Genomic DNA, 481,524 nt, shown 5'->3' with positions numbered 1-481,524 from the left:
ATGTTTAGAATATTTTTATTTAAAATCGTAATGTAAGACCTGGAGCTCCCTGCTGATAGCGATAGTGTAAATAACTTCAATTCTGAGCTTTCAAAGAGAAGTGGCGTCAAAAAGCCAATCGGCCCATCAAGTCTACTCCACATTCAATCATGGCTGACCCCATTCTCCTGCCTTCTCCCCAAAACCCCTGACACCCGTACTAATCAAGAATCTATCTACCTTGAAAGACTGGAGCGACTAGGCTTGTATACACTGGAATTTAGAAGGATGAGAGGAGATCTTATCGAAATGTATAAGATTATTAAGGGGTTGGACACGTTAGAGGCAGGAAACATGTTCCCAATGTTGGGGGAGTCCTGAACAAGGGGCCACAGTTTAAGAATAAGGGGTAGGCCATTTAGAACTGAGATGAGGAAAAACCTTTTCAGTCAGAGAGTTGTGAATCTGTGGAATTCTCTGCCTCAGAAGGCAGTGGAGGCCAATTCTCTGAATGCATTCAAGAGAGAGCTAGATAGAGCTCTTAAGGATAGCGGGGTATGGGGAGAAGGCAGGAACGGGGTACTGATTGAGAATGATCAGCCATGATCACATTGCATGGCGGTGCTGGCTCGAAGGGCCGAATGGCCTCCTCCTGCACCTATTGTCTATTGTCTACCTCTACTTTAAAAAATATCTATTGACTTGGCCTCCTGAAGCTGACCTCTAGTTCTAGACTCTCCCACAAGTGGAGATATCCTCTCCACATCCACTCTATTCCAAGCATTTCACTATTCATCTGAACTAGTCCCATTTACATGCTGTCAGCCAATATTGATCTAAAGCTCCCCTATCCATGTATCTGTCCAAATGTCTTTTGACTGTTGTTATTGTACCTGCCTCAATTACTTCTTCTGGCAGATCTTTCCATTGACCCACCGTCCTCTATGTGACTAAAAAAAGTACCTTGAGATTCTTTATTTTAGACTTTAGTGATACAGTGTGGAAATGCCCTTCAGCCCACCGAATTTGTGCCATCGAATTTGTGCCATCAATCACTCATTCACTAACACCACCCTACATACTAGGGACAATTTTACCAACACCAATTAACCTACTAACCTGTATGTCTTTGGAGTGTTGGATGAAACCGGAGCACCCAGAGAAAACTTGCATCGTCACAGGGAGAACGTACACACACCATACAGGCAGCACCTGTATTCAGGATCGAACTCTGGTCTCTGGTCCTGTAAGATAGCAACACTTCCTATTGCACCACTGTGCTGTCCTATTCCTATTACATCTTTCTCCTCTTAACTTAAACCCATACCCTCTACTTCTGCATTTTCCTACCCTAGCGAAAAAGATTATGTGCATTCATCCTATCTAAACACTTTAATTTATAGACCTCTATAAGATCATCGCCTAGTCTTTTGCACTCCAAGGAATGAAGTCGCAGACTGCCCAACCTCTCCCTATAGCTCATGCCCACAAGTCCTAGCAACATCTTTGTAAATCTTCTCTGCAATCTTTCCAGCTTAATGGAATCTTTGCTATAGCAGGATGACCAAAACTGAATATAATACAAGAGCAACCTCACCATTGATTTGTACAACTGTATCATAACATCCCAAGTTCCATACTAATTTCCCTGACTGATGATGGACCGCATGCCAAAAGTCTTCCTTGCCATCCTTTCTGCCTGTGATCATGCAGCCTTGAAGTGTAGGAAAATAACTGCAGATGCTGGTACAAATCGAAGGTATCACAAAATGCTGGAGTAACTCAACGGGTCAGGCAGCATCTCTGGAGAGAAGGAATGGGTGACGTTTCAGGTCGAGACCCTTCCCGTCTGAAGAAGGGTCTCGACCTGAAACGTCACCCATTCCTTCTCTCCAGTGATGCTGCCTGACCCACTGAGTTACTCTAGCATTTTGTGAACACAGCTACCAGCCTTGGAGGGCATCTACAACACACGATGCCTCAGAAAAGCCACCAGCATCCACAAAGACTCTTCATACCCCTGCAACAGTCTGTTTGAACTTCTACCATCGGGCAGACGATACAAGGCCTTCTACACCCACACCTCCAGACTCAGGAACAGCTTCATCCCCAGGGCCATAGCTGCTATGAACCGGTCCTGCTGAGCCGGATGGTCACATCGTACAGTGAACCGGCACAGATCTACTTGCACTTTATTCTGTTTTAAAACTGTTCCAATTTGTTTCATTGGGTTGTTTAAATTAATACTGATTTAGTAATTCAGTAATAGCTAATTAATTTATTGCATCGTATGGGAGGCGCATTCCCAATCTCGTTGTACCCCTGTACAATGACAATAAAGATAAATTTTATATTGTATTGTATTGTACCCACGCAGCCTCGAAGTGTTGACAGTGAGGAGGAAATGTTGTTACTGATCCACAATGTTTGAGGTCTGCCTAGGAGGATGTCAGGGATCCAGTTGCAAAGTGAGGGAAAGGGGCCTAGGTGGTGTGTTTGGATAGTGCTGAATGCTGAGCTGTTGATGAATAGTAACCTTCAATAGACACACAATCAAAAAATGGGGAGGGAAAAAGATGAGGATGAAGAACAAATTAAAAGAGACAATCAGAAATCTTGTCAGAGCTTTGACAAACTTCAGATTAGGCTTTTCTGGAAGAGAGGAGGCAGTGAATTATTTGCAAAGAGCAAGAAAATGCTGTAGATGGCAGACAAAAATAAAAAATGGTGAATTGCCCATTTCTGCACTAATTTGATGAATATTTCTTGGATTTCCTGTTTCTTCATGTTTCAGATATTTTGTTTCAGGATTAGCTTTTCCAATTATTCACAGGATTTATGCAGAAAAAAATCGATGATGAGTTATTGACTTTCTGTCTTGTCTTTGGATGTACAGTGACATCTCTTCTACCCTGTTTTGAAAAGTAGAGTTTCCTGTGTCCTTTCAGGAAGAAATACTGTAATGAATTACACTCTAAGCTTACTGATCTTATTTTATGGGAAATTGTAACTTTATCCTTGATTCTTCTTCTTCTCTTGTTGGTGACAATGACTAGCTTTGCCAGAATAATCTTGTTCTCAATATTAGCAAGACCAAGGAGCCGATCCTGACTTCAGGAAGGGAAAGCTAAAGGACCATGCATCTGTCTTCATCGGCGGGATGGCAGTGGCACGACTCAACAACTTCAATTTCTTGGTTGTACACATTTGTGATGATCTGTCCTGGGCTCAGCACATTGATGTAATCACAAAAAAAGCTCACCGATGCCTCTACTTCCTCATACGTTTTGAGGAGATCCAGGTGGCACCTAATACTCTATTGAACTTCAACAAGTGTGCAGTGGAGAACAAAGAGACTGTTGGCATTATGGCTTGGTTCAGAATTTCAAATGTTCAGGAATGAAGGAGGGTGCAGAAATTAGTGGACAATGTTTGGTTCAGCACAGGTATTGATCTCCCCACTGTCGACGGAATCTACAGGAAGCATCAGCTCGAGAAGAGAGCTAATATCATCAAAGATCCAAACCACCATGGTTAGGCTTTCTTCTCACTGGTCCCATCTGCTTCTGCTCCGCAACTGCTTCTTCCATTAAACTATCATGTTCTTGTACACCCTGCACAACCCTGCTTCAACCACATTAACCCAACCAAACTGCCATGGAATTTGCAGTACTACGGTTGCTCTGCATACTTTGTTTTTTGCACTAACGTGGCCCAGTTTACTTGAATAACTGATAATGTATTATATATTGTTGTTTCATCTAATGTATGTTTAAAGCTGCAGCATGTAACAATTCAATTGCTCCAGTTCTTATCCTATCAAATCTTATATTTATATGACAAATAAAAACTCTTGAACAAAAGGGAAACACAGCCTATTTCAACTGCATCCCACAAAATGAGGCTGGAACTGTTCTACCTTTGATTGTGTGTTCTGGGCACATGCCTAGATATTTTGAAGTATCCCAAGATGCAAGCTTTCTCTTTATTCATTTTTTATCAATGTATATATTTGGCTGAATTAAATGTGCAACTGAGGTGATGAACTGAAAGTTGTTGTGAGCTTAAATACAAATCATTTTTTAAACTGATGACAGCCCCAATATTTTTTTTTGAAAAACAGAAAAGTTCAGCTAAGAGATTTGAACATTCCTGTGTTAATCTTAGACTAATTTTTTGAAAGTAATTTCTGCATATATGTTTTGGGTTTTGACCCATCAGTAAGATCTTCTGGTATTGTCCAAGTAAACATAGAATATATAACCTTCTTGACCTAATATCAGGATGTTAGTTTACTTAGTAATAAACAAACTATTTCAACAAAGCTCTTGAGTGCATTAGGCAAGTCATGTGCGAAAGTCCCACAGAAAATTCAGATTGAGATTTTTTCCAGAGCAAATGGTTGTAAATTGAAACTTGCTTTTATTCATTTTATAATCCATTTCTACAAAAAAGACTTCAGCTCTGAGAATGGCTTGTGGAGTTTTGGTGTATGTTCTACCTTGTTTCAGTCTCCTGCTTTTAACCAGTGTTACCATTAAGTCGGCAGAAATATTTATCCAGGTTCCAGTTTCTGATAGGGAGGCAAACCTGGCTGTAGATTATGCTGTGAATGCTTACAACAGAAAGTTTGCCAATCTTTACCTCTTCAAGCAGCGGCAACTAAAAAGCGCGAAGTATAAGGTGGGTAATAATTATTTCTGTAACTGCGTCCACATGTAATTAACAATTAATCTGTATAACTAACCATTACTCATACAATTAATGATTACCATAAAACATATTTTTGAATTACATTAAACAATAATTTAACATGGAGTACCTAATTAGAATAGATTATTGTGTTGAGCCTAGCCAAATCTAAATTATTTATTTTGTGATTTATACATTGTGTCCAGATTATATATTTAACTGCATCAATTTGAAGTAGAAAAAAAATGATTAATGTCTAGAAATCTTTTCTTAGATTTAGTTCACTGGGTTGGATTGAAATTATAGATATGAGACACGTCCTATATGTTTTACAAAGTTCAAAAATTAACCTAACTAAAAATAAAACAGCAAGTTTCCAACAATAAGTAACTGTAATATGACAGGTAACTGAATATATCTGATTTTATGTGAGTTTACTATTGTAATATAAATATGAATTGCCTGTCATTTTTAAGTTACATTTAACTTCAGAACACATGAAAAAGTGGATTGGGAGCAGGCCATGAGGCTCCTCAAGCCTGCCCCTCCATTCAAATTATTTTAGCTGATCCATGCTTCAACCCTTCTGTGCCATTTCCCCAAAACCTTTAATTCCTCAATCTTTCAAATATTTATTTATCTCCACCGTAACTATATTGAATGATCTGGCCTCCACCACATGTAGGATCAGAGATCTTCAAAAATTTACGACTCTGAGCAAAGAGGTATATGTGTACTTAACTTTCAAAACCAAGTCCGTGTATGGACGTGCTACAGCATTGATGCGTTGTCGTAATGGTATAAATATACAATGACAACTGATGTTGCCATGGACAGCATTTATGTGATTGTAACACTTAGTTTTTGAGAAATTGTAATAGATTTTTTTATACACAGATTAGATTTGAATTACATTTTCCCACAGAAGAATAAAACTGATAGCATTGTTCCTCAGACAAATAACATCCCTCACTTTGCTAGAACCATGTCTACTTAGTAATTTTACCCCACCGGTAACCCAGAGCCTTGGACTAACAGTCGAAAGATCTGAGATTCAAATCGCATGGTGGCATCTTGAAAAGATGAATTCATTCTATACAGAAAAACTACAATAATAACCATGAAACCTTTGAAAAGTTGCAATATCCTAATTGTGATTTGATTTAGGCATGTACAAGGTTTGCCTTCTGAAATGACGTGGTAAACAAATAAATTGTATCAAAAGCCTGGCTTACTAGGGATTCAATGATACTTTATTGTCATTGCAATAAATGCCAATCTTGGCAGTGATGCCCACATACTGATAATGAAAAGAAACAGGCAGTTGCAAAATGTGCTTTCTTTCTTCAGGAGAATTGGAATAATGTTAAACTGTACCTGCAATTTTCATAGGATTGCCATGATTATTCCAACTTAGATCAATTACGTTAGCGTAGTTTTTTGGATCATTAGACCATTCCATTTCCCTGGCTTAGCTATCCAATGGGTTAATGGACTGAAATATTAGGGAGCCAACAGGAACAAAATGTCAGGTTAGCTGCACTACTATTTGCATTAGAAAAGTCACGTGTTCCTGCTGACACAATGGCTCTTCCATTATTTTTATTCTTTTACCTACTAATTGAAATGCACCCAAACTGGAAGGCAGAACCAGAACAATTCATTCTACAGCGGTGCAATGGAATAGGTGATTTAATATATGGGTTGTGTAGGAAAATAACTGCAGATGCTGGTACAAATTGAAGGCATCACAAAATGCTGGAGTAACTCAGCGGGTCAGGCAGCATCTCTGGAGAGAAGGAATGGGTGACGTTTCGGGTCGAGACCGTTTCGGGTCAGTCTGAAGAAGGGCCTCCACCCGAAACGTCACCCATTCCGTCTCTCCAGAGATGCTGCTTGACCCGTTTATTTACACCAGCATTTTGTGAAACCTTAATAGTTTATAGTTGTATCTTATGCTGAAGGATGCAGTTCTATACAGAACATGGTCAGGAATGTGACATTGTGAGCAGCATAAGAAAGGCAAGCCTCATGTTACTTATCAACAAACATAATGGTAGAATAAAAATGTCCAGTTAATAATTTTGGGCGGCTCAGAACCTAATCCTGCAGACCAGGGTGAACGTTTCCTCCTATGAGGTTACAAGATCGGATGGGCTTGGCATGTCAGAGGCGTGGGTGGGAAATCAAACGTAGCTTCTCGGCCTCTCCTGGCCAAGAAGACATAGAGTCATGACTCCATATATGAAAACCATTCTTCATAATTTATTTTAGTATCATGTGAGCAGATCAATGGATTAAGTCAATCAGTCCATTTCATCTTAATGGGAACAACATAACAACATGTGTTCATTTACAGATTACTGGAAAATTAAAACAAAGCAAGGACTTTTGCAATGGAATAAATGTACATTAAAATTTTACTCAGCAGAAAAAGGAAGCACTAGTTGAAATGCGATTCAGTAAAGCTTCAGAAGCTGATTAGTATCATGCTATTTCAGTAACAGTAGTATGTAGTCCATTAATATAGACAATGGAAAAGTGGCAAAAATCTGAAAAAGTTTGTATTTATAAAGGTACTAATGCTAATATGTCAGAAGATCTGTCTCATAGAAAGAAAAGCCATTTTTTTAATGCAGGGTAGTTCTTTTAAAAATATGCAAATATGTTAATTTGCAAAGGAAATCAACTGTTGGTGGGTTTTCAATATAAATAATAAGTTTATACAAAACAACAAATTGAATATTCTGTGCAGATCTGTTAAAGAAATGGCATTAGATCCAGAAACCATCCTCCGGCAATTTCCCCTGCAACTGTAGGGACTGTAACACTTGTTCTTACACTTCCACCCTCACCAGGATCCTGGGGCTTAAACAACCATTCCAGACGAGGCAGAGACATGTGCATCTTCAATTTTGTCTTTTGCATTAGATGCTGTCAATTTGCACTCTATCAACCTCACAGAGCCTGTATGCTCTGTCCACTTGTGTTTCCAGTTGCATGTTATTTCAAGTTCTCTACCCATTATCACATTGATCTGCCTGTCCTTGTCCTTCATCACTGCCACAATGTGGGCAAATGAAAACTCGAAGAACAACACCGCATATTCCACTTGGACAGCTTACAATCCAGTGGTATGAACAGTGATTTTTCCAAATTCAAGTAACCTACATCTGCAGTGTTCCTTTCTCATTCCTAACCTGGCTGCCCAGGTTCCATCCCCCCCTCCCCTCCCCCGGTTACCTGGATCCGTTAATCTATTAACCTCTCCTGCCTTGTTCCACCTGCCCATCACCCCTTCATTATCTAGTTCCACATTATCTTCCAACATCTGCCTCTGCCCTCTCCTCTCCCCACCTGGCCCCACCTGCCCTTTTCCCCCCAATTGTTTCCCCCCAATTGAGGCCCTCCAGCCTCCATCTCAAAACTCCTCTCTTTTCCCTCTTCCCCTCCCCTGCTGAGCTCCACCTGCCCATCATCCCCCACCTCATCTAGTTCCATCTATCAGTCTGTCTCAACCCGACCTCTCACCTCTTTATATTGGCTATCTTCTTTCTACTCTGTCATGATCATAACATCATGTGATTGGAGTAGAATCAGGCCATTCGGCCCATCAAGTCTAATCTGCCATTCAATCATGGCTGATCTCTCTCCTTCTCCCCATAAGCTCTGACACCCATGCTAATCAAGAATCTATCTATCTCTGCCTTAAATATATCCACTGACTTTACCTCCACAATTCTCTGATCTTGAACCTTAACCCAAATCATCAATCATTCCTTTACCTCTGCTACTTGACCTGCTGATTTCTCCCTGCAATTAGTTTCTTGATAAAGAAATTGAGGCTTGAATTCTGGTTTGGCTCTCAACATGACAGCCATGTCCAATAGCTACTTTCATAATATGTCTTGCAGAAATCCATAAGACCTAGTAGGCCAAACTATCCAAAACTGCTGGTGTAAAAATGACTGGCTACAGAATTAGTATTTCCTGTCATAGTCTTGTTTCAATTAAAACTGCTAATCATTCTGTAAATCCTTTCACCATTCTGCTTTCAGCCCTTTATTGGAGTCATATTTTAAAACTGCTGCTTCCTTTTTTATTAAGATTTATTACATTACGAAACATTGCTTTATTTCAAATTCTCCAATAATATGTAAATAGACAAGAATGGTAAAAAATATGAAACGAAAATTACCGATTGAAAATTTTGTGCCTTCAAGGTTTCTTCCTCATTTGTTCATTCATTGTACAAGGGGCTACTTGAGGGAAGGAAGAAAATGTTGAAGCGGAATTTCTTTGCAAACTAGAAACAAATTATTCTATTTCATTCTGCTTCAATTGTTAAATTAACCATAACTACCCCACCCCCTGCACTTCCAGATAATATTTATGTCCACAGTCCCTGATTAACATAAAATTGAAACGATGGGGTACAATTGAATCAATACAATTAAAGTCAAAGAAAGCTTAAAGTCTTTATATCTTCTTCACCCTTTAGTAATAGTAGAAATATGTAAGCATTCATGAATCTGTCCAATTGATGTCAAAGAAAGCATAACGTCTTTAATATTATCCTTTAGAAATAGTGGAAAATATGAAAGCATTAATGAATCCGTATAAATGATTTTACAGAAAGTTTGAAGTCTTTAATATCTTCTTCATCCTTCACTAAAGGTGGAGAATACATAAGTATTAATGAAAGGAGAAGTTATGTTCACTTTACAGGCATCACATAGTTTAATATGAGTGACGGAGAGAGAACAATATTTTTCTGTGTTTTACCCATCTTAACAGATTACTTCTCCAGGGGTGAAAGCATACACTGTGATATTTGATATTAAGGAAAGTCTTTGTCAAGAACAAGTAGCACTGAGAACATGCCGTTTTAAATCTGATGGTGATGCTGTAAGTATTTTTACATTCATTATTCCTTCCGATAAAGCCAGTTTAAAGAAATAATGTTTTGCCTATAAAATTTATTATCCAATATAAACATATTAAACAAGTTCACCATCAGCTAGAACAACATTTGTGAATGGTATTGTTTGAGAGTTGTGCTTTTAAATATTCTTCTCCTGGTTGCTAAGCATTTAGACTCCCCTTCCAATTCCCATACTGTCATTTCTATCCTTGGCATCCTCCATTGCCAGAGTAAGGCCACATAGGTAACTAATCTACTAACACTACCCCTTTTTTCCTTCACCAGTATGCCCTACCTAGATGCATACCCATTTACATAGAAACATAGAAAATAGGTGCAGGAGTAGGCCATTCAGCCCTTCAGCCCTTCGAGCCAGCACCGCCATTCAATATGATCATGGCTGATCAACCAAAATCAGTACCCCGTTCCTGCTTTCTCCCCTTATCCCTTAATTCCGTTAATCCTAAGAGCTATATCTGTCTCTCTTAAAAACATCCAGTGAATTGGCCTCCACTGCCTTTTGTGGCAGAGAATTCCACAGATTCACAACTCTCTGGGTGAAAAAGTTTTTCCTCATCTCAGTCCTAAATGGCCTACCCCTTATTCTTACACTGGTTCTGGACTACTCAACGTCAGGAAAAAATTTCCTGCATCAAACCTGTCCAATCCCTTAAGAATTTTATATGTTTCTATAAGATCCCTTGTCATCCTTTGAAATTCCAGTGAATATAAGCTCAGTCGATCCATTCTATCATCATATATCAGTCCCGCCATCCCGGGAATGAACCTGGTGAACCTACGCTGCACTCCCTCAATAGCAAGAATGTCCAAAAATTAGGAGACCAAAACTGCACACAATACTCCAGGTGTGGTCTCACCAGGGCTCTACAACTGCAGTAGGTCCTCCTTGCTCCTTGTCTCAAATCTTCTCGCTATGAAGGCCAACATGCCATTTTCTTTCTTCACTGCCTGCTGTACCTGCATGCTTACTTTCAGTGACTGATGTACAAGGACACCCAAGTCTCGTTGCACCTCCCCTTTTCCTATTCTAACACCATTCACATAATTGCCGCCTTGTTCTTGCCACCAAAGTGGATAACCTCACATTTATCCGCATTATACGCATCTGCCCACTCACCCAAGTCCACTATCCAAGTCACCCTGCAGCCTCATAGCATCCTCCTCGCAGCTCACCCTGCCATCCAGCTTTGTGTCATCTGCAAAATTGGAGATGTTACATAATTTCTCCCTTTTCCCCTGATCCCTTCTGCCTATATTCCTTTCTTTGGCTTCAAAATTTGTGCTTCTGTCCTCTTCTCCTGCTTTTTGTCTTTCCCTCTTGTGGCCTTTGTCCAACTACCTGCCAATTACTCCCCCTCCCCCCCTTCCCCACCTCCCCCTCCCCACTCCCTCCCCCTCCCCCCCCCCCCCCACCTCTATCCACCTATCACTTGCCAGACTTTGTCCTGCAACCAACTCTCTTTCAGCTTTTTCTCCACCTCCACCACAATCACTCTGATGAAGGGTCCTTGACCAAAATACCTATCCGTATTCCCCAAAGATGCAACCCGACACGCTCAGTTACTCCAGCACTTTGTGCCTTTGTTTATGATCAAATGTTCCTGTCTTACAATAAATAATTTATTGAAGAATTCTTTAACCTGAACCTTGTCTGGTAACTCAAAATTTCAAGAGGGATTTTATTTAGATTATTATTACCTTGGCCATCTCTGTGTCATTTACTAATAGACGGAATCTAATAGGAGGAAGGAAAAAGATTTACAGGTGCATTGTTGCCTGACTTAGGACCCAATTGGAATATGAGGTGCTGTTCTTCCAGTTTTCATGTGGCCTCACTCTGGCAAAGGAGGAGGCTGAGGGCAGATAGGTTGGTATGAAAATAGGAATATTAATTAAAATGGCTGGCAACCAGGAGCTACAACTAGCCTTGGCAGACAGAGAGCAAGTGTTCGACAAAGCAATCAACAAGTCTATGCTTGGTCTCGCCAATATAGTCACGGCCACATCGAGAGCACGGACTGCAACAGACAAGGATGGAGAAGGTGCATGCACACCTCTGTCTCACCTGGAAAGGCTGTTGGGGTCCCTGAATGGAAGTGAGGGAGAGGGTGTGGGGACAGGTATTGTACCGTATCTCCTGTAGCTGCAGGGGAATGTGCCTGGGGAGGGAAAGAAGGGAGAGTGGAGGAATGAGCAAACCAAGGAGTCATGAAGAGAACGGTTTTTGCAGAAAACAGAAAAGGGTACCAAAGGGTACACGTGACTAAAGGTTAGATTGCTTAGAAGCTGGTGGAATTGTCGAAGAATGAAGTGTTGGGTACGGAGGCCGGTGGATGAAAGGCAAGTATCAGGGGAACATTATCCTTGTTCTGTCTGGAAGGGAGGAGGGGGCAAGAGCAGAGCTGTGGGAAATAGAGGAGGAGCCATGGGTGAGGGCTCCATCCGCAAGTGCGGGAGGGTGGGAGAAAGAGGACATTTCCGATGTCTTAGAATGGAAAACATCTTCAGAGCAGATTCGGTGAAGCCAGAGTAAATGCAAGAAAGGGATGGCGGATTGCAAGAGACAGGGTGGAAGGAGATGTAGACAAGGTAGATGTGGTAGTCAGTGGGTTTGGAGTAGATGTATGTGGATAGTTTATCAACCCGTCCTCACTTGGATCCATATAACACTAACTCTTGCCCCACCTCTTCTCCTCACCTTTCTATTCCATCAGTCTGAAGAGGTGTCCCAACCCTAAAGGTCAACTGTCCATTTCCTTTCACTGACATTGCCTGGCCTATTGAGTGACTCCAGCTATTTTTTGCATTTGCCTACCCTTACAGATGCATATAAACACACCCGATCAATTAGGGTTATGCATTTTAAATGTAATATTTTTAAACAGCAATACAATAGAGAGAAGATGAAACTGAACCATATTGAATGTGTGTTTCATTTGCCCCAGGTTGAGGGTGAGTGCAAGGCAGAAATCTTTTTTCAATTTGGGTTCCACATCAAAGTGCCCAAGACACCTATGTGTAATCTACGAATGCCCATCAAAAAAGTGGGTGAGTAACAGAGTTGTGTAAATTACATTTTAGAAATAGATCTGCTTTGGTAATACTATCAATTACTATACTGGGAAAAGTTCAGAATTCTTTGGCAATTACTGGAATAAAATTCTACAACTGACAGTATTCCATTTTGCCATCTTACTATCCTGTGCATGCTTAGTCAATGAATGTACTCATGGCTGAGTGATAGATTTTTTGACGCCAAGAAAATCAAGGGAGATTGTGGTTGGGAGGGAAACAGAAAAAGATACAGGATTGGTTATGAGGTTATTGAATGGCAGCACCAGCTTAAGGAGCTTCTATTTGGTATGTTTCTTATGTTCTGCTGTACCTCTCTTCTATTGCCAATACTTTCTAAGGGGATATTAATATCTTTTCCAAATGTCTTTCATCTGCATAGAATCATCAGATTTATCTGGTGTTGGCCAGGTGAACCAATGAATAATCAGCCGACTAATGGAATATGGCTTCAACAGTACGATCACACCATTAATCTCCAATATGTCACTCACCAATGCCCAGTTTAGATTTCACCAGAAGTACTGGACTCCAGGAAGTCAGAAGAAAAAAAAACTATGTTGGGTGATGATTGCAGATGATTCAGTTACTTGAACAGAGCTCCTGCAATGGAAACAGTCCACGCACACATGCAAAGATATGAAGACCTAGACAACTTTCAGGCATGGGATGATAAGTGGCAATTGCATTTGCTCAGTAAAAGTACAAGGCAATATTCAATGCCATTCTAATCATCAAGTCCTCTACCATGAACATCTGGGATTGCTATTGACCAGAAGCTTAATTAGAAACAGTGACATAAAGAGGTCATAAGGAAAGTGCCTTGCAGTGAGTAAGCCATCTTCTGAAGCGCCATAGTCTTTTAACTTCCATTATTCGTTGAAGCTTTATTTCCAGATCTCTTTGAAACTATTCTTCAACTTGCCTTTCCTCATTAATCAATGTTATCTTTTATTTTGCTAGTGGAGACCATTGCTATTCCTTGTGAAGATTGTCCAGTTTCTGCAAGCCTTGACAATCCCATGGTGAAAGCATCAGTGGAATTGGCATTGAAAATCTTCAATTATGAAAATAAAAAGAAAAGGACATTTGCACTTAACAAGATTTTATATGCAATAAAAGAGGTACTGGATAATCCAACATTAAGTAATCAACACAATAATATCTTTAGAGAATTGTAGAGTTTGAGGTTCAGAGACATAGAGAAAGAATAAAGGCACATAAGTGGTTTTGAAAATTAAGATGATAATTTGAAAATAGTGTTGACAGTGTAGTTTAAGCACAGGATGATGGTTGCAAAGAACTTGTACCCAGTTAGGTAATGGGCTGCAAAGTTTCAATTAATATTTGCGTACTGTCCAGCAAAGCATTAGAATAACTGAGTCTACAAGTTTAATAAAATACAGTGGAACAACCAGCTAAGGTTAATCTTTTATGTCACTTCTGTAGGCCAAGATGATGGAACCTTGTATATTTTTAGTTAAATGACTGGAAAATCACCAGTTACGCAAGGGTGATCTGTTCAAATCCATTTACTTTTAACTTCACCAGGGGTAAAAAGAACTAGAGATTATCACAAAGAACTAGTATTGTTTTCTTCTTCAGGTGGTGATGGGAGAGAAATACTGGGTGCATTTCCAAATTCGGGAAACGGAATGTGGAGCAAACAAAAAAAAGCACTGGTCAGACTGTCCACTTAAAGCAATTGATGAAGCAGTAAGTTCATGTGTAATTAACGTCCAATTTTTATTCAAGATGAAAGGAAAATCATATTAGAAACAATTGTCATTTGGTGATTAAAAAAGAGCACAATGTAAGCACAAGTATCTGAATGTTGAATGATTCTTCAAATATCATTATAAGCAACAGAGAATTAAGAAATATACACTTCTACCTATCACACAGCAAGCAGGCCAAAGAAAAAGACCATAGACAATGCAGTACAAGCAGGTATCACAAAATGCTGGAGTAACTCAACGGGTCAGGCAGCATCTCAGGAGAGAAGGAATGGGTGACGTTTCGGGTCGAGACCCTTCTTCAGACTGAAGAAGGGTCTCGACCCGAAACGTCACCCATTCCTTCTCTCCTGAATTGTTGCCTGACCCATTGAGTTACTCCAGCATTTTGTGATACCTTCGATTTAGACAGCATCTGCAGTTATTTTCCTACACTCCTATGCAGTACAAGCATGTAGTACTCATGCACTTGACCACCGAAGAATCGTTGTGTGAATTCTAGATTCTTTAACTGTCATTTGAAGTCCATCTTTATTAATTTTCACATCCTTTGTTAATCCCAAACTCCATCCTATCTTCATCTCAGCTAATCTGTTTGATATCCGTAATTTGCAGAGTCTCCTTCGACCATAGATCAGGCTCTTGGGCAAGTAGTCTCAATAACAACAAGAATTTGTGCAAAGGATTTACTAACCTTTAGAGAAAAAATCTTTCACACATGGTGTTGACATGGCACATTTTCTATATGCATTTGCTTTACAAGAAGTTGCCTGAATTACTTTTTGTTATTGAGTTGTTTATGCACAGAATGATTATACCATCAGGTTGAATTAAATATGTAATTTCTATGCCTTTTGTAAAAATCAAGATAATCGGAGATTGCCGTGCAGAAGTTCTGTTTCCAATTGGTGATACAACAGGTCAGATAAGAGGAATTCCCAAATGCCAGCTGATCCAACTGATTATGGATGAAGGTAATATTCAACGGTGAAGAAATTATTTTGTTTAAAAATTTGAAAATGTATAAATGGCTAATGAATAGAAAATAGAAAGGTCATCCCTCATTTCTCCCTCCTCCCTCAGTCTTTCAGAAACACTTTTTCTGAAAATAGGACAGCATAACCATAATACCACAGAAATATTTCATTTGCATAGAGTCATAGGGTTTAAGAGAGAACATATGTAAAATGTATGTCACACTGACTCTGATTGGCTTAGATATTGAAAAATAGCAGCAAATCATGATAACATGCAAAAATAATGAGTGCTAAATAATGAATTGTAAAATCTATGCCCATCTAATACCTCATATTTAAGCATCCTGTGTCCATTTACAATTCCTTCCCACATACTCGGAGCCACTGTGAAAGGCTAAATAAACTAATTCATAGTCTCAGTCAATTAGGTGAAAGAAATCTCGAAAGTTCTCTGTAAATCCTGCAGGGGAATGAAACCCCTACCTGAATTACTTTCCATGTCACCTACTTCCTCAGGAAAGTAGTTTAGGGTCCCTCAGTCAACTAAATTTGGCGTGAAGGAAATCTGAATGGGTGTTCCAAGCGTGAATCCACAGGTTTACCCATCTCTGGAAGCTGAAGAACCTAACATACAATCTAATTCTGCCCCAATCTAACCTGTAGACCAGTTATTCCTCTATTACAGTTGAAATAATAGTTTATCTTAAAACACAATTTAAACCTTTTTTATGTTCATTCTTGATCAAATTTCCATGAAGTCCATGCTCTTCGAAAATGTACACATTCAGTTATTTTGTTCATTTATGTTATTATTTTTAAAACCCTTTAATCTTTGAAGGAAAGGTCATTGACCTGAAAGATTAATTCTGATTCTTGCTCCACAAAGGCTGAATTACCTGCTAAACTCGTCCAAAATGCTATGTTTTAATTATCAGTTTTGTGATCTTTTTTCCAGAGCCTTAACATCCCCTCACGAAGAGATAGAAACTAGGCACAAATCACCACTGAACAATATTCAAGTATAAAAAAATTCATTTATGAACCATTGATTTTCGTTCATTTTAATTAAACATATCTTCCCAGGGTACATATCCTAGGGCTGATTCTTTGAAATGTTTACTTTTATTATTCTTGAGTTGCTGTATTGCTTTGTCAGAATCATTGCTACAAACTTGTTTAACAGCAGTAGTTAACCTACAGTTGAACCCTGTCCATGCATTTTGGAATGTTTACCACAGGCACTTGTTAATAAGCAAGTGGAAAATCAGATTATCAGTCTGAACCCAGTCACCCTTTGTAACTTTTAATAGTCAGTGTTCTTTGATCATAAACTTATTCAAAGCTTTGCTTTGACTACGTATTAATTTATTGAAAGTACACTCAAATAAGAATTGGCCAACGGAAATCCTATTTCCCAATATATAATACGTTTATTATCTGATACAGCATAAGCTTGACACCTGTAGACAATATGGTGAAAGATTTTGTAAATCACAGTATATAAACATATTCCCAAGTCCCTTCGCACCTCCGATTTCTGAATCCTCTCCCCATTTAGAAAATAGTCTACTCCTTTTTTCCTGCTATCAAAATTCATGTCTGCACACTTTGCCACGTGCATTCCATCTGCCACTTTTTTGCCCATTCTCCCAACCAGTCCAAGTCCTTCTGCAGAGTTCTTGCTTTCTCTACACTACCTTCCTCTACCTATCTTTGTATCATCCACAAAACTGCCACAATGCCTTCAATTCCCTCATCCAAATCATTGATCTACAACATGAAGAGCAGTGACCGCTGCCAACCAAAAAAAGCCCTTATTATTCGAGCTCTTTGCCTTCTGCCATTCAGCCAAGAGTAGTAGTTCACAGAAATAAACTTACATTTATTCTTGTGAAGGAGAATTTTGTTGTACTCATTATTATTGTCTTGGCCTCTCTACCGAAACATGCAACCGATAAAGTCTGCCAGAGCATTTTTCTATGCAGGAGGATAGAGCCAACAATAAAGCTGAATACATAAATAACTTTAAACGTGGCTGCGCCTGATCAAGGCTTTTGATCTGGGATATTGTGATCCCTTCAAACTTCTGGTGTGTAGATTAAATCTGTGGTTTCACCTCATAAGAGTGTATTACATTAAAATTCCATCTCTGCAGGGGATCATTATTATAATCCCATGTAAAATTTCCTAAGGATACTCAGTTTAAGCAAGTATAGAACTCGCACTTTTTGAAGAAAATTGTATTGTCATTCCCTAATAAGTGTTTATTTTCTAGATGTTAGTGCGGTGCCATGTATTGATTGCTTACTACCTCTGAAGGTTACTGACCCAAGAGTGCACAAGGTTGTGGAGTATTCCATTTCTAAATTCAATGACAACAGCAGGCAGCTTTACAAATTTGTTTTGGCTCGAGTTCTCTCGGCAGTACATGAGGTAAAACATGATTGTGTGCTTGACGTTCACTTTATCACTGGCTTAGTTGCAAATCATTGAACCCAGAAAAGATAGCATAAGTAAACTTTTAAAAAGTGGTGCCACTTATCTCAAGGTCAATAAATTACATTTGTAATGTTGAAACTAACCTCTGTTCTACATTTTATGGTGTTTAAATGGCAGACGGCACAGTAATGCAGCAGTTGGCATTACTGCGACACAACCCCAGCAAGCCAGTTTTAATCCTGGCCTTGAGTGCTGAGCTTAGAGTTTGCACATTCTCCCATGACTGTTCATGTTACTCTTGGGTCCCCTGGCTTATTCCAAAGATGTATTAGTAAGTTATTTGGCCTCTATAAATTACCCTTTGGCAGAATAAGTGACAGAAAGAAGAACAGGGTTGTTGATGGGCATATAAAAGAGATAATGCAGTATAATAATGTAGATAAATATGAGGTTATCCACTTTGGCGGCAAGAACAAGGAGGCAGATTATTATCTCAATGGTGTTAGATTAGGAAAAAGGGAAGTGCAACAAGACCTGGGTGTCCTTGTACACCAGTCATTGAAAGTAAACATGCAAGTACATCAGGCAGTGAAGAAAGCTAATGGCATGTTGGCCTTCATAATGCGAGGATTTGAATAAAGAGGTCCATCTGCAGTTGTACAGGGCCCTGGTGAGACCACATCTGGAATATTGTGTGCAGTTTTGGTCTCCTAATTTGAGGAAGGACATCCTTGCTATTGAAGCGTAGGTTCACAAGGTTAATCCCCAGGATGGCGGGACTGTCATATGAGGAATGACTGGAAAGACTGGGCTTGTATTCACTGGAATTTAGAAGGATGAGAGGGGATTTTATAGAAACATATAAAATTATAAAAGGACTGGACAAACTAGATGCAGGAAAAATGTAGCCAATATTGGGGGAGTCCAGAACTAGGGGCCACAGTCTAAGAATAAAGGGGAGGCCATTTAAAACTGAGATGAGAAAAAATGTTTTCACCCAGAGAGTTGTGAATTTGTGGCATTCTCTGCCACAGAAGGCAGTAGAGGCCAATTCACTAGATGAATTTAAAAGAGAGTTAGAGCTCCAGGGGCTAGCGAAATCAAGGAATATGGGGAGAAGGCAGGCACGGTGTACTGATTGTGGATGATCAGCCATGATCACAATGAATGGCGGTGCTGGCTCAAAGGGCCAAATGGCCTCCTCCACCTATTTTCAATGTCTATGTTTGTAAGTTGCAGGGATACAGGTAAATATGACGAGAGTAATCGGACTAATGGAATTTGCTCTGATGGGATATCGTGGGTTTAGTGGGCCAAATACATTTGTATGTTTCATAGTAAGTATTCCATACAGAGTTGTGCAGCATGGAAACAAGCCCTTTACCCAACTTACATGCCGATCAAGATGCCCTATCCATATTAGGCCCACCTGCCCATGTTTGGCCCATATCCCTCTAAACCTGGTACCTGGTATCTGAAATAAAAACAGAAAATGCTGGATTCACAGTACAGATGCAGCTTGGCCTGCTTAGTATCCCACCTATTTTCTATTTGGATGTTTTGTTACTATAGGGGTTGTTCACATTAAACATTTTGCTATGATGTGGTCTAGTTAAGCTATTCATTTATCTCAAAACATTTTAGGCAATTTCGCAACAGATATGTAAGAAGCATTAAGGAAGTTGACTTGTATAAGGAACTCACTAATGATGTGAGAGAATCAATTAGATGGTATTCCTCTATTACTCTTGCTAATATTTAACCCTCAATCAATAGCACATTGAATTCCGGGAATCAACATTGTGCTGGAGCTCAGATTCTGGGGTATTTAACATTCTCTGCATTGAAATCCCATTGGTTCCTGTAGCAGTTCCAGATTATATGGAGTTGAAGGACTAGATGCATAGTTCATAAGTCATTGAAGCAGAATTAGGCCATTTGGCCCATTGAATCAACTCCACCATTTAATCATGGCTGATCTTTCCCTCTCAACCCCATTCTCCTGGCAATGAATTCCACAGATTCATCACTGTCTGGTTAAAGAAATTCCTCCTCACCTCCTTTCTTAAAGGTACATCCTTTTATTCTGAGGCAATGCCCTCTGGTTCTAAACTCTCCCATTAGTGGAAACATCTTCTCCACATCCACTCTATCCAGGCCTTTCACTATTCGGTAAGTTTCAATGAGGTCCCCCTCATCCTTCTAAACTCCAGCGAGTATCCAGGCCCAGTACCGTCAAATGCTCATCACACGTTAACCCAATCATCCCCGGGATCATTCTCGTAAACATACTCTGGACCATCTCCACCACCAGCACATCCCTCCTCAGTTACAGGACCCAAATATGCTCATACTCCAAATGTGGTCTGAGCAGTGCATTATAACCATCAGTATTACATCCATGTTTTTATACTCGAGTCCTCTTGAAATAGATGTTAAACATTGCATTTGCCTTTCTTATTACCGATTCAACTTGCAAATTAACCTTTTGGGAATCCTGTTCTTCTGTTGGTTTTTAAAAGCTTCCCAATCCTCTAGCCTCCCACTAATCTTTGCAATATTATTGGCCCTCTCTTTTAGTTTAATTCTGTCTTTGACTTCCCTTGTCAGCCACGGTTGACTCATTCTCGCCTTAGAATCTTTCTTCCTCTTTGGGATGAAAAGACCCTGTATCTTCAGAATTACTCCCAGAAACTCCTGCCATTGCTGCTCCACCATCATTCCTGCTAGGGTCCCTTTCTAATCAACTTTAACCAGCTCCTCCCTCATGTCTCTGTAGTTACCTTTACTCAACAGTAATACAAGGACATCTGATTTCATCTTCTCCCTATCATGCTGCAGGTTGAATTTTATCAGATTACAGTTGCTACCTCCTAGGGGTCACTTTACCTGATGCTCCCTAATCAAATTTAGTTTGTAATACAACACCAAATCCAAAATTGCCTTTTCCCTCGTAGGCTCGACTACAAGCTGCTCAAAGAAGCCATCTCATAGGCACTCTACAAATTCCTTCTCTTGGGATCCAATACAAACCTGATTTTCCCAATCTACCTGCCTATTGTAATCCCCTATGATCATTATGGCGTTGTCATTCTTACATGCCAATTGTATTTCCTAATATAATTTGTATCCTACATCCTGGCTACTATTCAGAGGCCTGCGTATAACTCCCATCAGGGTCTTATTCATCTTACAATTTCTTAGCTTTATCCGCAAGGATTCTATATCTTCTGATCCTATGTCATCCTTTGCTAAGGACTGAATTTCATTCCTTACCAGCAGAACTATCCCCCCCACCCACCCCTTTGTCTACCTGTCTGTCTTTGTGATAGGATGTATAACCTTGGATATTCCATTCCCAGTTCAGATCCTCTTTCAGCCATCTCTGTGATGTCCACAACGGTGTACCTACCATTTTCTAACTGCACTATAAACTCATCTACTTTGTTCCGCATATTGCATACATTCAAATATAACATTTTAAATTCAATACTCAGCATCCCTCTTCTCGTATTAATCCCCATTTTGCCTGACCTTAGACTCTTATCCCTTCTTAAACTTTCGGTCCTATTACTTCTGGAGACTTTAGTAACCTTTTCTGCACTTTAACTTCATCCTTACATTTCCATTTATTGATCCTACCCCCCCTCCCCTCCCCCCCCCCCCCCCCCCCACCCCACTATTTAGTTTAAGAGCATCTGGCTCTTCAGCTTTATGCTTTCTGTGGCTAATTTATAATCAATTGTTTTATAATATCCTTCCTTGGGAACCTAATATTTTACAATATTATTGATTGTAAATATTCCTTGCTAATGGTTATAATTAATACATCATTCTTTTTTATTATGGAAGATTGTAACCATTAAAAAGATAAATTCAGGTGAAGTTTCAGTTTTGTTTCACTGTCTATTTTTTCATTTGTAGTACTTCAATATATTTTAACTAAATTTATTATGATTTTATTATGAATTACAGTAAACCCTCATCACAAGGGAACATTACTGCTGATTGTCTGCTATAACTGAGCATGGGTTTTTCCTCATCCTTATCAAAGCCCAGACGGCGGGTCAGAATCCTGGAGTCCCATCATTGATAGCCCTGTGGGACCTCCCTCACCACGCAGAGCGCAGCGGTCAAAGAAGGCCGCCCGGCAGCTGGGGAATGGCAATAACCACTGCCCCTGCTGCTGATTCACCTGGAGGAAAGGCTCTGCAGCAGAGGCCTCCAGGATCATGGACCTGAAGGATTAATACCACCATAGCAATTACATAGGGGGTTGGAAATGGGGGACGGTTGTCAAGTTAAGCATGATCTGGCCAATATTTGCTAACATATTACAGTACATTAATAAGTTTCATCTTGCTCCTAAGGAACCTAAAATGTTATAATAGTTAAATTGGCAAATATGGAGGAGTTGGCTGCGCCTAACGGCTGCGGCTCTCTGGCAGTCTGTTGTCTTTTTTTCTTTTTTTTTTGTTTGTGTCGGTGTTGGGATGGTTTTTGTTTCTGTTTTTGGCTGTGTATGTGTGGTGGGGGTGTGTGGTGGGGGTGTGGGGTGGGGTGGGGGGGGTGGGGCGGGGGGAAACCTTTATTTTATTAGGTCTCTTCCCCGGGGCGCGGCTCGGCTGCGGGCCTTAACATTGCCGGCGCAGCTCGGCTGCGGGACGTTTCAGTGCCCGGTGCGGCTCGGCTGCGGGCCTTAACATTGCCGGCGCAGCTCGGCTGCGGGACGTTTCAGTGCCCGGTGCGGCTCGGCTGCGGGCCTTAACATTGCCGGCGCAGCTCGGCTGCGGGACGTTTCAGTGCCCGGTGCGGCTCGGCTGCGGGCCTTAACATTGCCGGCGCAGCTCGGCCGCGGGACGTTTCAGTGCCCGGTGCGGCTCGGCCGCTGGACTTAACATCGCCCGGTGCGGCCGCGGGACGTTTCAGTGCCCGGTGCGGCTCGGCCGCGGGACGTTTCAGTGCCCGGTGCGGCTTGGCCGCTGGACTTAACATCGCCCGGTGTGGCCGCGGGACGTTTCAGTGCCCGGTGTGGCCGCGGGACGTTTCAGTGCCCGGTGTGGCCGCGGGACGTTTCAGTGCCCGGTGCGGCTCGGCCGCGGGACGTTTCAATGCCCGGTGCGGCTTGGCCGCTGGACTTAACATCGCCCGGTGTGGCCGCGGGACGTTTCAGTGCCCGGTGCGGCTTGGCCGCTGGACTTAACATCGTCAGCGCTGTTCGGCCGCGGGACGTTTCAGTGCCCGGTGCGGCTCGGCCGTTGGACTTAACATCGCCCGGTGTGGCCGCGGGACGTTTCGGTGCCCGGGGCGGCTCGGCCGGGGGGCCTTCCATCCCCTTGCGGGGGCTGTGCGTGTCGGTTGCCTCGGTAGGGGTCGAGCTGCCTGTCCGTGGGTGCGGGGGGAAGAGAGGGGAAGTTTTGTTGCCTCCATCACAGTGAGGGGGTGTTTGGAGTCACTGTGATGGATGTTTGTGTTGGGGTCGGGTGTCCTGTGTTCTTTTCTTTTTTGCTGTATTTTGTGTGACTGCTGAAATTTCGCTCGGTGTTGTGCCGAGTGACAATAAAGTGTTGTTATGGTTATGTTATGGTTATGCTTTCCTAACCATTTTTTTACTGTAGAAAGTTAAGTCAATAAAAGAAAATATTTGCCAAGGAAAAGTTAATAGTAAATGAAAAATTAAAAAATTGCAACCTCTGCAAATCTGGAATAAAAATAGAAAATGTATGAACAGTTAGCAGGCAAGTATGATACTGACCTACTGTTTTCAGAGTTAATGATTTGACCTGAAAAGTTGACTCTGTTTCTCTTTCCATAGATGCTGCCTTATCTGCTGAGTGTTTTCAGCATTTCAGTTTTAGAATAGATTCTATAGATGCACTTAAATAATTGCATGCAGTATTGTGTACATGCATGTTCTTCTATCCTTATCACACACCTTTGCCTTCCATCTCTGGCCTTTCATCCCGTGCCTTTATCCAACCATCTTCCAATCAAAAAGTCCCCCTCACTTGCCAGACTTTGTCCCGCCTCCTCCTCCTCCTCTTCCCCTTACTACAATCAGTCTGAAGAAGGGACCTTTTCTCCAGAGATGTCGCCTGACCCATTGATTTACTCCAGCACTTTGTGTCTTAAAATCTATACTATCCTGTAAGCTTGATTCTCAAAGTACGACCTTCAAGTAGGGCATTAAATTAAAAAAATTAAACATTAACATCTTTAAAAATATGATACGGCTTGCATGATACAGTTCTATGATATTTCTAACATTTTTCTCTCCTGTACTTTAATGTTTATAGACCTCCGTAGGGGAGAACATTAGTCTGAATTTCAAGCTTATTGAAACAACCTGTCCTAACAATAATGAGACTGTACCAGACATGTGTGGTCCAAAGATCCCTGCAACAGCAGTAAGTAGCTGGCGTTGAAGCTTTTGAAAATGTAGATCACTACTTTGATGAAAGCTTGTTTACATCCAATAATAAGTCACATCAAGACTTTACCAGATTTGATCTGACATATTTATTCTGCGTAGGGTTCTGCTGTCTGTTTCACCATGCAGACCTATAACATCTTTGGAAAACTAGTATACCACAAGTTAACTTGCAACGTGACAGAAGATTGGAAAGTCTATATACTGAATTACACGGTAAGGCCTGATTAATTAAACTTTCTAGTTTCATCTAGTTTAAGGTGACGACAACCTTACAAATTTCAACAATCAACTATTTGATCCCAGTCTGTTTATATAAGTGAAAATCAACAGCGTATCAGTTGGAGTGCTTTAACTGCACATTATAATCCTTGATTAGATGAAAATATTGGCAATCTCTGTTTATCATTATTCAATAATCCTTCTTAATGTATGTTTTGTGAATCACCTTCTAGTTTTCCTGGTTTTTCTTACCTTCTCAGATAATTCCTCAGGGTTGAAAAAAAAAGTAACAAAATGGGCAACAGAGGATTCTTTCCTCATGTCTTCAGGATCAATGTTTGCTAGTGTCAGGAGCCAGTTGACATATAAATGCTCGAGCGTTATAACACATGGCTGTGATTAGTTGCATATCCAGTATTTTGCTGCCATTCCAGTTCTAGGACTTCTGAGGTGGTTGATGAAGCCAGTGTGCAACTGGTAGATTCTACAATGGAGAATGCTTTGAGAACATCCTTGAAATTATTTCCTCTGTCCACTGCTAATTTCTTGCCATAACAGGGCTTCACATAGAGTGCCTTTTTGGGAGGCTTATGTTGAGTATGTGAATGATTTGGCATTCAAGCATTGGAAAGAGCCATTTGGCACGTTTTCCCCATTTAATAAGAACATGGCTGATCCGATTGCAAGGTCAACTCAGCATTCCATCTACCCATAGTAAGCTTTCAACCCTTGCTTATCACCTATCAATCTACCTCTACCTTAAAAATATTCAAAGACAATGCTTCTACCGCCCTTTAAGGAAGAGAGTTTAAGGACTTGAACCAATGTGGGGAAAAATTGCTTAATCTCTGTTTTAAGTGAATAATCTGTGACCAAAGGCTATGGTTGCATCATGAACATTAAGAATTTCATTATCAATGCCTGTCTTTTTTGGGAGTTGGTTTCTGAGATATGGGAAATAGTCCAAGTTTTCTAGAGTCTCCTTGTGGACCTTAACTGTTGGGGAATGGTGTTGGGAGGGTCAGTGTGGTGCAGTGAGCAGGTTGGTAAGTGATTTTTGTTTTGTGGATGTTCTGTGTTAGGCCCATTCATTGTACACCAACAATCTGAGCTTGGATTTCAAATAAACATAGCACAAAAAGTAAGGAAATTTGTGTTTGGTAGATTATTTCTTTGTTGTAACAATGCTTCTTGGCAATAAATCTTATACCGTTGGAAAGCCTGTTTATTTCCCTTTTAAATGGTGCCACATTTGTAAGGAACATGCATTTGTGGGATGAGCAGCAGAGCTGAGTATATGGGTTGCGCCCATGAAAAATTTGCCAAATCTTCTCTGCCAATGCCAAACAGCTTATTCTGCTGTTGCTATTGACTCTTGTTTTGAGCTTCTGGTACCCCCAGGTGCTGACAATCAGGTGCCTGATTGGCACCTGATTGGCACCTGATTGGCAGCATCTGTGAGCATGGGCCCTGCTACAGTGGTCAGTAGGTGTCTGCTCCAACAATCGGCATGCCACGTTTGACTGATCTGGATAGGGCCCGTGCGATAGGGCAACTTCAAGCTGGTGTTCCGCAAAACCAAGTTGCGGCATTATTTGGAGTGAGCCCTAGTACCATCTCCAAAGTGAAGGCCAAGTTCCATATAACGGGGGATGTCAGAGACAGGCCGCGAAGTGGGCGTCCCAAGAAGACGACACCCGAAGAAGACCGTTTCCTCACCCTGTCAGCACTTAGGAACCGTAGGCTGTCTTCTACAGATTTGCAGTCAAGGTTTGCAGGACGATATGGCCGACGGCTCTCTGCCCAGACAATTCGGAACAGACTGCATGCAGCCGATCTCTGGTCTCATAGGGCTGCCAGGAGGCCTGCCATGACTGCCCTTCACCGTCAGGTCCGTTTGCGCTGGTGTCGGCAACACGTGCATTGGAACCTGAACATGTGGAGGAACGTTATGTTCAGCGATGAGTCCAGATTCTGCCTACGGCAGTTGGATCATAAGGTCAAAGTGTGGAGAAGACGCGGAGAACGCTATGCTGACTGCTGCACCGATAGAGTAACATCTTTTGGTGGAGGCAGTGTGATGGTGTGGGGCGGCATCTCCCTCACTGGAAAAACGAGGCTTGACATCATTGGAGGCAATCTCAATGCAGAGAGATATCGAGATGAGATTCTGCAACCAGTGGCAATCCCATATCTCCACAGTCTGGGACCGAACTCTATCCTCCAAGATGACAATGCTCGCCCCCACAGAGCAGGGTTTCTCAGAGACTACCTCCAGAATTTGGGAGTGGAGAGGATGGAATGGCCTGCCAGCAGTCCTGACCTCAACCCCATTGAACACTTGTGGGATCAGCTTGGGCGTGCTGTTCGTGCCAGAGTGACGAACACAACCACGTTGGCTGACTTGCGACAAATGCTGGTTGAAGAATGGGATGCCATCCCACAACAGTGTGTGACCAGGCTGGTGACCAGCATGAGGAGGAGGTGCCAGGCTGTTGTGGCTGTGTATGGTTCTTCCACACGCTACTGAGGCTCCTGTTTATTAAATGAATAAATTGTTAAATTGCCAATATGTCTTGTTTCTTCAGACTTCAATCATCCAATCCACCAAACGACACCGAACAAGAGTCAATGGCAGAATAAGCTGTTTGGCATTGGCAGAGAAGATTTGGCAGATTTTTCATGGGCGCAACCCACATACACAGCTCTGCTGCTCATCCCACAAATGCACGTTCCTTACAAATGTGGCACCATTTAAAAGGGAAATAAACAGGCTTTCCAACGGTATAAGATTTATTGCCAAGAAGTATTGTTACAACAAAGAAATAATCTACCAAACACAAATTTCCTTACTTTTTGTGCTATGTTTATGAACATACACAAGCATTATCTGGGCACTGCATCTTGGTGATAGTGACTTTGGTTTGGAATGAGCTAACGTAGGTGATCCTGTGGATTACCTTCACTTGGGTGTAAGATTTATTGAAGTTGAGGTGCAGCATGACAGTGATTGACAAACATGTAGACCGATGTTGCAGCTTTGTTTGTCCAGAGTCTGCACTGTGGTTGGATCTATGGAGGATATATTGGTTTGAGTCATAGTGATACAGTGCGGAAACAGGACCTTCAGCTCCATTTGCCCACATCGACCAACGTGTCCCACCTATACTAGTCCCACCTGACTGCATTTGGCCCATATTCCTCTAAACCCATCCCATTCATGTTTCTTAAACATTGCGATAGTACCTGCCTCAATTACCTCCTCTGGCAACTCATTCCATTCACCCATGATGTGTATGGTACAAACACATTCTTGTGTAAATTCTTTATGTTAAAAAGGTAATACGAATGTTTAAATCTGCAACTTTATCTCTGCCTCAAATTCTGTGCCTCAGAAGGCAGTGGAGGCCAATTCTCTAAATGCATTCAAGAGAGCTAGATAGAGCTCTTAAGGATAGCGGAGTCAGGGGAGAAGGCAGGAACGGGGTACTGATTGAGAATGATCAGCCATGATCACATTGAATGGCGGTGCTGGCTCGAAGGGCCTACTCCTGCACCTATTGTCTATTTAGATGTTCATGTTTAATCATATTTTCATTCTTGCCTTAGTGCAAATGTAAAGGTTTGTGCCTCATCTACTCCCAAATGAGGTTATATTAACACCCTGCAACATCTCCAAGTAAATATTATTAGGTTAACCAAAGCTTCACTCGAACTCCTGTAAAACCTCTGAGTTGCAGTTCTATCAATAGCCTTTGGTGAGATAAAGTACTTCATTAATGCCAGCCAGAAAAGATATCCTAATCACAAACACTTACACTTTTGACACTTTTCTATAGAATTATATGCATCACTAAACTATGCAGCCAGAAGGAAACAGTGTGGTTGTGCTCAGATCCTAACGTAATAAAGGATTGCAATCATAATTGCCAATCATAATACATCTTCTGTGGGATGGGAATGCCACGATGAAGGGTTGCTGCTTTATGCTTTGGCATTTTTGTCAGTGATGTGGCAGAAATTTGGGACGAACAATTTGCATTCTTTTAAAATGACTGAGGTTTTATGGCTTTGGTCAAGGCTATTATTGCAGGGTAATACACATGTTCACATCTGCTGCCACCCAATTTATTTATTTATTTAATCTCCTCTAATTGACAACTGACTGCAGAAAAATTGTAGCACTGTATTAATGTCCAAAGTACAAATTAGCTGGCAGATTATGTGCACACCTCTATTTGTATGGCAGTCATAGTCAATTCTTACTAATCTATTTCACTCAATTTTTAGTTCTTTAATTCCCTTTCGTAAATCATGTTGACTTTGCCCGATAACCTTTTTTTTTCCCTGTGGCCTACTATTACTTCCTCATTAAAGCTTCTCACATTTTCCCTATATGTTAAGTTAATTGGCCTTAATTTTCGGAATTTCTGATAATGTACAATGAAATAAAATTACTTTTGGGAAAACACATATTGAAAGGGGGCAAATAGATTAAGATTTTAATATTTTCTATGTAAATCTTGTGAAATTCATTTAGTGAAGTCAATAAATAAAATTAGCAAATGGCCTATTCTTATGACTTGTATGTTAAATTAATTTCTAAATTTCTCATCCAAAATCAATAGCTATCCAATATCTTGCCAAGAAAATCCTCTTACTATTTGTAAAAATGTCACTGATAGAGGACTTCTTCTGAGCACAATGAATTTTGCAGGGGGAGATAACAAACTGTTCAGCACATGAAGCTAACAGATCATATTTACCGATTTATTCACAAAAGTTACTCCAGCATTTTGTGAATAAATCGATATATTGTACCAGCATCTGCAGTTATTTTCTTATAGGTCATATTTACCTCTGTATATCGGTTATTTTTCCATATTTGCATAATGTTTCATTGTATTCATGTGTTGTGTCTATTTTTAAAATCAAGGCCAGTCCTTCACAGAAACAGCAGAGATTTATTTGAAGTATGAAGATTGATTAAAAATAGCAGTTTATGCCAGTTTCCTCTGACCTGGACCTGAAAATTTACAAACATGTTCTAATTTTCACACTTTCCTCATTGACATCAATCAATCTTCAGTTCAGATCAAGATTTTCTATTTTACCAATTGGACATCTGGATTTAAAAAGCAGGTCTGTTTACATACAGCTGCAGTGGAACAATGCTTCATGCATTTGATGATATGCACCTTTCATATCATCTGCCTGATCATAAGCAATGCCACTTATAATCCAGTAATTAGAGAATTAAACTAACATTATCAAATAACTCAGTTAATGCCTATCATTTATTGATAACAATGTAGAGACAGTAAAACAACAGAGAAATAAGCTTCGAAGATGTGATTACTAATTACACTGATAGTTACTTCCCATCATGTCTCTAGGAAGTCTTCTGGAATGAAACTGATTATTTGATGGAGCTGCAGCCCGAGGAGTCAACAGTGTCTGAATTTACAATCAAAACTTCTGTTGAACCAACTCTGCTTCCTGCTGGACCTCAAAGCTCAGAAGTACCCGCAATCGTGCTGGAAGAATCTAGGCCCACTGTGGCAGATGAAATCACTGGTTCTGAACTAGAAAATGAGTAAGAACAGAACAGGCATAGAAAGAGTGACAGATTTTGTCTAATTTTCAAACAAATCTTTTGGTTAGTTTGTGGTAGTACACTCACAGATCAATGAAATAACTTGCTCCAAGTGCCATGGTGATCCTTTTTTTTCTGAAAATGTACAGTAAAATAATATGGAAGTACACAATAAATCGTATTTGGAAAGGGAGTGGATTGGTTCATATTTTCTATGTAAATCTTTCAAAAGATTTTAGTGCATTCAATAAATATCATTAGTAAACATTTTGTGTTATGCAAATCACCCGTATTGATGCGTATAATTGTGGATGGTGGCCCTGGAGAATAAATGAACATTGTGTAAAATGACAGTGTTCTTAGGCTTGAAGTGTTCAAAACCCTCTGCTCAATTTTAGAACTAAAACACTCTTGCTGTGGTACTTTTGTTTAAACATAGTGGGAGAGCACTTTCCCATGGAGATTCCAGATCTTCCACATCAACATTGGAAAGTATTTCGTGGAATCTCTGGTCATGTGTAACATAATGGCTATTTATAGTATCTTCTCAGATTACTGCCAAAGGTTTGTTGGCAATCTGTGGAAACCCTGCAAAAAATGAAATCTAGCTGTATTTTAATATTGATATGCTGTAGCCAACCCCAAATAAGTTTACATTTTAAAGGTTACTTATGTTTTAATGACCCAAGAGACACGTTGGTCCATTATTTACCTGCTGTTAGTACAATGCCATCAATCCCATTCATTCCACCTACTTTCCTGTCATTTATTCTCTCTCACATGCCGATCAATTCTACTAGCACCCATCGACAATTAGGGTGATTTACAATGGCCTGTTATCCACGAGTTTGGGGCATTAAATTGTCACATTTCAAGATCCACAATAATTTACAGCTGTATGTATCCTCTCACTGTATTAAGGCAGATTCCCATTTATATATTATCCTTAGATTGAAAAGGTAATTTGAAGGAGTTGGGATATTATCAAGGTTAAATTTTAGGCGCGTGGTCTATCTGAAATATAAACAGAAATTGCTGGAAATACTAAATTAAGTAGCTTGGTATTAAGCTGCTTAATAACAGCTTACGGTGTGGATGGAGATTTACTTGAACCACTAACTTGTTTCTTACTCTCTATATGCTTTATCTGAACTGGTGCACATTTCCAATATTTTCTGTTTTATTTCAGTGAACATAATAAATTGTTTGAGAACTTCACAATATATTTGACAGTTAACTGAAGATCACCAATTTCAATTTCTCCCTCCATAAATATTAACAATGTAATTAATATCTTTAAATAAAACATTGGCCCACCATTTCTTAAAGGTTCTTTGGTTTGGTATCCACAGCACATTCCTTTGAGTAATTAGGCAACATATCAAAATCAAGGTGGTAAATAAATAGTGTAATTATACTCAATAAGATGGATAATTTGAGTGATAAAATTCAATGACACGTGAATTATCCTAAAGAGTCAAGATTATTTAAATTGCCCACAAAAAATACATTAAAAAAGTGTAACAATGCAAAGAACTTTAATTCCGATAACACCTTTTGCATCAGTATGTGTCAAAGAGCTTTACAACTGATAAAGTACTTTACAATAGTGACCATACTTAAAGTAGTTAAAACCTAACTTCAAAACGATAACCACGAAGCAATAAGTGGTATCAGTGATAGTAGGTTTATTGAAAGTAACTTTGGACCTATCTCAGTAAATAACATTGTGATATATTAAGTTACTCTACCTATTTTTAGATAATGTTACATTGCAGTTATAGCTATGCTAGGTCACAACACTAGTTCACTCAGAAGTTACAAACATGATCCAGCTTTCAATCAGTAGAAACAAGTTAAAAATTAACAACAATTTGTCATACTGAATAAGCATCATCACCATTGAATGACTGCCACAAATGACAGCTAGATTAAGGATTTACAATAAAACCAGTATTAATGTCCAACTAAGATATACACATTTAAACTGCAACACACTGTTATTTCTATGGTGTTGAAGGCTTTAAAAGGCAAACTGCTTAGTTTCACAAAAAAATCAACATGTTTTGATAACTTCCTAAACTCTGAAGTTCTTTGAACATGGGAATTTCTTTTTTCTAGTTTTGTTACATTTATTGATAATAGAATGGAAGGAAAACTGTTGTTTGCCATTTAGGATTTTTCAGACAGTCACCTCATCATTTGATTTGCAATTTGTTAACTATTGCAGATCTATCTAAAGCCTTTTTATATTTCTTTATATCCCTAAAACTCTCACGTAATTAACTGTTTTCGAACACTAATTCTGCATTTATAGCCATCTGGAATAGTGCATGCCACATTTTTACATCTTTGTTTGAAACTCCTATTATCAATTTACTTTTAACTGGCTCAGTTTGAATTCTACTTTCTTTGTTTTAGTTTCTACTTTAAGATCCTCTTATTTTAAACATATTTAACTTAAACGGATTCATATGTGATGAGCACCATTCAATATTGTTTGTGTCATTGTGCCACAAGACTATAAGAACAAATATATTGCAAATTAAATTGTACTTTTACATTTATTTATAATACTGCCACAGTAACTGACATTGCAACATACCATATAACCACAAAAATGAACAAAAGACAATACATTTCAGAATATAAGCCACTTCATTCATCAATTCACAGTGTGTAAAAGATGTATCTTGTAGACTAATTTATTTCATTACTTTCCTATATCTGATATTGGCCCCTTATTAAAAACAGTACTTTGTTTATTGGAATAATGAAGCATGTCAGAGATGTATTGTAATTACTTAAATGTTTCGTCTGAGGGACCTTCGCCTTCTGCTGTAGTAATGCCTGAGCATATGTTGCCTTGAGAAGTTCATCATGTAATTCTGTTTACGAGTCCTGCAATCAAAGGAAATGATCTGAATAAACCTCTGGTGTTGCAAAAGACCCTCAGATAGATTAACTTTCCATCCTTCAGAAAAAGCCAGCTATTGACTTTTCTTGAAGCTTCGCAAATTGCCAGTGACTGCACACAAATAAAAAGGAAAAAAATAATTATCTTCATGACACAGAACTCAGATACTTACAGGACCACTTCCACATGATCTAAAGCCCATTGATCATGACCTGTTCCATTGTGATGTGGTTGCCACCATCTTAGTTGTACACCCTTAACTCGTGCCTCTCTGTAGCAAGAAAGAGCAAGACGTTAGTTGGTTATTTAAAGGAAATTTCAAAACATTTGAGGATATTTTGTTTTTAAGCTTTCCATTACCCATGATAGTTGCCACAGGAATGAATTGCTGGTTTGGTTACACTGTGAAAATAGAGCATTTATTGCTTCATTTCAGCTGGAGAGACAGCTACGTGCAGAATTAGAATGCTCTGTTTCATAAGGGAGGCAGCAAGGAAGCCCCTGAACTACTTTCTAGGATTTTGTAAACTGAAGTATCTTTCTTTAAGACTAATGCCCTCTGATTGTGTTAGATATAGTAAAAAAGTTATTTACAGTTGCAAGTACTATCAATGATTATGTAGCACTCAATGGTGGATGTGCACTTTGAATGTCATTAGAAGTGTTCTGCACAATTGCTTCTTGAAGCAGTGGGAGTCATCTTCATGAGGAACCAAAGATGGTTATGTAAGTTTTCAGTGCTATTCATTTTGAATATGCATATTCCTATCATATAACATATATGTTAAGTTTATCCTGATCTATTTTTTCTTTACATGCATAATATTTATGCAACTTGTTACATATACAAGATGAAGATAACAATAATTCCTAGCATTATGAACCAATCAAACAACTGCTAAGACAAACCATTTAATAAATTAGTAGTTGGATCCATTGAACAAATCTAAACATAGCACAAAAAGTAAGGAAATTTGTGTTTGGTAGATTATTTCTTTGTTGTAACAATGCTTTTTGACAATAAATCTTATACCGTTGGAAAGCCTGTTTATTTCCCTTTTAAATGGCGCCACATTTGTAAGGAACATGCATTTGTGGGATGAGCAGCAGAGCTGAGTATATGGGTTGCGCCCATGAAAAATTTGCCAAATCTTCTCTGCCAATGCCAAACAGCTTATTCTGCTGTTGCTATTGACTCTTGTTTTGAGCTTCTGGTACCCCCAGGTGCTGACAATCAGGTGCCTGATAGAGTAACATCTTTTGGTGGAGGCAGTGTGATGGTGTGGGGCGGCATCTCCCTCACTGGAAAAACGAGGCTTGTCATCATTGGAGGCAATCTCAATGCAGAGAGATATCGAGATGAGATTCTGCAACCAGTGGCAATCCCATATCTCCAGAGTCTGGGATCGAACTCTATCCTCCAAGATGACAATGCTCGCCCCCACAGAGCAGGGTTTCTCAGAGACTACCTCCAGAATTTGGGAGTGGAGAGGATGGAATGGCCTGCCAGCAGTCCTGACCTCAACCCCATTGAACACTTGTGGGATCAGCTTGGGCGTGCTGTTCGTGCCAGAGTGACCAACACAACCACGTTTGCTGGTTGAAGAATGGGATGCCATCCCACAACAGTGTGTGACCAGGCTGGTGACCAGCATGAGGAGGAGGTGCCAGGCTGTTGTGGCTGTGTATGGTTCTTCCACACGCTACTGAGGCTCCTGTTTATTAAATGAATAAATTGTTAAATTGCCAATATGTCTTGTTTCTTCAGACTTCAATCGTCCAATCCACCAAGCAACACCGAACAAGAGTCAATGGCAGAATAAGCTGTTTGGCATTGGCAGAGAAGATTTGGCAGATTTTTCATGGGCGCAACCCACATACTCAGTTCTGCTGCTCATCCCACAAATGCATGTTCCTTACAAATGTGGCACCATTTAAAAGGGAAATAAACAGGCTTTCCAACGGTATAAGATTTATTGCCAAGAAGCATTGATACAACAAAGAAATAATCTACCAAACACAAATTTCCTTACTTTTTGTGCTATGTTTATATAAATACGACTTAACTCAGGTTAATTTGTGTTAACTAGGAAATTAACATTGCTCTGGTGTAAATAATTACTTATCAATAAAAAATAGTGAAACAAAAATAGCAAAGAGCCAGAAATAACAATGTATTTGATTGTTCTCTACTCGATCGTGATGCTATTGAATAATTCAAATTCAAGCACCTCCTTCCCATTTTTTAATAAGGACATGGAACACTAACAAAGTCAGAATTTACTGTCCATCTCGAGATGTGCTTGAGTAACTGAGCCAGTTTCTGGACCTTCAGGAATCCTTCTGGCTCCAAACTTACCAAAGTAAGGAAACTGGGTCTCGAAGCATCTCTTTGCAACTTTCTAATGTCCTCATCAACAGACCACAATCGGTATGAATTGGTAACAACATATCCTCCTCGATGATCATCAGAACAGAGGCACCTCAAGGCTGTGTGCTCAGTCCCTTGCTCTACTCACTCAATACCCATGATAGTGTAGCTGGACACAGCTCCAACTCAATGTTTAACTTTACCAATGACACCACTGTTGGAGGATGAATTACAGGTAATGCTGAGTCAAAGTATAGGAGGGAGATCGATCGTCTGCCTGACTAGTGCCAAAACAAATAGTGCTCTCAACTTTAGCAGGATCAAAGACTTGATTGTGGACTTTGGAAGAGGAAGGCTGAAGATCCATGAACCCGTCTTTGTCAATGGGTTGGTGGTGGAGAGAGTCAACAACTTCAAGTTCCAGGGCGTGCATATCTTTGAAGATCTGTCCTGGGCCCAGCACACTGATGCAATCATATAGAAAGCCCATCAATGCGGCAATTTCCTTTGAAGATTGACGAATACTCTCATGTACTTCTACAGGTGTATGGTAGAAAGCATGTTGACTGGTTGCATCACAGCCTGGTTCAGCAACTTGAAAGCCCAGGAACAAAGGAGGTTACAAAAAGTGGTGAACACTGCCTGGTTCATCACGGGTTCTGGCCTCCTCACCATTGAAGGAATCTATAGGAGGCGCTGCCTCAAAACGGCAGCCAGCATCATCAAGGACCCACACCACCGATTGCCATGCTCTCGTTGCATTGCTGCCATCGGGAAGAAGGTATAGGAGTCAGAAAACTGAACTCCAGCTCAGGAACAGCTTCTTCCAAACAACCATCAGGCTATTGAACACTATAAATACCAACTAAACTTCGAACTACTAACTGTCTTAGTTGCACGAGGAACTTAGGGCTTTTGTTTTGTTTTGCACCAATTTTGGCAACAACACTTCTTCCTCGATAATCATCAGAATTGAAGAACCTCAAGGCTGTGTGCTCAGTCCTCTGCTCTCGTCTCTCTAAACCCACAAATGTAGACACACACAATTCCAACGCCATCCTGTACCTTCTGTGGTTATCAATATTAATGATAGCTTTTATTTAAGTTAATAACCATTAACTTAAAAAGATTAAAGTCATTCATCACAAAAGCAATCACAAAGTTGCTAGAGTAACTCAGCATGTCCTGCCCTAAAACATAACCTCTCAATTCCCTCCACAGATGCTGCCTGACCTGCTGAGTTACTCCAGCACTTAGTGTTCTACTCAGGATTCCAACATCTTGTGTCGCTGGGTTTTAGAGGGATATGAGTTAAACACTGGCAAATGGGACTAGCTTAGTTGGGGCACATGGTCAGCATTGACAGGTGTGGGCTGAAGGGTTTGTTTCCATGCTGTATGACTATGACTCTAAGATGCACTGGGTAATACCTAGAGTTTAAAGGAGCTACTAGTGAGCACTCAAAAAAATATCCAGGAAATATTTACATTTTTTTGGCAGTCGTTAAAAAAGGTGGGCCTCTCCTTTCCAGGCCTAAACAGATGCTGCAAATTTTCATAAGAGGCTTTGAGGAATTCTTTGTCTAATTTCACAGAGGGCTTTTGTTTTGTTTTGCACTAATTTTGTCTTTTCATAGCATCATACTCGAGTTCTGACTGATTTCAGACAATTGGATACTCACAATGGGACGTTGTAAGATATCCTCTGGGCATGTATGAAATCCTTTGGTTGGTGCTGAGCAATAACATGCCATGTAATTCCTGCATTCAAACTGTACTGCAGCAGGATGGCTTTGTCTGCAATGTTGGGGTTTGTCAGGTCAATATTGCAGCTTGCAGTCCGCGATATGCTACCGATCTGCAGCACAAACATGATTTTGCTGAGGATAAAAGAAAACATTTCCTATTGAGTAATTACGTCATCATAACAATGAATGAGTTTGAAGTTCAGAAAAATAACCAAATCCAAAGCAGTTAACATGTCATTCTTATCAGTTAATGTGCAAGTTATTTTATATGAGCAGAGTTCTACAAAGTAAAAAAGATCAAAGGAATTACTTTTGTAAAATAATTCACGCATTGTCTGCATTAAAATTACACCAATTTAAAATGGTGTTTCAATGGGTCTACAGGGGATGCCATCGACACTGCTCTTCACACTGCACTGACCCACCTTGAACACCAGGGGAGCTATGTGAGGATGCTCTTCCTCGACTTCAGCTCTGCCTTTAACACGGTCATCCCGAGCAGACTGGTCACCAAACTTTCCGACCTTGGATTTTCCCAAACCATCTGCCAATGGATCAAGGACTTCCTGACCAACCGCCCCCAGACCGTCAAAATAGGCCCTCACCTCTCCTCCACCATTACACTGAGCACCGGCTCACCACAGGGCTGTGTGTTGAGCCCCATCCTTTACTCCCTCTACACTCACGACTGCGCCCCCACCCATCCCACCAACACCATCATCAAGTTCGCGGATGACACGACTGTGGTTGGACTCATCTCAGGAGGAGATGAGACAGCCTATAGGGATGAAATCCAAAGGCTGGCAGCATGGTGTTCAGTGAACAATCTGGTCCTGAACTCCTCCAAAACAAAGGAACTTATAATTGACTTTAGAAAAACCAGTGTAGATTACGACCCACTCTACATCAATGGGGTCTGTGTGGAAAGGGTACCAGCTTTCAGGTTCCTGGGTACGCACATCGCAGAGGATCTTACCTGGTCTACCAACACCATCACCACAGTAAAGAAGGCACAGCAGAGACTCCACTTCCTGAGGATCCTCAGGAAAACCAACCTGCAGGAGAAGCTCATGTTGTCCTTCTATCGCTGCTCCATCGAGAGTGTGCTGGCATACTGTATAACCACATGGTATGCCAGCTGCTCAGAAAAGGACAGGAAGGCCCTTCAGAGGGTCATCACGACGGCCCAGAAGATCATCGGCTGCTCACTGCCCTCCCTGGAGCACCTGTTCAGCCTACGCTGCCTCAGTAGAGCAGGCAAAATAATAAAAGATCCATCCCACCCCGGCCACCGTCTGTTTGTTCATCTGCCCTCTGGTCGACGTTTCAGGTCGATCAAATCCCGAACAAACAGACTTAAGAACAGTTTTTACCCCAGGGCCATACGAGAACTGAACACTACCTTTACACTAGGCAACACCGTTAAAAAATCTTGTACTTAATATAATTGTATTTAATTGTATTTATGTATTTATTTGTTTTTGCATTTATTGCATATATGTTTGTACGCACCGTCAGGATTGGCTATTTTTTAATTTCGTTGTACTCGTTGCAATGACAATAAATGAATATCATTATTATTATTATTATTATTAATAACATTTTCAGAATACCTGCCCTAATTGAAGCCAAGGCCTCTTGGAAATAATTAAAAATATATAAAATGCTGGAAATACTCAGCAAGTCAAGCTGCATCTCTAGAGAGAGATGGTGTTAATACTTCAGGTGATGACTTTTTAATCACTGACCTGATATTAGAACAGTGATGATAAGTTATTGAACGAAAATATAATTCTGTAATTTATTTCAGATTTCCAGACCCTGCAGCAATTTGATTCCGCAAGTGCCTTTGCTTCCTAGAACACCTCTGGTTTATTTTAGTAGGAAAGGTCACATCGGACCAGCCAGGATATGATTTGGTGCCTGATTGCCCGGCATTGCTGCTGCCTTAGGACAATCTGTCAGGGTAGGGAGCTCCAGATTACAGGTTGTTGTGGTCACTCACACTCACCACATTTGTGAGCAGTTTGTGGGTAGAACAGAAAATTCAAGGTACAATTCCAGCTGTCCATCTCTTCCCCATTTTAATAGACCCAACTCTTCAAACATCCAAATTTAACATCCCAAACATACAATTTAGGATACGATGATCCAAGACTTACTTAGATTGCTGCATGGTTGAACTTTATCTGGGACTATTCCCCTTTCCATATAATTACAGAAGAAATGGTTTTTATTATCTAACAGGTTGCATGGTGGCGCAGCGGTAGAGTTGCTGCCTTACAGCGATGGAGGTTTGGTTCGATCCTGACTATGGATGCTTGTTTGTACAGAGTTTGTACGTTTTTCCCATGACCGTTTGGGTTTTCTCCGAGATCTCCGGTTTCCTCCCACGCTACAAAAACGTACAGGTTTGTAGGTTAATTGGCTTTAGTATCGTTGTAAATTATCGCTAGTATGTGGAGGATAGCATTAGTTTGCAGGGATCACTGGTTGGCGCAGACTTGGTAGGCCGAAGGGCCTGTTTTTCCGTTGTATCTTTTAGTTTAGAGTTCTCTAAATGAAACTAAAATTTACTTAAACCATTGGCATAAATGCAGCACAGAAAATATGTAGGAATGAATTGCAGATGCTGGTTTAAACCGAAGATAGACACAAAATGCTGCAGTAACTCAGCGGGACAGGCAGCATCTCTAGAGAAGGAATGGGTGACATTTCAGGTTAGGACCCTTCTTCAGACTGAAAGTTATGGGAAAGGGAAACGAGAGATATAGACACTTTCGCTCAGACCACCTGGACATACCTGATCTCCCGGTAGCTAAACACTTTAATTCCCCGACACATTCCCACACTGACCTTTCTGTCCAAGGCCTCCTCCATTGACAGAGTGATGCAAATTTGAGGAACAGCATCTCATATTTCTCTAACTTCAAGTAACCTCTGCATTTCCTCTCTCTCTCCATCTCCCCACACCCCCCCCCCTCCCTCCCAAGTCACACTAGCTTTCATTCTCACCTAGCTACAGCTAACAATGGCTTGTTTCCTTTATCATTGTTATTTTTTTGCATATCTTTCATTCATTTGTTCTACACCTCTCCACATCATCGTATATATCTCTCATTTCACATTTCCGTGACTATCAGTCTGAAGAAGGGTCTATCTGAAACGTCACCCACTCCTTCTCTCCAAAGATGCTGCCTGTCCCGCTGAGTTACTCCAGCATTTTTGTGTCCATCTAGTAAAATATTTTCAAAGATCTAGCAATTGGCAGGAGAGATGTTATGGAGACATACAACAGGGCAACAGGCTCAACTTGTCCATGCCAACCAAGATACCCCATGCAAGCTGGTTCCTTTTACCTGTACCTGGCCCATATCCCTCTAAATTTCTCCTGTCTAAACCTTTTCTGTAGACATTGAAGGACTTTTCGACAATGATCCTTGCTCAATTTTCCCATTCTCATCTATCACCTGGTCAGCTCAAACACTTCATTCTGAAGAAGGGTCTCGACCCGAAACGTCACCCATTCCTTCTCTTCCGAGACGCTACCTGACCCGCTGAGTTACTCCAGCATTTTGTGTCTACCTTCGATTTAAACCAGCATCTGCAGTTTATATTTACAGAAAATATGTAATCAGCTTGATGTCAATTTCATTATAAATGGTATTTTTCTGTTTTTAGCTGAACAGTCCCCTGGATAGCATATTAGTTGGAACATCCATTAGTTAGTTTCAACCAGGGCCTATCAGGTTTTCCTTTAGATATAATTTTCATGAAATATATTATTCTGCTCTCAACATTCTTTTGTCATTCGAGGGGAGGAGAAGAAGTTTATTTTGCAACCTCATGACCACTGAAAGATACTTTAACTTTAAAAGTAGATTTGGAAGATTTCAGTTCTTTTTACAGAAAGTTACAACTTTTAGCAAAACAAAGCTGACAATTGTTTTTTAACTTATATGTACCTGGCCCTGGTCAGATCCAGAAGTTTGGTTACAGCCTGTCTCATCTGACAGCCATTAAAGTACAGAGACTCGCCGTGGGCATAGGGTGCCAGCTGCCCACATCCACTGCCAATCGCACCGCCCTGGATCACCTGCCAGTTTGTTTCTCTGATGCGGGACGATTCAAAGTTGTCTTTGATGTAACTGGGCAGGTCATTAATTGGAACAGAACAATCATCACCTGTACATGGAAGATAAACAGCTTTTAGCTATAACTAAACAAAGAAGAAATAAAGGAATTATGTTTAACGAGTGGATAAATGTTAATGAATACACATCTATGGTACAGATGTAAAGCAAATACAGCTGTCCAGCTGAGAAGCAATTTTTTAAAGCAAGGTTTCATTTTTAATTAAGACTGTCAAACACTTGTAAATAATTAATTACAAGCTAATCACAGGTTTATTCAAATTGTTAAAACAATATTAGAATGCCAATATTCTTTACTGTTCCAAAGGAAAAGAAAATTGCTGTTCCTAACTGAATGATATAAATGAACATTTCCATCCTGCATGCGCTTCCCCTCATCTCTGCCATTGTCTCCAATTCTGCAAGCATTGGCACTCGGCTTAATCCAATATTGGCCTCATGTATCCTTCATTTCATTCATCTCAGCATTGATGACTACAAGGCCCATTATCAAATAGCTTGGTTACACTCACTGCTAAACTAATGCAGAAGGAATAGACGAGATACTAATTTGCGACTGAAATATGTGGAAGAAGGAATGAAACAGCTGGAGAACACTTGTTAAAACAGGCAGGGCTATGGTGCTGGAAGAATTGCTGTAAATGCATGAACAAATTTTAAATCAATAGAATATTGAACACTCAAAGCTTCAGGCTCAATAATGTAAAGATGAAGATTTGATGCTGGGGAGAGTAGATAGGGAGCTGCAAGGGGCGGTGATTGCTATGAGAGTGAAGATCCTATAGACAGGCCAGCCAGGTATCTGCACAAATTTCAGGTGATTTTGGCCGAATCGTTTAAGAAAATACTTTTACAGGATGGCTTGTGGATCACAAGGAATCAGATTCCTTCCTCCAAACCCAATAATCTATTCCTTGTAATCTATCCCAATGATCTTTCTAATCCACCGCCACTAACCCCTAAAAGTGCCCAACAAATGGTTCTTGTATTGACTCCCTTACTAATTTTGGAGCCACTTCTCCCAACCCCTTGGACCACTGCATTCCCTTTCCACTATGTCAGACCCATTCCAGTCTTGCTTTCCCAATCTTTCCAATTTCTCTCCCAATTTCCAACATTGCCTTCAACCTCCACCTGATCTCTGACTCCAATCTTTGCATATCTCCATCCCTTTTTCAATCTTCCCTCAGAGCCTCCTTTCCCAGTTCTCTGAATGCCCTTCCATTTTCTCCCTAAACCCTACAATCACCATGACCACCTGATCATTTCACTCACAGCTTAACAAGCTGTATCCAAAAAGAAAACATATCTCTAATATCTAGCAGTGACAGGTTTCTGGAGAACATCCTCAGTAGACAGGGTTTCAACTTTTTAAACAGACCAAATCCTGAGTGGCGTGTTGGTTTAAATCAGGGGCCTCCAAACTTTTCAGCATGAGGGCCACATTATATATTTGGCATATTTTTGTGGGCCGCAGGAAAAAATAAAGAAATGTCAGTTTTATAAATTTAATGAGGTTTATGTGGCAACAAATAAATAATATTCAATTTTTAAAAAGAGCTTGAAATATGGGAATATAGATATACTGTAGGTATACAATTATTGGTGCAGGGAGCAGGGATTTATATTTCTGGACCACTGGGATCTCTTCTGGGGTAGGGGTGACCTGTACAAAAGGGACGGGTTACACCTTAACAGCAGGGGGACCAACATTCTGGCAGGCAGTTTTGCTAGCACTAAAAGGGTGGCTTTAAACTAAGTAGTGGGGGGGAGGGGTTGACAAATTGGGAATATGAAGATGGAGTTAAAGGGGAAGCGAATACAGGAGAAACTGTAAAGGACTCTCGAATGAATAGGAGGGGAAGTTCTAGAAGGGATATGAGAGGTCAGGGCCAATTGTGACCGGTGTGAGAGGTGAGGTAAATACCGAAGTTAAAGTGTTGTATTTAAATGCGCGAAGTATAAAAAATAAAGTGGATGAGCTTGAGGCTCAGTTAGACATTGGCAAGTATGATGTTGTGGGAATCACTGAGACATGGCTACAAGAGGACCAGGGCTGGGAGCTGAATATTCAGGGGTACACAACATACAGAAAAAACAGGCAGGTGGGGAGAGGGGGCGGGGTAGCTCTGTTGGTAACGAATGATATTCACTCCCTTGCAAGGAGTGACATAGAATCAGGAGATGTAGAATCAGTATGGAGATGAGGAATTGTAAGGGTAAAAAGACCCTAATGGGAGTCATCTACAGGCCCCCAAACAGTAGCCTCGATACAAGTTGAATCAGGAGCTAAAATTGGCATGTCGCAAATGTAATGCTATGGTGGTCAAGGGGAGATTTCAACATGCAGGTAGACTGGGAAAATCAGGTTGGTAATGGACCCCAGGAAAGAGAGTTTGTCTATTGTCTATTTACAAAACAGAAAAAATACAGTGACCACCAGTGGGCATGCAGACAGTTTAGAAATATCATATATAATGGCGAAGTGACCACATCTGTGTCACCGTCGCAGTGACTCACGGGTGGACACTCCGCTAAGAAATCATTAAAATTTAAAATTATTAAGTCAGCAGCTGCATACAAACTATATAGCCTACCTGACATGTAAATTCGGAAACTGCCGAGATCGGCCTTGAAGACCGGAGAATCGAGGAGGAGGGAGCCGCAGGCGACGACGGACACGATGAGCAGGCCAGTAGGAGAGGGGTAATGCCTCCAGCGCCTGTAAGGTCGGCTGCAGAAGGCGTTTTCCCTGGGACACACAGGCGGTCGGTCGGGCGAGGAGAGGGACGTCAATCGACGAGCCGAGCCAGTCGAGGGTGACGGAGGAGGCCCTGCAGCAGCCTGGGGCTCGCCTGGATCGGGAGCCGCTCCAGTACATTCAGCGCTGGAGGCATTACCCCTCTCCTACTTTTTTTGTTGTCATTTTGTTAAACTTTAATTTACTACTTTGATGACGTACACATGAGATTCCCAGTCAGTGTTCACTGATCCTTCAACTCCTGGAGGCGACGGATGGCAGACTTCACCGTGACAGACAAGGTGGGTGTTGTAGGCCCAGGCTCCTCCGGCCACATTCTTCATGCAGGTCCAGAATGCCAAATGCCTCTTCATCTTTGTCTTCCCACAGAAGAAGCAGGTATACTCGGCGTGCTGACTGATCTCGATCTTCGTCACCATCTTACGGAGCGACGCTCCATACCTGGTGCCGTACCATTCATATAGGCCACTAAAAAAAAAGTTCCCACGCTACCACAGAACCCGCAGCACGGAACGTGCTTGCTGCGGGCCGGATAAAATCTCGTGGCGGGCCGGATGTGGCCCGCGGGCCACAGTTTGGAGACCACTGGTTTAAATAAAGCCTCTGCTACTTTATAATTACTTTGTGGCGCATCGAAAAAGCCCGAAATAAAGGCGAGGAACCGGGTATTTCGGGAGGTTTGAATTTAATACGTTTGCTAGACCAGTCAAGTCTGCCAGAGTGAAATCGCGGCCAAAACCTCGTCCTTTACAACCGTAGCAAAGGGCCGCCCCCCTGGAACGGTCCATTTCCATGCCGAGGGGTCGGTAAAGGTATGGCCCGACCCTTGGGAGCCGCCACAACTTCCTCAAACTCAAATCACCTGCTGACCTTTATCCTTTCTCCATCCGTACCCTATGCTCCAAAATGTTTCTCTTGATTTGGACTCAGTTTCAAAGCATGCAATCTCCTCCAGCAATTGTATCACATGCTTTAATATGATTCTTCAGTCTTTTACCAGACTTGAAAGGGTTGTGTAAAAAATAACACTGCATCTTTTATCGAACATATGATGCTATCACAATCAAACACGCAAGGTTTTTGCTCCATCACAGCATCCATTTATTTTGGTTTATAATGAAAAATAGAGCAGGTACCTTGATAACCTTCATCGCAAATGCAGACAGTTCCAGTTCTACAGTATCCGTGTCCACTGCAGAGCTTCGGACAGGATTCACCAATGTAGACATTGTCAATTCCCCAGCTTTGTTTCTCTGCATTGGCCTCCTTCTGAATCCAACGGAACTGAGTCGCGCTGAAAACAGCAACAATGATTGAACAGGTTTAACAAGTTGCTTCTTTTTTTTGTTGCAATTAGCAGCAGGCGTTAAATTTAGGGAATAAAGCTTAAGAAATAGTATCAGAAAAGAAAACAAAAAAGAAAAGAAGTTGTGAAGTGAATATCTGATTGGATTGCAAGAAAAGAGGACTTGTCAGGTTCAGTGTAATTCAGTTGCTGGTATTCTAATCCATAACACTAAGCAAACCTACTGAGCTAGATCATCCAGCAAAGATTTTGTTTAGGTAGATCCTGTTCATCATAATTTATGGAATTGTTCAAGGTAATAATTAACAGAATAAGAGGAGTAAATTTCATTATGTATTTTTGTGTGGATGTGACTGACTGAGGCAGCATTTGGTGATGAGTAGTGAAGAGTCAACCACATTGTTGAATGTCTGAGTTACATCGAGACCAGACCAAGTCAAGGCACCTTCCCTGGTGTACATTAGTGGACCAGGTTGGATATTTTATAACAATCATGGTTCACATTTAATTAATGATTCATTTAATTACTTGAATTTAAACTCCATTGCTCCCATGATGGAATTTAAAAATGCATATGATGGATTGTCCAGATATTAGATATGATTCCAGTAGCTTTTCTTTTCATTTTTTTATTCATTCAGGAGATGTAGGCTTCCCCAGCTGAGCCAGCATTTAATTGTTCATCCCTAGTTGCCCTTGAGGAGAAGGTAGTGGTGAGCTGCCCTCTCGAATAGTTGCAGTCCTTAAGAGTAGGTGTACTCACAATCCTGTTTGGGAGGGAGTCCCAAGATTTTGACCCTAGCTGTGGTGAAGGAATGGAAGGGAAAATAGTCTTCCCATATTATTTATTTCCTAGCAATACTCCACTCACACTAATACCAACATATATTGACAACATTCAAACCTGCTTCCTGCAGGAAAATAAAATGGCACACCCCCTCCCCCCCCCCCCCCCCCCAAAAAACAAAGCGATGCTGGGATATCAGAAAAGGGTACGACATTCTGGAAAGGAAGGAAGGAATTGTGATGGGCTGAGGTTTACAGAGAAAATTCCATAGGTTCGTGTCTGGATAGCTGATTGCAAGGCCACTAACACCGAGATAAAGAGAGGCAAACGTGCAGGAGGCCAGAGGTGGAGGAATGTGTTCATGCTGGTTGTAGGGCTGGAGAAAGAGAGAGGCAAATTGAGGATGAATTCAAAAATATGGATTAAAAAAAATTTAAAATCAAGGTTCAGATGGATTAAGAATCAATATTCTCAAGTAAATGCAAAGGGGTAGGGAAGAGGGTGGGGCAGTGGTTGAGTGGCAGTGGCTAAAACTGATATCCTACTGTCAATGGATAGTGTGCTTAGCCTAAAGCAGTAGGCAGGAGTCAGACTGAATTGGTGAGCTTTTATCTTCTGAGTGTTTAAGTGCTATTTACTTTGGGCTGGATGGTAGGCAGGTAATCTCACCGATTTTTCTTTCCTAGTGATACACTGCTGACAATAACTACAACCGATCTTGACAACATTTAAACCTGCTTCCATGCAGGAATGGTCCTGACCCGAAACATCACCCATCATTTTTCTCCAGAGATGCTGCCTGACCCGCTGAGTTACTCCAGCACTTTGTGTCTATAATCCTGGCACTAACCGGACAGTAAAGAGTGATGGAGAAATCATTAAAAACAATGCACCTTTAGCTTTCTTGGCATGTAAAAAATATAAACTACAAGGTGAAAATGTGGATTAAAAAGTTTTAAACGGTAAGGAGTTGTAACGCTGCAAAGTGACCACCTCTCCTTCTGAACCGTACCTGGATGCAACGTAATCTGGTAGTTGGATGGTGACCCGGTTCCAGGTGGAGCAGTTGACAGAAGTGTAAACGCTGGCCTCATGGAACTGGAATGGAGAGCAGCCAATGTTGCTGCTTGTAGAAGGAAGACACTCTGTTTGGACAAGTGACCAGGAGTCCTTTCTGCACAGAGGAAAAAGAGAGCACCTCACTGATTTGCTTGTCACAACTGATCCTTACGACAGACTGATGCTGCAAAATTGATGGGGATTGTAAAATATTTTGCTGCTAACTGCACGCATTGCTGTTTCCCAATGAAACATTTCAAAAGGAAGAAAGGAATCCAGAATTTACACCAAGAACAACCGGGCGGAGTATGCCCCACAGTAACTTTATGTTCAGATGCCACACTCCCTGTGTTCAAATATAAAACAAATACATTAAAAGAGCAAATGACACCAGTAAGAGAGGTCAGGATCATGGAGAAACAATATAAATGTTTGCATATTATTAATCCATTATCTACACATTTTAGATTGAGAGAAAATGAGGGCAAAAGTAGGACTAAAGTGTACTACTTTGCCCTCAGTAGAAAACCATAGTTTAATTAATGTCACAGATTAATTCCCTGATTTCCATGCCTTCTCAATGGGAGCCTGGAATATAAGAAATATTGCTTAAAATTATAGTATGGTTGAGATTCTCCATGTTAATCCATGACTCCTTAGTTGTTAAAGTGAATTAAGTGGAAAAGCAATGAATACGGAGTGCAGGAATAAAACCTCTGGCCAATATGATATGATCAATCACCATTCTGATGCTGGGAAGATGCACAGGTCCATAACTAAAGTGTTGCACTACCTGACACACAGTTATCAACTTACAATTATAAATGTATCATTACTGTTTGACAAAATGCACAGAACAATGTACTTACTCGTTAAATTTAAAGCTGAACTTTAAATGTTTATTTATGAGTGAAATCCCAGTTCTGATGAAGATCACTTACCTAAAATGTTAACTGCTTTCCTTTCCGCAGATGCTGCCTGAACTGCTAGCATTTGCACTTTTTCATTTTATGTTTAGAAATTAGATCTCTTAATATTTCACACTTCAATTTCTACATGACCAAAATTGAAATGACCTCAGAATAAAATGTACCAAGCATCACACCAGGGGTTATTTAATATCACCCTAGAAACAGGTACTTTCCTGTTTGCATTCAACCAGACACCTGTGAGAATTCCTGCAATGGATACATTTCACCAATGTATCTATTTTCCAGTGAGGAATCCTATGTTATTTTTTCTCCCCTAATTTTCTGTAGGGCTTTTTAAAGCTATTACCATGGCAAGATGTGTTTATCAAAGATGTGGTTAATTCCTTTATTTGTGAGTCAGAGGGTGGGCATACAATTGCGATACATTATGAGTTGAGTTTAGTTCATTGACACGTGTACCAAGGTACGTATACCAAGGTAAGCTTTTGTTGCATGTTAATCAGTCAGCTGAAAGACAATACATGATTAACGCAGATATATTTGCTGGTATATAACGCTGCTATGTAACACTGGTTTTGTGTGCAGTACACAGCTCAGGAAGGCAGACAGTATTCCCACAATGTGGACGTCATAGGATACAATTAAGAAGAATTTGCGAAGGAAAAATGGGGAAGGGAGAAATAAACTAAAGTATTTGGAATATCTGAAATCACAACATATGATTTTGTTGAGGGTACAGTGGGGAATTTTACCAAACAGGCCGCTGAATTCACATAACATACTGATGGTGAAAATTTCACAATCTTTTCACAAGTTGCAGCTTACCTTGGATCTTTACTGTACTCCAGTGATACAGGCTGGAAATCCCCACAGGAATCAGCTTCACAACCAACCACAATCTGAAAGACATGACAAAAGGTCCAATGAATGAATTGTCCAACTAAAATCAGCACATTTCTTTGTCCGTGTGTGTGTATATACACACACACACACACACAGATCAGCCAAAACATTATGACCTGATAAGCCAAAACATTATGACCACCTGCTGAATATGCTGTTGGTCCTATGTGTGCAGCCCCATACACAGCAGGGTGCGATGCACTGTGTATTGTGACACATTCCTCCCATGACCACTATTAAAATTTTTTGTGACTTGTGCCACAGTAGACCTTCTGTCGGTTTGGGACCAGACGGGATAGCCTTCGTTGCCCTCGCGCATCGATGAGCCTTGGGCATCCAACACCCTGTCGCTGCTTTGTGGTTTGTCCCTCCTCGGACCACTGTCGGTAGGTACTCACCACTGCTGACCGGGAACACCCCACAAGCCTTGCCGTTTCAGAGATGCTCTGACCCAGTCATCTGGCCATTACAATTTGGCCCTTGTGAAAGTCGCTCAGGTCTTTACTCCTGCCCATTCTCCTGCATATTTCTCCTAATATATCCCAACCCTTGACAGGTGCCATTGTAACAAGATAATCAATGTTATTCATTTCGCCTGTCAGTGGTCATTATGCTTTGGCTGATCAGTGTATCTATAGACACAAAATGCTGGAGTAACTCAGAAGGGTCTCGACCCAAAACGTCACCCATTCCTTCTCTCCAGAGATGCTGCCTGTGTGTCTACCTTTGATTAAACCAGCATCTACATTTCTTTCATATATATATATATATATATATATATATAGATATATATATAGATATAAACATAGCACAAAAAGTAAGGAAATTTGTGTTTGGTAGATTATTTCTTTGTTGTAACAATGCTTCTTGGCAATAAATCTTATACCGTTGGAAAGCCTGTTTATTTCCCTTTTAAATGGTGCCACATTTGTAAGGAACATGCATTTGTGGGATGAGCAGCAGAGCTGAGTATATGGGTTGCGCCCATGAAAAATTTGCCAAATCTTCTCTGCCAATGCCAAACAGCTTATTCTGCTGTTGCTATTGACTCTTGTTTTGAGCTTCTGGTACCCCCAGGTGCTGACAAGAATGGGATGCCATCCCACAACAGTGTGTGACCAGGCTGGTGACCAGCATGAGGAGGTGCCAGGCTGTTATGGCTGTGTATGGTTCTTCCACACGCTACTGTGGCTCCTGTTCATTAAATGAATAAATTGTTAAATTGCCAATATGTCTTGTTTCTTCAGACTTCAATCATCCAATCCACCAAACAACACCGAACAAGAGTCAATGGCAGAATAAGCAGTTTGGCATTGGCAGAGAAGATTTGGCAAATTTTTCATGGGCGCAACCCATATACTCAGCTCTGCTGCTCATCCCACAAATGCATGTTCCTTACAAATGTGGCACCATTTAAAAGGGAAATAAACAGGCTTTCCAACGGTATAAGATTTATTGCCAAGAAGCATTGTTACAACAAAGAAATAATCTACCAAACACAAATTTCCTTACTTTTTGTGCTATGTTTATATATATTTTTTTTATAGAGCGCAGGAAGATGAGGGGTGATTTTATAGAGATGTATAAAATCATGAGAGGAATAGTTCGAGTCGATGCACATTATCTCTTGCCCAGAGTAGGTGAATCGAGGACCAGAGGAGATAGGTTTAAGGTGAAGGGGAAAAGATTGAATAGGAATCTGAGGGGTAACTTTTTCACACAAAAGGTGGTGGGCATATGGAACAAGCTGCCAGAGGAGGTAGTTGAGGCTGGGACAATCCCAACATTTAAGAAGCAGTTAGACAGGTACATGGATAGGACAGGTTTGGAGGATATGGACCAAACACCAGGCAGGTGGGACTAGTATATCTGGGACATGTTGGTAAGTTGGACCGAATGGCCTGTTTCCACACTGTATCACTCTATGACATATATATATATATATATATATATATAATATGCGTGTGTGTGTGTACAATGCTTTAAAAAATATATTTTTAAGCATTGGTGCTCTACCAATTTGATCAATAGGATGGGTAAGATTCAGTACAATGATGAGGTAAGGAGGATTAGGTCCAGGGGCATATGGAAGGAGCTGCCAGAGGAGGTAGATGAGGCAGGTACGACAACAACATTTAAAGGACATTTGAACATGTACACGGACAGGTTTAGAGGGATATGGGCCAAACGCAGACAGTGGGGATGAATGGATATGGGGCATCTTGGTTGGCATGGAAAGTTGGGCCAAAGGGCCTGTTTCCATATGGTATGAATCCATGGCTCAAAATAAATTCAACCAGGGGAAGAAGGTTTTTGCACAACACAGTATTAAATAAGTAATAGGAGAAAAGAGAATACAAGGATAAATAAATTCCAAAAAGAAAATTCAAAGTTACAAAAAAATCTGTCAAAACACAGAACAAGTAGAAACATCAAGTAGAACATGATGTGAACAATTATTCACTTTTGGTTCAGAGTGTTCCTATGTAACAGTTCAACAGCTTTAGCAGGAAGTCAGTAGAACCCTATACTCTCGGTCTAGGCTGGTGACAGAGTTGCAAAAGGGGACTGGCGTGCCAAAATAAATACTTGAAAATTGGGGGTGTTGGGGGTGTTGACCGGAATAATGCATTTGGAAGCTACCTTTTGTCGCTCGCTATCATACTTACTCACTATCTCCCACACTCTCTTCAGTGAAAGATCTCATGGATTTACCTATATCCATTCATGTTTTCTTAAAGCAACTTGCCCAATAGCCCCATTCCCTGTTCACCTGATAGCCTCTCACCCAGCACTCAGTTATCTTCCCAACCCAATCTGCGTTTCTTCAGAAGATAGACAAAATGCTGGAAAGAAGGAATGGGTGATGTTTCAGATCGAGACCCTTCTTCAGACTCCATTTCTTCATGCAGTTTCCTTCAAAATTGCCATTGTTAACTGACCTGCCCTCTTCTTTGTCCATCTTCAGTCGATCCCTCCATGCTGAAGTGCAACATTGTACCCCTTTACAACTCTCATCTCCAACACCCCCCCCCCCAACACTTTACTTCCCTTGCAGCATCAAATTATCTTCAGGTCAAGTCCCAATGAAACATTGCGACAGTCAACGTGGCTGCCTTCAAGCACACTGCAGTATCTGATAGAGCTGAGTACACTCCCCTGCAGCTGTGAATAGTTGCCATTAACATTATCCCTTCCACATTACCCCAGGAATCCCAAGAAGGGGTTCCAGGTGTAGGTTTTATGGCATGACTGTGTTAAATGCTCTCAGGCTGAAAACAGCAGTAATTAATTGAAAAACTGTAAACAAACCAGTTTGCTCCACTTCCTCCATATCACTCCCCACTCCCCAAGCTCCTCTGCACCATCCCTGATCGTCATGTAGTGCAGTTCCTTGCCAACATCCTTGCCAGCCGCAGTTTTGTACTGAAGACCAGCGACGGACAATCTAGCCATGCCTAAGAAATGGATTCCCCCAAGACTCGGTACTGGCCCCCATGCTCTTCAATCTCTATATCAGAGATCTGCCACGCACGACCGCACGCCAGTATGGATACGCAGATGACTTGGCCCTACTGCACTCGGACAGGAGTTGGCCAAATGCGGGCGACCTTAAGACCTGGAGACGAAAACTAAGTGTGGCAAAAACCACCACAACGGCCTTTCACCTGAACAACAAGGAAGCTCAACACAGGCTAACTGTCACCCTCAATGGGTCACCCCTACCCTACAACCCATTTCCCACATACCTCGGGGTGAAACTAGATCGGCAGCTGACCTACAAGCAACACCTTGAAGCTCTCCGTGCTAAAATCTCGGCACGGAACAACCTCCTGCGTTGCTTGGCCAGATCGTCATGGGGCGCCAGGACATCTACTCTCCGAACCAGTGCTCTTGCACTCGTGTACAGCGCCGCTGAGTACGCCACCCCAGCATGGTGCCACAGCGCTCATACTAACAAGCTAGACGCCACTCTCAACGACACCATGCGGAGCATCACTGGCTGCCTACGCCCTACTCCGACGGATCTCCTGCCGGTGCTCGCAGGTATCGAACCCGCCAAGCTTCGCAGAGAGTTGTTCACTCATAGGCTGATGTGCAAGGCCCCATCGGACGCCAAACATCCTTTGCACCACCTCGCCCAGGATTCACAGCAACTGGGACCTCAACGCCTGTCATCTCGTCACCCTTTCTCCCGTCATGCTCTGTGGCTCCGGTTTCAACATATTAGGAGCATGGAGAACCAGCTGGGAACAGACATCGCGACCTCCTCAATTCACTGTCGCACTGAATACCACAGCCCCACCCGGCTCGGACATGCCCCGCAAAGAGTGGGTCGCCCTGAACCGGCTCCGCACAGGGGTCGGCCGATTCAATGCCAACATGCATCATTGGGGATTGCGTTCATCAGCAGCCTGCGTGTATGGAGCAGACCAGCAAACAGCGCAGCACGGCATTTTCCTCCGTCCCCCTGGTGGAGGGGTAGACCTCACGGCCCTCGACAACAGTACATTGCACTGGCTACAGCGTCTGGAGGGCGTTACATAATTTCTGCTGCCTCAAACGCAAGAAGAAGAAGACTCCCCACTTGACTCTTTCATTAATTTTCAAAACTTCCTACTTCTCAATAAAAAATACAATTGTGTATATGCAAACACTCAACTAATGATAAGTCATAATAGTGGCGGAACTAATGGATTTTAAGAGGTGGGAAGAGGAGGGAGAGGAATGAAGGAGGGGAAGGGAAAGGGGTAAAGGGTAGAGGAGGAGGGGTGGGGAGGTGGGGGGGGGGGTAGGGAGGAGAGGGGGAGAAGCAGGGGAAGAATCGGGGGGGGAAGCGGGAGGGAGAAGCTGGGGGGGGAAGCTGGGGGGAGAAGCAGAGGTGGAAAGAGACAAAGAAAATTGATATGTAGTGTTGAATCAATGGAAAAGTAGAAAAATTAAATTCCCAAAGTTTTGTGTTCTGAATAAACAAAACTCCCATGGGTTGTTTTGATTTGAAAGCACTGAAGCATGAGGATTATTAAATGAACCAAACAGAACCTTACTCTGAATTGCAGAACGTATCCGGGTGCGACAATAAGTTCCCGTGAAGCCAGGAAATTATGCGTCTTATCTTTCTTTTTATTAGGCCAATACAGATGAAAGGAGGGGTTGCCACAGAAACCGGCTGTACGGACTGCATTAGGGTAGAACATCCAGTTCCCATCGTGGTTAACGCCTTCTGTAGGAAAAATGTACAATCCTGAGGAACACATTTGCACGACTGATCGATATTTTACAGGCTTAAAGCAGAGTTTAAAGTTCAGACTCAGTTATTCTGCATGAATGAAACCTAGGTGTAGTGAGCTGCACTTTTACCATCTAATTTGTCCATGATCTAATAATGGATGTTGAAGCATGGTCTATATTTATTGTTCTCCCCTTGGCAAGCCATCATACAAAACTATTTATCTTTCATTGCTCTACGTGTGCATCCATTCCTCAATGTAAAGTGTCCTTTTATGAAACAACTTATGAATGAAACTCACCACATTCACACCTGCTCCTGGTCGTCATGGTCACGTGATAATATCTGGCTGCTATCATCAGGCTGGCTTATAAGTTTGGCATATGTTTATCCCACTATGCATTGACATTTTTACCTTAGAGTCACAGAACTACACAGCACTGGAACAGGCCTTTCAACCTACTTTTATCCATGCTAACCTAGGTGGCATTTTAGGCAAGTCCCATTTGGCCCATAACCCTCTAAACTCTTCCTATCCATGTTTCTTTCCAAATGTCTTTTAAAAGTTGTAATTGCATCTATTTCTATAGCTTCCTCTAGCAGCTCTTTCCCGATACAGACTACCACCTGAATGGAAAAAAAATTGCACCTCAGGTTCCTCTTAAATCTCTTCTCTCTCGCCTTAAGCTTATGCCCTCTAGTTTTAGAACACCCTACCCTAAGAAAAAGACCGTGAGCATTCATTTTACCCATGTCCCTCATGATCTTGTGCACCTTAATAAGGTCACCACTTAGTCTTCCAAGCTCCAAAGAAAAAAGTCCCATCTATCCAACCTGTCCCTAAAAGTCAAGCCTGCAGGTCCAAGTAAATATCCTTATTCAACAACAAGGATACATTATCATCCTATTTAAGGATCTGGGGTCTTTTGTAGTGTGAGCAATAGCTCCACTGGACACACACCCATGGGACAATGTCCGCTCAGGCCAGAATTATGCAAGTGAAGCTGCCTTGGTGCAATCCTCTTGTATGACCCTTGATCCCCCAATCCCAGGAATCCCCAGGGAATGCTGAGCATTTTGGTTTTGTATAGTGGAAAAGAGACGGAGAATGAGGGGGCAGGTGGGGGGAGAGAAGAGAGAGGGGGCTTTAGGGTTACCTAAAATAGAATTCAGTGTTTATACCTAAAATAGGAGAATTCAATGTTTGTTCAGGAGTCTAATGTGCCCGTAAAGTTGCAGCAGGTAAGAATGTAATTGTTCCAGTTTCTATCCCATGTGCCTGACAAATAAATACCAACAGTGCCATTAACCAGCCTAATATTTTCATCTTACCATCATCAAAGGAATCCATGAGTTGACTTGGGTTGATCTCAGATCCTCCGATCAGGATGTTGTCGAGTGCCCACTGAGCACGGTCTGTGCTCGCCACCATCAGACTGTTTTGAACAACAAAGGGCTGCCACCATCGCAGGCGGGTGGTGTTGGTGTGGGCCTCCTCCGGGAGCAACACATAGTCCTGGCGCACAGAGATATATTTCTGGTAATCCATTTCATGCAGCATGTTCCAGGTCATTCCTGCAGCACATCACAAGAATGAATCAGGCACAGAATATATCTCAATGGAAAGAACGTTAAAAAGGTTTTCTTTTAAATGAAGCTCCATATGTCAATGATTTCAATCACTGCTGCTTGCTGATGAAGGCTAGTACTGATGGTTTCACACACAATGGGATCTTAATCAACTGGGTCAATGGACTGAGGAATGGCAAATGGAGTTTAATTCAGATAAATGCAAGGTGTTTATAGGAGGGCCTTGGGGAATGTTGTCGAACATAGAGATCTAGGGGTGCAGTACATAGTTTCATGGAAGTGGCAACACGGGTATACAAGATGGTGAAGAAGGTTTTTGGCACGCTTGTCTTCATCGGTCAGTCTATTGAGCATTGAGGTTTATAAAAGCATGACGGGATTAAATAGTGTGAATTGCCACAGTCTTTTCCCTAGGGTTGGGGTATCTAAAACAGGAGAGTATCGGTTTATGGTGGTTTGAAAGGGACCCGAGGGGCAACTTTTTCCACACACAAGATGTTGCATATATGGAATAAACAGCCAGAGGACGTGGTAGAGGTGAATACAATTACAACATTTAAAAGCCACTTGGAGTGGTACATAGAGAGTAAAAGTTTGGAGGGATATGGGGCACAAATAGGCAATAGGACTAACAGGTACTTCGGATATGTCTTCACTAAGGAAGACACAAACAATCACCCAGATGTACTGGAGGACAGAGGATCTAGGGGGGTAGAGGAACTGAAAGAAATTTTCATTAGGCGAGAAATAGTATTGGGTAGTCTAATGGAACTGAAGGATGATAAATTCCCTGGGCCTGATGGTCTGCATCCCAGGGTCCTCAGGGAGGTGGCTCTGGAAATAGTGGACGCATTGGTGATCATTTTCCAATGTTCAATAGATTCAGGATCAGTTCCTGTGGATTGGAGGATAGCTAATGTTATCCCACTTTTCAAGAAAGGAGCAAGAGAGAAAACGGGGAATTACAGACCAGTTAGCCTGACCGGTGGTGGGAAAGATGCTGGAGTCAATTATTAAAGAGGTAATAACGGTGCATTTGGATAGCAGTAAAAGGATGTCCAAGTCAGCATGGATTTATGAAAGGGAAATCATGCTCGACTAATCTTCTGGAATTTTTTGAGGATGTGACAAGTAAAATGGATGAAGGGAAGCCAGTGGATGTAGTGTATCTAGACTTTCAGAAAGCCTTTGATAAGGTCCCGCACGGGAGATTGGTGAATAAAATTAGAGCACATGGTATTGGGGGTAGGGTGTTGACAATGGATAGAAAATTGGTTGGCAGACAGGAAGCAAAGAGTAGGAGTAAACGGGTTCTTTTCAGAATGGCAGGCAGTGACGCGTGGAGTGCTGCAAGGCTCGGTGTTGGGGCCGCAACTGTTTACCATATATATTAATGATTTGGATGAAGGAATTAGCAGCAACACTAGCAAGTTTGCAGATGACACAAAGCTGGGTGGCAGTGTAAACTGTGAAGAGGATGTTAGGAGGTTGCAGGGTGACCTGGACAGGTTGAGTGAGTGGGCAGATGTATGGCAGATGCAGTATAATATAGATAAATGTGAGCTTATCCACTTTGGCAGCAAAAACAAGGAGGCAGATTATTATCTCAATGGAGATAGGTTAGGTTATTATCTCAATGGAGTTAGGTTAGGTAAGGGGAAAGTGCAGCGAGACCTGGGTGTCCTTATACACCAGTCACTGAAAGTTGGCGTGCAGGTACAGCAGGCAGTGAAGAAAGCTAATGGAATGTTGGCCTTCATAACAAGAGGATTTCAGTATAGGAGTAAAGAGGTTCTTCTGCAGTTGTACAGGGCCCTGGTAAGACCACGTCTGGAGTATTGTGTGCAGTTTTGGTGCAATTTGAGGAAGGACATCCTTGTAATTGAGGCAGTGCAGCGTAGGTTCACAAGATTGATCCCTGGGATGGCGGGACTGTCATATGAGGAGAGATTGAAAAGACTGGGCTTGTATTCACTGGAGTTTAGAAGGATGAGAGGGGATCTTATAGAAACATATAAAATTATAAAAGGACTGGGCAAGCTAGGTGCAGGAAAAATGTTCCCAATTTTTTCCTGAGTCCAGAACCAGGAGCCACAGTCTTAGAATAAAGGGGAGACCATTTAAAACTGAGGTGAGAAAAAACTTTTTCACCCAGAGAGTTGTGAATTTGTGGAATTATTTGCCACAGAGGGCAGTGGAAGCCAAATCACTGGATGGATTTAGGAGAGAGTTAGATAGAGCTCTAGGGTCTAGTGGAATCAAGGGATATGGGGAGAAGGCAGGCATGGGTTGTTGATTTGGGACGATCAGCCATGACCACAATGAATGGCGGTGCTGGCTCAAAGGGCCGAATGGCCTCCTCCTGCACCTGTTTTCTATGTTTCTATGTAACTCAGTTAGGCAATTTGGTCGGGATGGAGGAATTCGGCTGAAGGGCATGTTTCCATGTCATAGGCAATGGGACTAACAGGTAGATGCCAATAGGTCTTCCCCCTCAGATTCCTTCCTGCTCTCAAAGAAGCCTCTGTCCACATTTCTTCATCCTTTTGCACCAATATGTTTTTCGATCCTTCTGTTCATCACATACTTATCTACAAAGGTTTATGATTTGTCTCCCTCAAAATTCCCATTGACGTTTTACTCTAGCTTATGTCCAAGTATGCCAATGAAATGCTACAAATTCAGTCAATTACTTACGCTGGTTGGGTTTCCCTCTCCTCATTCAAAAGCCACAGTGATTAGTCTGATTAATTTGGACAGGAAGAAGTATTTCAACTAATTGCACAATTAGTAAGACAGTGAATAAATCTCACCTCCATCAGTTGAATAGTCCAACAAAACTCCCTCCTTCCGACAGATGGGTTGGTGACAAGTCGTCATGTTGTTCTCACTACCAATTCTGGCCCAATACTGCACAAATCTGGAACAAAAAGATCAGCATTAATTTGTAAACTTGTACTTAGACACAGTGGGGAACTATCTATTGGCACTGATTGGAAACAGACTACGAGCAGAGGAGACTTTCAGGCTGTTTTCTTTTCCAATAAGAAATCTTGAGTAACAAACAGAAGTGCTGGAGGATCTCTACAGGTCAGCTTGAGACTGATGGAAATAGACAGACAACATTTTGGGTCGGGACTTTATCTGTTCTCAGATATTTTTCATTATTTCTTTCTCTTAAATGGTTTAGGATTTATTTTGTTCTCATCTGGTAAAGGATGTTAGCTTTGGCATTTGGAATATTTTCTGTTTCAGACACAGCCAGGCTAAGGACCGAGTGCTGACAAATGGGATGAGTATAGTTAGTTTGTCGATGGTCACCATGAGCAAGGTGGGCCAAAAGGCCAGTTTCTGTGCGCTAGACCTTTGACCTTAAACAGTAGTTTTTTTTCTTATTTTGACTTGAATGTAAATAAAACAATATTAGGGAGTGTAGGGACATAGGGATTGGCCAGGTAATAGAACCCTCGGATTGGATTACGGTCACGGGGTAAGGAAGCGCGGGGTATTTAAATGCTTGGCGCCAAACCAGATTAGAGATTAGATTAGTAAGTGAAGTAGTGTTTGTCCAGGAAGAAGTCTGTCGCGTTTGTTACGGGTTTGATACTAATAAAGGATTCAGATAAAACCACTCGTCTGGACTCACTACATTGGTGACCTCGACGTGATCCGAACACGCAGCCTTTTGAAGAGCCGGTAGCGTTCGCCGAGAAGGCAGACACGCTTGTGAGGGAACGCAACGCCCGAGACGGCTCCGTTAACCGGGTCTCGAGGCCCAGCGGCAGTCGGGGGTGCGGCCGGGAGAGCGACGCATCGGCCGCTATTGCGCAGCCGGCCCGCCAAGAGAGGGCGGCGGCGCCTGTTCATTGGCAGCGGGCTCGACCAACAGAGCCGGATAGGCGTCGCTGGTGCTCTTTCCATCGGCGGTGGGGCAGCGAGGCACGAAGCTGTAGATCCCCGTGTTCGTTTCCGGGAAACGCCGGGGCCGATCGACTGTAGAGGCAGTCTCGGTTGGCCGTAACCACCGCCTCTACGCTACGGATCAGACTACCGGGATCGTTTTCCTGGTGGATACGGGAGCGGTCGTAAGTATTGTGCCCCCCTATGACTGTGAAGTTCGAGTGGGGGAAAAGGGCCCGCCCCTAATTGCAGTGAATGGTAGCACCATCCGTACGTACGGTAAAAGGACCATGTCCTTGTCCTTCGAGTCCAGGACTTACCGTTGGGAATTCATCGTTGCGGATGTGGGCCAGGCCATATTGGGGGCAGATTTCCTATGGGCGTTTTCCTTGGTCGCAGACGTCCGAGGGAGGGGCCTACAACCCTTGGCTGATGTACGGCCTCGGGATACTGGGCCAGAGGCTTCTACAAGCGCCGCCCCACACAGCCTAGTCATCCAGTCCATTACCACGGCTCCCGGTCAGTTCGATGCGGTCCTGGCCGACTTCCCGCAGCTCCTCGTCCAGCGTTTTGATTCACCTTCGGAGAAGCACGGGGTCGTCCATTTCATTCCAACCGAAGGGCCGCCGGTTTTTGCCCGGGCACGGCGCCTTCCACCCGACAACCTGGCCAATCCCTATGTCCCTACATGACCCCCCCCAGAACCCTCGAAACCATACCTCACGGGCGGCCGAACCTCCCGCCCAGAACGTGTACGGATAGGGGAAACCGATACCCCCAGTGTGACAGGAGGCGGGGGGGACGCCGCCGCTGGAGGCGATGGGAGGTTCACCGGAACTGCGTTTAGAACAGGTGGCGTGTGGCCCCACAGGTATCAAGTTGTGGTGCAACGTTACTCTCCCACGCCCTCGCCCGGTGGTGCCGGCCGCTCTGCGGCGTAAGGTTTTTGAGGCCATTCATGGCCTGGCACATCCGTCCATCAGGGCGACTTCAGCCATGGTGGCCGACCGGTTTGTCTGGCATGGCCTGCGGAAGCAGGTGGCAGCCTGGGCACGTGCCTGCATTCCGTGCCAGACCTCGAAAGTCCATCGTCATGTCCAGCCCCCGCACCAGACATTTGAGGTTCCCCCCGCCCGTTTTTTCCACATCCATGTGGATTTGGTGGGTCCATTGCCCTATTCTAGGGGTTACACTCATCTACCGACGGTGGTCGATCGGTTCACTCGTTGGCCGGAGGCACTCCCGTTGTCGGACACCTCGGCGGCCTCCTGTGCACGGGCCCTGGCGTTGCATTGGGTGGCTCGTTTCGGGGTCCCGGCTATCATTACTACAGATCGGGGAGCCCAGTTCACCTCGTGTCTCTGGGCCGCGCTGGCGCAGCTGTATGGTGCTCGATTACAGCAGACCACCGCCCATCATCCCCAAGCCAACGGGTTGGTTGAGCGTTTCCATCGGCAGCTGAAGGCGTCCCTCTGTGCTCGCCTGACTGGCTACGATTGGGCTGACCAGCTGCCTTGGGTCCTCCTCGGCATCCGTACGGCCCCGCGGGCGGAACTGGGCACATCTTCGGCCGAGCTCGTCTACGGTTCGCCCCTGCGGGTGCCGGGCGATATTCTCCCTTCCACTCCCGCCTTGCCGCCATCCGTCACGTCAGTCTTGGGCTCCCTCCGGGAACGGGTGGGTTCTCTGGCTCCAGTCCCCACCTCTAGTCACGGAAGCACAGCAGTTCACGTTCCTTCGGAATTGCGGAGCTGTGATTTCGTGTTTCTTCGGAAAGATTGCCACCGTCCCCCTCTGCAGCCGGTTTACCAGGGCCCGTTCCAGGTGCTCAAAAGAGGGACTGTAACCTTCACCTTGCAGGTAGGAAATCGTCAGGAGCTGGTTTCAGTGTCCCGTCTCAAGCCGGCCCATTTAGACCAGGACCTCCCCATGTCGGTGGCTCAGCCGCCGCGCCGGGGCCGGCCTGTGGCTGCTCGACTGGTCCCGTCAGCGGCGCCCAGTTTACCACCTTTTGGGCCTCCGCCGCCTATGGTTGGTCCCGGGCTGCAGTTGTTCATCAAGTGCCCCACGTCACCTGCACCCGCCGCTCCGGTGAACCTCCCATCGCCTCCAGCGGCGGCGTCCCCCCCGCCTCCTGTCACACTGGGGGTATCGGTTTCCCCTATCCGTACACGTTCTGGGCGGGAGGTTCGGCCGCCCGTGAGGTATGGTTTCGAGGGTTCTGGGGGGGGTCATGTAGGGACATAGGGATTGGCCAGGTAATAGAACCCTCGGATTGGATTACGGTCACGGGGTAAGGAAGCGCGGGGTATTTAAATGCTTGGCGCCAAACCAGATTAGAGATTAGATTAGTAAGTGAAGTAGTGTTTGTCCAGGAAGAAGTCTGTCGCGTTTGTTACGGGTTTGATACTAATAAAGGATTCAGATAAAACCACTCGTCTGGACTCACTACAGGAGAACACTTTCGCAGCCACACAAAGGTATGTCTTTGCAGTTCCTCCTGAGAAATACTAAAAGTTTCTGAAGAAATGCTCGTCTTTTTCAAAACAAACAGACAACATATTGCGCAATCAAAATGGATGGTGTGGTTTATAATCTTGTTCATCATTTTGTAATCTTTATAATCATTTTCCACCCCTGATAATAATCTCCAAATATAGGGTAGGCAAATCAGCCATTGTCAGCAATAGTTCAAATAGGCATAATGTTCCCTTGAATTTGCCAAACAAGATGCCTCATCACTAACATCAGACTAGAACTGTCTCCGCAGCAAGCTGACATTTCTCCTTTCACCACGCCAATGTTTTGTGAACTCCTGAAGCCAGATTGTCAGCAAAGTGCCAAAATCAGCAACAATTTTGACAAGAGTAGGTGATGATCAGATTGAGCTCATAGAGCTAACAGAATCAAGGGATATGGGGAATAAGCAGGAACGGGGTACTGATTTTGGATGGTACGAATGGCCTCCAAGGTCCGAATGGCCTATTCCTGCACCTACTTTCTATGTTTCTGTGATCAGTAATTCACAACGTTTTAAACATTTTAATACATTTTTGATTGATCTTTTATGAAACAGAGCTTTACATGAAAACAATGGTGTCAAACTCACTTTGTACCCCTGAGATCAAGGTCCTTGGTTATTGCCTGTCTCATGCCTACTCCACTGAAATAGAGGGGCAAATCTTCCACCAGAACACCGCAGTCTGTGCAAGCCTTTCCACCATCAAGTGAAATCCATGTATCTGATTTCATGTCATCAAGCTCAAAGCGTTCTTTCAACGAAGTCTGCAACACAAAACATTGCCATTTACTCGATCAGATAGATCAAGGCAGCATTCCTATTTTCATCTGGAGCCAACTTCAAAAAGTTTAAGCTGTTTTGATATCTCCTCCTTATCCCCTTTCTCTAGCCTCCATGTTCCTAAAGACTATCAAGTGGTGAGAGGTGACTTGCTGTGAAAAAAGGACAAAATCCCTAGTTGCACTAATCACATTAGAAAATACTGGAACGCCAAGTTCTCCTTTGTTCTATCCCTCATTCCCCAATTGCTGCCATCAAAACTTTAGTCTAATGTTACATTACATGTTACAGGCAGACTAATTTTAACATAAAATTAAAATTGGAAGAAGTTCATTAAATGTGCTTTATAGTCCGCATAAATGAGTGGGCCGCAGTAACTAATATTAAATCTAAATATTAATTGTGTAAATTTCCTTCCTGTTTCACAATAGCATTCACCTTAAGGGAAATTTTGTTGTGGGTTGCCCTGAAGTGGACACAGACGTTTCAGTAAAAATGCAAGTCTTTTTCTTAGCAAACATCCACTGCCAAAAAGGACATTGTGGGGTTTTTTTTCCTTCTCCATGCTTACTCGTGTTGTGTATTGAATACAACTCAGTACCTTGGCATTTGCTCTGTGTGAGCTTTTCTTTGCCCTTTAAGGCTGCTGGCATAATCCCAATCTCAACCAATGCCCAACACTTTGCCCAAAGTCAGCTAACTCAGCTGAAATAAGAAATTAAATTAAAAACCATCTGGTTTGTACATTTTGATACTACATCATAAGATGTAGGAACAAAAGTGAGAAGTATATACAATTCTGAGAGTCATAGATCAGGTAGACAGTCAGAATCTTTTTCCCAGGGTGGAGCTGTCAAAGCCTGGAGGGCATAGCCTTAAGGTGAGAGGTAAAGGAAGTGTATGGAGCAAGTGTCTTTTATGCAGAGAGTGGTGGGTGCCTGGAATGCACTGTTAATAATAATAATAATAATACATTTTATTTATATAGCGCTTTCCATATACTCAAAGACGCTTTACAGAGATTTTGAGAACATAGGGAAATTAATAAATAGATAAATAAGTAAATAAATAAATGAACAGAGAAAGGAGACAGTAGGTGAGGTGACCTTCAGTGGTTGAAGGCAGTACTGAACAGGTGAGACTTCAGCGATGTTTTGAATGTGGTGAGTGTGGGGGAGTCTCTAACGGTTTGGGGTAGTGAGTTCCATAGGGTGGGAGCAGCGATGGAGAAAGCCCTGTCCCCCCAGGATCTGAGTTTAGTCCGGATGTGGGGGGATAGGAGATTGGCAGCGGCAGAGCGGAGGGTGCAGGTGGGAGTGTGCCTGTGGAGGAGGTCGGTCAGGTAGGATGGGGCCAGGTTATGGAGGGCTTTGTAGGTTATGAGGAGGATTTTGTATTGGATTCTCTGGGGGATGGGGAGCCAGTGGAGTTTATAAAGGACGGGGGTGATATGGTCACGGATCGAGGTGTGTGTGAGTAGACGGGCAGCGGAGTTTTGAATGTATTGAAGTTTATTGATGATTTTTGAGGGTGCGCCATAGAGGAGGCTGTTGCAGTAGTCCAGACGGGAGGTGATGAAGGCGTGGATGAAGGTTTCTGCAGCTGTGGAGGAGAGGGATGGACGGAGACGGGCAATGTTTTTGAGGTAGAAGAAGGCTGTCTTTGTGATGTGTTTGATGTGTTTGTCGAAGGAGAGGGTTTGATCAAGGATGATTCCAAGATTCCGGATGTGAGGTGAGGTGGATACTGGGAGACCATCAATGTTGAGGATGAAGTTTTGGGTGGATTTGGTGAGCATTTTTGGACCAATGATGATGATTTCAGATTTGTTGCAATTTGTTAGGGGTAGTATTGGAGGCAGATACCATAGTGGTATTTAAGAGTCTGTAAAATAGGCACATGGATATGCAGGGAATGAGGGTTTTATGTATCACATGCAGGCAAAGGAGATGAGTTTAACACGGTGTCATGTTCAGCAGACATTGTGGGCTGCAGGGCCTGTTTCTGTGCTGTACTGATCTATTGAACAGTTCTACGATTCTAATAGGCTATTCAGTTTCAAATTCAAATTTTCTTGTCCAATTTTCTGTCCTTTCCCCAGAACTGTTGATTTCCCAAATAACCAATAATCCCTCTAAGGTTTAAATGTTCCCAGAAGTTATTTCTCATCATTTGAATTTTAAATAGGCGTTCAATTATTTGGAGACACTGCCCTTTGGCCCTGGACTCTCCCATGAGGGGTAACATCCCGTCAGCAGTTCTGCTTCTAATTCACTAAGAGCCTTACATATTTCAATAAGATTATTGCTTATTCTTATAAAGTCTTGTGTGGAGCCCAAACCTTTCACCCTGCACTGTAGGATGGGCCTTCCATACCCATGATCATCCTTGTAAACCTTCTCTGCACCACTCCAAACTAAATAGGGGGTCAATCAGTGCCCTTATCTATGAGGTATTTTAAGCAATATTTTTAGAAGGCAATGGACATATTTTTCATTACATTGTGCTTAAGTATTAACACCTCAGAAAGCCACAATTATTTTAGCCACCTGTGTAATGTGAAAACAGACCTGACCATCAATCAAAATAAAATAATTGTTCAATTTGAGTTTTTAGCAAGAATAAAGAGAGTTTTGTACATATAACGTATTGTGCATCAAAAGAATGACCCAAACATTCAGTATGAATGTAACGCAGAAGGTGAAAGTAAGGTTGTTGCTCTTGACCCAGTTTTTTCACAAGTCTGGACACGTGAAATTTGCATAGTTTGAATATTCCAAGAGCACAAGATGATAAGAAACCTCATCTCATGTAACTATACCTTTAGAGGGTGACTCAAATAACAATTTGACCCAGTGAAGCCAGGATCACAGTAGCACTGTTTGTGCAGGCAGTCTCCATGTCCACCACAATTGTTTGGGCAGGAAGGTCCCACGTAGAAATTGTCTATGGCCCACTGAAGATCAGAATACTTCTGATAGAAGCGGAATCTCACTGGGCTGGAATAAAACATGTTAGTTTTACTTTCACCTGCAGAATGACAAAGTTACATCTATCAACAAACCATATGCAGATATAACCAAACAGGTTCTTTGTTTAAACATTTGAATAAAGGACCTCATTTCTCCAGTCAAATTGATTACTTTATCTTTATCACACAGAGCACTTATTCAGCTTAAGGTGATGAGGAAATTTAACGGTAAAGGTAAATTTAAAGACTTCTGTCTCTGTTGGTTCCAACATTGTGTTTTTATTTTCAGTTTCCAACATCTGCATTTTTTTCTCATTTTCATGCACCGAGTCTGCTTCACTGCTACGAAAGAATGTTCACTTGGTTGAGGAATACAGAATGTATAACAGAGGGTATATTCCAGTACTATCTAAGCCCAGTGGTACAAAGTAATCACCTGAACTGAATTAACACCAAGCACTAACCATTTCACTGATTTGAAAACCTACAGGTCTAAACAAATCCAATTAATGCTATAGGCATTCCACAGGATGTCACCATCCTTAACTACACATCTTCCTGACCCATCCTTTCTGTAGAGACTACTCTCTCCGCAAAATCCTGCAGATGTAACACGTCCTCCCTTACATCCATCCAAGGACCCCATCAGCCCTTCCAGGTGAGACAGAGGTTCACAAGTACCTCCTCTAACCTCATCTACTGCATTCAGTGTTCCCAATGTAGCCTCCTTTACATCTGTGAGACCAAGTGTGGAGGAGGCAACCGATTCATCAATCACGTGCACTCGCTAATTAAGGCCTTCTAGATCTCCCGGTTGTTAACCCTTTTAACTGCCCCTCCCATTCTCATCTAAATCTTTCTGTCCTGAGCCTCCTTCATTGCAGTGTGAGGCCACATACAAATGGAGGGATTGCACCTCATATTCCACTTAAATAACTTGCAACCTAATGGTATGAACATTGAATCTCCAGCTTTCAGTAACACCCCACCCATTTGTTTGTCTCTCTTCTTCTCCTCTCTCTCTTTCCTTAATCTGGTGCACTCCTATTCTTCCACTATTCCATCCTCTCCCCCTTCTTCCTCCACCTGTATCCCTCCCTCAGGCTTCACATTTCACTCCTCCTCTTTCCTTACATACGCCCTTTTGTCTCCGTTGGTCCCCTTTCATCTCATTTTCAAATCTAGCCTTTGTCCATCGATCTATCAATCAATCTCCGCCTCATCTGTATTCGGCTACCACTTGCCAGGCTTTCTCCCGCCTCCAACTCTTGTCCAGTTTTCTCTCCCCCGCAGCAATCAGGTTGAATAAGGGTCCTGACCAGAAACATCACTTATCCATGCCCTTCAGAGATCCTGCCTGACCTGCAGAGGTACTCCAGCACTTTGTGTTCTATGTAAGATTCTAGCATCTGCAGTTCCCTGTGTCTAATGTCATAGGATTCTGTTCCCTGTTGCCCTCTGGACCAATAAATCATAAATGAGTCTGCAACATATCCTCAATAATGACTCATGAACCATATCAAAGATTGTTCCTATTAAACATTTCCTTTTCTAATTTACATTATGGGTTTTGGTTTCAAACACACGGTTTACTCTCCTCCTGCCCTGCATTGGCATTCACTCAAGCCGAGAGCCAAAGATTGCCCGTGTATAAGTTGATAGAGTCAAGGTCAGCAGCAGTCGTCAACTATAGCAGAGCACACACACACACACCCACAAACACACGTCTCCATTTTTTAAAAAACATACATTCTGCCAGAAAGCAAAATAAAGAACAGCCAGGTTCTGCAATAGCTTCTTCCCCCGAGCCATCTTGAATTCACAATAATCCGCCGCCATTATTTTATGTGCGAGTTACTTTTTTTTTTTTTTTTTCTTTAATCAATTTTTATTATTTGGTGTCACATTGTGAGCCAGTTGCCACGGGATTTCCTTCAAATATGCACTCGTCTGGTGTTGAATGACAATTAAGTTATATTCATTCATTCATCCATTCATAAAGTGGTTGCTTTATTTGGATTATGTGGGAAAAGTTCAACCTGCAACTCTATTCCTCTCTGAAAGATGATGCCATACCTACTGAGTAAATCCAGCAATTTTTGCTTTCATGGTGTACAAAGCTCTTCATATTGTTTTAGTCTAGTTGTTGACAAGGGAAAAGAGGAGCAGAGAGACAGTGGAAGGGATGAGAAGCAGGGGGAGAGTGAAAGTCAGGGGGAGAGGGAGAGAAGGGGGTGCTGGGGGTGGATGATGGTTGAGAAGAAGAGGATGAGTGAAGGAGAAAGGAAGGGAGAATGGAGGAGGGGAGAGGGGAGGGGAGGTAGGAAAGAATGATGTGCGTCAGTGCGGAGAGAATATGAAAGCGAATGGGGGGCTGGTAGAAGGTTGTTGTATCTCTGAGGTTTTTCCAATCATCAGTTCCAGTTTCTGAGATGGACAGAGTAAGGGTGAGGAATGGGAGCATGGTTACGCAACCTGTTATTTTATCAGTTTGTTACCAATTCAATTTAATGGGAGATGACGAATGTTGTATCACTAGATCTTGTCTGATGTCAGGAAGTGTAGGAAAGGTTTATTTTCTCTATGCTGAGGAGTTTAGAAGTTCGGGTGTGGACCTCTGGGGAACAAATCAATGCAGCACACTCCTCACTGCAACAGCTCCGCTTACTCACTTGCCCACCAGATTGTCAGGCAGCGGGTAGATGGCTCTTTTCCATTCCTTGGCAGGGAAAAACACCGAGGGCTGAGTGATGTCACCGGAACATTGTGGGTCTGCCAGGAGGCACTGTGGCATCAGGTATCGCCAGTTCACTCCAAAGTCAGTCGAATACTGAACATGGACCTGATTCTGAATGACTTTTTCTGTAGTCTTGCAGCCCACTAAAATCTGAAGAAAAAAAAAAAAAATCTTAAATCAGGTCCACTGATGTTTCTCACTCGTTAGTATTTTCCTTTGCTGTCATTAAAAATTATGTTCCATTGAGTTTGCAAAGAAATGATCTGACTTTGGTCAAGGTGAAAATCATTGTTGGATATTTATAACCCTTCATCTGCAGGGAAACATGAGCTGCACAATATGGAAAAACTACTGAAAACACTCAGGTCGGGCAGCATCAGCAAAATGAGAAACACATTTCACATTTCTAATGTGGGACACATTGCAGCCACATTGACTTTTCCACAGATGCTTCATGCCCACAGTGTATTTCCAGCATTTTCTATTTTTATTTCAGATTTCTGGCATCTGTGGTTCCTTGATTTTCATTAACATGAGCTGATGATTTACAACATAAAATTCCGTGCATTATCAAAAACAATGCATCAGTGAAACATCAAGGATTTCTGACAAAGTGCAAAGTGTAGTACTTTCAGTAAGCATATTAAATGTGAGACATATATTTACACAAAGGGCTAACACCCACTGCACTACTGAGGGAGTGTTGCTTCACTGGTTCTGATCTACTCAGTGAGACTTTAAACTGGGGCCTTGTCTGATCTCTCATTTGAACCAGTGGTGTGTTGGTTAAATTATAGATGGTATAATCTTATCTGGAGCATTGATTTGGAGGTGTAACTTCAAAACCCACCAGGGAAGATTTAATTCAGTTAATCTCACTGAGTTCAGAATTGGCAATTTTCTTAGGTACCTAATATCCTGCAGGGAGGAAATCTGCTTGCCTTACCGAAGCAATCCTACATGCAACTTTTTGGGTTTGGTTGACTCTTAACTGTCCATTGAAACTAGAATCATGTATTAATGTTGCAGCCCAGTCTATTTTGCAATGTCCTCTCACAAAATTCCAAGGACTAGTGTTACTCCCAAACCAGCAAGATCTTTACTTCCAAAAAAGGTAATGAGCAGTGAATGCATGGGAATACCACACCTGCAACCTCCCCTCCCAGCCACACGGTACTCTGACTTGGAAATAAACTGCACCCTTCCATCTTCACTGGGTCTAATTCGCCGCTGTGGGATTATCTTTTACAAGAAGAACTTTCTCAAGGGCATTAAGGATGGGCATTAAACGCTGACCTCGTTGGCACTGCCTACTTCCTCTTTGTTAAAAAGCATAAAGCTTATGGCACTATTTCAAAGAGTTTCCCCTGGTGCCTTTACCATTGTGCATTCTCAATAATAGCACCAGAAACAGGTTACCCAGTCACAATCACATCATTGTTTGTCAGGCTTCCTGTGGGCAAGAGGAGTAGCCAAGATTTCTTTCTGACAAACAGTTGCTACTCTTCAGAAAACTCTAAACAGTTCAATGTATTGTTTTGTAAGTAAAATGAGCATTACTTTGAGTGGACATCAAGATGCTCAGCCTGTTAACATTCATTTCAAATGACTTAAGCTGATTCTGAATAAAGGAAAGTGAAAAGGAGACAAAATAAAAGCAGGCATTTGGAAACCGACACAAAGAGTGCCGGCCATATTTCACAAACCAGTCAGCCTCTGCTGAGGAATTCACGTTAACCTCAGGAACAAGACTGTCTTGTGACGATTAAAATGCTCATCTGACTCTCTCTGTTAGGCACTGACTTTCTTTGTTATAACTTTTTTTATTACAGACCATCGTGAAAACAGAAGTTGGATGAAATGTAGTACCTGCACTGCAGAATCAGCCTAGAGCAAACCTTTACAGCTGCAGACATTTGGATATCTAACCTTGCCTGTGCAATCCTATTACCTATTAGCATTTTCCATCAAATAATACAACAGAATATAAAATGCTAATTCAGTTTTACTTTGCAAGATGATGAGAAGTTTCACCTTAAATTGGACGATCCAGTCCTGGCTTGGTGTGAGGTCGTGGGTCGTTGCATCGACTTCCCGCCCATCATGGCTGCCACACAGCATCACTCCATCGGGCGAATTACAGAATCTCTCCACAGAACACTCATCATGGAACATCCAGTACTTGTTTGGTTTGTAAGCTGCCAACACGTTCACAGTTTCCAGTAGTTTAGAGATAAAAACATGTTTTAGAGAATCATTATCAATTGCATACAATTAAAGCCAACTGGAGATACTCCTGGCAACAAGTTCTTGTTAACTTCAGGGATAAGCTCTAGTTTTGCTTGACTTAAAATTTCTTGACAACTGATTAGTAGATATTAATTTTCACCTGGATAGTGTTGCATTATTTGGATCTGCAGTGTTATTGTATTGCAGTGGTGGAGATACAATGCTCAAAATGGTGGGGATGGCAATGTGCCACTAAGCACACACAAGGGTAGCACTTGAGGGTCATACTCTGCTTTTGGCAAGGCATTCCATTAATCTCAACGAGGATGAAGTTTTTCTCCACTGAATACTTACTTGTCTGTGAGCTGGAAGTATGTGCCTTAGGAATGTAATTAGAAATTAGTTTCTGCATCACAGGACATAATTGGAAAGTTGCAGTGCAAGTCATGATTGCAATTAGTTTACAAGTCTTTCTACTGAGACTCCAACTGGGAGGGAGGGAGATTGGGTCTCAAGATTGGATAAACAAGATAGTTTTGTAATTTTCTTGGAGGAATTATTAACCTGACCCAATTTACAATGGAGTCAGAGATTAGCCTCGAGGTGTAATACTGATGGTTGCTCTAATTTGGTATAAACGCAATAAATTATTGAAGTTGGAGAGTCACAAGGGACAGGTAAACATGTCCTTATGGCAAGATCCAGCATGTTTTTGTTTCTGTTTGCATCTGAACACATTATTCAATGCAATAAAAGAGATAACGAAAGTGGCATTCAGATAATCATGAGTTAAACTTTTCAGAGTCCATTGTTTAAGAATTATACAGTAAACCTTCATACGAGGCATCTCAGTAACTATTGGCTGTGGAACTATGATTTACCTGTGGATTTTTCCTGAAACAGGTCAAAGCTGATCCTGCCCACAGGACCACTGTCAGCGGGGCTCCGGTCATGTGGTGGAACAGGGGTACTGCTAAACGTATCCAGCATGAAGGTTCTCTCACTGGCTGAACCAGCTATCAACACATTGTCAATAGCCCAGTCACTCTGGTCATGTCCATCATGGGTTGGTTGCCACCATCGGAAACGTGCACCAACTACTTTCGCCTCATATGGAAGAAGAATACTTACAAAGCTACAAATGAACCACAAATATGAATTGACTTTAATTCTCTTCAAAAACATACAATGAACACATCAGTGAAATATACTGAAGTATAATGCTAAGTTCACATTACTAGAATAGTAAACTTGGACTAGTGATCCGAAACCTTGGGTTCAAATCTCTCCAGTGCAGTTGAGAAGTTAATCAGTTACATTAAACTGGAATTAAAAAGCGATTATCAGTAATGTTCATCATGAAACGAGCAGACTGTAGTAAAAATCCAACTGGGTCACTTATGGGCTTTCGAGAAGGAAATGTGTCCAACTTATCCAGTCTGATTTGAATGAGACTCCTTTCCTGTAGCAAAGTGTTTGACTTTTAACTGCCCTTTGATATGGGCAAGCAAACTACTTAGTTCAAAACTAATTCAAGGATGCACAATGAATGCTGGCATTACCAGTGATGCCCACATCACATGAATGAAAAAAATACATTTGAATAAGCAATTATGAATAAAATAGATTAAACTAGGCATTACAGTGGCGCAGCAGGTAAAACTGTACCTTACAGTGCTAGAGACTTGGGTTCAATCCTGACCTCGGGAGCTGTCTGTGTGGAATTTGCACATTCCCCGTGACCATGGGGTTTCCCCCCATATCCCAAAGATGTGCAGGTTCATAGATTAATTGGCCTCCGTGATTGCCCGTAGTGTGTAGATAGTGGATGAGAAAGTGGGATAACAGAGAACTAATGTGAACGGGTGATTGGTGATCAGCCTGGACTCTGTGGGCTGAAAAGCCTGTTTTTGTGCTGTATCTATAAATTAAACTAAAACTAAATCAGTGGCAAATTGTTATGGCAGAATAACTAGGTTGTTATTCACTCCAAGCCTCCTGCTGATTTCCCCTTTTTCACTCTAAATACTTCTTCCACAACAGCTGCCATCTGAGATTCCTCAGGTCATTAGCTCTTGATCTCCACAGACAGCTAAAGGCCAACCAAGAGGCCAGCTATTCCCTTAGAAAGTAAGACGGATGGAATTCAGGATGACAATATAAACAGCAGCACGCTCACAAGTCCAGAGGACTTTGTATAATTCAGGCAGTGGTAACGCTCTAAGAGTTGGAAATGAAACCAAAATATCAACAAATCGTTGGGATTACGGTAGCAACTGATGTGGGTTCTGTCCAAGAAACAGACTAAACACCATGAAAATAATTAAGCTGCAGGTGATGGAAATGAGTAATAAAAAAAGATGCTATAAAACCTTGGGAGGTCTGACAGTTTCCATGGAAGGAGATGCTGATAATAAGCTCAACACAAACATCAATTACAAGCCTGCTGACATTAAGGGCAGTACAGTGGCACAGCAGTAGAGTTCCCTTGCCAGAGTGAGGCCTGATAAAAAGAAAATTGGAGGAACAGCACCTCGTATTCCATTTGGGTAGCTGACAACCCAACAGTAAGAACATTGAATTCTCCAATTTTAGGTAAGCCCGACAAGACCCCCATCTCCCTCCACTGACTCGCCCACCCCGTCTTTCTTTCCCACACTCCCCTGTGCCTCACTGGACTTGCCCTTATTTCTCCCCTCCCCTTCCACCACATTCCTTACTCTGGCTTCACAATCTGCAACTCTTCAATCCTCTTGTCTTGCACCTTCTATTTTAATCTGTGGCCTTTGTTCCATCCATCTGTTTATCAAACTCCCCTCCCTCCCCACCCCTGCTGCTCCCCCCATCCCCCTTGCCCGTGTCTACCTATCACATGCCAAACTTTGTTCTGCCTTTCCTCTCTCCCAGCTTTCTCCCTCTTCCTCCCCCCCCCCCTCATCATAATCAGTCTGAAGAAGAGTCCCAGCCCAAAACATCACTATTCATGTTCTGAAGAAGGGTCTCAACCCAAAACGTCACCCATTCCTTCTCTCCAGAGATGCTGCCTGTCCCGCTGAGTTACTCCAGCTTTTTGTGTCTATCTTCAGTTTAAACCAGCATCTGCAGTTCCTTCCTGCACCTATTATTATTCTCCAGGTGTGCTGCCTGACTCACTGGGTTACTCCAGCACTTTGTGTACTTTTTTGCAGTTCATTGTTTCTACCATATATTCAGTGCCTTCTTCCAAGTCATTTATATAAATTGAAAAATGTTGAGGTCCTGGCACTGATCTATGTAGTACACAACTCATTACCTGTTACTCATTGTGAATTAGAAAGGTCTCAAAGCAATGCCATGGCTGTGATTCCCCCACCCATTTCTCAATAACCTAGTTACTCATGTATTCATCAACCACTCCCACTCCCACCCTTCACACACACTAGAGCAATTTATAGTAGCCAATTAACCTAACAACCTGTTACATCAAGCCAAACAGATAAATGATCCATATATACCTAAATCTTTGTTTCCTGTAAACCAGCCTTTGTCTTGCCACTTCACTAGGAGCTTTTATTTTCCACAATAACCTTTGACACACCAACTTGTCAAATGCTTTCTGGAAATCCGAGCATAGCTCAACGACTGCTTTCTCTTCATCACATCACGTTCCTTCAGCAGAGAATCTCAATAATTGGTCAATTGTGATTTCCTGATTATCTTGAATTTTGTAATTGGTCTGATATAATGCCTTTAGCAACAGTTTCTATCATTTCCTAGGACAGATGTAAAGCTAACTGGGCCACAGTTTCCTGCATTCAGTCTCCCTTCCTTTATGATTGAAAGGTAGGGTTCTAATATAATTCTGACTGTAAATCAAAGGCCCAAATAAAGTTCAGAGTGAAGCAGAATAAGTAAACCTCATGAGACCAGGAAATCTCACGCCACTTACTTCGTTGACAAGCAAGGCTCCATTGCCAGGTTCTGACAGCCCTTATCATTCACACTGACTCGTTAGTTAATGCATCTTTTAATTTAGAGACATCTGATGTACTTGAGATACTCACCTAGGCTTATTGTACTGGTCGAAGAAGATTTCCATTAAGATGTTCCATGTGATGCCACCATTGACAGAATAATCCAGAAAGACTCCCTGATTGCGATTGTTTGGGGGAACAAGGCAGCCGTACATGAAGTAAAACTGAATAAATTCGGCATCTGTGAGGTCCAGATCTACCGTCACCAGCTGACGTGTGCAACCCTAAAGCAGAGGAAGAATTCCATCAGAGGCAAACTTCACTGGTTTTGGGCATGTTGGATGCCAATTTGTCTCAACACAATGCTTGTTTAAAACATTATTATCGGAAAGTAAATAAGTATGCAATTTCATGCAAGGAGCCTTGGAATGTGGATTACTGCAATGTCTTTGAACACAGTCCTTTAATGGGGTTTGATTATACTGAATGGCCCTTTGAGTCACAGAGTTATACGATGGAAACAGGCCCTTCAGGCCAACATGTACATGCTGATCCAAGTGCCTACCCTTTGTAGATCAGCATCTGCAGTACCTTGTATCTGTCTACCCTTTGTTGAAGTAAAGGAACTAACATATATACAGAAATATTCAGTAGGTAAGACTGCATGACAATAGACAATAGGTGCAGAAGTAGGCCATTCGGCCCTTCGAGCCAGCACCACCATTCAATGTGATCATGGCTGATCATTCCCAATTCCTGCCTTCTCCCCATACTCCCTGACACCGCTATCCTTAAGAGCTCTATCTAGCTCTCTCTTGAAAGCACTCAGAGAATTGGCCTCCACCGCCTTCTGAGGCAGAGAATTCCACAGATTTACAACTCTCTGACTGAAAAAGTTTTTCCTCATCTCCATTCTAAAGGGCCTACCCCTTATTCTTAAACTGTGACCCCTGGTTCTGGACTCCCCAACATTGGGAACATGTTTCCAACATGTCCAACCCTGTAATAATCTTATACGTTTCAATAAAATCCCCTCTCATCCTTCTAAATTCCAGCATATACAAGCTTAGTCGTTCCAGTCTTTCAACATACGACAGTCCCGCCATTCTGGGAATTAACCGAGTAAACCTACGCTGCACGCCCTCAATAGCAAGAATATCCTTCCTCAGATTTGGAGACCAAAACTGCGCACAGTACTCCAGGTGCGGTCTCACCAGGGCCCTGTACAACTGCAGAAGGACTTCTTTGCTCCTATACTCAACTCCTGCTGAAGAGAAATATAATTAAAGTTTTGGTTTAACAACGCTTCATTGGAACTGGGAAAGAAAACACATTCTAAATTTCAGAGAGGGATGGAAGGATGGATAGGGAAAACGTTTGGCACAAATAGAACAACGACTGAATTTAAAAGCAAAGCAGGCCATCTGCGCTTCATTGCCAGGACTGTGTATTGAACTGAAAAATGGAACATGTAAGTACGTGTGCATATTGAGCGATGCCAACAGTGACTTGCCTTATTATACATGAGAGAGAGGATTAGGAGCAAGCAGTCACTCATCTACACGAGCTGGATCCCACAATGAAGCCTGCAACAGTCTTGGGACAGGAGTAAACTTTCAAAGCGATACAAATTCACAGCATTTTGATTTACTTTAATTCTGGCTTGGATAGTGTAAATAGTCAAAGTCTTTTTCCTAAGGCAGGTGAGTCGAACACTAGAGGGCATAGGTTTAAGGTGAGGGAAGAAAGATTAAAGGGGGCACGTTTCTCACAGAGAGTGATGTGTACATGGAGTGAGCTCCCAGAGGAGATGATAGAGACAGGACTAATCACAACGTTTAAAAATACATTTGAACAGGTACATGGACAGGAAGGGCCAAGGTCTGGGTGTCAAGGGCGAAACGTAGGCAAACGGGATCAGATTAGTTAGGCATCTTGGTCAGAATGAATGAGATGGGCTGAAGGACCTGTGTCTGTGCTATATTAATCTGTAAGAGCCATTGCTGAACCGAGCTTGGCCTCAACACTTCTTTCCTTCACACTTACCATACTCTGAGGCTTCTTGTAGCTTAACTCTTTGTCAATTTCTGTCTTGAGATGAGTGAACCCATCCCCTCAGCAATGGGTCAGAATATTATGTTCCTATCATATCTCTCATTCTTTTAAACTCCAATGAGTATTAGCCCAGCTTATTCATATTTTTAACATATTTTAAACATTTTTATCCCAGGAAGCAAGACCTTTCTCTGCACTGCTTCCAATGCAAGTGTATCCTATCTTAAACATAAAGGCTAAAAACTGTATCCAGGTAACACGAAACATTGGTCATGAAACATTTCACAAAACCTCACCATTTCTATATGTCATACCCTTTACAATAAACTTTGTTAGCCTTTCAAATTATGTACTGTACCTGCATGCTAATTTTTGGACCCCAAATCTCCTCGGGTTGGGTAGCTCAGGGCCATGAAAGGCTGAATCTCCTTCTTCAGAGCTGTAAATATTCTATGATTTTATATTTGAACCCAATCTCTCACAACTAATGGTTTAATTACACGGCAGCCTGTTTGGAAACAACTGAACCTGAAGATCACACTCACTCCACTAAAATGAAGAGCCATTCCCGAGGCCACGACTCCACAGACAGTGCTGAGTTTGCCTCCGTTCACCATCAGCCAGTTGTTGCTGGAGGGGGATCTGTTGAAGTTGTCTTTAAGCTGTCGGGGAAGACTTGACTTTGGTTCATCACAATACGTGCCATCCCATTCCTCATCACAGCTGGGTTGAAAGAAAAGCAGTTACCAAAGTTATGGACACAGAGATTAAGAGAATTAAGTGATAATAGTAGATTATGAAAGCATCCCACAATTACACAAGAAAGATTACATCTTTAAACATTTCCTGCAGCTCATTGCTTTGAGACGCTGCCTGTATCCAGTACATAACACTTGCAGAACTCATGCATTTGTAAAATGAAACATTAAGGTTCGGCCTCAGCTCCAGGGTCACAGTGCTGGATTACTGATGCCAATAAATAACTTCCTTTGTTTTTACTTGCTAGCATCAACAAATACCTCCCTCTTGTCATACACTGCATTTTCACCTTTGATTTTCAAATTCCGTAGCACCTGCACTATGGCCCATGAAATGAGCTCCGGAAAAAAAGAAATATTTGTAAGTAAGATAAGGTTAGACTACCATTCAACGGTGCTGAAGGCAGATTGGTCAATTAATTCCTGTTGAGGGTGGCCTGGGACGTTTACAACAGTGTCTGATATTCTCTCTTTCCCACTCCTGCCAGATGTTGTTGAAGCAGAGTTCTATTACTTGAGTCAACATCAGCCAGGTCTGATTGCATTGTGGGATTAACTAAAACATGTGTCTTTGCTGACCTTCAACTTGACTTATACAGAAATAAAAACCACGTGATAATGCAATTGGGAGAATTGTTCTCAGATGCTTCCAAGTACTACTGTTTATCAAAGTTGCGGTAGGGAAGGGTACTGATTGGCAACTTTGATTGGTTGTATCCCAGGAGATTTCATCACAGGGCAGCAAAGTGGCACAGCTGCTGCCTCACACCACCAGAGACCTGTGTTTGATCCTGTACTCAGGTGCTGTCTGTGCGGAGTTTGCACACACTCCCTCTGACCGCGTGGGTTTCCTTTGTATGTTAATTAGCCTCTGTAAAATTGTCTGTAGTGTGTAAGGAGTGGGTGAGAAAGTGGAAAAATATAGAAATTGTGTGAAAGGGTGATCGATGGTCAGCGTGGACACTGTGGGCCGAAGGGCCTGTTTCCACGCTGTATCTCTAAACTAAACTAAACTCTGCATATTTTGAAATTGTTATGGAGATGGATAGGGAAGGGCCAGTAATAAAGGTACCTGATCTGTCCACATTCTGGGGTGTGGCCACATTCATTAACGTAAAGGAGGACATGGCAAAAGTAGATTGGGAGCATCTGCTTGCAACCATGTCCACATCTGCACAGTCGGAAGTATTCAATGAAGAAACAGCAAGAATTCAAGGCTTTATTTCAAAAATTCAAAGTGTATCGATGAGGGCAGGGTAATAGATATGATTTACACAAAATTTAGTAAAGCCTTTGACAAGCCCCATATGGGAGACTGCTTCAAAGGTGAGACCGCATGACATCCAATCCTTCAATAGCCACAAACTCTTTTTTATGTGGTGGAGGTGATTAGAACTATACAGAGAATATCAGTGTTGTCACAACAGTATTCTGTGAGGTAGACGAGCATCCCAGCATTTCAGCTCAGTTTTGATTTTCTAACAGATCCCAGCGGTTAACAAGCAGGATTAAGATAATTTATTGTTAGATTGCTTTCATTGTCTAGGAACATTACTTTCTTTGCTTTAGCATTTTTCCTTGCCACATTTTTTTAAACATTTGTTTACACTAAAATTCATCTGCTCCCTGCCTACCAACTTCAACATAAACATTGAGGTTTATCTGTTCAACTTCGATAAACACTCACATCAGATCATCTCATCATGTGGTTGATATCGTCACGTTCCCTACAATCAAACTGAATAGGTTTTCCCAGATAAAGGAAATTCTAAAAAGGAGCTGGAATAACTCAGCGAGTCAGGCAGCATCTCTGGAGAACATGGATAGGCGACATTTCAGGTCGGGACCCTTCTTCAGACGGGAAGAGGGTTGGAAGAGAGGAGGGGTGGACGTACCTGGCAAGTGAGGGGGGGAGGTTTGATTAGCAGATGGTTGAACAAAGGCCAAAGAGGAAAAGACAAAGTGTGAAATTAGGATAGAAGAGGTGAAAATGCCAAAAGAATTCACGAGGCAGAAAGAGGAATAAAAAAGGGGGAAGGGGGGGGGGGGGGGTAGGGAGAGAAGTGGGGGATTAGTTATCTAAAATTGGAGAATTTAATGTTCATACCATTGGGTTGTAAATTACCCAAGCAGAATGGAGGTACTGTTCCTCCAGTTTTGTGTGGCCTCACTCTGACAATGGAGGCAGCCCAAGACAGATAGGTCAGCATGAAAATGGGAAGGGGAGTTAAAATGGTTAGCAACTGGGAGTCCGGGAGTAGCAGACGGAGCGCAAATGTTCGGCAAAGCAGTCGCCTAATCTACGTTTGGTCTCACCGATGTAAAGGATGCCACATTGAGACCACCGAATGCAGTAGATGAAGTTAGAGGAGGTGGCTGTGCATTTTTGAGGTTGCTAATCATTTTAACTCCCCCTCACATACTCGCCTTTCTGTCCTGGGCCTCCTCCACTGCCAGAGTGAGGCCACACATAACTGGAGGAACAGCAACTCACATTCAGTTTTGGGTAGCTCATATCCCAACATCATTAACATTAAATTCTCCACATTTAGGTGAACAACCTCACCCCATTTTCTCCCCCCCATCCCATTTTCCCTCTCTTCCCTTGTCCCACCTGTTTGTGGATCCATTTCTCCCCTTCCCCTTATATTCCTTCCTCTGACTTTTTGTCTTTTCATCACTGCCTTTGTCCAACCTTCTGCCACTGAAAGTCCTCCTCACCGGTATCCACCTATCACTTGCCAGGTTTGTCCTGCTCCCATCTCTATTCCAACTTATTCCACCCACTGCAATCAGTCTGAAGAAAGGTCGAAACCCGAAACATCACATTTCAGCACTTTATGTTTTCTTTTGGTAAACCAACATCTGCAGTTCTTTGTGTCTACATGAAAGGAAATACACATCTATATTGGTGATTCTATGACATGCATAACCCAGATGTGTTCGGAGGCAGTGGTATGCTAATACAAGGACAAACTTAAAGCAGTTGAAGAACAATACTTTGAAACAGTTGGTAGCATGAACATCACTTACATGCAGGATCCACGTGAGCACCTTCCATGACCAGAGCACATGTCCGGACAGCTGTCCCCGATGTACACATTATCAATGGCCCATGTCTGCTGTTTCTCAAAGGGTGCTGGCTGATACCAACGGAAACGAGTGGCCTGGGACCTGTAACGGATAATAGACTCAAATAGAATCATCAGTTCATTTTTTCCTCAAATGGTACTGCTGTTGTGGAGAATATTTCAACCTCACTGAGCAGCTGAAGGCAAGCAGGTTGACTTACATGGCTAGCCCACAGGCCAGCAGTCTCAGCTCTCCAGAACAGTGCAGTGGACAAAGGTTCATTGTTATCATTCATTTGCATCTCTCATTGTTGGTCTTTGTCACTGACTTGTTCGAGTCAGCATGGATTTACGAAGGGGAAATCATGCTTGACAAATCTACTGGAATTTTTTGAGGATGTAACTAGGAAAATTGACAGGGGAGAGTCAGTGGATGTGGTGTACCTCGACTTTCAGAAAGCCTTCGACAAGGTCCCACATAGGAGATTAGTGGGCAAAATTAGGGCACATGGTATTGGGGGTAGGGTACTGACATGGATAGAAAATTGGTTGACAGACAGAAAGCAAAGAGTGGGGATAAATGGGTCCCTTTCGGAATGGCAGGCAGTGACCAGTGGGGTACCGCAAGGTTCGGTGCTGGGACCCCAGCTATTTACGATATACATTAATGACTTAGACGAAGGGATTAAAAGTACCATTAGCAAATTTGCAGATGATACTAAGCTGGGGGGTAGTGTGAATTGTGAGGAAGATGCAATAAGGCTGCAGGGTGACTTGGACAGGTTGTGTGAGTGGGCGGATACATGGCAGATGCAGTTTAATGTAGATAAGTGTGAGGTTATTCACTTTGGAAGTAAGAATAGAAAGGCAGATTATTATCTGAATGTTGTCAAGTTAGGAGGAGGGGGAGTTCAACGAGATCTGGGTGTCCTAGTGCATCAGTCAATGAAAGGAAGCATGCAGGTACAGCAGGCAGTGAAGAAAGCCAATGGAATGTTGGCCTTCATAACAAGAGGAGTTGAGTATAGGAGCAAAGAGGTCCTTCTACAGTTGTACCGGGCCCTGGTGAGACCGCACCTGGAGTACTGTGTGCAGTTTTGGTCTCCAAATTTGAGGAAGGATATTCTTGCTATGGAGGGCGTGCAGCGTAGGTTCACTAGGTTAATTCCCGGAATGGCGGGACTGTCGTATGTTGAAAGGCTGGAGCGATTGGGCTTGTATACACTGGAATTTAGAAGGATGAGGGGGGATCTTATTGAAACATATAAGATAATTAGGGGATTGGACACATTAGAGGCCGGAAACATGTTCCCACTGTTGGGGGAGTCCAGAACAAGGGGCCACAGTTTAAGGATAAGGGGTAGGCCATTTAGAACGGAGATGAGAAAGAACTTTTTCAGTCAGAGAGTGGTGAAGGTGTGGAATTCTCTGCCTCAGAAGGCAGTGGAGGCCAGTTCGTTGGATGCTTTCAAGAGAGAGCTGGATAGAGCTCTTAAGGATAGCGGAGTGAGGGGGTATGGGGAGAAGGCAGGAACGGGGTACTGATTGAGAGTGATCAGCCATGATCGCATTGAATGGCGGTGCTGGCTCGAAGGGCTGAATGGCCTACTCCTGCACCTATTGTCTATTGTCTATTGTCTGGGCAGTAACTGAAGGTGCAGCAGAGAATCTGAGCACAGCCCTGTGGATGCCGATGGCAGGCTGGGGTGGAAAAGGGCTGAATAGTGACTGGCATCCTTCACCAGCTCTGGCAGCTGCCAAAACCTGCCTATAACCTCCAGGTTTTCACATACACCTCTCAGCAAATATATTTTTGAGTGAATGTAAAATATCGTTGTGAAATATTAATCGTTTATCAACAGTGGAGTTTTAAAATGGACATTGCTAAATCATAGTGATTGATGGTACATAAAAATAAATATATTTTGTAAAAATGGGTCATTCCACTTCAAGCAAATCTTAATCAGATAATGCCTTGACAGAATGAGCTGCAACATTATTTAAATTGGATTAAAGATATTAAGCCCTGGGAACATGGGAAATATGCATGTTCTCTGGGCACAACACCACGGATACTCTGTACCACATGACTGATGGACAGCAGTCTTGGTGTGTGAGCAGGAGGTGCAGCCCAGCAGAGGGGCAGCAGAAGTCTGGACTCTAATTCTGGGGTAGAACTGATCCCCCAGCTCCCATTTGGAACAGTTGCCTTCAACACATCAAGACAACGTTACAGAGTGTCTGGCAGATTCACCTGGTGGCAAAGCTGGGATGTCCTGCTAATTGAAAGTCCCCCCACATCGTGGAACCTCATCTGTATCTCTGCCTCTGGATCACGAAGGTACCTCACCCGATGTCAAGACCAGTGTGATGGCAATGGGAGGTTTACCTGTGCCAGTTTAATTGTTACTCTGCTCCATTCCTGTTCCTCAGGGTGACTAATATTTACCTGTTACAAGTGTAGTTTGGGTCCAGGGATCAGAGGAGCAGTCACTTTGTAAAATTAAACTGAAGGAGGGTTATAACAACTGCCACACACATGTTTCAATTACTGGATTCTGTCCACAGGAATCATACTAATAATTCTAATGAATGTGGCAAATCGGCAAGGAAATATGAGTTAAATGGGTTCTCCTGTGGACAGTGCTGCTTGCTGTCCACGTGTGTCGCCTGAGTTTTAGAAATCATTGCAGAGTCTCACAGTGTTGACTGCAGTTATTCACAGCACTGATAATGTAGCAACGTCTGCAATTATAACCCAGGCCTCGCAGTACATGGGGCCACCCAGGGCATACAGCCCATTCAGTAAGGATGATCATGTGGAGGGGAGTTTTGCTGCAACCACTCAGGACACCTGCTTCACCTCCATTTCCCTCAGCTTCATGGCAGCTTTGTTGGGCCCTACTTTGGCTGCACTTCAGGCTGCCCTGTAGTTAGCATGAGTATGACGTGGCTGCCAGGGATCGGGCAGGTTGCGGGCGCTGTCGCCTGCCATCACACAGCGAACAATCCACCTTTTTTGGAGGGGGAAGTGTTGAATTTTGTTTTGTCCAATTGGGCAATAGGCCTAAATGCCACTGGGATTTAGCTTTTGGTGCAAACCAATTTCAAGGAAATAGTCAGGTTGTGCAGTGTTCACAGTGATCACCAGATGGCAGTGTTTTCCATACAAGTGAGATCTGTAACAGATAGACAAGAATATTGGGGAAAGCAGAGATAAGGGCCTGTTCCACTTTAGGCGATTTTAAGGCAACTGCCGGCGACTAGGCTGTCGCCGACAGTTCGCCGGATGTTGCGGGCATGATCATGAGGAGTCTTCCAAGAATCGTAGTGGATCTCAGCGCGTCGTTGAGAAATCATCCGGAGTGAAATTTCTCAGCGACAGCTGGCTTGTCACCAGGTATCGTTGCTTATTGCGGGCGCTGTCGCCTGCCATCCCCAGGTTTGCTATGTTCTCTTAGATGCATTTAAAAGCACATAATATTAAAATATGTTAAGTCATTTCAAAATACCATAAAATGCTTGTGTTTAACCAATTTATTTACCGTCAGGACATTTGACAGGTAGATTGGAGGCGACAGTTTGACGGTCAGGTAAACGTGGGAATTTTGCGATGTTTATGGCCATCAGCCATTAAATTTAAAGTGGGCTCCCAACCCAGATATGCAACCCAGAAACCAGATATGCATCTCCCGTACATTTTCAAAGAATGCCCACACACCTTTCACAAAAATCCACTTAACCACTTAAATTATTATTTTTTTTAAATACAGCTATTAGTAAACTGGAAGTAAATCCAGTTTATGTCTTGTTACAGTGATGCTTGGTTTTTAAGTAACCCATACAAGATGTTATAGTTCAAAACTCAAGTACTTTACCGAATTGTCAGTGATTTCAGCGAAAATTAGGACGCCGGAGAAGCATTGACAGCGTGGGAATTTCGCGATGTTTCCGAAGACGCTGTAACCTCGACCTGACTCGGCATTGTCGTGGTTATTGTCATCGGGTAAAAGAATAGTTCGGCGATCTGCTACGACTTTGACAGTTGCCGGCAGTCATCTTAAAATTGCCTAAAGTGGGACAGGCCCTAGAGAGGCACTGCACAGTGAACAATGATTATCCCTTCCACATTATGTCCAAATGCTAATTCACATCTGTGAGTTTTGACAGCAATTGTGAGCAGGCACTTTGACCTTCGGGCCATTTTAACCAAGGCTGATTTATGCAACATTGCTCATTTACAGAGATTATATAAATAGCTCCTTTTTATTTCTTCCCTGGGGATTCCCTCGATTTGCCACACACAAGTAAAGGAGAAGTTGGGGATATCATCTGGGGATTAGTTGATCTGAGGTCAATGGATGGTTTTGGCAAAATTGATTTCCTCAATTAAAATGTGCAACTGTGCAGTATTTTTCAAAAAATAACGATGACATTTTGATCATTAAGAATTTTCAGACACATTTAATTCCCAGGGGATGAACATCCCTCCTTTGATCCCATCCCTGTTGACACTTTGCCAGCCTCTCCCCCCCCCCCCCCCCCCACTATCAGCTGCTCAGTGAAGTAGAAATATTCTTGCTTATTTCTATACAGATGTTCTGTGAACTGAAAGGAAGGGTGTGGGAGATACCTGGTGTAGGATGGCAGTGGCAGGGTGAGTCTGGTCCACTTGTTGAATGTGTCTGACACCAGGACCTTCTGCAGGTGGTACTTGTTACACTCCATGTTGCTGGGGAGACAGTCAGTCAGCACAGGCTGCCATGCCAGTCCCAGATCCACGGAATACTGCAGCTCCACAGCTGAATGAACGAAAGAGACCCAAATGCTCAAACCAACAGTTTAAACACACTCGCTTTAAATCCTTAGACTGAGTCCTGAGGCAGAATATAGCATGCAATTTCAGATCTGAACATAAGGGGTCAGGAGCCTGCAAGGTCTCAGGCTTTTGGAGCTATAACGCAGGATCAAGCTGGTCAGCACCATGAGACTGCTTGTATTAACTACCAGCAGCAAAACACAAAGTGCTGGAGGAACTCAGCGGGTCAGGCAGTGTGTGGAGGGAATGCACAAAATGCTGGAGGAACTCAGCAGGTATAAACCACCACATGTAAGAAGGAACTGCAGGTAAGAAGGAACTGCAAGAGAGACATAAAATGCTGGAGTAACTCAAGTGGGTCAGGCAGCATCTCTGGAGAAAAGGAATAGGTGATGTTACGGGACAAAAAACCCTTCATCAGACCCACTGAGTTACTCCAGCATTTTGTGTCTGTCTACATTATCAACATTACCAAGCATGCGGCAATGCCATCCTGAATAAGCAGTGACAGTTTAGATTTGGGAAGGGATTAAAAACACTAGCATTTTGCTAATTACTTCTGGAGTTGAAGGAACTTCCCGCAGGAAAACAGAGGACTGATTCTACTACACCAGCAGAGAGCACCACATTCAGGGGTGAAAATGCATGACAGGAGTGCAGGAGCACTCACGATTCTCTGCCCATTGCTGCCACTGAATGGGAAAAAACAGCTGCAAGAATTTCAGGCTCCTGATCTGAGAGTGCTGAATCAATCCTTGTAGCCTGGGATAGACTGGGCATCAACCCAAGCTGCAGATGGCCTGGGGAAGGGATGGCCCCTCTAAACTGGATGGCCATCCGCTTTCAACGTCTTGTGTGCTTGCTTCAGCTTTTACACTTACAATAATAAACTGGCTGATAAGATAATTGTTGGCTAATTAAGCTAAACAATAACTTCAAAGAAAAGAACAGTGGAAATTATCTCTAGCAACCATTACACAGGCATATCTTACAATAAAAGACACAAAGTGCTGGAGAATTTGGCGGGTCAGGCAGCATCTCTGGAGAACATGAATAAGTGTTGTTTGGGTCGGGACCCTTCTTCAGACTGATTGTGAAGTCAGAGGAAGGAATGAAAAACCTAATAGACTCGCATCTATTTCTCCGCACCCCCCAATATTCCTCCCCCTAGCTTCACAATCACAATGCTGCATCCTTTTGTCTCACACCATTTCTTTTCTCATCTCTGGCCTTTGTACAACCATATGCCCATCAACAGCCCCACCCCTACACCTATGTTCACCTATTACCTGCTGCACTTTGTCCTGTCCCATCTCTCTTGCAGCATTCTCCCCCCCACCCCCCCCAACAATCAGTCTGAAGAAGGGTCCCGACCCAAGACATGTTCAAAACATATTCATGTCCTCCAGGAATGCTGCCTGACCCGCTGAGTTACTCCTGCAGTTTGTGCTTTTTTTTGGTAAAAATGGCATCAGCAGTTCCTTGTTTCTACATTTCTAACAGTAATATGTAAATTGATTGGTCTTTACTCAGGCACAAAACATATTGGGCAGCCTTGTGTTCAACATACATTGCATGAGCATTCTCTGAGTAATTCGCAGTCACATGTTCTCAAAATTAACCATGCACATGAAACCCCGATGGAGGTCGCTGCATGTTTTTAGCCTGTTTTTGTGCTGTATGACTCTGAGTTCTCACTCTACTGTGGTGGTGATATTATTAAGGAAATCCATTTCACTGTAGCTGGCCTCCAAACCTTTGCCAGGTAGTGGATGCCAATCCTATGAGCGATTATGGATGCACCCTTTACGAATGTGACATCTGCCATGTCTGTAAAGATGACCCTGTTCCTGAAATACGAGATGGAATCAGACTTTCCAGGGAATGATATTCAGCCATGATCACATTGAATGGTGGTGCTGGCTCGAAGGGCCGAATGGCCTACTCCTGCACCTATTGTCTATTGGAATGGTGAGCGGGAAGCCTGCACCACCATGATACAGCCGGCCGAGGGTAACCTCACAAATGAATAAATCCAGAAGATATTTACCGTAACATGAGTCTGTGACAGAGCAGGAGGCAGCAAAGTCAAACTGCAAGAAAGAATCTTCGTTTACGACCACGTCAGTGGAGATAACATAGCGGGTGTAGGCTTTCTCGATGAACACCAGCGCATCCCCACTCGAACCGCAGACCGGCATCTTGGTGCCGCCTGGGTGCAGCAGCCACTTCCTGTTGTCCAGAGTGCTGAAGTTATCCTCTATCACCGTTTCACCTAGAATGCTGCCTCCAATCACTATCTGTTTTATTCAGAGAGGCACCAGTGAGGGTCAATACATTGCACACAGAGCAAATCGCAGGCACTATTAAAGTATGAAGTTAGACACAAAATGCTGGAGTAACTCCGCAGGACATTCAGCATCTCTGGAGAGAAGGAGTGGGTGACGTTTTGGGTCGAGACCCATCTTCAGACACAGAGTTATCATTGTTACTGGAGTTTGGCTCTTGGATTTCTTTCGAAACCACCAAACCATTTTGAATGATGGCAAAACAGATAATAAAGAGGCAGCTCAGAGGTACACCTGGTAGAGCTGCCGCTTCGCAGCATCAGAGATCCAGGAGCAATTCTGACCTTGGGTATTGTCTGTGTGGAGTTTGCATGCTCCACCCTGCAATAGTGTGATTTTCCTTTAGGCACTGCTTTCCACCCACATCTCAAAGACGTCTGGGTTGTTGGCTTAATTGGCTGTTGTAAATTGTTCCCAGTGTGTGGGTAAGTGAGCAAGGCTGTGGGGTGATGGTGAGATTGCAGGATTGAGGCAGGGATATTGTAAACGGGAGGCCGATGGTTGGCAGAGTTATGGTGGGCCCGTTTCCATGCTGCATCACTCCGCGACCATGTTTTAGGGGTTTTGCTGACTGCCGTGTCGATCCAAGGAAAGATAACACAGCATGCTTGAGGCAGATATGAAGGGATGACCACTCATTGGGTGGATTGTTCAAGCATTTGCACATGCCCTGCTCCGGGTACTGCCCCTGCCTGGTGGTCGGGACTCAGGCAATGACCATTTTCCTGCTGCGACTCTTATATTTGCGATATTTAACATGGGACCTGGTCTTCACCAGTCCATAGGTGTGGGATTTTCAACAGCGATCACTCCACTCCAAAGACATACAGCTTTGTAGGTTAATTGGCTTGGTATAATTGTAATTTGTGGGTGCAGGATAGTGTAAGTGTGCGGGAATCGCTGGTCAGCACGGACTTGGTGGGCCGAAGGGCCTGTTTCCGCACTGTATCTCTAAACTTTAAACTCACTGAGCAGCCAACAGAGCAGGGATTCCAGCTGCTATTTAACTGCCCTCAGCTTATGTCCTTCCTAATACCTCATAACATCTACCCTTGGCTGGAGGCCAGAAGCCTTGCAGCCTACGCTTGCTTTCACCCAATGTACTGCGAGCGCCTTCATGCGTTCAACATACTCTGCCTGCCTTCCCGCATTCAATGTACTGCACGTGCCTTGGTGAGTTCAAAGTATCACGCTCACCTTCCCGAGATCAATGTACCAGACTTGCCTTCATGAGTTCAATGTATCACACCTGCCTTCAGCTGATAGATCTCACCTCATCAATGGCCCAGGGGCTGTAGAAATGCCCGTCTTCAGAGGGCTGCCACCAGCGAAGTCGGGTGGAGGAGGAGCGGGCCTTCAGTGGAATCTCGAGAGCAATATATCGGCCCACGTTACTGGAGTTGCTGAAGAGGAATTCCTGGAGCACTCCCCAGCTCAGGCCTCCATTCATGGAATACTGCAACAGCATTGGCTGGCTGCGGGGGTCAGGCGATGCCTTGCCACAGCCCAGTCTCAGGAAGAACTGCACAAACCTGAGTGGAAAGTATAATAAAACAGCTGGCATTTCACTGTTAAAATATCCCTCCGGATAGATTCTGTGGACACTCACATAAGGAATCGATTCATGCAGCAAGTTTCTGGGTAAATGTCAGAATGCCAGCAGGCCCACTTGTCATGGCGGAGTGAACCACATCACATCTGTTTCCAACTCAGAGCAACACCATAATCCAGGTGGGATTGTGGATTGGAAATTAAAACCAGTAGTTTTTCTAAGAGGCAAAAAAAAATGGCTCCATCTTTCAATGCATTGTGAAAATGCAGCGGCTTTACACGCCAGCTTTATTTACATCTAATATTACCAGCTGAATGATGGCCCTGTCTACATATTTTTGGTGGTTTTGACTATTAATATCACAGACCTGCTTCTCCCAAGAAAAAACGTGCAGTTGAAATCTCAACAAAGCAAAATGTTATTGAGATACTGGTTGGGCTACAAGTTGCCAAGGAGATGAGAGTAAGGTTAGCTGTTTTTTTTGAGTAGATAAATCACCTCCCTGGTGCGGGTGGGATATATTGTACATTGCCGAGAGAATTACGGGAGGTAAATGCAGAGCCACTGGCTAGACTCAACAGATCTACAGTTTCCGGGGTGGTGCCCAAGGACTGCAAAAATATGGCAAGTGTTACACCTTTGCTCAAAAAAATGCTTTAAGTGTAAACCCAGCAGTTTCATGCTCATCAGTTTAACTTTGGTTGTCGAGGAATGTTCTAGAGACAATAATCTGGTAAGGAATTAGCAATCACTCAGAAAAGAGCAAGGAGGTCATGGTGAACTGGTTATTCTAAGATACCATTTCAGCCATAACTGGAGTACTGGGTGGCAAAGTTTAGGACTGGGTGGCAATGTTAAAGCCTTATAGGGAGCAATAGAGATTTTCCGTGAGATGATGGATTTTAGTTAGGTGAATAGACTGGGGAAAATGGGGTTGTTCTCCTTGGGCAAAGCAGGATGGGAAGATTGTGACAGAGGTATTAAGTATCATGAAGGAACGCAAAGACTCTTTGCGTTTGTGGATAATCAAGATCTAGAAGACTTGGAATGATGCAAATTGACATAAGGTGGCATTAGGAACAACATTTTTGGGCAGCAAGTAGTCAGAATATGGAATGCAGAGGCAAGTTCAATCATAATGTTCAAATAGAGGATGTAACCTTTTTGTGATCCTCTGCTTGCTCCATTAAAATCGTTTTTTTAAAGAGTTCGTGTTTTAGTGACACAATATAATGATAATCCGAGGTCTGTTGGAGGTTAATTGCAGGAGCAGGGTGTATAAAATGTCAGCTCTTTATAAATAACATTCCTGTTCCAAGGGACGGAGTGGATTTTCAAGGTCAGAAAATCCACAAGAAGTGACTCTGTTCCTTTCTCTTTCTATCAAACACCTCTTTAAAATGAGGCACATGATTCATGGCGACTGACGTATAATTGACAACCTCAAATGCAACACTTTCCATGCATAACATATGTTCGGAAAGGAATTCTGAGCACTCAGCAGCAAACATGGGGCTGCCACTTTAAATTCTCGCATTTGGATCACTTCATCTGGAAAGTGTAGGTGTTTACTTTCTTGTACTGCATTAGATTCTTTAGGTTACTGGCAGGTTCTGACTCTGAAAACTCATTTGCTGTTTATTTTTAATGAGAATTCATGAAGACGGCCACAATCCCACAGGCTTGCATCACCGTAGCGCTGATGGCACGGTGCTATGAAAACCACTGGACACTCAGCATCAGCTTGAGTGGTTCTGTTACCAACCTTCAGGTCTCAAATTTGCAGTTTCACCGCCACCTCTGGGAGGAAATAGTGAACTCGTACCTGACAGGAGATTAAAGAACACTCTGACACAATGAGATGAAAATGTCTGTCTCTTACAAATCAGAGGAAGAAAAGCTGCACAGAATTTCTGTTATCTTCCAAACATGACAGCTGAACACGGTTCTCAGAGTGTGGTTTGAAATTATTTCTTCCACGCACCAGTCCAGGCAAACGAGGAATGAGTATCTTGGGAACCCCGGTGGACGGAACCTGTTTTGTGTTTGAAACACTCAGGTAAATAACGCCAAACCTCAAAGAGGAAAGGAGCTAGAGAATATTACTTCTGCTCCTGATGAAAGAGGAGAACAACAAATATTGTTGAACCTATGCCTGCGGTTGAAGGGAGAAAGACATCAGAGGGAAAAAGACATGGGCGTCTTACTGTTAAGGGTCACTGTGAAATGGATCTGAAACTAAAGCTGATTTGGGAAATAACAATTCTGCATTTAGAAGGGGCCATGGCTTGAGTAGAGATTTACTGGAAACATTCATGGCCACATTAGTGTAACCACCAGAAAAATCTATATCAAGGCAGGTGGAGGCACGATTTATGTAGTTCGGTATGGATGTGACTGATAACCACATGCATTTTTCCCCCATCACACCTGAATTTTGAATGCAGGATTTCACATGAAGGCTCATTACAAAAGGCTTAAACAAGAGGTGAACAAGGTAGAAATGTCCATGACTGAACGTGTTCCGAATACCTTGCGTATGCCAAATCCATGTCAACAGTCATCAGCATGCGTCGGCCCTCCTCACTGAAGAAGAGGCTGTTTCCACTGGACATTAGACCACATTTCCTGGATGGTTTGCCGCCACTCACCACCAAAAACCTCTCAGGGTCTGTTGGACCTAAGAATGAAAGTAATTCCGGATTGGTGAGGTTTGATTTGCCAAAAATGTTTCAAAGTGGCTGCCACATCAGTTGACTAACATAAACGCAAAATGGATTACAGCCTTAAATATGATGCAGAAATGTTTTGTCTTCACATCTTAGAGGTTTCTGAACTGTTAACCTGTAAATAGTCCTTCAGAGAAACATAAAGCTCAATGTAATCTAAATGGATCGCCCCTAACCTCCTCCTTGGCAGACTCTCCACAAAGTTCATAGCCTGTTTCATCGCGGCAAGCACTCTGGCAGCCTGACATTTCAAGGCAACCAATAATTATATTTATTAAACACTGCAGTAACGGCAAATGTTTTTAATGCTCACTGGTTGCATTTGCCTCATCTCACTGTGTCAACATTTGTGGGTTTAGGGCCTCATTCCAACATCAGACACTGCTAAAGTGCCGTGTGAAGACAGGGATTCCTGATCCCTGTTCCTTTAACAATCAAGAAGGCAGGCACGGGTTACTGATTGTGGATGATCAGCCATGATCACAATGAATGGCGGTGTTGTCTCGAAGGGCAAAATGGCCTCCTCCTGCACCTATTTTCTGTTTCTATGACTAAAAACTGAACCACCAGCTACAACTCCTGTGCCTGTCACACATGCTCATAAAACTTTGACTGAACTGCCAGCACATGTTGAAACAAAAGCTACAATGAAGTCCTTTACAAATGTAAATATTTCTTTTCTTTCATTGAATGTTATAAATGTACAGCGCTGACAGACAGGGAATGCCTAGCTAGTCTGTCTTGATGCAACAGTGTCCACAGCATTCGAAGGAGTCGAACCTTTCACACTGCCCACGTCCTGCCAAATTATGAAGCTCCAGCTTCCCAACGGGCTGGGTGTGTGTTGAGCTGAGCTGAGCGTCACTGTCCCCTACTGATGGTGGAGGGGACTGAATTTCACTAATACCCCCACCCGCCACATGCTAGCATGGAAACAGGTGGGGATTTCTGCTCGATAATCCTTCATTTTTACAATGAATGTGTTTAATGTATGACTGGAAGCAATTGAAAGAAAATCCTACACCCTTTGACAGCCTCTATCCCACCCTTTTCCCACCCTCAAGATCACCTGCCCAGCAGCACTTGCAATCCCTAATCCCATTACTGGCCAGATCCACCACCCTATGCAACTACTGCCCACATCCTGCATCCCCCTCACCTCTGCCCCCATCCATCATCCCATTCACAGCTGCAAACACCACCCTTGCCTACAAATGTTCCATGTCCACCCTCACCTAATCATGCCCACCTCCACCCACCATCTCCTTCCCCCCCCTCCATATCTGCCCAGCTCCATCTGCACCAAACACCCTACCATTGTACACACCTACTACCCCATCCACAACCAGCACCTCCCACTGTACCGCACATATCAAATCCCCTCCACCACACTTAGACACACGTTACAATACCCACCATTCACTGGCTCCCACCCACATCCTGATTTTGGACATATTCTCCATTCAGTGTAAAATATCCTGGAAATTACGCATCATTCATATCATTACGCAAAATGGTAGAACAGACTGACTGTTTCCATTCTCCGTAGATAGAGTCAGTTTGTTTGATTGCTTTACCCAGGCCTCACAAACCTACAATTATTTTATACTACTACTATAATTTTACCTAGTACTAACCCACTATAATTTTTTCCAACCTACCTTTAAAATCTCCCTTCAAGAAGTCTGTATTTTTGGAGCTGATTTTGCAGGTGGGCCCGGAATACCTGGCGTCACAAATGCAGTGAGTTCCACCGACGCAGTTGCCGTGACCGTTACACATCTCCTCACACTGGGGCCCGATGTAAACATTATCAATGGCCCAGGTCACTGGTTGAGAACCTAGCCTGTAGAAGCCCTGGTACCAGCGAAACCGCACTGACCTGTGGAAACAAGCAGTAATATTTCCATGGCAGGAGCTGAAGAAAAGAAGATTTCAAACAAGCAGTAAATGTTGAGCAAAACCCCAAGTGCTGGGGAAACTCAGCAGGCCAGGCCACATCTGTGGAGGGAGAAGGGTAGGGATCCTCCTTCAGACCTCTATCCTGGTCTTTCAGTCTAAAGGGCCCGACCCGAAACAACGTCTGTCCTTTTCCCATCTTCACTACCCCAGGTGCTTCTACATTTTTCATGAACGGATAAGTTCACCAACATAGCAGTCCTGGAGTGTACCAATTCTATCAGCATGCCATGTTTATTGGATAATAAAAAGGAACTGCAGATGCTGGTTTATATCAAAGATAGTCACAAAATGCTGGAGTAACTCAGCAGGTCAAACAGCATCCCTGGAGAAAATCGATAGATGAAGGTTCAGGTCGGGACTGAAAAAGCCTAAAGAGGTCTGAAAAGTCTGAAGAAGGGTCCCAAACTGAAACGTCACCTATCTAGAGATGCTGCCTGACCCGCTGAGTTACTCCAGCATCTCGTGTTCATTGGGTGTATTACAGTGGTAGTTCCATGAAAATCTATGCAGTGAACTGACTAAAGGGTCATGACCTGTTATGCATCTGCACCTCTGCTACAAGAACAAATTAAATGTAATTAGCATCAAATTGGACTAAGAGATAGCCACCATCGGTCAGGACCTCTAGAGTCTGACTGTTCAGAAGGATATCAGAAGAGTTGTGGGGAAGCAGAAAACGCAATTGAATGAAAGGTGGGTCCAGACAAAATGGGAGTTGGCAATTATTGCACCTTCTCAGGCCACAGCCTTCACTTGTTCAGGTGCAGCAGAGAATGGCAGGGCAACTGAGCTCCTGAGCCACACCAGACCAGACCAGGCACGACTCAACAAACTGCTGGCCATCAACATGCAAATAGGACAGAAGGCTGCCGACTCTTTTGAATCACAAGATTACCAGTTTAAGTGCGTGGAAAGAAAAAAAAAGGTTTAAATATATATATTTTTTAAATTCTAGATTAAGAACTCACCCGCAAAGGTGGAGCCTGCCAAAATGGATGACCTTCCTCTTCCAGCCGTGGGTGATTCCAGCATAATAGGTGCTGCTGGGATGGAGCTCAGTTGAACAAAGTGAGCTGATGTGCCCACTGCTGTAACAGAGAGGCAGGAGCAAGTGCCATGTGGCTCCAAAATCCCGTGAGAACTCCAATCTAATAGGATCAGAGGCTGAACTATCTATGTTACATCCAACGTTGATCTGAAATTATAGAAAATACATGCATTTACCTCTGTTTATCTCAGTGATGCTATTACACATTGTTACTGAAATGTAAGCATTTGGCCAAAGAAGGTTTTCATTTGAAGAGCAACAAGGATTTGATTCAAAGACGATTTGGGAAATTGAAAATATTCTGAGGACATCTTTGATATGACCCAGATTATTTCTCTTTTGTTTTTAATTCTTTTGTAGCTGTGCTGTTGTCAAGGTAAATATATCGGCAGATGTTTTACCAAGTCTATGCACAGATGAATATTTATCACTGATTCTCTCTAGTGCTACACATGCTCTATTTTAAGACTTAATAACCATTGCTTGGTATATTAGTAGATTAACCCATTAATTATTTGCTGGTATTCTTTCCGAGAGGCCTGTTTTAAATGATTAAGAGGTCAATCTTGAGGTTACATTTTTTAGGTTTGGTTTCCCTGCTTTTACTCAATGTATTTTTGGGTTCTGGTTTGGGCTCCAAATGTATCATTTGGTGACCCAAATTAGTTGCTGTGTGGCCTAAATTCTAAATACATGCAGCCAATGTCCAAAAATTCTATGCTGCTAAAAAATAGGCAGGTAAACATAGAGAATTACCTGAAACTGAACGATGGTGTTCTCGTTAACATCCAGATCACGTGTGGTGATGGAATGTTCCCCAACCATGTTTGACACGAAGACTATGGCAGAATCTTCCTCCCTTGTTCACAGAGACACAACATTAAAATTAAAATAACTGCACAGTAACTATCAACTTAAATCCGCTTGCTAAGAATCCGCTTGCGAAAACACTGCAACAAGCATTGCTTGGGAGCATTCAGAGGATTGCGCATTGAAAGAAGCAATGCAATGATGTTTGTGCACATCACTAAAAACATTTGTTAAGTGGAAAAGTGATTCCCAAACTAAAGAGCAGCCGGAGGAGCTTCCCTTCTCCACCAACGCCACATGACTGTCTAGTCATCTTTTGAGATGAGGTTCATTCCCAGGCATCTCTGGTGAGTGGATGCTGCAACATTGGAGACCATCTACAACTGATACTCACTTCACTGATTGGACGGCAGATTCCTGATGAAAACGAAATTTTAGCTCTAGTTTTGTTTTGCTGGTGATGTAAAGCTCCTTTGTAAATAAAATGTAAGAAAAGGTGTGAAGTAAAAAACATTGGAGCAAATCTTCAGGACGGCCCTTAAAGGATCTGCAGATAGGTTGGCATGTACCCGAGGATAATTGGTATACAATGCAGTAATGTATTTTGCAAAAGGAGCCTGACTAAGCCTACGCCTATAGTCTAAGCCTACATTGCCTAAGCCTATGACGAGGTGAGGTGCTGACACATTTCTGACACATTTCTAGCTACTATACCCTTGTCGATGCAATCATTCCCTGACAGTTAATACAACAACATTTTCCAAACAGATCATTTAGGAATCTGATATAATTTGCTCAAAAAAGCACATGTTGAGAAGGATGCCCTGGGGAAATGCAACTTGGGGACAATGTTTTGGGGCCACTCATGTTTCCAAGATACCGGGTGTGGGAGTGTGGGAGGAAACTTGGAGAAAACTCATGCAAGTCACGGGGAGAATATACCAACGTATAGACAGCATCCGTAGTCAGGATCGAACCTGGGTCTCTGGCGCTGTACGGCTGTAGCTCTACTGCTACGCCACCATGCTGCCATGCCAGAAGGAAATGTTGGGCCTTGATAGCGGTTTGCTAAAAGAGGGAGGTTTTAAGATGCATCCTTAAAGTGGAATAAGTGGCAGAGAGGTGGAGACGTTAAGGAATTTTTGGCTTCTTGATTAGTACAGGTGTCAGAGGTTATGGGGAGAAGGCAGGAGAATGGGATTAGGAAGGAGAGATAGATCAGCCATGATTGAATGGCAGTAGACTTCATGGACCAAATGGCCTAATTCTACTCCTATTCCTTATGACCTTATGACTTAAGAGCCTGGACATTAATCAAGAGTAATAAACACTTACTGTTAACACACACAGTCATAGACCAATAACCAATGGACTGGAGAAGCTGTTATGCTTACGTGGTTCCCTTTAATAGAGAGGGACAATAAAGACCAATGTTTCCACCAGGATAGAATAACCAGTTTTCCTCCTTTGGCCCAAAGTCGAACGTTTCCAACAAAACAGCATGATTTTTCTCATTGTTCCCATCAATAATAAGATCATCAATGATCCAGATTTCTTCCATTTGTCCTTTATTGTAGAACACATAAAAATTAGAGTAAATTTGGCTTTAACATCCCAACAAACTCTTTTTATTCGCAATTTGGTTAAAAGTCAATTGTTAATTCTGTGTTGAATGCATTTAAAAGTTCACTATTGTATTTTCCATCTTAATTGCCTCAATATTAACTCACCAATCTTACAATTCCACAAAAATTAACTAAGACTGCACACACTAATATCTTTTCCTTAACATCCTTAACATGCAGCTGCCAGGTACAGATTTACTTTTAATCAAGCATTGTAGACATTACAGTAAAGGTAACTAAAAGATTAAAGAATTGTTGCCTCATTGAATAATTATTGAACTGTTAATTTATGGAATGATGTCATCAATGGTCAAAATGAAAGTTGTCAACACAGAATGTGAGTGATACTGTCCCTGGGCTATTTATTCACAAAATGCTGGAGTAACTCAGCAGGTCAGGCAGCATCTCAGGAGAGAAGGAATTCCTTCTCTCCTGAGATGCTGCCTCACCTGCTGAGTTACTCCAGCATTTTGTGAATAAATACCTTCGATTTGTACCAGCATCTGCAGTTATTGTCTTATACTGTCCCTGGGCTTATCGTTTCCAGTGTTGGTAAACCACTCTGAAAGTCAGTGTAACTTTACCAATCAATTTCCTAACTTAATTGTAGAGGTGGGTCTTGTCCCTTCTATAGACAATGAGGTGTTAACGACATTATCATTTACACGGCTGCTGGTACAATTATGAGTCCATTGTTGCCATGAGAAATGTTGTAATTGGACACATTTGCCAATTTTACATGTGCCCTGCAGTGAAATGTTACCAAGTTTGATCCCATCTTTTGTGGATTTCTGATTTCTGGCTCAAGAAATGAAAACGGGATGGAGTGGTTTACTGTTGGCATTGAGGTGTAATGGTGAGGGTGGATTGATTCAGTGAGCTCCCCTCTGCATCTGCATATTCCTAACAGAACGAGAACAGAAGAATTAAGTATATTAGAGATTAGAGATTAGAGATTTATTATAATTAGAGATTAGAGATTTCATTCACAGCATAACATTATCCTTGTGTAGGAAGGAACTGCAGATGCTGGTTTAAACCAAAGATAGACACAAAATGCTGGAGTAACTTAGCGGGATGGGCAGCACGTGGAGACCCTTCTTCAGACTGTTACTCCAACATTTTGCATCTATAACATTATCCTTGATCCATTCTCATTCATAACACACACGTCATATTGCACAGTTCAACAGAACTTCACAGATTCAGCTTTAATAAATAGAATGTCCATCTGTATTCTTCAAACAAAATTAGTTTTGAAAAACCTGTAGCAAACTGAATAAAAGGTGGCAGAAATGATTTAATGAAAGCACAATGTAAATGTAATTCCAATGTGTTACCTTCGTTGTGAGGTTGCCAGAGGCGAAAACGGGTAGCATTGGTCTGGGCAGCGTGTGGGAAGGGGACATTAATAAAGAGCACCTCTGTTGTCTGAAGAAAGTATAATTCATCCATCAAATGCCAGGTAATGCCACCATTGATGGAGTACTGCAGCAGAACAGAATGCGAGCGGTCGGGAGCACCTGAGCCAAAGAGACAGTGTTGGGATCAGTATAATTCCCATCAGACCAATTCAGACCTAGGCGGAACCACAACCACATTGTTGCTAACCCACAATTTATCACAGAAATGGCAGGCACTAATAAATTAATTTAAATTTACAAAAATATGTACTAAAAGTCAGTCTGCATAAGTGTAATCAGAATTTAGAAACTCCGCTGAGAGTTGTAAAAACTCACTAGATGCGTCATTGACAAATGCAGAGTGCACCCCTTAGAACGTTGCCAGGACGTGCTAATCACGTCCATCAGTCACTCTCCAAATCATTCACAGCATCAAATAGTTTATTTGAGCGCATCGTCTGTTACAAACCAGGATGCCTTTAGAATCCCAACACTTTGCATGGCCAGGGCCAACTTCAGAAACCTTAGTGTCCAAGTCACTGAAACCTGACAGGGTGAAAAGCAATTCCCTTCTTCCTTCACCGGGTGCAATTACTGGCTCATATATCACTCCTGAATAAAATAAATACAATGAAATAATTCCTGTTCATGCATAACATTGGGACTGGAGAATAAATTGAAAGAGGGGCAAATATATAATAAAAACAGAAGCTAAATATAATACTTATCAGCAACTGATGGAAATGGTTTAGAATATTTCAAATAGCAATGAAATTTAATACTAAAACAACATAAAGGCCGTTCTGGATCTAGAAATACTACAAATCATTGAATTTCTGATAATTCTTTGTTTAAATGTAAATACAAAATAACAACGGACTAGCTTTGAGTGTGAAGCCTGCACCGATACATTTAATTTAAATGTATGAGCCACATTCTGACAATGAATGTTAGTAACATTTTATGGGCTCTGCATTAACCAGTCTCTGGAATAGCTGTGCATATCTCCAAAGAAAGCAACTTCTTATCAGCAGCGGGGAAAATATCCATTCATAAACTAATTTTGAAATCTGCATTCAAACTGAGTGCTTCCCTTTTTTAGTCTAAATGGCTGCTGAGTATGTCTCTGTAACTCAGCTGATAAATATTTAGCTCATAAGATGAGATAATCCTTCTGTCATTTTAACATGCCGTCATGAGAAGTGCTTTAATATGTTGACTTCAGAGATTTTCCTGATATTTTCAGATGTCTGTACCTCAGTGCAGAGTTGGTTGTTGGGTATTAAATCATAGCCTTATATGTTCAGTACCCATACAGATACTCTTAATATCTCTCTCCCTTCTTTCTCTGGTTATTCACACTAAATCTTATGTACAATGATCTATGTGCTCTCAATCAAATTACCAGAAAATGCAGAGTTTTCATCAGATGATGTTACTCTGTCCAACCTCTCCAAGGCTGCACATAAGGTCATAAGTGAAAGGAGCAGAATGAGGCCATTTGGCCCATCAGGACTTCCATGTGTGTCAAAGTGCGCACATGGAGGTTAACACGTTCCTGGGGACCCTTCAACAGCCGGTTACCTGCATTGGTTCCATATGAAACCTGGCCACGAGTGGGTTACAGGGAAGCAACGTTCACAACTGCCACAGTGCTCCAGTAAACAGGCAACACAATCAGAAAATTGACCAGGTAAATTACCTTCCCCGCAAACATCCTTGGATTTTCCATGAGTTGCAACAGTCATCCAAAATGGCCAAAGGACCTCACTTGAAATAACATCTAACATCAAATATATATATTATTTTTGTTATATTTAAATGTTTGCCATTAATGTTACTTTTAGTCTCTTCAGCATGAGATGCATGTAGCATAGCTTCTACACTCTGTGGAATTTCTAAGTTGGAAATCTGTTTAATGTTGTGTGGTTCGGCAAGATTTTTTTTAAAACAGACCTTTAGTGATGAATTTAAATGAGAATTGAATGTACAAGGTGTTTGTGCATTCCAGGTCCCGGGACATCAGCATTCGCAGCCCATCCTGCAAGAAATGAAGAGGAAAGCAAGGATTAGAACCAATGTGGTTGTATGTTGTATAGAAAAATACACAGAAATGACCACAAAGTGTATTTAAATGAAGGCCAAGAGCATTTTACGCCCATAATTACTGTACAACTAATCGAACATGAACAGCCAAATGTCTATTTTGTAGTAAACATTTTAAAAGAAGTGTCCCTGACAACGCGCTGTGCAGTGTATTAGAGTGTGAACAAAACAGTACTAAACCCGCACTTAGTATATTGTAGTTAGAGGATTAACAACATTTGCATGACATTAACATAACTTACAGGACAATTTGTTTGCAAATTGACTCAAGATACAGTGCAGTGCATAATAATTTTAGCATGACACACAGTGTGGCATGTTACTATATTAACACAGCACACAAAACTTTTAAGTGAAGGAATTAAAATGCATACCATCTAGTATGTTACATTGTTAACTGCATTATGTTGAGCATTGTCATAGTAAACATATTAACACAATGTACAGTGCACTTTGTTAAAGTGTTAGCACACCATAAACTGTGGCATGGAGGTGTATTAATGCAACAACATGCAGTGCTATACAGTAGTAATAAACATCATGCAGTACATTGAGAGTAATTACACAATTCTCAGTACATTGTATAAGAATATCACTACCCCAAGTCCAGAATGTTCAAAACTATTAACAGAAGATACAGGCCATTGTGTAAGGGCATTAACAGAACACATAACAAAAGTAATGTCACATCAAACTCACTCCCTGGATAGTGGGTAAGTGGAAGGAGCTGCCAGAGGAGGTAGTTGAGGCAGGTACATTAACAACATTTTAAAAGGCATTCGGACAGGTATATGGAAAAGAAAAGTTTAGAGGGACACGAGCCATACGCGGGCTAGCATAGATGGGGCATATTGGTCGGCATGGACAAGTTGGGCTCCAGGTTTCCATGCTGTATGACTCTGTGACTCTCAGTGCCACAAAATATTGTGTTTCAGGTTTCATGGATAAAGGCACCCAAGATTTTATTGAATGGGGAGGTCCATATTATCAATTCAGAAATGTTTAAAGAGGGATGGTGTCACATACCTTCAGGGGCAGGCACATGGCAGAGACAATAGACTAAAGGCCATTAGCTATAAGGAAAGATTGGACAAACTTAGATTGTTTTCTCTGTAGTGTCAGAAGTTGAGGGGAGGCCGGATACAAGTATACAAAATTATGAGAGGCATAGATATGGAGAACAGTCCATATATTTTCCCAAACCAAAAAATAGAGAGTATAGCTTTAAGGTCAAACAGGGAGGGTTGAAAGGAGAAATGCAGCGCAGGTATTTTTACATAGAAAATGGCGGGTGCTGAGAATGCCTGGTAAGGGCAGTGGTGGAAACAGGCATGATAGTGGCATTTAAGCAGCTTTGAGATAGGAGCACAGACACACAGGGAATGGAGAGATATGGATCACATGCAAGCAGAGAAGATTAATTTAACTTGGGCATCACGTTCAGCACAGACATCGTGGGCCTAAGGGTCTGTTCCTATCCACGTCGGTCAAGTTGCTAAACTGAGCATGACCCACGTCTCTGCATCTGGCTCACATTCCTCCAAACCATCCCTACCCACGTAACTGCCTCAGTGTATTTTAAATGTGATAATTGTAGCCGCCTCCACCACTTCCTCTGGCAGCTTGTTCCATGTATACATCGCCTTAGGGTTCCTCTCAATTTAAACTCATGCCCTCTAGATTTTGACTCCCCTACGCAGGGAAAGGACTGTGACTATTGATCTTATCCATGCCTCTCGTGCTTTTATATACCACTATAAGGTCATCCCTTAGACTCCTATGCTCCGAAAAAAACAGCTTATTCGTTCTCTCGTTATACCTCAACCCCTCCAGACCTGGTAAATCCTTCTAGATCTTTTTTGCTCCCTTCCCTATTTTGTAACATCTATTCTAGCAAGGCAATCAGAAGTGTACACAGTTGATGCAACATATTGACACATTGCTTCTTGATGCCTTCACCAGAATTAAGCACAACTATTCGGACTGTAAACTTACTGCACGGATATGTGTCAAGTCTCCCATTATCTTAAGAATCAGAATGCTTGTGAAATTCCTCGCTTCTCTTGTGGACAACAATTGAAGAACACAATTCCTTAAGCAGAAATAATAAACATCTTTCTAATCTACAAAAGTAAAAACCTCTTTGAATCACACTAAAATTAAACAATAAATCAATGAAGGAGGGGCTACGAATAACTGGGGAAACGTGATCACCAGCCAGAAATTCACTAGCCTGCAGACCCGACACAAGTGGTCTTGCAGAACATTCAGACAAAACACTATTCCATAAGTGCAGTGAGGGCAATTATCAAAAATGTTGCAGCAAAACATGTCCTTTCCCAATGGGGCTGGGAAGAGATTACACTCCATTCTCAAGAACGACAGGATGCAGAGGAATGGGCAGGTTATCTGCATTTTCGTGCTCCGTGGCAATGGGATGAATGAAAGTGCTGTGGAACCAGCTGAGCTAATGTTCTGGGGGTACAGCTGAGGGACAAATTCTGAGCCACTGAAGGCTACACTTGCCAATGGCCTACAATTACAAAAAGCCTCTCCGAGTCTCGTGCTTTGAAAAATCCCAACAGGAAGCCAGATTTGGACCCTGGGAAACACTTCACATTTTTGTCGCCTCAATAGAAACCAGAAGCAAAAAGAAAGGCAGGCAGACAAAGGCCAGCATCTGAAAGTGCAAGCAGAAATCTGTCTACTCTGTCATCATTCTATTCCTTGCAACTTAAATGTAAGATGTGGTTGCAACTCAACCAGCAATAAGGGAGAGATAAATCAAAACTGAAAATTCTGAAAATATTTAGCAGGTCAGAAAAGCAATTTATTAAGTTTTCACAATCCCGATGCCACATTAACTCCATGGCACTGGGGCCGATGGGCCTGTTCCGGTGCTGTACTTTTCTAAGCGTAGACTGAATTGTTGAGTATCGCCGGCATTTTCTGTTTTTATTTCAGATTTCCACCATCTGCAGAATTTTGCCCAGAGGGAGTGAATACGTGTCCTGGTTATTGGAGAGGTTCATGTTAATGAAACCGTATCTGTATAAACTCTTTCTGGCAACATAATACTGTGATAAATCAGGTGCTCCTGACAATTAGAGGGACTTAAGCTGTAAAGGACCGTTTCATGCCAAGCGATGATGTGAATGTTACTCTGAAACAATACAAGATAAACATAAATAGGTGCCAAACTCTGGTTTAAACAGATTAGAATGACAATACCTCTGGGAGATTGTGCATTGACCAATATTACAAAAATGGGCTTGGTGTTTGCAGCCTCACTTGCTGGCGGCAGTGTGTTCAGTGGCAGCTTCACTTACTCCACCTTGTTGAGTCGGGCCATACCTGTATTCCAACACCTTTTGTACATCTACATATTTATAGAAGTTCGCTAACCCTGTTGAATTCCAGCGCTGTTCCAGATTTGATAATTTCCCCATTTAAGTTTCCCCTTTCTGCTCCGAGAACCTCAGGCCAGAGGTCAGGGTGGGGTTTCTCATTAAAGTCATCTTTGAGAATTGATGGCAATGGAAGAGTGGGTACACAGTTGGGGCCTTCAAAGTTACTGTCACACCTGCAAGCAAAACAACATCCTATCAGTGAAAGGCAAAACCTAATGAAATTCTCACAGCTAAAGTCCACAAATCAATGCATCCAACATATCAAATTGCCAATTAACAATGCAACATTTTCTGTGTAATATGGGCCCAAATATCCAAGGCACAATATACTCTTAGAGCAAAAAACAAGCTGCTGGACGAACACAGCAGGTCAGGCAGGATCTATGGAGGCAAAGGGTTAGTCAACATTTCAGGTTAAGACTCCGCATTAGGACTGAGGGTGTAACGGAGATATCCAGTACAAAGAGTCCCCTATCCCCTCCCCCCACTGTTCTCTTCTGACCAGCATCCCTCCCATGTCGGCTTCCACCCATCACCTTCCTTTCTTATCAGTTTATACAATCTGTAGCCCTTTGTTGTTTCGACTTATCACCTCATAGATTCTGTTGCCATCTCCACCCCTTGGGAGCAGGAGCAATAGGCAGTGCTCTATTTGTTTAGCGGTAACCATTCTGGTTTCAAAATGATGGAACCCAGAATGGTCATCTATGCCGAGGATTGTCCCCGAAGCACTGGACACCTAAGCAAGATTGAAGGCCACCTTCCACGATATACTGCTACTGCTAGCAGCAGCAATAAGAAAGTGTGTTCCCTTTGCTGTAATCATCAGATCTGGCAGCTTTACTGGAGAAGCTACCTCACTGAAAAAGTTGGCCTGGATGCAGCTGCTGTTTTCCTGGAAGCTTTACTGTAGGTGCAGCAGAAGCAGTAACCTGTGCATCAGCATCCAGTCTCTGGCGGCTTGTGCCCATTGTTGGCTTTTCGGACTTTGCTGCTATTAAATGCTCTTTTCTGCTATTCAATGGAAAGGTTTCTCCAGGAACCAGTGAAATGGTGAAGGCTGGATTAGCTGGGTCTGAAGAAAGGTTCCAACCCGATGCATCATCCAAGATAAACACAAAAAGCTGGAGTAACTCAGCGGGACAGGCAGCATTTCTGGAGAGAAGGAATGGGTGACGTTTCGGGTTGAGACCCTTCTTCTGGAATGATGTCCATTGTTTTGTAAACAATTCTTTGAAAAATCTCTGATGTAGAATTCTTGAATATTATCCAGCAAGTCTTGTATACAAGATAGTAATTGTATATCAGTCAATTTCATAAAATGTAATAATACACAAAATCCAAGAATAGATTGCAACTGCAATCACTGCTCGTAAACTGTTGAGACGTTATTTTCTCACTCCCACAGCTGTACCATTACTAGCCACCCTTTCACTTGTGTTCATCAGGCTGAATGCTGTCAGCCATTGTGCCACACAGTGCAAGTCCCCAGGCACAGCACAAGATTATTGGGGAGAATGCTTTTCCTCTTCCACCCCAGCACCTTTATTCCAACAGCACCTCCTCTTGCAGGATACCATGGGGGGCTTGACAAAAAGTCAGGAAATCTAACAGAGAAGGGAAGCATTCAGTTCATTTATCTGCTTTGATCATGTCCTGCTTCCTGCAGCTCTGGAATTCCAAGGATCACGTACAAATTCATTTCATGAATTCATTTTTAAAAAGGTCTCCGAAGGCAAATCAGAAAAAGCCTTGAACCATATTTAGTTTCAATTCTATGAAACATAATACAAATTTTACATTTCCCACCATTAATGTAAGTGTAACAAAGCATATGTGAAGGTTGCAAACTTTCCCACTGTCCTATTCCAGTCACAAAACATTCCTCTGGATGTGGAGAATGAACCCAATTATATTTGCCATTGTCCGTTCTGACACATTAACAAAGATGAAGTGAGTTTCAGTCCCAGAAAAGTATCAATTATAAAACAAAAATCTGCCTTTCATCCATTCTGTTCTTAGAAGCATTCAATCATTCAATGTCACAAAACGCTTAGGAACTGCTGGCACTGAGACCACGACAGCCACTGCTCCCGGCTCCTTGAAGTTCTGCAGCGACAGTGTGCATCTAAAAAAAGGATTGTTGTAAATGCAAGCCTTAAAATCCTGACCTGTCAGGATTGAGTGAAGCAAGTAAACCAAATAACCAGACTGAATGTTGCCAATTACAACATAACCTGCCGAAACCTATTTTGTTGGTTTTCTATCCCTACATAATAGCTTTCACTCATCTACAATTCTCATCTACTGCCCTGCAAACCCCCTCTTCCATAATCTCTCAACAATTCTATAATAGGCATCCAATCCATTGTCAATCAGATAATACAACTGGCCAAAATCAAAATTACATCCATTGTAACTAATGGGAGTTTGCAATTGTAAAAGGGGAGAAACACTTTTACATTTAAACAATAAAAAGGAAAAGAATGGAAATTTAACCCTCCATCATTTCCCTTTTCAAATCTTAATCGTACTCTGCTCCCAGTTACTGAATTTCTAATTATTGGCTTGCAACAAAATGCATTGTTAAGAACTAATCTCAGAACATTCTAAAGGCGATGTAATTAAAATCTTTTGGTAGCAGACTAATATCCTGCATTAGATAGCTTTGAATAGGCCACATTAGAGCAGATGGTCCCATTAATGATTTACATCTAAAATCTTGTCAACCATGAACATTTTCTTTATAATTGAAGCTGGATGGAGCAAGTTGGTGTTCAATAGCAAAAATGAACTGGCAGGGTTACTTTAATTAGTGGCTGATGCCCTTCTGGGATTAGTTTGTCATGGGATACATTAGTCAACAGTTAATATACACCACTCTGTAATCTGTAATGAATAATAATGAAAACTTTTCTCAATCTGTTTTAGACCTGATATTGTATCAGGATGAATTCTAATTATTTTGCAGTCAGCGACAGAAAACGGCTTCCTGCCTTACATCGGTGTCACAATTAGATCGATGCTTTCATACTTACACACAATGACCCATGTCACAAATGCCATGACCAGAACACATCCAGGGACACCCTGAGGCAAGGATCACATTATCAATGGCCCAGTTATCAGTCCCAGAAGAATATTCAGTCTGTATCCATCTGAATCGGGTCCTGGGGGAACTAATTAGACAGTAGACGAATAAGTAACATCAAAAGGAAAGGTGCTAGGTTGAAATATAAATCATTCTCAGCATTCAGGAAATGAAAATTATTAATTAAAGCGTAGCTTCAATCTCACAAAAACATTTATTTTACACAATTATTGAGGCAACAGGGCTAACAACAGCAGGAAGCAAAGTGCGTGCTTGGTATATCCATCTCTAACATTATGGAACAAAACCAGATTTGGGGGAGGTTTACCCGAAATATACTCCTTTCATTTACAGGACTTAACTAAATATTAAATCCACAAAGTTTTAAGGGTAGCACAGTGGTGCAACTCATCCAGCTACTGCCTCACAGCACCTGTTTTTAATCCTGACCTCTGGTGCTGTCTGTGTGCAGTTTGCATGTTCTCCTGGTGAATTTCCCCCTGGGTAATCTGTTTTCTTCCTATATCCTAAAGCTATGTGTGTTGGTTAGATAACTGGTTACTGTAAAGTGTCCCTAGTGTAAGCGGATGCTGGTGGATTGGGAGGAGTTAATGAGGATGTGAGAGGGAAAGGTTTAGAGGAAATAACCCATGAAATTGGGATTGACGAGTTTGTTCGGAGAGCTGGCAGAGATTCAATGGACTGAATAGCCTTCTTCTGTGCCATGAGAAATATATGAATAATATAGGTGGTCAAGATGATTATTGAAATGGATATGGTTGGTAAATTACTTAGTGTGGCAGGGTAGTAGAAAATAAATTGGGAACACTTCTTCACCCAGTCGAAATTTGTTTTGGCTGGGGGACGGGGAGGGGAAGGGGTCAAATGAAAATGCTAAAAGTGAGGTTTATGTCAGGTAGGGATAAGGAATTAAACCAGTAGTGATTGAAGAAATTAAAAACAGGATCTGCCATGATCTAACTGCAGAGCAGAATATGTCTGAGTGAATGAATGTCATTTTCCTGTTCCTAAATCATCATATGAAGAAATTTAAAGTACACCATCTGTGCTAAACACATACACACATAGACATGCGTGTATCCTTAAAGTGATTATTTGATTTGGGAGGCCAATGCGCTCATTGGTCTTGCCCACTTTTTCCCCATTCCCAATTGCGTCCTTATGTCTTTGCAGACTTACACAGTTCCTGGAGACAGGTAGACGGTGACACGTTTCCAGCTTTGGAAACTCTGTGCAGTGTAGACCGAGCTCTCCGTGTAATGCAGACAACCAATGGTGGGAGGGACACACTCTTCTGTCACCAGATGCCAGTCTTTGCCAGTGTTGAGCGAGTACTGTAGGTGGATGCTGGAGGAATCTGGCGACTGACTACCGCAGCCCATATTGAGCTCAAATTGCAGGAACGTGGATGCAGTAACATGGAAATCCCACGTTTCTGCAAACCGAGGCTTGCCTAGAATACAAAATAGACAACAGCTATTGGGATGAAGGAGAAAGAGAGAATGTATCATTTCGAGGGTTAAAAATGTGTCTGGTAACTAAAGCATCAAAATTATTCAATGTTTCTATGATTATTTATTGACTGTGTTGTGCTATTATGATTAATGCTGGAAAATGGTGGGTGGAGGTGCCTATCTTTTGAAAAGTAGACACAAGGAACTGCAGAAGCTGGTTTACAAAAAAAACACAGAAAGTGCTGGAGTAACTCAGCATCATCTGTGGAGAACATGGATAGAATCTCTAGCAATGCTGTCCATGTTCCCCGGAGATGCTGCCTGACCTGCTGAGTTACTTCAGCACTTTGTGCCACCTTTGGAAATGTTTTCAGTAATGGTGAATCTCTGAAATTCTCCAGCCTGCTGGGCTGAGGAGGATAGATGACAGGATGCATTTCAAAATGAGGTAGATCCATTTTTAAAAAATCTGGGAATTCTGTGACTATAAGAACTGACACAGAAGAAGAAATGAGGCATAGGATGGGTCATCAACAATCATATTGAATTACTAACGACAAGGCAGTCCTGAGGGGCCAGGTGACCTACACCAGCTCCTGTGTTCTTGTGTTTGCAAGTCCTGTTCAATTACCTACCAATATTCAGATTAAAAACCAGTGCTGTGTCCTTCGAGTGACAATACATATCTGGATTGCCCCCTTGAATGCGATACCAATTGAGCTGCAAGTCAGAGGAGTCATCAAATTTATCCTGAAAATCAGTAAGTGAGCTATCGTTCATTCCAATCAAGACATCATCCAAGGCCCATTGTGCACTGATTTTTCCTGAAAAGACAAATACAATCAATGTTCAGCTAATGTAACAAGCAGGAAGAAGGATTCCAGATTTCCATATTCAGGTGGCATGCCCATTGCTGGAAAAGACGAAGTGCAGAACAATTGATAAAAGCCTGATCACAAGAATTCATTAGTTTGTAGTTGTGATTTAATCTTCATAATTAAGAATCTTAACATTATCATCTGCCATTAGAAGCAGTGTGCTATTTTACTCTGTGCAGATGACAAAAACTATGTAGATGCTAATTTTCAATTCTTAGTGTGCAAAACAGAGTTCACCAAAGCATTGGGCCCTTGCTTTTCACAGAATGCATCTCTGATTCAGTGATTTGGAAAGCAGTGAAGGGATCAGTCAAAGTCAGCATGGACTTATGAAGGAGAAATCATGCTTGACTAATCTTTTGGATTTTTTTGAGGATGTAACAAGTAAAATGGATAAGGGAGAGCCAGTGGATGTGGTGTATCTGGACTTTCAAAAAGCCTTTGACAAGGTCCCACACAAGAAGTTAGTGTGCAAAATTAGAGCACATGGTATTGGGGGCAGGGTATTTACATTGATAGAGGACTGGTTGGCAGACAGGACGCAAAGAGTAGGAATTAACGGGTCCTTTTCAGAATGGTAGGCAGTGGAATGCCACAAGGCTCGTTGCTGGTACCCCAGCTGTTTACAATAGCTATTAACGACTTAGACGAGGGAATTAAATGTAACATCTCTAAGTTTGCAGATGACACAAATTTGGGTGGCAGTGTGAGCTGCGAGGAGGATGCTATGAGGCTGCAGGGTGGCTTGGATAGGTTGGGAGAGTGGGCAGAAGCATGGCAGATGCAGTATGATGTGGATAAATGTGAGATTATCCACTTTGGTGGCAAGAACAGGAAGGTAGATTATTATCTGAATGGTGACCGATTAGGAAAAGGGGAAGTGCAACGAGACCTGGGTGTGCTTGTACATCAGTCACTGAAAGTAAGCATGTAGATACAGCAGGCAGTGAAGAAAGCTATTGGCATGTTGGCCTTCATTGAGAGAGGATTTGAGTCGAGGAGCAAGGAGGTCCTACTGCAGTTGTACAGGGCCCTGGTGGAGTATTGTGTGCAATTTTGGTCTCCTAATTTGAGGAAGAACATTATTGCTATTGAGGGAGGAATGACATATGATGAAAGAATGGGTCGACTGTGCTTGTATTCACTCGAATTTAGAAGGATGGGAGGAGATCTCATAGAAACATATAAAATTCTTAAAGGTTTGGACAGGCGAGATGCAGAAAAAATGTCCCCGATGTTGGGGGAGTCCAGAACCAGGGGTCACAGTTTAAGAATAAGGGGTAGGCCATTTAGGACTGAGATGAGGAAAAACGTTTTCACCCAGAGTTGTGAATCTGTGGAATTCTCTGTGGAGGCCAATTCACTGGATGTTTTCAAGAGAGAGTTAGATTTAGCTCTTCGGGCTAAGGGAATCAAGGGATATGGGGTACTGATTTTGGATGATCAGCCATGATCATATTGGATGGCAGTGCTGGTTCGAAGGGCAGAATGGCCAACTCCTGCACCTATTTTCTATGTTTCTATGATTTGAATTGAAATGCAAGTGCCGTGAGTAGAAGATATGCCAAAAATGCTGAAATTGGTGTAGAGCTTTATAGGGAGAAAGAACACTGCTGCAAAAGATATCAATTGACTGTATGGATGAACAAGTACATGAGATATGGAACACAATATGGAGGAGGGTGGAGAATGTTCAAGGTCATGGGGAGAAAGCAGGAGAATGGGGTGGAGAGGGAAAAATAGATCAGCCATGATCTAATGGAGGGACCAATAGGGCAAGTGAATACATAATTAGTTGCAGGATAGGCCAGGTGAAGTGGTTAAGCTGTGTAACAATTTAAAGGCACAGATAGTTACATGGATAGGTATGATTTAGGGGGATATGGGCCAGACATGAGCAAATGGGACTAGCTTAGATGGGCACCTTGGTCGGCATCACAGATAATAGAGCGGAGCAAGATAGACTCCGTCTAAATTACCTATACTGAAGTGTAGTACGCAAAGGAGCCATTTTAGTAGGCAAAATCCGCTGTCCGTTATGCCTCTCGCAGTGCTTTGGGGGAACAGTATGTGTGATGATACCATTAAAATGCAGAATATATCTCATCTATCAATTCACAGAATTTTGTTATTTTTCTTTTAAAATGTTTCTGCAAGTTTCTGCCTAGTAAAATGGCGCCATGAGATACTACGGTTTTTAGGGTCGAGTGGTCTATCTTGCTCTGCTCTGTTATCTTTGGTCGGCGTGGATGAGGATCCGTGGTATATGACTCCATATTAAGAAGTGTATTGGAAAAATAAACCTTATATTTAATATCCACAAGTCTCAAGGTAATAGAAATGCTGGATGGGATGTTTAGGAAGGTTAACTTGCCTTTATAGGTCAAGGCAAAAAATATAATAGGGACAAAGTTGTAAAAGATTGTATCATACAAGTATTTGGCAACCATGAGGGGTCTGTGTGCAATCTCTTCACATTGTTACAAGAGGGAAGTGCAAGTCCTAGCAAGGATGCCGAAAAGATTTATAGGGGTGTTGTCAGGGCCGATGAATTAGTTATCAGAAAACTGTTGAGGTTGTGACCCAAAATGTCACCTACTTATGCCATCCACAGATGCTGCCTGACCCACTGAGACCTCCAGCACTTTGTATCTTTTTTTGTTTTGGCTGGGATTCTTTGCTTTGAATACAGGAGCTCAAAGGGAGATTTGATTGGTGTATACGTTATAAAGGGGCTAGACAATCTTTTTATAAGTTTATACTTGGTTTCCAAAGTTCTGGAAGCTTACCATGCTGTGGCTGCCACCAGCGGAATGTTGTCGATATGGTTTTGGCTTCGGGGAGCAGCTCGATTGTTATTATCTGAGGCTGGAGGAAAGACATGTAGTCCAGCTCACGCAAAACATGCCAGGTCACTCCATTATCATTGGTGTACTGGACAACAATTCCTATTTTGGGAGAGAAAGAGAGAGACAGAGAGAGAGATAGGGTTAAGTGTGTTGCCAGGATTTTGCTTCACAGTGGCAGATTTCCTCTGACATTATTCCGTATAGGTCAATGATTACTCTGTAGTTTGGGGCGAGGGGAAGTGTTAGAAAGTGAAATAGCTGGAGGGGAAGATGTCCCCACTGAGGGAATTAAATAAGATGTTCTCCAAGGATATGCGATATATTCATGATTTTAATAAGGCAAGGAACCAGACACATAAATAAACAAATCATTTTTTATTTCACTTGGGTATCAATTAATATTTTAGTCCCTATACATGTTAACTTAAACAAGTTTATGTGTATTAAATAGGAAAATTACGTTTAACCTTTGTTCTCCATCTCCTGGATTTTTAAAAGCTGAAGTGAATAAGATATATACCATCAATTATTAATCTAATTTACTCGATCCTTTCTTTTCTAAACACCTGCAGGTACATAGATATACCTAAACTCAGAATTTTTTATTCGTAAAGTGGCTACATTGTTTATATGATAATATGTTTATATGACCAGATTGTTTACAAGATTTGTTTGTTTCCTGATTACTTGTAATAAAATGACAATGTGGTCATTTTGTTTTAGCACTTTATTGTAGCAAAACATCCCAAAGAACAAGCACAGGATAAGATTGACTCTTAGCTCCATCGGAAGGCATGACGATAGGCAGCTAAGACCTTTGTCAAAGAGATACAGTTTACAATAGCTTTTTAAAAGGAGATAGCGCAGAGTGGTTTGGGGAAAGACATATTAGATCAGAGTAGAAGATTAATGCAGCTGAAGGCAAAATCACCACTGATGGCACAGCTCAGATCAGGGATGGACAACAAGCCAAACTGGAGCAACGCAGAGATCTTGAATAAAATAAATACAGTTGGTGTAACTAGTTAATACATATGACAAAATCAAAAGGCATGCTGTGGGATATTCCTGTTAAAGCCCCCATCAACCACTTCTCCCCAGTTGTACCTCAAGACGTTTCAGGTCGATCAAATCCCGAACAAACAGACTTAAGAACAGTTTTTACCCCAGGGCCATACGAGAACTGAACACTACCTTTGCACTAGGCAACACCGTTAAAAAATCTTGTACTTAATATAATTGTATTTAATTGTATTTATGTATTTATTTGTTTTTGCATTTATTGCATATATGTTTGTACGCACCGTCAGGATTGGCTATTTTTTAATTTCGTTGTACTCGTTGCAATGACAATAAATGAATATTATTATTATTATTATTATTATTAAGTATGTAAGATTTGAGAAGTTTTCCCTCATTCTGAAATCAACACCAAACCAAAGAGCTGCAGTTTGGACATTTTAAACGGGAGACTGGGGCTGATAGCGGAGAAAGGCTGCAGTCAGTTTACCAAGGGATGTCACAATCTGTGGGTCCTAAAATGGCCGCAGGATCTCGTGACCAGCCACAAAAGTAAAAACCTTACAGCCCAGTCTCTAGGTTTCTGCAAAGCCACGGTCAGAACAATGGATGGGTATTGGCCATGCAGAAACCTGCGAAACCAGGTCGAAGTCCAGACACTGGGGCGCTGACATCAGCATACTCACAATGCCCCAAGCCGACCTACACAGTTAATCTCGTTAAGGGGGCACAATAGCCCATAGAAAACTACCTGGTAGGTGATGGGAAACCAGTTAAACCCATCACCTCGCAACGAAATACCAATTAACACCGTCTGGCCATCCCCGGTACCCCTGGACATAAGCGCAGATCAGAGAGAAAACTCATACATATCTTTTAAACAAAGAGATCCCAAGATCTGGCGGGAGATAGGACGGGTCAGAATAGTATAACTGGCCACGACTTTTGGGTTTTAAACTAGAAGTCAAAGGGATGCAAGAAGAAACCTGCAACTCACGCAAGAAGGAAGTCAAACGGATGCAGGAGGAAGAAAAGACAGGCAAGAAGAAGCGAAGTGCAAGAGAGAGGAACCGGCACGCAACTCGAGAAGAAATACTGCAAGAAAACCTGCAAGGAACGCAAGAAACGGAAGGAAGAAACTCAGGGGACAAGCACGACCCTCACGGAAAGCAGCGGAGAAGCAGCACGAACAGCCAGTAACCCCAGTAATAGCCACATGGTGAGCATGTACCCCGATCCTGCATATCCTGGACATAGTTTAGTGTAGAGGGGAGGGTGGTTTGAATAAACGTGGGTGTGTAAAGGAATATGTGTTGGTCAATTTTGCGATGTGTCGTACGTTCCCCATCTTACAGTCATGCATATGTCATTTAGAACTGTGTCTAAGTATTCGTGTAGTGATGCATATGTCGTTTAGAACTGTGTCTAAGTATTCGTGTAAATGATGCACATGTCGTTTAGAACTGTGTCTAAGTATTCGTGTAGTGGTGCATATGTCGTTTGGAACTGTGTCTAAGTATTCATGGACAATAGTCCCAAGCGTTCAATAAAAGCCTTTTCCATTTAAACCCTGGTCTTCAAATCTGGTCTGGTTGAGTTTTTTTCTGCACTATCAACGCTCCTGCATCTAAGTCCAGTGTCTAGAACCGTAGGGGGTGAGTGGGTCGAACCACTCACGGGGAACCAGTGTGCGCGGCCTGGTCAAGGGATCAGAGCAAGGCACGGGGACCTTAGGTCGGGCGAAAGCTCGGCGCAGAAACCCCTTACAAGTACCATCCTACTAAATTTGATGATGGTAACTCGCTAGTTTCTTTCACTGCTCTCAAACATGGCAGTAAAAGAGTTTGTCCCGAGTACTTTTTTCCCTAATAATACACAGGAGCAGGGAAAGTCATGATATATTCTTCTTGTTAATCACATGATTACTCCGTGCAATTTGTTCCTTTACCCCTGCACTGAGAACTCCACTTGTTGCCTTATTGACTTGCTTGAGTGGAGTGTGACAGCTCAAGGCACCCACGTGAGCTCAATCTAAAGTTTCTCAAACAATGGAATCAATAATTTGAAATATTTTGAATCCATAAAATTCTTGGTGCAATAATGTTTTATGAAGTCATTTTTTCTCAAAAGGCACCGTGAAATTATAAAGCATTTTCTGGTTATTTAATGAGCCTTGCTAAATGAAGAAATTAAAATAACGATTGTCAATATCTGAAATGACTTAATTGATTCTCCTTAATTAGCACCTTTTGTTGATTCCTCAGGGTGCATTTATGTTTGTAAATTCGCTTATCAGCTCCACTTTCCCATCTCTTCCTACTTATGAATCCAAACAATGTCATTTAAACAGTGTTACCAAGAGCGTGACTTATCCTATGGGAAATTTGAGTAAGACTGCAAATCATTTTATGTGCCTTTGTTGTTTCCTGGATCAGCTGAAAAAATGAAAAAAAAACTGCAGAAAAACTTGAAGAATATCCAACAAATTATCAAGGTAAACACAAATAAAAGTGACAATGACTAAAGGACATTAAAATCAGGACTCATTTACACGTGCATGGACTCCACCATTAGCAATCATCCTAAGAGTCAAAGAATTGACTGTGAAGAGCAAAAGAAAGAAGAAGCTACAAATGACGATTCAGGACCAAAGTTTTTTATACACCCGTGGAGGAAATAGACAGGCAAAGTTTTGGGTCAATACTATTCTTCAGTCAGAGAAGGATCTTGGTCTATTCATTCGCTCCACAGATACTGCCTGACCCGCTGAGTTCCTTGAGCATTTTGTATTTCACGTAAATGAGCACTGAAGACATTGGGGTTATTGATAATATGTTCCCTTTGCAAAAACATACAGTATTCTAGCAAACATTCTGAATTCTAATTACCTTCATTTCGAGCTCTTGGTTTGCTGCAGGAAGAACCAAGGCTTTTACTTCCAATCCGGATATAAAATTGCACCAACCTATGTATGAAAAGTAGAGATGATGAAATTCATAGGAAGAAGGTATCACAAATACACTTTGTCAGAACCACCGTATGTTATTAAACAGGTCATCTAGAGAGTACTGATGAGCATTATGGACAATAATGGAAACATAGGTCGACAATAGAATTACAACACAAGAATTATCACAGGACAGGACTAATCCAGCTATGAAACTGAACTATCTGACGTGTGAAACTGAATTCTGGAAATCATACCCAAGTAAAATGAAACTTATCTGGTGTCACTCAGCAGGAGGTAAGCAGGGAAATGTCGTGCAAAGGAACTCTTCTTGCTATGTGCACATTGCTACAAAAGCTCAGGGTTGCATGGGGCAGCTGCTGTGCTGAGGCAGCCTGGACATGAGCTCTGACCCCAATTGTCAGCTTATTCATGTCAGAATATCTAGTATTCAGGACATAATGGTAATGCACTTGGAGAGCTACAACAATGGCCAGTGTGGGAACAGGGTATATTTAGTTTAGTTTAGTTTAATTTAGAGATAGAGCACGGAAACAGGTCGTTCGGCCCATCGAGTCCGCACCGACCAGTGATCCCCGCACATTAACACCATCCTAACATACTAAGGACAATTTACATTTATACCGTCAATTAACCTACAAACCTGTATGTCTTTGGAGTGTGGGAGGAAACCGAAGATTTCAGAGAAAACCCACGTGGTCATGGGAAAAACTTTCAAACAGCACCCATAGTAGCGATCAAACCTGGGTCTCTGGCACTGTAAGCACTGCAAGGAAGCAACTCAACCCCGCCGCCCTAATTTGCACTGATACATCAGACTATGTTCATAGGATTTCATGGGAGGACATACGGTCAAAAGCTTTATTCTGCATGTGCCTCACACTTCTGATTAATCTGTCTTTAGAGTAAATCAAGTGAAATAAACAGTCACATTCTACTGATAATCCAAAATTAATTAACTCAAATCACACACCAGGAAAGATAGACTGATTACCAACATCGTTGTAAAATAATGGTATTGGATTTTTGGATTCATGGATTTTTTAATGAAGTTTGAATACCATAAGAGCGGTTCCTTTCAAATCTTCAGCTTCACATTTCGGACAATGAGTTCATTAGATTAGCGTATCCTAATGATGGAACCAATTTTGGAGGCAACTTCAGCTATCTCAAAAGTCATGTTCTTCTACAATGAGTACAGTGCTACCCCTGCCTATTTGAGTTAACCAAAACTAAACCAATAGAGATAAATGAAACTCACTTAATTTGGATCTGGTGGTAATAATCAGTATTGTGTTTCATGACATACAACTATGTGGGAAACATTTTTTCAAAATAATAGACGTTGCTTTTGTGCAGCATCTTCAGGAAATGCATGTACTTAATGAGTATTAAAAGGGAGCTTTTGATGTGAACCTTTTCAACAGCTAGTGTCAAGTATACATTTTGCTTTTCACCTGATGTTTGTCGTGTCAAGACAGACAGTTCTGGCTTCTCTTGGCCCGGTGCCAGTGAAGTAGAGGGAATTCCCATCATTCAGTATCCCACAGCCAATTCCAGCCTGTCCTCCTGCAACCTTGAACCAGAGAGGACTCAGCTTATCCTCAAACCGATCGGTCATTTCACTGGGGTTCGGTGTGTTCGGTACACAGGTTCCATGTTCAACTATGAGAGAATGGAGACGTGCATCATTGAGAGAAGTAGCTTTCTACATTTAATATTTGCTTTCAAGTATAGAACATTTTCTGTTACCTAAACTAGAAATGGTGATCTGAAACAATGAATCAAGTATTTGAATAATGCACCCGAGTAATACAATTGCTAAACATTAGTTGAATTTAAAATCAATGTGAGCACATGTCATAATGTCTTGATATTGATTTTCCTCCGTTATACTCGGCACAATAAGAGAATTACACTATTGAATGAATAAAACTTAGCAGGATTAAACTGTGATTTGCTAATATGAATAATTTATAGGTAATACATTGATTTGGGCAGATAGGCGACTACAGGAAAAGGTTATTTTAAGTAATTTAAGACATGTAGTGTCCAATATAACACAGGTAATGTAAGAAGTAGCAGAACTGGTCTTGCTCAAATCTTAATTTTTAATTTTTTTTTAAAAGACTTTCAAAATGCCACACCTAAACTAAAGGTATGGTTCATTAACTAGCCTGTCAGTACTTTAGCAACGTCTCCCTGAGCTGTTGACAAAATGGTGCACAACATATTCAATTCCCTATTTTCATTCTACACACATATTATTTTACACACATTACAAACAAACAAAGTCCACTCTTCTCATCCTGCATCCCATCTTTGATCAATCAGAAAAGTTCACTCATGATTTTGGACTTTGCTCTTCAGTAGTTTCCTGGTACAAGACATTCATTATGCCATCAATGGGAGATAAAATGTATCTTGGGAGGTGGTGAATCAGCAGCTTTATTTTGAATGGGGAAAAAAATCAGCCAGAGTTTAAAATGCGCTAACGTTTTACTGTTTATGTCACATCTTGCCAAATGCAGTGAATTCTTTGGGGCTCAAGAATAAGAGAAGAAGGGGCAGAGTTTAAGCTGGCTGGTTCTGATATTTCTGTCTTTCTGAAGCAGATGTATCTACACAAGAAATGGCAATGTCTATGACATTTAACAAAGATCGGGATCTTGCCATCTCTGGCACTAGCTTCAGATAAAGGTAACAGTTATCTGGCATGGTCTTACCAGAGTAACCAAAGTCACAGAAGCAGACCCCAGAGATACAGTCACCGTGTCCACTGCAGTAGTTAGGGCAGGGTTCAGAGATGTAAACTTCATCTAGGCCAAAGGCAGGTGCACTCTTGTGGGTGTTGGTCTCCTGAAACCAGCGGAATCGAGTCTTACTGTAATTCACCAAAGAATGAAAGAAACTGAGACATTACAATGATAGATACAAAAGTAGTTATACACTGTAGAATAATGAAAATGTTCAAGTGATTTATAGTTGGCTTTAAGTTCAGTGTTACTATTCTCAGCACAATGGATGACTATTTAGCACAAGGGAAAGCCGTCTGCAGATGCTTAATTCTTACAAATACAACACATGGCATAACAGGTTCCCCTGTGTAACTTTTTGGTAATGGGCCGATCTCACAGCAGGCTGCACATGTAACCTTGCCCGAGGCTTTCTTGCATCCTGCACACTGTTGATTTCAGAGATGGAGAGGCTTTGTTCCCAGTCGGTCATTGCCAGAGTAAAGGCTGAATTCCCCCCAGGGGTTCGAAAACGGGTATGCCCAAGGTCAAGATTTCACCAGCTGTCAGTGACAACTGTCAATAACCATCGATTATATTCCTTATTTCGTGATCGACATTTTCCCTCAAGGGTCCCACTTATATTCCTCTATGTAGAGTAAGCTGTGCTTTCCAGCAAGATGTCCACGTGTTCTAGAGAACATACATCTCACTCCGACCTGCGCGGGATAACCACTTATGAGGTGTTTGCGCAGTAATCAACCAGAACCAAAGGTCTGTGGCATCTTTTGGAAAGAAAACAGGGGCTTTATGTCTTTCTGAAGAAGGGTTCTGACCCAAAACGTCAACTTTTCCTTTTCTCCAGAGATGCTGCCTGACCCGCTGAGTTGCTCCAGCAGTCTGAGCCTATCAGGGGCTTCATCTGATCTATATCATTAAATCAAAGTCAATATCTGTTTATGGATCCTGTCAGAGCACAAACTAATTGCTGCAACATTAATATTATCTTCCTTCTTTCCCTGCCATACTTGGAGCGTATGAGTGGTCAGCTAATAGTTGGTCTACTTGCTTGTTCATAAGACAGCACATGATTTAAAGTTACAAAAGAATTGAGTATTTTTTTCCGGTTATTTCTAACAGTAAAAATAATTACTCCGTAAATGGCTCTCGGTAAATGAAATGTTTAACAATTCGGCCACAGGCTGGTTGGACTTAATGCTCAAATTATTATAAAGAGGGAGAGGACCTGTTGGTGGATTCAGAAGGTGTGTACAGCCTGTGTTCTGCACAGGTTACAAAGTGTCTTATTATTTTCTGCAAGCCAGCCCATTACAAGGGAATGGCTCATTAACCACACTGTAGCTAATAACCAGACTTCCACGGTAAAGTTAACAGACAATTTCCAAGGCACACACAAGAAGCAAGGACAAGCTTGTTCCCTTCCTCGACTTCTGGAAAGAACCCATCAAATGTCTCTATTCTTTTTTGAACCTGTTTTCATTGGTTAAGTCAGTTTACATTTAAATTGGACTAATGTTGAAGGCAAATATTGATTTACTGACCAATTCTCCACTTGGTAAAGATGATTTTATTCGAAACAGAGTGTAAAGAGAACTACAAAGCTCATCTAATGCTGCATCTAATTTTCTTGATCAACGGATGGCTGGTAAATTCCATTTGTGTTTGACTGCTGATCATGACAAAGAATGAACAGTGTGGAAACAGGCTCTTCAACCCACCATCCCTCCACACATCAAAATTAAAAAATGGACAAGTAGGGAGCATTTAGTCAGGTTGCAGCCAGAGGATCCAGTGAGGTGCAAAGGGAGCATGGTTGAAAGTGCTGTCTTTCAGAGGAACAGTACTCCAAAGCGAGTCTGCTCTCTCAGGCAGAGAAGAAATGTAAGGGAATTATGCAGGGGAATTATTTATCCTGCAACAATATCACTATATCTAATTATTTTGTGATTATTATATTGCTCTTTGTAGGAGGCTCTGGATTCAAGTCTTTATACAATTTTGTATATTTCAATGAGATCATCACATATTTCTGAACCCTGGTAAAATTGGCCTATTTTACTCAATCTCACCCCATGGGGTCGCCTTCCAGTGAACATCAGTGTATTCCCACTAAAGAAAGTCCAGGCTTCCCCGGATAAGAGCACCAAAACTGTACACATTCCAATGTTTATGCTCCATGAGATGCCCTTCCCAACCATCCAACTATAACCTTGAATTTAGCATTCTCATCAATGTATTTATGTTAGTAGCATCAACTACCTCGCGTGGTAGGTACAAAATTCCTTACCTGGACGTAACAGATCTTGGGATAATGACTGTGATCCTTGTCCAGGTTTCAAAGTCTCCTGTGTAATAAACTGTCGACTCCCTCAGTTCTCTTGAACTTCCCTCGCAGCCTTTGACACTGGCTGATGCAGGGTAGCAACCTTCTTTTACCAAGGACCAAGATCTGCCAGCATCGTGAGAGTATTGGAGCAGAACTGGGGCAGCAATGCTGAACTGGCTCTCACATCCGATGATCAGCTGAAAAGTCCCAGATGTGGAAAATTAAATCCTCCCTGGGCAAAAACATCCGAAAGCCATAAATACAACCATGCCTGTCCTGCAGCAAGGAAGGGAGTAAACTCGATGTAATAGATTAATCATTATGCTGGTTAACGACTGAGAATACGTGAATATTAATTGTCCTCTTTCATTATATGGTGAGAGGGGCAAGATTTAATAGGAATAGATTTATGGTAGTTCAATTTGGCCTGGTTTTAGGGTTCAGAACAAACTGCTTTTGCCCAATTTCAAAATGAGTACAATTTCTATTCCATTTAATTTATTTCCACTCTGACGTGGCTTAGGGTAACCATAGAACATTCCTTTCTATCGCAAGTTGGACCATCTTTGGTGGAGAGCTCCAGCCACCAAGTTGAAAGTTCACCCAGGAAACCTGTACTTCACTGTCACATTGTGTTGGCAGAGTGATCAGGATCAACCCAGCACCACTGCATTAAAAAAACTCAGCTCCCAAAATGTTTGAACGAGAAGCTGGCAATATTTGTAGATGAATGCTCAATGTATTTTTATGATGTTCCCCTGTGCTGTTTTAATGGATTGCTCATCTCTATCGGAATAGAGTTGAAGAGCCTTTTAAAATACTAGATGGAGAAATGTGTAAATTAATCATTCATCTGCAAGTGTTGTCCATAGTTTATGGTACAATAATTCATCTTCTCCATTTTCTTATGTTCTGGACATAATCTCAATGCATGATGTGAAAAACAAAATAAAAACATATATACGTTAAGGGAGTCCATTTGTTGTGATCTCATATTGGAAATATATACGGCGGAATGGTTAAAATGGGTTTTTCACTATACCTTGGCATGCATGACAATAAACTAAACTAAATTAAACTAAAATCTTTGTTTGTGTTATTAATTGGTTGGAGCATGCATTGGAACTTATTGAGGAAATGCCATTAGCATCTCAAAGGAAAAAAATAAATTGTATTTGATCGTCAAACTCGGATTGTCAAACATCAGTATCCAAACAACTAAACTGGATGAAACCACCTTTTGACAAATATCAAGGAACTGGCTGTAAATCTGGGCTGTGAGGAAAGTTGATCTGTGGCAATGAATCAGCTGTTAACCTTTGTAGCCTTTCATTATTTTACAAGCTTTCAATTATTCAGCTCTCGCTTGTTATACATTGATCGGAAATTTCTGCACAGTTCATTAATTTTCAATTATATGCGCCTGTCCTGTGTATCACATAACAGTGACAGCTTCGCATCAACTGTTTAAAAAATGGGGATGAGGTATCATCTATTCAAAATGAGAAATATTCCACCAAATTTTAACTGCAATGCCTTACCATCTTAATCCTGCAGTAGCAATATTTGTCATGAAATGCATTGACATTAGGGAACGGACAAAGCCATTCAACCTAATGCTACAAGGACCTTGCAGTGACACGGGCCAAAACTGCATTCAACCCTCCCAAAGTGATCCTTCCTTTTACACATTATCAAGGAATTCCTATGCCTACTATTTTAGGCCTTTTAAATAGGAAGATTAAAACCTTTATTCAAAGCCTGCAGAAAACAATTTCAGACAAATGCATTGTGTTTATTATAAATCACAACATGATTCAGCCACTATCAATTTACCTCAGACCTAAAGCAGTGTTGATTATATATTGGTTTCCCTTAATCCGTTCACTGTCAATTTTTCTTTTGTTATAGGCCATGACCCGAGTATACTCAGGTGTGGCATTGAACAGGTTGAACTATAATAGAACTGACCAAACAGCTGCTTCCCAATACATGAACTGCACGACATGCTGCTTTCCCCCTGAACCTACTATACCTATGAACATGAAGACTATTTCAATCTGTAGTCAGTAACAAACTAGTTCGTCTTGGGGTCCAAATCCATAATTCCCTGAAAGTGGCAACACAGGTTGATAGGGTGGTAAAGCAGGCAACAGCATGCTTGGCTTCATTGGTTGGTTGTTGAGTATAAAAGTTGGGAAGTCATGGTGCAGCTGTATAAAACTTTGGTTAGGCTATATTGGAGTAATGTGCGCAGTTCTGGTCGCTGCATTACAGGAAGGACACGGAGGCATTGGAGAGGGTGCAGATTGCCTAAATTGGAGACTATTGGTCGTAAGAAGATGTTAGGCAAACGTAGATTGTTTTCTCTGGAACGTTGAAGGGTGCCCTGATAGAAGTGTATAAAATTATGAGAGACATATACACCAATCTGCCAAAACATTATGACCTGATGAGCCAAAACATTATGACCACCTGCCTAATATGCTGTTGGTCCTCCGTGTGCAGCCAGGTGCAATGCACTGTGTATTGTGACACATTCCTCCCATGACCACCATTAAAGTTTTCTGTAACTTGTGCCACAGTAGACCTTCTATCTGTTCAAACCAGATGGGATAGCCTTCATTGCCCTCAGGCTTCGATGAGCCTTGGGCGCCCAACACCCTGTCACCGGTTTGTGGTTTGTCCCTCCTCAGATCACTGACAGTAGGTACTCACCACTGCTGACCAGGAGCACCCCACAAGCCTTGCCGTTTCAGAGATGCTCTGACCCAGTCGTCTGGCCATAACAATTTGGCCCTTGTCAAAGTCGCTCAGGTCTTTACTCCTGCCCATTTCTCCTGCATCCAACACATCAACTTTAAGAACTGACTGTTCACTTGCTGTCTAATATATCCCACCCCTTCACAGGTGCCATTGTAATAAGATAATCAACGTTATTCACTTTGCCTGTCAGTGGTCATAATGTTTTGGCTGATTGGTCTATACGGGATGAATTGTCAGAGTCTTTCCCAATGTGGAGATGTCAAACACAACAGGGCATAGCTTTAAGATGAGAGGGCAAAGGTTTAAAGATGATTTATGTGGCAAGTATTTTTACACAGAGTGGTAGATGCGCGGCATTAACTGCCAGAAGAAATAGTGGAAGCATATACAATAGCAACTTTTAAAAAGCATTTGACAGACACATGAACAGTTAGGGAATTGAGGGATATAAACCACATGCAGGCATAAAATGCAGTTTAGCTTGACACCATGGTTGGCACAGACATTGTGAGTTAATGGCTAGACCCTCTTCAGTATTCTTCTGTTCTTCATACTAACTACCCCTAAACCCTCAAAAACCATGCAAGAGCACGTCAAATGCTTGTGGGAGCTTCGCGCTTTATAACACTAGCTACACTTAAGAACTGCTTCATTAGCTGTAAAATACTCTGAGAAACCTTTAAAATGACATAAAACGTGGTAGAAAATCAAATATTCCTTTACGGACATTAAACCTCCAATTGATACATGCTATGCAAGGATACAATAGTCGCTGGCTAGGGGCAAGATGCCTCAGTGAGACAACAGAAGGGACCATCAGTGAGGTGATAGAACACACACAGTACCTTGAATTGAAGCAGGTATCCAGGTTTCAGAGTCAGGTCTCGAGTCACAGCAACCCGGTCACCATCGGATTTGGCAAACACCATGGCCGAGTGGGTCATGGAGCAGAATGTTTCATTGCTGCCCATCCCCTCATTAGCTAACATCAGCCAAATGCTCAGCTGGCTCTGCGGGATATCATAGGATGGTGTATAGTCCTGAGGGACAACAAAGAAACGAAAATACATTAAATGATAAACATCAGATCCATGAACTCAGCCAGCTGCTTTAGTAAGAAGCGAACATTTGTGATCCTCTTAATGTCACCACATAAGATTTTTTAATATAGTTCACTCTAACATTAAAGTAAAGTTGTTTATGGTGTAGTGACATTTACAGTATATGTTTAAAGATGACAATATAGATAATGCTCTAGTGTTGGTAAAGCTGTGGCCAAGTTGCAAGTGAACAACTGGTTCAGAGCCCAGTAAATCAGGCTGCAATGTGGTGACTGTAAGCCAGCAGTGAGCTGCTTAATGTAAAGTTGTCTTCAAACACAGTAAATCCATTTGAGTTGCTATTTGATGGTGGATTATTGGAAATCCTGGGCAAGATAATATCAGAACAACACATGTGGAATGGGCAGATAAGCTGCTTGTAACCACAGTGCTTATACCAGTTTCATCCTTGAAGTACATTGGTGCAGATGCACGAGTATTCCAAGGACGTTCAAGTGAATCATTTCAGGAACTCCCTCTCCATAAAATAGCCTTAGCTGTCACTGTCTGCCTGCATTCCTGCTCACAAATATATTTGCCCTGTGAGAAACTTGCAGTAGCGAATAATAATAAATAGATTTTTTTAAATGTCACCCGAGTTAAACTTTATCCTCAGTTTCAAAAACCATGAATCAAATCATATTTTGTCTTGACTGATTAATACTAAAGAAGACTTTTCCTAATAGGTGTTGATAAATATCATACACTGGCATTTAAAACAAATTAATATGCAAGTACAGAAAGCAATTAGGAAGGATAACAATTAATTGCGAAAAGGATTTGAGTACATAAGTAAATACATCTTGCTGAAATTATAACAGGGTTCTGCTGAGAGATCTGGTCTCCCTATCCAATGAAGGATATACATGCAATAGAGAGAATACAATGAAAAATTTGGCTGACTGATACCTAGAATTGGGGTAAAGTCCTACTGGGAAATAGTAAGAACACAGATGAAGCAGGCGTTTCAGCCTCTCGTGCCTGCTTCACCATTCAACAAGACCTTTTACCCCAGTATACCATTCCTACAGACTACACTCTGGAGTTTAGAGGGATGAAACATCCCAAATTCGTCAGGAGGCTTGATGCAGGGATGTTGTTTCCCCCTGGACGTAGTATCTGTAACCAAGGTTACTCCAATGTTACCAACTCAAAGTAAAGGGTTGGACATTCTGGACAGAGATGAGAGGGTTGTTACGTTTTGGATGTTCCATCTGAGAGGGCATGGAGGTTCACTCGCTTAAATACATTCAAGACAGAGACAGATTTCTTTCTGGATATTAAGAGAATTAAGGCTTTTCTTTTTTGTGATTGTACAGCCTACCCGTTCTTCTAAAAGTAGATCTAAAAAATAGATTTTCACCTTTTTAATATTACAAAATGGTTAACGTTTAAATAAATAAAATGTATTAATTAAATAAGGTGGTCAGGCCCTTAAGCAGCTTATAAGGTGACAATCTGCCACAGACATCAACAGCAAGGAATACTATGTATACCGGCATCTTTTAGTCTTCAAAATAAAAGTATCAAATAACGGAATATGAAGTCAACGTAAGTAAATTGTGAATAGTAGAGTAAGCTTGAGGGGCTCAATGGCCTTCTCCTGCTTCAGTTTCTTATGTCCTTATTTGACAGGTTGCAGTGCACAATATCACACTGTGGATACCACAGTAGTAAAAGGCCACAGTATTCTAAACAACTGCAGAAATGAGACAGAACCTGATTCCCACTTCTTGATCAAGATCTTTTAAGCTGGATGTGGAAAGTTACCATATTAAGGCAGTCATTGGGCCTAATTATGTGACTAAGCAACAGAACAATTAATCGCACTGCAGGCCTTTCGCCTATAAAGCAGCTTTATTTTCAAATCATTCTTTTTCTAAATCCAAGCTTTGTTGATTGAACTAGGCAAGTTAATGGGGACCAGTGGAATAAAAGTATTTCCTACTTTTGGCAGCCTGTGTCAGTAATAATTACCATGTGTGCCAGACAGAGAGAAAACTCCTTGTACTCTTCCTCAATCAGTGGTCAGGTGCCACTTCCATCTCTCACAGGAGCAGGATCAACATCATTGAACAAAACAGATGCTCAAGGTTATCAGTGGCAAACCTGAGCTATTAACCAGAGGGTAACTCTATCACAGGTCTTCACGTTAAGGGCAACTTCAAACTGGTCGTCAATGGAAATGGAGGGGTCAGGAGAAAGCTCTGCTGCTGGCACCCAACGCCTACTGTCTCCATCTCCTCCTTCACTCTGAGGCTGAAAATCTCTCCAGGAATTGTGAAAAGGCTGCAGTGGAAGACTGATGCTAATTCTAACTGGCCAAGCACACTGGGTCATTCCCACCTTTAATTCACTTGCTGCTGAGTTGGTATATTCCTCTCTGGTGGCTTTGTTTGTACGTGTGCTCTCCAACCATGTGGCCTGAAACCAAATCTCCAATGTAAAAAAGGGTCTTGACTCGAAATGGAACAGTTCTCCAGAGATTCTGTCTGACCCACTGAGTTACTCCACCACTTTATGTCCTTATTTTCTGCAGCCTGCTCTGTTAGATTAAGGCGCTTTGTGGCTGTATACACTTTGAGAGACTGGCCCCCCCGTCACAACATTCTTACACTGAAGAGGCACTTGATTGTAAATGTGGTGTAAATAGCTTGGAGGCAGACTCTTCATTGCAGCCTTGTGAAATGCAATTGCCAATTTAACGCTTATTAGTGCTCCACTGTTTTACTACACTTTCAAGCTGTAAATGATCAAGTACCTGCTTGCTGAACTGAACACTAAGCCTTACTTAACAATTGATTTCATGCTTCAGTTCTCCGAGACATGACTAGCTGATACTTTAGAGCAAATTGCTGCAATTATCTAATGCTGAGACTCTATTTGAACTGCTACCTGTCTAAGAACTGTCGGGGAAATAAAAGTTTGATTAGAACAATGGCTCAAGACTTGTTCTGTGTCTGCCAGTAACATTATTTGAATGTCTCGGGTGTGCAGTAGTTGATTCAAGGTTATGTTTGAACCCTTGATATTCTGGATGGTGATGGACAAAAGTGTGAAAATCACTTTGTTTGCTGTAATGTTGATACAATTGGAATGATTGCTTAAGATAGAACGCAAAGTCTATTAAACCTCTGTTCTTAAAATAAATTATCTTACAGTGTAAGAGTCAGTCACAGATTTAGACCTTTGCAGGGAAGTAGTCTTTTTTTAATGTCAAGATGGATAACATGTTCCTGGGAAATGACTCCTCTGAGTATTTGTCAAGAATCTCTATCTGTAAATCTTTGCCCATCAAGGCTCTTCAGCAATAAAACAGGGTCACCTCGGTCTGATTTCTGCTCTAACAGTTAAGAGGTCTTCTATCATTCTGTATATATAATTGCACTGAAGTAAGCAGCAACCTGAACCTTTGCCTGTAAATTCTAAGAATCGTAGTAGTAACAATGCTCAGTGTAGAATCAATGCTCAGACTTGCCTCTCAATTTTGTGACATGCTTTCCCCACAAGCAGTATCCTCCACTGGTTACATCACATCAGGGAATCACCCCACACACTTTTTCAGAGAGTGGAAGACGCCAGTGGTAAGCTTCACTCGGATTATGGGGGAGAGGTTTCTGTGCACCCCAATGGATTTTGAAAAGTGAACCCCACATATACAGAGGCTTTAGACCAATGTCAGAACACTTTGCAAAATCAATTAAGGTGCCAGATTCAACCTGAATCTACAAAACTTGCCTCTGACTAATTCACAGAAGTTGATGTCACCTTCAGAGAACTTTAGTTAGCTACAAAAGCCACTTTCAAATTAATTACATTTCAAAAAGGAAACACCTTCATCCTCCAATCCAGCAAACTGGCATGATCTTACTGGTAATAAATCAAAGAATGTGAATGGGATTCTCCAGATGCTTTCATACTCTGGGCACCAGATTGATTTGGTTACAGCACATTTGTCATGGCTCTCTGAGCCCATAACTTTCAAACGCAATCTCTAAGCACCAGCCTATAAACTGACTTTTTGTGCCCATTTCTCTTGTGTACAATACCGGAAAGAGCACAAGGACCTCCTATTTTTCTGTTGAACTTGGTCAAGTCACACAAAACTTTAAATAGAAAAATGAGAGAGATTGTGCATTACTAAATATTCACCCCTTGGTAATTTAACACAGCTTTTCACATTTAACATATTTCCACTCACAGGAGCCACATCCAAAGTTTTGTCAATTAATGACCAATCACTTTATTACAATGTAATGATTATGGCTTGTATAAAACAGAGACATGTTTGATATGCAAGCCAAAGAATGAAGAATCTTGAACCTAGGTAGCAAATTTATTCATTCTGAAGAAGGGTCCTGTCTCAAACATTACCTGTCCATTTCCCTCCATAGATGTTGCCTGACCCACTGACCTCTACAAGCACTTTTTTTTGCTCAAGATTCCAACATCTGCAGTTTCTGGTGTCTCTAGCAAATGTACTGTTCAAACTGCAGCCGTTCATTTACATGAGTAAGAAAGTAACAACTAAAGCACTCTTTTTTGAAGACTGAAACAGGATTTCAAAGGTAAAGAGTACTTCTAATCCCTGTAAGAAGAATATTGTTGCAATGTTATAAAATGTTTTGAGTTTGATTATTTATTGGAGTAACTGGGATCAGTTTACACTGAACAAACAGTTGAAATACAACCAAGCTTTATTACTTATAAGAAAGCGAGGAAATCATGAACATACAAAGTTCTGAACCCGATTAACCTTCCATATCCTGATGATTACTAAGTTGTTCAGTTATCTTTTTGGCAAATTTTAAAACGTTTTTAATGGTGCAATTGACATAACATAATCCGCTCAGTTTATTAGATATCTTCATGGACTATAACCTTGACTAATCAAAATGTTTTTATTAATGTTGATCAATGATAAAAAATCTCCATTTCAGTGATTAGATTTTATGTCAAGATTGATGAGTGCATGAAATGCACATCTGTTTCCTAAACCAATTCCCTTGAGCAATTCCAGCCTTTCACTGATTACTTCCAGTGTGTCAAGGACATGAATCTATATTTTATTTCTAACACTGCGTTCCATCTAAGGGTGATTAAAAGACCTGAATTTAAGATTGTTGGAATGTGACTGGTACTCCATCAGACACTTGAAACCTTGGGAGTGACGGGCAGGACATCATTTGACTGAGCCGGCAGAAAATGAGATTTTGAAGGGAACCTGTTTGTCCTAAACACACAGCTCCAGCATGGAATACAGAGTCATAGAGTGATACAGTGTGGAAACAGGCCCTTCAGCCCAACTTACCCACGTCAGCCAACTTGTCCCAGCTACACGATTCAGCTACTATGGGCAAGAACCAGAGGAGAGGAATCGAGAACTAGAGGACATAGGTTAAAAGTGAGGGGGGATAAATTGAAAAGGAATCTGAGGGGTAATATTTTTTTACACAAAGTGTGGTGGGTGTATGGAGCGAGCTGCCGGAGGGGGTAGTTGAGGCAGGTATTATTGCAGTGTTTAAGAAACATTTAGACAGATACATGGATAGGATAGGTGTAGAGGGATATGGGCCAAACATAGACAGGTGCGACTGGTATCGCTGGGGCATGTTGTCGGCATGGACAAGTTAAGCCGAAGGGTCTGTTTCCACGCTGTATGACTCTATGACCTGTATACTAGTTCCATGTTATCCCACTTTCCCATCCTACACACTAAGGGCAATTTACAGAAGCCAATTAACCTACAAACCTGCACATCTTTGGAATGTGGGAGGAAACCGAAGCACCCGGAGAAAACCTTTCTCATGGTGTTCTATTGTCCAGCTATTGTCCAGACTGAGCCGCCCCACAGTACCCATCTGTGTGGCCTTCGGGTGAAACTACAGCCTTGACGTGCAATTCCAACCAGTTGCTTAAAGAGCTGGCGGCAAGATGACCCTGAAGTAATATTCGGTATTTTAACGTTCAACTGGAGTTTCACCAGGTAATGTTCAACAATAAAAGAATCACATTGTTACCTGTTGTATTGTTGGTGTGATGACAGGGATGATTTGTTTCTGCCGTTCAGATAAAATGATGATGTCATCAATAGCCCACTGGTCATACCCTTCACCGGAATGAACTGCCTGCCACCAACGGAACCTTGTGCAAGTCGTCTTCGCCAAGGCCGGAAGCTCAAAATAAACAAATCTGTTGAATACAACACAAAATATGCAACAAAATTGATTTTGGTTTAACTTCAGTCTTCCAATTTGCTTACAATGACTCTACCTAGTCTCAGATGAAAGAGGAGTCTACTTCTCTTGACTGGAAGATTGAACTTGCTTCAGGAACTCTTCCTGCACTAAAAGTTCCTGAATGTCACTCCTCTGATGGGCTGTAGCATGCTTGCTTTCTGAGGGATTGTGCACTGAAAGCCAAGTGTTACAGTGACAGAACACATGTAGCCAGTGGCAGCAGAGTATTGGGCTGTCGGGTCCAACAGCGCTTGTGTCACGAGGCTGGTGTGCGAGGAAGATACAGAGAAATCAATGATGGAAAGATTAAATTTCTCCAGATGTTGCATTTTATTTACAAAGCCAAGGTGAGAGCTGGCAATGTCAGCAGCATTTTTGGTAACAAGCACACAATGCTACTGTGACCAATCTGGCCAAAGCACCTTTGAAGAATGTTAAAAAGCAGCTTTGAAGAGATGAGCTACCCAGTGCAACAACGTTCAGCTTCAATGTTTGTTTAATTGTCTTGAAACTAACCATGCTCCATCCATGCATCATACCTGGGTTGACTGAAATCAGAGAAGTACATTTCTGACAGCAGGTTCCAGGTAATGCCACCATTGTTGCTGTACTGCAACAAAACACCCTCCTCTCTGCTGTCAGGTGTATTACAGGATCCCGTGTTCCCTCCAATCCGAATATAAAACTGGATAAAGTCAACCCATTGGGTGTCCAGGTCCCAGCTAACCAGCTGCCTCTTTCCATTCTGGATAAACAAAAAATGCGAGCAAATGTAATGTTAGGGTGGTGGATATATCCTTCACTTTATGTTATTAAAACATATGGCAGCAGATGACAAAAAACACTGGGTAAGTGATTTGCACAAAGATAAGTGGAGTTTGCTCTTTGCAAAAAGTGAATGGAGGAAATCATCACATTGTACTTTAGCCCACAATAGTTTTATCTCTGCCTCAAAGCACCTTAGTTCTTCATACGAGTCGCTTTACAGTACCGCTACGAGACCTGGTTACCAAAGTAGCCAAACTTAAATGCATTCTCACTTGATTTTACCTGTACCCTCATTTTATATGAAGGTTTGTGACTGTGAATATCTAGCATGATTTTCCTCTTGCTTTCTCAGCCCAGGCCATTGAGACCAATTGTACCTCTGCCACTACTGATGAACTGAGACCATGAATGCCAATGATGGCTAACGATCTAACAGGAAGCCTGTATAGTTTATGGATATGATTACTACTCTGAACAACCAAGTGTTCATGTAACTCGATACTGTTCATCTTTACGAATAGTTTTGTATGAAGGCATTAATCCCAATATAGTATGAAAGCCTCTCCCAATCGGACAGCAATTCAGGTTGTATTGGAGAAAGAGTGAACTTTACCTCAGAGAAGTAGAGAGAGGATCCAGAGGAAATGATTCCACAGCCTTCTTCGGGTTTAACAATTTGTCCTCCTATCACTTCCTGCCAATCATTCTTCATCACAGCCTCATTCTCAAAGTCACATGTCACCGTTGAAGGTAACATAACGTCTGGTTTACAGGAAGATCCACGATAACCTGGATCACAACTTTAAGGGAAGAAACAATCATGTTCAGTCACAGCATGGTGATGGTGCACTCCTGCACTATGTCTACAAGCTGTATTTACCCACCTTTACCTTAAAGGGATGATAAATCAAATGATTGGTGGCATGGTAAGGTCACAAATTTCAATTGTAGAAGTATTCAAAATTATAAAAATAAACAACTAAATGAAAGGCATGAAAGATAGATGTAAAATGCTGGAGTAACTCAGTGGGTCAGGCAACATCTCTGGAGAAAATGGATAGGTGACGTTTCAGATCAGGGCTCATCTTCAGTCTGAAGGGTTCCGACCCAAAGCATCACCAGGGATTTTCCCAGGGATACTTCCTGACCCGCTGAGTTACTCCAACATCTTGTGTTTATCTTTAGTATAAATCACCATCCGGTGTTCCTTTTTATTAAATAAATGATATGTATTGATAAAAAGGCAGCCAGTACATCAATCCCATCGTTCCTTGCGTATAATTTATTTGCTCCATCATAATCCTTACTTTAACTTCCTCTGCTACCACAGAGTTTGTACGTTCTCCCCGTGACCTGCGTGGGCTTTCTGCGGGTGCTCTGGATTCCTCCCACACTCCAAAGATGTCCAAGTTTGTACGTTAATTGGCTTGGTATAATTGTAAATTATCCCAAGTGTGTGTAGGATAGTGTAAGTATGCGGGAATCACTGGTATGCGCGGTCTTGGTGGGCTGAAGAGCCTATTTCCGCACTGTATCTCTAAACTAAACGACTTCAAACAATAAAATCTTTTAAAATCTCTTAATGTAACAAAAGCTTTTCATTGTACCGCACCACACGTGACAATAAACTAAACTACAATTAACTATCTAACGGACATCAAGAGACCCAGATCAAAGGTGGGTAAATTAAGTTGAGGCATAGATCGTCTATTTTTGAACTGAATGGTGAATTAGGTTAACGTGTCTCAATGATCTTCTATTGTCCAACACATATCTGCTGACAAGGCATTAGTTGTATGTTACTACACCCACATACTTGCATAATCCGTTGTGACACCAGCCATGGCCATTACACATCCCAGGACACTGTTGTCCAATATAAATATCATCTAATGCCCATTCATCTTGAACCATGTAATAACTCTGGCTCCAGCGGAAACGTGTGGCACTTGACCTGAGTACATTTAAAAAGATGCATTAGTCTTTAGAATTAACATATCCAATTTCAGATTAGTTTATTGCCATATACACCAGGGTGCAATTAAATTTCTAATTCGCATGAAGCTCATAGAGCAAACAATAAATACAATAAGTACAACAATAAATACCCAATGCTGTTTTAAGAAGAGCATCATGCAAACTGTAACTGCTCTCCGCCAATATTTATTAGCCATGAATATGAAAATGCCTTTTATGACGGCATTTATAGTGGCTAATAGAACAGAGGGATCTGGTCGTCACAGTGAAACATCCTGGAGACATGTTGAAGGAAATATCTTTAACGTTCTAAAGAGTTGACTTGGCAAAGGTAATCACATCAAATAGGCTGCATGATTTTAAGTTTGTTTTCTAGTCTTAACAGTTCATTTGACCTTTTCCAGCACAGTGGCCCGAGTCTTCAAAACTAGAGGCAAGAATCAATAGCAGATTTTGGTCATGATCGCTTTTGGCCGATGCTAGAATGAAGCTTCCTGGAGACAGAGCAATGCTCAACTGTAGTTAAAAAGGAATCGCCAAACCTGGCCATATTCATTTTCTGGTTTGTATACAAAGAATGGTCACTTGAGTGAGGTATCAAAGGTCTGTGGTGCTCTTGCAATCAATACCTACCGGGGAGAGGTGTACAAAGGAACAATCTGAACCTGTACTTAATCTTCAAGATATATTTCACACAAGCAAAGCAACATTATAAATTGGTAGAGAGACCATTTATGCTGCAATGACTCAAATGCAATGTAATTACAATAGACAATAGACAATAGACAATAGGTGCAGGAGTAGGCCATTCAGCCCTTCGAGCCAGCACCGCCATTCAATGCGATCATGGCTGATCACTCTCAATCAGTACCCCGTTCCTGCCTTCTCCCCATATCCCCTCACTCCGCTATCCTTAAGAGCTCTATCCAGCTCTCTCTTGAAAGCATCCAACGAACTGGCCTCCACTGCCTTCTGAGGCAGAGAATTCCACAACTTCACCACCCTCTGACTGAAAAAATTCTTCCTCATCTCCGTTCTAAATGGCCTACCCCTTATTCTTAAACTGTGGCCCCTTGTTCTGGACTCCCCCAACATTGGGAACATGTTATCTGCCTCTAATGTGTCCAATCCCCTAATTATCTTATATGTTTCAATAAGATCCCCCCTCATCCTTCTAAATTCCAGTGTATACAAGCCCAATCGCTCCAGCCTTTCAACATACGACAGTCCCGCCATTCCGGGAATTAACCTAGTGAACCTACGCTGCACGCCCTCCATAGCAATTAAAGTGATGAAGCCAGTAGAGTGGGGAATGTAATCTGAATCCTCTGTGAGATTATTTGGGAAAACCTCACTAATAGAGACCTCTGATTCTTATACATTTTCATGTGTTTAAATAATAGCTCAATTACTGTGTTTAAGAAAGTTAAATCTCAATAAAATTAATCACATTGTTGATTGTTGGGCGCATCCGGTATGTCAACGAATACTCTCTTGAACTTCTACAGGTGTATGGTTGGGAGCATAGTGACTGGTTCGGTAACTTGAACACCCAGGATCGAAGAAGATTGCAAAGAGTGATGAACACTGCCCATTCCATCACTGGTACAGACCTTCTTACCATCAAAGCAGTTGCTGCCTCAAAAAGGCAGCCAACATCTTCAGAGACCCACACCACCCTGGCCCCACACTCATTGCACTCCTGCCATTGGGAGGAATACATATGAGCCTGAAAACTGTGACAATAGACAATAGACGCCATTCGGCCCTTCGAGCCAGCACTGCCATTCACTGTGATCATGGCTGATCATTCACAATCAGTACCCCGTTCCTGCCTTCTCCCCATATCCCTTGACACCGCTATCTTTAAGAGCTCTATCTAACTTTCTCTTGAAAGCATCCAGAGAATCAGCCTCCACTGCCGTCTGAGGCAGAGAATTCCACAGATTTACAACTCTCTGGGTGAAAAAGTGTTTCCTCATCTCTGTTCTAAATGGCCTACTCCTTATTCTTAAACTGTGGCCCCTGGTTCTGGACTCCCCCAACACCAGGAACATGTTTCCTGCCTCCAGCGTGTCCAATCCCTTAATAATCCTATATGTTTCAATAAGATCCCCTCTCATCCTTCTAAATTCCAGTGTATACCAGCCCAGTCGTTCCATTCTTTCAACATATGACAGTCCCGCCATCCCGGGAATTAACCCCGTGAACCTACACTGCACTCCTTCAATAGCAAGAATGTCCTTCCTCAAATTTGGAGACCAAAACTGCACACAATACTCCAGGTGTGGTCTCACCAGGCCCTGTACAACTGCAGAAGGACCTCTTTGCTCCTATACTCAACTCCTCAACTTCCCCTTTTCCTAACTTGACTCCATTCAGATAATAATCTACCTTCCTGTTCTTGACACCAAAGTGGATAACCTCACATTTATCCAGGGCTGTGGAGTCGGAGTCACAATTTTGATGCTGCTGGAGTCGGAATCGGATACACAAGAAATCAAGGAGTCGGAGTCGGGTATTTTGGGTATCGACTCCACAGTCCTGCATTTATCCACATTAAACTGCATCTGCCATACATCTGCCCACTCACACAACCTGTCCAAAACACGCTGCATCCCCATAGCATCCTCCTCACAGTTCACAATGCCACCCAGCTTTGTGTCATCTGCAAATTTGCTAATGTTACTTTTAACCCCTTCATCTAAATCATTAATGTATATTGTAAATAGCTGCGGTACCAGCACCGAGCCTTGTGGTACCCCACTAGTCACTGCCTGCCATTCTGAAAGGAATTTGTTAATCCCTACTCTTTGTTTCCTGTCTGCCAACCAATTTTCTATCCATGTCAGTACCCTACCCCCAATACCATGTGCTCTAATTTTGCCCACTAATCTCCTATGTGGGACCTTACCAAAGGCTTTCTGAAAGTCCAGGTACACTACATCCACTGGCTCTCCCTTGTCCATTTTCCTAGTTACATCCTCAAAAAATTCCAGAAGAATAGTCAAGCATGATTTCCTGTTCGTAAATCCATGCTGACGTGGACCGATCCCGTTACTGCTATCCAAATGTGCCGCTATTTCATTTTCTATAATTGACTCCAGCATCTTCCCCACCACCTATGTCAGGCTAACTGGTCTATAATTCCGTTTTCTCTCTCCCTCCTTTCTTAAAAAGTGGGATAACATTAGCTACCTTCCAATCCACAGGAAATGATCCTGAGTCTATAGAACATTGGAAAATTATCACCAATGCGTTCACGATTTCTAGAGCCACCTCCTTAAGTACCCTGGGATGCAGACCACCAGGCCCTGGGGATTTATCAACCTTCAGTATACCCAACACCATTTCCTGCCTAATGTGAATTTCCTTCAGTTCCTCTGTTACCCTAGGTCCTCTGGCCACTAGTACATCTGGGAGATTGGGTCTGTCTTCACTCAGGAAGACACAAACAAAGTACCTATTCAACTCGTCTGCCATTTCCTTGTTCCCCATAATAAATTTACCTGTTTCTGTCTTCAAGGGATCCACATTTGTCTTAACTAATTTTTTCCTCTTCACATTCCTATAGAAGCTTTTACTATCCTCCTTTATATTCTTGGCTAGCTTACCTTCGTACCTCATCTTTTCTCCCCGTATTGCCTTTTTAGTTATCTTCTGATGCTCTTTAAAATGTTTCCAATCCTCTGGCTTCCCGCTCTTCTTTGCTATGTTGTACTTCTTCTCTTTTATTTTTATACTGTCCTTGACTTCCCTTGTCGGCCACAATCATCTCTTACTCCCCTTAGAATCTTCCTCTTTGGAATGAACTGATCCTGCACCTTCCATATTAATCCCAGAAATACCTGCCATTGTTGTTCCACTGTCATCCCTGTTAGGGTCTCTTCCCAGTCAACTTTGGCCAGCTCCTCCCTCATGCCTCCATAGTCCCCTTTGCTCAACTGTAATACTGACACTTCCAATTTTTCCTTCTCCCTCTCAAATTGTAAATTAAAACGTATCATATTATGGTCACTACCTCCTAATAGCTCCTTTACCTTGAGTTCCCTTATCAAATCCAGTTCATTACACAACACTAAATCCAGAATTGCCTTCTCCCTGGTAGGCTCGAGTACAAGCTGCTCTAAGAATCCATCTCAGAGGCACTCCACAAACTCCCTTTCTTGGGGTCCAGTACCAACCTGATTTTCCCAGTCTACCTGCATGTTGAAATGTCCCATAACCTTAGCATTACCTTTGCTACATGCCAATTTTAACTCTTGATTCAACTTGCACCCAATATCCAGGCTACTGTTTGGGGGCCCTCTAGATAACTCCCATTAGGGTCTGTTTACCCTTACAATTACTTTTTTCTATCCATACTGACTCGATATCTCCTGATTCTATGTCACCCCTCGCAAGGGACTGAATTTCATTCCTTACCAACAGCTACCCCACCCCCTCTGCTCACCTGTCTGTCTTTTCGACGGGACCTATACCCCTGAATATTCAGTTCCCAGCACTGGTCCTCTTGCAGCCATGTCTCTGTAATTCCCACAACATCATACTTGCCAATTTCTAACTGAGCCTCAAGCTCATCCACTTTATTTCTTAACGTGTTCTGTAATCCTTAACAGGTTCAGGAGCTGCTACTTCCCTACAATCATCAGGCTATTAAACACTACAATCTCCAAATAAGCTCCGAACTACCTAGTGTTGGGGGCATTGTTTTGGTCGTTGCACTATTATTGTTTATATATACAGATTTTATTTTTGTTGTTTGTTATGGTGTTTACAGATTACTATGTTAACATATCTGTTGCGCTGCTGCAAGTTAAATTTTCATTGTTCTATTTTGGGACATATGACAATAAAACACTCTTGACATTGGTTGAACATGGACGATGTTTTAGCGTGTTCAGAATTCCCATGCTGATCAACCATTGTACTTAGGACAGCAAATGTGCATGGATACATTATTTAACAAGTAGATCTGTTAGAGAGGGGGGTCAAGGGCCATCTAGCCACATGAAGGGTATTGCTTCCAAGACAGTATTCCTTTCCTGGTGCACATATTTGTTTTCCACAGTCCCCAGAGTTCTGAATACCAGATCTTTAGGATTCTAAACTTCAAGGCAAGCTGCATGTGTTAGGCTGTGGAAATACCTCAAGCTGGTTTTCAAGGTCAACCCGTTTAGGAAGATCAAATGATTATAAGTGAATGTTCAAACATGCCTTCCCCTGTCAAATACCAAATAACGTAATAGTATTTTAATATTTATATTCCAAAACTGAAATGTGATAATTACTCTGGCTTAATTAAAAAAACCTGTCCATGACAGCTGCCTGCATCTCATCAGCAGTGCAGATATGCAAATATCCACACATAAAGCCAAATTCATTTTCATAAAGCAATAACAAATACAATTTGTCTAAGCTGTACTCGATACATAAAGTGAATGTTTAAAAAAATGGCAGGCTCAAGCAGCAGCTTTGCATAAATGTCCTGCAAATGCTTAATGAGACTGGTGCGAAGATTAACAAATCTCATCTAACACACTTGAACATGTTTGAACATCAGTGTTTTTTGTGGTTTGAATGCATTCACTAAGATACTAAAAAACTGCACATATTTTATCAATGCCTTACAGAAGCCTGTTAAAATGTTTATGCCTATTACAGAGATTAAAAATTAATTTGAGTAGATAACAGCTGTTAAGATAATTAAACCCCGTTGTCGCAGGTTTGGGAGGAGCCAATCATAGTTCAGTTACCTGGAGTCTTTCATTTCACATTCTGTAGATTTACGAGACGAGACAGTTGGTGGGAAGACAATGAATCACCTTATATTTGGCCCTTTCCCAAGGATTAATGCCTACAAAGATATTCTTACCATGTTTTCTGCTGCAGGGACACAGTTACTCTTTTCCACTGCGAGAACTCTGAGGAATGATAAACACTGGCAGAAGTGAACTCTTGGCAACTGGGCATGCTGGGAAAGCACTCCTGCAGGAAACCAAGGCAGAAAATAACAAGATTGTCATCGCTGTTAAAATCCCACATCCCTCCATTCAAAGGCAGCAGGCATAAAGCTTCAGAGTGATTAGATGATTGTAATTCTGAATAGAAAAATCAAAACTGAGCCTGGCCTGCAAAACAACCATAGTCCTTCTGTTTTTCACAATTCTAACTGTGTTTTGTAAAGATGGTAAGCTTTCTGCAGTGGCCTTTTAATCACAGCCACATCATTCTATATTCTCTATTCATGAGGGTAGCAGTTGGAATACAAAGTTTAATGACCAGAAATCAAACATGCATCAATTTCAAAATAACATTGTGAGAATAGTTTCTATATGGGCCCCATTTAGGATAATGTCAACAGAAGTCCAGCATGAACCAATTAATGGGCTTGTGTTACCGGATAATCAATTAATATTTGTGCAACACAAGCTCCAATCATTCTGGAATCTCTTTCATATTTTCACAGATCCACATTTAGAAGGAATAAATCTCCCTCCTGTTGCTGCTAAAGATCAGGCCTTCATTCAGCTTTGACCACAATGAGCCACCACGCTCTCAGTTTTCAGGTGTGGCCATGGGAGCTGAAATATTACAAGATCAGAGAGGAACAAAAGACACTTCCTGCACAAATCCTATCATTAGATATGTTATGATAATGATAACAGAGTTGGAAGAAAACTTCATAACGTCCAAAAGGACACTCAGTCTGAAAAAGGGTCCCAATCCCAAACGTCACCCATCCTTTTTCTCCAGAAATGCTGCCTGTCCCGCTGTCCCGCACTCTGTGTCTGTCTTCTCACACCAAGAAGATAGAGAAGGATTGTGAACCAATTTTACTCCTCACAATATTGAATTCTCCAATTTTAGGTAACTAACCTACACTCCCCCCCCTCCCAACTTCCCTATGCCCCACCTGGACTCACAACCATTTCTCCCCTTCCATCTATATACCATCCTCATGCTTCACAACCTCTTCTATCCTTACCTCACACCTTCTTTTCATCTTTGGCTTTTGTCCAACCATCTGCCTATCAAAAACAGCCCTTCCCTGTATCCACCAGGCTTTGTCCTGCCCCTCCTCTCTTCCAGGTTTCACCACCCCCTACTCCAAACAGTAGGAAGAAGGTTCCCGACCCGAAATGTCACTTATCCATGTCCTCCAGAGATGCTGGCCTGGCCCACTGTTATTCCAGCACTTTGTGTCATTTTTTACTCTGCACATGAGAGCTGTCAATACATTCAAGTTTGGCCATAAATAGTAAAAGATAAACTACTACCTGGAATTGTTACACATTTCTAATATGCAGCATCTGACACAAAAAGCACTGAAATGCAAACCAGTGCCTTAGTATTCATGACATTGCAGCGGGTCAACTGTTCATTGGCAGTCTGCAGGCCTGTGACCAGCTGTCCACATATTTTCCCATCCAAATTCGGTGAGATTTATCCAAAAATACTATCCAAAGAAAGTACACATGCATTCAATAGGTACCATAATTAACGCTGAAATGGTATGCGTTTGAAGATCATCAGAGAAAATAAAATTCTGTATAATGCAAGTACAAGTGAAATGAACTCAACAAAAAGTAAGATTTCTCCCAATGTGAATGGTCTTTGAAGAGAACATTGCCAGCCAATGGAGTCGTAGCAGCCCACTTGATTCTCTGAGTTACTGCTATTCAACACAGGTGTCCTTAATTTAACATTCAATTATTTCACATGCTTTTGGCAAACATAGCATTTTGAACTTCACCATTATGATTAAACAACTCAACTTGATAAATTGCTCCCTGATAGTAGCAGGACAGATCATTGGTGTCATGATGCACATTGACAACGTGACAAACTGGTTGCAACAGCAAGACTTACCCAATCAATTCACGGAGGTGGCAGCTTCATGCCTATATTCCTTTGTCCAAGGTTGTATGCAAAATAAAGCTTTTCACTGTACCTAGGTACCCTTGGAACATGTGTCAATAAAGTATCATTCATTCATTGTGTATGTAGCACTTGGCAAGTCCAATTGCTTAGTATTTACCTCCAGTACAAGATGCCAGGTCAGGCCATGGTTGGTGGAATACTCCAGGCTGATTTGGTTGTCCATGTGCAGTGCAAAAGGCTTTCCACAGCCCATCACCAGGTTGAACTGCAGCATGTAGGAAGCCCCAATTTGCATGGATTGGGTTTCAACGTAACGCATGCTTGCACTTGTTTTGGAATCTCCAGTGAAACTGCAGCAAAGACAAAGACAAAAACAACAGCATGTAGTGGAAACCAAATATGGACAAAATTGTCAGGATGATGATAAAGGTCAAAATTATCAATTCCAATAATGACTGCAGTGGGTTATTCACTACTGCGGCTCATCCCAGTGATTCTGGATTCAAAGGGATGCGAGACCAAGTCTTCTTTACCTGGTGGCTACAAGGGTTCTGTCTGCCTAAATAAAGACATCAAAAGCATAATGCTACTTTATTTCACAACTAATTTTCATCCTTATTTACAGAGGCCAAAATTGTTGAGGAAAATGACAAAAAAGTCCTATGCTGTGGCCTGATTGGAACTGAAATACAATATGGGATGAGAATGTTACTCTTCATCTAACCATGCTGCACGGCACTTCATTTGAAAATTTGACAAGAGCCTAAAGTGCCAAATGCTGGTTATTTTATTAAACACAACCAAAAAACTTTAAAAATGGTTATTTGGAATTGGTTTGGACGAATGTTACCTTCAAGGCTTCAAATTGCCAATGGCTCTGTACTAATTTGTTGGTATTGGTCATGAATCTGGGGACTGGGACACATTTATTTTGGTTAACTTCTAAAATTGAGTGTCATTTGACCTATGATATCCTGTGGGGACTTGGAGATATGAATCAAATAAGCATGGTATTGAACGAATTAGAAGCTAACTATTATAAGAAACTTCTAGTAGATCTGCACAATCTTTAGGGGAACAGAGTATTTTAAAATAATGTGGGAAATAACTGACTTTGTTTCTCTTTTCCAAATAGTTAAAGACATTTTACAGTTTGCATAATGAGTGTAGCAATTTGTCCACCTTGTTCCATACTATTTATGTTTGATAGGTTATTGAGGCAAGCATACTTCAGCGGGATAAGCTTGTAATATCTCACTGCGCATAATGTGGAACGATTAACCATCACAGCACTTGCAAAATTATTGTGCCAAGAACAGTAGCCAAATAGAATTTCTTGCCATGAAAGAATTTTAATAACAATGTTCAAATAGTCTAGAAAGGTCCTGCTGCTTTTGCAGGACAAACTCTAGAATTTCCAGAGGTCTGTTGTATGGAAGAAGATACATTTTAATTAAAGCATCCATTTTAACTGCAGAAGAAGCAAGTCTATTGGATCACTCGAGATGTTGACCTCTTGTAATGCAATTCCTTTTAAAACTTGCACCAACAGAACAACAATAAATACAAGATCTGAGATTTATGAACTTTTACCTTAATTGCATTGAATGGTGGATTTGTCTTTGATTCACAAAACTGTTATTTAACTATAAAGGAAAAGTGCACTACTCTTTACTTGTCGGAACACACTGCACCAAAGTACCACAATGTACTATATCTCACCTTTTTTGATAAACAAAATATTATTTAATACACTTATTTTGTAAATTGAGGACCAGCTGTTTATTCTTTTGGATATCTACTACCTCTGTGTCACTCATTGTATCTTGTAAAAGGCCATATTTATGATCTTTAGTCTTAAAGTTTGTAATGTAAACCACTTCTTGTACAGATAAGAGCAAGGAAATGGCAGTTGAGATAACTCACCATCATTCAGTTGTCAGAGATAAGCTTTTCCTTTTTCCTTGGCCCAGATGAAGCAACAAACACCTGTATATCATCACTGTTCACAGCAATGTGTCTGATAAAAACAGGACCAAGCCAAGCCACTCGATTCAAAGGGAACCTGGATACTATTACTACAAGTGGCTCCGAGATCCAGCAATTGCCTTTGCTGCCTCTGTCTTTAATAGCTAAGCTGTTAATGTTTGTCATATCCACCACTGAAGAACAATATTATTAGAGCTAAGAGTTACAAATGTTAATACATTTTATATTGAAGACAAATAATTGCATTGACAAGAAAATGACTAAACTCAGGATTTGTCTGAATCCTGACTGACCCAATTGGTAATATCTTTACAAATAGTAACTCAAGTGTGTCCGACAAGCAGTGGATCAGATAGAGTATGATCCAACCCTTCTACAAATTCTTCTACAAATATATTCTACACAAAAAAAACACCTTTCTTACAAGTTATTTAATTTACCTATTGAAAAAAGAAATGATACGGTCAATGTATCTATGTATATTTGCAGGCAGCAATGCTGACGGATCTATCTAATCCATGCAAGAGTTCATATAACAATCTGCTCCAACTGTCAAGAACCCATCCGCACTGATTCCACTTTTCCTCTCACATTCTGCCCCCCCCAAGTTAACCTGTCACCTATTAATACTAATGGCAATTTACAGACGCCAATTAATCAACCATTTTGTCCATTTCCTCAGAATTGTCTGTCCAATCCACTCCAGCATTAGAGGATATCCCAACAAAGGATTTGGAATTTCCCATTCATTACAATTTGATTTCAGAATCTGAGCTACTGGACTTTCTTTCTTCTGCCAAGCTATTAATCAATGCAGAGGCCGAGCCAAGGCCGAAACACCATACATTTTCTGAGGCCTAAGGAAAAGGACAAATATTGACTTTTGCTTCTTCCCTCTGAAGGAAAATTCAGTGGCCTGCCACTGATATCACAGGGACTTCAACAGCCCTCAACAGATGGTGAATGCAATGATACAGCCCCTGCTCTGTTTCCCCACTGTAATTATTCATGGCAGCTTCAGAACTTCAAAATTCAGAACAGCATTTCATTTCTCTTATGACTAACAAATTACAGGGTTTGATCCATTTTCTCTGAGTAGGTTCACTGGAATTAAAATCTTGCCTCAGAAAATTATCCTTCTGTGTGCCACCTTCAAACCAATCTATTTTGTTAAAAAATTGTTGTTAGATAAATCCTTAATTCAGTTATAAGCTAATGACAATATGATTTTTAAATGAATAAATTAGTTCTAAAGAATTATTTATGATATTAAAGTTCAAACTGCAAAATGATATTGGTACTGGCAGAGTGTGGGTTAACAGTAAATTTGACCTTGTGTAAGTTATCGGCTTTGCTAGAAGCTTTGCACTGTAATTACTTTATTATGATTTTGTTGTCTAAAATAAGCCCATAATTTAATCATTTGTTTAAAATTTAAATAATTTATGAGCATTTTAACCACCTCCAAATTTATGGGTTCTTATTTGGCAAAAGAAGGTGACTGATGGAAACATTACACATGATTAGACACGTTTCGCCTGCTGCAGAAAATGAGCTGGGGAATAGTCTGTGCTGAATGATAAATTACCCAACCCAAGTTTCATGCAATGAAGAAAACATTGTCAATCACTCCCCTGCGACCAACAAGAACATTGCACCTAACTCGTTGTTCTGGATTTGCCAAGAGCAAACCAAATGGAAGCCCAGCTGAGATCAGCTGGCATTAATTAATTTAACTACTAATCAGTTAAAGATAGTGTGAATTGGTCTGGAGATTTCCCATGGGGTAATGGCTGGCAAGGGCTATGAAGGTCATCAGCCAAATTCAATGCAGATTCACCAGCTTCATCATCCTCCATATTAACCTCTTGATGTATATTTTCCTTGAAGCTAGTTCCAAAGGCATAGGTTAAAAAGTTAATATGAGCATGGCAAAAATTCCTTCCAGCGACAAACACTCAACTATTTCACTCCTCCGTTAATCAAACAGAATTTATGAAGTTCGTGTTTCTATTTTACTGGACTGTAACAGAATGATGTGCTACATTATTTCAAAAGTTAGAAGGGGTGAGTAATGAAAAGTGGGGAAAAGATTTTGTCCAAAATATAATGTTTTTACATAGAATATGTTAAAAGATAAGTCAAACCTAAAATACTTCAATGTATTTTTTAAAAAGTAATATTCGTAGCCAATGTGCAGATTCTGGGGCACTGTGTAACCTGTGTATCTTTAAGGCTCACTCCAAACATGGTTAAATCCCTGCAAATACCCCTGGTCACAAGCCAAATGATCTGTCCTGCTACAGAAACAGCTTCAGGACTTGGTGAGTGTTTCTAGTATTGCCTATTTTTATATCTGGATATTATTCACAAAATGCTGGAGTAACTCAGCAGGTCAGGCAGCATCTCGGGAGAGAAGGAATGGGTGACGTTTCGGGTCGAGACCCTTCTTCAGACTGATGTCAGGGGGGCGGGACAAGGGGAGGGATCTGGATCACTGAGGTGGTTCTATTTGGTTCAGGACAATAATGTAAACAGTGAAGAGGAATGCTATCACCAATTTAGTGCTATTATTTATTATATTAATACATTTTAACTTAAAAAAAATTTTAATCAATGAAAAACACGGGATGTGGGTAACGTTTAGAAAGCATCAAATCAGCATTTGATAAGAAACGTGAATTTTGTACTGAAATAGATCGAGTAATGCATGCTTGGCAATCAGTTTTTCCGACAAATCCTTCCTTTGTAACAGTAACATTCTCTCATATTATCAGCAGGAAACTTGTACTTCCTGTGCAAAATAATCTGTCAACTCTCTGTCGTTATAAAAACGTGTGCCTACTAAAGTCAACGTTGGATTTTTGTACATAGATCGAAAATCAGTCTAAACTGTCACGTTAAAGTTATTACCTATTTTAACTCGTCTGTGCCCCATGTAATTTTGTTGAAACTGAATTGGTTAGCATTATATGGATTTAAATATTTCAGAATATTGAACTCTGGGATAAAGTCATTAGTGTGCAATAAAACTACAAGGAAAAAATCATTCACCTAATCAATAAAGGATGGTATAGTTAACGCATCATCTCTTTTCTAACCCTTATTAAACCAAATTTCTTTCAGAACTTATTCAATACTTTGATTTCCTCTCAAACTAGCTTTCTACAAACTTTCCTTCATTAAGTATTCAATAACATTGCCAGTGGCTGTCTCCCCTCAGGCTATCAAAATGCATTAGGACTCCTAACATCAACTGTCTTCTGAAAAAGCCTCCCACTGATCCTTTAGTCCTGTCAAACCCACTTCACTCCCCAACCCAGTGCAAAATTCTATCATGGACATTGTACCCCAGATGCTCTCTGCTTGTGACCCTGAATCAGCTTCCATGCAACAACATCTATTTGCATTTCTATAACAAGGAATAATTAGGAAACTAAATTTAACAGTGAGACAAAATAGAGATTTTGAACAGATAAACAACAACCTGGCACTCTTGCCTACCTATCTTTTTGGTGACCTATCCAAAGCTAGTAAAGATTTGAAGTGTCGCAGAATTCCTAGCAGTATTATCGAAAAAGAGTGTTTCCTGCTGTAATTTGTGAGCAAACTCAATACACAACAAAGTGAGAACTTTGCAAATATTTTTATGCATTCAAGGGATTTTGATTTACTTGAAACGTGATAATTCATCGAAGGCAAGTTAGTACCTGATGCAATCCATGACATTTGGCTACTCTCCATTGTTTGTTAGTTCAGGCAGATGCACATGAGAAAGCTTGAGGTTAAATGAAAAACATTAACATCCTATTATTGTAAAATATTCTTACTTTCCTCACACAGCTTTAACACAGCGTGGGAAATGAAACTGATATCATCTTACCTGAGGGTCCAGTCATGGTTACAGTAAGGTTGGACATTTCCTAGGTAGAAGCCTAGGGACTGAGTGACGTCCACTAGATTGGTGAAGTTGAGACTAATGCTGTTGTACAGGATTGAGGTCATACTAATTTCATCAATTGCCCACACATCCTCATTAGGCCCAGAGTGATAGGGTTGCCACCATCGGAACTGGATGTTTAACCGCTGGGCATTCTGCGGGAGGTCCACAGAGATGATTCTAAGATGGAGAAGACAGCAGGGAATGAAAATTCTGCACATAGCAACCTGTTAATCATGCCTTGATACCTGAAATATTTACGGAGAGGGATAAAAATATAAAACCTATCAATACATATAATTAAGCAATAGAATTACTTTTAGAGGCAATACTTTCAAGATATTATAGAAAGTTGTGGAAAAACCATTGCAACAGAACTCCTTTTTGTTAGAAAGACAGTCTGACATCATATTCTTTCTGCTCAATGACAAAGATAAACATATCCTTCGTGATAAATAATGAACTTTACTTTGTGAAATTCTGTTTGAGATTCGGATGGTGAATCTTGTGTAAAGTTCAGAAGTGATGGAACAGGTAAGGAAGTCTTCACATGGAAGTTATGGGTCACTGGTGCAGTGTTCCCAGTTACTGAGTAAACTTCACGACACATTTTTATCACGTTAGGGCAATGGATTGATGTTCATTTCAGTTAAGGACGTGTGATTGCCGATAAAACAGAAACTATCTGATTTTCAGTTTTAATAAAAATGTGACTGAGGAGCCTGCATTTGGTTAATGTTGATTAAAATTAAGTGTAACAGAGTACAAATCTTAGAACAAAAATTAGGTTTGCATGCAGATTCATGATTTAGATACACAAACTGTTATTAGAAACATTAATGGAGAAAACTGAGGCAATTGATCTTGTAATTCTCCATCCAATATTGTATATCTTCATTAATCTAGAAAAATCAACACTTGCATTAAATTGTGAACGGTGGAAGTCAAGTAAATGAACCAAATCATTCATTTGTTTCAATCACCAACAATAATTTGTTTTAAGTATAGTAAATAAAAAACAAAGCTGATTGCAGAGAAAATAAATCTTGAAGACACGTGTTCTTATCAGAGGTTTTCTAAAAGCACAATAAGGAAACATTGAGTTCACTGCATGGATTCAGGTCACCAGTTTACTCCTAAATAAATGTTCATAGAATACATTTGCTTCTTTTCTGCAATTGTTAATACTACACTCTATCGGTACCTGGCGTTTAGGCAATGTGCTCGTTTCTACTCATGTAAAAGAAAATATACCTCAAATGAAAAACACTGTTATATTTTTAACATATGGAGCATCAGGGAGGACATATTATCACAGGGAAAAAAATAATTCTACACCGTGATTAGCTACGTAAATCAATGATCGTGTTCCCACCCAGTTCTGCACCTGTCAGGTTGGGAAGCATGTGGCATTCTTGGCAGACCTGCTGGTCACTGTTACTGCTTTGTACAAATGATCTGCCTCTCAAAGAGTTTTCATCAAGCAAAATGCGGAATAACATGGAGGTTGTCAACTCCTTTGAATTCATTAAAAGGTGAAATTTCTTTATATGAAACTGTTAGCATTTATATCAATGCTTCCTATAATTAAACATGGCATATCATTTTCAGAAATCTGCAATTAATTTAGAACAAGCTATATTAACACTAAAGCACAAGTAATAAAGACAATATATAGCATTGAAGATTTAGTTAACGAAAAACATTAAAACATGTTTTAAGAACAAGAATGAATATTATAAATGTTCCACTATTCAAAATGACAGTAGCAAATGAGCATTTAGAAAAAGGTGCTTCTTGTAATTTTATTAACGCGACATAACAACAATGCCAACTGAAATTAAGGAGCATCTTAAGGATTCAGATCTGGCATAGCAAATAAAAATAGGGAAAGGGTTAGAAATGAATTAGATGGATAATTAGGTATACTGGAGAGAGAGCAAAGAACACACAGGCAATTGAAGGGGAGTTTCACAACTGGCGGTGGGAGAGAGAAAAAAAAAAGAACCTGAAATTTACAGCACGGAAGGAGATTGTTTGGTCCCTCATGTTCCCGTCACTTTCACCATTGTCCAGTATTTATATATATGTACTTCAAAGTCCCACTAGAATTCTCCACATTGTCAAGCACATGCTAGCAATTATAGCTTCTCTGAAACAGGTTGGCTGGAGGCATAGCACAACCTAGGATACTGTAGTCTGCAGGAAGGAACTACAGATGCTGGTTTATACCAAAGATAGACATAAAATGCTGGAGTAACTCAGCGGGGCAGGCAGCATCTCTGGAGAGAAAGAATGGTGACGTTTCAGGTCGAGACCCTTCTTCTGAAGAAGACACCCTCTTCTTCTTCTGAAGGGTCTCAACCAGAAACGTCAGCCATTCCTTCTCTCCAGAGATGCTACCTGTCCTGCTGAGTTACTCCAGTATTTTGTGTATCTTTGGGGTACTGTAGCATTATGGTTAAAAGTATTCAGAGTCTAGACCATTGATTCAGAGATGCAAGCTTGAATCCAGAAGAAGCTGAAATGTAAATTATTAGATCTGGAATTAAAAAATATTAATAATGACCATTAAACTACTGTTGGAAAAACCCATTTGGTTCACAATGCCTTTCAAGAAATGAAACCAGTTACCCTTTCTAAGCATTGTGTTTACCTAACCACAGATCAACCAATGTGGTTGACTTGTACCTGTCTCCTCAGTTTTGGGACAATTAGGGATGGATGATCAATGTCAGATTGTCAGTGATGTTGGACACTCCATAGATCAGGGGAACAAGTCTGTGGCTCAAAGCCTTTGCTGTTTATCGTGTGCTCAGCTATTTCAGGAACAAAGTAAAATAATTCTTGGAGTGGATAGGATTAGCTGAAGACTGGCTTCTCTGACATTGGGACATCGGGGTGGAGTATAAGATTGATCATCCACTCCACACGACTGACCAAATATGACTAAAAATGTTTCAAACTGGTCTTTTGCTCTCCCATTCTGAACTCAGCAATTATTGAAGATGGGTAAGTCATGGAAGATTGTGGATGCTCATCATGCAGATTGGCAAGTTTCCTGGGAAAAGATAGAAAATCAGGAGCAATGTGGTAGGTCCACAGCCCTCTGTATCCTGTTCTCCAGTTCCAAGTGCAAAGTTCAGTGCTATTAGAGCAAAAATGGAAAATCCATTCAAAGCAAAAAAAAAAGTTATTCTAATTTTGTGCAGGTTATATTTGGCAACTTGACTTAATAAAGTTAGAAGGTGTAAAATAACAATTCTTATGCTTAAGATCTGTGATACATTCTTTTCTACAATAGTAACCTTTGGCCACATGGAACTAATTGGAATTCTAAGTGCAACTAATTGCATTTCTTATTAACAAACTCCTATTTCAATATCCCGCAGCTCCGCTCTTGCTCGCCCTCCCCTCATTCGTAACAAGGACAGAGTCCCCCTTGTCCTCGCCTTCCACCCCATCAGCCGTCACATACAACATATAATCCTCTAACATTTTCGCCACTTCCAACAGGATCCCACTCCTGGCCACATCTTTCCATCTCCACCCCTTTCTGCTTTCTGCAGAGACTATTCCCTCCGAAACTCCCTGGTCAACTCGTCCCTCCCCACCCAAATCACCCCCTCCTCAGGTACTTTCCCCTGCAACCACAGGAGATGCAACACCTGTCCTTTAACCCCCCCCCCTCAAATTCATCCAAGGACCCAAACAGTCTTTCCAGGTGAGGCAGAGGTTCACCTGCAACTCCTCCAACCAGCGGTATCTGCTGTTCCAGGAGTCAACTTCTCTACATCGGCAAGACCAAGCGCAGGCTCGGTGATCGATTCGTTGAACACCTCTGCTCAGTCCGTCTTAACCTACTTGATCTCCCGGTGGCTCAGCACTTCAATTCCCCCTCCCATTCCCAATCTGACCTTTCTGTCCTGGGCCTCCTCCATTGTCTGAGTGAGGCCCAGCACAAATTGGAGGAACAGCACCTCATATTTTGCTTGGGTAATTTACACCCCAGCGGTATGAACATTGACTCTCTAACTTCAGATAGTCCCTGCTTTCCCTCTCTATCCCTTCTCCCTTCCAAGTTCTCTCACTAGTCTTCCTGTCTCCCACTACATTCTATCTTTGTCCCGCCCCCTCCCCTGACATCAGTCTGAAGAAGGGTCTTGACCCGAAATGTCACCCATTCCTTCTCTCTCTCTCTCTCGAGATGTTGCCTGACCCGCTGAGTTACTTCAGCATTTTGTGTCCACCTCCTATTTCAATACTACTGTTCTCTTGAGTTTTGAGCTCTAATATTTCTGAATGCTTGGAAAAAACAAAAATCAGATGGTGGGAGTGTTTTATTATTGAGACTGGTTTACTTAATAATGTAATGCCATTCAATAACTATGTAAGCATACAGTATAAATCAGTGTGATTACTTAAGTAGTCTGTTAGTGTACCCAAGATATTTTTAAAACTGAAAATAGTAGTAGACAATTAAAACATTGTTGCCATCGCCCCACTGATCAGGATTTTCAATTGGCCAAGAACACTATTGCAGATTTGAATTTGTTTTAAATGGTGGGGAGAGGGAGTGAAGATGGAGCAGATCTATACAGAATGTTGAAAGTGAACAGTACTTAAGCGATGTAAAAGATTGAGGGATTATCTTTTCATACTGGATAAACAGGAGAAAAATATTCATTTTAGTATAGTGCCTTTCACATCCTCAGGATGCCCCAGAGTAGCCACTGGAGGTAATACATGCAATGACCATGTCAGGTTTTCACTTTAGAGTCCCATAAATAGCAATAAGATAATGATCAGATATGTTTTTTGGGATGGTGGTTGAGGCAAAAATGATGGCCAGGACACAAAGCGAACCAGCCTGTTTTTTCATTTGAAGCAAAGAAAGACCCTTTAACATCCACTTCAGCAGGCAACAATGCCTTGGGTTTATCCGTTACCATCCAAAGTCCTCCTGCTGTTCAACATTTACTCTGAAGTGTCAACCTCGATTATGTGTTCAGTCTCTGGAACCAGGACTTGAACCCATGGACCTGACACAAAGCTGGGTATGCTACTGCGAAGTCACAGCTGACTGATTAGCTTTTTGAAAAAAGACTGGATAAATATTTATTAAAAATGCATAAAACTGTTGATGCAGGAAATCGGAAATAAAAATAAAAAGGTGCTGGAAATAGTCAGTAGGTCAAGCAGAACCTGTATTAAGTGAAACAGCAGAGTTAATGGTGCAGGATAGTTAGATGGCTAATGTTTGAAGATTACAGAGACCTTATAAACCTGGAATACCAAGCAGTGTGCAGTTACATAAAATTGTTTAGTATTGGATTGCAGGGATGGATAGGAAAGTGTTACACTAAACCAGGGGAAATAATTATTCACGTGATTAATACAATGGAATAGAGCCAATATCAAGGCTAATTACATAATCTGAGAAAAGAGAAGCTGTCATTCCAACATATATCTTTCCCCAGATCACAATTTTTTTGTGGTTTAGTTTAAAGTTGCAGCACAGAAACGGGCCCTTCGGCCCATCGAATCTACACTGACCAGCGATTCCCGCACATTAACACAATCCTACACACTCTGGACAATTTACATTTATACCAAGCCAATTAACCTACAAACCTCTTTATCTTTGGAGTATGGGAGTAAACCAAAGATCTCGGAGAAAACCCACGCAGTCACAGGGAGAATGTATAAACTCCGTAAAGACTGCACCCGCAGTCAGGATAGAACCTGGGTCTCTGGTGCTGTATGGCAGCTTCTCTACTATTGCACCACCATAGTCAAACAAAATGGTCATCTTGGCAGAAATTATGTCTTGACATAAAAATAATTGATTTAAACCAGAAGCCGAATAGCTGTGCACTGGTCTCCGAGTGCTGGTCAAGGTGGCTGATTTGCACACAATTTACCATTAGAAAAAAAGACCGAAGTTACTCGATAGTAAATATCTTTTAAGACAACTTTTGAAAAAAAATTGTCATGAAAGAAACACTAGACTGAACAGCAGATAGGATTTCCTTTTGATTTGTTTTAATTGATTACAGTAATAAAAATAAAAGGAATATGGAAGCAATATGAAATCCAATCACATATTTAAGGGGCCAGGGAGTTATTCTGGGTTAATTACAAACGCAGGGAGGAGCATGATTCTCGCGTCATACTCAGAGTATGCTTTATTCAGCTGGCAGTGGTGTCTCTAAGACAGGTGGCACGCACCACAAAAATAGTGCAATTGGCAAAACCAGGGGGCTTGACACAGCTGGGGAACAGTTACGAAACCTGGCACAGCTGCCGCTCCAGTCACAATGGGCACTGCGGACAGACCTCAAACAGTGGAGATACTTGGCAAAGGTAAGGAACTAGCCCAGCAGGCAGCCCCAGCCTGCAAAGATCCTGTCCTGTTTGTCAACTCGAGATTGTTCCAACTCGTCAATGACACGCACGCATAATTAGAAAGGAAAAAAATGATCAAAGGACCAAAGGAAGCTGGAGGTGGTGAGTGAGCGAGACTTTTGGGATATTTTAGAGGCCTTGGGCGGGCACAACAGTCATCTGCAATTCTGTTTAATTAAGCTAAAATCATTCCACACACCTGAATCCCTGAAAACAAATACAGCAAGATAAAATCCTGTAACATTGCTAAGGGCTCCACACAGAAGATGGCTTTCAACTCCATTGTATCCATGGCAACGTGTTAATTAATAACACCTGTTTGAGTACCGCAGAGCTGATCAACATCCAATAGTTATTGATAGTTTAAAAAAATAATAGATGGTTGTAAGGTTACCAAGGAATTTCGTAATTACCAACTCCTTGGGCTCACATATTTCATGTCAGTGTGTCACCTCATCTACGAACCATATGAAACCTGCCATGCCGCGAGTTTGGACAGGAAAGAACTATTAATCTGGTTTCATTTAATGGCACATATTTTAGGACAGACAAATTGAAGAGGTATCCCTCAACTGGATGTTTGAAAATCACATTGCCACACTGCTTAACTTACCTTATGCTGCACAAACAAATTATTGGGAGGTTTTGTCCTGCAATTTGCTCTGTCTTCCGAAGACTGCCAAATACCTGCATAATTTCTCCCCCTTGATGCCACATTTTACCTCAGTGTGATACTATCCATCAGGCACGTGCCAAGTCAGGTGAGTTAGTCAATTGGCCTCAACCTCCAACATTCATATCACCAAACACTTCCATCTCCTGATAAATCTCAGCTGTCCAAATAACACCAACATTGCATAAGATTCAGGCATATCCACTTCATTAATATTAAATATGGATAACCAAGAGAAAAACAAAATGAAGGCACAAGAGATGGCAGGTGCTAAAATCTATAACAAAAAAAAGGAGAGCTGCTGGAGGAACTCAAGGGGGTCAGGCACATCTGTGGAGGGAAATAAATAGTCAATGTTTTGGGGTGACACCCTTCACCTAGACTAAGACTAGAGGGAAAGTCGCCATTATAAAAAAAGTAGTAGGGAAAATGAAATTGAACTTCCGCAAATTGTTAAAGGATTTTGTTATTTCCACTATTTCAATGGCACCTTTCTGTTGAGTGAAGAGTCATTTCCATCTGGAAAGATGCCATTAATGTCAGCAAATACATCTGCAGGGATAATCAAAATGATTTAAAAGGGATATATCTAAAATGTACCACCTACAAAAGTTATTACTTGTTAAACTATGCTATAAAATTATACTCACTAAAATTCAACTCTTTTTTTTCACAAAATGCTGGAGTAACTCAGCAGGTCAGGCAGCGTCTCAGGAGAGAAGGAATGGGTGACGTTTCGGGTCGAGACCCTTCTTCAGACTGAAAAAGAGTCTCGACCCGAAATGTCACCCATTCCATCTCTCCTGAGACGCTGCCTGACCTGCTGAGTTACTCCAGCATTTTGTGAAATAAATACCTTTGATTTGTACCAGCATCTGCAGTTATTTTCTTACACTAAAATTCAACTCTTAATTATCAATTGCCAGGACAACATTCCAATGCAATAATTTCAAAGTTATGAAAAATTATTTTACATTAATTCACAGAAAAACTCATCTATATTCACTTTGAGAAGGTGATGGCGAGATGATAGCCATCTTAAATGTCTGGTGAAGTCACTGTTGGGTGGGGAGATCCAGGAGATTGACTCGCCTTACCGTGGTTCGTGGTAATTCAGGTGGGAATAGTGTTGCAGCAGATTCCATGTAATTCCATTGTCAGCTGAAAAGTGCAGAAGAACTCCTTCTCCTGGCTGGTCTGGAGGCTTGCATGTGCTCAGAACATATTTACTACCCACGCGAAGAGTGAACTGGAGGAATCTGGAAACAAATAACATTGTGAGGCAGAATAGTGAGCCATGATCACATTGAATGGCGGTGCTGGCTCGAAGGGCCGAATGGCCTACTCCTGCACCTATTGTCTATTGTCTAATAATTAACACCATAAATAAGCCCATCATTCAAAACCTGCTTTGAAATGTGGTACCTTGGGCAGGAAGGAAGGTACAATTAAAAGTTTAGTATTACTTTAATATTTAATATTGCAATTGCCGACTGAACATATTTCACAGGGAATCTCATTCGTTCCACGTGCTTTTAAACTTCAATAGTGATAATTTGGCAAATGGACACCATCATAAATTAGGTAATAATGAAACGGATGTGGTGGTGGAAGGTTGGCTTATCGGACTGGAGGCCTTTACTCACAGTGTGCCTCAGGGATCGGTGCTCGGTCCACTCCTATATGTCATCTATATCAACAATTTGGATGAGAATGTACAAGGAGAATGTAGTAAATTTGCAAAAAAAAGATTCTGATTATCCACCCTAACTATACCTCTGAGAATTGTATACACATATCAGGGACATCCGCAATTCCCTTGGCTCCAGGGGAAACAAGCACAGCCACCCAATCTGTCCCCTAGAACTTAAGTCCATCAATTCAGACAACATCCTAGTGGATCTCCTCTCTACTCACACCTTGTAAGATTGAAGACATTTGGCAAGTCGCTGAATACTCAATTGAACCTCTACAGATGTACAGTAGGGAGGATACTGACTGGTTGCATAACGGCCTGGTTTGGTCATTCAAACGCACAGGAACGAAGGAGGCTGCAGAAAGTGGTAGACATTGCCCAGTCCATCATGGGTAATGACCACCCCTCTAATAAAGATTCAGTAAAGGTTTATACAGAAGACACTGTCTCAAAAAGACAGCCAATGTCGTCAAAGACCCACAACATCCTGGCTGGCTACTACCATCGAGAAGGTGGTACATGAGCCTGACAACTATGACCTCCAGGTTCAAGAACCCTTCTTCCAAGCAATCATCAGGCTCTTGAACACTGCACAACACTAACCACAACCCTACCTCAGCATCAATTTCTCTATCAATTGTACTGGAGTTTGACTTGATTGTATTTATGTATGGTATATGTGATCTGGTTGGATAGCATGCAAGACAAAGCTTTTCACTGTACCACAGTACACGTGACAATAATAAACACAAACCAGTCAGTATGTTCTCTAAGGCACACCTGTTGAGGTTCAAAAGAGTATTCGATGATGTACGAATCTCTTCCATCTTATAAGGAGAAGGCATAGAGGAGATTCATCATGATGTTGTCTGGATTGGAGGATTTCAGTCCCAGAGAGAGATTGCATCAGCTGGGGGATTAGGTTGGGTAGCACTTTGGAGATTTTTTTTGTCAAATCCACTTATATTTTTATTTTGTGGAAAGCTATTCGTTTCTAGATCATAATGTTGATTATTTCTATAAAGAATTCAAGCTTTCATGTTGATAATACTGATTCTGTTCCATGTTCCCTGTGGTTTTTGTCTTTCTGTTCTTTGTAGCCTCATAACTGATGTTTTGGTAATCAGCAAAAGACCTTTTCTTCTGAAATTACTCAAGAGTCGAAAGGATGCTGCTACACACCACCAGTATTTTCAAAGGAATGACAAGGAGGCAGTTTGTGGAGATTTAGGTGGTGAAGAATCTATCTCACACAAATTCTGCCTATGTTCTCTCAACAAAATGACTGATTGTGATTGATATCCAAAGCATTACAATTGTCTGTTTCTTGAGTTCTTCCTGCTACAAACAGCAGTGGCAAATTACTCAATTTCATCACGCACGATATAGTAAATCTAATTGCAGGGTTTCCATGCTTGTGCATGTATTATTTGAGACATATGAATTCAACTGCAGAATTCTTTTAAGCTCCTTTTGGCTGAAATCACTTGGAACTAATTCTTCCAAGATGCCTAGCTATGCAATAGGTTTACTCGTCACATACCATTTCTTGCAGCAGAGAGAAATTACGGCATATTATCAGAGACCACAAATGTATTAGGCCAAATTAATCTTAAGCATGAATGTACCGTGCCTTAATTTTCTGTTCTAATCTGTAGAATTTTCCATGCATTGTCCTTTGCTGTAACATCCTAGATTTGAAATAATTGCTTGCCACTATATTATTTAAGGACATTGCCATTCCTATTTGTTATATACTGTAAATTACATCCAACACTTTAAGACATTGAAGCACTGTTCAACATATAGCCTCCAGCCAGGCCAGACAATTCAGATTTATTTGCACTGATACGTTTAACCGTTTGAACTTTGTGGGCCTGGAGATTTGGAAATTGCTGAATTCCTACTGGTGGATAAATTCTAAATCAGAACACTGGAATCTAATGGTTTTAGCAATTTAAGAGCTTAATGGGAGTATTGATATTTATAAATGGGCCCCAAGGCTCCATAGCAGGCTGAACAGGAAACTCTTCATCAGTATTAGACCAGCCCTGCATGCTTCTCAATGAAGGACATCTGGGATCTTCATCAGTCTTTTTCTTTCTTGAGGTAAAGACCACGATATTGACAGAAAATTTACATGAGGACGGCAAATACGGCTTTCAAACAAATTGAACAATACTCGTTACTCAGGATTAGACTAAAGCAGCTTGATCCTCAGTCTACGAGCAAGCCCATAAAGCAGGCTTTAGAGATTGTGCAAAATTCACCACTCTGTCACGCTGTCTGTCAGCTATTTAACAACAATTGAGCATTGCATCCTGCACGAATTCAAAGTCAGATGAATTTGGGCTCAACGATCTCTCTATAGAAGATTTTGTGAATAATGATTTGTGAAATAATTCTCACAGCGCATGTGCTGTTCAGGGTTACAAACATCCAACTTATTATCATCTGTACATAGAAATAAGCTCCAACGTTAAATTCAAAGTCTGACATACATAAATATTTTAATTCCCACAATTACAGAACTATTTTCCTCTCTCTGTTCACTAATTGTTCTTCCTTTTCAGTCCTATGTTCTTTTGATGCCATTCATCACAATACTGCGGAGCTATGATTGCCATATCAAGTGATTTTTGTGTGGTTCCCGAATTATGGACAAAATAGACTTATGGATGTTCACAAATACAGAATCCATTTGATACCTGGAGACAGCATGTAAATGTACACTAGATAGACACAAAGCGCTGGAGTAACTCAGCAGGTAAGGCAGCATCTCTGGAGAAAGAGAAGGTCGGAAACCTTCTTCCGACCTGAAACATCACCCGTCTTTTTCTCCAGGGATGCCTCCTGAACCGCTGAGTTACTCCAGCACTTTGCGTCTATCTTCAGAAGAAACCATCATCTGCAGTTCCTTGGTAGACACAAAATGCTGGAGTAACTCAGCGGGTTAGGCAGCATCTCTGGAGAGAAGGAATGGGTGACTTTTTGGGTCGAGACCCTTCTTCCTTTCTATACATGTAAATATACACTGTCTGGGCAGCCCCTTTAAAGTCATATTTCAGTTAAATACTGTGCATTTACCTGGCTAAAGTACTGTCAAGAAAAGAAGTAATGAGCTCACGCCTTCCCTCTTTGTTGAACACCAGAGCTTTGCCACTGGAGAGGACACCACAACCAAAGCCAAGTTCTGCACCACGGATTGAATGGAAATTGTGGTAGGAGGAGAGCCGGGAGCTGCTGAAACTCTCAGAAATGATGGTAGGGTAGGTTTGGGAAGCCATGTCACATCCAGGCCCTGAAAATCCTGGGTCACATCTGAAAGCAAATTAAAAAAGTAAAAACAATAACCATAAACCTTTGACAACAGCATTATATTACTTAATATTTAGTAATTATTGATCGATATGTTTAATGAAAATAGCTTTCCCAAAATAAGCATCATGCAATGGAAAGGATATGGGCTCAATTAAATTATTGCGATTCTTAAACAGAGTTAATAGTTCCTTTGAATTATTGCAATTTTCAGTGGCTGTGCTATTGGTTAAATCTGGTCTCTTAAATCTGAAGCTTTGAATTAGAAATCAGCAAAACTAGTTTACATCCAGATTCTATGTTGACTGGAATAGGATTTGTAAGAATCAGAGAACAGAAAATACTGGAAACACTCAGCAGTCCAGGCAGCTTCTGTGGGGCCAAAAAGTTATTGTTTCAGCTTGTTAGAGCTGGTTCCAATTAGATAATTGGCTTGAATTTTTGAGAGAAACTGACCTATTTCTCTCTCTCTGCATTTAGATTAGAAAATAAAAATCCATAAAACTGCAGATGTTGGAAATCTAAAATGAAAACAGAAAAAAAGCTAGAAACACTCAGCAAGTCAAGAAACACTGTTGACAGGAAAAACTGAGTTAATGCTTTAGACCCCCCCCCCCCCCTCCCTCCCTCTCCTCTCAGCAAACTCTCTTGCAGAGCCTCATCCTCACCCATCACTATTCTCCAGTGGTCCAAAATCTTCAATGATCCAGCCCAATCTCAGGTCTGGTAGCCATAGTGAGGATATCTCCCTCCATCTGTTGAACACCTAGTACCAAGTCAAGTCCAAGGAAACCCCTGGGCTTTTCACTGTACTGTCAATGTTTAGAATAGTCAAGGTTCTTATTCAAACAAAACATAGGGATTACTGAAATTCCACAGGATCTGTACTTAGAAGCTTTGGCCTAATTCACAGGCCTCCCATCTCATCACATTGGTTATTTGTACTTTATGACTAAGGTGTCATGTTTCCTGATTTACTTCTGTCCTGCTCATGTTAAATATATTGTTAAAAATTCTTGTTACACAATTTTAGCTCAGGCAGTTGCCTCGGAAGTTGATTAACCATTTTAATGTATTAAAGGTGACTTGTTAAATAATTCAGGATCATTAGCTTAACATTATTTTTAGGAAGTTCACTGAAAACCCACTGTGCTGGGCTAGTGGTAAAATCCTAGATAAACAAACCCATCTGTTTTCTTGTACATGCAAGAGTGCTGGTAGATTGGGAAAATTGAGGCAAGGTTAATTATCAAAGAAAATAGGTCAGTAAAAATGTTTTATTTTTTGCAGATAAAAGCCTGAAATAATGAAGAATAATGAGGATTTTATCTTACTTGCATCCATTAGTAGTACATCGACCTCGACCAGAACACAGTTTGTAACAGGCAGGGCCAATGTAGACTGGGAGAGAAATAAACAGATTAGATCACTGTAATATCCACTTGAGCTTGAGATAGTTTACAAGAACTTACTGGTCATTCAATCCTATGATACTGAAGATTAACATTGCCATGATTAAAAAGGGCATTAGATTTTGTCCTCATTCTAACCATCTTGTTAAAACTATCAAGAATTTAGCAATGGAAGAGTGCACAATGATTTGGTTGCTGTCGATCTTATTTGCCACCATTACCAGCTTACTTGGTAAAGTAATTGTCCCGTTATCACTCTGCCACCCTGAAGATTTCTACAGCCACCCATTGGTGAAGCTCAGTGAAAGATTGCCAATCAGCCAACACAGCACGTTCTGAGCACAGTATCTCAGAATCCGAGGTCGTTGTTGTCTGAGTTAAAAGTCTTTGCTCATGGGCTTACCATGGTTGCTGACAGTACAGACCTGGGCCAATTGTTATTCAATTGTTATCCTCACTGCCTAATGATGGAGAGCAAGATATAGGATATGCTTTTTTCTAAAGGTTCAGCGTCACACAAGGGGGTACATTATGTGACATTCAACAGGATCGCAATAGGACATCAGAGTAGTCACTCTACATCATGGCAGAGTTTTCCAAGAATTTAACAAAATGTATCAGAAAAAACAAATGAAACAAATGAAGCTGGCAAAGAGAAGTGGCTGAACATGGTGTGTTTACTGAAGAATGGAACATTACAAACCATTGTCAATCGCCCACATATTCCCTGCTAAGGAGCCCATCTGACTCCAGCGGAACCTGGTACCAGTGGTAAGCGCTGCGTATGGGAGAGGAATGGTTATACGACTCCACCTTCAACAAAAGACAACATTTGATTATTCAAATGCTATTTTTAAGATCAACAAGTTCCTCAGTTTAGTTGATTTAGACTTGTACTTGGAATGGGCGGACTCTCTCCTCCCTGAATAATCAGCCAGTGTTCTGATCAAGTTCCCGAGGATGGTCCCCCATAGATTTTGTTAGTATGACCCTGACACTACACCAAATAGAGATGAGGAAGGGAGGAGGATCACAGCTGTTGTAGTGTACTTCCAAGAAAGAGAAAGGTTACTAATGGATAGATGGTATTTCAGAGATGAAATTACAATCAGATCAGCCATGATCTTATAAATCAATGGAGCAGCTCAGGGGGTTGAGTGGCCTATGTTTACCATGCCTTTGTATGTTTGTGTGTGCATTTTGTTCACACTGCTGAGAATTTTAAATGAATATGGTGTTTCCATTGCCAGCAGAAAATCCCATTTTCAATTGGATTTCCAATCCAATTTTCAGGCTAAATTCTAGTCGGTTTCAATTTCAACATTTTTCAGGCCCTGGTCATTCTACATTGGAAAACAATCATTTAAAAGTACAATGATTTTATTTAGCTATAACATTTGAAGATTGGTTAGATCCATACCCACTGTAATTTTCAGAAGAGTAGACGGAGCTATGGGGGTAGTGCGGGCCGGCGCAGAGATCAGGCAAACACTCCATGTGCAGCAGGGACCATGAACGGCCATGGTTGGTTGAAAACCCCAAACTGATGCTGTTGGCACAAAAACATTTTTTTTTTTTAAATCATCACTTTCCTTCACTTAGAACCATCTCAGGGAGACATGAATTCCCCCTAAAAAATCCAGGAGGTCTTCTGAGATCTCAACAGAACCAAGTGTGACCAGATGTGAAGATTGTTGGAAAGGCTCCAGACCATTAGAAGAGAAAAGGGATTGATCTTTAAGGGAATGACTGGTATTTCTGAAGAATCAGGAAGGTCAAAGATTCCTTTATCTACTAATCCAGCAGGGCTTGAGGGTCTTTTAGGAATGGATCTGTGGATCACTAGCCTTAAGGAGGTGGGAATCTCTTTATAAGCAATTTTCCTAACCCCATCATATTTTGTTCCTGCATTCACGGTCCCTGGCCAAGGTCAGAGGTAATAAATGCTCCCTCTTATTGCCACAGAATTTACAGTCTCTTTCCAGGTATGTGTACCCATTGGGTATGCAGCAAAGAATTTCTCTATGCCTAGTCACATGTGACAATAAAGTAAAGTCCATGACTTTAATCAGCTTAACTCTACAGTAATGGTTCCTTATTAATTTATAGAATTATAGAAAATAATGACTTCAGCAGTGTGAAATTTCTTAAATAAAAATAGCTCCTGAAAATTCAGCGATCTGGCATTGCTCCAGCTGCACACAATGAGCGTTGGGTGTCAAGTGCATCATTTTAGAAGTCGTAAAGCAAATTGTCCAGGATGTGAGAAGCTGACCAGCAGGTGCAGTACTTCTACCTGTTGCCTGGTTGATGAGATCCACAGCCCATGTTGATGGAGAACTCTGCGAGATGAGAAGGTGCTGTTGGCATCACAGGTAGAAGATGGAAGTAGTCCACAGCCCAGACGTTCCTGTTCAGCCCATGGTGACTCTTCTGTCTCAAGCAGAACCTTGTAGCTGCTGTCTGCAGTTCTGGTGTGATTGCAACAGAAACCAGACCTGCTTTCTGCAAAAGAAAGCTTGGAGATTAAAACATAGTTCTTGTCTAGTTCTTTATTTTAAACACATTGCCGGTTCTTTCCAGGGTACAGCAGAGTTCTATTCCTCATAACACAAACAGTTCACATCGGAAATGAGGCCAGAAACTGAGTTCCCCCACAGAAGAACACGCCACAGAGGTGGGTTGTCCCATAGGAATAGATAGTCTGAAGGAAGATTTTAAATCTTATTTTGCCATTCTTAATAATAAAGCTGATATTAACAACCAATCTCGGGCTAATATTGATATCCTTTTAAAAGATTTTATTGCAGATGAGGTTTTAATTGCTATTGACGATTTTAACAAAGACATTGCTGATGGCCAAGATGGTGAGTTCCTCATTAAGAATCGCAAAATGAACATCAACAAGTCAACTGGAACGTATTCTTCTTGGGTTCGCTGTGGCAAAATTCCACGAGAGTGGGCCACTGGAGGCCATGCAACAGCCTGGGGATCCATTAGATTGAGCTCCGCTCTAAGTGGCAGAGTGCATGCAAACAACATGGCCTGCAGCGCATGGAGCATCGGTAGGGGACATTGACACATGGCCTGGCCAGGATGATGTCAGTAACTTCGACCCAGTGCCGCCACCAGGACAACGGGCTTCTATGGCTAAGTTAAGACATTTAAAAAAAATTCGGATTTGAATAGAAACATAGAAAATAGGTGCAGGAGTACACCATTCGGCCCTTCGAGCCTGCACCGCCATTCAATATGATCATGGCTGATCATCCAGCTCAGTAGCCTGTACCTGCCGTCTCTCCATACCCCCTGATCCCTTTAGCAAAAAGGGCCACATCTAACTCCCTCTTAAATATAGCCAATGAACTGGCCTCAACTACCTTCTGTGGCAGAGAATTCCACAGACTCACCACTCTCTGTGTGAAGAAATGTTTTCTCATCTCGGTCCTAAAAGACTTCCCCCTTATCCTTAAGCTGTGACCCCTGGTTCTGGACTCCCCCAACATCGGGAACAATCTTCCCGCATCTAGCCTCTCCAACCCCTTAAGAATTTTATATGTTTCTATAAGATCCCCCCTCAGTCTTCTAAATTCCAGCGAGTACAAGCCCAGTCTATCCAGTCTTTCCTCATATGAAAGTCCCGCTGTCCCAGGGATCAATCTGGTGAACCTTCTCTGTACTCCCTCTAAGGCAAGAACGTCTTTCCTCAGGTTAGGAGACCAAAACTGCACACAATACTCCACAAGACCCTGTACAACTGCAGCAGAACCTCCCTGCTCCTAAACTCAAATCCTCTTGCTATGAATGCCAACATACCATTCGCTTTCTTCACTGCCTGCTGCACCTGCATGCTTGCTTTCAATGACTGGTGCACCATGACACCCAGGTCACGTTGCATCTCCCCTTCTCCCAATCGGTCACCATTCAGGTAATACTCTGCTTTCCTGTTCTTGCCGCCAAAGTGGATAACCTCACATTTATCCACATTATATTGCATCTGCCATGCATTTGCCCACTCGCCTAATCTATCCAAGTCACTCTGCAGCCTCCTAGCATCCTCCTCGCAGCTAACACTACCACCCAGCTTCGTGTCATCCGCAAACTTAGAGATGTTGCATTCAATTCCCTCGTCCAAATCATTAATATACACTGAAAATAACTGGGGTCCCAGCACTGAGCCTTGCGGTACCCCACTAGTCACTGCCTGCCATTCCCGAAAAGGACCCGTTTATTCCTACTCTTTGCTTCCTGTCCGCCAACCAATTTTCTATCCACCTCAACACTGAACCCTCAATACCGTGTGCTTTAAGTTTGTACACTATCTTATTAAGTTAATGGGTACAAATGGTGCCTAAACCGTGGCGACTCTTGTGTACTGACTCAGTGTGGTCTACTATCTTATACTCGATGTATAGTAGGATTGTCACTGAACTGTGTGCAAAAAAAAGAGCATTTAGGTCTTAGGCCCCCCTTGGTCATGGCTGACCATGAGTGACGTACTTAGGTACACGTGACCATAAAGTAACATTGAACAGTCGTCTGCATCATTGGGGAAATCCTTTCTGCCGGTCTCCCAAAGCTCATTTGTAGGTACGGGCTGTGCCTAACACAGGGGTTCATAACCTGGGAAGACGTGTTTCATGTGCAGTGAACATTGTCATGGTTCCAAACACAATTAAATCAGTCAAGTACCACTCAGCTGCAGATAAAATGTGATGTTAGAAATATATATTTCTATATATCACATATGGGGTCATTGTTGCGCGGATCACTGTTGCAACAAAGCAAATGGCAAACCTTCCTCCATGCCTGAGCTCAAACAGGCAGCTTGGGAAAAATAGAGAAATACTAGTAAACTGTGACCTTTGACTGCATAATTTCCAAAATGTGACTTGAAGCAAAAGGACAGGAAATTGTGTATTTGTTTAACCATGGTTTGTTTAAGGACTCTCTCAGCTAATTATCTGAGTTTATTTTCATCAAATAAGATCTTATCAAATGGTTGGATCTTAGTTTAATCCCATTAAATTCTTTAATTATATTTCTTCCAGCTGCTACTCCACTGTGAGCAAGTGGAGATGTCTGGTAACTTAGCAAAGCATTAGATGGAGGTTGAATCTGTACTTCACCCGCAAGCCTTTTGCACTCACATAAAGGGAGTGGATGTGCCATTTCTTTTGCATTCATTCTTTTGTGCAACCTCAGATTTATAGTGCTCACGAGTCTCTAGAACCGCAATATTAAAACATTGGTGACTGATGCTGACCATTTCAAGCAGATGCACTGATTCTACTTACCCTATAAGATGAAAAAGGCAGCAAGTCCAAAATATGATCCCTTCTGCCCTCAATAATGGCATAGAGTATGACATCGTTTTCATGTGATTCTCCAGGACTGCATGAACCAGCCCCTGAGGGAGAGAGATGGAGCATTATTTTCTATGGCCGTCATCAAACTCTGTATGTTTAGAGTTTATGTATGAGCCAATGTTCTATCACTGGATTTTGTTTTAATTTGCCATGTTTCATAATTACAAATAGTTGCCCCATCAGTTTGATGTTATAATAGCTACAAAGAAAACAGGTCAACAATAGGATGGGAATTTGTTATTGAAAGGAAATGTTTGGATGTCTGACAGCACACAGGTTGGAATTGGAAGTTCAGTCAAAGCCAAATCCTGCTGAACTGATGCAATTCTATCAGACACATTGAAATGATCATGGTCTAAAGAAATTGTGCTTATCAAGTCATATAGCATGTTAAGAGGCCCTTCAGCCCTTTTGCCAATGCATGTCTTATCCAGAGAAGAGGGATGTTCAGAAATGAAACAAAACTAAAACTGTTCACCATGATCTTTTTTTAAAGAAGTTTAAGGACTTGCCTTGGATATTCTTTTTGGAAGAGTGTTCGCCACTCCTTCTGTTGTACGGTGGTGAGCATTGCCCAATAACCAACAGCGGTGTATATATTTCTGATACTTTAGGCCAGCTCTGGAATCCCTTCATACACATATGTAAAGGTGCAACTTAAATGGATGTTGATATACTATATATGGGTGATTTGAATTGGGCAATCAGACAAACCTTTTCATCTTCTCAAAAGGTAGCCAAGTCACAATGTCAGGCAAGGTCAGACTCAAACTGTTAAAATATTTAACACTTGGCAAATTAGCATTTTGAGTCAATAGATACGAGTGTTCTGCTCTGTGGTTTACAACTCACCCATGCTGAAGTAAAACCTGAGGTTTCCACCATTGGTTGTGTCCAGAGATGGCGTGCAGGCAACACGACTGCCTTCATCGAGGAAGACAAGAGAGGAGCCTGATTCCACCTCGCCACACTCTGTGCCAATGACAGCTCCTGATGTCTCCCAGCTGTAGAGGGAAAGACGTGAGAAAGGCCAGCGTGGTCTGTTTCTGCTACACACTTTAATTGCAGTTGTGATAAAACTTACATTCCACTTTATAAACATTTGAAGCGAACATGCTTTTGTTTCAAAGGCTATAGATTGCAGAAACTCAGCTTTGGGAAAAAATTGTCTCTGCATCGCCTGATTACTTTGATAAAAATAATTACCCAGGAGGCAAAAGTAAACACAGTTCTTATAACATCAGGACAAGATATGAAATGTGAAGCTGGGGGTTAAAAGATATAACTTAAGGAATGCAAGTTTATTAACAGGCAATTGAGTGACTAAATTCTGATATCAAAATTGTTTACTCCAAAGTGACATTGATTTTCAGAATACATACCTGCATTAAGAGGAGATTTTTAGACACAATACTAGGGTGAAAAGGTATTGAGACGATGACCAACTGTGAAACAAAACTCTAATTGGAAATCTGATCAGTCTAGACTAAGAACATGGATGTGTAGCTGTAGATTCCCACAGGTTCAAACAGAAAGATCTTCTTTTCAAAGACCTATTTAAAACACTAGAACGTGAGTGGAATCTGAGAGGCCCAGGTAGAGACATGGCTTAGATACCAATTTCAGACTGAATTATGGCATTAACTTCTGGCACTTACAGTGTTAGCATAGCACCGATAAAATAATACATTCAGAAAACAGCATTCTGAAATAAAATTAAAAAATCACCACAGATGTATTTGAAAGAAAGAAGCAGACTCCATGGGATCGTCAATCAAATTTATGTAAGAGACAGAGTTTGTATTTACTTAATGTCTTTCAAATCCTTCTGGGGCATTGGCGAATACTGGTTTTGAAAAATGAATGGATTTAGAATTAATTAAAGTAATTAAGAATCCATTACACATTTGTCAAAATGATTATGTTGTTTTAAAGTTTACAGGAATCCAACCAATCTTATGAGAAGCTTCTAGAATCTGACTATTTATATGCAAACAGTGAAGGTAAATGCTAAAAAACAATGAAGAAACCTTGCTCAGGGGATGCTCACTAACTGTGCAGGGGGCATTATTCTAATCTCCTTAAATCCTAGCTGCTTCAACAGCAATAACTACATGTATTTACATGTATTAACATAATACCTTTAATGTTGCAGATATCCTGAGTAGTGCCAAGAGCTAGTAGAGGGGAAGAGTTTACAAGCAGGAACAGGAGAATTACAAAGTCATTTTGTACAGGGAAAGGCAACTTGGCTCTTGTTGCTGATCATCTCCACACACAATGGATTATCTGTACCTTAGGTACCGACCACGTCTGGCAGTCTGTTTGTCCTTTGTCCTTTTTGTTTGTGTGTTGGTGGTGGGGTGTTTTGTTTTGGTTGTGTATGTGGAGGGGGGGATATGTGGGGGGGGGGTATGTGGGGGGGGGGTGTGGTGTGGGTGGGGGAAAGCTTTCTTTTTTTTTTAGGTCTCTTCTGCGGGGCCTTCCAACGCCCGGTGCGGCTCGGCCACGGGACTGATCAGCGCCCGGTGCGGCCGCGGGGCCTTCCATCGCCCGGCGCGGCTCGGCCGCGGGGCCTTCCATCGCCCGGTGCGGCGCGGCCACGGGACTGAACAGCGCCCGGTGCGGCTCGGCCGCGGGGCCTTCCATCGCCCGGTGCGGCGCGGCCGAGGGACACCATTCTGCTTTAGTTAAACATTTTGTTCAAGATGGCCGCGCCGTTGTGTTTGGCTGCCTGCCACTGTATGTTTCTTTTTTTTTTTCCTAATCAGATGTGCAGCACTTTGGTCAACGTGGGTTGTTTTTAAATGTGCTATACAAATAAAATTGACTTGACTTGACTTGACAATGCAAATACAACTCCTGTTCCCTCGATCAAAATCATCTCTCCTCCAAAAACCTACCAAACCTATTGTTAAATACTGCATAATTCTCTGCTGCAAACCTCAAATCCAGGAGAGTTTCACAATGCAAAGTAAGCTCCACCACGTGGTGTGATTAAAGCTGGGGAGATGGGCTCCAAGCTTGGTAAAATTGAAAAGAAATATAACAAGGGACGATGTTTCAGAAGATATTGCTGAAGCAGCTGAAGGCATGCATTAAGTAAATAGATAAAGAAGGGATGCACAGAAGGCTAGAATATTCAAGCCTGGGTGGAGGAAGTAAATGGAGAGAATTGCAAATGAAGTTGCAGCAAATCAAAGCACATGTCAGCAGAGTAACCCAGGGAGAGTCTGATCACTTTGGAACACAGGCCATTTGTACACGTTATTTGTTCTCTGCAGTGGAAGAAAATGGTAAGTAGCAATAATGGAAAAACCCTCTCGGTTCACCAGCCACAATAAAATCCTAAATCCATTCCTGCAAAATGCATTTGCACTTTTGCTACAAGAAGCAGGTGGAACATTTTTTTCCCCTTGAACTTTCGCAAGAGCTATTCAGCTTGTTATTGAGCTTGAAGTAGCTGATATATTAAACATTGTGAAGTCACAAAGGGTTAACAGAAAATTAAACTCTCTGAGGAAGACATTAAATGGATATCCCTGAGCTGTCAATTGAACATGCATCAGCAGTGAGGATAAGTTCAGGGAATTGAATTCCCTCTGCTGTCAAGTGCTTTTTTTTACATGTAGGTGCACAGGAAACCTTTCAGAACCTCTGTAGTTATGAACTGGGAGAAGATGATTTATTTTTCCAGGGCAATGGAGAAAAAAGCGATGTTTGGTTTTCTTTTAAGTTGCAAGGGTATGAAGAGTTAAATGTTATTCCAAATGCATGGTTTCCATCCCACTGCAAACACTGAACTCTCTCTCTCCGCAAATTTATTTGGCTGGTAGCTGCAAGTTTAAATATGTATGTGCCGAGCTAATGCAGCTCTCTTTTGAATTTCACTTATCCCCATGATAATAGTACACATCTTCGGAATACTAGAAATAACAAGCACTTACCCTGCAGGCTGACTTTCAAACTCTTCTACCCACTGTGTTACAATGCCTTCAGCCTGTAGATCAATGTCCCTGGTTGTTACAAAGTTAAAATCAGTGCCCTCTGTCCCATGGAAATACATGGCGTTACCATCAGACTGACAGCTATGCTGTGGAGAGAGGGACGGACAGAGACAGAGGAGAGACAGCATTACATTTATTATATCATTTTTTGTAAACACAACCAACTCATAAAACAAAAAAGAGAATTTGGAAGAGTTTTGAATTATTCATTTGTTATAGCTTTAAATATTAGATCCAATTAAAAAGCAAAACCACAGTTAAACAAGAGCCACTTTATTGATTAATGTCATGGTGCTAAATACATCTGTTTTCACACAAGCGTTTCATAATCAGATTATTAAAAACAATAATAAAATGAAAATCTTTTGCTTTTATAATTGCAATGTTTTACAATATATACAATTATATTAATCTCAATTTTCTATTTACACTCTCCTTATGAATTTGTGTTATCACCCTCATTAATCTACAGCTCAATAGCTCATTTATAATGGTGTACCCATGAGAATGCAATTGTAAATACAGTCTTGACTATTGGCGAATATAAAGTTACTAGGGTCTCTTTGGTGCTCTACTTTAAGCCTCTATTTATAAAACCAGAAATTCCTTTGGCGCATGTTACATCTTTGCAGTATTGTACCCACAAATAAGTATTTTTAACTCCCTGCTCTTTCTGATATCCAAGCCTTTGAGCATCATGTCAATAAATGTATTGATAAATGATTTTCCTTTCCAAAATTCATATCTCAAACATCTCAATGAATCGTGTTGGTCATTTGTTTATCCATTTCACAAGTTTGACTATGCCTTCTTGAAGCTTCTTACCATTCTTTTGATTATTTGCCAAATCTCTGAATTTTCCTCTCCAATACATTTTGATTTTCTCATGCGATCCAAATTCAAATCATAAATCTGATTAGACAATGAAATCTACCCTTTGGAACACAATTTTCAAATCTTCTCCTGGCTAAGCAACTTTCGGTTGTTTTTCTGTACCTTTCCGTGCTGCTACATTCCCAATTCTACCCAATAATTGATTTAGTGTAATGAATCTTTCCATGAGACACTTCAGTGAAAGTCATTTGAAAATGTGCAAGATACATCTTCTGGATGCACTGGGACGCATCCTCAGTGATGTGACCTGGGGTCATTGGGTGTTTCGGGTCACAACATCAGACACCCTCACCCAGGCGGCCCAGCCAGGGTTGATCAGGCCCCGACTTTTGTCCCAGCAGCAACTGCCCACGGATCAGCCCTCTTAATCCAAAGCCATCTAGTGGCTTTCTCTGCGGCTTCGCTTGCGGATTGAATGGCCCTCTTCTTTGCCAGCCCCATAATGCCCAATTGGTTGAGGACTTTGCAGAGTGAGCGTCCTGCAAAGCCTCTACAGCCCACCTCTATGGGTTCATAGCATGTCTTCCAGCCTCTGTCCCGGCACATCTCCACCAGCTCTTGGTACTCTGCGCGTTTCCTCTCATTTGCTTCTTCCATACGCTCTTCCCAGGGCACTGTCAGCTCCAGAATGATCAGCTGTTTTGTCACTTTGGAGGTGATGAACATGTCTGGCCGGAGTGATGTTGCTGTGATGTGCTGCGGACATTTCAGCTGTTTGCCCAGATCGACGTGCAGCTGCCAGTCAGTGGCCGTGTAGAGGAGGCCCGCCCTTGTATTTGGTTGTGGTCGAGGCTTCTCTCCAGCTTTGACAAAAGTGATTGATTTCTTTGGGGCATGATGGTATTTGCTGCTAATGATGGCAGTGGCTATGCTCTCAGCAATCACCTTAAGCACCTGGTTATGGCGCCACCGATAGCAACCTTCGCCAAGGGACTTTGGACAGCTGCTGAGGAGATGTTCTAATGATCCCCTTCCAGTGCAAAGTGGGCAGGAAGGTGTCACGTTCTTGCCCCAGACATGGAGGTTTGCTGGGCTTGGTAGGGCATCGTAGACAGCTTGGACAAGGAACCGGACGTGCTGGAAATCTGCCTGCATGATGTTTGACCAGGTAATCCTGCGCTGCGGTAAGCTCTCCCACCTTGTCCACGCTCCCTGCTGCCTGAGCCCCACCGTCCTGCTCACACGCTCTTCCTCCACACCCGCGTGGACCTCTTCCTGGATGAGATGGTGTCTCTCCTTTCCCTGGGCCTTGCCAACCTGGGTCTTAGGGAAGTATCCCAAGCCCGCTCTGCCAGTTGCTATGACTCCCACCAATGCCTTTTGTCATAGGCGTGACTCTGCCACCTCCACTGCTTTCTCTGCCCTCCATTTCCTCCCTGTTCTCACCTCGATGCCAGCCGATCAATCTATATGCTTCATTAATTGCACCTTTTAGTTTCATTATTAATTAGATTCTGATTTTTAAAATAGTTAAATTGGTAAAAACATGATGCTGTCCAATAAATTTTAATTTCTAAATGTTCAATCTGAAATTATTGGCTTCTAGCAGGTTGGGCACAACTGGGGGTTGTTTAACAGGCCTGTACTTCCCAGTTTATTAATCTTGGGTTGAAAAGTTATTTTAACTGCTCTTCAGTCTCCCACACATGCATATTAGTGAAAATGGATAAAATGCAGTAACAGTTTGTGGTACCTTCTCTGATTTCCAATCGCCAAGAATGTACATTACCATAAGAGATCGGAGTAGAATTAGGCCATTCAGCCCATCTAATCCATTCGATCATGGCTTATCTATTTTTCCCTCTCAACACATTCTCCTGCCTTCTCCCCATAACCTTTGATGCCCTTCCTAATCAAGAATACATCAATCTCTGCTTTAAAATTACACAATGTCTCGGCCTCCACAGCCATCTGTGGCAATGAATTCCATAGATTCATCACCCTCTGGCTGTAGAAATTCCTCTTCGTCTCTATTACAATCCCAGTGACATTCCTATGAGTTTCAGTTACTTTCCCTCGTACCATATTTTTCTGTAATTACTTGCAATAATAATTCAACATCCTCCTCTAAAACATTTATAATGCAGAATCATTTATTTTTTTAAAACACTTCTATCCTGTGGTGCACTGCTGCATCTCCAAGCTTGGCTCTTCATCTCTTCGACTGTTTGAAAATCTTATTGTGACAAAGTTACTCTGTGGTGATAATCTATCACAACATGTGGTTCATACAAATGTCAAGTAACAAAAACATAAGGGAAAGGAATGCTCTGATAATATAATCCAGCGTCAGAAACAGCACATGTGAATCAAAAGCTTCAGAGAGCAAACAAGGGGAGGCTTGTCTGAGGATAGCTAGAGCTGTTGATAGAGGGTATTGATCAAATTATAAATCCTGGAGTTTTCCACATTTTCATATTCTCGCCTTCCAGGAATGTTACATTTAGGATCAAATGGCGAAGTAGCAGGGGATTAAAGCAGCCATTTTAAAAGGCTTTACAAAATGTATTCAGCAATATGAGTGGGTCATTTTCTTAAGAATACATTGAGTATATAAATATGTTTTGATTGATTGATTTTTAATGGTTGAGAAATATCAGCCAAATAGTTTGATTTATGTTTCATTTTCCCCCCGTCCTCAGAAACATTGTCCAATGGTTAAAACTTTAATGATCAGTATGGGACAAATCCAACTCCTATTTTTTTTTACTTGTTTGATCATCCAGTGCGTTGAGCCTTGTAAACAAATAGTAATTAATCTTAATCCATTGAACAAAACATGAAACTAACTAGGAGAAACGGAAGATATTATGAAGTGAACTGTGGGAACTATTACTGTGGGAAATATTACCAGTCGCAAATATAAATGTAAAACAGATTTCATTTTTCCATTTGCACTAACTTTGTAGTTAATATGAGTAGCCAAAAGAAAATATACCCAGGTAAGTTTTGGTCAAGTACATTTTCGAGTGTAAAATCATTATAAGTATTCAGTGTAAAATCATTGTTGTTATGTGGGGGCAGCTAACAGCAAGCACAGTGTGCGTGCAGCTGCCAAGGAATCTGAAGGCAATTATATTTTCATTTACAAAATGTATTTACTTAATGGAGTCTTAGAGTTAAAGTATGTTAAACGGGTAATTTTAGGTTGTAGTGGTATAAAAACACAATGATATAAAATCAATAATAATCTATTGAACATCTACAGGTGTATGATAGATAGCACACTGACTGGTTGCATCACACAAACACCCAGGAAGGAAGGAGGCTGCAGAAAGTGGTGAATACTGCCCGGTCCTTCACATATATTGACCTCCTCACCATCAAAGGGATCTACAAGAAACACTGTCTCAAATAAGCAGCTAATATCACCAAAGGCCTAGCCACCCTGGCCACCCTCTCATCTGTCTGTGCTGGGAAGAAGGTGCAGGAGCCTGAGCATAGTTATCTACAGGTTCAAGAACAGCTTTTTCACATCAACCATCAGGCTTTTACCACACTGCACAATGCTAAAACAACTAGACTTCAGCAACCATCTACTATGAGCTTTGATTTGATTGTACTACCTACTTCTTTTTCCACTATTATGCTTTTGTTACCTAGTATTACAGATAATTTATTGTATTATTGATTACTATGTATTTATTTCTTGTGTTATTATATTTATGGACATGTGAAGCTGCAGCATGTAAGAATTTCATTGTTCTGTTCCTGGTACATATGGTAATCTTGATTCTCTTGACTTTACTCTTTGCCGATCCCTATTGTGTGTGTTTAGCCATATCCCTCCATACCATTCCCATCCATGTAGCTGTCAAAATGTTCTTATATGTTATAATTGTATCTGGCTCGACCACTTCCTCTGGCAGTTTATTCCACATATCCACCATCCTGTGAGGGAAAACGTTGCCTTGCAGGACCCCTTTAAATCTTTCCCCTTTCACCTTAAATTTATGTGCTCTAGTTTAGGACTCCTCTCCCCTGGGCAAAGGATTGTGACCTTATCTATGCTCCACATAACTTTATTACATCTATAAAGTCACACCCTCAGCCTCTTACACTCCAGGGAAAAATGCCCCAGTTTATCCACTCTCTTCTTATAACCTAACCCTCCAGTAACATTATTATAAATCTTCCCTGCACCATTTCCAGCTTAATGGCATCCATCCTATTGCTCGGCAACTGGAACTGCACGCAATACTCCAAGTGTGGCTCATTAACATTTTGTACAGTTGCAACATAACATTCTAACTCTTGTACTCATTGTCATTCATGCTTCAAAATGAAACAAAATAGCAGGTCAAACTAATCTGTACTGATTACAGTGTTATGGTGAGCCTGGAAGACCCCTCTCAATCTTGTGCATGAAACCCTGCAGCAGCGACCGGCCTGCAGCGACTTGGACCTGCAAACCCCACAGTGTTGATCCAGTTACTATGGGAGAGCAGATATAATAGAGTGATTGATTGCTTTCACCTGTGGAAAGGCTCCTTTCAATCTTTCCCACAGATATATGAATAAAAGATCATTTCCATCAAAGGATTTTAAAGAACATGTAAGGGGTGAGATGAATTCCAACAGACCATTTTTACTTGGGAATGTGGTAAACTACATTTAAAATGTCAATAAAGGGAATATATGATTTAAGTTTTCAGCAATTCATCAAGCCTTGGCACAAATCCACACTGACTTTTGTCGTGTGCAACATTTGCAATTTTTGCATTATTATACTTGTAAAAGTAAAATGACAGGATAACTTTGTGGTTGTCAAATGACAATTTCCACTTTAATTCAAATGCTTACGTCAGTTGGTGCTGGAATCACTGTGGGAGATTCAGGGATGATTTTAGTTTTTTTTAGTGTAAGAGATACAGCGGGGAAACAGGCCCTTCGGCCCAAAGAGTCTGTGCCGACCGGCGATCCCTGCACATTAACACTAGCCTACACATACTCCTGTCAATTTACATTTATACCAAGCCTATTAACCTACACACTTGAACGTCTTTGGACCATGGGAGGAAACCTAAGATCTTGGAGAAAACCCACGTGGTCACGGGGAGAACATACAAACTCCTTACAGCCAAGCACCTGTCGTCAGGATCGAACCCGCATCTCTGGTGCTTCAGCGCTGTAAGGCAGCAACTCTACCGCTGCGCCACCTTGCAGAATTGAGAAACCACAGTATTGACAGACACAAGAATTGGTCTGTGCTGATGATCTGACCCATGACCTCAATCTTATAGATTGTGTTGATCCAAGAGCTGAAACAACTGATGGAATAAACAGACCCAAAGGTTTGTGATTAAATGGTAGGAATTAGAGGTTGGACTTGGCATATCCCATGACAAGTGAAGTGAAGAAAATATTTAATCCACATTAAAATGCTTCACCAAGAAAGGCTTAAGCCCTGGATGTTTCAATCTGAGTTTTCATACTGACACCAACCCAATCCCCCCTTATTGTCCAGGCCACTTGCTGTTCCCATCTACTCAACTCATTTTCTGAGGCTACAAAAGATGCCTTTTGACTGGTTGTGAAGTTCAAAACTAAGAACCTGGTACATTCATTCTCCAATTAACAACTTCCTCTCCATCAACCACAATTTTCAAGTAAGATTTTCCTAAAACTGTTTTTAAATACCAATCGAAAAGTGAATTGTACTCGGGAGGGGGGGGGAGGGGGATATAGAAATGGTCAAACATTCTGCTTGTTCTTCACTATTCCAATTGTCTGTTGATTACAACAAATCAAGTATAAGGTTGAAGATTACTTTTACAGGATTAAGTAGGTAAAGTAGGCAGCAACATTTTAATACTGATATCAATATTATAAAGCTATGTTGGTAAAATGTAATCTTTCCTCCATGAAGCTTTATTCCTGATATATCACAATCCTAAAGCTGATATCCGCTGTTTCATACTTGAAATAACATCAAGAATAAATACAATGTGGCAATTATTCAGACGTCTTTTTTAATAAGAGGTTTCCTGTCTCATGGGGTTGATAAACGTGTTAAGTTACGTGAAGTAAAGCTTCAAATCTCTAGAGTTCTTCTGAACCGCGAACAAACCTAATTAACTACATCTGAATTTTTACTTTTATTCCCAGATCAGTTTCAAACCCATATCCTGGAAATGATCCAATTTCTCAACCTCACGGCTCACAAATCAGGCATAGTGGAGTCAATTCTTACATCTGGGGCAGCGAGTGAGCAGTGAGTCGCAGTCGGCTGCCTACGAGCATCACAAGGAGCCACCCGCCATTTTGGGGCAGCAGCTTTCCTGGTCTCAGGCTACCAGGCTGAAGAGAACTTGCGGCCAAGCTACACCCCACAACAGGGAAGCTGGGATTCAAGGAATGGTTGATCAAGCTGACCGATAGCCAAGCGGAAGGTCCAAATCCACAACATCAGCTGAGCCAGACATTTGATCTGAGCTTTCAGGTCACTGAGACTATGACAAGAAGTGTTCCTGACCAGATACAGGTCCATTGATTCAGTGATTGAATATTTAACATAAGGTTTAGTCCAGGGAAAGATAAACAACAGGGAAGCCGACTCAGTGGAGCCTCAGTTTCCTGCCTCTCTCCTACTTGGAGGTTTGCTTTCCTTGCTTCCCCCAAACTTACTATCCATTAAAGTGAAGAACAGTGGCTCTTCCACCTTGTTGTCCAATTGAACAAGCCAAGAGAAGTTTCTGGAAGGCCACAGCAAGGGTGTAACTAACCCCATCAGCAAACTAGGCACCAATAATCCCACCCTGATAGTCAGCAATGAGAGGCCTTGACAGCAGACAGGGATGCAAGTGAGAACTACACTCAGTGGGCTCCGACAAGAGAGCGAAGATGGCACCAGCACCACCTGGGGCAGGAGAACAATTTTGTGAAGAGCAACCAACTCTGGGAGCTCACTGAAGATGCTTGTAACCAGCTTTAAACATGGCAGATTGTAACTTGGTTCTCAGGCAGATAGTTAGAGCCTCAGTTAATTATTGCATGTGTGCGCGAGTGCGTATGTATAAAGCTACATGTTCACAGGATTCCAACGTATCCCTTTTTTCTGCCAAAAAAGTATAAAGCACCTGGGTTAAACCTTCTTGAAGAGTTACAGGTAAAAGTGTTCAGTAGGAGTGGGAGCAACAAACCCAAAGTCTGGTCTCCTTCAGCTTGGTGTGCTGAGGACAACCGCTATCAACCCACCATCAAGGCAAATGTGTGGCTATTGCAGTCACAGGGGGTCATGGCAACTGTTCCCAGATTGGCTCCACAAGTAATATCACTTAAACTCAACTGGACTGGGCCTCCCTACCACAGTTGGCAATAATAAAAGCCAGGAAGGTTCATTCCCAGCAATACTCAAAGGACAACTTTTTTTTCCTGAGAGGCCTGAGAACAAAATGAATCTTCCTCTTGCTACCAAAGGTAAAACCGTTGTATTGTATGCATGCCTTTCTATATCTCTGGTTGGGTCTCAACTCTCAGGATCACACCAGGAAAGATTCAAGGCATGGAGGTACAGTCTACAGATGAGATTTACTGGAATGATGCATGCTGACAGATTTCAAAGTCACAGAAGGAGTTAAGAAGCTGGCATCACTTGGAGTAAACCACAAAGGCCAAAAGGTAAATGGAATTGTAGTTTATTCCGTTTCTCATGTGCCTTCTTGTGATATATAATTGATTCAGAACTGGAAGACAGGAAAACATCTGTTCATCGAGAGTCAAATCCCAACTGAAGATACAAATATGGGCAACCAAGTTGCAATGATTTACCATGTGAAATAGTTCTTAGGTGACAGTCTTAAAGTTAGCAATTATTAATTAGTTTGAGTTCCGAAATGGGAAGGCTGTTACTAAACAAGAAATTAGCAATGAACAATTGCAACACTAAATTAACAATTAGTTCCGTAATCTATCTATATACTATTAAAACTCAGATCTTGTAGCGTTGTTTGTATATATATTCCACTGATGTCGGCTGAAGGCAATTCCGGCAAAACGGTGAACCGTAGCGCCACGATGTTTGAACCGCATTAATCAGAATGCGGTTCGCTGCTGGAAAATGATATTTTTATTTAATTCGGACGCATATTTTTTAAGTTACAGAGGTCTAAAGGTGCTGCCCCCCCTGATTTATCGAAGTTTTGACAGAAGGGGGGCGCTGCGGTCCGGCAGTGCTCAGTACGCATGCGCGGAATCTCCTCACTCAGTACTCAACACGCATGCGCGGAATCTCCTCACTCGCACCAAAACAATGGACGCCGTTAGCGGCGCAAGCACGCGATCACCGGATAAACTCTACTCTCTCCGCTTGCTTCTCTCCTCTCTCCCACACCCGGGAGAACATCTCCCCGCTATCCCCCCCCCTCCCCCCTCACTCTCTCCCCCTCCACAAATACCGCAACATCTGTCATCAACAAACGGGTAAGAGTGGGGCTGGGGGAGGAGAGAATGGGGGGAGTGGGGACGGGCCCAACGGGCCCGCTTTGAACGGGCACACTTGTTCTAGTATACTATTAAAACTATTATATATATGTTTCATGTTTTTAGTTTGTACCTATCAGTGATTTCGGCAAAACGGTAATCCGTCGCGCCACGGTTTTTGTACCGACTGAATCGCCAATCTCCCGGAAAACCGGCCGTGATATTTTCATTTAATTTGGTCGTATATATTTTAAATTATAGAGGTTTTAAAGTTTAGACATCTCATTTTTAAACTGATTTATTGGTCTTCAGCTTGTGATGTCACAATGCCCCTGTGAGATGAGCTCGAGCTGACCCCCCTCCCCCCCCCCCCCGCGGTATTCAGCGTGTGACGTCACAATGGACAAGCAGCTGCTATTGGGTGTTTACTCTTTACAGAGGTTTTAAATTTACATTTTTTTATTTCTGGCCTTTTTTTTCAAGGTCTTCAGCTTGTGTGACATTGTTGCGAAGAGCACTTACATATCGGGAAGAGCACTTACATATCGCCGTGAGAAGCACTTAGTCACCGGGAATGTTGCAAGAAAAGCACTAATTGTTTTAAAGTAGCGTTTATTGTTATTGCGAGTCACTTAACATACACAGAACAGCATGGGGCCCCTATGCTCGTGGGCCACCGAGGAAGGTCTTTCGAAAAAAGCATTTAGAGTGTGTCTGGGGGAGAGAGAGAATGGGGGGGTCTGAGAATGGGGACTGGGAGAGGGACAACAGGGGTCGTTGCAGAGGGGGCTTGATGGTGGGGGAAAGAGGGGTACTGGGAAAAGGGGAGGACCCCCTTCCCCACTCAACCCCTTCCTCCCCCCTCCTTCCAACCTCCATCCCCAATCCCCCCCCCTCCCCCTCCCCCTCCCCTCCCCCCTCCCCCCCCCCCCTCCCCTCCCCTCCCCCTCCCCCTCCCCCTCCCCCCCTCCCCCCTCCCCCCCTCCCCCCCTCCCCCCCTCCCCCTTTACTGGGAAAAGGGGAGGTCCCCCTCCCTCCCCCTACCCCCCCTCCCTCCCCCTACCCTCCCTCCCCCCCTACCCCCCCCCCTACCCCCCTCCCTCCCCCTCTCCCTCCCCCCCCTCCCTCCCCCCCCCTCCCCCCCCACCCCCCCTCCCCCCCCTCCCCCCCCTCCCCCCCCCTCCCTCCCCCTCTACCCCCCCCCCTCCCCCTCCCCCCCTCCCCCCCTCCCCCCCTCCCTCCCCCTACCCCCTCCCTCCCCCTACCCCCCTCCCTCCCCCTCCCCCCCCCTCCCTCCCCCTCCCCCCCCTCCCTCCCCCTCTACCCCCCCTCCCTCCCCTCCCTCCCCCTACCCCCCCTCCCTCCCCCTACCCCCCCCTCCCTACCCCTCCCTCCCCTACCCCCCCTCCCCCTACCCCCCCTCCCTCCCCTCCCTCCCCCTACCCCCCCCCTCCCTCCCCCTACCCCCCTCCCTCCCCCTACCCCCCTACCCCCCTCCCCCCCTCCCTCCCCCTACCCCCCTACCCCCCTCCCCCCCTCCCTCCCCCTACCCCCCTACCCCCCTCCCCCCCTCCCTCCCCCTCCCCCTCCCCCCCCCTCCCCCCCTCCCCCCCTCCCTCCCCCTACCCCCTCCCTCCCCCTACCCCCTCCCTCCCCCTCCCCCTCCCCCTACCCCCCCTCCCTCCCCTCCCTCCCCCTACCCCCCTCCCTCCCCCTACCCCCCCCCTCCCTCCCCTCCCTCCCTCCCCTACCCCCCTCCCCCTACCCCCCCTCCCTCCCCTCCCTCCCCCTACCCCCCCTCCCTCCCCCTACCCCCCTCCCTCCCCCTACCCCCCTACCCCCCTCCCCCCCCTCCCTCCCCCTACCCCCCTACCCCCCTCCCCCCCTCCCTCCCCCTACCCCCCTACCCCCCTCCCCCCCTCCCTCCCCCTACCCCCCCACCCCCCTCCCCCTACCCCCCTCCCCCCCCTACCCCTTTATCTGCAGCCAGTGGTGGCAGCGTTACATATAATTTACAAAAGGGAAAAAGATGAGAGGGAACCAACAGCACAGATGTGATGCACCAAAGGTATCCCCCAGTGTTGCACATTTTCATGTGAAATTATAAGTTCTGGACCCTGTAGTTTTAAAAATGGTTGCATACTACTGCTCAGTGATGCTTCACCTACAAGTTCAGGACTAAAGGCGTAGAAAGTACTTTACACACAAAAGATCCGGGACATAGTCGTAGGGTTTTGAGCAAGATGACTTCTTCAGTTTATACAATTTTGTATTGAATAGATCCCAGGCTGGACAAATGCAAAGACAATGAATGCACATGAATCCACCTATGAAGTTGGAGATATCTTCTGTGAAAGTCCTTACATCTGGAAGTCAATAGACAATAGACACTGGGTGCAGGAGTAGGCCATTCGGCCCTTCGAGCCAGCACCGCCATTCAATGTGATCATGGCTGATCATTCACAATCAGTACCCCGTTCCTGCCCTCTCCCCATACCCCTGACTCTGCTATCATTAAGAGCTCTATCTAACTCTCTCTTGAAAGCATCCAGAGAATCGGCCTCCACTGCCTTCTGAGGCAGAGAATGCCACAGATTTACAACTCTCTCATTTTTGAAAATAAAAAGTAAACATCTGCATTCAAAGAGATGTTTTTTAATTCTATTTTGATGCATATGTAGATAGAACATAATAATATTAAAATGAACTGTTACTTTGGTCTCAAAAATAATTTAATAGGGCTACCACTGTTGGCAATAATAAAAGCCTGGAAGGTGGCATTGCGGTCGGGCTACTGCCTCACAGCACCAGAGACCTGGGTTTGATCCTGACTGCAGGTGCTTGTCTGTTTGTCTGTATGGTGATCCTGACTGTAAGGTGCTTGTCTTTATGGAGTTTATATGTTCTCCCCATGACCTGCGCGGGTTTTCTCCAAGATCTTCGATGACATACAGATTTGTAGGTTAATTGGCTTGGTGTGAATGTAAATTTGTTATCCTTAGACAATGAGCATAGTTCTGGATCTCTGTCTGGGAAAACAGCTTCAGCTTCTCAGTATTCACTTAGTCAAACACTCCAATTCATTGTCTGTACCCCAGAGCACTAGAGGAAGTATATGCTTATTTTACAGTATCTCCCACAGCACGAGAAAAATGCCAATATTTTCGATAGAAAATAATTAAAATAAACTAGGATCAGGAAATACAAGGCTTGTTTCCAAAACAAGCAGACTGTTCAGATCAACTAAATCAATTTCCTTTTCAAGGTTGTCCCACCAGAGGCAAATCTAAATGTCCTCACCTTCATGTCCCAGGAATGTTTTCAGTCACTTTTATTATCTCATGGTTAGATGCACGTCAAAGACTAATAACAATATAAATTCTTGACTCCCTCCCCAAGGCTTCACTGTTGTGATGATATTTCCAGACAGCTGGCCCTCACACATTGCTAGGATTACTGCAGTTGGCTTGCATGCATTGGGTTTGGGCAATGGCAGATTGCAAATGGCTGGTGACAGATGGAAAGGAATCTGCCCTCAACACCTTCATTCCTGAAATTAAGATGTAATTCAACGGAAGCGGACAGAAGGGCATATTTGAGAGCCAGACGGACTAACACACTATTACCATACAAACTCCAAATAAAAATGTACTAAATGTAATTTGCAAGCAGGTTTAGATTAATGTCCCTTACCTTCAGACACATATTTTAATGACATCCATATTTTAATTGATTAATCATAGGATACGAGTTCTCCACAGAGATGTGAAGCTTATCAAATTAAAATTAAGTAATTACAGAAAGAAAGAGACAAAGATGCAACAAATGACCAAGATAAGGGGATTAATCAGAGCAAACCTTCACTGTAGCTCCAGGGAAGAAAAGCCAGTTGCCCGTGTCGACTGGATCCAGGTTATCTTCCAGGAGTGACTGCTTGTGGGCAGCATTGATGATCAGGATGTTATCCAGGGCCCAGCAGGCCTCATATACGTGACTTGCATGGAGATAATCCTGTGCCCATTTAAATCTGATATTTTCTCCTTTGGCATCTTGAGGAAGGTAGACAATGTGGATAATGGTGTCAGTGTTGGACGGAGCCCTGTAAAGATTAAACGCATAGATCATTTCTCTGTTTACATTTTCTTCCTATATTTTACGTTGCAGCTATCCTGTCATTGCATATCAGCCCAGAATTTCCTCAGAACAGCACAATGGCTATGCTACCTGGTAAGGAGTTTCTCAAAAGCCTGCTCAGAGTTGATCAGCAAAGTACCGCACAGCTCTGATGACTTTGAAAATCATCAGTCCCATGCTGGGAAACCACTGAACTTGCTATCGAGGGAGTGCAACCGAAGTTCACCAGACTCTCTCAGTATGATATTCCCATTCTCTCCCCATTCCCCTTCATGTCTTTTTGTGTGTTTGAGATCTACCAGGCTTCTTCTATTGCTTTCTAACAAGGAAAATTCCACAGATTACCACCATCTGTGTGAAGAAATTACTCCTCCTCTCATTTCTCAATGTTCTACATCATAACCCAAGATCATAACCCAAGCTCTCGCTTGTCGTCTCTGCCAGGGGAATCTTCCTCTCCACGTCCACTCATTCTTCTAAACTCTAGTGACTGGAGGCCCAGTTGATTCAATTTTTCATCATAGACAAGTCATACTGTCTTAGGAAACAGTGTAGTGAACTTCTGTTGCACTGCCGCACGAGCAAGTAAATTTTTAAGTAGACAAAAACTGCACAAAATACTCTTGCCTCACCAAGGCCTGAAGTGATTGTACCTAGACACATTTGTCCTTATATTCAACATCTCATGTGCTTAAGGCCAATGTACCATTCGCCTTTATAATTATTTAACTGCACCTGTAAGCTTGCTTTCCTGAACTTCAAGTTGAGATTACCAATTTAAAGCAATGGGAATTTGACCTTCTGCCAGATTGATTGATACTGGATTACAAGGATGGACTCATTGTTCAGGTTCTGCCACAGTAATCCAGATATGCAATGGAGTGACAGACACAGTCTGCAGATGCTGGGGAAATAACTGCCTGGGAACAGCTGAATGTCCCTTTAGGACCAGCAGCCAGAGCCAAAACCAGCTGGATTCACCCCATGGCTTAAAGGTTGCAGAAGAACTAGGCAATGAAAACAAAATGAAACAAAAAAAATTCTAGTAGTGGATCATTTCATAGGGTTCAGCAAAATATCATCAATGTAGGCTGACCCATGGGAGAGTGTATTTGTGGATACTAATGGCCTTATAATTCTTTGTGTTAAGTTGCACCTGCCAGCACTTGAGCAAGGTGACCCCACACCCAGGGGGAGCAAGAGAAAATACGCAAGTTCATCTCACAGATTTTTCAGCAGCTGCTTCAATGGCAACACTGAAGTACGGGTGCAGGCCACCTGTGTATGCATTGTGATGGAAGATCCTAAATACTAAACAAATTGAGGAGAAATGACCCAGAAAGTTAAGCCAGAAAGTGCCAATGTACATTCCAAAGTGGCAACGAATTCAGCCTGGCGATTGTGCTGTTAATAAAAAAGGTTCAATTGAGTAAATATTAAGTCATCACATGAGAGGAAGGAAAACATGTAAAGCAATTTCATTAAAAAAGGTTATCTAAATTAAGAATCATTTCTGCTTATAACAGGTTTCCCCAAATTGGATCATATCAGAAGGAGATCCTTCGCAATCACCATCAATCCTTTCCTGCTGATTGAAGAGTCTGTTATTCTTTCTAACCATTAGCTGTCTTTTGTACAAACCTGATCCTTTCCAAAACAATCCAATCGGCCGAAGAGTTCTTGGAGTAGAGGACAGCAATACTGGGATCGGTGTAACTGTAGCGACATGTACCAGAGCCTGCAAGCCAGATCAAAGGGAAGAGAAAATAGCATTAGGAAAAGATCACTTGTCGGCATCAGCAGGCACAGCAGTGACCTTCTGCTGCCCCTCTGTTAATCTTTAGGCGTTTGCGCTTCTGATTTATGATGAAATTATTGACTGATTTGTGGTTAAATGTAAATACTGAATCATTCATGACATATGAGATATATTGATGATAAATCACAATCCTAGAAAATCATCTGTCACATTCTCCAGAGGCATGGCTGAATAAATCTGAAGATGTATTAGGAGCTGGTAATGCAAGTAGGTTCTCCTGCTACGATTGCCATTTTAAGAACTCAGATACATATGTCACTTTGATACTTCTTTGAAGAGTAATAAGCACAGGAGTCGGGATAGAAAATTGATTTTCATTTCACAAAAACCATAAACATGTTTCACCTGCTGTCTCTAATTTAAAACCTGGTTCACACCATCAAACACATTTTGTTATGTTGTTCTCCACAGATGCACAAATATGTTGTACTACGAATAATAGCAGCTTTCAAACACAAATTAACCCAAAGTATTGACTGAAGAATTGAAAGGTGTCTTTGCACTTGCTTTGTTCACTGCTTTGCTCTACTGTTCAATGGAGAGCTAACAAAAATTCTGCAGATCATGACCTAAAAGCTACCTTCTAATCTGCTCATTACAAAAGATTGAGTCCAATGCTACAATCCATTTCCTGTAAATCTTTGCTGTTCCAAATTTATTTATTTATTTTTTTCCTTGAGATCCTTACATGCATTTAAGTGAACATCAACTGGAAATGTTAATTCCATTTCTCTTTCCACTGGTGCTGCCTGAGCTGCTGGGTATTTCCCACATTGTTCCTCCAAGGCTCGTATATCCTTTTATAAATAAAAGAAAATAAACTGTGTACAGGACTCCAGGTGTGGCCTCAGCGTGTACAACTTTAACAATACATTTTGATTTCTAAACTTCCATTGGTAAGCCAGCTGGAAAATTCTGGAATTGTCAAACCAGAATGGACCAAAGACACAAACCAATATTCAGGCTGTTATACTTCTCTGTAGTTCGGTCTTGATCCCTCAAAATCACTTTTTTGGGTATTTTTATTATCCATGTCAGCTGTATTTCTTCAAACTCAAGCCCAGAACTGTGTAGTTAAAATGGACTGCAGATGCTGGAATCTGCTACAATCCTTACTGATTGGGAACTGAGGTGTATTGAGACCTGACATCCATGGCAAAGGTGAGTCAGTTGGGACCATAGAACTGGAAATTAACAAAATTGTGGAGGTGTTATGGTATTACGCTGAAGCGGGAAATAATTTAATTGTTCCGTTGTTGGTTCATATGACGACTAAACTCTCTTGACTCTTGTCTCGACAATATGTGATTGGTACTTGTTCTTAAAGTTCATCAGACTCTGATATCAAAAATGCACACTGGCAAAGGAAATTTTGTTTGGTGCTTTCATGGAGCCGGAATTATTGCTCCCTGCTACATATATATTGACTGAGTGTAATCTATATACTAAAACTTGTTTGTTTGTTTGTTCCTGAACTACAGCCAAAACGGTACACAATAGCGCGGCAATTTTAGGCCCACCTTACTCACCGAAGTTTCATTGAAATCGGTGTTATATTTTTAGTTATTCACATTTTAAAGTTTAAATCTATCTCCTAGGGAAGGAGGGAGGGGGTGGAGGGAGGGGAGGGAGGTTTAGGCGGTTGAGGGGGAGGAGGGAGGGGAAGGGATGGAGGGGGGTTGGGGGAGGGGATGGGGGGAAGGAGGGGGAGGGGAGGAGGAGGGGGAGGGGAGAGGGAGGGAATGAGAAGGGGAGGGGGGAGGAGAAGGGAGGGGGAGGGGGAGGGAGGAGAGGGTGCTGCACCAATGCAGGAGGGGTTTGGGCCCAACAGGTCCACTTGGTCTAGTTCCTATTAATATTAGATGATGGAGGCCTGAAGCTATAATTGAACACAAATTCATCACCATTTTTTGACAGGACCTGATTTTTGCATGAATTAACCAATTTTACATTGTAGACAAGTGGTGGTCAGAACTTTTTACTTTACAAAGAAACTCCTTTGATAAATCAGCTTTGCGTTTCCCCAAATGAAAGATCAAACATTTTGGCAGTGTTGTGATTTTCTATAAATATTTCTCAAAGCATAAAGCAAAGTTGAAAATCCAATGACAATATTGAAAAAAAACAAGCACTTTCTGAGTGGCATTTTGTAACAATTATTCTCAGTGCTATCAGCAGATTGTCGAGCAATTTGCTCAATTTCTGCTTTCTCAGCTACTTGAACATGGGCCCATTGCTGCAATTCACAAGTACCTGGTATTTGAAGCAATGATGTACGTTTACAGGAACAACATGTTATGATCAGGGCTGAAATTCAAATGGAACAGTGCTCCGTTTACACAGTTGCATAAAACACACCAACTCGATGAGGATTTGATTAAACAAGGGAACAAGTAACAATCATATTCATGATTTTTGGATTTCAGGACCTATGAGAAATGTCAGTATTAAATCCCCAAAGAATTGGTACTTATATCTCCTCAACCACTCCCACATAGATTTTGGTAGCGGGTTGAAGGTGAAGCAAATCACTTGACAACACTCTGGACCAAAAGTACAATAAATAACAGAACAAACATTGGTCATTGTCAAGATGATAGTGCTGAGTAATAAATTGTGAAATTGTAAATCAAAGAAAAATATGAGTTAACAGTTTGCCAGAGACAGGATTAAAATATATTTGGTGATTTGTTCGAGAGCTGGAGCCACACACTTGACAGAAATATAAATGTAAGCTTTTCCCATGATTTGGCATGTCTTAGGGATCGCCAATCACTTTCCCTCACTGAAGGAAGCAAACACTAAATAAAATGGGCAAGAGTTGAAATCTGTATTTAAGAAAATGGTAATCAAAAGGTTAACTATATTATTAAATTGATTCTGTATATTGAATTTCATTAACCTTTTACAAGAGGAGCCACAAGGAACATTTCAAATAATTGTATGTAAAATTATAGCTCGTTCGAAATTGGAAACATCGAAGGGAAAAGGTCCAAATTCCATAGAATTTGTAAACAGACTTTTGGTTATTTTATTGTTTGTTCTTCAGAAGAAGTAAACATAATTATAGGTAATTTAATTTAATTATTATCACTATTATTACAGGAAAAATTACTATTTGGAATGTTACATTTGAACATGGTGTCTAGTAACATGAAAGAATTAAGAGTCCCTTCCCATTATGATAATTGATGATGCCCCTAAAATTTACCAACAGCTTCCAGCTTTGGGAAAAGGCAGAAATCTAATGAGACAACATTTCCACAATGTTCAACTGAAGGTCTGCCTGGCAGGGCCAGTGAACTCCTGCTCATTCTCTCTGGACCCAATGACTTGACCTGCTGCTCTACCCTGGGTGGGATCAGGCATCAATTCCACAGGCTCCTTCTCTCTTCCAGCCACTACTAGCAGGCTGCAGCTGCAGAGTTTGCTCCCTCAGCCAGAAATGTATCATTCTAAGGAGACCCATAAGAACAAACAGTGGGAAAATGTAAATTGGGAATGGGCATGAAGAGGAAATAATTATAATTGGGTTTTTTGTTTTTTAAATTTGAAATGCCAGCTTTCTTTTTTCTCCTCATGTGTTGAAGTTGGATCCCAACCCCTTCACCCTTGAAGAGAGGTGGAATTTTGTGCCCAACATGCCAGGCAGTTTATGTTGCTCCTGTCAATGGGGTAAAGGTGGAGAAATTATAATAATAATAATAATAATACATTTTATTTATATAGCGCTTTTCATATACTCAAAGACGCTTTACAGAGATTTTGAGAACATAGGGAAATTAATAAATAGATAAATAAGTAAATAAATAAATGAACAGAGAAAGGAGACAGTAGGTGAGGTGACCTTCAGTGGTTGAAGGCAGTACTGAACAGGTGAGACTTCAGCGATGTTTTGAATGTGGTGAGTGTGGGGGAGTCTCTAACGGTTTGGGGTAGTGAGTTCCATAGGGTGGGAGCAGCGATGGAGAAAGCCCTATTATGCAGATAATCCCTCTATCCTCAAGTGTAATCCTTTCATCATAGATTGATCATGAATGCCATCAGGTTTCTGTTCCCTTTCCACCAGATTTGTGGTTATTGATTTTCTGGAATGTGGATTTTGCTCCAGTACATTTAATCAGAAATCCTTATACATTGACAGAATGTTTTAACTCGAGGTGGCTGACCTTGTCTGATGGACACAAGGACTTAGCTCCTGAAAACCAGGCAAATGTGAAAATGAGTGGATCTGTTTTTACTGGAGTTACAGGAATGTCAATAATGACACAACACTAACAAAATCTAGAAAAAGAGGGGGTTGTGCTTTATATCCAATCATCCCTCTACCTCTTGCCTTGACTGAAATTTAAAAAGTGACATGTAAAGTAATGTGGAGGAAAAGTTTTTTAAATTCCTGATACAACAGGTCCATCACAGATAACATTTCTACCATCGCACTTGCTACTAATAATCACAGAAAAATAATAAGCCACAAAAATCTTATGATCGTTGTAAACGGATTAAAAATGTTGTCATCTACATTAAATTAAAACAAGTCATTTATCAACTGAGAAAAAGCTCATTTGACCATTTTTTAAACCTAGGGGTATTTTCACAAATACCTAGTTGTAAGTTAAGTCATGCAATAGCTTAATTGAAAGACATTTCTCCTTGAGTATTACTTATATAAATTTTAATTTATGAGCAACGTTGGAAGAATATATAGCTAGACATTCATTTTAATTAAAATGAAAGTTTTTGAGCTTAGGGCTCTTACTTCCTCCTGCAGATTTCAAAATACTTTCATGTGTCAGTTTCAATGTCAATTGGGCTTTTATAAGAAGCATCTTCTATCACTCACCAATGGAGAACTGCAGAACAGACGCTGTAGTTGTATTCAGCATAACAGTGGTCTAGAAAAAGAAACAAGAGTTACCAAAGGTTATTTCCTGACCTTAACTGCAAAAAATAACTGAATTCAAATGGTCTTCGGCTGCTAACTACGAAATTCACTGACTACACTAAGTCTGTCAGGGAAGGAATCTGTCTGTTGGTGGTGTGAACAGACAGACTAATTGAGAAACTTCTTTGTATGAATTAAAATTTAAACTCAGACTGCCAGAACACACCCAAGGCTGAAAATGAAATGTAATTAGTGTTGAGAGCAACGCGTGAACAGGATTCAGATCCTCTGCTTTACAATGTCATTCAGGATCTACTTTCAGACCCAATCTGAAATTATCATCTTTAACTTAAACATATAGTTCTCATAAAGCTTCGAAATCTGGAACTACTCTTGTGTGTGTGTGTATATATATACATAAATACATACACATATACACCGATCAGCCAAAATATTATGACCTGATGAGCCAAAACATTATGACCACCTGCCGAATATGCTGTTGGTCCTCCGTTTGCAGCCCCATACGCAGCAGGGTGCGATGCACTGTGTATTGTGACACATTCCTCCCGTGACCACCATTAAAATTTTCTGTGATTTGTGCCACAGTAGACCTTCTGTCGGTTCGGACCAGACGGGATAGCCTTCGTTGCCCTCGCACATCGATGAGCCTTGGGCACCCAACACCTTGTTGCCGGTTCATGGTTTGTCCCTCCTCGGACCACTGTCGGTAGGTACTCACCACTGCTGACTGGGAGCACCCCACAAGCCTTACTGTTTCAGAGATGCTCTGACCCAATCGTCTGGCCATAACAATTTGGACCTTGTCAAAATCGCTCCTGCCCATTTCTCCTGCATTCAAGAGAGAGCTGGATAGAGCTCTTAAGGATAGCGGAGTCAGGGGGTATGGGGAGAAGGCAGGAACGGGGTAGTGATTGAGAATGATCAGCCATGATCACATTGAATGGTGGTGCTGGCTCGAAGGGCCGAATGGCCTCCTCCTGCACCTATTGTCTATTGTCTATTGCATCCAACACATCAATTTCAAGAACTGACTGTGTAAGAAAATAACTGCAGATGCAGGTACAAATCGCAGGTATTTATTCACAAAATGCTGGAGTAACTCAGCAGGTCAGGCAGCATCTCAGGAGAGAAGGAATGTGTGAAGTTTCAGGTCGAGACCCTTCCTTGCTGCCTAATATATCCCATCCCTTGACAGGTGCCATTGTAACAAGATAATCAATGTTATTCACTTCGCCTGTCAGTGGTCATAATGTTTTGGCTGATCAGTGTATATATATATTAGTTTACTGCACAAGGCACTATCCTAAAATTCACAGAATCAACCCCAGAATACCTTAACATTACTTTGATATTCCTTTTTATTGTAAACCAGGTGGCAGTTCTCATCTTAAATTAAAATTTAGTCACGATACTTATTTTCTGTTGAAAAATCTTTATTAATTCTGGTCGTAATCAATCCCAAAAAGTGTTCCAATATTTAAATGGGGAAACAATGTCAGCAAATCAAAAATAAACAATAATCTAAAGTTCACTGCACATCCAACACCTGTTGCTGGCAAGGAATGCATAAACTGCAAAATGAAATCATGCATTAATAGTCAATTAATTAGCAATTTAATCAATGTGCCTCTGCTGTTTTGCATCCATCAATCTCATAGGTCCTGCCATTATTTCATTTATCATCTGAAATGACAGCTATTCACAAGATAACTTGGATGAATCCACAAGATTGATTGAAAGTAAATGCTGATGACTGACTCATCATCAATAATTCACATGCTGTTTATTGTGCTGCATAGTAGCGATTCCCGAATTGGGAGTGTTTTGTTACATAAAATGTACACAAAATTGTGCATCTATTCAGAGTTGCTTGCAGTTGTTCAAGTCAATTTAAAAGTACTCAGCTGTTGGGAAAAGGAGATCTTTAGCAAGGTGTAAACTTGAGCCTCTGAGGATGCTTTCAACCATTGCACAGCTGCCTCACAGCTCCGCACTGCAAGCTCTGAGCGTTATCAAGGGTCAATACTCTAACACGTTGAGTGGGAACAAAGAAGGTGAACAATGCAAATTGAACAACTCATAATGCGCATTGGACTGTTAGTTTTGGAAAGACCATTATTCCTTTAATATCATGTTTCTAGCATGTTTGGCTCAAAAAGGCAGCTAACACCAGAGACCCACACCACACTGGCCACGCTCTCATTTCATTCCTGCCATTGGGAAGAATTCCTGTCATTGATTGAGCCTGAAACTGTAACGTCCAGGTTCCAGAGCAGTTTTTTCCCAACAACAATCAGGCTATTAAACACTACAACCTCCAAATAAGCTCTGAACTGTAGTGTGGGAGTTGGGGATTGGGGTTTTCTTTTGGTTTGGTTAGACCCGATGATGGACTGGGCAGTGTTCACAACTTTTTGTAGTCTTTTCCGTTCCTGGGCATTCAAGTTGCCGAACCAGGCCGTGATGCACGGGCTATTTCCGTGCTGTATAATCCCATGACACTCAGGATCTGTGCCTGAATCACTCAGCGTTAATGAGTGGGTGCAACAAGCAATTCGGAATACAAATAGTATGTTAGTCTTTACTACAAGACAATTGGATCTGAAGAGTAAAGTCATTTTACTGGTGAGATAAAATCTGAAATATTGTGTATGTGGATAACCCTCTAAGGGAAGGATATATTTGCATTAGAAATGGTGCAATGAAGATTCACATATCAATTTCTGGGATGTGCAAGGTAAGGGAAATGTTTATCCATTGAATGAGAGATTCAGTGAACTGTGGTGGGTTCCGAAGAGAGAAATAATTTCATTGAAACAAATAGAGTCTTAAGATGCTGAACAGAATGGATGCAAGAAAGATGTTTTCCCTGCCTGGATTGTCTAGAATCAGTGGTCTCGATCTCAAGGTCAAACAATTAAGACAGAGATGAAAATAAATTTACTCACCAAAAAGGGAATCACGAAATAAGGGGTTATTCCAAGATAGTGGCACAGGGGTCATAATTTTAATGAATGACGGAGCAGGGGCAAGGTGTTCGATGGCCTACTCCTGTTTCAATTCCTTCTATTTTTATGATAGATCTTAAGAAGACCTGACAATCATTTCCTGAGTACATCAGTCTGAAGCACTCTCTTAGCCTCACCTGCTTGACAATTGTAAGGGCAGCACAGTGATGCAGGTGGTAGAGCTGCTGCTTCACAGCGCCAGAGACCCAGGTCCCAGCCTGACCTTGTGTGTGTGGAGTTTGCACATTCTCAGTGACCAAGTGGGTTTCCTCCGGGTGCTCCAGTTTCCTCCCACATCCCAAAGACACGCGAGTTTAATTGGCTTCTGTAAATTTCCCCTCGTGTGTAGGGGGTGGATGGGAAAGTGGGATAACGCAGAACAAGTGTGAATGGGTAATCAATGGTCAGTGTGGACTTGGTGGGTTGAAGGGCTTGTCTCCATACTGTATCTCTAAACACTACACTGTGCACAATCAATAAAAGTTTCTGATGATCATTCCCTGGATATTTTAATCCAGAGAGCTCCTTGAAGAACATTCCTTGTGTGCATACAGGCAGCTCTCTGAGAATTGCTCCCTGTGTGCATCGGCTTAAAGAGCGAGTTAATTTGTAAACTGGACTGATGTGTGGAAGTACATTTGGAACAGTTTATCAGCCCCCATTATATGGAGAACATACTATAGATGCTAGAAATACTGCAAATCCCTTTTAAGAGTCATGAAAATGAAGTTAATTTTGTTATTTATCAGCTAAGAAGGCAAAGGGTTCTTCCTGAAAGCAATTTAAATTTGGAAATGTAACAGCGCAGTGGTAATCTTGCTCAAGGATTATCCCCTGTGCAAATTGTAATTTTATTAAATGGAATGAGAAAGAAGCTACCTTTCCCTAAATTTCTAGATGAAATGCTTTGAGGATAAGGATTTGAGTATAGGAGTAAAGAGGTCCTTCTGCAGTTGTACAGGGCCCTGGTGAGACAACATCTGGAGTACAGTGTGCAGTTTTGGTCTCCTAATTTGAGGATGGACATCCTTGCTATTGAGGCAATGCAGCTTCGGTTCACGAGGTTAATCCTCAAGATGGTGGGACTGTTATATGAGGAAAGATTGGAAAGACTGGGCTTGTATTCACTGGAGTTTAGAAGGATGAGAGGGGATCTTATAGAAACATAAAATTATAAAAGGATTGGACAAGCTAGATGCAGGAAAATGTTCCCAATGTTGGGGAGTCCAGAACCAGGGGCCACAGTCTAAGAATAAAGGGGAGGCTTGTCTGTTTGTTTCTATGTTAATTGTTTTTGTAAAGCGCTTTGAGCATGCGATAAGGCGCAATATAAAATAAATGGATTATTATTATTATTATTATTTAAAACTGAGATGAAAAAACTTTTTCACCCAGAGAGTTGTGAATTTATGGAATTCTCTGTCACAGAAGGCAGTAGAGGCCAATTCGTTGGATGGATTTAAAAGAGAGTTAGATAGACCTCTAGGGGCTAGCGGAATCAAGGGATATGGGGAGTAGGCACAGGTTACTGATTGTGGATGATCAGACATGATCAGAATGAATGGCGGTGCTGGCTCAAAGGGCCAAATGGCCTCCTTCTGCGCCTATTTTTTCTATGTTTCTATCCAAGAAGGGTCATATTGTACCCTTCATGGCAGAATCGGATTACTGGTAATCTAAATAAACCTGTCCGAATGGTAAATGGACTGAGATCCATTTACTGGGATTAAATGAGAAAAGTCACTTTTAGACATTATACTATGCTTGTGGCAAGGAATGTGAAATTTGAAAAATTTACATCCCAATCCTGTATCTTTTGCAGCATTTGCTACTAATGGCAGGATTTGCACAGTCCCCATTTGTCCTTGCTCCTGAGATCATATGGTGAAGGTTGGTTAGAATTTCAAACATGGTAATTTAGATTAATAAACAGTATTTTCAGACGCTCATTTACCTCATTTCTATTTTCACATCTGCAAGATTTCCTGTGCATTTAGAATGGTGATTAGTACGTGCAATGGGAGAGTAGATTAAGTCTTTGCAGCTAAACAGAATCTCTGCAGATGGCTGTTAAATTCACATTTAGTTTGTCCTCCATCAAGTTAAGCGTAAGTCCTTCAGGAGGAGGAACTACCCAACACATACCTGTTCTCTTGCCATGCCTTCTGTAATTACAAGGCAGAAAATCACTCCTCTCCCCTCTCCTTTTGGGCAGAAGATACTAAAGCTTGAAACCACATACCACTAGATTTAGGAACAGCGTCAGACCCACTGTTGAAGGACTAAGGAACAGTTACCTCATCGGGTAAGGATGAAGTCCTGATCTCCCAACCTACCTCAATGCAGACCTTGTACTTTTTTTGTAAACTGTAGCTGTTACGTTGTAATGCTGTAACACTATATTCTGTAACTTGGTATTTCTCTCTTTGTACAACCTATTGTACTTGTGTACGGCTCATGTATAATATGGTTTGACTGGAAAGCATACAAAGCAAGTTTTTTTACTCTTGGTACTCGTGATAATAATGAGCCAATACCAATAATCATTCAGATTTTAGTCAGCTTGTGAACTGCATCATTGCTAATACATTGGGGAAGTCCAGGAACTTGAGTTGCTGTAACACTCCACACACTCTACTGTGTATTCCAATATGCTCTCCTTCACAGGTCTGCACTCAATGTTAATTTAATGTCATTATTTTCCCTTAATCAGTTAAGATAACAGAGTATCATCATGATTGTTCAGAAGGTTTTTTTTTCCACAAAGGGTGGTAGGTGTATAGAACAAGTTGCCAGAGAAGGTAGTTGAGGCTGGGACTATCCCAATGTTTAAGAAACTGTTAAGACAGGTACATGGATAGGACAGGTTTGGAGGGATATGGACTAAACGCGGGCAGGTAGAACAAGTGTAGCTGGGACGCACGCGTTGGAAGGTGTGGGGAAGTAGGGCCGAAGGGCCTGTTTTCACACATGATGACTCTATGATTAAGAGGCTCCTTCATTACTATCTGTCAGAGTGCCGTGGTGTTCAGCATTAGATGTAAAAACTGGCTCAAGGGCATTCAAAGTGGCTGATTTAAACTATTTGATTAAGTAATGTTTTGAAATACTGACCATATCTTAGATGGATTTCAAGTGATGTAGGGTAGAAAACCATGGGGTCATTGTCTCTAGGAGGATTTGAATTGCTCCAGGCAGCTACAATAGGTCCCCATCTCCAGGTGTGTCTCGATTCCCCACCACACGTGACAGCTGCCAACACCACAAACAAGCCAAACTACTTCTGCTGAAATGAGGGAAATTCCCAACAAAGCAGCCAGAACAGCCCATCTACATCCCTGAAAAGAGGTCCAGGGCACACATTTGAACCATCTTAGAGCACTGGTTAAATATGTGCTGCTTCTGCAATGCTGATTTTGGGGCTTAAACAGGGTCAAACCTATCCCATAGAGTGCATTGTAATATATGAGGAATATTCACACAGATATTTCACAATGCATCAGTGAAGCTTACTCATGTAGCTCACCACAGAAGGCATAAATCAATCTGCTTTACTTTCTCAAAATGCTTCACATTTAAAAACAATTTACCAGCTCTCGTGGACCATATGGTTCACAGAATGTAATCGCATTGCCATGCATTATGATCCCGCACTGATCACCCACTACACAATGGCTGCATTCAAACCTGGAGAAATGAGACAAAGGAAGATTGTATTAATTCACATGAGGGTTGACTTTGCACCTCATTCAATATTTTAAAAAACAAAGAATCAATTGTATTTACTTAGCACCTTCCCCATCCACACCCCCCCCCCCCCAAAAAACCCCACCAACCAATGAATAATCTTCAAAGGGCAGCCACTGCTTGCACCTTGGCTAAACGCAGCAGTCAGATGCTCATAGGAAATTCCCACAAACAACAACAAAACGGAATAATTTTGAGGGTTTGAGGTAGCAATAATCTGATGAATTATATTTTGGGTCAGACACATGGCTTTGAAAGCAAAGACCTACTGTGACTGCTACACTGAAGTGTTGGTATGAATACTTGCAAAGGGGTGAAATACACTTGATCCACTGAGACCCAAGAACCACCAAAGCTGGGAGGAATGTCACTATCATAGACAGAGATTCACCAGGATCTTTATCATTGTAAGCCATAGTGGGAAGTTATCATTATAAATTGGGTTGATGTTTGAGACTTTCATATTTACAGCAAGTTGACTGTTGGCATTACACTGTAGGCCATGCACTAGGCTTCCATAAACAGTACAGCCATGGTGGTGTGATCTGGATGTGATTGTTGATAAAAGCATTTCCTAGAGTGCTGTGCTTGGAATTGTGTCGAGATATAACATTTAAGGAGGCCTTCACATTCCTCCTCTCATTATGATTTGAGGACCACTGTGTTAACTACCTGCTTCAATATCCTGCTATGAACAGCCATCTTTGATGCTTTTAAAACACAAAATGCGAGAGTAACTCAGCGAAACAGGCAGCATCTCTGGGAGACATGGATAGGTGATGTTTCAGGTCAGGACTCTTAAGACTTATTGTAGTTGGGGGAGAAATATGGAAAAGAGGTGGGGGCAGGACAATGTCTGGCAAGTGATAGATGGATACAGATGAGGGGAGTTTGGTTGACAGATGAATGGACAAAGGCTAGACTTGAAAAGGAGACAAAAAGGTGTAAGACAAGCAGAGGAGTGAAATGTGAAGCAAATATTGCATCTTCCTGCTCAAATATTTTTATTTCATGAAATTGCAAATATTGAACAGCTTTGGATGCACTGAATATTTTGGTAGAGGGCAGGTCTTTGCAAGTATTTTTTTTATTGTGGCAAACACATATGCAGTTCACAATGGCTAAAATTGTTTTTGCATGCATGGAGCTGTGTTTTTTTCTGTCTATTTTACCCCACTATGAGTGGCATTAGTTTCAGGCATTTCCACCCAACTTGCCCGTTTTCTGCCTTATGCTTGCCCATGTTGCTATCGTGTTTCTTTTTTATAAAAAACATCAAAATCTAACTTTTCAACTCTGTGTTGGATTGTCTCCTTTAACTCCTTTGCTTTTCATCGTGAAGCACCTGGAGGATGTTAACTGCAATAAAGTCACTACATAAAGTTATTGTTGCTTTGTGAGGTAGGTCGTCACTGAACAAATTAACTGATTCCAAGGATGTTTACATATTTTAACCAGCCACAGCAAAATTGACCTTGAAAATAACACATGGTCTGCTTCATAACAAATATTATGATAACTTAATTTAAAATGAGACTTTCAGGTCCCTCCAGACCACAGAGGTTAAGGGCTGCTCAATTTTTTTGTGTACACCTACCATAACTCTTCATTCAGTTTCAACTGTGGATGGGAATCAAAATCATCCCGGAGAATCACATTGGTATTGTGGATTTCAGCTAAGAAAGGAAATTCAGACTAATTAATAAACAATCCATCACAAAGCAATTTACTTTGCAAAATGTATGCTTAGCTTGTCTAACTCTGTCTCAAGAGCCCAGTCATTTTTTTCTCCTTATGAAAAGGCATGAGTAATCGTCAGTACAATTTACATTATGTGCTATGCTCTGGAGAGCCAGGCTTGCCTCTGTTCGGCTTGTGTTCAAAACCAGTTCTTTCAAGGACAAGATGTGGATCTCAGCCACGGAGGTTTGTGGATTTTTCATTTCCATGGCAACATTGATTTGTTATGGTTCCCTTCCTTTAAAATTTAAATGAATGGTAATGGTGACTCTGCATAGGACAGGGAAAATGGCTATTGCAATTCTCCGAGGGATGCAGGGTGTATTTTTGCATGTTATTATGCATGCTTACATTAGCATCCTATTGAGCTGTTTAGTCCTTCTCCTGATGCCTGTAAAACATTTATTGAGCATGGCACTGGTTATGTATGGCCTCTCGGAGAGTAACCTGCATAACCGAGCTAGTAATTCATTTTAATGAGTCTTCCGAATCAACACATGATTATATGAGTAGTTTCACTGAAAGAATGCAAAGGCTGCTATAACATGTGGGAACATCACTTCCAAAGCAACACTGGAATTCATACAAGCTAGAGAGTCAGCGCCACAAGTTACGATAACAGATATGGGAATTTAAATGACAAATTAATTGATTTCACTGTTGGCTACTTATATTCTGCCAAAGGGATTCTCCTGAACAATTACAGTTTTATCGTTCATAATGAAGGTAGCATTGAGGTTTGCAGTGTGTGGTTCCAGACCTGGAATGGGAAGATGATACTGGAAAGGCTAGCTCTCCCTCAGCTGCCACAAACATAATGGGCTGAATGGCCACTTTACGTGCCTCAAATTATGACTCTGTGGAGTCTTTCTATTTCTGGCAATTAGTGTCAGCAGAAACTGCTCTAAGTACAGTACTGATGGAATCAGAGTGAAACACCCTGAATATTACCACATAAATCTGATTTAGGACGTCATCAAAAATAAACCCTCTACCACAGCGATGTGTTTCTTCCACCAATCACCCTGTGGCTTATGTGACTCAAATGCCCTATTTAACTTACTCCTTTCAAATGTAAATACTGAAACATGAATACCCCCTTCACCTGGTAACCATGAAGGTTAAGTGATAAATATCAGGAATGGGAGCACTACTTTCAGAAGCAGGCAAGTTCAGATTTATTTTATTTTAGTTTTTATTTAGTATTTTAAACGTATTTTACTAGATTGAGAAATGGTGGATAAATTGCCCGGCAAAGTCAGCAGGGTAAAGGTTTGTGGAGCCTTCACTGAATTGCTTAACATGGCAGGTTGGTGGGTGTGGCCACCGCCTCTGGAAGTGGCTCTGGAGGGAGGTGATTAAAACTCGCTCCCCACTGGGAATTCCAGGTCTACCATTGTGTTGATCCTCCAGCTAAAGTCTCATCTTCCTAGTGCCGACAATAACTGTCCACACCCTCAGATGGCCCAAACAGCAAGTCAGATCTGAGTAATGGAATGATTATTTGAGTGTTCCAATGGCTTGCCTCATTGCGTGGTAGGCTTGTTATATCTCTTTGTTGCAGGTCTCCAGAGATTTGTAATTGGGTATAGGAGTTACAGATACAAGGGTTACCAGCTGGGCATTCTCTCAGCATCTTCAAACAGGATCTGCAAACCACTCCTGAGCAAAAGCATCGGGGTCCTGGAAAATGGTTACTTTTACGTAAAGTGATATTGTGGTTATATTAGGCGGTCTTTTCGGTTTACATTTGTAAACTGAGTGTAATAGCCTAGTTAGGTTTTGTACAACACACAAGCGTCTCAGAATAAAACAGCATTTAACTGTACTTATAGTAGGATCAATGAGAATAACGGATCCACAGACTGCGAAAGAACTAAATAGTCTCCATCCAGATACTTGTTTTCTTGATGAAGCTAATCAGATGAAATTAATCATCTCACTATTAACTGAGATGATTAACCTCATCTGGTTAACTTCATCTCACAACTATTAATTGTACTGTTTATTGAGGGGCTCTTCTCTTATCACCGTGCAGACATCTGGTTGTAGATTGCAGCAAATTCTGTGTTATTGTTTGAGTTACCAGCACGAGAGATTGATGAAATCTTTATCCACAAGAAGATATTCACACTAATTAGCTGGCTGGGGGGCAATGACACATTCTATCACATATTTTGAAAATTTTGTCAAAGATCAAAAATGATTAATCAACAAAGAGGAATTTTAAGAATTAATATTACATGTCCCCAAGATAAAAGGGATCGTGTGGTATTAATACTCAAATTCTTCAGATATATCTGAAAAAGTTGGAGCAAATTTTCATTACACAAAGTTACTGGAAAGCTCCAGACACTATTTATTGTATTGTTAATATTCTCACTTACCCAGCTTTGGCCGCAGGGGAGACTCAGTGGGAGCTGTGAGGTAAGAATAGTTAAGTTGTGTTAACTGATAGGCACATTCTATATCCCCTCGATATAATAACTGTGTAAATTATTTACATGGAAGATTTCCATGGATAACGTTCTCTGGGGGAAAAAATCATAAATTTCAAGCTGTGGCAAGCTTGCTTCCTTCTCAACAAGTCAGTTGTTCGACAATTCAAAATAACTTTACTGACAGCGTGTAATAACTAAGGTTAGTTCATTTTGTGGTCAATTGTCTACACGTGACAATAAACTAAACTGAAGATTATCTATTTCACTTATGTGCTATGTTGATTTTTCTATAGATTACCTTAAACTAAAAGCATATTTAAAATAAAACCTGTTCACTTTGATTCAGATTGGATATTTGCAAAATGGGAAATTGATGTTACCTTGACCTTGTTGAGAAGCAAGAGAGTAAATCAAACAAACATAATACATCATCACACTACCCACCCACAGCATATGGTATTATAAAGTAAAATGCATGGCCATTGCAATTAGGCTTAAGCTTGCATTTCCTCATTAATTTACAAATCACCATTAAACACTCAATTAAACAAACTCACAGATGTTTTAAATTATAATTACTCATAGAAACAAAGCTGGAAGCCATGAGAATATAAAATATATAAGAATATAAAATAAGAATGCTCCACGTGAATGTGCAGGAAATGGAGGATATAAATCACATGCAGGCTGAAGGTGTGTTTGATTTGGCATCATGTTCAACAGAGACATCATGGGCTGAAGCACCTGTTCCTATGCTGTACTGTTTGATGTATTAAAGAATGCACAATGGCTCTATTAAATGTTATTACAACTTTGCGACTGCAGTCCATGTATATTTTTCCATTTTCACTTCTTTTCTCTCTTTTGTAAAGTGGTATGGAGCTACAGTGGTGCCCTTCCCACCACAAGACTTCAGTCAAAGGGCGATTTTTTTCATGGGGTAGCCCATATAGTGAAAACTACTGGATTATTTGACCATTTACAACAACACACCTGAGCCTGATATTCACCTCATAATGTCATACAGCATGGAAACAGACCTTTCGCCCAACTTGTCCACGCTGATCAGAATGTTTATCCAAGCTGGTCCCATTTGCCTGCATTTGGCCCACATCCCTCTTAACATTTTTTATCCATGTACCAGTCCAATGGGTTTTAAACATTGTGATTGTACTTGCCTCTATAGCTTTCCCTTGCAGCTCATTCAACATACCTACCTCACCCTGTGTGATAAAGTTGCCCGTCAGGCCCCTTTTATATCTCATCGTAAATTAATGTTCTCCAGTTTTACACTCTGGTATTCTGGAAGAAGACCAGGACCATCTGCCTTATCTACACCCCTTATGATTTTATATATCTCTATACGGTCACCCCTCAGCCTTCCACACTCCAGGTAAAATAGTCCCGTCTATCCAACCTCTCTGTATAACTGAAGCCCTCCAATCTTGGTAACATCCTTGTGGATCTTTTCTGCACCCTTCCTAGCTTAATTATATCATTTGATAGCCACAGCACACACCTTCACACAGAGTGTTCAGACCTGATCACTGGCATGAATATCCCCTATCCCAGTGGGAGTGAATACTCCTGGTTGCACCTCAGCTGCACCTCAGTTACTTCTTGTAACCTATTCTTGGCTTTTAATAACAGGCAGAGATGTTTTTAGCTTAAATCTACCATACTGTCATAAAGCAATAAAATAGAAGCATGAAAAACTGACAAGAAATTCATTTTGTATCACAGTATAATAATGTGACATTATGGATCATTAAAGACAGAATACATTTTAATAAAATTGCATACTAAAACATTTTTTTTTAAATGGCTCACAGATTACAATTGAGGTTGGAATCCAAATCCCATAATGCCAAAATTCACAGTATAATGAGTTCAAGTGAATTGTTTCAACCCATTTTGTTAGTGCAAAACTATCTGTAATTCATCAATAATTGACATTAAATGGCCCATTCAGAGGTTGGTGATGTTGGAAATATAAATTGTTGCAAAGTATGTTGGCAGACCAGTCTCGGGGAAGGATCACTCTACATATGGTTCATATTTTATCAGTGTTGGATTTATACTGGGTAGAAGATTAGACCTGGGGAATGGGTTGCAAAATGATTTTAAAATGTTCACTGCAGGAGAAAAAATTACAGAAATCAAAGCAAATGCATGTCAACTCCTGCTTCCAAATATTAAAGACACAGCCAGGTTATTGATCTGTCTCTGCCCCCATGGTCATCCGGCACACTTGACCCTGCATGAACCTATTTGCACATTACCTTGTTTCTTTTTTTTTTCTCCCTTCTTTTTGTTGTTTTTTGTTTTCGCCGTGTTTTATTTATTTTTTAGCATCGATATGGAAATGGCATTCTTAATTTTGTTGTACTTGTTCAATGACAATAAAGATATATGGTATTGTATTGTATTGACTACTGCCTCATGATCTGCCCTGGGCCAGTGACTATCCCAGGCTGGTAGCAAGTCACAGTAACACAGGGTTAAAACCACAGGTGAGGATAAGAGTTTATTCCAAACATAGAAACTGAAGTTCAAAATTTTGGAACTACACAACTGGTCTTTTAACAGTAATGATGGGAAAGGTTAAGTAACTGGTCGGAAGTTTACAGCAGTAACGGTGCTATATCTACTGAGGTTTGCTATCACTCCTCCATGCGACTGGCAACAACTTTGGAATTTCAGTACACACTTAGTTTAAGATTAAAATCCCAGTTATCGACAGTGATTCTGTACATTTCCATCAGTAAAACTAATTGAAGCTTTCCCTGCATTTAGGGAAATTCACTCAAAATATCATGAATTTCAAATATTTATGATCTCGTCCTTTTTAAAAAGCTGTTCTTCTTTGTATCAAATTTTAAGTGTGAACTTTATGACAGTTTGAATTTTAATTATCACTTATCAAACTATCTGTCCCTAAAAATTTGTAAGTTTTGTGTATTGTAATTTCCATTGTTCTTTGAGGTTTTTTTATGGCTTTTTAAAAGTTTATCCTTTAACTTCCAGAGATAGCTGATTTTGTGAGGAGGTTTCTTCAAAGTCAGTGTTCAGCTTTTGTTGCTTCGCTGCTGACTGCAAATTCTGGGCCAATTTTTCGGAGCAGTGTGTGGGGTGTGCGTGTGTGTGTGATGCAGTGAACAGAAAAGGAAAAGCCATTTCCATTGATAGAAAAAATGGTGACGAGATTTAAACCAATTGACTTTAAAGAAAAGTAATAAGAACTGTCATAAATAATGGTGGAAGCACCTTCAAAGTTGCTTTTAAAAGAGAATACTTAGAAAAGAAAATTTGCAGAGTGTGGGGAATGTGGCTAGGAGTTTATTGCTTCAGCACAGGAGGATGAGGGGTGATCTTATAGAGGTGCATAGAATCATGAGGGGAATAGACAGGGTAGTTGCTCAGATTATTTTACCCAGAGTTGGGGAATCAAGAACTAGAGAACATAAGTTTAAGGTGAGAAGGAAAAGATTTTAAAGGAATCTGAAGGGAAACTTTTTCACACAGAGGGTGTTGGGTATATGGAATGAGCTGCCAGAGGAGGTAATAGGGCAGGTATTATAACAAAATTTAAAAGACATTTGGACAGATACGTGGACAGGAAAGGGTTTAAACGGATATTGCTCAAATACCGGCAGCTGGGACAAGTATAGATTGGGCAGCTTGCCCGGCATGGGCAAGTTGGGCTGAAGGTCCAGTTTCCATGTTGTATGACTTTAACTACACAGTACTATCCCATTAGAGTGCTTGCGCCTTTCTTATTTCTAAGCTCTACCCATATTGCCTCAGTGTACAGCATGTCCTCTGAGTACTTCTAGCAACAATCTCCCTGATTAGTAGCGGAACTCCTCCACCTCTTTACCTCCCTCTCGATCATGTCAAACATTGAAACCCCAGAACAAACTTGCAAGGATATTGGTCCACCTCCAGTTCAGATGCAACCCATCCCTCTTGTACAAGTCATCTCTGCCCCAGAAGAGATCTCAATAGTCAAAAAATCGGAATCCCTGCCCCCTGCACCAAATCCTGAGCTATAAAATCACTTCATGCAATATTTAAAACTTTTATCAACTATTTAAAAGAAACACCATTTTGAAAGTATTATCTAACTAAAATATGAAATAAAGCGACATTGCAGTAATATAGTGATAAATTAAATATTAATATTTTAAATAATAAATTCTCCAGGTTGAGTTGAGAGAGCTTTTTCCATCCCCTTCTATAATCATGTTCCATTCTAGGTTTAAACAAAATCCCATTAAATGTTTCAATGTGCTGCTTTAGAAGATTTCATTAATTTTAAATGATATATGAACATTTGTTTTTATTCACTGCAAATGATTCATTTTTCATAATTTTCAAACTGTGACATTTTGAAACATTTTTCAAGATTGAATTTCATTTTACTAATATGATCATTTACAGCCAACTGCCTTTGAAGCCAAAAGCCTAGAACATCCATCATCCCACCGATGTCATTTACATACATGCTACCCACAACACATTAAATTATGATCAGTGACAGGCATTTCTAGATACTCAGTAAGTGTTTTGCATGTGTGGACATATGTTTACGTTAAGAAATATTATGCTTGCAGGAAATATTGCCTGATGTTTAGTGTGGGGACTGGTGAGACGGCCGATCAGAGAGAGTGACCGAGGGAAGGTTGAGTTTCAATGTACAATCCCTCTACCTACAATGGGCATGACAGGATTAACGTGAATGTTTCCACTTTACACAGTGGCAGTAAAGCTGCAAATAAAAACAGCCCGTGGCCAGTTTAACTTCTTGCCGGCACTAAAAATCCAAGGGTAAAATTTTGACATTAGCAGGAAGAAATTGGAATAGTCTCTCTTTGTGGATTTCTTTCCTGTTGTGTTGTTACTTTGCTTTCTTCTCTTCTCCCAGTCAAATATATTTTTTCTAGATAAACCAGGTTTTGTCTGTGTTCCAATTACTTGGGGATTGTGAGGCAAAAGAATCTCAAATGTAATTGACAACTGATCCATAAAACATTAGCTGGAAGGAAGTGCCATTGGTCCCCGCAGGGTTTTCACCTTTAATCAATCCCGTTGAGGTGAAAACCTGCTTTAAACCCGCTCAGATGTGAAGCACACGAGAGATAGATGGCTTGTTATTTTCTCCAGGTTGAGTTGAGAGAGCTTTCTCCATCCCCCTTCTATAATCATGGGACTTGCAGGTGAGAGCTGAGAGCTCTACGCCAATTTAACATAAAACATCCTTAAGTTTTATATTTATGAAGAGCACATTAACATAAGGGACAAAACCTATTAAACTTTTATTAGGTAGAATTTCATAATCATGTTCAGAGAAATTGTACCTGTTAAATAATTAACTTTCGAAATTAACTATTACGATCAGGAAACAATGAAACATTTATGTCTGAAAAAAAATTACATCTAAGCCCGAATACATTTATTAAAATGCCAAAATACAAGAGAAAGTGCTTGGTATAAAAGTTTAATGTCTCCAGAATAAATTTTCCAAATTCTTTTTGTACTCAATAGGCTTTCAGTAACTTGCCCTGGGTTATCACATTGAATGAATTGTAATTCTCATTCAGCCAACTGCTTGCCAATATTTTAGGATGTTATTAAGAGTCCATGGCCTGGTCTTTAATGAGCTGTCGGCTGAAACACTCATAATCCCCAAGTATACTTAATTCTGCACATTTCATTTTCACTGATAATTAAAGATTGTAGCTGACCACAAATTTTAATTGCTATAAATCTAGGGAACATTCCTGGTCTGCTGAGGTTATAGATCAAAGAGTACAAGAAGAACATATTTTCTGTACAACTAAAAATGCTTTTTAACAAAGACAAATGGAAATGTTTAAATTCTACAATATGTTTGTTTATGAGCTAACAGGCAACTACAGGAGTGATTTGACTAAAGTTTATTATTGGCATTAGTCTACAGTCTTTGCAACACATTAAATTAAAGATGCAAATGGAATTTAATTTTTTTCTGTGGGAAGAACTCTGATTCGTTATTTCATTTACTCATGAAAAATGCACTTTTTTTCAATCAATGAAAATCAAAAATCTCCAAATCTGAAACAAAATCTGGAAATAATCAGCTAGTCAGGCAGCATGTGTGGAAGAAAATAGTTATTATTCCAGCTTGATGCCCCTTTTGACATCAGCATGGTATACCATTAGAGTTGCTGCCTTTGAGATCCAGGGACCCGTTTCAAGTGCTGCCTGTGTGGAATTTGTACATTTGCCCTGTGACTGAGGATTGCTTTGGTTCTTCCCACATCTGAATGATTTGTAGTTTGGAAGGTTAATTGGCCACTGTAGGTTATATAGGTGAAGTCAATGGGGGGGTGGGGGAGTGGCGCGTTTACGTGATGGACTTTGAATGAGCCAAAATTGAGCATGTCAATTTGGGGGCCGGTTAATCCTAAAGATTAGCAAATCTTTTACAAAGAAACGTACTTGCGGGAGGTGTTCTGTAGTTAACCTGTTCCATTATCATTTTGAGAATCGGAAACACAAATTTTAATTACTACGATGCTTGAGCTCTGTTTCAAAAGATGTTTTTAACCTTGTGATTTCATGTAAAGCACAATACAAAAGGAATGCTTTGAACGTACAAGTGTGATCAATATTCTACCAGGGTTTACCTGGATATATCACCAGGCATGAGAGTTGCAATTTGAGTTCACACTGATTTACAAATCATCACAGCGTGTAACTGGTGTACACAGTATTACAAAACTATTCACTGGAAATCTGACATGGCCCAACAGAATGGGAGGATGCAGATCTGAATCAATTATTATATGTATTCTGAACTGTCACAATAGAGGAGTCATTGGGCAAGATCACGTTTCCTCGGAAAATTAGAGGGTAACCTCTTATATGTCAAGCTGAATTTATTTTCCAAGCATCAATGGTGCAACCATGGCTGCAGATCGCCCTTTTAGATGCAGTGCTTCATTGGGTAATTAGATCAAATAACTGAGAAAATATCTTTAAGAATAGGATAGGGGCATTGTCGACCTATTTAATGATTTATATAGTGAATAATTTAGCCATAAGATGATGGGTGGGTCAATTGCCAGCCTGGAGTGTGGTGAATTTGACATTAGTCAAGGCAGTAGGGAAATCGATCCTAGGTTAAGGAGAGGAACAACGAGCCAGTCCTCCTGCTTTTTATCACATTGTTTGATTCAGGTTTGCGGGTAGGAATACTATAAATGTATTATGCTATAATGTCTCCAAATGTCAAATAGTCTTCTCTCTGACCAAGTTTGAACATGAGTAATGGTCATTTGGGCAGTTTTGCCTTTGGATTTACTCAATTAAGGATTCTACATCAATGGTTAGTTACAATGAGAAAAGGAAAACTAAAGCCTAGCAAATCCAAAATATAACCAATTGTGTTATTCTCTGTGTAATCGATGACATTATTTTTTTACAAGAAAAGAATAACCACAATGCAATCCAGATATGCAACATGGTTTAAAATAAACTTGCACAATGGGCATTTGATTTTTGAAGTCACAGCCTTTCTCTTACCTCCTTGTTCACACAACTGCTGAACCAGTGCATCCTTGAATATGATTTGACCCCTCTGTGTAGCTGTGGCCCTTGTAAAATAAGAAAGAAAACGTTACATATCAGTTTATTATTTTCTAATCCAATGTTATATAATTCAAATTATATTGTTAGATACTATAATGAGACATCATTTCATATGCCCTACCTATTCGCCTATCATCCCACTTGCAATCAATAGAAAATGCAAGACCCCTGTGAGACTCTGCTTGATCTTATAACTTCTTTCTAAACCTGAACAAAACTGTAAATTGTTCAATATTACACGTGCATATAAAGAACACACAGTGCCAGAGACCAGGAGTCGATCTTTACCTCGGAAGCTGTCTGTATGGAGTTTGCACATTCTCCCTGTGACCGTGCAAGTTTCCTCCGGGTGCTCTGGTTTACTCCCACATCCCAAAGACGTGCCCTTTTGTAAGTTAATTGGCCTCTATAAATCACCCCTAGTGTGTAGGGAGTGGATGCAAAATTGTTATAACATAGAAAGTGTGAATGGGTGATCGATGGTTGGCGTGGATTTGGTGCGCCAAAGGGGCTCTTTCCATGTTGTATCTGTAAACTAAATATACATCACAGACAACAAGACTCTAACATTGTAAACGTAAAAAGAAAAACATGAATTTTGTTAACTTAAATTTGTTGTTACTAATTGAAAGTATTCTTTCACTGTGTGCTGTATTTGTATATTTTCTGGTATTTAGCAAATTATTTGAATAGTACTTGAGTTTTCTCCAAAGCATATGTTGAAATGAAGGATAAGAAAAACAGGACAAGCTGTTTTGAGGAGCAAGTTAGATTACCTGAATACTAATGGTCTTTCTTTACCATTTGATCATCTTCTCTACTCTTTTTTTAATCTGAGATGGCCTCTGCACTTTTGACTTAACATTTTCAATAATAAATAAAACTAAACAGATTAAAAAACCTGTCAAACAACACTTGAATTATTCAGACACTATCTGACAACCACGAGTGCTTACATGGGGAATACCACTAACATTAGTGCACTGGGATTTACAAATGCTTCCATATCAAGGTTGCATCTCATGATTTAATCAAAAGCTGTACTTCTCATGACATCTGTGATGTTCTAAATTATGGGCTTCTGCCCTCTGCATATCCAAGGCTCTTGCACAAGCAGGAATGAATAACTCTATAGGAATGCTGGGGTCAGACAGCATCTGTAAATTCTTTAACAATCAGTGGCCAGTCACAGTGCCAGGCAAGTTGCTTTCTTTCCGAATTCCATCAACGAATGATGTTTGAGTCAGTAAAAGAAACAAAGTCCTTAATTTTGCTTCATACTAAGACGGGAAATACTGTGTGCTGCAAAATCAGAGAATTATTTGTTAGGTACACAATCAGTTATTACATCAAGGGCTAGTCCTTTTTTACATCTTAGTAGTTCCTCTTTAATTCTGCTGGTGTTGTAAAATTCAATGGATTGTATCACGAATGGTTGCAGTGTCTAAAAGTTCAGGCATTTCACAGTTGTAGGCGTGTGTGAGCTGATTACATCTGGTCATCAATCTCTGCTTTAGTCAACTTTAATCCTTTAGGAAACCTGCATCATGAGACATCATAGCCACTATTTACAACAACAGTAGAGAACCAATCTTTTCTCAATATGCTGTAACACTATATTCTGCAATCTGGTATTTTTCTCTTTGCAATACCTGTTGTACTTATGTGTGGCTTGATTCTACTCCTGTGTAGTATGATTTGATTTAAGTGAATAACCTGCAAACAAATGCTTTTCACTGTATCTTAGGTACACATGACCCCAATAAACTAAGATCATTACCAAAGCTTATGAAATGAATGGCTAATATTTCACTGCATTAATATCATAAGTGCTCTCTCAATCTGCCATAATCCACCCTTTATCAATCCACATATAATCCGACCTCAATCACAAATTGTGTGTTGGGGAATAACATTAGCACCTGCATAAGAAGCAACCCGTGTTAAAAGGCAGGGGCAAAACAGGGAGCAAGGAAGGTTGGATAGGCTAAACTGCATTTATTTTAATGCAGGAGGCCTGACAGGTAAGGGAATGCGCTCATGGCATGGATAGGCACATGGGATTATATTATTTCAGAAATATGATTAACAGATGGCTGAACTAGCGGCATGTTTTGAAGTACAGATCCTATAGGCGTGTTGGAGGTAAGTGAGGAGGGTGAATTGTGTTTTTGATTTGGTCTGGAAGATTTGAGTTCTAAAGAGAGTTGGACAGGCTGGGTCTTTTTCCTCTCGACCATAGGATGCTGAATGGAAGCCCGACATAAGTTAATAAAATCATGACGTAAATAAATAACCGAGTGGTCATGGTCTTTTCCACAGTACAAGGGAGTCTAAAGCTGGTGATCATTGGTTCAAGATGAGAGGGGAGAGATTTAAAAGGGACTTGGACAGTAATCTTTTCACACAGAGGGTGGTGCACATATGGAACGAGCAGACAGAGGAAGTGTTGGAGACTGGAACAATTACAACATTTGAAAGATACAAAGACAGGAAAAGTTTTGAGGAATATGGGGCAGATGCAGGCAAATGGGACTAGCTCAGCTTGGACGAGTTGGGGCGAAGAACCAGTTTCTGTGTGGAATAGCTTGACAACTTCATCAGTGAGGTCAAAGTTCCCTACAAACAGTCCTGAGCGATCTGTTATATCAATCTGTACAACAGGAACGTGTAAGTATTTTCTCCATTTCAAAGCTCATGACAAAGCACTGCTTCTCCAACAATGCAGCACCCCCTCAGTACTCCAATTAAAATTTCTAGTAGGACAATAATTTAGAGCTGGATATTTGATTCAGATAGTTGAGATTTACCAAATAAATAAAACTGATGTATTCAATGGCAGAAAATGGTGGAAATAATCAGAGCATTCGTGACATACGAAACAGAGGACAAACTTTCCTTTGAGGTGGAAACAATTAAGGATGTAACAGGTTTCAAGCAAATTCAGAAATGGCAGACTGGTCAAGGGGAGGTAATAAACAAAAGGACAAAGTCTGTGATAGAGTAGAAAGCAGGTGTAAATCAATGATAAATTGAATGGCAATCAATGCACAGTAAAGGGGGATGAACTAATAATAATAATAATAATAATTTCCTTTATTCGTCCCACGCCGGGGAAAATTAAAAGGTGGGACAAGAGGAGACACGGTTGGTTACAGAAATTTGGGAAATAGCAGCTCTGGTTACAATTTAACATTTTTGAACTCAAGCTGATCTTATGGTTATTTAGACTCATGATAGACTTTTAACTTGATATTGACAATGAACACAGCTGAGATACATACTCACGAAAGCAGTGAATATGGCTTATGTATTTATAACCACTGACATTATACAAAGTGCACAAAAGTAAATCCATCATGTCAGTTCTTCAGAATTAATAACTTTATGCGATGCTTTAATGCATCTTTTTCTATTAGCTGCACAGCAAAGCTCAGTAATAAATATTCAAGTAACAAGGGGCATGGAATTATCCAACTAAGTTACTCTATATTTGGGTCAAATTCATTTAGCAGCCTGTCTCCCGTTTGACTTACTGAATATTGATTATTCTTTCCCTGGAAGCATGAGACTGTTGGAGAGGGACAATGATGTGTAATACATCATGTCACACTATCTTTGGAAAGGATATTGGTTCAAAACATAAATCCAACTTTGATTTTCATCACTCAACAAATGTGCGCATTTCCATTCTTACATCTACCTACCTTTCTTGATTCATTGCTAACTCGCGGCTGAACCCTCTTTAATGCTTATCATATATCCTTAATACATCCACTTCACTAAACAACAAATTAATTAGATTTGACCAGGGCAGGACATACCATGAATATGTACACTAGAGTCAGCTCACTATTTAAATACTTATTTTTAATTGTTGTTAATTTCCAATAAGTAATGTTGATGCAAGAGTTCTGAATAAACTTCAGACATGTTGAACATAGACCAGGAGTCAGAGCAACTTTTCATCTACTTTGATGCAGAAATTTTAAGCATTGTTAAGCATTTTTTCATTTTTATGTTTCCAAACAATAAAATGGTTTGAAAAATGGACAATATCCCCCAATTAAACATGAAAGGAATATGCATGGATTAGAATGTGTGACCAGGCTTACACCATAATTGGTTTACAAAAAAAGGTCAATTGCAGCCTTATTTTTCAGTGATATTACCAATAACATTCAAACTGTCAGGTGCTACTTCCAAAGGGACATGGGCACAGCATTTCCATGTATCACTGTTCATACTATCTCAAAGTTACTGGATTCTCCAATTGCACATACCAGAATTGAATAAAGTAAAAATATTCCTTAACTCAGATCAACAACAAGAGCAAATTTCCTCAGTTCCATGTGTTACATTAACAAAGTCAAAATAAAAATTCTGGTTGTTTTAAAAAAAAAATTAGGCAGTTGCCTGGGATTGAGAATGACTTGCTTATACTCCAGGCTTTTGAGTTTTCCTGCTGGTTCCACCCATAGCAGGTTCCATGCACACGGCAACAAAATCTGGACACGTGGATTTCCAAGAAAGATGGGGAATTCACTGCTGTCATCCTGGATATACATCATGATTAGCCCAGCTATTTTCAGGGGCTACTGAACTTAAACCCCTGTGTCTTCACTGACACAGTGGAAAAGCTCAGCTTTAAATAAAGACGGCCTTCTGGAAATTGTCCTCTTGAATATATGAACTAATTGTCCTCACTATTCAATTCCTCATTTAATTTATTTTAGAATTCACATGTTTCCAACATGAGCTGATCTATTATGCATTGCTCAAAGTATTTGCAGTCAGAATAATGGTTTTGATATGATCATCCTTGTCCTTGAAAGCTCTGCTCAATTGCTCCCTTTAGGACAATGACATAACACATTTTGGCCTTCTTAAGATTTTCTGTCCATTGACTGGATTAGGTGAGGTAGCTTGCTGCTATCCTGGAATCAGAAAAGTTACCCTCACATTCAAAATATTTAGCATGCTCAATCTATTTTATAATTCAGCAAGTGCCTCACCAGAACTAATGGCATTTTTATCAAAATGTATTCATACATAATTTCTGCTTCATTCTTATAACTCGTTCATCTTCTCTTTGAAATATATAATTGCTGATTAACTGAGCACATATAATTTATTTTATTTGATCGTTGCATTATTCATCATTTTAATTTAGATATTTTTGAAAGATTTTAAAACATTTTACTTTCCAGAAGAAAGCTTGGATTCAACCACTGGATATCTTCAATAATTTCAGTGGCACCAGAATCTGGCTGACCATTGGTGTTTTTACTTGATCTGGTATATATTTCTCTCACCACCTGGCTGTGTCTTGTGAAATTTCTGATGTCTCTCTTTTCATCCGTCCTAGTGTCATGAACAATATTTCTCCCAAAACTATGGAAATAATTTGTTTGCTTTCTAACTAATCTTATAATGCTGTTGTAAAGTCCAGGCATAAGAATGCAATAACGTTCCCAACATGCTGTAAGGCCATTGCCAATAAATTAATCTTTCATTTGGTAGACAGAACAGTGTCAACTCCAGCTGCTTGATTACTGTGTCAGTTTTTAGATTACACCATTATTTCACTTCAGGAAAGGACAGTTAATTTTAGTAGAGGCTTATGCGACCAGTCTAAGGATGATTGCACTGGAAGGATTGATTTTGATGAAATTCACCTGACTGTTATCTGACAATCCTGACTGTTGATGATACTGCAATGAGGCCTTTGGAGAAATGATGAACGGTGGCTTGTCTGCGTGCAGGGTAGCAGCAAATACAACTGATGGTGCAAAAGACCCCTTTATTCCCAGGATCCAGTATTCTCAGTGCTGAAATGGCAGCATAAAACCAATTTGCATCACAATTGACCATCCTTAAATAGCTGTCGTAGATGTGAATACAGAAATAGAAATTGGTTTCACAGATTTTACAAACTGTAATGGCTCTGCTGTTCCTTTGGATCGATCAGCGACGTGGAGAGGGGGGACATGCTGCATGGGCAACAGCCTGTCCTTCATATGACATCGCCCAAGCTTGCATCTGACCGCACATCGATGCTGCTCTAGCCGAGGTTTGGAGCAAGCAGCCTACAACCAGGATGCATCACCCATGGTCAGCCATGACCGAGAGGGGCCTTAGATTAGACATCATTGGGGTCTGTAGCACATTAAAAATACTGCAATTTGAAAGAGGGGTGTCTTGCTAGGAATCAGCATTGGTTCCACTTAAATGATTGGACTGGAAACATTTTTATTTTCAATAGCTCAATTTTCAGTTCCAATTGTACTTTTGACAGAGAGGAAGTGACAACAGCTCAATTGGGTATCCACATGACTAGTCCATCTGCCATATTGGAGATCAGTTCTGGCCAAGAGAGAAGCAATGGTCTGTAGAGTGTTAATTTCAAGAGATTATCGCTTAAAAACACTTAAAATGTAATTCCATCATGCAAAAGCTTCAAAATGTTATTAACAAATTGTTGTGAATGCTGGAGGCCCTGACCAGATTCTGGCTGGAACACTAAAGCCATGTGGTTCAAGTCTAGTTGCATCTCTTGTCAAACTATTCCATTATAGTTACAAAGCTGGCAGCCACCTGAAAATGTGGAAAATTGCCTTGGTACCTGTTCAAAAAAAAAGCAGGATGAATGCAACCTAGCTAATTACCATTCATCTTGTCTAATCTTCAGCAAAGTGGAAGGTGTTCTCAACAGCACTGGCACCTAACCTAGCAATGCCCCGTTTGCATTTCTTTGGGATTACTTGTTTCTAGACCTTATCCCAGCCTCTGATGAATTTAGACCAAAGACCTGAATTCAAGAGGTAAGATGGGAGTAACTACCCATAACATCAAGGTAACATTTGACTGAGTGTGGCATCAAAGAACCTTGGTTATACTAAAGTCCATGTGCATCAAAGGGAAAATATTCCAGTAGTTGGACTCCTCCCACATAGGAAGATGGTTGAGGTTGTCCAGCCTCAGAATATCACATAAATATCATGGTTACAAGAGCTGGGCATTCCGTGATGAATGACTCACTTCCCAACACCCCAAAGCCTTTTCATCTTAGCTGCCCACTTAATTGGCGCCTCAGTCACCAACCTAAACATTTCTTCATTCCACCACTGGTGGACAGTAGCTGTAATATGTGCCATCTACAAAATGCACTGCATTCATTTGCCTAGATTACTTCACTAGCTCCTAATGAACCCACATAATTTATCACAAGGAGGATAAGGGCAGCCGGGAACAAGATCTCCTAAGTCACACATCAACCTGCCTTGGAAACATATTGCCGACACTTCATTGTCACTGTGTAATCCTCCCCAACAGTACTGTAGGAGAATCTTCAGCTAAAGGATTGCAATGGCCCAAAGAGCCCTTTCAAGAACAATGAGAAATAAGAGGTAAATGTTGGTCTGGGCAGTGACACCCAGATCCCAAGAAATTAATTGATAAGTAATAATACTGTTGCGAAGATATGTGAGAAAGTTGTGTAGATTTTGTTGAAAGTAAATACATCTCCCTTATGAGTGAACTGTTTAAAGAAATAACAATATACATGTATTTGTATGTGCTCCATTTACCTACTTAAGAATAAAATTGGTTATTGGACTTTGATAGTGTTTTATAGATTGGTAAGTTTATTATTACAATTTTAATGGTTCCAATGTTGCCAGTGCAAAATTTGAACCCAAGTTAATAACCAAAGCAGTGTTTAAATTGGCACAGTTATCATTTAACAGACAGGTGTCCCGGGGACTATAAAATAGGCAATGAATGGTATTGTAAAAAATGAATTGCCTTTTTATTCTAATCTTCCACAAACCAGACTATATATATCACACTGCTTGTCTGGATTTAATCCAAATGATTCCCTGTGATGGCTGCAGTGTACTAACAACTAGCAAAGATTTAAGGCACTGCAAATGTCTGCTGAGAATATTGCAGCCTATTCACGTAATAAAAACCATGTGACTCAAACATGCCTCTCATACATAATAGAGCCCTTCTTGTTGTTACGTTTCTGTGCTTCACTGTTTTCTCTCTGTTGTTAAACATCTAAACAGTTTAGTACCTGCCAGGAAACTGAAGGTCTTGAGAACAGATTTTTAAAAAGACTGTGTACTGAATATCTTCCGAGTTGCAGATGGTCCTTGGGTTTATTCCTGGACAGGTAAGAGTCTTCTCAAGGCCTTTATTCATTATTTTTATTTTAACTTTAATAGGATCCATTGTTTTGCCATTTTCACAGTATTCTTGGATGCTCTAACATACAAAGGTAACTCATGAGGTTCATGCATTATAAACCGTAGTTCGCAAGTATTGCTATAAGGCTCAGTCAAATTGAGAAATTTAGTTGATGAATCAAGATTGCAAACTTTTTTATTTCTATATAGAATGTAGGTAATGCTATCAAGGCCAGAATCAAACATCAAATAGTTTTTTTACAATACCATTCATATCCTATTTTATGGTCCTTGAGACACCTTTCTGTTAATTGATAATTGTGCCAATGTAAACACTGCTTTAGTTATTAATTTTGTTGATCGTCCCCAATTCCCCTTTCTAGACCATTTCAGAGGTGAGTAGAGTCAACCAAATTGGTGGATCTGGAGTCACACATCGCCATGAGTAGTGACAAAAAATTACATTTGTCTGGTTCTAAAAAGCACATTAAAAGATATAATACACATACTTGCAGATGCAATTCCTTAAACATGCTTCTTGAGCATTGAAACGGGAAGGGAGGCTTGTGTCTGATCTTTGTGCTCACAACAATAAATAGGTTAAATAAAGGTAAAAAGGACAGATTCCTTTTCCCGAAGAACATAAGCAAACTAGGTAACAATAATTATCAGTAATTAACTGTAATTTCATGGCAACCATTATTGACACTTTTTATTTTAAATACATTTAATTTCCTCAAACTGCAGTCGAGATTTGAACTAATTTCTCTCCAGCCCAATAGTCAATGACATAATCAATACCTTACCATACCCCTGAAACAGGACAAGAGTTTGTTTACAAAGTGGAAGAGAAGATGAATTAAATCAGAGATTACAAATGAGGTGATTTGGATTTTAAAAGCTTTAAGACCACCATAAAGAAGTAAACACTACTGGGGATAAAAGAGACAATTTTCTACAAAATTCTCTTTTTCCACAATGTCCTTCAGAAGTTACACAGTATATCTGGTCTATTAACACAGGTCATGGACTAGCGTTTCAGCAGAGTACTTCAAGAAGAATAGCAGGGAGTGGGCTTCAAGCAAGAAGGCAGGAGAATGGGGTTAGGAGGGAGAGATAGATCAGCCATGATTGAATGGCAGAGTAGACTTGATGGGCCGAATGGCCTAATTCTATTCCTTATGACCTTCCAACCCCCCCCCCCCCCCACTCTCCTGATTACAATCAGTCTGAAGAAGGGTCCCAACCAGAAACGTCACTTATCCATTTTCTTGTGATGCTCACTGAACCACTGAGTTAATTACTCCAGCATTTTGGGTCTATCTTTGAAACATAGTACCCATTCGCCTCCTCTCCTGCCACTAATACATAGGGTTCAGTTGCACCTTGGTTTGTGCATAAAGAAGGAAATTAGAGATTCATGAAATTTGATTGCCATCCAATGTAATGAAACAGTTGGATCTAGCATCTGTTCTTTTATCCTTTAAATCACCACTAGATAAGGAAAACTGATCCTGTCAGTCTGCTGGAATAAAATGCTTTGGAATAGAAGTAAAGAATAATGGAATTATATATCAACAGGAAGCTGCGGGGAATGGTGCCATTCCAGCTGGACGTTTGGGGCAGATCCTCATCAAGTTTCCCTGCCTTATTTTAGTGGCAGCAGTCAGTTGCTTGGACTTTTTCTTGGAAAACTATAGTTGGCTGGCAGGAGATGCTGCTGATGTCAAGGTAAATTTGGGGGGTGGTTGTGGGGAAGTCTTATCAGAGTATTGTGGACGGACAGAATAGGGCAGCAGATTCCTGATGTTTTTATGAGGGACTGTAGGAAAACACCTGTATTTCATGGCGAGACTGAGAAAGGTTTTATTAACTTGACATCATCAGCTTGTCAATAAGGTTACCTTATGGGCGAGGTAGGTGAAGTCAATCAAGAAAAGTGGGGAGGTGAGGGAGGTAGAGGGCAAATCCCAAATGCCACTTCAATAAAGTTCTAGTTCAATTTAGCAATGAATCAAATGGACATGCAGATTCAACACTGGTCTCCACCCTGCTAGAAAGCACTTCACTGTTCCCATTTAAGTCCCAAAACACCAGCTATAGAACTCATGCTAAAATTCAATTTTGTTGTATCTTGCATCCAACTACACATATGTGCGAGTTGTGGTTACCTTTGTCTCTTTGAAAATATAACGATTAAATGTAACTTAATCATTTAATATTGGTATTGGAGATTATAATGGAGCCAGTCTTGTAATTAAAGCAATTAGTTGAGTAGCAGCTCGCTTCCCCCCCCCACACATGACATCACAGTTTTACTCACATGAAGTTCACGCAGCCTGTGCCTGCAGGTGGGGCAATCCAGACGAAGCTGAGATTGGTCTGTGGAAGGTGGCTAACGTGAGATGCTACAACACTGCACATGAACTGTGATCCAAATGGCTGATCAGACATGAACCCTGTAACAACAAAGTGCATCAGACAATGTCAGTAAGGAGCTCCGACAAATAGTCATCAACCTGAAATATGAACTCTTTTTCTCACTCCACATGTTGCCTGGCCTGCTGATCATTCCCAATATTCCCTATTTGATTTAAGTGGACAACAGGGACCATTTGCATTGATGATTTCTTGCCTGGGTGCTGGATGGTTCTGCATGACTGAGATTCCCCTGCTTTAACACAGTGTAAAGGTCGCCATTCTGCTGGGCTAAGTTACAACGTCACATTTCCATACACCACTTGTTGACTTTGTTTCTGCAAATGTGTGGGCCTGGCCGCGGCACTTTCCATCGCCCGGTGGGGGCTCAGGACCTTCATCGGCCTGCTCGGCTCGGCCCTGGGACTTTCCATCGCCCAGTGGGGGCTTCAAAAAGTTGGGAGCCTCGATCACCTCGTGGCACCACGGGAGAAGAATGAGGAGGAGATAAGACTTTTCTTTGCCTTCCATCACAGTGAGGGTGTGCCTGGAGCAATCACTGTGATGGCTGTTTGTGTTATAAATTGTATCTGTGTGTCCTGTGCTTTGTGTTGTATACTGCCGGACCCTGACGTGAGAGGACGCTGGCGCTGTTTATTCGCCGCTTCTCCGTTAGGATAGTTTGTCTGTTTGTTTCTATGTTATGATTGTTTTTGTAAAGCGCTTTGAGCTTCTGGTAAGGCGTTATATAAAATAAATGCTTATTATTATTATTATTATTATTCCTATGCTGTTGCTACATATCACATGGTTCTTGTGGCACTTCACTCAACACTTCAATCTGCTTGCCTCCGATCTCAGCAAAGCTCTAGCTGCAGCCCTCTCGATGCAGCCAAAATATGTTTCCGCGCTCAGCAACACGTCACCATATGCTCTGGTGTCACTGGTGTTTGTGAATGAAGTGGAGTGTGAGGTTTCATGTTCCAAGAAAGTGTCTTCAGCAACACATTTTAAATAAGCTAACCGATTTCTACAATATGTCACCCATATGTTTCAGTACCACTCTGGAGAATATACACCATGTAGCAAGGGCGATCGAAGCTAACAGTTTCTCGGGTTTGTGTGTGTTCTGCAGGTGATGTATGTGAACGGGTGTGCGCGGTACAGGTGGAGTTTGTACAAACTGTGCCTGGTGTTAATCAGAAATGTGTATGGTGCAGGTGTTATATGATGATATACACAGAATATATGTGCAGTGGAAGTGTGTGCATACACTATATAGGGCATGCACGGTGCAGGAGTATGTGTGTGTAATACACGCAGAATGTTTGTGACAGGTGCAATGTGTGCACGTGTCTGTGCAACACATGGTACACATTGGGCATGTGTGGTACATATAGGAAGTTTGTTGTGAGAATTTGTGTGTGTGGTCTATATACTGGTACGTCTGTGATGAAGGTATGTGGTGGCTCGTGTGCGTATGAAATATGCCATCGAGAAAAGCTTCAGCAGTTGTGCGATTATTTCTCTTTCATATTCTTGCCGCCATTCAAACCAAGACCACATGTGTATTTTCTTCACAACCCTGCACAGCACGGCCTACAGATATCTCTTGCTGCACCACAAACTACCTTCATAAAAAGTAAGGGGAGAAATAATGGAAAAAGGATATGAAATAAAGGAAAATGGAAGTAGCAACATAACAAAATTGTTGCTATTAAACAGCTGGTTTTGAAATCAGTCCTTGCGCAAAAATGACATATAAGATACTGTTTAAAAAAGTGTCTATACACCCTTAAGTACCAGGAACAAAGTTAAAAAAACATCATCTCATGTTCATTTATTTTAAGTGTCTGCCCCACTTCAAATGTCATCCTTCAAGAGCCAACACTTGACATTCAAATTATGCACTACAGTGTACTTAATTGTCTCAAATTGCATTTGCAAATACCACACCAAAAAATAAAAAAATTTAAAAGGTCAGAAACATATGAAACAAACAGGAGCATTGGCAGTTTTCCCACGTTTCCAAAGCTCTAACGTTTCAACATCATTCCCTCCACCAGTTACATTTTCCCATCCCCACCCCTTTCTGCTTTCCGTAGAGACCTCCATCTCCGCAACTCCATGGTTTGCCCTTCCCACTCAACCATCCCCCTGCAACTGCAGAAGATGGAATTTCCATCCAGGGACCCCTACAGGCCTTCCAAGTGAGAAAGAGGCTCACGTGCATCTCCTGCATCTTTGCCTATTGCATATGGTGCTCACAATGTGGCCTCTTTTACATTGGCAATACCACGCACTGACTAGGAAACTATCTGGTCGAACTCTTGCGTTCTCCAGCTGTATCTCCTAGATGCAGACCATATTAACTCCTCTCCCCATTCCGATACTGACCTTTCTGATCTTAGCCTCTTCCATTACCAGAGAAAGACCACACTGGAAGACAATCTGGAAGAACAGCACCTCATATTCTGCTTGAGCATCTTATAATCCAACGACATGAACATGGACATCTCCAATTTCAACTAATTATCCCCATCCCCTCTCCTAGCCAGGGTGCACCCTCATCTCTCCCTCCATTACCCACCTGCTCAGTCACTCCGCTCCTTTTCTCCCCTGTACACTCCTCACCCTCCCAGAGTCCCATATTTCCTTTCATCCGTTCTTTCCCCATTCCACCGTCACTTCCCCCCATATCACTCCTTCGGGCTTTGCAATTCACTCTTCCTTTTTTATTTGACTCCCTTTTATCTCCTTTTCACCTCTAGCCTCTCACCATCTCCACCCATCTGCCTATCAACCCCCCTCCCTCACTGCTATCCTTCTAAAACTGGCCAGACTTTGCCCCAACACCATCTCTCTTTCCCAGCTTTACCACCCCACCCCCTTTCCATCAGTCTGAAGGATCCCTGATCTGAAACATTAACATTGTTTGCCCATTCCTTCCACAGATGCTGCTTGACCCGCTGAGTTTCTTCAGTACTTTGTGTTTTCCTAAAGATTCCAGCACCTGCAGTTTCTGTGTCTACCAGAACTACCATGACAACACTTCCAAACCATTTATTCCGTGATGAAACTCTGCTACTTCCTTGGGTTGCAAAAAGTGCTTTACAAATACAAATCTGCATTTTCTTTGAATGTAAGATATGAAACAGAAAAGATATGAGCAATAAAACTCAAAAGAAATTGCCTGGATTTATTTTTGAAATACCTCATTCACCATACTATTTATTCTTCAGAAATCAAACTTACTGGTTATAAGATAAAGAGCTGAAATATATAATTGTATGAAAGTGAATTTATTTACTTAAATCTCTTGTCTGGTAGGCATCAGAAGTGCTCAAACAATGTGTTTGTTCAGTGGGAGGATCGTTCATGAAGAAGATGATCAGTTAACCTTTTGGGAATTCTAAATCCATCATTATATCAGCAACAATCAACTTATTCGCATTAACTGTATTATATCAAGCACATGTCTAATTATCCATTTGCAATGAATAACATAACATTATTGCTGCATATGGTTGGGGAACAAACAGTTCCCAGTTATATACTTCATAAAAAATACTTTGATCATTACGTTCACTATAAGCCACCATAATGTGTGACAAAAGAAAAATGAATATTCTACACTAAGCGAGATTCGGGCCCTATCATAAACGTCAAAGTTCCAAAGGTCTAATGGGAGGAAACCCTCAAGTCATGTATCCTGTTGCTGGCATGTGAAACATTTGCAGGACACTTTTGTTCAATACTGCATTCTCAAATTATAATTTTGTCAATAACAAAAGTAGCGAGCTAAAATTTAAAAAGTCATTGCACATAATAATAGTAAATATTTGTAAAACACAGCTACTCTATTCAAATATCTGTTGTTTAAAAATGTTCGGTCGCAAATCCATGATCAATAAAGGGACATTGGCTTGAACCTTGTGTTATAACCTTCTGTAAATAATTAGACACACTGGATTTTTCACTGCAGAGACATCTACAGATTTATTTCCATGCATCACTGTAAAGTATTTAATATTCTAATTAGTTAGTTGCCCTTTATACACATTGCAGTAGAATTGGATTGTTTAGAATAAGTGAGGAAGATAGAAACAGGAATAGGTTACTTAGCCACCGTGTGGATTCTGTCATTGAATAAGATCACGGCTGACCTGTGACCCAACTTCACATATCTGGCTATTATATGAGTATAACATAAGTATCAGGAATAGTAGTAAGTCGACTGGCTCTATCGGCTTTCTAAACATGGCAGCACAGGTGGATAAGGTAGTGAAGGTGGTTTTTGGCATGCTGGTCTTCATCAGTCCAGGAATTAAATATAGAAGTTGAGACGTTATGTTACAGTTGCACAAGATGTTGATGAGGCCACACTTGGAGTATTATTTTCAATTTTGGTCACTCTGCACAGAACAAGGAAGGAATATGGTAGGAATATGGAATGAGCTGCCAGCATAAATATTTGAGAAAGGAACAATATCAACATTTAAAGTCATTTGGACAGATCCATGGCTAGGAAAGATTTACAAGGATACGGGCCAATCTGAGGCAAATAGGACAAGCTTAGATAGGGCATCTTGTTCAGCATGGACAAGTTGGGTCAAAGGGCATGCTTCCAAGCTGTGTCACTCTATGACGTAGCTCCCGTTCATGATGATCATGGCTGATCTCTCCCACAATGTAATTTTCCTGCACTATCCCCATAACTTTATTTTCTTTTAATATCCAGAAATTTAACCGTCTCCGTTTTGAATGAACGTAATGAGGGAGTTTCAACAGCCCTGCTGGGGTAGGGAATTCCAGAGATTCACCACACACAGCATAAAGGCCTTTCTCCTCCTTTCAGTCTGAAATAGTCTACCCATTATTTTGAAAGCCAGCATCCTGGTTCCAAACTCCACAGCTAGAGGAAACATCCTTCCTCATCCACGCTGTCAATTCCCTCTCATTCTTCTAAATCGAACAATAAAGGCCAAACCCTCCTCAAACAGGAGCTTATTCAACAATGAAGCATCTAAATTATTTGGCAGATCATGCATTTATTATATCAACTCGTTTCATGCCACTGCTGAAGGGGTAAGGTTGCGGGGATAAATTGCAGATTATTCAAGAACCTGTAGCGACCATAGAGAATGGTCCAGGTCGTTGAACCCTCGGATTGGCCAGCGAGGTCACGTGGGAACGCGACCATGAGGATTGGTCCAGCAAACGACATCGCTGATTGGCCAGCGATGTCAGGTGCGCGTTTGGCGCCCGATTTACCCAGTTCGGCGAAGTCTTCAAGGAAGACAGTAAGTTTATATTGGTTGTCCTGTAACTTGTTGTTTTGATTCTGTATTCGTGTATTGCGGCTGCAATAAACTTCGTCTACAACTAGCAAGTTTCGGACTCGCCATATTGGTGACCCCGAACGTGATCTGGACGATCACCAACTGAGCAGGAACCCGACGCCTCGTTGACGATGACCGAGCAGGGCACACTGGAGTCAGGCGCGGCAGGCGTTCATCTTCCGTTATTTTGGACGTACGCACCGCAAGCTTGGTTTATCCACGCCGAGGCTCAATTCCACATAAAGAAGGTGTCGGACGATTCCACGAAGTACTTCTACCTCGTCAGCGCTCTATCGCCGGACACAACCAAGCGCATGATGCGGTTTATCATAACTTCACCTGCGGAAGACAAATACGAAACCATGAAGAAGGCATTACTGCGAACCTTCGGGTTAAATAAGCATGGTGGTGCGGCAAAACTTCTGCACCTACCGGAGCTTGGAGACCAACTGCCTTCCGTCCGCATGGCTGAAATGATGGTGCTAGCCGGTGAGCATACGGATTGCCCGATGTTTGAACAGGCATTCCGCGAGAAACTTCCCGAGGATGTCCGACTGCTGCTTACGGATTGTTCTTTTAAGGACCCCGAAGCATATGCAGCGAAAGCGGACGCGCTCATAGCGGGAAAAAACAAGGCCAGTGATTCCATCAACAAAGTCTCGACATCGGTGACCACGCCACAGCGACGGAAAGATGGCGCCACGTCTCCCGCCAATTCCCCGAAAGCCCGCCAAAAAGATCCGCACAAGCGCGGCTGGTGCTATTATCACCTACGATGGGGTAACGAATCCCGCAACTGTCGTTTGCCTTGTACCTTCGCGGGAAATGCCTCGGCCGATCGTACATAGGGGCAGTTACGATTGGCCAGAACCGGCGCCTCTATGTCCATGATCGATTCACGGACACAGAATTTTTGGTAGACACCGGAGCCATCGTCAGCATAGTGCCGCCGACCGACCTCGAAACCAGATCGGGTAAGACAGGTCCTACCCTCATCGCGGTTAACGGCAGCCCAATTCGCACTTTCGGCACACGGAAGATGTCCCTTGCTTTAGGCCTCCGCACGTACGAATGGCCATTCATCATAGCCGACGTCAAACAAGCGATCCTGGGCGCAGATTTTCTCTGGGCTTTTTCACTGGTTCCTGATGTCCGCGGTAACGACCTCCGACCCGCTGCTGAAGACGAGCACGTCGCTCCGGCAATCGCCTCCTTGCCCAGCCCTACTGTCCAGGCCGTCGTCGCGGCCCCCGACTCGTATGCTGCGATTCTGGCAGAGTTCCCAGAGCTGCTCGTCCAACGTTTTGACGCACCTTCAGCTAAGCACGGTGTAGTCCATCACATCCGCACTGAAGGCCCTCCCGTTTTCGCTCGGGCCAGGAGACTACCGCCAGACAAACTGGTGGTGGCACGGGCGGAGTTCAGGAAGATGGAGGAAATGGGAATTGTTCGTCAGTCTGACAGCCTGTGGGCCTCGCCGTTACACATGGTCTCCAAGGCATCTGGGGGGTGGAGGCCATGTGGCGATTATCGGCGTCTCAATGCTGTCACCACGGCTGATCGCTACCCCATACCGCACCTACAGGACTTTTCATCTGGACTGGAAGGAGCGGTGGTGTTTTCCAAAATCGATTTGGTGCGAGGATACCATCAGATTCCGGTGCGACCGGAGGACATACAAAAAACTGCAACTATTACTCCGTTCGGGTTGTTTGAATGGTTGCGTATGCCTTTCGGTTTAAAGAACGCGGCACAGGCTTTCCAGCGACTGATGGACCGCGTGGGCAGGGGTTTACCCTTTGTGTTTATTTATTTAGACGACATCCTGGTAGCCAGCCCCTCAGTGCAAGAACACCAGGCCCATTTGCGGACCGTGTTCCAGCGGCTCCAAGACCACGGGCTCATTATTCAACCCTCCAAATGTCAATTCGGCCTGCCTGCTCTCGATTTTCTAGGTCACAGAATTACCTCTGCCGGCGCTGTCCCTTTGCCAGAGAAGGTGGAGGCTATCCGGGCTTTCCCCAGGCCTACCACAGTAAAAGGGCTGCAGGAGTTCGTAGGCATGGTTAATTTCTACCATAGATTCGTTCCGGCAGCGGCGCGAGTCCTGCGCCCACTTTTCCAATGCCTTGCAGGTAATCCGGTAGAGTTGTTGTGGTCCCCGGCCGCAGAGTCGGCTTTTACGGCAGCTAAGGCAGCCTTGGCAGACGCCACCATGCTGGTCCATCCGAGCCCCTCCGCCCCCACGGCCCTGACGGTTGACGCCTCTGACGTGGCGGTGGGCGGGGTTCTGGAGCAGCAGGTTGGTGGCCGTTGGCAGCCTTTAGCGTTTTTCAGCCGGCAACTAAATTCGGCCGAGCTGAAATATAGCGCATTTGACCGAGAGCTTCTAGCTCTCCATTTAGCTGTCCGTCATTTCAGGTATTTCCTCGAGGGCCGCCCATTTGTGGCATTTACGGACCACAAGCCATTAACATTTGCTTTTTTGAAATTGTCTGACCCATGGTCGGCCCGCCAGCAGCGGCACCTGACTGCTATCTCAGAATTTACCACAGATGTCCGTCATATCGCAGGTAAGCTGAATGCCGTTGCTGACGCCCTGTCTAGACCTGCTTTTCCCCCTATTTCGGCGGTGGACTGCGAAGTGGATCCCCAGGAGCTCGCGGAGGCACAGCTCCTGGCGGATACCGTTTCGACGTACCAGTCCACCACTTCGGGATTGAAGTTGGCCCAGGTAGCTTGTGGGTCGGAGGGCACGAAAGTCTGGTGCGATGTTTCTCTTCCTCGCCCCAGGCCGGTAGTACCGCCCTCCCTTCAGCGCCGGGTTTTCGATGCCATTCATGGGCTGGCACACCCGTCCATCCGCTCCACCTCTGCCTTGGTGGCAGCGAGGTTTGTCTGGCATGGCCTGCGGAAACAGGTAGCGGGATGGGCGCGTTCCTGCGTGCCCTGTCAGACCGCTAAGGTCCAGCGCCACGTCCAGCCCCCCGTACAGGATTTCGAAGTCCCGGCTTTTCGTTTTTTCCACATCCACGTGGATTTGGTCGGGCCTTTGCCTTCCTCCCGGGGCTACACCCACCTCCTCACGGTGGTGGATCGGTTCACCCGGTGGCCAGAGGCTTTCCCATTGTGTGATATCTCGTCAGCGTCTTGTGCTAGGACTTTGGCCCTTCACTGGGTAGCTCGTTTCGGGGTCCCGGCAGTTATTACAACTGACAGAGGACCACAGTTCACTTTGTCCCTCTGGGCCGCGCTGGCGGAACTGTACGGGTCCAAATTGCAACCCACAACTGCATATCACCCCCAGGCAAATGGACTCGTAGAAAGGTTCCACCGCCAACTTAAGGCGTCCCTCTGTGCAAGGCTTGAAGGCCCAGACTGGGTAGACCAACTCCCTTGGGTTCTGTTGGGCATCCGGACGGCTCCTAAGCCAGATCTCGGTGCGTCGTCCGCAGAGCTGGTATATGGCTCGACCCTTCGAGTACCTGGAGATCTGTTTCCGGACACTTCAGCCCTGCTCCCTACAGTCCCATCAGCGTTAGCAGCTCTCCGGGAACGGGTGGGCTCCCTGGCTCCAGTGCCGACTTCACGTCATGGGTGTCCCATGGTACATGAACCGTCTTCCCTGAAGGACTGTGAGTTTGTTTTTTTGCGTAAAGATGCCCATCGCGCCCCGTTGCAGAGGGTCTATCAAGGGCCGTTTCGGGTTTTACGTAAGGGAACGGCTACTTTCACCTTAGACATGGGCGGCAAGAGTGAACTCGTCTCGGTGTCCCGGCTCAAACCTGCCCATTTGGACCCAGATCAACCAGTCCTGGTCGGTCAAACCCCTAGAAGAGGCCGACCTCCGTTAGTTCCGCCCAGTCCACAAACCCCCATTCCGACAGTTCCTCCGGGACCTCCAGTTTCGGCAGTTCCCCTAGGACCCCCCGTTTCGGCAGTTCCTCCAGGACCCCCCGTTCCGGTAGTTCCTCCAGAACCTCCCGTTCCGGCTGTTCCACCAAGTCCGGAACCTCCGGCTCCTGTGGTTCAGGCTGTCCCTCTCCGTACTCGTTATGGTCGCGAAATCCGGCTCCCTGCTAGGTTCCGCACCTCGGGTTCTGGGGGGGGTCATGTAGCGACCATAGAGAATGGTCCAGGTCGTCGAACCCTCGGATTGGCCAGCGAGGTCACGTGGGAACGCGACCATGAGGATTGGTCCAGCAAACGACATCGCTGATTGGCCAGCGATGTCAGGTGCGCGTTTGGCGCCCGATTTACCCAGTTCGGCGAAGTCTTCAAGGAAGACAGTAAGTTTATATTGGTTGTCCTGTAACTTGTTGTTTTGATTCTGTATTCGTGTATTGCGGCTGCAATAAACTTCGTCTACAACTAGCAAGTTTCGGACTCGCCATAAACCCCACTAACTACTACTATCCGTAAGAAGGGACCTGACTCGAAACATCACCTGTCCATTCCCTCCACAGATGCTGCTTTATGTTTTGCTCAGGATTCTAGCATCTGCAGTTCCTTGTGTCTCAAGTACCACATTTTAAGTAGTTAAATGGTCCTTTAAAAGTACATGCAGCAAATTGTTCAAAACTTTATTGATGTAGTTTTATTCTTTCTCATGCAGAATTGAAACAAAGATTTAATGCATTCATGCACTTTGATTCAAAGCACAGAATTAATTATATCATTGGATCAAGATGTTATGTATTAGTTGGTGTCTTCATAAAAATGTTTCCTGTTCTTTGAAGCTGAAGCACGGCCAATTCTATAAACAAAGAGTATAAGAAAATAACTGCAGATGCTGGTACAAATCGATTTATTCACAAAATGCTGGAGTAACTCAGCAGGTCAGGCAGCATCTCGGGAGAGAAGGAATGGGTGACGTTTCGGGTCGAGAAGAAGGGTCTCGACCCGAAACGTCACCCATTCCTTCTCTCCCGAGATGCTGCCTGACCTGCTGAGTTACTCCAGCATTTTGTGAATAAATCTATAAACAAAGACACGTGAATGGTACAAAATATGTCCAGTTTTTATAGTGCCTTTGCAAGGGAGGAGATAGCTGGGGCCCTGTTGAGATTTTGGCATCTTCGTAGCTATACGGTGAGATGTTATCAGATTGGAGAATAGTTAATGATGGTCCTATATTTAAGAAGACTAGCAATGATACGACAAGCAACTACAGGCCAGTGAGTCTTATGTTAGTCACAGAAGAAATACTGGAAACAATTCTAAGGGATAAGATACATGTACTTTTGAAATGCCAGGCATTGAAGGGGGATAGTCAGCATGGTTATGTAGAGGGGACATCCTGTCTCACTAATTTGAGTCTGTTTTTTGAGAAGATAAGTAAGAAGATTAATGGAGGTAGGTTAGCAGACATTGTCTACATGGACTTCAGTAAGGCATTTGACAAAGTTTCACCTGGTAGGTTGGTCCAAAAGGTTAAGGCAGATGGAATCCAATGTTAATTGGTTAATTGGATTCAAAATCGGCTTGGTGATAGGAGGCAGAGGACAATGGTGGAAGGAACCTTTTGTAATTATAAATCTGTGATCAGTGTGCAACTCAGGAATAGGTGCTGGAATCCTTGTTTGTGATATGTACTAAGACTTGGATGTAAATGTAGGAGGTATGATTAGTAATTTTGCACATGACACAAATATTGGTGTTGTGGATAGAGAAGGATGTCTAAGCTTTAGCAGGATATAGACAAGTCAAGTAGGAAGTTAAGTCGGAATAGGACATATAGAGTAAATAGTAGGACACCAAGGAATATTGATGAGCAGAGGGTCCTTGGTCTGAATGTTTATATGGGACTTGAACATAAAGCCTCCAGACTGGGAGGAAATCTGATAGAAATTATGCCATGGCTGACATTCCTGAAAATAAGTCATAATTCTGAGAGTTTAAAAGGATGAAAATAACTGTTTGAATTATTAGATTTATTTTAGTTAAAGAAGTTAAGATTTGCTAGAGGGATAGACCGTTGGCATTAAAATCAATATGTGTGACTCTGTTGTACACAACTAATCTTTGTTTTGAATAACAATTGCAGTGTGCAGCTGCCACGTATGATAAGCGTGCACAGATCCCCTTATCGATGGAAAGCAGATACATAGCACAAGAATGGATTGCATTAGTTGCCTGGAAATTAAAAACTTACTGAGAATGGGTATCTTTGTATGGAGATTAATTTACATAGAATAATGAGAGATATGGTCGAGGTCAAAGGGTAGGTTCTTTTGCACATATTCTTTCTACGCTTTGCAAACTGTCCTTGCTGCTTTTAGAAACTCATTTATAAAGTTGGAAATCTTGCGGGAAGGAGTTTCACCCGAATATTCAAAAGTGAAAGATGAGATGGCACTACATAATTATCTGGGATACACTCCGGAACAAAAAAGGAAACAGACCTATAATGACTCTGCGAATGACTTGCAGGCAGTAGTCAGGCCAAGATAATTATTAGCTCTGTAACAGTCTTCCTGCTTTCTATCACAGACCTCCAAAAGTTTACAGAAATACCTTTGATAAGATTAATCTCTCGCTCTCATTCTTTCCAGTTACCTGCACATATATTTACACAGCTGAAGTGTTTGTCATTTTGGTTTGGTACTAGGAAAGGTTCAAACATCGCTCTGATCCAAAGTTTCAGTCGGCAGTCAACATTTCCAGGTGGAGGGGCATGATTGCCAAAGCTTCACTGCATAGGTTTTCACTTGAAAAAAATATACTCTTTCAGCTAACTCAGTCTTTCTGGTACAAGATCAAGCTATTAATCAGAAAGAGAAAATGCACCTTTAATTTATACAAGTACCTCTCACGTACTGCCCACATGACTATGGTACAAAAAGTATTTTGGATGTTTTTTGAACGTGAGTCATTAGACAAATGCAAGTTCCTTTTTTAAACACATCCTATTGAGCTTTATAACCAATTGATTATTTTTCTAAAATGCAGCAGTCAGTTTATCCGTGAAGGACTAGTCTATACTCAATTTCCCGATGTCAACCACTGCTATGTTTGGGATTTCGTGACAGGCTTTAATAGACTTGAGCCAAGTGAGGGACAAAATAAAATCAGTTAAAATTTCACTTTCCAGACGATGGGCATTGCTGCTTTCTGAAAAGATATGGTCAGTTTTGTCATTCCTCTACATTTGTACAGTATGTTCACATTGGTTTATATGTAAAGATAAGTTGGTGAGCTCCATGAAGAAAGGGGAGAAAAGCCACAAGCTGATTCAACCACTGTGAGAATGAACATCCACAAAAGAACACTGTCTTTTAAACAGAAGGGACATATCGTGGTAACATCTGCAAAAAAAGTTAAATGGGAGACTTGGGTGATTGAACTGATCAATCAACAGCTATATTGTACCATGCTGGAGATGTGTTAACAGTTTCACTTTAGTTTTATTTTGATAGACGAGTTTGATGGATTCTTTGTTTTGGTTAATGAAGCCAATGATTAAACAAATCACCGTAAATGAATTTTGATGTATTGATGTTCCAAATTATGTAAAGTCATTGGGGTGTTTTCTGAAATATATCTGAAAACTCTAAATGTTATCTACTGATGGCCAGTTAGAAAACACTGCATATATTTTAATTTATTTTATTGTGGATAACAGATTTTTGCCAGTAAATGCAATGCTTCTTCTGGCAAAGATGAGCAAAAACTGTGACATGGGTTCTAAACAAATATATCAGCATTGCACTGGAGTATTGGTAGCATGATTGTTCACAAGATTATAAGCCTTTTGCAAAATCCAAATTCTATCAGAATGCAAGTTTAATTAGTTAATTAAAGCAAAACTGAGCCCTGTGGAACACACATGATATAATACACTTGCAATGTCACAACAGGAAATAAAATGAATATTTGCCAGTTAATATGTGAAATTCTGACAACGTTACATTCCCAGATTTCATTATCTCCCGAGATGATCATCTGCAATCCCTATGGTGTCATGCAAAAGGCATGCTGGTGCTATATGAGATGGAATTACAAATCACTCAATTCAAATGTGGACTTTAAGATCGTGGATTTGTAAGTTCTTTTTTGATGAAAGAGCCAAGATGTGACAAGTGGCCCATCTAGCTTCTGGTAATCTGGTCCAGTCCTTCAATCAACCTGCTTTTCCTCAACTACACTGTATATCTCATGAACTCATCCATCATTATCTTACTGTGAGAAAGTTCACAAATTATATCCGCACAACCTTGGGTCAGCAAACCAATAATAACTTTTCTTACAACAATGATTACATTTTATAAGTATATACACATTTAGTTAATAGCGATAAATTAAAAAGCATATCATTTTGCTTACTGGTATTTCATCCAGGTACTGTTTTATTAAGGTTTTTAATCTATTATGTTCATCGCTGAAAAGTAGCACATTATTTTCCTCATGATACAGCAATGCTTTGAGGATAGAATTTAGTCTAAATGGAACCTGCCCCTCACTCTAAAATGCTGATCACCAAATATGCTAACAGAATTATTCTTGACCATTATGGTTGTGCACTCAAGACAGGTAATAACAATAATAGCTTCACAAACTGTAATATACAGTTAATCAATCCAAAGTGCCATTAATTGTATCATTTTTAGAGCTCGTTGGCCACTGATGGAGCTATTTAGTGTTAGGTCAATGCCCTTTTTACACCATATTCCCACACATAATATTATTATTATTTTTCATACATCCATAAAGCAAAAAATCTGGACAGCAATAGAACATAAATAACTCATAACAAACTATGATCAAAATTGAATCAGATTATTGGTCACAAGATACAGTCCACATCCTATTAATAATTCGACCTGTTATTGTTTCAGACTTCACAATGCTACAGTAGATTTTACCTCAACAGGTAAGTATGTCCTGCACTATATTGGAGACCAAAGGCAGAAGTTCTGAGACAGCCCAATAAACCAGCTTTCCAAACTCTTCGGAGAATCATAGAGTCATACAGCATGGAAACAGGTCCTTCGGCCCAACTCGTCCATGCCTTACAAGATGAAACATTTAAGCATTGGGCCCATATCCCACTAAATCATTTCTATCCATGTACTAAATATCTTTTAAACGTTGTCAACCTGCCTCAACCACCTTCTCTAAACACATGCTCCACCACTCTCCCTGTGAAAACATTGCCCCTCAGGGTCCTATAAAATCTTCCTTCTCTCACCTTAATCCTGTGCCCTCTGGTCATGATTCCCCTACATCGGGAAAAAGACTATGCATTCATCTTAAACTTGCACTATCAAACTTTTAAAACATGGGCATCCCTTTCGAAACATCCCTTTGCCTACAAATAACCTTCTCGAATTACTTTTCAAGCATTCAATGGTACTTTATTGTCACGTGTACCTAAATACAGTTTTTTTTTTTGCCACGTGTACCTTTATTGTCACGTGTACCTAAATATAGTTCAGTGACATTCCTACTATACATTAAGCACAATCATCCTATGTATAAGAGTGTAAGATAGTAAACCACACCGGATCAGTCCATAAGAGTCGCCACGTTTTAGGCGCATCCTGAACCCTTCAAGTCCTTGCAAAAGTTACCCTTGCAAAGAAACCTTTACTAACATCATCAAGCCTGGCTATGTCCCAATTTAAAACCTATGGACCAGCCCTGTCCTTATCCGTAATTATTTTAAAGCCAATAAAATTGTGATTGTTGGTCCCACAGTGCTCACCCACTTCAATCCTCTTAATTCACTTTAGTTTAGAGATACAGCGTGGAAACAGACCCTTCAGCCCACCGGGTCTGTGCCGACCAAAGATACTAGAGGAACAAGATGGCAACTTCACCTCTTTTCACCTCTGCCCTGACACATGTAGTTTATACACTCAAACTTAAAGTGGTAGCTCCAGACATGACAGCTTCCCTATTCTCCAGCTGGGGTTTTCCTTCATGAACCTCAGACCTTTAAGTTTTGCTGCCTAAATCCTAACCTGCACTAACCTACTCAGCGTGTGCATTTCACTAGATTATACTGACTGCACACCCCCATGCTTCAAATTCTTATTTTGTGTTTAAAACTGTTCATGCCCTTCCCTTTTTATTTCTGTAACAGAGATTAATAGTGCAAGACAAACCATTGCTGCTATAATTAAGTCATATTTTAGTTTTCTAATTTGTTTCTCTAAACAGCAGCATATCAAATTAATTTCAAGATTAATACATGACTAGCTGTTCTTCAATGTCAATGGAATTTAGAAGTTACGTACAAATTTCATTAATTTAGATGAAATAATATTTACTTTTAGAAGTCATAGCACATGGCATTACTGATGTAGGGTTGGTTTTAATTAATGTTGCATAAAAACATCAACATTACATAGCCAAGTGGGCTGCTTAATGATGTTTAAAGCAGTTCTGGGTAGCAGAAGTCTAAATCATACTCTCTCCTGCAGTCTAAATTATTCTCTCTGCTGTAATATAATTTCTTTTACCACATAGTTTCATTTAGTAAGGAAAATTCTACAAAAGAAATTCTGAACTTTGTAGAAATAGTGCCCATTAATTATTATTTTAGGAATGTTGTCACCATTTTAATGCAGATAATCCAATGTTTCTTTCAGAGGTTGTAGGATAAACATGATTGAAATGATACCAGCCAAAATCAAGTGTCTGAATTCACATTCTTATCTGATACATTAGGTTAAATTATGAGCTGAGAAAGAATAAACAGAGGGACTTATTCTGCTGAGAAAAGGGTCAAACACCAGAAGTCACAGACTCCACGTTGAAGAATTGGGGAAAAAGCGAGTAAAATTATTTCACCCGGACAGCAGGAGTTCACTGCATGACAGAGTGGGAGAAACCTTCATCCCTTTTTAAAACTACCTGGATGTGTACTTGAAGAGCTGAGGCCTACTTCATTGGATGTGATTGATCATTTTTTGGCTGCAGCTATCGTTCAGAAAGGAGAAAGCCGACCATCATCAGAAAAGCAGGTTTGACAGTCGTTACAGTGACAGTCCATGTTCAAAGCTCATGAGATGACAGTAATGGACGATGGTAATTTGAATAATCAGGGGGATCAAGTGGATTAAGTTTACTTTCAAGACATTCAGTTTCAAATATATGTTCCAATCTATTTACTGTGAAATGCTCTTGATTGTGTTGTAACAATTTTTATTTCAATTGCATGGTCATATTTAATAAAATTTCTATATTACAATTCACTGGTGCAAGTACTGTGGCAAACAAAAATGTTTCTCGTCATCAGTTAATTGCAGTTTGACTCAGTTATGTGTGGCATTAATGGCTATTTTCAATAACATTGCTTTGGAAAGCTTCCCATTATGATTAAGTGATTCATTCATTATAGGATAACGGTAGTGTTAACAGCAGGAAAACAAGAAAGAGTATTTCTGAAGTTTAACAGTGGATTGAAGGAAGGCTTCTCATGAACTTTATCTCGGGCAGCACAGGAAAATGCTTCCAAGGTAAAGGATCATCCGTGATTTTACTGAACAATGGAGCAAGCATGAGCAGTAAAATGACCAAATCCTGATTTTATTTGTCATGTTCCTATTAGTTATAGAAGTAGATTCATTTTAGTATATTTAAATTTAGCAAAGCAATATTTACATTAATTTATTCACTCGACAAAGTCCTTGATCTGCACATTATGTGGGAGCTTGACAATTATTGAGTTGCATTTCCCTGTGCTTCACAAGCATTAGAGCATTAGATTGTGACCTTTGGCTTATTTTATTTTCCCTAACAACTTATAGCATAATTGAAAATATTATAATGCATGGCTACATCATTATTAACAGCGTGGCTCACACACAAAACACTTAATAGCAAAATTAATCCTGACATGAATTAGAAATAAGTGGTGTGGGATATACTTAAAAGGATAAAAACTACCTGTTCCTCATTATCTCAGTGGAACTATTAGTACTCTGTGAAGAATAAAGATAGAGATTAAAAAACTTTTCGAAAGTGAAAGTTAAACTTGCCCTTGGACATCAGGAAACAAAATGCAAATAAACAGCAGTTGGGAAAAAATTCCAAGGGCAAGGGTAACTTTCACTTTTGAAAAGTTTTTTAATTTCTATCTTTATTTTTCACAGAGTATTAATCCCTCCCTACCTATGTCCAAGGCACCTCACACGTTCGTCTCCTCAATAACTTCCTTTTTCCAGAGCCCCACTCCCTCATCTTTACTATGGACGGACAGTCGTTCTACACCTCCATCCCCTACCAGGAGGGTCTTATAGCCCTCCGTTTCTTACTCAACCGCAGAATCAGCCACTTTCCATCTACCAATACTCTCCTCAGCCTAGCAGAGCTGGTCCTTACTCTCAACAACTTCTCTTTCGACTCCTCACACTTCCTCCAAATCCATGGGCACTGGCATGGGCCCTAGCTATGCCTGCCTCTTTGTATGATACATACAATAACGACTGCATTGGTGCTACCTCCTGCACCCATGCAGAACTCACTGACTTCATCAACATCACCACTAATTTCCATCCTGCTCTCAAATTTACTTGCACCATCGCCGACATCTCCCTACCATTTCTGGATTTCACCATCTCCATCACAGGAAACAGATTATTGACCGGCATCTACTATAAACCTATTGACTCCCATAGCTATCTTGACTACATTTCTTCCCACCCTGTTTCCTGTAAAGACTCTATCCCCTACTCCCAATTCCTTCGTCTACGCCACATCTGCACCCAGGATGAGGTGTTCCATGCTAGGGCATCAGAGATTTCCTCATTTAGGAAACGGGGGTTCCCCTCTTCCATTATAGATGAGGCTCTCACGAGGGTCTCCTCGATATCCCGCAGCTCTGTTCCCCCCCCCCCCCCATTCTTAATAAGGACAGAGTCCCCCTTGTCCTCACCTTCCATTCCATCAGCCGTCGCATACAACATATAATCCTCCAACATTTTCGCCACCTCCAATGGGATCCCACTACTGGCCACAACTTCCCATCTCCATCCCTTTCTGCTTTCTGCAGAGACTATTCCCCCAGAAACTCCCTGGTCAACTCGTCCCTTTCCACCCAAACCAACCCCTTCCCAGGTACTTTCCCCTGCAACTGCAGGAGATGCAACACCTGTCCCTTTACCTCTCCCCTCAACTCCATCCAAGGACCCAAACAGTCTTTCCAGGTGAGGCAGAGGTTCACCTGCACCCCCTCCAACTCCTCAGAAATCTCCAGGAAATTAGGGGATAGGATCCTTCTGTATTGGCTCTTCAGAGAAGCCAAAAAGAGTTGTTCCCCAAATAGAAGTGTGGATTTCATCCATTCAGAAGAACACCAAATAAAATGCAAAGAGCAGCACCGGCCACTAAACATAATCCGTTTTTTTACCTCACTAAAGTCTTTGACTCCATTGTTCAGAAGTGACTAGAGAACACCCTCCTCAAATTTAGCTATCCATAGAAACTTGACAACATTTTATGTTTGCTTAATGCCAGGATATAAACCAAGATCCTAACCATAAGGTCTATAACAGAGACAATCTCAGTGAACGTTAGAGTCAAGCACAACAATTATTGTCCCAATACTTTTCTTAATCTTCAAGGCAAATAAAGTTAAGTCACGTTTATTGTCATCCACACAAGGACGGTGTGTGATGTATATGTGCAGAGCATAATGAGTAAGACAATTCCATGGTAGTGCAAGACATGATGTTCTGCTGCAAAGGTGGGATTTGGGTTATGACCACTGCAGGAAAGAGAAATTATCAGAGAATGGAATGGATGGGTCAAATAGGGACAGAGTTTCTTCTGAGAATACAGGCCTAACAAAATTATTTTAAAATTGTGTGACATTTGGTTGATAAAGAAAAACTTTCATCTGGAGATTGATTATGAATTGGAAGTAGACCCTCCCCTGTATTTGCACTGCTGTGCTTGCACGGCATTAACAATTGGATTATTTGTGTAATCCAATTATTGACCGCAATATACTTTCTTCAAATTTTTATACGTGTGCTAAAATAGGGTTTGCAGACTAAAGAAAAAATATCTTTAATTATAAATAAAAGGTAGTCGGAAGGACAATGCTAGCATATATTTCAAGAGGGCTTATACACAAAAACAGGGATGTAATGCTAAGACTCTATAGGGCGCTGGAAAGGCCGCATTTGGAATATTGTGAGCAATTTTGGGCACCATATCGGAGGAAGGATGTGCTGTCTCTGGAGAGGGTCCAGAGGAGGTTCACAAGAATGATCCCAGGAATGAGTAGGTTAACCTATGATGAGCATTTGTCGGCACCGGGCCTGTACTTGCTGGGGTTTAGATGATGAGGGACCTCATTGAAACATACAGAATAGTGAAAGGCTTGGATAGTAGTGGATGTGGAGAGGATGGTTCCACTAGTGGGAGAGTCTAAGACTAAAGGTCATTGCCTCAGAATTAAAGGACGTTCTTTTAGGACGGAGATGAAGAGAAATTTCTTTAGTCAGAGGATGGTGAATCTGTAGAATTCTTGGCCACAGAAGGCTGCGGAGGCCAAGACAATGGATATTCTTAAGGCAGAGATAGATAGATTCTTGATTAGTACAGGTGTCAGAGGTTTTGGGGAGAAGGCAGGAGAATGCGGTTAGGAGGGAGTGATAGATCAGCCATGATTGAATTGCAGAGTAGACTTGATAGGCCGCATGGCCTAAATCTACTCCTACCACTTATGACCTTATGACAAAAGTCAGCAAATATTGTTGGACCTGCAAGGCATTGGCAGAACAAGATTAAACATTAAATTATGCCTAGATAGGCAACTTTTCACTGGGGTGAATTCTATTAATATACTGAACTGTTTTTTATGCTTATAAGGTTGCACTGATGGCAACGGATCAGAATTCCTGACAAAAATTGGATTTCAGTGCCATTTCACAGAGTGCTATTAATTACGTGGGATCTGCACATTCGGAGTCGGCAGCACTACATTAATGTAAGAGTGCCTCCATTTGGAATAAGCAACACATTTCAGAAGATCTGTTACCCTGTTTCAAACTTCTAACTTCTCAAGTGACAAAATCAACACTTCTGTTAAATCCTGTAGAGAATGCAAGATACACAAAAATATTTTGTGCATCCAAGCGATTAGCAAAAAAAATATTTGTTATAATGCATAATTTGAGGGATGGGACCTCAAATCTATTATATAAAATATAATGGAATAAAATCTAGAGGTTTGCCATGAAAGTATCAGCATCTCAATCAACTGGATCTGAGAATGAATTACCAATTTATTTTATGTAATAGTGCCTTGCATGTATTAGGGTGATTTCATGAATTTAATGTAAAAATTTTAAACAATATTAATGCAAGATTCATCCACACATAAAAATACAGATCAGATTTTTTACGTGCAAAACATTACCAATATATTCATTCCAAAAATATTGAAACACATAGCTCAGTCAAATCTACAAAATCTGATGAAACATAAGAGATATATGATAAATAAAAAACAATTTATTGTCATCAAGTAGAAAATGTTCCCAGTCAGTTTTAACATCCAGTTTTAACCTGCAAAAAATACTTGTCACACAAGATATTGGTAGCATATATTAACTTGAAACTGAGGATGCATAGGACCAGTGGGAAATTCTCTTTTGAGTAGAATTCAAAGAAAAATGTTCTTTTTTTATTTTTATGTAAATATTTGTTATCAAAGTGTTGTTTTAAAGTGACAGTGGTGCATATATTAACATTTAACAATCTGTTAGTGTCCTCATATCTTCTGATTGCCAAATACTTACAGCAGGCTTCAAAAACACAAATAATTATTAAAAAAGGAGAGAAATAGATTAACATTTTTCTGCATGTAAGATCAACAAATCTTTGTGCTATAAAATCCTCCATTTCTTTTAAATTTAAGATTGATTGAGAATCGCATTTGAGTTTTATCAAAGCATAACAAGAACATGGAATCAATTAATTAATTTGAATTGCAGATTATAATGCACACCAGATTACATAATTCCAATTTTTCTTCTATTTGATGCTTTGCTATCTTTCATTTGTGGGCGAGCTCACCTGATCATTCAAATGTAGTTCAATGGAGTTACTTTATCAGTTGTCCTGATTGCAATTATTTACAATTCCCATCCCAATTTCTATACCCATTATGTCTTTATTCAAAATATACATAGCCTTCATAAATATAAATACAATTCAGAAAGCCTTCACATCCACCACATCATACTTCGATATTTCAGTCACTTTCAACATGATCCAACCACATCACATCTTCTCATCCCTTTCTGCCTTGTACAGAGATTGCTCCCTCCGAAACACCCCTCCTGCCCAAACCATCCTCTCTCCAGGTACTTTCTTTCCCCTGCAACTGCAGAAGATGCAACATCTGTCTCTATACTTGCTCCATCACATCCATCCAGGGACCCCATCTGAACTTCCGGTAAGACAACTGTTCACATATTCTAACCTCATCTACTGCATTCGATGTTCCCAATGTGACCTCTTTTACATTGACAGAACTGTTTCGCCGAACATTTGCGCTCGGTTCACCAAGGCCTGCTAGATCTTTAGGTTGCTAACGTTTTAACTCCCTTTCTGTCCTGGGCCTCCTCAACTGATAGAATGAAGCCACCAGAGGACATTCCCTCCATATTCCACCGGGGTAGCTTCCAACCTAAAAGTATGAATATTGAATTCTCCAAGTTTAGATAACTAACCTATAAACACCCTTTTTCCCCTTGCTTTCTTCCCCCCCATGCCGGACTCACACCCATGTCTCCAAGTCCTCCCCCCCTTCTGTAAGGGCGAACATTCGGCATGTAGCCATGTGGGTTTTATTGCAGGGGTGTAAAAAGGGTGTAAAAGCTCCAGCTCGGATTATTCTTGGGGCATCCTGTTGTCAGCATGGAAGCGCGGTTTATGGCTGATCGTATCCTCTGATATCAGTAACTGGCCTCAAAGCTTTGAAGTGTTAAGAAGAACATCTTGCCATATGGACTGCCCTTTGTTCCCAAGAAAGAAGAGGTCACGATGGACACAAAGGACACGGAGGTCCCGAAAGACACATAAAGATTTATAGGACATTGTAAAACTTGCCATATAAGGTAGCAACGGAAATGTACTGGCACATGTATTAAGGGTATAAAATGTGTGTAATTGTTAGCATTCGGAGAGAGAGACTACACTGGCTTCCTAAGCGTTTCTAAACGCTTCGGTTTCTAGACTCTCTCCCACCTGGGTGAGTAGAATAAAGAGGTTAAACGAATTCGGTTGTCTGCCTGTTTTTTTCTAATAGGCCACAGACTACAACACTTCCACCTACATTCCTTCCTCTGGCGCCACAATTCACACCTATTCTATCATCTCACACCTATCATCTTCTCTGGCATTTATCCACCCGTCTGCCTATCAAAAATCATGCCTCACCTGTATCCACCTATTACTTAGTTTTAGTCATACAGTATGGAAACAGACCCTTAGGCCCAAGTCTGCACTGACGCATACACTAGTCTATCCTACACCATGGGGACAATTTATAGTAGCCAATTAACTTACAAACCTGCACATCTTTGGAATGTGAGAAGAAACTAGAGCATTCGATGAAGACCTATGCAGTCACAGGGAAAACGTACAAACTCCGTAGAGAGCACCCGAGGTCAGAATCAGACCCTGGGCTCTGGCGCTGAAAGGCAACAACTTTACTGCTGCACCACCGTTCCGCCCCTACTTGCCAAGCTTTGTCCTGCCCCTCCTCTCTTCCAGCTTTTTCCCCCTTACCTCACCACAATCAGTCTGAAGAAGGGTCCCGACCCAAAATGGCACCAATCCATGTTCTCCAGAGATGCTACCTGGCCTGCTGAGTTACTCCAGAACTTTGCTTTTTTTTGTTGTAAATTGACATCTCTAGTTCCTTTCATCTCTATGTCTTCATGCAAGATGCACAGTGTGATTATTTGAAAATAATACATTTTTAAAAACATTCTAATTTGTTGAAGTGGCCATGAATTCTGACAGGAATTCTCATGTGGTAATGTAATTCTAACTGTCCTGTGCTTTTTTTTAACCTAAATTATGTCTTTCAGGTTGGTAATTATTTGTCATTGCAATGAAAAGATAAAACACAAGTGCCTTATTTCCAAGAGATAAATACAGAAAGTTGATTTAAACAAAGCAGATTGGTGGAATATTTCATTCATAATTAAAACAAAGCACAAGGGCTCTTTGATACATCATGCCTTAGGGGGGACTTTGAGAAAAAGGATTAAATAATAACTTTCAGTACGGGGGCCCTCAGAAGGGGTGACCACAATATAACAGAATTTAACGTTTTTTTAAAGTGATGTAGTTGAACCATGATTTTCAAGTAAACAAAATAATCTCTGAAGTTATCTGGGGCAGGTGGGTTGTGGTTGACAGGGAAACTACATTAAAAGGGATTACAATGGACAGGTAGAAGCTAACGCGTAAAGAAATAACACGTGATTTACAACAAATATATATTCTTGAAAGGCATTAAATAATAAAGTCAATTGCTGTGATTAACAACAATATTAAGTATAAGTGAAAAGCTTATAAAGTTTAAATAGAAAGTAGTGCACCTGATGGTTTGGGGGAGGCACTTTAGAATTCAAAGGATGACCAAGAAATCAAAGAAGAAAAGGCAAATAGAGAGTAAATTAACAAGAAATACAAACAGGTTGCAAGAGCTTCCGTGGTACATAAATATAAAAGACTAGTAAAGGCTAATATGGGTCTCCTACAGGCAGAGAATGACATTTTTTTAAACAGGGTATAAGGAATTGGGCATGGAAAAATTAAACAAATACTTCTGCTCTGTCTTCATAAGAGACACAAAAATATCTTCCAGAAATTCTGAGGAGCAGGAAGACAGTGCAAATAAGGAAATAAAGACTAGAGAAGTTAATGACTCTGAAAATGAACAAATCACACTCTCTCCCAGACTCTCACTGCCTCCCTCGCTATCAATATCCTTGGTTCATTATTGACCGGAAACTGAACTGGAGCAGCCAAAAAAAACATATAGTTATAAAAGCAGATCAGAAGCTGGGAATCCTGTGGCAAGTAACTAATTTCCCAACTCCCCAATGCCTGTCCACCATCTGCAAAGTTCAAATCAGGTGTGAGATGAAATTCTCTCCGCTTGCTTGGACAAGTGAAGTTTCAACAACACTTAAGGAGCTCAACATCATAAGCACATAGCAGCCCGCTTGATAGGCATCCCATCAACAACCACTTGCTTAATCCACGCTGGATACGCTGTAGCACTAGCTTGTAATATCTACAGGATGCACTTTGGATAGCACCTTCCAAACCTTAGACCTCCTGTTCAAGAAAGCAGTTCACTGCAACTTCTCAAAGGCAATTAGGGATGGACAATTAAATGCTCAGCTGTGAAGCCACATCTCTTGAATTAATCACAAAAAGTTTGACTAATAGGTTTAAAGTGAAGGGGAAAAGATTTAATAGGAATCTGAGGAGTAACTTATTCGCACAAAAGGTGGTGGACATTTGGAACAAACTGCTAGAGGAGGTAGTTGAGGCATGGACTATCCCAACATTTAAGAAGCAGTTAGACAGGTACATGGATAGGACAGGTTTGGAGGGATATGGACCAAATGCTGGCAGGTGGGACTAGTGTAGCTAGGGCATGTTGGCCGGTGTGGACAAGTCGGGCCGAAGAGCCTGTTTCCACACTGTACCACTCTATGACTCTATCTAGTCGACGTGTTACATCTGGAGTTTCAGGAGGCTTTTGACAAGGTCCTACAGAGGAGCTTGGTGAGCATGAGTAGAGCACATGGAATTAGTAGTAGTAAACTAGCATGGGTTAAGAGGATGACAGAAAACAAAATAGGAATAAATGGGCCCTTCTAAGATTGGCAGGCAATGTTTTGTGGGGTATAACATATATAACATATAACATATAACAACTACAGCATGGAAACAGGCCTGTCCGGCCCTACCAGTCCACGCCGACCATTCTCCCTGACCTAGTCTCATCTACCTGCACTCAGACCATAACCCTCTAATCCCCTCCTATCCATATACCTATCCAATTTACTCTTAAATAATAAAATCGAGCCAGCCTCCACCACTTCCACCGGAAGCCCATTCCATACAGCCACCACCCTCTGAGTAAAGAAGTTCCCCCTCATGTTACCCCTAAACCTTTGTCCCTCAATTCTGAAGCTATGTCCCCTTGTTGGAATCTTCCCCACTCTCAAAGGGAAAAGCCTACCCACGTCAACTCTGTCCGTCCCTCTCAAAATTTTAAAAACCTCTATCAAGTCCCCCCTCAACCTTCTACGCTCCAAAGAATAAAGACCCAACCTGTTCAACCTCTCTCTGTAGCCTAAGTGCTGAAACCCAGGCAACATTCTAGTAAATCTCCTCTGTACCCTCTCCATTTTGTCGACATCCTTCCTATAATTTGGCGACCAGAACTGCACACCATACTCCAGATTCGGCCTCACCAATGCCCTGTACAATTTTAACATTACATCCCAACTTCTATACTCGATGCTCTGATTTATAAAGGCAAGCATACCAAACGCCTTCTTCACCACCCTATCCACATGAGATTCCACCTTCAGGGAACAATGCACAGTTATTCCCAGATCCCTCTGTTCCACTGCATTCCTCAATTCCCTACCATTTACCCTGTACGTCCTATTTTGATTTGTCCTACCAAAATGCAGCACCTCACACTTATCAGCATTAAACTCCATCTGCCATCTTTCAGCCCACCCTTCCAAAAGGCCCAAGTCTCTCTGTAGACTTTGAAAATCTACCTCACTATCAACTACTCCACCTATCTTAGTATCATCTGCATATTTACTAATCCAATTTGCCACACCATCATCCAGATCATTAATGTAAATGACAAACAACAGTGGACCCAACACAGATCCTTGGGGTACTCCACTAGACACTGGCCTCCAACCTGACATACAATTGTCAACCGTTACCCTCTGGTATCTCCCATTCAGCCATTGTTGAATCCATCTTGCAACCTCACTATTAATACCCAACGATTTAACCTTCTTAATCAACCTTCCATGTGGAACCTTGTCAAATGCCTTACTGAAGTCCATATAGACAACATCCACAGCCTTGCCTTTATCAATTTCCCTGGTAACCTCTTCAAAAAATTCAAGAAGATTAGTCAAACATGACCTTCCAGACACAAATCCATGTTGACTGTTTCTAATCAGGCCTTGATTATCCAAATAATTATATATATTGTCCCTAAGTATCTTTTCCATTAATTTTCCCACCACAGACGTCAAACTAATAGGTCTATAATTGCTAGGTTTACTTTTAGAACCTTTTTTAAACAAGGGCACAACATGCGCAATGCGCCAATCTTCCGGCACCATCCCCGTTTCTAATGACGTTTGAAATATTTCCGTCGTAGCCCCTGCTATTTCTGCACTAACTTCCCTCAATGTCCTAGGGAATATCCTATCAGGACCTGGAGACTTATCCACTTTTATATTTTTCAAAAGTGTCCGTACCTCCTCTTCTTTAATCCTCCTAATTTCCATCACTACTCTACTTGTTTCGCTTACCTCACATAATTCAATATCCTTCTCCTCGGTAAATACCAAAGAAAAGAAATTGTTTAATATCTCCCCCATTTCTTCCGGCTCAGCACATAGCTGACCACTCTGACTCTCTAATGGACCAATTTTATCCCTCACTATCCTTTTGCTATTGACATATCTGTAGAACCCCTTGGGGTTTACTTTTACATTACTTGCCAAAGCAGCCTCATATCTTTTTTTCGCTTTTCTAATTTCCTTCTTAAGATTCCTTTTACATTCTTTATATTCCTCAAGAACCTCATTTACTCCCTGCCGCTTATATTTATTGTATATCTCCCTCTTTTTTCGAACCGTGTCCAATTTCCCTGGAAAACCACGGCTCTTTCAAATTATTATTCTTTCCTTTCCACCGAACAGGGACATAAAGACTCTGTACTCTCAAAATTTCACCTTTAAATATCCTCCATTTCTCTATTATATCCTTTTCATAAAACAAAAATTTCCATTTCACTCCTTTTAAATCCTTTCTCATCTCCTCAAAATTAGCCTTTCTCCAATCCAAAATCTCAACCCTTGGTCCAGATTTGACCTTCTCCATAATGATATTAAAACTAATGGCATTGTGATCACTAGACCCAAAGTGCTCCTCAACACATACCTCCGTCACCTGACCCATCTCATTTCCTAACAGGAGGTCCAACACTGCCCCTTCTCTGGTAGGCACCTCTACGTATTGCTGCAAAAAACTATCCTGCACACATTTTACAAACTCCAAACCATCCAGCCCTTTAACAGAATGCGATTCCCAGTCTATATATGGAAAATTGAAATCACCCACAATCACCACTCTGTGCTTACTACTAATATCTGCTATCTCCTTACATATTTGCTCTTCCAATTCTCGTTCCCTATTTGGCGGTCTATAATACACCCCTATAAGTGTTGCTAAACCTTTCTCATTTCTGAGTTCCACCCAAACAGCCTCCCTAATCGAGCCTTCTAGTCTGTCCTGCCAAAGCACTGCTGTGATATCCTCCCTGACAAGCAATGCAACATCCCCACCTCTTGCCCCTCCGATTCTATCACAACTGAAACAATGAAATCCTGGAATATTTAATTGCCAATCGCAACCCTCCTGCAACCATGTTTCACTAATCGCCACAACATCATACTTCCAGATGTCAATCCAGGCTCTAAGCTCATCCACCTTTCTTACAATGCTCCTAGCATTAAAATATACACATTTAAGGGACCCATCATTTCTTATTCTCAGTTTATTTCTTTTCCCTTCTTTCTCTCCTACATATTGGGTCTGAGTGTTTCCCTTTTCTGCCTCCTGCCTCACACACTGCCTGTTAGCTATCTGTGTTTGAGTCCCTCCCCCCAACCATACTAGTTTAAAGTCTCCGCAATTATTTTAGCAAATCTCCCCGCCAGGATATTGGTTCCCCTCAGGTTCAGATGCAACCCGTCCTTTTTGTACAGGTCATTCTTCCCCCAGAAGAGGTCCCAATGATCCAGAAACTTGAAACCCTGCTCCCTGCACCAGTTCCTCAGCCACTTATTTATCCTCCACCTCACTCCATTCCTATTCTCACTATCGCGTGGCACAGGCAGTAAGCCTGAGATTATTGCTTTGGAAGTCCTTTTTTTTAAACTCTCTTCCTAGCCCCCTAAATTCTCCTTTCAGGACCTCTTCCCTTATCCTACCTATATTGTTGGTACCTATATGTACCACGACCTCTGGCTCCTCTCCCTCCCCTTTCAGGATATCCTGGACACGCTCAGACACATCCCGGACACCGGCACCAGGGAGGCAAACCACCATCCGGGTCTCCTGACTGCGTCCACAGAAACGCCTATCTGACCCCCTCACTATAGAGTCCCCTATTACTATCGCTCTCCTCTTCCTTTCCCTACCCTTCTGAGCAACAGGGCCGGACTCCTTGCCAGAGGCCCGGGCACCGTCGCTGCCCCCAGGTAGGCTGTCCCCCCCAACAGTACTTAAACAGGAGTACTTATTTCCAAGGGGTACAGCCACCGGGGTACTCCCTAGTCCCTGCCTCTGCTCCTTGCCTCCCCTAACAGTGACCCACTTGTCTACCTCCCGTGGTCTAGGAGTGACCACCTCTCTGTAACTCCTATCTATAACCTCCTCACTCTCCCTGACCAGACGGAGGTCATCAATCTGCCGCTCCAGGTTCCTAATACGGTCCCTTAGGAGCCCCATCTCGTCGCACCTGGCGCAGATGTGGATGTCTGGAAGACTATCAGACTCCCAGATTCCCCACATCCGACACCCAGAACAAAAAACTGCCCTGGCACTCATACTCTCAAAACAAAGCCCCGTGCTCGGTTACTAAACCTACCGCTCTAACCGCCCACCCAAAAGAACTGAGTGATCTCCTGGGCGAGGCGAAAAACCGGATAAAAAACCCAGGCCAATTTGGGAAAAAATCCGGGAAATTCCTCTCCGACCCCAAGCTAGGCGATCGAAACTTGTCCGGGAGATCACACAGGTCTTACTCCTTACTATCCCCACACAATCCCCACACACTACTTCCCAAGCAACACAGCTTGGTGCTGCTTGCTGCTGCTTCTGCTGCTGATACTGCTGCTCCTTGCTGCTGATTGCTGCTGCTGCTATGCTGCTGCTGCTATGCTGCTGCTGCTGCTATGCTGCTGCTGCTGCTATGCTGCTGCTGCTGCTATGCTGCTGCTGCTGCTATGCTGCTGCTGCTGCTATGCTGCTGCTGCTGCTATGCTGCTGCTGCTGCTATGCTGCTGCTGCTGTGCTGCTGCTGCTATGCTGCTGCTGATTGCTGCTGCTACTGCTGCTACTTCTGCTGATTGCTGCTGCTACTGCTGCTGATTGCTGCTGCTACTGATTGCTGCTGCTACTGCTGCTGATTGCTGCTGCTACTGCTGCTGATTGCTGCTGCTACTGCTGCTGATTGCTGCTGCTACTGCTGCTGATTGCTGCTGCTACTGCTGCTGATTGCTGCTGCTACTGCTGCTGATTGCTGCTGCTACTGCTGCTGATTGCTGCTGCTACTGCTGCTGATTGCTGCTGCTACTGCTGCTGATTGCTGCTGCTACTGCTTGGTTTTGCTGCAGTAGCCCTTCTGCACTCTGGGTACTGCAGGATTCAGAAACTGAGCCTCAACTATTCATAAGAAGAAAGATTTAGTTGAATTAACTAAATCTGAGATTCACTGATGACTTGAAACTAAATTGAGAATAGTGGCGAGAAGTGAAAGAAGCTTCAGGAGGGTATAGACAATCTAGGTGAGTGAGCAACGATACCGTATGTGTGGTACAATATGGAAAATATGGGGTTACAGTACTTATTTTGGCGGGTAAGAGCAAATATTGAGTATTTTGTAAATGGTGAGAGATTGGAAAATGTCAATGTTTTACTGGACCAGTGTGTCTTTGTACTCAAATCACCGAAAGCTGACATGCAGCTTTCGCGGCCAAGCAGGAAGGTAAGTGAATTGAAAGAGAATTTGAGTACAAGAATAAAGATGTCTTACAATAGTTATATAGAATAAAGATGTGTTATTATATTTATATAGAGTTTGATGAGGCCATACCTGGAGAGTTACGTACAATTTTGATCTCCTTTCCTATGCAGTGAGTAAGGCAAAGTTTTACGAAACTGATTCTGGCCTCTAATTTCTTGGGATAACAAGAATGAGAGGTGTCCTCATACAAAATACTTAAGATTGTTTGATTCGGTGGATGCAGGAAAAATTGGCTAAGGAGTCTGGAACAAAGGATCACAGTCCCAAAATAAAACCCAAGCTATCGGGTTTCAGAAATTTACCATACAGAATTTAAGAATAGATACCCAAAAAGTTGAAATCTGGAATAAAATTTTACCTCAGGGAATTTGTGGGGGAAAAAAAGTGATTAATTCAAGTTAAATGAAAGCTTAGTTTATTTTCAATTCGTATTTCTTGACGTATTTTCAATTCGTATTTCTTGACAGATGGTCATTGCAGGGCATAAAGAGGTACATAAGACCTGTGGTAGCTGAGACACGGGCAAAGTTCAAAAGACCAGCTTGGGTAGGGCGAGGTGGAGAGGAAGGAAATTAACATGCTTCACTCCAGGGCGATTGCTGGGCACGGATGTAAGGAAGTAGAACAAGGTATTTGGAGGTGCTGTTCGTAAGGAAGTAATAGCTACTTCAGAGAATGCCAAGATATACACAGAAATACACTGAGCAAAATAGATTCAAGTCTGAAACCCCAGTACGAAGGAGTATTGAAGGGATGGAATTTGGATTTGAGGCACGAGCGTACCTGAGAGAGTGGTCTACAGTATTTTCTGGATGATCAGCAAGTACTTCAATGCCAATTTGAAACGTACACAATGCAAGGGGGAGGGGTGGTGAGGAGCAGAGGAAAATGTTGACAAATGGAACTAATTACATTTAACCAAAGATCTATAATAAATTATGGATGGAGAAAGTTCAATGAACAATATCCCTATTATACATTTGTATTTAAGGATTTGGCAATCTCAGGAAATTATATAAAGTATGTTTTGGTGCAGTCCAGATGTTTATGTTTCCTATGCTTCATGGAAGCATATTAAAAAGCAGAGCACATGACAAATATTTTTTTTTAATGAATTTTGTAGCTGATCAACATAGGACAGGCTCAAGAGATTAAACCAACCACATGTTTAGGATCTTTTTTTCATTCCTTTTTATGGAAGTAATAGATTCGTGCAAATCTGTCATTCTGCACTGCACTGTTGGTAACACACAAACAAATGCCATAATTGAGCATTGAGCTGTGACTAATATTGGCTGCAAATGTCTGTGACTTTTCTGGAATCAATCTCTACAGTTCTAAACATGGTGCTCAAATAGGCATCTTTGAAGTGCACACTTAATTAAAACAGGGCTGTCAGCTTTGATTGATTTAAATGCAGGAATAAATTGCAGTTCCCAGGTGCATTTGCTCTCTATCTTCAACCTGACTGGCTTATATAGTTACCATATAATTACTGAAATACAAATGTCACAACTAAATTTAATCATCTATGAAATGGGAGTCATTTTACATGGCATGTACATTCATTCATTTTCTGAAAATTATGAAGACACCAAATAAAATTAGTGGGTTGAAGAACATTTGGAAAGTGGGATTTTGTTTTCAACCATATATCAAAAAGCTGCAACAACCATGATGCTTTCATGCAGTCTGGAAACAGGAATCCCGCGTCACTGCTGTACCATGCAGAGAGACCACATGCCAGATTATTTTAACTGACAAGTCGTATAGTCTTTTTGTCTTTTTGTTTTAAATGAAATAACTTCATTTGCATCCTTTGAAATGGGGGGACAAACAAATTTACATTTCATTTAGTCATTTCGCCCACGTCTAGCAGATACATAGCTGCGGGAATGAATTTGGAGGCACGAGGGCAATATTCCCTGGGGCAAAGTGTTTTCAATCATATTAACTATAAAAATAGCTACTGTAAATGAACAATTTGTTGATTTTCTTTTAAGAAAGCACATGCCTCAAGCCTGTATGTTTCCATTCATTAATTTACCTTTTCATGCTGGCTTTTTGAGTTAATTTGATTTCATACTTTTAAGTTGTTATGTACTTAGTTGACCATCTTATGGTTCGACTGGAATTGCTATCCTTCAGCCCTTCGCTACTAATTATATATTGAGATGGGAAGCAGAGTTTAAGTGATTTCATCTCAATGCACTTGATCAATGTAATGGCTCTTTGTACATGATAATGGACATCTTTCATCACTGCTACGTGAAGAAATCTTTTTTTTTAGTCAGTATTTGCAGCACGATAAAGCAAGAATTCAGAGTTAAAATATTTTCAAAGTAATGATCAAATACCAAAGATTGATTGTTGTAATCTTTATATTTTTAATAAAAATAAATTAATATTCTATTCTACCATTACTGATTTGAGCATTAATCTTTACAACAGGTTTCTTTTTATTAGTTTAAAAACAAATTATTTCCCCAACGTACCTTCTGCAGACCCCTTGTCATGTACCCTTTTCAAGAAAAAAAGAGCCACGCCACAGAAAAAAAGGGTGATTCACTTGTCAATCCAACCCCTTCCCCCCATCATCATTAGAACATTTTCCATCTTCACTGTGCCATTTTAAAGATCAATAGCTCCATGTGAGCCGAGGTTCCGCACTTGATCATTGTACTTCTGCCACAGGCATGGTTAATTTAAAATCCATTTACATAATTTATATTTATGAAGCAAATATGAAAATATGTAAGATTTATGCTTGGAACTATAAATATCAAATGAATGCATCTCAGATCCATGTTATTCTTTCTCAATAACAGATAAAGAAAATGCAGATTATGAATCGCTCAACAAACAGAGCCAATGTCTCTGGCCAGTAGATGCCTGGAATCAGAATGGTGTCTTTTCCTTTACGTACAGACAGCAGAGTCTGGTGACAATGTCAAATGAAGAAGTCTGCAACCTAATAGAAGATTCGTTTTACCTTCAAATCAACAGTCTTAAATGATCGCTTTGGAGTTACTGGGCAATGTTGAAAAGACTATGACATTACTGCTTTATTTTACTTACTTCCTCTGAAGGTATGACTTTCGCAAGTAATCTGGCGTAATATTCCATACTCCTTAATATTAAAAGGTGACTCGAATAAAGAATATCAGAGCAATTTTGTGTTCTTTGACAAACCAAAGAATGCAAAGGTTTGATGGGACAATGCCTGCATTTGTGACTGTCCCACAATATCAGTGTAGTGGGATTGGGGGAGTTGGAAGCACAACATCCCAAAGCATGATGCAGCAATGAAATACCTTTGAAATTTAATCTCTGTTGAATTACAGAAAGTTCAGTTAAATTTTTAAAGCAACGATATTAAAGTGACTAGATAAGCTCTTAGGGCTAACGGAATCAAGGTATATGGGGGAAAAAGCAGGAACGGGGTGCTGATTTTGGATGATCAGCCATTATCATATTAAATGGCGGTGCTGGCTCGAAGGGCCGAATGGCCTTCTCCTGCACCTATTTTCTATGTTTTATTTTGGTGATATTAACTGAAAGAATGGCCAGGTTAGTTGTAATAATGTAATGTCTCCCCCTGAAATATCGATGTGATTATTTTGTGGTTTTTCTGAAGGAGCATCTACGTAGAGTTTTCATGTTCTCCCTGTTTCAGTTTTTTGCATGTCCCGAAAGGTAGGAATTAATTGTCCACTCTAAATTGCGCCCAGTGCATCGTAGGTTTATGGTAGGATATGGAATTGATGGAAATCGGACAAGAATTGGTTAAAGGGAAAATTAGAATGAGAGTACAATTGCCATGTGAGCTAACACAAACTCAATGGGTTATTGGCCTTTTTTGCTGTATGGTAAGTTGAAATATGGAAAAACAGGTATACAGGACCTCAGTTTCATTTCTCATCCATTGGATCACACCTCTGGCAATGGAGTGGTCACTCAGATCTATAAAGGTAGATTTCTGCAATAAAGACTTTTAACGAAGTTGAACATACAAACTACTGACTCTGGGCCAACTTTGTCAAGGCCAAAATATACAATTGCTTTAAGTGCTGTTCTTCTGCTTGTTCTTTCTTTAAGCTTAAATGCCCCTTCATGCAAAATAAATACTCTCTCACTCTATGGGCATTATTGTGCTGGTTAAGAATAATTGATGTTGGAGTGCAACTACATCTATAGCATGCACGTTACTTTCAATAGGTTGTAGTTTTTTGAACACACTCAACCATTTATGCACATTTTAATTAAACTCCAGCATTTGTCAAAAAAAACGTTAACGTTCCAGGGGCTATAAGACTTACCAAGACCAATTGAACTAGGACCATTGACCCTCTGTGGAGCGCTCATGCTTGTTGATGTGTAGAGACCAGTCACGAGTAAGCCATCGAAGTATGTGCTTGTGGAAATAGTCACTGAAAAACATTTTTTGGAAAACACATATGAACAATGAAAGATTGGGAGACCAAACAGCAAATACAGCACAAAATACAGGCACCTTTAGGAATGTGCATGTGTCCATGTCGAATAAGGCATGCACATTGAAAGTTAGCAGCATTTTCAACTCCACAAAATGACTAAACACAATTATCGTAGTGCAACGTTACTTTGGATTTACTTGTGTGTATGGAAATGCTGTTTACCAGATTAACAGCATAGAGCCAGATTCTGAAGGCAAGTCAGAAATCTGGTACTAAGTTTTGAGATACAGCGTGGAAACAGGCCCTTCGGCCCACTGAGCACGCGCCGACTCACGATCACTCGTACACTAGTTCTATCCTATTCACTAGAGACAATTTACAGAAGCCAATTAACCTACAAACCTGCACGTCTCTGGAATGTGGGAGGAAACCAGAGCACCTGGAGAAAACCCATGTGGTCACAGGAAAAACATGCAAACTCCGTACAGACAGCACTATAATCAGGATCAAATCCAGGTCTCTGGCACTGTACGGCAGCAACTCTACCTCCGCACCACTGTGCCGCCCTTCCAAGCATGTGTAGCCCTTAATGTGCTATTTGGGAAGCCAATAGCAGTAGACATTATATCTGTTAAAGAGCACCACTTCTGGCCTCAGTCTGAAGAAGGATCTCGACCCGAAACATCACCCATTCCTTCTTTCCTAGATGTTGCCTGACCCCAGCATTTTGTGATACCTTGTGTGACCACTTCTGGCCTCATTCCCCAAGTGGCCATTATGAATCTTGCAGAGATTCCCCAGGACCTAATGTCTGGTCCTAACTTAGTGAAGTCTGGTGCAGGACATACAGTGCCCTCCATAATGTTTGGAAAAAAGTGGCTGGAAGTGAGCGGCGCCTCGCTACGGGTCGCTGCCATTTGTACCATCGCAAAGTCGAACCATCGTAAGCCGGGGAGCACCTGTAGTCATGTTTAGTATTTTGTTCCATATCCTTTGCATGCAATGATTGTTTGATGTCTGTGATTCATGGACATCACCAGTTGCTGGGTGTCTTCTCTGATGATACTCTGCCAGGCCTGTATTGCAGCCATCTTTAGCTTATGCTTATTTTGGGGACTAGTCCCCTTCAGTTTTCTCTTCAGCATATCATGCTCAATTGGGATCAGATCAGGTGATTGACTTGGCCGCTGAAGAATTTACCATTTTTTAGTTTTGAAAAACTCCTTTGTTGTTTTAGCAGTATGTTTGGGATCATTGTCTTGCTGTAGAATGAACCGCCGGCCAATGAGTTTTGAGACGTTTTTTATTGAACTTGAGCAGATAGGATGTGTCTATACACTTCAAAATTCATTATGCTACTACCATCAGCAGTTGTATCATCAATGAAGTGAGCCAGTTCCTTCAGCAGCCATACATGCCCAGGCCATAACACCCCACGACAGTGTTTCACAGATGAGATGGTATGCTTTGGATCTTGGGCAGTGCCTTCTCTTCTCCATACTTTGCTCTTGGCATTACTTTGATACAAGTTAATCTTCGTCTCATCTGCCCACAAGACCTTTTTCCAAAAAAGGGGTTGCTCTTTTATGTACTTCTTGGCAAACTGTAACCTGGCCATCCGATCTTTGCGGCTAACCAGTGGTTTGCATCTTGCAGTGTAGCCTCTGTATTTCTGTTCATGAAGTCTTCTGCGGACAGTGGTCATTGACAAATCCACACCTGACTCCTGAAGAGTGTTTCTGATCTGTCGGATAGCTGTTTGGGGATTTTTTTATAATAGAGAGAATTCTTCTGTCATTAGCTGTGGAGGTCTTCCTTGGCCTGCCAGTCCCTTTGCAATTAGTAAGCTCACCAGTGCTCTCTTACTTCTTAATGATGTTCCAAACAGTTGATTTTGGTAAGCTTCAGGTTTGGCTGATGTCTCTCACAGTTTTATTCTTGTTTCTCAGTCTCATAATGGCTTCTTTGACTTTCATTGGCACAACTTTGGTCCTCATGTTGATAAACAGGAATAAAAGTTTTCAAAGGTGATGGAAAGACTGAGGTGCTGAGAACTGTCTTGTACCTGCATTAAGGAGCCAATTAAACACACCTGAGCAATCACAAACACCTGTGAAACCACGTGTCCCAAACATTACGGTGCCCTGAAATAGGGGGGACTATGTATAAAAACAGCTGTTATTTCTACATGGTGAAACATATGACAATGTGTACTTTAACCACATGTGATTTTTTTTTAATTACAAATTTCAAATTGTGGAGTACAGACGCAAATAAATAAATGATGGGTCTTTGTCCCAAACATTATGGAGGGCACTGTAAGAACCCAAGATTGCAATGCTAAATGTAGGTCTGCAGAGAAGTGAAAGAGAAAGTAAGTACACTTTATATTTTAAAAACATGGTTTGGTTTAAAGCTTTCAATTTTTATAACATAGTTAATTTTGTTAAAAAAACATTTCTTTTTTAATAAGTATTTTGTTTTTAACAGTATGATTCTGATATTCTGCCCCTCACTGTTTTAACAAACAACAAAACTGGAGTTGGAGGCCTTGTCGCCTGTCAAAGACATTCATGAGGATTTCAGAAATATGGCTGCTTTGGAGCAACATTGGGAGGACCACGCATCACTCAGGCCACACTGCTGGAATCTGCTGACATTGCTATATTTTTATTCAACGGGGACGTATCTGAAATGCCGATGATTTTCTTTCCACAATAACTAGTGCATTGTTGCCCGTTTATTGCGTTCATTGTAAAAAAGACAAAGTGCTGGAGTAACTCAGCGGGTCAGGCAGCACATCTGGAGAACATGGATAGGTGAGTTGGAAGCCTTCTTCAGACTGATTGTGATGATAGGGAGGGAAGAAAGCTGGAAGAGAGGTGGAGGCAGGACAGAATCTGGCAGGTGATAGGTGGTACAGGCTTACAGTTTTTGTTTCAGACTCCTACTAATTGTAATAGTTGCTTTACAATTTTTGAGCATATGATCAAACAGAAAGCAGCAGTTTCCTGGGGCTGTGGAGATCAGTGGTCATTATGTTAAATGGGGTAGACAATGCAATTTCTTTATGATTGCACAATGGAGTTCATGAGGGATCAAATTAGGCAGATTGAATTTCTGCAATTTATTAATTTTCTATACAAAGGAATCATCCCTCCCTTTGACTAACCTTTTCCAGAACAATCTCTCCTTTTCCTAAACATACACGCTTGGACTTTAGCATCACATACATGTTCATCCCTTCATCCAATTTATAACTATGCATTAGCATTCCTTCCTAAAAGCATTCTGGAAATGCATCTTTACAAATCAGATTTTAAAGTAGCACAACAAATAATTGGGCATTCAAATACACATCAAACTATAGTTGGAAATCAAATAAATCAAAGGCCTTGAAAAGTGAAACCTTTGATGTTTTATCCATATGCAAACAATACAAAGGCATGGAGCCAATTAGCTCAAGCATAACTGAACTTTCCACAACACTTCAGCTCTTCTACAACAGCCCTATCTCATCCCATGAAATATCTCATCCCCATGTTTGAATTTGTTTGTAATTTACCCCTCTAAGATTTAACATCAATCAGCTAGATTTCATACGCTCATTTTTCCAAATTATGTGCTTCTTTGAACCATGAGAGTACTCCTCATTGCCTCATCAAAACATGACAGTAATGAGTTCAGCTGCCTCGGTTTGAAGAACGGTCCTGAGCTGAAAAGTCATCTACCCATGTTTTCAGAGATGCTGCCCACCCGCTGAATTACTCCAACACTTTGTGTCCTTTTAGGTTAGAATTTCCTTCTTATATACTGACCTGCTACAACTATTTTAGTTTAAAATCTACATCAAACTCACCATCTCCTCAAAGATTACTCAGAACCCATTTTGACACTGCCTCAAAAAGTGCTCTGTGATGCTTTTATTCCATGTTTATAGTGTTTTGAATGTGTTATTAATGGTTGTCAGGAACAAATGTTGAAACTTACTTCGAACGATGGCTGGGCACCAAATGGGTGAATAAAACAAGTCAATTTCCCAATGAAAAATTTCACAATGAAGCTCATATCAGGTGTACTACATTGAACAAAAAATATTGCCAAATTAAATTAAATTGTGTACTCCAAAATCTTTGTGTACTCCAAAGACGTACAGGTATGTAGGTTAATTGGCTGGGTAAATGTAAAAATTGTCCCTAGTGGGTGTAGGATAGTGTTAATGTACGGGGATCGCTGGGCGGCACGGACTTGGTGGGCCGAATAGGCCTGTTTCCGGCTGTAGATATATGATATGATATGATAAATGTCTGCATGGACTTTGTGCTTTGAGCTTTGTCAAAATGCTTTTACAGGATGGACTGTAGAAATGATCAAGGGAACATACACTATTGACATTCCATTAGATCATTTTAACACCAAAAATGGTCAGAGAAACAATTGACATCCTTAATCTGGCCTATATGTCGACGACAAACTCACCGATGCAATTGACTCATTAACTGCCCTGAAGTGGCCGAGGAAGCGATCAGAAGTTGATGATAAATGTTCTACATCTTTGACTATAATTATTATAGTGGATATACTTGGATATTAGTGGGCACAAGGAAATGGAATATAAAAATTAATATGAGAAATCAGGTCCCATTTTTCCACTGAAGATGTGAAGGTTATGGAATACGTTGAATTTCTAAGGGTTAAGGGGAAGAGCATATGGCAACACAAGCCCAATTGCAAAATAATGAAAAGCTAGTAAACACTTATTGACATAAGTGGGGACACAAACAGTCCTTTGAGCCCAGCACTTCCACAGTGCCAGTTGGACCCAGCCATAGTAATCTCATATGTCAGAGTAATCTCATATATCTCATATGTAATGGCAATTCAAATGTTTGTCTAGATGTTTCTTAAATGTCGAGTGTCTTCCTCAAGCATCTCTGCCGTATTCTTCCTATTGTGTAGCAACCAAACCAATGCTTTATAATGTGGCATCAGGAGGTGATGCCAGATTTGGCAGTGACTACAGCAACACTTGCAGTAGGGTGAACGCATGTGATATATTTTATTTATAGTGGAAAGAAAGTCCAGGACCGCCCGGGGGTGCTGTTCCTTACCGTCAGAGCACATGTGCGATGACGCTGGTGATCTCGGGTTTGTCCCAGCAGTTTGGTCCTGGTCTTCGAAGGAGGAGGCATGATGATCTCCATTAAACTTTCCCCCTCTCACCTTATAGCTATGCCTTCCAGTGTTGGACATTTCCGACTTGCGAGAAAGGTTCTTACTATCTACCTTATCTGTGCCTCTCATAATTTTAGAAACCTCTATCAAGTCTACCCTCAACCTTCTACATTCAATATCCAAGTCATTATTGTATATTATAGCATCAACATGCCCAGCAGCATTCTTTGGAGTACACCATGAGTTACAGATTTTCAAAGCAACCCTCTGCCATTGCCCTATGTTTCTTATTACGAAGCCAATTTCAGATCCACTCTGCCCGACACCACACGGGCTCTAATCTATGTTCTTAAATCAAAATACAGAAATGTGTTTTATATATTATCTTTGAAACAGAGCTGAAAGTTCAACAGTTCAGCAGCCTAATTAAAAGGAACAGGAAATGAACAGGAGATTAGGATTGGACAGGCTGGACAGTATGGTAAAACATTAGCACGACTCTGATCAATCAGCTTTTGCCATGTTGTGCTTCTCCAAAACTGTTGTGATCCAGTTCACTAGAGAATCAGGAGAGATGCAAAATGAGATGCTGAGTTGCTATCACTTGCTTTATGCTATTAGGCAAAGTTAAGATATTTTCAGTTTATCTGTAAACAGCAAAGATGTCACTGCTTCAAGCCATTTAATAACAACCATGGGTAGTGCAAATATAAAGTGAAGTGTTATTAATATTCCAGGCATGGTGAGAACGTGATATTTCAGAAGTGTAAGCAACAAGATTTTAAATCTTACGAATCGCTTTGCTATTCTTCATTAACCATTTGCCTTTGCTTGAAATATAGAATATATTTCACAGGTAAGTATATTGCTTTCAAAAGCGTGAGGCAGAAGGAAACCAGCATACACAACACTGTTCTCACCCCCTAAATTGCTAAATTAAAGTTACTAATTTAGATCAGAATTAAAACTTTTGCTGACAACTGAGCTGATGATTCAGACAAAATAGAAATCAATAATGACAAAATAGGAAAATTTAAAAATGAACCACATGTAATCAATTTGATAACGGTAAACTTTCCTTAAAATAGGTAGATTTAAACACCAGAATGTCTTAATAGAGGCAATGTAAATGTCCCATTCTCCTATCAAGCAAAGTGGTGCAATGTCTGTACTTCTTGTATTTTAGATCTCCATTCTACTTCCATTTCCATTTTCGTGTGTTTTTGACCTCTTTAACAATAAAAAAATTCCCTTGCTGGTGCTATTCTTGATTCATTGGTAATCATTTTTCTTAGTTTGTTTAGGCGAATCCTTATGCCATTCCAGAAAGACAAGCATCTGAAAACGGCAACAATTCAGCAAAATAAACGGTCACCTTGTATGTTACCTGCCCAAGGACTAAGCAGGATACATTTAAATATAACCAGTGGGATGCTGGCACTAAATGAGGAAAGAAAAACAGCCAGCTTACCAGTTGGAGGGAGTGGGAAATTTTCTGATTTCTCTATGAAGCTGTGTCAATCATGGTAAATGCAGGTTAGAGGTAAATGGCTATGCAGGCTTGATGGGAAGCTTTATCCGAAGGCTCATCAAAGTGAATACTGGCTATGCTACTATTGACCAATGATTGAGAAACACGTGGTAGAACAACTGCATCTACTTCTACTGCAACTAAAAATCTTTTTTGCAGACCTTCTGACATCATAGAACTCCAATTTTGAGAAAATAGCTAATAATATACTGCCCAGCAGTCATCTTGGTTGTCTCTTTCAGGACCAGTACCAAAATGGCACTGGTTGGAGCAGCATTAGTAACAACGTTACTTATTGATTTGGTAAAATCATTTTGCCATATTTTTCCAATGTTTCTCACTTCGCATGTAGTTAACTTGCCACAACTTTAAATAATTTTCCTTTAGAGATATTTACTTTCCCCCCCACAATTCTTTTAAAAAACGAGCACATCCTGGGGGTTCAAATATATTTACGACTGTGGCTTTGTAATTCTTTGGAATGCATTACACCAAAAGATGCAGCATTTACAGTGTCACTGCAGAATATTTTTGTTATTTTCGGGTATTTGATGGGCGTGGAGTTTAATATTATGAATGGAGATGAACATGGAGTTCAATATTGAATGGAATGGAATACTTTATTGTCACAATGTGACAAGGCACAGTGAAATTCTGTGAAATATTAAACTGGTGACAGAAAATACAAGTTAATCCCTTCAATAATTTTCCGTATTTCCGTGAAATGGTCAACAGATATCTTGGTATGTATTTATTCACCACTTTGCATTTGTCACTAGAAATTGGCACATGCTCTGAAACATATAAAGTACAAACTAGATTGCTCAGGCTACAATTCACCAAGTATTTTCAGAATAAAATATTGAGATTTCTGCACCTTTCCACCAATACTGAAGAAAACAAAACATAACAGTATTATTTTCTTGAGAATTGCATGTTTTTTCTGCAATTGCTTCAAATTTTGGATTGTAACATTTATTCTTTTAAAGGGACAAATTATGTGTACGAATTACCACTGATGCCGCAGGACTCATGGGAATCAGATTCATTCCTGACCTCATCTGCCGATACTACACATTCTCACCATGACTATGTGTTCAAGAGGTTCAAGAGAGTATTCGTGAAAATTCCAAATCTTGTCAATTTTTGAAGAAAATGGATGCATTGATGGTCCTTCTTTATGATTGCATTAATTATCTAGGCCCAGAACAGATTTTGGGAGATATGCACGGCCAGGAAACTGAAGCTATTGACCCCCTCTACTGCCAACCTGTCGATAAAACAGGTTTGTGGATCCTTGGTTTCCCTCTTCTAAAATCAGCTCATTGATCAGCTAATGTTGAGAACAAGATAGTTGTTCTGGCACTATTCAATCAGATTTTCAATTTCTCTCCTCTACTTAAACTCGTCATTACCCGTTATTCGTCCAACAATGGTGGTATCGTTGGCAAATGTAAAGACAGTGTTGGAAATGTATCTGGCTATACAATCATGGGTATAGAGCAGGGGTCTGAGCAAACGGCCCTGAGGCACTCATGTGCTGATGGTATAAATTCATAAGTGATAGGAGCAGATTTCGCCCATTCGGCCCATCAAATCCACTCCGCCATTCAATCACGGCTGATCTATCTTTCCCTCTCAACCCCATTCTTCTGCCTTCTCCCCTGACACCCGTATTAATCAAGAAAGGGAAATATCAGAGAGCAAAGCACTGTTGGATTGTCAAGACCAATAAACTTGGCATTTTAAAATCAGCATTTAAATTTAAAATGTTAAACCCCTTTTCTTAAAGGGAAAAATTCAGCCACTTATCGCATTAAATCCTAAATTCTTTAGACATAACAAAACAATATTAATTAGTAAAAACAGACTTTGGAGAATCAACCTAGATTTTGCAGCCTGGTTTTATTGGGACATCCATCAACATCCCACACTGTTTCTTAATAAACAGCTCTGGGACACATTTCTGAGCTGTAACCTTCTCTGATTTTAAGTTTCCATTTCTATCTGATCAGATGTTGCTTATCTTACAGACGTCTTGATCTTCCAGTTGCAGAGACCCCTGAAAATGCTAGCATTTTTGGTAATGGGACCCCCTTGCCAGATTTAAAAGACCAGACTTCTCTCCGTTGTTCTACGCGGCTGCCTCAATGCAAGTTCAGATGATCAGGAGGCAACTCAGCAGCTGGATAGCTTCGTTCCCAGATGAACTACTTCATCGCCTGCGAAAGCATCCATTCTCTCTGCTCCTCCTCTAACCACATTCTTTTTGTTAAAAAAAAAAGCCTCTAGCTCTATAGCTAATTAGTTGCGTCCCAAATGAAATTTTTATAGTTACTTAATTTTTCATCTGTCAGGCATACCATAAACCTGAAGTATCTAATAGGAATATCACAATTACTCATTTCACAGTCTGCACTGTCTACTGGATCAGTTAGTGAATCCACTGAGAGTCCTTCACCATTCACAAAAAGATTTTAAAAAGGCTGTCAGCTGTCTACCAATTGTCACAATTGCCAGCAAGTCAAACACTTATACAAGCCCATCGCCATCCACTCTGATTAAAGTCTTATGAACTAGATTGCCTCTACAGTCATTTACCACTTTCCTGTTGATGTGCTTTCCTTTGCAGTTGAGTGCGACTTGTCTTAATTGCCTCAAATGGAGACACAAGGGACTGCAGATGCTGGAAGAACTTAGTAGATCCAGCAGCATCTGCGGAAGGAAGTGGACAGGCAACATCTTGGGTCAGGACTTTTCTTCAGACTTCCATTGTCTGTCCATTTCTGAAGAAGTGTTCTGACCCCAAGCATTGTCTGTCCATTTCCCTCCAAAGATGCTGCTTGATTCGCTGAGTCTCTCCAGCAGTGTCATTAATTGCCACAAATTTGTGTTTGCCTCTGTTTTATCTACTCAAATTTATATTTTCCCTGCCATCATATTTTCCTCTGCAATCTCCAATTAGACCACTTCCAACCAGGTAGATCTTTTGCTACTTTTAACTGCCTTTCAGCTAAACATTCTGAATCGAGCTTACGTGACAAGTCTGTTAGATGTTCAATTCTAGTATTAATTTTTACAAAAACAATCACTTGCAACTTTTCATCAATTCAGCAGTCACAAACGAAATATTCAATTCTTTTTCTCTCCTCCATGACTTGCTTCATTGTTGAAGAATTTTCAGAATTTATTTCAAATATCCAGAATCCACGTTTTTGTACCATTCATTACTGTTCAGCACTTTGAATTAAAATATTTTAGTAGCTATTTGGATCTCTACGATGTTCACGCTCCATGTACTAGCAAATCCATTATCCCTCCACATCACCTTTCATCATCCAGTTCCAAACAAGATCCTGGACACAAAAAGCTGGAGTAACTCAGCGGGAAAGGCAGCATCTCCGGAGAGAAGGAATGGGTGACGTTTCTCATCTACCATTGCTCTGTCCACTTTACCAACTCTCCTGTCGACAAAGACTACCCTACTCAATGATACCAATTTTTGTGTCATATGCAACTTAATAATACCTTCGACATTTATATTCAGATCATTATTTTTTCCCCTTAAGAGGTTTATCACCAATCCCTGTGGTACACCACTGGTCACTGGTTTCCAATCATAAAAGCAACCCCTACCATCACCCTCTGCCACCCAGTCAATTTTGTAACCATTTGCCAACTTGCTCTACATCCCCTAGGCTTTAACCTTTTGGATCATTGCATGTGGAACTTTGTCAAAGGCTTATTGAAATCAAAGTTGATTACATCAACTGCACTGCCATAATCAATGCACTTTGTAAAATTTCAGAAAAATTAAATCAAATTGGTCAGTCGGGACCTAGGTTAACAAAGCAATGCAGAGTCATACAGCATAGAAACAGCCCTAAGGCCCAACTTGCCCATGACGACCAAGATGCCCCATCTAAGCTAGTCTCATTCACCCGTTTGGCTCATATCCCTCTAAACCTTTCCTATTCGTATACATGTCTAAGTGCAAGTTTTAAATGCTGTTATAGTACCTCAACTACCTCCTATGGCAGCTTGTTCCATATACCCACAACCCCGAGTGAAAACGTTTTTGAATAATAACTTAATTAGAGTGTAATAAGCAATAAAAAGTTTCAACTTTACAATGTCTTTATTTAAAAAGGATGGAGATGGAAAAGTGCTAGAGCAAGGAGTTGCAGAATTATCTTGATATGGTGAAATGATAGGTTAGAAATAACTGACAATATTTTATGTTTAAAGAAATGATTTGCCATCAGTCATGTAGCATTATTTTTGGAATGTAAGGCATGAAAGGTCAACATGCCCACTTCTTCCACAGACCATGCACATTTACCATAGTAGTGGTCCCGCCTTACCCAATTTCCGGTGCAATGATTCTACAAAACCTTTCTCTGATCCTCAAAAAGGGAAATCAACCAAACTTCCAGAATATTGACATTCTTACTTCCTCTGTCCCAGTGGTTCCAGAACCATGGATTTATTTACTCACTAATTACAACACAGGTGGCCATTCGGTCCATCAAATCCTCGAGTGCATCAAATGCTCAAGTCTACGCCAGCTCCCAACAGAGCAATCTCATCAATCCTATTCCCTCTGTTCTTATTTCCCAGAACCCCAAAATTTATTTTATCTTACATGCCCATCAATTCTCCTTAAAGCAGAGACTGATAGGTTCTTGATTAGTAAGGGTGTCAAAGGTTGTGGCAGAGAGGGAAAAATAGATCAGCCATGATCAAATGGAAGAGCAGACACAGTGGGCCGAATGGCTTAATTCTGCTCCTGTATCCGCTGGTGTTTGGTTACTTTTATTTATGTACATTAAAGGATAATTTATTGCAGCCAATTAATCAACCAGCATTTCGTAGGGATGCAAGATCAAACTGGCACACCCCGCAGAAGCCACAGGGAGAATTTGAAAACTCCACACAAACAACACCCAAGGAGCTGCAAGGAACAGGAATAGCTCTGCATCACAGTGCTGCTCAAAATGTTTTGCACAAGTTCTATCTTCTCAGCTCCAAATACATGTTTTACATAATTTTTATTACATGTGTACTCAATTTCTCTCTGCTTTAGTTATTTGATCAAAACCGATGCATCAAACAAGGTTGATGCCAAAATCATGATGATCTTTTTTGTGACTTTCAATCTTAAGACAGTTTAAAAGTGAGCTAGATATTAAGAATACATAACTGGCTTGTAGATAGGAAACAGGGAGCATATTGGTACGAGGATGATATAATGGTATTTAATGATATAAATCAATGAAGAAATTGAGTATAAAGTGTACATTTAAAATTAGCATTTTATATGTAGGATTTGGAATTGTAATAAACGGTGAAAGAACAATGATAGGGAGGAGAAAGGGGTTCCAAGGCAAGTAAGTGACAGATGGAACTTACTGCTGTGAAGTGGGGAGTGATGCATTTTGAGAAAATAAGGGCAATGCAATCGAAAGGCTGCAATCCAAGGAGGTCAAAAATATCAGTGTTTGTAATGCCTGCATTAATTTTATTTGAATTAGTGTTGGTCTTGCAGAAATTCATTGAAAATAAAGTCACACGAGTTGGGATTTGTTCCAAAAAAGTAGTCAAATTTTCAGCATAGTTCAGCAATGGAAAGGGAAAGATGTCAGATGCTCACCCTGACGTGTTAATGCTAAACGCTATTCAAATCTCATGACACAGGTTGGATATTTCTTCAGAAATTTTAGTGTAATTCATTGAAAATAATTGCTTTTCATCAAATTGCCTTCTCTGCACAAAGATAGCTCATTAGATGGGGAAATTACTTCTTGGAGTTTGCTGTTTTTACTGAAAAATAGATTCTCACATTGGATCATTTAATGTGCCTTGTCCTTTTCTAATAAAAGCACTTCATCTCTAGAAATGAGTTGACAGGTGCAATAGAGTGAAAGTGAAAACGTCTTTGCGTATACGCAGCTTATTGCTGCTGGAAGCAAATTGTTTCACATGAGTGTCTACCAAGCAGATAATATTGCTTTAAATCACAAATGTTGTTCTTTTAGAATTAAGGGATCCAGTTTTATTCATTTAATTTGTGTATAGAAATATATATTAAAATATTAAATACGAGCTAACCAGATGCTTGTAAAGAGATATTTATTCATTGAATTTCATTTTGAAACTTGTATATGGTAATTGCTCATTAATGTTGAATCAGGAGCATATATTTATAAACCTAAAAGCAGTTATGCATTTTGAATCAACTGATAGTCCAAAAACTTATAAATCTTAAATTTACTTTTTAAAGTACAAGCCAAAGACAAAACTACTGACCAACTTTGACATGCTGCTAAGCGCTGCCCTGATTTAGCCAGTGTTAAAATATTAAATGTTCTGATTTAGCATTCCAAAGCTTTTAAGAATCAAACTGTTAAAAAATAATTTAAAATATCTATAACCTAAATAATTCAAGCAATCTAAAAATAATAACAACATCCGTGTCAACTGTTCTTCATGGAAAATAATTCTACTTCATAATTCTACTACTGGACTCCATGAATTGTTTTGAAAAATAATATGAATAGTGATCAATTTTAAAATATCTATATTTGCTGGCATGAATCAAACTGATGGCACAACATTTCACCTTTTGAGAGAAAAGTGTATTCAACTGTATGTAAAATACTTTTCTCATTTGTGCTTGGAGGAACAAATTCATAACTGCTGACATGAGCACACATAATGTTGTTATTAACATTAAAAATCAGTTTTTAAATTCTTTGGAGCTGCTTTCTCCAATTTACTAAGAAAAGCAATATTTTTGCAATGGGATATTGATTTGGCGAGTCCAATTTTAATCCTAATTCAGATTACATCCCAAATGACTGGTGTTACTTTTGGGAATTCTTGGCTTGTATCTCTCCAGTATTTGTGTTCATTAGTTATCCTTCCATCCTCAAGTAAAGTAGCAAGTTTCATGTTATGGGAATTTTAACTGCTTGAAATTATAAATTGATTGAAGTTTAAACTAATCAATCTTGTGATAGCCAAGATTGTTCCCTAAAGTAATAGTAAACCCACCAATACAAAATACTTCTGTATTAAAATTGTGAGGAGAGAAGAAAATAATTTCCCCTTGCATCTAACCCAAAAATAAAAACTTGGTTAATCAATTGGTGTTTCATATACCTGGAAATAGCCTTGCAAAGTATTTTCATGAATTCTTATTTGATAATTGTCTGACCTAATCAAGCATATACAAAGTGGACATCAGAGAGGTCAGACTGGGAATGGGAGGGGGAGTTGAAGTGCTGGGCCACCGGGAGATCAGTGGCGTTAATGCGGACCGAGCGCAGGTGTTCAGCGAAGCGATCGCCGAGCCTGCGCTTGGTTTCGCCGATATAGATGAGTTGACATCTAGAGCAGCGGATGCAATAGATGAGGTTGGAGGAGGTGCAGGTGAACCTCTGTCTCACCTGGAAAGAATGTTTGGGTCCTTTGATGGAGTTGAGGGGGGAGGTAAAGGGACAGGTGTTGCATCTCGTGCGGTTGATAGCTCCTCTGTCCCTCCCTTCCCCTCCTCCTTCCCAGATCTCCCTCTATCTTCCTGTCTCCACCTATATCCTTCCTTTGTCCCACCCCCGACATCAGTCTGAAGAAGGGTCTCGACCCGAAACGTCACCCATTCCTTCTCTCCCGAGATGCTGCCTGACCTGCTGAGTTACTCCAGCATTTTGTGAATAAATCAAGCATATACAAAGCTTTGCATCAACAATATTGCACAGTATTTACATATCACCCAAAATGTAGTGAAGCAGACGAAGAACAAATGCTATCCAATATTTGGGAATAATGAAATGAAATCAATTGAAAGCATGATGAAGGAATTAGGTTTTGAACCGGTATTTCTAAAAATGCAGAAAGTAATTGTTAGAAGGGGTTTAGAAGAATTCCATGATAAAGGGAAAAAATGGCTGAAGGCGTTGTCAGTAAATTTAGAGTCAGGAGAGAGATATAGAAAGTATTTTTTCCATATATTTTTGAATTGCTGACTGCATTACACACAAATACAGTGCCTTCCATAATGTTTGGAACAAAGACCCATCATTTATTTATTTGCCTCTGTGCTCCACAATTTGAAATCTGTAATAGAAAACATCACATGTGGTTAAAGTGCACATTGCCAGATTTTAATAAAGGCCATTTTCATACATTTTGGTTTCACCAAGTAGAAATTACAGTTGTGTTTATAAATAGCCCCCCCCCCCCCCCCCACTTCAGGGCACCATAATGTTTGGGACACATGGCTTCACAGGTGTTTGTAATTGCTCAAGTGTATTTAAATGCCTCCTTAATGCAGGTATAAGAGAGCTCTCAGCACCTAGTCTTTCCTCCAGTCTTTCCATCACCTTTGGAAACTTTTATTGCTGTTTATCAACATGAGGACCAAAGTTGTGCCAATGAAAGTCAAAGAAGCCATAATGAGACTGAGAAACAAGAATAAAACTGTTAGAGACATCAGCCAAAACTTAGGCTTATCAAAATCAACTGTTTGGAACATGATTAAGAAGAAAGAGAGCACTGGTGAGCTTGCTAAACGCAAAGGGACTGGCAGGCTAAGGAAGACCTCCACAGCTGATGACAGAAGAATTCTCTCTAAAATAACGAAAAATCCCCAAACACCTGTCCGACAGATCGGAAACACTCTTCGGGAGTCAGGTGTGGATTTGTAAATGACCACTGTCTGCAGAAGACTTCATGAACAGAAATATAGAGGCTACACTGCAAGATGCAAACCACTGGTTAGCCGCAAAAATAGGATGGCCAGGTTACAGTTTGCCAAGAGCACTTAAAAGAGCAACCACAGTTCTGGAAAAAGGTCTTGGAGGCAGATGAGAAGAAGGCTAATTTATATCAGAGTGATGGCAAGAACAAAGTATGGAGGAGAGAAGGAACTGCCCAAGATCCAAAGCATACCACCTCATCTGTGAAACATGGTGGTGGGGGTGTTATGGCCTGGGCATGTATGGCTGCTGAAGGTACTGGCTCACTATCTTCATTGATGATACAACTGCTGATGGTAGTAGCATAATGATTTCTGAAGTGTAGACACATCCTATCTGCTCAAGTTCAAACAAATTCCTCAAAACGCATTGGCCGGCGGTTTATTCTATAGCAAGACAATGATCCCAAACATACTGCTAAAGTAACAAAGGAGTTTTTCAAAACTAAAAAATGGTCAATTCTTGAGTGGCCAAGTCAATCACCCGATCTGAACCCAATTGAGCATGTCTTTTATATGCTGAAGAGAAAACTGATGGGGACTAGCCCCCAAAACAAGCATAAGCTAAAGATAGCTGCAATACAGGCCTGGCAGAGCATCACCAGAGAAGACACCCAGCAACTGGTGATGTCCATGAATCGCAGACTTCAAGCAGTCATTGCATGCAAACGATATGCAACAAAATACTAAACATGAGTACTTTCATTTACATGACATTGCTGTGTCCCAAACATTATAGTGCCCTGAAATGGGGGGACTATATATAAACACTGCTGTAATTTCTACATGGTGAAACCAAAATGTATAAAAATGGCCTTTATTAAAATCTGACAACGTGCACTTTAGCCACATGCAATTTTTTCTATTACAAATCTCAAATTGTGGAGTACAGAGGCAAATAAATAAATGATGGGTCTGTCCCAAACATTATGGAGGGCACTGTATATTTATTTAGTTATATACATAAAAAAACATTTATGCTCAGTTATTATGACTTAAATATTATGGATTTGTGCAGAGCAAAAACAGCAACAATCAGCCAATGACTTTGAAGCTACTATCACAATACATTAAAGCATAATAGTTTTCCAAGTGCCTGTATGATCACATTGAAATTAAAATATTTTGAAATTCAAGCACAGGGAAAACAGTTATGTTCAAGGAAGTTGTCTGGTTTTGGTTTATTTAGAGTGGGAGAATGGCTCAACCTGTGTGGATTGTGTTAGAGAAAATATAGCGATTAAAAGCAAGGCTGTTTGTACATTGACTGCAACTCGGCGTTCAATACCATCTTCTCGTCCAAACTCACTGTTAAGGGATCAGTGATCATTTTGAGTTGGCATCGAGAATCAGAGTAAACTGCAGGAAGAGCGAGGCCATGCTCTTCGGCATCGTCCATCCCCTTTACCGTCAGGTCTGACTAACTGAAGGTGCTGGGGATCTGGTTCAGAGGGGCCGAGGTGTGCAACAAAAATTGACTGGAGCGGACAGCCAAAGTCAAACAAAAATTGGGACTGTGAAAGCAGCATTGCCTCTCGATAACTGGTTACAAGGTTGGTCATCGGGTGCTCTCAGGGCTGCTGTATTTGGCGTAGGTGTGGCTGTCTCCCGCTGCTCTGCCTTGATGAACACCTGGGCTGTCTTTCAATTTATCTGGGGAAGAAAGATGGATCTGGTTCAAATACTAAGGGCATACTTGAAAGCGAGAGAGGCAAAGTTTAAAGGAGTTGTGTGGGGCAAGTTTTTTTTTTAAACACAGAGGGTGATGAGTGCCTAGATCGCACTGCCTGTTGTGGTAGTTGAAGCAGATACGTTAGTGGCATTTAAGACACTTTTGTATAGGCATGTGTATACGCAGCGAATGGAGGGATATAGGTTACATGCAGGTAGGTAAGTGACAGGCTTGGCATCATGTTCAGCACAGACATTGTGAGCTAAAGGCCCTGTTCTTGTGCTGTTCTGTTCTATGCTCTATGGTCCAACGGGTCACAATGCACATTCACAGACAAAGTGGGCAAAAGAATACCCAACATCGCCCTCATACTGATGGCCACCTGGCTGCATTAGGCTGTGCACAAAGCCAAAGAAGGTGGGCACCAGCGTGATTAGCTGTCCCGGATGGTGGGAAGGATGGGCCTGGCACCAATATCACACAATGTGCCAGTCAGCTGGATATTTGCCGCACCACCTGTCCTTTGTGGAAATGTTCTTCCAGACCAACACCTTTGATGACAGGTCCATCGGGCAGTGGTTAGCACAGAACATCCTGCAGGCACTGCAAGACAAGGACTTGATAGATTTGATGGGGAGGTTCCCTGAGTGGACTGCCCAGTTTGTCTAGCAAAATGCCTCATCACCAGAACTCACCAACAACCAAGATATTGCTTGGCTGGTGGTGAGAGGAGCCCTCCCAGTTAGAGTATTACTACTGATGCACACTACCCTTGGGATGGTTGCTATGGAGAAGAGATATTTCCCATCTCTTCGCAGAGTGTGGATTTGTGAAGTGATTCTGGAGAAGGATGTGCAAGGGTCCTTTTCACAGTTCACAGGACTCTGATTCATGGGCTGTTCCCAGCCAATACTTGGAGATGGACATGAAGTGCTGCTGGAAGACCATCAACTCTGTGAAAGACGCTCTTTGGTCTGTGCAAAACTTGTTGGCCTTCCAGCACAGCGAGATGTTTGTCAAGGAATGTTGCTGGCTAACCAATTCTGGGCTGCAGGGATACGTGCCGAAAGAAGCATTGATGTTTGGTGCAGCCAACACAAAAGTTCTGCGCAGGAGAACCACAATCTCAGATCCTTTAGCTGCCAGATATTGAGAGGGAGAGAGTGTTTGGGGAACCTCTCAAACAGGAAATAGGTATCTGCTCAGAGGCCAAGAGTGGCAAGAATGTTTTCTTTAAAGATAGGTGCAAACATTACTGAGTATGACACTGAGAATATATGAAGAGTTTTTTTTGCATTTTCTTTTTGTGTAGTATATTTTTTATTCAGAATTTTTTTAATTAAAAAAATTCATTGTCAAGGAAACTGCATCTTTGCTCCTCCCAATGCAACTGGTTTCTTGACTTTCACATTGGCAGACATCAATCAGTACTGTTTGGCAACACCACCTCTTACTCGCTAACCATCAGTACAGGAGTACCTCAAGGCTGTGTGCTCGGTCCTCTGCTCTACTCTCTCTATATCCAGAACTGTGCAGCTAAATATAAGACCAACATCATTTTAAAATTTGCTGACAATCCCACCATTGTTGGACCGATTTCAATGAGTCAAGCACAGGAGGGAGATTGATAATCTGATTGAGTGGTACCAAAGACGTACAGGTGTGTAGGTTAATTGGCCGGGTAAATGTAAAAATTGTCCCTAGTGGGTGTGGGATAGTGTTAATCTACGGGGATCACTGGGCGGCACGGACTTGGAGGGCCGAAAAGGCCTGTTTCCGGCTGTATATATATGATATATGATATATGATATAACAACGATCTTGCTCTTAATATTAGCAAGACCACGGTGTTGATTATTGACTTCAGGAAGGGAAAGCTGAGACACAATGCAGCTATCTTCATGGGCAGACGGCAGTGGAAAGAATCAACAGTTAAGTTTTTGGGCGTAGACATCCCTGATGATCTGTCTTAGGCCCAGCACATCAATTAAATCACAAAGAGAGCTCACTAAAACCTCCACATCCTCAGAGGTTTAAGGAGATTCTGCATGTCCCCGAAACACAATCCAATTTCTGTAAGTGTACAGTGGAAGGTATACTAACTGACTGTATCACGACCTGGTTTGGAAACTTGAATGCTCAAGAACAAAGGAGGCTGTAGAAAGTAGTGGGCGCTGCCCGATCGATCACGGGTACTGACCTCCCTCCCTCCCTCCCATTGGAAGGGTGGCGAGGTCAACACCCCTTAAGATTACAGCTGATATCATCAAAGACCCACACCACACTGGCACCTCTCTCTTCTCGCTGGAACCATCAGGAAGAAGATACAAGAGTCTGAGAACCATTGCTTTGAGGTTCAAGAATAGCTTCTTCCCATCAACCATCAGGTTCTTGAATCACCTTACACAGTCCAGACTACAACATTACTTAAGCACCGAACAACTACTGACTTTGCACAACTATGATTGCTTTTTATAATTTGATTTCTTCACCATCATGGTCTAATTTACTTAGAATAATTGATAATTTATTGCACGTTTATTGTTATTGTGTCTAATGTATCAAAGCGGCAGCAAGATAGAATTTCATTGTTCTGGTTCATATCCAGTGCATATGACAAATAAACAAACGCGTACTCGTTATTTTAATCTTTTTTCCCCCCTTCAGTGTCCAAACATATCACCTGTGGATGAAATACAGAGTTGGCAGTACTCTGCTCCTGGTGCAATTAATTGCCAAGGGCATCTAATATCCAGTCTCTCTCGACAAAGCAACAGTGTCCATTCACACTCTGTATGTACTATGACAAGGTAGGGACTCAAATCAACACTCAAAGATGCTGATATCACAACAAGCTACCATATCAAGACTACTTGAAAAGAATAATGTTTCGGATAAAATAAGATGATAAGAAAAAGGCTGATTTCAATCGTTTCCATTATACATGCTCTGGACACACAATTTCTATGCAACCCTTCCCATTGTGATAACTCATCTCTCCCCCGCTCCTCATTTTCTGAGTGGCAGGATGTTTGGATATATCCAATGCAAGGAAAGTAAATCTCTGTAAAGAAAATGTCACCCAATTTATTTTTTTAATGTCATTGGTTTTAGTGTCAGAATTTAAGAAACAAATCAAATAAATGCTTCAATGTCAACATGATTCTTTAATCACAGAGTACAGTAATGACTTGCAGGCAGCAACCTTTTGAATCTATTTACTGTATTGAATTTGTCTTAATGGATTGAGACCACTATTCCCCACTATTTACAAAACAGAAGTTATCGTACTTATTTTACATGTAGGCGATTTAGTGATACAGTGCTTCTTGCTAATGCAAATTTATAGATTGGTTTGTCCCCCATCATTATATAAATGGTGGTATTTAATTCTGATTTGAAGTATAAAACCAGACATACAAGTTAGCTCAATGCTGACAATACCTGGCACACCTGCCTCAACGAACAATTAAGTAATTTAAATGAATCAGCACTTCAATAAGAAGTTTTCACAAAAGCAAATTCTCAACTTTTTGACAGCAAATATATTAGAGGCTAACAAACTAAATTTGGATTCATCGACCGACAAGCAGAATCGTTAATATTCAGTTACAGGTTGTCTAATTTGTAAAATAAGATGTACAATTATTAACAATTCCCAAAATAAAGGGGAATTCAGACATTATGGTTATTTTAGATATCTAAAGAAGGGTTTTGACCCGAAACGACACCCATTCCTTCTCTCCAGAGATGCTGCCTGTCCCGCTGAGTTACTCCAGCTTTTTGCATCTATCTTCGGTTTAAACCAGCATCGGCAGTTCCTTCTTACACATTATGGCTATTTTGTTAGTTTGCAAATTGCATTGAGGCTTTTACAATAATCTGTAGTGCTCCCTATGGTTTTCTGCATTCTATCCATAATTTACTAACACTGAAATACTAATTAAACGAAAAACTGAACAGAGTTGCATTTTTAATATTTTCATATCTACAGAAAAAGTGCAGTATATTCAAAATACCGCTGTTTCCCACTAATTAATCCCAATGGATGAATTGCCAGTACTTGAAATGAACTGGTTAAAATCATGTTTAAATATAAAATACATCATCTGATTTCATCAACTAGGGTATTCAGTGTGGAATAAAAGAGATTTTATTGTTTTCAGAACTACATTTCAAAACTTTACTGTACTTTTGACTTTTATATCAACATGTTTAATATTTTTGCTTTCTGTCGAATTATTTTCCTCTGGAGATTGCCGGAATCTCCATTATGGATATAAGATAGGCGCTTTAGCTTCCAACTGCTCAAGTCAAGCTGCTTTTCCATGTTAATTCAACCCCATGCTCGGATGACTTGAACTCTCACTTTTGGTTTACAGCAAACAGTCTGCTGTAGTTCACACATGTACATACAAGATACTGTGCTGGGCATTCCATTATTATCTGCCTCACTGTGAATGCAGTCCAGAGGATAGAAATGAGCCAGGAGTGCACTCTATGCTCTCTCATCAGAAATATATTTACTTTATTTTAAAACACAGATCGGTCTGGGACTGACAGCTGTCTCAGTAAAAAGGTTTTTACACTTGACTTGAGCCCACACACAAATCCTACTCAGGCCTGCTGGCTTAGTTTAATACACCCAATCTCCAGTACAGACTCTTTGAAGGGCAGAGATTTAGGAACAGAAACGGAATGGTTCACAACAAAGGAGGAAATCCCAAAGGGTTCATTTGTCTCTATAATCAGCAAGAATGCTGATGTTCAAATATATCATCTTAATATGGTATTTTTTTTAACCTTGCTCTTCTTAATGTAAATATCAAAATATTAAATATTCGTGACTCAGAAAACAAAGAAATTATTTTTAAAATATGCAGACTTCAACCAGATGCTTATCAGTTTTGATGAATATATGCATTTCATACATCATACCATGCAAAAGAATCATATTTTGAGTCCGTCTGAAACTAATCCTTGTACCATTATTTTAAACTAGACAAAAAGCGAGAACAATATACCTTTAAATACAGAAAGTGACCTACCATGATATTCTTGACCAGGCACATAATATCCTGGGTTTCCCGCAATATGAAGTGACATCAACACCTCTCCCTGGTCGCCATCACCCTCCAGCTCTCCATGGTGGGTACAGAGGAAAAAGAATGGGGCAAACCTTGGGTAAAACCCCACAGAGCCACAGACAAGATCTGACGAGAATATTCCAACCAGAAAGAACAAAGTCCAAGTGTTAAAGCATCGTTTTTTATCCATATCTTTATCCTCTTCGTACGCTGTTCTGCTAGAAACCCGGTTCTTGTGAGTGAGGGTTTTCTTTTGCTGTGGGAAAAAGATTACAAGTTTAATGTTAGAGAGCTTCTGTTGGGAAAGTCATAAGCCAGAAACTGTAGGAACTGCCAGCTGTCAGCTGTTTCTACTGCATTCTAATACACCAGCTTCATAAGCTGCAATACAGCTTTCACACACGTCTTCCTCAGAGCATATTCCATTCCACTTTCCAGCTCCCTCCCACGTGCCTCAAGGCGTGTCTTTTATTGTTAACTTTGTTTTAAGACGACAAACGTCTTCCCTCCAGTCAGAACACCGACTAAAACTGGGAACTGATCAAGCATAAAATGCAGTGACTAGAAATAATTTATTTTCCCTGCTGTTTTTACTGAAGGGGCTGAAAAACTCCACCTTCTCAGATTAGCATCAGACAGAACCATTCCTCACTCATTCTTGCTGTCCAAAAACTGCGATCTCATTTAAGCCTTGTCTTGTTATTAATCAAATAACAAAATCTACACATCTACACGTATTAATTCTATGGCATACACTGCAAGGTAATTTAAATGCTGTTTCAGTTCTGAAGTGCTCACCACAAAAGACCTTACTTAACATAATTAATGGTTTAATTTTACCTTTGGAAAAAAAAATCTGCAGTGACATATATCAACTTTTGTCAAAAACCTCAATTGCCTACACTTTACACTGGTTTTGTAGTGCTTAATCTGTGGTACTAATTCTGGGCATTTAAACAATACTGCTAACTTCCTTTTTTTATTAGGACCACCAGGTCCCTTACATTAAACATTAAAATGGTAAAAATAATACAATGAAAATATTAATTTTAACTTCCTTCCTGAACCATTATTATTTAAGATTCTAGTCATTCCAGTTGTTTCATTACCGATGGAGATCTTGAATGAAATTTGTTTCTTCTATCCCAGCATCAGTTCATCAAAGCGACTCGTGAACACCAGATATTCGAAGTGGCATTCTCTGTTGATTTAATATCTATCTTTGCATAACAAGATCATTCACTAAATATCTGTGCTGACTTTTCCACTGGATCACAATGATTTTTGTTTAATCACTAGCGAGTTCCTGATACAAATATCAAATATTCAAAACTGAGTTTAGCACAAATACATAGAAAGGAAAGTTTAGATTTTCATAATTGGCGTGGCTTCAATCAGTTGACAACTGGATTTTAGTTTCAGCTACCAGAATATATTCAATATATTTGGGTGGGTTGTGGAAAAGTAGCTGGTGTCAATTATTAATAACATGTCAACAGAACTTTAACCTGAGAGCAAATAAGTCTGTCCAAGTACCAGTGGACATTTCAGTCAATTTTTGACTAAAGCAGAATTACGCATATTAAAAAATATCTGAGAGCTTGAATTTTACGTTCAAAACTAGATTAGGCTAGACAGATAGTTGCTGCATGCAGGTTAGCAAATTGGGTTTTTTCCCCCTGTGGGATTAAAGTGCCTACAATTTTTTTAATCATCTTTTTTTTAAAAAGAGCAACCAACAAACAAAAATATTATTTGTGCATTCTCCAGTGCAAATCATTACATGAGGCTTTTCAACCATTCCAATGCCCCCACATTCTGCTTCATACATAGCTGAAGATCCTCAATAGTGTTCATCCCATTAGCCATATTTTGCTCGTGAAATTAGCTGATAGATAATGCAGGCCGTAGTGACACATATTTAGTGCAAGATCTATTAGATGAATATTTGTGAACTGTTGTCATGAACTATAGGAGGGCTCTGCTTTGTTAAATATTTGTATCTGATTGGATCTAATTAGAGATGTCATTGAAGGATTAATGGATACTTTGTGCAAAAACACTTGCACGTTCAAATGCCTAATAAAATTGTTTGTTTATGTTTGCTTCTGTTATCATATATTTCTGATATTGCATATCAGAAGAAGTTCAAATTTTTGTAAACACAGCACAAAGTCTAAATCCACCTGCAACTTGAACTCAACTACTGGGAAACAAAATAATTTCAGCTAACCTGTAATGTATGCTGGAGGGCTGCCTGACGGGAAAATTGGACTTGCAAGAATCTTCATGCAAGTATTGTTCTCAATGAGGGTGACCAAATGTATAAAGATTTTGATTCCACAGAAATAACTTTACAAGCAGACCACCAAGAATAACAAAATAATCAGTCTATAAACCAGGCTTTGTTCAGGTATAACATAGACAAAGATTTAAAAGTTCTATAAAAACTGTAAAAAAAATATTAGAGACATCTGAAGATCAACAGTTGTCATGCAATAGTTGTGATTTAGTATTTGAAGACTAAATTTAGTATTCGTTTCTGCATTTGCCAGTGTCAATAACTTATTTTTGCCTCCTCAGAGGAGGAAGGTACTTTCCAAAGCGAATACATGACCTCTTCAGTTTACAGATGGTCAACTTATCTAGAGCCATACATATGAAGGAGCGTTTGGGAGACCAGCAGGGTGGATTTGCCAGCTGTTGCAGGGATGAAGGCAACAGCCTGGTGGGAAAGCAGTACATGGTCGCATTTCCGACTTGCAAACTATTCAGATTACGAACAGTTCTCGGGAACAGAACCCTGCTGTTACCTGGAGAAGAATGAAGAAAGTGAAATAAAACATTATATCTCATTTTTCTTTTCCTTTTATTGTCTAATTTAACTTTTTTTGCCCAACTCTAGTCATCTGACACAACTACGAGACTATGTGGTGATCAAGTCAATCATGTTTACATGGGGTCGAAATCATAAACTAACCACACTGGGTTAAATGATACTTTCTCTCCAAAGTAATATCAATAAAACTTTTCCAACAATTTGACAGATTCCAGGTTGCTTATACGTTCATTGATACTAACTTTTATTTCCAGATTTTATTACTTATCATTCACAGTACATCTCCAAAAGGTAATTCATACCTAAACTATTCCCGATCAAGTTACAATACCAAAATTATGGAAACATTCAAGGTACAATTAGAAATTGTGGTTCAAAAATTATACATTTCTGGGAAAAGAAATATGGATTAAATTCTATATTATTTGTACTGTATTTGTCTTAGCAACAAAGACAACATTTAAAGAGAAAATGTGGCGTTTTTCCAAATTTTCGACCAATAATTTTCCAAACAAGACACCTTCAGGTCACTTATTTGTTTGCATTTCCTTGCATTCTCATTTGCCAAATGTATGAGACCAAAAAGGGAAATAAATTAAATGTAGAGAATTAAATGTACAATTAAATGTACTTTTGTTCATGCATTACTGGCTGGAAAAAAATCCCATGTTGAACAATAAACTAATGAATGGTATAAATTATGATAGTAGCAGGTATAGGTTGATCTCAGTTACTTTGGATGAAATATGTTAACATAAGAAAATGAAGTAGAATTCCAGCATGGAGAGCATTACAGCGTCTGTCAGGACACTGCAGTTAAATTCCTGCACGCTGATAAGTGCTTGCCTGTTGCATTCGCAATCAATATGGCACAAACTGTTCTGTTGATAGCCAGAACACAGGGAAACCTCAGCCAACAGAGAGATGAAATGTCTGTTGTTATTAGTTTGGTGAAACTAAACTATGGTGCTTCATAATGGGTGTTCACTATAATGACCCCTGCGAGCATGCATCAAGTTTCAAATTCCTTGTCAGCAGTAGTACCAGCTGCAATGCATGAATTGGCTTAAAAAACAAGTTATTGCCTTGGAGGCCATTCAAGATGTTTAATGTAATAGCAGGAATGTCCTATTATGTACAGTATAATATTTCAAGTTACTGCAAATGATATATTTGCATTTATATATTAACTATGACACAAAATATGGTCAATCATTTTCACAAAATAAATTATTTTACTTTTTACCATCAAGATGAATGCAAATTAATCAGCAGCAGCTGACTAGGCGAATAAAATAATTCCCACAGGATATCTTCAACTTGTACTTGAATGACCAAAATACTGACTTACTGTATCAAAGACGAAAAAAAACATTCGGTTATGTTAACGCTTCAAACAAAATGAGTATCTAGAGGACACAATTATGACAGTAATATTTATTTATTTTTGTCAAAAAAAATAGAAGTAATTTGCTCTCAGCATGAACAACAATCATAAACTCTCCCAGGAGCAGGGTGTGTATAATTTACAGAAGACAACAAAAATGATAGATTAGCCACAAATAAATGTGTACATACAAAATTCCAAGGAAAGGACAACACGGAGGAAAATAATTCCAAGTAAATACACTTCTGACAGCTTTTATGCTAAAATGATGTTATTAGATTGGAACAGATTGTATTGAGTTCCTGCTGTCAATAATTAACACATAGCTCCAAAACACTGAAGAGTTCGTGGTAAATAGTTCAATCTAAATATCCATTCTGACCAATCAAGATATTTTCATCAGATCTCACACTGTGCCAGCACCTGCTTGGACAAATCCAATAGAGCCAAAATGCCTCTGCCACTTATCAGTGGAGTAGATAGATCAGTATGAATTGGTGCAAAAGCATTGATCATTGTTCACGGTATCCATATGGTCGTGCATCTGGTCTCATAAGAAATCATACAAGTACCTGACTATATCAAAATTTACAGTCCTAGAAAGAAAAAAAATATGGTTAAGTTCATAATTTCACCTGATTTATCTTGTAAATTCTGCACTGATTACAATAATTAGAACATGCCCACATTAAAAATCTCAAATTGTGCTTAATTATTACTTATAGTTGATACATGTTTTAGCTATATGATCAGCTTCATCCGTAGTCCTCATCTAACACTAGAATGTTATTTATTCAAATGATCAATTCAGAACAACACCCTTAAATCAAAGCACCTCAGTAATATTCCACAGCCCCTGCACAGAAGGAGCTTCAGAAATTGCATGCTTGCCGACATTCCGACTAAGCATGGGACCAGTGTTCCGAGGGGAAGGATCAGCCAAAAGGAATAATGTTGGGGGAGACGGCGAGAGAGAAATTGCATTGAAGGAAGAAGCGGCAGCAAATGTCCTTGTAGGGAGCCCTTAGATGAATTTATGCATGCAAAGGATAAGCTGCCCTAGGCAACACTGCTTGACAACTTCAATATTCTGATAAACTGCATGACTAAATATGGTTAGAAATATGGTCAGTTCAATGTCTTCCTCTGCCTGATCACGAAGTTTTTAAAATGTGATTCAAGAATATCTGCAAAAGATACTTAACAATTCAGCTCTGATTCTCCATTAACTCCACAAATAAAACAGCAGGATTTTAAACACCTGGAATTGTTTTCCAGGGTGCTGTATTCAGAACGTCCAACTATTCAGTGAAAGGTATTTTCACATTTGCCCATTTTATTTAGCAAATACTCAAGATACTGATATAGTCTTCTGTCTTGAACATCTCTTAAAGTAGATGATGACAGTCATTTCAAAGTAGTTTTCAAAATTTGTGTTTCTGTACACGTTCCATTCATCACAACCCTTTTCTTTCAACTTCCAATTGAGAAAAAGCTCACCCACTTTCTGATGATGGATCAAAGTATAGGAAATAATATTTACAAACATTTTCTCCTATGTTATTGGTCTAATAAAGAACAATTGTGGAATAGTACAAAAAGTTGGCCAAACATTGAAATTCCCATTATTGAGTATTATTCAAATGAGATTAAATAAATGTTTGTAACAATTGATCATATTACTTTAAAATAAAATGTAAATGTATGCTTCTGCTTCACACAAAGGGTTAATATCAACCAAAACACACAAGTTGGACATTCTATTACAAGGGTAAAATGAACCATATTTCTCTTTTCTAATATGATACAACATGAAATTTAGCTTCACCCTTCAAGCCATGACCACCTAATGAGACTTAGTATTAATAACATTACAGGAAATTTGGAAAAGGTTCATAATTGGGCATTGTGTAAACACAATTTACATTCCATCAGTTTGCAAGATAAGTCTAAGCAAATATTATATGTTCTCTCGAGGCAGGTTTGTACCAGATATCAGTCAGCAGCTTCTGACATTGGCACTTGAAATCTTTCACAGCCATGGAAGCATTAGGTACGCCAATGTTAATGGAACAGACTGATCAATTGTCACTGAAAGGGATCAGCCATTTGTTGTCTTTGCCCACAGACTTTCTATGGACTCTACTCTGAAGCCTGTGGTGATTATATGTGGCATGAACACTTCTACAGGGGTTCTGGGACATGTGAGAACAGAGCGATAACTGCCTTGCAATCATAGTGGAAAATCTGTTACTGAGCAATTCAGATTTTGAACCAGGAAGTAATGCAAACTGCTGGATCAGGCAGCAAACGCAACGGGTCAGGCAGCATCTCTGGTGAACATGGATAGGTGACGTTTCAGGTCAGGGCCCGTCTTCAGCATGAATAATATTTCAATGGATAGAATTTCAAGTGCTAATGTCAGAATTCAAAAACAGATGTATGTAGGTGAGGGGGGTTTTGATAGGCAGATGGTTGGACAAATGCAAGAGATGAAAAGACAGAAGGTGTGGGACAAAAGGATTGAAGAGTTGCAAACTGTGAAGCTAGAGGAAGGAATGCAGGTGGGAGGGGAGAAATAGAACCATGTCCAGGTGGGACATGGGGAGATGGGGGGGGGGGGGGTGGGTGGAGGGCGGAGAAAGAAGAGGAAGGAGTTTGGTAGTTACCTTAAATTGGAGAATTCAATGTTCATACCAAAAATAGACACAAAATGCTGGAGTAACTCAGAGGCAGCATCTCTGGAGAGAAGGAATGGGTGACGTTTTCGAAAGAGAACCTTCTTCTTCAACGTTCATACCGTAGTGTTGTAAGCTAAACCCAAGTGGATACGAGATGTTTCCCCCAGTTTGCATGTGGCCTCCCTCTGTCAATGGAGGCGGTGGCCCAGGACAGAAGGTCAGTATGGGAATGGGAAGGGGAGTTGAATGGTTAACAATTGGAGTTCCAGGAGGTGTTTGGCATAACTGTCATCCAATCTATACTTAGTCTTGCTAATGTACAGGAGGCCACATCAAGAACACCAGATTCAGTAAATGAGGTAAGAGGAGGTGCACATGAACCTTTGTCTCACCCAGAAGCACTGCTGGGCAAGAGAGGAGGTATAGAGATAAATGTTACATCTGCTGCGGTTGCCGTGGAAAGTACCTGGGGAAGTGGTGGTTTGGGTGGGAAGGAATGAGTGAACGAAGGTGTTGTTTGAAGAAGGTGGAAAAAGACGGGGTTGGGAAGATGTGACTCGTTATAGTCTGGTTAATGTCATATTAGAGGTGATTGAAATGTTGGAGAATGATATGTTGGAAGAGGCTGATGTGGTGAAAGGCGAACACCAGGGGAACTCTATCCATGTTTCATTTTGGGGGAAGGAGAGCCCGAAACATACCCGCCTACATATTACATATAATGCTGACAGAAGGGATATTCTGAAATGAATTCAAAACAGTAAACACAAGGTATCAAAGTATAGCATCCCCTTCTACCTTAGGATGTAATGTGCTGTGCATAAACTGAAACCTTACTGGAGTATCAAAGATATATTTTTAATATGTTCCAAAATGCCAAGTGTAGGTTTTGTTATGTATTTATTATAAATCGTTCGTGAGTTTAAGTCAAACAGCTACATGCGTGCAATCTTTAAACCCAATATTCATGCAAGCACCAAAACTCCCACACCTCTCTTGATCATACCTGCGGGGAATCCTGGAATCCTGTGGGGACTCCATTTCATACCCAAGATATCTTTTCCTTTACTGTGGCTTTTGCTCCAAAGTTGGCATGGCTCCCAATTACATCTGCTTAATTTGCAACTTCTACCCTCAGACCTTCCCCTCCCATGAGGAAGGATAAGGGTTCCCTGATCCTTGCCTTCTAATTCACTAGTTTTTACATTCAACAGATCATTCCCTGAAATTTCATTCAAGATGTCACAACAAGCATTTCAACGAGGCAATCACTCCATTTTGATCCACTGATTCCCTCTTCCATCTCCACCAACAGCCAGCGCTCATCACAACAGCAGCTTCCCATACAGCAGCAAAATATGTAACTCGTGATCTTTGACCTTTTCCTTTTTCATCATCCAAGAACCCAACACTTCCAAGTGACACAGTAATTTACATGTGCATCTTCCAATTCAGTGACTACATTTAGAGCTTACAATGCGGTGTCCTTTCCACTGGAGAAATCAAAGGCAGATTGTGTGACTATTTTGCTGAATACCTCTATACCACGTGCAGGGGTGATCGAGTTTCCAGTTGCCTATCACTTTAATTCACCAAACCATTTCTGCTCTGATCTCTCACACTGTTCCTACGAAGACCAAAGTAATCTCAAGAAACAGCAATTCTTCTTCGTGTCAGTTCGAGGCTGACTTGATTTCATTCTAATTGTGTGTGAAGCCAAAGTAAATGATGAGGCCAAAGTGTGAACCACAAACTTTGTCAGATGGAGCAGCAGGTGCCTGATAGGGTGGGTGGGCCTACAGCTGGTCTCTTCATGCAGCTGTGTTCTTGATGATCAGTCTTGAGATTCTCCCTTTCGCCCAATATCACAGATATTCACTTTGTTCTCTACATTTCTCGTTCTTCTCTACAACTAGGTTTCTAACATCTATTTCCTCATGAAAAGTAATTGGCCTGAAATATTAGCTATTCTCCTCTCCACAGATGTCATCTAACCCGATGAGTATCTCCAGCATTCTATGTTTTTAAAGCCATTATATACTATTATACCTTGTCTACACATGATCCATAGCTTTCTTTTAAATCTTTATGCTTCAGCAATAGAAAACAACATTGCATACCTGGCAATTGCTCTGATGAAATCAAGACTTGCTGTGCATTTATACTTGGGCCCATCCAGCTGATCATCATGGCCAACTTGGGTCAATAGTTGAAGTGCCACCAGGGTAGTGATCTGAAGGTGCAAGCAAAAATGTGGACAACATTTTAATTACATTCGATATTATTGCACATCTTGAAGCGTTAAAATACAAAATGAAGCACTCAAATGCTTACATTATGCAATTAACATAATTCATAATAATTCACAACAATTATTACTACCATTAAATTAGAGCTCTCAATTGACTAAGTAATTGTAGGGCCAATCTAGAAAACTGCATGTCAATTAATCATAAGCAAATTCCATTCTGTCTATTATGAATTGACAAACAGTGATGCCTTAAGTTCCCAGACTGCATTCACTCCTCCATTGTTCGTCCTCTACTCTGTTTACTTTGATTCTCTGGGTTTGTTGCAATTCATCCCCACCTCTTTGATCAAATTCTCAAATATACATATACATTTTTTTCTAAAAATGAGTCATAATTGATTCACTTTACATAGTAAGAAATCAAATTAAAGATCTCTATACCATAGAGTCATTTTTAAGGGGCCGAAAATAAAACCACCAACACCACAATATCCCATCAGCACTGCACTGACATGTGAATGTGGATTATGTGGTCATGGCACCAAAATCATAACATAAACCATTAGCATTATGATTCAATAGTGAGACTGCTGTGTATTGAGACATAGCTGCTATCCATGTGGTACATATATTTCAAATCAATCCTCCAGCACTGCAATGGCCAATTTTCTTTTATTTTCTTTATTTCTGCATTAAAAAACATCCACAATTAGGCAATTAATGACTCCAGGAAAAAAATCATGTCTTCTTACAAGTATCTTAGAAATTAGCAGCTGTTCTTCAATTGGGACTTCACAGTCTTCTGACTATTACTCATAAAAGTTTTTTTCTACTGCCATTTCTTTCCACTCAACATTTGCAACTCAGTTCCGTTCATTTACGTTTTTGGCCATAACAAGCTCATGTACAGTGGAAATATGGGAAGGATGTGGGCGAGGAAAGAATTAATTTGTAGTTATGGCTATTTGATCAGAAACATGAACCAAGCCAAGCCTATCTTAAATTGAACCAGTACTGGATAAGGAGGATCATCTGCTGGCAGGAAAAGCATTGGCGATGATCCAAACACCAATACATACACACTGCTATTAAACCCCAATTGCAGGCAATTGTAGCAAAAAGAGGTTTCAGTGCTTCATTTAAATTTGCACATCTAATTATCGATTTCAACAAACACTAGATTTAGAACTCTGAATTAATAAAAATATTGCATCTTACTACATTCAGAGTAGTAATAAATGTTGCAAACTTTTAGAGATCTATATTACTTTGCTCAACCCAAAAGGCAACTTAAAAATTTCTTCCTTACTTCGGAAAACTGGAAAATTACTTGAATTAGAAAAACTAAAGGCGGACTATTCACTCACTGGACAATGACATGCGCTACAGATCAATCCACAGTATATTTGATTCACAAAAAGGTTATCTTACTAAGATCATATTTTTAGAAAATGGTGCAGTGTTTAGCAACAATCTGTTATTTCAGATTATACCACGGTATTTGTTAATCTATTCTCATTTAAATGCTCCATTTTATATTTTCTAAATTGCATACGTTTAATATAAACCGCCTTTTATTCATCTCCAGCTTGGAAACAATTACCAGACCCAGCTCCAAATGTTTAGGATAGTAAGTTGCAAACTTCCACCACATTCGGGGAAAGTGTTCATCCCGATTGGAGAGTCCAACTCCAATTTTAATATTGGGGTCAACCCTCCTGTAATGTTGCAAATTCTCTAATTGCAGAGTTTCTCTTCATCCATCCTAGTAAATACCTTCTGTGGCTTTCAATAGTCCCACGATTTTCAAAATTCTAAGGTTGCAAAATAAAACCTCTTCCCCAAAAGACAGTTGTCACCTACATTTCAGAGGTGGAACGTGATGCGTTTTTCATTGATGAGCACATCGTGGATCAAAAGTATATAAACGGAGGTGCAGGTTCTTCATGGTCTAATTGAAGTGTGGAACAAGTAAGGGATTGAATAGTTGTTGATTTGGCATATTAAAAGGTCCTTCAATAATGAAATACTTCAAGTTATATCCTTAAATCACTGGTGACTATTTCAACAGATATTTCAATTTATACTTCCAAGTAACAAGCAAAGAATTCTACTAGACAAGAATGCTGAAGCAAAGAAGGTAATTAAACCACTTTCTTTCACAGAAAACTTTTGGAATTTCCTACTTTACCAAGAAATGTATAAAATCTAAAAGCCATCTTTAACATCTTATTAGCCATGCACGTAAATGGAGGTCGACTCTTCTGTTCCCACTGCAGACCCTAAATATTGACCCATGTGTTACATTAGTACCACATCAGGTTTTTAAATCTGAAGTTACAACAGTGCATTTAACCAAATTCCACATTAATGCTTTTCACTGTTGCCAACTCATGAAGTGCAAGTATTTAATAGTGTAGGGAAAAAAACTGCAGATGCTGGTTTAAATCGAAGGTAGACACAAAATGCTAGAGTAACTCAGCAGGTCAGGCAGCATCTCGGGAGAGATGTCAGTCTGTAGAAGGGTGTCGACCCGAAACGTTACCCATTCCTTCTCTCCCGAGATGCTGCCTGACCCACTGAGTTACTCCAGCATTTTGTGACTACCTGCAAATATTTAATAACTGCCAAACAGATGCAACCCCTTTGCACTGAAAAAAATGTTTACTTTTTTTAAAAGCTCATGATTTTCAATACTTGTGACAAATACGCCCATCTGGTCAGCCACCTATGCTGTTTTCCTCTCTTGCCCTTGCCCCCTTGTTAATACTGCCCGAATATTCTGTTTCTTTGGCACCAAAATCACAACTTTTCTGGATATTATTCTCTCGTTCACTACTCCCTTCCCTACTCCATGATCCAATGCTAAAAACCCATGTTAATTAGTTAGTGAATTAGTTCCCTCTCTTTGTGAAGTCTACTCTTCAAGTCTGTCATCATTGCCTTTCTCAAATCACTTCTTCATTCTTGTAAACAATTGTCTCATTTGCAATATCCCAGAGTACTTCGACATGCCGTCACCCGTTCTTTCACACCACATCTATCATTCCTCTCTAATCAGGCTTCCGTCTCTGCCCAGAAATGAAATAGCCACTATCACAAATTACATACATTTCATTTGACTGTGACCAGGAATAAATATCTTTTCTTGATCTAGTTGACCAGAACCAACTTCATCAGACATCACCTCTAAAATATCCAGCTGAGTAGAATTACCGTTGCCAATTCCATTGTTATGTCTAATTGAAGCCAGAGTTATCCACAAGGGCATTGACTTCTGTGTATCTTGGCAAAGCTCAGCTTTATCATTCCTACTTCTTTTGTGTCCTCCACATGTAGGTTCTTGACAACACGAGTCCAATGCCCAGCATTTAAAAGATTTCCTCAATTGAAAGACAGAGCTGATTGCCTTTGTCTCCCTGGAGTGTGTGTCCTGTTTAACGACTCAGTCCCTCTCCTTAAGGGCCTGCCCCACTTTGGCGATTTTTAAGGCGACTACAGGCGACTAGGCTGTCGCCGCACAGTCGCCGGGGTGTTACGGGGTGTCGCGGGCATGGTCGTGAGTAGTCTCCAAAGAGTCGTAGCTTTTTTCTGGTTGCCACGGAATTTTCTCCCTGCTCGAAAATTTTCGGCGACTGCTGGCTTGACGCCAATGATCGTAGCATGTCGTCTCCTGTCGTGGGTGCTATTGTAGGTTGTCGCCAGGTGACTTAGATTGTCGCCGGTGCTGACGACGGTTATCCACCTTTTATAAGAATTTTGTTTGTTTGAATAAAGTTAATTTTGGACATTTTGACAAAAGATTGATGTTTGAAGTTATTGTATTTCAGAGTAGTTTCTCATGGCATCTCATTCAAATATTTTAATTTCATTTATTTTGACCAATAAAACAAACACAAACACAAGCATTGCACTGCATTGAAAAGCGAACTCTTTCAATTTATTTTGACATTGCACTGCATTGGGTCTCTTCAGGGACAAGGGTTTCAACCACACAGACCTCTTCTTGGGCTTCTTCTTCCCCATTCTTCTTGTCCTTCTGTCTTGCAGAATTTTAAGCATGAGGGCCGCTGCAAGCAGCAGGGCTTGTTCTTCTTGTAAGAGCAATGCCATCATATGTTGCTCCATGGCAGTCATGAAGCAGAATGATTGGAAACCCTACCCACACCCCTTTGGCACCAAAATTACGTGAAATGGCTACAGTTGTCATCAGTTGTGACCGACAGGGTCGTAGCTTGTCGAGGGTGGAGGTAGGTTGATTTCGGTTGTCGTAGCTTGTCGTAGGTACTGTCGTAGGTGGACGTCCTAAGTCGCGACGACTGGGTCGCTGGTTGTCGGTAGCTTGCCGTCGACTAGGTGGTAGGTTGTCGTAGCTTGTCGTAGACATTGTCGTAGGGGGAGTCCAGTCGCCGTTTTTTTGGCGATCTGCTACAACTTTGACAGTCGGCGGCAGTCGCCTTAAAAATCGCCGAAGTGGGACAGGCCCTTTAGCAATTGTCTTCAGCAGAGCCTGACGATTTGCAACCTTGTTACCACACAGAGATGTGTTCCACTCAACTCTATCAAAGCTAACTGCTAATGCAACCACTGCCCATATTTCTACTTCTAGAATTAATTATTTACTTGGCACCTGTATTTTCTGGTTCACATAAACATTTGCTCATTTATTACTGTTGTATTAATAAGCATCAAATGCTGCTCACCCCTCATCCTTACGCATGTGACCTACATGGCCTCCTGGTTCATTGCGTCCAATTCTAAAATTTTGCATCTGTTTTCTAATCCTTTAACAACATCACTTCATCCATCTAGTAATCTTTACTAGTAATCTTTACCATTCCTGCAAACTTTGAACATCTGAGGTCCTCCATACCTGTCATCTGTATCCATTCAGTTACTGTAGCATTAATGATCATGTGTTCATCTACTTCATTCCTCAGCCATGAGTCTGAAGAAAGATCTCGACCCAAAACATCACCCATTCCTTCTATCCAGAGATGCAGCATGTCCTGCTGAGTTATCCAGCGTTTTGTCTACTCTAGAATTCCCTACTGATATAACACCTCGTCTTTCATCCTTTAAGATAGTCTCAAAGCCTTACTCTGTCAAAGATTGTGACCATCCATTCCAAAAGCTACATGCTGGACTCAGAATCAAATTTTAACTGACCATGCTTACTAATTGTTTTGGGAAGTTCTACTCTGTCAAAAGTGCAATGCAAATACAAGGAGCATAATTAGCAAGTGGAAAACCTGATTGTATCGCTTTCCCTCCTTTATGATCTACATTTTAAATGAGAAGTTTGGTTCTCTGAGCATTCTTTGAAATGCTCTTTGAAAACATTACATGTTACTTTGAAAACATTTGACATGATGTTGAAAGAGGAATGTTTTGTCATAAAATTATGTATGTTTGAGATTCAGTGTCATCCAGGCAAGGATTATCTACTCTGCTCCGATCTGCATTTGATCATAGTTCACAAACATAATGTGCTTCAATATGACAGTGTCCCAGTGATCAGGATATTAAAGAGCTGTTGAAAAGTTAATAAACAGATTATGCTGAATTTAAATCCATGCCAATCCAGTTTGATGAGGATTTGGAGGAGGAAAGCAAAGAAGCCGATATTTGGAATTTGTAGCAAAAGCATTATCTTTGAAGGATGACATTTAATTTTTAATTTTAATTAAAATGAAATGCCCTTTACACTGAATCTTGCTCACTGCGGCAGCAGTGAGAATTCCACATCACTGTTAGAAAAAAAAAATATGGAATGAGCTAACACTGTAAAGGAATTAGCATCATTTTTTTAAAAAGACGAAAAGCACAGAACAGTATTAATTAGAATAAGTGAATAAATAAATGTTTTGTTAAGCAATTCTGATTTATTGATGACGAATTACAGGAACTGCAAACAACAAAACATGCTTGAGCTTTACAGGTTACAAGTACTGTAATGTAAAAAATGGATTGTATCATGGGATATCATCAACCGAAAGGATAGAAGTAACAAAAGCTGTAAGCAGCTAACAAAATTCTAGTTTTGGAATTATATTTTTCGTTAGCTGCACTGTACAGTAGAGATCCCGACTCCACAGACCCTTATTTGTAGGCGTTAAATTATTGGTAGATGAAAAAGGAAATAACCTCAAGCTGGGTCAGTTATCTTAGTAGATCTCTCTACAGGACACTATATCTGCACAGTAACAGCCCCAATTCCTGCATATATTTCAAATATTAAAATAATTACTTTGAAAAAATCTGGTCAATATTTGTATTTTTTCCAACAAATCACAAAACATTCAGATAATATGGCATAAAATCATAAATCATTGCACAAACAACTTTGTTATGGCTCAGAGACAAAATTACAGGAACAAATGTTATTCCTGGAATATCACAAATGCAGCATCATGAAATGTGGCAGGTACTAGAATAGATGGGTGATCCAGATTACACCCAGAGGGTGAAGTTGAAGTTTACCTCCACTGAGTGAAATGTGCTGTAGGAGTTAACTTACTGAGAAGGACACAAAAGTGCTGGAGCTACTCAGCGGATCCGGTAGCATCTCTGGAGAACATGGATAGAATTGGGGGGGATACCGACCCAAAACGTCACCTATCCATGTTCTCTAGAGATGCTGCATGACCCGCTGAGTTATTCCAGCATGGTGTCTTTTTGTGTAAACCAGCATCTGTTCCTTGTTTCTACTTCTTAATTTACGGAGATATTCTCAAATGCATTGCTGACCATCCTTGTAATTTTAAGTAGATTAGCTACATGTTTTGATTTTAATATTAAGTATTATATTAAGTAATTTATCTATTCCATAAAATCTTTAAAAATATATGCATCAGTGTAATGTAAAGAGCCAACTTGTGTCATTTACAGTGACCCAATTGGCAGCTAACAGGGCGAGCAGGTAGTGCTCTTTATCTATATACTAAAACTCTTGTTTGTTTGTTTGCTTGTTTGTTTGTTCCTGAACTGCAGCCAAAACGGTACACGATAGCGCGACAATTTTAGGCCCACCTTACTCATGGAAGAAGTTTCATTGAAATCGGTGTTATATTTTTTAAATTATTCGCATTTTAAAGCTTAAATCTATTTCCTGGGGAGGGGTGGAGGGAGGGGAGGGAAGGGAAGGGGGGAGGAGGGAGGATAAGGGGGTTGAGGGGGATGGAGTGGGGGGGGAGAAGGGGGGAGGAAAAGGAGGGGAGGGGAGGGGAGGAAGGGGGGAGGGGGGAGGAGGGGACTGAGAGGGTGTTGCAATGCAGGTTTGGGCCCAACAGGTCCATGCTCTAGTAAGCAAATAACAATCCCTTTCATTGTTCTCTATTATGTTGTTTTAAACACTGATCTGCTTATGTATTGTTTGATCAGGGCATTATTTTTATGTATAAAGCCTCAAATTGTCTTGAGTGTCTTCAAAAACAGACATCAGAATTTTCTGGTAGATATCCCACAATATGGCTTGCCAATTCAAATACTGTCAGCCCCACCCCGACACCCTCCGCCCCCCCCCCCCCCCCCCCCCCCCCCCTCACTCTCCAGACATATAATTCCTCAAAGTGTTTCTAATATTTAAATAATTTAATTCATGTACAAAACTTCATTTAAACAATGAGCTTCGTACACTTTAGCTACTATTTTAATACAAACTCATCACTCTTGACATTTCAGATTTTCTGAATTTCAATATTGCTCCCTCCTGTTTTCACTCCACTTTTTACACCCTCCTTTAGACAGTATAGTTGCATTACCTAGCCTTTGTCACCCTCTATCAACACAAATCTGCTGCTCCCTTTTCTTTGTCTCCACTCTATTAGAAGCATCCTTTTTTTTCTTTTCAAATCATCCCTCTTCTCTGCAATTCAACACTATTTTTCTACCTTGTGCTGATTCTAATGAAACGTCATCACCATGAAACATTAATTGTGTTTGTCTCTCCACACTTGTTGCTATGCCTGCTGAATATTTTGAGCATTTTCTTTTTTTAGTTTATATTTCCAGCACCCGCTTTTGCCTGTTTGACAAGGTGTTGGATAATGAAGCTGAGCAAGCAAATGTCATAAAAAGAAACCACTTTGTAAAACTGTGAAGGTAATCATGTTCATTTCCACTTTAGATAAAAAGCCACGTGCTAACAAAATGGTAAAAACGTGTAACCCAAACTAAACACAAGATTAGATAGCAGATAGAATAAATAAATATTGGTACAGAGTTAATCTAGGGTTTAGTATAGCTGATTCCACTAAGAAAACAGTCTGTGTTTCCTTAGATAAATGGGAAGAAATAAAATGAGAACACAACATTTTATTCTTACAGGGTATAAATGTAAGTCAAATCTATACAAGAAATTTCCTTATTTCAAAGATCATCTCCAAATCACAAATATTCTTCACTTGCAAACAGTATTTTGGGAGGAACTTCACAGTACAAAAGATTGTAATTGTACAAGGTGATCCACCACCATGATTTCAGGGCAATTAGGATTGGGCATTGAATACTAGCCTGTGCACTTCAAGGTTGTGTACTCAGTTCCCTGCTCTACTCACTCTATACCCATGACTATGTAGCTGAACAGTTCCAATTCCATCTTTAAACTCGCCGACAACACCACAGTTGGTCAAATTATATGCAATGATGAGTCAGAGTATAGCAGGGAGATTGATCATCTGATTGAATGGTGCCAAAACAACAACCTTGCTTGGGCAGTTTGCAGCCCAGTGGTATGAACATCGACTTCTCCAACTTTAGATAGTTCCTCTGTGCCTCCCGTCCCCTCCTCCTTCCCAGATCTCCCTCTATCTTCCTGTCTCCACCTATATCCTTCCTTTGTCCTGCCCCCCTGACATCAGTCTGAAGAAGGGTCTCGACCCGAAACGTCATCCATTTCTTCTCTCCCGAGATGCTGCCTGACCTGCTGAGTTACTCCAGCATTTTGTGAATAAATACCTTCGATTTGCACCAGCATCTGCAGTTTATCTTCTTATACAACCTTGCTCTCAATGTCAGTAAGACTAAGAAGCTGTAGGTTCACAATTCACAAACTTGTTTTCATTGATGGGTGGGGGGTCAACAGCCTCAAGTTCCTAGATTTGCATAGCTCTGAAGATCTGTCCAATGTTCAGCATATTGAAGCAATCATAAAGAAAACCACCAACACCTTTACTTCCTTCGAAGATTGATGAGAGTCAGTATGTCGATGAATACTCTTGAACTTCTACAGGTGTACGGTAGAGAGCATATTGACTGGTTGCATCACAGCCTGATTTGGCAATGCAAATATCCAGGAATAAAGGAGATTACAAAAGTAGTGGGCACTGCCCTGTCCATCATAGGTACCATCATCCACACTATTAAAGACATCTATAGGAAGTGCTGCCTCAAAAAGTCAACCAGTATCATTAAGGACTCACACCATCCTGGCCACACTCTCATTTCACTCCTGCCATCGGGAAGGTGGTATAAGATTCTAAAATCAGTGACCTCCAGGTTCAGCAGCATCTGCTTCTCAACACCATCAAGCTTTTGAATACTATAAACACAACTAAACTGTGAACTACATACTGTACTGGTTGCACCAAGGGCTTTCGGGTTTTATTTGCACCAATATTGATTTTGTAAAAATGTATTGATCCTCTCTTGTTTATGTTATTGATGTTTACAGATACCCGCCATGCTGTTGTAAGCAAAAATCCTATTGTTCTGTTTTCACTACATATCACAAATAAATACTCTTGACTCTCTCTCAATCGTGGAGTGGCGCTGCCATTCCTGGAGACAGACCTGGCGCTTCAACTGCAGGTGCAGCGCGGACTTACCATCGTGGAGCTTGCGATCCCTTTGCCGGGGATCGACTGTGGAAAGCTCCAACGGCAGGGCTGTGGACTTTTAACATTGTGGAGCCCGCTGTTCCTGGTTAGAGACCGATTCAGAAGCTCCAAGCCGCGGAGAGTTTCAATCGTCCCAACAAGGGAGTTTCAATCACCCCAACGTGAGGGCTTCGGATCGCCGGCTGCGGGAGCTTTGATGGCCCCAACTGCGGATGGTTCAACAGCCCTGACCGCAGGAGAATAAAAAGGGAGAAGATTGGACTTTATTACCTTCTATCACAGTGAGGAATGTGGGGAGCCGCGGTGGTGGATGGGTATGTTAACTTTTATTTTATGTGGCTGTGTGTCTTGTTGCTTTTCACTTAGTACGGCTGTATGGTAACTCAAATTTCACTGTACCTTAATTAGTACATGTGACAATAAACTGATCTTGAAACCTTGAAATCGATCAGTATGGATAAGCGAATTAACGTAAGGATATGGTCACTATGAGATCGATGAGAAACCCCTGATGAAGTGTGATGAAATGCCAAAGAAACTGAACAATAAATGTCCTTCCATTTTTAACAGAGAACACAGATTTTAGAAACCTTGACCCAATGTAAAAGCTGACATGGTGATAAATAGTTACAATTATGTCACTTTTATAATCATTGTAAATATCAATTTCATTGCCTTTTAAAGTCCCATTAATCACTGACCATTATAGCTGGATTTTTTTTTTTTTAAACCACTCATTCCAAATCTTTGTAATAATCATGAATACTTTTCTTGGCCAATTAACCACTGATTTATTTTAATAAGAGACTGCCATTGCACACAAAGATTTCAATTCCATATAATCAAATTGACAAAGGATATTGTTCTATAAAATAGAAATACAAGTGCTAATTTGAACCATTCCTCCAACCCAATACATAAATGAAGCATATAAAACTATTATTTTTTTAATAAATTTTGATTCAAGTTAATGCAAGTCAGATATACAGATAACTGGGCTAGATTAAAATACCATGAAGATTTGGAGCCCATTAGCCAGTTTACTTCTGGTATCAAATACTTCAAAAATCCATGTTTAATAAAGCAGAGATGTTGCCAAATTCATACATATAGCCTCCCTTGCTTGGTATAAATCATATGTCAAAGGCTTTTGGATGATTTAAGAACCAAATCTCACCACCTAAACATACTTTTACTTACAATGCATATTCCATTAAAAGGATAATATAAGACTAAAGCCAAAACCTGCTGCACCTGTCGTCAAATAAACACATTTGATCACTTCACTCCTAATTATTGCCCCATATAGAGCCCCTGCCTTATGGCTATTTGGATTACAGAAATTAGCCCTTACCAACCACTAATCAGGAATTTGAAATACGGAATTTGTGTGAACATTTTTTTAAAAATCAACATCATTTTTTTCATCTCGTGTTTCCTAATGCATGTACAGAGAAAATTGCTTAGTGCTACAGAAAATAGTTTTCATTCTTGGCTGATTTTTTTTCAATTGCTTTTGATTTTGAGCTGAATAAACTCAATATGTTAAGCGGAGAGAAACTTTTATGGATATGAACTCATCTGATTCACCTAAGCATCCTCAGAAAGATATTTGAGAAGTACCATACCTTATTGTGCAGTGGACTGCCTATAGCAAGAATATGCTCTCCCTTCAATACCAAACACTGTGTTTGGAGTCTGTAAAATATTATCAGTGGAAATGCATTACTATTATCCAGAAAACAGATTAAGTCTAAAGCAGTATAAACATCAACTGGAGTAACTGTACCTACTTTGTCAAATTCTGTTGTAAAAAAGACATTTACTGATAAATGTACCAGCAGTACAAGTTTGGAGGTCCGATACACCACTTGAACCTATGCCCCAGAGAACTTGAAGCAGATGGCCTGCTGCCCCACAGATCACTGGCCATGATTAAGCAATGCCCAAATCCACTGGGATACAAGTACTGAGCTTCAAGTTGATTATGTCCTGTCAGCCAAGTATTGAGAGACAATGCATTAAAGTGATGAAAAGAAGGCTGCTCAGGAAAACTAATATATTTATCTTGCAGGTACCAGAGAAGGCACATCAAATAAACATATATTCATCTGGGCTATGGCAAAGGCTTCAAACTGCAGAGATTAAAAGAATAAAGAGAAAAAACATTTTTATTATGGAAGATTGAAAGGCTGGGGGTGCATTGCTGGAACTCATGATTAAAAGAGTGACCATCTATATATATACATATATATTATATTACTAAAACTCTCGGTTTGTTTGTGTGTATATGTTGATATATGTTTATGTGTGCACCATGCCCTCTACCCAGCCAAACCGGTACACAACAGCGCAACAATTTTAGGCCCACCCTACTCACCATTCGCCCCGTGGTCTGAATAAACCCACTTTTGTTACTTTTTAAAAACAATTTACCGAATAAACGTTAATAAAAGTGCCCCCCCCCCGGGCGGACTGGCTCCCATCCCAGCGTGCCCTGCACCTGACCTTCCTCCCGTGATGCAGCGTGCAGTAGAGGATCCACAAGATGGCTGTCCCCGCCGATCGTAGCCAAGCAGCAGGAGAGGCTTCGGCACCACGCCCGGCCCGCAGGAGAAATGGGGCCGAGGTCAGTGCCTTTTCCCTGTCCCCCCTTGCCCGCCCACGGCCACGGGGGCACTCCCCGCCCGGCAACGGGTCCACAGTTGGGCCAAGGGGGGAGGAAAGGGGTGAAGGGGGGAGAGGGAGGATGGGGGGGGGGGGGGAATGGGGGGTCGGGGGGGAGAGGGTGAAGGGGATGGGTGAAGGGGAGGGGAAGGGAGGAGGGGAAGGGAGGAAGGGGTGCTGCACCAATGCAGGAGAGGTTTGGACCCAACGGGTCCACTTGTAGCAACATAAAATTAGAATGATAGTTTATTCCAACAGTTAAAAGGAACATACATTTTGGGAACACAAGTTTGTTAATCACACTGGCTGGTTCAAAGATTTTTTAGGTTACAACTTCAATTCAAGTATTTTTAGCTCTGCAATGTTAAATAGCTAGTTATGAATTTTCATTTTGGCGTACAGTAAAACATAAAAGTTTAACAAATTTCAGATCAGCATTTAATTTGAGAGTTACTGGACAATATGTACATTTGTATCAAATCTGCTTGCTTATACCCAAAGAAGATATTTTGAATAAATGATTCCAGAAGATAAATTATTTGTCACCAGCAAGTTGATTCTATGAACAGCTAAGATAAATCATCTGCAGGTTCACTGCTCATTTTAGCAAATAAATGAAGCAATTGTTAATGGAGTTTCATTAAACCAGAAAATAATCCCACATGGAAACACACTCTTGAATCTGATGATCTTGGGGTGCAAAAATCAAACAAGTCTTTGCTAACGACTTTTACAAAGTAAAACAGGTACACCTGTAAGATAACGTCTTGGTCACAGTCAACTTCTGGAATTGACTGATTTTCAAAACTGCCTGTGAAGTCATACTCTCTGATTAAAGAGCCCAGAATATAGTGGCACATGCCAACAAGGAACAATAAAATGGTGCACAAGGAACTGCAGATGCAGGAATCTTGAGCAGAAACCAAAGTGCTGGAGGTACTCGGCAGGTCAGGCAGCAGCTGTGGAGAGAATGGACAGGCGATGTTTCAGATCGGGTCCCTTTTTCAGACTGAGGAATTATTTCAGAGTAGGCATACTTTGAGGAGATTTTCCAGTGGAGCAATAAAGTGAGGACACAAGAAACTGCAGATGCTTGAACAAAAATATAGTGCTGGAGAAATTCAGCCAGTCAGGCATCTCTGGAGGAAAGGAACAGATGACATTTCCAACTAGGACATTTCTTCAGACAGAAAACTGGTGCCTATTGTTATTTAAAGGAGATATGTTGCAGTGAAATTCTCGACCTTTGATTCCATTGTGTCTGCAGTAGTTCAACAGCACTGAAGACCAGTTTATACCTTGTATTGGCCATAGATGACTGAGATGGAGACGAAACATAAAGATGAACTTTTTTTACAGTTGGGTTTTTGATCTCATTTAATTTGGTGCATGTGTTCTTGTCAGTCACCTGAGAACATGTGAAATTTTGACAATAATTGCAAGTTTGAGAATTAACCAACTGATAATTTTAAACTCAAGATAACAACATTGTTTTAAAAATAAAACTAGGCAAGACAGAAAAGACAGTAAAGACTAATTTAAAACCTGAGTGATATAAATTTATTTTCAGAATGATACATCTGAAATAATTCTTATTAGTTTCCAAGAATGTAGGAAAGAGAAATATTTCTGCTTCATGCACTTGGTCCAATACTACGTTCTTGATGTGCTTTTGAAAGAGAATAAATAGCAGGGCCACAAGGGAAAAGGGATGGGGAAATGGGATGGATGAAATTGCTTTGCTGAGAAGCTACAAAGACCAGATGGGCTGCACGGTTTTCATCTGCACCATAAATTTGAAAATTCATACTGATAACTAGTGCTGCAGAGTGAAAACTACAATGAAATACAGTAATTATGTCAACCACAGCATTATAGTATTAGAAATTACTAAGTCAGGGATGCAGTGAGAAATAAAGCCAGCATTTCAAAATATTAGATAAAAATCCAGAGCCCTTGACTTCAAACTCTAATATTGATATTTTAGCTTTAATAAGAAAATGTGATGGACTGTGACACCTAGTGGAGTGATTACCAAATAGAAAATATTAAATTTGAATCCAAGCCTGCATTGTGATTTGTGCTCAATGAATAAACAAAGGGGTGATCTCCTGCATGATTTCATGCACGACACATCAATAAATTGTATACCGAGTGCACATTCACACCTCTTTCTTTCTTCTAACGCCTATTATTCTTAACCAAGAACCACATTTCAATTCAAGTAGCACAGCATCTATCACAATGCAACAGCCACAAACGTGTCAACGAGCTGATGGCCCGAGAACAAACCTACTCTCAACCTTCAATACAATCTCAGATTCAGAAGCTCCTTCTCCCCAATATATCTATTCCCACCCCCTTACAATTTGCAGAAAAGTTATCATTCAACCCCAATTCCTAGCCCACTGATTTTCAGTCCTTTCTTAATGTGATTCTGTTTTCCACTTTGCACCCCCCCCCCCCCCCCCCCCAGCTCTTTCCATACACCTGGCTCAAACCATACCTTGTTTCAACACTGGCCCATTCCAACCTGCAGTAACAACTCGTCATCTTGGTAGGTTTCCCCAAATATCCGGTTTGCTCTTACTTCTTAAAAGCATTGAAGGCATGCGGTTTAGCAACAATTGCAATGATTGTTTTGAAATGCATGATTTAAAATATTCTGTTTGTCAACTGAATGACTAAATATAACTTCAGACATTATATACATACTTTTAAACAACTGGATCAATCAGGAAAAGGTAGCTACATCAAATATGAAAGTGACTGCGGTGCTTTCTGAGTATAATATACTTTAAATATTGGGATGTATAAAAGGAATACATCCAGGATTTCAATATTTTAGCAATATTTTAAAGCCAATTTTGAGCAGGCCATATTTATGGTCATCAGAGATAAACATGATGAAACTATGTGGAGAATGTAATATGATCTCCAAAAACATTTTTTAAAATAGTTGAACCCTAGACTAGCTAGGATATCCTCTCAAGGGAAAATACAGAGCTACTGCTGAGGAGGAAGGAAGGATGGACAATAAATGAGGAGTGGGAACACCTAAAAGCTGCTTGGAGCTCAACCTGTGAGGAGGCCCTAGGGAGAAGGACCCAAAAGCACAAGAAGTGGATAACACCAGAAACCCTCAACACAATCCAACAGAGGAGAAAGTTCAAAGAGAAAGTGAACAACAAGAACAAGAGCTGAAAAGGCTTTGGTCCAAAAGGAGTACAACAGATGTCACAAAGGAGTGCGAAAGAACATCAGGAGGGACAAGAGAATACAGGTGGAGAGGCTAGACAAGTAGGCAGAAATTGTGGCGACTCAAAGGAACATGAGGGAGTTATATACCATCACAAGGAAATTGTCCGGGACATACCTGCATAGTAATAAGCCAATTACAGACAAGAACGGCCAACTGCTTTCAACCCAGGAGGCGCAGCTCGACAGATGCGTAGAGCATTTCGAAGAAGTTCTAAACAGATCATCACGGCAGTACAGCCACAGATTCCCAAAGCCAAGATACCACTACAAATTAAGTGTAATAGACCAACAAAATCAGAAATAAAGGCTGCAATCAAGTAACTGAAAACTAGCAAGGCAGCCTGCCCTGACAATATTCCACCTGAAGCCCTTAAAGTAGATATAGACTCATCAACAGACATGCTCTATGGCTTATTAAAGGAGGAGCCAGCGCTGCCGTCGCAGCTGCGGCTTGCCTGCAGTCCGTCTGTCTTTTGTGTTTTTTGTTGTTTTTGTATGAATTGTAGTTTTAATATGGTGTAGTGTTTGTATGTTATGTGGGGGGGAGGGGGTGGGAGGGAACGGGAACTGTAAAAAATTCTCTCTCCCGAACGGAGACACGAACTTTGTTTCTGTCGTGTCCCCGTTCCCGCTGCGGCCTACCACCGGCCATGCACCTGGGACCACCTGGGGCTCTGGTTCGCAGAGCACCGTGGCCCGGACTCACCACCTGCGGCGCTGGCTGCCTGCGGATGCTGCGGGAGCGGCTGCAACTCGTCTCCGGAGGCTCCGGTGCGGGCCGTGTGGACGTCGGAAGCCCGCAGGCCCCTGGGTGGGGGCCGACATCGGGAGCACCGGCAGCGGCAGCGTGTTCGCCCGCCACGAATCGCGGGGCTTGGGTTGGCCCGCCGTGGACCTTTCACCGTCCGGCGCGGCCTGGAATAGGCCGCGGGATTTTCACCGTCCGGCGGGGACTTCAATGTCGGGAGCCCCGACCGCCCCGACGTGGCAACTCCAACAGCCTGACCGCGGGAGAAGACGGCAGGGAAGAGAAAAGACATTCTGGCCTTCCATCACAGTGAGAAGGGACTGGAGGAGACTCACTGTGATGGATGTTTCTTTTTGTTTGGTGTTAGTGTATGATTGTATGTGTTATTGCATTTTTATTGATTATTCTTATTGGTCTTAGTGTTTCAACTGCGGGTAATGTTTATGTGTATTGACTATTGACTATTGATTTGGGAGAATTTGGGAAGAGGAAAAGACACCCACAGAATGGCCAGATACATTGTGAAACTGCCAAAAAATGGTGACCTAAGAAAATGTAACAACTACCGAGGGATCACCCTACTTTCTGTACCCAGTAAAATTCTCAACCAAGTCATCTGCAACCGTCTTCAGGAAGCTGTAGACAAGTGGGCCCAGGACCAACAAGCAGGATTCAGGAAGGATCACTCATGCACAGATCACAGAGCAACACGACGCATCATCATTGAACAGTCTATTGAATGGAATACGTCCCTGTACATCAACTTCATCAACTTTGAGAAAGCGTTTGACAGCTTAGACAGGACAACACTATGGCACCTAATGGACCACTATGGAATTCCCACCAAGATCATAAACTTAATCAAGAACTCGTATGATGGAACCTCATGCAAAGTTATGCATGCAGGCCAGCTCTCCCAGAGCTTTAGTGTCAAGACAGGCGTCAAGCAAGGATGTCTACTGTCACCATTCCTGTTCCTCCTGGCAATTGACTGGATCATGATGGAAACAACTGAAGGGAAAAGAAATGGAATTCAGTGGACAATGTGGGAGCAGCTAGATGATCTTAACTTTGCAGACAACATAGCTCTCCTTTCACACACACAGATAGAAATGCAGAAGATGGACAGACTCTCACAAGCTGCAACAAAACTTGGTCTTACACCCAATACAGCAAAGGCACAGGTGATGAAGATCCACTCCAAAACCAGCAACCCTATCCTCATGCACAGCACTGCCCTAGAGGAGGTAGAAATATTCACATACCTAGGCAGTGTTGTGGATACCACCGGAGAGGCAGATGCAGACATAAAAAGCCGAATCAATACGGCTAGGGTGGTGTTTAACATGCTCAGGAAGATCTGGAGCTCAAAACACCTCAATCAACCCCAAAATACGCATCTTCAACACAAATGTGAAGCAGGTGATTCTGTGTGGATCAGAGACATGGAAAACAACAAAACACACAACAAACAGGCTGCAGACATTCATTAACACCTGCCTCAGGAGAATACTAAACATCTGGTGGAGAGACAAAGTAAGCAATGTGGACCTGTGGAAAAGAACAAGCCAGGATCCCATTGACTTACAAATTCGAAGGAGAAAATCGAATTGGATTGGACACACCCTCACAAAACCTGCCACAAACATCACCCGGCAAGCCCTGAAATGGAACCCCCAAGGAAAAAGGAAAAGAGGACGCCCCAGGTACAGCTGGAGAAGAGGTGTGCAGGCAGAAATGTCTGGGACTGGGCTCAACTGGGGAGATCTTGAAAGAACTGCCAACAACTGAGTGAGGTGGTGGACATTTGTCAATGGCTTAGAGGAGGAAAGGGCTTAAGAAGAAGACTAGCTGCTAAACATCTAACTCGGGTAATTTTTAGTGAAGTGATGATGTGGGCACAATGATAAAAATAAAGAAAAGGAACCAATGGTAGCACTGATCTGAGTACCTCATCTTGCCAGGTATTTATATAGCAGGTGCTCTAAATGGCAAACTGCTGTCATTTGATTTTGGAAAATTGACTGAGGTGAATGACACATTGTTCATTTGCAGTGAACACGTTCTCAAAATAAATGTCTTGATTACTCGCTAACAATATTCCTTTCCAATAGCTGACAAAATTTAACTGAGCAAATCTTAGCACAATGCTGCCACCCAGTGCAATAACCGAGTATATAAATTAGATAATATCATATCATATCATAAATATACAGCCCGAAACAGGCCTTTTCGGCCCTCCAAGTCCGTGCCGCCCAGTAATCCCCGTACATTAACACTATCCTACACCCACTAGGGACAATTTTTACATTTACCCAGCCAATTAACCTACATACCTGTACGTCTTTGGAGTGTGGGAGGAAACCGAAGATCTCGGAGAAAACCCACGCAGGTCACGGGGAGAACGTACAAACTCCTTACAGTGCAGCACCCGTAGTCAGGATCGAACCTGAGTCTCCGGCGCTGCATTCGCTGTAAAGCAGCAACTCTACCGCTGCGCTACCGTGCTTCATAATGAAAAATGAAAAGCCTCGTACATAAAAACACCGAAAATAATAACACCATGTTTAAACCTAAACATCATATGGATGCAGACCTCCAAACATTTGATTTTAAATGCTATTTATAGAAAGGTTATTGAACAGAAATACTTTTTACAACGCAAAGAAAAATTTGTTTTGTTTTGTTTTCTCTAATTTGCTTTTTCCTTACACAAAATGTATGACTAAGTTATGAAGAAAGAGTTTCATTTAAAAATGCACATACCTAATTTCATTGAAGACATACTTGCTCCAGTGGTCTTCAACAGCAAATCACAACAGTCCATGTCCCCCCCACCCCCTCCCCCCACTACCTACTCCCTCTCCCCCCACTCCCTCTACCCCCACACCCGATTCCCCCTACTCCCCTCCACCCTTTCCCTCCCGACTCCCGCCTTCCCCACCTTTCCCCCCACCTCCACTTCCCCTACCCTCCTCCCCCACCCCCACCTACCATCCTCCCCCACCCCCCTCCCACCCCCCTCCCACCCCTACTCCCCCCCCACCCCCACCCTCCCTTCCTCCACCCCCCCTCCCCCACACCCCATCTCCTCTCAACATCAACGGGCCTCCCACTACGCAGCGAGGCGAGCCCAGCGGCAAAACGAGGCTGGGCCAGAGGCGAGGCCAGCGGCGAGTCGGGCCAGCGGCGAGTCGGGCCAGCGGCGAGGCGAGACCGGGCCAGCGGCATGGGGAGTCGGGGCCAGCGGCGTGGTGAGGCCGGGTCAACGGCGTGGTGAGGCCGGGCGAGGCCAGCGGCGTGAGGCGCGAGAGGCAGGGCGAGCGGCGAGGTATGTGTTTTGCGGAAAAATGTGAGGTGAAATCGGAATTGCGGAAATGAAATAAGAAAGCGGAAGGGTTGGGAGGTCTGTGGATGTGAAAACTGGACATCACATTTGAACAAGAGGTCTATTCATTGGAAATGTAATGCTTAAGAAGATTGCTCAAAATCCCATGGACCATAGGAAGAATCAAACATTCAATACTGGGCCAAATAATGCTGACTGCCTTTTGAGACATAGTGCTCACACAGAAACACAACTTGGGTTCAGTGATGTAAATAAACAATGGAGCAAAAAAAGTGATTATGCTGTGTGAAGTGGAAGGAAAGCGAAGAAAAAAAGCAATAAACAAGGTTGATGTATAGGTTCAAACTAAATCAAAATATAGATCTCGTGCGGTTGCAGGGGAAAGTGCCCGGGGTTGGGGTGGTTTGGGTAGGAAGGGAGAGTGGACCAGGGAGTTACGGAGGGAACGGTCTCTGCGGAACGCAGAGAGGGGAGGGGATGGGAAGATATGGCCAGTGGTGGGGTCCCGTTGTAGGTGACGGAAATCTTGGTGGATGATTTGTTGGATCCGCTGGCTGGTGGGGTGGAAGGTGAGAACGAGGGGGATTCTGTCCTTTTGCGAATGGGGGGAGGGGGAGCAAGAGCGGAGCTGTGGGATGTGGAAGAGACCCGCAGAACATCCCGCAGCTCCGCTCTTGCTCTTCCTCCCCCCACTCGCAACAAGGACAGAATCCCCCTCGTTCCGCAGACCGTTCCCTCCGTAACTCCCTGGTCCACTCGTCCCTTCCTACCCAAACCACCCCAACCCCGGGCACTTTCCCCTGCAACCGCACGAGATGCAACACCTGTCCCTTTACCTCCCCCCTCAACTCCATCCAAGGACCCAGTCTTTCCAGGTGAGACAAAGGTTCACCTGCACCTCCTCCAACCTCATCTATTGCATCCGTTGCTCTAGATGTCAACTTATTTACATCTGCGAAACCAAGCTCAGGCTCGGCGATCGCTTCGCTGAACACCTGCGCTCGGTCTGCATTAACCAAACTGATCTCCCGGTGGCCGAGCACTTCAACTCCTCCTCCCATTCCCAGTCTGACCTTTCTGTCATGGGCCTCCTCCAGTGCCATAGTGAGGCCCACCGGAAATTGGAGGAACAGCACCTCATATTTCGCCTGGGCAGTTTGCAGCCCAGTGGTATGAACATCGACTTCTCCAACTTTAGATAGTTCCTCTGTCCCTCCCGTCCCCTCCTCCTTCCCAGATCTCCCTCTATCTTCCTGTCTCCACCTATATCCTTCCTTTGTCCCGCCCCCCTGACATCAGTCTGAAGAAGGGTCTCGACCCGAAACGTCACCCATTCCTTCCATTCAATAACATCATGGTTCTTCTGATAATAACTTCAACTCCACATTCCCTCAAACTATTGGAAATCTTTTGACTCTTACTTGTATAGAATTTCTCTTCTTTAAGAATATTTAAATGGGTTGCTTGTGTCACTATTTGAAGATCTCCAAAGAATTGTGACTCTCAGAAAAAAAATCTTAATGCAAACTTATTTTTGAACAGTGATTTGTAGTTTTAGATTCTCCCCCCAAAAGGAAATATTGTCTCCACATCCACTGTCAAGACCACTTGAGGTCCTAATTTCAATTAAGATGTCCCTCACTCCCAACAGTTGCAACCCTAACCCTGTAGGTCCAATCTTTCCTTAGAAGACAATCCGCCCACTCCAGCTATTAGCCTTGCAAAGCTAATGCAAACTGCTTTCAAAGCATTACTATCTATACTTAAATAAGGAAATGAGCACTATACATCAAACTTCAGACATAACCTCACAAAACTGAAGTGCAAATTTCTTGGTTTTGTATTAATTTCCCCTTACAATAAACAGTGACATTCTATTAGCTTCCTATTTGCTTGCTCTATTATATACTTTGCCCGCCATGCACCTTACAGCCGGAGACTCAGGTTCGATCCTGACTACGGGCGCCGTCTGTACGGAGTGTGTACGTTCTCCCCGTGACCTGCGTGGGTTTTCTCCGAGATCTTCGGTTTCCTCCCACACTCCAAAGAAGTACAGGTATGTAGGTTAATTGACTGGGTAAATGTAAAAATTGTCCTAGTGTGTGTAGGATAGTGTTAATGTGCGGGGATCGCTGGGCGGCGTGGACTCGGTGGGCCGAAGGGCCTGTTTCCGCGCCGTATCTCTAAATCTAAATCTAAAGGACAACCAGTACCTTCGGCATCTAAGTGTTCTGCATAATGTCCTTTAAAAAAATATTCCTAACAAAATGAATAACCATATTTTCCCACATCGTATGCCATTTGGCCACTAAATTAATTATTTGTATCCATTTGTCACCTTTTTATATTCACAATATACTTTCCTCTTTTTTTCACCACAGACAGGATCCTCATTTTACAAAGCAGGCTATTTCTGACAGGAAAGAAGGTCGGTGTGGGAAGACCATGGACCAGGAAAGATTTACAAAGACACCTGGCTCTTCCACACAGAGGAATCCATTTAGGAAAGATATTGTTTATGATACCAACATGGTTCTGTTTTTGTCCAAGCTTCAAGCTTTGGTGGGAGAGCTTTCAATTAATAGGCAGCATCTTAATTATCATTGGTTAACAGTGAGAAAAGTGCTTGATCTGCTCATTAAGAAAACTTCAGAACTGTCATTCATAATGGTAAGTTATTGAAGCATCTCTGTTCTAAGAAATCACAAAAAAAAGACACCAACAAATCAGACTACCAAATTCCAGAATTGATCTGGAAATATTGTGGAAGTTTGCTGTCACACCTTTCCACTAAATCAGAAGCCAAATGTTAGAAGCTGTTGCTTCTAATACAAGTTCTAATACAGTCTTTTCTCACCAGTGCTTACATAGGGCTGAGACTAAGAAAGGTAAAGTACAATGATATATACACATAGATATCTTCAGAAAGTTCACTGAAAAAATACCCACAATAAAATTAATTTTATTTGTGAATAATAAGGTCATAAAGGATAGGAGTAGAATTAGGCCATTCGGCCCATCAAGTCTACTCCACCATTCAATCATGGCTGATCTATCTCTCCCTCCTAACCCCATTTTCCTGCCTTCTACCCATAACCTCTGACACATGTACTAATCAAGAATCTATCTATCTCTGCCTTAAAAATATCCACTGACTTGGCCTCCACAGCCTTCTGTGGCAAATAATTCCACAGAATTACCACCCTCTGACTAAAGACATTTCTCCTCAGGTCCTCCCTAAAAGGACATCCTTTAATTCTGAGGCAATGACCTCTAGCCCTAGACTCTGCCACTATTGGAAACATCCTCTCCACATCCATTATTCAAGCCTTTCACTATTCTGAATGTTTCAAGGTCCCCCCCCCCCCATTCTTCCAAACTCCAGTAAGTTCAGGCCCAATGCCGACAAACACTCATCACAGGTTAACCTACTCATTCCTGGGATCATTCTTGTAAACCTCCTCTGGACCCTCTCCAGAGCCAGCACATCCTTCCTCAGATATGGTGCCCAAAATTGCTCTCAATATTCCAAATGTGGCCTGACGGCGCCTTAGAGCCTCAACATTACATCCCTATTTTTATATACAAGCCCTCTTGAAATAATTGCTAGCATTGAATTTGCCAACATTTGATTTTACAAATTCATAATTTTGATGTCCAAAATTCTGAATTTTACATCAAAATTCATAATACGGCGCGTAATGTAACTTGTCAGCAAAAAAAGCTATGCACGCCAAATGCGCATACGCGTTGCCCTACATTCATGTGTGAAAAATGACTATTGTTTCCAACAGTTTTAGTTCTTGGACTACATGTACAACGTCAGGCCTATCATGAGTATATTCTGCTATTTATAGAAAGGTTATTAAACAGAGATACTTTTTGCAACACAAAGAAAAATTGTTTTTTTTTTTTTTTTTCTATTTTGCTTTTTCCTTACACATCCCAATTCTCTTGGTATTGAATAAAAGAATAATGGTCATAAAATGTATGACTAAGTTATGAAGACAACTCAACAACTTCTCCTTTGACTCCTCCCACTTCCTCCAAACTAGAGGCATAGCTATGGGCACTCGCATGGGCCCTAGCTACGCCTGCCTCTTTGTCGGGTACGTCGAACAATCCCTGTTCCGGGCGTACACCGGCCCCATCCCCGAACTCTACCTCCGCTACATCGACGACTGCATTGGTGCTACCTCTGGTACCCATGCAGAACTCACTGACTTCATACACTTCACTTCCAATTTCTATCCTGCCCTTAAATATACCTGGACTATCTCCGACATCTCCCTCCCGTTTCTGGACCTCACCATCTCCATCACACGAGACAGACTAGTGACGGACATTTACTATAAACCCACTAACTCGCACAGCTATCTGGACTACACTTCTTCCCACCCGGTCCTCTGCAAAAAGTCTATCCCCTACTCCCAATTCCTCCGTCTACGCCGCATCTGCGCCCGGGATGAGGTGTTTCACACTAGGGCGTCAGAAATGTCCTAATTCTTCAGGAAACGGGGCTTCCATTATAGATGAGGCCCTCACTAGGGTCTCTTCTACATCCCGCAGCTCCGCTCTTGCTCTCCCTCCCCCCACTCGCAACAAGGACAGAATCCCCCTCGTTCTCACCTTCCACCCCACCAGCCAGCGGATCCAACAAATCATCCGCCAACATTTCCGTCACCTACAACGGGACCCCACCACTGGCCATATCTTCCCATCCCCTCCCCTCTCTGCGTTCCGCAGAGACCTTTTCCTCCGTAACTCCTGGTCCACTCGTCTCTTCCTACCCAAACCACCCCATCCCCGGGCACTTTCCCCTGCAACCGCACGAGATGCAACACCTGTCCCTTTACCTCCCCTCTCAACTCCATCCAGGGACCCAAACAGTCTTTCCAGGTGAGACAAAGGTTCACCTGCACCTCCTCCAACCTCATCTATTGCATCCGCTGCTCTAGATGTCAACTTACTTACATCGGCAAAACCAAGCACAGGCTCGGCAATCGCTTCGCTCAACACCTGCGCTCGGTTCGCATTGACCAAACTGATCTCCCGGTGGCCAAGCACTTCAACTCCCCCTCCCATTTCCAGTCTGACCTTTCTGTCATGGGCCTCCTCCAGTGCCATAGTGAGGCCCACCGGAAATTGGAGGAACAGCACCTCATATTTCGCCTGGGCAGCTTGCAGCCCAGTGGTATGAACATCGACTTCTCCAACTTTAGATAGTTCCTCTGTCCCTCTCTTCCCCTCCTCCTTCCCAGATCTCCCTCTATCTTCCTGTCTCCACCTATATCCTTCCTTTGTCCCGCCCCCCTAACATCCGTCTGAAGAAGGGTCTCGACCCGAAACGTCACCCATTCCTTCTCTCCCGAGATGCTGCCTGACCTGCTGAGTTACTCCAGCATTTTGTGAATAAATACCTTCGATTTGTACCAGCATCTGCAGTTATTTTCTTATACTATATATAAATTCTGAAGACAGTGTTGATATATGCGACTCGATTAAGCAAACGGAAGTACTTGTTGAAGTAAATTTGCACATTCATTGATAATCAGCCCAAAAAAGTGGTAATTGGCTTTTCTGCTGTGTTTTATATTTTAACCCAGTCTTAATTAATTAATATAGTTATATAATCTTGCACTTAAATTTAATATTTACTCATTACACTTCCACCACTGATTTTCTGGCACTCTTGTTTCCAGAGCTTTGTTGGTTTATCCAGCCGGCCAAGGAAGACGGCGATGGGAATAGATGTGCTGGCTCCTGCTGGGCTGGAGTTCCAGAGCCCCGGCTGCAGGTTGTAAATTAAACCCAACGATCGGCCATGGAAGTCCTGATGAGGTCCAGATTAGCTGCCTTGCCCAACCTGGGTGCCACATTTTTGGGGAGACTTCCAGGGCGGGGGGGCGGTTCTCACGGAACCCCTAGCGACTTCTAGCGGCCAAATTGACAAATTGCAATTACCGACTGTTTTGCGGAAAAATGTGAGGCGAAATCGGAACGGCGGAAATGAAATAAGAAAGCGGAAACTTTCCGCCAAATTCGGACGGGTTGGGAGGGGTGAATTTGCTTTCTTTACTACTGATTCAACTTGCAGATTAACTTTTTGGGAATCCTGCACCAGCACTCTCAAGTCCCTTTGCACCTCCGATTTCTGGATTCTCACCCCTTTTAGAAAATATTCTACGCCTTTATTCCTACTACCAAACTGCACGACTCCACACTTTGCTACGCTCTATTCCGTCTGCCACTTCTCTGCCTACTCTCCCAACCTGCCCAAGTTCTGCAGAGTCCCTGCTTTCTCGATACTACCTGCCCCTCCACCTATTTTTTTTATCATCCGTAAACTTTGCCAGTCTTCAATCCCCTCATCCAAATCATTAATATACAACCTGAAGAGTAGCGGCCCCTGCACCGACCATTGCGGAACTCCACTAGTGACTGGCAGCCAACCAGAAAAAGCTCCCTTTATTGCCACTCTTTGTCTTCTGCCATCCAGCCAACCTGCTATCCATGCTCATAATTGCCCTTTGATACTGTGGGCTCTCATCTTCCTTAGCAGCCTAACATGTCGCACCTTAACAAAGGCTTTCTGAAAATCTAAGTAAACAACATCTACCGACTCTCCTTTGTCTGTCTGCCTACTGACTCTCCTTTGTCTGTCCCAATAATAATTCGATCTTTTAAAATAGTAGAAAACACGATATGATATTTCAAAAATATTGTGATTGCAATCCTAACGTCTCAGTGCTATTTTAGTACTGCATAATCAGATTGTCACTTTAATGTTAATACCTTAGCTGATAATCTTAAAACAAAATCTGCAATTGATGAGCAATTCCTTTTCCCTGGAGTTGCTGGCAGCATAAGAGTTAGTGTCATGCATTACAAGTTAATTGCATCGGTTATGGTAATTTTACATTTACCATTTTGTTGTAAAAAGACAAAGGTTAACCTTCCATAGGAACAAATGTTCTAGGAAGGGCATGCAGTTTTTTTTTCAACTGTCTGGTGATCTTTGTCCCCTACTTGTTAAGTACATATTTTTCCAATTAGCCCCAAATGAAATATTAATACAGCACTACACATTCAATGCCATAAGCTAATAGGCTGGATGGATATAGTCAATCAGTAAATTGGGAGTACTCAGATAAACATGTCAGTTTTCATCTTAAATGTATAAATGCGGACTGTGTGAAATTAATAAAGCTGCATGCTTTCATTTGGTACAATGAAGCAAGGAAGGGACATTTGTCAATAAACATGGCCTTTTCTGGCCTTGGAAAAAACGTTTTACTCCATCCATCAAGAGAGGCAGTGTGGCACAGAGAAATGGAGTGTAAGCAAATCATCCTGAGGGACAGACTTAAAAGCAGACAACTATCCCAAGTACATCTGCATTATTATGAAATTTACAACAAATAATTATTTCATCAATATTCACCCAAGCATATTAAAAGTGGAGCAGTCCACTGTATTTGTTTAATAATGTTGCAAACTTCAAGGGTATGTTTCAATCTTTCTATTTACTGTTTTCAGAGAAGGAGCATTCAATGTGTGCCTCATGTATGGATTCCATAAACGTGGAGTATGTAAATAGCAGATCCAAGGTTTCATTGCCAGATAATGATCTTTGTATCGCAATACAGTTTCCATTTCAGGATTACATCCTTTTAATTTCACTTTTGATGTATTTTCACACTATTGCAATTAGTTTCAGTTGCCAACAGCCCAATCTTTTCAATACCAAAAGTCAAAACATTCTGGTGCAAGATCATTGCCTTGAAATGTTAACATCTATTCACAGATGTCTGCTGAGGACCAGCATTTTCTATTTTTATTTCAAAGCTTAAATTTTTATTTCAAAGCTTAAATTTTCCTAATTTCCTACTACAACATTTTCACACTAGCATACTCCATACACACCTGAGAAAATACGTTCGCACTGGGAGTTACTCTGCTGTCCACAATGCTGTAGAAAATGGCCAACAAACGATCCAGTGGGAATGGTTTAGGGCCAAGGAGGTGATTGCTAGTCTGTAGGAAACAAGACATATTAAAATGTTGAGTTATGCTACATCCAAGGACATCAAGTGCTTCCAAGTCGATTAATTGAACAGCTCTCCGTGAATGTACTTCCCTTTAAGCTGCAATGCAGCATGTTTTCAAAGGACTTTGCCATTAGAAAGTTGATTAATGCCAATCGTGTATAGTGGCTAAAACTTATATTTTGTGCATTGGAGACTGATATGGATCTTCCCCACTAGAGTAAAATTAATACCCTTACAAGGCAGTGAAATAATAGCTGTTCTTCACATTTTGGTTTTATAAAACACCTAAAAAGTTCAATAAAACAAATCAGTGAATGTGATGAAAAGGTTTTCCTGTATTCACCACCGAATTTACCTTCTCAATTATATGATATCCAAGGATTTGAATATCTAAGCCTGTCTCCAGTTTCACATCAGCCACCAGATGTTATGGATAGGACAGGTTTGGAGGGATATAGGCCAAGCACAGGCAGGTGGAACTAGTGTAGCTGAGACATGTTGGCCAGTGTGGGCAAGTTGGGCCGAAGGGTGTTTCCATACTGTATCACTCCACGACTCCACTAGGGAGTCCTAAACTGCAGTCGAAATTTGGCAATTTTGATCCTGCCTATTGAAAAGGAGCACTCCCAAAGGAGATTCAATAATTTACTCTGCACATGTATCAGTTACAGGAGAAAAGGAATTTCACTGTCGGGAATAAAGGTCACAAAGGAGGTGGCTTAGAATGGATTGTACAGGGGATCTCCAAATACACCTGAAGGAAAGTCAGCATCATGTCATAAATACCTCTTTACCAAAGGTTCTGAATTAACCAAGCATACCATTAAAACCATGGCGGCGCCTAACGGCAGCGTCTGACTAGCAGTCTGTCCGTCTTTTTTTTCCCTTTTTTTTTGTGTCGGTGTTGGGATGGTTTTTATATATTTTTTTTGGTTGTGTATGTGTGGGAGGGGGTGGTGGTGTGGGTGGGTGGGTGTGGGGGGGGGGGGGGGAACTTTTCTCTTCCTCACGGCGCGGGGTGCGGCTCGGCTGCGGGGCCTAACATCGCCCGGTGCGGCTTGGCCGCTGGACTTAACATCCCGGTGCGGCTTGGCCGCTGGACTTAACATCCCGGTGCGGCTTGGCCGCTGGACTTTACATCCCGGTGCGGCTTGGCCGCTGGACTTTACATCCCGGTACGGCTTGGCCGCTGGACTTTACATCCCGGTGCGGCTTGGCCGCTGGACTTTACATCCCGGTGCGGCTTGGCCGCTGGACTTAACATCCCGGTGCGGCTTGGCCGCTGGACTTTACATCCCGGTGCGGCTTGGCCGCTGGACTTTACATCCCGGTGCGGCTTGGCCGCTGGACTTAACAGTGCCCGGTGCAGCTCGGCTGCGGGGCTTAACATCGCCCGGTGCAGCTCGGCTGCGGACTTGACATCGCCCGGTGCGGCTCGACCACGGGACTTAGCTGCGCAAGGCTTGGTCGCGGGCCTTTCATCGCCCGGTTCGGCCGCGAGACGTTTCAGCGCCCGGTGCGGGGACTGTGCGGGTCGGTCGGGGACGAGCTGTCTGTCCGTGGGCGTGGGGAAGAGAGTGGAAGTTTTGTTGCCTCCATCACAGTGAGGGGGTGTTTGGAGTCACTGTGATGGACGTTTGTGTTGGGGTTATGTGTCTTGTGTTCTTTTTTTTTCTATGACTGCTATGTAGTTTCGTTCGGTACTTCGGTACCGAACGACAAATAAAGCTCTGTTATACCTGTTATACCTATTGTTTTGGTTTGTCGCAAATTATAATAATGTTGGTGGCTCCAGCTATTTAAATGATCAGAATGTAATGCAAAAAAAAATTGTTCAATAAAATGGAAACTACATCACGGCACCCGTGGAGTTAATAGTGTTCTTTTTCACACTATTTTAAGCTTCATTCTAATCATTCTAATTAACAAGCGTAGATTGAAAGATCAGCATCATTCACAGGCCCAGTGATTTCTGCCAATATCAGTTCATTAGCTGTTTTAACTGCCATTCCTGAATGCAGCTATGAATTTCCTACTACAACATTTTCGTTGATGGTAGTGGTGGGTATTATTTAGTAACATATTTGAATTTACAGATTGCAAAATATTTACTTTTGGCTGCACCCCCATGTATGAACATGGGTGTAAACTAGATAACATTTGTTGCTGATAACGATACAACTTTATTTATCCCAAGTGGGAAATTGATCTGCCAACAGTCATAAAACACAAGATACATGAAACATGAAATGAATGCGACGAGTGGAAAATTATGGGTATGTGAAAAGAATTAGGGGTGGGGGGGTGGGGAAGGAAGGAGAGTCAGTCTATTCCACGACAAAAGGAGGAGGAGCTATACAGTTTGATAGCCAAAGGGAAGAAGGATCTCCTGTGACCTTCTGTCCTGCATCTTGGTGGAACCAGTCTCCTCAGGTTGACGTGTGTCATGGAAGGGGTGAGTTGTATTGTCCAAGACCACTCCCCATGAATCCAACTCCGCCCCCAGGACAGAGCCAGTCTTCCTGAAGAGTTTGTTCATCCTGTTGGCATCCACAGCCTTCGCCCAGCACACGACAAAGAAGATGGCACTGGCTACCATCAATTGGTAGAACATCTGCAGCATCTTGCTGCAGACGTTGAAGGAGCGGACCCTTCTCAAAAAGTACAGCCGATTCTGCCCCTTCTTGTACAGGGCCTCAGTAAACAGTCCAGTTTACTGTCCAGGTACACTCCACGGTATTTGTACTCCTTGGTAAACTGCACATCCACACCATTGATGGAGACAGGTGACAGGGGTGTTCCTCTCCTCCTAAAGTCCACCACTAACTCCTTCGTCTTGTCGGTGTTGAGCTGACCATATAATTCTATCTGGTCACTTCTTTCACCAGTGGCAAACAAAGTCTAATCCATCATAATACACTCATCATCCTGCTGCGAGGTTTTCATTATTCCTGAATCCATCAGTGGTGCATTGGGTAATAGAAACTGGTTTGATGTTTGTCACAGTAAATATGGCTATAATGAGCAACTGGCCTCAATAACATCAATTTCTAACATGCAGACACAGTGATCCGAGGCTGCTGGTCATAAAAATTCCTTTTAATTTGTTCAGGTAATAAAATGTTATTTAAATTTGTAGCTCCTAAGCTCAACATTAAATCAATGCAGTTTCTTGTCCTCGCCAATGTTTTTTAATTGTTTTTTTGACTGTAACTATCAAGATGAGACTGAGCAGGTAAGAAATGTTTTGGGACTGAGCAAGAATTTTTTTGGAATTGAGCAGGTCAAGATTTTTTTTATTTCTCAAATACATTTCTTAAAAGAAAATAGAATACTTTATTGTTAAAGAGATGGTAAGGGATGCATGTGTCTTTGGGTGCAAATCCCAAGAGAGCATTCAGAGTGTCAGTCAAACAAGTAAACAAAACAGTGAATATCAACTCACCTTTTCGTGCTTCTTCAAAAATGAACTTTTCTTAATTTTCCCATGATGCTGGAAAATATAACCAGGTAAAAGTTTAAGTATTAGATTGATCTGTAAAGTACTCAAAATGATTAGATATCTAAAATAAAAAGCTAAAACTGGATTTTCAGTTTTTCCAAATTCTACGTCAATTTTATTTAATCATTAATTTGGGATCATGGCTGCTTTGCAGTAATTCCAAAATGATTCTTAATTTAACATCTACTTGAAAGCTGGATGTGATTGCAATGTAGGTGTAAAGTATTTATTGATATGACTGTATGGCAAATGAAATTACTCATATGTTACAAAACATACTGGCTAATAAAGTATGATTATGATTAAATGTCTGAATTTAATGTACCATTTTCTAATTGGTGTGATGTTTTGAGTGCACATGATTTTACTGTTTTATCAAATTGTATTGTTTATGGAATCTAAAATAAATTGTAAATTATATTGGGCCAAACATTGTTGCCTTGGGATTGGAGATTTGCTCTGTTCCCTGAATTTCACTTCTCAAATTATAACTAACCATCAATACAATGGTACTCAGTAAAATTAAGTAAAATAACCATAGCATGCATATTTTGGCTGCTGTGTTTGCTCATATCATAAGTGTCCCAGGTTATTTCTTTCATTACAATACAATATTCCCTTGTATCTGATATTTTTGATTTTATGAACAGGTTTGTTTGATTTTGTTTTAGCAAAATAAACATTTTTACAACTCTGCATTAATAAAATAATTTGCTGAAATTAACACCCTTTCAAATAATAGGGACAATAATCTGAATAAGCTATTAACAATACATGTGTTTTGTACAAAAGACATACAAAATAATAATTCTGCATGATATATTCCCCAGCTGGAACATAAAATACGCACTCCAAACGAAGGATGCAGAATTAAGATAAAAATCCAGGCTCTTCCAGGCTGGAATGACTCAACCTACTTTGTTGAAGAGTTTATTAAAATGCAAGCTTTAGCAGGGAATGCTTTACTGGCATTTCCCAAGAGCAACTTTAAATATATGCAAATTACAAAGTAAGCATTCAATGCCCCAACCAATTTCAATATCCTTTCTTGCATAGTTCGCCAGATAGCCAGTAACATAAAATAAACTGATTGGCAGATTAAGATTAGGACAGCCATGGGACTCAGACTTCCTCCTTTACTGAGTACCATTGTAGTCACGTGTGGCGGCGCCTAACGGCTGCGGCTCGCTGGCAGTCCGTTCGTCTTTTTTCCTTTTTTTTGTTGTGTGTCGGTGTTGGGATGGTTTTTGTTTTTGTTTTTTGGCTGTGTATGTGTGGGGTGGTGGGGGAAACCTTTCCTTTTTAGGTCTCTTCCTCACAGCGCGGGGCGCGGCTCGGCCGCGGGCCTTCCATCGCCCGCGGGGCCTTCCATCGCCCGGTGCGGCTCGGCCGCTGGACTTTACACCGCTGGTGCGGCTCGGCCACGGGACTTTACATCGCTGGTGCGGCTCGACCGCGGGACCTAACATCGCCCGGTGCGGCTAGGCCGCGGGACTTTAAATCGCTGGTGCGGCCCGGCCGCGGAACCTAACATCGCCCGGCGCGGCCGCGGGACGGTTCAGCGGCAGGTGCGGCTCGGCCGCGGGGCCTTCCATCGCCCGGCGCGGCTCGGCCGCGGGACCTAACATCGCCCGGTGCGGCTTGGCCGCGGGACTTAGCAGCGCACGGTACGGCCGCGGGGCCTTCCATCGGCCGCGGGACTTTTCAGCACCCGGTACGGCTCGGCCGCGGGGCCTTCAATCGCCCGGCTCGGCCGCCGGATTTTTCAGCGCCCGGTGCGGCTCGGCCGCGGGGACTTCCATCCCCTTGCGGGGACTGTGCGGGTCGGTCGGGGACGAGCTGTCTGTCCGTGGGGAAGAGAGTGGAAGTTTTGTTGCCTCCATCACAGTGAGGGGGTGTTTGGAGTCATGTGATGGATGTTTGTGTTGGTGTCATGTGTCTTGTGTTCTTTTTTTTTTTGTGTGTGACTGCAATGTAATTTCGTTCGGTACCTCAGTACCGAATGACAAATAAAGCTCTGTATTCCTGTATTTGTTTGAGAGTTTCAAATATCTTCAGATAATGATTTGCAGTTCCAAACAGTTCTACTGGATTTAAAAGTGGAAGGAATGAACCTTTCAATTATAACTCAACATGCATCTGTACAATCCTGAAATGGGAAGTAAATTCCTTTCAAAATTAGCCATTCATTTTATGCCTGAAATTTCACTCCCCTGGAAATAACTTCCAAATAATTCCTCATACTTCATTTTAATTCCATCAGCTGTCTATTCAAAGTGAATAAATTGGGTACATCATAATTTCTATTCACAAATATTAGAAACCTGAGAAACATAGCCTTAATGTGTAGGAAAGAACTGCAGATGCTGGTTTAAATCGAAGGTAGACACAAAACACTGGAGTAACTCAGAGGGACAGGCAGCATCTGTGGCCAGAAGGAATGGATGACGTTTCAGGTCGAGACCCTTCTTCAGACTGCTCAAACATAGCCTTAAAATATACCACTCTTTTTTTTAAATATATAAAGGATTCAAGCAGTTTTTCTGAGTATTTTTTGTTACGATTTCACATCAAACAAAAAAATTAAGACTGGCACTTAAAGCAATGAAGTATAATGTACTTTAACATAAAATAGATCTAATTATTGTTTAATAATGTCAGGTAACAGAGCAAATCTCCAATCACAAGGCAACAATGTTTGGCCCAATATAATTTATAATTTATTTTAGATCCCATAAACAGTACAATTTGATGAAACAGTAAAATCATGCGCACTCAAAACGTCACACCAATTAGAAAATGGTACATTAAATTCAGACATTTAATCATAATCATAATCATACTTTATTAGCCAGTATGTTTTGCAACATACGAGGAATTTCATTTGCCATAGTCATACCAATAAAAAGCAACAGAACACACAAATACATTTTAACATGAACATCCACCACAGTGACTCCTCCGCATTCCTCACTGTGATGGAAGGCGAAAAAAAGTTCAATCTCTTCCCTTCTTTGTCCTCCAGTGGTCGGGGGCCTTGAACCGTCCGTTGACGGGACGATCTTACTCCCACAGCCGGCAGCGGGCCTTCCTCGTCCAGGCAATCAAGCTCCTGCATCGGGGGGGGGGGGAATCTCAGCTCCCCCGCGCCGAGCGATCTACCCCGGGTTGGGGCTAGTCAAACCTCGTGCGGCTTTTGGAGCTTCCCGACATCGGTCTCTACCCGAGACTGCGAGCTCCTTGATGTTAATGTCCGCAGGCAAAGAATTGTCTGCGATGGTAGGTCCATGCCCTGTGGCGGGCTTCAAAGTCAGTCCCGAGCAAGGCCTCCAGCTCCATGATGTTAGGCCACAGAGCAACCGGAGATACGATCCAGAAAACAATCACATCTCCGGCAAGATAAGAGATTTAAAAAACGTTTCCCCTGACCCCCCTGCCCACCCCCCACATGAAACAAACCAGAGAACATTAACACATACTTTTTAAACACACCAAAAATAACCACAAAAAAAACGAAAAAGACAAACAGACTATAGGCGAGGCTGCCATCATGGCGCCACCCAGCATATATATATTTAACATATATTTATGCAGGAAATATATAATTTGAAAAAAATAATTGCAGACGTCTGCTAAACAACTGATAGCAATTTGTGATGGAATATGAATATGCCCATAAATGATTTCCTTTCAAAGTACGCCTTGATTTTGTCAGCCTATTTATGCTTGCCGTAAGTGGACAAGAAATCTTTCATCTGAAATATGTCAATTTTTTTAAAAGCATAACTCCCAAAGTTGCCCAGATCTTTTGGCTCTTTATGCCTAGACCAATTTCAATAACACTATAGCTGACTTTCTAGTCAGTGCTGCCTTACTGCACTAACTGCATAACTCACTGAAAAATAAAAATCTTTCAAAATAATTCAATCATATTTCTCTCATAAAACCCATGAATTACACCTTCAAAATCTGTACATTCTATTGTCCACTGCTGGAAGTATGTTTTCCGACTCCATGCGATTTAATTAAAATTAGGGATTGAACATTTTTAAATAATAAATTACCTTCATGAAAAATCTTTTGTCTGTTCTAGCAGGATTGTAGGAGGAGAGGTAAGCAGCAATCAACAGGAACTTGGAATAATATGGAAGCTCAACATGAGCATGAGCAGAAAGTCCTAAGCATTAAAAAAAATAAAGACAATGAGTTCTGCAGACTTTGAAGCAGATATATTTTGTGGACCAAGTATTACATTTGCATCAGCTGGTGTGCAATAAACACATTCCTGAAGCATCATTTGAAATTCATCAAAAATGAATTTTGTTTGCAGTTTTGAAAAGATTGATTATGCTCCACTTTAAATATGCTTGTTCCAGGTAATACATTACAACACCGTTCTTGATGAGGTGTTGAAGGTGAAAACATTTCTGGACTTTAAAATAAAATCTAATAACCAAGAGTTAATTATCAACTTCTAATTCCTTGGCATTAAGATCTTGAATTACCTGTCCTGGGACAGTGCCTCAACTTTCTTAGAAGTTTAAAGTTACTCGGCATATCATCAAACACTAACAAACGTTTACAGATGCACTGAAGACTGGTAAGTGGCATCATGGCTTGATACGGCAATTCGCACACACAGAAACGCGAGGATTGTAGATTCAGCCCATTCCATCATGGGCACTTCACCACCATAGGAAGTTTTTACATGAGACACTGTCTCAAGAAGGCAGTGTATATCATCCCGGACCCCTATCATCTGGATAACGCCCAATTTTTGTTCAGTCATTTTCTTTCTACTATCTTGCAGAATTTGTGTAATTTATGCTTATGTGTGTTATCTGAGTCTTTGTGTCTTTGATGCTGCTGCAAGCAAGATTTTCATTTTCATAAGATCAGTTTACCTGCACCTTACTATACGTGCATATGACAATAAACTCAACTTGACCTGACTTGATGTTATTTTATGTCCCCTATTGCCATTTCCACAATAATAAATTCAAGCTACAAACTATGGATATCAGTCTAACTGGTCTCTAGCTCCCAGTTTTTACTCTCTGTCCTATCTAAGTGGTTTGGTTACATTTGCTGCCTTCCAAACTTCTTCTTCTTAAGCCCTTTGCTCCTCTAGGGAGCATAGGCCATTGACAAATGTCCTCCACGTCACTCGGTTGTTTGGCGGTTCTTTCGAGATCTCCCCGGTTGAGCCCACTCCCAGACATTTCTGCCTGGACACCTCTTCACCAGCTGTTCCTGGGGCGACCTCTTTTCCTTTTTCCTTGGGGGTTCCATTTCAGGGCTTGTCGGGTGATGTTTGTGGCAGGTTTTCTGAGGGTGTATCCGATTCAACATTTTCTCCTTCGAATTTGTACGTCAATGGGACCCAATCTGCGGGGACCATAATCTTTTCAATCCCACTAATTAATCCAATACCTTTTTTTAAACAAGGTATTATTTTTTTGAAGATAGATCTAAACCTGTAATTCTCCACTTAGTCCAGGTGATTTTCTACAACCATCATTAATTTTTCTGCTATTTTATTTCTCAATAGAATTTTACTTCTGTCAGTCTAAAATAGGTGCCACATTGATTTCAATTATTTTTATTTTGACATGTTAATAGAATCTCCTACAATCTGCATTAATATATGTTTTACTACTCTAGTCTTATAAATCACCAACAATTTCTTTATCAATACATTGGTCTTTTGACAAGCTCTGAAATTTTCCCAATCTTCAGGTTTATTGCTTTATTTGTCCATATTGCTTTTTTCCCCCCCTTTGATCCAAAGTTACTTTAAATCCTCTCAGCAGCTGTAGGTGGATAAACTTTTCTGTTCCTTTGTCCCGAAAAATAGTCATGTACATTATTTGTAAATTCTAAATTAATTATCTATATATTTTATGGCATTATGTGTTTTAGCACTTCTTGGCAGTCAAGGGAGCAGGTGGATGAGAGAACCTATGCAATAAGTCACCAGATAAGAAAACCTGGAGTGCTAGAGAGCAACCCAGTGGAAAGGCTGTTGAAATGGTTATAGAGTGTCAATATTACTGATAACAATAGATTAATCTGTACGGGAGCGGATTTTTAAAAAATCACTGTAATCCTAAATGAGACACAATAATATTTGTAATTATCAAACAGGACTTTCTTGGCAATTCATACATTATTAAAATTGATCTGATCAGCAACAACAGAAGGCAAACATTTCTCTGGTCAATTAGATAAAATTGTACTACCTTTCAGGTGTCTATCATCTTCATCTTCCTGCTGCAGCCTCTCCCACTGAGAACTGATGCATGAGATAATATTTAATTTTATTAACTTTATCTGTATTATCAGTTAACAGAATGAAAGTTGAACATTTTACTCTGAACAATTTAAGCAAATAAGCATTTTGGTCTGGTGCAATTGAGTCTGAAATAATACTGCTTATTTATTTTATATTTTACTGGCAAGTTATGGAGCAGATTATTTTTTTGTCTTGAATTAATCAGCAATCCAAGACAACTTTAGTTGGTGCTTATGAAAAGAAAAACATGTCTGTAATTAAAGTTTAAACTTTAGAATACTGTATATCAATGCATCAACGACAAATACACCAATCTACGGGAACAATTTTACACATTTCTGCTTACAGAGTACTATGTTGTGTTGCTGCAAGTAGGAATTTCATTGTTCCGTTTCGGAACATGACAATAAAACTTTCTTGACTATGTCAGATATGTCAAGTTACCAATTAAACATTACTATCGTATTCAGATCCTAGATAACATTAGTTGTGGCACTTACACTTACACTTATCCTTACACTTTACTAAAGTTCTGTGTGAGCTTTGTTCAGATGGTAATAGTTCTACTTCCAGTTCAGAAAGCATCACATTCAAGTCACATACTTGCAAGCCTAGGTACTGCCACCTTGCACCAAGTATTGCAAAATTTATTGTATTATTCATAAGATTATTACCTTGATATTTCTCGCAGATAAACAGTTTGCATTGCTTTTTTAAGGTGTGGTTCAATGTTTCTCCACAGCCGACGAGTATCCTCTTCACTGACTAGGAAAAAAAAAGAGCATTTGCAAACATTGTATCTGCATTTTCTTTTTTCCCTCTCTACACCTTGATAGAAGTTCTCCAATGTACGTAACAGTCCCCTCTAAAATGGCAAGAACATTCTCTGATGGTATCTTTTCGACTTGCAAAAGACATTCTTATGCACCAGGAAAGTGCTCTGACCCAAATTCATTTTATTTTCCTCACAAAACACAGCAGAGATTTACTGTATTTTCCCCTCAATGCAGGTTCACACTGATTTTCCGGCAACTGGTGGTCCACCAAACCCCCCCCCCAATCCTTTAATCCAGAAAAAGTCCCCTTCCCAGGAAGTTCCCAAAAAATGTGGCGCCTAGGCTAGGTGAGGTGGCCGATCTCAACCTCATCAGGACTTCTGCAGCCAATCAGCAGGTCAAATTTGCTGCTTGCGGCTGGGGCTCTGAAACTCTGACGGCAAAATGGATAAGCCAGAAAGGCTCTGGAACCAGAGTGTTGGAAAATTGATGGTGGACTTGTACTCACAAAATTCTGAGGAAGACCCAAAAATAAATTCAGCTCAAATCTCACATCTGCATTAGGTTAATCCACACTTCTGGAAAACTGCATTTCCATGAACTATTGAAAATAGCTATTAGACTTCAATACAATGTTGGAATATTAATAATCTTAGTCTTCCTTACTCCATTCAATTTCGCCAGCAAATAGATATGAACTGCAGATATTACATTAAATATATTTTTATAAAATAACCACTTTGAGCAAACCACTTCAGTTTTAAATAGAGAAGGCAGCAAAAAGAACACAAAAGTGATGGTTGCAGAGGGGCAAAGCACAACTACAAAACTATATTGTTTTCATGCAGCATGCAAGTACAACAAATAAATATACTGGTGAACATTTATTCACAGTGGCAAGAAAGTCTAGGACCACGCAGGCATTTGCAATGACACTGGTGATCTTGGGCTTGTCCCAGCAGTTTAGTCCTGGTCTTTGAAGGAGGCGTGGCGATCAACAGACTTCTTCTAACAGTTCATCCTTGCCTCAAGAGGAGGTGCTGACGGTACAGATTTCTTCCTGGCAGCTCAGCTTTGGGCTTGATGAGGCCACGTTGGTGGTCTCTGGATTATCCTGACGGCCAATCTTTGCCTCTGCATGTGGACACATTGTCTCATTGTGGTCAGGAAGAGGTTCTGGCATCTCAGGCTTACGCCGGCCACTCAGTCTTAGCCTCAGGTAGAGGAGGCTGTCCAGAGCTTATTTCCCGGCAGTCAAGAGTGTTTTATTGTCATGTGTCCCAGATAGAATAATGAAATTCTTACTTGCTGCAGCACAACAGAATATGTAAACATAGTACACTGTAAACAATATGATAAACGAGAAAAAAAGTTCAGTGTGCATACCCACAAGTCAGACCTCCTTTTACATTTGATTTTACAAATTTATAATTTTTATGTCCAAAATTCAGAATTTTATATCAAAATTCGTAATATGGCGCGTAATGCAACTTATCAGCAAATAAAAAGGTATACATGCCAAATGCGCAAACGCGTCGAGCTACATTCATGTGTGAAAAATGACTATTATTTCCAACAGTCTGTAGTTCTTGGACTAAATGTCAGGCCTATCATGAGTATATTCTGCTATTTATAGAAAGGTTATTGACACCCAGGAATTTGAAGTTTATAGCTCTCTCCACCATCGTCCCGTTGATATAAACAGGATTGTGGGTCCTCATCTTTCCAGTCGTCTTGATCACACGATGGCGCGGGTGGTCTCGGGTTTGTCCCTGTGGCTCAGACTTCCTCAAAGCTGCGACTGGGGAACACAGCTAACTGGGAGGTGCTCCACTTTCCCCTCCTTTCTTCTTCTCTCATTCTGTTTATCTCTCGGTTTATGGGGAGTAAGCTAACAAGATTCAAGTGGCCACCCAATACCAGCTAATTGGACCAAGCTGTTACCAATAATAACGAGGATTGGCCTCTCGTGGCCTGTCTGCCAGTTAAAGGGATCAGCGCGACAGCCATGGGAGAGGGCACTGTCACAATACCAAGTTACAAATCAGGACACAAGAAGACATTAAATTCCTTGAGAGCCTGTAAAGATTTCTGACATTAAGAAATCAACTGGTGGGAAAGATTAGAAAAGCTTCAAAGTTTAATCTCGATCATAAGTAGTGTTATAGTTCTCAAAATAAAAAATTAAGATGAAGAGATCATAATTTAAATGCACTTGCAAGTACAGAGTACAATAAAACATACAAGTACAGGAATCATGGAGTCATTTAAAAAGCAAATAACTGCTGAGATTTCAATCTGGTACGGACCGGGAGTAGGGAATAGACTTGGTAGGTTATATTCTGCAAAATTCAGCCATCCCATTTTGTTTGTAATTTAAAATTCAATTTTTGTATTGGAAAATTTACCATAGATAAAACATCTATAGTATGAACTAGTTGGTGCATTAATCAAACTGTACTTTTGTTGGCTAATTACAGATAAAAAATAAAAGTTAACTATTTGGAATCTAACATGCCCTCTTATTTATGAAGAAGTTGCATTTTCTGGAGGTCATTTAACAATGAATACTTTTTTTAAAAAAGTAAACTATTTCAAGAGATTCTAAGTTACTTTCAGTTTCTCATTGCAACTGTTTAAAAACTAACATCTATGTGGCTTACCATCCCCTTTTTGAACAGGTTCACAGAACTTAGGAAAATTTATTGCAGCCTGAAATAAAACACAAACATGCACGTCAGTTTAAGGTATATTAATTTCGTTAATTTCACTACTAAAAATTCATCAGAATATTTCATTAGCAGCCTCTGACATCTTTCTCAATGATTCCTGCATAACTGCAATGTTCCAATTTCTGTACATGCTCAGATGTCCAAAAATTATGAACTGATTACAATCTTTGCCCACCTTACACATACACCAAGTCAATTAATCTACATACCTGTACGTCTTTGGAGTGTGGGAGGAAACCGAAGATCTCGGAGAAAACCCATGCGGTCAAGGGAACGTACAAACTCCGTACAGACAGCACCCGTAGTAGGGATCGAACCAGTGTCTCCGGCGCTGCAAGCGCTGTAAGGCAGCAACTCTACCGCTACGCCACTGTGCCGCCCTAGTGATACTATTTATTTCACAGAAGCTCATTATCACCACATATGGAGTTGGCCTCTCTCCACTAGTTCCTACTTGGCAGAAGCAAGCATGTATGGTGCAATTCTTCAGTTTCCAACAAATGCGTGTAGCTCAGCAAAGACTAAATTCTGGACCATTAAATCAACTCTCATTCTCTGAATGATGCAAGAAAAAATGATAAACTACCTTCAAGCAGAATTTGCTCAGTATATTAAACATAGAACTGTACAGCAGCAGAATAGGCTCTTCAGCCCACAATGTCCCTGTTGAATATGATGCCAGTCTATCTAATTTCCCAATCGGTAACAATAACATTTGTATTGATCAAGACAATAGATGAGAAATTTAGACACAAGGAACTGCAAATGCTGACTTTAGAGATACAGTGCAGGTACAGACCTTTCGGCCCACTGAGTCCACACTGACCAGCAATCTGTACACTTACGCTATCCTACACACTAGGGATAATTTTACTGAAGCCAATTAACATACAAACCTGTACGTCTTTGGAGAGTGGGAGGAAACCGGAGTACCCAGAGAAAACACACGCAGTCACAGAGAGAAAGTACAAACTCTGTACAGTCAGCACCCGTAATCAGGATCGAACCAGAGTCTCTGGCAACTCTACCACTGCGCCACTGTGCTGCCCTGTTGCTTTACAAAAAAAACCAAAGTACTGGAGTAACTCAGCGGATCAGGCAGCATCTCTGGAAAATATGTCCACCGGAGATGTGGTCTGATCCACAAAGTTAATCCAGCATTGTGTCTTTTTTTGTGTGAAATTTGAATCTTTAGAATATTTTCTATGTGTGATGCATTTAGGGTAATGGTCCAAAATGGGAATTAGACACACTGCTGAAAATTGGGAGCTACCATCTAGCAAGCAAGTGACGTGCCCAAATGCCACCCAGGGATGTAGCATTCTAGTCCTTCGCATTAAGGGCAGTCAGCTTCAATGAATTCAAAACATCTTAAAATAAACGGACTAATCACAGTACTGACCCAATAGAAAATCTCTATCGGGTAACCCAAAGACATTTTCAGGAAATAAAAGATTAATTAATGCACATTTCAACAATAATTGAACTTTATTTTAAAATCACAATTTATTGCAACAAAGTAAAACCCTCTAAACAGTATAAATGTTGACACTGGGAAATTTAAAATAATGGCAGTAGATATGACCACGTAAGCTCACTTTCCATCATCATCATTTTTGACTACTGGTTTTTAGATGCAACCAGCATGCGTTCCAATACACCGATCTGACCATTCTCAGGAAAGGTTCACTTGTTACTCTCTGTGTGGAGGCTGCCTGACCTACTACTTTCCGGCATTTTCTCTTTTGTTTCAGTTTTCCATTTACAATATTTTGCTCTCGTTAAAGAAAATATATCATAACATTTTATTTTTTGTACATCCCAAACATTTCAACAGAATCTGCTTTGTGGTAATACTGGAATTAAAAATAACCAATTGTAAATAAATATGACTTCCATGCAATTATATAAAAATCACTGGATTGGAGAAAATTAAACTTGGACATCACTGTCACCTGACTACAATTACTTGTCTGCAACAACTAGAAAAATAAATTGTTGCGGCATAACTTTGAATATACATTTAGCAGCGTTGCTTGCCAACACACTGACAGTGGTGATGGTAAACATGACAAGACACAACCTATTAATATCAAAATTGTCCTCGACTTTTGATGTCATTAAAAAAAAAAATTCTGACACCATTTTTTATTTCCACCAAAGTTAATTTCCTTGATAGATAACTAGAGGTTTCTGCAACTCTGCAGAACAGCTTTTAAATGGTCATACTTAATTAAAATATTAAAAGCTCAAATATTTAGCCTGCCAACTGATCACTGCTAAATTGGTTGACTGATTTCTCAGTCTACATATCAGAATTTTCTTATGTCCATGTACACTTCAAATCTACAAAATCTGTTTTATTGCAAATTATGTCAATCTTGCCAATGTGAAATTTCTTTATCTATATTTGTACAAGGTCTTAAACCTTTGGCAAGATGCAGTTTGCACACTTCTGAGACTGTGATTTGGCGACCAAATCCAACACAGTTGTCAGATATACTGAGCAGGGGATGTGCAGTAATGGAAGAAAAAAAACCACTTTCTCCTCAATAGATCCTTCAACCAGTAAAAAAACGTACCAAATGTCGCAGCTCCTTCAAATCCCGACAGACAGTATAGAATACTCCAAGCAGTATGTTAATGTACGACATGTAAAAATCCGCAGAAAATTCCGGAGGATAATCGTGTGAAAGAATTTTCAGGATGTCATCTGTTAAGAATAAGATTAATTAATAGCAATTGAATTTAAATTTGTGTATCCATCTGCAGAGGAGTTTAGAGCAATAAACTCAATATCAAATTGTAGGAAGGAAAGCTGCAAAAAAGCAAGAGCAGAACGTCACTAATTCACCATCCTATTTTATTCTATGCTAGAGGTAGATTACAATTCTCAAGTGGTTCAACAGAAACCAATTTATATTAAGTAATAAACAATGAAATATATTTGGATGATATTAATATGGGAGAAAATGAATGACTTTGCAAAGTCATTGTTACAGTTGAAGGTGATAAAATTAATAGCAAATTATTGATCTATACGCTAAATTATTTTGAGAATGGAATCTCTTACCTATTTGGTGGGGCTCTTTTTAAAAAGACATCCAACCTGTGCACTTTCCATTTACCATTCATAAGTTGAAAGCCTAAGACACGAAAGAACTGGGGTGGAGAAGCTTAACTGGGCTGAGCAACAATTTTACTTCGGAAAAAGTAAAATGGCATGTTGGCCTTCACAGCCCTGTCCGGGTGCAGCCCTGTCGAGGGAAGTGCTCTGTGAGAAAAGTGCGAGTCTTTGGCTGTGAGTCTTGCCCTGTGAGTAAAGTGCGAGTCTTCGGCGAGGAAGCTGAGGTGAGGAAGTTACGCTTGTTTTTGAGCCTGAATTGTTTTTTGACACTAAAATAATGGCGGACAAGTTGGTGCAATGTGTTTCCTGCAGGATGTGGGAAGGTAGGGACACCGCTGGAGCTTCTGGGAGCTACACCTGCAAGAACTGTGTCCAGGTGCGGTTCCTGAATGGACGTGTGGCGGAGTTGGAAAAGCAGCTGGATTACCTCAGGGCCATCCGGGAATGCAAGAGTTTCCTGGACAGGACATTCTTGCTACAGAGGGAGTGCAGCATACGTTCACCAGGTTAATTCCCAGGATGGCGGGACGGACATGATGAAAGAATGGATCGAATGGGCTTGTATTCACTGGAATTTAGAAGGATGAGAGGGGATCTTATAGAAACATATAAAATTCTTAAGGGATTGGACAGGCTCGATGCAGGAAAAATGTTCCCGATGTTGGGGGAGTCCAAAACCAGGGGTCACAGTTTCAGAATAAGGTGTAGGCCATTTTGGACTGAACGAGGAAAAACCTTTTTTAAGAAAAGCGAGATTACATGCAATCAAAAAATAAAAACTATATAAAGAGGCACTTTACCTTTGCTGTAGTCCGGAAAATACAAAGTTAAAGGCTCAAAGCAGCCAGTATTTGGCCGAAATTTTTCCCAGACAATTTCACTGATGAAAATAACAGTGACGTTTGTTTCAGCCTGTGAACAAGACAATTGTTGACAATGTTCATAAATTATAGTTACAATTGTTGAAAATGATGATAAATGTATGAAATTCCATACTTAAAAAAAACAATATGATCATTGTTCATATTAATTCTAATGCCTTGCATTGTAGTAATTTTTGTCCTGTTACACCTCAATTGTTGTTTTTAAATACAGATCCTGCACCGATTTACAGGCAACTGATGGTCCGGAACCTCCTTTAATCCTGGCCAAAATACAAGCATGTACTTGAAATTCTCTCCCCCCCCCCCCCCCCTGACAAATTTGCGCCTAGGCCAGGTGAGGCTGATCTCGATTTCAACGGGACTTCCGCAAACGATCAGCGGGTTGAATGCGCTCCTTGTGGCTGGGGCTCTGGAACCAGCGGATCCATTTCCGATGCAGACTTTGCACGCCGATATTTCAGCTCTTTGGCTGCCTTGGTGGACCGTTCTGGTACAGTTGGACTCCTCTCAGAGGCTGTCACCTCTGTTGGTCCGGCAAAAAACAGATAATCTGGAAAGGCTCTGAAACCAAGGGTGGCAGAAAATCGGTGATGGACCTGTATTGATTTTAATTCCAATCTATTGATTTAATTCCAATCTATTGACACTCAGAGACATTGCTTTAGATAGTTATACTAGACAGATGCTCAAGAGCATCCCGACCTCAGAAATTAAAAATTGCGCAAGAAAACACCTCACTGCCAGAGAAAAGATTCTTATTGTGTACCCTATTGATGCATCTCCTCATTTTGCAGATTTATTATGTTCCTCCTCAGCCACCTCTGCCCCAAGGAAAGCAATCCCAACTTACCCAGTCTCTCCTTATAACTGAAATATCCTCTCCCAAGCAATGTGCTACAGCCTAACCAATGTTTTATATTTTAAATCCCCGATTTTATAATCTGTCAGTTATTGAAGCCAAGAATACCATTTGCCACCTACTTTACCCTGTGCACCAGTACTGCTACTTTCAAGAATCTTTGTTTGAACACCGTTCCCTTTGTTCCTCAATACTTCCCAAGGCCCTCGCGTTCATGGTGTATATTCTATCCTAACTAGACCCGCTAAAATACATAACCTTGAACTTATTAGGAGTAATTTCTGTCTGCCATCACCCTGTCCTGTTTATCAGCTGATCAGTCCAATTCTGTACGCTGAGACTACTTTCTTCACTATCCACCCGATCATGGATCCCCTCAACAATTTCCTTGATAAAGCCAATCCATCCCTCAAAGGCATTTAAAGACATTTTTACCCTTTCATTTGTGTATCACAGCAAATATTCCTTCTCTACTTGTCCACAGCTGCAGTAACTTTGAAGAATTCTTAAATGGCTATTAACATTTTTGTTTTTGACTTTCACAAATATTGTGTATTATATTTTGCAAGCTCTGATAATTTATTGGGGAAAATTCATATTAATTTATGAACAGGATAACATTAAGGTTTTGAAATAATGTTTTAAGAAATCAAGAGATAACAAAATGGTGATTGTGTTTCAGAGATCAGTTTAGTTTATTGTCACATGTACCAAGGTACAGTAAAAAGATTTTGTTGCATGTTAACCAGTCAGCAGAAAAACAATACATGATTACAATCAAGCCATTACAGTGTATAGATAAATTACCGTTACTTAATAAGTTACCTACCAATTCTTGGAACCTCAAAAATCCTGGCAACAGGTTTGCATCCATTTCTCTTAGCTGTTCTGCATTATCCAATACCTTAAATGGGACATGCAAATAGTGAATGAAATAATTAAATAAGAAATATTTCCCTCCGGTCCATACTACTCTAATCATTTACATGCAGTTTCTAACTTTGCGATTTTATCCATAAGCAAACAATTTTTAAAATCTATTTTACTAACAATGTAGCATTTTGTCTATTATCAAGCTAAAGAGTATGTGTAATATCTTAATCAAAGGGGAACAGTCATTGGCTTGATATCAAAGATTCATTAATGAGAGATCATTAAGGAAGCAAAGTAGCTTTGTTCTATCTCCTGGTTATTCAATAATGGACATGACAAAAAAGAACCAGAAAAGTGCATCTGGACAGTAGAAAAAAATCGGTAGGCATCCGGATGGAGCATGTGGAAGAGAGGGGTGGAAAAAAGGGCGGGGGGGGGGAATTAAAGAATTCAATGTTCGTACTTTTGGTTGTAAGATACCCAGGCAGAATACAAGATGCTGTTCCTCCAGTTTGTATTTGGCCTAACTCTGGCAATGGAGGTGTTCCAGCAAGCCTTGGCAGACTGAGCGCGTGTTCGGCAAAACGGTTGCCTAGTCTACACTCTGGACTCGCTGAGGTAAAGGAGGCCATATAGGGAGCTTCGAATGCAATAAATGAGGTTTGAGGAGGTACATGTAAATCTCAGTCTAACTTGAAAGGACTGCTGGGGTCCCTGGATGGAGCTGAGGGAGGAGATGTTACGTGACAGTGTTACACTCCTGCGATAACCCTTGCTAAAAGTTTTTTTAATCTAGCGTCATTTCAAAATCACTTACAATGTAGACAGTTTGATTGAGCAGATTCTGTTCACGGACCACTTGCTTAAATCGTAGAACAAATTCATTAAGAGTATTACACCGCAAATATGGTATGCATTCATTCTCAGAGGAGAGCCAATTACCCTGCAGTTGGTTAAGTATTTGTTCAAAAAGCATTCTTGAGGAAAAGCATTCCACACAGTTCACAATTACGTGGGGAAACTGCAATAAAACAAAAAAAATCGTAATAGCCACAAAGCTAACAGAAAGTAAAAGCCACAAATACTGCAAATATAATTTTCAGAATAAGGCAAAAAACACTACAGTTCAACAAACCCCTACAGCTGGATTTTGCTTTTCTTTAGTAAGTACAGTTACTGAGGCTGCAGAACAAAGTTTCCTTGGAGCATGAAGAAATCACAATCCAGCATGTAAGCCATTCATACAAAGGTCGAAGGTGATATCGACTAGAATCTGTTCCTCTGTTTACACCGTTTAATTCTACTGCCACCTGTATTCCTAAATTTACACGTCAAAAGATAATCTGTAAAGAGTGAAAAAAATAGGATACCAACTAGCCTTGCTCTTCAATTTTCCTTGTTTCTTGCAACTTTCCTACCACACTCCAAAGATATACAAGTTTGTTGGTTAATTGGCTTTGGTAAAATTGTAAAATGTTCCCAGTGTATAGGATACTGCTAGTGTAGGGGATGATCACTGGTCAGTGCAAACTCGGTGGGCCAAAGCTGTTTACATGCTGTATCTCTTTAGTCTAAAGTAAAATCTAAAGCAGGCTTTTGTTGAAATCCATTTGATTGATGTTATACAACATTCTTTTGGAACTAATCACATTTTCCATTACCAGACTCAAAATTTGTTTTTATTTACCTTGCATGTCTCCAACAATGTTTGTATCACATAGGTTTTCCCTGTTGCAGTGTGCCCATATACGAAAAAGGAAGGGTAGCTATAATGTTGAGGCTGGAATAATAAACAAAATATTTATAGAAATGAAATATTTAATTTGTGCCTTTATTTCAATATCAAAAAATCTGCTGCTTTTGCATAATGCTGATATTTGTGACAAATTTTACAAAACATTATGGCTAAAGAAAGTAAATGGAATGTCTGCCAGAAACATGGAATATTAAGTTAAATAAATAGAAATTAAATGAAAATATGAAGATTTTTTTTTAAAATCGCATTTCAGGTGACCCTTAAGTAATTAACAGTGAACTGAGTATTTTTCCAACAAGCAATCACTGTTGCAGGCAGATATGAAAACATTTATTGTCTTTTACTAATGAAATCCTTTGTTATTTCAGAACATAGTTGAGGAATAAAACATTGGCTACAATGCCAAGAGTTAAAAAAATACAATGAAAAGTTTAAAAAGGTAAAAAAAGTAGTGCTCACATCCTCAAGAACTATTGTATAAAGTCAATTAACTGGGGTTAACTCTTATTGTATCATTTTGACCTTCAGACTGCAGATCTCATCTGAGACTGCATTTTTCAATGGATTCCCACCCTTCCAAAAGAAGCAGTAACTTTACACTAATATGTTTTACCAATGGAACAATACTTCCAAAACAAGCAGTAACTTTACAGTAATATGTTTTACCAATGGAAGAATACTTAAAAATTTAACAAAAATAAAGATAGCATGAAGAGAAAAATAAAGGGAACTAGAAGCGCCTTCAAATTATCTTCAATTACATTTTTGATAAACTGATAATGTAAAATATGATAGAATAATATACAAAGTAACCACTTTCCTCAATTTCATACTAATTTATTTAAATAAAAATTACCTCTCCTAACAGTGAGAGCAGAGTAACAATCTGAGAGTCCCGGCAAATTAGTTTCTCTTTCAGCAAAATGATTGTGTCTTTGGGATATTCAGCATAATTAATCTCAGACATCTCTAAATATCCAATAAAGTCCTTCTGCAAAAACAATTAGCAAATGTGAAAGTTAAATATCTTCAAAAAAATGTTTTATCTTAAACTTGTAAATAATATTTAACTTGCCTGAAGAACTGATATTATTAATTTTGATACAATGTCCACATTTAATGAGGATATGCGATAAAACATCCTCCACAATAACTCTCAACACCGGTAACGGAGTCAAACTAATAAGTTCTCTCTGAATGTCAACAAGTCAAACGAGGAAAGAAGGTGGAGCACATGCCCAAGTCTGCATCAAGGGTATCAGGTGGAGATGGTCAAGAGCTTGGGTGTACACCCAATCCTGGGTGTAAATATCAGCAACGATTTCTCCGGACGACGGACATTGAAGCTATAGCCCAGAAAGCAACAAGGAACTTTGGCAACCAATCTTACTGACTTGTACAGATGCACTGTAAAAGCATTCTATCAGGATGTGTCATGTTTGTTGCCAACTACTCTGCCCAAGGCTGCAAAAAAATGCAGAGAGTTGTGGATGTAGCCCAGTTCATCACACAAACCAGCCACTGCCCCATCAATTCTATCTACACCAGGTTGCCTCAGGAAAGCAGCCAACATAATCAAGGATAATTTACACCCCAGTCAATTCCTCTTCCACCATCGGGCTGAAGATAAAAAAGCTTGAAAACACATACAACCAGATTCACGAATAAGTTCTTCCCTGCTGTTGCCAAACAAATGAACAGGCCACCCACAAGATTAACATATGGTACGATCTCCCCATCAGTCTGAAGAAGGGTCTTAACCTGAAACGTCACCCATTCCTACTCTCCCGAGATGCTGGCTGACCCGCTGAGTTACTCCAGCATTTTGTGTCTCCCTTCGATTTAGACCAGCATCTGCAGTTTTTTTCCCCCTATTCCACCCCATCTATGCATTTGGCCCTTGTTGCTTTTTTTTAATCTGCACTCCCTCAGTACCTGCATCACTAAACCTGAAGCACATTGAAGGTGACAGCACAAGTAGAAAGGGTGGTTAGGAAGGCATATGCTATACTTGCCTTCATTGCTAGGGGCATTGAATATGGAATTGAATACTTTATTGTCATATGTGACAAGTCATAGTGAAATTCTGAGCTTGCATATCTTGCCATGGTCTGCAAATAGGCACCCATAAAGGGTGCTTACAAAGTCACAAATCCCCCCCTCGCCAGTTCCCCCTTTGTTCTTCCCCCCTGCCCCTCCCTCACGGCGGCCTCCCCAAGCTGGGTCCTCCATTGTACTATCATATCATATCATATCATATATATACAGCCGGAAACAGGCCTTTTCGGCCCTCCAAGTCCGTGCCGCCCAGCGATCCCCGCACATTAACACTATCCTACACCCACTAGGGACAATTTTTTTAAAACATTTTACCCAGCCAATTAACCTACATACCTGTACGTCTTTGGAGTGTGGGAGGAAACCGAAGATCTCGGAGAAAACCCACACAGGTCACGGGGAGAACGTACAAACTCCTTACAGTGCAGCACCCGTAGTCAGGATCGAACCTGAGTCTCCGGCGCTGCATTCGCTGTAAAGCAGCAACTTCTACCGCTGCGCTACCTCTCCCTCATGGCGGTTCCCCATTGTCGGGTCCCCGTTGCTCTTTCCCCTCCCTCACGGCAATCCCCCCACGCCGGGTCCTCAATTGTTCCTTCCCTCAGTCAGGAAGAGTCAGGAAGTCATGATACAACTTTATAGGACTTCCGTTAGGCCACATTGGGAACATAGTGTGCAATTCTGGTCATCACATTACAGGAAAGATGTAGACGCTTTGGAGAGGCTGCAAAGGAGGTTTAACAGAATACTGCCTGGATTGGAGGGTTTCAGCCGCAAGGAGAGGTTGGATAGATTTGGATTGTTTTCTCTGGAACATTGGAGATTGAGTGGAGCCTTGAATGAAGTATATAAAATTATGAGAGGCATAGACAGGGCAGACCGTCAGTGCCCTTTTCCCAGAGTGGAAATGTCCAATGCTAGAGGGTATAAGCTATAAGGTGAGAGGGGGAAAGTTTAATGGAAATGTGTGGAGCAAGTTTCCTTTTTATCATGCAGTGTGGTGGGGGCCTGGAACGCATTGCCAGGGGAGGCTGTGGAGGCAGATACAATAGTGGCGCTTAAGAGGCTTTTAGCTGGCACATGGAAGTGCAGGGAATAGAGGGATATGGATCATGTACAGACAGATGAGATCAGTTTAACTAGGCATCATGTTCGCCACAAACATTGTGGACAGAAGGGTCTGTTCCTATGTTGTACTTTTCTATGTAAAACACTTCAACACTATATTCGGCACCCTGGTATTTTTCTCTTTATGCTACCTGCTGCATGTAAAAATAAAACGACAAAGTGGTGGAGTAACTCAACGGGTCAGACAGCATCTCTAGAAAACATGGGTAGGTGATGTCTCTGGTCAGAACCTTTCTTCACAGATTAATTGTTGTGGTGCTGGGAAGAAAACTGGAAGAGAGGAGAGACAGTGCAAAGCCTGGCAAGTGATAGATGAAGATAAGACACAAAAAGCTGGAGTAACTCAGCGTCTCAGGCTGCATCTCTGGAGAAAAGGAATAGGTGATGTTGCAGGTCGAGATCCTTCCTCAGACTGAATCGGGGCAGAGGGAAAGGAGATATGAAAAGGTACATAGAACAAATGAATGACAGATATGCAAAAGGACAAATCAAAGCCATCAATGATGATCAAAGAAAGGTGGAGCGCACAATGGTGTGCGGGGGAAGGTGATAACGAGTGATACAGTGAAACTAGTATGCTGACTTGGATGGGGGAGGGATGGAGAGCGAGGGGATGCAAGGGTTACTTGAAGTAAGAGAAATCAATATTCATACTATTGGGTTGTCAGATGCCCAAATGAAATAGGTGCTGTTCCTCCAATTTGTATTTGGCCTCACTCTGACAGTGGAGGCCCAGGACAGAAAGGTCAGTATGGGAATGGGATGGGAAGTTAAAGTAAAAACAGTTGAACAGTGCAACACTGCCAAGTGTTAGTGGAGGCAGGTACAAATGCAGCATTCGATATGGGGTTGGATAATTTCCTGACTGGATGAATTTGCAGGACTATGGGAAGAGGGAAAAGGAGTGAAACAAGCTGGGTTGCAGATTTTTAGATGAGCTCATCTGTGGAGAGCACCCACTGGGAGGTCAGTAGACACGACATTCGAACAGTCATGTCAAGATATGACATAGGAGGATTTCATCAGCAGGTGGGCGAAGGCAGGAATGAAGAAAGGCAAATTAGAGGTGCAAATGGATTGCTGTGGTGGGCATATGGGGATTGAAGGAAACATAATCAAGGTCAAATAATAGATTTAATTATATCCAATTGTCAGTAGAACAGAGATACTGGTGACAGAAGCCAAGGATAATTATCTTTGTAGTGGATAACTGTGACAGGACTGGATATTAGAATCTGGGTGACAATGGATCAGGAGAGATGGAGATATAGAAATGATTCTTTTATAATGTGCTGTCACCAAGAAAGTATAATACACAAGCTGCTATTGGAACATTGAAGTCAATGGGTTAAACACATCCACTCCTGAAGTCAACAATCAGCTTATTGGAGTTGCTGACGTTGAGGGTAAGATTGTTGTTCTGAAACCATTCAATCAGAATTTCAATCTTCCTCCTGTAATCTGACTCACCGTTACGTTATTCATCCAACAATGTCAGTGAATTGAAAGATGGCATTGGAGGGTGTCTGGTGATAAGGGTGGAGTGGAGGACTGAATTACAGAATTTTCAGATGCATTCCTTTGTGGAGAACATGCTGAATTGGCTGCAACATTAAGTAAAACAGTAGCTCTTCTAAATATAATGGATAAATCTTATTTGCCAAGCCATTTATTGGGCAACGTATTAACATTGAAGAGTAGTTGACACTGAGTGATACTGAGACTCGAGTCTGAAGAAGTGTCTCGACCCGAAACGTCACCCATTCCTTCTCTTCAGAGAGGCTGTCTGCCCCGCTGAGTTAATGCAGCTTTTTGTGTCTATCTTCGGTTTAAACCAGCATCTGCAGTTCCTTCTTACACAAACTAGTAAGGGGGACCTACTTCATTCCCCCCTTCTCACCTACCCAACTCCCTCCTCGTCAACCAAATTCTATCTTCTTCCCCCCCCCCAAAACACCAGCTCACATCTTCCACGCCACCAACTTCTCAGTTACACTCTCTCCTCGCTGCAACCCGCCGTCACTCGCAGCCCCGCTCTCTGCTCCCTCCTCCCGCTCTATCACCCACACTGTCCCTCCGCCACACACCTCTTCGCGGCCCTTGCCTTTCTTTTCTCCCCTCCTCCACGTCCAGTTTTTACCTGATTTTCCTCGCTTTCCCCGTTCGCGCGCCAGTTTTTTCCTCGCCGGTGACCTTCCACCCCAGCTTTCTGCGCGTGCGCCAGGGTCGGCATTGGCCATCCGTCTGAGTACGAATTTCAACCGTTTCAATGGCACGTTCGCGCTGCGAACCTTCGACACAACCTGCACGAAGATTGTTTCTGAATGTTTTAAATGATCATCTGATTTCACGCATTGAATCACAAACCGAGTGAAATGGAAATGGAAATAAAAGCAGAAAATTCTAGTAGAACTATTCAGCTGAGCAGGTCTTCGGACGCCAATTGCATCTAGTGCTTGCCATGTGGCCGTCTCCACATTGGTGATACCATGTGCAGCCTAGTAGCTGCTTCGCCAAACACCTACGCTCTGTCCGCCAGGGTCAGTTGAAGCACCCGGTAGCAAACCAGTTCAAATACCAATCCTGTACCAACCTATCTGTCCTCACTCAGCCTCTTCCATTGCCAGTGTGAGGCCACATAAAATAGAAGAACAGCACCTCTTATTCCACTTGGGTAGCCTTCAACCCAACAGCATCAATATTGAATTCTCCAATTCCAGGTAACTCCCTCATCTCTCTGATTATCCACCCACACACCTTTCCAATCCTCCTATCCCCATCATGTTTTTCTTTCTCATCCATCTCCCCCATCTGCTCATCGTCCACCACGACTAGGGTTGCCAACTGTCCCGTATTAGCCGGGACATCCTGTATTTTGGGCTAAATTGGTTTGTCCTGTGCAGGACTGCCCTTGTCCCGTATGAGGTCCGGGGTCGCTGTAGGCCCCGACACTGTAGGCCTGGACAGTGTAAGTGAACAAAGTGTGTTCGGGGAGCAGGGCTGAGTGTGTTCGCCTAATGGAGGTTGCATAGCAACCCACCCCCCCCCCCCCCCCCCCCCCCCGGCCCCGGCGGCCGCCATTGGTGGAGCGGGAGCACGTGGCTGCTGCTGGCTGGGTGAGGTGGCGTGGGTGGTGATGTCACTTTTTGTCCCTTATTTGGGAGTGAGAAAGTTGGCAACCCTAACCACTACCCCCTCTGGGTCCCTTATTACATACCCCTGCCTATCTACCCAAAATTGCTACCTCTAATTCTACATTTCACTCATCATTTTCATTTCTTCTCAGATTCCACCTGCTGCCCTTTTCACCTCTCAGTTTTGACTACCTTTTCACCCCACTTGATTCATCTGTCTATCAACCACCTCCCCACTTTACCTGGATTTATCTGTCCCTTACCAACTCTTGCTCCACACCTTCCCACCTCTTTCTACCAGCTATTTCCCCTCTTAGACAATAGGTGCAGGAGTATGCCATTCGGCGAGCAAGCACCACCATTCAATGTGATCATGGCTGATCATTCTCAATCAGTACCCCTACAATCAGTTCCTGCCTTCTCCCATACCCCCTGACTCTGCTATCCTTAAGAGCTCTATCTAGCTCTCTCTTGAAAGCATTTAGAGAACTGGCCTCCACTGCCTTCTGAGGCAGAGAATTCCACAGATTGACAACACTCTGACTGAAAATGTTTTTCCTCATCTCTGTTCTAAATGGCCTACCCCTTATTCTTAAACTGTGGCCCCGGGTTCTGGACTCCCCCAACATTGCGAACATGTTTCCTGCCTCTAACGTGTCCAACCCCTTAATAATCTTATATGTTTCAATAAGATCCCCTCTCATCCTTCTAAATTCCAGTGTATATAAACCTAGTCACTCCAGTCTTTCAACATACAACAGTACCGCCGTTCCGGGAATTAACCTAGTAAACCTACGCTGCACGCCCTCAATAGCAAGAATATCCTTCCTCATATTTGGAGACCAAAATTTCACTCCAGGTGTGGTCTCACTAGGGCCCCGTACAACTGTAGAAGGACCTCTTTGTTCCTATACTCAACTCCTCTTGTTATGAAGGCCAACTTCCATTGGCTTTCTTCACTGCCTGCTGTACCTGCATGCTACCTTTCAGTGACTGATGAACTAGGACACCCAGATCTCGTTGTACGTCCCCTTTTCCTAACTTGACACCATTCAGATAATAATCTGCCTTCATATTCTTATCACCAAAGTGGATAACCTCACGCTTACCCACATTAAACTGCATCTGCCATGCATCCGCCCACTCACACAACCTGTCCAAGTCACCCTGCAACCTCATAGCATCTTCCTCACAGTTCACACTACCACCCAGCTTTATATCATCTGCAAATTTGCTAATGGTACTTTTAATCCCTTCATCCAAGTCATTAATGTATATTGTAAATAGCACCGAGCCTTGCGGTACCCCACTAGTCACTGCCTGCCATTCTGAAAGGGACTCATTTTATCCCCACTCTTTGCTTTCTGTCTGCCAACCAATTTTCTATCCATGTCAGTACCCTACCCCCAATACCATGTGCTCTAATTTGGCACACTAATCTCCTATGTGGGACCTTGTCGAAGGCTTTCTGAAAGTCGAGTTACACCCCATCCACCGGTTCTCTCCTGCCAATTTTCCTAGTTACATCCTCAAAAAATTCCAGAAGACTAGTCAAGCATGATTTCCCCTTCGTAAATCTATGCTGACTCGGAACGATCCTGTTACTGTTATCCACAATTTCATCTTTTCCAGCATCTTCCCCACCACTGATGTCAGACTAACTGGTCTATAATTTCCTGTTTTCTCTCTCCCTCCTTTCTTAAAAAGTGGGATAACATTAGCTACCCTCCAACCCACAGGAACTGATCCTGAATCTATAGAACACTGGAAAATGATTACCAATGCATCCACAATTTCTAGAGCCACCTTCTTAAGTACCCTGGGATGCAGACCATCAGGCCCTGGGGATTTATCAGCCTTCAGTCCCATCAGTCTACCCAACACCATTTCCTGCCTAATGTAGATTTCCTTCAGTTCCTCCGTCACCCTAGGATCTCTGGCCACTGGAACATCTGGGAGATTGTTTGTATCTTCCTTAGTGAAGATAGATCCAAAGTTCAACTCGTCTGCCATTTCCTTGTTCCCCATAATAAATTCCCCTGCTTCTGTCTTTAAGGGACCCACATTTGCCTTGACTATTTTTTTCCTCTTCACATACCTAAAAAAGCTTTTACTATCCTCCTTTATATTATTGGCTAGCTTACCCTCGTACCTCATCTTTTCTCCCCGTATTGCCTTTTTAGTTATCTTCTGTTGCTTGAATGCTACTATATCCTGTTAGGCCTGGGAAGAATGCCTGGGAAAGAGTAACCAGGACAAGATGGGGAGAAAATTGAGCTCTAGTCGGAACCCTTGAGACCGACCTCCCAAAGAAGCTCCCGGGAACACTGTGGTCCCTCGTCTGGAGGTTGACCTAGTTTCAGCCGAGATCCTTAGAAACAGACATCGAAGGTAAGACCTATTGTAAGTTAAGATTGTGAATGGTTTTGCTACTGAGAAAGTAGTCGGCAATGGGGTAGAGCAAATTCCAAAGGTTTATCGTAAGTTAAGATTATGAATGGTTTTACTACTGAGAAAGTAGTCGGCAATGGGGTAGAGCAAACTCCAAAGGTTTATTGTAAGTTAAGATTCTGAATGGTTTTGCTACTGGGAAAGTAGTTGGCAATTGGATATAGCAAACTCAAAAGGTTTGTCATTAATTAAGAGATTTTTGCTACTGGGAAAGTAGTCAGCAATTGGCTATAGCAAACTCAAAAGGTTTGTCATAAATTAAGATGAGGAATAATTTGGATAAGAGTGACGGGGGAACGCCCATGCAACACATGTGTTATAATAAAGATTCTAGAATATTAAGTTATAAGTTAACCAAACGTTTGGGTGATGAGTCTTGGCCAGTTGGAGGAACATGGGATGTAGAAACTGTTAAAAAGGCAGAAATGTCAATTTGGGAAAAAGAAGCAGGAAAGAAATGGAAAAAAAGAATTAAAGAATGGAAGAGTGAGGCAGAAAAGAAGAGGGAGGAGATGCGAGATAGGAGTTGGATGGATAATGCATGTGAGAAGGGGATTGAGTTGAGAAATAAGGATGGAACTATGAAAGAATGGAAGGTGCTCCAGATTGAGTGTCAGTGGGCAGGAAAAAAAAAGAACTAAAAAAGATCGCGCTCGGAGCATTGATAAAAAGAGCTCAGAACCAAAACAATTTGTAGTTAAGAAAAAACCTGGTACCAATAACCGGAGACCCTATGTCTGGCATGACAACCCTTTTTGCTAGTGCAGATGAGGAGGGTCCCACATGGAGGAAACCTCCTCCATATGACACACCAGTAAGTGCCAGTCCCCTTATTGAAATACAGGCACCATTAGTGGCTCCCGTAAACCCCAAAATTCCAATAGGAAAAGCCAGGGGAGAAGTAAGGGCACGAGACAAAGAAGATGCGGGTGCGGGATCAGAATCCGAAGAAGAGGATAGGAAAGACAGGGAAAACCAATGTGGGAACACCAATTAAGAATGCCCTAATCGTCAGTAACCTCCTCAAGGCTCTTCTTCTGCCAAAACAATTGGCCATTCTAAAATGTAACGCCCATTCAGGGGGAGACGATCCCGTCTCCAAGGGAAATGCCTATGCAGATCAGGTAGCCAAGAATGCAGCCTGTAGATTACATAACCTGGTACCCCCAGGACATACAGAACTAGTAAATAGAACGGTTTTGCCAGACATGAGGGAGGTTCAGGAATTACAGAGGAACGCCTCTGCACATAGACAATAGACAATAGGTGCAGGAGGAGGCCATTCGGCCCTTCGAGCCAGCACTGCCATTCAATGTGATCATGGCTGATCATTCTCAATCAGTACCCCGTTCCTGCCTTCTCCCCATACCCACTGACTCCACTATCCTTAAGAGGTCTATCCAGCTATCTCTTGAATGCATTCAGAGAATTGGCCTCCACTGCCTTCTGAGGCAGAGAATTCCACAGATTCACAACTCTCTGACTGAAAAAGTTTTTCCTCATCTCAGTTCTAAATGGCCTACCCCTTATTCTTAAACTGTGGCCATTGTTCTGGACTCCCCCAACATTGGGAACATGTTTCCTGCCTCTAACGTGTCCAACCCCTTAATAATCTTATATGTTTCGATAAGATCTCCTCTCATCCTTCTAAATTCCAGTGTATACAAGCCTAGTCGCTCCAGTCTTTCAACATATGATAGTCCCGCCATTCCGGGAATTAACCTAGTAAACCTACGCTGCACGCCCTCAATAGCAAGAATATCCTTCCTCAAATTTGGAGACCAAAACTGCACATAGTACTCCAGGTGCGGTCTCACTAGGGCCCTGTACAACTGCAGAAGGACCTCTTTGCTCCTATACTCAACTCCTCTTGTTATGAAGGCCAACATTCCATTGGCTTTCTTCACTGCCTGCTGTACCTGCATGCTTCCTTTCAGTGACTGATGCACTAGGACACCCAGATCTCATTGTACGTCCCCTGTTCCTAACATGAGAAACAACTATGGAATCAAGAGTGATGCGCCATTGATTCCACCATGGGACTTTGGCTCACCCCTCCTGGACAAGTTTGTGTACCTGATGCATTCTTACCCACCCTTCTAACCTATATCCACTCCCTTACACATGCCGGAAAGGAGGGAATGATTAGGATGACGAAAGAAACGTGGTGGCATCCAAAAATTCATCAGGAGGCCCTAAAGCAAGTCTTCGAATGCAAGATTTGCCAGAAATCCAACCCAGGCAAACCTATTAATGTACCCTCCGGGATGACACCGATGCCAGCACGACCATTTGAATGTATTCAGATTGATTTTATTGAAATGCCACGGGCCCATTGCTATAAATATTGCTTAGTGATATTGGATTTGTTTAGAAGGTGGATTGAAGCTCTACCAACCACTAATAATACTGCTGAAACTACTGTGACATTATTGTTAAGAGAAATTATTCCAAGATTCGGGCTGCTTACTGATATAAGTTCTGATAATGGTCCACATTTTATTGCAACTGTTAACAAAGAATTATGTGCTTATTTTAACATCAGACAACAGTTTCACTGTGTACATCACCCCTAAACTTCAGGTATGGTTGAGAGAGCCAATGGAGCCCTTAAGAATAAGATTACAAAGTTAATGGGAGAAATGGGGCAGACATGGATTAAGGTATTACCTTTAGCTTTGCTTGAAATGTGAGTAACTCCCCATAATGTAACAAAGTTATCCCCCGCAGAGATTATCTATGATAAACCCCTGAGAACGACTTAGGGAGCTAGCAGACCATATGAAGGAACCCTAGATTTGCACGCACTGAATGATGAAATAATAACCTATGTTCAGCAATTAACTCGTATTCTGTCAGCAGGAGAAAAGGTCTAGCCCGGTGACTACGTGCTGATACGAAATTGGGATCAGAAACAGTTAGGCGAGCGCTGGAAACCAAGTACTACTCACCACACCGACCACCGGTAAAGTCGAAAACAACCCTCGCTGGATACACCTGACCGATTGCAAGCGTATTGGAAAATTGAAAGATAAAATATATGACTGTTGAATCTTCTTGCTATCCTGGGACTGGCCCAGAGGGGCTGGACTGGAGAGAAAAATGTATTTTTGTCGTTGAGTTACGAGTTTGCTTTCCACAGCAATATCAGTGCTGGGTGTGTACCCAAGTTCCCCATACCAGTGGGGAAGGGATACCTCTCTTACCCATTCCCTTTAATCTTACAGAGGTCCGAGCTGCTTACTGTTTTCATAATGTGATCCTGGGTAGTGGCTGTGTAAGTGGAAGCCAATATCGTATAGGTCCCGATAACATAAAGGTGTATGTCCCTGGATAGAGGGTAAGAAACAAATCTATTTTTGCAGGATGGTATACACCACCATTTGGACCACGTTGGATGATAAATGAGGCTAGTGTGGGGAACATCCCACGATTTAAATTGGCCATTCACCCTCAGTGACTAGTCAATGCCATTTGCCATGAAGGGTAACGGGGTGTTTTTGGGAAACAGCAATTGCACCTCAAATTGGCATACGGGACCATCCCGGCCATTGAACGGTACTTATTATGTATGTGGATCATGGGCATACCCCTGGCTATCTGGAATGCTACCTGGGGATGATCAAGGATGGGACAGGCTGAAGGGCTCTACCTCTTGGAGGGGATGCTGCTACTTGGCGTATGTTGTCCCTCAAATGAGAGCTGTGCAGCATTTGGCTGAGATATACACTCCCTTAAGGTCCAAATGAGGTATCTCAGAGACTGAACGATTCTGGATGATTGCCTTTCCCTTCTACGGCACAGCCCACATCTCACACAAACTGATTAACATGGCCTCTGCAATGGAAAAGGTGGTAAATGCCACTGCTGATGCATTTGCAGATACCCAAAAGCCATCTCCTTTTTGACAGCTGAGATAGTAGTCCTCCATACCATGGCACTGCAGAACCATATGGCATTAGACTTAATTTTAGCAGCAAAAGGAGGGACCTGTGCAGTTGTAGGACAAAAGTGTTGTACCTACATCCCCGATGAATCCTCTAACATCACTGACCTAGCTGCCAACATTTCTCAAGAAGTAAATAAGATCAAGAAGGTCGGGGAAGAAATGCACCATTATAATGACAAGGGTGCTCCCTCGGGTACATGGCCATTCTGTTTCTTTGGAAACCTCTGGGGGACCATCTTACATTATGGCTCGATTCTGTTGCTAATTGTTGTTCTATTGTTTATAATTAAATGTACCCGATCTCTCTGTGCTTCACGAGAACTTTAATGTTATCATGAGATGATAAAAGGAGGGAATGAAAGAGTTAATGGCTATTAACTCTGCATGATGGGATGCTTGGCCATTGTCTGCAAACCTGCTTGTATGCTTTTGGGGCTTCTATATTGTTGAAAGTGGAGGAATGTTAATTGCTCATAAGGATGTCTGGTAGCTGAAACTTACAATCCCTGGAAACCACAGAAATAATAAAATGGTAGAATGAATGAACAGGATGAGCCTGAACTGTGGGTCCTGAATAGCTGATGTTTGCAAAATTGCACCAGGCAGGATACAACTATGTGATTCTTAAAGCTTGAATGCTACTATATCCTGTTAGGCCTGGGAAGAATGTCTGGGAAAGACGATGGACAATGCTCTCGCTAAGATTAGAAAGTGGTTAACTGTTGACTACTTGTGGGAGTGTGTAACCAAGACCTTCTGTGGTATGATAAGGATCCTTACCTTCGACTAATGACTTATTGTGTGGAATAGTTTATAACTGTAGGGTGTCAAGTATATTGTGTTCGATACAGTTTGTGATTGATTTGAAGGAAATGTTGTGTTAAACATTCTTGCTACAAATTCTGTATAAAAATGCTGCGAAAATGCTGTATCTTTGAGTGGAAACAGGGGGAATGCTGAGTATGGTCATACACCATTAGCACTGGCCCCCCCACTCCCGTCTGACGATAATTAAAGCTTTGCTTGATTTACCTTTAACTGTTTATGTTGTTGTCTGCTTTAAGAACTGAACTTTAACAAGAGATGCAAGTAAGTTTTTAATAGAGAGAAGGTGGGAGAGGGATAAATAGATTAAGGGGTTGTCTATGGTAGAATGAGTCAAAATGGCTTAATGGAGACAATTATTGGCACATTAAGCTACAAGCCCCTTGTAATTATTTGTAAATAGGTAGTAGGCCAAACATTTGCACGTGGAAGGAGAAAATACAGGAAATGGAAAATACAGGAAAAACTAAACAGGTCAGGCAACATTTGTGCAAAAAGGAATCGTTAATGTTTCATGTAAGAAGGTACTGCAGGTGCTGGTTTAAACTAAATAATGTTTTGGGTGAGGGACCCCTCATCAAACTATAAGCAGATGCTTATTGGAACAGGAAGGAGTGATATGTCATTAATGGATATTGCATGTCATTGAGTGCCTTATTAAGGACCATTGTATAGTCACCACATAATCTAAGCATTGTGTAGTCTTGGGCACTACACGTTTTCTTTCACTTTGAGTTGGTTGCATTCAGATTCCGTTCTTCTTCAGCTTGTCAAAATTTTCCTCCACATGATGTTTTAAGCAACATGGCCCCAACAAAGGTTTACAATGTACTGGTTTGGCAATACTTTAGATGCAAATATGTGAGAGTATTACCAGCATAAATAACTTTCAAAAATTCTTCTTATTGTTTAACAGCTTTTCTGGACATCACATGCATTTCTTCAATCAATTAGGAAATCTTTGCCTATTAACGTCAGTCGCTCTGGATTTGAGCCATTCTATTGTAAATTCTAATTGTTGACCATAAAAACATGAAACGCATTTTATTTGACCCATACCTTAAGTCTTAAAACCTAGTGTACTTTTTGACATAGGTAGTGGATGTAATTCCTTCTGCAGCTATATCTATCCATGATAAAACGATCCACTGGTTTTTCTATATTCATTTCTACTGGCTGGTCATTTATCTTTACTTTAATCTTGAAATCTTGGTCTTCCTGTCATTTCAACGAGTAGCATAGATGCTATACACCTCTATTCCAAGTTAACATCAATGAAATCATAGGTCCTTTCTATATTTTCCTGTTTAATGAAATCTCTGTAATAATGTGACATTGCTAACATAGTACTAGTTTAGAAACATAAAAAATAGGTGCAGGAGTAGGTCATTCGGCTCTTCAAGCCAGCACCGCCATTCAATATGATCATGGCTGATCATCCAAAATCAGTACCCCATTCCTGCTTTCTTCCCATCTGTTGATTCCGTTAGCCCTTTCTTGAAAATCTAACTCTTGAATACATCCATGAATTGTCCTCCACTGCCTTCTGTGGCAGAGAATTCCACAGATTCACAACTCTCTGAGTGAAAAAGTTTTTCCTCATCTCAGTCCTAAATGGCCTACCCTTTATTCTTGAACTGTGACCCCTAGTTCTGGACTACCCCAACATGGGGAACATTTTTCCTGCATCTAGCCTGTGACATGTAAAATGGATGAAAGAGAGCCAGTGGATGTAGTGTACCTGAACTTTCAAAAGCCTTTGATAAGGTCCCACACAGGAGATTAGTGGGGAAAATTAGAGCACATGGTATTGGGGGTAGAGTATTGACATGGATAGAGAATTGGTTGGCAGACAGGAAACAAAGAGTAGGAATAAACGGGTCCATGTCAGAATGGCAGGCAGTGGCGAGTGGAGTTCTGCAAGGATCGGTGCTGGGGCCGCAACTATTTACAATACATATTAATGATTTAGATGATTTGAATTAAAAGTAACTGTAGCAAATTTGCAGATGACACAAAGCTGAGTGGCTGTGATCTGCGAAGAGGATGCTAGGAGGTTGCAGGGTGACTTGGACAGGTTGGGTGAATGGGCAGATGCATGACAGATGCAGTATAATGTAGATGAATAGACAATAGACAATAAATGTGAGGTTATCCACTTTGGCGGCAAGAACAAGGAGGCAGATTATTATCTCAATGGTGTCAGATTAGGAAAAAGGGAAGTGCAACGAGACCTGGGTGTCCTTGTACACCAGTCACTGAAAGTAAACATGCAGGTGCAGCAGGCAGTGAAGAAAGCTAATGGCATGTTGGCCTTCATAACGAGAGGATTTGAGTATTGGAGTAAATAGGTCTTTCTGCAGTTGTAGATGGCCCTGGTGAGACCACATCTGGAGTATTGTGTGCAGTTTTGGTCTCCTAATTTGAGGAAGGACGTCCTTGCTATTGAGGCAGTGCAGCGTAGGTTCACGAGGTTAATCCCTGGGATAGTGGGACTGTCATATGAGGAAAGATTGGAAAGACTGGGCTTGTATTCACTGGAATTTAGAAGGATGAGAGGGGATCTTACAGAAACATATAAAAAGGACTGGACAAACTAGATGTAGGAAAAATGTTCCCAATGTTGGGGGAGTCCAGAACCAGGGGCCACAGTCTAAGAATAAAGGGGAGGCCATTTAAAACTGAGATGAGAAAAAGCTTTTTCATCCAGAAAGTTGTGAACCCAGAGAGTTGTGAACAGAAGGCAGTGGAGGCCAATTCACTGGATAAATTTAAAAGAGAGTTAGATAGAGCTCTTGGGGCTAGCGGAATCAAGGGGTATGGGGAGAAGACAGGCACGGGTTACTGATTGTGGATGATCAGCCATGATCACAATGAATGGTGGTGCTGACTTGAAGGGTCGAATGGCCACCTCCTGCACCTATTTTCTCTGTCTGTCTAATCCCTTAAGAATATTATATGTTTCTATGAGATGCCCTTTTATCCGTCTAAATTCTATTGAATATCAGCCCAGTCGATCCTTTCTTTCATCATATGTCAGTCCCACCATCCCAGGAATTAACCTGGTGAACCTATGGTGCACTCCCTCAATAGCAAGAATGTCCTTCCTCAAATTAGGAGACCAAAACTGCACACAATACTCCAGGTGTGGTCTCACCAGGGTCCTGTACAACTACAGTAGGACCTCCTTGCTCCTATACTCAAAGCCTCTTGCTATGAAGGCCAACATGCCATTTGTTTTCTACAAAGCCTGCTGTACCTGCACGTGTACTTCCAAGGACTGATGTACAAGGACACCCAGTTCTTGTTGCACCTCCCCTTTTCCTAATCTGACACCATTCAGATAATAATCTGTCTTCTTGTTCTTGCCACCAAATTGTCACATTGTCCTCATTATACTGCATCTGCCATGCATCTGCCCACTCACCCAGCGTATCCAAGTCACCCTGCAGCCTCATAGCATCCTCCTCATAGCTCACACTGCCACCCAGCTTTATGTCATACGCAAACATGGAGATGTTACATTTAATTCCTTTGTCTAAATCGTTAATATATATTGTAAATGACTGGGGTCCCAGCACTGAGCCTTGCGGCACCCCACTAGTCACTGCCTGCCATTCTGAAAAGGACCTGACTGCCAAACTCTTCTCTATCCATGTCAATACAAAACAAAAACAAAAATTAAAACAAAAATTATGATATTTGGGAACAGTAAAATAAACAATCAAGCACAGGTACAGATAGAGGGTGTTAACATAGAAAGAGTAAATGAAACTAAATTCCTTGGGGTGATAATAGATGAAAAAATGTGCTGGAAATCTCACATTAAACATATCCACAGTAAAGTGTCTAGAAGCATTTCAGTTCTGGCCAAAGCAAAACATTTCCTAGATAACAAATCACTTCGCATTCTGTTCTGTTCACTAGTTTCACCTTATTTAAGTTACTGTATAGAGGTGTGGGGAAGTACATATATAAGTTCACTACAACCACTATTCATAGTGAAAAAAATAGCCATTAGAATAATTCATAATGTCGGTTTTTGTGAACACACCAACTCATTATTTATAAAGTCTAAAATAATCAAATGTTATGACATTGTGGAATATCAAACAGCTCAATTCATGTACAAAGTGAGAAACAATTTGCTACCAAGTAACTTACAGGAAATGTTTTATGAAAGAGAGGGGGGGTATAATTTAAGGGGAACATTAAATTTCAAGATTCGTAATACTCGAACAACAATGAAAAGATTTTCTATATCAATCAGTGGAGTAAAGCTATGGAACAGAATGAATGCGGAATTAAAACAATGTTCAAACATCATCCAGTTTAAAAACAAATATAAACACATGATTTTTTTCTAGGTACAGTGAGGAGGGGGATTAACAGTCACCAGGAGTCTACATATAATAACACATCATTATTTAAATAAGTATATCTATATGAACATATAAGGGTGTATGAGTATTTTTGTATTAATATCTGACTTATTATACGGGTGGGTGACTATATTTGTATTTATATTTTGTATGTAAATGGTCGGGTATATGTATGTATATGATTGGCCTAATGTATGTATATATATCAGATGTAGTTAACATAGACATTATTGTGTAAATAGGTATATTCATATGATTGTAGGGGTGAGTGAGTATATATGTAGTTATATATGTATTTTAGGTATTAGTTATTATAGATAATACGTGATAAATATTGATTAGGGAATGGGGGTAGGATTAAATAAGTTCACACTTCTTCCTACTCCTTTTCGCACATGTAAAGACGTTAAGTAATGGATGAAATTCTTTGTATTTCTTCTGTTTTTTTGTTTATTTTGTTTTTTAATTGATGTCTTTTAACATGTACGAAATAAAACGATAGAATAAAGAATAAAGAATAAAATACCCTGCCCCCAATGCCATGTGCTCTAATTTTGCACACTAATCTCTTGTGTGGGACCGTGTCAAAATCTTTTTGAAAGTCCAGATATACCACATTCACTGGCTCTCCCTCATCCATTGTACTTGTTACATCCTCAAAAAAATCTAGAAGATTAGTCAGGCATGATTTCCCCTTCATAAACCCATGCTGACTTTAACTGATCCTGACACTGCTTTCCAAATGCACTGCTGTTACATCTTTAATAATTGTCTCAAGCATCTTCCCCACTACCGATGTCAGGCTAACTGGTCTATAATTCCCTGTTTTCTCTCTCCCTCCTTTCTTAAAAAGTGGGGTTACAGGAACTGATCCAAAGTCTATAGAACATTGGAAAATGATCACCAATGCATCCATGATTTCTAGGACCACCTCCTTGAGTACTCTGGGATGCAGACCATTAGGCCCTGGGAATTTATCTGCCTTCAGTCCCAACAATTTACCTAACACCATTTCCTGATAATGTGGATTTCCTTCAGTTCTTCCCTCCTACTCGACCCTCGGTCCCCTAGTATTTCTGGGAGATTGTTTGTGTCTTCCTTAGTGATGACAGAACCAAAGTACTTGTTAACTGGTCTGCCATGTCCTTGTTTCCCATTATAAATTCACCTGTTTCTGATTGTAAGGGACCTACATTTGTCTTCACTAATCTTTTCCTCTTCACATATCTATAGAAGCTTTTACAGTCAGTTTTTATATTCCCCGTAAGCTTTCTTTCATGCTCTATTTTTCCCCTCTTAATTAACCCCTTTGTCCTCCCCTGTTAAATTCTAAATTTCTCCCAGTCCTTCGGTTTGCTGCTTCCTCTGGCCAATTTATATGCTTCTTCCTTGAATTTAACACTATCCCTAATTTCCCCTGTTAGCCATTGTTGAGCCGCCTTCCCTGTTTTATTTTTACGCCAGACAGTGATGAACAATTGTTGTAATTCATCCATGCGATCTTTAAATCTTTGCCATTGCATATCCATCATCAACCCTTTAAGTATCATTTGCCAGTCTATCCTAGCCAAATTCCCTTCTCAAAACATCAAAGTCACCTTTCTTTAAGTTTAGGACCCTTGTATCTGAATTAACCGTGTCACTCTCCATCTTAATGCAGAATTCTACCATATTATGGTCACTTTTGCCCAAGGGGTTTTGCACAACAAGATTGCTACTAATCCTTCCTCATTACACAATACCCAGTCTAGGATGGCCTGCCCTCTAGTTGGTTCCTCTACATATTGGCTTAGAAAACCATCTCATATACACTCCAGGAAATCCTCCTCCTCAGTGTTGTTACCAATTTGGTTAGTCCAATCTATATGTTGATGTTTGATGCTATCCCCAACCTCACTATTGCTATTTGGTGGTCTGTCCAACAAGCGTTTTCTGACCGTGGCTATTCGCAGTTCTACCAATACAGATTTGACATCATCCAAGCTGATGTCTCTCATTAGGAGATTATTGCATTAGTCTCCTCTTCAACCAGCAATGCCACCCCACCTCCTCTTCTTTTCTGTCTATTCTTCCTGAATACCCCTGCATGTTGAGCTCCCAGCCTTGGTCACTCTGGAGCCATGTCTCCGTAATCCCAACTATATCATATCCATTAACAACTAAATGTCATTGATAAGTAACCCTTCAAGATGCATAAAACCTAATTGACTTAAAGGAACTGATTTTGCTGAGTAGCTGCCAATGCATCTGTAATAAGACTTTGCCACTCTCAGCCCGGTGGTGCAGATCATGATTTAGGAATTGAGCTTTGTTGTTATCTCATCGCTAAATGCTAAAATTGTATTTATGCCTAGCGATGGATGAAATTCCTTCAGATTTTACCATGCCATTTCCATTAAGATTGTAGAAACAAAGAACTGCAGATGCTGGTTTATACCAAAGATAGACACAAAGTGCTGAAGTAACTCGCAGGTCAGGCAGCATCTCTAGAGAAAAAGGATGGGTGACGTTTGGGGTCAGGACACTTCTTCAGATATAAATCTGCGTGAGATGCTTCCTGACCTGCTGAGTTACTCCAGCACTTTGCGTCTATCTTTGGTATGAACCAGCATCTGCAGTTCTTTGTTTCTACAATCTTGTGGGGGTCCAGAACCCGGGATCACAGTTTAAGAATAAGAGGTAGTCCATTTAGGACTGAAACGAGGAAAAACCTTTTCACCCAGAGAGTTGTGAATCTGTGGAATTCTCTGCCACAGAAGGCATTGGAGACCAATTCATTGATTGTTTTCAAGAGAGCCTTAGATATAGCTCTTAGGGCTAACGGAATCAAGAGATATGGGGAAAAAGCAGGAACGGGATACTGATTTTGGATGATCAGCCATGATCATATTGAATGGCAGTGCTGACTTGAAGGGCCAAATGGCCCAGTCGTGCACCTATTTTCTATGTTTCTATGTGTCTATCCATCAAGATTGTGGTGGAATGTCAGACTCTTTGTCCTTAATATTTTCGACTGAATATTTCCGTTATTTAAGCCAGAAGCAAATCTATCCTTCCACGCATTTTAAGGGTTGAAATGTCAGGATAAATCCTTTAATCCAATAATATACCTATTGACTGCTTCTCCTGTTCTTTGATCACATGCCAAGCACATGTGTGAAATTCTCCTATTCCACATCGCTATTGATTGGAGGCCATTCAACCCACTTTATCCAAATTCTCCAGTACTTCAGTGAATGAAATTTTTGCCAGATTAATTCCAACACTCCAGAGAAAACTAAGTTAGAACAACCACTCCTTAACGCAAATATTCTTTAATTTAGGCAGCTTTATAGTAAACCTATAATATAAGAAGATAACTGCAGATGCTGGTACAAATCGAAGGTTTTTATTCACAAAATGCTGGAGTAACTCAGCAGGTCAGGCAGCATCTCGGGAGAGAAAGAATAGGTTTATAGTAAACCTATTCTACACCCCCTTCGAAGCCTCCACACCTTTCCTGTAATGAGGCAACTAAAAGTGCACACAATACTCTAAATGCGGCTGAAATGCGTCAGTTCTGTAAAGCTGATTTCTTAAATCGTGTACTCAATGCCTCAACTGATGAAGGCAGCATATTATAACCATTATTTACCATTTTGTCTCCTTATGTTGCTACTTTATTGTCTTGGACTCCAAGATCTCCCTCTGTAAATCAGTGCTGTAAAGAGTCTATATGATCTATATATTTATTCACAAAATGCTGGAGTAACTAGCAGGTCAGGCAGCATCTCAGACTAAAGAAGGGTCTTGACCCGAAACGTCGCCCATTCCTTCTCTCCTGAGATGCTGCCTGACCTGCTGAGTTACTCCAGCATTTTGTGAATAAATACCTTCGATTTGTACCAGTATCTGCAGTTATTTTCTTATACTATATGATCTATATATATATATGTGTATTTGTGAGTATGTGTATATATCTACACACACTGAACATTTTTCTCTCTCTCGTTTAGTATATTGTTTACAGTGTGCTATGTTTACATATTTGGTTGTGCTGCTGCAAGTAAGAATTCCATTGCTCTATTTGGGACATATGACAATGAAACACTCTTGACTCTTGACATCACAAGCAGCAGAAGTTGATGTAGAAATCCCTATCCAACACCATTGGTCACAGACCTCCAACCAGAATAACTCCCTTCCACCACTCTCCTGTCTTCTATGGGTAAACCAGTTCTGAATCCAAACTGTAAAGTTACCGTGGATCCCATGCATTTTAATCTTCTGGATCGGCCTACCAGCAGGGATCTTGTCAAATGTCTTAATAAAGTCCATGCCAACAACATCCCCTGATCTTGCCTAATAAATCACTTTTATCACCTCCTTAAAAAATTCAAGTTTGTAAGAATGACCTGCCCAACACAAGGTCATACTGACTGTCCCTAAATAAATCTTATCCCTAAGAATCCTCTCTAATTGTTTCCCTACCAATGATATGAGGCTCACCATCCTATAATTTCCTGGATTATCCCTATTTCCTTTCTTAAATAAAGGAACAACTTTGGCTACTCTTCAATCCTCCAGGAGCCCATCATGGATAAAGAAGATAAAGAAGGGCCCAGCAATCCCCTCTTGCCTCACTCAATCATTTGGGGCATATCCACCATAATGCTCTTCAAAAGGCATAGCACCACCTCCTTCTTGACCTCAAAATGCCCCAGCATAGCAGTGTAGCCCACTTTGATTTCACAATCTTCCATGTCCTTCTCCTTGATGAATACCAGTGAATATCTGTGCAAAATATCTGTTTAGTACCTTGCCTACATAGAGGATGAACTCCAAGCATAAACTCCTTCTTTTATCCTTGAGTGGTTCTACCCTCTCCCAGGTTAACCTCTTGTTTTTAATGTCTGTCTAAAAAGCCTTGGGATTCTCTTTAATCAGTTAAGAGTGAGAAATACCCAGTAGTCACACAGTGTTTGTGGAGGAAAAAAAACTGAAAAAGCATAACAGATGGACAACCAACAGCAGAACTGGCTCATTCCAATACCTGGTGTACTTACTAACCAGATGGCTTCTTATCACTATGGCAACATGTCTCCCCCATTCTCTCCGCCACTTAAAACTAACTTACTATAAACTCAAATAGCCTAGATAATTCCTAATGAACCCTAAATATGTCAGCTTCCCACAATTGTCCAAAAAAAGTACAGCAAAGCAAATTCACTAAGTGCTGGGGATTATAGGCACAAGGTCCAGTTTGATGGATGAAAACCAATATTGCATAACAACAAAACACACTGGAAACATTCAACAATTCTGGCAGCATCTCTGGAAATAATCTTCCATCTGGGCAGCTAAACTGGTTCCCATATTGATTGTTACCTCTGGTCTCATTATACAGCTTCTGTCAGGTGTAAAGACCATCAAAATCGGTGACACCCCCAAAGATGTAGCTCTCTAATCGAGTACAAAAACCAGCATTTTGACAAACTGGTTAGAGGTCCTTGGTAATGGTAAACCTTTTGAACAACTTTGGACTTGAATCATACAAAATTCTGTCGGAAATATGGCAACTAATGTAAATATGACAATGAAGTACCATTGAGGGTTATAACTTTTTGATAGTGTTATGCTGATGGCTTTGTCAAATTCTTCACCTCCTCAGACCATCAGTACAACAATAACAGAAAGTATATGACAAAAAACAAATCTGAGAGAATACATTACATGTGTCTTTGTAGAAACGCTGTTTTATCTGTTGTATATTTGTTCTGTAGAACTCAAACCCAACTGGTGGACACAGTGCCTTTTCCTAACAGGATATAAAGTATTGAGTAAGTTTGTTCGATGTTTAGAGTGTATGTTGATCATTTGTTGATGAGATATCAATGTAGATAACACCAAGATAAAGGACCTCAGGACTTCCCAAGTGCTTTTTGATGTGTTTTCATCATTGTAGTATTAAAAAACATGGTATCCAGTACATGGACAGCAAACTCCAACAAGACGGTATAGGATAATTACAATTTGCTTTCTCTGATTCTTATCGAGTCCACATCACAAGATTAGATATTGTTCAGCCAGCACTTCTCGGCATCTTCATTGTAAGCAGCGAGATCAGCAGCTGTGCATTGGTTTTCCAGTTGAGGGCATTTCAGCAGGTGTTCCATTGTTTGTGGTTCAATACCACATTTGCAGATGATGAAGACTCAAGAGAATGCTGATGCTGTAATCTTGAGCAAAAACAAACTGCTGGAGGAACTTAGCGGGTCCAATAGCGTCTGGTGGGGGAGAGGGATTGTTGACATTTGAGGCAGCAGGAGTCCTGATGAGAGAACACATTAGGTGTCTTTGTCAACCGAAAATGTTGACAGTTTCCCCCCCTACAGGTGCTGCTCGACTCTCTGCGTTCCTCCAGAAGTTTGTCTTTTGCTCTTTATGGAAACCTGGGTGTTTATACTCTGATCTGCTATTTTAATTTGCTGTTTTCTTTTTTTTCTCTCCAGTGAAATGCATTGGTGTATCCTTGAGGCAATTGATTCATAGTCTGTTGTTTCTTTTTCAGATCCTAGGACACTCAAACATGGCACTGAAAGAACATTGGTATGGATGTCATAAGGTAGGAATAGCCACAGATACCAAATACTGTTAATGAACATATGCTAGATTGGATCACGGTGTAGAATTGGATTGGATATGAGAACCTTGATTGATGAGGCTGCAGCGTAAGCTCATTGGCAACTGCTTAATGTTGTAATATGTTGCTAGAAATGTATTTGTAATTATTATTGCAATGTCTTACAATGGTCGGTGATCATTTTATTAAATTTTAGCAAGAACTACATGTCCCAACATACAGCGCGCTAGGTAATTCGTGCTTGTGGGCTGTGGTGTTCGGCTAACCGTTTCATACCGTCCTTGGTGTCAGGGGCTTTTGCAGCTCGCAAGCTGAAGACTGTTCTCCATGCTCCAATAATTCTTCAGCACCGGAGTATGAACTGAGTCGCGACCAGGGTGAGGTATGCGTCGGTGATCCACGTACTCTGCATCTCCACTCTATGCTCGGTGGGAAAGATAATCAGTCTGACAAATAGAAAATCGGAATGAGAGGTTAAAATCACAGCCCGGAATCGTAATTCCAGAATAAAGGAATAATGTCAGATTCTGATCAATATCAAACGACATATTCTGCATCGGAAGGTAATTTTTTCTGCGAAGATTAAAGATCATCTTTGCCGAGTTGGGGTGAAGATATCGAATAGCAGAATGTTGCCAGCTCAGGAGGCAGCTAAAATTTATCACACTAATTATGTGAGGAACTCAAGAGCGATCGGTGTACTGTGGGCAATTTTCACCATTTGTTTTGCAATAGTGAATGTGGTGTGCTTCATCCAGCCTTATTGGATCGGGGATGGCGTGGACACCCCCCAAGCCGGTTACTTCGGGCTCTTCCATTACTGCATCGGGAACGGGCTCTCCCGGGAGTTGGCCTGTCGCGGTAGCTTCACTGACTTTTCCACCATTGCGTCCGGGGCTTTCAAAGCCGCCTCTTTCTTCATCGCCACGTCCATGGCGCTCATCATGGGGTGCATCGCCTGCTTCGTTCTCTTCTTCTTCTGTAATACGGCCACCGTCTACAAAATCTGCGGATGGGTGCAACTTACATCTGGTGAGTGAACACGCAGAGGAGTCAGCACTTAATTGCCCATTCCTTCAGTCAGGCATTGCATTGAACATTGCAAAGATTTTGTTTTAAGGTCAAATCCTTGGCATAAATTGCAAATCTCCGCAGCGGCAGCTTTTCTTTCGAAATATAATCCTTTCTTATCTCAGCTAGGTATTTTGTATTCAAAACTTTAACACACATACAGTAACCGATTTCAGGAAAGATAGCTGGGAAAGTGATCCAGTAATTAGATTGTGAATCTTAAAACAGATGAAGACATTTAAAATGTTGATGTTTTTAAGCAACGGGTGTGGTGTATCACAATACATTTTATTTTTTGATTGTTACAATCATATATATTTGGGTGACTACAGAGGACATTTCCTCCTTATTTCCAGTTCTGGGTCTTCATCAACATAACGAAGCGCTCTTTTTTGCTTTCTTCATGTGAGTTTCAATACATTTCAAATGAAAATAATAGCATTGCTGTCATCGTTATTAATCGGTTATAATGTACATTTTGATCAGTTTCATATTTTAACATTTCTGAATAAAATTCCGATGCCTCGAATGACATTTGACTATTGGGTAATCCATGGATAACACGTTTCAATTTCAAGCTTACCTATCTGTAGCTATAGGCTGCTTTAAAAACAAGGATACTTTGTACTGACAAGGGGAACTTTAGAGACTGAGCTTATTAATGTATTACAAGTTAGGAGACCCTGGAAACAATTTTTCTAACAATTTAACTTGTTAACGCATTAATTTGTTCGATCTTTTCAAGCATAACATGTTGCATCTATAGTAAACATGATTTGTACCTAAGACATATGTGTTATGAAATATTAATTTGGTGCAACTGCTTTGATCTAAATAGTTGGCATATGATTTTTAAACGTTTATTTGATAATTTATCACTTTATTTATTGCAACATTATATTTTTAAGTCAAATAGTCATATGCAGATCAATTCGCGTGTTCTATAATGAGAAGGCAATGCGGTTCATGAAAACAGGTGATCTGTTGTACCTGACATGAACTGAAACATTGACTGTGGTGTATTGATTCATGTATGATAAGGAATTTACAATGTCAGTAGATTATATGTAGAAATATATCTGAATCTACAAACAACAGTTTGAAATGTGCCCCATTTAATACGATGAGGAATGGAGAGGATTGTTATGTTTCTGTGATGATTTGTAAGTAAAGATTCAGTGCTTTAACAGTTACATAGTTTTGAAGACTTCATTATGAAATTATGGTTGGTTCCCAGCAGTAGTCACTATGTTTAAAAGTTTAAAAAGTGAAAATTAAACAATTGGAAAAAATGCGTGGATTGCAAATAATGTAATGGCCTTTCCGCTATCCATGGATAGAGAGAGCACCAATCTAATCATAAATCCACCATTTTTATATATACTGTTGCTATACTGTTTTAATAAAACAGATTTATAGTGTTCCACATGTGTCTGAAATAGCTTTGTATTCTTCTAGTATTCCAGCATATTTAACAAATGAAACTTCTTTCCTTCTGTAGGATCGTTGGTATTCTCACGATATTACAAATGTTCTCACAAATTACAATATCAAATGTACATAAATTAAATTGGTATGATAGACGTATAAGGAAGTTCTTTTAACAATTTAATCATCCGATTTCTGAATCATTTCAATTTTATGGTGGAAAATTTAACCACAAAATTGTAATATCAGCATAAAGTATACAGGAAGTATAATAAAAGAATTACATTGCATAACAAATGAAAATAAGAAATTCATTTTCATAGTTTCGATGATACACTTGAATTGAAATAGATTTATATTATAAGTATTCATTGAAAATGCAATCATGTATGTCTCTTTGGTATGATATGGTATAATATAATCAGTTTGCTTCATTTTCTATCAAATGTTCTATAGTGTAATATACATACCATTCAGTCATGCCGTTTGCTTTATTTAGCGTTGCTTACAGGCTAAAGATTATTGTGCTAAATATTCAACAAGTTTGTGATCTGCAACTGGATTAGATAATTAAAAAAAATAATGCGATCACTTTAGCAGCATTCAATAATTAAAAGCAAAATCTTTCAGTTCAATGTCTTGCTGAAAATTAAAGTTAAGTACTGTTTGGAATATAGAGCATGACAATGCACGGTTAGATTATCTAAATAGTTGGTCTTTATAATTTGGTACAGGCAAATAATTTTAATATAAAATTGTTTTTACACAGACATTTAAATAAATTATATATTAAGAAAATAATGAAATGCATTACACTTGGCATCCACGAATTTTAGAACAACCAAGTGCTTGGGACTTTACAAGCTATCTTGTGTATGTTACTTTTATTGAGGCTGAAGGCAAATTATCTTCATTTAACTTTAGATAAATGTTGAATATGAAAGATAGTTCCTGCGAAGGTATATGAACATACATATACATAAGGCCATTGGGACTAAAGACACAGATTTACTATCTTAGGTCTCCTTAATAATGAGGCAGGATAATCAGTCATCTGTAGTCCCCTTGACTATCATGAAGCTGCCTGACTGACACCAGATTATCAAAGCAATCTTTGAGAATTCAGTGACTCCTAATTTGTCATCATAAACCTGTAAATATTCAGGAGTTGACATCTATTTTGGCACATTGCAGAGAACTGAACAATTTACAATAGGTTTTGAATCTGATTTGAATCACATTGCTCGAGTAGGAAATGGTGAGGCAGGTGATAGGTGATGTTCTTCATCATATAATTCGGCTGGAATTCTGTTACTAATTATGTTACTATACTAACCTACACTGATTCATTGTTCAATAATTATCTTCTATGGGTGGGCAGCTGTTATAGCTGCAAGATGAAATGCTTGATCATAAGAGGCGGTGACAGTTGGGCCACTTTTGGGAGTCTACGGTATGGACAGTGTCAAGAACTGAGATCTTTACCTTGTCATAGAGGCATATCTGTGGTAAGCTTTGATGCTGCATGATTTTTATATCATCATATTTGCATAAGATGAGCAAGTAACTCCAAAAATAATTTGTAAGATTTTCAGCATGAAGAAAGAGCCTTGAAATATACATTATATGATGTATTATATTATAACCCTGCAATATAACTACTAGCAGTGTAATGGTTGCATTTGGTAAGGCCCCTCTGACACTTGGTGGAAAGTGTGAAACTTGTTGCAGTAATATTTTTCAAGTGTTTAGTGAATCATACTTGGTTACCAGGTTTCCATTTGTCAATCTAGATGCATACTTAAAGTGGAAACATAGCTTCACTTCATATGATAGACACAAAAAGCTGGAGTAACTCAGCGGATCAGACAGCATCTCTGGAGAAAAGGAATAGATGATGTTTCGGGTTGAGACCCTTTGTGGATTCAAAATCTGCCTTTAGAATTCACAACTGAATTTCCTAAATTGGAATTCCTACAAAGCAGTAGAGTGTAATTGCAGTAAGGCCTGTTCACCATCATATTTATTGGGGACAATGTCTTTGAATTGTAGATGTAAAAATCTGATTCACTTCTGTCGAGGCGATGCTCTTCATTCCAGGATTCATAATCCAATCCATTAGCACCAGCAGTAGTATTTTGCCATCCAATAAAATGTGAGTTTGAAGAGGCCAGGGGACAAAAGACCTGCAGCAAAAGAATAACGAATAAGACTTGCTTAACGTAAAAGATACTGATGTACCTTCTTCTACCTTCTTCTACTATGTGCTATGTATTAATGACGAAAAATTGTGGTGGTAGTTCGGTACTGGTCATGCTACTGTGGATGGATGATGATGGCCTTGAACTTCTACATTTATTGTTACATTATTACCCAGCAAAATAACCACTTCCAGCAGTGTATTTGTTGCTTTTGTCTGGTCGCTCTGAAACTTTTCAATCAATTGAAATGTCTGGATGGATTGGGTAGATATGATAATATACTGAGGGAAACTTGCCTTTGGGCATAGCTGCTGAAATCAGGAGTTTCACATTGACTAAACTACATTAGAGTTTTGCTGCCGCAATTCGAAGACATTGTCCTCAGTAAATAGAATGACGTACAGGTATCACTGCAGTTACACCCTGCTTCAACGTTCCAACTGCAAATCTCCAATCATTCCAATTAGGTCTTTCATACGCTTTGGAAATACATTTCATCTTCCTCTGGACATGTTGTAGCCTTTGGACTCAATTTTGAATTCACCAATTTCATTAAATTTCCTCATTCTGTTAATGTCAAAATTGGCAGTTCTGCTGTAAGGTTATCCATGTAAGGTAATATTATTCAATTTTCTATCTCTTCACTGATCTGCTGACTATTCAAACATTCTCAATTTGGTTTCAGCAATAGCTCCAACCTGCATATCACAGCAATTACGTATTTTTGTTTTCTTTTTCTTTAACTTGTATAATTAATCAATCAGTATAAGAAAATAACTGCAGATGCTGGTACAAATCGATTTATTCACAAAATGCTGGAGTAACTCAGCAGGTCAGGCAGCATCTCGGGAGAGAAGGAATGGGTGACGTTTCGGGTCGAGACGTCACCCATTCCTTCTCTCCCGAGATGCTGCCTGACCTGCTGAGTTACTCCAGCATTTTGTGAATAAATTAATTAATCAATCAACTAGATGGCTCCCTAAACAGTGGAATCAACTGGCTCTATCTATCAGAGATATTTTCTTTGTCCTATTTCCTCCTCGCCAGCCTCTCTGTAGCTTAAAACCAACTTGTTTCCTTACCATCTTCTTTCTGATTAAATAAATATTCAGGTTATATTTCTTTAACCTGAAACATTAACTCTTTTTATCTTTCCACAGATGCTGCATGACTTGCTGAGTGTTTCCACCTTTTATTAAAGTGGATAGAACACTTGCCTCTATAGGTTGAGATAGAGAATGTGAGTGCAGAGTGATCATGGTAGAACATTGGAATTCTTTGCCACAGAAGGCTGTAGAGGCCAAATCAATTGATATTTTTAAGGTAGAGATACTTAGGAGAATGGGTTTAGGAGGGAGAGATAGATCAGTCATGATTGAATGGCGGAGCAGACTTGATTGGCCAAATGGCCTAATTCTGCTCCTATCACTTATGACATGATAATTGTATGGACACCACATGGTAAGTTTGGTCACCACACCATAGGATAGTTGGAATTGTGAAAGTACAGAGGAGAGTTACAAGATATTGCCAGAATGAAAAATTGTATTTATGAAGAGATTAGCTTGTCTGGAGTTATTTTCTTTGAAAATTAGGTGGCTCAGGGGAAATTTAATCAACGTGTGTAAAATTATATGAGGCTCCACATGAAGAACAAAGGGAGATTCATTTCCTTTGGCAGAGTGGTCTATGCCCAGGGTATATAAAATTAAAGTGGATAATAGAAGAATTAAAGAGGAATTGAGAAAAATATTTACACCAAAAAAGTGGTGAGTTCCAGAACTCATTGACTAAAATATTAATGGAGGCAGAAATGTCATATTTTTGGAGTCCATTATAAAGGATGAGGTTTATGAGTACTTAAAGGCTCATGAAAAAGATTCCGAAGTCAGCATGGTTTTATGAAAGGGAGATCTTGCCTGAAGAACCTGTTGGAATTCTTTGAGGAAGTAAATAGCAGGATAGACAAAAGAGAGTCAGTGGATGTGCACGATTTCCAAAAAGTTAATTTGCAAGTCAAACCGGTAATAAGGAAGGCAATTGCAATGCTAGCATTTATTTTGAGAGGACTAGAATATAAAAACAGGGATGTAATGCTGAGGCATTATAAGGCACTGGTCAGACCCCATTTGGATTAACATATGATGAGCGTTTGAACTTGTATTTGTACTTGCTGGAATTTAGAAGGATGAGAGGGGACCTCATTGAAACTTACCAAATAATGAGAGGCCTGGAGAGAGCAGATGTGGAGAGGATGTTCCCACTAGTGGGAGAGTCTAGGACCAGAGGCCGAGGCCTCAGAATAAAAGGACATACCTTTAGAAAGAAAACAAAGGAAATTCTTTCGTCAGAGGGTGGTGAATCTGTGGAATTTATTGCTACAGAAGGTTAATTGGACTTTGCAAATTGACCCAAGTGTGTAGGAAGTGGGTGACAAAGTGGGATAACATAGCACTAATGTGAATGGGTGATTGATGGTCAGCATGGACTCAGTGGGCCGAAAGACCTGTTTCCATCTTGTATCTCTAAAACTAGAACTAAACTAAAATGTAAAGTTCTATAATTTGAAGTGACAAATAAAAAACAAACGTAGTAGCTTGCTTCTCTACTGTCCTGCAATCTTAAGGAACTTGGCACTAAATTTTCTATGTTCCTTGCTGTAGGCTGCAGATAATTCAAGCCTTGTGTCACTAACAGGCCAATCCCATTTTTAAACTATCCTCAAAACGATGTTTGGTAATGGTGTCTGAGTTGATGGGTCTGAGTATGAAATTTAGTAAAACCATTTTCATTGTCACTGTCATGATATTCCTCCACTTTCTGGTTAAGTTATATTTTTTAGTACCTAAAATGAAAAAGAAGAAATCAGGATAACATACTTGTTCAGGGAGGGAGATGAAAGAGATTGATGCTAACATTGGTTGCACCTTGTAAATCACAAGAAAATTTGGGCTGAAGAAAAATGGGATGCGAGAAAAAGGTTTGGACATAACACTATCAGCTTTGGTGGTTTTATCCATGCTGTGGCATGGGCTCAACTGTAAGTGCTTCAGTATTGGCTATTTCTGGAGGCTATCAAATTCAGCCTGCAAGATCTTTGAACCAATCACCCTTATTGATCAATGAAAATGTTATGTCTCTGAAGTACAAATATAAAAGTAATAAAAATGATTAAAAAGTAATACTGTAAATAAACAGCATAAGCCTCATAAGAACCCTTCCTAAAAAGCAGTATTTCAGATAGCGGTTAATCTATGTATTTCTAACAGTTTTTGATTTTATTTCAGTCTTCCAGCATTTACCAGGAGTTGGCCATATTTTCTGTTAAATTTAAGACAAGATCAAAAGCTGCTTTAAATATGTCTTTCCCCCTAAGCCGCGCTGAATATGGGCATTTCCATTGGTCTACTCCCAGGTATGATGAAGTGCCTTGCCAATTTATTCAAGTGTCAGCAATATTTTCTACAACATAAATAATCAAGCTATCTAAAATATATATTGCAATTTAATTTCTCAGATCAGGCAAGGAATGTTGGAAAAGATTTTCTTAAAGAATAGAACGTTGGCCTAGAAATCTTATTGTGCCTGAAAAGATATGTAAGCAAAACTGGATAAGTGGCTCACACCAGTTTTGTACAAAAATCAGAAAAAAAATCTATAGCTGCTGAAAATCTAAAGTAACCCAGAATCTGTAGGAAGTACTCAGCCGATCAGACAGTATCTATGGAAAGATAAACAGATATATGTTTCAGGTTCGAGACCCTTTGTCATAACTGGGAAAGAGAGAAAACAAGTTAGTTTTTAGTAGCCAAGAAGGTAGGGGTGGGATGGGTAAAACAAAGGGAAATACTATACAAGGAGAAAGAGAAGTACTGAACCAACAATGATAAATGAATGACAGGCAGAGATGGCCATTTTTGATACAATCAGAAAGAAGGAGCAAGGGCGATCGGATCCCGGGTCGGGGCTGGTCGAACCTTTTGCGACTTTGGAGCTTTCCAACAACAGTCTCTACCCGAGACTGCGAGCTCCTCGATGTTGAAATCCGCAGGCCACTGTTAGAGCGTCGATCCCAGGCAAGGGATCGCAGGCTCCGATGGTAAGCCAGCCCAACGGTGGGGCTCAAAGTCAGTCTCGAGCAAGGGCTGCCAGCTCCATGATGTTAGGCCGCAGAGTGACCGGAGATACGATCCGGAAAACAATCGCATCTCCGGCAAGGTGAGATTGAAAGTTTCCCCTCCCCCCTCCCCCCACCACCGAACTTTACATTAAAACAGTCATTTGATTTCCTGGGTTCATAGATGTAATTTGTTCTACATTTCAGTACCTTTTCCCCAATCTTAAAGGAGAAAACGTAATTGCACTTGTGATTTTTTTTTTGTCATTCTATGATGACTAAATAATAGAATGTACTCAGACTTTATAAATAATAACCCATGCAACATTCTGATTAATCACAGGATATCACTAATAAATTATTTCTGAAGCAGCAGGACTGGTCATTCACAGGAGAAAACTGGTCAGAAAGAAAATGAATGTAGATCCAATTTGCCATTTCCATAATGCCATTTGTAAGAGAAATTATGAGAGTAGGCATGAATTTAAATGCCTCCATTTTGGCAGAACCTTTCATATTGTATTGTAATAAGGTTTACAGCCCAGAAACAGGCCCTTTGGCCCATCTTGTTCATGCCGGCCAAGTTGCCAAGTTGGCATATTGGCCTGCATTTGGCCCATAGTCCTCTAAACCCTTCCTCTCCATATATTTGTTGAAATATCTTTTAAAAGTCAGAATTGTATCCACTTCTACAGCTTTTCTCTGGCAGCTCATTGACACTAAATAGCGTGCAGTTGGTTAAAATGCAATCATGCCAAATTATTCCTTTTTTAGTAAGTTCTATGCATCATAGCTTTCATTCTAAAAATGAGGCGTATTATGCCAACTTGATGAGTTGATAAAGAGCTAGTTCTTCCTTGCAAGAAATTATACATACTGTAGATGTAATGTATCTATTTTTGTATCCAGAGGAAATATAATGTTTATTTTTCAGGACACATATTCTGTTCTTTACAAAGATTTCTCATACTAACATTCTGAATCATTTCATTGGTGGTGTGAGTCTCATTGCCATCCATGAGTCCCATCAGTCACTTTTGTTTACTTCAATCAAAGTAATTTAGTAGTTTATTTCTAACTCACCATGAGCGATTGCACGGGATTTTTTGTCAATAATTGTAGACAATTATGCGTCATGTCATGTCACCATCTTAGGAAGAGTTATTGCAACTGTAGAAGCGGCAAGGTTCTGGAACTTTCAGCAAATACGTTTTATGTTAATATTTCCTTTCCTGAAGCCAACAATTGGATATGCTGGTCATTGCCTTTATCCACTAAATAAAACCATGAAAGTTCTGCCCATTTTTTAAGAATGCTGTTATTTCTCTTCACCTTTGCTATTATCTAGCTCTCGTAGATTTCACATTTTAGTGTTCAGTCAAGGGTAGCACTAAAGTAAAAATTGGAAGTGCATCATACTCTTGTCCATTTATTATGATGCTTACCTCTTTGCTAGCATTGGCATCTTGGAGATGAAATGTGCTGGAAATTATCTTTGGAAGCCTACATCTTGTAAATAGTTAACCAGCTTTTCAGTGTCAGCTCTCAAGGTCTTCTTCACCTTCAGATATAACTGCAGCCTTTAGACCGTAGCAGATATCAATGAGTCAGCATTCTTGTTATGCACCCTGTCAGCTCGGAAAGCTCATGATCCTCTAACAAATTGAATTCCACAAGCACCTAAAGAATCTCACCATCATTACTGGTGACCCTGACATTGTGAAACGTGTTGATCTGCGCTTCATATTTTATAACTTAATATTGAGAGTTTACTGACAGGCATGTGATCATTTAGACAACAAGGACTAACTTTTCTTGATGTTTAAATAGCTTCTATCTTTAGTTCTGGTCAATCCAGTTTATTTATTCAGTATGAATATTGACATTACGGCATTAGTCTGTGAGTTAAAGGTGAGATTTGAATTGGAGTTCTCATTTGCAGAGTCATATCCTCAGGAATTAGAGCAGAGGCCCAAATATGGTATTATTTCTCCAATGGTCACTGAAAATACCTTGCATTTATATAGTTCCTTTTGTCATGATAGGACCATCTGAGGAATGTTACAGTGCGATAGAGCTCTATAGCGCAGAAACAGGTTTATTTATATAATTTGTCATGTTGACCTTGATCAATGCTATTCTCATTTGCCTGCATTAGACTCATATCCCTCCCTTCCTTTGCTATTCAAATACCCAGGCAAATGCCTTTTAAACTTTGTAATTCTATCTGCCATTACCATGTCCTCTTAAAGCTCCTTATAATTGCTACCTTCTGTTTTTAAAATTTCCCCTCGGATCTCCTTTAAGTTTCCCCATTCTCACTTTAAACGGAATTGGAGACGCTGAATTATCCACGGATTGTTAGGCTAAAGGTGATTTAGGCAGTGAACATCAGAGTTTAGAACTAAATCTTCCTTCAGTGTGCTTTTTACTTATTTGCAACTCCCAACAATTTAAAAGAGACAAAGTGCTGGAGTAACTCAGAGGGTCAGACATCATCTCTGGAGAACATGGAAAGGAGATGTTTCGGGTCGGGAAGGGTCCTGACCTAAAACATCACCTATCCATGTTCTCCAGAGATGCTGCCGGACCTTGTGTCTTTTCTTATAATCCAGCATCTGCAGTTCCTTGAATCTACAAGGAATTCTTTAGATATTTCAAAATCATGATTATTCTCCAATGCCCAGCACAAAATATATGAAGTTGTGTCTCTGTTATTAAGCCTTTTAAGCAAGTAGGATAGTTGTCAGTATTTCTTTCTTGCATAGGTTTACACCAAAATGGTAAATTATTGATCATAAGATTATGACATGGGAGCACAATTAGGTCATTTGGACCATCGAGTCTGCTCTGCCTTATTTTAATGACTCATCTATTTTTCTCTCTCAACATTCTCCTGTCTTCTCCCCATAACCTTTGACACCCTTACTAAACTAGAACCTATCAATTTCCATTTTAGAAATACCCAATCATTTGGCCTCCTTGATAACTTTGCCTAAATAAATAAATATTCCTTTTTTCAGACTTAAATGGCCTAACTTTTATTTTGAGTGGGTGACCCCTTGAGATGGTGACTTTGATTGGCAGCAAGGGGAAAAGTCCCCCCAAAGCCCTTCAAAATTTGTGTACACAATAAAGAATTTACCTCTCATTCTTCTAAACTCTAAAGAAGAAAAGCTTAGCCTACTCAATCCTTCCTGATATGACAGACCAACCATCCCAGGAACCAGTCTGGTGTGATTTCACCTCTCTCCCTCTGTAGAAAGTATATCTCCAAGCAAAATGTTTCCATGACAAATTTGATTGAAGTCCTTCACTCAGTGGGTCATTTTGCTTCTCTCTAATTGCTCTGAACATTCTACACACAAAAGTATCATTTCCACATTATTTTTCAATATAACAAATATTATCTTTTTGGTGCACAAGAAACTGTTTTAGTTATTTCCCCAGGGCCTTCTATCTTTTCTCCTGTTTAATTTTATGTAAATTCATATTAATGAGGTTTTTTTAATACCTAGAATGCTCTTTTATTGAGTTTTGTAGATTAGCTTTAAATCCATTAGCCAAACAGGAAAGGATGACATTAGCAATGTCCATTATCTTCTAAAGTGGAAACAACAATTAGTGCAATTAATGTCTGGCCATATGAGTAAGATTAGGCATTGATCAAAATGATTATTCACAAGAGAAGTAGGTTATGATAAAGAAAGATCTTAGTTTAATATTTGTTCTTTGACACTTATTTTATCTGATTATCGAGCATTCTTAACACTGTCAGAAATGAATAGAATTCCTTGAAATTTGGTCCAAAAAAATCACACAAATTTACTTTTCTGAGCCTTAGAATATTAAAACCTGGACAGAGGACAACCAAGTGAGATTAGGACTATCAGTAAAATCAAGAACCAAACCGAGATTCAACTAAATAAAGCTGCAATTTTAAGGAACATGACAATTCCTGGCTAGAAGAAAAATGGTTGTGAATGATCTGATGATCTTTAAATTCTTACACAACACTTTGGGATCAAGGATGGTTTGCTTCTACTCTGGTTTTCGGGGTTCTGAAGTGGCTCATGAAGCCAAAGTGGGAACTCCAGAGTTTTCCATAGATGAAGCTGGATAAACCTGGGTGAACGGATGGGTAGTTTGTGGTCTGTCCCTTGTGCAAGGCATCTATGTGCTCCTGATGCATGGAGTCAAAACCAACCAAAACTTAAGAAAGATCCCAATCCAAAATGCTTTCAGTCCACATTCCTCCACAGATGCTGCCTGTTGCGCTGAGTTCCTCCAGCAGTTTGTTTTTTGTTCAAGATTCTAGCATCTGCAGTGTCTTGTGTCTCCCAAGTTGCAAATGAAATTTAATGTGGAAAAATATCAAAGGCTTCACAAGAGGATAAACAAATTCAGTAAAAGGACAACTAGTTTATTTTAAAATAAGAGGGAAATTACATAGACAATAGACAATAGGTGCAGGAGTAGGCCATTCAGCCCTTCGAGCCAGCACCGCCATTCAATGCGATCATGGCTGATCACTCTCAATCAGTACCCCGTTCCTGCCTTCTCCCCATACCCCCTCACTCCGCTATCCTTAAGAGCTCTATCCAGCTCTCTCTTGAAAGCATCCAACGAACTGGCCTCCACTGCCTTCTGAGGCAGAGAATTCCACACCTTCACCACTCTCTGACTGAAAAAGTTCTTCCTCATCTCCGTTCTAAATGGCCTACCCCTTATTCTTAAACTGTGGCCCCTTGTTCTGGACTCCCCCAACATTGGGAACATGTTTCCTGCCTCTAATGTGTCCAATCCCCTAATTATCTTATATGTTTCAATAAGATCCCCCCTCATCTTGGGGTGTTGACTGGCAATACATTGGAGAGATCAACTCGTCCAGGGAGACCTGGATGCCTTATTTGGCCGTGTTTGGCCCATATTCCTCTAATAATCCCATTCCTATCCTGTCCAAGTGTCTTTTAAAGGCTGTTATAGTTCCTGCCTCAACTACTTTCTCTGGCAGCTTGTTTCATATATCCACCACCCTCTGAGTGAAAAGGTTGCCTGTCAATTTTTGCAATGTTGGTAGTTTTATCTTCACATTCCTACGCCCTAATCTCTAGAAATTCCTCTGTAAATCTTTCTACCACCCTCTTTTACTTTTCTTTTAAGAGGCTCATTAAAATCGAGCTGTTTACCCAAGCTTTTGATTATTTTCTGTAACATCTCGTGTGTTTTTGATATGCAATTTTGTTGGATAATGCTTCTGTGAAATGTTTTGAGATGTTTATGTTTTTCAAACATGCAGTTTTAATGTAAGTGATTGTTGCAGTTTGTTTAGAATATGAAAATACCTGTAATCTGCATAGAAGTTGACTTTATACAATTTAGCCACTGGCAATTATTTCCTTTGGACAGCTCAGTTGTGAAAATAAATCTTTCACTGTAATTCTCAAGTGATTAACAATAATAGATTGTAAATCTTTTTTGTAAATTCATCAGAGCACTTCACCTTATCAATTTCTTCGTATGTATAACAAATTTGTTTTGTGGCTGTGAATATATTTACTCTTGGTTTAAGTATTGGCATAAAATGGCACTGAATTGTGAAAACGATGTTAAGGATCCTGGTAATAATCTTATTACATGCACAGTCAACTGCGACAGTATTTTCTACTTGGATTTTGGCCTAAGCACTTCTTATGCTTAGGCTTTAAAGCGCAAAAAAAAGTAATTACACAATGCAGTGGCTGCAGTAAAATGGGTGAGTAATTATATTAAAAGATGCTGCCAAGATACTTTGTTTTTTCAATTTCCATGTAACTGCCAATGACGATATTTCAAGCAATGTTAAGACTAGTCTTTTGAGTGACCTCAATTTTTAAATAAAAATAATATAGATAACATTGCTTAAAAATCCATGAAATATTAAAGAACATAATAAGTTTCAAAATAGGAGAAGAAGTGAACCATAAAACACTCAAGCATGCTTCACTATTCAATTAGGTTAAAGCTGATCCTTATTATCAGTTTTCCTGCCAGAACCCTGCAGTCTTTGATTCCTTTGAATGTATTAATGGCTGTGTTTCTATGGGGTAAAAAAATAAAAAATCGAAACGATGTTCAACCCTTTAAATTAGGAACTTTCTCATCATCTCAGTCCTAAATGAGCAGCACAGTGGCGCAGCTGGTAGAACTGCTGCCCCACAGCGCCAGAAACCCGGGTTCAATCCTGACCTTGGGTGCTGAAAGGGTGGAGTTTGTACTTTCTCCCTGTGATGGCATGGGATTCCTCCAGGTGCTCTGGTTTCCTCCACATCCCAAAGACGTGGGTTTGTTGGTTAATTGGCCTCTGCAAATTGCCCATGTGTATAGGGTGTGTGTAGAACCAGTGTGTGAAAGAGAGATTGATGGCCCGTGAGGGCTCGGTGGATCAGAGAGCCCGTTTCCATGCTGTATCCCTAAGCTAAACTAAATTAAACTAAATGGCTGAACCCTTACCCTGAAGCAGTACCTCTTGGTTACAGACTCTCCAATCAGGGAAAGGAGGTTTCCAGCTCTCATTCTTCTAAACTGTTATGAATACTGGCCAAAGCTACTCAATCTTTCTTCAAAGAAGAACCTCCCTGCCTCAAGAATTAATCTGTTTCCAAAGCACATATTTTCTTTTTTAGGGGCAGAGAAAGCCCTAAATGTCCTTGTTTTCCAATCTGCTTGCAATAAAGCCAGCATATATTTTGCCATACAAGTAGGTTGTTGTACTTCGGTTTAGCTTTATGTCTTTCATTTTCAAGCGAGTGATAGAATCTGAGGGAAATTGAAGGGAATGTGGGAGAATAGAGGGGGTTAGCGTAGGATTGTAAGTAGGTGCTTGAGGGACAGCACCAACTCAATGGGCTGAAGGGCCTGTTTCAGGGTGCAAGGGGTGTGCTTTGGTACAGTATGACGCTATGAGAAGAGATGTCTGCCCTAACAGCTGATAGGTACACACAGTGAAATGCTTAGTGAATGGGTACTCCACCTCGAATGACTGGGGACCAGGTCAATAAATGCATAGGTATTAGGGTTTGCACAGAGAACATCCTTTATAACATGGGGTGCTATGCTTTTGTCACTTTTGAAAAGATTTTCTAGACTGATTGCTTGAATGGGCAAATTTGTCATGAGAGAAGGTTCAACATGCTGGAGTTCAGATGAATAAGAGAAGAGTTGATTGAAACACATAAGATCATGAGGGGTCTTGATAGGGTGGCGGTAGAGGGGATATTTCCTCTTGTGAGAGAATCTATATCTATAAAAGTTGTTTAAAAATCAGGGATCACTCATTTAAAAACACAATGAGATTGTGAGACCCATGATTGTTTTTCCTCAAGACCATTGGATGCTAAATCCTTGAATATTTTTAAGGCAGAGATAGATTAATTAGTTCCCCTCAACTAATACTCTCCTCTGCCTGACAGAATCCATCCTCATCCTTAACAATTTCTCCTTTGACTCCTCACTACTTTCTTTGTCAAAGATGTAGCAAGGGACGCTTGCATGACCCCCAGCTATGCTTGTCTTTTTGTTGGTTACGTTGAACACTCCTGATTCTGAATGTACTCTGGCACCATTCCCCAATTCTCTCACTGCCACATTGACGACTGTATCGGGCTGTTTCCAGCACCTGGGCAGAACTCATTGATTTCATAAACTTTACTGTTAACTTTCACCCTGCTTCAAAATCGTTTGGACTATCTCTGACACCTCTCTCCCCTTTCTCGATCTACATCCGCCCAATCAAAACCCCACAGGATCTTATGTGTTTCAATCAACTACCCTCTTATTCTTCTATACATGTTGAATCTTTTCTCATGGCATATCTGCTCATTCGAGGTATTTCAAGAAATACCCCTCCAACTTCACCTCTCTTTCCCCTGCCCCACTCGCACCTCAGTACACACCCATTTCTTCCACCACCCAAGACACAATGCTTTTTTCCCCTCCTCCATACACTCATCTCCCCTCTTGTCCCCCCTCTTTGCCCCCCCCCCCTTGTCCTATTCCACCCATATCCCTCTCTCTGGATTAAAAATTCACACCTCTTCTTTCGTTACACCTCTGGCCTTTGTTGCTTACTCCATCTGCCAATCACCCCATTCACCTCAGCTGCATTTATCTAGCACTTGCCTAGCTTTACTCCACCATCATCACCCCTTTCCAGCTACCTCCGCCAACTCCATCACTGAAGAAGGGTTCCAACTCAAAATGTTGTCTGTCCATTCCCCCTCAGATGCTGCATGGCCTTCTGAGTTCCTCCATCAGTTTCTTGTTGCTCAAGATTCTTGTGTTTCAATAGATGAACAGGGAAACGGGAAGGATGGATTTCCATAGGTAGGCAGGAATACTTATAGTGAGTCAAATCACCCATGATCCTCTTAAATGGTGGACTGAGCAGCTGGCTGCTGCTCCTAATTCATACATTCACATGGAAAAGGGAACTGTACTCAGCTACTTTTGAATTGAGACCTCAGCCACTTCTTTTAAACAACATGGGGCAATAAATTATGGGATACTGCAAATATCTCTTATCCCAGCTTGCGTCTTCCCTTCCCCTCGCTGTGTCCCCAGTTCCCACACTCCCTGTCTACTCCGGGTCTGATTCCCCACACCCCATGCGCTCAGCAGGCCCACGGTTCCTACATTCCCTATCCACACCGAGGCTCCCTGGGTCCCACACGTGCAGTGTCTTCAGTTCCCATACTCCCTGTCCACTCGGTTCACAGTTCACACACTCCTCATCCACTCGCTGTGACCCTGGTTCCAACACTCCCTGTGCACTTAACGGGTTCACTGTTTCCACACTCCCTGTGGAACAAATTCAAAGTGTGAATAAATGATTTTTCTAACAGATTCAAAATATCTGTGTGAACATAAAGGAGCCCATTTTCATACACACCACACAGTGGGGTGGGGTGGGGGGGGGGGAGGACAACAGGAAATATGTAGGCTCCATCCCAGAAATGAGTTAGGGAATTACCAGAAATTAGATTGAAGGGTTGTGAACTCAAGTTGTGAGACATTGAAGGATCAGAAATAAATGCAAAAATAATTTTTTGGGGGTCAGGAGAACGTTGTCCTGTAAACTGCATAAAATTCAATGTGTGTTTATTTTTACCCATTTGAGGAATCACAGCTAAGGGTCTCCTATATCAGTGCTAATGGGTCAAAAGTGTTGATCTGTTGGACATTCAAATTATTGGTTGAAAACAGAATTCTAAGCATTTTTGTTCTTTTCATCATCACTCATTTCCTGCAGTTTCCAGCGAATAGTATTCAGTGGAAATGGTTTCTGATTGGTTAACCACATTTACTTTATATCAGAATAGTTCAGTACTAATGAGAAGCTTGATAAAATAGTTGATGGAAAACTATAAGACTACAGAGTTTGAGCTAAATACAAGAGAATTCAATAATTGAGCTAAATACAAGAGAATGGGTGTCAAGGGTTATGGGGAGAAGGCAGGAAAATGGGATGAGGAGAGAGAGATCAGCCATGATTGAATGGTGGAGTAGATTCGATGGGCCAAATGGCTTGTGAACTTGTGAAATCAGTGTCTGTTGCATGGGATATTGATTTTGGAATAAAATAATGTATTTACTGACACTTAATATGCAATACTCCAAAATCTGCCCTCTAGAAAATATTAAATTATGCATAATCAAATACTAACATCATATATTATCTTAATAGTCAAGAATGAAATATGCTGTGTGAACACACTTATTTTTGCTGATAAAGAATAGTTAAATCATCTTGTCTGTAAGGCTCCTCTAACTACTAAGTGCTTTCCGCATGCCTCCCACTGGGAGGGTTATATGTATTCTGTTACAGGATGACTGCATTATCTACTATTTTAAGAGGAAAGGCATTGGTTAGATTTGTTTTTGCTCTGTCCTTACGAATTCCATTCCTGTAACATTGCAAACAAGGTCACGCTATCTATACTTTCCATGTAGATTTGGAGCACAAGTAAATTGGTTTGTGAATTTTTGTTGTTGTTTTTTAAGTAAGGTTTGTTACATGTGTGCAGGGAAGATTCTAATATCAAAATGATACTGTCAAAAAAAATTAAACACTATGGCGGTATCTGCAGCATTCTGAACTCAAAGGTTAGACATCCTCTGAATATGAATGAATTCAAACCTTCATTGAAATCTCTGGAGGTTAGCTTGCTGATGTAATCAGCAGAGACATAAAATGCAACCAATAGGGCTTCACAGGGAGACATGTACATAAACTAACAAAAGTGTTGTATTTTGCCATGATCTCCATCATCTTTAGTATTAAAACAATATAGAATCATATCATATACCACAATCATTATTCATTCTTATTTACTCTATGATATTGCTACTGGAGCTTGGAGTATAGATAATGATTAATTGATATCGTCCTTTACTGGAGTAAAGCTATACTGCACTATTTAGTGGTTGTCAGTGAATGCTATCACTTAAGAGGTTTCAATCTATGTAATGCAGAATGCAAGATTTCGGTGTTGTTATCACTCTCACTCTAAGAAGAAAGCTGAGCAGCATGTTCTACAAAATATAATTGTCAATGAAGGTTATTAACTGAAATTCAAAAGGGTGGTACTTAATGTAAATGCTGAATATGGTGCTGACTATGTCACAGTTCTTCCAGTGTTTAAAAGCTGAAGTAATGGATACAAAGGAGTGCACACTGTGCCAGTGGCTTACAACAAACGTTGTTACATGTTGGATGTTGTGAAATATAAGGTGAGAAATGTTGATCTCACTATGTTCCTTCCAGCAGGATTGTAGCTTTTAAAAATTAATATTTGAGTCATAGAATTGAATACACTTGTGTAAATGTTTGCTAATCGTGCAACCACTAATAGAACATTTTCACTCATAGAGTCACACATCTCGGAAACAAGCCCTTCGACCCACCTTGTCCGTGCTGACCAAAATACCCCATCTACAATGAATTCAGAAAGTATTCAGACCCCTTCACTTTTTCCACATTTTGTTACGTTACAGCCTTATTTTGAAATGGATTAAATTCTTTTTTTTAACTCATCAATCTACACACAATTCCCCACAATAAAAAAGTGAAAACAGGTGTTTAAAATTTTTTGCAAAGTAATTAAAAAGAGATAACTGAAATATCACATTTACATAGATATTCAGACCCTTTACTCAGTGCTTTGTTGAGGCACCTTTGGCAGCGATTACAGCCTCAAGTCTTCTTGGGTATGATGCTACAATCTTGGCACACCTGTATTTGGGTAGTTTCTCCCATTCTTCTTTGCAGATCCTCTCAAGCTCTGTCAGGTTGGAAGGAGAGCGTCGATGCACAGCTATTTTCAGGTCCCTCCAGAGATGTTCGATCAGATTCAAGTCCGGGCTCTGGCTGGGCCACTCAAGGACATTCACAGACTTGTCACGAAGCCACTCCTGTATTGTCTTGGCTGTGTGCTTAGGGTCGTTGTCCTGTTGGAAGGTGAACCTCCACCCCAGTCTGAGTTCCAGAACACTCTGGAGCAGGTTTTCATCAAGGATCTTTCTGTATTTTACTCCGTTCATCTTTCCCTCGATCCTAACTAGTCTCCCAGTTCCTGCCGCTGAAAAACATCCCCACAACATGATGCTGCCACCACCATGCTTCACCACAGGTATAGTATTGGCCAGGTGATCAGACGTAACGCTTGGCATTCAGGCCAAAGAGTTCAATCTTGGTTCTCATCAAACCAAAGAATCTTGTTTCTCATGGTCTGAGACTCCTTTAGGTGCCTTTTGGCAAACGCCAGGTGGGCTGTCATGCGCCTTTTACTGAGGAGTGGCTTCTGTCTGGCCATTCTACCGTAAAGGCCTGATTGGTGGAGTGCTGCAGATATAGTTGTCCTTCTGGAAGGTTCTCCCATCTTCACAGAGGAACTCTGGAGCTCTGTCAGAGTGACCATCAGGTTCTTGCTCACCTCCCTGAGCAAGGTGCTTCTTCCGTGATTGCTCAGTTTGGCCGGGCGGCCAGCTCTATGAAGAGTCCTGGTGGTTCCAAAGTTTTTCCATTTAAGAATGATGGAGGCCACTGTGCTCTTTGGGACCTGCAATGCTGCAGAAATTGTTTTATACCCTTCCCCAGATCTGTGTCTCGACACAATCCTGTCTCGGAGGTCTACGGACAATTCCTTTGTCTTCATGGCTTGGTTTTGCTCTGACATGCACTGTCAACTGTGGGACCTTAGATAGACAGGTGTGTGCCTTTTCAAATCATGTCCAATCAATTTAATTTACCACTGGTGGACTCCAATCAAGTTGTAGAAACATCTCAAGGATAATCAATGGAAACAGGATGAACCTAAGCTCAATTTTGAGTGTCAAAGCAAAGGGTCTGAATACTTATATAAATGTGATATTTCAGTTATTTCTTTTTAATTACTTTTCAAAAATTTCTAAACGCCTGTTTTCACTTTTTTATTATGGAGTATTGTGTGTAGATTGATGACAAAAAAAAATAATTTAATTCATTTTAAAATAAGGCTGTAACGTAACAAAATGTGGAAAAGGTGAAGGGGTCTGACTACTTTCTGAATGCACTATATGCTAGTCCCTGCCAGTATTTAGCCTATATTCCTCTAAACTTTCTTATCTATGCACCTGTCCAAATGTCTTTTAAATATTGTTATAGTCCTTGTTTCATCTACCTCCTCTAGCAGCTCGTTCCATATATCCACCACCCCCTGTCTGAAAAGGTTGCCCCTCAGGTTCCTATTAAATATTTCCCTTCTCACCTTAAACCTATGTTCTTTGGTTCTTGATTCCCCTACTCTGTGCTTTCACCCTATCTATCCTCATCATTATCTTATATACCTCTGTAAGATCAAACCTCAGCCTCCTGCGCTCCAAGGAATAAAGTCCTAGCCAGCTCAAGCTCTCTCTACAGCTCAGGCTCTTGAGTCCTGACAATATCTTTGTAATTCTTTTCTGAATTCTTTCCAGCATAATGACATCCTTCCTCTCGCAGGGTGACTAAAACTGAAGACAAAACTCCAAATGCGGCTTCATCAGTGTGTTATAACTGTAACATAACATCCCATTTACAATGTGTAAGAAGGAACTGCAGATGCTGGTTTATACCGAAGATAGACACAAAAAGCTGTAGTAACTCAGTGGGACAGGCAGCATCTCTGGAGAGAAGGAATGGGTGACGTTTTAGGTTGAGACCCTTCTTCAGATCTGAATTACTCCAGCTTTTTGTGTCTATCCCAATTACAATACTCAGTACCCTGACTGAGTATTGTCAATGTACCAAAAGCCTTCTTAACCACCGTAACTGCCTGTGATGCCTCCTTCAGAGAACTTTGTACCTGTGTCCAAGATCCTTCTGCTCCACAACACTCCCCAGGACTCTACTATTCATTGTGAAGGTCCTGGCCACTCAGGATAGATTTTTATTGCTTTTGATTTCAAACATGACAATGTTGTCTAGTTATCATACAGCAAATTATTTTTATATTTATATTGTGCCTTTAATATGGTAAATAACCTATGGTACAAATTATTTAACCAGCAGCTCTTTTTAGAATATTAAAATATATGTTCTTCAGTTATTGAAAACTTTTTTCCCCAAGGTCCGGTGTAGGATCCCAATTACACTAATTTTTTTAGCATTAATAGTAGTTATGTGACGTTTAACACAGTCACATCAGCAGTAAGTTAATTCATGAATCGATCTTCTTAGATGGCTACTGCTTGTATATGTTCATAAAACTTGATGGAACTGAAGCGTGAAGAGAATCTCCAGAGTTGGTTGGTGAGAAATGGACAGCTTGGTTGATCCACCACTGTAGCTAAAGAATGCAGAGGAACAGCAGCAAAAAGAGAGCAGAGAGTTTATGCTGTGGTTGGAACAAAGGGACCAAGAGAGGAAGATGCATAGGGCCTCACACCATTTGGCCTGTTTTAACTTCAGCGAAGAGTAGTATTTCTGGTAGTTCTGCTCCTGTAGAGAGAGTGCCTCAGAGCCATGTTAATCATTGCAGTGGTTTAGGCACATCATACCATCAGATTCTACACTCGAGGACACTTTGTAAGAAGTGACATTAACAACGTCAGTCAATTTACTGTCCACTACTATATCAGCAAACTCACATATGTGGTTTTTGAATTATCTAATGTTTCCAATGGATAGGTGATCAAGTGGAAAGGACCCTAGGGCTTGTTGGATTAGCAAGCAACAATCAAGATTATCATTGTCTGCACACATATCGCTGCCTATTTTATATGGAAAACAAAGCATTCATTAACGAGTACGATCTCTTCTTGAATGTTCAATTAGAGTTCATTCGGAAGCAATGAATTACACAGGTCTGTGTACAGATTCCTGGAAAAATATTGGAATTGTCTGTGCCCATTGTTTGGGTATTACTTTTGTTCTTAGAGATTCAAAATGACATTCACAGTGTGTTTTTATGGTGTGAATCATGGCATGTGTGATCTTGGAGATAGACTGTTTACAATGAACACTTGCTGGAAGTGCGATGATCAGAAAGGCTATGATATCAGCACTCAATGCTTCTCATTCTTAATATCGGCTGAACATATCAAGCTGCAGAAAGAAGCCCACCCTTTTCCTCACCATCCAGTGATGATAAAGGGATCATAAGCTACCTATATGCTAGTTGTTTATTATTCTCAACTGATTGTTGCCATGATTCTACAAGTCATAAATGCTTTTATTAATTTTCAATTGCTACTGTCCACGTGGTGTGGTGCTGAAGGACTTATTGCTGACTTGGAAACCTTGTGGAGCTTATCCTAGGAATGAATTTAGTAGTGGACGATCTCCTTGGAATACAGCATGTGGGAAAATGATGATTGGAAAAATTTGCTCTTTACAGACTCTATATCTATTGAGGTGGAATGGGGAATTGCCAAGCCAAGGAGGGGTTTGAAAACAAGGATGAGAATTTTAAAGACATGTGTTTACTTAACTGGAATTAAACTGGAATTAGGGTGATGGTTAAATAGTAATTGATGCAAGTTAGGACACCACAGTGGTGATTTGGGGCAGCACAGTGGCGTAGCTGTAAAGTTGCTGCCTTACAGCACCAGAGACCTGAGTTTGATCCTGACTATGGGTGCTGTCAGTACGGAGTTTGTACGTTCTCCCTGTGACAGCGTGGGTTTCCTTCGGGTGCTCTGGTTTTCTCCAACGTCCCAAAAATGTGCAGGTTTATAGGTTAATTAACTTCTGTAAGTTGTGTGTAGAATAGAACTAGTGTGAACAGGTGATTGATGGTTGGCATGGACTTGGCCGAAGAGCCTTTTTCCATACTGTATCTCTAAATTAAACGAAATTTGGATAAATCACATCAACAGACCACAATATGTAGGGTTTTCATGTAACTCCACTTGTGATTACAGTATGATTAGGATAGTGCAAAATTGCAAGTGTGTTTGGACATAATAGATACCATCTTGTTATCAAAATACCACTCACATTGCATGTACACACTTGTTGGTCAAATGTCTTGGGTGATGTACAAAATATGTTGATGCTTTGAATATATCAGTTTATATTTTGTTGAAACTTAAGGGACAGAACACAATGACATAATTTACATCTGCTGTTCTACATGTACAGATAGTTGGCTTTGGCATATCAACATAAATACATATATTTGCTTGAGCTACATCATCTGTTCAGGTCAGATACTTTTACTGTAGTTGCACATTTAATCAATCAACCACACAGCACTTCATTGCTTTGCAATATGTTGTAATTGATCTGTAGTCTGAATCAGTCTGTTTGAGATATGTTTTAAATTGGGCTCTATTGACATTTCCATTGTAGTTAATTACTGACAGTTTCCAGATTTGCAGAAAGACCAGTTTTTACTCTGCTTCTAACTGTTATTTTAATACCGCCCGCGAGAGGATATTGCTTCTATCACTGAACGAAAGAGTTCAGTCATGATTTATTCTTGTCAGAACTGACATTGGGATGAATCAGTCTATTCCTGCATTTAACTATATTGTTCTGTACTGTGAAATGGCATACCAGCAAAAATCTATGTCTCTTAATATGAAATATTGGAATGTTCATATCTCAGAAGATTTGTTGTTGTAATGCAGGCCCTGTTCCAAATGGAGGGAAAATTAATTTCATGTTAGTCTGATAAATGTTATAACTTCACGCTTAACTTAGTGCAGCTGCTGGTCAGAAATTATTTTGAGAAACATTACATTCCTTTCTGCCACATTGGTTCCTTCAATACGTACAAAAAGATTACTTGAGTCTGAAGAAAGGTCTTGACCCGAAACGTCATCCATTCCTTCTGTACAGAGATGCTGCCTGTTCCGCTGAATTACGCCAGCATTTTGTGTCTATAAAAGATTACATTTGTTGCACTAAAATCTCGGGCATGCAGTATACTCATTGTATGTACTTGTATTCCAGAAGATATTTATTCACAAAATGCTGGAGTAATTCAGCAGGTCAGGCAGCATCTCAGGAGAGAAGGAATGGGTGACGTTTCGGGTCGAGACCCTTCTACAGACTGATGTCAGGGGGGCGGGACAAAGGAAGGATATAGATGGAGACAGGAAGACAGTGGGAGATCTGGGAAGGGGGAGGGGAAGAGAGGGACAGAGGAACTATCTAAAGTTGGAGAAGTACCACTGGGCTGCAAGCTGCCCAGGCGAAATATGAGGTGCTGTTCCTCCAATTTCCGATGGGACTCACTATGGCACTGGAAGAGGCCCATGACAGAAAGGTCAGACTGGGAATGGGAGGGGGAGTTGAAGTGCTCAGTCTTGATTGGTTATCAAGAGATCAGATTGGTTAATGCGGACTGAGTGCAGGTGTTGAACGAAGCGATCGCCGAGCCTGCGTTTGGTTTCGCCGATGTAAATAAGTTGACATCTGGAGCAGTGGATGCAATAGATGAGGTTGGAGGAGGTGCCGGTGAACCTCTGTCTCACCTGGAAAGACTGTTTGGGTCCTTGGATGGAGTTGAGGGGGGAGGTAAAGGGACAGGTGTTGCATCTCGTGCGGTTGCAGGGGAAAGTGCCCGGGGATGGGGTGGTTTGGGTAGGAAGGGACGAGTGGACCAGGGAGTTACGGAGGGAACAGTCTCTGCAGAACGCAGAAAGGGGAGGGGATGGGAAGATATGGCCAGTGGTGGGGTCCCGTTGTAGGTGACAAATGTTGGCGGATGATTTGTTGGATACGCTGGCTGGTGGGGTGGAAGATGAGAACGAGGGGGATTCTGTCCTTGTTACGAGTGGGGGGAGGGGGAGCAAGAGCGGAGCTGCGGGATGTAGAAGAGACCCTAGTGAGAGCCTCATCTATAATGGAAGAGGGGAAGCCCCGTTTCCCGAAGAATAAGGACATCTCTGATGCCCTAGTGTGGAACACCTCATCCCGGGCGAGATCTGCAAAGCTAATATTTCAAATTTACAGCAAGGGAGAAGTCTGGGGGCAGCACCAGTGTAAGACCTCTGCAATAAATGATGCAATAAGGTCCAATTGGCAAGCAGTAATGCTGTACTTATTACATTTTCCCCATTGAGTGCTTCAGGTTTTCTTGTTCTAACATGTTGATTGCTAATGTGGTGATTTTATTTTCATTATAATTGACAGATTTATAAGGGAGCCATAATTACATTTATCAATAAAACAGCTTATTAAAACGTTTGCCATTGGTAAAATAGTCCAATGTCTATAATCGTTAAGAAATCATGAAATGGGAAAACATTTTTTTATTTAAATATTATTTTTTAAGTGTATTTGGGAAAATAAATTTCTACTTGAAATGTAACTGGGGAGACCTAACAGATAGAGTGCACAGTTTGAAAACTGGCAGAAAATGAATGAAGAAAACAAAATCCCCATGGTCAATATGCCCTTAAAGATGATTATAAAAGCATGAGGAACATAAATTGGGTAGACAGTCACAAACTTCCTCCGAAGCTAGAGATGTCTAAAACTAGAGGGCAGAGGTTTAAGGTGAGAAGAGAGCGATTTAAACGAGACCTCAGGTGCAAGTTTTTTCCATAGAGGGTAATACCTGTATGGATGAAGCTGCCAGAAGCAGTAATAGAGCTAGCTACCATGACATCTAAGAAATATCTGGACAGTTACATGGATCAGAAGGATTATGGGGCAAATTTCAGGAAAATAGGACTATTTCAGAGGCATCTTAGTTGGCATGGACTAAACAGCCTGAAGGACCTGTTTTTACGCTATATAACTACAACTCTGTAACTCTGTCAAAGCAGACTCTAACTTCATTCTTGTTAGTAGCTCAAAATGGAATGTTAGCCATAGAAGAATAACAGAAAAGTTTATTAGTGTCACTGTCAACTTGTCCTACCTGAAGGGAATAGATCCTATATTCAATAGACAATCTACAATAGGTGCAGGAGTAGGCCATTTGGCCCTTTGAGCCAGCACCACCATTCAATGTGATCATGGCTGATCATTCTCAATCAGTACCCCGTTCCTGCCTTCTCCTCCTACCCCCTTACTCTGCTATCCTTAAGAGCTTTACCTAGCTCTCTCTTGAATGCATTCAGATAATTGGCCTCCACTGCCTTCCCATTACTGATCAAGTGATCAGGATCCGTTTCCCAAACAGGAACATTTGAAATCCTTTGAATGAGAGACTGCAGGACTCTGAGGTGCATAGTACATGTTTTGCTCATATGTAGGTAGAGCAAGTAATTAGGAACGCCAGCAGAAAGTTTCAAATGTTCCATCTCTGAAAATTCTTGACCGTGCAAATGGACAATACACCACCCATTGTCATGCTTATAAGTAACTTGATATCTTTTCACCTGTGGCCATCTTTCCATTGTAAGCTATGAGTCAAGGTCTGCTCTGATTGACTTACCCAATTGTTTGAGGACCGTAGAAGTGAGAGCAACTCTGAACTTTAAGTGGCGTTTACATGGTCAACTTACTTTGGCTGTCCTGCAAGTTACCAATCAATAAGGATGCTGTAAAAATGGTAAAATTGTTTCCTTTTATTGTTTGTGTAAATGGATTCTGATTAGACTGGGATTTTTGCATCATTTTAGCCACCAATAAGGAACCAGAAAACTAGAGAATAGCTAATGTTGTTCCCTTGTCCAAAAAGAGCAGTGGCCAGTAAGCCTTACATAAGTATTGTGGCAATTATTAGAGAAGATTCTGAGGGATAAGAGTTATGTTCATTCGGAAAGACAAGGACTGATTAGGTGGAATCAGCATAGTTTTGTCTCATAAATCAGAGTTTTTTTGTGGAGGTAACCAAGGAGATTAATAAAGGCACGGTGGAAGCTGTTTTCCAAATGGACTTTAAGGTTCTGGATTGTAGACTGATCCAAGTCATGTGGAGTTTATTGGCATATTCACAGGTATATTGAGGTACAGGTACTACGAGTATCATGCTTGCAGTAGCACAGGTGTGCTAGATAACTTGATGTGCACAGTTATGTTCCGAATGAACATAACTTGATGTGCAGAGTTCTGGAATTGTGGGCTGCATCAGAGGGGGGAGGGAAGCTGAATACAGAGGTGTAGTAAACGACTTTGTTGAGTGGTTTGGGCTGAATCACCTGCAGCTCAACGCTGACAAGACTAAGGAGTTAGTGGCGGACTTTAGGAGGAGAGGAACACCCCTGTCTCCATCAATGGTATGGATGTGCAGTTTACTAGGGACTACAAATACCTTGGAGTGTACCTGGACAGTAAACTGGACTGGTCCAGGAATGCCGAGGCTCTGTACAAGAAGGGACAGAGCCGGCTGTACTTTTCGAAAAGGCTCTGCTCCTTCAACATCTGCAGTAAGATGCTGCAGATGTTCTTCCAATCGGTGGTAGCCAGTGCCATCTTCTTCGCTGTCGTGTGCTGGGACAGCAGGGCGAAGGCCGCGGATGCCAATAGGATTAACAAAATCATCAGGAAGGCTGGTTCTGTCCTGGGAGCGGAGTTGGATTCATGGGAGGTGGTCTTGGAGGGGAGGATGCTCCTTGAACTGTGGAGCATCTTGAACAATACAGCTCACTCCCTCCATGACACACTGGTCAACCTGAGGAGTACCTTCAGCAACAGACTGGTTCCACCAAGATGTAGTACAGAACGCCGCAGGAGATCCTTCTTCCCTGTGGCTATCAAATTGTACAACTCCTGCCCCTTCTGTTGTGGGGTAGACTGACTTCCCCCTCCCCCACCCAAATCTTTGCACATCCCCAATCCTTTGCACTTGTCACGTTGATTTCATGTTTTATGTATTTTTGTGTTTTATGACTGTTGGCAGATCAATTTTCCTCCTGGGATAAATAAAATTCTATTGTATCATATCGTATCACAGGCATGTCTGCTCAGGCAACCAAAAACCCCCTAAATTATACATAAATTACACATGAATTCTACAAAACTGAGAAAAGAAAAAGACTAAGAAGGGAATCTGCTGCCCCAGGTGATGGTGGAAGCAGGTATAATAATGGTGTTTAAGAGACTTTTAGATAGGCAAATGGATATGCAGGTAATGTATACCAGCTATTTCCTTCCTTTATCACATTATGCATCTTGAAGATCCTCCTTAAAACCCACTTCTTTGAAACAAATATTTGATCACCACTCTTAACTTAGCCCTCTTTGAATTGGTGCACAGTTGGACAGGTACTTATAAAGGAAAAGAGCAGAGGGATGTGTCCTAATCCATGCAAATTGATTATTTTAGATTGGTATCGTGGTCAGCAAGGACGATCGAGTTGGTCCGTAAAATCTATGTCCTCTCATTCTTGACCCTTCTGCCAATGGAATGAACTTCCCTCTACCTACTCCTACTAGACAATTTATCATTTTAAGCACCTTTATCTCATCCGTCTGTACAGTGCACACCAAAAGATAAAAGCCAGAGAAATAGAAAAAATGGACATTGCTTCATAACTTAATCATGGAACAATAAAGCAGCTTATTGTGATGCATTTAGATCACGTAATCATTTTTTGCTGCTGGCTAAAGAGACTTGAGAGCAAGAGGGATTCATCAGATGTCAGTCTTTTATGACAGCGGTCTGTTTTTTTTAAGATGGGTTGATTTTGAGTCACCAAACCCATTTAAATCAAAAATCTATTTTCTTTAAATTCCTTTTATGTAGGGGAAGCAATTCTATTCAGGTGAGAGCAATGCTATTGGTTTCCTCTTAACCCTGGAAGGTAGAATTCACAATGCACAAGTCAGTATCCAATTTAATGGTTGACTGGTGGAGGGTTGTGTTTGTAGAGATATAAATCCTGAAGTGATTACTGTTCACTGTCTAGCCTTGGTTATTTATCCAGGAAATAATATTTCCAGCTTTCATCTCTTGTCCTGAATGTTTTACTGATGAGACTGAAGTTCTATTTATTTTTTTATGTTGAGTCGCAGATGTTCTGTCAGGCAGTACAAAACTCTAAAATTATCTACACCAATGAAATAACACAGAAAATTCTAAAATATATCATTTGGGAGTAAATGTACATGATCAAACGTATAGTATTCTTCGTAAATATATTAAGCTGCTCGATGTTGCCATCCTACCAATAGGATGTTGCTTTCAACATGTAGAAAGCTTAACTGTGTAAATGATCTCAAGGTATCAGAACTAAAGAATTAAGTTCTGGCTTTGATATTCACACTGTCAAAAGCTGGAGTGAGACTGAAATCAAGAGTTTGCTCTTCCCACCACCCGCAGACAGCTTAATCGATGCATGAAAAAATAATGAAGGCACATAAGATTTTTAGACTTTTTTTCAATTTAATTGTATGTACTTGAGGTTCTGCTTTTGCACACTTCCATTTTCCTCTAAAATCTTTCATGATGGACTTTAAGTAGGGAGTCCATTTACTATTAAAATTGTGGGTTGCAGATCTGATTGTATATCGTGTATTGTTGTTAAAGCATAGAAAGGAACTCTATTCTGTTCAGATGATATTATCAACAGCAACCTGTTAATAAGTGGCATTAATCAAAGAACTGGCTGTGAGGAATTAGCAGCTGGAGATGGTTAGAGGGACAACTTAACAATTTCAAACATGCTTCAACTGTGCATGTTAATTTAGATTCTTAATTCTGTCAGAATCAATGATCTATTCAAGCAGATTTTCCCAGTTAATGTCATTGTTCTAGATGCTAATTATGCCAATTATGTCAAAGGATTTATTGGTTACACAGAAATTTATTTATAGACAGACTGATATAAAATAACAATTACAATCATACTTGCTTTCAACTTGAAACAAAGCATCATTGATGAATCTCCTTAAAAAAAGATTTAAAAGATTACCCAGATTACAATGGAGCTCTGCTTTATTTTTCTGATTGCTTTAAGAAGGTCATTCAAATTCACATATTCCAATCAATTGTAAATCTCACTTTCCTGATCAAACTGGCTTCAAGATGATCCTTCTGTAGGGAATCATTAAATCGTCACATTACGTACAAAACAGCCTTAGGTTTATTATGTTTCCATTGAATAAAAAATCTGTTACCTAGGTTTCTATAATAAATCAGAAAATGCTGGAAAAATTGTGCAAGTGAGATATTGTCAGAGAGAGCAAGAGATCAATGACCTTTCATCAGAATGGTGCTTCATTTTCAATTAAATGCAAATTAAATTAAAAGTCAATTCTTCAGATTGAATTTTGATGACATACCGATCAAAAATTCTGCTGAAAAATCATTGACCCGGAAGAAAATGTTCCATGAAATACAGGTAATACTGGTAAAGTGGAGGGTCTAGGTCAGGCCCTTGAAGCTAAATTCTGTCAAACACAGACCCAAGATAAGACGGAATGATCCTTGCACACAAAGTCTTCCCTCTGCTATTCTTTTGTAGAGTTGATCGAATAAGTCAAGTAATTGGACTGTGTTAGAGGGTTGAATATGGAAGTGATGGTGAGGTTGGTAGAGAGACTAAAGTCCTAGGAGATAATTGGTGTAAGAACATTGAAATGAGCATCAGAGAATGAAACATCAGTGATCACAGTACAGACTCTTGTGGGACATCACCACTCACCTCTTCCACTCTTTACTCCTCCTGCTTTCTATCTCAAAACCAGCTATCTTCTTCTCGCTTCCACATTCTCTGTCCATATTTATTAGTTTGTTGTGTGAAGTAATGGTATGTAGCAAGATGACACAATCTGTTACATTTTGAAGCATGGAGTTTGGCCAAACTGGAGGTTCCTTTCAGAGGTGGATTGTGCCGCACAATTTAACCCCTGTAAAAAAGATTTTGCCTGGTTTTACACATAATAAAAGTTTGATTCCATGTCAGTCAGGCCTTGGTCTGCTAGAAAAAAGAGATGATGGACAATATTGAAGTCATCTGATAGAATACCCCTTCACAAGAACTTTCAAACAAACACTGCAACCTTGCTTGATTGGTTGTGACTGTCAGGCCCTTCATGTGATAATCAGATGCTCCATGAAATAGAGGACAGGAAAGGATGGATCCTGGAACACAAAACAGAATGCTTAGGTCTTTACCTATCCACCTAGGTTTCTTCTCCCTTTGCCCACCTTTCCCATCTTTTGCCCCTACCCATCTGGTTCCAATTGCCCATCTTTCTTCTCACTTCACCCAAAATCATTTGGTTCCACCTATCAGCCCATGTCCCACCACTCCCTCATACTTCTATATTTTAGCAATCTTTCCTCGCAGTCCTGTTGCAAGGTTTTAACTGAAAGGTTTTCCTTCATAGATGTTAATTTTCCTGCTGAGTTCTTCCGCTGCTCTGTTTTACACTTCATGGACTAGAGTAGTTCCTATGTGCAGGAAGGAAGTGCAGATGCTGGTTTAAACCGAAGATGGACACAAAAAGCTGGAGTAACAGTGGGACAGGCAGCATCCCTGGAGAGAAGGAATGGGTGACATTTCGGGTCGAGACCCTTCTTCAGTTCCTATGTTGTTGAAATGATGAAAAAGTAATCTTCCTACTGTAGCTGTAGGCATTAGTGGTAAGATTAGGATAAATTGTGCTCATTTACCTTGTTTTGAGGGGAAAAGGGCAGGAATCTGATTATTTTTGGACTTTTTAGATGTTTGATTGGATATCACTTGATTTTTAGAAGGTGTATTTTGGTGTGGAGAGTTGGCACTCAGTGGCCCACATTTCTCTATTTCCATCTTATGTTATCTTCAATTATCGACTGTTTCTTTGTCCTTATGTAGCACATTTGCAATTGGTCATAGGATGGTTCCTAATCAAAACCTCTTGTCACTTTTGAAAAAACAGGGTGAAATTCATTGCAATTCCTATTATAATGGAATAAAATGCTTATGCATTAAACTAAAGCATTGTCCTTGTAATAATCCAGATTGCAAAGCCATGGAAATATAGAGCAGCTTTTTTTGAGTGTACTTATTTTTGAGCAGCACCGTGGGATGGAGAATGAGATGTTTCCATTCCACTCTTTTGATTTGGAAATGACTGCAAAGACCAGTGTGGGAACTGCAAACTTCCACAGTCAGCAGGAGATACTGGAATGGAACGGATGTAGAGAAAGTTTGTAAGGGGTTATGTCCTTCAGCTATTTACACTGGGCTTGTGTTTTCTTGATACGTAGACTTGAGGTTCTCAATGTCATCCCAAATGTTCCTCAATTTTGAGTGATCGTGGCCCAAGGATTCCCAGGATTGATTGGAAAAAATTGCATGTTTCCAAGGAGCTCTTGAAACGTTACCTTGGTTCCTCTCTTAGGAATAGAAATTCTGAATAAAAATCTAATGTCATGTATGGTCTGTACTACATAGATGACTGAGTATTATAATTTCTTTAACACTGAGGATATTGGCCTGGGTGAAAAACACTGATGTTGATTCACATTTACTTATAAATTGGTATGATTTTGTGGAGAAATAGCTGGTGGTATCTTCACAATGAATTTAAGCTCCAGATCTCAGAGGCATTAAGCAGGGTAGGGGCTACTGCATTATGGTTGACCAAGACTTTTGTGCAATGTTTGAAGTCTGATTTCCAAATATCCTTTTCCTCACTAAACCAAAGATTGTGTTGACTAATTAAAGGGAGTGGTGAATTATCAATGTCTGCTTACACTGAGGTGTACTTACGATTGTGAGAAATATTATAAGCCAGTAAAATACAAAAGTTGTGCCATGATCATTTAAATTACACTATACATGCAGTTAAGGGATCAAAAGAATTAAACTAGTCTTGCCAGAAATTGACACGAAGTGTAAGAATGATAAATATAATGAGATGGAGCGTGTTTGCTGGGAAAATGCATTTTACTGGGTGTTAATGAGCCTGATCAAAAAAAGCTGTATTTGCATGTAGTTTTGAGGCATATTTATATCCAATGCTTTGCTGTCTTCAGGGATTGTGTGGTTTGCCGTCAATCCGGTGCATCTGAAAATAAATTCACCATAGCTTGATACTAAAGATCCTTTAATTATCACATTTGGAGAGTGTGATTATCATAGGAGAAACAAACGAGGATGTGGAAGAGCAGTACAACGGCAGGGAAAGGCGACGAGGGCCATCTTACTGGAACCTCTGCCGCCGTGCTGCACCACGGGTGGAAGGTCAGGCGCGGGGCACGCTGGGACGGGTGGTGGTCCTCCCGGGGGGGGGGGGTGGGGGGGTACGCATTTATTAAAGTCAACTGCAGCTTGTCGGCTCAGTGCCCGCCCCCCCAGCGCCAATTGGGCGCCACTCCTGTCACTCAGGCGGGTCCCATTGTGATGAATATTCCTGCTATTCTTGTTTCAGATGATGTATGTGGGGAATTTGGAAACAGATATGTACAAATAAGCAGTTCAATTCAGATGTCTGGGCAGAAATAGATTAATTTCTTCTCCCTGCTTCAAGTGATAGCACATCACTTTTCATTAAATCAAGCAGTAATCAATGCTTTTTCTTAAGTTCAGGTATTTTTTAAACATGATAATTTCTTTGAATATTTGTTGCTCTCCAAACAATGCTGAATTTATCATGTCTTCCTGGCTTTGTGACAGGTGGTGTTTAGCAGCAGAAAAAAAATTACAAGAAGGAATGAGATAAATGTGAATCTGTCTCAGCTGGTGCAGGAAGAGCTCCATAATGCCTTGCTTATTATATCAGCAAGCTCACTGGAACTGTAATTTTACAACATAGTGTGATGCACATCCTGTCACTCAAGTAACCGAAAGTGCAACCTAATTGGAATTGTATGAAAACTAGGGATCAGAGTGTTATTGTCATTTGATAAATCCTCACTTATGGCTGTGGATACAGAATTATTTTAGATATCTAACGTAACCAGAAAGAGAGGATGAGCCTCAACATATTGGGTGAATTAAGTGATCAGGTCTAAATGCAGTAGAGGGGAAACCCCAAATGTTTAGTGTGTAACCAATTGCATGATATGAATATTTGTAGTTCTGATAAGTGGTTATCTGCCTGAAATATTACATTTATTGCTGTCTGATTTGATGAGTCATTCCAGCACATTCTGTTTCTATATCAGATCTCCAGAATCCTAAGTAATTTGCTTATGTATGTTGATGATTTTGTTGATGTTCTTGTACTCCCATCAGCAAGCTGTGCTTACTAAGAGGAAGCACTTGGTGCAGTGTGCATGAGTGCATGATTCTGTATACTTGATCATTAACTATGATTATCCACAGTATGCTTTGCACCACTGGGGATGTAGGGTGATAAAATTAAACTTACTATTGAACAGTAAGGATACAGCTTAGGTCCATCTTCAGTTAATTAGTCTAGGTTTGGGTCAGTGTTGGACCTACCAATTTAGCAAAGCTGAAGTGTCAGCAACAGGTGGTTTTACCAATATTTAAGGTAGTGATTATCAGAATGATTTGTGTAGCCACCCATATTCAAGCATCTACACATTTTTTCATAAATAGGCACAGGAAATATGATAATAAGCATATGCCTGGGAATCCCAACTGCAACTTCACTAGAAATGTGACAATAGTTCTGACAATGAGGATGTAACTTTGTCGGACTGCATGGGGCTATAATTATCCAACTTTTTCTCCCTTATGCAATTCAGAAACACATGAAAGACTAATAGTTTTCAAATCGAATTATTTTTTGTTCATGCTCTTTTCCACATGTTATACATGTATTCGTTAATTAGTTAGGCATCTATTATAAACCTCATGATTAACTTTGTTGGACTTTTGTCTAATCCTGGTGTGCAGGATAGTGTTAGTGTATGGAGATGCTGGTCAACACGGACTCGGCGGGCCGAAGGGTCTGTTTCCACGCTGTGTCTCTAAACTAAACTAAACTTGTAAAACAGAATAATTTTATGAAAGGACCATATTTCGATCTCATCTGCAGTTTTGACAAACTTATTTCATTTCAATTAATTAGCTTTCCAAGAGATAAATGGTGAACTTTTGTTCTCCAGATGAGATGCCATTATTGCAATGTCAGTTCAAGAAAATGACCAGAACATTTATTGGCAGATATAATATCAGATTCAGCTTGTATGTACAAGCTAAAATATTAACAGAGAAAAATCTATAATTTCCTTGGCTAGAATTTGAAGATATATTAATGTTATTATGCTGCTTTTAAAATGCTTCTGTCCAGTTTCTCTGTAATGACAGAGTGATACAATTTTAATTTGTTCATCAAATCAAAGATGTATATAGAAGAGTCTGGGAGGTAAACCATCTTCTAAATAGTTATTCTACATTTAGCATTTTTTCCTAGGCAATTATCCAGTAGTTGCCATAAAAGTTCAATGTCTTAATTATGAATATTGATTTTATTAAGAAATTGTATGTGATCATGTTGGTAAAGGCAGCAGCAACTTTTCAGTTCTGAAACAAACAGATCTTTATTAGTTTAGGTTATGAAGCGATGTAAATCAAAGGCACATCAATGGATTTGAAATATTTAATCAGCTATATTTAGTTGAATGTGGAACAGACCTCAGGGGCTGATTGATATATTCTTGTTCCTAAATTTTAATAACATGCAGGGCTGCATTTTACAAATAGGAATTACTTATTTTATTTAATCACTCTCTTGACAAATTTTCCTTAGGTGAAATGAATTCAGTGAAAAACTGTTCACTGTTGTTACTTTGTAGTTCTGTGGCACATTTACATCCATCTGAGAATGCAGACATCCTATCTGAAAGATAGTGGTGCAGTATATGATGCTTGAATGCATGAGATACTGACTGTAAAATCAGCTGTTAAATAAGTCAGACTGACTTATGGATAGCTCAGTTATCTGATTACATGAAAAATATAGGTAACAAAATAATCTGCAGTAAGTACAAACAAATTATTCATCCATGATTAGCTGTAAATTAATACATCCCAACTACCTTCATGGAAGATGTGTGAAGATTGCCAGTAAGGAGGAGGATTGTGAGGTACTGGAAACAATAAGCAGAGAGATTGAGAGGATATATTAACATTAACAACCTTTTAAAAGTGGGTAAATTATCAGACACAGATAAAGTAAATCTGAGGCTCTTAAAAGAAACAACAGAGGAAATTGCATTAATCCTTTTCTTAAAGCCATGATGCTGAAGGATAGAAGGATGACTAAGTTGATACTACATTTATTAACGAGTAGAAAGGGTATAGACTGAGTAACTACAAAACAGTCAGCATCAAAGTGGTGAAGGTCATTACTGGAGAAAAAGTCAGTAAATGGATAAATCAGCATTTAGAGAATCACAGGCTCATCATGGGTATTGTGGATTTGTTAAAGAAACTTAATTGAATTTTCTGTACAGATGACGAGAGTTGATGAGGATAGTGTATTTGATGTAATCGGTAAGGATTTCAGAATGCCTTTGTCAAAATCCCTCCTGCCACATTGATTATTAATAGAAACTATGGAATAAAAGGGAAAGGGACAAGTTGGATTAAAAATAAGTTCTTGGACAAATCAAAGAGTTGTAGCGGGAGCGATCGATTCAGCCCAAAATAAGGCTAGATGCCAGGTTAGTCCAGTCGGGATGCTTTATTAACACTACAAGCTGCCAGCGCACTCTCCATGTTCACTCTCCTCTCTCTCCACAAAACTCCTGCTGAGAAAACCCGTGGTTTGGGCAGTCCCAGACCCTGTCAATCTCAGTGCTGAGGGTTCGGCCAAGGAGTGGCCTAACTCTCAGGAGTCGCCACAGAATAATGGTTAAAAGAATTTGAGTTTCTGAAGATTTATGGGCAATGTGGCTCTGTAAGGAGCATGATTAAGAGCTTTGCCTATGATTGTGAATGTGGTTGAGAGTGAGAAAAAAGGTTATTGGCTGCAGGAAAATATCAATGGATTAGTTCGATGGGTGTAATAGTGATAAAGAGTATTGAATGCAGGGAAACGAGAGATAGTTCATTTGAGGAAGGCATAAAAAACAGAGAAAAGTCTGAAAACCATGACCTCCAGGTTCAAGCATAGCTACTTCCCAACAACCACCAGTTGTTGGGACTGATTTGAGTTAATTGCTGGTTTGATGGGACTGATTTGAGTTAATTGCTGGAATAGAGAGGGATTGAGCACTTCCTTTTTCCTTCAAACAGTATTGGAAGGGTAACTGAGCAGGACAGGCAGCATCTCTGGAGAGAAGGAAACATAGAAAATAGGTGCAGGAGAAGGCCATTTGGCCCTTCGAGCCTGCACCGCCATTTAATATGATCATGGCTGATCATCCAGCTCAGTAACCTGTACCTGCCTTCTCTTCATACCCCCTGATCCCTTTAGCCACAAGGGCCACATCTAACTCCCTCTTAAATATAGCCAATGAACTGGCCTCAACTACCTTCTGTGGCAGAGAATTCCACAGACTCACCACTCTCTGTGTGAAGAAATGTTTTCTCATCTCGGTCCTAAAAGACTTCCCCCTTATCCTTAAGCTGTGACCCCTAGTTCTGGACTTCCCCAACATCGGGAACAATCTTCCCGCATCCAGCCTCTCCAACCCATTAAGAATTTTATATGTTTCTATAAGAATGGGTAACGTTTCGGGTCGAAACCCTTCTTCAGACCCAAAATGTCACCCATTCCTTCTCTCCAGAGATGTTACCTGTCCCACTGAGACTCCAGCATTTTGTGTCTCCCTTCGATTTTAAACCAGCATCTGCAGTTCTTTCCTACACAGTATTGGAAAGGTGTTGGAGACAAAACTGCACATCATTCTTAAAACTAGGCTGCGTAAGCACTGGATGAGCCTACAATGTTACTGGTTGAGAGCTTAGAAGTAGGAGTAATCTAAATAGTTTTGGGCTACAATAGATAATAGACAATAGGTGCAGGAGTAGGCCATTCGGCCCTTCGAGCCAGCACCACCATTCAATGTGATCATGGCTGATCATTCTCAATCAGTACCCCGTTCCTGCCTTCTCCCCATACCCCCTGACTCCGCTATCCTTAAGAGCTCTATCTAGCTCTCTCTTGAATCCATTGAGAGAATTGGCTTCCACTGCCTTCTGAGGCAGAGAATTCCACAGATTTACAACTCTCTGACTGAAAAAGATTTTCCTCATCTCAGTTCTAAATGACCTACCCCTTATTTTTAAACTGTGGCCCTGGTTCTGGACTCCCCCAACATTGGGAACATGTTTCCTGCTTCTAACGTGTCCAACCCCTTAATAATCTTATATGTTTCGATAAGATCCCCTCTCATCCTTCTAAATTCCAGTGTATACAAGCCCAGCCGCTCCAGTCTTTCAACATATGACAGTCCCGCCATTCCGGGAATTAGCCTAGTAAACCTACTCTGCACGCCCTCAATAGCAAGAATATCCTTCCTCAAATTTGGAGACCAAAACTGCACACAGTACTCCTGGTGCAGTCTCATTAGGGCCCTATACAATTGCAGAAGGACCTCTTTGCTCCTATACTCAACTCCTCTTGTTATGAAGGCCAACATTCCATTGGCTTTCTTCACTGCCTGCTGTACCTGCATGCTTCCTTTCAGTGACTGATGCACTAGGACACCCAGATCTCGTTGTACGTCCCCTTTTCCTAACTTGACACCATTCAGATAATAATCTGCCTTCCTATTCTTACCACCAAAGTGGATAACCTCACACTTATCCACATTAAACTGCATCTGCCATGCATCCGCCCACTCACACAACCTGTCCAAGTCACCCTGCAACCTCATAGCATCTTCCTCACAGTTCACACTGCTACCCAGCTTTGTATCATCTGCAAATTTGCTAATGGTACTTTTAATCCCTTCATCCAAGTCATTAATGTATATTGTAAATAGCCGTGGTCCCTGCACCGAGCCTTGCGGTACCCCTACATGGGTACATAGGACCGAATGATCTCCTCTGTACCATAAATTTCCTTGGTATTCTGGTTCTTTGCTTCGCATTGCTAATACAATGCCTCAAATGAACAAAACGTACTAAAGAATAAAATGGCTGGCTTGCATATTATCAGCTTATGTTACAACCACTATTAATAAGTTTATGTACTTGGATCATAACTATACCTGACTTCTGTGAATTAGAATGATTGGAATAAATGACCAATATACTCAGGATGAAGAATGAGTGCATTTGTTCTTGACAAAGTATGTGCTGACACTCGGGAAGATGCAAACATTTATAAAGACAAAATCAGGACTGTGCATTTAATGCTAATCAGAAATTGACTTGGATTAGTTTCTGAAAAAAATGTGGTAGTGGTGCTCTGTTTGGGAGCAGGGGTATAAGGTGGGTAAGGACCACCATGTAGGAGCTAAAATAAAGACAAAAGTGCTGGAGTAGCTCAGTGGATCAGGCAGCATCTTTGGATAACATGGATAGGTGAGGTTTTGGGTTGGGACCCTTTTTCAGACTGTGCAGGGAGCACCAGGTAGGAGCCATTTTATCTCAATGCGTAATGACCTACCACAACAGAGCTTGGAAGGGAAACATTAAGGGATTCTGCAAATTCTCATCTTCTTTTGCTGCTTCCCCAAGTCCTCCTCATTTTCTGAAACAGCTGCTCTGCCTCCTCCATTATCAATGACCATTCTCTGAGCATGTGGTAAGGGACTCCTATGAGGATTACAAACATTTTGACTAATTGAAGAAAGCTATCTGGACTCTTTGAGGATGTTGATAATGATCTAGTAGCAATGGTATCTGCATTATGTTGGCTTAATGAGTTTGGACAGATATACCTTCAACAGGCATCAGATCCCCAGCACCCAACCATTCACGGTCCTTTCAGATCTCAGAATTGTATTACCAGAGGGCATTAAATATGTTTGGATTCAGCGTTTTTGAGTCAAACAGTCTAAAAGTGATAACGACCAGACCAGTGTGACAGTTGCTGATTAGAGTAAAATGCAGTTAGAATCATATCCATTCTCAGCTGGTTTTTGATTATAGTTTATTTTACTAGGAAAGTATTCTGCCTGACAAAGCGGAACATTTGACCTGTCACTCTCAGCTCCATTCGGTTTCCATTTACCTGTTTTCAGTCATTCATTACTTTTGCAAAGATCATCAGCAACACTTTATCATCAAGCAACCTTAAGATGTTTGAAATACAGTTCTAAAAGTATTTCTGATTAGACAGTCACATCAAAAAAATATTGTGTTTGATTAGGTGGCTGAGCAATGCCATTCCTTGCTGCTCTATTGACTTTGGCTTCATTCTCAACCATTGAATTGAGAGGTTAACCTTATGGATTGTTGTTGCTTTTTGATTCAAATATTTCTGCAAATTCAAAATAGCAATAAAAAACCTACCAATTAAACTTGTTTTGCATTAGCTTTCTTTTTCTCATTAAAAAGTGGGTTTTCAGCCTTTTTTGGTCCTTTTTTGATTTCTGAACTTTGATTGCTGAATCTTTCATAAAATGCTAAAAATAAATACATTTGGTTTATAGATGAAAGTTAATCCTCGTTGTTGGCATGTTGACACTGTTTAGATCCAAATGCAGCCATGTCTTTCAGAATGCTGAGAGATTGCTTAATTTCTTGGACTGTAATTATGCAGAGCTGAATGTATAAAGTTTATGGCTATGACTGTTTTTTTAGATATCAACACCCTAAAAGTACTGGTCACAAAATTAATAACTTCCCATTGTACAATGCCTGTAACTCAACGAAATTGTGCAAGAAAGGCCAGTGGACCATTCCTGGCCTATCTCATTGAACTGATCATACTCACAGTCATCCCATTTGCAGTCACTTGAAGCTAGTTTCAAAGCCGGAATCTAATTGTTGATGCACAATATAATGCAATGACTTCCCACTGTGAATGGTAAACCCCTTCTCCCTCTCCCAGAAATGATTTTGGCATCTGGTTAAGCCATCCTCCCATGTTTACTGAAATCTATATACTAAAACCCTCATCTTGTTGGTTTTTCAGTTTGTTTGTTCCTGAACTACAGCCAAAACAGTTCAGGATAGCACGACAATTTTAGGCTCACATTACTCACCATCGTCCTGTGGTGCAATGGATGAAGTTTCATTCCAATTGGTGTTATATATTTAAAGTTATTCACATTTTAAAGTTTAAAAAACCACGCATGCGCTGTTGGGGCCCCGTTGATCTGGTACTTACATAAGATGGCCACCGCATCTGCAAACGCGTCGGCGGCGTTGGGGCCTGTTGATCTCGGGTATGAGCAGGGCTACAGCGCTCCCCCCCCACCGGGCCTAATACGGGACAAGGGATGTCCCGGTTAATACGGAATAGTTGGCAACCCTGGGGGGGGGGGGGGGGGGAGAGGGGGGGAGGGAGGGGGAGGAAATGAACAGAGTTGCAGAACTTATATCAGGTCTCGTTGGTAAAAGGAGTCTACTGGTGGAATACAATCAGAACGACAGTGGCAAAGACCTCTTCAGAAGTTCGGGTCTTCCATGTTCTCGTAAGTGATTTGGAGTGTCAGTCCAGCCCTCTCGACAAAAGATTCCAAGTCACTAATTTTGTTGAATGTCCCAGATATATTATGGATGTATATCAAATAAAATTGACACTGATTATAAAAGGAAATTCTTCAAAGTTTCTAGCTGTTATTAGCGTGACTAGTATTTATCGCCTTTGAGTTGGACATGTTCAGTTTCAACCTTTACAGCCCTTCTGGTGAAGGTAATCCCAGAGAGTTTCAGGATTAGAGCTTCTAGGATATTTACCCAGCAAAGATGAAGCAATACATGTCCAAAGTCAGAATGTCACCTGACTGGTTGGTAATCTTGCTGCCTTCCCATGCACTTGCTGCTCTTGTCTTCCTTGGTGGTGCTGTATGCAGATTTTGGAGCTGTTCTTAAAGAATATTTGGCAAGTTACTGTTATATCTTTGGTAGATGACACGCACTGCAACCAGAGTGTGTCATTGGTTCAAGCAAGACCTATATTCAGTGGGTTTATCTCAGGTGTGATAGCAATGGAATGCATTTGGCCACCTTCATAGGCTCATGGCGGAAAATTTCGAAGGGAGAATTCAAACCCATGAATGCCTTTGGTTTATGCGCCAAATAGAACATAGCAAACTTCTTTTGAGGTCAGATTGTGATTCAACACATGTATTGAAGTCTGAATTCTGAATCAAGTTTACTGAACCTATCTGAACTCAATGATTTCGAATACAAACCTTGTGAACTGTGGTAGGAAACTCTCACCCAAGGCACCTATGGTAGGAAGTAATTATTCAGAGAATTATGGTGTTTGCCTATTCTGCAGCAGTCAATATGTTGGAGCATGTATAATAATTGTGATGTTTAAGCACACTGAATTAGTCATTTGTCCCAAAATATTATTATTGTTTTTATTTGTCCTTTTTCACAGAAAATTTGCAAGATTATTCCAGTATTTCAGGGCAATCTCCCTATTCAAGAAAATAAGTACCAAGAAAAATGGGGAATACCTATAAGACAGTTGGTGTCTTATTTATAATTCTGGGTATCCATTGTTATGTACTAACAGAGAAATTATAGATTTTATTACATTCATAATGTTTATGGATACTGAAAATTTCCAATTTGCTTTCCATGTAATGGTAATGGCTGCATTTCTTGTTGCCATTTTAAGTCATCTGACTGAATTGGTTTCTTCTCTCAATTTTCTACAATTAATGGTTCAGTAGAACAATGCACTGTGAAAAGTAAACCTTAACATTGCTTGGAGTTTATTCAAATAACCTCATCAATAGCTATCCCTTGTTCTAAATGGCACCATAATGCATTTCAAATCTATCAGAAAGAGGAATATTTATGAATACCATGTTCATTATTTTACTGCCAATTGTATACAAATGTTAACTCAGCAAATAGGTAAGGTAGTACATTTTTAGATGATGGGACAGCGTAATTGCAGCACAGTGTGAATTAGTGAAGGGACCTTTATGTCTGTGATCCAATATGAGAATTAAATGGATGAAATCTGCAAAGGAAAGGAGAAAACAATATTAAATTATAAACTTTGAATAGACTTCAAAGTGCATAGATGATCCATGAAAGCTCTTGGTGGTTGAAAACTCATAATATTGCCATCACATCTGTAATATCAACTTTATTTATCAACAGGTATATACCATATTAAGACTATGAGAATTTTAAACAAAATTGCATAAAATATTTAGGATAGTAGGACTCATCAAATACATTTCAGATTGGTATTTTCCTAAATAAACTTATCAGCTTAATTTTGTTGGCTATTTCAGATTGGTAGAGATTCAGTCAGAGAGTGGTGAAGGTGTGGAATTCTCTGCCTCAGAAGGCAGTGGAGGCCAGTTCGTTGGATGCTTTCAAGAGAGAGCTGGATAGAGCTCTTAAGGATAGCGGAGTGAGGGGGTATGGGGAGAAGGCAGGAACGGGGTACTGATTGAGAGTGATCAGCCATGATCGCATTGAATGGCGGTGCTGGCTCGAAGGGCTGAATGGCCTACTCCTGCACCTATTGTCTATTGTCTATAATATCATTTCTAGGTACATTTTCTCTTCTAAATTGCATAATATTAAGATTACAATTGTTTGTAATTGTCTATTTGATAAATTGTAACAATATTTGTAAACTTACTACTATTCATAAAGACTAACGAGTACAATCCTAATTGCTATGGCCAGCAAATCACAAAAAAATATTAACAAGAACATAAAAAATAAATGAAGAACAATTAACATTATTTTTCTTTCAGTCTCAGACTGAACATAAACTCTTTATAGACAGTCAAATATATCGCTCCAAAACAGAAGGAATTTCAATAATTGCGAGTTGGATCCTAAGTCTAATTGTAAAATGTAGTCTGAAGGCAAAACTATTGTGGTATTAATAGAGGAATGTTATAAGCATTAACATGATATAATTTTGTCAAACAGCATAAACATTGTTTTTTTGGTTCTATCTAATGTGTTTGTGCCTGCTCTTTTTGCAATATCCTTTTAAAATCTTCTAATTAATTAATTCTAATGGTTGTAGTGCTGATTTTGACTCCAGAGGTTTCAGGATGCACTGCCCATCAGGGTAATCTGTCAGCTGATTGGATCACACCATTGGCAGTAGTTAAAGAGATATCTGAAGATTAGACACCCCCAACTGAGTGAGATACATGAAGCTACAAAAGAACTTGGTGGAGAAACCAATAGGAGACAGAAATCAAAAAGCGCAGACCAACATCTAATGCGTGACTGAATGCATTCAGTGGATCCAAGTATAATGAGTGACATTAGCTAGTTAACTTATGTGGCATAAAGCTTCATCTTTGTTTTGCATGGGGTTACCAGAATTACATCTCCAACTGTGGTAGGAACACTACAGTTGGATTTCTGCTCCAGGGTTAGGGAAGGGAAAATCAACTTATCCAACAAGAATTGGATTCATGTGGAGGTTGTCAGTGTTGGCTGAATTGGGCTTAACACTAAGATCTTCCAGGAAAATTGCTTGCCTGAATTTCTTGGTAATGAAAACAGAGTTGAGTTGGAGAGAGGATGGGACTAGGATTAGAAATGACACTTGTGAAACTTACCAGAGTATTCAATTCCAAGTAGACCGAGTATTTCTAAGGATTTTGTAAATACCTGGAAATTGGCATTTTTCACCACAACAGAAGTACATTGATCTGCTGTGATGTGGTACAGGAAATATGTTTTTATTGTGAGCCTGTCTCTTAAAATTTCAGTAGCAACCAAAGCCCACAATATTGTGCACAACTGAATAACCCTTGTACACATGACTCTGAGGACTATGGGATCTTTGGTCACTGATCAGATCCAGTGGTCAAAGGTTACGTGCCAGCTCAGAGTCAGGGAATAGTGCCTTGGTGATTGGGGTCAGAGAGCACGTGTTTGACATTATATACACAAGATTAATCGATACATAGAAAAAACTACAGCTGGTCTTAACTGGAATTTTGAGGCTTGTTTCAGCATTAATTAACGGGTTCCCAGTAACTTAGGGTTGACGTGGCTTCCGGGTAGGTGACTTTCCTAAATTTTCATTGTTATTGCAGATCCAGCACCAGACCACCACCACCTCAGAGCTGATATTGTTTGCCCAAATATCCCCATCACCTGCCTGACCACCCCCAGTCATCGACTAAAACTACTCCTCCCAATATAACATCTGACATATTTCTAGCCAAATCTCACTTCACTTGTGATGTCGGATCAAACTACCCATGAACTATTGGGGCTTGTCAAAGTAGAATATTGTGTGTACCAATCCATGAGGCATCACAGGTCATATTTGACCTGTGGGCGAGTTTGGATGTCTTTGCATGTGGTGCAGTCAGAAACAGTAAATGTTTTTTTGGATGCCTAGCTCGAGGGCTTTCCTAATTTGAGAACTGTAGAGTTATTTTGCTGTTTCTCTGTGAAGCTCTTTGCTTGTGTAAACATCCAGCATGAGGCTGCTGCTCATTCCAGACCTCCACAGAGATTGCTTCTCCGATATGACCCAATATATAGAATGCATTAGCGCCAAGCATACAAATAACTTCAACCCAATCATAAAGACTGAATTAGGCTTTTAGGAGAAATATTCCTTGTATCCAGTCTCACACAGTCTGGAGATATATCAAATGATACTTTTTGTTAGGAAAATTGAGAATATTAATAGTGAATACTGATAATGCTCCATTGATTACATCCTGCACTTTGAGAGATTCAGCAATATAGTGTCCCTATTTCGCCTCTTTCAGTATTGAGCGATTTACGTTGCTGTTTTACGTACCTTGTCACAAACCTACAGTCTTACTGTAGCAACACACCTAATCATTGTTTTGGTCATTGTAATTTCAGTCTACATGTAACTGCATATGGAGTATAACAGAACACACTTGGACATGAATCATCAAGCGAATATTGCTTTATTTTGACAAGCAACTCTTACACAAAAACTGAAAACAGGGCACATCCATCAATCAGCCAAAACATTATGAGCACTGACAGGTGAAGTGAATAACATTGATTATCTTGTTACAATGGCACCTGTCAAGGGGTGGGATATATTAGGCAGCAAGTGAACAGTTAGTTCTTGAAGTTGATGTGTTGGATGCAGGAGAAATGGACAGGAGTAAAAACCTGAGCGACTTTGACAAGGGCCAAATTGTTATGGCCAGATGACTGGGTAAGAGCATCTCTGAAACGGCAAGGCTTGTGGGGTGCTCCAGGTCAGCAGTGGTGAGTACCTACTGACTGAGGGACAAACCACAAACCGGCAACAGAGCGTAGGGCGCCCAAGGCTCATCGATGCGCGAGGCCAACGAAGGCTATCCCGTCTGGTCCAAACCGACAGAAGGTCCACTGTGGCACAAGTCACAGAAAGTTTTAATGGTGGTCACGAGAGAAATGTGTCACAATACACAGTGCATAGCACCCTGCTGCGTATGGGGCAGCACACGGAGGACCGACAGCATACTAGGCAGGTGGTCATAATGTTTTGGATCATCAAGTCATAATGTTTTGACTGATCGGTGTGTATAGCGTTGCTAAGTTAACCATGTGACATCACTGCTCATCAATCTTAAGGTAACAGTTAGGTAAGTCACAAAGCAATATATACACCACAGATAATCAATACATTAATTTAAATGACAAAATCTCCTAAATGCTGACCCACATTTTCATCATCCACTCACTGTTCTCACCATTTACATCACGCACTGCTCTTTCTATGGCATTAAGCTTAAAAAGAATGGTGTTCAGAATCTCTTACCACTTTCACTGGCTGGAACTGCCATTTCTTACTGGTCTTAGCGGTCCACAAATATAAGAGGCATAAAAGAAGACAAATCAAACACTGTAAAATCATTTCTGTTTCTGTAATGATAATTTCAAAAAAATATTTAGCTGTAATGATAAATCTATCCATTGGTGTCATATCTTTTATTTCTTCCTAATTTTCTCTCGGCAATGGGAGCAGAAATTATAATTTGAGCACTGCTGTGGACATTACTGCATCCAGCACAGTATATGCTGCTGCTTTCCCAGAAGTATCTGGAAGCACATGGAGAGCATCAGGTTGAATTGCAGGTACATTGATTGAATGGTAATACAGGTAGGTGGTGTGTTTCTACTTTATTTTAAGCTTTATGTTTTAATTATCAGATGTTTGTATTTTAAGTAAAACCATATTTTAGTTTTCAAATAATATTTGTTCAATTATTTACATTTATGTGGAATGATTTTAAATATCTCTGATCATCAGAGACTTTTACATCTGGTTGAAAGGACATTGACAACAGCAAGCTACATAAAGGCCATGATAATCATGGCTTTCTGTAAGTTCACTCAGGATCCACTCTTTGAGGTCTAGTCTTTGCTTGTAGACCACTCCACTTTGCAGAGTAGCTGTAGGGGCCAACATTTGAGCTTAATTGGTACAGCAGAGACAAAAAACCTAAGCATAGCCATTGGGGAAAAAGTTGGGTAGCAAATGCAGTTAAATTATTGCTTTTTTATTGTGTAGTTGCCTGACTTAGAAACATAGAAAATAGGTGCAGAAGGAGGCCATTAGGCCCTTTAAGCCAGCACCGCCATTCATTATGATCATGGCTGATCATGCACAATCAGTAACCTGTGCCTGCCTTCTCCCCATATCCCTTGATTCCACTAGCCCCCAGAGCTCTATCTAACTCTCTTTTAAATTCATCCAGTGAATTGGCCTCCACTGCTCAGTGGCAGAGAATTCCACAAATTCATAACTCTCTGGGTGAAAAGGTTTCTTCTCACCTCAGTTTTAAATGGCCTCCCCTTTACTTTTAGACTGTGGCCCCTGGTTCTGGACTCCCCCAACATTGGGAACATTTTTTCTGCATCTAGCGTGTCCAGTCCTTTTATAATTTTATATGTCTCTATAAGATCCTCGCTCATCCTTCTTGTAATGGCAGTTTCTATACCATCTCAAAGTCCTACTTCGATAGCCATTACTACTCGGGGATGAAATGTAGTTATAGCTTACGCACACGTCGCACCCTGATATGACAAAACGAATCTTCCAAACTTCTTTTCTTAATTAATTGGTTTTATTAAAGTAGCACAAATCAACGTGTAATTCATCACTTTCCATACTTTATCAACTGTTTCTTCTTCAAACAATATCTTAGAAATCTTGCAGTTATTGCCGTGTGGTTCTGACAAATATAGCTGATACAAGCGTATGGTACGAGCGCGTGTGGTAAAGAACTGTATGCTCACCATCCTCCGAGTCTAAACTGACCCACAACCTCTGTCGACACGCTAGCCTCCTCCCATCTAGCCACTCCCCATTACGCATTAAGTCACAACCATAAGCATGCAAAAAGGACATAAACTAGAAATATTAAAACATAGCCATAACACAATGACAATAACTGAATTAAGCATAAATGGCTCCTACACTTCTAAAATCCAGTGAATACAAGCCCAGTCTCTCCAATCTTTCCTCATACGAGTCCCGCCATCCCAGGGATTAACCTCACGAACCTACGCTGCACTGCCTCAATAGCAAGGACGTCCTTCCTCAAATTAGGAGACCAAAACTGCACACAATACTCCAGATGTGGTCTCACCAGGGCCCTATACAACTGCGGAAGGACCTCTGTTCCTATACTTAAATCCTCTCGTTACGAAGGCCAACATGCCATTAGCTTTCTTCACTGCCTCCTGTATCTGCACGCTTACTTTCAGTGACTGGTGTACAAGGACACACGAGGTCTCGTTTCACTTCCCCTTTACCTAATCTGACACCATTGAGAAAATAATCTGCCTCCTTGTTTTTGCCGCCAAAGTGGATAACCTCACATTTATCTACATTATACTGCATCTGCCCACTCGCTCAACCTGTCCAAGTCACCCTGCAACCTCCTAACATCCTCTTCGCAATTCACACTGCCACCCAGCTTTGTGTCATCTGCAAACTTGCTGGTGTTACTTCTGATTCCATCATCCAAATCATTAATACGTATTGTAAATAGTTGCGGCTCCAGCACCGAGCCTTGCTGCACTCCACTTGTCACTGCCTGCCATTCTGAAAAGGACCCGTTTATTCCTACCCTTTGCTTCCTGTCGACCAACCAATTCTCTATCCATTTCAATACCCAACCCCCAATACCATGTGCTCTAATTTTCCTCACCAACCTCCCTTGTAGGACCTTATCAAAGGCTTTCTGACAGTCTAGATACACTACATCCACTGGCTCTCCTTCATCCATTTTACTTGTCACATCCTCAAAATATTCCAGATGATTAGTCAAGCAGGATTTTCCCTTCATAAATCCATGCTGACTTGGACCAATCCTTTTACTGCTATCCAAATGCGCCGTTATTACCTCTTTAATAATTGACTCCAACATCTTCCCCACCACCAATGTCGGGCGAACTGGTCTATAATTTTCTCTCCTGCTCCTTTCTCGAAAGGTGGGATAACATTAGCTATCCTCTAATCCACAGGAACTGATCCTGAATCTATTGAACATTGGAAAATGATCACCAATGCGTCCACGATTTCTAGAGCCAACTCCATGAGTACCCTGGGATGCAGACCATCAGGCCCTGGGGATTTATCAGCCAGTCTACCCAATACTATTTCTCGCCTAACGCAAATTTCTTTCAGTTCCCCTGTCTCCCTAGATCCTCTGCCTCTATTACATCTGGGAGATTGTTTGTGTCTTCCTTAGTGAAGACAGATCCGAAGTACCTGTTCAACTCTTCTGCTATTTCCTTGTTACCCATAATAATTTCACCCGTTTCTGCCTTCAAGGGACCCACATTTGTCTTTACTAATCTATTTATCTTAACATACCTAAAGTAGCTTTTTCTGTCCTTCTTTATATTCTTGGCCAGCTTCCCCTCGTACTTCATCATTTCAGCCCGTATTGTTACCTTCTGTTGTCCTTTGAAAGTTACCCAATCCTCTGGCTTCCCGCTACTCTTTGCTATGTTATACATCTTTTCTTTTCGTTTTATTCCATACCTAACTTCCCTTGTCAGCCACGGTTGCCTCTTACTCCCCTTAGAATCTTTCTTCCTCTTTGGAATGAAATGATCGTGCATCTTCTGGATTATGTTCAGAAATTCCTGCCTTTGCTGTTCCACCGTCATTCCTGCTAAGATCCTTTTCCAGTCGACCTTGGCCAGCTCCTCTTTCATGCCTTCATAGTCCCCTTTGTTCAACTGCAACACTGACACATCTGAACACCTTCTCCCTCTCAAATTGCAGATTAAAACTAATCATATAATTGTCATTATCACCAAGTGGTTCCTTTACCTTGAGTTCCCTTATTAAATCTGGTTCATTAGACAACACCAAATCCAGAATTGCCTTCTCTCTGGAAGGCTCCAGTACAAGCTGCTCTAAGAATCCATCTCGGAGGCACTCTACAAATTCCCTTTCTTGGGGACCTATATTAATAAAACTGAAAATAGGTATTTCAAAATAATGAGTAGCCTGATATTAGTTCTTAAATTTTATTAAACATCTTGAGCTTGTTAAAGTTTCATTTATTGGCTTTTCAAGGAAGCAATTACACAAATTAATTTTCTTTTATAAAGCAGCTGAGGTTTAAAAGAATCTCCAAATATATTGGTGTCGTTAATGCAGTGTTTATTAAATGAACTGGAAAATCATTATGTCCAACTGCAGAGAAAAATATAGGAATCATAAAAATGTAGTTATCTCATTGCTCGGCTAAGAGAAATAATCAACAAATGCATTGGATCCTGAAACAAATTCTATTCATTCAAAGCATGGGAGTTTAACTTGCTGAGCCAGGATTTAAATGCTCATCCCTAGTTGCCCTTGGGAAAGCAGTGGTGAGCTGCCTTCTGGAACTGCTGCTGTCCTTAAGGTGTGGGCATTCATATAATGCTGTTGGGGAGGGAGTTCCAGGATTCTGATCCAGAAACGATGAAGGAACAGTGAAATATTGCCAAGTCAGAATGGTTATTGATAGAACTTGGAAGTAGTGTTTTTAACACAAGTACAATATTGAAAACTGGAGCAAAAATCTGTGGATGCTGAAAATTAAAAAACAGAAATGCCCGGAACATTCAACAGGTCAGGCAGCATCCATGTGGTCATCATTTTCCAAAGCTTGCATGATGTACATGAGTTCATGAAATGCTTTTGTTCCTTACTTCCTGATTTCTCTTTCAGCCGGCTGTTTGATCTTGGGCTGCATGATCTTTCCAGATGGCTGGGATTCAGATGAAGTAAAACGCATGTGTGGGGAAAAAACGGACAAGTACACCCTTGGTGCCTGCTCTGTTCGCTGGGCCTACATTCTGGCAATTATTGGAATCCTAGACGCTCTCATCCTTTCATTTCTGGCATTCGTTCTAGGCAACAGGCAAGATGGTTTACTGCCAGATGACTTCAAAGTGGATGCCAAAGGTATGATCTTTCTCAGTCACAGTAAATAATTTGAATTTGTAGGGATCCTTTATTCAAGAATTACTACTAAATATTTAAATATGGTTGATTTTTTACCCTCATGCAGTTCTCAGATATAACCCACAACTTGTTTAAGTTTGAATGTTAACAGGTCTATTAATAAATCCATTCTTCAAAATATTTAAGTAAGAAATATGTCCAGAATACATAACCATGAATTTTATTAAAACAATTATTGATAGACTTGTGTAGGAAAATAACTGCAGATGCTGGTACAAATCGAAGGTATTTATTTCACAAAATGCTGGAGTAACTCAGCAGGTCAGGCAGCACCTCAGGAGAGAAGGAATGGGTGACGTTTCGGGTCGAGACCATTCTTCAGACTTATTGATAGACGTAGTAATGAAACTTTAGCTTAGTATTTTGTGCATTAGATTTTAACAGGGAACTGATCAGAATTTGAAATAAATGCATCCAGTTGTGCAAGCAAATTTATGTGAATGACAAAATGTATTCTTGTATCTTCAGAAGGAAAATTTAGTGTTATCTGATCTCCATCTGTTTTGGAAGTTGATATCAAGATGTAATGAGTGTACACAGACCAGACTTATTCAGTTGCATTGTAGATTGTGATGTTGCATTAGGTGTCCTTTACTGTGCACCCAGATAATATCAGACTTCTTTAGCAGGTGTTGATAGATGAAAAATATGGCTTGTCACGGTTTGTGCTGATTTGCTTAGGATCAATGCTAAATTGCTGATCTGATGGTGTATGCTGACTACAGAATCTAGCTATAACAGGTTTCTAATCTGTATTATTGTAATAAATTTTGATTATGGATTACAACTGGTAAAATGATTTATTAAATATTATAAAAATTTGAGTCCATCTCAATAAATGAATTTGTAAGATCCCAGAGGTCCAAACATCAGAATCCCTATCTCCTGCATCAAACTAAGCATTCATCTGTCCTATCTTCCTACCCTCACGAACACATGGTACCAGAATAACCCAGGTATTACTACCCTTGAGATCCTGCTTTTTAACCTTTTGCCTAACTAAACATAGAACAAAAAGTAAGGAAATTTGTGTTTGGTAGATTATTTCTTTGTTGTAACAATTCTTCTTGGCAATAAATCTTATACCGTTGGAAAGCCTGTTTATTTCCCTTTTAAATGGTGCCACATTTGTAAGGAACATGCATTTGTGGGATGAGCAGCAGAGCTGAGTATATGGGTTGCGCCCATGAAAAATTTGCCAAATCTTCTCTGCCAATGCCAAACAGCTTATTCTGCTGTTGCTCTTGTTTTGACTCTTGTTTTGAGCTTCTGGTACCTCCAGGTGCTGACAATCAGGTGCCTGATTGGCACCTGATTGGCAGCATCTGTGAGCATGGGCCCTGCTACAGTGGTCAGTAGGTGTCTGCTCCAAGAATCGGCATGCCACGTTTGACTGATCTGGATAGGCCCCGTGCGATAAGGCAACTTCAAGCTGGTGTCCCGCAAAACCAAGTTGCGGCATTATTTGGAGTGAGCCCTAGTACCATCTCCAAAGTGAAGGCCAAGTTCCATATAACGGGGGATGTCAGAGACAGGCCGCGAAGTGGGCGTCCCAAGAAGACGACACCCGAAGAAGACCGTTTCCTCACCCTGTCAGCACTTAGGAACCGTAGGCTGTCTTCTACAGATTTGCAGTCAAGGTTTGCAGGACGATATGGCCGACGGCTCTCTGCCCAGACAATTCGGAACAGACTGCACGCAGCCGATCTCCGGTCTCATAGGGCTGCCAGGAGGCCTGCCATGACTGCCCTTCACCGTCAGGCCCGTTTGCGCTGGTGTCGGCAACACGTGCACTGGAACCTGAACATGTGGAGGAACGTTATGTTCAGCGATGAGTCCAGATTCTGCCTACGGCAGTTGGATCATAGGGTCAGTGTGGAGAAGACGCGGAGAACGCTATGCTGATTGCTGCACCGATAGAGTAACATCTTTTGGTGGAGGCAGTGTGATGGTGTGGGGCGGCATCTCCCTCACTGGAAAAACGAGGCTTGTCATCATTGGAGGCAATCTCAATGCAGAGAGATATCGAGATGAGATTCTGCAACCAGTGACAATCCCATATCTCCACAGTCTGGGACCGAACTCTATCGTCCAAGATGACAATGCTCGCCCCCACAGAGCAGGGTTTCTCAGAGACTACCTCCAGAATTTGGGAGTGGAGAGGAATGGCCTGCCAGCAGTCCTGACCTCAACCCCATTGAACACTTGTGGGATCAGCTTGGGCGTGCTGTTCGTGCCAGAGTGACCAACACAACCACGTTGGCTGACTTGCAACAAATGCTGGTTGAAGAATGGGATGCCATCCCACAACAGTGTGTGACCAGGCTGGTGACCAGCATGAGGAGGAGGTGCCAGGCTGTTGTGGCTGTGTATGGTTCTTCCACACGCTACTGAGGCTCCTGTTTATTAAATGAATAAATTGTTAAATTGCCAATATGTCTTGTTTCTTCAGACTTCAATCATCCAATCCACCAAACAACACCGAACAAGAGTCAATGGCAGAATAAGCTGTTTGGCATTGGCAGAGAAGATTTGGCAGATTTTTCATGGGCGCAACCCACATACTCAGCTCTGCTGCTCATCCCACAAATGCATGTTCCTTACAAATGTGGCACCATTTAAAAGGGAAATAAACAGGCTTTCCAACGGTATAAGATTTATTGCCAAGAAGCATTGTTACAACAAAGAAATAATCTACCAAACACAAATTTCCTTACTTTTTGTGCTATGTTTATATATTCACCGTGCGGGTGATATAGATTGAACTGGCGACCGGACGTGCCGCTGAACCTTCGATGTTTGACATGCAATGCACATCCAGGCCCAAAGACCGACCTGCTTCCGCGACCCATGCCACACGAATTTTGCAGCAATCAACGCCATCGTCGCCTGGATGGATGGGTGGGCCAAACCGTGAATGGCGTCGAAAACCCGATGATGTTAGGGAATTAAAGTGGTGTTGGACGAACTTCGTGTGCTGCCTCATTCTTCGGCGGACAGCTCCGTGTCCGCTACAATGTCTTGTTTTAGATAAACAAGCAGAGATAGATTTTTGATTAGTACAGGTGTCAGAGGTAATGGGGAGAAGGTAGGAGAATGAGGATCAGCCATGATTCAATGGCATAGTAGACTTCATCACTTATGTGTCAAACTTCTTCTATCACTTATGTGTCAAACCTTCGGCGACTCATTCTCTCTTTTGAGAATATTCTGACATCCTGGCAGCAGGGAGGCCACGCACCATCCTGGAGTCCTGTTTGCTGCCAGACTCTCCTATATGTCCTCTTAACTAATGAGTCTCCTTTCACTACAGCCTTCTCTGACTTCATCCTACCCCACTGTGTCTCAGAGCCAGGCCTGGTGCCATCAACCTAACTTGCCCTCCTCTGAACGGTCAACCCCCATCAACAGTATCCAAAAGGATATACTTGTTTGGAAGAAAATGGCAACTGGGAATTCTTGCACTCTCTGCCATGCAGGAGGAGCTTACTAGTGGTCTAACTCCCATTTCCACTGCACCAAGACCAAGGAAGAGTTACACAAAAAAAACACCTTATATTGTCGTCTGCTTAGCTTTGTGGCTGAAGTCTCATGAGCAAAATCTTTAGTGCTTACCCTCAAACATACCACTTGCACTTCTACACATGAAAGCAGACTTGCTGTTTCTTTAATTGCCGCTGGCAGCAAAATAAAAATCAGGAGATTTGATTACAAGATTATGACTGCCTTAGCATAGAGAAAAAAAAATCCCAACAGCAAACGTTTCAAAGATATAGGATGCTTAGGTTTAAAGGAGGAAAGAGATAATGTTTTTTAAAGAAAATAGTTATGATCTGATTAATTTTGCAGGTAGATTGTGTTGATAAGAACTGGCAGATTCAGTGGGTTAAATGGGCTCCTCCTGTGTCTTAACAATTCTATGATTCAGTAAATTATTGCCATTGTATGTTCTCATTCTTTTCCACTGGCTTTTATATTTGGAAACGGTAAAAGAGCTGCATAGAAAATGTGTTCATAAAACCCCATCATCAACTGATACAAATATTCTTTTAACTTAAGTGCCAATCAGCCAAAAGTTGTCATTTAGTGTATCCAGTGCACAAAATCATAGTGATACATATGATCAGGTCCCGGGAATTTATCCATCTCAATGCATTTTAACACCTCCAGCACCATCTATTCAGTAATGCAGACTCTCTTCAATACCCCTAGCATTATTAACTTCCCCGAGTTCCCTAGCATTCACGGCGGGCAAATTGAGTTTAATTCAGATAACTGTGATAAACCAGGACAGGCCTTAATGAGCAAGTGGTAGGGCCCCAGGAAGTGTTGTAGGACAGAGTGCAGGTCCACAGTTCTGTGAAAGTGGCCACATGTGTTCATAACTTGCCTTCATTGGTCAGGGTATTAATTACAAGAATTAGTACATCATGTTATAACTGTACAAGATGTTATTAAGGCCACAATTGAAATACTGTTTATAGTTCTGATTGCCTTGCTATAGGAAATTTGTCACTAAGCTGGGTAGGGGGCAAAAAATATGCAGAAACAAGGAACACAAAAGGACACAAAGTGCTGGAGTAACTAATTAGGTCAAGCAGCATTTCTGGAGAAGATGGATAGGGTGCTGACCTGAAATGTCACCTATCTATATTTTCCAGATTGCTGCTTGACCCACTGAGTTACTCCAGGACTTAGGATTCAGAAAAGGTGTCCTCAGGATTCAAAAAAGATTCAAGAGGATATTACTGGGTCTGGACTATTTTTAAATTGTAAGAAGAAACTGGATCGGTTGGAACTCTCTTTTCCTTTGAGAGTAGGAGGTTAAGGGGCGACCTTACAGAGGTGTATAAAATCATCAAAGGCATAGATGGGTGAATATTCTCATTTTTCCCCCCAGTCAAAAACTAGTAAACGTAGATTTAAGGTGGGAGAGAAAAGATTGAAAAGAGAACCCAAGGGGCGACTTTTTCATATGGAGGCTGGTGCGTACATAGAATGAGCTGCCAGATGATGTGGTACACCTGGGTACAAGAGATGTTTGGACAGGTACATTGTTAGGAAAGGTCTGGAGGAGTAGTGCGACGAGCCTGGTTAAGCCATTTAGTTACGAATGGACGAGATGGATTAAAGGCCCTGTTTCCATGCTGTGTAGCTCTATGACTCTTTGATTCTTAATATGGAAACTGAAAAGATCCTTGGTGTCTGGAGAATATATCAGTACATTGGAGTTTTGTTTCTGGGACAAGCTTGAATGACTTGTAAACAATAAGATGACAAGATTGTCTTTAAAAAAGAATGAACATAGGCAATTTTTGCATAGTTATTAATTTTTCTAGGTCCATAGAATAACTCTTTAAGATTGTTGTGGGAAATGGAAATATTTATTACAAAGACACAAAAAAAGATTATGATCAGATGTATTGTTGAAATAAGATAGAGGAATCTTCACTGCAATACTCTGGCTTTGTACGTGACACGTTAATACCCACCACACTATTGTTTGACACATCTTCTGCATCTTCAGGTAGAAAGAGATGTACAGATGAAGCTCATAAAATAAAATCTCTGATTTCTGTGGAATTAATACCAGAGAATGTGATTCTGTAAATTAAAACAGACCTATTGGTGAACATTAATAACATCACTTGCATAAATTAACTGCTACTCAGATTCCAGTGAATTCTGTCAACTCTTTTATTGTTGAATTATTCGGGGATCTGGTACAGAAATGACAATTAGCTAATCTGATCAGTGAAGAGGTGTTCCAAGTTTTGGGACCAGTGTATGTATAATTTTACTGGCTAAGTATGGGGAGTCTAGTGTACAAAACACATCAAACTTTCACATGAATATTTCATTCATTTGTTCCATATCTCTCCATATCACCATCTATGTATCTCGTTTCCCTTTCCCCTGACTCAACTGAAGGGTCTCAACCCGAAAAGTCACCTATTCCTTTTCTCCAAAGATGCTGTCCGACCCGCTGAGTTACTCCAGTTTTTTGTATGTCTATCTTCGGTTTATACCAGCATCTGCAGTTCCTGCCTACACATCATGTCTTTTCGTGGTACATTACAGAATGCTTAACAGATCAGAGACAATTTCCCCAGAAATGCTAAGAATAATAAATGCAAAGTGCTTTGTTGCATAACACCTTTATGAAAGCTTGAAGAGAATTTAATGGAAGGCAGGCTTGGAATATGTAAAAACTGGAACTGTTCAAGCTCAGAGAATACTCAATTTGCTGTGTCTTTGTCAATGATCATTGTTATTCTGGCACTTAATTCAATGCCTGGTAGCTTTTAAATTATCATCCACTTGCAGGGGCTCTGAAACTTGTCATGCAGTGTAGATTTCCAGCTTTCTTTGATGTTTTCCACTGCTCAGATGAAAATCAGTCCAAACATAATTTCCAATGTATTGAAGATTAAGAAAAGGGTCATAGGTTTGAAATGCTTTATTAATGTGTACTGGAGTCAGAGTCATACAGCTTGGAAATAGGCCCTTCAGTCCAATTTGCCTATGCTGAACAAGATGTCCCAACCATGCTAGTCTTAATTGCTTGTGTTTTGCATATATTCCTCTGTACCTTTCTTATCCATGTACCTGTCCAAATGTCTTTTAAATGTTGTTATAGTACCTGCCTCAACTACCTTTTCTGGAAACTCATTCCATTTTCCCGCCACCGTGTGAAAAAATTGCCCCCCCCCCCAGGTTTCTATCCCATCTTACCTTAAAATGACATAATCTAATTCTTAATTCTCCTACTCTCAGTAAAAGACTGTGCATTCACTTCATTTATCCCCCAAATGATTTTACACCTCTGTAAGATCACTCCTCAGCCTCCTGCGCTCCACAGAATAAAGTCCTAGCCTGCTCAGCCTCTCCTTATAACGGAGATATTTCCCAGAGGACATAGGTTTAAGGTGAGGGAGAAAAGATTTAATACGAATCTGGTATCCTTTTCACACAAAGGGGGGTGGGTGTATGGAACATGTTGCCAGTGGAGGTAGTTGAGGCAGGGACTCAACATTTAAGAAAGTTATCCAGGTACATGGATAGGACAGGTTTGGAAGGATGTGGGCCAAATGTGGGCAGAGTGGACCGTGTCCTGGGACATGTTGGCCCGTGTGAGTAAGTTGGGCCAAAGGGCCTGTTTCCACACTGTATCACTCTATGACTCTAAGCAGTATGTTCATTGTTGGTGATGTAAGTGTCCTGGTTTAGTGACGGGAGGAAAATCATGTAAAATTGAATATGTTAATAATCAGTAATTTCCTATCTACCAATGTGGAAACACCACTTTGATGTTTTTAGGAGTCTAAAGTTTTGATCTCAGCTATTGGTTATGAGATTGTTTAGCTCTGTCTAGTGAAACTGTTTAGCACCAAAGTAGTCCTGTATTACGGAATTTAAGAGTCAACCATTTGGCATGATTCTGGAGTCGCATATCTGCCAAACAGGAAGGGCGGCAGATTTCTACTTAAAAAGCATCTGTAAGCTTGTGACATTCTGGTAATTTTATGGTCATAATTGCTAAGGAGTCTTCACAGGGAGCACTGGATGCAGTAGATGAGGAGCACATGAACCTGTCTCACCTGGAAGAACTGCTGAGGCCCCTGGATGGATGTGTGGATGGCAGGTTTCACATCTACGGTTTCAGGGGAACATAGTTGTGGAAGGTGTTGCTTGGGTGGGAAGGGATGAGTGAACCAAGAAGTTGCAGAGGGAGTAGAAATGTGTGTGGATGGGGATTTTCTCTGATGAACTACAATTTATTTTCATTTGTTACAAATATTATATCTTGTCAAATTATTTTGCTGAGATTACCACAGCTTGTTGCCTACTCTGGCTAATAGCCATTTGACAAGTCAAGTTGCAAATCTTTTCATCATTTTTCTTCACTTTCTTATCACTTATGGCTTTTGCATCATTCTGTCTATTTCCAGATTCTGTTCAATGAATTAGTGCAATGATATTTAAGGTAAATCAAATATTAAGACACTGATTTGAAAAAAAAAAATCACCATTGGTCCATGTCAACAACGGAAAACGGTGTTTTTACCAGCAGAAATAATTATGTTTATGACATATGAAATTTAGATTCTTGAATTTAATAATTGCTTAAATATGAATTTGCTTTATTTGTTCATGCTTACTGTGAAGGTTACAAACATTCTCACTTTGTCATTTTACATGGGATGATGTACTAAATTTGAGATTTTGAAATGTAAGACTATGCCACCTTATGGCAATTACCAAAAACTGCATCTCAATTGAATACATTTTGGTAAAAAAGTGAGTGATTTTTGATTGGAGCAATTTTTTTGTCCTTGATGTCCCAAAGCATTTCATATTTAATCAGGTACATATAAATGATGATTAGTGTAATAGTATCTGCTGAGAGCAGCCGCCATTGCAATATCCAGCATCTATTTGAAATAGATGTTGAGACATTTCTAGTCTGATGGTATTTGAGAAATAAAAGTCCCTGGCTAGTAGTGCAAATCATGAATGGCAAGTGCTGTTAATGTACTGACACCCACAAAATTCAGGCCAAAATTAGTTTGTAAATAATTGACATTAAATATCTTATTGTTTTGCAGATGACGGAAATGCTTAAGAAAGTAAGGTATGTATTTTGTAATTATGATTCTGCAAGTTTAGTTTTATCCATGCTGTATATGATTGCTTTCAATCTGTATGAGTCTGTACACCTGGTTGACCATGAATACATTAATTGCAAATGCAAAGACCTATTTTCTGTCCAAAATTTTCTGCACAACAATTAATTTCTACCAGCAAACTTATGGTTGGTTGTATGTAGGCTAATTTGTACCACAAGTTAAACAAAAATATAAGTAGGGGTTCTCATTTTGACACTTGAGTTTGGCTTCTTCCTGACAAACAATTCATATTACAAGGATTTAGCAAACATTTTAAACAGTCCCCTGGAATTATATAATTGTAGACTATTGCAGATGTTTAAAATGTGATATAAAACAGAAAATGCTGGAAATGTTCAGCTGGTCATCTCAATTCCATTTCTCCCTACAGTTAACACTTTAGGTAAATCAACATTGTTAAGTGTATTATTCCCATTACAAGAAATATAACATCAGAGGCAGGGACCTGGGATTGTTAACACCCACTTGATGATCGAAGAGCAGTAAGTAGTGTCCAGACAAAACTTGAGGCGGCTCAAGAACCTCTTTTTAATGCAGACAAGATCATTACCAAGATCATTACAAGATAGGGCGGCACGGTAGCGCAGCGGTAGAGTTGCTGCTTTACAGCGAATGCAGCGCCGGAGACTCAGGTTCGATCCTGACTACGGGTGCTGCTCTGTAAGGAGTTTGTACGTTCTCCCCGTGACCTGCGTGGGTTTTCTCCGAGATCTTCGGTTTCCTCCCACACTCCAAAGACGTACAGGTATGTAGGTTAATTGGCTGGGTAAATGTAAAAATTGTCCCTAGTGGGTGTAGGATAGTGTTAATGTATGGGGATCATTGGGCGGCACGGACTTGGTGGGCCGAAAAGGCCTGTTTCCGGCTGTATATATATGATATGATATGATGATATTACCATTTAAAAATTATTTTGAGGTTTGAATATCTGACCAGATCAGCATTTTTTTGGCCTATCCATAATTGTCCTTGAGGGTGGTGAGACATCTTAAACCTCTGCAGTTCTCTAATGCAGACACTCTCTTATTCCTATTGGATAAAACATTGCATGATTTTGGAATGATATAGGAACATTGTGACAGGCAGTATCTCTGGAGAGGAATGGGTGACGTTTTGGGTCGAGACTCTTTGAGACAGAAGGGCCTCAACCCGAAACATCACCCATTCCTTCTCTTCGGAGATGCCGCCTGTTCTGCTGAGTTACTCCAGCATTGTGTCCACCTTTGATGTAAACCAGCAGTTCTTTCCTACACATAGGAACATTGTGAGATACTTCAGTCAGGCTGCCACTTTTGGAGAGGCTATTAGGGTAGCCTTTCAAGTACCTACAGTGCATTTTGCAGATGGTATTACACTGCACAAGTTGCTTGTGCAGCAAGTTAACATTTTGGATTAGGTAATCAAAGGATTGCTTTGCCTTGTATGGGGACAAGCTTCTTCAGTGTTGCTATTATCTGCACTCAAGGCAAATAATACTTCATATTTGTGTACCTAGTGAATAGTGGTAATGTATTAGTACTCTAAGAGTCAATTGCCAAAGTGCCCAACTTCTGAGCAGCTTCATTACTTGTGGCACATTAGTTAAGTTTCTGGTTTATGTTGCCCTGGGGATGTGAATTGTGGAGATTTGATGTTAATGTAATCCAACCATTGGAACTTTTTCAAAAAAAAACTGCAAGAAAATTTGGAAAGTAGGCACAAAATGCTGGAGTAGCTCAGCAGGACAAGTGGCATCTCTGGAGAGAATAAGTGACGTTTTGGGTCAAGACCCTTTTTCAGACCACACCAGTCCTGAAACGTCACCCATTTCTTCTCTCCAGTGAGGCAGCTTGTCCCGCTGTTACTCCAGCATTTTGTGTCTATCTGATTTAAACCAACATCTATTTGATGAAATGTCAAACACAAAACATCAATTGTTTTTTCCCCCACGAATACTGCCTGATCACGTACAGCAATTTTAGTGGCAGCACAGTGGTGCAACAGTAGTTGTTGCGCTCACAGCACCAGACACACAGGTTTGATCCTTACTACAGGCGCTTTCCTCACCTTTGATTGATAACTGGCTGGTGACAATTAACTGGATGGGATTTCTCCAGAGGACATTACTGGACAATTTTCCATCTTGTTAGAAACATCAGGTTGAAACCATGTTGAAGCAGATTGGCAGGAACCACAACTGATTTCGGAGTACAACTCTTCAATAGTACAGCTGGAAAGTTCAAGTGCAAAAGCATTTGCTGTATTTGGTGCTCTCAGCCATTTCCTGATATAATTAAGTGAATCAAATTGGTGGGAACCATGAGAGAAAACATTCATTTGGCTCTTCTAACTGAAGCGGGTTTAAATGTTTCAGCTTTATGTACAGCACACACATGCTGGATCCTGCCACAAATGAGGGTGCCTCAGTCTACTCTTATGGTGTTCAACTCTATACCACCCTCCTAAATAGATGCGAGCATACTATAATTTTGATCTGATGCATCAGTTGTGGATTACTTACCTTTGTTACAGATCAGCAAATCTTTTTCAAGATGTGTATGATTGGAGAAGTACCAGCATTTACTTTGCAGTTTTGTTGCTGTTGGGCTAGTGTCTAAGGGATGCCCAGTTGAGGCATAACAAGTGCTCCAAGTCTATCCCACAATTTGGTAGCTGTACACAATGGAGAGCGAGTCCTTGGCTTGAACTCGGGACTTTATCTCCATGTGACTGCTGCGAGCACTTCTACAAGTGCTTGCATGGATAAATGATAATGCAGCAAGTAGACCAATTGAGGTTAGTCATTACTTTGACACAACTGGTATTTATGACTTTACCATGATCAAACCACTTAATAGAAACTAATAACCCTTTTCTAGAGTGTATTCTACACCCTTATTACTCTCTACTATTTCCAACTCTTAGCATGGCAAAATACTCAGTTGCAGGACGTTTGGAGATAATAATTATGTTTTCAACTATTTCACAGACATTTGAGGTTGTGAAATTATTAGTGGCAGTTTTTTCCCTGCCTGCACTTAACTAACGCAGCAGTACTGCAGAATAGTTGATCTTTTTGTTGTAGATATAAATATTTACATATGTAAATGTTTGAAATTCAACCAGCTTTTGTTCAGCCTTTGAGTAAAATTCATGTAAAAATCTTTAGTCTAATATTTTTAATGCCAAAATTTTATTTAATATACAGGTATATTTGTGGTCAGATATGATGAATGGGTGGAGAGCTGCCTTTAAAATTGAATATTTAATATAGGTTGTTCTATTATAACACGATAGGTGCACACCCAAGATAATTCATGTCATAATAGGGGCTAGAGTATTTCAGACTTGCAACAGGATTTCTTTAAAGTTCATTTTTGGCATTACAAGCTAAACAAGGTCACAATGTTTTATAGAAGCAATTGCTTATCAATTTCAATATCCACCCACTGTTAAAGTAGAAGCTGTATTCTTAATAGACGGCGGTGTTCGATTTCTACATGGAAACATGTTTCTCCCCAATTTTTTTTGTCTGACAAGTTCCAAACCAATTGTGTACCTGGTATTTACAATAAGCTTTTCAAAGAACCCCAATTCTAACAACAAGCCTTTATGTCAAATGGCATATTGTAGCTTTATCCACACTTTCCACCCTATAGAGTCTGCACAAATTCAATTGTAAAGGAACTCTGCATAGAAATAGTAAGCCTTCAGATCCAGGTAGTCAGACATTTGACTGCCAAGGTATTAATGCTTGTATTTGAATAGAGAAGCAACAAGGTGAAACCCATGATCTATAGAAAGATTAATATAGGACACAGTAAAGAATAGATTCCAGGCAGAGTTGAATGAGTATGATTTTGCCCATTATTGTACAATGCAACATCCTACTGGTTGCTCAACTGGGATAAGGTGAGAAAGCTCAAATTTCAAAACAAAAAGCCCTTCTTAGAATGCAACACCTTAGTCTCTGATGAACTGTTAACTTACTTTTGTAAACCAAAAACTGAAAATATATGGGAATACAAAATCCTCATTTGTCAAGAGTTTATTACTTAACTGTATTTTAATTCCTAAGCCAATTATAACTACAAACCGTTGCAACTTGCATGATTAACTGCAACATGTCCTTAAACTTCTTGTTGATACATAATGATCAATCCATTTTATTTTCTGTGCTAACTACTTCAGGCAATTAAAGATAACTGCTTATTTTATCCACACCAAATAAAAAAGGAAGCTCTACTGAAGATCTGCCAACTATTCCTGCAAACCAACAAAATATGAAGTAAATTGTTACAAGCTCAAGACCCAAATTGTGGATTTGCAAGTGTGCCATCAACTTGAGTGCCACAAGAGATATTTACTTTCTGTTTTGAGTTAGAGTCTAGATATTGCAGAGAAAGTTCCTTCCAGAAGAGAATGCATACCTACCTCCCGAGGTTAATTCTCCAAGATGAACAGTTGAGCTGTGCTGTGAATATTTTGTACATGTACAGCAACAAATTCAACAGGTGAAAGTTTGAAATCTAAGTTTTTGTTCTCCTTTCCAGTGATTGGATTTTGTATTGTTACAATTGTCAGATGTTTCATGTTGTCTTTATGTAAGCAACCCAATGGCTTCTAATTTCACAAAGGGAATGTATTTCACATCATATGTCAGTACGTTATACAACATAGTTGCATATCTTGGTTTGTCACTCAATGTTTCTGTAACCACACTGAACTCTATCTAATATTGGTCTCTGGTGATTTGTCTTATTGATTTTTGCTTTTAAATATACCAACTTAGAGATCAGTCTACCTCAATGTATTGTGAAAATGTATTACTAGACTTGTGATGTCTTTTGACAAATATTGCAGCTTACTCAACTGAAAAGATTAAAGTGACTGTTCAAGCTATTAAGTACAAATGTATTACGGAAGTTAAACATTTGTGGTTTTATTACAATACATGTTTGCAATAATCATCTTAATTTTCCAGAATTAAATTAACTGGTCTTAACGTAGCAGCCATATTTACACCTCTACAAACTTAATCTAAGCAAAATGCTAATCAATAGTTAATTTAAGGCAAAGTGCAAATCAGACTAGCAATGCTTCAAGAGGCGTTGTTGTTGTTGTTGTAGATGGAAGAGACATGGTAGACACTAAAATTTGTTTCTAGTAGTTCATTGGGGATTAGCACCAAGAAATTGTCTACTGGCATTCACGTGATGTTATGCAGGAACAGAAATATGGATTAGACATTTTGTCTATGAAAATTGTTCAGCAATTCAAAATACCACAATGTGCAAACTTCAATGACATTTGGAACAGATTAACCCGTCAATGTTTGCTGCATAACATTTGCTGATTTTAAGCCTAAATTAGTTTGTGTATGTGCCATTTACCTGTATGCCTTTACAGTGGCAGCTATAAAAAATGCTCCTTTGTCCTTGTAGTATGGTGTGTCAAGTTACTTGTGTTGCAAAGATCTTAATCATAAATGTTCTGTTCGTGGCATCAAAACCCAAACCCACGCTTCATCTTTTACTGTTGTTCCATATCATATACCCACTTGAATAATGCAGTGCACTTTTGGATCTTCGTCCAAGGACAAAACATTAAAAATGAAGCATAAATATTGTATCCAGATTTAGTACAGTAGTCTCAACTTTTATCCCAGCAAGTATTGACAAACATCTTCAGTTGGGGAAAAAAGTAATGAAATAATTTGTAACCAGCCTTGGATTTTACCATAATCTTTTTTTAAAAAGTTTAAAATGGCAATCAGCAGCATTTTAGAATCATTTACACTACTGCTTTCGTCTAATCTACCACCAGCCAACAGTTTTTTCCCCATTTAGATCAACCAAATACCCGTTTCACATTCAATTTCTCAATGCAACTGCCTGAAATCCATAAAGGTTTATTTGAGCCATGATCAGTGATAAATATTGACAATTATGTTTCCTCCAAAAGCTGTGTGGTTAAATTTCAAATCATTCTTTGAAATACAAATTTCCAGGATATGACACTGACCTGCAATTCTTGAAGTACAAATCATTTTATTTTCATACTGTTATTCTTGAGGTCAGGTGAACAATTTAGAATTTAAGTAGGGGAGAACACTGGACCATGTTGCATTAATCTATTTAAAATATCATTTATATCAATAATTAGATTTTAAAGTGCATTAATATATATATTTTTTTTAATTACAAGATTTCAAAGTTGTGCACATTCCTTGTCCACCCCCCCCCCCCAATCCCAAATTAGGAAAGACCTACTGCTAAAATCTTGTGTTATGGACTGTAATGTTCTTTGCTCAATGCCCCCTTTCCCAGTGTTTTCTGTTGAAAGTAATGCTGTGGATGAACTTGTGGCGTATTACTTCATAAGCCATTGGTATTTTTTCGTGCAGGGGAGAAGCCAGCAATTAATTGTACACTAACTTTCTCTTAATCATCTCCCAGCAACACCGTGGTCTCAAAAATGGAATACAGGTAGTCTCTCCTCCTAGAGCTTCCAATTATAATTGGATTCAGAATCTCTACACTGGGTGGAGAGAAAACAGGGAAAGAGCCCGTCATTCAGTCCAATTTTTGAAAGACAAGTAACTGTACATGCTGGAATCGTATACCAATTTCACTTGGATTGTGAATTCAGGACAAGAGATTCTTTTAAATGTCTTTTCCCCCCTCAAGTTTGTTTTTAAAAGGTCCTCACTATATCCAGTTGTCAAGCATCTAAACACCGGTAATCTAAAAGTTTTTTCAGAATTTACATTTAAAGAAAAACATCAGGTGTGTTAAACCTGGCAATTACAGGTTTTACCCATAATCTACTGTTACTGCACTAAATTAAGTTAATCTATTACAAAAATAGACTACTGGAAAACCTCAGTCCAGGCATTTATGGAAAAAGAAACAGTACAGGTTTAGGTCAAAAACCCTTCCCCAGTTCAGACAAAGAACTAGCAAGTAATGCAGATATTGGTGGAGGGATGAATAGGTAGGTCAAAGAACAGATTCCCCACTCTGGGTAAAAGACAATGCATTCCATCTTATCTATTCCCCTCATGATCTTATTCACCCCCCTGCGTTCCAAGGAATATAGTCCTTGCCTGCCCAACCTCCCCAATAACTCACGACCTCAAGTCCTAGCAACATCCACATAATCTTCTCTTTCCAGCTTAACACCTTTCCTATTGCAGGGTGACCAAAACAGAACCCACTACTCACCAACATCTTGTACAATAGCAACACAACAACCCAACTTTTAGACTCCAATACCCTGACTGATAAGGACAATGTACCAAAAGCCTTCCTGACCACCTATTCTACCCGTGACACTCATTTCAAGAAACACCAATCGTGCTCCTTGATCATTCTGCTTTACAACACTCCCCAGGGGCATTCACTGGGTAGGCCATGCCCTGGTTTGACCTCCCAAAACATAACACTTATCTGCATTAATCATTCCTTGGCTCACTTGTCCAACTGATCAAGATCTTGCTTTAATTTGATAACCACCTTTGCTAGCTACAATACAACTAAGCACTAACATTTGCAAACTTGCTAATTATCACTTCTACATTCCCATCCAAATAATTTGTTATAAGCCAAACAGCAACAGGCCCAGCATCGCAAGTCAAAGGTGCCCAGTCCAATAAAACCCCATCTGTTTCTTTCCATGAAACCATTTTACTAGTTCTCCATCGATGCCATGGAATCTAACGTTCCAGAGCAGCCTAACATGCGGAACCATATCAAATGCCTTGTTGAAGTCCATCTGCATTCTTTCCTATTCAATTTGCTTAACTCAGTTCCAAAATTTGCAAAATTTTACTGGCATATAGTTCTTTGGCAACTAGTTTATCCAATAAGTGAACAGAATCAAAGTGTTCTTAAAAATTAATACATTTGGCTGCAAGAGTCTTTCCTAGCAGCACAATAGGAAATTAAAAATAAATTGCAGAAGGTATTTGACACAGAGATAGCCTGAACAATGCCCTTAAAAGCACCAATTATATTGGAGGTCAGTTTAAACAGAAATTTGGGCCAAAGAGGGTCAGTTGCGTTTCTTGGGTTCAAGTTTTTTCTCCTTGCAAGATGAATATTCTTTGATAATCAGCACAGTTTATATAATCTCGATTGATTTTGGGCAGAAAGAGACAAAATCTGGCCCAAAAACAGTATATTGCACTGAAAGCCAAAACAAATTATTCTACTTCTGGACACACAAAGCTAAATTGGCCCAATCTTACAGTAATGGGATACTATATTCGATATTAAACTTTCATACATGATGCCTCTTCGATTCACATCTGTACTGCCATCAAATAGGGTCATGGCAGATTCTGCATCTTCACATATCCCCATACAAGATCTTCAGTTTCACCGAGAACATAATCAAAGACATTATGCAAGTACAACCTGGACCTACCACTTTGCCCATTGTATAAACCCTTTATCCCAACAATCAGATCATCCAAATTGTTCCAACTTTCAGTACAATATCCTTCCTCTATCATCAAACAAGACTGAAATTCCCTATTTATCTGCCATGAAAACTGACTTTTGTACCTCTACACACCTTTTGACTTCCTGCTTGTTTGCTGTATCAGTGATCACGTTATCAACACGAACTAAAGATCCCCATTCCCACTCTACTCATTTTTCTGTTGTTCCCCATCCAACATCCTTTACCTTCCATTTTGGCCACTTGTTTATTAAGTAGAAAAACAAGGGCAGCTGATTGATTGTCAGTTAATTATCCAAAAACAGAAGATTCAATGCTACTAATGCAAGGTTGCAAACTACCCAAACGGAATACAAGGTGTTCCTCCTGTTTGTGTATGGCCTCACTGCGGCAATGGAGGCAGTCCTGGACAAAAAGGGCAATTTAGGAATGCGAAATTTAAAACAAGTTAGCAGCCAGGAGATGCAGCAAGCCTTGGCAGACCAAGCACAAATTTTTGATGAAACCATTGCAGTCTACTCTAAAGGCCACATAGGAGCACCAAATGCAGTAGTTGAGGTTAGGAAGTGCACATGAACCTCTGCCTCATCTGGAAGGACTGCTGGGGTCGCTGGATGGAAAATATTTTCTGGTTTGAATTCTGTAGAAATTATGATCTTGCAAGAAATTTTAAAAATTCAAAAATCAGTAAGTAAATGAGATCATTATAGGCTTAGCCTGGACAGGTCGAAGCACCAAGAATATTTAACTTTCATTCTTAAAAGCTGTACAAAATATCAAAGTGATATTCAAGTAATATCCAACTGTTAATTTGGAGTATAAATGGCACCTAGATGTGAAATTAATACCTATTCATGCTCATACTGGCACTAACCTTTTAATTACCCAACTCTTACCTGAAGAGCTTACTGACATGTTGCTTCCCTTGGTCTCTTTGCACCCAAAGTTAGGCGAGGCCACCAGGGCTCCCAAGCCTGCTCTTCAGTTCAGCACGATCATGTTGAATCCATGCCGACCTCCTCTTCTGTGCCATTTCTATTACCCTTAATTTCTTAATCTTCTAAATATTTATCTCCACATTAAACATATTCAATGATTTGGCCTCTCAACATCCTCTGGGCCAGATAATGCAAGAAATTAACTACTTTAAAGTAAATTTCTAGATTGGAAATGTAGCCTTTCTTGGTTGTACAACCTTATACCTTGAATTAGTTTGCCAAATCTAATTTGGACTCCGTCAAATGCTAGCAGTTTAAAAAAAGAACATGACAAAGTTGTGCACAATATTAGAGGTGTGGCCTGGAACTATCCTCCATAATTGTGATATAACTTCCCAATTCTTAAACTTCCCAATAAAGGCAAATACACCATATGTATTCTTAACTATTCGACGGACCTGCCTGCTAGCTACTCATGCATTAGAACACATACATCTCTCAACTCCAGAAAAGAGACCAAATAGGATGAATAGGTCAAAAGTAACAGGCACACCTTTCCAGAAGGGCAAACCAGAAGGATGACACCATTGTCAAGGGATTGGCCATACCAAGAACAAGCTGGTCTGGTGTTCACTTTTTTGGGGAAAAGCAACTGCCCAGTGACCCTAGGGTTCATCAAGAATGTAACACGAGTGAATGCGTGCTTAGAAATACTATACAATCGAAAAAGAAAATTATACGGACGACAAACTACCCCAAATCCACAAGACAGGAATTCCATTTGACAACTGTGCCAAAGGCAAAGCACAACCTTCAGAGGAATGTGCAAATGGCAAGGACAGAATAGAAATCCCAATTCTAATGCAGTGCTGAGAAAGAGTCACAAGTTTCAGTATCCAAGTACAAGAACTTGAGGCAACATATCCACAAACCAAGTATTGGCACTTGATTGAATAACCACAGGTCACTTGTGATTGCGACTCATGTTAAAGACCAATTGTCATCTAATCTCTTATGTATCCCCTAAAATAATGCTGCTACCACCAAGAGGAAAAAAACAGTTTAACCATTCAAAGAGTCAACTGGCATTTCAGACAGCACAACCATACTCAACCAACCACAGTACCACGTGGCCCTTCAAGCCCACCATAATACCTGATATTTGGCCCTTTTATTCTCTACCAGAAAATACTGGTTTGACAGGAATTATCAGGAACAAAGTATTCCTTCACAGAAAACATGACAGTAATTCCTCTTGGGTAGCTTACAACTCAATAACAGGAACATTAAATTCTCCAGTTTCAAGTTGTACCCCCTCCCCTCTCTTTTCTGTATCCCCCTCCACACACAATCATTGCACAACAACACCATTTTAATGACATCTAAGGCATAGTAGGGTTTGTTTTATCTACTAGTAATCCATTGTTGAAGCAATGTACAGATACAGTAGTGTCATTAATTGCCAAGGTGTGAAGACACTGCATTTGCCAAGGATAGAACAGCTGTTCAGGAATACCTACCACTTTCACACTGTAGGCTTGCCCAAAATTGGTGGACACTTCAATGGGTTTCCAATTGACAAGTACCTGGAATATCAGAACTACTGAAGGGACAATCTTCACTACAGACTTCCAGTTTTTTTAATTTTCCACAATAGACGTGGACAATAAGAACTAATAGTGCAACATTAACCTGAACATTAAATCTTACCAAACGTTGCATGCTCATTGTGCAGTTTAATCTACCTTCAAACCAGACAATCTAATTCAACCACATTTACAACAACTTGTCTAGTTTTCTTCAGGTCAACTGAAATCAAAAATTTCAAAGACAAATATTTATCCCCTTCTATCTCAATTCACTTCTCATCCTTCAGATGAAAAAAGGCCTCATTTTAGTTCAGACGGAGGCGATTCAAATCAATTAAAACAATAACAAAGTGATCAGAAAATGTTGGAAATACGCAGTCTCGCAGCACCTGCAGAATAAGAAAAAAAGTTAACATTTCCAGGTCAGAGACCTTTTAAAACGAATGCAAACTATTTATAGAACAATGGAATAAATATGGCAACTCCATACAGAGCTACTAAATATAGCACTACTATATACAGTTCAGTTGAATGCAGAAACCAGCCTTATAAGCAGAAAAAGTTCGATTTAAGTCTACAGTTGATATTTCTGTTTCCTAAAATAATAATGCGGACAATTATAAAAACAGGCTACAATTGAACATCACGATGAACTAGAAAAAGCAAAAAAAGCGACTTGACCCATGTATAAAATCTGGACTTCAAAATGGAGACGAGGAATTGTATGTGTTGAGAATCGGGAGGGAAAAAAATATACGTGTAACTCAGCGTGTCAAACAGCATCTGTGGAGGGAATGATTAGACATTTCCGATCGGGACCTTTCTCTTGTATCAAAGAATCTACTTTAGAACCTCAAACAATTTTTTTGAGATCAAACATCCAAAGCGAACTTTAAAAACGTTGTCACACAAAGATACGAAACCCCATGAACCTGTACACAAAAACGTTTTTCGTTTAAAGTTTAAGTGTCATGGAAACTACTGCTCAGACGTCAGTCAGTCCCACAACTTTATTATGCAGCAGAGGAATTTATCCCGATCACGTGGACTATCAAACGCGTAGGGTTAACCTTGGACAAACAACATAACTGTCGCCATCTTGTTTTGACGCAGCTTCAAGGCACGATCACAAACTATTATTATTAACTTTTCGCGGGGCGGCACTGATGACCAAAAAGTAGACCTGTGCAGTAGACTTGTCCTTTCCGAGTGCTAGCAAGTCGAATTCGGTCGGCAGGATTTCCCCACATAATGGCGTCCACATTTATGAACGCCGTCCTGACCAGAGATCTTGCGCTAGGCTCCACCTGCATGCAGTGGGAATAACGTCATTGACAGCCAATCTGATGTTGGCATACAGCTCCATGGCCAATGGCGAGTCTAGAAGGAAGTCGCTCACAGAAAGACATCGAACACGCAACATTTATCTTTTTGACTGGAAAATGCGCCATTTTATAGAATTACATAGATATCATAGCATCAACGTTACCCAAACCTTAAAAAAAACAAAATAATTTTGCACGCGCTTGACTCAACGCTAATACACAGTTTCACCTCTAACCACAAAGCAGTAGCACTTTACGTTAACCATGGTGATTTTTTTTCTTCAACGCGCTGCCACTACAGCCAAAACGAAATGCCAATGCTACCAGGCTCCTTCACCGCTTCTTTATACGCATGCGTGCTGGGCTCTCCGCCCTTCACCACCACCCGGCAAACCCCGTAGAACGACGTTCCGTAGCCGCCATTTTCCAAAGAAGGGGAGTAAATCGTACACAGAGATAGCAACAGATCCCACAGAGACTGTCTACTAAAACTAAAAACCTTCTTACTGCGGAATAGGATATCCTCCAATAGTTCCGCCTTTATTCCTGTTTCTGAAGAAAGACAATTGAGTTTGAAATTACAGCCAACGCTGTAGAGTGATTAGAAATATAGGACTATTTGTATATTTACGTTGTGGTGGAGATTATATTGCATTGTTTTGGTTTGGCAAAACGAGTTTAACGGAGACTTTCTATCGGCTTGGTGGACCTTTCAGGTAAGACAATGTTACATGGCACCTGTCCAAGATGTTTTATGAGGAAATGTCTAATTTAAACAATATATGCGTTGAGTCAATCCCCCCTCTGTGGCGACCGAGGTGGTAGGTTTGGTTACTGCCTGACAACGCGAAATATGGCGGGTTAGGGAAACCGTTTTTTTAAATTCAGGGAATCACAGTCCACTACAACACCTCACAACACGATATGTATAAACGTTGGTGTATAGAATATGTGCGTGTAATATATTTATAGCATGGCAATCTATATGAATTTTATGTGTCATATTTTGAGTCCCACCGTTCTTTAACTTTGGTTTTGCTGGGACTTTCATAAATAAACATTTCCGTTTTACTCCATTTTAGCTCTCAAAATGAAAAGAAACGTCTATGCCATATTTTCTATGTTTAGTACATACTGTCATCTTTCTAATTGTGATAGGAATTTAGTAAATGCTAGAGATTTAGAAATATAGTACGTCGTTCACGCTAAAGTATTGCTTATTTTCTTGTCCTTTTTTTCCTGAGTGTTTCAATAAATATCTACAGTACCGTTATTTAGTCAGTTTAAAGAATTCTACTAAAATAGAAATCACGTAAAATAACTACATTTGATATACAATTCAGGTAACGGATAACGTACTTCGAATTCGAGAGGGAAAATGGACCACTGCAAACGTGGAACCAAAACATATTGGGGGAGGGTGGATTTGTTTATCTTAGGAATTCGAGTACATTAGCCGGATGGAGACGAAACTTTCTTTTGCACAATTCACTTTAGTTCTCATTGACAGTTTCTGTACACACTTAAAAATTCTAAATAGGCTTCGGTGCAGAATCACAAAAGATGGTTCCGCCGTTTGGAAGGTTGGCAAAGGGAAATGTTATATTTTTTATCGTTTCTCTTAATATTTGTGATCAAAGTGTTTAGCAAATTCAAGATACATTACTTTCCAACTTTCTTCATGATTTATTGAAAATGATATTCTTGACAGATCAACCTATGAGTACTTAAATCGATATTTTTTTTCTTTGGGTACAGTCATGTTTATCCTTAAACCCGTTTCTGCTCAATATATAAGTAACATTTGTTAAATGTTCCCAAAATCTCTAGGGGGAAATTGGCTATTATAAACATAACTGCTTAAAGTGTCTAAAGCAACTCTTTTGTCCTTAAAGCTGTCAAGAAAAATGGCGGACAGTTGGTATTATAGTAAATGTAATCGACTTGAGTTCCCCACACCCCATGCCGTGTTCTTTTTGTCTACCTTAAGTTATTGTATTAATCGAAGCGTATTATAAAAATATCTAATGGGTTTACTATAAATTAGCCTCAACTTGTATTCCATTCTGAGGGTTATAGAAATATTTTTTAATTGCAAAGGTTCCAAAAAAGATTTTTCAGAATGTCCTTCGGAAACTAGTTCAATATCTTTTGATATGATTACGTTCAAATTTTGTGTATATTATTAAGGATGTTTGTTTCATTCTTTAATGGAGAAAGTAAAAAGATAAGGGTGCTTAATGCTGAAAGGTGACTTAAGTTGCAGGTGAAGTACACTTGCAAAGTAATGTTCTGGGATTTAGTAATTGTAATAAATTGAAGTAGTCTATGTATTTATGTTTCATCTGTGTTTAAATGAGATTAAACAGAGCAAAAATATTTACCAGCAGTCGCATGGGTGAAGATATTCAATCATGGAAATTATTTTTTGCCCCAAAAGTAAGGAAGTACGAGGTTGCATTTTTGACAGCTTGGTTTTGACAATGTTTATGTATAACATCTTGTTTTAATATAGTACAATGTCCTTTTTAATTGGATGTGCACGGAAGTACATATACAATGCGTTGAAATTTTAATGGGAATGAAGACGGAACAAGAACCCGACAATCAAAAGTTCATAGACACTATTTTGGATATGCATTTTTGAAGTAACATAAATTAATGCCGATGGTTATTTAACTGCAGCTGTCCCCAAGTGCAACAAAAACTGGTACAAAAATGAAATTTTATGCAACACATTGTTATGACTCATAATTTATTTTATCTATAAAAGGGGGACTGCGATAGAAACAAACCATATACAAGCAGGAAGTCTTAAATCCTTTAAAAAATACAGAATAATGTCTCTGGTGTACAGGAAATGTTAAAAAAAAACTGGCAGAGTTTAAAATCAAACAAATGACTGAATTGGTTATTATATTTACAATTGAAATTTGACTTTTTGTCTATTGCATATGGTAATATTTTAATTTTTACTTAAATAGACACAACGGCAAGGCACATCAGCTTCAGCTTCATCAGCTTCTATCCATTTAAATTACCAGTTTACATTTTGATTTCTTGTATGATCTGACTTTAGGAGAGAGAGAGAGAGAGAGAGAGAGAGAGAGAGAGAGAGAGAGAATATCACATCTACTTCCTCCATGATGCCCAGACCCATTTCTCATATTGGAAAATGGGTATCAATCATGTTTTAGATAATGTTTTTTTCCCCCTGGTGTGCTTGGTTTGGTACAATGCCAGTGGTGCAGTTAACCACCCAGCAAACTTGGAACCCCACTTACAATTTGATGGACTACTGGACCTTGCAGCATTGCTGTAAATTAATGTTTGCATATCCTTCAGCTCCAATTAACATCTTTAAATTTGCTGGATTATAAAGACCAATAAGTTCTTTCTGTAACCAATTAAGAATAGCAAACAAAATGGAATAATTAAAGTACAGAACATAAGTTATGCTCATCCACACTAATCCGTTTTGGCCACATTTAGTCTGTATCCTTCTACACCATGCGTATTTAAGGGCCCTTAATAAACTTTTCTTAAACATTGTTATAGAGTTGGATTCCTTAATCTATCCTTGCAATGAGTTCCAGATATCAGCCGTTCTGTGTATATTTAAAAAAATTCTCTCAGATCTTGTAAGTAAACAGAAAACTTTAGGAAGATTAAAGAAGCAGTCAATAGATTTGGTTGAGGCAGAGTCAAAGGATTGTGAAGATATATAACAATTTTATACATATAACAGCCTGACAAAACCGCACAAATAACTAAGCACCTTTAATTGAAGAGCAGCATAGAAAATGTAATATAGATAACAACTCAGTGTGTAACTGCTTGAAAGACAATCACACAACTTTATCCCACTTTCGGCGAAACATCCTAAATCTTGCAGGCCACGGTTCTTCAAGTGCAGAATAAATGGGTGATGAAGATTTCTAGCTTTACCACTCTGCTACCTTCTTGGTGGTGGTGGGGGGGGGGGGGGGGAGAGGAAGGTTTTCTCTCCTCAAATACTTCTATGTCCTTTTAATCTACACCCTTTGGTTTTGACCCTCTTTGTGGGACTATGCTTCACATTGTACACACCTCAATTAAGTTTTCTGTACTCTCTTCTACCTCGCCTTTGTCCTCTTTGCAAAGATGACAAACCTAGATTATCAATTTTTCTTGGCTACAGCTTTCCATCATAGGCACCATCCTTCGTAAATTGTATGCACCCTTTCCTTTGTAATCCCATTGTATCTGGAATAATAACTATTCAATTTTACATGTACAGATGTAGGTAAAATGTATGATTCAGTGGACAATAATTAACATAAATATTTATTAAACTGATAGACTATATATTGTTTATATATAGTCACCACATAAGCTCTTATTATCTTTTACGTGGATATTTATAAGTATCTGCTTTCAAAATATTACAGAATAGGTTTCACAAGACAGAGCTTGTCACTTGACAGGCTTAGCTGGTAGAGCTACTGCCTCACAGCGCCAGAGGCCTGGGTTCGATCCTGATCTCGAGTGCTGTCTGTGTGGAGTCTGTACCTCTTCTGTGACCAAGTGGGTTTCTTCCAGGTGTTCCAGTTTCCTTCCACATTGCAAAGACATACAAGTGTGTAGGTTTATTGGGCTCTGTAAATTGCCCCCCAGTGTGTCAGGAGTGGATAAGAAAGTGAGAGAACATAGAACTAGTGTGAATGGGTAATTGATGGACTCGGAGTCGAAGGGCCTGTTTCCATGTTGTATCTCTGAACTAAAAACTAAACCTAAGCTGACCTATCTCAATATATAATTACAAAATATGACAGTTTCAATTGTCAATGTGCTCATGACGTCAGAAGTTCTTTATCAGTTAAATATTCATTCAAGCATTAGCTTTGTGGATGAAGTATATATCTGGATATGTTCCTAGATATTGTATTCTATTAAACAAAAACTAACCATGTCTTTCTGAATCACTATGGTAATGCAGTAAGAAGTTCAGTTGAAATAAGAAAAACACAAAAAGAAATTCAATTATTATTTCCCCCTAAATTTCTTGATTAGATGACTTTATTCTGAAGTAACCATGCAGACATTTGGCAGAAACATGATAGTTACTGCAGTTAAACTTCAAGTGATATTGAGTTGAAAATGCATGTAGCAAGTGCAAAATTAGCAATGGCAATAGTATAAGATGCATTTGTTGTGGCATATTCAATAACCTCTTAGAGAGCTCAAATGGCAAGTATTCTAACCCAATTTATACGAAGTATAAAATAGTTGAGTTACTGAGATAGATTTAGTATTTAGCATCATTTAACAAGAAAACTAAAATAATGCAAATGTTGATAATCTAACATAAAGAGAAGTGCTAGAAATACAGCAATTGCCCTGTAAAGGGGAGAAAAGTATTGCAGAACTTTAGCCATGCACTTTTCAGACTACATTACTGGCTCAAAGATGCATGTCCAAGGTGTCATAACTTGTGTTTTCTCTTTCCATTATCTAACAGGGCAGCATTGTAATACCAGTTCCAATTTTAAGACAGAGGATGAATCTAGGAAATGGAGATCCAGCATTTATTCCCCAAATGTTTGATTCTTCGCAATTGTCTGTCCTTGTTACAATTTCCTCAGGTTATATAGTAATATCTCTGGGGACGAGGCATGACATTAGTTGTCCAGCCAATGCCCTCCCTTAATCTGATACAGCTGAACAGATAATATGAAAGCTATAACCCTCCCAGTGAGTGAAGTATATCAGGATGATTAACGGCTGTTTGAATTTTCTTTCTGGCTGCAATGAATTCTTCTGGTGTTTAATGGTTTCTGTAGTTTCAAATCGCAAAAGTCTACAGGGTATGATGGCAATTGCTGAAAGACTCCTTGCCGACTTCAAGTTGCTTTGCAAAATCATTTGATTCCAGGCATTTAATGAATTAGGAGGCACTTGCCATATGTGAACTTGCCAAAGAAGGGGTTTAAGGAGCAATTATTCTACCTGAATAATAGCAGAGAACAATATACAAGACAAAAGTGCATTGACAAGGATATCTTTACATACCTTTATGTAAACCTGCTAGAACCACCAGAGTAACATTAGTGCAGGGTTAGCATCCACATGGTGTACTAGTTGTGGAATGAATGAATGAATATCTAGGGTGCTGATGGGTTGCCAATCTTTGCCTTGCTTGTCATTGAGCTTCTTGATTGTCCATGGAGCTGTACTCATCCAGCCAAGTGAAGAATATTCTATCACACTTCTGATTGGTTCCTTGCAAATTAAGGTTTTGGTGTGTCAAGTGAATAACTTGCCCCTGAACATCCAACCTCTAATCTCCTTATGGCACAGTATTCCAGTTATATTTTTGCACGATGGTTGTGAACAGTAAATCTATGATGGTAGTGCCAATGAATGTCAAGCGTGGGTAGTTAGGAACTCTCTTGCTGGAGATGGTCATCGCCTGTGGAGAGAGGCTTGGAAATAGTGTTTCACCTTCTATTGGATAATTAAAATGAATCCTGAATATTTGGGAAGAATGTTAGGTGTGAGAATGAGCAGCACCTCATATTTTGCTTGGACAACTTACAATACAGCGGTATGAAAATGGATTTTTCTAACTTCAAGTAACCCTTGCTTTCCCTCTCTCTCTCTCTCTGTCCCTCCCCCATTCTAGTTCTCCAACTTGTTCTACTGTCCTGATTAAATATTACTGATTGTATGCCGCATTGTTATCTTCTCCGTAGCTAACAATGAACCATTCTACATTTCCTTATCATTGTATGCTTTAGCCTGTTGTTTTTCACACCTTGCTCTTCCATATTTGTAGACTCCCTCTCCCCTCTCAGTCTGAAGAAGGGTGCCGACCTGAAATGTCATCCATTCCTTCTCTCCACTGATGCTGCCTGTCCCGCTGAGTTACTGCAGCATTTTGTGTGTATCTTCAGTGTAAACCAGCATCTGCAGTTCCTCCTACACGTGTTAGGGGCAAGTCCTGATTGATATATATTTGTTCTTGAGTGATGGTTGTATAGTAAATTGAATAGTGACTGAGAACATTGGTGTAGTTGGTCGGTTTTAGCATTTGATATATGTCGTAATGGTAAGCACTTGTGAACTTCCAGTACCACATTCAGGTTCCCTTGGCGAGTCTCTGGGATTTTCCCTTTTGGCTGAACTACTTGACAAATTGCATTGTATCATATGCCCCAAATTCCTTAGAAACAATTTTTATCTTTTTTTTGTGGAGTCCTGTAGTTGAACTTAGAAGTTGGAGGCCTAATGAGAAACATCATCCATCTACTTCATTGATGGCTTTCCTGAATTTACTTGCACAATCCATTTTTAATGTTGGCAAGCATCAGACTCCACATTTTTTACTTTTTGTAAAAAACAAGTTTTTTTCTGCATTGTGTTTAAAATCATTTACATTTATTGTTCTCTGAACAACATTCATCTATCCACTACATGTTCTTCAACTACTGGAACCTCCTGTCATTTACACAACCCAAGCCCTTTTTAATTTTAAATTCAACTTCTCAATCAGCCTTAATCCTTGTTTGCAAACCTGCATATGCCTCAGCTGCTGTAACTGATGCGAGGGTTGTGTATGAAATTGGCCCATCACTTGCATGCTTATTTCTGTCACTTATGTTTTGTTCTGCTGATGATCTGTGTACCAGAATATAAAGTTAAAAAAACTTTCATTCTTAAGTTATTGATACTCAATACAACGAACAAACTTATCTGTAGGGGAGAGGAGGTAGTATGGATTAGTTGAAATTGTTGCATTTTAAAAGGAATCCTTTTATATGTAACCCATTCTAGTCATTACAAATAATGTTAGTAATACTACTAATCTGTTAAGATCCCACACAAATCCTCCCTCTTCATATTATCCTGTCAACTTGGAGTTCTATTCCTTTTTCTCTTGTCTTTAATTTCTTATTTAATACACCATGCTATTCCCTTAAGCCAATTGATGCAATTCTGATTTCCACATTTATATGATTCTCAGTAAAGATATGTTTAATAGAAATTCTTTGTACCACTTATCATAGAATAATGGGTTGCAGTAACTTGTAAAAAATGCTATCAAACAAAAAATGGACATAATGCTGAAGAATTAATTACTAAACCTGGGGTGGGGTAATAAATTTGATTAAACAAATTGGTTTTAAGAAGGTACACAGGCAAAGAGGAGTGGAGAGAAGCATTTAAATTTGGATAAGAATTCCAGGTTATTCAGCATGGCCAATGTGACGTCCTGGCCATTAAGGGTGATGTGGAAAGAGGCGAATAGATTAATCACGTGCCAGCAGAATGCAGAGTTATTAGGTTTTTGGAGCTGAATGATATAAGGAGAATTGAAGATGAGAATGATGATTTTCAATTGTTACACAAGGATCTGGAGTAGTTCAACAAGGAAAATCTTTTTACAAGACAAGATTGACGTACAGGGTTTTGGGTGAGGTGAGCTGGTGTTTACAATGTGAGACTGATAGAATGATTAGGTAATTAGCAGTTTTTGTTTGTCAATGGTACCCCAGAAACATGAACACAAGTAATGGCAATGACAGCATGAGAGAAATCATGGATAATAAGAAGCTGGATAATTAAGGACTCCTGTCTTAATCTAATCACAGATTATTTAGAAGTCTTCCTAATCATTGGGAAATTAATCTGAAATAGAATGTTTGGTTTGTTTGTTTTAGGATTTCTGCTTTGATTCAGATGCCATGAAGCTGTTGTCTAAAATATAATAGTTGATGTGAATTAGGACTTTTTGTGAGTTACGACATGAATAGCAATGTTTTTAAGTGACTGTACTAATGGAGATTAGTAATGCAAGGGGGGATGAAAAGTTGCATTATGAGTAGCTAGAATAAGAAGTTATCGTTACAGGTAGATCGGTCATAATCTTAGTTGAATGTTGGGGCATGTGGATGGGGTTTATTATCCAACCTCTGCTCTTAATTCATATGTTTATAATTCAGAATTTTATGAGATGCTTGATAAAGACATGCAACAATTCTCAACTCACATTTTACTCCAAGGTGTTGAATGAAAAGACTGAGTCACTACCATGAACTTCACTGTCTTACTGCAAATTTATTTTGAAGTTTTGGCTGTTAATGGCACATGGGAGGGAAGTTATTATGCTGCATGCCTTTAAGCTCTTGACTGAGACTGATGAATCGGTTCAACCTGCACCAAATTGGATTGAACAAATTTAAGAATATATATTGAAAACCAAGCCGCCAGAGGTCTATTTTCAGCTATATTTCAATAATTTGAATGCTAATTAGTGAAATATTTTTCTAAAATGGTGTACTTTAAACAAACAATCGGTCTTTTATATTGAATTGAATTCGTTTACCACACAGTGTACAAAAAGTCTACTCATTTTGGACAAACAAAAGGTAGCTTTTGATATTTTTTTATGTCTAAAGGTTGGCAAACATTAAAGAATTTAGTTAATGGTCTTGGGCAATTGAATATCATGTTATTTCGGATGCAGGTTTGAAGACCATAAAATGTACTGTTATCAGAGTCTTTATGAAGCCTATGTCTATAAGAGTCCAAGAAACTAATTTTGGAAAGGAAAGTTTATTACTTGTGGCTTGGAATCAAAAATAAAATTTTGTGTACCAGTTTATTATTAAGCTTTCTTCACCATAATGAGCCCTGGATTTATACATCTTATGGCAAATTTACCTCCCTGTAGTTATTTTATTGCTTTGCTCTATTATGTTAGAAATACGGTAAAAATGCACTAGTTTTGCTTGCTTGAAGAATAGTTAAACAGTGCAGACTTGCAGTTAGTATTGATAAGTAAAGGAGAGATATAGGAGGTCCTTCCTTCACGCTGCTGTGAGACTGCACAACCAGCACTGCTCCCAGCAGACGTGTCAATAATAACAGCTAAGAACACACAGAAAACTGATGACAATTTATGTATCTTTTATTTACAATGAATGATCTCTTGCTATCCACTTTGCTGCTGTAACACTGTAAATTTCCCCAGTGTGGGACGAATAACCGCACAAAGTTTTATTTAACTTTGCGAATAATGTTAAATCTAATTGACAATAGTTTGGATTCGAATGCTTTTTCTCTTATTACTCTTTATTTCTCTCCCACTTCTTTTCCCCGTTGGCTGTGTCTTGCCGTTTCCTGACGCTTCCCCTTTTCTGTAAGTTTTTCTTATTTCATGCCCTGCAGGTACTTGCAAATACCTTGTTTCTTCATCTTGCGTATTTCTTTATGAAGTTACTTAGATTGTATTTGTTTTTTTTACATTGCCTTCAAACTAAATAGTTTAGGCATATATAATGTGCAAATGGAAATTAAATCTAAGTAAGGAGATGGTGTGGGTCAGTAAATGGAGATAAATAGAGTAAGATCTGTCAAAAACCCCAGACCCCCTGCTTGGCAGATTTGATTGGGCCTCACAATGATCCAAAATTTACTTAAACTGTGTGTATATATATATGAAAGATATATCAAGGACACTTGGAATGGTACATGGATCGAGGGATATAGGACCAACTTAGATGGGTCACCTTGATTGACATAAACAAGTTAAGCCGAAGGGCCGACTCTATGTATATCATGGGAAAAATATCATTCAATCTCTTAAGCAGTGCTGTGTTGACAGCAATTTAAACTGGCTCCTATTTCAAATGATCGACTTTTCTTCCTTTTCAATGGAAAGGACCGCTGAATACAAATGCCCTATTTGAAGTATGAACAATAGGCGGTGCATGTTCCATAAGCATTTCCAATATACAGGAGGCTCCTATGTTGGGGGAAAATATGCTCTGAAGAATAAAGCCATATCAAAGTGAAACGACACAAAGTGCTGGAGTAATTCAGCTGACTAAATCAGTTTGAGGAAGCGTCATGATGTCACCTATCCATTTTCTCCAGAGATCCTGACCTGCTGAATTGCTCCAACACTTTGTGTCCTTTTGCCTATTAACCATCATCTGCAGTCATCGGCAATAATGGACACCACTCCCTTTGCTATAGTCCATTTATGGTAAACCTTTGAAATAACAGAGGTGGGGGAGGGGGAGGCCAACTGAACAGGGCGACGGGAGAAGCAGGTGGTGGTGGTTGGGTGGGGAGCGGATCAAGCCACCGCCAAAAAGGAGCCAGCAGCAGATGGGAGGGGATCACTGGTGCATCTTGCGAGTCAGGAGTGGAGTCAGAAACCAGAACTAAACGGCCGGGTGGTAGCTGGGGATGGGTTGGCAGGGCATTCCATTCACATTTAGTGTACATTTTATATTTGTTTTTTACGTTTCTGGCACTCCATGGTGCCTTAGAGACACGAGTGGGGTGTCATTAGTGGGCCAGGGGTGTATTCTGGTTCAATAGTTGGTCTGGAAAAATGGATAATCCAGAAAGGCTCTGGAATTGAGGGTGCCAGAAAATCTGTTTTCAAACTGTACTGTTATTTGAGTCAGCTTTAAAGTGAGGCCCTGCCTGCCGGACATAAAATTTCTTAAGTACTTTTCAAAGAACACTGGAATCATCCGGTGTTTTGGGTAAATAATTATCTTTAAATTTGTGTCATTAAAAGTGACTGTCTAGTAACTTTTCTTGAATTGGTTTGCCTTGTTTTTCTGCCCTAAACTGCTCTTTGGGAAGTACTCGACTGATCATGATGGGGCTTTGAGGAATCAGATATATATTTTGTTTACAATATAATAGGAGGCCATTTAGCCTATCATGTCTATCTCAACAGTCCCATTCCTCACTTCCAATTAATCTATTCTCGTTCTCTTGATTCTCCAACCGCTCACTTATACTAGAGATAATTTACAGTGATCTATCAACCTAACAACCAGTAAAAAAACAAGCTGTTGGACGAACCTGGTGGGTTCAGGTGATGTTGTTTCAGGTTGGCACATTTCTTCAGATGACAATCAGAAGTTCCTCTTGCAGTTTGTTTTTTTCACTCAAGATTCCAGTACCTGCAGTCTCTTGTGTCTGCAATCTAACAACCAAGGTGTTTAGTTTAGTTTAGAGATACAGCGTGGAAACAGGCCCTTCAACACACAGAGTCCACGCCGAACAGCGATCCCTGCATATTAACACTATCCTACGCATACCAGGAACAATTTTACATTTACACCAAGTCAATTAACCGACATACCCGTCTGTCTTTGGAGTGTGTGAGGAAACTGAAGATCTCGGGGAAAACCCACGCAGTCACGGGGAGAACGTACAAACTCCACACAGACAGCACCTGTAGTCGGGATTGAACCCGGGTCTCTAGCGCCGCAAACGCTGTAAGGCAGCAACTCTACTGTGCCACCCATGATGTTGAAGGAAACATGAGTACTCGGGGAATTCCATGCAGTCACAAACAGCAGTGGAGGTCAGGATGGAACCCTATTACTAGATTGTGAGCCATAACCTGTTCTGAATTTTAGAGACTCCTATTTTGAAAAATAGATTACAACTAATGATTGACAAATTGGTAACAACTATAGTCTGTCCTGCCTAGGTGTTTTCAGGTGAAATAGTCTTAAACAATTGGCCAGAATGCAGCATGGGGTTCCAAATCAATAAAGGAACTCAGGCCTATTTTGATATCAGTTTCCCAGTGACACAAAAAAATTCAGCATAAGAAGAATAAATTGGCAATATGATAAATTATCAACCATATTTTTTTTCTTTCATAAGTTGGATAAAAAAGAAATGAAGTTAATGTACCCTGTATTCCCTCTATAGCTGGAGAACAATTTAATAGTTGTGAGGGGAGTTGTGAGGTCAATGATGTCTTACTTTACATTTTATTGGTCCTGCATAACTATCTGCAAATAGTGGGAAGTAATCTGAAAGATATGAAAACAAATCACCTTTGATCAGAATAGTGAGGGAATGCTATTAGCATGAATGGTCTTCCATATTTCACCAAATTTAAATGCAGTATATTGAGTTTAATTAAAGGTTTTCTGTATAAAAAAAATACTATTGTACAGTTTACTTTCTTCAGCAATAAGTCGCGTAAAGTTTTGAAAGAATGCTATTTTCACAGATCTGATCAAAATATTTACAACAGTGAATTTCTGCATTGGTACACCCTCTATTTTTGAAAGCGTGACTTTACTCCATTTCAAACTTGACTTTTGCTGTGCGTAATTTATTTGAGTGTATTTTGCCATTAGATGTTATCTTGGTTAAGCAGTGAAATGTATAAGGGAATGTTTGTGCAGGAATGGAACATAGCTTCACTTTGGATAGAAAGGCATTGCCCATATTCAGATCCTGGGCCAGTTTCTAGTTCAAATGAAGGGCTTAAATCGCAACTTATGGTAATTCAGTCATTGTGCTTCTCAACAGAGTGGTAATTCATTACAGTGCTCTTGGTAGTCTATTCCAAACATAGGTACCTACCTAGAGTCTGAAGAAGGGTCTCAACCCGAAACATCATCCATTCCTTCACTCCAGAGATGCTGCCTGTCCCGTTGAGTTACTCCAGCATTTTGTGTCTACCTTCGATTTAAACCAGCATCTGCAATTCTTTCCTACACGTAGGTACCTACCCCAACTTTACCTTAAAAGTAACATTATCGTGTTGTGCATTGCTGTGCTGTGCACATGTTACAGATCACTTTCCTTCTTTGGAAATCCACCAGCAATGAATTGCCCTATTACTTGGTGTACAGAGGCTGCACTGGGGCTAGTGCTGGAACAGCTAGGACAAGTGGTGCAGCTACTTAACATTGAAATGTGGAGCTCAGGGCTGCACTCTGTCCAGCAACTGAGGGCTGTGACCACAATACTCATCCAGTGCCAGCTCACAGTCTCACCAAACCATGCCATGAAGCAGTTCATTCCAGCTTCATGCCAGGTTCCTGCCATGGCAATGCATAGCAGAAGAGAGGATAGGGATTAGTAACAGGGTACAGGCCCCAAGCATTGTCAGTAATGCATTTTATTCTAAAAACATAGCACAAAAAGTAAGGAAATTTGTGTTTGGTAGATTATTTCTTTGTTGTAACAATGGTTCTTGGCAATAAATCTTATACCGTTGGAAAGCCTGTTTATTTCCCTTTTAAATGGTGCCACATTTGTAAGGAACATGCATTTGTGGGATGAGCAGCAGAGCTGAGTATGTGGGTTGCGCCCATGAAAAATCTGCCAAATCTTCTCTGCCAATGCCAAACAGCTTATTCTGCCATTGACTCTTGTTCAGTGTTGTTTGGTGGATTGGATGATTGAAGTCTGAAGAAACAAGACATATTGGCAATTTAACAATTTATTCATTTAATAAACAGGAGCCTCAGTAGCGTGTGGAAGAACCATACACAGCCACAACAGCCTGGCACCTCCTCCTCATGCTGGTCACCAGCCTGGTCACACACTGTTGTGGGATGGCATCCCATTCTTCAACCAGCATTTGTTGCAAGTCAGCCAACGTGGTTGTGTTGGTCACTCTGGCACGAACAGCACGCCCAAGCTGATCCCACAAGTGTTCAATGGGGTTGAGGTCAGGACTGCTGGCAGGCCATTCCATCCTCTCCACTCCCAAATTCTGGAGGTAGTCTCTGAGAAACCCTGCTCTGTGGGGGCGAGCATTGTCATCTTGGAGGATAGAGTTCGGTCCCAGACTGTGGAGATATGGGATTGTCACTGGTTGCAGAATCTCATCTCGATATCTCTCTGCATTGAGATTGCCTCCAATGATGACAAGCCTCGTTTTTCCAGTGAGGGAGATGCCGCCCCACACCATCACACTGCCTCCACCAAAAGATGTTACTTTATCGGTGCAGCAATCAGCATAGCGTTCTCCGCGTCTTCTCCACACTGACCCTGTGATCCAACTGCCGTAGGCAGAATCTGGACTCATCGCTGAACATAACGTTCCTCCACATGTTCAGGTTCCAGTGCACGTGTTGCCGACACCAGCGCAAACGGGCCTGACGGTGAAGGGCAGTCATGGCAGGCCTCCTGGCAGCCCTATGAGACCGGAGATCGGCTGCGTGCAGCCTGTTCAGAATTGTCTGGGCAGAGAGCCGTCGGCCATATCGTCCTGCAAACCTTGACTGCAAATCTGTAGAAGACAGCCTACGGTTCCTAAGTGCTGACAGGGTGAGGAAACGGTCTTCTTCGGGTGTCGTCTTCTTGGGACGCCCACTTCGCGGCCTGTCTCTGACATCCCCCGTTATATGGAACTTGGCCTTCACTTTGGAGATGGTACTAGGGCTCACTCCAAATAATGCCGCAACTTGGTTTTGCGGAACACCAGCTTGAAGTTGCCCTATCGCACGGGCCTTATCCAGATCAGTCAAACGTGGCATGCCGATTCTTGGAGCAGACACCTACTGACCACTGTAGCAGGGCCCATGCTCACAGATGCTGCCAATCAGGTGCCAATCAGGTGCCAATCAGGCACCTGATTGTCAGCACCTGGAGGTACCAGAAGCTCAAAACAAGAGTCAAAACAAGAGCAACAGCAGAATAAGCTGTTTGGCATTGGCAGAGAAGATTTGGCAAATTTTTCATGGGCGCAACCCATTTCTCAGCTCTGCTGCTCATCCCACAAATGCATGTTCCTTACAAATGTGGCACCATTTAAAAGGGAAATAAACGCTTTCCAACGGTATAAGATTTATTGCCAAGAAGCATTGTTACAACACAGAAATAATCTACCAAACACAAATTTCCTTACTTTTTGTGCTATGTTTATAATAACTCAATTTATCACAGATTCTACTAGATCCCATTCCTGGAAATGCATCCTGCATTCCAAGTGAGATGATAATGTAGTTAACCACAAATGCTGGAGTAACTTCAGACTGAGAGTCAGGGGACAGGGAAAGTGGAGATATGAAAGGGTGCAAAGAGAATGTAAGGTGTGAAAACGACAGATCAAAGCAGTTTTCTGTCGTTTTCACACCTTATCTGATTCTCGGTCTGAAGAAGAGTCCTGACCCGAAATGTCACGCATTCCTTCTCTCCAGAGATGCTGCTTCGGTGTAAACCAGCTGCTGCAGTTCCTTCCTGCAATTTGGGCAATTTTGATTTGTGAATTTATCAAGTAGAATCTAATTTAATGACTGATTTAAATAAATAATGTAAATGCTGTTGAGTTCATGTTTTTTTTGTGTGGTTATTTTACAGGCTTTGTGGATGCACTTAGATGTTTGCAATGAGCACTGTGGCTGGCATGCCCCAGTGTTTTGGATGCCAATGTGTTGGACTCCGTAGAAGTCGACTTTATCAGCAGCGAACGTCATGAGCATAGTGATTCCAATAGGATTTGACACAACGGAGACCTCTTATTTGGAAATGGCTGCAGGCTCAGAGTAAGAACTTTTATGGTTGATATTTATGTTTTGTAAATTCACCACTGTTCGCTCCCCATTATGAATGGTTTAAAATATTAACCAAATATGTACATGTGAGACAAGTCACTGTTACATTTTTTCTTTAAAGTAATTTTGGATTAATAGTTTCTACGAAAAATTGTGTTTTAAAGAATTCATAGACAAATTTTTTAATTGACCACTATCTTTCGTTCATTATTGCTGGTGACATTTAGAAACCTATCTTAATCTCTCCAGTATGGACTGCACCTTATTTTGTCCTTCTCCCTTAAAATACAGTACATTAATCAAGTGGAAAGTGATGAAGTCTTATTTCATGCATTAGTTACTTGAATGGTCAGGCATTGCATTTCATTGGTGTTTGTATTGAGGACGGGCACTTGTACTGAACTTTAAACGCAGCCTTGAACCAATGTACTTTTTGTAAAATCAATTCTAGAGGATCACACAGGGATCTGGAATGATGCAGTCAAGTCCAAAATAGCTGTGCACTTGAAGGGTTCAAAAATGTTGAAACGTATTTTTCAAAGGGGTCTTGCGTGTAATGTTCATAGATTCTCTCAACTCTGCTGGTCCATTGAAATTAAGCAGCAGCAAGCTTGGAATTAATTAGGGTGGTGGCATAATACTGCAGTTAAGGTGGAGGCACAAAGAATTCTACCTGGACCCTGAGGAAGGCATCCAAGACCTCCAGATTCAGAGTAAAAAAATGTTAATAAGCAAAGAAATGGTCTCTTCTGGCCAGAGAGTACTACTGTCTTGCCCTCGAAGGTGAGGGATTCCTCAGGAACATTTATTATGTGGCTTCCAATCTCTATTGTAGTTATCCAGGGTTGTAGCCCAGCAAGAATGGAATGAGCATTCCACGTAACCTTCTTGCTGGACAGGGGTAGTGCCAAAGTATCTGTCAAAAATGTTCTCCATTGCTCTGCAGGTGCTCAATGTATTCCATTTGAGAAACTCAATCCCTTTTGAATCCAATTTTACTTTTGTAAATTATATCATTTCCACGATGTGCACACAGATTTTTAAATAAGAACATTTTTCAGTTGAATGTTTCGATGTTATAATTGACATCTTATTTACTGCAGGTGGAAATAGTATCTCACAGAAGAAACTCTGCAGTCATTATCTATTTAAAACTTATTTATTTTATGTTTACTCTCAAAGTTTGTGTCCTAATTCCGACAAATAGAAAATGTTGCATGCTACATATAGTGTGCTTCAAAGTGCTTTGTATTTTTGTACAATAAGGTAATATCAGTGTATGATAGGAGTTCAATAATTCCATCACACCCGTACTGGGGAGAAGGATTGAGGTCAACAGACTCGTTCATTCCCACTTCTTTACTACATTTATCAAAAGGAAAATTAAGTTATTAATCTAATCAGCGTTATTTCATTTGAGACATAAGTCTGATAGAAAAATCAGTGCAGTAGTATCTCTCCAAGTTCTATTATTTCCTTACGATATACAAGGCCATTTAGTCCATCACACCAGTTCATAAGAGTAATCCCTTTCTGCCAGTATTTTTCATTATAACTGATTCTCCTCATATTCCCATCAATTGCTGCCAGATTCTTCCGGTCACCTACAAAATTGGGGAAATTTATATGGCCAATTAACTTAACAACCGGCATGTTTTTGGGATGAGGAAGGAATAAATCTGAGCATCCGGGGAAACCTTGCGCCATCACAGGGAAAACATGCAAAATCTTCACTGACAGCACCAGCAATCATTATTGATCGCAGGTTGCTGAAGCTGTGAGGCAGCAACTTCACAGGTTTGTTCTGAATTTGCCCATCCTCTGAACTTTTCTGCAGCAGATTTTGACAGTTTTTATTCTTTTAAACAATCTAATGAGATAATACCCAAAATTAAGAATTCCAAGGAATATAAGACAATCAGTTTATGCAACCCGTTCATATAACTGAACCCTTTATACCCTGTAATTATGAAAGTCCTAGAGTTGTATAGGATAGAAAAAAGCCCTTCAATCCACCATGTTCATGCCGACGAACATTTGATACCAGAAACCAACATTCTGGCAGGCAGATTTGCTAGTACTACAGGGGTGGGTTTAAACAAAATAGTGGGAGGGGTGGGGTCAACAACGTGGAAGCGTATGCGTGGAGTTAACGGGAAAGAGAGTGCAGGAAAGGTCATGGAAGTCTCCGGAAATAACAGGAGAGAAAGGTTAAAAAGGGAGAAGAGAGCAAGGTTGGGTAAAATCGGGATGGTTGTGAGAGGAGGAGTAGTCAACACCAAATTGAAGGTATTGTATTTGAATGCACATAGCATAAAGAACAAAATGGGTGAGCTTGTAGCACAGTTGGAAATTAGCAGGTGTGATGTTGTAGGCATTACGGAGACGTGGCTCCAAGAGGATCGGAGCTGGGAACTGAATATTCAAGATTATATGTCCTATCGGAAAGCCAGAAAGGTGGGCAGAAGGGGTGGGGTAGCTCTGTTGGTTAGGAATGAAGTTCAGTCCTTAGCGAGAGGTAACATAGGATCAGAAGATGCAGACTCATTGTGGATAGAGCTGAGAAATTATAAGGGTAAAAATACTCTAATGGGAGTTATTTACAAGCCCCCAAACAGTAGCTAGGATATAGGGTACAAGTTACATCAGGAGATAAAATTGGCATGTAAAAAAAGGCAATGCTACGGTGGTCATGGAAGATTTCAATATGCAGGGGGAAAATCAGGTTGGTACTGGACCCCAAGAAAGGGAATTTGTAGAGTGCCTCCGAGATGGATTCAGAGCAACTTATAGTGGAGCCTACCAGGGAAAAGGCAATTCTGGATTTAGTGTTATGTCATGAACTGGATTTGATAAGGGAACTCAAGGTAAAGGAACCATTAGGAGGTAGCGACCATTAACATGATAAGTTTTAATCTGCAATTTATATGTTTCTATAAAATCCTCTCTCATCCGTCTAAATTCCAGTGACTATAAGCCCAGTCGATCCATTCTTTCATCATGTATCAGTGCTGCCATCCTAGGAATTAACCTGGCGAACCTACGCTGCACTCCCATAATAGCAAGAATGTCCTTCCTCAAATTAGACCAAAACTGCACACGATACTCCAGATGTGATCTCACCAGGGCCCTGAATACCTGCAGTAGGACCCACTTGCTTCTACACTCAAATCCTCTCGCTATGAAGGCCAACATGCCATTTGCTTTCTTCACTGCCTGCTGTACCTGCATGCTTACATTTAGTGACTGATGTACAAGGACACCTAGGTCTCGTTGGTCTCCCCTTTTCCTAATCTGACACCATTCAGATAATAATCTGCCTTCTTGTTCTTGCCACCAACGTGGAACAAAAGGCATAGACTATTTTCTAAGTGGGGGAGAGAATCCAGAAATTGGAGGTGCAAAGGGACTTGGAAGTGGTGGTGTAGCATTCCCAAAAAGTTAATCTGCAAGTCAAATCGTTTTTTAAAGAAAGCAAACTCAATGTTAACATTTATTTAAAGAGGGCTTGTATACAAAAAACAGTGATGTAATGTTGAGGCTCTATAAGGCGCTGGTGAGGCCGCATTTGAAATATTGTGAGCAATTTTCGGCACTATATCTGAGGAAGGATGTGCTGGCTCTGGAGGAGGTTTACAAAAGGATCCCAGGAATGAGTAGGTTAACCGATGATGAGCGTTTGTCGGCACTGGGCCTGTACTCACTGGAGTTTAGAAGATTGAGGGGGGCCTCATTGATACATAGAATAGTGAAAGGCTTGGATAGAGTGGATGTGGAGAGGATGTTTCTACTAGTGGGAGATTCTAGGACTGTCCTTCTGAAAGAACTATGCTTTCAGAACTATGCTTTTAATACTATATCCCTGCTCTTTGGCAATAGCTTTACATTTTTTAAACTACGTTTTCATTATCTCTATTTGAAATATATTTTCTCGTACCTTTTCGGAAAATACATTCCAGGTCCTATGCAGTAAGGATGTAGTGTAATCTTACCCTTCTCTTTTCTGCCAGCATGAGCAGTTGGCAGGGTGATCTTCCTCGACGATGAACTTTAGTAATTTTATTAGCAGTTTTTCAAATTTAATGGCTTCAATCCACCAGTGGAAACATTCTCTTCATTTATAAAAGTGCAACAAAAGGACATCACTGCTTTCCCTGTCTCTTCATGTTACTGTAGCCCTTTGTAGATTTTTCTGCTCTCCTCCAATCTGTGATATGAGAAGAGGGGCTGAAATTTCCTCAGTGAACGATTAGAAAGTTCTGGATTCTTCCGTGAATTTGATTGTCTAATCACAACTCTATTCCTACCCAGCAACTTTCCAAAACTGAACTAAATCATTTGTTGGTAGGCAAGATTTAGTCTATGTATTGTATAATTATTTAAATGATAAATTTCAATCTGCTATTGAATCTCATTTGAGTGTTTTTGTTACATCTAGATTATGTTATTCCAATTTATCCCTGGCTAGTATCTGTGGTACTACTTAGTAGTCCTCTGAGACTTTTGTTTGTCTCTTACTTCGTATCAGGTTTTTTTTTTGCTTGACACCCATGCGCTTATTGACATGTATTAGGTTTGTGACACAATTCTCATCCCTCCTGGCTTTGGCTTTGGCTCTGCCCATTTCTAATCTCTTTCAATGTGTTAAATTAGCTTCACTCCTTTTATCTTGGTTTTGTGTTCTTTGAATTTAATTGTTTTAATTAAAATAATTACTAATCATTGTAATTGTCAATGATTACTATCCAGATCTTCAGCTGCTAATGGTCAAGAGATTGGAAATTGTTGCAAATATTTCTTTATTTTTAACCTTGTTTAAGACTTTAAAACTCACCATTTGACAAAGCCTTTGTTTTCTCCTAACATCTCTGTGTGGCGGTGTCAGATTTTGTTTGATAGTCACTTTGAAGAGTCTGAGGAAATTGTGGTCCATTTACAGTAAATTTATGAAAAAGGTCTGTTGAAAATGTGTATATGGATTGATATACTTTGTACACTGAAGTCAATTCCATTCTGTTTCTAGATCATGAATAAAAAATGATCTTGTAATTTAATGAGATGTCCACCTGAGAAGTAGTGGCTTGAATATCCACATACCTACCTAGTTTGAGAAACTAAAGTTGTAGAGAAGAAAAACTTTTCCCTGTGATTCTATTTTCAAATAACTATCACTCTTATCCTTTTTGAATGTTTATACTCTGGACCATCGGTTACTTGAACTGGAAGCTTGTTTGTAACTTAATATATTGACATATACCAAGAAAATAAGGTTATTAAAAAAATAAAATAATCTAGGAACGCAACACATGTTCTAATGCAAGAAGTGGCCAGATTTACATAGCAGTATAGTTTGGCAAAACACTTAAGTGATGTGTCATATTATGACAATCTGGAAAGCAAATTCCCTGCATAGAATTTGAACATCTAAAACAATATGACCGTGACTGTTTTGGAAAGGAATGTGCAAACTTTGTTTATATGGGATCATTTTTGTAATTATGTACGTAAAAAGATATAATAATAATAATAATAATACATTTTATTTATATAGCGCTTTTCATATACTCAAAGACGCTTTACAGAGATTTTGAGAACATAGGGAAATTAATAAATAGATAAATAAGTAAATAAATAAATGAACAGAGAAAGGAGACAGTAGGTGAGGTGACCTTCAGTGGTTGAAGGCAGTACTGAACAGGTGAGACTTCAGCGATGTTTTGAATGTGGTGAGTGTGGGGGAGTCTCTAACGGTTTGGGGTAGTGAGTTCCATAGGGTGGGAGCAGCGATGGAGAAAGCCCTGTCCCCCCAGGATCTGAGTTTAGTCCGGATGTGGGGGGATAGGAGATTGGCAGCGGCAGAGCGGAGGGTGCAGGTGGGAGTGTGCCTGTGGAGGAGGTCGGTCAGGTAGGATGGGGCCAGGTTATGGAGGGCTTTGTAGGTGAAAGACAAATTTGAAGGGATGGGGCTATGTACTTTGCTAAACATAGCTTGTTGGTGAGTGAAATATTCACATATAAAGCGTGCAACAATCTGCTGGATGAGCAGGATGCTGAATCAGCATATGCTGAAGGAAATAGTTGATGCGGGTTGGGTCCTTTCATCTGGACTGAAAGAGTAGGAAAGAGAAAGCCAGTATAAAGAAGTGAGGAGGAGGGCTTAGGAAGATCTGGCAAGCGACAGGTGGATCAAAGGTGAGGGCTTGATTAGCAAATGGAGTTCGGTGTGAGAGGGAAGGGTGGAAATAGTTTTGGAGGTTGGAGGTGATAGGTGGAGTCAACAAAGGGCTGTGGATAATGTAATCTGATCGGAAAGAAATGTGAAGCATGGAATCAAATAAAGGAGGTGAAGTGGGCAGATAGTAACAGTGGGGGGAGAAGACCCAATGGGATGAATGTGTGGGTGATGAACTGAAGAACTGGTAGGTGAGGGGAAATAAACCAGGTGATAGAGTGCTAGGGTTGAAAAGAAGGATGTGCATGAGGGGACCTGGATAGATCGGAAAGAGGAAAAAGGATAGAAAATGAGCAGGTTACCTGAAATTGGAGATTTCAATGTTCATGCAAATGGATTGTAGAACTTGGGGTTCTCTTTGTCTAATTGCTTTTGGCCTCACCCTGGTGGTGGAGGAGACAGGAGACATTAGGTGAGTGCGAATGGGAAGACAAATTAAAATGGCTTGAAACTGGGAACTCCCGATTGCCATGGCAGACAGAATACAGGTGCATGGCAAAGTGATTGCCTAAACTGTGTTTGTCTCAGATGTACGGGAGGCCCACGTTGAGAGCACAAGATGCAATGGACAAGGTTGTAGGAAGTGCAAGCAAATCTGCCTCACCTGGAAGGACATTTTACATCCCTGGATGGTGATGTTAGGATGTGTAGGGACAGATGTTGCACTTCTTACAGTTGCAGGGGAAAGTGTCTGGCTAGGGGGAAGAATGGAGTGGGGTATGACCAAACTAGGGAGCCACGGAGAGAATGATCATGATGGGCAGAGGAAGATGTGACTAGTGGTGGCATCACCTGATAGCTGGCAAAAATATTGAAGAATAATATAAGAAAATAACTGCAGATGCTGGTACAAATCGAAGGTATTTATTCACAAAATGCTGGAATAACTCAGCAGGTCAGGCAGCATCTCAGGAGAGAAGGAATGGGTGACGTTTCGGGTCGAGACCCTTCTTCAGACTGATGTCGGGGGCGGGACAAGGAAGGATATAGGTGGAGACAGGAAGATGGAGGGAGATCTGGGAAGGGGGAGGGGAAGAGAGGGACAGAGGAACTATCTAAAGTTGGAGAAGTCGATGTTCATACCACTGGCCTGCAAGCTGCCCAGGCGAAATATGAGGTGCTGTTCCACCAATATCCGGTGGGCCTCACTATGGCACTGGAGGAGGCCCATGACAGAAAGGTCAGACTGGGAATGGGAGGGGGAGTTGAAGTGCTTGGCCACCGGGAGACCAGTTTGGCCAACGCGGACCGAGCGCAGGTGTTGAGCGAAGCGATCGCCGAGCCTGCGCTTGGTTTCGCCGATGTAAATAAGTTGACATCTGGAGCAGCGGATGCAATAGATGAGGTTGGAGGAGGTTCAGGTGAACCTCTGTCTCACCTGGAAATTCTGTTTGGGTCCTTAGATGGAGTTGAGGGGGGAGGTAAAGGGACAGGTGTTGCATCTCGTGCGGTTGCAGGTGAAAGTGCCCGGGGATGGGGTGGTTTGGGTAGGAAGGGACGAGTGGACCAGGGAGTTACTGAGGGAACGGTCTCTGCGGAACGCAGAGAGGGGAGGGGATGGGAAGATGTGGCCAGTGGTGGGGTCCCGTTGTAGGTGACGAAAATGTTGACGGATGATTTGTTGGATCCGCTGGCTGGTGGGGTGGAAGGTGAGAACAAGGGGGATTCTGTCCTTGTTGCGAGTGGGGGGAGGGGGAGCAAGAGCGGAGCTGCGGGATGTAGAAGAGACCCTAGTGAGAGCCTCATCTATAAGGGAAGAGGGGAAGCCCCGTTTCCTGAAGAATGAGGACATCTCTGACTCCCTAGTGTGCAATACCTCATCCCGGGCGCAGATGCCGCGTAGACGGAGGAATTGGGAGTTGGGGATAGACTTTTTGCAGGAGACCGTGTGGGAAGAAGTGTAGTCCAGATAGATAGTATGGTAATATGGTAGATATAGAGGCTGGTGCGATGAACGGGAAGAATTAAGGGAACTATTCCTGTTCTGTCTTGGAGGAGGCGGGGATGACTGTGGAAGTGCAGGAAGGGGAGGAAATGTGGGTGAGGGCTCTGCCAACCACTGGGGCAGAAGCCCATTTTCTTCAAAAAGGACACCTTGTATGTCCTGGTGTGAGATATCTCATCTCAAGAACAGATATGACAGATGAAGAAAGTGACAAAAAGGGCGATGACATCCATGCAGGAGATGGTGGGAGGAGATGTAGTCGAGATAGCTGTGAGAGTCAGTAGTTTGTAGTCAATGTTAGTGTATACTGTGACTCCTTTGATGGATGAGAGATCAAGAAATGGGAGTGCAGTCTTTTGTTGCCCCCGCGTATCACCTCCCAGGCTCTGTCTACTTCTACCCTTCCTTCTCTACCTTGGACAATCTGCCAATCAATGGCTCCTCGTCTGGATCCATCTATTGCTTGCTAGCTATTGCCCCACCCCTCCTTCGCCTCACCTCTTTACACTGGTTTTCTCTCCCCTACTCTGTCAGTCCAGTTGAAGTGTCCTGACCTGAAATGTTGACTCCTCAGATGCTGCGCGACCTGCTGAGTTTCTCCAGCATATTGTTTGGTTTTCCAGGTTTCACTGAAACTTTCACCGATGTATTGATATTTCAGCTACAAACCTGTTAAGGTGCCGGAAGCTGGCATTTTTAGCATTATTCCAAATTAATTTTCAATATTCAAGCAACTTTATTGTGATCCTGAAATTAGCACTAAGAACTGAACAATTAACTATAGTATGAAGATAGACACAAAATGCAGGAGTAACTCAGCGGGACAGGCAGCATCTGTGGAGAGAAGGAATGGGTGACGTTTTGGGTCGAGCCCCTTCATCAGTCTGAGGACTTCTCTCCAGAGATGCTGCCTGCCCCGCTGAGTTACTTCAGCATTTTGTGTCTATCTTCGATTTAAATCAGCATCTGCAGTTCTTTCCTACACAAACTATAGTATGAAATTGACTTTATCAATGTATTACACGGAAATTTCTGAAGAATTAACCATTTAATGCTTGGTGTTCCAATTAGCACTTTTCTTTTCTTAAGATGTTTGTAATTAAAGTGAGATTGGTGACTTGTAAAGCAGATACGAGAACTCAATTGTCTCAGCCACCATGGCATAAAGATACTGCACTGCCTCAACTCTGTATGTCCAATTCTACCTGTGGGAATGCTTAATATAACTTGGTGATAGACTTCGATAATCAGGGAATCATTTAATTTCATGACCAGTTCATCACGGAGAATGCATTGTGTCGATTGTATCCATAATGTTATTTGGGATTTCATATCTGATCTTTTTATGTATATAATCTTGGCATTTGCCGGTGAATAGAAGACCAACAGTTGACGAGACCTTGGAGGATTTTGTCCAAAACTGAAGACTCCTGCTCAGTTGAGTTTTTGCAAAAACTATTTGAATGATCTATCATTCAAAGTTTTTGAATAATTGCTTCAGTTGTTAGAACTTTTGCTACATAACTTTGAACGTCTGATTGCTTCATTAGATATGGTGCTCCATAATCTCTAATCCACAAATGTGACAACTGACTCCTGTAGTGGAGAGTCAGAGGGTTGATCCAGCTGTAAGTGGTCAGAATGTTTGGAACATGGTCATCAATTCTAGGCTTAAGTAATCATTAATAGAGTTGTAATAGTCATACAGCATGGAAACAGGCCCCTCGACGCAGCTCGTTCATACCGACTGCTTGCCCAACTAAGCTTGTCCTATTTGCCAGTGTATAAACCTTTCCTGTCCATGTACTTCTCTAAATTTCTTTTAAATATTGTTATTGTACATGCCTCAACCACTTTGGCAGCTTATTCTACAAATGTACCACCTTCTGTTGAAAAAGTCTTGTGATCTAGCCTTCCAGAGTAACCTAGCATGCGGAATACTATCAAAGGCATCGCTGAAGTCCACATAGTCAACAGTTAGTGCCTTGCCCCCAGCTTTCTCAAATCAAGTTTGTAAGACAATTTCCTGCGAACAAAGCCATACGAGTATTCCTAATTAACCCCTATCTTTCCAAGTGCATGTATAAGTAAATTACCCCTCAAAATCCCTTCTTGTAATCACCTACCAGAAACGTCTGGATTATTGCTCAATAATTCCCAGGATTTATTTGCTTTTCTTCGTAAAAAGCCTCCTCACGTATGGCTAACGATGATACCGATATCTCCGCCAGGGCCTCACAAATTTTTTTTTAGCTTCCCCCATTGTTCTCAGAGATACATGATATCAGGCCCTAGAGATTTATCTACCTTCATATGCTTTACGATAACCAGAACATTCTCGACTGTAACTCACCTCAAAGAGTGAACGATACTGGTGAAGCCACTGCCAGTGATTGGGTGGATAAACATAGCATGCTTCCTTTTTTTCATGGAATCATTGAAATGTATTTCCTCAGAAATTGACCCTTTTGGTCCACTGCGTACATGCAGATCTTGGTACCTATCTACACTAATTCCATTTACACACATTAATCCAATGTCCCAATACACCTTCCCCATCCAAATATCTGTTGAGGCAGTTTTAAAATGTTGTAATTTTATGTTTCTATTATCACTATCCACTATCACTATCCACTGTGGAAAAAAATATCCCTCATTTTTTTATTTCTTTCCCATCATTTTAAGCCTATGCCCTCCCCTGGTTTTAGGGTCCCCTGGTGTGCACGCGTGTGTGTGTGTGTGAGTGAAGATTGTGACTATCTAATGTATCCATGCCCCTCCAGAGAGAATAAACCCAGCCTATCTTCTATCTTCTCTTTCCCCTTATAAATAGAGCCCTATATTCCAGGCACCATCCTGGTGAATCTCTTATATTGTCTCTCTGTTGCTACTACATTCATCTGTTGTACAGTGACCAGAACAGTACACAATACTTTCAAGTGCAGTTTAACCAATATTTTGTACAACTGTAGCATGAAATTACTTAGAATACTCAGTATTGCAGTTCAAGGATTTGTTTGTGTATGGATATCATAGAGAATTCAAATAAACAATATAGATAATAATGCAAATTGTTCTAAAAACATCACAGGCTTGATCTTTCATGGCTTCTTGTGCTGCTCATTGCAGTGTGGAAGATTATACTTTTTCATACATTATAATTGATATTACCAGGTATTGATTTACAATAAAATGAGTTATAACTTTTCTTGTTATGAATTATTGTCTGAGAACTGGGATTTAGAATACAAGTAATAGTTGCATGGGTAGGTACCTAAACATTGTCAAGGGTAGAATATTAGTCAGTCTTTTGTCAAATTTAGTGGTGGAATATGGTAAACAGAATGGGTGCGGAAATCAATAGTTATATTTTAGTAGGTGGAATTCCAGGGTATTGGAATTGTGGAACTAACGATTGTTGACTGAAAGCCCCTGCTGAAGTATGACAATTGATGAAATGAGAGTGGGATATCAGAATGTTGAACAATGGAAAACTTGTTTATTGGATGTTATTGAGATTAGTGAAGGAGCTACTTTCCCAACTGGGAATTGTGTTTATGGTTTTAAAGCAATTACACTTTTAAGGATTTAGTAAACATGTTGAGACAGAATTGACATCCAGATAAAAGGAACATGATGAACGAGTTACCTCTGAGTTACCTCAGTTGGATGAGGAATGGAAGAAAAGGACCATAGCATTTAGATTAAGGAATGAAAGGCAGTAGGAGGTGGAAGATAGAAGTGGGATAAAACAGTTTGTTTTAAATCAATAGCATTTCTTCACCCACCGATAGTCACATCTACCCATCTCCACCCTTTTCTGCTTTCTGCAGAGACCATTTCCTCCCCACCTAAACCATCCCTCCCTGTGGACTTTGCCCTGCAACCGCAGGGGATGCAACATATGTCCTGTGCCTCCTCCCTCGACTTCATCCAGACCTTTTGGGTGAGGCAGAGGTTTACATATATATAGGAGCCCACACCTCGACCAACCTCATGCTCCCGGTGTGGGCTCCTATATATCGGTGAGACCAAGCGCAGACTTGGTTATCATTTTGCTGAACACTTACACTCACTCTGACTTGGCCTATGAGATCTGCCCATTATTAACCAGCATCTCCAGTTCTTTGTTTTTACCTATTTTTAAGGCGATTCCGACTTGCGTAAAATCTGACTTGCATAAGAACGTAACTCTTGTGTAAGTCGGGGGATGTCTGTATATAAAGTTAGAGGAGATGCACGTGAACCTCTGTCTCACCTGGAAGGGCTGCTGGGGTCCCTGAATGGATATAAGGGAGGAGGGTAGGGATAGGTGCTAGGTCTCCTGTGATTTCAGAGGAAAGTACCTGTGGAGGAAGCAGTTTAGTTGGGAAGTGTTGAGTGAATCATGTAGTTGCGGAGGGAGCGAGCGAGAGAAGAACTACGAGACACAGGAGACGGGTGAGGGATCCATCTACGACAACGACACTCTCCTGTTGTTGTACATGGATCCCTCACCAGTGTCTCCTCTATGTCCTGCAGTTCTTCTCTCGTCCACGTCTCCCCAGACAAAACAAGGATAGTGTTTCCTTGATCCTTGCATTTCATTCCACCAGCCTCCGCATACAACATATTCTACGACATTTCTGCCACCTCAACATGATCTTACCACCAGTCATGTCTTCCCATCCCCATCAGTTTTGTCTTTCCATAGAGACCACTCCCTCCACAACTCCTTTTTTCACATCCCTTCTCACCCAAACTGTCCTATCCCTGGGGACTTTCCTCTGCAACCTCAGGAGATGTAACACATGTAGGACAGGTTTGACCTGGAGATTGACACAAAAAACTGGAGTAACTCAGCGGGACAGGCAGCATCTGGAGAGAAGGGATGGGTGACATTTCGGGTCGACACCCTTCTTCAGACTGATCTGGAATTAAAGTTTGAAACAGGCTGGCAGTACAATTAATTGATAAACATTGTTTATAGAATGGAAAGGAAGAAACTAATCTTGGTTCGGGAATACCTTCAAGCATCCACATACCTTGACTCCATCCTATCCCCCCGGTCCAATCCCTCCTGCCTATGTCCAAGACTCCTCACACGCTCTTTTTTGAAAAAGGTATGAACATTGACTTCTCTAACTTCAAGTAACCCTTGCTTTCCACCCCCCCCCTTCCCAGTTCTCCGACCAGTCTTACTGTCTCCGATTGCATTTGATTTCTGTACTGCCCACCCCCCTGACATCAGTCTGAAAAAGGGTCTCGACCCAAAAAGTCACCTATTCCTTCTCTCCAGAGATGCTGAGTTACTCCTGCATTTTGTGTCTATCTTCGATTTAAACCAGCATCTGCAGTTCTTTTCTACATATTGGTTCAGGAATAGTTGGTTAAATTGAATAAATAACTAGGAAGCTCTGTGTACTAAGTTATTAAAAATACTCTGGTGCATTTCTAACTGCTATTTCGATATTCAGTTATTAAAGGTCCAGGTGTCTACCAAACAGACGGAAATAGCTTAAGTTATAGCACAGAAATAAATATCACATTGTAAATCTGTTAATGGTAGGTATGCTGTAAATGTACTTATAAGTTCGAGAATGTTGTTTTTTGTGGTTATGATGCATTTTCTAGATTCATTTCTGTTTTCTTTTTCTGCTCTTATTTGCCTCATCTTTTCTTGATTTCCGTGTTAACACATGACAAACATTCAATTAGTTTTTTAAAGAGCTTAAGGTTGCAAAGTAGCAGCACCAAGGAACAAAGTGGCATCTTGCATGCCTTGAAATTGAAATTGGAACATGTGTAAGCAATAGTTTTTAATTGTCAATTAATTTTTTTGAGATTTCTGCCTCGCCTACGAACATAAATGGTGAGAAAAGATAGTGCACGGGAAGTGCCGTCCCCTCTCGGGGCGGGGTGGAGGGGGAGGGAACGCGGGAGGGTGGGGGAGAGTGAGAGTGGGGGTGGGGGAGGAGAGATTGGGGGTGGGGGACAGTGGGGGTCAGGGAAGAGTGGGGGGGGAGGAGAGATCGGGGGAGGGGGACAGTGGGGGTCAGGGAAGATTGGGGGGGGAAGGGGACAGAGTGAAAGGGTGTGGAGGAGAGGGGTGTGGGGGGAAGGCTGGTGGTGGTGGTGGGAGGGAAGGGGGACAGTGGGGGTGGGGGGAAGGGGGACAGTGGGGGTAGGGGAGAGTTGGGGGGAGGGGGACAGTGCGAATGGGGGTGGGGCGAGTGGGTGGAGGGGAGGGTGGGGGTAGGGGGGGAGTGTGGGTGGGGGGAGGAGAGGAGCGGGGGTTGGGGGAGGATAGAGAGGGGTGGAGGAGAGGGAATGGGGGAGAGTGAGTGGGGCAGGGGAGGAGAGTGGGGGAAAGGGGGGTGGTGGGGAGAGTGAGAGTGGGGCTGGGGGAGGAGAGAATGGGGGAGTGGGGGGAGGAGAGAGTGGTGGAAAGGGGGGTGGTGGGGGAGAGTGAGTGGGGGTGGGAGGGAGAGGGGCTGGGGAGGAGGGTGGGTGGGGAGGAGGGTGGGGTGGGGAGGAGGGGAGAGCGGGGGTGGGGAGGAGGAGGAGGGGTGGGGGAAGGGGCAGCAGGGGTGGGGGGGGTGGTGGTGGGGTGATGAGAGAGCGGGTGGGGGCAAGGGGGACAGTGGGGGTCAGGGAAGATGGGAGGGTGGGGGTAGGGAGGGGGGGGATAAGGGGGATTGAGTAGGGGTTGAGGGTGCTACACCAATACAGGAGAGGCTTTGGGTCCAAGGCTCCTCGGTCACACCCTCTCCCCTTCCCTGTACCGCCTTTAATTGCGCTCTCCCTCCCCTGGAGGAGCACGGCACCACAGTGAAGGAGAAAGAAGATGGCCGCTGACAGAACGGTATCAGTGGCTCCCTTTCCCCTCCTCCCTCTCCCCTCCTCCCTCTCCCCTCCTCCCTCTCCCCCCCACCCCCATCGAGATTCATTTAATTTTTTTAACAGACAATTTATTTTAAAGAAAAAACTCGATTTCCCCAGGTCGCAATGGAAACCCTACGAGGAACGGGCCCACTTGGTCTAGTATATTACTAAAATTCTCATTATGTTTGTTGCTGTTATTTCTGTGTCCCGTTGTTCTGTATTCCCTTCTCGCCACAAAAATACGATACACGACCTGCACAATTTTAGGCCCACCATACTCATCGTTGTCCTGGGGACACATTCATCCAAGTTTCATTCAAATTGCTCTTATATTTTTCAAGTTAGAGAGATTTTAAAGTTTAAAAATCACCTTATTAAACCGATTGCTTGTCATGTTCAGAGTGTGATGTCACAATGGGACCCGCCCGAGTAACAGCCAATGAGGGAGGGGGGCCAGGGAGTCGCAGCCAATGAGGTGGGGGGGGGGGGGGGGCTAACATTAACAAATGCGCTCCCCCAACCCCCGCGAGAGGACTGGCGCCCATCCCGACATACCCCGTGCCTGACCTTCGTCCCGTGGCACAGCGCGGCGGCAGAGGGTTCAACAAGATGGCCGTCGCTGCCGATCAGTGCAACACGCACGGGGCACAGGTAAGTGCCTTTCACCGCCAATAGGTCCACGGATCAGTAGGGTTGCTGGGCCCGGCAAGGCTCTGGGGGACACTCCCCACCCGTCACTACGTCCAGTCCACGGCCCCGGGGGACGCTTCCCGCCCGCCAATGTGTGCACGGATCGGTAGGGTCTCAAGGCCTGGCATGGCCCCGGGGGGCACTCCCCGCCTGCCACCGGCCCCGGGGAATACTCCCCACAAGCCAACGGGTGCATGGATCGGTAGGATTGCTGGGCCCGGCACGGCCACGGGGGATTCTTCCTGCCCTGCAACGGGTTCACGGATCGGTAGGGTTTCTGGGCCCGAAGCTTTACACCCAACGGTTCCGCTCCCAAACCTCTTTTGCGTTGGTCCAGCTCCCCCTCTCCTCCTCTCCCCCTCACCTCCCCACCTCCCCCCCCACCCACTCCCCCACTTCAACCCCCCTTCCTTCCCACTCAATCACTCAATCCCCCCTCACCCCCCCTTATCCCTCCCTCACCCCCCAACTCCCTCACCCCCCAACTCCCTCACCCCCCAAATCCCTCACCCCCCAACTCCCCTTCCCCCAACTCCCCTTCCCCCAACTCCCCTTCCCCCAACTCCCCTTCCCCCAACTCCCCTTCCCCCAACTCCCCTTCCCCCAACTCCCCTTCCCCCAACTCCCCTTCCCCCAACTCCCCTCCCCCCAACTCCCCTCCCCCCAACTCCCCTCCCCCCAACTCCCCTCCCCCCAACTCCCCTCCCCCCAACTCCCCTCCCCCCAACTCCCCTTCCCCCAACTCCCCTTCCCCCCTCACCGTCCCTCCCCAACTCCCCTTCCCCCCACTCACCCACTCCATGCCTCAACCCCCCCTTATCCCCCCCCCCCCCCTCAGCCGCTCCAGCAGGACAACCCGCAGCAGAGATTTGCACCCAAAGGGTGCACATCCGTCTAGTTTCTATTAAACTAAAAATGGAGAGAAACTTGATTATGATGTTGGAAATATTTGTAACATTTTCCGTACTTGGATGTAGACTAAATAGCTTGTGCACCAGTGTAAACTGCACCAGATCACCATCTTGTGGCAGTAAATTTGCATTACAAGTGCACTTAGGGGTACGGTCTGTCACCCGTTAAATATTAAAACATTTTAATATTTTGATGTTGATGAACTGATTGAATGTTGATATAAAATGGAGAAAGTATTAACATTATAGTGGTATCAGACAATTAAGAAATATTAAATGACGTTGACAGTCTATAAATTATGGCTATAATTGGTTAAACTTTTGGTTAACTTGAACCCTTTTGCAACCATCTTGTGCAATTAATAAATTATAGTAAGTTACAAATTTTTTGAAAAGGAACACATTTTAGTTAAAAATAAATAGTAGGCATTAAACTGCCGCTGTTTTTTGACTCAGCCGCTATGTCGAAAATATATCTAAATTAAAGCCTGTGTCTGAAAATAAATGCCTGACAGTCCGATAGAACGTAACCAGGTTTCAGGTTCCATTTGCTGCAATTTTAATCTATTTCAAGATGATTTTTTTGGTTTTAATTCATGTTCTCCGTACTTGATTAATATTTTGTGTTGCATCTTCGAACTTAACAATTTCAGATATATAGATACATCTATGATAATGATCATGCTTGAATTATCTATTAGGTATTTAGATCAATGCACATGAGGTTCGTTGCGTTTTAATTTTACATGAAAATATATTTATAAATTACATTTATATACTACTTTTGGTTTAATGCCAAATACTTTTTTTAATCTGTTCAATTTTAAGCATGAGATAGACACAAAGTGCGGGAGTAACTCAGCAGGTCAGGCAGCATCTCTGGAGTGAAGGAATAGGTGACATTTTGGAATGGGAACCTTTATTTGATCTGAAGAAGGGTTCCAAGCCGAAACATCATCTGTTTCTTTTCTCCAGAGATGCTGCCTGACCTGCTGAGTTACTCCAGCATTTTGTGTTGATCTTCGATATATGCAGTTCCTTCCTATAGGCATTGTAGCCAATTACTGTAATGGAAATATTAAAGTTCAGCCTACAATAATCATTTTGGGATTACGTTCTGGATTCCCTATCATTTTATTCAACATTATGCAGTGCTTGCTAAGCTTTGCAGATTGTTACCATGCACATTTAAATACCTATATGAGCAGCAGAAATGAATCTATAAAAGTAACTTAATTTCTGAACTCTTTTCCAGCAAAGTGTTAAATAATAATTTCAATAATAACATAACTGATAAGAAAAGGCACGATCCTTGATTGTACCTTTGTCCTTGAGGAATTTGCTTCTTGTGGAGCTTTCAGTATATTCTTACACAAGGAACTAGTATTATGGTGCAATATTTGTTGTGCAGTAGATTGTGTAATTTTTACTTTGGGCGGAATGATTTGGTACTGTAAAGGATGTGAACAGTCTGGTCGATGATCACAACGAGGTTACTGTGTTCCGTGACAGTTGGGTGGATGTAAAGCATGTGCTGCAATAATTTTTTTTCTTCCGTGTTGGTTGATTGCTTTACTGTTGATAATGTATTGATTTAGACCCTCTTGACTGCATTCTTTATGTTTAGAACAAGTAAGATATTTATCTGTTACATATTTTGATAAATAATTTAAAAATTTGTGATAGCTTAAAATTATAATCGTTGATTTGCTTTACAACTGACATTGATTGTTAGACACCATGTGAGACTAGGAACAGTTGTATTGTAGTTAAGCCGCTTGTAATATTCTGTAGATATGTTTTAGAATGAGTTTACAATATATAGACTAAAAGTCAATTTGATCATTCATGTTGAGATTTGATTTGAACAGATAATCTTTATTTTCTGGTTAACTTGTATCCATTGTTTGATAAGGTGTTGCAGTGTCTGTTCTTTGCAGGACAGAAATTACTGCCAATATGCTTCTCCCCATTGGGTGGAAATAAATACTGCGAAGAGATCTTTTGGAAAGTGTAAGAATAACACAGAATATTTGCTAAAATATATATATTTTAAAGTTGTTCCTTCAATGAAGATGTGTTGCAATGATCTTTTAGTCATATGGTCTAAATGATAATATAAAATTCTCAGAAACCTGGTTCTATAAGTGCTCATGTTGTATGGTAAAATGTTGAGCCAAACAGAATAGTGCTGGCCCTGAACTCAGTTCTGAATTGATAAATTTTAGCCAGAATGGCAGTACAGCCACTGGTTAGTTTTAAGCATTTCTGATTTTAGGAAGAGTGAGTTTGTTGAAATTTCTTGTCTGCTGTCTATTATCCTGTGAGAAATGTGTTTGCGATTAATCTTGTTACTTGTATTCAGGGTTCACACAAAACATTTAACTACTTTGATGAATTGGCAAAGGTTCATGGGTTCTATTGAAAGGTATCCCAGCAGGAAGTCATTATTTCTGAAGGAGATGGGAATTGATTGAAAGTGATTGAAATTCCTTTTAACTGAAAAACTTTTATTTTGTGTTTTTTATTTACATCATCCAATTTTGATGGTCATCATTCACAGGAAATAAAATTCTGGATGGAATAGACTATTGCAAGTTCCAAAATGTTGAGTTAAAATAAGCTATCACAGTTGTTTGTGCAAGCATTTTTATTGAAACAGTAAAATAGGACAATGGGATAGAAAGGCACGCAGCCTATGTGTTTTTCAGGCCATCGAATTAATTGGTGGCAAAAGAATGTAAAATACTAAAAGTGCTACACAGCATATAAAGATTTTTAAAAAGTGTAATAGAACAAAGAATAGTACAGCACAAGAATAGCCCCATTTGGACTACAATATCTGTGCTGCACATGATGCCAAGACCATCTCTTATCTACTTATGCATAATTCATATCCCTCCATTCTTTTCCATATGCCTATCCAAAACTCTTTTAAATACCACAATTGTATCTGCCTCAACCACCAACCCCATCGGCGCGTTCCAGGCACTCACCACCCACTGTGTAAAAAAAAATTCTCCTTTAAACATTGACCCTCTGATCTTAAAACTATGCCCTCTAGTATTTGATTTTTGTATTCTACCCTATCTTTGCCTCTCATCATTTTATATACTTCTATCAGGTCTCCCTGCTGCTTCTGGCGTTCCAGAGAAACCAATCCAAGTCTGGTAAACCTCTGTTCCCTTTCCAAAGCTTCCAATTCCTTCCAGAACTGCACGCAATATTCCAAATATGGCCTAACCAAAGTTTTATAAAACTGCATCATCACATCCTGACTCTGATACTCCTATGAAGGCAAACATATCATACACCTATAAAGAAAGGCATACGATGTATCTATAGGTATATGATGTACATAAATTGTCATGACATATCTATCCAATACATAAATAGAGTTAAATAGGTAAACCCATGTTACAAAAGACCATAATCAAGTCAAGTCAAGTCAATTTTATTTGTATAGCACATTTAAACACAACCAACATTGACCAAAGTGCTGTACATCAATGCAGGTACTAAAACAGAACATACAATAGCACACAAACCTAACAACACAGACATAAACAGTTTACAGCGCCCCCTCAGAGGGCCTCAAACGCTAGGGAATAGAAGTAGGTTTTGAGCCTGGACTTAAAGGAGTTGATGGAGGGGGCAGTTCTGATGGGGAGGGGGATGCTGTTCCACATCCTAGGAGCTGCAACCACAAAAGCGCGGTCACCCCTGAGCTTAAGCCTAGACCGCGGGACAGTCAGTAGGCCCAAGTCGGCCTACCTGAGGGACCTGGAGTTTGAGTGATGGGTTAGAATGTTTCTTTATTGTCACGTGTGCACTGCACAGTGAAATTCTTTGCACATATTTTGGCACAATTTACAAAAGAAAAAGTAGAAAGTCAAAGGTCCTGTTCACGTGCTGGGTGTTCTGGACTTCTCCCGGTCCTGGTAAGTCCCTGGCTTCTGAAGGCCGCCCTCCATCGCCTTACAAGGAAACCTGCAGGAGGTGTGCCTAATCCTGTGTCCTTTGGTGGTACAGGTTTGAGGTTTGGGAGGTGTAGGTGGGATAGCATGAGTGAATATCTGCTGTGCATTTGGAAACTTTTCGCACTGCAACCACAGCACAACTGCTGGAAATATTTCCCGGATTTATTGGTTGTGTGTATTCAGGTAGAAAAGTTCTAGCTTTGGAATTTTCTTGATATGTTTGCCTTTCTACTTTCTTAATGCACTTCTGAAAACCTATCTCTGACCAAACGTTTGGTAACCTGCACTAATAAGTCCTTGCATGTTGTAAAATTTTGTTTGATAACATCCCTCAAAGCTCTTTGGGACATTTTGTGACCTTTCAAGGCACTTAAGTACAAGTTTATTTTTAATTATAATGTGATTATAATGGTAAATATAATAGAAGCCTTACTTATGTGTATATCTTTAAAAAAAACATAATATGTAACATGTAAGTATAATTATTTCCAGTTGAATGAATTATGTGCTGCGATAAATCTAAAACATAATGAGTAATTCAGTGCATTTTCTCTTTTTCCAGACCAGAATCGGTAGAAGCGAGCCCTGTGGTGGTAGAAAAATCAAACAGTTATCCACATCAACTATATACCAGCAGTTCTCATCATTCGCATAGTTACATTGGTTTGCCTTATGCAGTAAGTTTTCTAATTAATAGAATAACTGCATTTCAACCTGCATACTTTAATTTCTGATGATCTAACTATAATCATCTCCGAATATAATATTAATTAGGCGATGAGACATGTATTGCCCATTTTTAGTTACTCTTGAAAGATGCTGATGACTGTGCTAAGCTGTCATTTTAAACTGTTCTCTGAAATAGCAATTTGGGTTGTATGATATCAAGAAGGAGGTGATGTTGTGGCTCTTGGAGAGCATTAAGGTGGCTAAATCCCCATGGTCTGATGGGATCTATCCTACATTATTGAGAGAGGCAAGAGAGAAGATTACAGGGGCATCGATGAAGATCTTTGCATCTTCTCTAGCTGCAGGTGAGGTCCTGGACGACTGAGGTGTAGCCATTGTTATTACTTAATATTTATTACATTGATATATAATAAAGTTTATTTTGCTTGTTTTTGTGCATTGTTACTAAATGTTTTTATTTTTTCTATAATTGTTAATAGACTTTTTAAAAGACAGACTGGTCTCTTCATTAGTGGGCATTATTTCTTATCTGCATGTGAATCTATTATTGAGACAGACACAAAGAGGATTATATAGAATTTTTCACTGGTGTACAATTGTGGGCATCTAAAAATAAATTTATTTGACTTGATGTCAAGGCCATTGTTGAAATGTAAAAGTGCAACAATCTCTTAAAACACTATCATAAACCCTAGAATTTCTTCTGCAAAGGTGATTCAGAATATTATGATACTTTAAAAACTCTGCCCTGCTCAGTTATTCTCATTTCCATACTGAAATGAAGCACGAAGATGGAAAAGCAATCACGGTTATGCTGTAACACTAAGTGTACAACAGAAGATTTCAGATATAGAGAGTTGTGACTGTGAATAGAATGATTATTTCCTGCACCCCAACTCGTCAGTTTTTAGAGTCACTCAGCATAGAAACGGGTCCAACCTGACCAATAATGCCCCATCTAATCTAATCCTGTTTGCTCACATTTGCCCATATCCCACTAAACATTTTCTATCTGTGTACCTGTCCAAATGTCTTTTAAATTTGCTTTTGTACCTGCCTCATCCACTTCCTCTGACAGCTCTTTCCATATACCCACCACTATTGTGGAAATAGTTGACCCCCAGGTTCCTATTAAACCTTTCTCCTCTCAATTTAAACTGACATTTTGGGAAAAAGATTCTGGGAAAGTGACTCCATGCATTCACTCTGTCTATCCCTCTCATGTCTATCCCCCTTATACAGGCCTTTAAGATCATCACTCAACCTCATCGCTCCAAGGAATAAAGTCTTTGCCCAACCTTTTCCTGTTGGTCAGGGTTTTGGGCCCTGGCAACATCCTCATAAATCTCTGCACTCTTTCCAGCTCAAAAGCTAAATACAGTGCTCCAAGTGCAGCCATACCAATATCTTGGGCAACTGTAACATAACGTCATGACTTCTCTACCCAGTTGCCTGACTGATGGAGGCCAGTGTGCCAAAAGCCACCTTCGCCATCCTATCTACTTACAATGCTACTTTTGGTGAACTATGCACGTACTCCCATATATCTCTGCTCTACAACATTCCCCAAGGCCCTACTTTAGTTTAGTTTAGAGATATGGTGCAAAAACAGGCCCACCGAGTCCGCACCGACCAGTGAGTCCCGCATATTAACACTACCTTACACACACACACGGGACAATTTACACTTGTACCAAGCCAATTTTACCTACAAACCTGCACGTCTTGGCGAAAACCCACACGGTCACGGGGAGAACAGGTCTCAGACGTTTCAAGCGCTGTAAGGCAACAACTCCATCCCTGTGCCACCGTGCCAGCCACTGTTCTTTGTGAAGGTCCTGCTCTGGTTTGACTTCTCAAAGTACAATGCCTCACACTTATCTAAATTAAACTCCATAAGCCATTCCTCGGCCCATTTACTCAGTTGATTAAGATCCTGCTGTAATTCTTAATAACCATCCTCACTGTCTACGATGCCTATTTAGTCTGCACACTTACTAATCATGTTTTATATTTTCTCATTCAAATCATTGATATAGATGACAAACAGCAATTGGCTTAGCACTGATTCCTGAGGCACACCACTTAACCACAGGCCTCCAGACCAAGAAGCAACCTTCCACCACCATCCTATGTTTTTCTTTAATTGTGAACTAATTATATTAATTCCTTATAGTATAAAAAAATATTTTTTGTATTTACACCGCCCGTAACTGAATCCTATTCCAAAATCTAAAAGTTATGTTTCCACAAATACCAGTCTACTGCTAAACATCTGATGGTAGTTTTTAAAACTGAATGTGAACAGATACATAGACAAGCTGTTAAAATATATTTTTGGCCTAGTTGCTTTATTTCACAACAATTAAGTTTTGTAGATGACAATTTAATAATTGTGCTAATGTTAGTTCTTGGTAGGAAAATGTTGTGGGCGTACAATAATTTGTAACTTTTTGAAGAACAAGGTGTAATGATTTGTCAGCTTCCTTAGGTTCTATTAGAAATGAAGTTTTCATAGATAGCTTATGTTGTAAATTGAGATGGTAATGCCTGACTTTCAACCCATAGTGGTAGACGAATGAAATTTACTATCTGCAGTAATTTATTTCACAATAATTTAAATTATCAGCTTAACTTATAAAGGTGATCACCTTGATATTTGAAATGATACATGGTGTGGTAAGATTTTCTGTTCTTTTGTTAGGTCCAGAGAATTAAAAAATGGTGCTGAATAGAATGTATTCACTGTAAAGTTGCAAGTGTTTGATGTATTCTTCATCACTGAATACATTATCAAAATAACACAGCAAATAAATAAAATTGGGTATCTTAATCTCTTTTTTCTTCAATTGTAGGACCACAACTATGGTGCTCGTCCTCCACCAACACCCCCTGCATCTCCTCCTCCAGCAGTTGTGATAGGAAAAAATGAAGTAAGCATATTCACCACTGCTAATTTTGATGAAACCTCCAGTGCCACCACGATCAGCACTTCTGAGGATGGAAGTTATGGGACAGATATTACCAGGTGCATCTGTGGATTCACCCATGATGATGGATACATGATCTGTTGTGATAAATGCAGGTAGGACTGCATAATTTTAACCATTGCATATCATCTGTATCTTGAGTTACATGATAGTTTTCTATTTGAAAGGATGATTTTGAAAGGGAAGCTTATTCTTTTAGCCATGCAGAACCAGGAATATGTCAGAAATATTATCTGAGCTAACCTCATCATCAGCCTCATCACCTTTATTTTACATGGGATACATTGAAAAAAATCCTGCTAGACGTTTCGTTTCCCAGGCTGAAATTTACGCACTGAGGTCAGGAGTGACTAATCATTTGCTTCAAACTTCAAAGCCATTTGAATATTTGTAGGGATAATATGTTAGTCGCTTAGTTGAAATATTGGAAGGAAGAAAATTGCTGAGAACGTTGAGTGTTCTGTTCAATAATTGATGAGGTTAAGTCTGATAATGGTTTCACAACCTCCGTCAAAATTATGAAAAGTTTTGATAGAATAGACACAAAGAGGGTTTTTTCCACTTGCTGAAAGCAAGTTCAAGAATCAAATATGAAAATCTCAAGAAAATAGATAATGTGGAGGGAACGCACAGTGGTTGTGATGAATAGTGGCTGTGGCAGATGCCTTATGGAGGTGCCGCTGCGGCAGGCGCCTTCTGGAAGTACCTCTGAGAGGCCGGTGCCTCATGGCCCGGCAGTGGAGCCTAGTGGCCTGGGCCTCGCGGGCCAGAGTCTCGTGAGTTGGTGGTGGAGCCTCGTAGGTCAGAGCCTGGGCCCGACCAGCAGTGGAACCTCGCGGGTCGGAACCTCGTGAGTTGGAGGTATGGCCTTGCGGGCTAGAACCTCCCGAGTCAGAGGTAGAGCCTCGCGGGTATATGTGCTGCATGTTCTGTGTAAAGTACTTGTAAATATTGAGTTTAATCTTTAGAAGCTCTTTCTAGAATAATTTCTGATCTGAAGGGCTTTGCTCTGATAAAGTGGGGTTTACTAAACTTTTATAGTGTCTGAAGATAAATAGTGCAAGGTTCTATAGGAAAAATAGAAAAAAGGCATAAATATGGAGAGAGTATTTCTGCTTAAGTTCTAGCAGAAATGGTGAGGGTGGGACTGACAAGTTTACGGTGTTCTCTAATAAATGCGATGAATACAATACAATATATCTTTATTGTCATTGTATAGGGGTACAACGGGATTGGGAACGCGACTTCCATTCGATGCAATAAATTAATTAGCGGGCATAGAAGGCCTTGTAACGTCTAACGGATGGTAGAAGTTCGAACAGAGTGTGCAGGAGTGTGAGGAGTCTATATGAATGCTGGTGGCATCGTGTATTGTAGATGCCCTCCAAGGCTGGAAGAATGCAGGATTAAGATTTTTCAGACTGGTATGAATGTTGAAGTTACCACTTGGAGTTTCATGAGGCAACTAGCAGAGAAGCATTTATATACCACATAGTGCAGTAGAAAGACCTGCTGTTTGGGTTTGGTGAAATGGAGTGGGATGAGAGATATGTGGAGCATGAATTCTAATGTAAATCAATTAGTCCAAATTTTTGGTCCAAGTTTTGTCCAAATCTTGTCAGTGGTCCAAATTCACCACAAGACATTCCACATCAGAATTTCATATCCAGATGGACTATCGAGACTATTTCATCATGTGGAAATTGATCAGCCAATTTAACAGCCAATGGTCAGAGGATACTGGAAATGTCCATCAATTGTACTTCTTACTGAGTCTGCAGGATTGAAAAGAGCTACAAAATTATTTCAAAGCAAATTATAACAATAGGCAGGTAAAATCATTTGTTGTAATTACCATAATTTTGAATAATAAAATTGTTACGAGATTCTCCTTGTGTGCTAACAATCTGAACAAAAACAGGACTGTTAAGAAAATAACAATGGAAAGAATTAAAAAAAGATTATAGCATTAGTGAATTCAACTATGTGATTTTAAAAACTTGTTCCTCGATATTTATGATCATCTAAAATTACTTTTCAAATGAAGTGGCCTTCCTCAGATTATCCATTCATTGCTGCCCACAGTGAGTTGTTGCATAGAGTTTGGGGAACACTCTTTGCATCATGTCTCCATGCATATACTTGAGCATTTATAATTGTGATGCTGGATATTCCAAATGGAAAATGTTTAACACAAAATTTTCTGTATTTTGAGAAATACCTGGATAATTAATATTTTAAAAATGTGTTGGGAATGTGCTGTAGTAAAGTTCATAATCATTCATTAGAATGGCCGTATTGGATTTTGTTCTGCTTGTTAAGATTGGGTGACCTGGTAGTGTCACTGTTTATTGACCATTCCTTATGACACTTGAGAAAGTAATGTTGATCGATCTTCTTGAGCTGCTGCAGTCCTTTTGAAGGTTACTCTCTGTCCTGTTAGGAAGGGGTTTCCAGAATTTAGATCCAATAGTGATGCATGAATGACAATGTATTTCCAAGCCAAGATATTGTACGATTTGAAGGGGAGCATATATATCATGGTGTTCTCATGCATCTGAGGCTGTTGTTCTTCCTTGTGCTTGAAAGTTTAGGAAGTGCTGTTGGAGAAGCCCGAGGAAGGAACAACACTGCAGCTACACCGCATCACTGGTGAAGATTGTTTATATTTAGGATGGCGGATGTGGTCCCATTCAAATGAGTTCCTTCTGAATGATGAGTTTCTTGCGTGTTTTTGTAGTTGCGCTTATGCAAGCATTGGTGAATATTCCATTACATGGCAGGTAGTGAATTCACCACAGGATATACAGATCACTTGTTCTTTTAACCCATATTTATATGCCTACGTTAGTTTAATTTCTGATCAGTGGTGACCTCTACGATATTGATGGTAGGGGAATGGGCCTTGATAATACCATTGAATGTTGATTTGGTGGATAGACTTTTTCTCATTGATTGTCATTTTCAGGCACATGTGCAGTGTGAATGATATTTTCTGCTTATTCGTCCATGCCTGAATGTTATCTAGGTCTTCTTGGATGTATGGATTGCTTCAATTGCTATTGTGCAGGCATCCCCATTTCTAGAAAGAATCATGCCATTGAAGATGGTTTTGTCAAGGACAATCTCTTGAGGAATTGCTACGGTGATGTTGTAAGACTGGAATGAATGACCACTACCATTTTTCTTTCAGTGAGGCATGGCTCCCACTATTTGAGCATTTTCCCCTTAGTGCTCAACTACTGATGTTTATTTTATGCATCTCGAATGTATTATTTTTTTAAGATGTTAAGCTAAACAAGTAAACCTTCAGACTGATTGTAGCTGGGGGGAGGGGGGGGGGGAGCTGGCAGAGGGAAGAGGCAGGACTGTCATTGCCTATTTCAAGAATATTTAAACTACATTTAATTTGTTTCCCAAGGAGAGAACTGTAATTTACCTTTTAGCACTTTGCCAACTAGTTTGAAAATGGAAAAAAAATTGGATTTCAAAACAAATATTTACATTGTGTGTTTTCCATGTAGAAGATTAAATTTGAATATTAAACTCAAGTTTAATAGACAAATCAATCTGCTGGCATTAAAAAATGCAGAATGTATGAACAGCTTAGCAGAAACATTGTTATTTTTCTTTGAATTGCATATTTCTGTTTTCAGTGAGAAGAGACGAGATTTTGTTTTTGCACACTTGTATGTGAATGTTCTGAAAATAATTTTGAAATATAAAACAAAGAATAGGAAGAGGCTCTTTTAGGACCCCATTGGTTTCTACTCTAAACCTTAAATTAGCACCATAAATTTTAATTAAAAATCTCTTTGTTTTTCACAATGCTGTAGGTTATGCTGTCGTTATTTTATAGATTAGATGTATATGACATATTTCACCTTTTTAAACTAAAAGTTAACAACTAGTTGGTTTGCATTACAGAAACTCATGAAAGATTAAGGTAATGGCTTGAAATTAAATATGTTATGTCATTAATTGTGCAAGTAATGTTTATAGTTGCAGCAGGTTTTTTCAACTTAATTTAATCTTTTTAATTTTTATTCGTAGTGTGTGGCAGCATATAGATTGCATGGGTATTGACAGGCAGCATATTCCAGAAACCTACCTGTGTGATCGTTGTCAGCCTCGGTATGTACAATTAATAACATGAAACATATTATATTTTTCAAGATTCTATTGATATGTTGCATAAAACTGTAATCATGTAATTATTCTTCCAGGAGTTTGGATAGAGACAGAGCTATGTTGCTGCAAACAAGGAAAAGGGAAAATATGTCAGGTAAGTGTGAATCTACAAAGTAGTGAAATGTTGTGTGAAAAGAGGAAATTTAAGATGATTATTAATGCAAACTTGTGAACCAGCTACAGCAGAAAACACAGCCAATCTGCAAACTTTTCAATCTGAAATTCAAACATCATGCAGTGAGATGCTTTTGTATTGTTGGAGTTCTGTTGGCTCCTTGAAACTGGGGAGTTCTTTAACTGTATGAAAGCCCAATGCATAACTGTCACAGGCTGCATAAGAGTGGCAGCTGTGAAACATCTGACTGGAACATAGCTGAGGTTTAAGAACTTCAAGCACTCGAATATTTAAAAATACACTTTTACTTTTAGTCTAAAAGGTCTAAAGACCAGGATAGTATGGTCTTATCAGGTTAGTAAGCATTTTTTGTGGAACGAGAAATAGTTAATGTTTAGAGTCAAATATTCTTTGTTAGCACTAGAGGGATCCAGCTTCTGAAATTTTTTGATTTTGATTACACTGTTTATTGAGGAAAATGTTTTCTGCTTTCTCAATACAGATCAAAAAAAACTTTAAGGGGGTATTTCAATTTATGCAAAATCCAAAATTGACATGTACAACCATATAAAATATGTTTACCATGTGATTTTGTTTTCAACTGAGGATGATTTGAGCTTTAAGAATTCTACTTTGATACAAAGATGAAGTGGATGTGGGCTTATCAGTGTTTAGTGGTTTGCAGAGGGTTAAGCTGAAGTTAGCTTTTATTTGAATAAATTTGACATTTTGAATGATTCTAACATTCTGTAGACTTGATTTGGCAGAATTTGCAGGCGGCAGTGAGCTAAAATGATGGGAAATTAATTTCAATTATCACTTACCCATCCCTTTCACTTTCATTAAAATCATTTCCTTAAAAGATTTTTGTGCTAAGGTTGTATTATAAGTAATGGATAGTTAGCCCAACATCCTGCTGACAGCTGGATTTCCGTATTCATGGGCGGTAAGATGCTGATAGATTAGTTTAATTTATTGACACGTGTACAATGAAAAACTTTTGTTGCATGCTAACCAGTCAGCAGAAAAACAAAACATGATTACAATCGAGCCATTTACAGTGTATAGAGACATGATAAGGGAATAATGATTAGCGCAAGGTAAAGCCAGTAAAGTCCGATCAAGCATAGTACGAGGGTCACCAATGAGATAGATAGTAGTACAGCACTGCTCTCTTATTGTGGTCGGATGATTCAGTTGCCTGATAACATCTGGGAAGAAGCTGTCCCTGAATTTGGAGGTGTGCGTTTTCACACTTCTATACCTTTTGCCTGATGGTTGAGGGGAGAACAGAGAGTGGCCAGGGTGCAACTCGTCCTTGATTACACTGCTGGTCTTGCCGGGGCAGTGTGAGGGATAAATGGAGTCAATAGAAGGATGGTTGGTTTGTGTGATGGTCTGGGCTGCGTTCACAATTCAATTTAAGTGAATGTACTATTGCAGGCGAATTCTGGTACTCGGGAGAAATTTGTCATGTCATTGAGCTGGATCATGCTGATTCACTCATTATTAATGTCTGAATCAGCAAGTAAATTCAGAAAATTGAGGTATTACTTTTGAAACAGACCAGCCAGTCACTTTATGTAACTTTGCCAGTTATATTCCCTAGCCTTCCTGTTATTGCTATTGTTTATATGCTTGCGGTATTTAAATGTGAATTGTCATTGTACTTGTTACAGAAAATTATGGGTAGATTTTAAAGCCAAGCACTTTTAAATAATAGGATCATTCTTAATTGAATATCAACATGCTTTTCTTGGATCAGAAATGTTTTAGCAGTTGGGTCTCATTTTTGCTGTGGAATATTGTCAAGTTAAAAATATATATTTTTTTCTTCTTTTAGTTTTCCCTTTTATCCATTGTTTTCCCCTCTATGCTTTTATTTCTGTACCAGACTATAATTTGACTGTTATAATACTTCCTGAACTAACTTTTGGTGTCTTTTCTAATCCATAATACTCTATTGCAAATAAACAACTGGTACCATTGTCCAATAAGTGCTAAATTCTCTTGTACACTTTATTAGTTCACCTTTTAATTACTCTATGTGCAAACCTTTATAGAAGAAAATGTACTTGTGGTGCAAATCATACTGCAAATATAGAAAATGCTGATGATCTTTTACAGTTTACACAACATCTGTGAAGTAAAAAATAGATTAATGTTTTGGGTCAATGACCATCAGAACTGGAAAAGTGATAAAAGTAGCCTGTTTAAAGTTGCTGGGAGAAATAGCGATGGACAGTGTAAATTTAATATAAATGACGGTGGAACAAAGGTTGTAAAAGAAGGGGGGTAACAGAGAGCAGTTAGTGAGGGTTGAAAAAATAAAGAGTATGATGGAATTGTGAGATGCAGAAATAGTTCTGGCAATCCTGAAATAAAAGAGAATGCTGGAAATACTCAGTAAATCAGAAAACATCTATGGAGAGAGAAAACATCGGTTAACAATGCAAGTGAAGGAACTTGCATCAGAACTGAACAGTTGCTAATACAAGTTGGAAAGGCTGATTATCTGAAATTACTGAGATCTCTAATGAGCCCCG

At 40.8% G+C, this 481,524-nt stretch overlaps 5 protein-coding genes across 17 annotated transcripts in view; 3 read left to right on the top strand and 2 right to left on the bottom strand.

The window, feature by feature from the left end:
* The first annotated feature begins 4,310 nt into the window (after window positions 1-4,310).
* On the top strand, window positions 4,311-30,350 carry LOC144604883 (kininogen-1-like). The gene is made up of 10 exons (XM_078419697.1): window positions 4,311-4,662; window positions 9,469-9,579; window positions 12,562-12,664; window positions 13,652-13,812; window positions 14,294-14,404; window positions 15,293-15,398; window positions 17,677-17,834; window positions 24,137-24,247; window positions 24,373-24,486; window positions 29,889-30,350. Exons 1-10 carry the CDS (start codon window positions 4,450-4,452, stop codon window positions 30,090-30,092), a joined length of 1,392 nt encoding a protein of 463 aa, XP_078275823.1. The 5' UTR covers window positions 4,311-4,449; the 3' UTR covers window positions 30,093-30,350.
* A 1,259-nt stretch (window positions 30,351-31,609) lies between these two features.
* On the bottom strand, window positions 31,610-279,298 carry reln (reelin). Of its 3 annotated transcripts, XM_078419695.1 has the most exons (65): window positions 279,082-279,298; window positions 277,934-278,228; window positions 255,633-255,743; window positions 220,805-220,940; window positions 210,224-210,294; window positions 202,601-202,633; window positions 200,071-200,149; window positions 198,317-198,413; window positions 191,653-191,704; window positions 186,632-186,728; window positions 184,715-184,955; window positions 171,482-171,627; window positions 168,387-168,538; window positions 167,463-167,575; window positions 164,462-164,670; window positions 163,586-163,714; window positions 162,869-162,978; window positions 162,088-162,154; window positions 160,523-160,756; window positions 156,837-156,998; window positions 148,602-148,838; window positions 142,887-143,079; window positions 140,721-140,833; window positions 134,685-134,822; window positions 133,482-133,668; window positions 132,640-132,845; window positions 131,882-132,053; window positions 125,607-125,801; window positions 121,957-122,192; window positions 119,640-119,797; window positions 118,371-118,578; window positions 116,834-116,910; window positions 112,866-113,024; window positions 109,834-110,022; window positions 108,924-109,197; window positions 107,671-107,811; window positions 104,628-104,805; window positions 101,073-101,157; window positions 99,054-99,236; window positions 97,483-97,654; window positions 96,035-96,137; window positions 95,199-95,425; window positions 93,930-94,150; window positions 92,072-92,219; window positions 89,261-89,519; window positions 87,690-87,939; window positions 85,454-85,622; window positions 80,783-80,923; window positions 77,537-77,714; window positions 75,027-75,220; window positions 71,865-72,118; window positions 70,789-70,952; window positions 68,690-68,904; window positions 65,868-66,045; window positions 62,855-63,030; window positions 58,659-58,765; window positions 55,588-55,830; window positions 54,074-54,249; window positions 48,948-49,021; window positions 47,144-47,305; window positions 45,175-45,332; window positions 41,089-41,308; window positions 37,058-37,255; window positions 33,178-33,276; window positions 31,610-32,989 (listed from the first exon to the last, which is right to left on the bottom strand). In XM_078419695.1, exons 2-65 carry the CDS (start codon window positions 278,160-278,162, stop codon window positions 32,893-32,895), a joined length of 10,380 nt encoding a protein of 3,459 aa, XP_078275821.1. In that variant the 5' UTR covers window positions 278,163-278,228; window positions 279,082-279,298; the 3' UTR covers window positions 31,610-32,892. The 3 variants fall into 3 exon arrangements, with proteins under 3 accessions (XP_078275821.1, XP_078275822.1, XP_078275820.1); XM_078419696.1 differs by lacking the exon at window positions 279,082-279,298 and having other exon boundaries at window positions 54,074-54,246; window positions 277,934-278,398; XM_078419694.1 differs by lacking the exon at window positions 279,082-279,298 and having other exon boundaries at window positions 277,934-278,397.
* Window positions 279,299-282,052: 2,754 nt separating this feature from the next.
* orc5 (origin recognition complex, subunit 5) lies at window positions 282,053-341,264 on the bottom strand. 3 transcript variants are annotated; one of them, XR_013548785.1, is made up of 16 exons: window positions 341,176-341,264; window positions 336,706-336,840; window positions 335,781-335,873; window positions 334,911-335,114; window positions 334,050-334,124; window positions 332,278-332,389; window positions 330,933-331,063; window positions 328,282-328,330; window positions 325,517-325,607; window positions 324,790-324,842; window positions 322,612-322,724; window positions 318,491-318,538; window positions 314,921-315,031; window positions 287,000-287,112; window positions 282,390-282,794; window positions 282,053-282,161 (listed from the first exon to the last, which is right to left on the bottom strand). XR_013548785.1 is itself a non-coding variant. In XM_078419698.1 (15 exons), exons 2-15 carry the CDS (start codon window positions 336,814-336,816, stop codon window positions 282,749-282,751), a joined length of 1,350 nt encoding a protein of 449 aa, XP_078275824.1. In that variant the 5' UTR covers window positions 336,817-336,840; window positions 341,176-341,264; the 3' UTR covers window positions 282,101-282,748. The 3 variants fall into 3 exon arrangements, 2 of the variants coding, with proteins under 2 accessions (XP_078275824.1, XP_078275825.1); XM_078419698.1 differs by having other exon boundaries at window positions 282,101-282,794; XM_078419699.1 differs by having other exon boundaries at window positions 282,101-282,794; window positions 341,123-341,176.
* A 19,394-nt stretch (window positions 341,265-360,658) lies between these two features.
* Window positions 360,659-427,341, top strand: lhfpl3 (LHFPL tetraspan subfamily member 3). 3 transcript variants are annotated; one of them, XM_078419692.1, is made up of 4 exons: window positions 360,659-361,430; window positions 412,762-412,998; window positions 421,668-421,688; window positions 425,919-427,341. In XM_078419692.1, exons 1-3 carry the CDS (start codon window positions 361,028-361,030, stop codon window positions 421,682-421,684), a joined length of 657 nt encoding a protein of 218 aa, XP_078275818.1. In that variant the 5' UTR covers window positions 360,659-361,027; the 3' UTR covers window positions 421,685-421,688; window positions 425,919-427,341. The 3 variants fall into 3 exon arrangements, with proteins under 3 accessions (XP_078275818.1, XP_078275819.1, XP_078275817.1); XM_078419693.1 differs by having other exon boundaries at window positions 421,668-421,693; window positions 425,964-427,341; XM_078419691.1 differs by having other exon boundaries at window positions 421,668-421,693.
* A 7,129-nt stretch (window positions 427,342-434,470) lies between these two features.
* Window positions 434,471-481,524, top strand: part of kmt2e (lysine (K)-specific methyltransferase 2E) — a 109,433-nt gene continuing 62,379 nt past the window's right edge. For all 7 annotated transcript variants that reach the window (XM_078419684.1, XM_078419686.1, XM_078419685.1 and 4 more), the window contains exons 1-6: window positions 434,471-434,761; window positions 450,177-450,361; window positions 471,555-471,669; window positions 474,538-474,767; window positions 478,726-478,806; window positions 478,899-478,957. In XM_078419684.1, the coding sequence (XP_078275810.1) occupies window positions 450,291-450,361; window positions 471,555-471,669; window positions 474,538-474,767; window positions 478,726-478,806; window positions 478,899-478,957 (556 nt within the window). In that variant the 5' untranslated portion in view covers window positions 434,471-434,761; window positions 450,177-450,290. The remainder of the gene's footprint in view (window positions 434,762-450,176; window positions 450,362-471,554; window positions 471,670-474,537; window positions 474,768-478,725; window positions 478,807-478,898; window positions 478,958-481,524) is intronic.

The sequence above is a fragment of the Rhinoraja longicauda genome, chromosome 23 (genome assembly GCF_053455715.1).
Source record: "Rhinoraja longicauda isolate Sanriku21f chromosome 23, sRhiLon1.1, whole genome shotgun sequence".
Lineage (NCBI taxonomy): Eukaryota > Metazoa > Chordata > Chondrichthyes > Rajiformes > Arhynchobatidae > Rhinoraja > Rhinoraja longicauda.
Note: the sequence above shows the minus strand (reverse complement) of the source record. Positions and strands in the feature narration are given on the sequence as shown.

Bases quoted from the DNA above. Each gene is read 5' to 3' on its own strand.
- reln (XM_078419695.1), bottom strand. From the start codon at position 278,162: ATGGATAAAAAACGATGCTTTAACACTTGGACTTTGTTCTTTCTGGTT. The intron at 140,834-142,886 runs GTAAATACTAAG...GGTTTCCTGCAG, and splicing joins CCTGGCATCTTGTACTGGAG to GAGTGCTTTCCCAGCATGCC. The intron at 109,198-109,833 runs GTAGGTAATTGA...TTTGTATTCTAG, and splicing joins GGTTTTTAATCTGAATATTG to GCAAGCCTCGGTTTGCAGAA.
- LOC144604883 (XM_078419697.1), top strand. From the start codon at position 4,450: ATGGCTTGTGGAGTTTTGGTGTATGTTCTACCTTGTTTCAGTCTCCTG. The intron at 13,813-14,293 runs GTACTGGATAAT...TTTCTTCTTCAG, and splicing joins TTTTATATGCAATAAAAGAG to GTGGTGATGGGAGAGAAATA. The intron at 15,399-17,676 runs GTAATATTCAAC...TTTATTTTCTAG, and splicing joins CCAACTGATTATGGATGAAG to ATGTTAGTGCGGTGCCATGT.
- lhfpl3 (XM_078419692.1), top strand. From the start codon at position 361,028: ATGTTGCCAGCTCAGGAGGCAGCTAAAATTTATCACACTAATTATGTG. The intron at 361,431-412,761 runs GTGAGTGAACAC...TTTCTCTTTCAG, and splicing joins ATGGGTGCAACTTACATCTG to CCGGCTGTTTGATCTTGGGC.
- orc5 (XM_078419698.1), bottom strand. From the start codon at position 336,816: ATGTCTGAGATTAATTATGCTGAATATCCCAAAGACACAATCATTTTG. The intron at 287,113-314,920 runs GTGTGTATGGAG...TTGCACCTTCAG, and splicing joins GTGCGAACGTATTTTCTCAG to ATCACTACCCTGGTGGCACT. The intron at 282,795-286,999 runs GTATGCAATGTT...TTTTCTTTCTAG, and splicing joins TTCATCAGAGCAATTGCCAG to GACTGTAAATTTTGATATAG.